The sequence below is a fragment of the Erythrolamprus reginae genome, chromosome 1 (genome assembly GCF_031021105.1).
Source record: "Erythrolamprus reginae isolate rEryReg1 chromosome 1, rEryReg1.hap1, whole genome shotgun sequence".
NCBI lineage: Eukaryota > Metazoa > Chordata > Lepidosauria > Squamata > Dipsadidae > Erythrolamprus > Erythrolamprus reginae.
Window position 1 is genome coordinate 192,077,834 of NC_091950.1, and position 576,716 is coordinate 192,654,549.

At 40.6% G+C, this 576,716-nt stretch overlaps 9 protein-coding genes and 1 long non-coding RNA gene across 28 annotated transcripts; 2 read left to right on the forward strand and 8 right to left on the reverse strand.

The window, feature by feature from the left end:
• Positions 1-995: 995 nt before the first annotated feature.
• CIR1 (corepressor interacting with RBPJ, CIR1) lies at positions 996-28,820 on the reverse strand. The gene is made up of 10 exons (XM_070731802.1): positions 28,467-28,820; positions 25,103-25,197; positions 23,457-23,530; positions 21,954-21,964; positions 21,805-21,860; positions 16,671-16,719; positions 16,389-16,506; positions 8,555-8,661; positions 5,279-5,364; positions 996-2,731 (listed from the first exon to the last, which is right to left on the reverse strand). Exons 1-10 carry the CDS (start codon positions 28,536-28,538, stop codon positions 2,056-2,058), a joined length of 1,344 nt encoding a protein of 447 aa, XP_070587903.1. The 5' UTR covers positions 28,539-28,820; the 3' UTR covers positions 996-2,055.
• Positions 28,648-49,274, forward strand: SCRN3 (secernin 3). 4 transcript variants are annotated; one of them, XM_070731800.1, is made up of 8 exons: positions 28,648-28,847; positions 31,810-31,981; positions 33,737-33,918; positions 36,704-36,903; positions 41,150-41,362; positions 41,963-42,125; positions 43,416-43,596; positions 47,920-49,274. In XM_070731800.1, the coding sequence occupies exons 2-8, from the start codon at positions 31,811-31,813 to the stop codon at positions 48,073-48,075; spliced, it is 1,266 nt and encodes a 421-aa protein (XP_070587901.1). In that variant the 5' UTR covers positions 28,648-28,847; position 31,810; the 3' UTR covers positions 48,076-49,274. The 4 variants fall into 4 exon arrangements, with proteins under 4 accessions (XP_070587901.1, XP_070587899.1, XP_070587902.1 ...); XM_070731798.1 differs by lacking the exon at positions 28,648-28,847 and adding an exon at positions 29,613-29,718; XM_070731801.1 differs by lacking the exon at positions 28,648-28,847 and adding an exon at positions 29,696-29,778.
• A 3,444-nt stretch (positions 49,275-52,718) lies between these two features.
• Positions 52,719-95,617, reverse strand: GPR155 (G protein-coupled receptor 155). 9 transcript variants are annotated; one of them, XM_070731789.1, is made up of 16 exons: positions 93,031-95,617; positions 89,794-90,301; positions 81,328-81,727; positions 79,563-79,728; positions 74,637-74,792; positions 72,780-72,863; positions 70,640-70,760; positions 68,543-68,627; positions 68,364-68,451; positions 67,654-67,867; positions 66,741-66,857; positions 61,919-62,052; positions 60,736-60,831; positions 58,903-58,967; positions 57,688-57,822; positions 52,719-53,691 (listed from the first exon to the last, which is right to left on the reverse strand). In XM_070731789.1, the coding sequence occupies exons 2-16, from the start codon at positions 90,263-90,265 to the stop codon at positions 53,445-53,447; spliced, it is 2,580 nt and encodes an 859-aa protein (XP_070587890.1). In that variant the 5' UTR covers positions 90,266-90,301; positions 93,031-95,617; the 3' UTR covers positions 52,719-53,444. The 9 variants fall into 9 exon arrangements, with proteins under 9 accessions (XP_070587890.1, XP_070587896.1, XP_070587889.1 ...); XM_070731795.1 differs by lacking the exon at positions 93,031-95,617 and adding an exon at positions 92,719-92,869 and having other exon boundaries at positions 52,719-53,744; XM_070731788.1 differs by lacking the exon at positions 93,031-95,617 and adding an exon at positions 92,719-92,868.
• Positions 95,618-103,033: 7,416 nt separating this feature from the next.
• WIPF1 (WAS/WASL interacting protein family member 1) lies at positions 103,034-188,775 on the reverse strand. Of its 4 annotated transcripts, none has more exons than XM_070731777.1 (8): positions 188,329-188,775; positions 131,846-131,934; positions 120,161-120,290; positions 116,534-116,689; positions 113,220-114,008; positions 110,228-110,452; positions 108,332-108,445; positions 103,034-107,012 (listed from the first exon to the last, which is right to left on the reverse strand). In XM_070731777.1, exons 2-8 carry the CDS (start codon positions 131,894-131,896, stop codon positions 106,957-106,959), a joined length of 1,521 nt encoding a protein of 506 aa, XP_070587878.1. In that variant the 5' UTR covers positions 131,897-131,934; positions 188,329-188,775; the 3' UTR covers positions 103,034-106,956. The 4 variants fall into 4 exon arrangements, with proteins under 4 accessions (XP_070587878.1, XP_070587879.1, XP_070587880.1 ...); XM_070731778.1 differs by lacking the exon at positions 188,329-188,775 and adding an exon at positions 188,264-188,284; XM_070731779.1 differs by lacking the exon at positions 188,329-188,775 and adding an exon at positions 163,498-163,533.
• LOC139156317 (uncharacterized) lies at positions 188,023-192,288 on the forward strand. The gene is made up of 2 exons (XR_011557284.1): positions 188,023-189,177; positions 190,031-192,288. It is a non-coding gene; the product is annotated as an uncharacterized lncRNA (long non-coding RNA).
• An 18,790-nt stretch (positions 192,289-211,078) lies between these two features.
• On the reverse strand, positions 211,079-236,885 carry LOC139169153 (acetylcholine receptor subunit alpha-like; the record flags this gene model as incomplete). Its single annotated transcript, XM_070755016.1, has 8 exons — positions 211,079-211,210; positions 225,629-225,868; positions 226,839-227,062; positions 229,383-229,620; positions 230,528-230,723; positions 232,930-233,039; positions 234,279-234,323; positions 236,736-236,885. Coding segments are annotated over 8 exons (1,335 nt in total), but the record flags the coding sequence as incomplete, so codon positions are not given.
• A 9,865-nt stretch (positions 236,886-246,750) lies between these two features.
• Positions 246,751-276,528, reverse strand: LOC139169226 (acetylcholine receptor subunit alpha-like). Its single transcript, XM_070755151.1, has 9 exons — positions 276,453-276,528; positions 268,271-268,416; positions 266,297-266,341; positions 264,920-265,029; positions 263,407-263,602; positions 262,248-262,485; positions 259,801-260,024; positions 258,588-258,827; positions 246,751-246,882 (listed from the first exon to the last, which is right to left on the reverse strand). Exons 1-9 carry the CDS (start codon positions 276,526-276,528, stop codon positions 246,751-246,753), a joined length of 1,407 nt encoding a protein of 468 aa, XP_070611252.1.
• Positions 276,529-303,160: 26,632 nt separating this feature from the next.
• On the reverse strand, positions 303,161-424,344 carry CHN1 (chimerin 1). Of its 3 annotated transcripts, XM_070731781.1 has the most exons (14): positions 423,911-424,344; positions 390,516-390,554; positions 385,470-385,525; positions 377,808-377,839; positions 375,153-375,266; positions 373,499-373,579; positions 355,861-356,149; positions 347,397-347,474; positions 330,634-330,718; positions 313,549-313,722; positions 311,951-312,028; positions 310,109-310,246; positions 309,280-309,385; positions 303,161-304,045 (listed from the first exon to the last, which is right to left on the reverse strand). In XM_070731781.1, the coding sequence occupies exons 1-14, from the start codon at positions 423,927-423,929 to the stop codon at positions 303,874-303,876; spliced, it is 1,461 nt and encodes a 486-aa protein (XP_070587882.1). In that variant the 5' UTR covers positions 423,930-424,344; the 3' UTR covers positions 303,161-303,873. The 3 variants fall into 3 exon arrangements, with proteins under 3 accessions (XP_070587882.1, XP_070587883.1, XP_070587884.1); XM_070731782.1 differs by lacking the exon at positions 373,499-373,579 and having other exon boundaries at positions 423,911-424,342; XM_070731783.1 differs by lacking the exons at positions 385,470-385,525; positions 390,516-390,554; positions 423,911-424,344 and adding an exon at positions 380,407-380,482.
• Positions 424,345-447,289: 22,945 nt separating this feature from the next.
• Positions 447,290-500,072, reverse strand: ATF2 (activating transcription factor 2). 3 transcript variants are annotated; one of them, XM_070731784.1, is made up of 12 exons: positions 499,765-500,072; positions 489,200-489,269; positions 482,987-483,083; positions 481,775-481,893; positions 481,253-481,381; positions 479,975-480,153; positions 479,085-479,199; positions 475,371-475,457; positions 466,045-466,194; positions 463,668-463,874; positions 455,740-455,845; positions 447,290-450,137 (listed from the first exon to the last, which is right to left on the reverse strand). In XM_070731784.1, exons 2-12 carry the CDS (start codon positions 489,245-489,247, stop codon positions 449,911-449,913), a joined length of 1,464 nt encoding a protein of 487 aa, XP_070587885.1. In that variant the 5' UTR covers positions 489,248-489,269; positions 499,765-500,072; the 3' UTR covers positions 447,290-449,910. The 3 variants fall into 3 exon arrangements, with proteins under 3 accessions (XP_070587885.1, XP_070587886.1, XP_070587887.1); XM_070731785.1 differs by lacking the exons at positions 489,200-489,269; positions 499,765-500,072 and adding an exon at positions 488,153-488,321; XM_070731786.1 differs by lacking the exons at positions 447,290-450,137; positions 455,740-455,845 and adding an exon at positions 461,173-461,269 and having other exon boundaries at positions 499,765-499,979.
• Positions 500,073-503,210: 3,138 nt separating this feature from the next.
• ATP5MC3 (ATP synthase membrane subunit c locus 3) lies at positions 503,211-510,456 on the reverse strand. The gene is made up of 5 exons (XM_070731787.1): positions 510,036-510,456; positions 509,743-509,864; positions 506,950-507,027; positions 506,008-506,204; positions 503,211-503,460 (listed from the first exon to the last, which is right to left on the reverse strand). Exons 2-5 carry the CDS (start codon positions 509,782-509,784, stop codon positions 503,346-503,348), a joined length of 432 nt encoding a protein of 143 aa, XP_070587888.1. The 5' UTR covers positions 509,785-509,864; positions 510,036-510,456; the 3' UTR covers positions 503,211-503,345.
• Positions 510,457-576,716: the final 66,260 nt, after the last annotated feature.

Consider the following 576,716-nt stretch of genomic DNA (forward strand, 5'->3'; position numbering starts at 1 on the left):
AAGACCGTGCTTTGCCATGTCTCTTCTATTTTTCATTTGGTGTTTCTTATAGACCAGGTTGATCTCTTCTAGTCAGTAAGCTTTCGCGGTATACTAACTTCAGTGCATTTTACTGTCCTTCAGATACTTTTCCAATACCCTTTATTCGTCTTCAACTATCTGGTGTATTTGTGCAACATTTCACCTCCATCTACTTTCCTTCTTAAGTAGTGTCTGTCAACATTGCTGTGTGGATGAAAGGCATGTTTCACTGTCATTATTTTTCTGCTTTCTCTATCCAGGGCTTTTTAGTTGTTTGAATGCAATCCACTATTCCAGCTGTGTATCTAATGACTGGAATTACCTTGATGTTAATTACCTTGATGGCATTTCCTCCACTGAATTTGGACGAAGATCAAGCTTCTTCTTGACTTCAGTGTGCTTTATGTTGTCAGCTTGAACAATGCCCAGGTATTTGTAGTGATCTTTATTCAGGCTCTTGATGTTATTTCCATAGGGCATCTTGATTTCTACAGTTTTCACTATTTGCTCCGGTAGATGGTGATGGTGGCATGTTTTCCAATCCAAACTCCTTTGGAATATATTGGCTGTATAGATAACAGGTGTTGAGAAGCGATTCTTTTTCAGATGGTGTTTGTCCAAAGAGGTTCAGATCGTTTATGTAAAGAAAGTGCAACAGTCTGGAATATATTTTTGATGTTTGGTAGCCATGGGCTGACTTCTTCAATATTGTTGACAAAGGAGCCAATGCAGTAACAAAAAGTAGTGATGATAGAGTAGTGAGTTTCATTGAAATATCCTCTCTTGATATTAGCTTCTACTATTATTATTTTAAACTAAAGTTACAGATCTTTACTGGGGTATACTAGATATGTATTTGATCTTTCAGAAACAGTATATACAAGAAATAAGAACTGTCCATTTCACCAATAGCCCCAATGTTTACAGGAAGTCAAGGATTTTTAATTTTCAAGTAAGAGGGGAAAACAGCACTATCTAGTTTATATATTATTTTTATTGACAAAAAGGCCAAAGACTGTACAGTATTTTCATTCTGTGAAAATAACCACCACTTTATTACTTTGCATTCAAAGGCCATAGAGTTTAATTGTATAAGTTTTATTATAAAACTTATGATAAAAGGCAAAGATGTAACATACATCAAAGCTCAGCTTTGCAAAGTGAGTCACATTTCATTTTTATGCAAAAATCTCAGCATGGTGATGCAAAACAGTACAGAAAAACAAGCATTAATGAAGAAGATTTAAACTATAGCAAGACTGCAAAATTGCTCCATGTCCAACTAATGAGGTCTACCACATCCTTCAAATCTTAACAATAATGACCTGCAGTTTAATAAGATAGGGCTGGAATGGACATATTTCCGTAGCACACTTAGAAATTCTTAACACACACACAAAAACACTTTTCTCAAGTGCTGCAAAATAACTGACACTGTGATAGCAATGGGAGTTCATACATTTAGATAGTTGTGAAGAAGATATACTTTCACAAGGACAAAACATCTTGGCCTATGATGGACAATGCTGCTCTGTTGCTTTAATTCAGGAAACCATCCTCAAAAAAAGAAACTAAAAGTTCAGATTAAAACAATCCAGTTTTCATGCCTCTTAACAGGAATTTTATTCCAAATCACATTAAATGCAAACAAAAATAATTCCATGTTTCTAGAACAGCTTCTTTTGTTTCTTGAAAGGCTTGTCTAGATATATTATCTAAAGGAACACGCTATTGTTGAAACTCCAGTACTTCACACTATTATCAATGGCAAAAGAAAGCTAGAGGTACCAAATAACTTTTCTTCCCACTCCCCTCCACCTCCAAATTAAATAACTCCAACGGAAAAACTTGGTTTGTGTTTATTTACCCGTTACACGATAGATACAAAATAAAGTATTCAAGAACATTTGAAGTGTGAGACTGAGATTTTTTCTGAGACATAGAAGAGCACAACCGGAGCCATTCCCAAGACGTACTGGGGAGGAAAAAAGGAAAAAAAAAAAAGGGGGGGGATGCACAGACCACCCACTTTCTCTATTTTCTCCTCTCTTTGCTTCTCTCTCGGTGCTCCCTCTTGCTGTATTCATCAGGGTGGCTCTCTTTACGCTTCCTTTGCTCTCTGCTTGCCTCTGAACTGTGGCTTCTTCCTTCCTTACTCTTGTCTCGTTCCTCACTTCGACTGTAGTAAGGCAGCTGCCTTGATTCAGAGCTTTGCCTCCTCCTCTCCCCCTTGCTGTGGCTCCTGCTTGCATATCCGGGTCGTTCCGATTCTTTTCTCCCCTCTGAGTTTTCCTTTCTGCCCGAGGGATTTCTTTGGCTCTCACCGGAGCCCCATTTGTTGTTCTCCCAAGAACCCCCTTCCTTTAAAAGCTGAGACTTCTCTCTGTCTTTGCCCTTGTTATCATGGCTGCCAGAGGGATCTTTGTAAAGTTTTTGCTTCCCCTTCTCATCATCGGAATCACTGCTGTCGGTCTCTGAAAATCGGGTTCTTCTCCTTTTTTGAGAATCTGTTTTTCTGCCAGGGGCTTTGTCTTTGCTGCTGGTCTCACTGTCGCTGCTGCTTGCTGAAGACTCGCTGGAGGATGAGGAAGAGGGTCTGCTCTTACGTTTTCTGTGCTTACTACTTCTACTTTTTCGCTTCGGCTGCTTTTTCTTCTTTTTGTCTTTCTTCTTTTTCTTCTTCTTCTTCTTCTCTAGGTGATCTAGTTTTCTTTGATTTTGAACACACACACACAAAAATCAAATAATGAAACAGAGTGGCATAATGGTGCAATCCTTTTTATTAAATGTCAGCAAGTAGACCCTATACTGTAATTTTAATTATGATAAGCTTATTCTTATTATTATTATTTTCAAAAAGAACCAATCCCCAAACTTGCCTCTTTAAAAAAGCCATCCTGGATATTGTATATCTGATCTAATAAATGTGTTCAAATATGTTCATCATCTTTTTAAAAAAAGGTTTAGAGCAAACCTGGCACCAAAATGCCCAGATACCAACAATTATGTCTCCACTCCTGTCATAGAATTCAAAAGCAAATTTCATTGCATGATTGCTATAAAAGCAGGGCACTACAGGTAGTCCTCGAAGGAGTGGTGCAGTGGCCTAGAGGTGGAGCTCTTGCCTCACAATCAAGAGGCTGTGAGTTCGATCCTATGTATAGGTAGACATTTCTCTCTCTGGGCACAATGCGAACATATCTGTTGAACAAAACTCCACATTGGCGACAGGAAGGGCATCTGGCCATTAAACACTCCGCTAGCTCTATTCAGTTGCCCAGACATTATCCCTGCAAGGCATAATGGGGATGATTAAAAGATGATGATGACTACAGGTGTCCTCAACTTACAACAGTTTGTTTAGTGACCGTTTAAAGTTCTAACAGCACTGAACCATTACTTTTTTTCATGGTAACCTTTGCAGCATCCCCATGATCATGTGATCAAATTCAGATGCTTGGCAGCTGGTTCATATTTATGACGGCTGCATGTCCCAGGGTCATGTGATCACATTTTGTGACCATCTGACAAGCAAAATCAATGGGGGAAGCCATGTTCAGTTAACAACAACCCTGTTAGTAATTTATCAACCAAAGTGATTCACTTAACAACTGTTGCAAGAAAAGTTGTAAAATGGGGCAAGACTCACTTCACAAATGTCTCCCTTAACAACAGAAATTGGGGGCTCAATTATGGTCTTAAGTAGATAATACCTGCATTATCCCAGTTTGATTAGGCAATGTGTGAATTGGAACATGTTCATCAATGTGAGACAATCTACCTGCAGAGTTCCCAGCCAGATCCAGCAGCTACTGCTGTACATGTAGGACGCTACTGAGATAAACTACCATGGTGGAGCAGTGGTTAGAGTGCAGTACTGCAGGTTACTTCTGCTGACTGACTGCTGGCTGCCTGCAATTTGGCAGTTCAAATCTGCCCAGGCTCAAAGTTGACTCAGCCTCCCATCCTTCCAAGGAGGGTAAAATGAGAACCCTGATTATTGGGGGCAACACGCTGACTTTATAAAGCACTTAGAGTGGGCTGTAAAGCACTATAAAGCGGTATATAAGTCTAAGTGCTATTCCTAAGTACACTGGTGGAGGAAGCACTGCTTAGGGTGTCTCACTTCCCTCTCCCTGCAAAAGAGATGGAGATAACCCCAGGGATACAGTACATGCATTCTGTTCTAGACATCATTACTGTACATTGGAGTGCATATCTTTATTTATCATTTAAATCCTCAATTTACCTGTCCATATTCACTAGGTACCTAGGTATTTAATCAGTAGCATAAACATAAAATATAAAATGGATCAATTACGTCCAAGCTCTACTTTCCTAAAAGCCAATTTTATCAACTATGGTAAAATAAGAGTGGGTTAATGTTGGAGCCAGTTAAGAGCAAATGACATATTTCCCATTTTTTTTTGTTAAAAAACATAATCCATTATCTTTCAGCTGTGGTATAGAATTACTCAATGTAATTTATGTGTTTTCTCATAACAAATTAGCATATAAAATAGTATTATAATGGGAACAGTTTAAGGATCACGCAATCGCATTCTGCAAATGCTAAGTATATAAAGATCCAAGAGCATGATGCTCACACAGCAAAGCAAGAGGATGGGATTTCAGAACCCCAATAACCCCCAGCTCTCAGCCAATCCCACTCAAATAGGAAATGAGTCATAATCATGGGAAAAGATAAGCTATGATTAAATATTCTGCACAATTATTCTAGGATAAATAAAAGCACAGCTTTTAACTTTGAAATAACTCTTGTTAATAGCCTCTACACCTCAGGGCTGTCGAAATCTTAGCCCACGGGATGGATGGGTCATGTGCTGGCCACGCCCATACCCAGTTTAGCAAAAGGGGTGGGGAGTCCTGATACGTCACATGATGCCACCATAACGATGTGAGTTTGACACCCCTGTTTTACATCTGTTTTACATGTCCCCACCCTCCTTGCCTTTCGCAAGCTCCTTAAAACCCACCTCTGTCGTCGGGCATGGGGGAATTGAAATTTCCCTTCCCCCTAGGCTTATAGAATTTATACATGGTATGCTAGTATGTATGAGTGGTTCTTTAAATTGGGGTTTTTTAGGTTGTCATTTAATATTAGATTTGTTTACATTGTCTTTTTATATTGTTGTTAGCCGCCCCGAGTCTTCGGAGAGGGGCGGCATACAAATCAAATAAATAAACAAATAAACAAACAAACAAATAAATAAATAAATCTGCATGATATAATTACCTCAAAAGCTTTTGTTTTTGCTTCGTTGTCAAGGATTTCAGAAATTCTACTTCTGGGTCATCTTCTGCCTCGCTTGCAACATATTCCTATAATAAAGAGATTGAGAGATACAGCTACAGAACATGGACTGAATGGACAGTATGGAGATTACAGAATATAAATGCTCTATTTTTAAAGATAGTTGAATAAACATTGTTTTGAGAGGCAGAACATAAAATGCTGCGACAAAAAAAAAAGCACCAAGGTAATGCCTAGGAATAGGGTCAACTTTTTGGCTTAGTTAAGGGGGTTAGTTCCTTTCAACCATATCTCCCCCATCCCCTTTTAAACTCCCTACCCCACCCTTGACCCAACTGGAGCAGTTCAAGGCTTAATTGCATTAATCTGCAACCATCCTAACATTACAGATAGTCCTCAACTTACAACCACAATTGAGCCCAATATTGCTGTTACAAAGCGAGAAGTGACTTTTGCCCCATTTTATGACTTTTCTTGCTGAAGCTGTTAAGCAAATCACTGCAGTGGTTAAGTTAGTAACACGATGGTTAAGAGAATTTAGCTTCCCAGTTGACTTTGCTTGTCAGAAGGTCGCAAAAGGTGATCGGGTGACCCTGGGACCATTGAAACTGTCATAAATATGAGTCATTTGCCAAGCGTTTGAATTTTGATCACGTGACCGTGAGGATGCTACAATGGTCCTAAGTGTGAAAAATGTTCACAAATCACCTCTTTCAGTGCCGTTATGACTTGAACGTTCGCTATACAAACTGTTGTAAGTCAAGGACACCTGTACTTAAGTCCCCATGAATAGAATAGAATAGGTCATTTTTGGCCTCCTCAGGTCGCATTTTTGGCCTTACAACACACTGTTTTAGACCTGTTTCTGGCTGCTAGGATTGCAACAGCACATTGCTGCCTATGCGTGGTTTCCTGCCTCCGCACATTACATTTTTGGCCTCCACAAGCTCCATTTTTATCACCTTGAAGTTCGACTACTGCAATGCTCTCTACATGGGGCTACCTTACATTTGGAAACTACAGATCGTGCAAAATGCAGCCATGCGAATGGTCATGGGCTTTCCTAGGTATGACCACCTTTCTCCAGCACTCTATGAGCTGCATTGGCTGCTGATTGGTTTCTGAATGCTATTCAAAGTGTTGGTTATGATCTATAAAGCCCTACATGGCATCGGACCAGATTACATATGGGACTGCCTTCTGCCACATGAGATCCAGTGACCAGTCAGGTCTCACAGAGTTGGCCCTCTCCAGGTCCCGTCAACTAGACAATGTCACCTGGCGGGGCCTAGGGGAAGAGCCTTCTCGGTGAGGGCTCCGGCCCTCTGGAACCAGCTCCCCCCAGAGATTCGTACCGCCCCCACCCTCCTTGCCTTCTGTAAGAGTTTAAAGACCCACTTGTGCCGACAGACCTGGGGACATTTGACATCAGCTCCTGCTGATGAATGGAACATATGTTTGTTTGTTAGAATGAGAATGACTGGTTTTGTAATATATTGGGAGTTTTAGATTAGTTAGTTTAGTTTTAAAATTCGGATTTAGGATATTTTGTATTGTTCTTTATGTGCTGTAAGATGCTCCAAGTCCCTGGAGAGGAGATATAAATCCAATTTTTGGCCTCTGTGTGTCATGTTTTTGGCCGGTTCTGGCGATGGGCTGTGGTGATCCCCGCAGCCTGGAACAGCTGATAGGAGATATTCCAGGAAGCCTATTCACCCACATCAGCTGCTCATGCTGAATCAGGCTGCAATAATGTGCTGAAGCTGACCAAGCTGTTTGTAGCAAGACGCTAGCCTAATAAATACCAATAGATGCTGGTAGGCAGAGGCAGAATTTTTTTGTGTGTTTTCCTCTCCAAAAACTAATGTGTGTTTTATACTCCGGAGTGTCTTATACTCCAAATAATATGGTATATGCCTATTGATGGATAATTTGTCAGATTGCCAGGCTTCTAGAAATTCCCTGGCTATTTCTTTGGACTCGGCTGCCCTCCTTACTAGCACTGATAGTGTTAACCTAGTTTGGGTAATGAAATGTCTGCAAGAAAACAAGCAAGCTCAGAGAGCACCAATGGACTGCAAATATTCTCCTTTATTAGAAACTTCTATGCACTATGCAGAAATGGACAGATTAACACTGAAGATCAAAGAAAAAAGAAGACATAAAATATTTTTGAACTTGGGACTTGTTTTATCAATAGTTGGATAACAGGGGTAGAAATTAGGAACTTAAGAAATATTACTAGGTAAACAAATTAACCCAGACATCACAGTGTTCATTAAGCACTTATTGTACGTAAACAGAAAACAATATACAGAAAAGTGTGTGTGTTGTGTGTATGTGTGTGTTTATACATTGCTCAAAAAAATCAAGGGAACACTTAACACAACATAACTCCAAGTAAATCAAACTTCTGTGAAATCAAACTGTCCACTTAGGAAGCAACACTGATTGACAATCAATTTCACACGCTGTTGTGTACATTCACCTTTGTACAGAACAAAGTATTCAATGATAATATTTCATTCATTCAGATCTAGGATGTATTCTTTGAGTGTTCCCTTTATTTCTTTGAGCAGTATATACACACACACACATATAAATAAACATGTATCTTGCAATTAAGATGCTCCGTTTGATGAGAGTGCAGCATCATGTTCTTCTGTCCAATGTCTGAAGGTGGTTTAACTATGCTGTAAGTGAGGTATAATCCAAGAAGCAGGACAGCAACAAAAGAAATAGCAGCATAACACTGGCTCTGATGATATATCCCCATCTCTGATGAGCAAGGGTTTACCCTACATTTGTCAAGCTTCCCTTCTGGTAGCCATGCAGAGAGAAATGATACAATCACCAGCAACACACAGGGCACTATTCAGAATTGCACCTTCAAAGTATACCATCCCCTGGACAGCACTGTCATTATTTTTCACCCAGGGATAGAGTTAGATGAAGCGTCTGCCATCATATAAGCAAGTAAAGAAAAGTCAAAGCCATTTCCTCTGGTAGATAATAAATCTCTACTAACCCGCAGGAGGCTTTTCATTTATTAAACTATGGATTGGACAAATTCTAGACTATCACTCCAGCTAACAAAAAAAGTGGGAAAACAGACAGTACTTTAAATGGTACCGAGCTTTTTCTACCTATCAGGCGTTCCTATGGTTATGCATATTACAAAAACATTAAGCAACAATTCACAACCAATCACATTTAGATTTACACATATTTTCAGCTTACTGATAAAAAGATCATTACCTGGGATGGATCATTTGCGGTCAAGTTTCTCCCCAGTACATTTTGTTTCAGCGCAAACCCACTGTTTCTCATCTCCGCTATTAGCTCTGAGGGGTGCATCGATGGCCCTGTTCACAAAAATCACAGTCTGAATGTATCATTTATATCTCTCTACCTTTTTGGGACTACACAGTGGGAAATTCAGTGGAAGCTTTGTTAAGTAAAATCATAGCTAAATCAACGCAATAATCTTCTGCTGAGCAAATAATCACATACGATTTTCTAAAACAGCAGTCTGGAGATTCAGAATAGAAAATAATTGCATTTTTCTTTAAGTGCAAGGGGATTCTCTTCTTATGTAACTTTGTCACATTGAAAACAATATATTTTAGCTACGATCTGGCTATAAGTGTTTGATAAATTGAAATAAAACAAGCCAGCTTCCAAATTAAAACATTTTCTGACATCAAGAGTATGCATTAGACAGGGGTGGGCTTCAAAAGTTTCAGCAACAGGTTCTCTGCCCAGTTGCTGGGTGGGCGTGGCCATGGTGGGCGTGGCCTAGTTGGGCTCCTGCACCATGGCGGAGTGGGTGGGTTCCCCTTCTTCAGGCTCCGGAGGCTTTCCCTGAACCTCTGGGAGGGCATCCCCCTGCCTCTGAAGACCAGAAACGAGCCCACTTTTGCATTTCTGGAATTTCCAGAAGGCCTGTTTTTCTCCTTCCCAGAGCCTCCACAAGGGCCCTGCATTTACCTCAATCCAAAACAGGCCCCATGTAGACTCCTGGGAGGTGAGGGGGGCGGCCATCCAGGGGTGGAATTTGGCATTTCGCCAAACTGGACATGTTAGCTATGGAACTGCCCGAATCTGAGCAAACCCATAGCAGCCCACTCTTGGCATTAGAGCTGCAAGTGTGCTTATCTATGGTCCTGAGCAAACCAAAGAGAGTCACATTTTTTTAAAAAAAGAACAACACTCCCCTATTACAATTCTCCCTGGGCTCTGCTGTTCCTTTTCCAGTTCAGGCAGGAACTCAAGTAGACAATTTTTCTACAGTATAGCAGGCAGCTATAGGACTCTAAAGTCAAAGAACTATTGGCGCTATATAGATTCATTATAAGAAGTATGCAGCGTGTTTAATTTTTGCCCTAACTTAATCCAATGAAATAGTTTTATTCATGGCATCAGACAAATTCACTTATCTTGTTGCAGTGGTTCTCAATCTGGGGGTCAGGACCCTTTTGAGGTCGAACAACCATTTCACAGGGGTCACCTAAGACCATGGGAAAAGACAATTTTCCTATGGTGTTAGAAACTAAAGCTTCTATGTTGGTGCCTTGGAACGTATTTTTACAATCTGACCAATCAGGCATTTACAGTGGGGGTGTCCCTCTGACCTTCCTGTCAATCAACTTAAAGCTCTGTTGGGAAAACTGGCACTAGACTTATGGTTGGGGGTCACCACAACATGAGGAACTGTATTAAGGGGTCACGGCCTTAGAAAGGTTAAGATATCAATATACTTCCAAAGAACACTGCTTTAGAGAGATTGCTTCTAATCTCTAGGTAGAAAATGTTAAACAGATCAAGACTGAGAGGTAACATGGGGAGGTCTCCATCCTGGCACTCTCATATAATTTTAACTCACGTAGGATAAACTGAAGTCAGCTTTTTGAGATTTCATGGACATTACCATGTTGAGTAGTTTTTGACATGTTTTCTCAGGTTTCCATTCTAATTCACATCCTAGTGTTTTCTAATGGTGTTAATGTAGTTCAGTTTTGCTTAGTTTTTCCTAAAATGATTCAAGGTCAATTAGGTGTTGTTTACAACATGATGTCTGAAAATCCAAATGGTTTTAGAGCATTTTAAAAAACACAAATGCTAAATATGTTTAAATTTTTTAAAAGCCTTAGTCTATCATAAATCCTTGTGAAAACAATTTTAAAAATGAAATACATTTATACATGTACACTGTAGGCATTTCAAGATTGAATTCTTTTGCTTTTAAAGTTTAGCTAGGGCTTCTAAGTTTATTTAAGGTGTAATCTCCTTTTGAGTTTATTTAAGGATTTAAGGTCTACTTATTTATGAAAGTGTTCAGAATTCATTTTGTTTGTTCTTATTACTGCCTCTATTCCAAAACAACATACATTTTTCATTTCCTAAAGAGATTTCTAAACACTGGCTTTATTTTCCTACAAACTGTGCAGAGAATTTTTTTTTAATGAGCTTAATATTTCCTTAACCAACTTGCCTTATTTATCCTATGATTAGCACCCCAGACTGGATCTAAAGTGGTACCATTGCATGTAGTAAAGCGATTCCTATGTAAGAAATTCTGAATTTGTTTGTTTTAAGCAATAATATATTAAACATGTTACATTAATATTATAGCATGAAAGTTTGCTAAGAGCTAAGCATCTTATGGCTTGGTTATTTCACAGCAAGAATCAGGCTGATCCCATTTTCTGACTGTGAGGTTCTTAATTCACTGCACTATCACTGTACACAACTATAAGCTATGTAAAAAATGACTGGGTTGCAGTTAATCACCAGCTGAATCAACAGTGTGATACCACTAAAAACAAGATTAATAAAATGTTCATCTGTATTAACAAAATCGCATTTTTCAAATGATAAGTAATTTCAGTTTATTATTCTTTCATTATTTGTTATGTTTATAATATACCTTTCCACCAGAAGATCAAGATGATAGGCAAACTATTTTCCTGTTTAATTTAACTTGCAAATAAAGAACATTCCAAGAAGAATGTGGCTGGTTCAAGTTTTGATGGGTGATTAATTTGAATTAGGCTCTTTCCAACCTAGCCCTACAGTATCTTCTGACTCCACATTGATTCTGCTAGACAAACTGAAGCAAGCTTAGAAGATAGCAATGTTGGGTGAATAAAAATACAGTAGAACTTCTGTTCACAAATGCTTCTGAGCACGACCAAATCTGGTTCCAACTAAAAAAAGTCACAATATTTTTTTCCCAGGGTCAATTTCCCCTTTCGTGACATTTTTTAAAAAAGTGCCAAATTTCCAAAATTAGGTTTGGGTCACAACCAAATCAGCCTGTGACCAAAGTTATGGAACGAATTATGGTTGTGACTAGAGGTTCTACTGTATGAAAAAAACTATTTCTTGGGAGGGAAAGGAAAAATGGAGGAGGTATGTTTGTGTGGAGGCAAACAAAGACAAACATTGGCCAACGTATTCAAGACCTATTAGCAGATTGTAAAGTAGGTTTTAGGTCTGAGAAAGGAGAGAACATGAGAAAGACTGAAAATAAACCTGCCTTGAGAGCATAAAAGGAGTCAGAGGAAAGCCTGACAGGTTTTCATGTTTCTGTTATTAACCCTCACGGCAAGTAGCTAGGGTGTCACTAGTCCTTGTGGTGACCTCCTCTCAGGGCTGACCTCAATTTTGAGAGCCTCATTACTCTCTATTCTGAAAGGCACTGAACTTTACTTTTGGTCGTAGAGATGGCATCAGACCCTCAGGAAAGTCCACTGTCTACAGCACAACTTGCTGATGTACTGTTACAATAAATTGTGTGGCTGTAAAATTAACAATCCTGCACAGTGTCATGATTATGTCTTAACAGAGCAGCTGAGACAAGTTTCGACAACCAATAACCCAGCCAGAACTTCTTCACTCCCATGGACCTTTGAAAGAAACATTTCTGATTCTTTTTTTTTACAACTCAGCAATGGTCAGTGGATGCTATAATCCTGAGTATCTGCAGAAATTATGATTCAAAGGTTTCCTTAAAACCTGTATTTTGAACAGTAATTGTGAATATTGCATATAATGCACTGGATTAGGAACTGGTTGGCTGCAGTCATCACTGTGGCCTTCTGAATGATGTTAAAATCATTCATGTTAAAATCATGTTAAATTTTTTAAATAAAATCTTCATCCAGACAATTCAAATATATGTGCCAAAAGCAGAATGTTTTGACTTACTGTATAATAACTTTGACCAATTTCTCTCATGTTGTATTATTTATTCTGGTTTTGCTAGCAAAACTTCAGAACCGTACTTCAGCTCTACTTATTTTTTTGTTACATACTTGTATGTTTTTCAGCATTATTTTAAATGTTGTAAAATAACTTTTCTAGAATCATAGGTAACAGAATGAATATGTAGCAGAGGGGAAAATATGAAGTCTGCTATCATACAGGACAGTAGAGAAAAGGTATTCTAGAGATGCACAATACAGTGGTACCTCGTCATACAAATCCCTCGTCATATGAACTTTTCGAGATATGAACCCGGGGTTTGGAATTTTTTTGCCTCTTCTTACGAACTTTTTTCACCTTACGAATCTGCCGCCGCTGCTGGGATGCACCGCCTCCAGACTTCCGTTGCAAGCGAAGCGCCCGTTTTTGTGATCCTGGGATTCCCCTGAGGCTCCCCTCCATGGGAAACCCCACCTCCGGACTTCCGCATTTTTGTGATGCTGTAGGGAAATCCCAGGAGGGGAATCCCAGGATTGCAAAAACGGGTGCTCTGCTGGCAACGGAAGTCCGTAGGTGGGGTTTCCCAGCGAGGGAAGCCTCAGCGAAATCGCACCATCGCAAAAACATGGAAGTCCGTAGGTGGGGTTTCCCAGCGAGGGAAGCCTCAGCGAAATCGCACCATCGCAAAAACATGGAAGTCTGTAGGTGGGGTTTCCCAGCGAGGGAAGCCTCAGCGAAATCGCACCATCGCAAAAACATGGAAGTCCGGAGGTGGGGTTTCGAGGACTTCCGTGTTTTTGCGATGGTGCGATTTCGCTGAAGCTTCCCTCACTGGGAAACCCCACCTCCGGACTTCCGTTGCCAGCGGAGCACCCGTTTTTGCAATCCTGGGATTTCCCTACAGCACTACAAAAATGCGGAAGTCCAGAGGTGGGGTTTCCCATGGAGGGGAGCTTCAGGGGAATCCCACCAGCACAAAAACGGGGCTTTGGCTTGAAAAAGGGGTAAATTTTGGGCTTGCACGCATTAATCGGTTTTCCATTGATTCCTATGGGAAACATTGTTTCGTCTTACGAACCTTTCACCTTACGAACCTCCTCCCGGAACCAATTAAGTTCGTAAGACAAGGTATTACTGTATATCAGTATCGTTTTGCGGTGAGAAAGCATTGCACACCCCATTTAAAGGTCACGTCCTTAAAATGATTGATACTACTACTTTCTATTCCAATTCTCTAATAATCCTTTTATAAATGTTGGTGTGAGCCTCCAACAGTTTCTGATCTCCAACTCCTATTAGTCCTAACTAGCAAAATGAAAAATATTATAATCCAATGTATTCTTACTTTAATTATTCCTGCTACTGAACGTATTATAGCAAGAGGAACTGGAGTAAAGGCTTCCCTGGGGATAGGTGTGTACATCTAGTTAAAAACGCTGGTAGAAATAGTAAATTCTACTTCATTGTGCCCATCTAGAATAGAATTCTTTATTGGCCAAGTGTGGTTGGACACACAAGAAATTTGTCTTTGGTGTATATGCTCTTAGTGTACATAAGAAAAATAAAATAAAATACATTAATCAAAAAGAAAAAGTGTATATTTACACTAAGTGTATCAAGGTTACTAATAAGTTATCAAATCATACTAGGAAATAAATAAAAACAATATAAATTGAAAGATACAAGCAACATGGTTAGAGTAATAAGTGGGAAGAGATAGAACTAATAAAGGAGAGAATAATAATAGTAATATAGTCTTAGTAAATTATTTGACAGCGTTGTGGGAATTAGTTGTTAAGCAAAGTGATGTAATGTAAAACTAAGACTAAGCTAAGTCTTATGGAAAATTTTAAGACAAGTGCAACACTAATGCCCCCTCGTCCATGAGAAATGACTAGCATTGCTTAAGTTCTACTATTTTCAGATATAGAGAAAAAAGATGACTGGCAGCTGCTTTGTATGATCAGCATCTGATCTGCAATGTCAGTTTGGCTTCTGAAAGAATCAGAACTGTGTTTTTCCGGCATTTCTGTCATGGTTTGATAACAGTAATAACTCACAGATACCAATAGTTTATTAGAAAGCAAATGCTTGCTTTAGAAACATAAAAACATAGAAGATTGGCGGCAGAAAAAGACCTCATGGTCCATCTAGTCTGCCCGTATACTATTTCCTGTATTTTGTCTTAGGATGGATATATGTTTATCCTAGACATGTTTAAATTCAGTTACTGTGGATTTACCAACCACTTCTGCTGGAAGTTTGTTCCAAGCCTCTACTACTCTTTCAGTAAAATAATATTTTCTCATGTTGCTTCTGATCTTTCCCCAAGTAACCTCAGATTGTGCTTTTAATAAGGAAACTTTTGCCTAATTAATCACACCTCATATCAATGCCATCCAACTCACATAGAAAAGTAGAGCAAAAAGTTTTGCCCTTTTTATTACGGATGGTAAAATTTAATATCAGTATTATTGTTATTTTTTTTAAAAAAACAGCTTAGGGTAAAACAGTATTTTGATTGCCTAATTTAACTTTATAAAGGATGTAGTAAATCTTATAGTGGGTCTCGATAAACCGCACAGCTGGAACATTCTCTCACTGCTATGTGGTTTCCAATGATCAAAGTAAGTTACTTTATGTGTCAGACTAAGATTTCATAATGGAAATAAATGCATCATCGGGGGGAGTACAGTTGTCATGAAATAATTACAGTCCTGGGAGATTACAGCCAAGGCTGTACCCCAGGGGTGTGATTATCCCATGATAACCACATCCAGTGAAATTGCCTTATTGCAAAAATAATCTCCATTCACCAGCAAGATATATTATTCAATAGGAGACTTTTGAAAGTGGAAAGATTATATTTTTAAAAGTCTGAATCGACAAATGGATTAGCATTACAGTTGAGGAATAAGGAAGAAGCAAAATCCTATTGGAAATAAGAGTATTCTTTCTTTTGGTTACTTGATATGAAGCCAGTGGTGGGTTGCAAATAATTTTGCCATTGGTTCACGCAATGCTTCTGCACATACAGAGAAGTGTCCCAGACAGCTGGGCGGAGCCTCCTGTCATTGGTTCTATCAGTTCTAAGAACCAGTCCAAACCGGAAGCAACCTACTGCTGTATGGAGGGATTTTGCTTTTAAAGTACTTATAAGGGGTTCTCATTAGTCCCTTAGACATTTTTTTTCAATAGTTTGGGTGCAATCATCTTGAAATCACTCTATCCAAAATATTACCATGGGATCAGTTACCTGTTTGTAGGTGGGATACAAACATGAACTACAATTTGGGGGTTCTAATGTTCACAGAGAACTCCATGCAAAGTCTGAACACTGGAATACAGTAGTCCCTCACCTATCGCTGGTGTTACGTTCCAGACCTGGCCGCGATAGGTGAAATCCGCGATGGGGAATTTATCGACTGATAGTACTTTTTTAAGTATTTATATTGCAATTGTTTGGTAAGTTTTCATTGTTTTAAGTGTTTATAAACCCTTCCCACACAGTATTTATTTTAGATACAGTATTTAAATACAGTATTTACAATTTTAGATATTTTTTTTTGTTGAAAAAGTTCGGTGGGCTGTTTAAATCTGCCGACCGACTTCCTCAGAAACCCGCGATGAAGTGAAGCCGCAGTAGATGAAGCGCGGTATAGCGAGGGACTACTGTACTGACTAAATCACAGTGACTGGGAAAATTCATTAGCACACAAAAAGATTTTCTCTTCACTTAAGATATCTGAAAGCATTTACAGAAGACCTCTGATTCGAATCCTGCAAAGTTAAGCACCCAATCGTTGCTGAACTCAATAAAATACAGATAAATAGAACTCGACATTATTTGACAAACTGACTGACATACATTTTAGACACCTACCTGAGCCATCGTTGGAAACGGAGCTTGCGTTAATTCCAGACAGGCCAAACAAAGGACATTCCCGGTCTGTGTTTACGTGGCCCCATTTGTGACATTTAATGCATCTCACATTCCTCACCTGAAAATGATTCATAGACTTAACTTCACATTTCAGTGCCGTATGTTTTAGGCCATTATATCCCAAGTAAAGTTTTCGTAATACAAGCCTAATGTCATTTATTATACACTACTAAATACATGAAATCCACCTAAAATAGAAGGAAGGCAATAAATAAAACTTGCCTGGATGCCAAATGGCTGGTCTCTAATGTTCATGTCATCTTTAGCATATCTGTTAAAATACAAGAAAAACGCACACATATATTACTTATGCATGACAAAGAATTATAATTACTGATTCAAACAATATAAAGCATATGGATTCAATTGTTGAAAGTACAGAAATCACAGTATCAAAATGTTTCTGGATTCTAATTTATTCACATTTATCCAAAGAGCATATAGATATAGATTCTTGGTTCTTCCTGAAATCAAGAAAGGCTAAATAAGCAGGGAAATCACCACATATGGTTTGTTTAACATGATTTCTAAATAAGACCCCAATATTACTGCTCCTTGGGGAAGCCTTCCTAAGATGGCAAGAACCACCTACCTTTGGAAGATCTGTTCTCACACTTTTCATTTGGGCTGTCATATTCACCATGTCAAGCTCATGGATTTTTAGTCAATCTAAAATTGTGCTGCTTTCATTGTGTTTATTTGCTTTTCTGCTCTACTCATTATTCTTATGGTTTTAATAGAACACCATTACTTCTTAGTACAGTGGTACTTCTACTTAAGAACGCCTCTACTTAAGAACTTTTCTAGATTTTTTTGCCTCTTCTTAAGAACCATTTTCTACTTAACAACCCGAGCCTGGAAAAATTTCCCAGGAAATTTGAGAGTGGCACGAAGGCCCGGCCACTTTCCTGCCATTCCCCCTGGGTTTCTCTCTCTGGCGCAGTGTATGAGAGGCAGCCTCGCGCCAGGTGTATGGGAGGCATCTGCGCCTCCTCGCCACCTCAGAGTCCCTCTTTTTTTTTTTAAGCCTTAAAGTTTTGGATTTTTTTGATTCCCCTCACCTCACCTTTTTCCTTCGGCAGTGATTGTCCTCCTCCTCTTCTTCCTCCTCCTCCTCCCACCCAACTTCAGAGCTTTTATTTCTTTCCTAATGGGTTTGCACACATTATTTGCTTTTACATTGACTCCTATGGGGAAAAATGCTTCTACTTACAAACTTTTCTACTTAAGAACCTGGTCACGGAATGAATTAAGTAGAGGTACCACTGTATTTATTGTTCTATTTCATGCGCCTCTTGCCTCTACTCTTTGTGGTTAAGCTGCTTCAGGTTTAATGCAAATTTAGGTTGTATAAGGGTTTGAGTACTCTTCGGTTTGGGATGCTGCAGTATTTATCTTTTAAACAGAAAAATAATCAGCTGACATTTTGAATAAATATGTATACAAGAAAGATATTAACAAGATGGTTTCCTTGGATTTCATTGTTCTCTCCATCCCGGGCCATTTCAGAAGAGAGAAAGTTTTATAACTATGGAATTTTGTTCATATTTTCTGAATGTACTTATTATGTATCTGCTGATGGAATGAACTACAGTAGAATCTCTGGTTACACAGAGGGGGTGTGGCCAAGTGCTATGGTGACATGGAGCTCCCTGCACTCCTGCAGGATAGGGAAGAAGAGAGACACCATTGGGGAACTGGCAGGATATGGCAACACCCCCCCTCCCCCCAGAGACTCGACAAAGAGCTCTCGACCTATGACACTGGGAAAGGCTTGTAAAAGCCGACCAAACCTTGGTGGCCACGAACAAACGGATTGATTTGTTTCTTAGAAGGTTGGAAGTCACCTGGAAAGAGGAAATTAAAGAGAAGTGCAGGAGTGACGAGAAAGAATAAAAGTTGAGCCAGCGAGTTACTTTGCCAAGGTGAAGTTTGGGACCTTTTTAAAAAAAAAAAAATTAAACCAGGAGCAAAAGGACTGAAAGAACAAAGACGAAGCAGCTATTTAGCACTGAAGGCTATAATGGAAAAACTTTAAAGAAGGCTGTAACTAAAGCCCAATGTCTGAGAACTTTAAAAATTGATCCTGGAATTAACTTGGATTTAAATATTTGGTATAATAGACTTGATTTAAATATATATAAGCATATTAAGAAGAAACAGACTTGTGGAATTAGTGAGGGGTGCCACCTGCTGGCTGGAGGAACAATTACTATGGAAGATTTTTGTGGGTGTTTATGCAGCTGTTGACCTTGAATTGGAATTTACACTGGACAGTTTTATCTGTTGAGACTGTGAACTCTGAACTCCTATGTATTGATGCTTAAAGACTAAATCTTAAAGCTCAAATATACACATAGAAAGAAGAGGATTACATCAGGCTGTGAGATATTTCTTGACAGCTGAACTAACAATACAGATTTGTGAATGGTAATTTTGATAACATGGATGCCTCAGAAGATGATTATTGTACTGGGATTAACAATAAAAAATAAGAATAGGATGAAAATACAAGAATTGCACATGGCAAACTAGAAGGGGGAGGGATTAAGGAGAGCTGAAGGAAAACTGACCCAATCATTAAATACAAAAAAGAAAAAATAGAGAGGGGAAGAAGTTGAGGGTATACTGTTACAAGAAATAAAAAGAAGGGCAAGTTGAGACCTAAAGGATGGAACTTTAAAGAAAATGGTTGATTGTTATTTAATTATTGGATTGCTATTTGATTATTTTATAATGATTTCTTTCTTTTTCTTTTTTATACATAATGAACCTTTGGAAATTTGGGATTTTGAATGATTAATATCTACTTGAAAATATAGTTGATGATGATAATTAATATTGATATTAATAATAATAATAATAATAATAATAATAATAATAATAATAATAATAATTTATTGGATTTGTATGCCGCCCCTCTCCGTAGACTCAGGGTGGCTAACAACAATAATAAACACAACATGTACAATCCAATAATAAAAAACAACTAAAAACCCCTATTATAAAACCAAACATACACACAAACATACCATGCATAATGAATAAGTTTTTATTAAAAAATTTAAATCTAATACAATTATTTAAAAATAATTATACAATTAAGTGATAATTTTGGGACAATTTGAGATTGGCACAAATTGGATTTATTGAAATAAATTTAAAATGATATACTTGTAACATTAAAGAAGACCAGTATAATGAATGATAAATGAAACAAGTTAATGTGTTTCAGTTTTGGAATTTGAATGATACTTACTTTCCTCTGTATTGTAAAGGATATTAGTGAGATATAAGATATAAATATTTAATATGAATTTATATTTCATTTTTGAAAATAAAAAATTGTGGAATTTTTAAGGGGCATTTAATTACGAAAAGTAGGGGTTAAGAAAAACGAATGATGAGTAAACAAGTAAAGAAGTGAACAAAGCAGTGGCTTAGATTTATTAAGCAAGAGATAACAGTCAGCAGAGAAAATAATTTGAAAATTAAATAATTGGTGTAATCTGGGTGACAAAATTAGATAAAGGAGGCAGCACGAGATTAATGACATACTGAGAGTAATGGATATGAAATTAAGAAGTATAAATGATTGGATTTGGTAAATGATACATGTTTATTAAGATGTATTGAAGTTTATGATAGTCTATGTATGTTTTTAATGGGGAGAAAAAGAATTTTAAAAATAGTAATTAGAATTATCCACTCAGGGTAGGACTTAGAGGGTGTAAGGAGTAGGAAACAAAGAGAGAAAGGAGAGAGAGAGTAGAAGGGGAGGTAGAGAAGATAGAAGGAAGGAGGAGGAGATGGTAGTAGGAAAGGAAAGGAAAGGTGTACTATACTTGAGATGGAAAGAGGGGAATTGTGAGAGGGAAGATTGAGACAGATCGAATAATAAAAATTAAAATTGGAATGTAATTTAGGTTATTGGATTATTGTTTTTAAGTGATAATATATGCATATTGGAGGTATATGTGATGTCTGGTTACGAACGCTTCTCACCACAACCAAATAAGATTCTGACCAAAAAATTCACAATTTTTTTCCAATGCGGCTGATTTCCCCTTCCGTAACATTTTTTTGTAAGCGCCAAATTTCCAAAATTAGGTTTGGGTCATGACCAAATCGGTTTGCAACCAAAGTTATAGAACGAACTATGGTCATGACCAGAGTTTCTACTGTACAGTGAACCCTCGAGTTTCGCGTCCTCGAGCATCGCGAAAGGGCTATATCGCTAGTTTTCAACCCGGAAGTAAACTCCACCATCTGCGCATGCGTGCCCTTCCACGCATGCGTAGATGGTGGAGTTTCCCCGCCGGGCAGAGGCTTCCCTGGGTCTTCCCCCTCTTGCCCCGGTAAGACCCCAGCGGCAGCGCGAGCAACGGCGTGGGCAGGCGGGCGGCACGCGCGGGGACACCCCAGCTCCGCTCCCCAGCTGGGAAGCGGCCCCAGCAACGCGCGCTGCGCGCTTGGAGAAACCCCAGCTCCGCTCTCCAGCTGGGAAGCGGCCCCAGCAACAGCGTGGGCGGGCGGGCGGTGCGCGCGCGTTTGGGGACACCCCAGCTCTGCTCCCCAGCTGGGAAGCGGCCCCAGCAACAGCGTGGGCGGGCGGGCGGCACGCGCGCGGGGAAACCCCAGGCGCGAGCAACGGGGTGGGCGGGCGAAGGGCGGGCGGCGGTGGAAGTAAAAACACCATCTGCGCATGCGCAGATGGTGTTTTTACTTCCGCACCGCTACTTCGCGAAAAATCGATCATCGCTTGGGGTCCTGGAACGGAACCCTAGCGATGATCGAGGGACCACTGTACTTGCAAATAGCTCTGGCTTTCTCTTGCTATAGACTTCATCTCTGCTGAATGTGCTTCATAAGGTTGAGACGTATACTGAGACAGATTTGGGAACTCCAGACAGGCAGTGAAGAACAATAGAAACTATGTAACATGAAATCCTTGAGTAAAATGCTAGATATTACATGGAAGTAATATCTAAACCCAGAACATGTACAGCATCAATAATATTCTTGGCTAATTTTTGCCTTCCTTCCATTTATATCCTTCCAATATTTTATTCTAAGATCTGGTATGGTAACTCATGTATTCAGCTGAGCTATTTCTGGGGGGGGGGGGGGGAATACAAAGGGTATTGTCTGCGGAGAGGGGCGGCATACAAATCTAATAAATTATCATTATTATTGTTGTTTTTGTTGTTGTTGTTGTTGTCTTTTGAAAAGACAGTGCCTCTGTTCATTTTGTAAAATATACAGCTTGAGACAACAATGCTCTTGCTTAAAGAACACATCCATGAAAACAGCTCTCAGAATACATTAATCAAATTATAAAGTAGTTAAGTCTTACTTTTCACGTGGAGCTACCTTCTGCCATTCAAATTTGTAATCAGTTTCTCCCTCCTGCTAAACAACAATAAATAAACTCAAGCTGTTATTTATATACACATTGAGATTGTGAAATATGAGAAAACATGACAAATTAAACATTGAAATTACCTCTTTTGTTTCTTGTTTGATGATCATGATGAGATGGCAGGGAATAGGATAAGGCAGACCATTAGATGAGACAACCAGGTTATCAAAAACATTCAGATCATGCAATTCACAGACGGCTGAAAAACACCTTATTTCATACAGTTAATCTACTGAAATTTAAGTTTTGTTTTTTTTAATTATACATAACCAAATGTGTGAGTTATATACAGATTTATAATAACTGCAATTTTATGTAATCACACTTTAAAAATTCACGTGTAGATTTACTCTTCATTAATGTGATACTTATTTCTGGATTTTTTTCACAAAACCAAAAATACTGTGTAAGAACAAGAATATTTAATCCACTATGTCCAACCTGCAAGGGTTCAAGTTTGAACCAGAAAACACATTTCAGCTCTTTCTCTGACTAGAGACTTTAACAACATCTGCATGACATTTAACAATAAGATGGATAATGTCGTATTTGGGTCTCATATATGTCTGCTACCACTTCCCCATCAGGATTTGTCTGTGGACTGTTAACCATTCCTAGCAAATGAACGCCTCAATTGATTACAAGATGTACACTATTTCCAATTATGGAAAATTGCAGAATGCATGGACTATAACTGTATTTTGTGGCGAACTGTTCTTAATTTTAAATCCTGTGGCCAGAAGTCACTTTACCGTAGCTGCTTGTGAGAGAACATAGTTACACTTAGAGCATTAGAAGGGTGAAAGAGTGAATATGAGCTACATTGTTGATTAGAGGAGCAATTGCCAGTTCATAAATTTGCTTTCAGTTCTAGAAGTGATAAGATGCTCTGCACATCACAATATTTTGATTCAGTTTACAAGAAGCAAACAAAATAGGATATGAAATCATGTCCACTACAACACAGGAACCCACTTCTGAAATCAACAATTGTGGGCATCACTGCAAGGCAAGCTTCTCCTTTTGCTAATACTGTTGGCTGTAGTTTCTAATGGTGTCTCTTAAAACCTGCAACATCATCTACTTTAAAGAAGTGTGTACCAAGTCATTGATCTACTTTACGGAATGTTGCTATTCCCCATTCTTCAAACTGACACCATCCGGATGTGTTAAATTTCAATTCCAAAAAGCCCTGGCCAGAATGGAAATTGGCGCTCAACATATCTGTATTACATAAGATGGTGTCAGACCTTCACAGGTGAAAGACATTTAGTCTTACACAACTGCAACAGCTCTCCTGTGTTTAAGAGTGGTCTTTCTCACCCTTTTCTGGGTACACCCAGAACTGAAATTGTCTGCTAGGAAAATATTTATTCCTTCAGGTGTTAACTGTAATTCTCTAGGACTTTTCAGTTATAATTAAAAGGGGGAGGGGGGGAAGATAATGATGAGCACAGGTGTAAAAAAAATCTGCAGGAAAAATTTGTCACAATTAAAACAAGGGATCAAGAACACTTTGATGAGTATTATAGTTACTATACAATTGTTGGTAAATATTGTGTTAGTAACTAAACAACAAAAATTACCTTTCTTTGCTCCAGGTGGCGCTTCATACATAAAATTTAGACCATTCTTAACACGTTCATCTCCCATAAGCAATCTTTATAAACATACAATAAAATTATGATATACCACAAGATATGTACATTGATTCAAAATATATTTTAAAATAAAGGTAGCATGTTTTTTCAATAAGACAACACTCATTTTTTTTACTAGTAGAAAGTTTATATATCTGCAATACATAATAATTCTAGATCAAGCAATCATTATTTTTAAACACTGATGCTCAGCTCCAAATTTGTTCCTAGACTTGACTTAACTTTTATTCCAAACGTTTTAGTTTTTCATGCACAATTCTACTACACCAGGGATAGGCAAAGTTGGCTCTTCTATGACATGTGGACTTCAACTCCCAGAATTCCTGAGCTAGCATGATTGGCTCAGGAATTCTGGGAATTGAAGTCCACAAGTCATAGAAGAGCCAACTTTGCCTTCCCCTGTATTACACCAATGTGGCTGAGAACATTTTTTTAAAGAAGGATCCACATGTTGAATGCAATTTTTAAAACACTGATATTCTCTGATCTTTCACTCTGACCGGCACCTGTAATCTGAGACTAAAACCCTAGGAAGTGAGGCAAAGAAGGATTTGCAGACGGTATAAAGTAGAAATTGCTTCATAGAACTGCTTCAGTGACCTAAAACAGTGTTTCCCAACCTTGGCAACTTGAAGATATCTGGACTTCAACTCCCAGAATTCCCCAGCCAGCATTTGCTGGCTGAAGAATTCTGGGAGTTGAAGTCCAAATACCTTCAAGTTGCCAAGGTTGGGAAACACTGACCTAAAAGACACACTTATTCTGTTGTGGTACCTATCCTATGGAAAAGGATCTTCCATGGGATTTGGATAGCACTCACCTTACAGGCCTCCGTAAAGCTTTAAAGACCTGGCTTTCCCTTCAGCTCTGGAGCTGGGATGTCATGTCAACTGAGCTGGTTTTTCTGCTTGCTATTGATTGCATGATGAAAGGGAGTGTTTTGGACCTTGAGTACATTATACCTGATTGTTGGTTATAATGATTTTAAACCATGTTAGTTGTTATTTTGGAGTTTTTGTTTGTCACTCAAGAGTCCCATTTTTGAGCTGGACAGCCATACAGTACAGTATACCTATTTTTCAATCTACAAGACACTCCAGACTATAAGACACACCTAACTTTCGGGGAGGAAAACAAGGGGAATTTTTTTTGCCTCTGCCTCCCAGCAATTTGCCTCCTTGCAGCAAACAGCCTGATCAGCTTCAGCACAGCCTGATTTAGCACAAGCAGCGGATTGGTGGTTGGATCAGCCTCCTGGAATACCGACGATTACCTGTTCCAGGCTGCCGCAATCCCTGCTGCTTGAAGTGGGGCAAAAATGAGATGTGTGTAGGCCAAAAATGGGGTGCACGGAGGTGATGGCTATCCCCGCAGCCTGGAACAGCTGATCATCTGTATTCCAGGAGGCCAATCCAACCGCCAATCAACTGCTCATGGAAAATCACATTGTGCTGAAGCTGACCAGGCTTTTTGTTGCAAACATGTATAACTAACAGAATCACAAATTTAAAGGGCTATACTTTGACTATAGATTTTTATCACCCAGTGTAAAATTATGAGCCACATCTCACCTGTTATCATAAGATTCTTGCTCTTTAAGATATTGCTGCATTAATTCTTCTTGTTTCTTTCTGTCATAAGATATTTTCTGTTCTGCCATCCATACCTAGTTAGAACAAATTGATTTTGAAAAAAATTGCATGCTTGCAAAAATTCCGTTCTCTTTTTTTGAATTTCATATTGAATCCACACTATTCTAAAATGTGGTAATTTTAACCATTACTAAAAATAATAATTCAGGTGTTTTAGAAAGCCTTCAGTAAGAAATGATGGGCTTTTTAATAGAAATATTTAATATAGAACAGTGATGGCGAACCTATGGCATGGGTGCCACAGGTGGCACGCAGAGCCATATCTGCAGGCATGCGAGCCGTTGCCCTAGCTCAGCTCCAATATGCATGTGTGTGGCAGCCATCTGATTTTTGGCTCACACAGAAGCTCTGGGAGGGCATTTTTATCTTCCAGAGAGTCTCTGGGGGGATGCGGAGGGGTTTTTTACCCTTCCCCGGCTCCGGGAATCCTTTGGAGCTTGAGGAGGGCAAAGCATGAGTCTGCTGGGCCCACCAGAAGTTGGGAAACATGCCATTTCCGGCCACCAGAGGGCTTCTGGGAGATGGGAGAGGCTGTTTTTGTCCTCCCCAGGCATTGAATTATGGGTGAGGGCACTCACGCATGTGTGATAGTGTGCATGCATGCTCTTTTGGCATCCGAGAGGGAAAAAAAGGTTCGCCATCACTGATATAGAAGTTAGCTTTCTGACTAGAAATTGAAGATGAACTCCAACTCACTATGCTCCATGGGATTACTATCATTATGATCCATGGAACATTTCAGAATAGTTTGCCACTTATGAATGCTAACATCTCTGTAAAGGTCAAGAGACAATTTGATAGAAGCAAAACATATGTTCAGTGACAATCTATACAGTTGAGTCTCCATGGCACTCCTTTGCTTGAGAGCTGGTAAGAAAACACCCCTAAAGGTAGCTGAACCAACGGTTTTGCTCATCAACCTCTTGGAAGAAAAAGACATTTGAATTGAACCAAATTAATAACTGATTAAATAGGCAATTAACATGCATTAAAAAACCAGGAAGATACAATTCTACAGATTTTGATGAATAAATGCAAACAACTTTGAAACCTCGATACATTCTAGACTAATGCCTTAACTTCTACACTAAACTGGCACTATACTATGCACAAAGTGTCATATATATCCAGGAACATAGGCTGTATTCTCCCTATATACATCATATATAGGGAGAATACAGCCTAAGCACCAGTCCACATTATATTTTGTAGATATCTTTGTGGATAGCACACCTACACCTTCAAACCCGACCTCAGGGCAGTTATTCACAATCTTTGAACATCAGTATAAATGTATATTCTCCATAATTTATTTACTTTATTTTACTTTATTTATAAATAACACAAAGCGATAACTTATCTAATGCTATCTAATGCTAAATCTAAATGCTATCCTCCTATTGTTCCCAAAGCAGTAATACTATGAAGTGGGTTCGGTTAAGAAATAATATTTGGCCCAAAGTCACCCGACAAGCTTTCATGCCTAAGGGGGAACTAGAACTCCCAGGCTCCCAGTTTCTACTTTAATGTCTTAACCACTAGATACAACTGACTCTATGCCAGGGATCTACAACCTAATATACTTCAAGCGATTTTTAACTTTTAATTCTCCTTAGTTCATGCCAGCATGGTTGGCAAGGATCCGTAGGAGTGGTATTTCAAAGTATCCAGAGGATTTCCTGGACCTTCTTTAATGGATGATATCTGGGAATCCATTTGATAGTTGCTCCTCCTAAATCAGTGGTTCCCAATCTAAGCATCTCTAAAATCCCGAGGCCTCTCCCCCATGACGTATAATTCTTATTATTCAAAAAGTCAACTACTCATGCAGAGGAAGCCCAAAAGGCCGTTAACTAGGTTTAAACAAGGTTCCAATTACCCCCATTAAAAATTAAATCCCCGTTGGGCATGGGGCCCACGTTGGGAACAAGGTTCCTAATTGCTAATTCCATTTCTAATTCCTCCGTCCCACTTTATTTCTTCCCCATCTTTATTCTAAAGCATATAAAACGAGTTGCGCTAGGGTCTACCAGTGGGCACCTGCTTTAAATTCGATAGGACACTTTGTGAAAAACAAATAAAGACATTAAAGGGGCACAAATAAAGACATTAAAGGGGCACCCTGTCCCACTCTTGGATGAGTAAGGAGTACTCATAATGGAAACAATGATTTCTGGTCCCTAGCAGGGCAATTATCTCCAAGCAAAACAAAGCAGAGGTAGAAAAAGAGAGGGGGTAAATTGGCAATATGCTGGATTTCTTTACTTTGGAGGACAGGATAGGATTTTTTTTTTTTTTTTGCATCCAGGTTGATATGCAGATTAAAAAAAACTTTTTTTTTTCCAGGGAGGAAAGAAAACCCAACAGGGAGAATTTACGAAAGCTCCTTTAAACTGACTAATAAATACAGGCATTGGTGGGCTGCTGCCCGGATGGGAGGGAACGCAGTGGGGTAGCAAAAATGGAGCTCCACCCCAGAGCACCCAATTTGCACTGAAAGATGAAAGAAAATGCAGGGCATCCTGCATAGGCCACGCCCACAGTGTGGTAGTAAAATTTTTGGTAGCCCTTCCCTGAATACAGGTAGTCCTGTACTTACAACCACAATGGAGCCAGTGAGTTTTGCCCCACTTTAGGACTTTTCTTGTCACAGCTGTCAAGTGAATCCCCGCAGTGGTTGACAACCTGGTTGTTAAGTGAATCCAGCTTCCCCAACTGACTTTGCTCATCACACTATTGTGAAAACCCAACACTCAACACTCAAGAGATTTGGACTGCCATCTGTCTGGGGTGATGTGGGGTCTCCTGCTCAAGCAGCGGGTTGGACTAGATCAATGTTTCCCAACCTTGGCAACTTGAAGCTATCTGGACTTCAACTCCCAGAATTCCCCAGCCAGCATTCGCTGGCTGGGGAATTCTGGGAGTTGAAGTCCAGATAGCTTCAAGTTGCCAAGGTTGGGAAACACTGGGCTAGATGACCTACAAGGTCCCTTCCAACGCCAATAAAAATAAAATAAAAATCAGAAGGTGTTCACATGGCAGGCACCACTGCAACCTTCAGGAATATGAAACCAGTGGCCAAGCATCCAAATTTCGGTGACATGACTGTGGAGTTGCTACAAGTGTGAAAAGCCTTTTCCCCCCTCCAGGGACGTTGTAACTTCCAACGGCCACCAAAGGAACTGCTGTAAATCGAGGACTACCTGCGTACATAAACATCTCCCATTCCGGGAGGCGCTTCTCTCTCTCTGCGGGAAATGGACCCGACCGACGGGCCGCTCACCTTTTTAATATTGGACTTGGAGGCGGGATGGAAGTCCTTCTTGCACATGAAGTTAGCGAAGGACTTCCCCATGTTGGCGAGGAGGCGGCGGCGACTGCCGCAGAGTCGGAGAAAAAGAAAGCGGCGGTGCTGTTTGGCTTCCTCCGCCCCGCTTGTGTTTACTTCACCCGGGCCAGCTTCGGCTTTGACCCGGCGTTTCCGGGGCAAGATGGGCACCAAACAGCGACGTTTTTCTTACAGGCCGGAGAAGGCCGGGAAGCCGCTTTGAGGCCCAGCTAAGCAGGATTGGACGCCGGGTGGGAGGGCGGAAAAAGCATCAGCCAGGCGCCTGCTCAGCGCAAGGCAATAGGCGGTGACGCCGGACCGACTTGTGGATCTGACGTAAGGCTTTGCGCGGCGCTGCCAGTTTTCCTCACTAAGAGAACCGGGGGGGGGACGGACGGGGGGGGGGACGCCTAAATAATAAACGGGCTTCGGTGAAACAGAAAGAACAGGGAACAGATTTAATACGGAAAGCCAATTGAGCCATCTGAAGCCATGTAGATTCAGCAGGAGACCCCAAAAAACAACAACCACCCAGCTTGCCAGCTTGGCGTGATCTGTTGTTTTGTTGTTGCTGGGACATTTTTGCACATCTTTGCAAAGTTTTAAAGCAGGGGGTCTCCAACCTTGGCAACTTTTAAGACTTGTGGACTTTAACTCCCAGCATTCCTCAGTCATCTTTGCGGGCTTGAGGAATTCTGGGAGTTGAAGTCCACAAGTCCACAAGGGGCGTGCATAAGTGTACCTTTGTGCCTACGGTTCCTGTCTAAATGTCTTTTTTTATCTTTTCTACCTCTACTTTATACTTATATTATGTTAAACATGCTACAATACAATACTATATTTGTATGACAAACAAACAAACAAGTCAGTCAGTCAGTCATAATGTTGCCAAGGTTAGAGACCCCTGTTTTGAAAGTACATTACAACTTGTGTGCCTTTGGGTTTGTTCGGGTTTGTTCTCTGGGTGGCTTTAGCCCTGGCTGCAAAAACTAGGGTCTGCTTTACACATGTAAAACCAGAACAGTATCTTCCAGACCACCTTCGACCACATAGCTCCCAGCCACTGATTAGGGCCCACAGAGATGGTCTTCTCCGGGTCCTGTCAGCTAAACAGTGTCAGCTGGCAGGCCCACAGGGGAGGGCCTTTTCTGTGGCTGCTCCAACTCTTTGGAACCAGCTGCCTCCTGAGATCTGGACTACCCTCATGGTACTTCCAAAGCTGTAAAGGCCTGGTTTTTCCAGCAGGCTTGGGGCCATTGATCTGATGGTACATCATTGGGATCCAGCTGTTAATGATATGCATGGTTTTTAACTGTTAACTGTTTTTAATTGTTGGTTTTAAATTGCTTTAGATTGTTTTTAAGGGGTTTTATATTACATTGTATGTTTTATTTTATTTTTTGGTTGTGAGCTCCCCAATCTCCCTCTGGAGTTGGGCAGCAAACAAATTTGAATGAACGAACAAACAAAAAAACAAACACATACCAGGCTGAGCAAACCAGCATGGATAACTTAAGGGGGAACCGATGCCTGGGTAGCGTGAACCTTAGCTTTTGTTTCCGTGTTAAGGTTCACGCTACCCGAGCATTAGTTCCCCCTTAACAGATCTAGTGCCTGAACCTTAACATCTGTGTCGTGTCACCTTAATCCTGTTTATCTATTTTTATTCAAGCAAGGCTGCTTAGAAACTTGTGAGTGAGTGCTGGAGTTGCTGTTTGGAAAATAAATCTCCCCTCATTGGTCTTCCACCAGCCCAGTTCTGAAAAGCATCCAAGTTGGGAAAAGCTACCTCCTTGCTATGTTTGGGACTAACGCGTGCTAGTAGAGAATCTGCCTATTATCACTTGATTTAGCCTGACAGTGTTTCCTTCCTCCTTCTGTGCAGTATGGTTCTCAGTTGATATGCTCCTCTTGATATACTCTTGCCTATTCCATCTTTTGAAATCCTTTTATATATACATGGTAGCAAACCTCCTATTTTCCCCACAACAACAAATCTGCAAGATGAGTTGGGCTGAGAGAGAGTGACTAGCCCAAAGTCACCTAGTTAGTTTTTCATGCCCAAGGAACACTAGAACTCACAGTCTCCTGGTTTCTAGATCAGCATCTTAACCACTTAACCAAGTTGGCTTTCACATACAGTATTTACTTATTCATTTACCTGATTGGCATCTGATCTCAAAGAACAAAAACAGCTGAATTCATGCAGCCTATTTTGTAATTCAAGTGGATTTAAATGATGGGTTTTTAAATGATGGGTTTTTAGATGTTTTTAATATTAGATTTGTTTCCATTGTAACATTGTTATTATTGTTGTGAGCCGCTCCGAGTCTTCGGAGAGGGGCGGCATACAAATCTAATTAATAATAATAATAATAATAATAATAATAATAACAACAACAACAACAACAACTATTATTATTATTATTATTATTATTAGATCCACTTTAAGATGAAATTGAGTCATGAATTATCTTTCCTCTAGAACTTGTAGACATTTTTATAACCTTGTCAGTAATAAAAGAGTGGGAAAATGGTTGTATGTTGGTTGTCTCCAAAAGATTTAAATTTTTCCTGATCTCTAGGTTGTTGAAGTCTACATATCTTAAGCTGCTAAAGTTAAGAAACACTGGTCTAGTCACACAGTTCTGCTCTGATTTACTTTAGTCCATTGACCCGTATTTTTCAGATTATAAAACACACCTTTTTCCTCCCTAAAAGAGGCTGAAAATTTGGGTGTGTCTTATATTCTGAATGTAGCTTTTTCTCAAAGCTTTTTTTTCAGCCCTAACTAGGTGCTAACGATCTTCCCAGCTCTTCCCAGCTTGCAAGCTCTTTCATTGTTACTCTCTCCGAAGAATGTATTTCCAGCCCTAAGTCTTTGCAGGCTTTCCATTGCTCTAGTTGCTCCGAATAAGTTTCTTTCCAGCCCAACGAGGTGCCAACAATGTTCCCAGTTCTTACCAGTTTGCAGGCTCTGTCATTGTTACTCTCTCCAAATAAGGCCTTTTTTAAGCCCTAACCAGGGGATAAAATAATGTGCTGAAGCTGACCAGACTAAGGATGAATACCTGGTAGGCAGATTTTTTTCTCCTATGTTTCTCCCCAAAAACTAAGGTGCATTTTATACTCTGAAAAATATGGTATATGAGAGTTTGTTACAGGAACATGTGTGACCTTGGGTAATCTACTCCTCTATATTTTTTGTAAAATATTTATCTCAAGGGAAATTATGATAGTGATTCATCTATTATGAAGCATTCAGAGAGATATGATTATTTATTACTTTATTTTTCAGGATGGCTAACAGTATTGTTGAACCCTTTTCCTGTGATACTTTTGTGGCTCTGCCTCCAGCCACACTAGGTGGCCGAATCATCTTTGGAAAAAATTCTGATAGGCCTTCTGATGAAGTCCAGGAGATTGTGTTTTTTCCTGCTGCTGTTCACGATCCAGGACAAAAAGTTGAAGTAAGAGCAATAATTCTAGAAATACTGTATCATAAAACCTATTGGGAAGCTTTATCTGGGAAACTTTAAAGATAAAATAAACATATTTATATCCAAAAATCACATGCTTGGGTAATTGTATAGCTTGCTTGCATAGATATCTACATGGCATTCCACTGGTGAAATGTGCATTGCGTTTTTTTGCTGCAAATCATGTGACCTATAAATTTGTAGTCAAATCTGGACACGGGTTCAAAAGAGAGAGGGAAAGACAGGGAGATAATTATTTTGTGATGTCACGGTGTATCTTTTATCATTTTTTTTGTATCATTATGGTTTATAGTAGACACCTATACTGGATTGAAATTGTAAACCAAGAATGGAAGTTGCCCAGCCATCAAAATCTGGCTTATTCCAAGCCTGATCATTGGAGAATACAAATTACTTGTCAGGTTTTGGCTCAAAGTTAGCAATTAACCATCATGTGGTTTGTCTGATTTGGGGTTTGTGTATTATGCAAACTCAGCCATTACAATGTATAAACTGTGGTTTATGATTTAATTCGTTATTTAACCCAAGCCAATTGTAATCTAAACCATGATTAAGAAAATGATGATTTAGCACCATGTGTATGAATTTAGTTACTATTATTTTCTCCAAATGGAAAAAGTTCTCCATAATTCCAGGCATCAATCTTTCCTAGTTCTGTGGTATTTTAAGAACTTTTGCAAGCAAATACATTATTTAATCCTTTTCATCAATATTTGATTTGGTATAGAGTCAGAACATCTACATTTGAATTATTTTTCTCTTTACCTTGCACAGTGAGAGTTAGACAACTCAAGGTCATTCCAACAAAATATATTCTCTATCTTAGAATATAGTGATACCATATCTCATACGAACTTAATTGGTTCCAGGATGAGGTTCATAAGGTGAAAGGTCCGTAAGACGAAACAATGTTTCCCATAGGAATCAATGGAAAAGCGATTAATGCGTGCAAGCCCAAAATTCTCCCCATTTCCCAGCCAAAGCGCCCATTTTTGCACTGCTGGGATTCCCCTGTGGCTCCCCTCCATGGGAAACCCTGCCTCCGGACTTCCGCGATTTTGTGATGCTGCAGGAGAATCCCAGCATCACAAAAATGGGTGCTTTGCTGGCAATGGAAGTCCGGAGGTGGGGTTTCCCAGCGAGGGAAGTCTCAGCAAAATCGCAGCATAGTTCGGAAGAAGAGGCAAAAAAATCTTAAATCTCGGGTTCGTATCTCGAAAAGTTCGTATGACAAGGGGTTCATAAGACGACGTATCACTGTATTTTGAATACATTTTAGCGTATAGGCCAGTTAAACGAGGAGCCAGATTGCTGGGGACAATATGCTAACATTGAAAACTGGTTAGGGGTGTAAAACACTATGAAACGGTATATAAGTCTAAGTGCTATTGCTGTAGCTCCTTGTCCTAGAACTACAAGTAAAATCTTGTAGTTCTGAATTTAGATACAGTTTTCATAAGAAAAATGGTCTTGAAGGCAGGATTTAAGACCATAGTTTGCTACATTTAGACAATATGCACAAATTTATGATGGCACTCAGATTTTTGCTCTTGTTGCCTTCCACTAAATTCCAGGGCCTCTTTTTGTTCAAAAGAATCTCATAATTCCAGTGAGAGGTTTGAGGGCAACACAGCACTATGATAAAAGCTCAGGGAAGTACTGAATCTGTTGTATGTAATTCAACAAATAATCCGTAAAATATCTTTGAAATTATCATCATTTCAGTGTACTTACATAGAAATTGAACAAGTACCCAAAACCTATGCAGTTGTCCTGAGCCGTCCGTCGTGGCTATGGGGTGCTGAAATGGGAGCTAATGAATGTGGAGTCTGCATTGGGAATGAAGCCGTATGGGGAAAAGAAGAAGTCTGTGATGACGAAGCTCTCCTTGGCATGGACCTTGTCAGGTTGTTATTAAGTCTGCTGGATAAGATGTGAAACCAAGTGGAAACTAGTCGGTTATTTTATTCTTGCAGTACTTTGGTCAAACAGCCATCGCTTGAAAATAGTGTATGACAGTGATGGTGAACCTATGGCACGCATGCCACAGGTGGCACAAAGAGTCATGTGCTGGTACACAAACTATTGCCCTAGCTCAGCTCCAGCACACATGCGCGCTCCAGCCAGCTGATTTTTGGCTTGTATGAAGGCTCTGGGAGGGCGTTTTCGGCTTCCAGACAGTGGGGAAAAGAATTTTCACCTTCCCCAGACTCTAGGGCAGTGTTTCCCAACCTTGGCAACGTGAAGATATTTGGACTTCAACTCCCAGAATTCCCCAGCCAGCGAATGCTGGCTGGGGAATTCTGGGAGTTGAAGTTCAGATATATTCACGTTGCCAAGGTTGGGAAACACTGCTCTAGGGAAACCTCTGGAGCCTGGGAAAGGTAAAAAAATGGGCCTACCGGAAATCTGGAAACAGGCTGTTTCCATCCACCAGAAGGCCTCGGGGGGGGGGGGGGGCTGTTTTCACCCTCCCCACTTATTGAATTATGGGTGTGGCCACTCACACGTACACTTTCACCACTTGAGGAAAAAAAGGTTCACCATATAAGAAGGAAAACAAAGAACTCTGACATTTGATCTCGATCATCATTGATCAGGGATGTCAAACTCGATTTCATTGAGGGCTGCAGCAAGGTTGTGTTTGACATGGGGGTGCAGGAAGGGCGTGGCCAGCTTGATTATTATTCAATTCAATTCAATTCAATTTATTAGATTTGTATGCCGCCCCTCTCCGAAGACTTGGGGCGGCTCACAACAGTAATAAAACAATATTATAGCGAAACAAATCTAATATTAAAAGAAGCATATAAAACCCTATCATATTAAAAAGCAAACAGCACATACATACCAAACATAAATATAAAAATATAAAAAGCCTGGAGGAAAAGGTGTCTCAACTCCCCCATGCCTGGCGGTATAGATGGGTCTTGAGTAATTTACGGAAGACAAGAAGGGTGGGGGCAGTTCTAATCTCCGGGGGGAGTTGATTCCAGAGGGTCGGGGCCACCACAGAGAAGACTCTTCCCCTGGGTCCCGCCAGACGACATTGTTTCGTCGACGGGCCAACTCTATGAGATGTCATTTGATGTCATTTGTGTTGAAGGTGCCTATGCTCAGTGAAGGGCTATTATTATTATTATTATTATTATTATTATTATTATTATTATTATTTAGATTTGTATGCCGCCCCTCTCCAAAGACTCGAAGCGGCCCACAACAGCAAAGCACAGTATAAATCCAATTATTAAAAACAATTAAAAACTCTTAATTAAAAGCACTCATACACCCCAAACAAATCAGACATAAAATGGGATGGCCAGGGGGAATCAATTTCCCCATGGCTGGTGGCAGAGGTGGGTTTTTAAGAGTTTGCGAAAAGCAAGGAGGGTGGGGGCAGTCCTGATCTCCGGGTGGAGTTGATTCAAGAGGGTCGGGGCCACCATAGAGAAGGCTCTTCCCCTGGGTCCCGCTAGACGACATTGTTTCGTCGACGGGACCCGGAGAAGGCCAATTCTATGGGATGTCATTTGATGTCATTTGTGTTGAAGGCGCCTATGCTCAGTGAAGGGCTACCAAAATTTTTACTACCACACTGGAGGCGTGGCTTATGCAGGACACCCTGCATTTTCTTTCAACCTCTTTCAGTGCAAATTGGGTGCTCTGGGGTGGAGCTCCATTTTCACTACCCCACTGCGCCCCCCCCCCCCCCCAGGCAGCATCCCACCCCTGCCTATACTCTGTTTTTACCGGCAGAGGATTGCAGGAGACCGTTGCAGGTGAAAAAATATTCATTTTTGCTGGCACGGGCAGCATGGGACAGTCCTTTGCTGTTTCCAAGAGTGGCCCCGTGGGCCAGATTTAAGCACACCATGAGCTAGATCCAGCCTCAGGCCTTGAGTTTGACGCCTCTGATCTGGAGGGTTTATGGGTAAATGGGGGCTTAATGCAGAATGGTGGTGCTAAAATGAAAAACTGAAATATAAGCTTTTGAAGAAATTACTTTGGCCTGGTCCAGAAACGATGATAGGTACAAAATACTACTGGTAATTACTGATCCACGATCCTTTGTTTAATGACCCCTTGAAGTTATGACGGTGTTGAAAAAAAGTGACTTGCACCTTTTGCAGCCTTCACAGTCACATTATCAAAATTCAAAAGCTTAGAAATCAAAATGTATTTTTGCAGTTGCAGCATCCTGGGGTCACATGATCACCACTTGTGACTTTCCCAGGTATTTCTGACAAGCAAAGTCAATGGCAGAAGTTGGATTCACTTAATGGCCACAGTGATTTGCTTAACAACTACAACAAAACCAAGGTGGAAAGATCAGCCATGATTCACTTAATGGCTACATCACTTAGCAACAGAAGCTCCACTCTTAATTGTGGCCATAAATTAAGGATTACTTATAGTTCATAAAATCTGGTTTCCCTACGGACAGCCTGCTGATTTGAGGGTGTCTGTAGGAAAGTTTGGGTGTACAAACAGACACATTTCACCTATGTCATGACAGTTTTGTAGTTACTAGGATGTTGTGTAGATGCGTGTGATAGTTTTCATCCCCAAAACTTTAAGGTTCTGAACATGAGCCCATATTGAGAAATAAATGAGCATGTTCAAATTCTGTCTTTTAAAGTTGAAGATGAAGAGTGTTACAGAAAGCTAAGCAACACTTTGATTTGATTTTAGGCTTGGACTTGAAAGGGCAGATACTGCAGAAAAAGCTGTCACTATTATCGTTGAATTGTTGGACAAATATAATCAAGGTGGAAACTGCATGGAGAGTGAAACGACATTTACCTACCATAACAGCTTTTTGATAGCAGACAGAAAAGAAGCTTGGATTCTGGAAACATCTGGAAAGCACTGGGCTGCAGAGAAAGTAAAAGGTATGAATAATAACCTTTATCAAATTTTAAGACGACTCAGTGGGCAGTGTCTGTCTATCATATCTATCAATCATCTATCTGCCGGCCAATAATCTAATCTATCATATCTCTCTCCTCCCTCCCTCCCTCCCTCCATCCATCCATCGGCCAACTCTGTGGGACCTAACTGGTCGCTGGGATTCGTGCGGCAGAAGGCGGTCCCAGAGATATTCTGGTCCGATGCCATGAAGGGCTTTATAGGTCATAACCAACACTTTGAATTGTGACCAGAAACTGATCGGCAACCAATGCAGACTGCGGAGTGTTGGTGTAACATGGGCATACCTAGGGAAGCCCATGATTGCTCTCGCAGCAGCATTCTGCAAGATCTGAAGTTTCCAAACACTTTTCAAAGGTAGCCCCATGTAGAGAGCGTTACAGTAGTCGAGCCTCGAGGTGATGAGGGCATGAGTGACTGTGAGCATTGACTCCTGGTCCAGATAAAGCTGCAACTGGTGCACCAGGCGAATCTGGGCAAACACCCCCCCTCACCACAGCTGAAAGATGTTTCTCTAATGTAAGCTGTGGATCGAGGAGGACGTCCAAGTTGCGGACCCTCTCTGAGGGGGTCAGTAATTCCCCCCCCAGGGTAATGGACGGACAGATGGAATTGTCCTTGGGAAGCAGAACCCACAACCACTACGTCTTATCAGGGTTGAGTTTGAGTCTGTTGACACCCATCCAGACCCCAACAGCCTCCAGGCACCGGCACATCACTTCCACTGCTTCGTTGACTGGACATGGGGCGGAGATGTACAACTGGGTATAATCAGCGTACTGATGATACCTCACCCCATGCCCTTGGATGCTCTCACCCACATTTTTTCTTCAACAATTATTTATTGAACACAATGAAACTTACACACAAGACAAAATGATGTTTCTTCTACACTCCCTATTTTTCTACATAATCTCCATCCTGTTTTATGGCCTTCTTCCAGCGAGACACAAGAGCGTGTGTGCCCTGTTGATACCACTCCTTGTTTTGGTCACAAAGCCATTTCTGCACTGTGCGAATCACCTCTAATGGCCTCACCCTCTGTGCCCAGCGACTAACCTTACTTCTCTTGACTGCAGATTCTCCATAAACTGTACACAAACATTTGTGAATGTTCCCAACAGTTTCTTTTTCCGCAGTGAGAAATTCAATGATGACACGCTGCTTGTAACGTACATTACTTACAGACACCATTTCGAAACACTGCTGCAGCTACGCTATCTGTCTGAAAAAACACAAACTTTATACACACACTGCTGACAATTCAAATAATGTATATCTAAAATTTCACATTTGTACCATTACTGTAGGCTGAGAAAAAAAATGTGGTGCATTACTTTCTGGGCGACCCTTGTATCATAGTCTACGGAGAGGGGTGGCATACAAATCTAATAAATAAATAAAAAATTAAATTAATTAAATTAAATTAAATTAAATTTTAAATAATAAATAGTTTCTACAGAAAGCAAGCCTGTTAGAATCTGTGGGTTCTCTGCCAGCCGAACCTTTAAAAATAAAAAGCAGCTATAATCCTCATTTAAGCCTGAAAGACTTCTGGAACAACTTCTATCCCTTTCTTCAGATTTCCTCAGCCCTGAAGAAAAAGGGAATGGGTGGGGAAAGGAAAGCGTTTTTGAAATATTCTTCCTGCAGATGCACTCCAACATGCTTCATTCTAGTCTGTTAAAAAAAAAATTTAAATTGTTGAACAGTTATAATAATGAAAAGGCATTATATAAAAAACTGGCATACATTTCAATTGCCAAGCCCTGGTTGCTTTGTTCTGATCATGTGCTTAATTTCTCTTTTCCAGTCATGGTATTGAGTTAATGCTAATGCTTAAATTGATACTTCTTGGTTATTTACAGTTTTAGCTGGGAGAAAAAAGTCTAGTTTATAATTGACTCCATATGTTTAATATGGCCAAGTATAATTAGGCCCTCAACAGTCTGGATTCAGGCCAGGCTACAGCACAGAAACTGCTTTGGTCGCGTTGATGGATGATCTCTGGTGGGCCCGGGACAGGGGTTTATCCTCTGTCCTGGTGCTTCTCAACCTCTCAGCGGCTTTCGATACCATCGACCATGGTATCCTTCTGCGCCGGCTGGAGGGGTTGGGAGTGGGAGGTACTGTTCTTCAGTGGTTCTCCTCCTACCTCTCCAGTCGGTCGCAGTCGCTGTTAGTGGGGGGTCAGAGGTCGACCTCTAGGTTTCTCTCCCCCCTGCTATTTAACATCTACATGAAACCGCTGGGTGAGATCATCCGAGGGCATGGGGTGAGGTATCATCAGTACGCTGATGATACCCAGCTGTACATCTCCACCCCATATCCAGTCAACGAAGCAGTGGAAGTGATGTGCCAGTGTCTGGAGGCTGTTGGGGTCTGGATGGGTGTCAACAGACTCAAGCTCAACCCTGATAAGACAGAGTGGCTGTGGGTTTTGCCTCCCAAGGACAATTCTACCTGTCTGTCCATCACCCTGGTGGGGGGGAATTATTGACTCCCTCAGAGAGGGTCCGCAACTTGGGTGTCCTCCTCGATCCACAGCTAACATTAGAGAAACATCTTTCAGCTGTGGCGAAGGGCGCGTTTCCCCAGGTTCGTCTGATGCACCAGTTGCGGCCCTATTTAAACCGTGACTCACTGCTCACAGTCACTCATGCCCTCATCACCTCGAGGTTCGACTACTGTAACGCTCTCTACATGGGGCTACCTTTGAAAAGTGTTTGGAAACTTCAGATCTTGCAGAATGCAGCTGCGAGAGCAATCATGGGCTTCCCCAGGTATGCCCATGTTACACCAACACTCCGTAGTCTGCATTGGTTGCCAAACAGTTTCTGGTCACAATTCAAAGTGTTGGTTATGACCTATAAAGCCCTTCATGGCACTGGACCAGAATATCTTCAAGACCGCCTTCTGCCGCACGAATCCCAGAGGCTGGTTAGGTCCCACAGAGTTGGCCTTCTCCGGGTCCTGTCCACTAAACAATGTCGGTTGGTGGGACCCAGGGGAAGAGCCTTCTCTGTGTCAGCCCCGACCCTCTGGAATCAGCTCCCCCTGGAGATTAGGGTTGCCCCCACCCTCCTTGCCTTTTGTAAACTCCTTAAAACCCACCTCTGCCATCAGGCATGGGGGAACTGAGATATCTCCTCTTGCCTATGTAGTTTTATGTATGGTATGTTTGTGTATATGCTTTTTAAATAATGGGTTCTTAGACTTAATATTAGATTTGTTATTTTAGACTTTTAATGTTAGATTTGTTATTTTAATCTTTTAATGTTAGATTTGTTATTGTATACAGTGTTCCCTCGATTTTCGCGGGGGATGCATTTCGAGACCGCCTGCGAAAATTGAATTTTTGTGAAGTAGAGATGCGGAAGTAATCTAACACTATTTTTGGCTATGAACAGTGTCACAAGCCTTCCCTTAACACTTTAAACCCCTAAATTGCAATTTCCCATTCCCTTAGCAACCATTTAGATTATTACTCACCATGTTTATATATTAAAGTTTATTAAAAAAAATATTTATTAAAGGTGGACGAAAGTTTGGTGATGACATATGACGTCATCGGGCGGGAAAAACTGTGGTATAGGGGGAAAAAACCGCAAAGTATTTTTTTATTAATATTTTTGGAAAACCGTGGTATAGACTTTTCGCGAAGTTCGAACCCGCAAAACTCGAGGGAACACTGTATTATTGTTTTATTACTGCTGTGAGCCACCCTGAGTCTGCGGAGAGGGACGGCATACAAATCTAATTAATAATAATAATAATAATAATAATAATAATAATTACTGCAAATGAGGAAGGAGTGAATGAATAGCAATAGCACTTAGACTTATATACTGCTTCACAGTGCTCTGTAAATGGTTTACAGAGTCAGCACATTATCCCAAATAATCTGGATCCTCATTTTACCCACCTCGGAATGATAGAAGATTGAGTCAACCTTGAGCCTGGTAAGATTTGAACTGCCAAATTGCAAGCAGCCAGCAGGCAGCAAAAGTAGCCTGCAGTAATGTACTTTAACTACTGCGTCATCATGGCTCATAAGAAACAGTCAACATTCATATTGTTGGATTTAGGTTCTTTCCAAATTTCTAACAGTAAATTTAGATATCTCAGTTTAATAATTTTTGAGTAGGTCAGTTTGAGGCAGAAATATTTAGAAGTGTAATAGCTTCTTTCCTTCTCCTTTTTAAACAGAGGGGACACGGAATATCTCCAACCAGCTATCAATCACAACAAAAATTGACTGTGAACATCCAGAGCTAAGGAATTTTGCTCTAAGCAAAGGCTGGTGGGATGGTAAAGAAGTGTTTGATTTTGCTGCCATGTACTCATATGTAAATACTGCCAGAATGACAACTGCAAGTGGCAGATATTGCGAAGGCTATAAATTGCTGAAGAAATATGAAGGTACCTTTGTTAAGTTATAGAAGACCTTATGGATGTATTTCGTAACTGGATTTGAATGTGGTGTTTTATGAGATTCAATATACTGTATATATTGTTTCCTGATTGCTTGTTTGATCCTTATGAAAATCATGATTCTTGACAAATATATATTTTCTTTTATGTACACTTAGAGCATCGGCATCTAAGACAAATTCCTTGTGTCCAATCACACTTGGCCAATAAAGAATTCTATTCTGTTCTATTCTATTACCTGAAAGAACAGGATTAATATTTAAGTGATAGTAATGGCATATCCCAGGTCCTTGGGAAGAACTTGTTAGGCATACAAAGATATCATATCCAGTCTGAACATCTGCCTGACTGTACCATAACAAATATAGCAGAGCCACCAAAATTTCAGGGATCACCAGAATAAACAGATAAGTCTTTGGAAGTTCTTTTAAAATCTAAAGTTGAAAAGAAAAATTGAAGTTACAGTGTTACAATTTCTTTTAAACATACAAGTTGCTTTATGTCTTCTTTTTAGCAAATTTGCACAGCTATTAAAAGATATACAGTGTATATAGTATTAACCAAATAACCTGTCTTAACTACCCGTAGGTAATATAACAGCTGAGATCATGATGACAATTCTTCGAGATAAAGAGAGTGGTCTTAACATGGAAGGTGCCTTCATGACCACAGGAAGCATGGCTTCTATACTTCCCCAAGATCCTAGTCTCCCTTGCATTCATTTCTTCACTGGAACACCAGATCCTGAAAGGTAACGCAAATAAAATGTATCATAAGAACAAAATCTTAACCTTATTTTGGTCATTTTAAATAAAATGAAAGCTTGAAACCTTTCCAGGAGTATTAAATATGACTCAGTGTAAGTAAAGTAAAGCTCAATAGAAGCTTTAGAAAGTACAAGACTAAAGAATCTGATAAAATTTCTGATTCATCTTAATTAATCCAATTCTGCAACATGAAAGTTATTTAATGCTTTAAATACAAATCTAATAAATTATTATTATTATTATTATTATTATTATTATTATTATTATTATTATTATTATTATGTCAATACAACACAGCAAACGAGATCACTATGCTGGATTTCATATTTCATCACCAGTCGGGCGCTTCCCAAGCGGCGAATTATGTTTGCCGATCCCAAGTAAAGCGGCCTTTTGCAATTGACAGATGGAGATTTCGTCAATTCCGATGGTTTTCAAATGTCCACTGAGATCCTTTGGCACTGCGCCCAGCGTGCCAAGTACCACTGGGACCACTTTCACTGGCTTATGCCAGAGTCGTTGTCATCATCATCATCATCATCATCATCATTATTATTATTATATGCTTTAATGTCTATGGAGATTCTCAGTCATCCAGGTCATAGTTTTCCCAAATGTGCTTTTTTCAAGAGGCAACTGGACTTTCTGGTTTTTCTTTGTAGACGTTTTGCTTCCCTTGATCTGAAGAAGCTTCCTGGATAACAAGCGAAATGTCTTCAAAGAAAAAAAAAAGAAAGTCCAGTTGAAAAAGCATCTTTTGCATAATGTTTCAGTGGTTTTTGGGTGGAAGCATTAATTGTTCTTCTTTTAAAGTACACTGGCGTGTTTCCCCGAAAATAAGACCCTGTCTTATATTTTTTTGAACTCCAAAATAAACGCTTGGCCTTATTTTCTTGAAGGTCTTATTATTTTGGGGGCGTGTGGAGCAGGATGGGGCTCCTCTTGTTGCCTTACCTGATTTCCAGCTCTGTCTTCCTAACCAGAGGAAATGACGGGGACCGGCTGCACATGAGTTTAAATATTTTGGGGGACTTATTTTTGGGGCATGCGCTTAAAAGCCCGATTGGGCTTATTGTCAGGAGATATTTCTGGGAAACAGTAGGAATCTGATCTGTGGAGAAGTCGTCTTCTTGGTTCCAGAAAGTTTTCTATCTAGATTGTGACTGATATGAAAAGTTAGGCTCTCCTGGAATTTATGCTGAGTGAACATAACATGGACTGTGAAAGCAGCAAAACAATTTTGCATATTTGCTTATTTGCATTTTATTTTCTAGGTCTGTTTTTAAACCTTTCATTTTTGTGGAAAATATTACCCAGCTTCTAAAAACCAGTTCTCCGGTATTTGGCACTGAGGATCCAGTTAAAATGCAGCCGCGGTTTCGTACAAAGCCTGACAGAAGACATGAGCTCTACCGAACGCATGAACGGGCCGTGGCCCTGATGGAGTCATCAAAGGTGGGTTGATCTTGGAATTAGAAAATGTGATTTAATTTTGAAATTCAGAGTAAGAACGTCTAGAATCTGTTGTTTTTGTATAAGCTGATATTCTTTGAAAAAAATTGTTCTGGCATATCAATTTTCAGTCATAGGGCTAACGTCCTCAGAGAGGGGCGGCATACAAATCCAATAGATAGGTAGGTAGAAAGGTAGGTAGAAAGGTAGGTAGGTAGGTAGAAAGGTAGGTAGGTAGGTAGATAGATAGATGGATAGATTAGATAGATAGATAGATAGATAGATAGATGGATGGATGGATGGATGGATGGATGGATGGATGGATGGATGGATGGATGGATAGATAGATTTTATGGAATTCACTAGCAGGTTTTATGCATTCTCAGTAAACTAACCCCCAATTCTTCATAACTATACTTTTTTTAGTTTTTTTAGTTTTCACATTTTTACATCACAAATATGATTTCTCAATAATAATATACTTCTATACATATTTTTTCTTTCATTAAGACAATTGTTATTTTTTATATGATTGAGACTGCTTTTTTCCATCCCTGTTTTATTTCCCACAACTCCCTTTTCTCCTCCCTCTACTCCTCTTATTTCCCTTTCCCTCCCTTCCATCCTTCTCTACACCTCTTCCCTCTCTCCTACTGCTCTCCTTTCCCCTTCTCTCTTATCCTTCCCCCCCCCAACCTTAGCCTCCTCTGCTCTCCTTTTCTTCTTTACTCCACACTCTCCTCTCTTTTCTATTGTCATGTTCTTTTATTCTAATAAATCTCAGGATGGTCTTCTAGCACAGTGTTTTTCAACCAGTGTGCCGTGGTCAGGTGTGCCGCAAAGCTCAGAGAGAGAGAAAAAAACAAGAAAGAGAGAAAGAAAGAAAGAGAGAGAGAAAGAAAGAGAGAGAAAGAGAAAGAAAGCAAGAGAGAGAGAAAGAAAGCAAGAGAGAGAAAGAAAGAGAGAGAAAGAAAGCAAGAGAGAGAAAGCAAGCAAGAGAGAGAGAGAAAGAAAACAAGAGAGAGAGAAAGAAAACAAGAGAGAGAGAGAAAGAAAGAAAGAGAGAGAGAGAAAGAAAGAAAGGGAGAGAAAAAGAAAGAGAATGAGAGAGAGAGAAAGAAAGAGAGAGAGAGAGAGAGAGAGAAAGAGAACAAGAGAAAGCAAGCAAGAGAGAGAGAGAGAGAAAGAGAGGGAGGGAGGGAAGGTGGGAGAGAGAAAGACAGAGGGAGGTAGGGAGGGAGAGAGAGAGCAAAAAAGAGGAAGGAAGAAAGAGAAAGAAAGGGATGGAGAGAGAGGAAAAAGAGGAAGGGAGAGAAAGAGGGAAGGAGAGAGAAATAGAGCGAAAGGGAGGAAAAGAGAGAGATAATTTTTTTTGTCCAAACTTTTTTTAGCCGCCCCCCCTCCCCACTCAATGTGCCCCATAGTTTTGTAAATGTAAAAAATGTGCCGCGGCTCAAAAAAGGTTGAAAATCACTGTTCTAGCAGTCTCAATTCATTACTTATTTAACGAGGTTACATTACTTAAGGTTAACCTCTTATTTAATGAGGTTCGACTCCTGCAATGCTCTTTACATGGGGCTACCCTTGAAGAGTGTTCGGAAACTACAAATGGTGCAGAATGCAGCCGCACGAGCAGTCATGGGTCTGCCCAGACATGCCTATGTCTCTCCAACACTGCACAGTCTGCATTGGCTGCCAATTGGTTTCTGGACTCAATTGGTTGTTTATGACCTATAAAGCCCTACATGGCACGGGACCAGATTACTTGCGGGACCACCTCCTGCCGCATGAATCCCAGTGACCGGTTAGGTCCCACAGAGTCAGCCTTCTACAGGTCCCATCAACTAGACAATGTCGCTTGGCAGGGCCTAGAAGAGCCTTCTCTGTGATGGCCCCAGCCCTCTGGAATCAGCTCCCCCGGAGATTTGTACTGCCCCCCCTCCTCACCTTTCCTTAGTCTGAAGACTCATTTATGCCACCAGGCCTGGGGTCATTAGACACTACCCCCTGGCCGACCAATGTATCGTGAGCTTGCTGATTGAATGGGTATGAGAGCATTTAAATTGATTTTTCACATTTTTTTAGATTAACTTTAATTAATTGGATTTGGACGTACACTGTTCCTTATATGTTGTATGCCGCCCCGAGTCCTCGGAGAGGGGCGGCATATAAACCCGATTAATAAATAAAAAATAAACATCTCTTTTCTATTTCTTCACATTTTTCACTCATTAATATATTCCATTTTTAATGTAAATTCATCTAGTACCATAATTTTTCTATATTTCCCTTTCCCTCCCCTCTTCCATTTCAAGTGTGTCATCTGGGTTTCTCTTTCATTCTTATTTTCCCTCTATTCCTTTCATTCTTATTTTCCCTCTATTCATTTATATTTTTTCCCAACCATTGTGTCTTATAATACAATAATTCCTCTTGATCTTTTAATCAAAGTTCATTTCTGCACAATCTAATTTTTAAAAAATTATCTGTCCTTTAGGTATATTCTGTTTTCTAATTTTGCTCAAATACTATTCTTACTGCCATTACTATAGTATATGTGCTATCAAATAAGTATCTTCTTTATTATATTATTCTGGTAAGATACCCAATAGGAATGTTTCTGATCTTAATTCTGTCTTACATTTTAACATTTTTTCTAACCACATTTGTATTTTAGTCCAAAAAGTTCTTGCTTCTATACTAGTAAGATCCTGGAATTTGATGACACTTCACACATTTTTCTGACTTTTCTTTAAACATTTTTGCTATTTTCTCCAGTGACATCTATAACATTTTATAAATTTTCTTTATATGCTGTTGCCATTTTTAATTTGTAATTTCTTTCTGTTAAGTACCGTATTTTCCGGCATATAAGATGACTTTTTAACCCCTGAAAATCTTTTCCAAAGTGGGGGGTCGCCTTATACGCCGGATACTGATTCCACAGTATAGGAAATTCGCCGGATACTGATCACACAGGCTATAGAATGTGTGATCAGTATCCCATTACTACCGGCGTGGATAAGAAGGACTCCTCGGCCGGCGGAGGAAGCGCAGCGGCGGCAGGCTCCGGAGGGAGCTCGGGCGGTGGCGAGAAGACGGGATTCCGGGTGCCGAGCGCCACCTGCCTGCCGTTCCAGCGCCTTGGCCTCCTCGGCCGGCCTCTTGCCCGGCGGGGAGAGCAAAGGCGGCAGCGGGAGTAGCGGAGGCGAGGCGGAGAAGAAGCGGCGGATAGCTGACGAGACACCGGCTAGAGGGCTGGACCCCGCAGCTTTGCTGCCGCTCCCGCCGCCGGCTTTGCTGGGGTTGAGCACCACGCCGGGCGGCAGGAACTGCAGGGGGTAGCCGGCGTAACGAGCCCTTGCCGCTAGCTATCTGCCGCTTCTTTCTTCGCCTCGCCTCCGCTACTCCCGCCGCCGTCTTTGCCTCTTGCCCGGCGGGGAGAGCAAAGGTGGCGGCGGGGAGTAGCGGAGGCGAGGCGGAGAAGAAAGAAGCGGCGGATAGCTGCGGCAAGGGCTTGTTAGCCGGAGCGTACGCCGGCTCCCCCCCGCAGTTCCTGCCGGCCCGGTGTGGCGCTCAACCCCAGCAAAGCCGGCGGCGGGAGCGGCGGCAAAGCGGCGGGGTCCAGCCCTCTAGCCGGTGCCTCGCCAGCTATCCGCCGCTTCTTTCTTCTCCGCCTCGCCTCCGCTACTCCCGCCGCCGCCTTTGCTCTCCCCGCCGGGCAAGAGGCCGGGCGAGCAGGCCGAGGCGCTGGAACGGCGGGCAGGTGGCGCTCGGCACCCGGAATCCCATCTTCTCGCCACCGCCCGAGCTCCCTCCGGAGCCTGCCGCCGCCGCCGCGGAAAGAGAAAGCTGGCACCAAGCTGCGTAAGGGACACTCTCCTGGGCGCGAAGCTCCCTCGCCAGTGCCGCGAACTGCTATTTGGTGTGCGTCAGAAGAGGAGTAGTCTTATACAGCGAGTATATCTCAAATTCTATATTTTAACTGGAAAAGTTAGGGGGTCGTCTTATACACCCAGTCGTCTTATACGCCGGAAAATACGGTACTCAGTCACTTAAATGAGATGGGCAGTGTAGAAATGTGGTGATTACATCAATATATCAATATTCAGAGAAGTTTTTCAGAGACGTTTTTCTGGGTGCAAATGGCTGAACAAAAGTCAGCATGTGACTTTCTGTGGCTGAAGGTGAACTATAATTTGGGTCTCTACATAGTCTAACATTCTAACCACTAGATCACACCGGCTATCATTTAAGATTAATTGTAGCAATCATTTGCTGTGCACAATTTTAATATTTGGTTCTATTTTCACATTTGTTTTCTAGGAAAAAGCTGCACAGATCATGGAACAGATCCAAAAACTAGAGAAGAGAAAGATTGATGAGATGGATTATATTCTTCAGAATGGGTTCCTGAATGTTGATCAAGCAGTTCATTTTTTTTCAGATTGCGTTGAAGAAGAAATACGTATATATACATGACAAAATATCTGTTTCCTTTTATTAATCCAAGTGTTATTTTCCAAAACAGCTTTATTCACTGCACAATGCTATTGGCCAAATAGCATTTATTATGTAAACTAGCTGGAAGATAAAATATTGGCATTAGCATTAATAGAATTGCTAATTTTAAATGTGACATGTAGCCATCCAAACTTTAAAGCAACTACAAAATTACTAGGTTTTTGTTTACTTAGCATATATTTTCAGCCTGCATTTGTTTATTATTTCATATACTTAATGGCCAAGTACCGTATACATTTAATAAGCAGACTTAATAACAATGATTTATAAGTTGCCCAACTCCCAGCAACTTCAACATTTAAAAATCTATTTGGAAAAGAAGCAAAATAAAGCAAATAAGTGAAATAACTAATTCTGGAATTAATATGTAACTAACCAAATTGACCCCAAGACATTGTAAAGAACAAAGTGGCTGTGGAGAAAATCAAGGAGTGTAAATTACAGCACATTTCCCATTTTCTTGTAAATGGCTTCTCATAGGCAAATTTAAATATTTCAGAAAACAACTTTAAGAATTCAAGAAAGTATTGCTTTCTCTAGAGTTCTATTGCAGAAATACGAAAACATTGTGGATATAGTTAACACTAATGCCTTTAATCTTAAAATAACAATAGATATACAGTGAGGTCTGTATATGAATTGAACTGGTACCCAGACTTAGTATTTGACAAAGGATTAAAAGAATAAAAATTCTGTCCTGAAAAGTGGTATTAAAAACTTAATACACCAGGATAGTTTGAATAGGATGTTGTTATTTCCAATGTCTTTATGCACTGGATTTCATAATCTAACAGAAATTAAATGTATTGGCTCCTATTAGAAGAATAGCGTTGTTCCACTCCGTCTATACATTTTTTTATTGGAACATCATCTAAAGTTGGCGGTAATCAAATATAATTCAAAGCACTTTTGAAAAATGTGCTAATAATCAGCAGAAAACAAAGAAGTCATTAGATAATGGGGAAAAGCTGAGATTTCCATATAAACATGATAATGGATGATTTAAGATGCCTTCATTGGTAATAGGATCTTGTTGGGTTCGGATTCCATTCCTCCTTTGGTTTCTCATCAGTAAATGGAAGGAAGAAAAAGCTCAAGTATTTAATCCAATGTTCATAAGTAGGATGTTTTGCCGCTGAATGCCAAAATTGATTTAACCCTGCTGTTCTGTTCGGGTCGTATGCAACCCGAAGCCAAGTTTGAGTCCCTGTAAAAAATTTTCCCTGCATATCTGAAACTTGAAATTTCATGACTTTTCATCATTTCAGGGGTTCTCTCTATGAGAATTTTTTTTGGGGGGGTGGGGGGCTTAGTTTTTGCTGGGCAAAAAAAGTTACAAATCTTCTGTTCCCGGGTCACCCTGACCCGGACCGAAAACTCTTCATTTGCAGTGCTTATGTTTGGTCTTTTTGAAAGCTTTTTTCACTTGGAATGTAGTCGGAACATTTCTGCACACAATGATATGAAAATTGAAATGAAAAAAGTAAATCTTATTGGTTTATTTTGCGGATATAATGCACGCCCCCCCCCCCGTTTTTATGAAATTTTTTTCAATTTATGGATAGTTTTGGTTGCAAAATGCATTCTATTTTACTAAAGTTGGTGTGGGATTGGTAGCTTGAACATTTCTGAATATAAGAAAAATATAAAGGAACTGAAAAAAATGATTCTTATTGGTTTTTTAATATCAGAAATAAGCCCCCCCCCCCTCGGCTGCTTGTAACCATTTTCACTTTTTATTTTTTTATGCTCCAAATCCGAAATATTCTTTAAAATCTTAGGCATTCATTTACTCAATTTAACAATGCTGATCATCAAAAAATATTTTTGGAGTGGTGGCTAATTGTTTTCTGGGCAAAAAAATTTCATAACTTCGAGTCTGTTTCTGTTCGTATATGACCGGACCAAAAATAATTTTTTTAGGTACTTGAATTTGATCTTTTTGAAAACTTTTTCAACTGGAAAACTAGTTTGAACATTTATGAACATAATGATATGAAAATTGAACTGGAAAAATTGAGACTTATATTTTTATTTTGATCAAAAAGCCCCTCCCCCCATCCTTTTTTAATTTCGTGTCAATTTCTATTTTTTAAGGCTACAAATCCCTAAGGAATTTTCCCCCAAAAGGTTTGATATACTAAATTGAACATTTCTGATATAAGAAAAATATAAATGAACTGAAAAAAAATGGTTCTTATTGGTTTATTTTTGCCACAAAAGGGCCACCCCCCACCCCCCGGCCTTGCTATGTGCCATTATTGTCACTGTTTATACATATTTGTCTAGAAATATTTGGAATATCCTTTTGAAAATCAACCACATTGTAGCCAGAGAACTAATTTTATGAAACAAATCCATTTTACTAAAAAAAAGTAAGTTTGAAATTAACAGCATAATTTTTATATAAATTGAAATAATTGAACACGGGGGAGGCATACATTTATGTGCAAAATAAACCAATATGCATCAATTTTTCCAGTTCAATTTTCATATCATTATGTTCAGAAATGTTCAAGCTACCAATCCCACACCAACTTTAGTAAAATAGAATGTATTTTGCTAGCAAAACTATCCATAAAGTGAAGACTATTTTTAAAAAATGGGGGGGGGGGGGGGTGTGTGCATTTCATCAACAAAATAAACCAATATGCATCAATTTTTCCAGTTCAATTTCCATATCATTATGTTCAGAAATGTTCAAGCTACCAATCCCATACCAACGTTAGTAAAATAGAATGTATTTTGCAGGCATAATTATCAATAAACCTAAAGAAAATTCACAAAAACGGGGGGGGGGGGAGGCATATTTATGTGCAAAATAAACCAATAAGGATTAATTTCTTCAGTTCAATTTTCATATCATTGTGTGCAGAAATGTTCAGACTACTTTCCAAGTGAAAAAAGTATTCAAATTGACCAAACATAAGCACTGCAAATGAAGAGTTTTCGGTCCGGGTCAGGGTGACCCGGGAACAGAAGATTTGTTACTTTTCTTAAACAGAACAGGAGGGTTAAAAAAACAATCAAAATTAATATTTTTCAGGCAACAAAAGAGGACTGTTGAGAGCCAGTTATAGAAAGATATGAAGTAAGATGCAGTCAAGTCATAGGAACATTTAAATCCTACTGGTTTGTCTAATGAATTAAATAGAGCTCTTAATTTAAAAAAAAAGTATTTCCTGAGTTGAAAGCCTAAATCTGGGCAGAAAGTAATTTGGGTGGCAATCTTATGCCTATGGTTGTTAGGTACTATAGCACTTTAACATGTAAATAAAATTGCACAATGTCCATTTAAATGTAATTCTTGGCAACAGAACTGAAAACCAGGTATAAATTAGTTGCATGTCTCAATCTGTCATACATAAAAATGTGATGAATTCAAGAAAGGAATTAACAAAATTCTTATGTAATATGAGATACGTTTATGAATAATGATATAATTTATATCACAACAGCAACAATGTTAAGAATGAAATGCCATCTTCCTATGTTGGGAGATACAACCTACAGCTGAATGTCACAAAAGTTAAAATTGAATATTATACCATGGCATTTTGGACTTTAAACTTGAATCCATCTATTATATTAAACCATAATTTAAACTATAGTTAATTCAGAGCTTAATATTTATATCAACCACTTGTGATTTATTTAATAAATGATGTATAGATTGACTTTAGAATGCAGTCTGTCTAGCCTAACTTTAAGTATAGTTATGTTTTGAACCACAAGAAATAAAAAGTATATAGTATAACTTTTTGCTTCAACTTTTAACAAGGAATATTATACAAGTCAGGGCAGCTATACTTATTGAGTAAATGGAACAGCAAGAAAATCAATGTGCTACTTTCAGGAACATGTTTCTCCATAACTCTTCCCAATTTAAAAAAAGAATAATTGGGTTTTGTAATACAGCATGCTTTTCATTTCAGCTGTAGATCAACTTACAAAATAGAGTTTATATAATCACCCACCCACCCCATTTTAGAAGATAGCCCTTTTTATATAATGCAAAATAAATCTTGGCAGTATTTCATGTGCATTGATAATAAAAATAAATTTAACCCCCCCCCCAACTTTTTTATGTCTGAATACATAACACTGCAAACATGAAAAGGTTCATTATTTTTCAGGTATTACAGAGTTAACTCTTTAAAAGCTAATAGCCATAATTTTCATTAGTCCAGCTTCCAAATATAATTTATATTTCTATAAATATAAAATGTATCCATACATAAATGTGCCATGCATCTGGTAAAAAAAATAGTGGTTAGATAAAGATAACTAACAGGTCTTAACAGTTGAAGAAACATGACAAATTGCTTCTTCTAATAATATTGTTGATGAACCACTTTCAGAAAAAAAGATTTACCGTAAGTATTCCATCTTAACTTTAAAAAGATGAATAAGATGTTCATGCCTTCCTATTATTCTAAAACATGGCTTAAAAATTAAAAAATTACCAGAGTTTTTAATAAATATATGCATTTAAAAATATATTACTTTTATAGTGAAACCTCACTAATATTACACACACACACAAATATTCCTATGAATACTTAAACATTTGTATTGCACAATTAAAATTTAACAAGAAGTTAATTCAAGTTCTTTAATTTGCATATCAAGATTAGTACTCAAGTACAATTTTACATTTTAAAAAATAGTAATTTGATATTAAGTACAAAATAAATATGGCACCCACAGACTCCAACTGATTGTTGTCTGTGAAATAAATTGGTCCATTTTTGGCAGTCATGTGCCAATTAGTTATCAATTAAGCCAAAGGGAAAAATTATGCAACAAATTATGCTTGATTCAGATTTAAACAGACTGATAAACAGAGATCTGTATGCTTTAAAAATTAAAAGTAACTTATTCATATAAGAATCACGATGAACAGCAAAATTCATTTGCTGATTTCTCCTTTAACACATCAATCTCCAGTTATTTTGTCAGTACAAATAAGAGAACTTCACTGTTAAAACAATAAGAACAGCATATACCAAAATGATCTACTGTTCCTTTTTTTAAAAAAAAGATAAATGAGTTGTTTTTTCCATAGTATTGGAAGGAAAGAAAATTATTATTATAATTATTATTATTTTTTAAAAAACACTATTGTTTCAAAAAAATAAAACTGAGTACAAAGCCTGTTACGCGCTTTTCGCAATTTGAAACAATTCCCTGAAGCAACTCATTTTAGTCAACATTCAGATTGCAAGACAGAATTCTCTTTGGGTTAGAGATCAACACAGCCACATTGTAAGCAAAAGGATCTCAAAGAGCGTGCATTAGATGCGAGTAGGAGGGTCTGGTCTTGGCTAGCTTCCACGGGCGTCTTCATTCCCTCGGCTGTCCTGTATTGCAGTTGTCGTAGCTGTAAAATGGTAATGCAATCGCTCATCCCGAAATTCAAAGTCATTGGTAATATGTTGGATGATGCCACCTTTCACCAGCCTCTCTCCATACACTACAGCTTCCCCGCGGTCCAAGGCAAGGCCAACTTCCAAAAGCCAGTTCACCAGATCACAGCCGAAGAAGACTCCAGTCACAGTCTTTGTGCCACACCTGTATGTCAAAGGAAGGATTCACCCACATGTTCTGTAAATCTCGTACCACCACTGCTTGTTGGATGAAGCCAAGGGGAGAACAAGGAAAGACAGCATGATAGTTAGAAGGATGTTAAAAGAAGGCCTAATAGCCAAGTATACAGTTAAAGCTGTTTTTCCTTTTTGGCCAAAATGCATGCAAGCATCTAATGGTAGCACAACATACTGTATTGATTAGTGTAAAATTATTAACTGTTAGTTCACTATTGATCATCTTAGAATCTGAAATTAATCTTTAGTCACAGGAATTACCATTGGAATGATATTCAGGTAGTTCTTGACTTACAACCATTTGTTTAGTGACTGCTCGAAGTTAACAATGGCAAAAAAAAGGGACATACATCCTTGCATTCACAACCATCCAAGCATCCTGTCCTGTGATCAAAATTTAGGTGCTGGGCAGGTTATTTACAATGGTTACAGAATCCTGGAGTCACATTATCTCCATTTGTGGCTCTCCCAGTCAGCTTCTGATAAGCAATTCCAACAAAGGAAGCCAGACTTGCTTAATGGCTGAGTGATTTGTTTAATTATAGTGATACACTTCACAATGATGCCAAAAAAGGTTCTAAATTGGGCATGACTCCCTTAACAACTGCTTTGCCTAACAATGGAAATTCTGTTCTCAAATGTGGTCATAAATCAAGGACTACCTGCAAAGTAGTAGAAGAGTTAATGGTAAAATTTTAGACGATAATTATATCAAATTCTATTTCAGAAGGAAGAATCCTAAGAGAGCCTTTGAAAGGCTCATATACTCTATACAAGGTCTGTACATGTTTCAAAAATTATTTTGAAAATATATTTTGGGAAGGCATGAGAGCACAGGAGCCTTTTTCAAATTTCAAGCACTTCAGAGCAGTTTTTGGCTGAATTACTTCTGAAGCACATACAGCTTTGGTAAATGATGCTTAGCATAGCATTTGATTAAATGCTTTTGGGGTTTTATAAGCTCAAGATTTTTCTTTTATGGATAGTGTAGACTTCCAATTGCAATCTGAAAAGGAACAAATTCAAGGAGTATTAAATTTGTCTGTGGGTTAAATTTGGATCTTTTAACCCTAAAATGCTTATTGAGCAGATTAATGCACAGAGGTCTTGGAGAAACAATACAACTGGTTAAGATTCATTTCAAACTCCATAAAGTGTTTTTTTCTCAAATCAGAACTGAAAACTGCATGCAACCTGGTGCAACCCCCTCTAAGCCAATGCTGAGTATGCATGATTGGGATTAGGGCCAAAGTCAACAATGAAAGTAAAGCATGCCTTATTTAAAGTTTTCTAAAGTTCTACAGAGGAATCACTGAGTCTGTCATCTGCACCTCTATAACTGTCTGGTTTGGTTCTGCAACCCAAGACAGACACAGACTTCAGAGGATAATCAGAACTGCAGAAAAAACAATTGCTGCCAACCTGCATTCCATTGAGGACCTGTATACTGCACGAGTCAAAAAGAGGGCTGTGAAAATATTTACAGACCCCTCACAACCTGGACATAAACTGTTTCAACTCCTACCCTCAAAATGACGCTATAGAGCACTGCACACCAAGACAACTAGACACAAGAACAGCCATCATTCTACTAAACAAATAATTCCCTCAACACTGTCAAACTTTTTACTAAGTCTGCACTTCTATTTCTACTAGTTTTTCTCATCATTCATATCATCCTTTTCCTCCCACTTAGGACTGCATGACTATAACTTGTATCCTAAGATTTTTATTAATATTGATTGTTTCTTCATTGCTTATTTGACCGCTATGACAATCATTAAGTGTTGTACCACATGTTTCTCGACAAATCTATATTTTCTTTTATATACAATGAGGGCATATACACCAAGACAAATTCCTTGTGTGTCCAATCACACTTGGCCAATAAAGTATTCTATTCTATTCTGTTCTATGACTTAAAATGTCTGTATTAATTATGCACCAACAGTCACAGGCCCAACTTTAGTATGTAAAACTATTTCTTAAGTATACATACACTCTTCCTTCTAAGAGAAGTGTCATCTCTGAACCCACATACATACTAAATGTCAGGAAGCCCTTGGAGTGGTCACAAGCCTTGAAATGGATGCAGTACTTCAATGTTTCAGTCAATAGAAGAAAAATGCATGAAATACTCTTCCAAGTGGTTTTCTAGAACTTCCTGGTTTAGGTCTAATTAAATGTATTGTACAGAAAGCAACTATTTTGTGATCTAAGGTTAAGCCAAGCCAACTTTAACTGTGTAAAATAGCCTTTTAATTAATAAGCTAATGTTAATTTTAATTAATAGAACATGGGAACATATAACAAAATCAGTGCTGGGCCCAAAACATACATTAGGGGTCTAATGCCAGGCATTCATCTGAGAAGAAAAGAGAGATATATAGATGAAAAGGAGAACAAGAAGGGGTATATTACTTATTGCAATCTATGCAGATCAAACAGTGATAGTGATTAAAATAAAGCAACACCATTGGTCCATTTTTCTTTATGTGATATTCATTAATATTTTAATATTAAAAAAGATAGTTAATATTTATATATTTCTTGGTTTTTCAAGACATATAAAGAAAGAAAATGTAAAAATTGTTGTGAAATGCAGAACAAATGGCTAAGATTTATTTCCCACCTCCACAGAATTTTATATCCAAAAATGGAAGTTTGGGGACATATGTAATCCTAAATTTGAGACATGGCATGTGAGTATGTTGAAACTGCAGCTGAATCACAGTAGGGAAGTTCTAAGATTAACATGGCCACCAAATTTCCCAAAAGAGCAATAAAACCGGGAAAGCACATTGTTAATATGTTATACTTAAGTTTTGTCAATGGCTTAACACAATTTATGAAAGAAGCCATGTCATAATAGAAAAGCTACCTTCTTTTGTTCACTATAGGCAGTCCTCAACATACGACTATAATGGAACCTATTATAGTTGTAAATCGGGTTGATAGACTGCCAAAAACGGCCTTTTCTGTGGCCGTTTCTTAAGGAAACATGTAAGTTGTTAAGTGAATATGGTAGCATTAAGCAAACCTATTGTTTGCTATGGCGCCATTTTTCTGAAAAGTGAAAGTAATTTCTGGTGGGTTTTTTTGCAAAAACTTTATAAAACACAGTTATGTGACTGGGAGACTGGAAACCACACTGCTGTACTGCTGACTGCCTGAAGTGGGATCACATGACTGGGGCAACCACAGTAATTGGGTCATAACTTCCTTTTTCCAGGTAGGTCATAACCTTGAATGGTTGTTAAGTGACTGGCCATTAAGTTGAGGATTACCTGCAACAATATTAATTGTTGCCATTTAAACTAAACTTCATGGTTCAAAATGTTTACGCTGCTTTTGATTTCTATTATTTGAAACTATGTGCTAGATAACATATTGTTTGATATATAAATTTTTAAAAAATGTTTAAACACCAAAGCATGGATGTCAAACTCAATCATGTCAAATGATGTATTGTGACGTATCACAACAGTTTTTGCTTTGGCGCAACTTGCCTGCACGTAACTCATTTAAGTTTAAGTTTAAGTTTAGTTTAAGTTTAAGTTTAAGTTTAATCAGATTTGTATGCCGCCCCTCTCCGCAGATTCGGGGCGGCTCACCCCTGCATCAAAAGTTAATAGCAATAGCATTTAGACTTATATGCTGCTTCACAGTACTTTACAGCAGTTTACAGAGTCAACCTATTTCTCCCAACAATCTCATTTTACCAACCTCGGGAGGATGGAAGGCTGAGTCAATCCTGAGCCTGGTGAGATTTGAACTGAATATCAATTCAAAAATAATTATTTACAAATCAACAATTAACCAAGTGTCTGCTTAGTGGTATTTGGAAACCGAGTCGTGTACTCCAAATAAAAAGAAGAGTATCAACAGACACAGAGCACATTCCCATCTAGAATACTGTATTAGAATAATTTAAATCAATTTTAACACTTAGGAACAACTCTACCTTCTATCTTGGACAATGCTTCTCACACACGTGTCTCTGTGGTAACTAACGAATTGTTGGCATGTCATCCGAATCTCCTCTGGGACAGATGATTCCCTCTGTTCCACAGTTCTAGCACCCCAAAGGAATTGAAGCCTACATGGGAAAAAAAGCCCATTTGAAATACCACCTGGAAAAGCATAATACAAGGACTTGATGATAAATATTTTTGCCTGTGAGATTTTAGTGTACATTCAACGTGTGATGACCAGATTTTTGAAGCAACAAGTCAGAAGAACTGAAATAGTTGAAACATTTTTTAAAAGCTGGCTATTAAACTGAAAAAATATATGAATGGGAACGAACTCTTTTTCCTAAATTGATATGCACTTTGACCTAATTCACTCACCTTTGTTAAGTAATTAAGACCTAAGTTACTTCTCTATTTGAGAAAAGAAACTCTGTCAACTCAAACTTCCATTTCTTATTTCTGTCCAATATTCAACATGTTGCCAAGGTTCCCTAACTTTCAGAATCATGGGGTGCAAAGGAGGCGAGGAGAAAAAAAACTACGAGAGAATAAAATCACATTATATGAATGAAAGAACTATTTCATTCATGGGAAAAATAATTATCCACATTTTTTGCACTATAAGACGCTCTAGACCAGTGATGGCGAACCTTTTTATCTTTGGGTGCTGAAAGGGCGGGCACACGTGCTATCGTGCACGCGTGAGTGCCCACACCCATAATTCAATGCCTGGGGATGGCAAAAATAGCTTCTCCCACCGCCTGGAGGGTCTCTGGAGGCTGCAACCGGCCTGTTTCCTAACTTCTGGTGGGCCCAGTAGGCTTGTGTTTTGCCCTCCCCAGACTCCAAAGGCTTCCCTGGAGCCAGGAGAGGGTAAAAACGCTCTCTCCTATCCCCCTGGAGGCTCTGTGGAAGTCAAAAACGCCCTCCCAGAGTAAGTATTTTATGAATAATAACTCATGTATATGCCTATATATCACATTGATACCAATTGAATTAAAGCAACATTGTTTAATGGTTCCCCAATTTAGAATATGTTAATATAAATTGATGCTCAATAGAGAAAAGTATTGCTTCATCCATGTATTAAAAGGAGCAGAACTTTAAAACAAACCAGATTACCATTTTTTAAAAAGGAATAGCATCAGAGTTAAAAGTACTCAAGGCAGCTGAAATTAAATAGATGTATAAACTGTTAAAATTACCTCCTTTTGAATGGAAGAATAATTAGATGTTTATCTAAACCAAACATTCCAAAAGAAATGAATCCCTGAAAAAGAAAAAAATACTATAGTAAAAAAGATTCTGGACGAACAATTGTATACAAATTCCTGAAATTAAGTTTTTAATTCTAATGAAAAGACAGAATAAAAAACTATTTTACAATGTTTTAATTTAGTTAAATAAAATTTAGAGTACAGCATGGACCAAGCTCAAGAAATGGAAAAATATTTAGGCATCAATACTAATATTGTGGTTTTTAAAGTCAGTCAGTCATATTCTTCCCTTTCAATATGAACATTAGAGTTTCCTAAACTGTGTTTATCTTGGAGGGGATTACTACAGTTTCTTAATTTTTCATGCTTCTTCTTGTAATGTGACATATATGACTTACAAAAAAATATATTTGCTTAAAACAACTGCAGTCAGGACTGGCAATCCATTGTTAAATAATACAGTCATTAAGAGAGACATCATGCAACCGTGATGGATTTACAACCTCACTTCAGTAAGCTAATCACCCGTAGTCCTTAAGTGAGACAGTATATGATCATGACTTGTGATTTGACTGCTGGCTTTTTCAACTGACTCTAGTTTTTGGAATCTTGCTTGAAAGTGCAATAATGTTGATCATGTGATCGTGGGACACTGTAACAGTTTTAATGTCATAAAGGGCTTTTTTCAGCAACTCTGGATGGGTGCTAATACCTGTATTGCTGGAAAGAAAACTGAAAAATGTAAGAAAACTAAAGTCTATGTAATGAACAGTGTATTTTGAAAAGCAAAATGATGAGCAATTTTTGCAAGCACGTTAGCATTAAGAAATAAAAATAATGTCTCGAGATCAGAAGGTAATGCAATTAAAATAAATTTGAAGTTATCAGAAAGCATTTTGCTTCCATAGGAAAGACTACGGAGAGGGGCGGCATACAAATCCAATCAAGAAAGAAAGAAAGAAAGAAAGAAAGAAAGAAAGAAAGAAAGAAAGAAAGAAAGAAAGAAAGAAAGAAAGAAAGAAAGAAAGAAAGAAAGAAAGAAAGAAAGAAAGAAAGAAAATATTATTTAAGGAATAAGCTTGTGGGCTCTTCTTCCCATGCTGCCCTATTATCAGAAAGCAGATTTGCCTTTGTGGTTGGAGTTTTTCTTACTGAATTATCTTTGCAGTGCAATTTTTAAGAGTATGTGAGAATGACGTTGCATGATAAGAAAAAGAGAGAGCCCAGGAAAACAATAAGACAAAAGGGAAAAGCCTCCTAACCAGGAGGAACTTCTGATGGCAAGAGATCTGTCCTTTTAGATTTGAAAGATTCTGTTCATATAGCCTTATAATACTGTAGAACTAATTCCTCTAGTTATGTTTCCTATCTGGTTTACATGGGAACGCTGAAAGCTATTTAATTAGCACAAGACTATTATTTCACCTGGCTAAATTTCATTCAGGCATTTTAATGGGATGTCACTACACGTGTTAGGGAGAACACCAGCTGAAATCATTTATTTTTACCATCTGGGGCAGTTAAATCTTCATTCTCTTGGAAAACATTTCCCCTGGATGACCTCTATTAATGAAACTTCTCTAACCACTGTAATGGATTATTTTCCCCTTTAAACAAGTAGAACAGCAAAATTTGTCAGTGGACAATGAGCAATTTAAATTTTATTAAATTAAGATAAGAAAACAGGCCAAAAATAGGTCAGGCACTTTCTCTCTCTTCGTTACAAACATATGCCAGTCTTCATGTATACATTTACATATGAGTTCAATGAGACATGCTATTAAACATGTTCACACGATTAATTAGAGGATAAATATTTACCTGACCAAAATTAAATACAGCACAGAAGAACTGCAGTTCCACATAAAGTCTCCCAGGCTCTTGGTTAAATAACCACCACAAGCAGCTTGATAGGTTCTGTGAAGGAAAAAATAACATGAACAAGCCCTAACTTGAGTATCTCATTGCTACAACTTTCACTCTCCTTGGGTTATAGAGACAGTTTTCCCGTTGTGCTGTTTTTCACACTCCGGAGCCTTTAGGGAAGCTTCCTGAAGCCCACAAGTGTGAAAAACAGCACAACAGGCAAAATGGAAGTCCATTTTCCCAAACTTCTGGTTTGCCTGTTGGGCCATTTTTCGCACTCTGGAGCTTCAAGAAGCTTCCCTGAAGCCTCTGGAACACGAAAAACAGCACAATGGGAAAAGTGTTTTTCTGAACTTCTGGTTTGCCCATTGGGTCATTTTTCACTCTGGCCTTCAGGGAAGCTTCCGTGAAGCCTCCAGAGAGCAAAATGGCATTCCCCAAGGCTAAAAATCAGCTGGTCAGCATGCACATCCCGTGTGCCCTCTGATATGGCTCCATGTGCACTAGTGGCACACATGCCATAGGTTCACCATCACTGCTCTAGGCCAGTGTTTCCCAACCTTGGCCACTTGAAGATATTTGGACTTCAACTCCCAGAATTCCCCAGCCAGCGAATGCTGGCTAGGGAATTCTGGGAGTTGAAGTCCAAATATCTTCAAGTGGCCAAGGTTGGGAAACACTGCTCTAGGCTAGGCCATCTGTAATGTGGAATCTCCTCTCCTCCCCCTCCTGCCCGAGATAAGGCCAGCCTCACCACTTCTGATCTTTGGGAGATCCCTCAAGCAGGCTCGGTGACTTCAGTGGGTGGGTAAACTCGTGAGGGGTCTCCGTTATTATTAATATCCCTCCATCTATTATTTTCTTCTCCCGTTTTAGTCCTGTTTTTACAGTTGTAATACTTTGTAACTATTATTATATAACACTTTTAGGTTATGATTTCTTTATACATTTACAATTTCATTGTATTGTTGTACCAGAGTTACTTTCTGTGAGATGAGCGACCATATAATGAGCCTGGATTTAACTTCTTTGAAAATAAAATAGTAGCTGATATGAGAAACACACTTTGTAATGGAGAGTAGGGTAAAATGACTAAAAAGAATCATACATTTCTGCCTCCCACCAAAGAAATTCTTACAGCAAAAAGGCCCACAATGAGAAGCAGGCATAACAGCACATGTCTGGCCAACTGTTGGTCTCCAGTTTGCAAAAGCTGTTCTTCCTGAGCCAGGAGACACCCCTGAGAACTGCATGGACTCAAACACTGGTTTGCTGAAAAACATTTAAGGATTAACACATGAGGCATAAACACAACACTGAATCCTGTGGTTCTCTTAACAGAAGTCATAAGAAAAACAAGAAAATGAAAACACGATTAATTGCTCTAAATAAACAGATACGGATCTTGTTCATATACATATGAAAGCAAATATACATGTCCAGCGGTGAAATTAAGAAATATTCCCTACCAGTTCTGTGGGGTGGCTCGGTGGGCCTGGGAGGCGAAGGATATTGCAAAATTTCCACTTCCACCCCACTCTGGGGCCAGCCAGTGGTATTTGCTGATTCTACAAACTATTATATTTTTCAGAGTATAAGACGCACCTTAGTTTTGGGGGAGGAAAATAGGAGGAAAAAAATCTGCCTACCAGGTATTCATTTAGCTAGCATCCTTAGTCTGGTCAGCTTCAGCACATTATTTTATCCTCTGGTTAGGGCTTAAAAAAAACCTTGTTCGGAGAGAGTAACAATGAAAGAGCCTGGAACCGGTAAGAATTTGGAACATTGTTAGCACCTCGTTAGGGCTGGAAAGAAACTTATTCGGAACAAGTAGAGCAATGAAAAAAAGCCTGCAAAGTCTTAGGGCTGGAAAATCATTCTTTGGAGAGAGTAACAATGAAGGAGCTTGCAAGCTGGAAAGAGCTGGGAACATTGTTAGCATCTTGTTATGGCTGGAAACAAACTTATTCGGAGCAAGTAGAGCACTGAAAAGAAGTCTGCAAAGACTTAGGGTTGGAAAAACATTCTTCAGAGAGAGTAACAATGAAAGAGCCTGCAAGATAAGAGCTGAGAAGATTGTTAGCACCTACTTAGGGCTGAAAGAAAAGCTTCAAAAAAAAGCTGCCTTCAGAGTATAAGATGAACCCAAATTTTTAGCCTCTTTTAGGGAGGAAAAATGTGTGTCTTACACTCTAAAAAAGATGGTACTCAAAGTTTCCACTCTTGGTTCTCCAGAACCTGTTGAATTTCACCCTTATAGGTGTCCCAGGATAATGGTGCAGGATCCAACCTTTCGTAAGCTCCTTAAAATCCACCTCTGTCTTCAGGCATGGGGGAATTGAGATATTCCCTTCCCCCCAGGTCTATACAATTTATGCATGGTATGTTTGTGTGTATGTTTTGCTTTTAGGGGTTTTTAGTTACTTAAATATTAGATATGTCATTCATTGTTTTGTTATTGCTGTGAGTCGCCCTGAGTCTATGGAAAATCTAATAAATAATAATAATAATAATAATAATAATTTATTTATTTATTTATTATTTATTTGATTTGTATGCTGCCCCTCTCCGAAGACTCAATAATAATAATAATAATAATAATAATAATAATAATAATAATAATGGACTTTTGGTTAAAATAAGATTGAATTGATGGTTTTGGGATTCGGGGATTAAAAACAGATGAAGGAGATCGAGAAAAGATTAAGATATTTACTTGATAAAAAAGAGTGAAAGGCAGAATTGTTTGTTTTCCATTTTTCATTTCCCTTTTCCCCTCTTTACCTTGTTTTCTAAGTTTTTTGTTTTTTTAGTATATCAGACAGACTGACAGAAATCGTTCTGTTTATTTGCTACCCAATCCAAATCTCAGAACTGGAAAAATATCAAACTGCAAAAAGATTATAGTGGTGGCTATCCAGATTTTAATCTACATTTAAACATGCTATAACAGGGAGGAGACATTTCTGCACACAGACAGCCTGCTTATTAACCAGCACTATTTTCAATTTAGCTCCACCGTGTGCTACCAAAACACTATTTTCAATTTAGCTCGATCAACGTTAACAGACTAGCTTTTTTTTTTAACTTTAATTGCAGTAGAATAAAATTTAGTAGGAATCAGAATTCATGATGTTGTAGACTATTTTAAATTAGTGACATTTATCACTAGATGGCAGCAAAAAACTAATAAATACTCCACCGTGTGCTACCAAAGCAACTCTTGTTCTCCAGTTTTGGAAGCCCCGAGGCTTGCTACTACAACGGAGAATGGCTTCCTAATCTTATCTTCTTTTCCAAATTTATCAACCCCATCTATCTGTAGCCAATTATTACACTGCAGAACTTGCTAACAGTATTGCCCATCAATAGAACAAATAAAGCTTTTAGAGAGCTGCAACTTGGATGCATTTCACTCTCTAGAGAAGTTCGAGGGCCCAGTTAAAGCTTCTTAAGCTTGAATACCTCTGGGAAAAAAAGAAGAAACAAGGCACAGTTCAGGGAGGACAAAGATTATCCTGGATGATTCCCTGTGGTTCTAACTACTCTCAAATTTAAATCCAAGCTTGTATAAATAAAAGTTACATTAAACTCTTGCTCTATGGTTACAGCATAACATCTATTTTTTTTTAAAAAATAATCTAATCAGCAAATCTATACATCATTATTGATATTTTTCTGTTTCATGCCAAAAGTTCAATAGGGACTTCCAATTGGCATTCCAAGTGACTCAATGTCTTTTCTTTAGTCATTTTCACTATCTCAACCAATTCCATCAACTTTATCAATCATTCTTCCATTATAAGTACTGTACGAATGATTTTTTTCCACTATTGAGCATATAGGAATCTCATTGTTGTTATCATATATACCGTAAAAAGAGATCCCCATGTGGATCACCCCAATAGAGATACCTCTGCTCTGAACTGCAAATTGATCTTCAAGATTTTCTGAATATATATATGTCACATGTTTTTGCTGAATTTGAAAATTATGGGAGACTAGGATAGATCTCTTTCGGCCTTGTTCTGGCCTCATCAGCTAGCCATACCCTCACTGGGATTTGGACTTGCAATTTTATATTTAATTTTGCAATATATACTTGCAATAGATATATATTTAATTTTGTTGCATTTCTTCCTTCTCTCTTTACATCTTTTTCTCTTCTGCTCTTCTTCTTGATTAATAGTTTTTGTTAGTTTTTAACTTTCGACTTTTGAATTTGGTAAAGTATCAAAAAAAGAAAAGAAAAATAAATAAAAGCCTCCAAAGCTAGAATGAAGTACAAGATCTTCTCTCTGCCTCTACTATTCAAAAGGGCGGGATACACAGCTCTTTCCCCATACCTTCTGTCACATTTGCTATCTAAATTAGTTCTTTGTTGCAACAATGTGAAACCTTTCTCCCCATATATCTATTAAATATTTACTTTATTGGCCCCAATGTATTCTCGCAGGTATTCTTCAAACAAGGTAAGTATGTTACATTTTTTTCCTGTTTATATTTTTTGTTGTTGGATGCTTTATCTGATTGCTACTTCTGATATTCTTTTAACTGTCAAGACATTTGAAAAAAGCAGTATGAAAATACTACGAGGCAACACATATGCTGAAAAACTAGATAAGGTTATCAAACTGAAACAAAGCCCTTTTGAATATGAATATAAAGACAGCTATATACAGATAGCAGGTGTGTCCCTTGATTTCTCTCTAAATGTCAACTTACTATGCAATAACATTAGAAATGGTGTTTACATGGGATCTAGAATCTTACTCATGTAATATTCCTTTTCCTTGGTGATGTAAGAAATTAAGGAGGAGTGGATTGTGAAAGTGGTGGAATTTACCAAAATGTCAAAATTGACCTGTTTGATCAGGGATAAAAGAAAAAAAGGTGCTCTCATAAAAAACTAGAAACCACTTATGGACCTTTTCATTAAAAATGGAAACAAATATATTGACAATTTATGCAACTGGTGATCAAAAATGGTTCAATATAGGAAGAAGGGAATGATGTACTGTAAATCTTAAAGAGGGGGGGAGAGATAATAAGTTTATATGTACCATATTTTCGGAGTATAAGATGTACCTTTTTGCCTATTAAAAGAGGCTGAAAATTTGGGTGTCTTTTACCGTGAATGTAGCTTTCTGAAGCTTTTTTCCCAGCCTTAACGAGGCGCTAACGATCTTCCCAGCTCTTTACTGCTTACTGCTTGCAGATTTTTTCATTGCTACTCTTTCCAAAGATTTTTTCTAGCCCTAAAGTCTTTGTAGGCTTTTTAAATTGCTACTCACTCTGAATAAGGTTTTTAAGCCCTAACCAGGGGATAAAATAATGTGCTGAAACTGACCAGACTAAAGATGCTAGCCAGATGAATAACTGGTAGGCAGATTTCCCCCCCTATTTTCCTCCCTAAAAACTAAGGTGCATCTTATACTCCTGTGCATCTGAAAATGTAGTAAGTGCTGTGAAAAAAGATTGGAACTCATTTATTTATATAGATGTTCTTTTCCCCCCTTTTTTCAAACTGTATTGTTCCTTGAACTTTTACATTTTTCTTTGTGTATTTTAATGTTTACATTTTACTTATATAAATACTGTATGTATGTATGTATGTATGTATGTATGTATGTATGTATGTATGTATGTATAAAAAATATAACATGGAACATCACATTATAACATCATATGGAATGTAGGAAAGAAATTATGTAAAGGGCTCATGAACCCATCTACCTATGAGCAAGTGAACCCTCCAAAACCAAAACCCTCCAAAATATTAATCATACTGATTACATTTATAAAGCAAGCTTAGTTATAAAAAAGATGAAAAAAGTGCAACTTGCAGCAAAGTATGCAAACTGCATAAAGAACTCTCTTGGTTAAGTTAAGATACAGGGCCACATAATTAGTACACTTTAGAATTTTATTCCAAACAAGATGCTGTCTCAACAAAATACCTGTCTCAACTGAGAAAGAACAGTTCTTGCCGAGTCCAGTATTAGATGCAGATTCTTCTTCAGAGCAGCATAATTCTCCGTTTGGTTTTTGACATGTGTAGAAATCTACAAGATTCTCTACAAGGGAAAAAAATATTTCGTAGGCTTTAAAAAAAGAAAATAACTACACTTGAATGTGCAATCGACTTGGACAATGGCTACAAAATATGTATGTACCGGTATATTATTTTTTAATGTGTAAAACATATCCATAGGTAAACATGCATCATTCTTTTTGTCATCCCTGGCTGGCCTTTCTCAATACTGAGTTTTGCTAGAAATGGTATTGAACTCCCAACTCCCACACAGCAAAACTGTGAAACCCATTACGCAGCAGATGTAGTTAAAATACAATGATTAATATCTCTTCACTGCTGGCTGGAGATGTTGATCACCATGGATTCAATGGGAAAAAGGTGTTTCAGAGCACGTAGGAGTGCTCCAGGCTGTTGCAATTTCTTTGAGCACCTGTGTATTTTTTTGTGATTGCACAGATGGCTACCACAGCTTGCTAGGTTTGGTTTAAACAGTTGCCAACAGATGCTACAAGTGCTTTGAAACCCTTTCCTCTTTTGGGTCCTTCCATAGCCCTAATCTGGAGAGCCATCTTAAACCTAATTCTGCCCTATGCTTCTTTGATCACATAATTTAGTCCATCTCAATTTTGAGATGTCCATTCGTAATTGCACTCTATTCCTCACTTTAATCTGAGGGATTGTACCCCATCTCACAGGTAGCAAGGCAAGGTGCCTGCATCCCCATTACGAAACCAGGAACAGCAAATTAGAGACCTAAGTCTTTCTTCTATTTTACAATGACAAGAACCATCACCAGGTCAGGTTTCCGAAAACTAAGTTGCAGTTGTTCATTATACCTCTTTCCACGGGAGAATCAGTTTCAGAATGAGAGACACTGGGGGAAGATTTATAATGTTGATTTTCTTCCCTTTTGGGTTCTTCTACTTGATGTTGAAATTGCTGGTTTAGAACCTCATAATTAGTCCCTGCTGTCCCAGATCGGTTCATACACATGAGTGATACACCCGAAAACAATATGCTAATTGTTACGATTACTGCAGTAGTAATCACCTGGTCAAAAGAGGAATCGAAAGGAGGAAGTTAGGCAGAAGTTAAATTATTATTATTCTGATTCATTGCATAGTTCACCAGATATTTAGACTGGATTTGGCATTTTTAGCCACCTATCAAGTCCTTTCCAATGACCTGGAATAGGCTGGTGTTGATGTTTAATTGCATTAGAGGTACCGTTGCAGGATGTAAGCTGAAGTTGCCTTTTGCAATTGACTGATGGAGATATTGTCAATGCCGCTGGTGTTTCAAGTGGTGCTCCTGTTGTTTTGGGAGATTGAACCCAATGCATCTATGACTTTGAACTTTGCTTTCTTTTGATATAGTCTAGAGAAACCAGATTCTTAAAGTTCTTCAAATTTTGGGAAGAAGCTATACTGTATAGTCAAATAATTTAATGCCTCTCCCTTTCAAAATCTGTTTCTTTATCAAATAACGAGCTTTTGAAAGCTCATTAAGCACTGATCAACAAATGGTAATAGAAAACTCTCCCTACCTGAAGTTTACCATAAAAAAACGCTGAGTCAATTTCACCAGTTTGTTTTCCAGCTATTAGAAGAATTCCAACAATGATTACTGGAATGCTGCAAAATGTAAAATACAATATAAATCATACATACAGTTAGTTTGTGATATCCTATAAATTTTCTTAGTGATGAGTTTTTGCAAACTTACCCCCAGCCAGCTATAGTAATAATTCCAACAGGAATCTTTACGTTTTCTCTTCTTTTCAAAAGGAGAAGAGAAAGAGCTAAAAGGCCTATTGAAAACAAGGAGAACATCTCAGTCTTGTTCTTTTCAGGAAATAATTTTTCTCCCCACAAAAAGAGGGTATCTCTCACTCCCCTTCTCTTTCCTGTACTCAAAGGCAGCCATATAACAAGCCTGCTGTTCTTATAACAATAAAATTAGCTTGTGGGACATAAAAACCTGTCTATCCTGCAAATCCAAAACAATATTTCATTGCAGAGATGTCACAATAGCTTGTTGATATGTTAGTATATCATGACAAGAGTCAGTCAGTATGTATGGCTGCAGATGCTATAGGAGTGCTAATGATTCTTGTTCCATATATTGCGGTGGTTGGCTAGGAAAAAGAAAAAATCTATTTTAAATGGAAAATAATGTCTAGGGTTAATGTAATGTATAATGGGGGAATTGAGATACCCTTTCCCCCTAGGCCTTTACAATTTTATGCATGGTATGTCTGTATGTATGTTTGGTTTTTTATTATAATGGGTTTTAATTGTTTTTAGTATTGGATTATTGTTATCCGCTGTCTTATTATTGCTGTTAGCTGCCCCTAGTCTCCGGAGAGGGGCGGCATACAAATCAAATCAAATCAAATCAAATCAAATCAAATCAAATCAATAAATGTAACCTAATTTCTGCAAGTTTTCTAAGTGTGTGTGTGTCTTGGCATATTTGGGTCTTTTCCTGTGTAAGGTTGATAGAATCCTGGCGACATTTCAACAAGTTCCCACTCATCATCTTCAGGCTGGTGCTTTCAGCTTTGTGCTCAAAGCCGAAAGCACCAGCCTGAAGATGATGAGTGGGACCTCATCAGAATGTTGCCAGGATTCTATCAATCTTACATGGGAAAAGATCCAAATATGCCAAGACCTACATATCTATACCTGTGAAAATCTACAAACACACACACACACACACAAATACAGTGTTGCAAAATCTATGGCGAATAAGTGACAACTGGTTTCAGACATTGGGAAAATACTGGCTGCAAATTTGCTTATGAGAGCTGACATTAGGTTTGAGATTGCAGTAGTACTGAGTTCTAAGCAATATATGAGATAAAACTGCTTTTTAAATGCATATCCCATCACATGCCAGCTGGTTGTGACCATTACAAAAGACAGGCTATACTGAAGGAAATGGGCCCATGGGAAATCTTTTAACTCCAGTCATATTCATTTCCTGTCCTTTTATCAACTGGAAGTCATTCCCAAGGTGAATCCTTCTATTATGATAGCTAAATGCTTCATTTCTTCTCCATGATGCCTGCCTTCCCCTGATCCTCACTTCCTTCAATGCAAAGTGGGACATCTCTGATCAAGTAGGATTGTGGGTTATATAGTTATCGAAACATAATACTTCAAGCAAATATTTATACTACATCCAATGGATTTCTAATCATACAGTGGCAACCTCCTTGGGTTTTTCCCCTCCTACACCTTGGTAAAGGAATGAACAGAAAGAGTTACCAAGACTAGTCTCAGATAAACCTCAATGCAGGGCAGAACCACAATTGGAGAACGCCTAGACTGTCACTAGCTTTTACAAAAATAAAGAGAGGAACATTCAGACTTCCAAGATTCTATTACTATAATTTTATCATTAAAGTAATATTAGCCTGCATGATTGGTTTCCTAATGTGATCTACCTTGAAGGGTTAAAAAAAGTCTCATGCAATCCAATGATTCTCGACATGTTTAGGATGAATGGACTTCAACACCAGACATGATGCCTGGGGAATGCAGGGAGCTGAAGTCTACTCCTCTTTAAAGTTGACAAGGTTGAGAAATACCGCAATAATTGTATTTACAACTTTTATAGGAGTTTTTAGGAATGGATAGGGAGGTTGAAGTTGATTCCATGGCAATTGTTCAATAGGTAAAGAGAATTAAATGGATGTAAACTGGTGTTAAATGTTTATGCTTCAGGAACATAGGGAAATCTTCAAGCATTGTCCCTTTAGCATTAGGCCATAAAAGAAAACATATACTGCTTTACAGGCCAGAAATTTCTCCTTACCTGTCCACAGAAAAGCACTATAAAGGGAACAATACAGGACAATAAACACAAGAATCTGCACAAAGAAGCTTTTCTTCTCAATGGTGAAATTCCACATTACCATTCCAACACAGGCCACACACTGAAAGAAATCAAAGCAGTTGTATTTTATAGTATATTTTATGACTGAGATGTAACTGAAGAAATTTTAATTAAAATCTCTCATACAGTAAAATGACCAAACTCTATAAGATTTTAGAAGAGGCATGTCCTCCTGCACGAAGGTAAGGGACAATGCCTCCAAGGCAGATGCCTCCATAACAATTTTTTTCAAACAGCAGGTCATCATCTTGTGCAAGCGGACCATTGTCAAAACTTATCATTGTCAATCATTTGAAAGCCTTCTGCTTTTCAGGAAAAAAATATTGACATTGTTCAAAATTGAAGTAGGATTGCCAAATAAAGCCAACATTTTGACATATCAAAAAATTCATTCCTTTTTCTTTCTTTTCTTTTTTAAAAAATATGTATAGGGATTCCACAGATGCCTTATCACAATGCTGCCTGTGTTTTGGAGTCCATAGTTTCCATATCAGAATTGTATTGTATAGTTTGCTTATATTTTTTCATAGTCCATACTATTAAAAACAAAACTTCTTTCTCAATTAGACCTAACATTCCAAAAAGAAAACATCTAAATTTTAAGACATGAAAATGTTGCATTTTCAGTCAAGGATAATAGGCAGTACAGAGTTCCCTCGATTTTTGCGGGGGATGCATTCCGAGACCGCCTGCGAAAGTCGAATTTCCGCGAAGTAGAGATGCGGAAGTAAATACACTATTTTTGGCTATGAACAATGTCACAAGCTTTCCCTTAACACTTTAAACCCCTAAATTACAATTTCCCATTCCCTTAGCAACCATTTAGATTATTACTCACCATGTTTATTTATTAAAGTTTATTTTAAAAAATATTTATTAAAGGCAGACGAAAGTTTGGCAATGACATATGACATCATCGGGCAGGAAAAAACCGTGGTATAGGGGGGGAAACCGTGAAATATTTTTTAACTAATATTTTTGAAAAACCGTGGTATAGACTTCGCGAAGTTTGAACCCGCGAAAATCGAGGGAACACTGTAGTTTGGAAAAAAAAGCAAAGTACAGTGAACACAATCCAACTAGAATAGAAATTCCCCACTGGCTCTTTTACACAGCATCTGCTTAACTTTTTCCTGCTTTGATTCTCCAACTGCAGTCTGCAACCTATCCTTTTTAAGGAACACTCTTTGTGTACTTGGCGGGGAAGGGGGGAAGATTTCGGTTGATCTAGACTCTGAATTTACATTACAGGAGAATCAATATCAGGTATAATACTAAGTAATGGGCAGCCAAAATTTTTACTGCCACACTGTGGGTGAGGCTTATTTTGTGGGTGTGGCTTGATGGTAATGTGACTGGGTAGGAGTGGCTTGCCGGCCATGTGATCAGGTGGGAGTGGCTTGAACAATCATCATTGTTGAAGTGAACTGTTAAGTCCTCGACTTACAACCTCACCAGTGTTGCTCTCTGGCGTGACAATTTGCTTCGCGTTTCCTGCGCTCTCCTTCCTGTCACCCCCTGCCTCAGGCTGGGTAACTAGGCAAATGGGTGTCGATCAGCTCTTGAGAAAAGAGGGGGGAGGAAATGGCCCCCCTGCAACTCCTGCTGGTGCTGGTCTCCCTGCCGCTTTCTGAGGAGGAGGAGGATGGGAGGGTGGGATGGTCAGCTGGAGCTGGGCACACAGCTTCATATATGTTATGAGCCGCCCCAAGTCCTCGGAGAGGGTCAGTATACAAATCCATTAAATAAATAAATAAATTTCCACTGGGGGAACTGTGTTCCATCCCATCCTGCCTGCTGCCCACCTGATTATACTTATGTGTAGCTTAATTCTTAGTTTTATTCACAAAACACGAAAGTGGCATCACACATTTTCCCATCATGAGCCTAATATAAAACACATATAATTCAAGGGCAATAACAAAGCCAAAAAAAACAAAACAAAACCCAATCAGGTCTGCAAACTACAATACAACCATTCCTGGGGGGGGGGGGGGGGGGAGGGGGGGGGGGAGAAAGAAGAGAAATATTTAGGGATATAATTATCCATTTCACTGACCTGAGCAACGAGTAAGTTAGTTGTAAGCATATGAGGAAGCTGCTTGTATTTTTTACTCAAGAGAATAACCCCGAGGGACCAGATCTGAAACACAGAGTGAATACAATGTAAGGCTTTCATTTGTTGTAAATAATTACAAAATTTTCCACCCAGGTTTTTATTTCAATGACATTCAAATATTTTGTGCAATTTCTGCTAAGGGACTTTCCTTGTCAATAGTGATATTTCCATAATGGGCTCAGGTATCCTTAGAACGGAACTGAAAATCAGTCTCCTCTTTGTGTTGCCGTTCTCATTTTTTCTAAGCCAGCTAATTATCAAAACCTTAAAACGAAGACACTGTACTATACTTCCAGAATTTCATAGCCCTTCACCTCTATGAGAACACGTCTACTAGCTAGCCTGATAAAAAATTCAAGGTTTTAAATTTTAGCCCCAGGCAACAATCTTCACCCCCAAAACTGAAAACCATAAGGAGGGGGAAAAGCATTAGGGGAGTAGAATACAATAAACATTGGTTTCTCTTTTTTTTCTCCTTGGCCAAAAAAGTTTCTAATTTAATAATCTGGACATGTTTGTTTTTCACCCATTAGTGAAATAGTGTACAACTTGTTACTTAGTAAGACAAGTGTCTTCTTAACTGGCAAAGGGTCTGAGTTGAATTGACCTTATTCTATTGTAAAACACAAGATTTTTTTTAAAAAACAGACAAGAATCTTGAAGATTCTTTGTCTTTCCTTCTCCTTCTTTCCCTTTTTACTTGCATGCTTGTATTGTTTTTTAACGTTTTTGGTTGAGCTGTCAGTCACATTAGACAGAAGATCATTTGTGGGTGCACGAGAAGAGCTTTTTCAAAAAGCTGTTCAAGAAAAAAACGAGGGGGCACCCTCTTCAGTTTCTCTTATTTTTAAGCTTCTGCCTTTTGTTGCCTCCTAACCAGGATGCCTTGTCACCTTGTCATTACATGCCTTGTAATGAGGGTTTCCCCCCCTTCTCATAAAGACCAGGGTGATGTATAACATAACAGAAATGCACCATGAACGGTGTGACAATTATTTTTAAAAACCAAATCAACCTGCATGATAATTTATCATGATTATCTTTTTAAAATATTCTTCAAAGTCTTATATTTGACTTATTCATTGACTTATATTCCATTTCACGAGGAGTTCAGGACAATGTATATTGCATTCCCTGCTGTTCCTTCCCCCGCACAACAATAATCCTGTGTAGTTCAGCCTGAGTGGAATAAAATGATTGGTTCAAAGTCAACCAATGAGCTTCTGAGGCCAAAGGTTAACAGAATCCGAACTTCCCCTCTCCTTTTCTAACACATTAATCCCCATATCTGTAAAATTATTTGTGACCTTTGGAAAAAAGAGGGAGGGGAAATGTTTGCAAAGTAGGAAGAGATTCAGGAACAGCTGCAGCCTCGTTTTATTGCTCTGAGAAAAAGGACAATGACGGTTTTGGACAGGCGAATGTATCTTATAAGCAATAAGATAATGATTCTTGCCATGACTCTTTTTTGACCGTGGCTAACTTAAAGGGTTGACAACATAATTGGGATAGCTAGTTCCTATTACTCCGCTTCTCTTCAGGCAACAGACTAAAATAGAAACCAGTGGCACAATTCTGTACAGTAAGTATTTACAAGTAATTTAATCCAAACTGCATCTCTGACGCACAATAAAGCAATTTGCTCCATGATGCCCAGGATATGCCCAAATTATCCCATTTAAGAATCACTGCTACAAAACCTAATTTAAATGGCATTGTTAGCATCGATTCTTTCTTTATTTTCCTCCCCATCTTTTAAACACCGGATAGCACAGTTCTGATTGACATGATACTCACCAAAGAGATCAGACTAACAATGCTAATATCAAAACTAACGTTCTGAATTGCTGCTGACAGTCTGTCTGGATCCATAGATGGAATGGTCAATAGCCACGCAGAAACGTACATGATGGGGGCAGACACAAAAGTACTGATCACCATTCCAGAAGTTATCTGCAATCACAAATCAAAGTAACTTGTATGTGGGACATGTAATAAAGCAATGAAACATTGGAGTAGGATTCATCTTCTAAATCAGAAGATTCTTTAAAGTGAATATAAAGGAAAAAACAGAAATTTTTCTTTTGGGTTTATTGGAAGAAGACTTTGGGAAAAAATTTGGAACTTCAATTTTATATACAGTGAACCCTCGATCATCGCGAGGGTTCCGTTCCAGGACCCCACGCGATGATCGATTTTTAGCGAAGTAGCGGTGCGGAAGTAAAAACACCATCTGCGCGTGCGCAGATGGTGTTTTTGCTTCCACTGCCGCCCGCCCTTCACCCGCCCACCCCGTTGCTCGCGCCCCGCCCACCCCGTTGCTCACACTGTTGCTGGGGCCGCTTCCCAGCTGGGGAGCCGAGCTAGGGAGTCCCCACCGCGCGCGCGTTGCTGGGGAAAGCGCGCGCGCTTGGGGACATCGCAGCTCTGCTCCCCAGCTGGGAAGCGGAGCTAGGGATTCCCCAAGCGCGCGCGCTTTCCCCAGCAACGCGCGCGCGGTGGGGACTCCCTAGCTCGGCTCCCCAGCTGGGAAGCGGAGCTAGGGATTCCCCAAGCACGCACGCTTTCCCCAGCAACGCGCGCGCGGTGGGGACTCCCTAGCTCGGCTCCCCAGCTGGGAAGCGGAGCTAGGGATTCCCCAAGCGCGCGCGCTTTCCCCAGCAACGTGCGCGCAGTGGGGACTCCCTAGCTTGGCTCCCCAGCTGGGAAGCGGAGCTAGGGATTCCCCAAGCGCGCGCGCGCTTTCCCCCAGCAACGCGCGCGTGGTGGGGACTCCCTAGCTCGGCTCCCCAGCTGGGGAGCGGAGCTGCGATGTCCCCAAGCGCGCGGGCACCGCCCGCTCCCGCCCACGCTGTTGCTGGGGGCCGCTTCCCAGCTGGGGAGCCGAGCTGGGGTGTCCCCGCGCGTGCCGCCCCGCCCGCCCACGCCGTTGCTCGCGCCGCCGCTGGGGTCTTACGGGGGCAAGAGGGGGAAGACCCAGGGAAGCCTCTGCCCGGCGGGGAAACTCCACTATCTACGCATGCGTGGAAGGGCACGCATGCGCAGATGGTGGAGTTTACTTCCGGGTTGAAAACTCGCGAAATAGCCCTTTCGCGATCCTTGAGGACGCGAAACTCGAGGGTTCACTGTATATATATTGACAGCAGCAAGATTACTTTATTAACAAAAATGGAAGAACACTTCGATTCTCACAATGGACGAATGGCTGCAAACATTAATGCCTTTTCTTTCTTTTCCCTTTCTTTTCTACACTTTTCCCTTTCCCCCTCATTTTTCTTATTATTTGCTTTTGTATTTTATATTATAAACTAATAAAAAGGATAACTAAGATAAATCAAGTAACTACATATTTTCGTACTTTATTACATACCAAAAAATGTGTATATATTCTAATACATTGTTTGTTCTCTGTACCAGCTTCCCCTTTTTGAGTTACTACAGAGGTAAGCATATTAGCCTGCAGAGCAAAACCGTTATTGCACAGGCAATATTTTTTACTGAGACGGTAATTTTTTACAAGTATTCCTTGACTTATGATCACCATTGGGATCAGAATTTCTGTTGCTGAGTTAGGTAATTGAGACCTGCCAAATTTTATGATATCTTATCATGGCTCTTAAGTGAACCAAGCAGTAATTAAAAGAATCCATCCTCCCTCACTGACTTTGCTTGCAATCATCGTAAGTGCAAGGATCAGTAAGTCAATCACTTTTTTCAGTGCTGGTCATTAAACAAATGAGGATTGCCTATTTGTGCACTTTTGCATGCATCCCTTAATCTAGTATCAAAGAGAGAAAGTACAGATGTTGCTGTAATCTTGAGGAATGGTTACCATTATCTATTTGTGCACTTTTGCATGCATTCTACTTCCCCTTAATCTAGTACCAAAGGGAGAAAATACAGATGTTGCTGCAATGTTGAGAAATGGTTACTGTTACTTGTTTCTTTTCCTGGCCTAAAAAGCTGCCGAGATATTTAAGTGAAGATTGTGCCATCTAACTCCTTTAAAAATTATCCTGACATATTTTTTCATTGGATATCAAGATTAAGAAAATGTTCTACTCTGGGAGATTTATCAGAGAATTGATTTAAAAAAAAAAAACTTGCTTTGAAATCTTTGAGATCAAAATCTGAAGGTTGTCTATAATAAAATGTATAGCTAGAGGTATAACAAGCAGGAAGAGGGAGATTGTGATCCCGCTATATAGAGCGCTGGTGAGACCACATTTGGAATACTGTGTTCAGTTCTGGAGACCTCACCTACAAAAAGATATTGACAAAATTGAACGGGTCCAAAGACGGGCTACAAGAATGGTGGAAGGTCTTAAGCATAAAACGTATCAGGAAAGACTTAATGAACTCAATCTGTATAGTCTGGAGGACAGAAGGGAAAGGGGGGACATGATCGAAACATTTAAATATGTCAAAGGGTTAAATAAGGTTCAGGAGAGAAGTGTTTTTAATAGGAAAGTGAAAACAAGAACAAGGGGACGCAATATGAAGTTAGTTGGGGGAAAGATCAAAAGCAACATGAGAAAATATTATTTTACTGAAAGAGTAGTAGATGCTTGGAACAAACTTCCAGCAGACGTGGTTGGTAAATCCACAGTAACTGAATTTAAACATGCCTGGGATAAACATAGATCCATCCTAAGATAAAATACAAAAATAGTATAAGGGCAGACTAGATGGACCATGAGGTCTTTTTCTGCCGTCAGTCTTCTATGTTTCTACGTTTCTAATGTCTTACTCTACCTCTGCTCAAACAGGTATTGTCATAGTGTGATTAACAGCCAGAGAACACTGGGATGGGAATGCATAAAGTAATAGCAGCATATACCAATAGAAAGTTTCTTCTTCACAAATAAACTTTAACCAATGAGGAATGTTATATCATCATTTCTCTTTTTTTCTCCCTCCAAAGCAAAATCCAATAAGGCATAGACAAAGCCTCTGGATTTAAAAAAAAAATACTCCTATTTATTTATTTATTTGTTTGTTTATTTATTGGATTTCTATGCCGCCCCTCTCAAAAGAACTTTTTGTCTACAGAGTTAACATTTTAACATGAATCAACTAATGAATCTGATTTGCTAAAGCAAAATTAACTGCAATTAAAGCTAAACGGAAAAGTGCAAATTTTAATTGACAGGTATCAACTTTAATGCTATTTATTGTATTTTGGGGAGAATGGGAATCAACGATTTTAAAAGTTATTAGAGTTTTTAAAGTTATTTAGCAATATTAATTGGATTTTTTAGATATGTACATTGTATATTGTTTGTTATGTTGTGAGCCGCCCCGAGTCCTCAGAGAGGTGCGGCATACAAATTCAATAAATAAATAAATGAATAAGATGCACCTTTTTACCCCCAAGAGGGCATAACTTGGGTGTGTCTTATACACTGAATGTAGCCCCACATAACCACCCACACTCGTTGGTCTGTGTCTGCCAGCAATTTACTTGTTTGCAACACACAGCAGCAGAGCCTGATTAGCACAAGCCACTGATTATCTGCCTCCCACTCAGCTGATTGAAGTTACGGCACTTTAAAGCTGCACGAAGGCAAATTGCTGCAGGGAGAGGCAAAGGCTGAAACTGGCTGTTTGTTTTTATATTAAGTACAGTAATACCTTGTCTTACAAACTTAATTGGTTCCAGGACGAGGTTCTTAAAGTGAAAAGTTTGTAAGACGAAACGTTTCCTATAGGAATCAATGGAAAAGTGATTAATGCGTGCAAGCCCAAAATTCACCCCTTTTGCCAGCTGAAGCGCCCGTTTTTGCGCTGCTGGGATTCCCCTGAGGCTCCCCTCCATGGGAAACCCCACCTCCGAACTGCCGTGTTTTTGTGATGCTGCAGAGGAATCCCAGCAGCGCAAAAATGGGTGTTTTGCTGGCAACGGAAGTCTGGAGGTGGGGTTTCCCAGCGAGGGGAGCCTCAGAAAAATTGCAGCATCGCAAAAACACGGAAGTCCTTGAAACCCCACCTCCAGACCTCCATGTTTTTGTGATGCTGCGATTTCGCTGAGGCTTCCCTCGCTGGGAAACCCCACCTCCGGACTTCCGTTGCCAGCGAAGCGCCCGTTTTTGTGCTGCTGGGATTCCCCTACAGCATCACAAAAACACGGAATTCCAGAGGTGGGGTTTCCCATGGAGGGGAGCCTCAGGGGAATCCCGGCAGCATAAAAACGGGTGCTTCACTGGCAACAGATGTCCGGAGGCGGGGCATCCCAGCGGTGGCGGTGGGTTTGTAAGGTAAAAATAGTTTGTAAGTAGAGGCAAAAGAATCTTAAACCCGGGTTTGTATCTCGAAAAGTTTGTATGACGAGGCACCCGCATGAACAGAGCCAATTTTATGACATTTTTGTGTGGTTGCTGCAGTCATTCAAAAAATGGTATGGTCATTGAGCCAAATAGGTGTGTGTGGGGGGGGGGGGGGGTTTGCTAGAAACTGGCAAAAAAGTCATGAATTTCAGTCACACAGCCATTGGATACTGCATCCAGTCATAAAGGTGAGCCAATTGCTAAGCACCCCAAATGCAGATATGTCACCTCAGGATATGATAGTGGTGTGGCATGGCCTTTCACAACAGCCAGAAGTTCTTTACAAGTTGTAAAGTACCTCTTCCAGGGTTATTGCAATTTTGAATGATTGTTAAAGCAACCAATCATAAGTCACCACCTGTAAGTATGTGGTAAAAGAAATATTTAAGAGACATACGACTTCTACTTCCATGTTAAACTGTGTTGCAAATATAGCCACACCCGGCGCTGTTGGAAAGACTCCATAGAGAAATGCATAGTTGGATAAACTGGTATGGTTGACCAAACTCTGGCTCTTGTCTAACAATTCCACCATTTCCCTGCATAGAAGAGGCATCAGCAGCCTAGAATAAAGACAGAAAGATAAATCACTCAGCTGTAAATTTAGGGCCCTAAATTAAAAATTATATTTTTCAATGACTCTTCTCTATGCTGGGAAACATGTAGATTTAATTTTATATGTAATACAAGTAGTCCTTGACTTACAACTATTCAATTAGTGACCTTTCAAAGTTATACAACAGCATTTCCCCCCACACTTACAACTGTTATAGAATCCCCATGGTCACATGATCAAAATTAGGATGGTTGTCAACTGAATGTATTTACGACAATTGCAATCCCATGCTCATGTGATAATCTTTTGCAACATTCTGACAGGCAAAGTCAGTGGGGAAGCCAGATTTACGTAACGACCGTGTTACTAACTTAACAACTACAGTGATTCATTTAACAACTGTGGCAAGACATACAGTAAACTGGGGCAGAACTTCACTTAACAACTGTCTTGCTTGGTAACAGAAATGCTGGGCTCAATTGTGGTCATAAGTCAAGGCGTAACTGTATTTTCAAGACCGCTATTTTGCAGCATTCACATTTGCAATTGAAGCACAAAGTATTTAAAGACTCTAAACCATCTAATAATTTTAAATTCCAATATTGACAACAATTTTTCATAATGTGAAAAAAATGGTATGGTTCACTCATTAGAAATATACACAAACATGCAGTATATATATACACAGTGATCCCTCGTTTTTCGCGGGGGATGCGTTCTAAGACAAACCGTGAAAAACGAATTTTTGTGAAGTAGAGGAAAAATATTTTTTAATGTACAGTGATACCTCGTCTTACGAACCCCTCTTCATACGAACTTCTCATGATACGAACTTCTCATGATACGAACTTCTCATGATACGAACCAAGTGCTTAAGATTTTTTTGCCTCTTCTTCCGAACTACTTTCACCTTATGAACCCGAACCGCCGCTGCTGGGATGCCGAAGCGCGGGGATTCCCCTGAGACTCCCCTCGCTGGGATTCAAAGCAGCGCCGGCAAAAATGAAGGGAGGGGAGCCTCAGGGGAATCCCCACACTTCGGCTGACAACAGAAGTCCAGAAGTCGGGTTTCCCAGTGAGGGGAGCCTCAGGGGAATCCCCAGGCTTCGGCTGACAACGGAAGTCCGGAGGCGGGGATTCCCAGCGGCGCAAGGCAAAAGGGGTGACTTTTGGGATGGGGTTGCATACATTATTTGCTTTTACATTGATTCCTATGGGGAAAATTGCTTTGTCTTACGAACTATTCACCTTATGAACCTGGTCATGGAACGAATTAAGTTCATAAGATGAGGTATCACTGTATTTAACGAGTATTTGGATTTTTAAAACCCACCCTTTGCATTAAACAGTCATTCTATAAAGTTTCTCAGCTGGAACTACATGTGATATCCTATCAGCTTCTTTAATAGAGTACTGTACTGTAGAAGAATTTTAATGGATTTAATTTTTTTAATGGACTTAATGGATTTAAGCCCCCTTTGAAAAAACCCGTGAAGTAGCGAATCCATGAAAGATGAACTGTGAAATAGTGGGGGATTACTGTATACACATGACAAAGCATTTAAGATTCAAGATTTAAAGAAACACAAAGGGGGGGAAAACTTACAGTTTTGCTGTGATGAGAAGAATCAGTGCAACAAATGTACCCCTTGTCAGTTTCTTGATTTGGCCAACCATGGTGAGACCCAGATAAAACAGAGCTGAGCCAGAAAATGAATTGGCCAGACTGTCAAGGAAGTTTTCCAAGTATAGAGGAATCTTTTGTTCAAGGATGAAATTGGAGGCAATTCCTATGAAGACCATAAACACAATGGGATTCTGCAACACGTGGAAAAGCCCAAGTCCTATGATCTTCATTTTGCTATGAGAGAGATTCTGATTATCTTTTGATTTTTGAATTTCACAGAAGATAAATCCCAATGGGTTTAGCATCATAAGTGATATTGGTGCAACCAGGTAAATGTACTGGAGATACTCAGGATATGTATTTTGATACAAAGCTTCAACTAGAGGGGGGGAAAAAGAAATTATGATTAGAGAGCAAACAATATCTGCATTTAGGGCTGACTGGAAACCCCTAGTAGAATTTTTGGATGACATGGGAAAAATGCAGTTCTGATTTATGAATTTGATGATTAAGAAAAAAAAATTGGATAAAAGAGGAAAAATAGTTTTTTTTTCTAATTGAACAGTAAAAGAAATTTTTTAATTGTACTTATATTTGCTGAAAAGGAAATCGGAATTCTTTTTCTATTTATTTTTCTTTTTGGACTTTTGCTTTTTGTATTTTTGTTTTTATTGCTTTTCCTCTTTATTAGTTTGTGTTGATTTTTATATTCTTTGTGAACCCCTTGATAAAATTTATCTTTAAAGAAACCAAATTCTCTGTGCTGACTAAGGCTGATAAAAATTTCAAGTAGCCCATAAGTTACAGCCAGTAACTCAATGATAGTTTGAAGTTATGACACATATACCTCAGGGCTACTTATGAACAGATTTGAAAATCTGACAGTTGGTTCCCTCCCCCTCCCTCAGTCAGATGACTGAACTTCAGGAGTTTGGCAACCAGACTGCATTTATGGATGTTTGTACTGTCCATCATTTACTTCCCGTTTTTGGTAAAACTACATCCATGGTAAACCAATGGTTTCCTTAGTGACAGGAGATTAGTTTACTGACTATAGCAGTCGCTTAATAACAACATCACTTAATGACTTACAAAAAAGGTCATTACATGATCAATGAGTTTTATAATTGTCACTACTGTAAATTGAAGACTACTTGTATAAGCCCAGTGTGCTTGGCAGGCAAAACTTGTGCATTACAATACAAGAAAAATGAAATTGGTTATTACCTAACTAAAGTAATCACAGTTTCCAAAACAACAAATATATTGAGATTTGAATGTGCTTGAACAAATAAACAGTCTGGCCTGGACAGGATTTACACAAGGGAAACTGCTAAAGTATTCCATACATTTTGAATGCAAAATATTTCATACTTGACAATCATTAAGTGTTGTACCACATGATTCTTGACAAATGTATATTTTATTTTATGTACGCTGAGAGCATATGCACCAAGACAAATTCCTTGTGTGTCCAATCACACTTGGCCAATTAAAATTCTATTCTATTCTATTCTATTCTATTCTATTCTATTCTATTGAAGTTGAGAGTTTGTGGAGTTTGAAATGGACTACTCTATATTTAATTGAGGTGCTCCAATGATACACTGTTCTGGAATAATTTCAAATTCAGAAAAAGCACTTTTTGAATTTGAAGCAAGCAGGTTGGATATGAAATGGGGTTTTTGAACTCTTCTGGAATATCAGAAAAATTCCAGATAATATTTCTAGTATGGTCAGAGTACTGCCCAAAACACAAAATGGAATATATTGCACTCGGCTACAATATTTTGTGCATTTTATCTCTTTTTCAGAAGTAGGAGGACATTTTGAACAATGGAGAGAAGCAACAGCATATACTTACAACATCATTATCCTGCCTTTGTTTATATATAACTGAAGGTGGCAAATATACCTAATACTCCTTCCTCCTCCTATTTTTTCTACAACAATGCTGTGATATAGATTGGGCTGAGAGAAAGGGGCTGGCTCAGTCACCCAGCTACTTTTCTGCCTAAGTGAAATCACAGACTATCTATTGTATCAAATTGGCCCTCAACTGCATGTTTTATTGGTAAGATAATTCACTTGACTATTGCCCAGCCAATAATTGAAAAATTCTATTTACTGAGGAAGGACATGATCTTACGTAAATGTTTTAAAAGCCTTTGACAATATTGAATGGTCTTTGAATTTTAAAATCAAATTTGTTCTGAGAACAATTGTATAACTCCATCTACTTAGAACTTTTGTAGGCAAGCTTGAAGCATGATACTGTATAACATTTCATTAATGATCTTGTTTTATAACTCTGTTTTTTCTCTCAATGAAATGGCCTTTGTATAATCTCACACCCAGTGATAAACAGAAATCTATTAAATCTTGCATAATCATTGATAGAGCAGCTAACACAAAATCTCTGCCATCACAACACACTTTCCAGCCAGAAAAACAATGAATAGATAAGTTCCTGGCTTTTTAATTTAGTAACATTGTTTTTCATCTTTAAGTCTAAAAAGCTAATATTTAATGAAATATCAATTTGGCCCATCTTTCCTAATGACCTGACTATCAAATGCTTTCAACTCAAATGTTTATTAGCCCTCTTGGCCATGCTGATAGAAAAGATAGGATCAGTATCCCAAATCTGTCAACAATGTCTCGCTGACCTAAGATGCTGGATTGGATGACATGGTGACCCACATTACCACAATCACAACTTGTAACAATAGTCAGTGGTTCTATTATATTCATACACCAAAGTCTACCCACCTATGTACCTATACAAGAGGTACCTGGAATGTCTCAGCATTTTCAGCTTCAATTATATATTTTCACGTATGATGTTACTAACTGAATGCAATATTTCCTGTTGCCATATTAACCATCTTTTTCTTATCCTAAGCAATTATGTGGCAATTTCCAGCTTGCCACCCTGAAGTCACTTTTATAGGAGGGGCATATAGTTTATTAAAATATTACAGACGCTATTCAAAAGTGGGGGTGAGATTAAATGCAAGGCTACAGGATAAGGGGCAGTATGAATCGCTCCTTGAGACTCTAAGATGAAAGACATGCTATCAAAGGTCCAGAGGTCGGTTTCAGCAGGTTCTGACCAGTTCTGGAGAACCGGTAGCGCAAATTTTGAGTAGTTCGGAGAATTGGTAAATACACCTCTGACTGGCCCTGCCCCCATTTATTGTCTGCTTCCTAAGTCCCATCTTCCCCTGTAATCTTCCCCTGGAGTGGGATGGAATTGAGATTTCACAGTATTCTGTCCCTGCCACATCCACCAAGCCATGCCCACAGAACCAGCAGGAAAAATTGAATCCCATAACTATAAAGATCTGAGCCTCCTATATTTATTTATTTATTTATTTATTTATTAGATTTGTATGCCGCCCCTCTCCGTAGACTCGGGGCGGCTCACAACAACAATAAAACAAAATGCAACAAATCTAATAATTTAAAAATCACTAAAAAACCCTTTTTAAAAAACAAAAACATACACAAAAACATACCATGCATAAATTTTATAGGCCCTGGGGAGATGTCTCAATTCCCCCATGCCTGACGGCAGAGGTGGGTTTTAAGAAGTTTACGAAAGGCAAGGAGGGTGGGGGCAATTCTAATCTCTGGGGGGAGTTGGTTCCAGAGTCGGGGCCGCCACAGAAAAGGCTCTTCCCCTGGGTCCCACCAGATGACATTGTTTAGTCAACGGGACCCAGAGACGGCCAACTCTGTGGGACCTAACCGGTCGCTGGGATTTGTGCGGCAGAAGGCGGTCTCGGAAATATTCTGGCCTGATGCCATAAAGGGCTTTATAGGTCATAACCAACACTTTGAATTGTGACCGGAAATTGATCGGCAGCCAATGCAGACTGCGGAGTGTTGGTGTGACATGGGCATACCTTGGGAAGCCCATGATTGCTCTCGCAGCTGCATTTTGCACGATCTGTAGTTTCTGAACACTCTTCAAAGGTAGCCCCATGTAGAGAGCGTTACAGTAGTCGAGCCTCGAGGTGATGAGGGCATGAGTGACTGTGAGCAGTGAGTCCCAGTCCAGATAGTGCCGCAACTGGTGCACCAGGCGAACTTGTGCAAACGTCCCCCTCACCAGAGCTGAAAGATGTTTTTCTAATGTGAGCTGTGGATCGAGGAGGATGCCCAAGTTGCAAACCCTCTCTGAGGTGGTCAATAATTCCCCCCCCCAGGGTGATGGAAGGACAGATAGAATTGTCCTTGGGAGGCAAAACCCACAGCCACTCCGTCTTGTCTGGGTTGAGTTTGAGTCTGTTGACACCCATCCAGACCCCAACAGCCTCCAGGCACCAGCACATCACCTCCACTGCTTCGCTGACTGGACATGGGGTGGAGATGTATTGATAAATCCAGTACCTAGGGGGGAAGCTAAAATGTTCAAAATTGTAATAGACAAAAGGTGACAACATTTAAGTTCCACCTTGAACACCTGTTCATAAGGATGATGGTGCAGCCCATGAGATCATAGAATCAAAAGAGTTGGCAGAGCCATTTAAGCCCCTGAATCTAAACCCTGCTCAGTATATGAAACCAAATTAAAGGATCCTAAACAGCTGACTGTATAGCCACAATCTGAACATGTTCTGTAAAGGAAAGCTTACTTCTAAACAACTTGTTCTACTGCTAAGCTGCTTTTGTTATTAAGAAGTTTTTGATAATAATCCTACAATTACTCTCTCACTATAATTCAATTAAAGTAGATCTTCCTAGATTTTAAATGAACATGTCCCACGCTGACTGACTGAGACCAGGTTTCCATCAATTACAGTCCCTTAAGAGATGCTGCTGAATTCTTGCCCCACTGCAAGCATTAGAGCACAAATAGAAGGGCACACATAAAAATTAACGGATCAGCGGATAATATTAAGATCTGAAAGTTAGATGTGTGACAGTTCCCCTTCTTGTTTTTTCAGGACTATAGCATTACAGTGTTGTAAAGTTTTCTTGCTACCATATCAATGTATTATACCACTGATTTGATGGCAATTTACAACCGCAAAGAAAAGGTATCACATAATCTGCATACAATGAAAATTATGGGAACTTTACATATAATTTTTTATGTAGTATCTGACCTGCAAAACTAACACATCCAATTGACTTCAACAAGTCTACTTTAAGTAGGGTTACTACATTCAGTCTAATGAAATCCAGAGTAGGAGTTAGCAGCAAGCAGTGATAGGCTACCAAAATTTTTACTACCACACTGTGGGCATGGCTTATGCATTTTGTTTCAACACTTTTCAGTGCAAATTGGGTGTTCTAGGGTGGAGCTCCAAATTTTGCTACCGGAACTGCGTTTCTGACCGTTCCCGTAGGAGACCATCACTGGTAGCAAGGTAATAGTTTTCCATATTTATTACCCTTTAGTGACTACCAGGAATTTTTGTGTACAATAAAATTTTGTGTAAGGAGCGTGCATAAGCACACTACTGCGTCTACCACAAGGTTCGACAAACCCAGGCGCCTGGTCGCCAGTGGCGCCTAGAAAATGTTGTCTGGCGCCTAGAAAATGTTGCCTGCTGTACTGTATGTGTATACAGCAGTGTTTTTCAACCGGTGTGCCGCGAGGTGGCTCCTGCAAGTGGGAGCTCCAGGGCTGAGGCTTCAGCCCTGGAGCTCCCACTTGCAGAAGCCGCCCCCCGGCTATTGCCCGCCGCCGCTACCCGCACACCCCAAAATACCCCCCTGCGTGCCCTTTTCCATGGGCGCGCAGTTCCCATTCCCCTGCCTGCCTGGGGGGGGGCGGGGAGGCGCCGGCAGTAGAAGGCGCTGCCCCCACCCACCCGATCCGCTCCCTCTCCTCCTCTTCCGCTGAAAGAAACGCGCGGAAGCTGCCTGCTTGAGCCTGGCGTTGCTCCACCCCGCTTCTTCCTGCTTGTCATCCTCCGTTGCCAGGAAAGCCGGGTTTGTTTTCCGTGAAAGCAGCGCGCCTTTTAACACGCTGCTTTCCTGCACCAGCGACGTTTGGCTGCCGGGGGGGCGCGGAGGAGAAAATCCTCCCCCCCCAGGAGCAGCAAAAGCCTAAGCGGCGGGGTGCACCGTTTGCCTTCCGGCTCAGTCGCAGAGGCTTTTGCTGCTTGTGGAGGGGGGGGGGGGTTGGCGGTGCCGATGCCAAATGCTTTCCCTCCGTGGTGGGGGGTGCAGGGCAGGCGCAGTCAGCCCCAGGAGACAAAGATGGAATGAGAGAAAGGAAAGAGAGAGAAAGGGAGGGAGAGAAAGAAAAAGTGAGAGATAGAAAGGATAGAGAGAAAGGGAATGAGAGAAAGGAAAGAGAGAGAAAGAGAGGGGGAGAAGGAAAGAGTGAGAGATAGAAAGGATAGAGAGAAAGAGGGAATGGAAAGAGAGAGAAAGGGAGGGAGAGAAGGAAAGAGTGAGAGATAGAAAGGATAGAGAGAAAGAGGGAATGAGAGAAAAGAAAGAGAGAGAGAGAGAGAAAATAAGAGAGAGAGCAACAGAGAGAGAAAGAACAAGAGAGAGAAAGCATGAGAGAGAGAAAGAACAAGAGAGAGAGAGAGAAAATAAGAGAACAAGAGAGAGAAAAAGATAGCAAGAGAGAGAGAAAGCAAGACAGATAGGGAGAGGAAAGGAGAGTGAGAGAAATGAGAACAAAAATGGGAGAAAAAAGGAGAAATGATAAAATGATTGAGGCAGAGAATGAGAGGAGAGAGAAACAAAAGAGAGAGAGAGAGAGGTGATTCTTGAAGCATATGGTAAAAAGCATCCAAATAATAAGAACCCCCCCCCCCAGCCCACACCTGTTTTTGAAAAGGATAAAAGAGAAAAAAAACCCAGCCCTCAACTGGTTTTGGAAATGGTTGGACTGTGTATACATACACACACATAAGGGGGGGAGAGAGACAGGGATGGAAAAAGAGGAGAAGTGAGAGGGAGAAGGAATGAGGGAAAAAGGGAGGAAGAGAGAGAAATGAGAAACATGAGAGAGAAAAGGGGGAAAGACAGGAGAAGTACCCATAAATGAGACAGTGGTATAAATTTCAGGAGGGATGATTGATGATTGACTGTATTTATAAGGGGATGTTACGTGGGATTGTATATATGAGGGGGTTACAAAACCAAGTTTGCTTAAAAAAAATTCTGGCTCCTAAATTTTTTGGCTGGCTCCTAGATTCTGAACAACTTTGTCGACCCCTGGTCTACCATCCTGTCCTTCTGTCTTATTATCCTTTTTATCACTTCTTTATACTTTGTTAATACAAACTATAATTCTATACTTGTTTGACAAATATAATAAATAAATAAATAAGTTCTATTTTAAGCTGAAGTAAATCACAATAGATGTCATAACTTAGAGTGAATGGTCTACCTGCATTTTCAAAAATATGTTTACCAACTTCTGCAGTCTAGAAAACCTATTATATCAAATTTCCTGTTTCATCACACTATAATTGCCCTTTACATGATAACCCCAAACTTCATTCTGCTAAGTTTCTTTAGTTAGCATTTTTAGAATGACGTATATACTAGTATATTATTTAGGACTTAATGGTGCTTAAAGGACACAGCTATATTCCATTCTGTAAAGTACCATTTAATCATAGCCACCTGAATTTGGTTTGCCAATATTTACTTGTGTACTAAAACGGAGAATCCAATTTTTCTTTCCCTAGCTAAGCATTCAAACTAGTATTTTCTTATAAATGGTATCAGCATAAAGTAACATTAAATAACTATATACAAATACAAGCTCTGTGAATCAGAGTAACTTTCAAGAACAGGCAATATAAAAAAGGTGAATACATTTTTGTTATCTGGAGATCCATAAGTAATGCCTAATGTGCCACTCCCTACAAATGATGAAACTATTGCATTCATGCACAGAGAGTAAGTTTATATATCATCTTAATCTGTTGTTTATCCAGTAATGGTTCATTAAGTAAAGCATAATTGTTAACTTCATCAGACTCTCTGAGTCACAGAGCATGGCTTACAATTCATGACTGACTAAACACCAAATGCTAGCTACAGTACAATATCTATCGCTTTTTACAATGTTATTTTGGGGCTTGGGTGCAGTTTAATATATGGAATGTTTGTTTGTTTGTTTGTTTGTTTGTTTGTTTCACAGGCCAAAAAACACTTACCGTACCTTTAACAAAAACACCTCATCTTTGCAATATCACGCCAATATATTTTTTCTTTCAGGAAGCAAAATATATTTTCTTCTCAAAAATTAAAATACTGCACTACCAGTACAAAAACTGACCGGCTTCAAAAAAAGCACTATATTGCTGATAAAGTGGATAATTTATGTATTGTATTAGAGACACACATAAACCCCTCCTCCCCACAGCCCGAAATATGTGTTTCAGGAATGGGTATTATGCATGCTGATTCTAAAGCACCTTGAAAAATTACAATTATATATAAAATGATGCTTACCTATAGGATATCCCAGTGCAAAGTCATTGCTCTGAGTAGCAAAAATAGGAAAGAGTCCAGCTTTGCTAAATCGTTTTTCAGGAGTCACTATCAAAAATGTTAATGCACAGACTAAGAAGAATACTGAGGCTTTGGCAATTAGGATGCTGTACAGAAAGGACCACTTCACGTTGGAAAAATTCAATAAGACCATATTTTTGAAGAGTAAAGCTGGGAGTGCAAAGCGGGAGACAAAATTTCCTAATCCTTTGGCCTGAGTGGATGTAATTATATTAACTCTTCCAGCTATATATCCACAAAGGATAATGCCAAAGCATTGTAACAAAGCTGGAAAAAGCTTACTTATTGACATCGAAGGAGAATTACTGCTTAAGTTCAGTTGATCCTCAAACTTGTCAGATAGAAGACCAGACATATTAGTTGCAGAAAAGATATTCTTTGTGTTGATGTGAGTAAAAAGATCCATGTTCATTTGTCCCTTCTCAAATTGCTAAAAGTAGAGTCTGATCTGTAAAAGAAGAAAGGCAATGCTGTTGTTTTATAATTTTGAGCTGGTATTGCATTCGGTATTTGTGTCTAGGTCACTGCCAACATGTCAAACCAAAAGCCATTTTCATATTAGGTTGAATATTTATCAGTGGACACAGAACATTGACTCTTCTTGAAAAGAGAAACAAAAAACAAAGCAGGTGACATCGAGATGGTGGTAAAAAGGAACTGAACTGCTTGTAGATAAACTACAATGATTAACTTACTTTCAGAAATATACTTGCAGACATGAAATCCAAGTATACTTGCCAATCACAAATAGAAATAAGAAGGATAGCTTTGTGGAAGAAAGTATACTGACTGGAATTGCAAAGAAAAATTTCTGCAACAGGAAGCAACCTTGTTAAAACATTCTTACAATAATCTGGGGAGGTGAAAAGTTTTTTAAAATAAAACATAAGAGCCAGCTTATTTTTGAATTTCCTGTTTTTGAAAACCAACTAAACCATCTGTCATCTGATTTTCTACACTGACGCCTGAACAAAATTGTACCTCGGTGGGCAAAAAAAGGGGAGAAATGCAAATATAATTTTGAAGATATAACAGTTTTATATACTAGCTGTAGTTTAGTAGTTCAAAACTCACCAACAGCTCAAGGTTGAGTCAGTCTTCCATCTTACCGAGGTCGGTAAAATGAGGACCCAGATTGTTGGGCGCAATATGCTGATTCTGTAAACCGCTTAGAGAGGGCTGTAAAAGCACTATGAAGTGGTATATAAGTCTAAATACTATTGCTACATGCTGTTTAAAAGTGTACAGAAGTCACCACCAGGCAATGAAGTTTTACAATTACTTAATCCACTAAACGATATTGCAATTACCGGTATGTCATTGAGTAAGTACAGGGAAAAGGAATAAGTAATTGCAATAGGATGGTGTCATTTTGGCCAGTTGACCTTTATTGAGTTTAAGAAAGAGATTACCGGTAATTAAAATACTGAATTTCTTCTGATATTTACACCTGGTACAAAAACACAAATTACCCAATGCCTTTGTATCATGAGAGTAGCTCTATGCAGTGATTAAAAGCAGTGGACTAGGAACTGGAAGACTGTGGGTACAAAGCCTACTGGGTTGACTTTGGGCTATTCAACCCTAGGATAAAGATCCTGGCAAGTTGTCTTTGGAGATTCCCAGGTCATGGTTGTCCCAAAGATACTTTTTCAAAAGGCAACTGGACTTTCTAGACTTTCAGAAAGTCCACCTGCCTCTTGAAAAAACAACAACTTTGAAACAAACCTCAGCAAGCTACTTCAAAAAATCATTGCCAAATAACCCTGCAGGGTCAATGCTGGTTTAAGTAGTACCCGCATTTTGACTTTCTGAAAGCATGCTTGGATGCATTGATCATAATAGCAACAGCACTTATATACCACTTCACAGTGCTAAGCTGTTTACAAAGTCAGGATATAGATAGAAAAATAGAATTCTTTTATTGGCCAAGTGTGGTTGGACACACAAGGAATTTGTCTTTGGTGCATATGCTCTCAGTGTACATAAAGGAAAATATACATTTGTCAAGAATCATGAGGTACAACACTTAATGATTGTCATTAAGTATTGCCCCCAACTATCATGGTCATCGTTTTACCGACCTTCGGAAGGATGGAAGACTAACTAATCAACTAAATCGCTACAAACTTTAACTGCTTTTAAAAGAAACGCATCCAGCCCAGGTTTAGGTCTCAAACAGAAGGGGACCCACCATCACCCCACCACCCACACCGCTCCCTCCCACGCGAAGCTGCAAGAGAAGCGCCAGTATCACCTGAGGCGGCCCCAGCCCTCAGCCAATAGGATCGCGTTTACGACAAAAGAGAACGCGCTTGGTGGCGAGTTTGAGTCGATTTGCGGCCAGAACGGCGCTGCCGGCTGATGCTAACCGGTGCAAAGCTGAGGCGAGTGCGAGTGCAAGTCTCTCACAGAGCGCCAAGCAAAATCACCATTCCCCCACCACCACCACCTCGCTTTCCGTGCTCTTAGTTGTCACTGGGCAAAACAGAAGCTCCCACAGAGGAGACGTCTTGGAGGGAAGGCAACAACCTCCGAAATACATACAAACACACACACACACCTCTCCTGCAGCGCGTTAGCCCCTGGAGTGCCACAAGCCCTCAATTCAGCTAAAGTCCATTCCGTGAAGAACAGCCCAAGCGTGGCCCAGCGGGAGAAGCCCCTCCTCAGCCCACTGCCTTGTCTTGGAAGCCGGCTAATGCCTTACCTCTCCCGCGCCCTCTCAATGCCCGGCTCCCCACAGCAAGCAGCTGGCTGTCGCTTCCACCCTGCGAAGGGGAGCTGCAGCCTGCTACGAGCCTCCCCCCCCCCCTCCTTCCCCGCCCACAAGCCCTTCTCCGGGGCGCTCCTGCCTCGATTTACCTGCCCTCGCCCTACGGGGGCTGCAACAGTGAGAGCAAAAGCAAAGCGGGCATCTCCGGCCTTGCGAGGGGGTGGGGGCTGTCGTCCTGACGGGAGGCACCTCGCGTGGGGCTGAGCCCGGCTGCGTATGAGCTCACCGCAGAGGCGGGTCCGGGCTGTCCGAGCCCGCCCCGCGTCTGGGTTTAGCTAAGATGGCGGTGGGGTCGCGGGTTGCCGCACCAGAAAGCAGGGTGGGCGGTGGAGGGGAGAAAGCGGGTTAATCTCACCAGCCGGTTGCCTTTGCTCCGTTTTACCTGACGCGTCAAAGCTTACCTTTCCGTCGGCTCTGGTGGCTGGTTCCTCTTTTGTAACCGTAGACTTGGGCTTTTGCTCGGAAGTAATTCCTACATGCCCGAATGAGGCTCCCTATCAGATGACGCGGTGCAACATGTAACCTTGCGAGATAATCCTGCTGCATTTGAGCTGCTCCATGTCTTTGCGTTGATCTGCTTGACGGTGGAGACTCTTGGCCTCTATTAGCCTCGATTCCGATTATTATTTTTATTTTCCAATATCCAGCCGTTCCCTTTCCTTCCTTCCTTCCTTTTCTTTTTCTGTTATATAACTGTTTGTCCTAGTAACCAAACGGGCCTTTTCCCTACTGCTGAATTGAAGCGCCAGCCTTGAGTATGTACAAAGCTGTAGAGGCGGCCAATTCCTGTCCTATTTTTATTGCCTCTCTGAAAGCCAATTAACCACCTGACTTCCTTGCAAGGCAGAGGTGACAACACATCTCCATTTTGACACACCTGGAAGTTGCTCTTGGGCGATGCAGAAATAAGGGGGAAATGTTAACACGCCCAAGCCTCTCTTGGCAAGCAATCAGAAGGATTGGCAAGGTAGGTTTATGTTAGTGGTGAAAGCAATATGAAAATTTTTAGAACCCATACACTATATGCTATACACAAGTGACCTTTGCAATCAGATTATAAGCAACTGTGTTCTCTTTGTTGATGGTGTAAAACTATTCAACACCACCAACAATGTTGCTGCCCTACAAAAATACTATCTGTCTTGACTCTGTCAGAATGATCAAGCAAACTGTCTTGACTATCTGCCAGAATGGTCAAACAATTGGCAACTCCAAATCTCAACCAACAAATGTCTAACACGTTGGCAAAAAATAAAAATACAAAATATAATCTGGGCAAATACGACCTTGTAGACTAGAGGACTCTCACTCTGACAAGGACCTTGGAGTACTCAGCTCTAATGATCTAAGTGCCAGACCTCACAGTAACAGCATTGCCAAAAAAGCATTAAAATGTTTAAAACCAGCTTTTTGAATTTAACTTATACATTTATTTACACTTACATCCATGCTACACATTATTTTTCATTTTTCTCCTTCAATTCAGCAACATTTTAGTTTATTGACATTGCCGCTTTGCAAACAGTCCAGGGAAAGGAAAATATCTGTGCTATTTTCTGTATTTGTCAGTTGGAGTTTCTAGTAACTTTATTTAGTATTTTCAGTTAGTATCACCTTGAAAAACAACAAGGACTTGTGATGAGGAAGAGGCACTCAAATGAGGAAACATAACTTAACCCTGTTTTAATAATGCAAAGCTTGCATGAACAAAAGAAAAGCATGGGTCAATGGTTAAAAATGGGACATTTTTAAAACTCCACTTTCCTATATGTAAGAACACTTTTTTTACTCCTTTCTGTTATGGTTGTTCTGTTATTTTCATATCAAAGAAAGTTTTGAAAGATAGAATATAAGCGATGAGAACAAGGGCGATGAAATAAGGGCTTTAGCTTTTAAAGAACGAAGTAGGATGTTCTCGAGAATATTGTGAATTTTACTAAATTTTGTCCCCAGCATAGAGTATCAATTAAAACAAACATTCTCCCCAATGTATGATGAGTTTGAGATCCCAATGCCAGTTGTTTTTATCACTTAAAAATCTATAAAATTAACATTCAGTTCAGAATCAGTATATATACCAGAGGTATACAAACACACACAAACACACTATAGAACCGGTATCAAATCTCTGGTGACATCACAGAGCCAGTTCTATCGGTGCCGGTCGGTGGATGCTGCCATTTTGGTGAGGGAGGTTTAAACTTTTTGGGAGGGGATTTTTTGCAGATTTTTTTCATCTGTGCATTTGCAGAAGCCGAGGTTCCGGCACTGCGCATGCACTGCCATCTTGGTTTTGGCTTTTAAAAAATATTGGTTTTTTTTCTCTCAAACCCAAAACTTTACCCTTAGACCAGTGGTTGGTTTCTACCAGTGTGTAAGGTGACTCCGTCCTAGTAGCGGATGCCAGATTGCATAATTTGTGCGCGACCGCTCCAGTGCCGGTCTTTCGACAGCACCATTTTTTTCTTGAATTTTCCAGCTATCTTGCTTCCTGTGCATGCGCAGAAACAAAATCTCATGAGAGGATCCTATCATGTGCTAGATTTCAGCAATATTTTCCTTCCTTGCATTCATGGAAGCAGAAAATCACCAGAATCTCACATTTTTGCTTCCTGTGCAAGGAAATAAAGAGGATGCGTGCGTAGGTCACCAATTTGCAGGTAAATGCAACCCACCGCTGCCTTAGACCTCACCCTGTTCCTAAGAGGTCTTTAAGGTTCCTAAGACCTATGCTCGGGTCTATATGACCAGAAATGAAATTTGAGACCCTGTAGATTATTTGTCATGCAGATCTGAAATTTGTGATTAATTGACTTTTCCTCATTTGAGGGGTTCTTACTAAGAGTGTGGGGGTTATTTCATTTTGTTTACTTTTTGCTATACTCGTTACACCCAAAACAGTACAAGTGTATACTAAATGTGAATACAACAACAGGGTTAAGGGGTGTGCATAAGTGTACCAGCGTATCTACTGTCCTTCTCCTAATGTTCCCTTTTATTCATATCCATTTCATGTATTTATAGTTATGTTTCTACTTATACCTGTTATCTAATACATACTAGATGAAATAAATAAATAAAAATAAAATAAAAAAATAATACTGTTGCCTATTCAGGTGCCTTCTTTTTTAAACCCTTTAAAGGAGAAAAAAGGGAATACGGAAAGAATACAAGAAAGGCAAGCTTTTTAAGAGTGAAATTGCTTTCTCACTGAAAAAGTCTTTTCCCCTTCCATACAGCATGCTCAATAAATCCATTACTTTTAGTGTTTTGATAAAACACAAATGTTGAGCATATAATTACATTCACATATTTAAAACCTCCCTAAAACAAATTAGTAAATGTAAAATCAAGATGAAATAATTGTGGGATTGTAAAATTTCATCCAACATTTCATACTTAACAGCATAATGAAGTTGAAAGCCAATTCTTTAAAAACATTCTCTAGCACAGCGTTTCCCAACCAGTATGCCGCGGCACATTAGTGTGCCGCGAGACACAGGCAGGTGTGCCGCCAAGCTCCCTGCCCGATCTGCCCCCTCTCCTCCTCCGCCGCCCCCTGCCTTGGGGCGCGACTTCTCTCGCGGCGGCGGCTGCAGCTTCAGCTCCTCGGGACGAAAGCGCTCCCAGCCCTATCTTGCAGCCCCCTGGCTGGGAGCGCTTTCGCTGCGAGAGGGCTTTCTCCATCCGTTTCGGGAATGCACGCCCCGCCCCTCTCTCACGCGCGACGCTCCCCTTTTCTCTCAGCCCTCCCTGGCTTCGCTTCTCAATCCCTCCCTCCTTCCATCTTTCCTTCCCCTCAGCCGTTCTGTCTGGGGGTCTCCCGCTCTTCCCTTCCCCGCCTCCCAGGCTTTGCCTTTGCCACCCCCACCCTTTTTTGGTTGACAAGGAGTCCTTTGCCGCATCCCGCAGTTCGCACTCGGCTCGAGGCCGCTTTCCCTGGCTGCGCTCGGAACCGACAGGGCGCTGCTCTTTCTCTCTCTCACTATCTCCCGTGAGGCGGGGGAAGGAAAAAAAAAGCAAAAAAAAACTTCTTGCAGCGTGCCCGCGCTCGTCCCTTCAGCAGCGTGGGAGGGAAGTCAGAGGGCGAGGGAGCGAGCGAGCGCTCATGTTCTCGGTGCCCTCTGCAGCCTGCCTTCCTTCTTCTTTGCCCCCGCTGAGGGACGGAGAGAAAGATAGAAAGGAAAGAGGGAGGGAGAGATAGAAAGGAAAGAGGGAGGGAGAGATAGAAAGAAAAGAGATAGAAAGGAAAGAGGGAGGGAGGAAAGAGGGAGGGAGAGATAGAAAGGAAAGAGGGAGGGAGAGAGATAGAAAGGAAAGAGGGAGGGAGAGAGAGAGAGAGAGAGAAAGAGAGACATAGCAAGAGAGAGAGAAAAAGAAAGAAAGAGATAGCAAGAGAGAGAGAAAGAGATAGCAAGAGAGAGAGAGAGACAAAGAGATAGCAAGAGAGAGAGAGAGAAAGAGACATAGCAAGAGAGACAGAAAGAGAGCGAAAGAGAGAATGAAAGAGATAGCAAGAGAGGCAGAGAGAGAGCAAGGGAGAGCGAAAGACATAGAGGGAAGGATGGAGGGAGAGAGAAAGAGCAAAAAAGAGGAAGAAAGAAAGAAAGAGAGAGATGGAGAGAGAGAAAGAAGGGAAGGAAGGAAGAGAGAGAAAGAGGGAGGGAGAAATTGAGTGAAATTGAGGAAGAGATTTTTTTTTGTCCAAACTTTTCTTTAGCCCCCCCCCCCGTGCCCCTCCCCCGTGCCCCCGTTCAGTGTTCCCCAGGATTTTGAAAATATGAATAATGTGCCGCGGCTCAAAAAAGGTTGGGAAACACTGCTCTAGCATATCCAATAAACATGAAATGTCGTTTATGGAATTAATTGCATGTTAGGATTATAATAGTGAATGTACTCAAGGTCCATTGATGAATTGCTGATTTGTGGTACCTGAACTCTTCACTCCAAAGTTGTTGCCAACAACTAGTATCCACTTTAATGCTTAGCTTTAGTTGCTAATATTTAGTTGTCTAAAGTAGATGCCAAGTCTCATATCTACTTTAGCAGCATAATGTGTGCTTATCTTTCTCAGTCAGCCAACACTGCCCTCCAGCAGTTTTCTAAAAGGTCATTTTCACTAAAGTAAGAAATCAACACATCTCACATTTCAGTCTGAAACAAACGAACCAGCATAAAATCTAACAATTCTTACCTCCTGGTTTAATCAGAGCCCTGGCCCCACTGTTCCAACTTTTAAATTATTCTATGTATTTCTATCAGCTTATCAATACAGCAATGCCTTGTATCACCCAAAAATTGTGAAGTTCCTTGTTAATATTTAAAGCTTAATTTTTCATTCTTCCCATTTTATCTAGACTAGGAAACTCTATATGTACTGGTAACTCAGTATTGCTATAGGAGTAAACAAAAGCTTAATTCATAGCAAATATACAAGTAGTCCTTGACTTATAACCACAATTGGAGTAACAATCCCAGCAATCTTGGTTGCTGTTGTAAACACATGAGTCATTAAGCAGGAAGTGAAGGAGTACGGTACTTGGGTTGCAACACTAGGATTGGGGAGGCTGATTGAGGGGTGCTACAGTGTGATGGTGAGTGTGAAGAGGCCAGGTGGAAAAATAAGCTGATAGGGAATTTAGTGCCCCAGTGCTACACAGACCCTCCAGAGCTATGAAAGGGAACTTTCTGTGTATTTTAATACTTACTTTGCTACAGTGTTTCTCAAATAGTGGGGCTGGTCCCCCTGGGGGGAGTGAGGGGCAATGCTGGTGGGGGGGGGGCGCATGACCCTAGGGAACGTGCTTTTTTGCCGCAGGGAGTAGGGGTTTTTTGCACCTAACAATAGCACACAGCACAGAGTAAGTGATATGAAGTGCATTTAACAAATCGATAAGAGACACCATGAAAAAATATTTAACAGGGATGAAAAGAAAGGAGGAGAGAGACTGAGATAATGAGACAAATGTAAGTCTCCCAAAAGCTAAGATGAGGAAATATAACAAAGTATATGTAGTGTTTGGCTTCACTGTGACTATGGTGGAAGACGAGGAAAGATCGGTATGTTTACTGTGTCTAAAAATATTGGCAGCGGACAGCATGAAGCCAAATAAATTAAGGTGTCACTTAAACACATTACACCCCAATCACGCTGATAAGCTACTTGAATTTTTTTCAGCGAAAACATGCTGAATATTGCAAACAATCATCCCAGCGAAGAGATGGCCCCCCCAAAATGTTTACTTCTTCCTGGGGGGGGAGGGGGCGTAACAGAAAATAATTGAGAAACACTGCTTTGTTACAACAGACTATCTGCACAGCAGTTTACGTCTGTAAACCTTTTAGAAGAACACATTGCGCACTTTAGTCTCCGTATCTGCAAAAAGCTATTATCTTGATTCAGTTACTTCTCAATGAAGCATTTACAATTATTGGCAGACAATTCCACCTCCTTTAAAAGAGGCAGTGATGAGGCCCTTCCTTTAAAAAAATTGCATTGTAAAACACAACTACTGTACATTGTATTATTTTACAGTAGTGCTTACACAATATTCACTGGAGGTTATTAAGACTCTAATGTTTAGATTACTTCTTAAACCTCTGAAGACTAAAAAAAATGTATTATCTCTCTTTGTAAAATATTTACATCTAAAGCTAAATGTGGCATTAAGAAGCCATTCCTGAAAAGGCCAGTGGCTAATGTTCGCCTCCTGGACAAGGTGTTTGAATTAGTTCCAAGTTCTCTTGTGTGCAATTGACTTTTTATATCCATTTCAATCCTGTTTCAAGACTGGGTATGAAATAGAAACCATTTTTGGATGCCTTGTGGGAATGAGTTTGTTGGAGAAAAATGGTGAGTGCAGTTGTGTTGGTCTTTCTGGATCTTTTGGAGACTCTCAATACCATTTCCATGTGATCCTGATTCTTAGAAGTTGGATTTTGAAGACACTGTACTAAACTGGTTCCTTTCCTACTTAGGATGACTATTTCTAAAAGGCTTGATACTGGTGCCTGAATTTGATTGGAGTGTGGGATTCTTTGTATCCTTGGGAATTCTGGCATGAATAGGAGTCTGAGGAAAAGGGGGCATAGAAATCGAATAAATAAACAAATAAACAAACAATAAATAAAATAAATTCAGTTTGACAGAGTTTGGAACTGGAGGGGGATGGAGCCTTCAGTCAAAACATCATTCCTACTGACGAGTCAACCATATTCCAATGTCTGGCTGATCGGAAGAGGAGTAGAGTTGTTGCTGAACAACCAGCTCTCATCCTGGTTGGACAATGGGCCAGTTGTTTTGGGAACTTGAGAAACTGAAACTTATATTGGAGTGAAAAGCCCAAGAACTTTAGTACTGGCTTTCCACCAGTAGCACCAAGATGGTGTATCTAAATAAAATTGTTCTTTGAGGAAAAGCAATGCCTCGGAATTCTATTTGTGGTGGGTGCATTACTTGGAGCCTGACACTTAAGCCAGTGCTTGTTTAATGTCACTTAGTCTCATAATCCGCAGGTCTTGAGTGACAACTGGGGGATTACCCTTTGCCTCATGGCGGTTGGGTTATGGAATCCTTCAAGGCTTCGTATCTTTTTAATACCTACATAAAATAGTTGGGAGAAGCCACTCAGGAAAGTGAGCCACCACAGTTGCCACTGCTGGGAAAGTATGGAGATAAAGCCCAGATACAGCTCTGCCTCTAACTCAGGTGAGACAAATTAGTGTCTGAATCAGTGCTTGGTCTGTGTAATGGATTGGATAGGGGTCAATAAATGGAGACTCAGTCCAGAGAAGATAATGTATGTATGTGGTGTCCTGCTAGTCTTGGAGTATCTGTCCTAAAGAAGCATGCTTGCATTTGGCTGTGGTCCTAGATCCATCACTTACTTTAAGTAACCTTGGTAGCTTTTGTATCAGCTTCAACTGATTCTTAACATCAGAGGTGAGCTGCTAAGGTGGAACGGTGATGTGTGCTTGCCCCTGTGGCTCTGAGTGCTAGCAGAGTCCTGCGCAATTATGCTACTGCACCTGGGCAGGTAAAAAAATCGGGCATGGACACGCAGGTGTGCCCATGGCCCACCTCTGCTTAACATCTATTACTTTACCTGGGCAGCATCAGTTAACAGGGATTATTCAAAATCCAGTTACTTCTCAGTCAGATTACTGCAAGGTTTGTACAACTGCCTTTAAGTGAGTCTGGGGACCTTGGTTGATTCAAAACAGAGATTCTAGACTACTCAAGGGCCTGAGGCAGGTTACAAATCTATTATGCCAATGTTTTCCATTTATGTTGAATGCTAATTGTTTCCAGCCCTAATTCACAGTGCTGCTTTTCACTTTTAAAGCCCTAAAGAGTTTAGGACAATGACCCTACAGGATATGCCTTTTCCCACAACCTTCTTGAATCTTGAAAATCTTATAATGAGGATTCTCCTGCAGATCCGTTCATCAAAGGTCTCCGTAAGGGGGAGACCTATTTCTATAGTGGGGCCCCATTTATAGAATTTCCTCCCTAAGAATGTTTAAGTGGTGCCCACATTGCCATGAGGTGACAACCTGTTTTCCCAGGCTTTTAAATTGTATTTTAATTAAAATTGTCTTAAATGTTATACTGCTGCCTAATTAATATAGTTTTTAGTTCGCATTTGATTTCATTATATTTTAATTTGAATTGTATTTTTGGGTGGGTGTATTTGCACATGTGTGCTTTAATTCAGATACCTAACTGTATTCCATAACATTAAGCAGGGTGTGTTAATGTATAGTGCATTTTAAATAAAATTCCATTTATTTAATTGAGAAGGCCCAAGTGTCACGGGTCTGCCTTATAGATTTCAAAATAAGCAAATTGGATGCTGTCAATTTTTTTTATAGTAGTCCTCACTTAATGATCACTTGTTCAGTGACCGTTCAAAGCCACACTGGCGGTGAAAAAAGTGATAACCAGCCCTCACGGTCATTGGTGGTTGCCATTTTCAATCTTCGCAGCTGACTTCCAACAAGCAGAAGAAGCCATCATGATTATGTGACAACCAGACAACCAGGCCTGTCATTGCTAATGGCAGGGTGTCCAGGGGAAAAGCATTTTGAAATTCCCTTATATTTCCCTGACATTTCCCTGTAACTTGCGATCTAGTTAAGGCACGGTTGTAGATGATGTCATACCAAATGGCTAAGCCATGGAGAAATATTGGTAGCTGAGGAAGCAAGTTGTTGCCACAGTTATGCTCATTTTTGCTTGATTATGCCAGGCAGCGCAATCCGTTTGGTTTTTTTTACCTGATTTTCCCCTGACTTTTAAACATTTTAACACAGTTTGGGTTTCCCCCCGATTTATTCCGTTTTCCTCACAAATTCCCTAATAATTCCCTGATTTCCAGGTTTGCTGGATACTCTGAAATGGGATGGTCACATGATCTCTTGCTTAATGACCGCTTAGTAACAGAGTTCCTGGTCCCAGTTAAGATTATTAAACAAAGGCTACTCTTCCAGTGTAGAGATCTAACTAAAAACAAACAAAAGAGCACCACCTAGTGGTTAGTTTTAAATGCGAAGCAGAAAACTTGATAAAAGTTTTATTAAAACCCAAACCGGTAGATGTTTTAAAATGAAAAGCAGAATCTTAAGCTCATATAGATTTCATATGTCAATCAAATCTCTTAAACAATGAAATAAAAATTTTAGATGATCATACAATTCTGGGAGATGGGATGGATATCCAAGTATTATTATTATTTATTAAGTGAACTGGCACTATCAAAGAGGACGTCACTGAATTACCCATTGTGTATAGAGTCCCGCTGAAGTATATGTGCTTTGGTGGCCACTGAATAATCCGATGGCAGGACAAGATGCCAGACACACACTCTGCTGATGAAAGCCCAGACAGGCTGGGCAGGCCAGGTTGCAAGGATGCCAGACTATCACATCCCCAAACAGCTCCTCTATGGTGAGCTGTCTCAAGGAAAGTGATTGCATGGGGGACAAAGGAAGTGATATAAAGACACATTGAAAGCCTCCTTCAAGTCCCTGGATATCGACACCACCTCCTGGGAAACCCTAGCACAAGATCGATCGACATGGTGCACGCTGATCCACCAAGACTGCCAGACATCTGCAGACAAAAGAACCACCACAGCACAAGAAAAAGCCAGCACTCCACAAAGGTAAGAGTTGCAAATACTGCAACAATGGTGCCCACACGTCTGTCCAACATGTGGCAGAACATTTTGTCCCATTAGAGGCCTTACCAGCCATCTGCAGACACATCGTAAACACAACCTGTTAGATGTCAAGGTCCTCTTTGAACACGATGGACAAACATCAATGAGATTCTAAACCAGAAAGATTTTCGACCCACATTTTGCATATAACAAACACAAATACATCTCCATCTGACAAACCTTTGCATCATTTTAATGTTTATTCCTTTGTAAATGTAAGAAATTCACTGATCATTTCGTTTCTTATGTACATGTACTTTAAGATAAGCATGTTAATAACCTAAAGTCAAATAGAAAGAACCTTATTTACAACATGGGCATGTTTTATTCTGTGATATATATGCAATTTTATAAAAAGGAGGGTATGGATCATATATTTAAAATGCATATCCTGTTATTTCACAAATGATTTGATTCATTCACATGAACAGGATTTAAACTTAGCTTTTTTTCAAATTTTAAACACATCCATCTCAAATTTCCATGAATTTATCCATCCAAGATACTGCTAGAATAAAGATCTTAAAATTTCAGTCTGGTAAGTTTTTGTAATTCATTATATTGTATTTCTGTATAGTAGGATAAAATACTATCTAGTGAATATTGTAGGTCGTATGTTGCTTGAATATCACACATAAAGTATAAATGTTATAATTGAAATTCACAGTGAAGACAATATGTTTTAGATCTTGTTTCTTTTCAAAGCTGCCATTTAGACTCAAGGCACCAGGGAGGAAAATCTGATTTTATTTTTCTCCACGTTTACTTATTGAGCATAAATAAATATGTACTCTAAAACATCTATACTAAAATGTGTTAAACATGTTGTTTTTAAAATATATCTGGTGAAAGAAAAAGATATGTGGTTTACACAACCAAAACAAATCTCTTCTTCTTTGAAATATTTTCTTACAATATTTAGCATAAATTCTTTGAGGAAGATTCCTATAGAGGAGAAAGTGCTAACAAATTATCCTCTGAGAAAGAGAGAAGACCAGGTTTCTCTCTGAAGGCCACATCACATCGTGCACGTTAAGGCTTTGGTTGGAATTTCAGATTTTATTGCACTAGAAGTAAATTTGCCAAGTTAATTCATTGATTAACAGTAAAAAAAAAGAACCTAATTTTCTAAATACTACAAAAATGGCAGCTATTTAGTAGTAATAATTGTAGTTATAGTAAGCAATATTATCTGGTATGTGCTTATAACTAAGCACAGTAAGGAAAAATAATTGAGCGAAGTACAGATACTTTTATTATTTGCCTGCTCTTTCTATTCCTGGCTGAATATATATCTTCACATATCTTGAGTAGTTTCTTCCTAAACTGGTTCTTGCTCGATGTGTTGAAACTATAAGTCCCATTACTCCTAATCAGCAGTGATCAAGGTGGTTAAATGATATGAGATTTGGAATTGACATCCCACCGAAGCCAGAAAGCACCAAGTTAAAGAAAGCTAATCCTGATTTACTGACAGAAGAACAGTGCTCTATTACTTTATTTATAATGACTAATCTACTCGCATAAAAGTATGAGAGGCCCTTTCATTGATAAATCAGTTTGTCCAACTTTTCTAGCTCATAGGGTTCTATGACATTAACTACTGCAATTGCAGTGAATTTGGAATTTCTTGCTGCCACATTCTCTTTATATGCTTAAAAAAAAACTATCAAACTACACATACAAGATGCAGAGACCTTGCAGCATATAAAAAAATCTGGGTAATACAAAAAATATAAATATTCCAGTTTCTGCAACAAAATGTAAATAATAATGCAATTATTTTTTGTTCATCGTGTTGAAGTTACGTATAATCCACAAATATGTACAGTACAATGGCAATCAGACTGAAACTGGACTGATTCATCTATATAAATGTCAGAATTAAGATTATACAAATAGGGCAACAATCTATTGGAAAATATAATTCAAGACCATATATGAACTATTTCTAATGATCTCTGTTTTGATAGCAAAATTTACGTGGGTAAAGGTTTTGGATCCTGAAAGGTATTCATTACATACCAATTCCATTACAGAAGTGGGTTAAAAATGAATCTCAACACTAAAACAAACTCTATTTTAATCCAAAAAAAGTAAACTTGGAAAAAAAAACATACTCATAGAAAATGCTAAGTTATATTCTCTGCTCTCTTTAATTCTATTCTTGCCATAAACAGGAACTACACAAAGGTGTATCTTTGCTGATAATACAAATACCATTGTGAACACTTTCAAGTGTATCATCAGACCTTGTCCTCAAACATGTGGCTTTACTTTTCATGTACATGACTGAAGAGTTCTTACTTTACCTTTCCATAATTCTGTTGTGCATTACACATATTTTTAAACACATGCATTCATCAATATTTCTGCTTCTTCCATCTTATGACATCGTCTCTCAGCATCTGCCATCTTGATTTTTTTAACCTCCTTTACATATGTTGCTAACATCGTTTGAAAGCTCACTCTCCTGCCTCTACCTTGCAAAATAGGCAGATAAAATCAAGAAGGTCCTTGAAATTAAATCTTCATAACCTATCTCCCCTAAGTAGAAACTGTATTTGTTTTATTTTATTATTTATTAAATTTATATGCTGTCCATATCACCGTCAAGCCACTCTGGGTAGCTTATCCCATGAATTTCAGTTCAGTCATAATTCTCCAAGAATTCTTGCACTAAGTTGACATCAGTTAGATAAAATGAACATTGTAAATTGCCAAATCCATTTATTGACAGGTAGGATTCCAAAAGCATATGGTCCCAGCCCTCAATAACCAAGTCTTCTCTTCCACCTTTTTCAGGTAAGGAAAATCCTGTGAAAGGAATGATCATTGCAGCAAAATCAGAAGGTAAATACTAAACTCTTCTGAACCCAGGTTGAAAACTTAAATGAGAGCTTGTAAAAAGCTCAATTGAATTTGTTCTATAGTTAGACATTTCCTACATGCTGCTGGATATTTGATTAGTAGCTGCCACGCAAAAGAAAAGCTGTTTGAAGCACATATGAGCTAAATAAAAAAATTCCCATACTCAAAAGTTTCAACTTGTACCATAATAAAAATGGAGGTCCAGCACATAGATATTAACAAAAAAAATCACAAAGGTCTTAGTGGCATTCTTTGATACTTGGATACACTAAATAATTGTTAAGTATCTGTCTTTCACAGATCAAAATATAGGCTTTTATAGTAAACATTACATATTATTGGAAAGCTTTGGGTATGATACATCTTAGAAGGGAGGTGTAATAGTATAACCATTAGTGAAGTGATGGTGTAATCCTCAAGATGACAATGACACTCAATCATCCCAATCTAAGGATTGAATGCCCAGTATTTTTCCTTTGTTTAATTCTCCACTTCAATCCAATTGAGCCCAACAGCTAGCCTGAGATGCGTTTGTGAAAGCTGTAACGGAAGTTATAAGCAATCTTGATGGCAACATTCTTTTGGTCTCTAAAAGGCTCCAATTCATTATAGATCACACCGATTGCCTGAGAAAATGTCATGTAATTATCCCAATCTCCTCCAAAAGGTGGAATGTAGCAATTACTGTGCCACACTTTTTTTTAAAAAACAGCCAAATGGGCCAGATCAAATTGATCAGTAATCTCACAGAGATTACAGTTTAAAAAGTGACCCAAACTTCCACCCATAGAAATAGAGAAGATTTTCATCTCCAGGAATTATATCTAAGAATATTATGCTATAAGCCAAGGGAGCTTTTTTCTCTCCTTGTTGATGACAAGGCTGAGCAGAACTGCAACGAATGATAGTTTGCAAGGAGTTCTGAAGATAGTTTTCAAGGCATTTTATAGGAAGCAGGTTCCACCAGTTCTATCAATGGAACTAAATGCCAAGAAATGGGAAATAAGATCTCAGACACCCTGTAGCTAAACCAACCTAGGCAGGCCATTCAAAGCAAGTCCTTCAGCTTCACCAAATTACATGGAAAAGTTAAAAAAAAAAAAAAGTAAAATAACCGAAAAGTGGGGAGTTGTGCTCAAAAGTGCTGTTGGAGAAGGAGCATTGTGACATGTGGAGAGTTCAAAGAACATATAAGGATAAAAGTCATCCTGAAAGGGATTAGAAACCCCCACTTCACCGTGGGATGGGAGGAAGCGGTGGAGCACCTCTTTCTCTGCGACCGGATCCACCTAAAGAAAGAGAAAGCAAACCTCTCAGCCATCTTTTACTGACAGGTTTATCAAAACCTGGAAACAGGTTGGAAAAATTAAACATATAGGAATTTCTTTTAAAAAAAAAATCTTAGTAAGTGGTAGCTTGTGGGTCAGCAATGGCAGCAACTAATGGGTCACCCTCAGTGAGTTGTTCGGCAGCATTACTTGGTCTGTTGTGTGGATGTTTGTGTGGTTTCAGGATGGGGAATTTGTGGCAGGAGGAGGCATGTTTTTGGGATTGTGATGTGTGTTGGGCCTGGTCTTTGGGCGTTATGTGAATTTCGTTGTATGGGTATACTGTGTATATTTTTTAAATTTGTTTGTTTTGTCACGTAGGTATTGCTGGTATACAAAGATATAATAATATTTATATACATGATACTAGTAAGAGAGAAACATTAGGACAGGGGATGGAAGGCACTCTGATGCACTTATGCACGCCCCTTACTGACCTCTTAGGAATCGGGAGAGGTCAACAGTGGATAGTTTATAAGGGTAAAGTTTTGGGGGTTAGATGATGATACTACAGAGTCTGGTAGTGAGTTCCAAGCATCAACTACTCGGTTACTAAAGTCGTATTTCCTGCAGAGTGGTTTACTTTAAGTTTGTATCTGTTGTGTGCCCGTGTGTTGTAGTGGTTGAAGCTGAAGTAGTTGTTGACAGGAAGAACGTTGTAGCAGATGATTTTATGGGCTATGCTTAGGCTGTATTTAAGACGACGTAGTTCTAAGCTTTCTAAACCTAGGATTGTAAGTCTAGTTGCGTAGGGTATTCTGTTGCAAGTAGAGGAGTAGAGGGCTCTTCTAGTAAAGTATCTCTGGACATTTTCTATACTGTTTATGTCCCAGATGAGCTGTATTCAAGGACTGGTCTGGCGAAAGTTTTGTAAGCTCTGCTTAGTAGTGTGAGATTACCGGAGCAGAAACTACATAGGATTAGGTTAACAACTCTTGAAGCCTTTTTGACGATGTTGCAGTGGGCTTTTGATATTTGATATGAGTATTCTAAGGTCTTTAATGGAGTGAGGTCTTGTTTATTCAGCTTGTATTTGGTGTTCTGATTCTTTTTGCCAATGTGTAAGAGTATTTTTTGATTGGGGAAGAGAGCACATCTGAGCCATTCCTGTTGAAATAACTACTACTCCTTCCATGATCTTACAAAAAATAATTACATTTAATATTTATGGAGTTTTCTGATAAGCATTCAAAATGTTTCACATTTTGAAAAACTCAGAAATAATTCACCAAGTACACTGTTATCACTTCTACTTTCTAAAGAAAAAAATATATACTTACTTCTATTGTCATTTTTTACCAATTTACTAGGATAACTCTTGTTCATGGGCACATACGGTTCTGGAGGTGGCAAGTCAGACAAAGGATGGAAGGAGAATCTGCTTTCCCACTCATCTGGAGAAATGTAAAAGAACTGAAAATATATAATTGTATAACATACATAAGACAAATAATGTTAATACAAATCTTAACTAATAGGCTCATTCAAGAGTATTCCATAAAAACCTGAACACTACATTTTACAAAATATTGGATTGATGCATGTTATTTAACAGGGTGTATATTTTGTAAACCAGTCTTAAACTGGGAGTACATCCAAATGTGAATAGATTCAATTCAATTCAATTCATTAGATTTGTATGCCGCCCCTCTCCGAAGACTTTTGGTACCGATTCAGGAACAGGAGTGTTCAGGAAGAAAAATACGACATGTAGTAATATATATAAGGATAAAGTGAACTTAGAGGAGAGGATATATGAAAGAAAGAAAATATATATGATAAGTGAGAGAAAGGAAAGACAATTGGACAGGGGACGAAAGGCTCACCAGTGCACTTATGTACGGCCAAATACCATCAGAGAGGCTTCTAGGAAACCATCTTGCTTTGAGATTATGGGAGAAGAAGTATAATTAGATTTGTGATTAGCCACCATCCAGCTCATTCTTCTGCTTCTGGTCCTCTGGAGATGGCAGAATAAGCAAGAAAAGTCCAAGCAAAGGGAAGGCGGCCAGAAGAACAGATGCTGTGCAAATCTGAAGTCTTGTCCAATCTGCTACTACACTCTTGTTTATTCTCTACTTTCTGTTCTGTCTGGGTTTCCCCAGACCTCAACACCAACTGGAAAAAACAGCCAGACACGCTGGTAAAAGCAAAAGTACTTTATAGCTTGAAAAATAAACACAGAGAAAAACCTGTTCTTCCCAACAGGCAGGCTAGGAGACTTTACAGCAGAGTCCTGATGTCCAGACAATACAGCAAACTTCTTGCTGGCACACCCACCACTGTAGAGCATAAGACCCCCACCTTTCCCCCCCAAGGTTTCAGTAGTCAAAGTCACAAACCAGAATTCCAAGACGCCAAAGATCACAGCCAGGTCCCAGGACTCCCAAAGATAATACTCCACAAGCCAGGAAGGGTGGGTCTGCCTTTTAGCCTTTCCAGAGAGCATCACACCCAAACCCAGCTGTTGCCTCTTTAGTGCTGAAAGTACCTAGCCAATTGGTCCCTTCTTTGTGTTGCTCTTCTCTGTCGCAGATCGATTATTGCTTGTGCATTTTCCTCTAAGGAATCCAGGCTGCTTGCTGGGGAGAGCTCCCTCACGGGGGCCTCTGGCTGTTCCCCCTCTTCCTCAGCCTGGGATTCCTCCTCCTCGTCTGCCTGCACCTCCTGTTCCTCATCCTCCCCCTCTGAGCAGGAAACCGACAGAAGATCAGCCGTTCCGAGGGGCCTCGGACGGAATCACAACACTTTCACTTACTTTTTTTCTGTTGGACTGATTGCTTTATGTAAAAATAATGAGCGAGTTATATAAATTGGAGATTAAGAACCATAATGAGCAGGATGCTGGCTAATCACTATTTTTGTTCTTCTTCTCCCATAAGTTCAAGGCAAGTTGATTCCCCCGAAGCCTCAATGGTGGTATTGGGACCCTTCATTTTCCTTCTGGTTTTCTATGTCTGCAAGAGTCCAGCGTATATGAAAAAATCTTTCCTTGTTGTAAGGAATGCAGAGTTCCTTCCAGAAGGCAAGAAAGTTCTTCCAACTGTACAGCAAGAGCTCTCCATACCTGCTGTTGTACGTGTGAGGCTCACAAATTGTGTTTTTCCACCACTCCACTGATTGATTGGAAGCTACACATTCAGACAATGACAAAAACAGGAATACCATCAACTCACCATCACAGGATGAATCCTGGAAGCCATTTCGGACGGCAGATGAGGGGAGCAGCGGAGGAGGGGGTGGGGGTGCTCCAGAACCTGGCCTGTCAGGAGGAGGTGGGGGCACAGCCCCACCTCTAGGTTTTTCAAATCCTCCTCTTGAAGGAAGCTGGGGAGTAGCTGGCAGTGCCCTGGGAGTACTTCCGTTTCTGATTAGTGGAGGTGGAGGCGGAGGGAGGGATCCTGAATGTAATGGGAACAAAAAGTAGTTACTGTACATTTTTGGCAGAGTCAATCATTCAAACCTCCAAACAAGTCCACCCCCACCCCCACACACAACAAGTGCTTGTTTGTTTATTTGTTTGTTTATTCATTTGATTTATATGCCGCCACTCTCCGAGGACTCAGGGCAGCTTACAACATATAAAAACAATACAACATCATAATCCAATTAATATTAAAAACAGTTAATGTAAAAAACCCAACAATATTTAAAAACAGACATTACAGTTCACACAACAAACATGCTACATTCGTTTGACCAGGGGGATAGAATCTAATGGCCCGAAGCCTAGCGGCATAAATAAGTCTTGAGACTCCTGCGGAAGGCAAGGAGGGTGGGGCCGGTGGGGGTCTCTGAGGAGGAGCTGATTCCAGAGGGCCGCCCCCCCCCCACAGAGAAGGCTCTTCCCCTAGGCCTTGCTAAGCGACATTGTCTAGTTGACGGGACCTGGAGAAGGCCGATTCTGTGGGACCTCACTGGTTGCTGGGACTCATGCGGCAGGAGGCGGTCCTGCAAGTAATCTGGTCAATGCTATTATCCTTTCCGGGTAAACCAGAAAAGGAAACACAACTAGATGAAATCATTCTACTTCATTGTAAGGCTACATCAACAGAATCTTGCAAGCCGTAAGGTACAAGGTTGCCAGGGTCCTTAGGAAGTTGTGCAGCATACAAATGGAACTAACTAACTAACTAACTAAATTTTAAATTGCTTAATCCATTAAGACAGGTGCTTCCTAAATTTCTTTCTCCAATCATTAAGCCACTGAGGGCTCCTGCCACTTTTGTCTGATCATTTCCTAGGCAGTTTCCCTCATGCACACACATACAGTGATCCCCCGAGTTTCGCGAGGGTTCCGTTCCAAGACCCCTCGCGAAACTCGATTTGTCGCGATATAGCGGTGCGGAAGTAAAACACCATCTGCGCATGCGCGCCCTTTTTTTTCATGGCCGCACATGCGCAGATGGTGAAGTTTGCGTGTGGGCAGCGGGGAAGACCCAGGGAAGGTTCCTTCGGCCGCCCAACAGCTGATCTGCTCCGCAGCGCGGCAGCAGCGAGGAGCCGAAGATGCGGAGCAGATCAGCTGTTGGGCGGCCGAAGGAACCTTCCCTGGGTCTTCCCACCGCCCAGGCAAAGGGGAAACCCCAAGATTGCTTGCCGCTTGCCCGTTCACCCGCCCGCCCGGCTGCTTGCTTGCCCGTTCACCCGTCCGCCCGGCCGCTCCGCTTGCCCGTTCGCCCGCCCGCCCGGCTGCTCGCTTGCCCGTTCGCCCGCCTGCCCGGCCGCTCCGCTTGCCCGTTCGCCTGGCCGGCCGCTCCGCTTGCCCGTTCGCCCGGCCGGCCGCTCCGTTTGCCCGTTCACCCCGCCCGCCCGGCTGCTCGCTTGCCCGTTCGCCCCGCCCGCCCGGCTGCTCGCTTGCCGCTCGAGAGCAAGAGGGGGAGAGATAGAGAAAGAGAGAGAAGGAAAGAAAGAGATGAGAGAGGGAGGAAGAGAGTGTGAGAGAGGAAGAAGCAAGATAGAGAAAGAGAGAAAGAAAGATGAGAAAGGAAGGGAGTGACGTCATCGGGTGGAAAAATCGCGATATAGCGTTTCGCAAAGATCGAGATCGCGAAACTCGGGGGATCACTGTATATCTAATTTTGCTTGGGGTAAAGAGGCAGAAACTGAATTCTCAGTTTGAGAAAGCTTCCATGAATATCCATACGACCTAACAATCATGTATCTTAAGTTTACAACATACTGAAAAGTTCAGCCAGAGTTTCAGTTAGAAAACAGTATGTATCCTGCACTAAGCCAAATCCAAAAATGCAAGGAAATTCCTAAAGGAGGGATTTTTCCTATAGGAGGCTGAATTTTCCTACAAAGCAGCCATAAACAAAAACATTGAGATAAGCTCTGTCTACAATCCATTTCAGAAAGAAAGCAATCAAAAGATGAAGAAAAGAGGCAAACACACTTAAACCCTCTTATACCTCTTCTCACATCTTTTAGCCAACAGTCAGATAAGGAAGTACTGGAACCAGATTACAAAAGGAACAATCAAGGCTGTTAAGACAAGCTACTACAAATAAACAGTTAGTGAACTCCACCCTCTATGTTGTTACCTTGCCCAATAACAAAACAGCAAAGAAGCAAGCTCAAAGAACATTAAGAACACCATCCATTCACCCACTCACTATTCAGGTAGATCAGATTAGGAATCCAATGTCTTATAAGTTAGTATTATTTTTATTGCAAAGCCATAAGAACAAATCTTGCAAGTATAAATTTGCTTCTCTCTTCCTCCCTTTGTGATAACTAGGGAGGTTTTTGTTAGGCTTCTGCGAACTCAGCTTTTAAAAAAAATCTGAATATTATTATTATTATTATTATTATTATTATTATTATTATTATTATTATTATTATTATTTATTAGATTTGTATGCCGCCCCTCTCCGCAGACCATGTTTTTGGTAGCAGCTTTTTCTGTCCCTCACCTTTTGCCTTCGCCCTATGTGTGTGTGTGTGTGTGTGTGTGTGTGTAACATATATTTGCTGATAATGAAAATGAAGGGAGACTAGTATAGATTTATTTCAAGCTATTTAGCTCACATCAGATAGCCATACTCTTGCTGGGATTTGAACAAATCTTGCAAGTATAAATTTGCATATACTGTATATTTGCAAAACCCTGCATTCAAAGCATGGCTTTACATTTTAAAGCAATTTTTGTGCAGATAATCTTACCTGATCTGCTAGGCGGGTCCCTTACAGGAGGTGGTGGTCTTTCAACGGGGGGAGGAAGCGGAGGTCCGGGACGACTGGAGCCAGGAATACATGGAGGCTGAGAAGAGGCTAGTGATAGGTTCCTTTGAGGAAGCCGTGGCATTTCATCATTTCCGCCAGATGCCGGGGGAACCGGAGGTGGGCCGGGCCGACTCGGGGGGAGGGGAGGAGGTGCCTGAGATATTGCAGGTGGCCGTGGTGAGGAAGGAATTGGCGGCTTGTGGTTCTGGGGCGGGGGAGGTGGCAGGGAAGCCTCCCTGCCGAAAGATGGCCTGTTTCCACTTGGAGGTAATGGCGGAGGTGTCTTATCTTCTGTTGGCCTGCCTGGTACTGGAGGGAGAGGAGGCCTATTTGAGAAGGCAGAAGGAGCACTAACTGATGATGATTGTCGAAGGGATCCTCCAGGCCCTGAATTTCTATTACCCGGGAAAGGTGGAGGGGTAAGCCCTAAGCTCGCTTGTCTGCTGGCCCCGGGCACAGAGGGTGGACCCCTGTTGTAGAGACTGGATGGAATAGGTCTTGGAGTATTTGGCACCGGAGGAGCACCCGTGTCAGGCCTAGAGCCAAAGTCAGGCCTAGAGCCAAAGTCAGGCCTAGAGGGAGGCATTCGGTTTCTCTGTGGCTCTGGAGCTGGTATTCTTAGTCCAGAAGGGCCCGGAAATCGGCCTACTCCACTTGGAGGTGAAAAAGGCTTTGCAGATGTGGCTCGTCCTCCTGGTGGAAACACTGGACCTCTGTTTCCTGCAGAGTCTAAAAAATAGAAAACAATTAGTAAATGCATGTGCAGAGGTGTGCAGAAGGGGAAATAAACTGTATCTAGAGGATTCTGTATAACCAATTTTGACCTGCTTGTTGAAAAGATGGAAACATAAACCAACAGCCTTTAATCTATATATCCCAATAGGCAATCTTACTCATTCAGGCACTTCCAATCAGACAGAATTGCAATTCCAGTAATCCGGAGCCCAAAAGCCCTTGTGGCTTGTAACCGTCCAAAAGCCTGGAAGGTATCAGGTTGGAAAAGCTCATTTGCCTCCAAGAATGTCTAATTCAAGCCAGATTACAGAGAAAAGAAAAATCTGCAGCCGTTTTTAGGAAGCTTGTAATGTATAGGAGTTTTCACTCCGTATTTATTCCATGTTAATACCCTCTCTACATTAATTTCAGCTAAGTATAATCTTGAAGAAAAGTTCTACACATTCAATATACTGTACTATAAAATGAAAAATAAGGGCAAAGGCATTTCTTGACTATTCCTGAATTTCCTGAAGGGAAAAAAGCAACCTCTCAAAGAAACTCTGGCATGTTAAATGCTGTGAGATTAAAAGGAAGATCTATAAAAAGCTGCTTTGACATAAGCAATAATCCCAGCTTTGAACAACTGTTACATCACCACTTGTTCAAAGTGCACTTTAGGTATTTTAACCATGCTACTTCATTCATATACTTGCAAACAAAGAAGGTACGATTCTGTCTTCCTGTAAACTCCCTAGTTTATATTGTCTGGCCAAGAAATGTATTGAGGTGCCAGGAAAGCAATAAATCATGTGGCACAATGCATATTGCTGTTCAGAAATCTATGCACTGTTTATACACATACATTTTTGCCATCTTGTAATTTTATACTGTTATTATAAAATGCTGTTGGACTTTTTAAAATGAAAGTTGGTAAATAAGCATCTTAAAAAACTAAAATAAGCACAGCACTGTTCTTCAGGTATAAGGTTTCAAAATTTGATACCAGCATAATGGAAACAATTAAATAAAAGACAGCCTAATGGGAAGTTATTACTGTGCTAACTTTTCAAATTTTCCTGACTGTGTTTGCATGTCATATACTAAACCATAATTTAATCAATGGATTCATTGCACATACTTCATTAAGTTATAACCAAGTATGTATAAATTAAGATTTACGCTAAATCCAAATCAAACCAGCACTATGGTTTAGTCTGATGTGGAAATCCAACTAATACATTACATAACTCCAATCTATTAAATAAATCAGTGCAGCCTGGAAAATACCCTATTACAGAGACGAATTGATGGACTTTGAGTTGATTGATTGATAAATTGGACAAACCGCTTAACCAAGCCCACAGAATTATTGTATAGATAAAACAGAAAAATTTCATGGCTAGCATCTTGAACTTTGCAAAGCAGGATATAAATTATTGATGAATAAAATAAATAGGCAAGAACTTGAATGTAATGGAGCAACAAAATACAATTTTCTAGATAGGGGAGGGGCAAGGGGGAAAAAGCAATGGTAAACCTAAAGATCCCGGCTTAATAACCTTTCCACACAACTGAGTTAAAAGTATTTTCTATCTAACCTTGAGTCAGCAGAAAACTATAATGGCATAAAACAGACTGTTCCCCCTACCAATCCCTGTTCGAACTCTGACACCTCTATTTCCAGTTTCCTCCATGGTAAAGGGCAGATTTCACACAATCTAAAGTTGACTTTGAATAACGTCGACGCAAATGGCCAGCCTTAAACTACCCTACTTTGGACACATTATGTGAGGACTTAGCTCTATGGGTGTGTCATTTGAAAACCAGAAGGAGTAGATTGGGGACAGAGGAAGTTTATCTTGTTAAGAGTAAATAATGACTTACCAGTAATGCCACAAAATTAATCAAGTTTGAGTGTGGGATGGGATAATAATACATAACAGCCATAGATGGTTTAACCTTGCCATTAATGGTTTGGAGATAAAGTGAAGGCAGCACCATGGGAACCCCGCAGAAGAGAATAGGCTGGGCCTATTTGGACTGTGGTTAGGTGCAAGTAGGGACATGCCTAATTAGTGAATACTGAGTCCATATTTTTTTTAAAAAAAAGATTTATGTGTTGTTTTCATACTACTATGCTTGATAACAAAAAGGAAATAAAAACCAGCAATTGTGCCAAGAACATCTAGGGTAGGGTAAAGGAACAATGTTCAGTTTCAGGTGCATATGATGTATTAACAACTCCGTAACTCAATACAGACATTGCAACAGACCAAAAGTGAAGACTCTTGTGGCACTCTGAGACAAACTTGGGGTTTTTTTTGCCTCGGAAAAGGTGTGAGGCTCCTTCCTTCTTGTGCCTGCAGCGCACAGGAAGTTAACTAAATATCTTGCTTGAGAGAAACTACTATCTGTGACAGGAGAAGAACATTTTATTGAGTTTTTGTCTCCACTGATTTAATAATAGTAAGTACAGTCAGTCCAAGGTACTGTGTTTCTAGGATTGCAGCTGCCTCGATAGCACACCTCCTCCTTACCATTATCTCTGTTTGTAGATCTAAGTTTCGGCATCCCTGCTTGGAACAATCCTCCTAAACCAGGAGGCCCACCGCCACCATAACTATTACTGCTGTTACTGCTGCCACCGGAGAAACCAGAGCTACCACCTCCGCCGCCACCTGACCCTTTTGGTTCTGCAAAGAGAGGGAAATTGAAGGGTTCTTATTAAATCATGATTCTGAATCCACAAATACTTTGCTGGCTGTTTATATCTAGCTTAAATTAAATCATAACCACTCTGTCCCCAAACAGAAAATTGCTCTACCACTGGAGCCTTTGTATCATAACCATATTAATTAAGAATTTTTAATTAATAGACGTTTAGTCAGGGCTGAAATGCTCCCAGTTTACTTGTGCCTGTCGGTCATTGGAAAGCTGGTCACAAAGGCAGCACTAGAGTCCGCCCACCTGCCGCCATTTGGGTTCTTTTACCTTCTGCGCATGCACAGAACGCTTTGTCCATGCGCAGAGGGTAAAAGAACCCAAATGGTGGCATCCAGGAGGGTGGGCGGAGACTCATGCTGCCTTCACAACCAGCTCTCTCGCGACTGACAGGCACAAGCGAACAGGGAGCATTTCACCCCTGAGTTTAATTTGGTGTACAACAATTATTACGGTATTTATTTTAAGTCTGTAATGCTAACTCACCACATTAAGCTCTCCCCATCCAGTCCCTTGAAAGTGTGTTGGACTTCAATTCTCATAAGGTTCAGCCAGTAGTCCAATCTTTCATCATGAGGGTGGGAAATAATTTAAACTGAAGTCCTTGGAATGGCTACCTACAGATTGTTATGAATAAAATTTCCCCATAATCTCAGCTTAATGTCTGCTATTTATTTCTACGTAAGAGGAAATCTAAGAACAGAAACAGAATTTCTTCGATTCTACCTTAGAATAAATTACCTCAATAAAAATTAGGGAATTCTGTTTTATGGCAGCTTTAGAATTATATTTCAGACATAATTTAAACAAATTAATATGTTTTAAGGATAACGGTAATAATAATAATAATGGTAATAAAGTGTTCCCTTGATTTTTGCGGGGGATGCGTTCCGAGACTGCCCGCGAAAGTTGAATTTCCGCGAAGTAGAGATGTGGAAGTAAATACACTATTTTTGGCTATGAACAGTATCACAAGCCTTCCCTTAACACTTTAAACCCCTAAATTACAATTTCCCATTCCCTTAGCAATTATTTAGACCAGGTTTATTTATTAAAGTTTATTTTAAAAATATTTATTAAAGGCGGACGAAAGTTTGGCGATGACATATGATGTTATCGGGCAGGAAAAACCGTGATATAGGGGGGGAAACCGCAAAGTATTTTTTAATTAATATTTTTGAAAAACCGTGGTATAGACTTTTCATGAAGTTCGAACCCACGAAAATCGAGGGAACACTGTAATAATAATTTAATAATAATGATAATGATGATAACAACAACAACAACAACAACAACAATAAATTCACATCTTTTTACTGGGACTTTGGGACTGAGAAATCCTATTTATTGCAGACCAGCAACATCTTGTGGTCTGCTGGGAGCATTTTTTTTCTTTTTATTTGCGTGGCTGCTTTTCTATCATATGAACAACTGGGTAACTTACCTGTTTCACTATTATGGTTGCATTACAGATATTTAAAATTTAAAGGCTATATTTTTCCTCGGAGAGGGGCGGCATACAAATCTAATAAATTATTATTATTATTATTATTATTATTATTATTATTATTATTATTATTATTATTCTTTTCATGACATTTTTATTTTGTTTATTTTAGGTGACACTGGTTTGCCCTCTAAGGACAGAGGAATGATTGGAACCTTCAGTTACACAAGTGGAAACTGAGGGATTTACTATATAAATTATTTTAAATTTTACATATTTGATATTTTAATTGCTAGAAAGGCAAAATAGACTGGTTCTGAGAAAACTGAAAAACCATATTTCTCCCATATATTGGAGTGTTTGTTGTGAATGCACAGACTGCAGGCTCGGGTTCCCATGGACCACAGAGGTCAAAACCCGATCGCGTTATGTGATGTATCGCAACAGTTTTTGTCTTTGCAGAGCTGGACTGGGTGTGGCCTACATATGACGCATCTGGCCTGTGGGCCACCAGTTTGGCACCACTGCCATAGTCAGCTATTATGCCAATTTAGATATCTCCATCCACATCTTGTTGAAGATTCTACCTTGTTCTTCAGAGCTCAGACTAAAGTTTGTAATTTCCAAGAAAAAAGGAAGTACAAGATACTGAATCAGATAAAATATCTTTTTTGAAGAGGATTATATTTCTGAAGGAACAAATCACGAGGCTAAGGTGGAATTTGCATTTGAACTTTGTTTATTTCCCTCTTGATATTTAAATTTCCTGTCTTGTTTTCTTTTTTTGTGTGTAAACCAGGGGTGAGTTCCACTTGCCTTACCTACCGGTTTGAATTGCGACAGAAGTGCATGTTTTGTACCTGTCACGTCACACAAATGACCCTCTGCACATGCACAGAAGTCTCTGCACATGTGCAGAGGGTTCTTTGCCAAGTGCAGTGACTGGAGAACTGGTTCGGGGGTATGGATAGCCAGCCATCACTGCCGCTTCGGTGCAAATTTCCGCCTCCTGTATGGGAGAACCGGTCCAAACAGACAGCAACCCACCACTGGTGTAAACTCTGTTATTATGTGTATTTAAATTTTTTATATATATCTTCATTGGTGCAGAACTAATATTCATTTTTTAGAGTCTTTATGACGTGGAGTAAGAATTTCACCATCATGGCTCTAGCTGATGGGACTGAGACAGTGGCGGATTCCTATTGGTGTGGTTCAGAGCGCCACACCAATAGCAACCCACTATCAATTATTAGTGGAAAGTACACTGCATCCCTGGGAGACAGATGGTAGTAGAGACAACTATCAAGGGACTCTTCCAAAGCAGGAGGTAGGGCCAGGATAAAAAGACCCAGGGGTCTTCTGAAAAGGAAGGTTCAAGGCCTCCAAAGTTCAGGCTCAACCATTCCACTGTTGTAATCATAGGTTTATAAGCACTGAAATTTGGGAATAAGATATTACTGGAGAGTGATGTTTTAAGCCTAATTGTGTGCTGAATAAAACCTTAATTCTTCCTCTATGGAAAGGCAGCTAAGTCCAGGCTGAGTAAGCAAGCTGCAGACCATGTATGGACTTGGTATGCAATATGAAGAAAAACCTATAGCTAACTTCCATATAAGGAAATATACGGTATGCATTACTGACATTCCTTTGCAAACAGAAAATCCAGAGAAAAAGCAAGGAATGTAGCTTCTGTTAATTACTAAAGGGAAGCCACAAGAGAAGCTTGCCTTATAAGGTGCAAAAGTGAATAGTAGCTGGAGGATGGCTTAATGTATGTGGCGTTCGCGAATTGGTTATTCTGTACCACATGTCAGAACTGTGAAAACACAATTAAAAAGGAGAGACCTTGATTCATTCGAGGTCGTCTCACAGAGAAAACGTTCTCTCTGTCGCTTCATTCTGATGTGGCAATCATGGCATGCAGTGCCTCCCTAGAGGTCGACCCACCGGGGGAGGGCTGCATGCCTTCATTCCACTAGAAGAATATACTTACTATCAAGAATGGGGCCACTCCTATCATTGGTAACGGCCTTCTTCAGCCTTTTCCCTTTGGTAATATCAGTCAATAAAGCATTTCGTCCTGCTTGCTCTGATCTATTCAAACTAGGCTTCTCTACGTTTGCCTGCAAAGCAAAAATACAAGCAATTAGAATGAGGACAGAAGCACTTAAATCAGAACATTTCTTCCTGAAATCAGCACATTTTTTTGCATCATGATTTTCTACAGAGCTTTGTTGTTTGCATATGCATGAAACATTTAGCTGGCTCAGATTTTATACCTTTCAAAGTACAACTGCATGATTGTAAATGGGTTAAATGGAGTAACTTCCAAATTCTGACTGATATCAACAGTGCTACCTAGTGTGCTACTCTCCATCAGCACAGCCTGGGGATGGAGAACATATATCACATCTTGTTCAACAACAATTGCAAGCATTTTGGGCCTTTTATGTATTTTAGGAAGACATTTTTAAAACGACCATTTCTTTCTACAAACCCACGTGGCCTTATTAATTTAAAGTAGTACCAATTTAAAATTTAAAGATTATTTGAGTAAAGCTAACTTTAGAAAGACTTCAAGCCATTTTTCTCACAGGCAAAACTCGTACAGGTGAAACTCGAAAAATTAGAATATTGTGCAAAAGTTCATTTATTTCAGTAATGCAACTTAAAAGGTGAAACTAATGTGTGTGTGAGAGACTTATTACATGCAAAGCAACATAGTTCAAGCCATGATTTATCATAATTTATCATAATTGTGATGATTATGGCTTGCAGCGCATGAAAATCCCAATTCCACAATCTCAGAAAATTAGAATAATAATAATTAATAATAATTTATTAGACTTGTATGCCACCCCTCTCTGAAGACTCGGAGCGGATATCACATGCAATCAGTAAAACAAGGATTGTACATAGAACAATATAGGACCTCTGAGAAGTATAAGCTTGCATACTTGGTTTGGGGCCCTTTTGCAGCAATTACTACTTCAATGCGGTGTGGCATGGAATCTCTCAGCCTGTGGCACTGCTGAGGTTTTATGGAAGACCAGGATGCTTCAATAGCGGCCTTCAACTCTTTTACATTATTCGGTCTCTTGTCTCTCAACTTTCTCTTGGCAATGCCCCATAGACTATCTATGGCAGTGATGGCGAACCCCTGGCAAAGCTGCAATGTGCATGTGTATGCAGGCCAGCTGATTTTTGGCTTGCAGAGGCTCTGGGAGGGCGTTTTTGGCTTCCAGAAAGCCTCAGGTGGGGGGAGAGGCATTTTTACCCTCCCCCAGTTCCAGGAAAGCCTTTGGAGTCTGGGGAGGGTGAGACACGAGCCTACTGGGCCCACCAGAAGTTGGGAAACAGGCCATTTCCAGCCTCCAGAGGGCCTCTGGGGGGGGGACAAGCTGTTTTCACCCTCCCTGTGCATTGAATTATGGGGGACGCACGGTCTTTCGGCACCTGAGGGAAAAAAAGGTTTGCCATCGCTGGTCTATGGGGTTCAGGTCAGATGGGTTGTTGGTCAATCAAGCACAGTAATCCCACGGTCAATGAACCAGTTTTTGGTGCTTTGACGGTGTGGGCAAGTGCCAAATCCTGCTGGAAAATGAAGTCAGTATCCCCCTAAAGCTCATCTGCGGAAGGAAGAATGAAGTGCTCAAAAATCTCCTGGTAGACAGCTGCATTGACCCTGGACTTAATGAAGCACAGTGGACCAACACCAGCAGATGACATGGCTCCCCAAATCAACACAGACTGTGGAAACTTCACACTCTCAAGCATCTTGCAGCGTGTGCCTTTCCATTCTTCCTTCATACTCTGGGTCTTTGGTTTCAAAACAAGATGCAAAAAATTCCACAGTCTGTGGAATCTATGAGGCATTGCCAAGAAAATGAGGAATGATATTAGACTGAACAATGCAAAAGAGCTGAAGGCCGTTATTCTGGTCTTCCATAACACCTCAGCAGTACCACAGGCTGATAGCTTCCATGCCACGCCACATTGAGGCAGTAACTGCTGCAAAAGGGGCCCAAACCAAATTACGAGTACAAATGCATGCGTATACTTTTCAGAGGTCCGTTATTGTTCCATGTACAATCCTTGTTTTATTGTTTTCATGTAATATTCTAATTTTCTGAGATTTTGGATTTGGAGTTTTCATGAGCTGTACTCCATAACGATTATAATTATGACAAATCATGGCTTCAAATATCTTGCCTTGCATGTAATGAGTCTCTCATATTAGTTTCACCTTTTAAGTTGCATTATTGAAATAAATGAACTTTAATAAATGAAAAAAATATTCCAATGTTTTGAGTTTTACCTGTGATACAGAAGAAATTTAGCAAGCTTCACTCCCCCCAAAAAGTATTGAAATATTTTTATTTTCCTCTGCTTAGGTATCTTACCGTCACACAGCAAAATGTGTCATTTCAGAATGCACGTTCGGAGTGAGGTTTGTCACATAGTGTTTGCATGCAGGTGTGTATGGAAAATGATAACATTGCTTCTAGAGAATGAGAATACCTCTAGAGCAGTGTTTCCCAACCTTGGCAACTTGAAGATATTTGGACCTCAACTCCCAGAATTCCCCAGCCAGCAAATGCTGGCTGGGGAATTCTGGGAGTTGAAGTCCAAATATCTTCAAGTTGCCAAGGTTGGGAAACACTGCTCTAGACTGATCAATATTTATGAATGAGAAGCTCAGCTAATTAACTAACTCTGGAATTTTTCTCCTGAAATAAAATGCATGTAGCATAAATGGCAAATATGTGGCCTCTAATGATGCAATTGTATATAAGAAGGGCAGTTATATAAATGTTATAAACTTACTAACTAAGAAACGAGAATGTAGTAAAAATAAGCCCACATTCATCTCTGAATGTCTAGGGACTTAAATGAAAGCAGACATTCAAATTCAAATACAAATAAGCCTGTGAAGAAAATACATTTTTTTAAAAATTGCTAATTTGGAAAGACATGTTTGCACAGACTTATTTTCTATAAACTAGCACTTTTAGAATAGTGGATAATCTCGTAGAATTTCCTGGTTTTATTTGTAGAGGAGCAAATTTTTTGATTACAATACTTTTTATTAAAACCATTTGAAGATTTTTCATTTGCCAGTTCAAGCAGCTGTGTAGATATTTCCAATTTTAAAAACTTGCAACCTATGTTTAAAATCTGCTGTGTACTGCTAGAAAATCTAAACAATATTTTCTTAACAGAAATACCAGCCTATAATTTAACATAAACATATGAAAATATTTGCAAGGGTAAGATGAAACAGCTTAAATTTTCTCAAATGTCTTAAATGCTGACTCAAGTTTGTTCAAAATTTTACTAAAGAAGTATATTTTACTCCTTACTCAGTAGTGGGTTGTAAATCCTGTTACTACCAGTTCGGGTACGTGCACATGTGACACTTTTGTGCATACACAAAGCTTCCCAGGTGGGTGGGTGGAGCTTCCTGCCGCCACTGGTTCCCCAAACTCGGAGCAATCTGCCGCTGTCTCTACCACAATCTCCCATCTTCATTCTAAATCTTGCACAATATTCTTGCAGTTGTGTTGTGTTAAATTTCTATTATATTTACATGATAGCAGTGTTCCAATATTTGAGGGGCTGTCACAAAGAAGACAGAGTCAACCTATTCTCCAAAGCTCCTGAAAGCAGGACAAGGAGCAATGGATGGAAACTAATCAAGGAGAGGAGTAACCTAGAACTAGGGAGAAATTTCCTCACACTTAGAACAAGTAATCAGAAGAACAACTTGCCTCCATAAGTTTTGGATCCTCCAACACTGGAAATTTTTAAGAAGATATTGGACAGCCACTTGTCTGAAATACTATAGGGCAGTGATGGCAAAACTTTTTTTCCTCGGGTGCTGAAAGAGCGTGCATGCACTGTATCGCGCATACATGAGTGCCCACACCCATATTTCAATGCCTGGGGAGGGCAAGAACAGCTTTCCCTGCCCCCTGGAGGCCCTCTCAGGGCTGAAAATGGCTTGCTTTCCGACCGCTCGCGTGCCAGCAGATATGGTTTCGCATGCCACCCGTGCCATAGGTTCGCCATCACTGCTATAGGGTTTCCTCTCTGAGCAAGGGGTTGGACTCCTGTGCAATTGTTTATATTCCCTGTTGTTGATTATTTTGTAAATCAGTAACTGTTCACCCTACCAACCCTTTACATGCTGTGAATATTTTAAACAGATGAAAGAGGTTATGGATGCCTGACTGAGTACATTTTTCAAACCTAGCCAATTGTTTAACAAGTTCAGCAAAGCATACTTAAGCAAATAATAGTATCCCGTTTCATGGGTAAACAGATAAATGAGAATGGAGAAGTGGTGAGTGAATTTGTTGAATATGTTCACTCCTCCAAAACATATTCCAGATATTTAGCAACTACTGTCCCTTAAATGCTGCTCCAGAGAGACATGGAACTTATTACAGAGTTGCTGAATCTATCACTATGGGAAACACAGAGTGGGTCCCAATTCCATACCTCCTTTTGCAAAGTTGCCTCTTTGTTAACTTTCATAAATGTAGCATGATTTTAGCTAAATCGGGAGTAGTAGAGGATATTTTTGATCCTTTCCCAAAACAAATACCATCTGAGTGCCATTGTAATTCATCCTGTATATATTCACTCATGCCCTCATCACCTCGAGGCTCGACTACTGTAACGCTCTCTACATGGGGCTACCTTTGAAAAATGTTCGGAAACTTCAGATCGTGCAGAATGCAGCTGCGAGAGCAATCATGGGCTTTCCCAAATATGCCCATGTTACACCAACACTCCGCAGTCTGCATTGGTTGCCGATCAGTTTCCGGTCACAATTCAAAGTGTTGGTTATGACTTATAAAGCCCTTCATGGCACCGGACCAGATTACCTCAGGGACCGCCTTCTGCTGCACAAATTCCAGCGACCAGTTAGGTCTCACAGAGTGGATCTTCTCCGGGTCCCGTCAACTAAGCAATGTCGCCTGGCGGGACCCAGGGGAAGAGCCTTCTCTGTGGCGGCCCCGGCCCTCTGGAACCAACTCCCCCCAGAGATTAGAACTGCCCCCACCCTCCTTGCCTTTCGTAAAAACCCACCTCTGCCGCCAGGCATGGGGGAATTGAGATCCTCTTTCCCCCTAGGCCTTTACAATTCTATGCATGGTATGTATGTATGTATGTTTGGTTTTTATATTAATGGATTTTTAATCATTTCTAATACCAAATTACTATTGTACACTGTTTTATTGTCGCTGTTAGCCGCCCCGAGTTTTCGGAGAGGGGCAGCATACAAATCTAATAAATAAATAAATAAAATAAATACAGTGATCCCTCGAGTTTCGCGATCTCGATGTTCGCTAAACGCTATATCGCGAGTTTTCAACCCGGAAGTAAACTCCACCATCTGCGCATGCGTGCCCTTCCACGCATGCGTAGATGGTGGAGTTTCCCCGCCGGGCAGAGGCTTCCCTGGGTCTTCCCCCTCTTGCCCCGGTAAGGCGCGAGCAACGGCGTGGGCGGGTGGGCGGCACACGCGCGGGGAAACCCCAGGGCCGCTTCTCAGCTGAGAAGCGGCCCCAGCAACAGCGCGGGGGGGTGGGCAGCACGCGCGCGCGCGGAGGAAACCCCAGGGCCGCTTCTCAGCTGAGAAGCGGCCCCAGCAACAGCGCGGGGGGCGGGCAGCACGCGCGCGCGCGGGGGAAACCCCAGGGCCGCTTCTCAGCTGAGAAGCAGCCCCAGCAACAGCGCGGGGGGCGGGCAGCACGCGCGCGCGCGGGGGAAACCCCAGGGCCGCTTCTCAGCTGAGAAGCGGCCCCAGCAACAGCGCGGGGGGCGGGCAGCACGCGCGCGCGCGGAGGAAACCCCAGGGCCGCTTCTCAGCTGAGAAGCGGCCCCAGCAACAGCGCGGGGGGCGGGCAGCACGCGCGCGCGCGGAGGAAACCCCAGGGCCGCTTCTCAGCTGAGAAGCGGCCCCAGCAACAGCGCGGGGGGCGGGCAGCACGCGCGCGCGGGGGGGAAACCCCAGGGCCGCTTCTCAGCTGAGAAGCGGCCCCAGCAACAGCGCGGGGGGCGGGCAGCACGCGCGCGCGCGGAGGAAACCCCAGGGCCGCTTCTCAGCTGAGAAGCAGCCCCAGCAACAGCGCGGGGGGCGGGCAGCACGCGCGCGCGCGGAGGAAACCCCAGGGCCGCTTCTCAGCTGAGAAGCAGCCCCAGCAACAGCGCGGGGGGCGGGCAGCACGCGCGCGCGCGGGGGGAAACCCCAGGGCCGCTTCTCAGCTGAGAAGCGGCCCCAGCAACAGCGCAGGGGGCGGGCGGCACGCGCGCGGACAAGCAGCAGCAGCGAGGCGGCGGGGAAACCCAATCTTCGGCTCCTCGCTGCTGCTGTGGAAATAAAAACACCATCTGCGCATGCGCAGATGGTGTTTTTACTTCCGCACCGCTACTTCGCGACAAATCGATCATCGCGAGGGGTCCTGGAACGGAACCCTCGCGATGATCGAGGGATCACTGTAAAGCTGATTTTCAGACCTCCTGGGCACACTGGGAGTCGGGAAACAGGCTGTTTCCAGCCTCTGAAGGGGATGGGAAAGGCCTATTTTCTTTGCTCTCCCCAAGCTCCAGAACCTTTCTAGGAGCCTGGAGAGGATGAAAGCAGCCTTCCCCACCTCCCAGAGGCCCTCCGGAGGCAAAAATGGCCCATTTCCCTTAGGGCCTCTGGAGGGGGGAAGGCCATTTTTGCCCTCCCCAGGCTCTTAGAAAGGCTCCGAAGCCTGGGGAGAATGAAAAAAAAAAGATGTGCCATCATGTGCCAGGGGTCACACTTACATGTGTGGGGAGATGCATGGAATTATGGGTATGGGCACACACACCCATTCCCCAATGCACACACACACTTTTTGATACACAAACCAAAAAAGGTTCACCATTTCAGGCATAGGGTTTGGGCATTGGATTGGAAGACTTCCAATGTCCCTTCCAATTTTGTTAGTCTGATATGCTGGTAATTTAAAACTTAATAGTGTTATTTATCTTAGCAAGTTTTTCAGAAAGCATACAAAAAAAGAACACAAACCTAAAATACAAACTACAGTAATACCTCATGATACGAACTTAATTGGTGCAAGGAGGAGGTTCGTAAGACGAAAGGTTCGTAAGACGAAACATTGTTTCCCATAGGAAACAATGTAAAGTCAATTAATCCGTGCAACCAAAAACCCCCCCGCAAAAAAACAGCTTTCGGCGACTGCTGGGAAGCCGCGCAGCTGTTTTAAAAGGTGACAGACGGCCTGGGGGGCTTCCCAGCACCCCCCCAAACCCAGGTTCGGGGTTCCGGGGGGTGCTGGCAAGCCCACCAGGCCGGCTGCGACCTTTTAAAACACCCGCGCTGCTTCGCAGCTGTCTCCTGAAGCCGAACGCTAAAGCCGAACTTCCGCGTTCGGCTTCGGGAGACAGCTGTGAAGCGGCGCGGGTGTTTTAAAAGGTCGCAGCCGGCCTGGGGGGCTTGCCAGCACCACCCCGAACCCGGGTTCGGGGTTCGGGAGGGTGCTGGCAAGCCCCCCAGGCCGGCTGCGACCTTTTAAAACACCCGCGCCACTTCGCAGCTGTCTCCTGAAGCCGAACGCTAAAGCCGAACTTCCGCGTTCGGCTTCGGGAGACAGCTGCGAAGCGGCGCGGGTGTTTTAAAAGGTCGCAGCCGGCCTGGGGAGCTTCCCAGCAACCTCCCGAACCGAACCCGGGGTTCAGCAAAATTTTGCCTCTTCTTACGAACTTTGTTCGAGTTACGAACCGGCGTTCGGGAGGCTTCTGGGAAGCCCCGCCGCCCGGCTGTCACCTTTTAAAACAGCCGCGCGGCTTCCCAGCAGTCTCCGAACGCCGGTTCATAACTCAAAAAAAGTTCGTAAGAAGAGGCAAAATTTTTCTGAACCCCAGGTTCGTATCACGAGTTGTTCGTAAGACGAGGGGTTCGTATCTTGAGGTACCACTGTATATGACAAACTATATGACAAACTTCAACTTCAACCACAACAACACAAAAGCATACAACAGATTTAAACTTAATATTAACCGCTCCAAACTTGACTGTAAAAAATATGACTTCATTAACCGAGTTGTCGAAGCATTGAACTCATTACCGGACTCCATAGTGTCATCCCCAAACCCCCAACACTTTACCTTTAGATTATCTACGGTTGACCTATCCAGATTCCTAAGAGGTCAGTAAGGGGCGAGTACAAGTGCACTAGAGTGCCTTCCGTCCCCTGTCCTATTGCTCTCCTATATCTCCTATACCTTTCCTCTATTCCTATATCTCTTCTTCTATTCTTTCATTGATATGTTCTATTCCTATATCTTCTCTTCTCTTCTTTCTTAGATATATTTTACTATGAGTATACAGTGATCCCCCGATCATTGCGAGGGTTCCGTTCCAGGACCCCTCGCAATGATCGGGTTTTCGCGAAGTAGCGCTGCGGAAGTAAAAACACCATCTGCGCATGCGCAGATGGTGTTTTTACTTCCGCCGCAGCAGCGAGGAGCCGAAGATTGGGGTTTTAAAACACCCGCGCGGCTTACAAACTGAGCCCTAAAGCCAAGCGCCAAAGGCGAACTTCTGCGCTTGGCTTCAGGACTCAGTTTGGAAGCCGCCCGAGTGTTTTAACGGGTCTCCGCCAACATGGGGAGCTTCCTAGCACCCTCCCGAGCCCCCAACCCGGGTTTGGGGGGTGCTAGGAAGCTCCCCATGTTGGCAGCGACGTTTTAAAACACCCGCGCGGCTTCCAAACTGAGCCCTAAAGCCAAGCGCCAAAGGCGAACTTCTGCGCTTGGCTTCAGGACTCAGTTTGGAAGCCGCGCGAGTGTTTTAACAGGTCTCCGCCAACATGGGGAGCTTCCTAGCACCCCCCAAACCCGGGTTGGGGGCTCGGGGGGGGGTGCTAGGAAGCTCCCCATGATGGCGGAGACCTGTTAAAACACTCGCGCGGCTTCCAAACTGAGTCCTGAAGCCAAGCGCAGAAGTTCGCCTTTGGCGCTTGGCTTCAGGACTCAGTTTGGAAGCCGCGCGAGTGTTTTAAAAGGTCTCCGCCAACAATGGGAGCTTCCTAGCACCCCCCAAACCCGGGTTGGGGGCTCGGGGGGGGTGCTAGGAAGCTCCCCATGTTGGCGGAGACCTGTTAAAACACTCGCACGGCTTCCAAACTGAGTCCTGAAGCCAAGCGCAGAAGTTCGCCTTTGGCGCTTGGCTTCAGGACTCAGTTTGGAAGCCGCGCGAGTGTTTTAAAAGGTCTCCGCCAACAATGGGATCTTCCTAGCACCCCCCAAACCCGGGTTGGGGGCGCGGGGGGGGGTGCTAGGAAGCTCCCCATGATGGCGGAGACCTGTTAAAACACTCGCGCGGCTTCCAAACTGAGTCCTGAAGCCAAGCGCAGAAGTTCGCCTTTGGCGCTTGGCTTCAGGACTCAGTTTGGAAGCCGCGCGAGTGTTTTAAAAGGTTTCCCCCAACAATGGGATCTTCCTAGCACCCCCCAAACCCGGGTTGGGGGCTCGGGGGGGGTGCTAGGAAGCTCCCATTGTTGGCGGAGACCTTTTAAAACACTCGCGCGGCTTCCAAACTGAGTCCTGAAGCCATCGCCAAAGGCGAACTTCTGCGCTTGGCTTCAGGACTCAGTTTGGAAGCCGCGCGAGTGTTTTAACAGGTCTCCGCCAACATGGGGAGCTTCCTAGCACCCCCCCCCGAGCCCCCAACCCGGGTTTGGGGGGTGCTAGGAAGCTCCCATTGTTGGCGGAGACCTTTTAAAACACTCGCGCGGCTTCCAAACTGAGTCCTGAAGCCAAGCGCCAAAGGCGAACTTCTGCGCTTGGCTTCAGGACTCAGTTTGGAAGCCGCGCGAGTGTTTTAACAGGTCTCCGCCATCATGGGGAGCTTCCTAGCACCCCCCCGAGCCCCCAACCCGGGTTTGGGGGGTGCTAGGAAGCTCCCATTGTTGGCGGAGACCTTTTAAAACACTCGCGCGGCTTCCAAACTGAGTCCTGAAGCCAAGCGCCAAAGGCGAACTTCTGCGCTTGGCTTCAGGACTCAGTTTGGAAGCCGCGCGAGTGTTTTAACAGGTCTCCGCCATCATGGGGAGCTTCCTAGCACCCCCCCGAGCCCCCAACCCGGGTTTGGGGGGTGCTAGGAAGCTCCCATTGTTGGCGGAGACCTTTTAAAACACTCGCGCGGCTTCCAAACTGAGTCCTGAAGCCAAGCGCTAAAGGCGAACTTCTGCGCTTGGCTTCAGGACTCAGTTTGGAAGCCGCGCGAGTGTTTTAACAGGTCTCCGCCATCATGGGGAGCTTCCTAGCACCCCCCCCAGCCCCCAACCCGGGTTTGGGGGGTGCTAGGAAGCCCCCCATGCCGGCGGGAAGACCCAGGGAACGTTCCTTCGGCTGCCCAGCAGCTGATCTGCCGGAACGCAAACTCCACCATCTACGCATGCGTGCAGATGGTGTTACTTCCGGGTTGAAAACTCGCGATATAGCCGTTTCGCAATGATCGGGGTCGCGATACCCGGGGGATCACTGTATCCTCTATAACCTTCATCATGTATTTTACTATGTGTGTGTATATATATATATATATATATATATATATATATATATATATATATATATATATATATATATATATATACCCACTAAAACCCTCATTATGTATTGGACAAAATAAATAAATAAATAAAAACAGCCAACTGAACAAACAACAAAGCCAACAAAAAGTAAAAATCTGTCTGTCTGCTTATCATCTAGACCAGTGTTTCCCAACCAGTGTGCCGTGGCACACTAGTGTGCCGCGAGACATGGTCAGGTGTGCCGCGAAGAAGGAAGCTCAGCTTCTGTTCTCGCAACTTTTTGCTGATAGTGCGAAAAGCAAAAAGTTGTGAGACCGGAAGCTGAGCTTCCTTCTTTGCACCTTCCAAGTTTTCCGGCAGCTAAAGCGCCTCGCCCGGCTGGAGCTTCCCTGGCGGCAGACTGCCCAACGCCGCTGCTGCGGCGTGGTGTATGAGAAAGAGAGAGAGATAGCAAGAGAGAGAAAGAGATAGCAAGAGAGGTAGAGAGAGAAAGAGAGGGAGAGGGGGGGGGAGAAAGAGAAAGCAAAAAGAGGGAGAGAGGGGGGGAGAGAAAGAGAAAGACAGGAAGAAAGAGAGAGAGAGAAAGCAAGAGAGAAAGAGGGGGAAGGAGGGAGAGAGAAAGAGCAAAAAAGAGAGGAAGGGAGAAACAAAGTGGGATGGAGAGAGAGGGAAAGAAAGAGGAAGGAAGGGAGAGAGAGAGAGAAAGAGGGAGAGAGAAATAGAGCGAAAGGAAGAGAGAGATTTTTTTTGTCCAAACCTTTTTTAGCCCACCCCCCCACTGTTCCCCAGGATTTTGTAAATGTGAATAATGTGCCGCGGCTCAAAAAAGTTTGGGAAACACTGATCTAGACCGAGGGATAGGCAAAGTTGGCTCTTCTATGACATGTGGACTTCAACTCCCAGAATTCCTGAGCTAGCATGATTGGCTCAAGAATTCTGGGAGTTGAAGTCCACAAGTCATAGAAGAGCCAACTTTGCCTACTCCTGATCTAGCCTAAAAACGTGCTAAAACGACAAATCAGGATGATAAATTTTGTCTCCCTTACACTACTTTTATTTTTAAAATTGTAACTTACCTGTGAAAATGTTGGAGGAGGGGGAGGAGCTGGAGGAGGCGGAACAGGCATCTTCCTAGACGTCAATCACACCTTGGTTGCAATGAAACCTATTGTTGGAATGCAAATAAGGTATAAGGTTACAAACCGAGCCATATTTGGTCTAGTAGTGAAGGTATCAGGCTAGAAAGCAGGAGACTCTGAGTTCTAGTCCTATGTTAAGCATGAGAACCAGTTGGGTGACTCTCGCTCTCAGCCAAGCCCAGTTCACAGAGTTGTGGTGGAAAAAAATAGGAGGAGGAAGGAGTATCAAGTATGTTTGCTGCCTTGTAAAAATGGTGAGATAAAAAGTACTAAAATTAATGGGCAACTATTGTCGTCTTCCTTTCCCCATTATAATTTATAATAAATTTGTAGTTTTAGAGAGAGCAAAAGATCTGACTTGACTGAAAATCCAATCAATCTAATTTTGTTTTTAAAAAACAGGATGATATGGAACAGAAAGCTAAGATAAGATAAAGGCAAAGAAATGTTTGCATATCATTGTTTCAAAGAGCAAGTTTCTAGGTCATCTGTCCTATTTAGACCAAGATGTTTACTATGGTGTTGCCAGGGGAGATATCTAGAGTCAAAAATCACCATTTAGCTATGGTGTTTGTGAAGATCAGTCTCAAATTCTCAGTGTAATCTACTTCACAAGTTTGTCATAAATGATAAAATTCAGAGAAAAGCGAAACAATAATGTGGACCATCTGGAATTCCTCGAGGTAAAAAAGAGAGATAAGAACAATCCAAAACTCCTATGTCCTATAGAATCAAAGTACAGTGATCTCTCGGTTAGCGCGGGGGTTACGTTCCAAGACCTCCCGCGCTAACCGATTTCCGCGTTATATTGGATGCGGAAGTAAAACCACCATCTGCGCATGTGCGCCATTTTTTTCATGGCCGCACATGCGCAGATGGTGGAGTTTGCGTGTGGGCGGCGGGGAAGACCAAGGGAAGATTCCTTCAGCCGCCCAACAGCTGATCTGCTCCGCAGCGCGGAAGCAGCGAGGAGCCGAAGATGGGGTAAAGGCAAAGGGGAAACCCCATCTTCGGCTCCTCGCTGCTGCCGCGCTGCGGAGCGGATCAGGTGTTGGGCGGCTGAAGGAACCTTCCCTTGGTCTTCCCGCTTGCCGCTTGCCAGTCCACACACGCCCCCCTGGATGAGCCGGCCACAGGGGCGAGGGGTGGGGATGAAGGGGCAGGACTTCCCGGGCGGAAGGCATGCTCGGCTCTGCCGCTCCAGCCCCTTTCGGCCGAGCCTCCCCGGCCAAGCAGCCAGGGAAGTCGAGCCAGGCGTGGCGGCGGCAGCGCTGCTTCTCCGGTCGCCCGGTCCTCTCCTGCCTCCTGCGCCGATGTTCCCCGCTGCGACGGAAGGCAGTCGCTTGGCTAGGGAGGCTCGGCCGAAAGGGGCTGGAGCGGCAGAGCCGAGCACGCCTTCCGCCCGGGAAGTCCTGCCCCTTCATCCCCACCCCTCGCCCCTGTGGTCGGCGGGGATGAAAGGGCAGGACTCCCTGGGTGGAAGGCGTGCTCGGCTCTGCCGCTCCAGCCGCTTTCGGCCGAGCCTCCCTAGCCAAGCGACTGCCTTCCGTCGCAGCGGGGAACATCGGCGCAGGAGGCAGGAGAGGACCGGGCGACCGGAGAAGCAGCGCTGCCGCCGCCACGCCTGGCTCGACTTCCCTGGCTGCTTGGCCGGGGAGGCTCGGCCGAAAGCGGCTGGAGCGGCAGAGCCGAGCACGCCTTCCACCCAGGGAGTCCTGCCCTTTCATCCCCGCCGACCACAGGGGCGAGGGGTGGGGATGAAGGGGCAGGACTTCCCGGGCGGAAGGCGTGCTCGGCTGTGCCGCTCCAGCCCCTTTCGGCCGAGCCTCCCCGGCCAAGCGGCAGCCTTCCACCGGGAGGCTCAGCATTCCGTCAGTCGTAGCGCTGGCTGTCAACTTTTCTTTTTAGCACTGGGGAGGCAAGTCAGCTCCTGCCCAGTTTTAAAAAGAAAAGTTGACAGCCAGCGATTGTTCCGCTGCCGCCAGCATGGCCTGGCTGGCAGCGGAAGATGTAACGGAGCCCACGGGGGATTCGCCTTCCTCCCACCCGCAGCTGAGACTGATTGTGGGCTCCTTCGCAACCTCGGAGAGCTTCCGGGGCATGAAAGCTCACGAAAACCAGGAAGCTCTCCGAGGTTGCGAAGGAGCCCACGATCAGTCGGCTGCCGGCGGGAGGAAAGCGAATGCCACGGGGCTGGGCTCGGCTCCCCCCTCGGCTCCCCCCCTTACCAGCCCCGCCGCGGAAGGCTCCATTCTGTTCCCTGCCGGCCCGATTGAGCGGCCGGCGGTCTCCATTCAGGGAACAGAATAAAAAAAAAATTATTTTTTAATATTTTATTTTTTTAAATAATATTTTTTGAAAAACCGCGTTGCAGCGTTTCGCGCTAATCGAGAACGCGCAAGTCGAGGGACCACTGTAAACCAAAAACAACAAGTTTAAAGCAATTTCATTCTTTTTATTATTCCTCCACCAGCATGCTTAAGAACTGGATGACCTGTCAGCCCTAACAGCTAGTTACTTACAAACAAACAAACAAAAACTCAGGGCATCTCAAACATGTAAAAGTTTTTGAAAGAGAAGAAATTTTGGGGTGAAGACACATGAGAGTTCATATTCAGTCTTTTATAATGATGATGTCTTAATGGTAGCATGAAAATACTGTTTTCAGGGTTGTACTGCACAGGCTTTTGGAAATAAGCAGCGTACAATATGATAAATAATATTCCCAAAGACTCAGATCATGTCTCCTTTTGGGGAATGGATGGAAGATATAATGCATTAAATATTTCCAACACTGAATATTGAGGAACAGGCTGTAGTTTATTTCCGCCACTTCCAAAAAAATATTGTACATGGCAGAGAGAAAGTAAACTTCATCTACAACTTGAAAAGTAGAAAGTCTGACATGAAGGTGTCAAATAAAACATGGTCCAGATCAGTGTTTCTGAACCTCAACAAGATTTGTGGACTTCAATTCCTAGAATTCTCCATGCTAGCTGGGGAATTCTAGGGGTTGAAGTCCTCACGTATTACAGATGCTGAGGTTCAAAAACACTGAGTAAGGTAATATTAAGCAGATCATCCTCTTCTTTGGAGTCTAGCCAAAAGGAACAAGTAAACGAGACTTTCAGTGCAACACTAGGGAATTTTGAACTGTTATTGGGAAGGGTGGTAAGGAAAGAAATGAATCCATTTCTCTTGGCTGCATTCTTGTAGCTGCTCCATACATTATTCTTATGTCTAATAGCAGCATGGAGGAGTTTTCAGATTCCAAAAAGTATTTCTCTGAAAGGAAATGAATGGTCGTGGGGATGAGGAATGCCATATATCAATCCTGTCATCCTACTACTAAGATTCGACCAACACAAAATGTAATACTGTATTATCTAATTCAGATATGTTCTATATTCTCTCTTTCGTAAAGACAATCAATCTAAAAGCTTGATTTACAGTGGTTTGCTTTGCAATCACATTTGCCTCCTTCTTATACTAAAATACTTCCATCAATTAGTATCAGCTGAAGTTTGTCAGTATTTTAGCATTATGTTTTTGCTATCAATCTTCTCTGTAGAAAAAGAAGTTGTTTTTTTCTGCAACCATTTTATGCCTAAATGTGAAAACTGCAGTCTAAAGTTAAATCTGTTTCACTTCCTGTTAATAGAAAAAAATAGTTCTTGCAGCAAACCACAATTTTCTTATTCAACTACAAGTTTCAGGGTGTTTTTCTTTCCATAGCTGCAATGGTTTGTTGAATTCATATCCTACAGCCAACAAATCCTGAGAAAATATTTATAGCCATTGAAATATAAGTATTTTTGTTATTCTGAGGTGGTAGCGGATTATATACGATAATGCAGTAAGCAGAAATATATCAGACTGATTATGCTTAGAATTCCTATGAGAATTAGACAAACCATATTTCATTTTCTTAAGACACATTTTAAATACATAAAGCATTTTAATGAATCTTAAAAAATCATAGCTTAGAGTACAAACTTCTGTAGACCACCCAAATGTTCATTTAGAATTTTGTTTAATGTAGAAGGTATTTTGGAAACAGAAAAGTTATTAAGTATAATGTAATTTATATTGACCAAGCATCCAGATCTCCCTGGCTTTGACAAGTTCTATTTCTCAAATCAGACTTTATATATATATTGTGTCACTAAGTTTAAGTGACACACGTATATATTATATATAAGTGACATATATATATATATATAAATATGTCACTAGGTTTAATTTATTATATGTCACTTACGTGATTACATAATGATGCAAATGATGTCAATTGATTCAAATAATATACATACATGTCTAACAAACACCCCCTTCCCTCAAATAGCCTGTTACTGTATATGAAATTTTATTGTAGTGTTTTTAGACAGCAATTGCGCTGAAAACATGAAGGAAAAATTAGTCTTTGTCCCCAAAGCTTCCTTTCCTTTCTTGGATCTTTGGTTGTTGCAACAACACTGAGAGCAATCTTTAGATATGTGGCATAACTAAAAACATACAATTATAAAATAATATAAAACAATATACAGTAATCTGCAGCACATGCGTTATTAAAAAAAAAAGCTCTCATACTTCTAAAACCCTTTCAACCAGCGAGGCCCAAGACTCATGACAACAAGATTACAACCTCAGACTTCTATGAAAAACTAGTAAAACAAAAATGAAAGGTAGTCCTTGTTTAGTGACAACAATTGGAATTGGCAATTTGGTCCTTGTGAAACAATTATTAAGTGAAACCATAACTGTGGACTTATGTTGTTATTTCAGTTTTCCTTTGCTTTACAGAAAAAAAATCATAATTTCATGGATTAGTGGTAAAGTTATTTTTTACGTGATTGCTGAATTGCAAGTGATCACTAAATGAGGCAGTTGTTAAACAGCTTTATAGGCAGTCTCGCAGGTGCCTGTAAGATCAGCAATGATATTGTATTGAAAATCTTGAATGGTAACTTGATTATTTAAGAACCAAGCTTTTCAAATACCCTAAGCTAGGCTAGTTGGATGACCAAACATCCAGATGTCCATTAGATGACAGCAAAGATTACCCAAACAATTCTTAACTCTTTGTCACCATCAATAATTGTATGCATTTTGAAGTAGGGTAAGGTAGCCCACAAACACCCTTTGCAATCAGGACTAGGATCCCTGACCCAGAATTACATACACATGTAGATGATATACACCCAATAGGCCAGTGATGGCAAACCTTTTTTTCCTCGGGTGCCGAAAAATGCACACACGCTATCACACATGTGTGAGTGCCCACACCCATAATTCAATCTCTGGAGGCCAGAACCAGCTTATTTTCCAACTTCTGGTGGGTCCAATAGGCTCGTGTTTTGCCCTTCCCAGGCTCCAAAGGCTTCCCTGGAGCTGGGGGAGGGTAAAAACACCCTTCCCCATCCCCCCGGAGGCTCTCTGGAAGCCAGAAATGCCCTCCCAGAGCCTCTGTGTGAGCAAAAAAAACAGCTGGCCAGCACACACATGCACATTGAAGCTGAGCTAGGGCAACAACTCATGTACCAGCAGATATTGCTCTGCGTGCCACCTGTGGCCAGTGTTCCCTCTAATTTTTTGGGGGGGTGGGCGGAAAAGTATAGTGTCTGAGCGGCAATCCCTTTGGGACTGGGCGGCACAGAAATATTAAATAAATAAATAAACAAACAAACAAACAAACAAATAAAAAACCCACCCTGTTTTGCCTCAGAGAATTTCAAAATAAAATACTGTACTGTGTGTCTATAACAGTGAGCTCATAATAGGGCAACTCTATCAATATCAAAATGCCACTTAAATAGTTGAGCTAGTTTCAAACTAGATTTTGATTTTCTTTCTCTCTTCCTTCCTCCCATTCTTTTTCTTTCTCTTTTCCTTCCTCTCTTTTTTCTATCTGTTTCTCTCTCTTCCTCTCTTCCTCTCTCTCTCTCCTTCCCTCTCACTCTTTCCCTCTCGGCTTCTGGGCAGGTTTGGAAAACTCTGAGTTGATAATGATTTTTAAGTGAGCAATTGCTCACTGCTCAGCTTAGAGGGAACTATGCCTGTGGCACCCGTGCCATTGGTTCTCCATCACTCCAATAGGCTGTTTTAAATTGGTCATTTAAAAAAATTTAGAGAAAAGACAGAAATGGAGAACATATTGCAGTTATTCATTTGATGAATGATTAGTTTTTAAATAGAAAAAAGAGAAATATTGACAAGGATAATTGTAGATTTGGAAGGGAGGAGAGGAGAAATGGGGATTAAATCAGTAGTTTAAGACGGTACAGGTAGTCTTCAGCTTATGACCACAATTGAGGCCAAAATTTATGTTGTTAAGTGAGAAATTTGTTAAGCGAGTTTGCTCCATTTGATGATTTTTCTCACCTCCTTTGTTAAGTGAATCAATGCAGTTCTTAAACTAGTCTCATATTTGTTAAGTGAACCTGGCTTCTCCATTGACATTGCTTGTCAGAAGGTCGCAAAAGGAGATCACATGACTCTGGGATACTGCAACCATAATAAATTTGAGTCAGTTGAAAACCTCTGCATGTAAATCACATGACCGTGAGGATTCCACAAAGATCGTAAGTGTGAAAAATGGTCAAAGTTACTTTTTTCAGTGCTGTTGCAACTTTAAATAGTCACTAACTGTTATAAGTCGAGGAGTATCTGTAATTCTCCTAAAGTCTCACATTTTGGGTCCTAGGCATAATAAATTGAAAAGCAAGCTTGTAGGATCAAGTGAAATTGAACAGTATGCAAATACTCATACTTGGAAAGAAAAAAAGAAAATAACATTGAAGTGCCAGATTTTTTAAAAGGGTATAAATAAGTCTGTTGTCTCTTTAAAAATGGAAAATTAGTAAAATAAAATAAGCAATTTAAAAGAAAAAACAGAAGATATGATGGTTTGGGCAGGAAGGCAATATGTGGTAACGCACTCAGAAAAACCATCACACATTCAATCACATGTCCTGCCAGGTAGAGAAAATTAACCATGCAGTTGGACATGGCCAGTCTTGACTTTGTATAATCCGCTTAGTGTCATTATTTCAGTCTGTAAGGCATGGTTTATGGCATAGCATTATTTGGCTTGTTCAATAAACCATGGTCAAGACAAACAATGGCTTTGTGTAATGTGTGAAGCCACCCACTCAGGAGTGGGCTACTGCCCAGACCGGGGGGGGGGGGGATGCAGTGGGGTAGCAAAAATGGAGCTCCACCCCAGAGCACCCAATTTGCACTGAAAGATGTTGAAAGAAAATGCGTAAGCCACGCCCAGTTTGGTAGTAAAAATTTTGGTAGCCCTTCACTGCACCCACCTACATACAATCTGCCCCTTTCTCTCCCTAACCCTAACTCAGCACGTGTTTCGGAGAGGTTTTTTGCATGGAAGCATGAGCAGAAGTGAAAAACCTTGCCGAAACATGTGTCGCCGTGCGAATTTTGCTACCTGCACAGGTACAGGAAGCAAAATTGTGCTCCAACCTGCACTCGCGTGCCAGAGCCACAGAGCTGCATGCAATTAGCTGTATCAGCAGGGACCCACTACTATCCAGCTATATCTTTACAGATCTCTCCCCTAGTTCCAAATAATTTCTACTGCAGTTCATCAGCCTTACTGCCTCGTCCAACGTTTTTAAAATCAACTTTTGGGTGGCAGGGCAAACATCTCAATAAGATGAGTATTTGTACTGAGTATTTGTGGCCATGGGTTTGTTTTCTTGTAAACAGCTGTTTATAAATGCCCATGCCTATTGTGGTAGTTGTGTGAGTAAAATGTGATGTTCTAAACATTTGAAATGTGGCGAAATTTGCTCCCCTCTCTCGCACATACAAATATTAGAAAGTAGAAAAAGGACAAAAATCCAACCCCTCCCTCATTCACACATTCACAATATTGTTCTGCCAACTACGGGAAAGTGAAATTTGTTGCAAATAAAATAAAATACATTTGTGTTTATCTTTCCAAAATAGAATGAAATCCAGTAGAATTTTATTGGCCAAGTGTGATTGGACACACGTGAAATTTGTCTTGGTGCAAATTTGCAAAAAGCAAAGTATCTTACCTCTACTTTGAATATGCAAGTCTTAACTACAAAAATATGTCAACAGTCTAATAGTCATTTATTTACAGAGCTCCTTTGAAGTCCTTTAACATTCTCAGAAACTCCCTTATCCATTCAGTTGCTAAACTCAACCACTGGATTTTGCTTTTCTTTAAGTTTCTTCATCCTGGTCTTTTATAAGTTAAAAAGAAAGAAGAGAGAGAGGCAGTACATTGACTGCTCATCTCTGCCCATTTCTCCTGAGATAACCTTCCATTTCTCCATTTTTCACAGCTAACCTGCTTTACAGATCTGTTTTTTCTCTCCTGATGATTATCTGTTGCACGTTCTTCCTTCCTCTGGTGATCTCCTTTCCAACTCCACTGCCTTCTTCAGACTTTTCTGTGCCCTTCTCCTTTGATGCATGTACAACACTTCCAATCCACACCAGCATACATACAATTCCATCTGTCCATCCATAACCCTGGGGGGGGGGAATTATTGACCCCCTCAGAGAGGGTGCGCAACTTGGGCGTCCTTCTCGATCCACAGCTCACATTAGAGAACCATCTTTCAGCTGTGGCGAGGGGGGCGTTTGCCCAGGTTTGCCTGGTGCACCAGTTGCGGCCCTATCTGGACCGGGATTCACTGCTCACAGTCACTCATGCCCTCATCGCCTCGAGATTCGACTACTGTAATGCTCTCTACATGGGGCTACCTTTGAAAAGTGTTCGGAAACTTCAGATTGTACAGAATGCAGCTGCGAGCATAGTTCCCTCTAAGCTGAGCAGTGAGCAATCGCTCACTTAAAAATCATCATCAACTCAGAGTTTTCCAAACCTGCCCAGAAGCCGAGAGGGAAAGAGTGAGAGGGAAGGAGAGAGAGAGGAAGAGAGAGAAACAGATAGAAAAAAGAGAGGAAAGAAAAGAGAAAGAAAAAGAATGGGAGTAAGGAAGAGAGAAAGAAAATCAAAATCTAATTTGAAACTAGCTCAACTATTTAAGTGGCATTTTGATATTGATAGAGTTGCCCTATTATGAGCTCACTGTTATAGACACACAGTACAGTATTTTATTTTGAAATTATCTGAGGCAAAACAGTGTGGGTTTTTTATTTGTTTGTTTGTTTGTTTGTTTATTTATTTAATATTTCTGTGCCGCCCAGTCCCAAAGGGACTGCCGCTCAGACACTATACTTTTCCGCCCATCCTCCCAAAAAATTAGAGGGAACACTGGCTGCGAGAGCAATCATGGGCTTCCCAAAGTATGCCCATGTTACACCAACACTCCGCAGTCTGCATTGGTTGCCGATCAATTTCCGGTCACAATTCAAAGTGTTGGTCTTGACCTATAAAGCCCTTCATGGCATCGGACCAGAATATCTCCGGGACCACCTTCTACCGCACGAATTTCAGTGACCGATTAGGTCCCACAGAGTTGGCCTTCTCCGGGTCCCGTCGACTAAACAATGTTGTTTGGCGGGTCCCAGGGGAAGAGCCTTCTCTGTGGCGGCCCCGACCCTCTGGAACCAGCTACCCCCTGAGATTAGAATTGCCCCCACCCTCCTTGCCTTCAGCAAACTCCTCAAAACCCACCTCTGCCGTCAGGCATGGGGGAACTGAAATATCTTCCCTAGGCCTATACTGTTTATGTATGGTATGTTGTGTGCATGTTTTTTAAATTATGGGTTTTTAGGTTTCTAATTATTGAATTTGTATTATATATTGTTTTCTGTTACTGTTATGAGCCGCCCCGAGTCTGTGGAGAGGGGCGGCATACTAACTAACTAACTAACTAACTAACTAACTAACTAACTAACTAACTAACTAACTAACTAACTAACTAAATAAATAAATAAATAAATAAATAAATAAATACACAAAATGAAACTATTTTGCCTGACAAATCTCCTTATCAATCTTAGAGAAGCTGGACGTGCTTGCTGACAGATATCTTTAACTAAACCAACAACTTTCTAGCTGCCTACGTGACACTTTTACATCTGGCAAGATCAAAATCTAACCTTGGGGGGCGGGGAATGCAAAACTTAATCATGGTTAGGGGGTGATGTGATAGCCATCTTCAAATATTGAAGGGTGGTCATAGGGAAGAAGGAATCTATTTATTTTCTGGGGACAAGACAAGAAGCAATGGGTGGAAGCTAGTCAGTGTGAGATCTAACCTAACATTGGGGAGAAACTTCCTGAAAATGAGAACAATCAATGAAGCAGCTTGCTTCCTGGGCTAGTGGGTTCCTCCATTGCTGGTGGTTTTCAAGAAAAGATTGGATAATCATTTGTCTGAATAAAAACTCATGTCTTGGGGAGGGGATTGGACTAGAACAGAGGTCCCCAACCTTTTTAGCACCAGGGACCGGCTTTAAGTTAGACGAGTTTTCCACGGCCCGGTGGGGGGGGGGGCTTTGGTCATATGGGGGTGGGGTTATGGAGGGGTGGAGCTTAGTGACGCAGCCCTCCACACTTCTCCACAGGGCGGGGAGAATCAGGAGGCTCCTTTGGCGGCTGGGGGCTGCCTGGCTTTGTGATTTTGGCTGGGGGGGGTTGTTAGGAAGGTCCTACTTCTCCCCCCCCAGCCAAAAATTCAAAGCCTATCTGCTGGATACTGGCGATGAGTGGGACAGAGCGGCGCGGAAGCCTCTTGCAGCAGCTGCCACAGCCACCGGCTTCGGTCCCGTTCGTCCCGCCCATCGCCCGTATCCAGCAGAAGCTGCTGCCCGAGTGCTCTTGGCCGGCGGGATTTAAAGTGCTGGGGTGGGGGGTGTCCCAGCGGGAGGCGAAGCACTGGGGTGGGGGGGCTGTCAGGACACCCCCACCCCAGCACTTTGAATCCCGCCGGCCAAGAGCACTCGGGCAGCAGCTTCTGCTGGATACGGGCGATGGGCGGGACAAACGGCGCCGAAGCCGGTGGCTGTGGCAGCTGCTGCAAGAGGCTTCCGCGCCGCTCTGTCCCACTCATCGCCCGTATCCAGCAGATAGGCTTTGAATTTTTGGCTGGGGGGGGAGAAGTAGGACCTTCCTAACTCCCCCCCCCCAGCCAAAATCACAAAGCCAGGCAGCCCCCAACCGCCAAAGGAGCCTCCTGATTCTCCCCGCCCTGTGGAGAAGTGTGGAGGGCTGCGTCACCGCCCGACGCCCCACCCCGTCCTGCATAATGTTCTCTGCCGGGAGGGCAGCGCCGCCGCGGACCGGCTGAAAACCCCCAACGGCCCGGTCCTGGTCCGCGGACCGGCGGTTGGGGACCTCTGGACTAGAAGACCTCCAAAGTCCCTTCCAGCCCTATGATTCTGTTCTGTCCCGGCGATGAGCCACCCCAAGAAATAGATACACACACACAGTTTTGACAAGATGTAGGTCAAGAAATAGGTACACACACACAGTTTTGACAAGATGTAGGCATGTGATTCTAATAATTTAGTATCAAAAAGGTTTAACTGTGTAAACTGAATCAGCGAAGCAAGAAATAACTCAGTTCATATCAGCTGCTAATTAAAGTCCCAACATAAAGCCAAAACTCCCAAATAGTTCTGTTTGATCAAATCTCTTAATTAACATGACTCACTCCGAGTTGGCAGGAAACCCGGACGTCAAGATTTTATCTTCTCAGTTTGTAATGATGAGCTGAGGCGGTGCAGTGGGTAGTGTCTGTGCAGTACTGCAGGCTACTAAAGCTGACTGCTAGATCTGCAGGTCAGCGGTTCAAATCTCATCATCGGCCCAAGGTTGACTCAGCCTTCCATCCTTCCGAGGTGGGTAAAATGAGGACCCGGATTGTGGGGGCACTATGATGGCTCTGTAAAAAAGGGCTATTGCTAACATGTTGTAAGCCGTCCCGAGTGTAAGAAGGGTGGCATAAAAAAATTGAATAAATAAAATAATAATTCATGTAAATAATCCAAGAGCCAAATCCAAACAGTCATTGCTCACATTAGAAAGTTAACTTTTGCACTCGCTCTTCACAAGGCTAAACCTTAAATACCCCAAAGGCATGGCCAAGTGTTCCAGAGATCTATTCACGCAGAGACCTTCTCCTACTCAGCCTCTCATGCCTTCTGATGCACCTGACTACACGTGCGTCAAGAAGAGGCCCTTCCTCTTTTCCTGAGTCACCCATGGGCACCTCTGGAGGTGCAACAGGCCCTGGTTGGATTTCAGCCCGACCCCACATCCTCTCCAACCTCCTTGCTATCAGACTCAAGTGCCAAGTGCACTGGCCTAGGAGACCAACCCACCCCCCTCTCTCAATCCTCAGAATCTGTAATCAGCTGTGCAGGATGCAGGTGGACCACAACAGATTCTATGGCAGGTCATCCTGTCACAGAACTGAATAAACATTGAAGCAGAAGCCTTAAAAGATACTTATTGGTGGTTAATAATAATAATAATAATAATAATAATAATAATAATAATAATAATTATTATTATTATTATTTAACTTGTGCCGGAACTACCATTTACCAGTGGCAAAGAACTGGTGGGATCATAAGCCTGAAAAAGTGGTCGAAAACGAGCAAGCAAAACTACTGTGGGACTTCCGACTTCAGACTGACCGAATTCTGAAGCATAACACACCAGACATTGTGATCGTGGAGAAAAAGAAAGTATGGATCATCGACATCGCAATCCCAGGGGACAGCAGAATTGAGGAGAAGCAGCTACAGAAATTAGTGAAATACGAAGATCTAAAAATCGAGCTGCAACGACTGGTCCCAGTGGTACTTGGCACGCTGGGCGCAGTACCAAAGGATCTCAGTGGACATTTGAAAACCGTTGGAATTGACAAAATCTCCATCTGTCAATTGCAAAAGGCCGCTGTACTGGGATCGGCAAACATAATTCGCCGCTACATCACACAGTCCTAGGTGCTTGGGAAGCGCACGACTGGTGATGAAATACGAAATCCAGCATAGTGATCTCGTTTGCTGTGTTGTACTGACATAATAATAATTTATTAGATTTGTATGCCGCCCTCTCCGAAGACTCGGGGCGGCTCACAACAATAATAAAACAATGTTACAGTGGAACAAATTTAATATTAAAAGAGAAAAAGAAACATATAAAACCCTATCATTTAAAACCAAACAACACATACATACTAAACATAAAGTATAAAATCCTGGGAAAGGTGTCTCAGTTCCCCCATGCCTGGCAGTATAGGTGGGTCTTGAGTAGTTTGCGAAAGACAAGGAGGGTGGGGGCAGTTCTAATCTCTGGGGGGAGTTGGTTCCAGAGGGCCAGGGCCGCCACAGAGAAGGCTCTTCCCCTGGGGCCTGCCAAACGACATTGTTTAGTCGACGGGACCCAGAGAAGGCAAACTCTGTGGGGCCTTATCGGTCACTGGGATTCGTCCGGTAGCAGGCGGTTCCGGAGGTACTCTGGTCCAGTGCCATGTAGGGCTTTAAAGGTCATAACCAACACTTTGAATTGTGACCAGAAACTGATTGGCAACCAGTGTAGGCCACGGAGTGTTGTACAAACGTGGGCGAATCTGGGAAGCCCCACGAAGCCCCAAAGGTTAAACACAAAACCACTTTTCAATTCCCCATCCAGACCCTTGGGGAAAATGTGAACAAAATCTTGGACTCGTTCATGTGCCATATGGCCCACCTTACTTTCATTGGTCTTCTATGTGCCCCAACCTTACATCCTTTTCTAATTCCCTGGGTTTTGAGGAGAAAGAGAAAGGTACAGTACAACTAGACTTGCAAGAATCTGTTCTTATAAGCAACCTCAATAAAAAGCTGCTTAGCCTTTCTGTTGAGTTGGTTCCCTGCTCTGGTCTATCTAGTAGGGTTCTGTATCAATAATACACTCAGTTTCATCTCAGAGTATTGCATCTGGTGATCTCTCTTTTTTTGGCTGTTTGGAAACTGCATTAATAAAACAAAATAATTGGATTTTTTGGGAATTGATGAACTACATTTCTGTTATCCTAACTGTACAATCCAATTAATTTCTAATCCAATGTAATTTCTAATATTGGCGTTCCAGTTTCTAACCACAAGCAGTGTACCTGTTTCAAGTTCTGTTAATTTCAGACTGAACTTGACAGTAAAACTCACCAAATGTCTACATCAGTGATTGGATCATAAATCATAAACTTGGACAACTGGTACATTAAAGGGTTGTCTTTGTAGTTTAATTAATATTAGTCATTGATTGCATTGAACCCAAACCCTGTCCTTGCTATTTTGTGTATTATTTGTAAGAGACCAAAAAAGTCTTTGTTTTTCATATCCTGAGTACAGTAATAAACAGAATAAACCTCTGTCGGGAAATGACCAAATTTCAGAACACTTTCATTCTATGATTCCTAAGATATGTCAATGGGTGGACAATTGATTTCCTCTTTCATTGTGTTGAAATTTCTCATGTTCATGCTTCTTAACATTCCTATAGACATAATGTTCATTACAATTATGGTCCATTTCAGCTTGGAGGGAAACACTGAGTCGGGTGTTATAAGATTCTGCCCTGGGTCGAGGCTTGTTCAACATTCTTGTCAACTAGATAAGAGAGTTCAGGTATTTATTTATATTCAGTACAAATCTATACACATGGAGAATATTAATGCTAGGAAAGATCACCAGCCACAGAAATTTTATTTTTTTTCTGTGCAACTAGGTTTTCTTGAATCTGAAATAGTTCATAGCTAGCCTGTAAATAGAAGAGCATACTATATTTGTTCATATATTTATTTATTAAATTGATGTGCCATCCATCTTACTATTGAAATGATTCTGTGTAGCTTCCAGTGTAATAAAATGATTAAATATTTCATTATATAAATATTAAAATGATTAAAATTCACAAAAGCTAAATAAAGCTACTAGATGTACATATATATAAAGATGCAGACATATAAATGAGCTGAAATGCATATTTTGAATCCTTTCCCTGGTGGTGCTCTGTGGACAAGGCTTTATGATCTCTGCACAACCAAAGAGCAGATATGCAATTGTGGCAGATGCCTATGGAGCTTTGGTTATCCCAAAGGTGCTTTTAAAAATCAAAGATGTGTTGATTTTTTAAGAAAGTTGTTTTTTTAAAGGCAGTTGCAGCAAGAAACCGTGTAGTGCCATGGACTTTCTTTGAATCTTTTAAAATCCCAGAGTAAGGAGGGCTGCCAATTAAAGCCAATTACCACAATCTTTGGGGCTCGGAGCCTACCCAGTCATAGGCAACAGCTCAATGCTGCCAACTGATCTCAAGCTCCACTGATATAAGGTAACTCATTTCCTAGGTGTGATGTCTTGGGATGAACACTACACACTGATGTTGTAGTTACCGAAATCTGAATTTATATTAACTGCATTAATATAAATGGGGGGGACATGGTCGAAACATTTAAATATGTTAAAGGGTTAAATAAGGTCCAGGAGGGAAGTGTTTTTAATAGGGAAGTGAACACAAGAACAAGGGGACACAATCTGAAGTTAGTTGGGGGAAAGATCAAAAGCAACGTGAGAAAATATTATTTTACTGAAAGAGTAGTAGATCCTTGGAACAAACTTCCAGCAGACGTGGTTGGTAAATCCACAGTAACTGAATTTAAACATGCCTGGGATAAACATAGATCCATCCTAAGATAAAATACAGAAAATAGTATAAGGGCAGACTAGATGGACCATGAGGTCTTTTTCTGCCGTCAGTGTTCTATGTTTCTATGCATAAACCTACTCATCTGCCCACAACTCAGGAAGTAAGTACGGTAGGTAGAATTTCATTTACATGAAAAAAAAATGCACATTTCTCTCATCAGAGGAAAAGTAGAGGCAATCAGCTTACATAATTTCATGCTTCTTGGCATGGTCTTGCAAAGGGGAAGTGGTACTTGAATCACCCCTGGAAAACAATTCTGTTTTCAGCTGCAAGAGCACTGAATGGTAGATAGAAGAGAATGGTGGATAGAAGAGAATTCAAAATAAATAAATAAGCAACAGAGTGGAAGTCTCTATATAATCTGGTCAAAACTGTGTCTCACTTATTTTGGCCATGTCATGAGGGGGGAATTCACCAGAGAAAGCAATTATGCTTGAAAAAGTTACAGGTAAAAGAAACCAGGCCATCAAAGAACAAGGGGACTGGACAACACAAAAGCTGACACTTAGACAAAGCATATAACAACTCAAAGAAGTGGTGCCAGATCAGAAGATGTGAAGACAAGTGGTCCACAAAATCGGCACAAGCCAGACACACCTGTATGAATAATATCATTGTCATGATCAAAATCAACATATCTGGTTCCTATCCTACATTCAGTGCTAGGAGATTTAGTTATAGTTAACTACTTTCTAAATTAATTGGCATATTGTTTAACTACAGATAATCCTCAACTTACAGCCACAACTGAACCCAGAAAAGGAGACATTGGTTAAGTGAGTTTTGCCCCATTTTATGACATTTCTTGTTAAGTGAATCACTATAGTTGATTAAGTTAGCAAACAATGCCCCTTGGCAGGACCCAGGGGAAGAGCCTTCTCTGTGGCGGCCCCGGCCCTCTGGAATCAACTCCCCCCAGAAATTAGAATTGCCCCCACCCTCCTTGCCTTTCGTAAGCTACTTAAAACCCACCTCTGCCGTCAGACATGGGGGAATTGAGATACTCTTTCCCCCTAGGCCTTTACAATTTTATGCATGGTATGTCTGTATGTATGTTTGGTTTTTATATTAATGGGTTTTTAATTGTTTTTAGTATTGGATTATTATTATACACTGTTTTATTATTGCTGTTAACCGCCCTGAGTCTCCTTAGAGGGGCGGCATACAAATCCAATAAATTACATTAAATTAAATTAAATTAAATTAAATTAAATTAGTAAGTAAGTAAGTAAGAAAATAAATAAATAAATAAATAAATACTGTTGAATCTAGTTTCCCCAAGGACTTTGTTTGTCAGAAGGTTGCAAAGAACACAGGGACCGTCGTTAGTATGAACCAGTTGCCGGGCGCCTGACTTTTGATCACATGATTATGGAGCTGCTACAAAAAGGTCATAATTGTGAAAAATGGTCATGTCATGTTTTTCAGTGCCGTTGTAACTTCAAAGAGTCCCTAAATGAACTGCTGTAAATTGAGGACTGTCTGTACTTTAATTTTTATTATGAAATTCCTCCCCGCCCCTTCCTGCTTATTCCAATGTTCAAGGCAGTTTACAGCAATAGACAATTCCAACTACAAGATGGAATGAACTTAATATTGCAATTAAAAGCAATATGAAAAATTTCAAGTAATTGAGAATGAACAATACTTGGGAAAGCAAGCACCAATAGTATCTCTTTAGGGATGGGAAGACTTTCCATAATCTGGGACAAGGTCATTTCTTCGCACACCTGATACCTGGTTTTCTACCTAACGGAAGGGACATCTTCAGAAAGATAAAATCATTTTTAAGCTAAATTTATAGAAACGTTCTTAGCAAAGAAGGAACAATTTAATGCTGAATATGAATCCAGTTTTAGGAGTTAAGGAAGATTTTAATACGGCATTATGTCCTCAGCTGACCCTCCAGTGGTTACAGGCTATTGGTTGAAGAAATGTCATGCAAGCTTCGGAAACTTTTTCAGTACTCTTTTGGTAACCCCACCCCCACTGCATAATTGTTTCAAAAATGCTGCTAGTTCTTTGGAATAACTATAAGTGAAAAAGGATTTCGTTTGGTATTTTCAAAGGCATACATTTTTTAAAATAATCAAAAGTATTTGATTCTTGTTGCAATTATATTCTGATCAGTAGTGGGTTCTAAAACCTTTGCTACTTGTATGTATGCACGCATGTGTGCGTGCGCATGATGCTTCTGCACATGCGCTGAAGCATCCTGGGCGGGTGGGTGGAGCCTCCCATCGCCAGCGTTACCAGTTCGCAGAACCGGGTTGAACCGGGAGCAACCCACCATTGATTCTGATCCCTTTGGCAGCCCCATAAAATAGAGGGAATCAGAAATACCTAATTAGCACAATCCCATTCTACTTTCAGTTTATTTTATTTTGTTTTGTTTATTTAACTCTATGCCGCCCAATCCCCAAAGACTCAGTGCGGCTTACAACAACATAAAAAAATATAAATTACAATAAAAAAGAAGTCAAATATAAATATTAAAATGATAAACCCCAGTTTAAAAACCTACAATGCAAACAATCCAATCAACACAGATATGTACCATTTAATACAATCTGGACATGACAGATGTAAAGTTCTGCCGGCAAAGCCAGGTCTTCACAGCCTTTCAGAAGGCCAGTAGGGTGGGAGCAGTAAGGACATGGGGGGGGGGGGTGTTTGATTCCATAGTGCTGGGGCAGCCACAGAGAAAGCCCTTCCCCATGGCCCCGCCAACCTGCCTTGCTTAGTCAACGGGACCTGGAGAAGGCCAACTCTGCAATCTTATTAGTCTTTAGGAGGTATGCAGCAGGAGATGGTCCCGTAGTTTACCATCTTTGCTTAAGGTTTTTGGCACACCACTGGATGGAGACTGTTAGTGATCAGTGGGATGGAAGGCTACTAGATAACTGATGGAAGGAACCCTCTATGGAGGAAATTTAATGGAGTATCTTGAAAGGTTTCTAAGCTAAAATACTTCTCCATTCTGCAACATACCGTATATTTATTTGCTTTGTTTTTTATTTGCAACTGTTCAACAATTCCTCAGTACATAAAAAAGGAAATATTTCCTTTAAACATAGATTTGAAAAATCATCTGGTTGGAACAAACTGAAGTGCAAATTACTGATCTTTTAAAAATGTGGCTCTTTTCACTTTTTTCTTCCTGAAGTGGAGCTGTTAATGATGATGGCTACCATAATTGGGATGAACATTTTTGGGCAACCACAAAATGGCAGCAATACATTGTTAATATGTTTGTTGCCATCTAATAGTCATCTGGATTTTTGTAGCACAAATATATACAGGTTGTCCTTGACTTACAATAGTTCGCTTAGTGACCGTTCGGTAATTATTTATGATCATTTTTTGTACTGATGATCATTGTAATATCCCCATGGTTAAGATGCTGGACTAGGAATAGGTAGATCCAGGTTCTAGTTTCCCCTTAGGCATGAAAGCCAACTGGGTAACCTTGGGCCAGTTACTCTGTTCCAGGTAAGACTGGGAAGTACAGTAAAAGAAACAACAAAAACAAACCACCAAATCATGTCAATAGTAAACTTTCTGCAAAGGTGGCCAAAGAAACTGAATGGATCTGACCAGGAAGTGATCAGGAATCAAAACTGATTCAGAAGTAGTTTTATTTCTTGTCTAATCATGAGTGTTAGTCAAATGTTAAGGTTATTTAACTAGACCAGAGATGGGTTCCTTCCGGTTTGGACTGGTTCACCCAGGGGGAGGGACACACAGTGGGGTAGCGAAAATGGAGCTCCACCCCAGAGCACCCATTTTGCACTGAAAGATGTTGAAAGAAAATGCAGGGTGTCCTGCATAAGCCACACCCACAGTGTGGTAATAAAATTTTTGATAGCCCTTCACTGGGTTCGCCCGAATTGGTAGCAACCTTCTGGTGACATCATGATGAAGTCACAGAACTGGTTTGTGTGCCATAGTCCGGGGTGCCATCTCCCCCCCCCCATTTTTTTAGGGTGGGATTTTTTTCCGGGTTTTCTTCTGCACATGTGCAGAAGCGGAATTTCTGGCACTGCACATGTGTCACCATCTTGGTTTTGGCTTTTCAAATTATATTTTTTGTCACTGCGTATGCACATTTGTACAAATTGCATGCGCCCCCACAAGAAGCAACCACGTGGCGTGGAAGGAAGCAAACCAGCAGCAAACTTTATCAGAACCCACCCTTGAACCAGGCAGTAAGTATTATTTTAAGAGACGGAAATTCATCTACTAAAAATAAGAAGCCCTCTCAAGGAGGATTGTGTGATACTTTGGATTCTATTCCAAAAACATTTTTCGGAGTGCTAAATAGGGTGAATTTAGCAGCTGCCTGCAACTCTTTAAAGCACACAAGTGTCAAACTTGATAGCATCAAGGGCCAGATTGTGACATTTTTTGCCTTTGTGGAGCCCGGGTAGGCGTGGACTCTGAATGATGTATCTGCCCCAGGGGCCGCCAGTTTGACAGGCCTGCTTTAAAGCTACTGTGACTTCTCTTGGGACAACATATTTAGCTACCATGGAATTACAGAAATAGGTGCAGGTGCCTTAAAGAATTCAGCTCCTTTTGTAATTCTGCCCCTATACATGTCTATTATGTCTAGGATAGTGTTTGTTGATATCCTATATATCAGTATTTATTTACTGGAAGTTAACATCAATAAATTCAATGAGATTTCCTTCATCACAGGCATAGATTGATATGATTGTCCTGTTAATCTCAAACATGAGAGTGAAAGCAGTTTTTGCAATTTGCGTTTCCTCATCCATTCAACCATCCCCTCCTCCTCTTTCCTGGTAGAGGAAATTTTTCAAGATGTATGTTTCCTGGGTTTGCATGACACACTAAACCACAATGCAGCCAAGCACATTTAAGCCCTAACGTTCTGTTTAAACTTAACTCACATGAGTTGGGATTTGGTATGTTGTGTATATCCAGAAAATAGAGTAATGAAATAAATCCCAGTTAACTGTAGGTAAAGAAGTATGAGAATTTATGCATATCTATTCATTTGATTAAATATATATACTGTATATGTAAATTATGATTATGTGACTTATTTGTTTAATAGCCCTTTTGTAAAACTAAATAGATTCTATGAATATCAGGCTAGGGAAATATTTTCTATGTCCTCATACAATATTTAATCTCTCAAGTCTGAGAGAGATAATAGTATCTGTAATGAGTTGTGAGAAAAACCTTGGGAGAAAGGAGGAAGAGCTGTAGCCTAAACAATGGATAGATTAGGGCAGGGGTATCAAACTTAGAAACATAGAAGACTGACGGCAGAAAAAGACCTCATGGTCCATCTAGTCTGCCCTTATACTATTTCCTGTATTTTATCTTAGGATGGATATATGTTCATCCCAGGCATGTTTAAATTCAGTTACTGTGGATTTACCAACCACATCTGATGGAAGTTTGTTCCAAGGATCTACTACTCTTTCAGTAAAATAATATTTTCTCATGTTGCTTTTGATCTTTCCCCCAACTAACTTCAGATTGTGTCCCCTTGTTCTTGTGTTCCTATTAAAAACACTTCCCTCCTGAACCTTATTTAACCCTTTAACATATTTAAATGTTTCGATCATGTCCCCCCTTTTCCTTCTGTCCTCCAGACCAGTGTTTTTCAACCAGTGTGCCATGGCACACTAGTGTGCCGCGAGACATGGCCAGGTGTGCCGCGAAGCTCAGAGAGAGAAAGAAAGCAAGAGAGAGAGCAAGAAAGAGAGAAAGAGTGAGCGAGAGAGAAAGAGAACAAGAGAGAGAGAAAGAACAAGAAAAAGAAAGCAAGAGAGAGAGAGAAAGAGAGGGAGGGAAGGAGAGAGAAAGTCATAGAGGGAGGGAGGGAGAGAGAGAGGAAGAGAGCAAAAAAGAGGAAGGAAGAGAAAGAAAGAGGGATGGAGAGAGAGAGAAAGAAAGAGGAAGGGAGAGAAAGAGGGAGGGACAGAGAAATAGGGCGAAAGGGAAGAAGAGAGAGAGAGAATTTTTTTTTGTCCAAACTTTTTTAGCCCCCCCCCTCCCCCCCCGGCTCAATGTGCCCCAGGGTTTCGTAAATGTAAAAAATGTGCCGCGGCTCAAAAAAGGTTGAAAATCACTGCTCCAGACTATACAGATTGAGTTCATTAAGTCTTTCCTGATACGTTTTATACTTAAGACCTTCCACCATTCTTGTAGCCCGTCTTTGGACCCGTTCAATTTTGTCAATATCTTTTCGTAGGTGAGGTCTCCAGAACTGAACACAGTATTCCAAATGTGGTCTCACCAGCGCTCTATATAAGGGGATCACAATCTCCCTCTTCCTGCTTGTTATACCTCTAGCTATGCAGCCAAGCATCCTACTTGCTTTTCCTACCATCCGACCACACTGCTCACCCATTTTGAGACTGCCAGAAATCACTAACCCTAAATCCTTCTCTTCTGAAGTTTTTGCTAACACTTGATTTCATTGAGGGCCGCATCAGCGTTGTGTTTGACTTCGGGGGGGGGGGGCATGGCCAGGTGGGGTGTGGCCAGCTCAATGTCATTCATGTCTGAGGCACGAGCGGGTGGGACAGCCTCCTGTAGCACTTTGCCAGCGAAAACGGACATCCCCGCCCCTGAGCTCCATTTTCATTGGCAGAGGGCTGCAGGAGGGCATCGCAATAGAAAACAGAGGCTGGGGGTGGCACATGGCCGCCTGAGCTCAGTTTTCCCTGGTAGAGGCACTGTGGGCCTGTTTCCAGGGCACCCCTGTGATCTAATACACCAAGGCCAGATTCAGCCTGCAGGCCTTGCATTTGACACCATTGGACTGGAGTATCTTAGCCCACAGGAAAATATGGAAGTTGAGAAAGCATCTCACAAGGAATTGTTATGCATAGACATGTGTGCACTTGTGCGCGCACATACACATACACACATTCCACTTGGATTGAAAAGTTTCAGATAGTTTTAATATTCAGAAAAGAAATAGTAAAAATTGGAAAAATTAAAATTTTTGAGCCATATTGACAGTACCTTCCAAATGAGGTAGAAATATTTTAGCAAGCATACTTGTTTCCTGTATAGATTAAGCAGATATTACTATTAATTAGATATTACATTTTATTTATGTTCTCTGCTACATAGCAAATGCTGCTGATGGAAGTAAACAATATTTAAAAAGGAAGAATGTTCATTTACTGGTTTCATTTCAACTTTAATAAATGGAAAGTCTAGTTTCCAAATATTTTGGAAAACCTTTTTCCTTGCCAGAATAAAACTGAAATCCTAATAGCTCTAAAATACTAGGCCCATGGAATTGTGCAAGGCTTATACATTTCATATCATCTCCTACTTCATCAAAGAAATAATTCTAAACCAGGCCATAATGTCCATTCACGATATCCAACCTGTACATGTTAATGTAAACAGTCAAAATTGCTTGTTATTTCTGAATCACTTTGTAAATGTGAAAACTTCACACAACTTTTAACCAGAGAACAAGCCAAAAGAACTACAATTCATTCCCCTAATTACCCTAGTCCAGTGATTTTCAACCTTTTTTGAGCCGCGGCACATTTTTTACATTTACGAAACCCTGGGGCACATTGAGCAGGGGGGGGGACCCTAAAAAAAAGTTTGGACAAAAAAATTCTCTCTCTCTCTCTTCCTCCCCTTTGCTCTATTTCTTTCTCCCTCCCTCTTTCTTTCTCTTCCTTCCTCTTTCTTGTTCTCTTTCTCTCTCCCTCCCTCACTCCCTCTATGTCTTTCTCTCTCTCTCCTTCCCTCCCTCTCTTGCTTTCTTTGTCTCTCTTTCTCTCTCTCTCTTTCTCTCTCTCTTTCTTTCTCTTGTTCTCTTTCTCTCTCTCCCACTCTTTCTCTCTTTCTTTCTTTCTCTCTCTTTCTTTCTCTCTCTCTCTCTTGCTTTCTTTCTCTCTGAGCTTCGCGGCACACCTGACCATGTCTCGCGGCACACTGGTTGAAAAACACTGCCCTAGTCTACCCGAGTCTACGGAGAGGGGCGGCATACAAATCTAATAAATAATAATAAATATGGAAGAAGGGAAGCATAAGCCACACCGTGAACTATTGCCAAGAAAACTTCACAGACAGGTCCACGTAGTCATCAAGAGTCAAGCTGTAGCTGAGAAATTTTTTAGATAGCTTAGCACTCAAAAAGAAAGCAAAATAATATGCAGGCAAGAAAACAACTGAGCCAAAGATATATATATTTTACCATCAATGCAGAATATGCTTTTGAAAAGACCAAAATGAAGACAACTGTAAATGTGTAGAATATCCCAGTGAAGGCAAATCTTGTACAGATCTTTAGGTAGGAAAAATCTCTATAGAAACTTAAGCTCAGGTAGAAAACCAGAAGGAATTAATGCAACAGCAATTCCTAAAGTGGACTGGTAGGTACCAAGCTCATCTTTAAGCTCTGACCTGCAGTAACTTTTGCAGAGAAATCAAATGTGTGCTAAAGTTGGGTGGTTTTTGTTTATGATCACTTACAGATGACTGGGTATTGTTTGAGTTTCAAAGCACAAGCTTCCCTTCCCTCCCAAACCAATAAGGCATTTCTCACCTCTAACTATGCTAGGTTGAATTGCTGGCAGTTGGAAGTTCTGCAGCAACTGAAGAATAGAATAGAATAGAATAGAATAGAATTTTATTGGCCAAGTGTGATTGGACACACAAGGAATATGTCTTGGTGCATATGCTCTCAGCATACATAAAAGAAAAAGATACATTTGTCAAGAATCATGTGGTACAAAACTTAATGATTGCCATAGGGGTCAAATAAGCAATGAAGAAACAATCAATATTAATAAAAATCTTAGGATACAAGCAACAAGTTAGTCATATAGTCCTAAGTGGGAGGAAAGGGGTCTGCAGAGAGGGGTGGCATACAAATCTAAATAATAAATAAATAAATAAATAAATAAATAAAAGGATGATAGGAATGATGAGAAAAACTAGTAGAAATAAAAGTGCAGATTTAGTAAAAAGTCTGACAGACTTGAGGGAATTATTTATAAAGCCCTTCATGGCATCAGAACCAGAATATCTCTGGGACCGCCTTCTGCTGCACGAATCCCAGCGACCGATTAGGTCCCACAGAGTTGGCCTTCTCCAAGTCCTGTCGAAGAAATAATGTCTGGTGGGACCCAGGGGAAGAGCCTTCTCTGTGGTGGCCCTCTGGAATCAACTCCCCCCGGAGATCAGGACTGCCCCCACCCTCCTTGCCTTTCGCAAACTCCTTAAAACCCACCTCTGCTGTCAGCCATGGGGAAATTGATTCTCCCGGACTGTTCCGTTTTTGCATGATTTATATTAAGGGTTTTAAACTGCTTTTTAATCATTGGATTTGTATTGTGTTTTGTTCTTGTGAGCTGTTCCAAGTCTCCAGAGAGGGGCAGCATACAAATCTAACAAATAATAATAATAATGTGATGGCATTTGGGAAAAAACTGTTCTTGTGTCTAGTTGTCTTGGTGTGCAGTGCTCTGTAGCGATGTTTTGAGGGTAGGAGTTGAAACAGTTTATGTCCAGGATGCGAGTAAATATTTTCCCCGCCCACTTTTTGACTCATGCAGTATAGAAGTCCTCAATGGAAGGCAGGTTGGCAGCAATTGTTTTTTCTGCAGTTCTGATTATCCTCTGAAGACTGTGTCGGTCCTGTTGGGTTGCAGCACCAAACCAGACAGTTATAAAGGTGCAGATGACAGACTCAATGATTCCTCTGTAGAACTGTATCAGCAGCTCCTTGGGCAGTTTGAGCTTCCTGAGCTGGCGCAGAAAGAACATTCTTTGTTGTGCTTTTTTGATGGTGTTTTTGATGTTAGGTGACCATTTTAGGTCTTGAGATATGATAGAACCTAGAAATTTGAAGGTCTCTACTGTTGATACTGTGTTGTCTAGTACTGTGAGAGGTGAAAGGGTTTCTCCTAAAGTCTACCACTATTTCTACGGTTTTGAGTGTGTTCAGTTCTAGAGCATTATAAGCATTATAAATTCTCCATTTCCGTGCCTTATGGGGAGAGATGGAAAGAACCAACTATTGGGCACTTCCATGCGGGACCCGTAAGCTGTTACAATTCTGCGCTAATGATGGCTGGACTTAAATCAGCTTAGAAAATTCTTCCAGATTGGGCTTCTTGACCAGCAGGCTTGCACTATAACCCTCCACTAAAAATCCCCCTGCTGTTCAGCCTTCCACAAAGTTTTGTGACAAGAAAGCAACCCTAATCCAATCTGTGTGTCTGTGAGTGTCATTCTGCACATATGCACTTTTGAGAAACAGTTTGCATTTAGAAGTTTCAGCATTTTTAAAATGGTGCTGCAGAATGGAAAACATCCCATTCCCTTCCCCCTTTGAGTGGAGGGAAATTCCTGCCACTATGCACAATGCACAGTTTTCCCAGAAGAAATCAAAACACAGGAGAAGAAATTAAAATACAGTTTGAGCTACCAGAAGCTGGAAAATACCATTTGAAATATAGTGCAAGAAAGTACAGGTTGAGGTGCATTTGGGACAAATAAAAAATGGTATCAGCTGTTCTCGACGGTATCATTTAAAGCTAAATAAATTAAAGTTCTTCTCTTCCAGAAAACGTTCAGGGCAGCCTAACAATGTAGATATGTACAGAATTTATTTGGAAAAGATCATTTGTATGGGTGGAATAAAGCTGTGGATACTACAATGGTCACATGAAGAAGCCGAGCAAACTTTTCTCAACTGCCTCTGATGGCCTGATTAGGTTTCATAAACTTCTTTGCTATAAATTCAGAAAGAATACCAGTTTTCAGTTAATCAGGGGGAACTTCTTAAGAATAAAGGAAGCTGGATAATACAGTCCTCAACTTACAACAGTTCATTTAATGACTGTTTGAAGTTATAACAGCACCAAAAAAAGTGACTTATGACAGTTTTTCACACCATTGCAGCATCCTCATGGTTATGTGATCAAAATTCAGATGTTCGGCAACTGATTCATATTTGTGATGCAATCCTCTTTTGAGATCTTTTGACAAGGAAAGTTAACGGGGAAGCCAGATTCACATTAACAGCCCTGTTACTGATTTAACAACTGTGGGGATTCACTTAACAACTGTGACAAGAAAAGTCGTAAAATGAGGCAAAAATCACTTCACAAATGTTTCATATAGCAACAGAAATGTTGGGCTCAATTGTGGTCGTAAGTCAAGAACTTCCTGTAAATCAGAAACTAGGGAGTTTGTGTTGTAGACTCTTCTTTGCTATAAATATCAGGTCATTGGTGAAAATGCTTCTGTTCTTGTTTGCCTAAGTTAAACAGAAAAGTGCTATTTTGGCATTCATGCAATTTTCTTAGAAACAGATATCTGGGGGTGGATTCTTAACTTTTAAAAACTTCCTGTTCTGGTTTGTAACTCCTATATATCAACCCATGTCACCAGGCATGGGGAAATTAGCACACTCCTTAGCTATTGACATTTATGCATGGTTTGTTTGGCTTGTGTGATTGCTTTTTTATAAGGGTTTTGAAACTCTTTTTAAATATTGGATTTGTATTCATTGTGTTGGTTTTTTTTCTTGTTGTGAGCCACTTCGAGTCCTCAGAGAGGGACGGCATACAAATCTAATAAATAATAATAATAAATAATAATAATAAAAGCAGAGACAACTCGGTCATGATCAACTGACAAACTAGGTATGGACAGAGCTATATGTCTCTTCTCTGTATCACTTAAATATATTTGCTTCTGAGGGTAGGACAAGAAGTAACAGGTGGAAAATAATCAAGGAGAGAAGGAACTTAGAATTAAGGAGAAAATTCCTGACAATTAGAACAATTGATCAGTGGAATGGCTTGCCTCCAAAAGTTGTAAATACTCCAACACTGGAAGTTTTAAAGAAAATATTGGATAACCATTTGTCTGAAGTAGTGTAGGGTTTCCTGCCCAAGCAGGGGGTTGGACTAGAAGACCTCCAAGGTCCCTTCCAACTCTGTTGTTGCTGTTGTTGTTGCCATTATTATTGTTATTGTTATTATATTTTCTATGAGGCCATTCCATCCCATTTTCTCATTTTTCCAAAATGTTTTTCATTTGATTTAAGTATATACAGTGGTACCTCTACTTAAGAATGCCTCTACTTAAGAACTTTTCTAGATAAGAACTGGGTGTTCAATATTTTTTTGCCTCTTCTTAAGAACCATTTTCTACTTAAGAACTCGAGCCTGGCAAAATTTCCTAGGAAATTTGAAAGCAGCACAAAGGCCCAGCCAGTTTCCTGCCATTCCCCCTTTAATCCCGGCCATCTTGGGGTTTTCTGAGCTGCCAGAAAAGCCTTTCGGTGGTGCTTAAGGAGGCTTTGGCAGTCCAGAGCAAACGAAGCATTTTCCTTTCTCTGGGCACTTGGAACAGGAATAAACCTCTGCCAGCGCCCAGAGAAAAGAAACGTTCTCTTTGCTCTGGGCAGCCGAGGAGTCACCACAGCGAAGGAAAGCGAGAGGAGAGGGGAGCCCTTCACATGGGAAGGAAGAGGCAGCAGGTAGCAGCAGCAGCAGCAGGCAGTGTGTGGGAGGCAGCCTCACGTCATGTGTATTGGAGGCCCATGCTCCTCCTCACCGCCTCAGAGTCTCTCTCTTTTTTTTTAAGCCTTAAAGTTTTGGATTTTTTTGATTCCCCTCACCTCACCTTCTTCCTTTGGCTGCGACTATCCTCCTCCTCTTCTCACCCAAATTCCGAGCTTTTATTTGTTTCCTAATGGGTTTGCACACATTATTTGCTTTTACATTGATTCCTATGGGAAAAATTGCTTCTTCTTAAGAACCTTTCTACTTAAGAACCTGGTCACGGAACGAATTAAGTTCTTACGTAGAGGTACCACTGTATTTAAATAGAGCTTCAAATCATATTCTGATGCTTTCCGTCAAGAACTGTTCTGGGATATTCAAAAAGTATACAAATCAATTGTTAATTAAATTCTGATAGACATGTAAATGCACGAAGTCAGAACACCCAGAGGTCAAATATTCACTCATTATTGAGGCATGTTTTGGTAGCTATGAATTTTTTTTACTCATCAGATTTCCCAGCAACACAAGGAGACAAATTATCAGTTCCTTCTAAATGAATTTCAACTTTCATTCACACTCAACCTGAAACAAAATAACAATCATTTTCATAATTAAGCTCTATTAATGTTTCTGTATTGAACAGAAAAGAGGCAAAAGACATGATTTTTTTTAAAAAAAACTTTTTCAAATGCAGAAACACCTACAAGTTTTTAGATGGGAAATATCCTTACATGCTGAATTCCGGTGAACAGGGGAAAAAATGATAGGGGGTCAAAGTAAATCCTGTACAACAGGATTCCTTAACAAGAAAAATGAGCTAACGACGTACTAACTTGTAATTAGTTTAGAAAACTTGTGGTGCTTTCCAGCAAACATGCTTTTTTTTTTTGTAAATGGTTGCCAATGACAGAGACAGAAATTGCACTAAGGAACTGTAACCACTTTCATTTCAACAGAGTTTGCATTGGGTTCTCTACAAAAAATCAAAACAGAGACGATGTTTACTTACTGTACTAAATTATGATATGGCTCATTCAGTTTTAGTGTGTTATATGAATCCAGCCACTGCACCCAATATACATACTAGCTAGGTTGCATGAAACCAAATGTAGTTTATTTCATAAAGCACTATAATGCAAATCGTCGATTATCGTAGGAAACTAATCTTAAAAGTACATTACCTGAAATAATAATATCAGTGGTTCTACAATTAATTCGATACCCCAGGAATCTTAAGATAAGATACCACCGTTTTCGGAGTATAAGATACACCCGAATATAAGACGCACCTTAGTTTTGGGGGAGGAAAATAGGGAAAAGTATCTGCATATCAGATATTCATCTGGCTAGCATCCTTAGTCTGGCCAGTTTCAGCACATTATTTAGGTAGGGCTTTAAAAAAAAACCTTATTTGGGGAGAGTAACAATGAAAGAGCTTGTAAGCTAGTAAGAGCTGGGAACATTGTTAGAACTGGTTAGGGCTGGAAAGAAAAATTCTGAGCAAGTAGAGCAATGAAAAAAACCTGCTAAGATTTAGGTCTTAGAAAACATTCTTCGCAGACAGTAACAATGAAAGAACCTGCAAGATAAGAGCTGGGAAGATCGTTAGCACCTAGTTAGGGCTAAGGAAAGAAAGCTTCGAAAAAAGCTACATTCAGAGTATAAGACGCACCTGAATTTTCAGCCTCTTTTAGGGAGGAAAAAGGTGTGTCTTACACTCCAAAAATACGGTACTACCTGCTTAAGTGAACTTTTGCCTGAAGACTGCTTTCATCCTGATCTTAACATAATGAACTTGACTGATTAGGTCAAACATCAGTTAAGTCCATGTTATTTCCTACTGACACGGAACAGATGCTGTCGAAAGCCCCTAGGCATAGGGCAAAAGTCCAATGTATCTGTATCTATTACAGAAGCTGTGACTGGATTGATTGTAAAGTAGCAAAGCAAAAAACATGGATAGTGCAGAAGTCAGAATGTTATAAGATTAGGATAGAGGCTGGTTGCTAGCCTTAATTATCTTGCATAAATTCCATAAACAGCATTGCTAAATCAATCCAACCCCAGCATTGCTAAATCAATTCAACCCTGGCATTGCTAAATCAATCCAACCCTATGCCAGTAGAATAGCTGCTAAGTAAATCTATTCCTACCACATGGCTTGCCATCTAAATAACGTTATCTTGATTTCCGGTTTAGCTGGGCTTTTTCATCATCGCTGTTTCTTGCATATTTGCAGAAAGCTGTATTATATTTTAAACATAAAAACCTAATACATTTATTACTTTATTACCCCCCCACACACACACTTCAGAACACTGTTTTATGGAGGATCATTTTTGCACACTCCTCTTTGCCACTGGTTTGTATCTTCGACACAATTCTCTACCTAACCACTTCCTCACGTCCTTCCATTTCTTTACAGCTCAAGTGGAAAAAAAACCCGATGAATCCACAAACTACAAGCTCTCTTTTGCTATTTTCCAGTTTGAATGTTTTAAAAAAAGCCTTCACAAAAACCTTTCCATGCATGCTGTAGTTTATGCAAAGCCCAGGAAAATGACCATCTGTAACAACAACAAAAAAGCTATTTCAAACGAGAAAACAATTCCTCCTATGTCCTATCCATCCATTTACTGTCAGCCACATTTGGTAAGATATTTCTTCTCTGGTCAATTCAGAATTATAGTAACTTGCTGCTTCCTTTCTTCTCTGAACCATAGTCTCCATAAACCATTTTCTCTAAACTCTTTTTATCTAACCATTTCCATATAATCCAACATTGTACAACCTTATCTGTCTCTGGAACCTCAGAATGGCTTTGCTACAAGTCAGCTCTGTCCAACTGCTTGTTCTTCTACAATCCATTCAATCCACAGCTTTAAATATACAAATTACTTTGTCTCACTTCCTTGTGATCCTGTCCCTTGGTCGGTCCCCTTAGTTTCCTTCTTTCCACATATTCCCCCCACACTGGAAAGTATCTCTAGAACGTTTTTTATCTCACAAGTTCCTTTCTTGTCTCTTCCTTCATTTCCCCTTTCTCCAGGTTCCCTTTTCTTGCAAGTCAGCCAAATTTTCTCCTTAAGGTTCTCCATATTTCGTATGATTTCCTTGAGAAAGTTAACTTGGGGCCTCAGGCTTTGCTCCAGTGTTGCTCTCAGCCAGATTCAACATTTTCCCTTCACTCATAAATGGAGGATTAAATTGTTCTAAGTAAGAGCCTTGCTCTCTTGACTTCTGACGGATTTGTGAATGACTCTCTGGCACTGCAACCACTGAGTCAACCGATGTCACATGCAACTTGCACTAACCTCAAAATTTGATCCCTCTTATTTAGCGAACAGACCCCAAAACGGTAGCTGCAAAATAAGGAAACAGACCTGGTATGGCTTCAACAGAAGATGTCAGTTCTCTCTGAAGCGCACTTCAGCTTTTCTACTCATTTCCTGTCAGCGCAATGTATGACACCCGAGTTCCGTATTGCACCTCGTTCAACCAAATAACAACATTGACCCATCCTCCATCTAGTTTGATACATTAGAAGATTTTTACTTCACTTTTTTGTTTCTACCACAGTATGTTTGTGTGTGGGGGGAGGTTGTTTTTGTTTTGTTTTTGTCTAGTCATCAACTTGGGATTCACTAAAATTAAACAACACACACACAGAAAGAATTAGGACTGTATAGGCATGTCTTTGGGTCAGTCTCATGCTAAAGACCTCAATATGCATGTCTGGGATGAAACCCTTTTCAGTGCTGACTCATACACAAGTACTGTATACAAAACTGTGCTCCCCGGCCACCAAGACAGGACCACACAAATGGGAATGTGCACATGGATACACACAAACCATACATTACTTCCAGCAAATCCCATTCTTATTTCCATAATTTTCTTCAGCTTGATCTGCTTTGTTGCTCAATAGCGTTATGCACATTTTCCAAAACTGTCTCGGTATCAAAATAGCTAATGGGACTTTGGAAAAAGAACAGTGCAACAGGAGGGATAAGCAACATTTTCAAAGAAAGTTATCTGTCATCTAACAAGATTTTTTTAGTAAAAATGTTAATTCAAGTTTGAGTCACTTAAAAAGAAATTGGGCAAGGGTAAAAACCCATTTTAACAATTTAAAAAAACACACCCCGGGATATATAGTGATACCTCGTCTTACGAACTTAATTGGTTCCGGGATGAGGTTTGTAAGGTGAAAAGTTTGTAAGACGAAACAATGTTTCCCATAGGAATCAACGGAAAAGCGATTAATGCATGCAAGCCCAAAACTCACCCCTTTTGCCAGCTGAAGCGCCCATTTTTGTGCTGCTGGGATTCCCCTGAGGCTCCCCTCCATGGGAAACCCCACCTCCGGACCTCCGTGTTTTTGTGATGCTGCAGGGGAATCCCAGCAGGAGAATCCCAGCAGTGCAAAAACGGGTGCTTCGCTGGCAACAGAAGTCCGGAGGTGGGGTTTCCAGCGAGGGGAGCCTCAGCGAAATTGCAGCATCGCAAGGACACGGAAGTCCTCGAAACCCCACCTCCGGACTTCTGTGTTTTTGTGATGCTGCGATTTCGCTGAGGCTCCCCTCGCTGGGAAACCCCACCTCTGGACTTCCATTGCCAGCGAAGTGCCCGTTTTTGCACTGCTGGGATTCCCCTGCAGCATCGCAAAAACACAGAAGTCCAGAGGTGGTGTTTCCCTCAGGGAAATCCCAGCAGCGCAAAAACGGGCACTTCGCTGGCAACAGAAGTCCGGAGGCAGGGCATCCCAGTGGCGGCGGCTTGGGTTTGTAAGGTGAAAATAGTTTGGAAGAAGAGGCAAAAAAATCTTAAACGCTGAGTTTGTATCTTGAAAAGTTTGTATGACGAGGGGTTTGTAAGAGGAGGTATCACTGTATTTTATCTTCTGTTTCTATTCCCAAGTCATGCAAATATGACACAATGTCATTGAAGCTACCCAATATTTCTTTGAAGTACACCTCCACAGAATCATGTTATAAAATGTCTGGGACAAAATGGAGGAAAAACACAGAATAACAGGATTGGAAGGGACCTTACAAATCCCCTATGCAAGCAAGAGATCCTCTACCTCTCTTCTCTTCTTAAAAGCCTCTGGTGATGGAGCATCCACAACTTCTGAAGGCAAGCTAGTCCACTATCGCTCATGCTGTTGGAGAGCTGGTTGTGAAGGGAGTGTGAGACTCCAGCCACCTGCCTGGACACCGCTATTTGGGTTCTTTTACCTTTTGTGCATCCACAGAATGCTTTGCACATGTGCAGGGGATAAAAGAACCCAGATGACTTCCAGGCAGGTGGGCGGAGCCTCGTGCTCCCTTTGCGACTGGCTCTCTGATGACCGACAGGCACGAGCGAATCGGGAACATTTCACCCCTGTTCAAAACTCAGAAGAAATAAATTGTGAGCTGGACCAGGCTGCATGTGGACAGAAGTCTCACTTGGAAATTAAGTCTGAAAGAGAAGAACCCCAAAAGTCAGTCATTTTTACTGAAACAATTATTATATTTTCTGTAGAAATTCAAAATGATTTCTTTTGATCACCAGGGGAAAGCTGCTTACAGCAGAACTCTGCAGCATAAAAGAAGCTGAAGGGAAGTTGAAGAGTTCAGGAAGTTTCTTGATGTTTGTTCAGAGACACTGCCTCGTTGTCTTATGTTAGACTTAAAATTGATCTAATTTTTATAAAGTTGAATTAAAAATATGAGTGCCCATTGTTGACAATAACAGGGAATTCATTCAGTGACTGGTAAGAGTCTTAACTATTTGTGGCTTTTTTAAAAAAAATTTGAGCCTTTCACCTCCTTCATGAAATACTAATGACTGAAACTTGCTAGGTACAAAGGTGGAAAAGTTGCAGATTATTTATATCCCCTCTGTGTAAACCATTATTTTCATATTCTGTGATATTAGCAGAGAATACAACCATCATGGCATGGGACCAGATTACCTCCGGAACTGCCTGCTACCGCACGAATCCCAGCGACCGATAAGGTCCCACAGAATTGGCCTTCTCTGGGTCCTGTTGACTAAACAATGTCGTTTGGCGGGCCCCAGGGGAGGAGCCTTCTCTGTGGCGGCCCCGGCCCTCTGGAACCAACTCCCCCCGGAGATTAGAACTGCCCCCACCCTCCCTGTCTTTCGTAAACTACTCAAGACTCATTTATGCCGCCAGGCATGGGGGAGTTAAGATATTCCTTCCCCCTAGGCCATTACAAGTTATGCATGGTATGTTTGTGTGTATGTTTGGCTTTATTATAAGGGTTTTTAGTTGTTTTATTAATTGGATTTCTACATGCTGTTTTTATCATTGTTGTTAGCCACCCCTAGTCTGCGGAGAGGGGCGGCAAAGAAATCCAATAAATAAGAAATAATAAAAATAATCTACCATTTAGCAAAAGCGTCCCCAGACATTTAAAAATTAGCTTCCACTACATAATGGGGGAAACATCTATTGTGTACAATAATGAATTGGGAGATATTCCCTTATCAAATGGGATTGTTATTTTGACATAGCCCCTTAGGGACCAAAAAGTGGCAGAAGTGTTTCATTTTCCATTCTAGCTGTTTCATGATGACTATGATGGAACAAAAATAAATCTGCTTCAATTTCTAATAAAGTCTCCAGCTCTTGTTATGAGCTCTTCATGGAATTATTAGAGCTTCCTCTTCAGCAGGTCATCCAAATGATATATTCAGGATATGGAGTGGTGTATGGTTCTTTAAAGAGGCTAACAATAAACAGAACAAGAGACACATAGCCAAATAGTGCACATGCATTCACACACTTTCTTGGCTGCAGTCTATGCATTTAGAGCTAAATGTAAGCTTCCTATGACACATTGCCCAACTTTTCCTGACTGTCACACTAAGGATAGTGAGCCTATTCAAATCTGAACAAGCCATAATTGTTAAAGCTTATGAACACAATAAGGGTGAAAAGGGAAGAGTGGGTGGACCTACTTGGGCAGAAGGATTGATATGTGCTGCTATTCTTTGAGAAAAAGATGAGTTAGTGAAGATCATTGGACTCTGCCAAGTACTGCATAGCCTGTGTGTCTCCAGTCAAAGGATTCTGGAGACTCTAGGTCAGTGGTTCTCAGCCTGGGGGCCGGGACCCCTTTGGGGGTCAAATGGCTGTTTCACAGGGGTTGCCTAAGACCATGGGAAAAAACAAATTTCTATTCTGGCACCTTGGAAAATATTTTTACAATCCGACCAATCAGGCATTTACAGTGGGGGTGTCCCTTTGACCTTCCTGCTCTGTTGGGAAAATTGGTGCTAGACTTATGGTTGGGGGTCACCACAACAGGAGGAACTGTATTAAGGGGTCGCGGCATTAGAAAGGTTAAGAACCACTGCTCTAAGAGATAACAAGGAACAACTAGAAGACTTGTTTTTCCAACCAGATTGGTTATCCAAGTTACTATTAATTGATGAAATTATTTTATACATGAGGTTAATAGATTACATTAAGTCATGAATCAGTTTAACCACAGTTTGTTGAACAAGCCAAAATGGCTGGGTTCACATATTATAAGCCATCCATTTCCTGCCTAAGCAATTTCCAGACTGCCTGAACTTCAATTCCCAAAGTGATCAGTAATGGCCAATTGGAATTGAGGTTCATAGCTGTAGAGGGAATCCAACTTAAAGAAAGCTGTCCTAGACCTGCTTAATGACCAAGACATAAGTCGAGGAATACCTGTAACTAACAATCATAAAAGTGAAGACTTTTTGATCATAGAAAGTATGAAGTGCAATGAGATGATAATTATGTCACATCGGACTTATAGCCACTTCTGTAACTCCTGCTGATGTTTCCATTTGTTACTTATCACCAATCTAAACCATTTCAAATTAAGGAAGAATGGATGTTAGTACTGGGGACACAGTAAAGCATATTAAATACAGAATGATTCCCAGTTAATAAGATTATTTAATAATCTGCATCTATAGGCAATGCCTTGCAAAGCTTTAAATAGACTATTATAGCTTAAAAGGGCAGATTTCAAAGCAAAAGGACTTCTTCCAGACCTTAATCAGCTTTCATCTTACTTCTCTTTAAAGTGATGGATGACAAAGGCTAACAATTTTTCAATACCTAAGGGATACCTTTGGATGTCATTGAAAGAAAGAGGAAAATACTACTTTCAGCTCACTATAGCTAAGGAGTCACTTAAGGCTATTGGTCTCATGGGCTTCCCACTCATCACGTGGAATTGGACAATTCACCATGGCCAATTCATCCCAAGACTATTTGCTGTGGGGCAATTTAACAATTCAATTTAATTATTTAAAATATAAAAAAAATATTTTCATTTTTGTGGTTTACATTTCATTCTGCACCTCCTTTTGCATCCTTTCTTTAACAATTCTATTCCACTATTTCTTTAATATTAGTGTAAAGTTGTCCCATTATGAGTTGCCCATGGCAAATTGCCCGTAGTGAGTTGTCTGTGGTGAGATGGCGGCCCCAAATTGTCAGAGACCCAGGGTATTCAGGGGGGAAAGCATTTTGAAATTCTCTGATGTTCCCTGTAACTTGCGATCTAGTTAAGGCACGGTTGTAGATGACATCATGCCAAACGGCTAAGCCATGGAGAAATATCGGTAGCTGAGGAAGCAAGTTGTTGCCACAGTTATGCTCATTTTTGCTTGACTCTGCCAAGCAGCAAGATCCTTTTTTTAAACATTATTTTTCCCTGAGTTTTAAACATTTTAATACAGTTTGTTTTTTCTCCTTGATTTATTCCATTTTTTTTAATGAATTCCCTAATAATTCCCTGATATTTCCCAAACCTCCAATTTCCCAGATAATTCTGATTTCCCTGTTTTCCAGGCTTGCTGGACACCCTGTAGACCTCTCCCTCATGTGCCACCTGAAGCAGGCTGCTTCTCTATGGCGCAATGCAAAACCAATACCAAGAAAAATTAACACAGTGTCATATTTTTAAGCCCAGACCCTTCGGGTTTCTAAATGTTTTCATGTCCAGAGATGGCTGAGATTTGAATCAGCATGGCCAAAGAAGTCTTTTAAAATTATTAAATAAAACAATGTGGGCTCATCCTATTTTAATGAATTAAAGCAAAGGAAATTTGGACACACAGAGTGAAGTATTTGTAGCCATACTAGCCATCAGAAAGAGCTAAATATTTGGAGAAGAGAAGCAAGATTGCTCACTGGGGGAAAAAAGTTAAGATGGTGTTTACTTGGGACATCTGGTTCTGGTTGGACAGCGGAAATGTTATTCAGGAATTATTTTTGGAACATAAACTCAAGACCTGTCGTGTAGCACCTTAATGCTACACCTTTTTATCTAGCTCTTTTACAGCTAAGTAGAATGTCCCTACATAGAAAAGTCACACTTTCTGTGCAAAGAATTATCCAGGTATTCAAATTAATCAAAATATGAGAGCCATGGAGTTTTATATGTTTATATATTTGGGATCGGGGCAAAATGGAAGCGCCCTACTTGGGAATAGACATCATTGAAATAACTGAAATCTCCTTCAGCAAAACTCTTGAGCTGAAAAGAGAACCAGAACAAAGCTATTTACAGATACTGTGTTTCCATGAAAATAATGACTTATATTTTTTTGAACTCAAAAGCTTGACTGGGCATATTATGTCTTATTTTGGGGAAATTCTCAGCTTATGAGAATTGAGCCCAAAATTTCTGTTGCTAAGTGAGACAGTAAATGAGTTATATCCCATTTTATAGGCTTTCTTGCCACAGCTGTTAAGGGAATCAATGATTCTGTTAAGTTAGTAACACGGCTGTTAAGTGAAGCTGGCTCTCCCATTGATTTTGCTGCTCAGAAGCTGCAAAAGGGGATCACATGACCTGGGATGCTGCAACCGTCATAAATACTAGTCAGTTGCCAAGCATCTGAATTTTGATCATGTGACCACAGGGATGCTGCAACAGTCAACTGTGAAAAGCAGTCCCAAGTCAATTTTTTTCCAGTGCAGTTATAACTTTAAATGGTCAGTAAATGAATTATTGTAAGTCGAAAATCACCTGTATTTTATAGTGAAACTTTCTCCTAATTTGGGGAACTCTAGGTGTGTTCAAACTAGAATTCTGGAACCTGTAGGCCCTATACTTTAGAGGGATACCAATCTGGAATAAAACTTTAAAATATTTAAAAATAAAATAGAATAACACTGTCAATCTATTACTGCTCAGATATAAGACTCCTTACATACTCTGTTCAGGCAGGAGGAGGGTAGCGTGACACCTCCTGGGGAAAATACATTTTATTTGGAACATTTTCAACTTCGCTGGAGCCTTTTTGACAATCCCTGCCTTTTACTGCTGGAATTCTACACTATTGAAAGCCTTCTAATGTGAGGGGCTGAGAGATGTCTCAGGGCAAATGCAAAATTACTGAAAATAGAAAAAATATTTTCTCACTTTAATAAGAATACAAGAGTATTTCAGTTAGTTTAAAATCTCATCAATATGGTCTAATTGTGGGTTTAGTCATGAGCCTTCAAGAATGAGGAAAAACAACACATGCTTCTAGGAAAAAAATAATCTTTTCCCCCCTGGCTTATTTTTCAATTGTAGAGATTCCTTTGAGAATGACAGAAAAGTTATGGAAATCTGTTCTGATTCTATTTAAAGGACTACTGTTGCACAAGTGTTCACATGACAGAGTAAAAGACAACAAATGGGCTGAAAGGCTGCTGCAATTATTCACACAAAAAAGTCAAATGAACAGCATTTGGCTAAAAATTGAGATTGATTGAACCATTCCCCACCTCTTGAAGGGAATTGAGGGAATTGAAATTTTGGCACACTTGGAGGCCCCTACGAAGGGGAAGTCTGCACAACAGGAAGACAACACTCAGAATCAGGGCACAAAGGAAGGGATCTGTCCAAGCATCACAACTTCCAGCTGTGCATTATAATATTAAAAAAAAAATTAACCTGCTGAAATTCCAATGAAAAAGTAGCATGGCATTTGATTATGATGACAACAATGAATATTTAAATATGTAAGTATGAATGTTCCTAGTACTGTAGCATAAGTATGGGGCAAGTAGAGGCAGTAGGCCAAAATGCTTGCTCTATGCTTTTATTATCTGCAACAATCAATAGATTCTTATCTTTGTTTCCTTGGTTTCTGAGCTGCTGTCAATCGAAGTGTCTCCAATAATAACTAATATACATTTGTCAAAAATAAAGCATCCTCCTGGTAGGGTCTGAGCCCCACCACAGTAGGGGTAAAGGTAGTGGAAGGGGACCACCGGTGGATGCTGACACAACCTGCCATGCTTCGCCCTTAGTAATCTTTTGGGATCCAGTTACTGGGGATGCCCCCTTTGCAGCTGTGGCGCTGTCCACGAGTTGGCTAGCTGGAATGCAAGGAAGCACTGTAGGGGCTACGGTTGCCTCTCAGCTACCTCCAACTGTACAGAAGACTGCTCAGGCAGCAGTTCTGGTACCCGACAATACTCAGCAGAAGAATGCTGCTCTGAAGTCTCCTCAGCCCTGGCAAAATGTTTTTCCAATGCCTTTTGGCGCTTCCTAGCTGCCTTCAACTCTGCCTTAAGATTGGAGGTCGATGAGGTCGATGAGTGGAGCCTCTCCTTGGCTACCAAGCTGGCAGATCTCACCTGAGCTGGAGGTCTGGATGCTGGGGGAGTCCAAGACCCACTGTGATGGGAAGAGAGGCAGTCTCCTTTTCCATCTGAGTAGTAATTGGGAACAAAAAACAATTAGTAGCGCCTCCCCTCCCAAGGATCAGCCTGCTGCTGACTGGCCAGGTAACAAATACCCCCCCCCCCAGCAGGAGGGCAAAGCCTGAATCACAGAAGTTCAGGATTGAAAACACCATAAGCCACAGGGGAACCGGAAAGGCAGGCCTCAGGAGGTCACTGCTCCTGAGCTGATCAGACCACCAATCCGGTTACAGGATTATATCACATGGCTGAATGATTGATAGGTGACGCAAGACCTAGAGTTAGTGGATTCGCCTTCCTTCTGCCTCATGTGGAAAAATTGGTTGCATCTGACTCTCGCTGGGTTGGTAGGCTGGAAATGAGCCACTACTTTTGCTTGGAGAGTAGACCATGCAATTGTTTCAACAGACTCTGGAACTGCTAATGTCTGAGCTAAATCGTAGATATCTGAGCCACAGTAGTTCAAAAACAGGGGTCTCTTTCTGTCATCAAAGGCATCTTGCAGGTTGTTTGCCTGAAGGAAAATTCTGAATTTGGACATGTAGGTGTTCCAGGTCTCCTTTTCAGCATTAAGGAACTCGGGGTTTGAGCCATGGAGGACTGGATGTTGTCACTGGTGGCCAATGAGATGGTTCGCGTACCCTTGTCGTCAATGTTAGATTGGGTACACCAGGCTGGACACGTAATTAAATTAACTGAAACGGCAGCAAGTGATCTCTAACAGGCTAACATAAAAGCACTCTATATAACAGTTCAACAGCCGTTTTAAAACTGGCAGAAGTCGCTGTTATCCAATCAGTAGCTGGTATTCAAATGGTCGCTGTTGTCCAATCAGCGGCCAGCATTCAAATGGACACTGTTATCCAATCAGCAGCCAGTATGCAAATTTCCTCGGACAGAATATGAGCCAATGGAGATAGGAGTACAACTGTAAAAGGGGTCTCCATCTTCTGCAGAGATGGGATAAAGATTGCTCCTCAAGAAGCGGACACTGACTGGCCAACTCAACTGAGATCTCCAAACAGGAAGCACTGTGAGTGACTGTGGGTGAGCCTTGAACCAGATCCCAGACCTAGCTCCAAAGGCAGAGGCTGGCTGCTGTAACGAGGGGAAAAGAAACCTGCCAAATTCAAACAAAATGTGGGTGCAAGCACTCTGAATGCTGTTGCTGGGCAGATTTTAAAAAATCAAAATGGCAGCCACACTGACCTGAGTGAAAAACAAAATGGTGGCCGCAGCACCCACTGGAAAGGCAATTCGACCATTGGCAACAAAATGGCATTCACGCAAAAAAAAAAAACCAAAAAAACCAGGGGAGCAGGCAATTAAAAATGGCAAAACTCAACTTTGCCAGACAAGCAACTGTGAGCCAGAAACTGTGTTGGACTTCGGAGATAGCATGCGAAGGCTCTAAAGAGACGAAGCAGCCAGCGCTGCAGCCAAAGGTAAACATAGCACTTCCAAGGGCTCGAGAAGATGAAGTGGCCAGCCTGTACCAAGCAAAGCACTTTAAAGAGTATCCAACAGAGTAAGCGGGGCTCCAACCAGCAGCCTAATTCATCAGGAATTGGCCATCAACTTTCATCAGGACTAAGTTTAAAAAGGCCCTGCTCCTCATCATGATCTCTGCAGCTACCCTCAAGCAAATCTATAAAGCAACCTGCTGAGGCACCTAAAGGGCAGCACAAGACAGGCACTTACAGTGAAAGTCACAGAGGTCCTTAGGGAAACAAAAAAAATGTCGCTCCAGGAAAAAGCGAAATTAAAATTTAGGGAAAGTCCAGGATGGATTAGAGTCATTCTTTGTCAAGTGGACCAATTTTCAGAATCTTCCCCACTCGACCACCTTCAATTTATGGTCCACTTTACAAAGAATGACCCATTAAGAAAGAGCACAATTGAACAACCCAAAGCTCATAGGAGCTGAAGGAAAAGCATCCCTGAACAGAGGACTGAGTTGAATGACTGAGGACATCATCAAGGAGATGGATCCTCAGAAAATTCAATCCAGCCCATAGAGCTATGGGGCTAGAGTAACCTATCCTGGACTCTTCCTTTGATGTTAGGGGAAAAGGTTAGACCAAGGGTCCCCAAACTTGAGAAATTTAAGACTTGTGGACTTCAACTCCACAAGTCTTAAAGCTGCCAAGTTTGAAGACCTCTGAGTTAGAGAGACAACTCTCTATCAATCCAATATGTACTGTATCATGCTTAATAGAATTAAATGTTTGGATTTGTATGTCAACAAGACAAAAAGGTAAATCTGCAAGTTGTGCCCACTTCCCCTGGCAAGGAACTCATCTGTGACAGCTTCCTATTTTAGAAGCCAAAAAATTACAGTTTGTAGTCTCTTTTTTTTCTTATGGGAAAAGGCCGGCTGAATGTAGAGATGACCAAGCGAAGGAGGTATAATCACGCAGTCAGCAAACTTCTTTACAATTACAAGAAGAAAGAAGAAAGTCGGTCATATTATTTCACAAAGCTCATGGCAAGCACAAATCTATTTTTGAAAGCTTAGTCAGGCACATTTACAAAATGGCTCTCAAGAGTTGGTATGCCACAAAAATAATCTCCCCCCCCCCCCCCCAAAAAAAGAAAAAGAATGAGACTGCTTTGGGTCACATTTTCTAGATTTCCAGGAAGTTCTTCATCTTCCTGACTCACCCTTCTTTTCCTTTCTGAGCAACTGTGCACATTTTTTTGGGAAAGAGCTCTGATTGCAGCCATCCATTATTTTTATTTTCACAGAATACCTCTGGGACCGACTTGGGACCCAGGATCATTTATAAATAAAGATGAAGGCAGACGTTGATGCTTTGCAGGACACCAACTTTACATTTAGTTTTGACAATTGATTGTTTATGTTTGAAGTATTTTAAAGTCAAGTGGGAAGGAAGGTCTGGGAGGCATTAGAAGTGTCTGCAAAAGATTGATGCTTATGGGCACCATCTTGCCTACCCCAGCTCTTGGGAATCATTTCAAGTATCGGGCACAATTACATCCCCCCCCTCCCGGTGACTAAGAATTTGGTACCCGAGGGGTTTTCCAGACGAGTCACTTCTGCATAAAACTTCATCTGTGGTTCTTGTTTTTCCACCAACTATTTTTATTCCTCTTTGTGTTTAACTGACATTATTGTTTTCTTATTGATGAAGAAAGGCCATTCATTAAATATTCAGCAGACATATATCGCAATCTATCAGACTTTTTTTCCTTTCAGGATAAGCAACATTATTCAGAGCATATTAGAAATAAAAGTCAATGCTCTTCTGCTGGCAAAATTAGCTTTAAGAATACAATTGCATTTTCAGAAGGGGGGTATTGCTGAAGTGGCTGTGAATTGGATTCCTTGCGAAAGAGATCAAACGTTTTTAAAATAAGTGAATGTTCCTCTAGAAATGCAAGTTCATGTCTATCTATTTGTATAAATATAAATATAAATATAAATAATATAAATAAATATAAATATAAATATAAATATATCCATGTCATCCTAAAGAGAAACAGTTTTGAGGAAGTGACAAACTATAACTTAATGTTCCAAAACTCTGAGGCTTACCTCCTCTTAAACAAGCCATAACACCACAGACCAGACCATATCATACAATAGGTATTGTAGAAATCTTATATTGAATAAACCATAGTTTATTAAGTTCATACATTAACAAACTATTCTGGTTTAGCACAGCACCCAACTAATATAATTGTTCTCTCATTTTTAGAGCAAATAAAAACCAGTTCTAGGAGTTGAAGTCCACAAGTCTTAAAGTTGCCAAATTTGAACACCTCTGGGTTAGAGAGACAATTATCTATCAATCCAATATAAAGGCTGAACCCAAATTCTGAACAAATCAAATTAAATCAGAGGTGGAGAAGATCAGAATTTTTCCACGCTACACAAAACATATTATTTAGCAAGGATTTTGAGCCAGGATTTCAAAATACCAAAACGCTATAAGGAACTTAAATATTTGAATTCTTGCTAAATTTTATAATAAATGGTTATCTGGATTTTTACAATCTAGATTTGGTAACAATACATTTGAGCATCTAGTGGTTTAGATACCAAGCTAAAAATCAGAAGCCTCTGAGGTCTAGTTCCATCTTAAGCGTGAAAGATGGCTGTGTGATTTTGATCCTGTCCCTCGATCTCAGTCCAGCCTACAACACAGGGCTGTGTATTGGTATATTCAAAGCCTTGAGTTATTTATAAAAATAATAAAGACATGATAAAAAATTATCTGAAGAGTAATAATAGTAATTGGAATCACTTATCAACCTGGATCAAGAGTAGATAAAATACATGGACTTTGACAAATATAACTGACAGTCTTCAGAGAGGATTTATTTAGAGAGGATTTATTAATGTTATTTCCAAGACGTAGCCTGGATGAGTACCAGATGGTTGCCTGCCACTGGTTTCTGACCCATCTTCCATGCCAAGTGAATGAGACAAGTGGGCTTTGTGCAATGCACACATCTGTTAGAGTTATTCAGATGTACAAAACTCCCTACAGTCAGTCACTAGAGTACGTCTTTTTAATGTTTGCACCAGTGGCACTATATCTTCGTTAGATCTGATTTTCAAATTCATAGGAATAAATTGCTTCCTGTTCTCAGTAACTTGTTTATACTGCCTTTCAAGAGTTATTATAATGTTAGTTGACTTTTTAAATTACCCAACAACCTTGAACTGGGGAATAAGCCCTAATTTCTTCAGTGCAGGCAGACAGATTTAGGATTATAGGTCAGTGATGGCAAACCTTTTCGGCACCAAATGCCCAAGCCGAAATGCACATGCATGTGCATGCATGTGCGCATGCTGGAGCACCAGAAAACAGCTGGCTGGCGCATGTGTGCTGGTTTTTGGCTGTTTTCAAGCAGTTTTCCGATGCCTGCACGCTTGCAAAGACCAGCTGGCTGACGCGCATGTGCCTGCTGGAAACCAGAAGTGCAGCTGGCAACAGCACGCATGCCCACAGAGAAGGCTCTGCATGCCACCCCTGGCACACATGCCAGAGATTCACCGTCATGGTTATAGGTTGTTCCCAACTACAGGCTTCTTTGAACAATTGGTTAAAAATCAAGACCAAAAATGTACAAAAATGAACAAGTCCACAGTTGCTCAAAAGCAAACTAAATCCAAAGAACAATGACAAATAAACTGCCATGGAGCTTGATTTCCTAACACGCTTCAAAAATAATCATATTATTTAGCACGTATGCTTAGGACTTCTTACGTGGTTCCATCAGCAACGCTAGAGCCATTCCTTCCAAAGACAGACAGTGAAGGAGAGAGCATCTCTTCCCATGGAGACTATCTACTGATTTAAGGCCCTGATTTTCCTGAGTCTTTGATTGCAAAGTGGGCACACTTTTATAGGCTGAAGAGGCTCTTTCCTGCAGACTGTACAGGCAGAAGTAGGACCAGTGTGCTTATTCCTGTATCCCTGAATACTAGTAGCTCTCACGTTCCTGTTCATTCAGTTTCAAGATGGTTTCCCTTATTATTGTATTCTCAATGAATGTAAAGAACATCCCCACGGGTACATTATTATTATGAGCACGCGGCATTGTTACAATGCTAACACAAAGTCATAGTTTGGCTTCCCAATGTACTAGCTCTACTGTGGGACAAGCTCACATGCTTTCCAAGGTGCACCTGAGGAGGACGAGGCAGGGTCACACTAGAAAGACGAACAGCAGCATCCAAATCCCCCCTTCCCCTTCCTTCCACCAGAGCCACTTTGCAAATCAGCGTCACAGCCAGGAAGGAATGGAGTTGCCTGCACAAAGCAGCAGTTTGCCTCCCCAATGAAATAGTATCTATTTATCTACTCGCATTAAAACATGCTTTCAAACTGCTCGGTGAGCAGAAGCAGAGGCAAGTGATGGGGGCTCCCCCCCACTATAGTGTTGGGGCTCGAACCTGCTGGAGCAGAGACCATCTCCAGCGTCACTAAGCCACTGAGTCATTGCATCTCTTTAGATACGCTATTGACTGGTAATTTATTGGGGGTAGAAACAGCTTCCTCTTGAATAAACCCAAGAATTGACCACTCACTTCCCATTTACTGTGGGAACACAGAGGTGCTAATTGTCAGGCCCAAGCCATCGTTTTGCATTAGAGACTTTGGCCTGCCACAAGTAGAATAGTACTGTGGAAATTGGGGAGGGATGGTTGCATGAGAGGGAAAAATACTAGCCGCAATGAATTCTTTCCAGAAGATTCAAGGTCATTCTTTGTTCAGCACCAGGCGGAAATACAGTGGTACCTCATCTTACGAACGCCTCTTCTAACGAACTTTTCAAGATACGAACCCGGTGTTTAAGATTTTTTTGCCTCTTCTTCTGAACTATTTTCACCTTACGAACCCAAGCAGCTGCTGCTGGGATGAAGGGGTTTCTTTTTTTCCCCTTTTTTTGAAGAAAGAAAAGGGAGGGGCTGCTTGGAGTAGGAAACATTTTGCAGAGAACAACGTGCTTGCAAAGGCACTGAAACGGTGTCTTTTGAAGAAAGAAAAGGGAGGGGCGCCCCCCTTGCCTTTCTTCCTTCCCACTCACCCTTTAGCCTGGCCTTGCTTCTCCCATCCGCCCCCTTTAGCTGCTCCTCCCTGCCCTCTGTTCGCCTCCCTTCTAAAGTTTGGGATTTTCCTGAAGGATTTGCATGCATTATTTGCTTTTACATTGATTTCTATGGGAAACATTGTTTCATCTTATGAACTTTTCACCTTACGAACCTCCTCCTGGAACCAATTAAGTTCGTATCATGAGGTACCACTGTACATGGGAGGATCGTGGATGTTGAGGCAACCGGAGTGGTCCATGTGATGAACTTGTGGGTGTGGCAATGAGGGATGAATCTTAACCTGGGTGGAGAACTATAAGGCAAGTTAGTATCGGGATGACTACAGTTTGTAACCAACATGGCTCTGTTCATAAATTGGAACTTGGAAGAAGGTTTGGGCTTCGGATTTATTTCTTGGATGTTATTTGGAATGCTGACAGTAATATTTTTACCTGTATCAAACTCAAGCACCTTTATTGGCAACAGTAGGAAAGTGTTCACTATTGCTGGGATTTTATCTTATTTCCAGGTTTAGCCATGTGGTCTCCCATTTAAATAACAACAAGTCCAGGGTCTACACCAGTGGTTCCCAATGTGGGCCCCACAGGGGGGATTTGATTTTTAATGGGGGCAACTGGAGACTTGTTTAAACCAAGTTAATGGCCTTTTAGTCTTCCTCTGCATGTGTACAGTTCACTTTTTGAATAGTAAGAATTATATGTCATGGGGGGGGGGGCATTAGTAATTTAGAGATGCTTGGGTGGGAATGGCCAAAAAATGTTTGGGAACCATTGGTCTACACCAGTGATCGTGAACCTTTTTTTCCTCGGGTGCTGAAACAGCGTGGGGCGCTCTATTGCACATGCCCCAGTGCCCACACTCATAATTCAATACTTGGGGAGGGCAAAAACAGTTTCTCCTGCCCCCCCCGGAGGCTGGAAATGGCCTGTTTCCCAAATTCTGGTGGGTCCAGTAAGCTCATGTTTTGCCCTCTCCAGCCTCCAAAGGCTTCCCTGGAGCTAGAGGAGGGTAAAAATGCCCCATCCTCCTGGAAGCCAAAAATGCCCTCCATCTATGTGAGCTAAAAACCAGCTGGCCGGCACACACATGCACACTGGAGCTGAACTAGGGCAACAGCTTGCATGCCAGCAGATATGGCTCTGCGTGCCACCAGTGGTACCCGTGCCATAGGTTCGCCATCACTGGTCTACACAGTTCTGAAGCACTACTGGTAGTTCAGGTAAGATTTAAAACGAAAGACATAACACTCCTCCTAATACCTATTGTTGATTTAGTTGTTTTGCCCTTTCACATTAGTCTTGACTCTGCCATTTTCTGGACCCTATCATTTTCTTCGCAGGGTTTTTTGGAAGTGTTTTGCCACTGCCTGCTTCCTAGCGTTGAGAGAAAATGACTAGCCCAAGGTCACCCAGCTGGCCTTGTGCTGATGGCAAGTTTAGAATTTCTAGTTTCTAGCCTGATGCCTTAACCACTATATCAAACTGGCTCTTTCATGACACAGCTGATGAATAAATGAACATCCCATCCCATCCAACAAGTTTAATTACATGAAAGTCTCTTCTCCCCTGAAAACAAATCCAGAAGCCAATTCATTTTATTTAACTGAGGCACATCTAAGAGAAAGAATTCAAGTGAAGTTGTTTGTTCACTCTTGTCTGAAACGGAACGTTTCTGTTTAATCTATGAAAGAGGCAGTCATTGATGAAGTAATTTAAAGCCAAAGCGGATCACAAACACCATCGTTCCTCCTGTCAGACTTTATTTCTTCCCTTTTAAACATTCAGTCTTCCTAACCAGGGCAACTTCTAGTTTCCATTCACACTAACTTTTCAGCACTGTTCAAGTTTATATCCTCACAAATGTACAGAGGTTCCTATTAACTCATCACTGAACAAGCAACAAGATCCAGACACTCTTTTCAAAATTAAGCATTTTTTTGGGGGGGAGAGGCATCCTTCCCCCATCTCCACTCAGGGATCACAGAACAACTTCTTGGAGAGTTTTCTTGTCCCATGACCAACACAAAACAGGCCAGGAAAGTAGTATATCCAAGGATAATTAAGAGGCTGATTTCATGAACACAAGCAACATATTAAGCTTTCTCCAAAATCCTCAACAGATGTGCCGAGACTAAAACTTCCAAAAAGGATCCCAGGGAGCAGATTATAAGAATATTTGGACATGGCCAATGATGTCATTGTATTACCAGACATCAAAAGAGTTGGCTTTTGGAGAGTTTGGGGGAAATGAAAGGAATCATGGTTTTCCCACTTGCAATGTATAGCTGTGAAAGTTGGACCATAAGGAAGGCTGAACACCAAATAATTGAGGCCTTTGAACTATATGTACTGGAGAAGATTCTTGCGAGTTCCTTGGACTGCAAGGCAATCGAACTGGTCAGTCCTAGAGGAGATCAACCCTGACTGCTCTTTAGAAGACCAGATCCTGAAGATGAAACTCAAATACTTTGGCTGCCTAATGAGAAGGAAGGACTCACTGGAGAAGAGCCCAATGGTGGGAACGATTGAGGGCAAAAGAAGAAGGGGACGACAGAGAATGAGGTGGTTGGATGGAGTCACTGAGGCAATTGGCATTATATTAAATGGACTCTAGGGAATAGTAGAGGACAGGAAGGCCTAGAGGAACTTTGTCCATGGGGTCGCAATGGGTTGGACCCAACTTTGTGACTAACAACAACAAGAACAAAAGGAATCATATCTGTATCAGTCAAATGTAAAATATCCTTCTGTTATTTGAACTCCTCCAAATAGATAAATGCTCCAATTTGTGCAGCAACTAAACGTTTTAAAGGATGCAATGGTTAGCTTAAACCTCAGCAAGAGTTATACACTTTCCCCTTTCAATCCCTCCCAAACAAAACCCAAAGTTTTGGTGCCAGGGTGTTCCATGTCTAAGCAGCAAAACATGTTTCTGACAGCCAATTGAGCTTGTATCTTTGTGCTGTAGTCCAATACACTTTAGGGAAACCTGGTAGGGAAGATCATTGCTCTCCACCTATACTCCATCTTGCAAATATTAAACCACAGGGAAAGAAAAAAAAATTCAGGGAAAATATCAAGGCTTGTTCAATTCCAATGAAATAAGTTATCTGCATTTGAATCACAGGTTATATTCTCTTTAATAGGGCAGTGGGCCATTACACCATTAGCAACAACAGAACTTAAGAACATAGGCAGTGCCCTGATGGATTGGATCCCTGACCCATTTATTCCAAGCAGACTGTTTTCACAGTATAAACAAATGCACAAGGAAGCCAGTTCATTAGTCTCCCAGCAGCTGGCCTTCAGAGACAGCCATACTGCTATCAAGGCCAATAGTGACTTGGAGTAATTTGCATGTTATCATCAGCAAATAAACATGATCATAGATTCTTTCACAGCTGTTTCACTACTAGTTTATTCAACGGTAATACTGAGGGTATCATCCACAGTTCCATAACAATACCTTATAACATTCCGAAACTAAGAAACCTGAAGCAAAACTATTTCTGATTTTTTTTAAAAAAAAAAATCTATTTTTTTTTTAAAAAACCTGCACATTTCACAACTCTTGCAACCAAAAATAAATAAATTAAAGATCATCTCACAGGGAAAAAACAACACACGGCTTCCTAGCATAAGTGAATACATCTGCACAGCACATCTGTCCCAAATAACTTGGTTTTGCCTCCACTGTACTTAACTTTCATTCATCCAATATCAAGGGTTTTGTCAGCTTAGCTTTCAGACACATTCCATCTCTGTTTACAGTGTACTTACCAAACTGGCAAATTCAATCTGCCGCTTAGATATTTTTGCTTTGAACTCAAGTTAAAAGCTTAAAGCTGAAGTTTTAAATCTGCTAAAGTTACCCACCGCTGAGTCTAAATCTCATGACTTTTCCTTTGACAGGATGGAATATTTTAGCCCAACAAGTACAGTACTTAACATGCTTGGGAGTCTCCTTTGGCCTTAAACTCCTCCTCTAAAGTCTGTTGCTCCAAGGGCAGAAGCGGTGCTAGTATTTTTTCACTATAGGAACTGACTGGATTTTCAGGCTACGGTAAGCTATGTTCATTATGTTAGATTATGTCAGATTCTTTTGGCTCTTGGTCAAAATAAAAAAGCTAATTTGGTCTAGGAGCCAAGGTAGAAACCAAGAGACAGTGAATTCTAACTCTCTTTCTTTCTTTCTTTCTTTCTTTCTTTCTTTCTTTCCTTCCTTCCTTCCTTCCTCCCTCCCTTCTTTCCTTTCTTGATTGGATTTGTATGCCGCTCCTCTCCGTAGACTCGGGACGGCTAACAACAGTAATAAAAAACAGCATGTAACAATCCAATACTAAAACAACTAAAAACGCTTATTATAAAACCAAACATACAGACAGACAGACATACCATGCATAAAATTGTAAAGGCCTAGGGGGAAAGAGTATCTTAGTTCCCCCATGCCTTGTGGCAGAGGTCGGTTTTAAGAAGCTTACGAAAGGCAAGGAGTCTGCGGAGAGGGGCGCCATACAAATCTAAATAATAAATAAATAAATAAATAAAGGAGGGTGGGGGCAATTCTAATCTCTGGGGGGAGTTGGTTCCAGAAGGCTGGGGCCGCCACAGAGAAGGTCTTCCCCTGGGTCCCGCCAAACGACATTGTTTAGTTGACGGGACTCGGAGAAGGCCCACTCTGTGGGAACTAACTGGTCGCTGGGATTCGTGCAGCAGAATGTGGTCCCTGAGATAATCTGGACCGGTGCCATGAAGGCCAGCAGTGGTGACATTGAACCAGCCCCTCTCTCAGCCCACCTCACCTCACAGGGTGGTTGTTGCAGTGAAAATAGGAGGCAATACTATGGTGCAGATTTGCCTAATTCATAAATGCATTTACATTATGTAACGTATATACTTATACATGTATTTATAAATTGCTTATTTATAAAAATAATAAGAGTGAGATTAAAAAGAAATCTAAAGAAAACACCCCAATTATGTTGTGTTGACAAAATCAGAAAAGATAGATTCAGCGAAGAGGCAAAAAATAATAATCAGAAAAATGACATAGGGACTTGGTGTACTGTGTGAGCAGCCCTGGGAAAACTCATTTTAATGGGTTGCACACAAATTTGAAAAAATAAATCTTTAAAACTGTGACTATGGTTGGGTTTATGCACTAAATCATAACAGAGTTTACTAGATGTAAAACAGCCCCATGATTTGAAAAAAATGGATTATGCTCAGAGTACCAAGCAACTATGTCTTATTCAACAAACCATAGTTAAGCATCGTAACCGGATAACATATATAAACTCAACCATTTTAATGGGAGAAAATGCACCAGGATTCACAGTTTTTAATCATCTACAATATTGCTGAATATCTGAATATTGTTCTTGTTTAAAAATTACTTTTGGAGATTAAAGTTAAAATAACTTTAGTACAATTTTCCCCAGCCTGCAAAGTCAATCATCTCCAACAATCGCAACCTGAAAAATAGTGATTGGGCCCTATAGAATTTGGAATTTGAAGAAAAGTTCACCTAGGAAGAACAACTTGGTGAGAATTGTTTTGGTCAATGGGAATTCTCAAAGGGCAGCATATCCACTGGGCTCAGTAGAGTTATTCCCAAGAATGGGATTTAAAATTATAACCTCAAGTGCAAAGCAAAGAGTTGTACACTTTGAGATGCAAGGCATAGTAACTTCATCAACACCCAGATATGATCATTTCAGTTCATACATACTAAGATGACAATGTAGTCACCACTGAGATGACAAATTCTTAGGCTGGCATTACTCATCACATTGATCCATCATTTTTCAAGGCACGGTTGCTAAATCTAGCACTACTGAATAAATCACAAGATGGAAACAAAAACCAAACCAAACATTATGGCTGATATATTGTGTGAATTTTGTTCTCCAACAGAGGAGTTAGGGATTTTTTTCCAGTTCAGAATTGTGGATTATAGAATGCAGCCACAGCAAAAAAAATGGCTTTGATAAAGCAGTGACAACACAGGGCTGAGTTTGGTCTCTTCAAAATAATTTGCATTCTCTTCCCCCAGCTCGAGAAGTTCCCCAGGGAAAAAATAATGCAAGAAACCAAGATCAAACCAAGGAGATTTGATAACAATCAGGAGATTTAAACCAAGAAGCTTGAAAATTGGTGCATGGTCACCAGCCAGTTGCTTCCCTTACTCAATGAAAAGAATTGCAGAAAATCTGGGGTATCATCAAGTAATGGCTGAAAAATCCATTATTTGGGTATAGAAAAAAAATAGCTATAGATTCTAATAGATAAGAAGAATGTCTGAATCACACAAAATTTCCAGTATGAATGCAATTCACACTATTCATACTTTCTTTGGACTACAATCCACTGGAGTCACAATAATAGCTCAATAGAAGAAAAAAAATCAGTATAAGAAACAAGAAAATCGTGCATTGCCAGTACATAGTTACAAGAACCAGAAGGAACAGCACTGAAGGAAGAGCGAAAAAGGAAAAAGATAACCAAGAACAGCTAAAGAGGAAATAGGAATATGACTTGTTGAAACCAAGCAGTTTCTTGATGCTAAATACATTATCCTGATTCCATTTTTACCACAACTCCTCTGGTTTTTCTTTACGTCATACTAGACAATCTTATGACCCATTGAATCTTCTTTTGAGTGTAAATTTGATGTGATCAAAATGAATAATAAATTTTAGGCTGACCATATTTATTTTACCTCAGCGCTGATAGTCCCATGGTCATCTAAAGAAAATGAATGTATTACAAATAGGGAAAAAAATGTAGTGGTAAATGAACTTTAATAGGCAACTCAATATTTACTTAAAAAGATAGACAGAATGACTATAGGAAGGCAAAAAAGCAGTGGGGAGCATATTTCCAACTTCCTGCTGGCTTCCCGATGGACTTGGCTTCTGGGAAATCAGCAGGAAGTGTTGGAAATCATAATGTGATTGCAGAAATGCTGCCACATGCACAACTTTGCAAATAAAACTGGATTGAACATTGTAGAAATTCTGATTCTACAGGAGTAACAGGCCCTGGGGGTTTTCTTATGCATTCTTTTAAGTTACTGAATTTTAGGTTCCTTGATTCAAAGATTGCTGTTGTATAATAGACTAATTGGGCTAAAGTGAGGGTACAAATAGACAAACACAATGGAAGTTTTAGTAGTACACAGGTAGTCTTCGACCGATGGCCACAATTGAGGTTAAAGTTTTCACTGCTAAGAAAGGCACTTGGCCCCATTTTATGACCTTTATACCACAGTTGTTAAACATATCACTACAGTTGTTAAGTGAATTGTATGGCCCTGCTCACTTTGCATATTGGAAGCCAGTAGATTACAAATGGTTGATCACACGATCCTGAGGTAATACAATGGTCACAAATACACGCCAGTTGTGAAGGGCTCAAATTTTGATCATGAAGATGCTGCAACCGATGTTAAGTGTGAAAAACAGTTATAATTCACCTTTTTAGTGGTATGGTAACTTTAAACTTTGAATGCTTTGCTGTACCAGTGTTTAACTCTCTGAGGCTCACTGTTTCCCCCTCCCTCCTGCCAACATCCCTATAGTTTCAACACAGACTCTCTCTACCTCAAGAACAAGCAGTACAGCATTGCAGACCACTAGAAACACAGTTGTACTGATTGGTTAAAACAGCAGAAAGGAACAAACATTGCAACAGTTGCAATAGCTTTCCTGGTGCCTGCATTTCAGAGCACATCCCAAGCACTGTCAAGTTAGAAAAACTGCAGAAGTGGGTTGTGAACGTAATGGCCACATGAAACGGCCTCAACAGGAAACTGTCTTGTACCATGGTTCATCTGCATCCTTTGGGCAAGTGTCTACATTACTCTAAACCCAAATAAGAGTTAGAACCTTAACTTAGAAGAAGTTGTGGGCCCAGCAGGGAAAAGTCAATGTCAGCTATTTAGGCAGGACAAAATTCCCTTGTGGTTTCTAGAGTTGGCAGAGGTGCCTTTGTTTCCAAAACGAATTTATGGCACAATTTAAGATGAGCACTTAGCTTCTCAATTTTTTTCTTCCTTCACAGTTGTAGCAACAAAAGCCAGAGGAAGGAAGCTTAGGACTTGTGTGAAGCTTCTTGTGGCTTATTTAGAAAATGTGTTTAAAACAGATCTAACTTAACATACCATGTAATTGATACCCAACAACCCTCTGACGTTTCACAGCTTCTTTTGGTCCTACAGGATCTAGGGATGCCAAGGATTAAACCTGAAATAGGTAAACATCTAAACCACAATCCTTTAGTTAGTTAGTATCATAGCTTGATTGTTGCATCCTGTTAAACACCAGGCTAGGAATCAGGAGACTGTGAGTTCTAGTCCCAGTTTAGGCATGAAAGTAGACTGGGTGACCTTGGGTCAGTCATTCTCTCTCAGTCCAACCCACCTCACAGGGTTGTTATGGGGAAAATAGGAGGAGGAAGGAATATCAGGTATGTTTGCTGCCTGAAATTATTTAATAATAAAGGTGGGGTAAAATAGCATCTGCTTAGCCATAAGAAATTTGGTTTTTAGAATTGGTCTGGAAAAAAACCCCCAGGATGACATCAGATTGAAACAAAGAGATTTAAAATAACAATAAAAATCTTTGCTTCTATTAGTGATTGCTTGATTAATGAAAATCAGTTATTACTATAGTATTATACAAAAGATGGTAAGTGTGGAGCAGCCACAGGTATTTCTCATTAAAGTCTGCTGCAGACTTAAAGATCAAGAGGACCTTTTAAAAGCAGCAACAGATCCCAGATACTTCCAAAAGGCTAGCAGATATAAGCCAAACCTCAAGAAACTCACAAATAAATGCAGGACAACTTGATCTTGACAACTGGAAACCTTACAGAACTCTGCTTTTCATTTCAAGGCATTTCCTGTGCTTGCATTTGAGGTTTGTGGAGTTCAAAGTTGCAATGGCTCATTCACCCAGGAGCCCCCACAAAATATCTATTTATGAAACAAAAGGTCCAGCAAAAGTCCACTAAAAGTGGTATCCAAGGTGCATTGTGAGCTACACCAGTTGGCATTTCCCATCTAGCATTCCTCCTCCTTATTCTTTTCCAGCCAACCTAACAAAACTTCGCTGATTTCTTTAAGAGTGGAGATGACATCAGAAAAGAAATCTTACAAACTCTGGATGACAATTGTCTAAATCAGTGTTTACCAACCTTGGCAACTTGGAGATATGTGGACTTCAACTCCCAGAATTCCCCAGCCAGCATTCGCTGGCTGGGGAATTCTGGGAGTTGAAGTCCAAATATCTTTAAGTTGCCAAGTTTGGGAAACACTGGTCTAAATAATAAAACGAGCAAAAATGAAGCTGTCAACCTGGCTGCACGTCTCCGATCCTCTATTGCTTTGCTAGTTCAATCAATCCCAAACAAACTGTGGATTGAGAGCAGCAACAAAATCCAACACACACACACACACACACACCGCGTTTAAAGCCAAGCAGCGAACTTCTAGAGCGAAAGTCCGGGCGCCTCTGACAAATAACGAAAGAGCGAGGCTCACTTTGCAAAATAAACGAAATCATATAAATATATCCAGCTAGACTTTCTCCACCAGCAGGGGCTGCTTACAAGCGCTTCCGGGAAGACTCCAGAGGGGAAATCGAGGCTCGCTGGGAGTCCAAGGGGAGCGCATAGGTGGAGATCGGCCAGAGTCTTGAGACTGAAACCGAGCAGAGGGGAGGGGAGAGAGAGAACTGGGCGCACAAGAGTGGATCTCCAAAGATCTCTCTGCTGCAAGCGAAAAGGAGGAGAGAAGCAACAGCAGCCATCCAGATACAACAGATCGCTAAGTTTTGAAAAGACAAACTCACCACCGCTGAGTTACTGCTTATTTGCTACTGCTGCTTGCACAACAGAGAGAGAGAGAAATACCAACCTAAACTTCTCCGCGCTCTTGCCTTCCGTCTGGAGCCATTCAGAGCCTGCCCACACGGCCGAGGGCTCTCCCCCAGATGTTTATGGCCAAGCCTGCAGGGCCGAGGTTGTCAGCTGCCTGTGGTTAACCCTTTTCGGCCCAGGGCGAAGGGAAGGCGAGAGACCGCCGGCCCCACCTTTCGGGAGCCCCTTCCGAGCCTGCCTTCCTACTCGCCGGCCCTGCGCTTGGGGTCAACCCAGGGGAAAAAAGGGAAGGGGCGGGGAGAGGCCGGGCAAGGGAGCCGTCCACTTCACTCTTCCCCTGGCGGCGGTTTTGCGCGGGGCTGCCTCCCAGGCTCCCGACTTCCCAAAAGGGGGGGAAACGGGAGGAAGCGACGCCCGCGTTGCAGCCGGGACCTTTCGGCCGGAGGGGCGGGGAGTTGTGCGCGGACTTTGCCAAAGCATCTCTTCTCTACCAGGAAAAAGGAAGGATGGGCTCCTTCTGAGTTTGCCTCGGGACTCTCGCTTGCTCTCGCTCTCCCCCTTCGCTTTCCCATTTACGCGGGTTTGATTTCCAGCCACGTCGCCTTCCCCTTCCTTCCCGTCTCAAGGAGCAGCAGGCCCACTATGGGCGAGGGACGCTCTCCTCACCCCAAGCGCTTGCCCTCACTCTTGCCCTTCTGCCCCGTGGCTGCTGCAGCTGGAAATGCGGCCTGTCGTTTTTTGCCAGAGCCGGCTGCCTCTCTGGAGAGCCAAGCCGGGTGGAAAATAGAATTCTTTATTGGCCAAGTGTGGTTGGACACACAAGGAATTTGTCTTTGGTGCTCTCAGTGTACATGAAAGAAAAGATACATTTGTCAAGAATCATGAGGTACAAAACTTATTGATTGTCATAGGGGGTCAAATAAGCATTCAGGAAACAGTCAATATTAATAAACTTATTTTTATTATAAAATATATATATATATATTTATATATAATATATATAATATATATATAAATATATATATTAATAAATTTATATATATATTCAAATTCAGCAAAAAAGCATGTGACACATACAGACAGAATTGTCGGCTATCAATAAAATTAACTGCCTTGGAAATGGCCCTGGGTTGGGCGGAGAGGCAAATAAGGAGCTGTGATGTTCCTTCAATACACCAGGGTGATTCGACACAAAAATATGTAACCCTTCCCTGGTGCAAAGCTGAAGGGATTAGATACTGTAGCCTAGAGGATAATTCTCTGCCTTACAAGGCAAAGGTTGGAGGTTCAAGTCCCAGTGGGTATGGCTAGCTGATGAGGCCAAAATAAGGCCGAAATAGATCTATCCTAGTCTCCCTTAATTTTCAAATTCAGCAAAAAAACATGTGACATATATATATATATACAGTATATACAATACATAAATCAATACAACTACATATAAAAGAAAAATAAAAATAAAAAAACAACAAAGAAAAAACACATTGTTTGGACGTACGTATTTGCAGCATATCCTATAGAAAAAACAGTTCCAACTATGGTAACATTCTATTATAACTCTATTAAAATATTTGCATACGCCAGTTTTGAAAAAGAATACACATCTTAAATTATACAAAACATTCTATATCTTAATATTAATGATAGATTCTAATACCAGGCAATAGTTTTGTCAAATAAATGTTTTTCTGATCTTATTTTAACCACGGTTTTTTCCTTTTTTCTCTAACCACAAATAGATATTACAAATATCTTAAGGATACAAGCAACAAGTCACAGCCCTCGCTTTGGGAAGCACATCAGTAGCAAGAAGAAACCATGGCTTTGGATATAAGGAGTTAAGTGATGTTTCCAAACAGGCCTCAGAAAAAAAAGGTTTACTAATACAGGTCCTCCTGGATTTACAACAGTTCATTTAATGACCGAAGTTGCAACAGCATTGAAAAAAGTGACTTATGACTGTTTATTCACAGTTGTGATCTTTCCAGCGTTCCCCATGATCGTGGGATCAAAATTCAGATGCTTGGCAACTGGTTAGGGTTTTATAACGGTTGTGATATTATCCCAGTGTTCGTGTGTTCATTTTTTGCCATGTTCTGACAAGCAAAGTTGGTGGGGCAAAGTCCCTTTTACAACCCGGTTACTCGCTTAGTAATTGCAGTGATTCACTTAACAAATGAGGCATGGAAAAGTTGTAAAATGAGGCAAAGCTCACTTAACAGGTTTCTCACTTTGCAACATGAATTCTGGGCCCAATTGTGGTCATAAGTCGAGGAATACTTGTACAACATAAAAAAGGGGATGTGTGTTTTTCCTTGGGTGATGGATTTGTGGATTTTGTTTGATCTTTGCTGCAGTTTGTGATACATAGAAACATAGAAGATTGTCAGCAGAAAAAGACCTCATGGTCCATCTAGTCTGCCCTTATACTATTTCCTTTATTTTATCTTAGGATGGATATATGTTTATCCCAGGCATGTTTAAATTCAGTTACTGTGGATTTACCAACCACGTCTGCTGGAAGTTTGTTCCAAGCATCTACTACTCTTTCATGGGATACATGGGATTTGTGATAACCCAAACCAGACTTGGTGCCATCTTTAAAATGCAAACAAATAATACAAAGTTGTCCAGTTGGTTTTTTCAAGCAGCTTCCCTCAACAAAACCCATTGCAAACCAAAAAAATAAATGACTTGACCTGGAGTAGGCAGTATTGGTGAGGTCCATCCATGCTTGTTTTTAATCCTTTACTGAATGTTTAATCATGGTTTCAGAGCCAGTTTGATGTAGTGATTAAAGGCTAAAAGGTGGAAAACCATGAACTCTGTGGTCTTTGAAGCCAGCAAGGACAAACCATTTCTGAATTCTTTCCAATAAAATACTTCAGGAATTTGTCAATTACTATGAGTAAACACTAATCAGAAACAGAAAAAACATGCATAACTGGTTTGATTCACACACAAGGCACAATCTTAAAAAAAAGTAAGAGCTGCACTTGAAATGGCACACAAAAGACCACATCTCAGTGTGTGTGAAGCTAGCTTCCAAACACAGTATACTGGTAATGTGCAATCACATTTAGGTTTAAACTTCAATTGATATACAATTTATAGGATTGCTCAATAGGCATTTGGTGGGCTTTTGTAATTTGCAGGGATCCTTAAAGGAGGACACATCCAGAATTGCTAAGAGAGATGGTACCCTTGCCATAAATTGTGGTTCACAAACTAGAATGTTTCTATACTGGACTACTCCCTTCTAATGCTCAAAATAGTAGCACAAAAGATTGCTGATTAGAGAATTTGCTATAAAAAAAGCATCACACTAAATAGGAAGGGAGTTTGGAAATGCAGCTGTTTCAAAAACCATGCTTGTGTGGCACACTGAATCACATCCTAGTCAACCACATATTTTATTGGTTAGAATTGCTTTAACCCAGCTGGTGGTGTTTAAGTCAGGTTTTTACAAATCAAGAACACTGGGCTATTTGAAGAAACCATGGCAGTAGTGGGTTCTAAATTAGTTTGCTACCGGTTCATGTGTGCGCCCACAACACTTCTGCACATGCGCAGAAGCATCCCGGGTGGGTGGGTGGAGTCTCCCACCACTATCAGTTTGTAGAACTGGGCCGAACCGAGAACACCCTACCACTGAACCATCGGTATTTGGTATGAAAAGAGCTTTTTGCTTTCTAAAAGGAATTTAAAAATAAAAAAATATGAATCAACAGTTCACTGATGTATTGCAGAAAAAATTAAACTGTCCTGAGGAAGAAACTCAATCATATCACCTTGATTTTATTTAGTATGAGATGAGAGACAGGAGACTTGGAAAAGTTTTCAAAATTCAGTTACTGTATCCTACAACACTAATATAGAATTTCAGAAATCCTATTGGTGCCTTTCTTGACCCGGTCTATATCTAAAGGCTAGTATCAATCTTGAAAACCTGTTGAAGTTTTTCTGTTCCTTATTACAATAAACATTGTCAAGGCAAGGTTATTTTGAGTTTCTTCAGCCTATCATTCCCCCCCCCCCCCCACAAAATATACTTCCATTTTGTGCTGGAAACACTTCTAACAACTGAATTTGGCTAATGCAGAGGTGAAAACTTCATTTAGTTGGTTTGTTTTTTAAAATAAAAGTTACACTTTGTACCTTATGCCCCTGTAATAAACACTTCAAGCATAGATCTTGTCTTTGAGAACCATTCACTTAATATTCATAAAATGACTAAATAAATGCCTTTATGCAAAAACATATACAGCTGCTATAAATATAGAACTCAGCCTCTTAAAGTTGATGGTCATAGCCCAAACTTCCTTGCTGACTCTGTGTTTCTTATTACTTCCTGGTTATAGAATATTAACAACATTTACACATTTCCCTATAAAAATGACAGAAAGCACATGCAAATTTTTGTTCCTTATTTTCTTTTGTTTTATGGACCTGTTTCTGTGTTTAGTATGGTACTGGGGAGGAAAATCAGGGCTAACATTTCAAGACTAGCCCCTTGAACTATCTGTTAACTATTCAAAGATGCCCACGTTCTTAAATTGACCACATATCACTCTGCCTCCATCCTGTTCTCATTTTGGGGGCGAGGGTTACATTTTTTTTAAAATTCTTTGTCCAATATACAATACATATGGAAGAGAATAGACATATATAAAGATAGAAAGCAAAAAAGAAGTAGATGGGAGGGAGAGAATATATATGATATAAGAGATAAGGAGAGAATATACAGTATATGATATATATATATATATATATAATATATATATATATATATATATATATATATAGAGAGAGAGAGAGAGATAAGAAGAGAATATATATGATATATGAGATAAGGAAAGACAATTGGACAGGGGACGATAGGCACATCAGTGCACTTATATACGCCCTTTACTGGCCTCTTAGGAACCTGGAGAGGTCAATTGTGGATAGTCTAAGGGAGAAATGTTGGGGGTTGGGAGTTGACACCATTGAGTCAGGTAATGAGTTCCACGCTTGGACAACTCGATTGTTAAAGTCATATTTTTTACAGTCAAGTTTGGAGCGGTTAATATTAAGTTTGAATCTGTTGTGTGCTCTTGTGTTGTTGCGGTTGAAGCTGAAGTAGTCGTTGACCGGAAGGACATTGCAGCATATGATCTTGTGGGCAATACTTAAATCGTGTTTTAGGCGCCGCAGTTCTAAGCTTTCAAGACCCAGGATAGATAGTCTATTTTCGTAGGGTATTCTGTTTCGAGTGGAGGAGTGAAGGGCTCTTCTGGTGAAATATCTTTGGACGTTTTCGAGAGTGTTGATGTCTGAGATGTGGTGTGGGTTCCAGGCAGATGAGCTGTATTCGAGAATGGGTCTGGCATAGGTTTTGTAGGCTCTAGTCAGTAGTGTGAGATTGCCAGAGCAGAAGCTACGTAGGATCAGGTTAACAACTCTGGAAGCCTTTTTGGCGATATTGTTGCAGTGGGCTTTAGCACTTAGGTCGTTTGATATTAGTATTCCAAGGTCTTTTACTGAGTGTGGGTTGGCTGCGAGAATTTGTTTAAATGGGACACAATAGTAGCAAACTCTTAATCCAGGGCTCTTTTTTAACAAACAAAAGAATCTTGGTGTAAAAAAAAATGATGGCTTTAAAACTAGAGAGTGAACCTTCATTATTCTTTTTTTTTTTTTTTTTTGCTATGCAAGGGGAAAGATAAAGAGATAAAACCTTTTCTTGTTCCTTTAACAGCTGCAAGGGAGGTAGATATTTAGCAGCTGTAACTTTCCTGGTATGGAAATGATGCAGCCCGGGGAAGTTTCAGTTTTGGAGTTTGGATACACCTGCTACCCCGCCCTTCTCAGCTGCTAAAGGCCCAAGATCTTTGCCAGGAGGGGAAAAAAATATAATAAATGGTGGCAATGTGCTTTGTCCAGCTGCTCCCTGAAATTGCTAAGAGCTAGCCGTTTACGGAGGAAGTTGATCCTCATTATTTCCTGCCAAGTCCAACAGTTGCAGATTTATATAACACATCTCTCCTTTGTACTTCACATCACTTAATCAGGGGAAAGGGGGGGGGGGAGAATGACCATCTTTGTTTTATTTTATTTTGCTTGCATTTGATATTCTTAAATTATTTATATCCTGCTTTGCTAAGCAAAAAGCGCCTTCAAACACTCAACAACCAGTGTTTGTGTCATCAAACAAACATAGCTTTATATAAAGAGCGTAGCTGGGGCAAACCCCAGTTGTGTCCAGTTGCTGAGAAAATGGGATGTGCCTCTGAGAAAATCTCAACCCCAAGTCTAATTTGAACCCTGGTGTGTGTGTGTGTGTGTGTGTTAGAGCAGGTCTTTAAAGGAGGAACATTGGACATACCTTAAGCAGTTTTATGTATGACCTGCCCCACGCAGCTACAAGCAGAGGGATCAGGCTTAGTTCAGAGTTCTTTATGGCAACTAGATAATATAACCAGAGTTCACATTGCCAGTTCTGCCAACTGAGTTTTCAATTGTTTAGTTTTAGCTCTCCACTGAAGGCAGTTAAGGGAGGGACTCATTTTATGGGAGTTGTCCTGTATCGGCAATTACAAATGCAGGAAGTCACACGTAGAATTCTTTATAGCAGCTATAAATTTTACTATTGTGCAAAGATTCAGGCAAAACAAGTTTAAGTCAGAAGCCCAAATTCCAGTGACACACGTCTAGGAAATCCAGAGCAAGGTTGAAGCTATTTGCCAACAAAAGTCACACTTGAATCCTCCTCCTGTAGAATATGCTCCATCACATTTTATCATTCCCACAAAATTAAATGTTGTATGGTACGTCATTTAAGTCACTTGCACGGTGTTGCCGTGACAGTATTAATTCATTCAATTTCTACACCGCCCCTCTCACCTAGGTGGCCGGGCAGTTTACAACATCAACGAAGGGGGTGTTCACTTACCTTCCCTACCGGTTCACAAATGTGAGCATGCGTGCATGCGAATGGCTTCAAAAAGTGCCTAAATAGGATGGCATAGCGCCAGGGTGGGTGGGGGTGTCCAGAGGGCCTGCCCATAGGTCGCTACTACCAGTTTGTCTGAACTGGCCGAACCGGTGGAATACCACCTCTGAACATCAACTCTTCATTCTTTACAACCTCTTGGTGGTGTCACTTGCTCCCTTTGTGGATACCCGTACCGTAAGACCATCCACACTGGTGGAGTAAACAAAAGACAGATTGTCAGATGATGGGGAACAAACAGTGGTTGGACTGTAGATTTGTATTCTCTTATGCTAATTGGGAAAATCCTTGTGATTGTCTTAAGTATAGGCCTTTCTTGTTCACGCTCCGTGGTTTCATTTTGGCTAATATTTGAATAGGGGGCCTCTTCTATAGAAAAACATTATTTCTTCTGTTATCATTTAAAATTATTTTACAGAGGTTATGATTACCTAGCCATACATACATATATATATGTAGATTGTTCTGAGTTTGGGTTTTACCCCGTGTAATATTTATATGTAATAACTATATTCAAAGCAGCACAAAGCTAACAACTTCAACCTGGTGATGGTGAATGTGATTTCACAGAAACGTCGCATGGACACTCAAAATATTACATGGGGTAAAACCCGAACTCAGAACAATCTACATACATATACCCATTAAAATCTACAAAAACAAATAAACACACACACACACACACACACACAAGGCAGAAGCCCCAGGATCTAATCCCAGTAAGGGTATGGCTAGCTGATGAGGCCAGAACAAGGCCAAAATAGTGCTATCCTAGTCTCCCTTAATTTTAAATATTCAGCAAAAACATGTGTGTGTGTGTGTGTGTGTGTGTGTGTGTGTGTGTATATATATATGTAGATTGTTCTGAGTTCAGGTTTTGCCCTGTGTAATATTTTGCATATTTTGCATATTTTGAACTCAGAACAATCTACATACATATACCCGTGAAAATTTACGAAAACACACACACACACACACATATATATATATAATTTTTTTTAATATATATCTATATATATTTATTATATATAGGATATCACGCCTAATCTACAACCATTAACTAATCAGCATACCTCAGCTACATCAACGACCCCAGGCATTACCCCACTGACTCACCAGGAAGTTTCTACACAGCAGGCAATTGCTGAGCCATCAAGCCACACCCAGCCACCAGTATTTATAGAAGGAAGGCAGCTCAGGACTCGCAGTGTTCGCCCTAGGACAGAAACACCAGCCTGAAGATGACGAGTGAGACCTCGTCGAAACGTCGCCAGAAATTTCCAAATCCTACATGGGAAGAAACCCGAATATACCAAGACCATCATACCTGTACCCGTGAAAATCTACGAAAACAAATAAACACACACAGACACAGACACACACACACACACACACACACAAGGCAGAAGCCCCAGGATCAAATCCCAGTAAGGGTATGGCTAGCTGATGACGCCAGAACAAGGCTGAAATAGTGCTATCCTCGTTTCCCTTAATTTTAAATATTCAGCAAAAACGTGTGATACACGCACACACACATATTCATATATATACACGCACACACACATATAAATACATACATAGATACATACAAATTAAAAATAGGCAGTTGTGATAGGTGCACAGTTCACTCAAGAACAATTTGAGACTGGCTTTAAGTTAAAATTATTTGCTCATAATAACCCTTCTCTGTTTTTTCCTTCCTCGCCAGCAGTATTCAGTGGCAGAACAGGATTTACTGTGTTAGGTTAGACTTTTCATTGACATTTTTTCCCTGCAGCGTAAAACAGCAGAACAAAAAAATCAAAGAAACCAATTGGCTTTGAGGATGGTAGATGAAAAGGCAGAAACTGGCCAGAAAAGAAAAAATAACAAAACATTTATTTACACTGATATTGTTCCACCATATTTGTAGCATCAAGTATACTTGGAGTAGTGTTTTTTTTTTTAAATCAATACTTATTAAACAATATTTGAAGATTATTTTGAGTAGTCCACCCCGGATTTATTTACTTAATGAATTTATTAGCTTTCTCTCAGTCACGTAAGCTCCTGGAGATGGTTTATAGAAAAATAATGAATCAAGAAAAGCCATAATGCACTTCAAGGAGCAATAATACCATAACAAAACACAATGTTCTAAACATGGGTTTACAAATAACTTTGCCTGAGGACATGTTAGAAAATCATGTTATAGCAACTTTAAGGCTAGCAGGTCAAAGCTGTTCCAGTCTCTGCAGTTAGTCATTCCACAGTGAAGGAATGGCCACAGGGAGAGTTAGCATAGCGGAGAAAATTTAACAAGCAAAATGGAGACTGCATCCCCTCCCCCCACCTTCTGAATTTGACCGTGTGGAAATATTCGAATATCTATGATGATCAACTGGAGAGAGAAATTACAAGCTTTGTGTAAATGGGATTTTTGGAAAATCAAAATAATAAGCATTGTAATTGTAGCCTAAAGCATAGGATTATGTGATTCTATGGTTATCATTCCATCAATTATAGTTAGTTATCATCTAGTTAATTTTTTCCTTTGGGTCTCTCTGTTCTTGCCTATAGCATGTTCCTAGGAGAACTCAGCTGATTTTATTTATTTATTTATTTATTTATTTATTTAGTTAGTTAGTTAGTTAGTTAGTTAGTTATTTAGTTAGTTATTTTGTCCAATACATAATACACATTGAAGAGAAAGATATGTAATAATATAAGTAAAGAAAAGAATAGAAGAAAAGATATAAAAGTATAGGTGAACATATTTGAAAGGAAGAAAAGATAAATGAGATAAGGAGAGACAATTGGACAGGGGACAGAAGGCACACTGGTGCACTTATGCACGCCCCTTACTGACCTCTAAGGAACCTGGAGAGGTCAATCCTGGATAGTCTAAGGGAAAAAATGTTTGGGGTTAGGGGTTGGCACTACTGATTCAGGTAATGAGTTCCCGCTTTGACAACTCGGTTGCTGAAGTCATATTTTTTACAGTCAAGTTTGGAGCGGTTAATATTAAGTTTGAATCTGTTGCGTGCTCTTGTGTTGTTGCGATTGAAGCTGAAATAGTCATTGACAGGTAGAACGTTGCAGCATATGATCTTGTGGGCAATACTTAGATCGTGTTTTAGGCGACGTAGTTCTAAGCTTTCTAGACCTAGGATTGATAGTCTGCTTTCGTAGGGTATTCTGTTTCGAGTGGAGGAGTGAAGGGCTCCTCTGGTGAAGTATCTTTGGACATTTTCAAGGGTGTTGATGTCCGAGATGTGGTATGGGTTCCAGACAGATGAACTGTATTCAAGGATGGGTCTGGCAAAAGTTTTGTAGGCTCTGGTGAGTAGCGTGAGATTGCCAGAGCAGAAGCTGCCTAGGATCAGGTTAACAACTCTAGAAGCCTTTTTGGCGATATTGTTGCAGTGGGCTTTGGCACTTAGATCATTTGATATTAGTATTCCAAGGTCTTTTACTGAGTGGGGGTTGGCTGTGAGATTTTGTTTATTCAGTTTATATATGAGGTTCGGATTCTTCTGGCCCAATTCCTAACTGTTTGTTGCAGGTTCAATTCTGCTTCCCTACCCATTAAACCCATAAATAGTTAAACCTGGGGTGGCTATATTTTCCCCCTCCAGCCCAGGGGTCCCCAAACCCCAGACCGTGGTCTATTTGAAACTGGGCAGCAGGAGAAATGGGCTTATGTGTAAATGAATGGAGAACATTTGTACTTGCAGATGATTCTTCGTGTGAGAGAGCCCTCCACTTGCACGAGTAGGCCACTTGCGTGAATGGAGCTTCACGTGTGAGTGTAAAAAGCCTTTGGGTGCATGCAAAGCTCCATTTGCATGAGAAAAGGATGCGAATGCAGGTCACACAAATAGAGCTGAGCACACACACACACACATGCCAGGATGCACCATCAAGCTGGAAAGGTTGAGGACTGTTGCTCTAGCCCATCTTCCTACCCCTTCCTTAAGAGACTAAGACTTAGGTTCTTAGAAATATATATTTTGCTATTATTATTATTATTATTATTATTATTATTATTATTATTATTATTTATTAGATTTGTATGCCGCCCCTCTCCGAAGACTCAGGGCGGCTCACAACAGCAATAAAAAACAGTATAACAATGGGACAAATCTAACAATAAAATATATAAAAACCCCAACAATTAAAAACCATACAGCACATACACACCAAACGTGAAATATAATAAGCCTGGGGGAGATGTCTTAGTTCACCCATGCCTGGTGATATAGTTGGGTCTTAAGTAACTTGTGAAAGACAAGGAGGGTGGGGGCTGTTCTAATCTCCGGGGGGAGTTGATTCCAGAGGGCCAGGGCCGCCACAGAGAAGACTCTTACCCTGGGGCCCGCCAAATGACATTGTTTGGTTGACGGGACCCAGAGAAGGCCAACTCTGTGGGACCTTATCGGCTGCTGGGATTCGTGCTTCACTTTGAATCTATGTGATCAGGTTTGATAAATTGACAGTTTAAGCTTAATGAGTTCTTACAATCGGCCTCTCCTCTCCTCTTCTCTCCATCAGACTTGCCCCACAGAAACCTCTCCTTTCTTATCTCCCTTTCTCTCTCAGACTGGCCCCATTGATCCTCGCCTATCGCCTTCTCTCCCTCAGGCCTGCCCCACAGAAGCCTCTCCTTTCTTATCCCCTTCTCTCCTTTTATCAGAGTGTGCTCATGTAAGGCAACTGGCAGTTGGAACAGAGTTCTTTTCAGGTGAGGATTGGAAATAGAACTTTTAACACATTAGCATCGGACCATGTTAATAACGATATAAGAAATACTAATCCTTTCTTAGCAAGCACTTAGAAGCCAAGAGGAACATACTGTATATACCAAGTTTCAAGTTTGTAGGCTTTACAGTTCTGGAGATTTCGTGATGATGTGTGAGTGGCATTTGGCTTTCAGAATGATAGATAGATAGATAGATAGATAGATAGATAGATAGATAGATAGATAGATAGATAGGCAGGCAGGCAGGCAGGCAGGCAGGCAGGCAGGCAGGCAGGCAGGCAGGCAGGCAGGTAGGTAGATAAGATAGGTAGGTAGGTAGATAAGATAGATGGATGGATGGATGGATGGATAGATTGATAGACTGATAGATTGATAGATTGATAGATTGATAGATTGATAGATTGATAGACTGATAGACTGATAGATTGATAGATTGATAGAATTGATAGATTGATAGATTGATAGATTGATAGATTGATAGATTGATAGTTTGATTGATAGATTGATTGATTTCAGTAAGGGTGGAATCCCTAAATCTGCTATAATCACATACCCCAAAAAGGATTTGTGGGGATACTACTTGGAAGAGTTCCCACCAGCATCCAGCAGTGTCCCAAGAGTTTATGATAATTTTCCACTTCCAGTGACCTCAGTTATGGTAGTTACCATGGAGGGAGCATCGATGCTCTGGGGCTACTGGTGGCAGAACCAAGGAGACAGTAGCAGGAACTAGAATAATTAAACAGCAGGATAATCATTAAACAGCAGGACTTGTTTCACCCTTATATATCTGTCCCCTGCCAAGGCTCTCCCTGAAAGACAAGCTGGTTTATGATTGACCAAGCCCCTCCCTTCCCTGCTGAGTCTTTCAGATTCTGTTTCAGTGAATTTTATTACTGATGTTTCTTCTTTCAGTAAAGTGTTACAGGACTATTTTTGTGACAGTGCTTACCAAGGTGGTTCATTATATACTGCTCAAAAAAAATAAAGGGAACACTTAAACAAGTCAATATAACTCCAAGTAAATCAAACTTCTGTGAAATCAAACTGTCCACTTAGGAAGCAACACTGATTGACAATCAATTTCACATGCTGTTGTGCACATTCAACTTTGTACAGAACAAAGTATTCAACGAGAATATTTCATCCATTCAGATCTAGGATGTGTTATTTGAGTGTTCCCTTTATTTTTTGAGGAGTGTATTTCTGGTAAGGCTTTCCATCAGCTCAGGTGACAGTGGAACCTTTTCTTTTTAAGATCACTTTTTAGGCACATGGGGTTAATCAATCAGGTCATTGCAGGTCATGGGTCTCGTTTTATATCCAGATTTTGAAATGGTCTCTTCCACCTATTAAATTGTTCAGTTTCATTTGTCATCTTTGTATCATTGAGCTCTAGAGAAACAAATGGAGAAGGTGAATCAATGACTAGAACCACATTTCAGATACTCTGTTATTAGCAGGACACTTGGACTGAATGTTGCCACATGCAGAATTCACCTGTACATCATAACTCAATACATTTCTCTAAGGGCTTGATCCCTTTTCAAATAGTCTTTGACTAGTAGCAACCATGTTTTGCTCTTCAGACCACCAGCATTCATTGCATCTTGGGGAAACGTAGGTTTCTCAGCTCCTCTTAAATAAACACGTTTTGCAAAACCTATGCATACCAGACTCGCAAGGTATGAAGGCATCAAGATTCGGGTAGGGATTGTGTGTGACTTTCCACTAAGTTTCTGTTTTCTTCCCATCCATGTAAAAGACCTGAAGTTAAATTTTGTTCACCCCCTTCCCCAATACCAAATAGCCCTGTGATCTTTCATTGGGATTCCCTGCTTCTTTGAAGATTAATCTGATCCACTTTAATAATAATAATATTTTATTAGATTTGTATGCCGCCCCTCTCCAAAGACTCGGGGCGGCTCACAACAGTAATAAAAACAGTATAACAATGGGACAAATCTAATAATAAAAATATATAAAAACCCCAATAATTAAAAACCATACAGCACATACACACCAAACATGAAACATAAAAAGCCTGGGGGAGATGTCTTAGTTCCCCCATGCCTGGCGATATAGGTGGGTCTTGAGTAACTTGTGAAAGACAAGGAGGGTGGGGGCCGTTCTAATCTCCGGGGGGAGTTGATTCCAGAGGGCCGGGGCCACCACAGAGAAGGCTCTTCCCCTGGGGCCCACCAAACGACATTGTTTGGTCGACGGGACCCGGAGAAGGCCAACTCTGTGGGACCTTATTGGCTGCTGGGATTCGTGCGGTAGAAGGCGGTTCCGGAGGTATTCTGGTCCAATGCCATATAGGGCTTTAAAGGTCATTACGAACACTTTGAATTTATTTATTTATTTATTTATTACTTAGATTTGTATGCCGCCCCTCTCCGAAGACTCGTGACCGGAGGGAATTGTGACTGGAAACTGATCGGCAGCCAGTGCAGGCCATGGAGTGTTGTAGAAACGTGGGCGAATCTAGGAAGCCCCAAAATAGCTCTTGTGGCCGCATTCTGCACGATCTGTTAGAGTGTTTAAAATGCAGTCACTGACTCTGTGGGTGTGTGGGTGTCCATCAGAATTTCAGAACTGGGTTGTAAATACTTCTGCGGAAGACCATTGTTTCTTGAAATGGTTACTAAGGATCAAGTCATAAGTTGAAGATTACCTCCATTGGCATTTTAATTTGTCTCTTTTTTTAAAGAGAGAGCTTTTTTTGAGTAATTTTTATGTTCATTGTCAGTTCAGACCTTATGAGTTAAAATTGATAAAACATTGGGAAGATAAGTTTGCTGTTTTTATTTTTTTATTTCTACTATTATTATGCTAAAGCTATTTTTTCCTTCTTTGATTAATGAAGCACAGTACACATAGAGATATGTACACAAACATGGATCCCAGAACTTAGTGTTGTGTTAGAAAAGATTAGTAAAAGCTGACAAATTCATATTTGCAATTATCCAACAAGCTAAGTAGACCATATTAATGATCCTTACACAGCAAGACTGAATGGAAACATTGCATTATTAAAATGGTTCTTATACAACGATACTTGTTCAGAATGAATAAGTTCTTCCAGTAGCCAGGAAAAGATTTTGGTTATGCTAGATCAGTGTTTTTCACACTTTTAACATGAGATGTGTAGATTCCCAAAATTCTGGCCAAATTCGACAAACACTGTACCAGAGTGCTCTTTCCAATGGTTGGGTAGCTGAACTTTGCTGGAGGAAACTTGGAGTGACCTTATATTAAACATGGTCTATTACTGTCAGCATCTTCATCTTTTTCTTACAAAAAGTAAAAACAGGAACTGCTTAGTCAGCTTCCACATGAAGCCAATGTTGCCTCCTGCGAGAGAGGAAACCACAGCAAAGAAGACAAATATAAACTTCAAGAGAGCATAAGAGTTTAGAAATGTGAAAATTCTATGCTAACAACAGGAGGAGCACAACCAGAGAACATTTTAAAACGTATACCCTGTCATTTGCAACAAAATCTGGTCAGTCAAGCACAATTCATTTGCAAATTTAGAAAATCAAACCAAGATTCGTTGTAGATTAAAATTAAAACATAACCCTTGTTGAGATGATATCTATTTAATGTATATTAGGATATCACCATAGCATTTAGGCTTATATACTGCTCCCCCCCGCTGTTGGTGGGTGTGGAGTGGGTGGGTGGGTTGCAGTGAAGAAGCATTATTTGCGTTTTGCCCCCAACAATCTGAATCCTCATTTTACTGACCTTGAAAGGATGGAAGGCTGAACCTTGAGCCCCATCAGGACCTAACTCCAGGCTGCGGACAGTTTGCCTGCAATATTGCACTTTAACCACTGTGCCACCAGCTTTACATAACTTAAAATATAAATTATTTGCTATCAAAATATCCACACACACTCCTAAAATTAATGTGAAAATCCTAGAACAGGGATGAACAGAGCTTGAATAGATACTGGTAGTAGATAAAATAGGTCATCATCAGAAGCTATGGAGTCTCCCCAGGTGCATGCTCACTATCAATTAAAAAAATCTATCTTTATTTATTTATTTATTTATTTATTTATTTATTTATTTATTTAATTGGATTTGCATGTAGGCGGCTCACAGCATATACAAGAAACAATAATAAACAATCCAATTAATAATACATTAAAAAACAATCCTAAAAATTCTACTTTAAAAAACTTCCATTAACCATTCATTCGACAATCATACTAAAAAACATTCATTGGTCAGGGGAAAGATCTAGAAACCCCAGGCCTGCCTGGTGGCAAAGATGAGTTTTTAAGCTCTTTCGGAAGGCAAGGAGGGTGGGGGAAGTACGACTCTCTGGGGGGAGCTGATTCCAGAGCCCCCCCCCAGAAGACTCTTCCCCTAGGTCCCGCCAAGTGACATTGTTTGGTCGACAGGACCATAAGGAGACCAACTCTGTGGGACCTCACCGGTTGCTGGGATTTGTGCGGCAGAAGGCGGTCTCGGAGATAGTCTGGTCCTATGCCTCCTTGTGATCATCCTTGGGCTACAGCTATAGAGATTATGAAACCTTCAGATCCTATAATCACTTGCCATGTCTCTGGCAAGAACAAGGAATCAAGAACTGTACAGATTTGAATAAGGGTTCTTTTTTACTCTGATCTTGGGTAAATAACATGGTTTATATTTTTGTCCCGTCTGTAGGCTGCCCGTTCAGCAAAACTCAGGGTGATGTACTAATAAAAAAATAAAAAACGAAATCTAATGTAAGAATGGGGGAAACCAACAGGAATTCCCCAACCTCCTTTATACTGAGTTCATTAAGGTGGAGTGACTTTCAAATGCCGTTTCCCAGACATCTCATCATCAACTTGAGTTGCCATTGATGAGATAATCTGTTCACTGACTCACTAGCAGCTTTCCCACAAACCCTCAGAGCAGTGGATACTGGCTGAAGAAGGAACAACACCATCAAGTCTTAAGAATAAAAAAAATCAAGGAGTCAAAAAAAGAGAAGTGCCTATCAATGGTTTAGCCCAGCAACTCTAACCATTTGGGCACCAGAAACCGGTTCAGTGGAGAAGGGCTTTTCCATGGACCGGAGGGAATGTGGTTTCACATGCTGCCTCCATCCTATGGTTGGGGGGTTTGCTTGTCCAGCTTTTGTACTTCTGCTGTTGGGAAATAGAGAAAAGAGGCAGAGAATCCTCTCTTTGTCTGTTCTCCACTTCATTCTCATGTCCCTGAGCCATGCATGAATCCTTCCCAGCTGTCTTTGCCAAACTTGATGGCTTTGATTTAGTTTCTTGAGATAAAAGTGAATGATAGTTTGCTAGTCAAATCAAGGGGGATTTCAAAGGGAGAGGAGGGCAGGTAACAATCTGAAAAATGGGGCGGGGAAGGTAAAGGGGGGCTGAGGCTGGCATAATAAGTATTATGTAGTTGCTGGTTTGGAGTAGTAACCTTAATGAAAGACATACCTGGGAAGATCAAATCATCAGATTGTGTACCAAGATGAAATAATAATAATAATAATAATAATAATAATAATAGACTTGTAAGCTGCCACTCTCCGGAGAATTCCTTGTGTGTCCAATCACACTTGACAAGTAAAATTCTACTCTACTCTATTCTATTCTACTCTACTCTTTTCTTTTCTTTTTTTCTATTCTATTCTATTCTATTCTATTCTATTCTATGTTTTCTTACTAAGTCACGGAGTCCGAGGCTCTCTTAGCTAGAGAGAACTAAACAAAATTGCTGCAGAAAGAAAGTTGAAAATATGAGAGATGTGTCAACACCATTGCAAAGCTCTACAGCTCCACAAAACTATCCAAAAGTCCCAATTTACTGTACTGAGATGGGAAAGTTTCACCTACTAGAGCAGAGGTAGGCAAAGTTGGCTCTTCTGTGACTTACAAACTTCAAACTAGCTTGGGAATTCTGGGAGTTGAAATCCACATGTCATAAAAGAGCCAACTTTGCTTACCCCTGCACTAGAGTATACTAATGTGAATACAAACCTCGTAAATAGTCTTCCAGGAGGTCCATATTTCCCTTGAAGGTGGGAAAAAAGTGTCGTGATATTTGGTTCCCTTTGGAGACAACATAGGAATAGTTATGGACATATGGAGCTCTGCAATGGAAAGCGCAATCCTGCAGTGGGTTAGTTGGATCCCAGCAGATCATTGACCTTCAAAGATGATTCCTCCATGTAACATAACAGAGTGTTTGTCTAGGTAGATGTCCTCTGTTTTCCAGCTGAAAACACTACTTAATTACTAGATCCAACTTTGCCTGTGTCAGCAGCAGGCTGGCCCTGAAATGGAGGCTCTAGTGTAAGCCTCAGCAAATGATAATCTTGCAACTGGAGCAAGGTCACTGTGTGGATGGAGCTTTAAGGACTCTACTGGGGTTATTCTAATTCCACTTTCATAAAAATATCCAGATTCCTAATAGGTCAGTAAGGGGTGAGTACAAGTGCACTAGAGTGCCTTCCGTCCCCTGTCCTATTGCTCTCCTATATCTCCTATACCTTTCTTCTATTCCTATGTCTTTTCTTCTATTCTTTCATTGATATGTTCTATTACTATATATTCTTTTCTATTCTTTCTTAGATATATTTTACTATGAGTATCTCCTCTATAACCTTCATCATGTATTTTACTATGTGTATATAGATATATACCCACTAAAACCCTCATTGTGTATTGGACAAAATAAATAAATAAATAAAATAAATAAATACTTTATTCCTAATTTCATACTCCAGTTGAGCCTTTGTCCTCCTTCATACTTCTGCAATGTTCAGGTTGGATAGCAGGAAGAACTTCCCAACTCTGCAAGCTGGAAAATATAGAACCAGCTGCCATATGATGTGGCAAATTCACCTTTGCTAGAAGTCTGAATATATTGTACTGAGCAGTGGGCTTGGATTAGATACTCTCTTGCGGTACCTTCCAATTCTGTGTTGCTATGATTCGGTGCTGCAACTACAAGTGTAACCTCCACAGTAAAATTATTATTATTATTATTATTATTATTATTATTATTATTATTATTATTATTTATTATTATTATTATTATTATTATTATTATTATTATTATTATTATTATTAATAATTATTATTATTATTAATTAGATTTGTATGCTGCCCCTCTCCATAGACTCGGGGCGGCTAACAACAGTAGTAAACAGCATACAACAAATCTAATGTTTAAAAGAATGAAGACTTGCTGAGAGAATGAAGAATGAAGACTTTTCCTGTTGCTACAGGCCATGGATACCTAGAAGAAGTGTAGGAAGTGGGGTGGGCAGACCCCAAAACTGATCTTGATCCACTTAATGTGGCGAGAGGCGCTATGAGAGTCAAAAATGAGGAATTACGATTCCATTACTGGCTAACTAGTTCTGTGAACCAGCCCTCCAAAGATCAATGCCATGGAAGATAATCTGTGCCTTACTTTTTGATTTACTTTGAGAAAGATAATGTCTCTTTTGCCACTGGTGACTTACAGCATCTTCTCAGCTTTCTTAAAGTGATAGAAAGCCTGGCCTTGCTGTTGCTACTGTGGCACAGTGATGGATGGATGTGCTTAAAAGATGCTAGTGGGGACATGGCCAATCTCTCTGTGGCGCACGCTTTAAGTGTTAGTTCTCAATCATATATCACGCGATGTAATTGATTCATCATTCCTATTAGTGTCAATCTTGCCCTCCTAGATTGAAAGAATCAAAGAAAGAGTGTCAAGGCAGAGCCAGGATTAAGGTGGTGAATATGATGTTGATAATAAACAGCTTATGTCCTGTGATGGTACCTTTAATATTATTAAACAACATCTCCCTGTCCTAGGTCCTTGGGAACAGGTCTTTGTATTTTATTATTTTCTCAAGTTCTTTGTCATCTCTTCTGCTATCTCCGGGTACTGTAACATCCACTATCCAGACTTTTTCCTTTCTTATCAATATTATTATAATTAACTTAAGGATTTATTGGGATGCCATAATTTTCTATCATAAAAGGGTTTTTTCCTCTCGCCATATGATTCTCAGTCATGTCCATTAATGCCCTGCTGCTGCTCTGGCCATGCCTTTCTGGTTCTTTGTAAGCAAATATGGTTTACACTTACGCCACCCTGGTGTAGTGCTTAGAAAGCAGTATTGCAAGTTAACTCACTGCTCACTGCCAGGAGTTCGATTCTGACCAGCTCAAAGTTGACACAGCCTTCCCTCCTTGCAAGATTGGTAAAATGAGGACCTAGATTGTTGGGGGCAATATGCTGACTCTGTAAACCTCTTAGAAAGGGCTGGGAACACTGTATATATGTCTAAGTGTTATTTGCTATTGCTATTCTTTCTTATCACATCCTGCCCAGGAGATTCACAAGTTAGTGGAGAAAATGGCATTAAGATTGTTAGTTATGGAAACAGCCTCTTTCGCAGGGAGATAATCTTCTGAATCATAAGAATGATCCCTTTGGTTAATGATTTGTTCCCTGCTGAGGTTTATTTCTCCCCCCCCAGAACATCAGACTTCCTCTACCCAAGTTGGCGGTACCCATAGCTTTGAATTTTTCCCCGGTGTAAGCAGCTTTATGAGCAAACTCAAACATTCCACCATGATCACAGCTTTAATGTTTACCACCTTTGAAATCTGATGCCCATGTCAGTGTTTTAATTAGCACCGCTTGGGCTATGCCAGCCCGCAGTTCATCTCTGCTCGTATGACTGACTAAGGGCATTTTATTATTATACAGGATGCCACTTGCAGCTTCTTCCCCCATTGGGTCAGGAAGAGGTGAGAAAAGAAAAGATAACTGCTAAGAAAGTACTGTAGCTTCATAGAGTCCTGTGCAGGTCCATGGAGAAACACAAAGTGCAATATCAGGGCTACAAAGGACCCCAAACAGAAATCTCAACTAATATTGATGAGGAATCCAAAGTTACCATGGATAGATCATCCAAAACATTCCAGATAAAGCTACAGAGGGAGAGAATTGAAGTCTGATGATGATCTGTGTAAACATGGGTTGGTTGTTTATTTAAGGAATTTTGGCGCAGTGGTTAAAGGCTAAGGGCATGGGGCTGGAAATGTGGAGAGTGTGAGTCCGAGACCCATACTAGGCATGAAGCTAGCTGGATGACCTTGGGCCAGTCCCTCTCCCTTTGCTCTGAGAAGAAGTCATAGCAAACCACTTCCTAAAAGAAACCAGTCGAAGGTATGTAGGTATGCAAATATGAATACTGTATGTACATGTAAATATAGAGAGATAGAAATAGATGGTTAAATTGACAGCAACAAAGAAGAGTTATTAGCCCCAGCATAGTTCCTTCTAAGCTGAGCAGTGAGCAATCGCTCACTTAAAAATCATCATCAACTCAGAGTTTTTCAAACCTGCCCAGAAGCCGAGAGGGAAAGAGTGAGAGGGAAGGAGAGAGAGAGGAAGAGAGAGAAACAGATAGAAAAAAGAGAGGAAGGAAAAGAAAAAGAAAAAGAATGGGAGTAAGGAAGAGAGAAAGAAAATCAAAATCTAGTTTGAAACTAGCTCAACTATTTAAGTGGCATTTTGATATTGATAGAGTTGCCCTATTATGAGCTCACTGTTATAGACACACAGTACAGTACTGTATTTTATTTTGAAATTCTCTGAGGCAAAACAGGGTGGGTTTTTTATTTGTTTGTTTATTTATTTATTTAATATTTCTGTGCTGCCCAGTCCCAAAGGGACTGCCGCTCAGACACTATACTTTTCTGCCCACCCCCCCCCAAAAAATTAGAGGGAACACTGAGCCCCAGTCTGTCTTTTTTCATCAATGTAAAGAATAGCAACAAGGACTCTTGTGTCACAATTTGCACAAAGGGACAAAGAAAATGTGAAGGGAAAAACCATGATTGGTGGTTGTGGTAAACCGCATCTAAGCAGAGAACTGCAATTAAGATAGATAGTTACATGGTGTTTAAATGAAAGAATATTCTTGGCTAGACACTCGTATCTAAAGAAGACACATATGGGAGATTGCAGAATTATTTAAAGTGAAACATTTTCCTCTTTTAGATCATGACTTCGACATTTATTACTGAAGTTTCGTTGGAACAATAGAAGACCAGTGTAACATACAAATCACAATGTCAATTTATGCAGAAACTTTAAACACGAAGATAGAGAAAATAAGTAAATAAATAATCTGAAGACCCAATTACTTGATTGGAGAAGATAATAGTTCTCCCCCGCCAAATGAGTTTAATATTTTATTTTTATTTTGTAGAATATTTGTTATGTAGAATTAGAAAATGCCAACTAGATATTTAAATCCATATTCACAAGTATTTTTGTAACAACAGCTTGGGTTGTGTTGTATATTGGCATGAGTGAAATCAGTTCTGCAAGGTTACTGTCCTATATTTATATGAGGAAGTAAATCCTATTGAATTCAGTTGAACTGGTGTGACTGGACGCACAGTCTTTGCCAAAAAGGTTTGCCAACACTGTTATAAAGACTTGTTAAATACTTTCTTAAATATGAAGAACAGAACAAGGGTTTAACTCTTAGCCCAGTGATTTTATTAACAAAATCTCTTACTTTTTGTGTTTATATAAAATGCAGAACAGAAATTTTAGATCCCAAGAGTGAATGTCAAGTTTTACATTAGGTTTCAGATTCATGGTATTGTGGGAATTCTAAAAGACGGCATATTGGACCCCCTTTAATACAAATTGCTGTAAACAACTTACATCTTAAAATATGTCTATATTATCCTTACATATGTATTCATACTGATTGATATTTTGAAATATCAGAAGGAGGGCATACGGATATTCCTTAAAATGCATGAATTAAGACATGGTTTTGGATCTTACCATTTGTTGATATTGGGATTTTCACGGAAGGAAGTTTGCACCCTATTTTGCTGCTATAGCCCCCGAACTATATATGAAAACATTTGGAACAATTGAGAAAGCCTTCTGAACAGGGATATTGGGAGGTACTGGACAGAGGTGGGCTAAGAAAGTTTCCTTCTATAAATTTCTTGAAGGACAAACCATGCTCTCTCACCAAATGTCCTTATTTCAACCTTGCTGGCTTAACTCAAGGAGTCGACCAGCAAAAACGGCAAGGGTTCCAATGATGCAAACTAACATGAAGATGCCAAGGAGAAGATGGTCCATCACCATTGCAACAAACTTCCATTCTTCTACAGCCTGATAGTTAGAAAAGAAATGTAAGGAAAAGAAATCAGGGTTTTCATAAAAAGCCAGGAGTTGTCTCTATTTGACCAAATTTTAAACAGATTTTTCTCTTCAAAATCTATCTTCTTTTGATTGACGGAAGATATGATGGCCAATGGAAGTCAATATCTATAATAACCATGACATATGAAAGGCTGTGACTTAGAATGTAAGAAAAACAACAGAGGTTGACTTAATAAGTGAAATCATAATAAACAATAATTATGAGGAATTGAAAGTGATGATATCATAAAATGAAAATGAGTTAAATACAAAAGGTAAGTGATCAGTATAAGAGAACTACGTTCCTTCCCCATATTTTTAAATAAATGTAACATATTTTGGGGTTGGGGGTTAATTTCTCAACAAAGATATAATGAGTGCCAACTATACAGATTCCTCAATTCTTTTAACCAATCACTGTATTGTGATTTTTTCCTTTTTTTTTTTGCTTGTTCACGCTTAAAATGTTTAATAAAAGAAAAATATGTTGAGGTGATTTGGTCAAATAGAGACAATGAGCACTGACCATATTGCAAAACAAAAATAAAATAAAGCAAGATTTAGTTGTTATTGGAAAGTAAATTGCAAACACACAATTCATCTTACAGATAGAAACATAAATGATTTGGAAAGGGCCAATCACCAGATAGGAGCTCTATTTGTTCCAGAACATATTTACTTTCCATTTATTACAACAAGCTGTATAGTTTGCTTCCAATTGGCCTATTTACTGTATTGAACAATTATTACATTATTTTGGCCAGATGAGGGAGCCAAATACTACGCAGTAACATTTGACTAGGTGGCTAACGGAAACGCTGAGCTGGAAAGAGAAGACAAAAGTTTATTGTAGCAAAAACTTTTAAATCTTTTGGTTATTTGGGGAATAATAAACCTTGTCACCTGTCTGGCACCTTGCCCCGTTGAACTATGATGTTTTATTTAGAGTGTTTTAAATCTAAATGGAAAGATAGGTTGGTGCATAGAAAACCATCAAAATCAAGTGTCATTTTTTATTTGTAAGATATCTCTAGATTCTAGATTAGATCTCGTACAGTGGTTCTCAACCTGTGAGTCAGGACCCCTTTGGGGGTCTAATGACCATTTCACAGGGGTTACCTAAGACCATGGTAAAAGACAAATTAGGAACTAAAGCTTCTATTCTGGCGCCTTGGAACATATTTTTACAATCCGACCAATCGGGCATTTACAGTGGGGGCATCCCTCTGACCTTCCTGCCAATCAACTTAAAGCTCTGTTGGAAGAATTGGCACTAGACTTATGGTTGGGGGTCACCACAACATGAGGAACTGTATTAAGAGGTCGTGGTGTTAGAAAGGTTGAGAACCACAACGTAAGACTTTCCTGGAAGAATAAAACAGTGGACGGGCAGGTGGAATTCAACACTTTGTTTGGAAATATGCCCATCTGTCCATGGGCTGAGGAAATCAAATTCTTGGAGGGAAGAATTGCCCTTCTAGTAAATGGGGGTTTTCTATCTGGCCATCCCCTTTGCTGCAGCCATTTTAAGAGAAGGCCTATAACATATTCTCAGCATTCCAAATACAGTAGTACCTCATGATACGAACCCCTCGTCTTACGAATTTTTCAAGATACAAACCCGGGGTTCGGGATTTTTGTGCCTCTTCTTACAAACTTTTTTCACCTTACAAACTCACCGCTGCAAACGCCGAACCCAGATGTTCGGCAAAAGTTTGGGTTCGACGTTTGGGTTCAGCCAATAAGCGCCGCTGCCCAGCTGTCACCTTTTGAAACAGCTGGGGGGGGGGCTTTTCGGCGTTCTCCCGAATGCTGAACCTGGAAGTTCGGCAAAAGATCGGGTTCAGGAGAATGCTGACGACAGCTGTCCACCTTTGCAGAAGAGCCACGGAGCTGTCAGCCGGTCGGGAGGCTCAAACGGAGGTGGGGAATCCCAATAGGGAATTCCATGGGCGGAGGTTTGACATCATGGGGACGTCCTTCCTGGCTGGCCAAAACATGGACTCCAGGAAGGACATCTTCTGCCGAACTTCCAGGCTTGATGTTCCAGAGAATGCCGAGAAACCCCCGGGCTGTTTCAAAAGGTGACAGCCGGGTGGCGGCGCTTCTCAGCGGCCTCCCAAACTCGAACCTGAACCCGAACTTTTGCCAAACTTTTCGGGTTCGGTATTCAGGAGAATGCCAAGAAGAGCCCGGCTGTTTCAAAAGGTGACAGCCGGGTGGCGGCACCCAGCAGAGCGCAGTTTTTGCAATTTTTTCCCCTTGCACGCATTAATCCATTTTACATTGTTTCCCATAGAAAACATTGTTTCACTTTACGAACCTTCTACTGGAACCAATTAAGTTCGTGAGATGAGGTATCACTGTAATTGCTTGCTGAAGCCTCAGCCCCAGCCATGCCCATGAGTGATGCCCATAATAGATAAGGCCAAAAAACCTTCTAAAACCCATCCAGCCAAGTCATCCAGGAAAGGGTTGAATTCTGTACCCAAACCCTGTGGATATGCATACACATTGCTTATCTACACCACCACCACCCCATTCCCCTTCAGAATCGGCCATTTTATTCAAAGTGTTGGAAGAAAGAAACAAATAAAATGCACAGGAAATTAAAGAGAAAAGTTAAGAAAGAAGGAAAGAAATATAATTAACTCTGGTGTGCATCAACACTATTCATTATATTGTAACTTCCTTTCTATTCTTGCCAATGATTCTTTCACCAAGATTCAAGAAATTGTGCAAAACTCACCAGGAATCCCACAAGTTTGTGATCCCAGAATTTTCTGTTTCTCTTCTGAATTGTGCTGAACCTACTTCAGACCATGCAATTTGGCACTATCCAAAAATACATTTCCCTAACTAAAATCATATTGTTCTGGACCAGTGAGTTTTACATGTTCCTAACTGAATTTAAATATGACATTCACGTTTAATTTAATTTAATTTAATACAATGTATACATTGCTCTGTATTCCTATTCTCTATACCCATTGCTTTGATTTTTGAGGATTACAACTTTCTTGATTTTCCGTCCTTCATATATTCATTTTTTCTTTTTTTTAAAGCAGTAACATTTATAGAGGTCAATTTATTTTATTATTATTATTACTTAGATTTGTATGCCGCCCCTCTCCGAAGACTCAATGCCACTGTTCAACATATGCTCCTTCCAGCATCCTCTCAATTCTTTTTCATCCTGAATGATTTTATCTCTTTCATTTTTAAGTTCATTTACTCTGCTGGAGGCTCCAAATTTACCCCCTTCCCTCTGCACTTCAATTTTTTTTTAGAATGAAACTGAAGTGGTGGAATGCTGAAAGGAATATTTTAATTATGTGTATAAGATGGATAATAATATGTTGAATATGTTAAAAGCTTTCTCACTACCCTGGTATTTCCAAAACCAATTTTAATTCCCATCAAAATTGTTCTATATTTCTTAATCTTAACCCTTTCTTCTTGCTCTCTTGGACTGTATGCTTTGCAACTATTTTTTCTCTACAAATTATACATAGTCTTCCTCTTGATGTAGATCTAGTATAACTCGACACATTTCTGTGAAGCTTCGTAGCATAAGTCCTTACTGTCTGACCAAGCAACTTCCACAACTTTTATGAATATATGAATACATTTATTCTTAAATTAAAACAGATATTTTAAAAGCAGATATGCACCAAAATTCTAGGATCTGTACGTAATCCAATCATTTTTCTTTATTCAGTCATCTTGTTCCTATTTATTTATCTGTGTTACTTAATGTCATATTTTTCTTATTATTTTAATTCACTGAGAAAGTGGCACAATGGTTTCCCCCCAAATATTGAAAAATACTCTGCTTTTTCTATTGTATAACAGGCAACTTTCACCAGCTTGTGGATTTCTTCTTTGATACATCCCCATAACTATCCAGATGACCTCCATTCATAACTTCTGATGTGTGTTTTAATCCATTTGTTTATATCATGTGTATTTATCAACATCCTTGCACAAGGTTTGATCTCCACCATTCAGCTGTTTCTCCTTCTCTTAATTTCATAAATATAAAAGACCTTTTTATTATTTTCTTCATTTTCTTCATGTTCTTTACCATGTACTCCTTATCAAGTTGCAATTTTCCATATGGCATAGTTATCAACTGATGAAGCTGAGTCGTCAATATAGGTAGCCTTTCGACTTACGGCTGTTCCTTTAGTGACCATTCAAAGATACAACGGCACTGAAAAAATGTCGCTTATAATTATTTTTAACACTTACAGCCATTGCAGCATCCCCATGGTCACCTGATCCAAACTCAAGTGCTTGGCAAATGACTCATATTTATGGCAATTGCAGTGTCCCAGGGTCATGGCGTCGCCTTTTGTACTATTTTGACCAGCAAAGTCAATGGCGAAACCTGATTCACTTAACAACTTGATAACTGCACTGATCCCTTAATTGTGGTAAGAAAAGTCATAAAATGAGTCAAAACTCATTTAACAACAAATTTTGCACTCAATTGTGGTCATAAGATGAGGACTACCTGTATGAAATTTTCCTGAGAACTTTCAAAATCAGTATTGTCTACTTTGCGGTTCAGAATATTTTGGGGTTTTACATATTACCAGAGCTGTCTGTCTCCTGTGTCTCTTTCTCTCTGACACACACACACACACACACACACAGAGGTTTTAAATGATTCCCATTGGATCATTAATTCTTACATTATTGGATTCTTGATCTGATTTCAATGACTCGGCAATGTATTTGACGCCTTCAATTGCACTTTTAACATCTGGATTTTTAGAAAGCGATGTTTGGAAATTCATATCTGCGGGCAATGTTCCCTCTAATTTTTTTTCAGTGTGGGCGGAAAAGTATAGTGTATGAGCGGCAGTCCCCTTGGGACTGGGCGGCATAGAAGTATAAATAAATAAATAAATAAATAAATAAATAAATAAATAAATAAATAAATAGACAGACAGACAGACAGACAGATAGATAGATAGATAGATAGATAAATCCCTTCTTTTTTATTAAAAGAAATTAATAATAAAACAAAACCAAAATCTATTACTATTAAAACTAAAACAACCAGCAAAATAAAAAACATAACTATTAATAAAAACAGTTGAGGGCTGGGGGTTTTTTTCTCTGTTATTATTTAAGTGCTTTTACCATATGCTTTAAATCAAGAGTCACCTCTCTCTCTGTTTCTCTCTCTTTTCTGTCATTCACTGCCTCAATCATTTTCTCATTTCTCTTTTTTTCTCCCCTTTTTTCTATTATTTCTCTCTCTCTTCCTTCCACTCTTCTCTCTCTTGCTTTCTTCCTCTCTCACACTTTCTCTCACTCCCTTCCTTCCTCTCTCCTATCTCTCGTTCTTGCTCTCTCTCTCTCTTCCTTCCTCTCTTCTCTCTCTCTTGCTTCCTTTCTCTCTCCCCCTCTTTCTCCTCTCTCTTTTTCTCACTTTCTGTCTCCCTCTCTCCTTTCTATCTCTCTCTGTCTGTTGCTCTATCTCTCTTGTTCTCTTTCTCTCTCTGGTTTTCTTTCTTTCTTTCTCTCTCACACACACACTCTCTCTCTTGTTCTCTCTCTCTTGCTATCTCTCTTTCTCCCCCCCTCTCTCTTTCTCATTTTCTCTGTATCTTGCTCTGTCTGTTGCTCTCTCTCTCGTTCTCTCTTTCTCTCTTTTCCTTTCTTCTCTGCGGAGGCCAGCAAAGGTTTTTCTTAGTTTGAATGAGCCCTGTCAATCTAGCCATCTACTAAAACTCAAATTCTCCCAGACTCCTCCCACATTAAAAAGAATGACTGATTGATCTGTTGATGCCTGTTGGAAGGGGCAGGAACATAGCTGAGGAATTGACCAATCTCTTTCTTTAACTTGCCATGTATACTGGAAATAAAGGTCAAGATTTCCCTTATCCTGTAGTGTCTAGTGACACTCTGGGGGCGGTGTTCATCTCTGTTTCTTAGCCAAGGGAGACAGCACTGGCTGAAGGCATTTCCAGGGTCATGTAGCCAGCATGACATTACACTGCAGCGAAGAGCATGTGGTGAAACACGGAACACTGTACTTCCCCTCCTAAGAAGTACCTATTTATCTACTCACATTTGCATGCTTTCAAACTGCTAAGGTGGGAGAAGCTGGTGCCAGAACAGGATTCTCCTGTTATGTGGTGCTCAGATTTCGTTGTCAAACCTTCCAGCTGACAAACTCAGCTTCTTAACTGCTGAGCCATCATGCCAGGAAATAAAGACACTATTTAGTGACAAAACACAACAATGCCTCGATAGAGGTCAGCATCAGGCACTGCAAATCTCATGCCAATACAGTTTTCTTCCAGGTCAAGAACTGATAAATTTTGGGTAAAGAGCTCAAATGAACATTTGGAATATATATGTTGAAAGATGGAATGACGTGGTGATTCTCACAATGGAAGAATGGGCAGTAAAAGCAATGGCATTGGCAAGAGATGGCAAAACTCACTGTCCTAATTAAAGAGAAATTATAAAGTTTTGTTTCCATTTGGAAACCATTTCTGAGTTGCCCGTGAAATCTGGTGTAATACTAGTTAACGGAGACTGTAACTGGATCTCCCCAAATGTGTTCGTGGCCATTTTGAAGAGTTGCTCATGACAGTTGATCTGCATTGCAAGAATTCCTCCAGGATAAGATATTTCCTGTTTCACGGCATCAGACAGAGTGCTGGCAGCAGCGAAGGTAAAACTTCAGCATTGGAAGAATGTGTTTGGATGATGAACTCACAGAAGGAATTTCAATCTCAGTTTCTCTATTTATAGAATTGACAGTGTGTCTATGAGTTCATTGGACTCATGGGCACCACGTTAGAAACCCCAACTTCAATGGATTGTGTGAAACTGGCCTATAGAGAATAAAATAGAATTGTTGTGGCCCGTCCGTATTCCACACAGCTGGTCACGGATTGAGGGAATTGAGATATGGTTGTGGCACGTTACCATAGGTACCATAGCACCCAAGTCCAATAACGAGAAGGTCGGAGTGGATTTGGTGTCAGAAGCTGCAAGCCAACCAAGACCTTCTGCATCTCCCAAAGTGCACATGAGTGACTTAGGAGAAGAGGAGGAGTCTCTTCTTGATGCTAGGGCACCCAGGGCTGCTAGAAGGCAGGAGTGGCTAAGCAAGAGGCGATCTCTTCGTGAATAGATCTGTAAAACAATTGGCCACACCCTTAGACTATTTAAGGCTTAGTCACATGATGCTTCAGTGTGAAGACAACTTTGTTTCCTTCCAGTTTGTGTGTGTGTCTCTCTCTCCCTCCCTCCCTCTCTCTCTCTCTGTCTGACATTTATGTTTAGATTATGAATTACAAACCGGCAATATCATTTTCCTCCTTTAAATCATTACTTTGACATTTATTACTGAAATTTCGTTGGAACAATAGAAGATCAGTGTAACCTACAAATCACAATGTCAATTTATGCAAAAACTTTAAGGATGAAGAGAGAGTAAATAAGTAAATAAATAGATAATCTGAAGACTTGAATGGAGAAGATCATTTCTCCCCGCCAAATGAGTTTAACATTTTATTTTTATTTCATAGAATATTTTTTATGTAGAATTAGAAAATGTTAGCCAGATATTTAGAAACATAGATGATATTTAAATTCATATTCACAAATATTTTTGTAACAACAGTTTGTGTCATGTTGTATATTGGCATGAGTGAAATCAGTTCTGCAAGGTTACTGTCCTATATTTATATGAGGAAGTAAATCCTATTGAATTCAGTAGAACTGGTGTGACTAGACACACAGTCTTTGCCAAAAAGGTTTGCCAACACTGCTCTAAAGCCTTGTTAGACACTTTCTTAAATATCTAGAACAGAACAAGGGTTTAACTCTCAGCCCACTGATTTTACTAACAAAATCTCTTACTTTTTGTGATTATGATATGCAGAAGCAGAAATTTTGGATCCCAAGAGTGAATGTCAAGTTTTACACAAGGCTTCAGATTGATAGTATTGTGGGAATTCTAAAAGACGGCATATTGAACCCCTTTTAATACAAACTGCTGTAAACAATTTACAGCTTAAAACATGTCTATAATATCATTATATATGTATTCATACTGATTGATATTTTGAAATATCAGAAGGAGGGCATATGGATATTCCTTAAAATGCATGAATTAAGACATGGTTTTGGATCTTACCATTTGTTGATATTGGGATTTTCACAGAAGGAAGTTTGCACTTTATTTTGCTGCTAAACTATATATGAAAACATTTGGAACAATTGAGAGATCCTCCTGAAGAGGGATATTGGGAGATACTGGACAGAGGGGGGCTAAGAAAGTTTCCTTCTATAAATTTCTTGAAGTTCACTTACTCAAGGACAAACCATGCTCTCTCACCAAATGTCCTTATTTCAATCTTGCTGGCTTAATTCAAGGAGTCGGCCAGCAAAAACAACAAGGGTTCCAGTGATGCAAACGAACATGAAGATGCCAAGGAGAAGATGGTCCACCACCATTGCAACAAACTTCCATTCTTCTACAGCCTGACGGTTAGAAAAGAAATGTAAAGAAAAGAAATTATAATTTTCATACAAAGCCAGGAGTTATTTAAAACAGATTTTTCTCTTCAAAATCTATCTTCGTTTGATTGACGAATATGATAGGCAATGAAAGTCAATATCTATAATAACCATGACATATGGAAGGCTGTGACTTAGAATGTAAGAAAAACAACTGATATTGACTTAATAAGTGAAATCATAATAAACAATAAATATGAGGAATTGAAAGTAATGATATCATAAAATCAAAATGAGTTAAATACAAAAGGTAAGTGACCAGTACAAAAGAAATATGTTCCATCCCCATACCGTTAAATAAATGTAACATATTTTGGGTTTTATGGTTAATTTCTCAACAAAGATATAATGAGCGCCAACTATACGGATTCCTCAATTCATTTGTATGGTATGGAAAACGGACTATATATAGGTACTTTCAAAGACATAGCATTAGAAATTCTTTAATTGAAACCTGGGAAAAAAATAAAAACAAACTTTATTCTAGAGTACCTTATTGGACTGCACCTTTGGAAACTCAGATACACCCCAGCAAACTACAGTGGAATAAAATTTCAAGATATAAAGATTTAATAGGACAGCCAAAAAGGTTGAAAACAATGACAGAATTAGAAAAACACGGTATAAACCTTGATTGGTATACGTATATACAATTGCAGGCAAGATATAATGAAGATAATAAAGAAGAAGGTATAAATCTTGAAAAAACTAAACTAGATGAAATTTTATTTGGCTCAGATGGGCACATGATAAAAAAGTTTTATGGCTATTTTTTGTCTATTGTTTTAGAATTTGAACAAGTTAAACATACAATGATAAAGTGGATGAAGAATATAGGATATTCAATAGATATAGATAAATGGCGACAAATTTGGGAAAGAAATTATGAAATGTCAACAGCAGATAAAGAGAATATATATAAGATGTTTTACAGATGGTATATGACACCAGAAAGATTAGCAAAAATGTTTAAGAATAGATCAATGAAATGTTGGAAATGTAATCAGCTACCAGGCTTATTTTATCATATGTGGTGGACATGCACAGAAGCTAAGAAATTTTGGAAAGAGATTCAGCAATGGATACAGAAGAGTTTGAAAAGGACTATTGAATTTAAACCAGAAATATCCTTATTAGGTATTTTACTAGAAAATTTTAATAAAGAACAAATATATTTGATTATACATATTTTAACAGCAGCTAGAATAGTATATGCACAAAATTGGAAGCTGAATAAAATTCCAGATGAAAGAGAAATATTACGTAAGATTTTAGATTGTGCTGAAATGAATAGGCTTACTTTAAAACTTAAAGATAAAGAGGGGTGTGATTACTATAAGATCTGGGGAAAGTTTTATGAATGGTTGGAAACTAAAAATAATTGAAAAGTATTTTCTTTTAATTACTTTTGAAGAAATACATGATGATTTAATTTTAATCTATTAAAGACCCAGATGACGAAATAAGGATTGGTGGCAGCATTGGATAAGGAGTTAACACAGAGATGAAAGGATTAAATTAGATATTGAATTAAGATGTTAAGATGTTTATGTTTTATTATCAATAGAAAAAGGGAATATAAGGGACTAGATTTCATAATATTGTTATCTGTAGATGAAATATATCTCATGTGTAGTTAATTTTAATTAACTTAGCAAAGAAGAGGATATAAAGAACATATTGAAAGTATTATTAGCATTTTTTTCTCTGAATGTTTAACGTATCAAAGAAATATAATTAATTATTATTTTAAGCATTGATTCTGTGTTTTTTATTGCTCATGTTGTTTTATTGTATGTTGGAAGAAAAATAAAGAAAAATTTTATACCCAAAAAATTCACTGTATTGTGATTTTTTTCCTTTTTTAATTTTGCTTGTTCACTCTTAAAAATGTTTAATAAAAGAAAAATATGTTGAGGTGATTTGGTCAAATAGAGACAATGAGCACTGACCATATTGCAAAACAAAAATAAAATAAAGCAAGATTTAGTTATTATTGGACAGTGAATTGCAAACACACAATTCATCTTACAGATAGAAACATAAATGATTTGGAAAGGGACAGTCACCAGATAGGAGCTCTATTTGTTCCAGAACATATTTACTTTCCATTTATTACAACAAGCTGTATAGTTTGCTTCCAAGTCTATTTACTGTATTGAACAATTACAGTGTTCCCTCGATTTTTGCGGGTTCGAACTTCGCGAATAGCCTATACCACGGTTTTTAAAAAAATATGAATTAAAAAAATACTTCGCTGTTTTTTTTCCTATACCATGGTTTTTCCCACCCGATGATGTCATATGTCATCGCCAAACTAATAATTTTTGCAAATAAATAACAAAAAAAATTTATTGTTAATAAATAATTATGTTTATAAATATCAGGATCACTAAGTATCTTATTCAATGGTGAGTACCAGTAATAATGGTGAGTAAATGGTTGTTAAGGGAATGGGAAATGATAATTTAGGGGTTTAAAGTGTTAAGGGATGGCTTGTGATACTGTCCATAGCCAAAAATGGTGTATTTACTTCCGCATCTCTACTTCGCGGAAATTCGACTTTTGCAGGAGGTCTCGGAACACATCCCCTGCGGAAATCGAGGGAACTCTGTATTACATTTTTTTTGCCAGATGAGGGAGCCAAATACTACGCAGTAACATTTGACTAGGTGGCTAACGGAAACACTGAGCTGGAAAGAGAAGACAAAAGTTTATTGTAGCAACAACTTTTTAATCTTTTGGTTATTTGGGGAATAATAAACCTTGTCACCTGTCTGGCACCCTGCCCCGTTGAATTATGATGTTTTATTTAGAGTGTTTTAAATCTAAATGGAAAGATAGGTTGGTGCAATGGCACTAGACCTATGGTTGGGGGTCACCACAACATGAGGAACTGTATTAAGGGGTCGTGGTGTTAGAAAGGTTGAGAACCACAACGTAAGACTTTCCTGGAAGAATAAAACAGTGGACGGCCAGGTGGAATCCAGCACTTTGTTTAGAAATATGCCCATCTGTCCATGGGCTGAGGAAATCAAATTCTTGGAGGGAAGAATTGCCCTTCTAATAAATGGCCATCCCCTTTGCTGCAGCCATTTTAAGAAAGGGCCTGTAACATATTCTCAACATTCCAAGTAATCCCATGCTGAAGCCTCAGTCCCAGCCATGCCCATGAGTGATGCCCATAATAGATAAGGCCAAAAAACCTTCTAAAACCCATCCAGCCAAGTCATCCAGGAAAGGGTTGAATTCTGTACCCAAACTCTGTGGATATGCATACACATTGCTTATCTACACCCCCACCACCCTATTCCCCTTCAGAATCAGCCATTTTATTCAAAGTGTTGGAAGAAAGAAACAAATAAAATGCACAGGAAATTAAAGAGAACAGTTAAGAAAGAAGGAAAGAAATATAATTAACTCTGGTGTGCATCAACACTATTCATTATACTGTGATTTTCAATCTTTTTTGAGCCGCGGCATATTTTTTACATTTACAAAATCCTGGGGCACACCACCAAACAAAATGACACAAAATGACACTCCAAGACACTCTCCTCTCTTTTTCCATCTCTGTCTCCTCCCCCCTTGTGTGTGTGTGTGTGTATACACACTCTTGAACCATTTCCATGTTTTTCTCTATTATTTTTTGGGTGCTTTAAATCAAGAGTCACTTCTCTCTCTTTTTTGTTTCTCTCTCTCATTCTCTCATTCTCTGCCTCATTCATTTTCTCATTTCTCTTTTTTCTCCCCTTTTTTCTCTCATTTCTCTCTCTCCCTTCCTCTCCTCCTCTCTTTCTCTCTCTTTCTTGCTTTCTTTCTCTCTTGGACGTGTTGCTGGACGCCATACATGCTGGTGCTGCGCTGGGCATGGGCACAGGGCTTGCACCTCCATTCCAGCCCAGCCAGCGAGCCAGTGCCAGCCCCGCTCCCATGCCCAGCACAGTGCCAGCATGTACAGCATCCAGAAACACATCCAGCTTCCACTGTCGGTGCCTCCGCCCTGGAGCTCCCATTCACAGCCGCTGCCCCGAGGCTACTGTCCAGTGCTGCTGCTGCCGGCGCCCTCCCACCAGGCCCCAAAGCTCATCTGCTGCCGCTGCCAGGGAAGCTCCAGCTGGGCAGGGCACTGTACCTGCTGGTGCCTCTGCCCTGGAGCTCCCGCTCGCAGCCACAGGCCCACAGCTACTGCCCAGTGCAACTGCTGCCGGCGCCCTCCCACACCCGCTGCCAGTGCCTTCCCGCCGGTCCCCAAAGCTCACCTGCCGTGAAGAAGGAAGGCGCAAAGAAGGAAGGCGTGAAGAAGGAAGCTCAGCTCAGCTTCCAGTCTTGCAACTTTTTGCTCTTCGCGCCCTCAGCTCAGCTCCCTTCTTCGCCGCATAACCAACCAGTTGTTGAAAAACACTGCTCAATACACAATGCTTTGCTTTTTGAGGATTACAACTTTCTTGATTTTTCCTGTCCTCTTGATATATTCATTTTTTCTTTTTAGGCAGTAACATTTATAAAAGTCAATGCCACTGTTCAACATATGCTCCTTCCAGCATCCACTCAATTCTTTTTCATCCTGAATGATTTTATCTCTTTCATTTTTAAGTTCATTTACTCTGCTGGAGGCTCCTAATTTACCCTTTTCCCCCTGCACTTCAAAAAAAAAAATTAGAATGAAGCTGAAGTGTTGGAATGCTGAAAGGAATATTTTAATTATGTGTATAAGATGGATAATAATATGTTGAATATGAATACATTTATTCTTAAATAAAAACATGTTTTAAAAGCAGATATGCACCAAAATTCTTGGATCTGTAAGTAATCCGATTATTTTTCTTTATTCGGTCATCTTGTTCCTATTCATTTATCTGTGTTACTTAATGTCATATTTTTCTTATTATTTTAATTCATTGAGAAAGTGTCACAATGTTTTTTTTTTTCAAATATTGAAAAATACCTCTGCTTTTTCCATTGTATAACAGGCAACTTTCACCAGTTTATGGATTTCTTTTTTGATATACACCCATAACTATCCATTCATAACGTCTGATGTGTGTTTTAATCCATTTGTTTATATCATATGTATTTATCAACATCCTTACACAAGATTTGATCTCCATCATATAGCTGTTTCTCTTTCTTTCGCTTAATTTCATAAATATAAAAGACCTTTTTATTATTTTCTTCATGTTCTTTACCATGTACTCCTTATCAAGTTGCAATTTTCCACGTGGCATAGTTATCAACTGATGAAACTGAGTCATCAATATAGGTAGCCTTTCGACTTACAGATGTTCATTTAGTGACCATTCAACGATACAACGGCACTGAAAAAATGTCACTTATAATTATTTTTAACACTTACAGCCATTGCAGCATCCCCATGGCCACCTGATCAAAATTGAAGTGCTTGGCAATTGACTCATATTTATGGCAATTGCAGTGTCCCAGGGTCATGTCATCGCCTTTTGCAACATTTTAACCAGCGAAGTCAATGGCAAAACCTGATTCACTTAACAACCGTGTTACTAACTTAATAACTGCATTGATCCCTTAACAACTGCAGCAAGAAAAGTCCTAAAATGAGTCAAAACTCGCTTAATAACAGAAAGTTTGGGCTCAATTGTGGTCGTAAGATGAGGACTACCTATATTTACCTCAGGAATGAAATTCATCTGAGAAAATTCAAAATCAGCATTGTCTACTTTGTGGTTCAGAATATTTTGGGGTTTTACACATTCCTGCAGCTGTCTGTCTCCTGTCTGTCTCTTTCTCTCTGACACACGCAAACACACACACACAGAGGTTTTAAACGATTCCCATTGGATCATTAATTCTTACATTATTGGATTCTTGATCTGATTTCATTGACTCAGCAATGTATTTGATGCCTTCAATTGCACTTTTAACATCTGGATTTTTAGTAAGCGATGTCTGGAAATTCGTAGCCGCGGGTCCTTGTTTCCCTGAGATTTCAGAGATATCTACATCCTCACTGAAAATCCTGTTCTCCTGCTTATTTTTGGAGGGACGTTTCATTGTTGAGAAAAACATAATGTTTGGAATTGTTTCAATAAATATCTGAAAGAAATAGACACCGATTAGAGAATTTAAGCCAATTACTAAATGGCACATCTCTTAATCTCTAAAGAAAATAGATTACAATACTTTTTGAGACTGGGACTCAAGGAATCAAGTAGTATAATAATAATTCAAGTTACCCACTATTGTTTACTTGTTTAATGACTATTAAATGTTCAACTATTGCTTAGTATAGGAAGTTAGAATTACATGGACTTTTATCAATTACAGAGCAAATATTGGTTTTATTATAGTTAATGGCATATGGAACGGGGCTGGCCATGAAGTCTCAGATGCTAAAAATGAAAAATGTCACATGTTTTTAGTGAATTTGAAAATTAAGAGAGACTAGGATAGATCTATTTCACCCTTGTTCTGGCCTCATCAGCTAGCCATACCCTCTCATTGGGATTTGACAGAAAAACACACGCACACACACAAATTGTTTAAAATTAATTGAAATGGAAAAAGTTAAATGCAAGCGGTATTAACAACACTAAAGCTAGCCAATCAAAAGAGGATGAGCTACACAAGAAGAAAAAGAAGGGGTTATTGGACTTATACACAAAATAATTTAAAGTTAAAATATAAAATAAATTTAAATTTAACTTACTTGCTTGAAAATCTTCTTCCTTGGCCTTTCTGTTAAAACACTAACTTAACAACAAGCCATTGCTACAAGACCTTTATAGAGTTAGATGCTGCTAAGAAGTAGCATCCTTCTGCTTATGCTTCTCTGGCACAATTGGAGCTAGGATATAAATATTGCCTCTGACAGAAAGAAATAATATAGAGCTATCTTGTCTAGGATCCATTGAGAGCTTATTTTATTGATTTTTTCTTAAAGGAGTCCATCACCTCATTTGTCTCACTAGGGACTATTGTTTGGGCTATACAATGAATGGAGACATACTTCCTTTTCTTTATCCCAATATCCTGTCCTAGGCTTGAAAAATGTAGGTCACCTTACCTTCCTCACCCACTGTGGCATAGTGTGAGTACTGGGTGAGCGATGGTGGGTATTGATCACTATGACAGTGATGATGATAGAAGATATGACTAACACCATGGTGAACAACATGTATTTGCCAATCAAGGGAACAGCACTGGAAGTTGAAGGAATCAGCTCCACAATGACCAGAAGAAACACAGTCAAAGAAAGCAGGACAGAGATGCTCAGGGTCATCTTCTCCCCTGGGATAAATGAGGGGAAAATAGTAAATTGAAGCATTTAACAAACAAAATAGAAGAAGAAAGTGCAATTGGTGATTCAGGAGAAACCAGGGAAGAATTGTCGTATTGAATTTGGGTAGCTACTACGATTCAACCCCACTATAATGTATCCTAGAATCATCCAACTATTTGTGCAAATATAAAAGTAATGCCTTATATTGCCTCCACAATGGTTGGATAATGCTTTAAAAAGTCATAAGTCATTAGTGGAGAAGCTGTCCAGGATCTCGGAAACCTAGCTTGGATTTGGACATATAGGTCAGTTCCATGCTGCCTGATTTAATCAACATGAGCTATACAGTTTGGGGACCCATAATCCAGGGTACCAATTGATTCCCGAGATCTATACAGAGGATTGTGTGAGAAACCCATATCCTTAAAAGGAGCAAGCCACTCTGACATCCAACATCCAGCCACCAGACTCACACAGATAAGGCACGAAAATTATGTTTGGACATTTCCCCTTTTTCCTCTGTTCCCCTTCCTGATTTTGTAGCATGTTTCCTGGGATGCCAAATCCTGTGTGCTTTTTAGCTGAAAAGGCGAAGCGATTAATTTTAGAAAATTCTCAAAATGCTTCCCAACATTTTTTCAAGTGGATTTTTGTTTTCAAAAGGCAACAAAGATGGAGAGGGGCGGAGTCAATGGCGCTGGCGGTACAGAGTTTTCCCTTGTCCACGGGGAAACTCTGAATCCCCGCTGCCTGGGGGGCTTTGGTTCCTATGCAACCAAGCCGGATCCTCCCTGAAGGGGAGGTGATGCTAGGGATGCTACCGGCGGGCTGGTTTGGGGTCAACATACCCCACCAGTCGAACTGGTTTGTCTTGCACCAGCAGTGGTGAAATCGGCTGGGCTGCCGTGCCTAAGCCGACCAAGCCGAGCTGACACCGCAACGAAAGGATTTTAAAGTAAGCTTGAATTCACCTGGAGAGAGGAACTAAGTTAAGAATGGTGCTGGTGATTGATTTGGGTGATTGGAGCTTGGACTGATTTTTTTGATTTTCAAACAGGAACAAAAGCTTGGAAAAAATGGAGAGGAAGCAGCTAATTGGCATTTGGAAACAATAGCAGAAAACTTCTGGAAGGACGATAAAAGCCCAAGATTGAGGATTTTAAAATTTGTTTATCGGATTATTGAACTATTTCAAAATATGAATTTTAGCAAATTGGTTTTAATCAGCTGAGAAAATAAAGTTTTTATTATATAAAGTTATATAAGTTTAAAATATTTTTTGTGGAATTAATAAGACTGCCACCTGTTGGTTGGAGGAATAATGACAGGAGAAGATTTGTCGGACATACTATCTGTTTTTCCCCCTTGGCTTTTGGAACACTTTATAATAATAATAATATAAAATAAAAGCAAGGAAATAAAAGAAGAACTGACATAAGAAGGAGCAGATAAGAGAAGATTTGGACAATGATAAAATACAAATTTACAAAACTGATAAATAATTATTAATTGAACTACTAATTGAAATGTGAGATAGCCTATATTTGCAGAAAAGGAACAGATGGAAAAAGACTTAGATAATGATAAATTTATATTTGTATGTGGTTCTTAAATGGATTTGTAGAGACGATTTTGAACGTATTGATTATTTGAACTATAAGATTATTATAATGTGAATTATAATAGTAAAGAAAAATGGAAAGGAAAAAGAGATATAATAAAGCTATGATTATTAGAGGATTAATAGGGGAAAATAAATAGTACTGATTATGATTAATATATTTTTTGGGGGGAAGTATCTGGGATTTCAACTGAATGGATTAGGGAAGATTATTAATTTCAGAAATATGGTGAAAACAAATAGATGAAATATTATTACACTGAGGTCATTAGTGAAAATCAGATTATGAATTATTATTATATTGGGCATGATAGTGAAAGATATATAGAATAGGAAAGAATATTACATTGGGAATGACAGTGAAATTAAATAGATTAGGGAAGATTATCACACTGAGTTTGACAGTGGAAGATATATAGAATAGGGAAGATACATAGATTAGGGAAGATATATTCAGTAGGGAAGATAATCATACTGTGAATGGCAGTGAAACCAAATAGATTAGGGATGATTATTACACTGGGAATGACAGTGAAACCAAATAGATTAGGGATGATTATTACACTGGGAATGACAGTGACATATAGACTAGGGAAGATTATTACACTGGGTTTGACAAAGTTTGCTTTTAAAGCAGAATAACTCAGGGTATGGAAAGGGTTTTGCTTCTGCTTGAGAGGTGCAATCTGATATACACATGCACATACCTGAATCTGTAGGGAGATAAAATACTAATCCAGTCAAGAATGAGAAGAGAAGGCAAGGAATGATGACGTTGACAATGAAGTAGAGAGGCAAACGCAACAATACAAAGTGATAGGTGATATCAAGATATGGCGTTTCAAGGCAACAAGCATAGGCCACCGAGTGCTTCCAACCTCGGTAATCTTTCATTGTCCATTCTCCACTCGGCATGTAGTTACTCAAGTCTGGACGGTCACTTTCCTGAGAAAGCAAATGCTACCAGATTACAGAACAACAGGAGAATGAAGTTTAGAGCATCTGGATACATTCAGTATTTCTCAAGGCACTTCTGTTGCACATATAGATTTATCTAGGAGAGGTGAAGACTTCATTTTGTTTTAAGCATTTTCTGACCATGAATAAAACATTAGAAAAACGATCTGATAATTAGGTCCCATGATATTGTTCCAAATTTCAAACCAATAAGCTACATTTCAATTAACTATACTGCTCAAAAAATAAAGGGAACACTTAAACAACACGATATAACTCCAAGTAAATCAAACATCTGTGAAATTAAACTGTCCACTTAGGAAGCAATAGTGATTGACAACCAATTTCACATGTTGTCAGCACATTCAACTTTGTACAGAACAAAGTATTCAATGAGAATATTTCATTCATTCATATCTAGGATGTGTTCTCTGAGTGTTCCCTTTATTTTTTAAAGCAGTTTACATTTCTCCATAGTGCTAAAGAGAGGAGAGGGCAGGGCAGGGAAGAGGAGGGGAGGGGAGGAAAGGGGAAGGGAGGGCAGGACAGGGGAGGGGAGGGTAAAGAGGAAAGGAGAGGAAAGGAAATGAGGAAAGAAATTTTTACTTGTATATAATAATATGAAAATGAATAAAGGTGCTAGCTACTCAAGTGAACCAGTTTGGTATTAGTGTTAAACATCAGATTAAAACTGGGAGACTGTGAGTTCTAGTCCCACTTTCGACATAAAGCCAACTGGGTGACCTTGGGCCAAACACTCTCAGTCCTAGGAAACTAATTCTGAGGAAAGTAATTCTGAAAAACTTTGCCAAGAAAGCTGCAGAGCCTAGTCCAGATGGTTGCCGGGAGTCAAGACTGACTTGAAAACAGAACAAACCAATTAACTGAAGCCTACCGGGTAGATGGCAACCACAGAGCCATCGTAAGTCCAGGTTCCCAGCTTCATACTGCAGTTTTGCTCATCGAAGGGGAAGTGAGTGACTATAATTTCACAGTAACTGTTGAAGATGGCTGGTGGAGTCCATGTGATATGTCCCGTATAGTTCAGAAGAACTTTGGTGAACTGGTCGATAGCAAAAATTCCATCTGCACTAAAAAGAAAAAAACCAGTCATACGAATAGCATACAATTTTAATACACTGGCTATCCATTTTGTTGCACACAGTGTTATCAATGTGTTGGGATCTTCCTTTTGTTGGTGTCTTTCTTTTAAAATAATGTACTCTACAAACTCCATTTGGTAGAAAAATGGTTGCATTTTTTAAAAAAATTAAAAACTATGAGAAAGACTGTATACCCAGAAAAGAAATATTTTATTCACATTAAAGAATTACATTCAAAGGTTTATTTTTTAAAAAAAATAATATTTCAATTGAAAAATTTTAATACCACATTTTGCAGGTTAAACTGAATATTTATGAAAGCTGACCATGGATGATGAGTTGGAATAAAATAGCACTTCTCACCTTTCCCACAAATAGTCTTGCTTTAAGAATGTGATAAGGAATATAGAAAGTCCAGTGTCATCTAATCTGGCACTGGTTATTAACTTTCTTATAATTCTATTTGCACATATTTTAAAAACCCACCAAAAAACCCAAAGAAGAGTAGAAATGTACAGTTTTTTTCTTTTGCTCACGGCCAAAAATATGTAAAATTGGCATGTTGGGGTTGAGGGTACAACCAAGACTTTTTGTTCCTGGAGACCCATTTGGGCGCCATTTCAAGCTACATTATTTCAAACCACAGACATTTGGACTTGTGCGTTCTTCATCGCTGGAGATTTTCAAGAAAAGTTTGGATAATCATTTCTCTAGGAAGAAATAAGGACTTGGGCAAGGGATTGAACTATGGTCCCTTCCAGCCAGCGGTGGCTTGCTCCTGGTTTGGACCGCTTCTCAGAACTGATAGCGGAGGTGGTGGGAAGCTCCACCCACGCGGGACATTTCTGTATAGGCGCACAAACCAGCAGCAAAATCATTTAGAACCCAGACTGCTTCAAGCCCTAGGATTCTATGATTTTATGATTATCACATTCTTCCTATTAACACTTTAGGCTAGGTTGAGCCAAGATAGTTTTTTTGGAATGTGCCCCCTAGTGGTGAGGAAGCATAAGTCCCTAGACCCCACTAAGCCTGGCATGACAAAAAATGGCACAGAGAAAACACACACACACAACCTCCCCCCCCCAAACTCTGTGTGTGTGTGACATGACTATTTTTCCTCTTCTGCAGTAGCAACACACAGGTCTAGCCCATCTCTTTAATAGTTGCCCAGCTCTTATACAAGGGAAATTAGTCTCAATTTCTCATTTACAACTCAGCTCAATGTAGAGTAAGGGTGTCAAATTCGCATCCCATGGGCTGGATGCATCGCACACTGGTCACACCCATGCCCAGTTAAGCGAAGGGGGAAAAGCTACGATGCATCACGTGACGATGCCATGACAACACAAGTTTGACTTGAGTATTCATGACCTCTCCCCCCAGAAGACACTCGCCCTCCCCTTCAACTTCCTGAATTTATGCTCTCTGCTATTTGCGAAGCAGAAATCCAGATCACCAGATGGCAGCAAAAAGTGATTTATCTGCCTTTTTACTGCCATCTAATGGTCACTTGGACACCTGCTGCCCAGAATATAGCTCTCCTCTCTTTCCTTCATAAGCAGGAAGGAAGAGGAGAGGGAGAAGAGGGAGGGAACAGACAGCAGTAATCCCAAGGAAGTCACCAGGGCCTCTGAGGGCTCCCAGCATTTACTACTGGAGCTGAAGCAACAGCTTGCCTTGGAAGGAGCTGTTGAGAAGGATGTGGCAACAGCAGTAGCACTGGGGTCCCATTGGCTCCATGTGTGAGTTATTACATCAGAAGTGCCAAGATGGGACAATAGTTAGACTTGTCAACCAGGAGATATTGATCTCCAACACTTTGTTCCCACCTAGTGGTCATTCAGGTTTTTGCAGTCTGGTCCTAGAAGCTCCACCATATGCTGTCAAATTTGTTGAAAATATTGGACCAGGAGTAAGTCCTGAGGGCTCCCGGTGCCTGAAGACACCAAAGTGGCTGTTTCTCCACCAAATTCCTGCCATTGGGAGCATCCATTTCTTTTTTTGGTTTAAGCTAATTGTAGCATCTGCAGGGTGTTTCCAGATGCATCAAAGCAGGGAGAATGGTTCCCCCAAGGAAGCCTTTATATCAGAGGTCACACTCATGCAGAAGCTGAGTTTACAGCTTTTTGTGTAGTCTGAATGTTTCTCTCTCTTATTATGGGACTCTGCCTCAGAATTAAGCTCTACTTACTTGTTATACAAAACTAAATCTGGACGCCAGATATCCTCCGAGGAGATGCGAATTTGCTTCACACCGCCATACTCTGCTGGATTCCATCTCAAATTTACATCTGTCCATTGCTAGTGGTGATGGGGAGAGAATTTCAAAGAATTTATAAGGTCTTATAAGTTTAACAAGGAACAATTGTTTTATTCATTAAATGTAAGTTACAGAATGAACAAAAAAAAAGAATGTATATTTCCTTATGTCATAAAATTATCGGTGTATGTTAGCGATGGGTTGATCCGGTTTGGCCACTTTTGTTTTCACAAATATGATACTTAAGTTGGAAAATAGGAAACTATACTTTAAAACCATTGGCTGTGTTCCAACTCTCCAGGGGCATTATGGGAGTTTTTCTTGGAGGTTCCCCATCCCCCACCCCAGCTCATTTGCATCCTTTGGAAAGAGTTTGTCAAATGTATAATGGAAATGGAAGGAGGGAAATGCGCTAATCTGGAAATGTAACTCAATTCTATCTTAGACTAAGCTGTCTGAGGGGTTTATCTCAATCAGATGCTATAATATGTCCCACAACTAGTGTTGGGTGAACCGAACTTGCAAAGTTTTAAAAAGTTTGGGTAAAGTTCGGGTTCAGCATTCAGTTGAACACCATGAAATACCACCGCTCGGGAGGAGAGTGCGGAATCCCATCGTGGGATTCCCCACCTCCTTTTGCTTGCGGCGCTGCAAGCAAAAGGAGGTGGGAAATCCCACGATGGTATTCTGGGGGCCGGACTTTGACATCACGGAGACTACTTCCTGGCCTGCGGAAATGGGGAGGAAGGAGGTTCCGTGACATCAAAGCCCCACCCCCGGAATCCCATTGTGGGATTTCCCACTTCCTTTTGCTTGCAGCGCCGCTGTGGCATCCTTTTCTATAAAAATAAAAGGAAGCAAAAGGAGGTGGGGAATTCCCCACTTCCTTGTTTATTTTTACAGAAAAGGACGCCACAGCGGCTTGCTGCTGTTCGGGTTTGAGTTTGGGTTTGTCGAACTCACCCGAACTTCACGGCTAACCCAAACTTCATGGGTACACAACAAATAGGCATTTAGGGAAAAAATGCTGAAATCAGGTTTGGTTTTCTAAAATCCAATTAGCAAAATGCACAATGCTGCTGCTGTGACAAACTTTATAAAATCATTTAATTGTGCCTCTCTTGAGTTATAACGCGCAAGAATATCGCAAATAAATTCAACCTCTTGGAAAAGGGAGCTCTAATCCAAAAATATTTCTTGAACAGGGGAACAAGGCCAATCAAAACGCACCTTTGGGCATCAAACAGAGCATGGTGGTTTATAAATCACAGAGTTATTACCTGTTTCAGACGCACATTGGTGCTTACTATTTGATTTACTTCATCCTTAAGAGACAGAGACAGAAAAAGACAAGGTTAACAGAATATAATTTGTTTGCAATAATCGCTGTTGAGATTATCGGTTAAAAACTTTTGCTGTTTTGGCTTCGTTTTCTTTCTCTCCAAGCACTGAATTCCCACTGCCAAAATCAGACTGTAAACTATTTTAGTCAGGAACCTGCTTCTCTTTGCTCTGCACATTTTCTCCCCCTAAAAGAGGCTGAAAATTCAGGTGCATCTTATACTCTGAATGTGGGTTTTTTTATAAGTTTTTCCCCCTAGCCCTATCTAGATGCTAATGATGTTCCCAGGTTTTATCCACTTGCAAGCTCTTTCATTGTTACTCTCTGTCAAGAATGTTTTCCAAACCCTGTCTTTGTAGCTTTTTAAAATTTCTCTCCTTGCTCCAAGTATTCCTTTCTAGCCCTAACCAGGTGGTAACAATGTTCCCAGTTCTTACCGTGCGAAGAATGTTTTCCAAGCCCTAGGTTTTGCAGGGGGTTTTTCATTGCTCTACTTGTTTCAAATGTTTCTTTCCAGCCCTAAGCATGTGCTAATGGTTTTCCGAGCTCTTACTGGCTTGCAAGCTCTTTCATTGTTACTCTCTCTAAATTAGGTTTTTTTAAAGCCCTAACCAGGGGATAAAATAATGTGCTGAAGCTGACCAGACTAAGGATGCTAGCCAGATGAATACCTGGTGAGAACATTCTTTTCCTTATTTTCCTCCACCAAAACTAAGGTGCATCTTATATTCCAGTGTGTCTTATACTCCGAAAAATATGGTAATTGACGAATGATGCTTTAGAAATTACTGTAGTTAGATTGATTGATTGATTGATTGATTGGTTTGTTTGTTTGTTTGTTTGTTTGTTTGTTTATTTATTTGTTTGTTTGTTTGTTTGTTTATTAGATTTGTATGCCGCCCCTCTCCGTAGACTCGGGGCAGCTCACAACAACAATAAAACAATGTACAACAAATCTAATAATTTAAAAACACTAAAAATCCCATTGTTAAAAGCAAACATACACACAACCATACCATGCATAAACTGTATAGGCCCGGGGGAGATGTCTCAATTCCCCCATGTCTGACGGCAGAGATGGGTTTTAAGGAGTTTGCGAAAAGCAAGGAGGGTGGGGGCAGTTCTAATCTCCAGGGGGAGCTGGTTCCAGAGGGTTGGGGCCACCACAGAGAAGGCTCTTCCCCTGGGTCCCGTCAAACGACATTGTTTATTTCCTCCCTCCAATTAAAGAAAGCTAAATTGGTTACTGTTATGAGACCGTTCCTTCTTAGCCAAAGAACTATAGATAGTCCTTACATACAACTATAATAAAATCTGCTATTACAGTTGTATGTCACAGTAGGTCACTCATTTCAGTGACCCGATTTTGCAATCTTTACCTTTGAACAGCTGTAACTTGAGGATCACCTGTCCTGATGAAATTTGCACATTTTTCTGACGAAACAAGAGGTATCTGAATTGGGAGGGTTTATGTAGACTGTTGTGGCACATAGCATTGGAGAGGGGGAAGCAGAGGTGGGTTCCTCCTTTTTTTTCAGCAAGAAAGAAGCCCCCACCCCCTCTTGAATTGAATTTTTTTCAGTTCAATTTTCATATCATTATGTTCAGAAATGTTCAAGCTACCAATCCCACACCAACTTTAGTAAAACAGAACGCATTTTACAGGCAAAACTATCTATACATTGAAAAAGAAAATTCACAAAAACGGGGGGGGGCACATTTTATGAGCCAAATAAACCAATAAGCATTAATTTTTTCAGTTCAATTGTCATTTCATTGTGTGCAGAAATGTTCAAACTTGTTTCCAAGTGAAAAAAGCTTTCAAAAAGACCAAATATAAGTACATAAAATGAACAATTTGCAGTTCGGGTCAAATAGACCTGGGAACAGAACTTTAGGGTGTTTTTTTGAGCAGAACAGCAGGGTTTTTAAGATACATATGGAAAGATAAAATGTTATAGTTTTTTATGTATTCATTATATTTGTTTGCCATCCATCTTGCCACAAGGTAACTAATTATTTGATTAATTCATTAAGCAAACCCTGCCCAAAAGAATGGGAATCTGCCAGTAATGCAGTATTGCAAGCTAAATCTCCCCACAGAATGGAGACATATCCTGATGGGATCAAGATTGACTCAGTCTTCCATTCTTCTGAGGTTGATAAAAGGAGGGCCCAGTGCTCTAAAGCAGTGTTTCCCAACTTTGGCAACTTGAAGATATCTGGACTTCAAGTCCCAGAATTCCCCAGCCAGCAAATTCTGGCTGGGGAAATCTGGGAGTTGAAGTCCAGACATCTTCAAGTTGCCAAGGTTGGGAAACACTGCTCTAAAACACTATGGAACGATATATAAGTCTAAGTCTAAGTGCTATCGCTAGTAAAACCTTTACCGTACCACATTGATCAGCTGGATAAGTTGAAGTCCCACAATGACTTGCACAGCATGAGTATGATTGCTTACTGGACGCACAATTTTGTTGTAGTTCGCGAATAAATCATTAACCAGGCGACTTTCATGATCGGAGCCATGGACTAGAATAGCTGCAAGACAATATGATTAAAAAAGGGCAACGTTTGAAAAACAGAGACAAAACTTTGTGAAAGTCTGAACAGATGCTAAGAGTTTGGAACTGAGCTGGGTGTTTGGACTCTGAGGGAGAAGCCAGAATAACTGCTCATTTCCTTGGCTTTCCAGATTCTTTTCTGGGGTTGCAGACATCACATTGGGACCTGGTCATTCTATTGTTTAAACTTCCCAAGAACGCTTTTTGGATTATATGCAGAACTCAAACATATTTGGGAAAATCAAATCGACGTTGGCTTTTTTCATTGCAATATGCTTGCTTTCAATTTAGGTTTTTAAATTATACTAATGATTTTTTTTAAAAAAGCCCAAACCAACAACAGATATCCAACAAAGTTGGAAGATGCTAAATGAAGTCTGCTTGTCAAAGCACTTTGTGCCTATACTGGAATTTTAATCAGTCCTGATTTTTCCATTGTAGTCACATGAAGGGGTATTTATTCAGTCATGCGCTTACAAGGTTTTTAAATTACACTAATCGGTTTTTTTAAAAGGCCAAAACCAACAACATATCAAACAAAGTTGGAAGATGCTAAATAAAGTCTGATTGACAAAACACTTTGAGCCTATACTGGAGTTTGAATCAGTGTTGATTTTTCTACTGTTGTCACATGAAGGAATATTTATTCAGTCATTCGTTTACAAGATTTAGAGGTCACCCAGCTCTGAAATTATTTCAGGGAGGCTTATTCTGAAAATAGAAAACAATAAAAGAATAACAATGGAAAATAATTTCAGGCATTCAGACAAACACCCTCAAACATATAGCTACACATTGTAAAGATAACTAACTGGGCTTTACCAACATTTTACTAATCAAAGGGCTGGAGAAACAATCAGGTTTTTAGTCTTCCAAAATATAATAAGATATCATTGGTAACCACTGGTCTGGTAATAAGTAGTCATTAGTCAGCCAACTGACTTCTTTTCTATTTTTGAGTTGTCCCTTCCTTGTGAGAGATTTTGGCCATAGAAATAGATCAGGTTCTTGTTGTGAGAGGTCCACGTCCTGCTCAGCTGTTCACAGATTTCGTATCTTAAGCCAGTGTTTCTGTCACCTGACTGAAGCTGGGTGAGAAGATTCCTTTTTTTATTTAGACCCTAACCTTAAAAAAAAAGAGGTGAAAATCCAGGAAAAAAGGCTCTTAGAACTATTTCTTAATGTGGCGAACAATCATAGAGAAAAAAATCCTAGACACAAAAGAAAGGAACTAAGGGGAGAAAAGTTAAATACCTTTTAAAACCTCGGGAAATACAGAAGCCCTGGTTGGCTTTCAGCCTCTGGCACCACATCCTCTCTGACCTCCTCACTATTGGACTCAGGTGCCAGGTGCATGGGACTATGGTACCGCACCACAACCATCTTTCTATCCTCGGGATCCATGACCAGCTGCATGAGAAGTGGACGGGTCACAACAATTCTATTCTCTATAGCAGTGATTTTCAACCTTTTTTGAGCACATTTTTTACATTTACAAAATCCTGGGGCACACCACCAACCAAAATGACACAAAATGGCACTCTAACACAGTACATATTATACATATAGTTAATAATATAGTTCAAATATCTATATACACCATCAGGATAGACATAACCAGCTGAGGCTGAGGCTTCATCTAGCGGTGGCAACATTTACCTCCAGTCCTGACCAGGATTAGAAATTGGGACCATGGGGAGGAGTAGCAGTTTCAACTCCTCACCACGGCCACACAATGACAAGTGCACCGCAGCCCGAGCGGGGGACCTTCCTGGGTGTGGATGAGAGGCAGCCTGCTATTGGTTCATTGCTAGTGGTTGGGATTAATCCTAGAAGTTGATTGGTCAGTGAGCGTTCCCTGTGCCTCCACTCTTCTTGTCGCTGATAGCTGGAGGGATTATGAGGGGAATGTCTATGTACGGATGGAGGTGGCTGGCGGCGGGCCGGATAAATGACCTCCGTGGGCCGTATCCGGCATGTGGGCCGTAGTTTGGGAACCCATGTTTAATTTCCCCACGGCACATCTGACCATGTCTCATGGGTTGAAAAACACTGCTCTATAGGTCAGCACCTGGATTATAGGTCTCTATAGGTCAGCTTCTCTAAAGGAGTTTCTGGCTTGCCTGGGTGAAAAGATCTAAACGTTTGTGCACTAAGCGGTGTGGAAGTAAAGTGCTGAAGTTGGGGGACTGTGCACAATTTAAAAGTAAAATAAGATTTTAAATGAGACAGTAAAAGATAGCCCAGAGCTGAAATGAGCGGCTATCTAGCAATTGAGAATACCATAGAGAGAGATGAAATCCCAATAACATTGTTGAAGTCTTTGCAACTGGACTTGGTGAAAATTAAAGACATTTGAAAGAGAATAATGAATTTGAAGAAAATATCCCATATATGGAATTAAAGCATTTGGGAATTGCCCCCCCCCTCTTTTTCTAATATAATGATGTCTTGATTAAAAACTAGAATAGAGGTAGAAATAAGAATATACACGTTTATATAAAGCAATAGTTAGATGGAAACATTGGAGGTTGAAATATAGTATTATAAGATATGTTTAAATAATAGAATGATTGGTACTAGAATGGTATATTATATCTTTGAATAACCAAATAATGAAGGAATATGTCTTAATATAAACAAAGTGTTCATACTAGGATTAGTAATGGTGGCCTGACTAGAAGCTAGAATAGACATAGAAATAAGAAAAAGGGGGAATATTAGCAGATATAATTTTTATATAATAGAATAAAAATAATAATTAGATGGAAAGATTAGAGATTGAAAGATGGTATTGATAAATCCACAGTAACTGAATTTAAACATGCCTGGGATAAACATATATCCATCCTAAGATAAAATACAGAAAATAGTATAAGGGCAGACTAGATGGATCATGAGGTCTTTTTCTGCCGTCAGTCTTCTATGTTTCTCTATGTTTCTGTGGTATTACTATATACGCTTAATATAATTAGCATTAAAATGGAATGTTGAAATATTGAATTGCTCTAAAACAAACATTTATATCAACACTAGGATTTATATAAGTTTGATTAATGTAACAACTGTTCTCGTTGTTGTTGTTATTATTATTGCTGTTTGTATCAAAATGAATTATAGCCAGAGGCCACATTGTTCATGTATTGATATTGATATATATTTGAAATAGCCCAACAATTTAACATTACAATTAAATAATTAAATTAACATCAGATTTAAAAAAAACCAGTACACTTCCTGTCAGAAAATGATATTTCATAAGGTAAAGGATTTCTGCTGATCCCAGATTTACTGAACCTTGCCTGAATATTTGAATCTGGCATTTTCTCAATGCATTTTTTATTAAAGTTTTTATAAACCCAACAAATTCTATATTCTAATTATTTAAAAGATTTCAAGCATACTAAACAAATCAATTTTTCAATGAAGCAGAAAATGGCACCCTTATCAAGGAATTACCGAGGAGAAAACTACATCTTCACCAAGGCTGGTCTATGACTATAATAAAAGTTGAATGATTGACACCCAAACCAACATAGGCAGGGCAAGCTATTGTATATAAACAGAGACCAAACCCCATTCCCTTCTAGTACTGATGATGTCACCTAATTTGATAATGAAACAACTTCAAGCAAACAACCAAGTTCAGGGAACACTAAGGTCTTCTCCATCCATATTTTTTTAAAACAAAAACAACTATTTCACTTTGTACTTAAGGAATAGTGGATGAGAGCAACATCATAACTATGTGCCCCAAATCTATACGATTTTTATATAGACAGGTCAATTTTTCAGTGGGGATTATTATCTGTTAATTATGTATAAAGTTGCAGTGAAATTTATATCTTCCTTAATGAATGTTTAATGTTTCTTTGTGTGCATTCTTTTGCATAAACTAAATTCATGAAGAGATCCATCATTTATAGGTGCTTATGTGATTTTAAATGAAGGTACCGGTACTTTTCTGGGCTCACACATTATGTACAGTAATGGTTTGTTTAACCCTTGACAGCCGAATACATCATAATCATTTTGGCTGATAAAAAACAGCTTATCCAAATCAGTGAATCAAATCTAAAAAGGAAATCATACTAATGGGTGTGTCTGCTACTTTAAAGAACATAGAGGAAGCAATGACTTTTATCAAAATGCCAGTAAGGTTTTTAAATAAATTCACTGTGTCCAGGGGATAGAATGACTCAATTAGAAAAATATTAATATTCCCTACAGGAAATGACCATAGTGTTTATTCAGAATATATATCTTCTTTTTTGAAATATCATGCTTGTACTTGTGCATTTTACTTCAGCTACCTTTTATCTGATCAACATGATGAGCTCAATTTGAGACTTGCAAACTTATGAGTTCAAATTGCGTTCAAAAGAGGTTCGTCAAAAGAAAAAATATAAGCATCAGAAGACTCATAACATGTTACATGATTATTGATTATTATTGGGCACATCTTTTTACTTTTTAGTTTTTAGGGTTGGTGACTGAAACAAAATTTGCATTGGAATAATAGGAGAATAAGCTGCCATCCTACACTCTGGGAAGCACAAAAAGGAGAAATCTGGTTTTCCAAATCTCCTGCTATTCTTTTTCATCTTCACTTTTATCAAGGGAAAGAAAGTAGATAGAACAAATACTGTGCAAAAGAGAGATGGGAATACCACTCTTCCTTTTTCCTTTTCCTTTTTTAAGATTTCTCTGCTTCAGATTCCTCTGACTATAGGATTGGAATGCTTTACCTAGAAAAAGAAATACTTGCCCTGTTTAAGTATCAATAAAAACGTCTGTAAAACATTTAAGAAATATAAAAGCAACCAAGTAGAAATAAAACTATTAGATTGATCCAGTGTAAATTGCTTGGAAATATCAAGCTATAGAGAAATTATAGCTACCACTGAAAAAAATACAGCTTTAAGTAAGGCTGGTCATCTCTCTAAGATACACTGGATTCAAATTCCAGGCTCCGGCTCTTTGAAAAATCTCTTTAATAGATCGGTGATCTCTTGAACAGCATGCTGCAAGTCTCCAGAGAGGGGCAGCATACAAATCTAATAAATAATAAATAATAATAATAAATAATGCAATCTGGTGACAAAGGAAGGATTCCCTGCAAATTAGGTGGGGAGGGTACAAAGAAAACTTTGACTGTCAATTAAAAAAAGAACAAATCTAAAATTCCCATAGAAGAAATACTTTTATTGAAGTAAATGGAATGGAAGGTATCAAACAATGTCCATGATGTCTTCAAAAGTGAAGCAAGTTTACAATTTATTTACTTATTGCACTTTTATGCCGCCCAATCCCGTAAGACTCAGGGTGGCTAAAATCCCAAATTCTATTGTTGGAATTATAATATCAGGTTGTTTCCAGGCAGAATGAATGGAATCCCTGTGGGTCACAGGTAAAAGGAGAGGGGCAGGTACAGTCAAAAGGAAAACAAAGAGAGAAAAAATGGGTTTCTTCCCTCATACAATCTATATGTGTCCCTGAAAATTTGGGGCATAATTAAGGTCTATATAAGGCAGACAAAAATAAGATTCTCCTCGTTCCTTTTATCTATTATTTATCTATTCGGTATGAATCACTAAGATTATAACACAGTAAAGGGAAAATAAATGTTGACCTGTGCTCATTCAAATACACACAAGCATGCACAATTCTCTAGGAATGTTTTTTCCCCTCCCTGTCTGCTCTTTCCATAGGAACTGCTGTGCCAATGAAGTTAGACTAAAATTATGCAACTAATTGAAATGATTTACCTGCTCCAAAGAGTAGAAAGATGAATAAGCAGTGGGTCTCCATCACTTTTCCTCTTTGAAATAAACACTTGGGCATCCAATATGTTCAAGATACTAGTTGAAGTAAAACTTTTTTAAAAAACAAGGGTGCTTGGAAATAGGACCACAGAGCTATTGTTTCACAACACCTGCTTATGCGGATAGGCAGCTGAAAGCCAGGATGCCAACTGGAAGGGGGTACAGTCTATTTTTGACAAGCCAACAGGAACAATCTATTTTTGACAAGCTTAGACTCAGAACAGTTTTTGTCTAAGTTGCATATCCTGTGTGTGTGTGTGTGTGTGCACACAGTGTATATATATGTGTGTGTGTGCATGTATTTATGTATATACATATACATATAATATACATATACACGTACACACATACATACATACATATATATATACACTGATCAAAAAAATAAAGGGAACACTCAAAGAACACATCCTAGATCTGAATGAATGAAATATTCTCATTGAATACTTTGTTCTGTACAAAGTTGAATGTGCACAACAGCATGTGAAATTGATTGTCAATCAATGTTGCTTCCTAAGTGGACAGTTTGATTTCAAAGACGTTTGATAGTTTTTTTCGGTGTGGGCGGAAAAGTATAGTGTCTGAGCGGCAGTCCCCTTGGGACTGGGCGGCATAGAAGTATAAATAAATAAATAAATAAATAAATAGATAAATAAATAATAGATAGATAGATAGATAAATCACTTCTTTTTTATTAAAAGAAATTAATAATAAAACAAAACCAAAATCTATTACTATTAAAACTAAAACAACCAGCAAAATAAAAAACATAACTATTAATAAAAACAGGTGAGGGCTGGGGTTTTTTTTTCTCTGTTATTATTTAAGTGCTTTTACCATATGCTTTAAATCAATAGTCACCTCTCTCTCTGTTTCTCTCTCTTTTCTGTCATTCACTGCCTCAATCATTTTCTCATTTCTCTTTTTTTCTCCCCTTTTTTCTATTATTTCTCTCTCTCTTCCTTCCACTCTTCTCTCTCTCTTGCTTTCTTCCTCTCTCTCACTTTCTCTCACTCTCTTCCTTCCTCTCTCCTCTCTCTCTCTCGGTCTTGCTCTCTCTCTTCCTTCTCTCTTCTCTCTCTCTTTTGCTTTCTTTCTCTCTCCCCCTCTTGCTCTCTCTCTCTCTTTTTCTCACTTTCTGTCTCCCACTCTCCTTTCTATCTCACTCTGTCTGTTGCTCTCTCTCTCTCTCTCTTATTCTCTTTCTCTGGTTTTCTTTCTTTCTCTCTCTCTCTTGCTTTCTCTCTTGTTTTCTTTCTCTCTCTCTTTCTTTCTCTCTCTCACACTTTCTCTCTCTTGTTCTCTCTCTCTCTTTCTCATTTTCTCTCTCTCTTGCTCTGTCTGTTGCTCTCTCTCACACTCTTATTCTCTCTTTCTCTCTCTTCCTTTCTTCTCTGTGGTGGCCAGTGAAGGTTTTTCTTAGTTTGAATGACCCTTTCAATCTAGCCATCTACTAAAACTCAACTTCTCCCAGACTCCTCCCACATTAAAAAGAATGACTGATTGATCTGTTGATGCCTGTTGGAAGGGGCAGGAACATAGCTGAGGAATTGACCAATCTCTTTCTTTAACTTGCCATGTATACTGGAAATAAAGGTCAAGATTTCCCTTATCCTGTAGTGTCTAGTGACACTCTGGGGGCGGTGTTCATCTCTGTTTCTTAGCCAAGGGAGACAGCACTGGCTGAAGGCATTTCCGGAGTCATGTAGCCAGCATGACATTACACTGCAGCGAAGAGCATGTGGCGAAACACGGAACACTGTACTTCCCCTCCTAAGAAGTGCCTATTTATCTACTCACATTTGCATGCTTTCAAACTGCTAAGGTGGGAGAAGCTGGTGCAAGAACAGGATTCCCCTGTTATGTGGTGCTCAGATTTCGTTGTCAAACCTTCCAGCTGACAAACTCAGCTTCTTAACTGCTGAGCCATCATGCCAGGAAATAAAGACACTATTTAGTGACAAAACACAACAATGCCTCGATAGAGGTCAGCATCAGGCACTGCAAATCTCATGCCAATACAGTTTTCTTCTAGGTCAAGAACTGGTAAATTTTGGGTAAAGAGCTCAAATGAACATTTGGAATATATATGTTGAAAGATGGAATGACGTGGTGATTCCCACAATGGAAGAATGGGCAGTAAATGCAATGGCATTGGCAAGAGATGGCAACACTCACTGTCCTAATTAAAGAGAAATTATAAAGTTTTGTTTCCATTTGGAAACCATTTCTGAGTTGCCCGTGAAATCTGGTGGGTTACTAGTTAACGGAGACTGTAACTGGATCTCCCCAAATGTGTTCGTGGCCATTTTGAAGAGTTGCTCATGACAGTTGATCTGCATTGCAAGAATTCCTCTAGGATAAGATATTTCCTGTTTCACGGCATCAGACAGAGTGCTGGCAGCAGTGAAGGTAAAACTTCAGCATTGGAAGAATGTGTTTGGATGATGAACTCACAGAAGGAATTTCAACCTCAGTTTCTCTATTTATAGAACTGAGAGTGTGTCTATGTGTTCATTGGACTCATGGGCACCACGTTAGAAACCCCAACTTCAATGGACTGTGTGAAACTGGCCTATAGAGAATAGAATAGAATTGTTGTGGCCCATCTGTGTCCCACACAGCTGGTCATGTATTGCAGGTATCGAGAGATGGTTGTGGCACGGTACCATAGGTACCATAGCACCCAAGTCCAATAACAAGGAGGTCGGAGTGGATTTGGTGTCAGAAGCTGCAAGCCAACCAAGACCTTCTGCATCTCCCAAAGTGCACATGAGAGATTTAGGAGAAGAGGAGAAGTCTCTTCTTGATGCTAGGGCACCCAGGGCTGCTAGAAGGCAGGAGTGGCTAAGCAAGAGGAGATCTCTTCATGAATAGATCTGTAGACTATTTAAGGCTTAGTCACATGATGCTTCAGTGCGAAGACAACTTTGTTTTGTTCCAGTTTGTCTCTCTCTCTCTCTCTCTCTCTCTCTCTCTCTCTCTCTCCCCTCTGTCTGACATTCATGTTTAGATTATGAATTACAAACCGGGCAATATCATTTTCCTCCTTTAAATCATTACTTCGACATTTATTACTGAAATTTCATTGGAACAATAGAAGACCAGTGTAACCAGATAATCTGAAGACTTGAATAGAGACGATGATCATTTATCCCCGCCAAATGAGTTTAACATTTTATTTTTATTTCATAGAATATTTTTTATGTAGAATTAGAAAATGTTAGCTAGATATTTAGAAACATAGATGATACTTAAATCCATATTCACAAATATTTTTGTAACAACAGTTTGTGTCATTTTGTATATTGGCATGAGTGAAATCAGTTCTGCAAGGTTACTGTCCTATATTTATATGAGGAAGTAAATCCTATTGAATTCAGTAGAACTGGTGTGACTAGACACACAGTCTTTGCCAAAAAAGTTTGCCAACACTGCTCTAAAGCCTTGTTAGATACTTTCTTAAATATCTAGAACAGAACAAGGGTTTAACTCTCAGCCCAGTGATTTTATTAACAAAATCTCTTACTTTTTGTGATTATAATATGCAGAAGCAGAAATCTTAGATCCCAAGAGTGAATGTCAAGTTTTACACAAGGCTTCAGATTATTAGTATTGTGGGAATTCTAAAAGACAGCATATTGAACCCCTCTTAATACAAACTGCTGTAAACAATTTGCAGCTTAAAACATGTCTATATTATCCTTACATATGTATTCATACTGATTGATATTTTGAAATATCAGAAGGAGGGCATATGGATTTTCCTTAAAATGCATGAATTAAGACATGGTTTTGGATCTTACCATTTGTTGATATTGGGATTTTCACAGAAGGAAGTTTGCACTTTATTTTGCTGCTGAACTATATATGAAAACATTTGGAACAATTGAGAGATCCTCCTGAAGAGGGATATTGGGAGATACTGGACAGAGGGGGGCTAAGAAAGTTTCCTTCTCTAAATTTCTTGAAGTTCACTTACTCAAGGACAAACCATGCTCTCTCACCAAATGTCCTGATTTCAATCTTGCTGGCTTAATTCAAGGAGTCGACCAGCAAAAACAACAAGGGTTCCAGTGATGCAAACTAACATGAAGATGCCAAGGAGAAGATGGTCCATCACCATTGCAACAAACTTCCATTCTTCTACAGCCTGACGGTTAGAAAAGAAATGTAAAGCAAAGAAATTATAATTTTCATTAAAAGCCAGGAGTTATTTAAAACAGATTTTTCTCTTCAAAATCTATCTTCTTTTGATTGACGAATATGATAGGCAATGAAAGTCAATATCTATAATAACCATGACATATGGAAGGCTGTGACTTAGAATGTAAGAAAAACAACTGAGATTGACTTAATAAGTGAAATCACAATAAACAATAAATATGAGGAATTGAAAGTAATATTATCATAAAATCAAAATGAGCTAAATACAAAAGGTAAGTGACCAGTACAAAAGAAATACGTTCCATCCTCATACCGTTAAATAAATGTAACATGTTTTGGGTTTTATGGTTAATTTCTCAATAAAGATATAATGAGCACCAACTATACGGATTCCTCAATTCATTTGTATGGTGTTCTCTTGGGCTCTCTGGTAGAATCCTCCCAAAAATTCACAGGTACAAATTTCAGACACACACACGTTTGAAAATTCAAAACAATGTTCTTTATAATGAAAATTCACTTAAACTAAGCCCTCTTTTGTTATAGCAAAGAGCACTGGTCTCCAAACAAACTGGTAATTTATACAAGTCCCTTATCAGTCCTGTGATACTTAGCTTGTAGCTGTGAGGCAATTCGAAGTCCTTCTTTCACAAAGTGAAACACACTTTGCTCTGGTTTAGGTTCAAAGCGGGGGGAAATCAGCACACAAAAAGTCAAAGTCAGGAAAGCAGTCATGAAACATAACGATCAGATAATCCTCCACAATGGCCAAACCTACAGCCTGCTCTTTATAGCAGCCTCACTAATGACCAGAGCCCCACCCAACCACAGGTGGCCTCATTTTCTTTGATAATAATCTCTCAGTTGTTGCTGCCTATGCATCGCTCTCCGCATGCGTGGCTGTATCATTAACTCTTGTTCTGAATCCAAGGAGGAGCTAGATAATTGATCTCCTTCTGAGCTGTCTGCCACACTCTCCTCCTCCCTGTCACTCATGTCTTCTTGGTCAGAGGAGCCTTCATCATCAGATTCCACCAGGGGCAAAACAGGCCTGCAGCATGTGGATGTCTCCCCCACATCCACAGTCCTTGGGGCAGGAGCTGGGCCAGAGCTAACCACAACATATGGTATGGAAAACAGACTATATATAGGTACTTTCAAAGACATACCATTAGAAATTCTTTAATTGAAACCTGGGAAAAAATTAAAAACAAACTTTATTCTAGAGTACCTTACTGGACTGCACCTTTGGAAGCTCAGATACACCCCAGTAAACTACAGTGGAATAAAATTTCAAGATATAAAGATTTAATAGGACAGTCAAAACAGTTGAAAACAATGACAGAATTAGAAAAACAAGGTATAAACCTTGATTGGTATATGTAATTGCAGGCAAGATATACAATTGCAGGCAAGATATAATGAAGATAATAAAGAAGAAGGTATAAATATTGAAAAAACTAAACTAGATGAAATTTTATTTGGCTCAGATGGGCAAATTGTTTTAGAATTTGAACAAGTTAAAGATACAATGATAAAGTGGATGAAGAATACAGTGATCCCCCGATTATCGCGAGGGTTCCATTCCAAGACCCCTCGCGATAATCGATTTTTCGGGATGCAGTGGTGCGGAAGTAAAAACACCATCTGCGCATGCGTGCCCCTTTTTCCATGGCCGCGCATGCGCAGATGGTGTTTTTACTTCCGCACCTGGGAAGACCCAGCAGCTGAGGAGCCGCCTGCCTGCCCGCTTGTCCGCCGCTTTTCCGCTTGTCCGCCGCTTTTCCGCTTGTCCGCCCGCCGCTTTTCCGCCCGCCGCTTGTCCGCCGCTTTTCCGCTTGTCCGCCGCTTGTCCGCTTGTCCGCCCGCCGCTTTTCCACCCGCCGCTTGTCCGCTGCTTTTCCGCTTGTCCGGCCGCTTGTCTGCTTGTCCGGCCGCCGCTTGTCTGCCGCTTTTCCGCTTGTCCGGCCGCCGCTTGTCCGCCGCTCTGGGAGTTGAAGACCCAGGGAAGGTTCCTTCGGCCGCCCACCAGCTGATCTGCTCGGCAGCGCAGTAGCAGCGAGGAGCCGAAGATGGGGTTTCCCCGTTGCCCACGCAAAGGGGAAACCCCATCTTCGGCTCCTCGCTGCTACTGCACTGCCGAGCAGATCAGCTGGTGGGCGGCCGAAGGAACCTTCCCTGGGTGCCGCCCGCCGCTCGAGAGCAAGAGGGGGAGAGATAGAGAAAGAGAAAGAAGGAAAGAAAGAGATGAGAGAGGGAGGAAGAGAGTGTGAGAGAGGAAGAAGCAAGATAGAGAAAGAGAGAGAGAAAGAAAGATGAGAAAGGAAGGGAGTGACGTCATCGGGTGGAAAAATCGCAATATAGCGTTTCGCAAAGATCGAGATCGCGAAACTCGGGGGATCACTGTATAGGATATTCAATAGATATAGATAAATGGCAATAAATTTGGGAAAGAAATTATAAAATGTCAATGTCACCCAGAAATATCCTTATTAGGTATTTTACCAGAAAATTTTAATAAAGAAGAAATATATTTGATTATACATATTTTAACAGCAGCTAGAATAGCATATGCACAAAATTGGAAGCTGAATAAAATTCCAGACGAAAGAGAAATATTACGTAAGATTTTAGATTGTGCTGAAATGAATAGGCTTACTTTAAAACTTAAAGGTAAAGAGGGGTGTGATTACTATAAGATCTGGGGAAAGTTTTATGAATGGTTGGAAACTAAAAATAATTGAGAAGTATTTTCTTTTAATTACTTTTGAAGAAATACATGATGATTTAATTTTAATCTATTAAAGACCCAGATGACGAAATAAGGATTGGTGGCAGCATTGGATAAGGAGTCAACACAGAGATGAAAGGATTAAATTAGATATTGAATTAAGATGTTAAGATGTTTATGTTTTATTATCAATAGAAAAAGGGAATATAAGGGACTAGATTTCATAATATTGTTATCTGTAGATGAAATATATTTCATGTGTAGTTAATTTTAACGTATCAAAGAAATATAATTAATTATTATTTTAAGCATTGATTCTGTGTTTTTTATTGCTCATGTTGTTTTATTGTATGTTGGAAGAAAAATAAAGAAAAAATTTATACCCAAAAAATTCTTGTGACCAATCACTGTATTGTGATTTTTTTCCTTTTTTAATTTTGCTTGCTCACTCTTAAAAATGTTTAATAAAAGAAAAATATGTTGAGGTGATTTGGTCAAATAGAGACAATGAGCACTGACCATATTGCAAAACAAAAATAAAACAAAGCAAGATTTAGTTGTTATTGGAAAGTGAATTGCAAACACACAATTCATCTTACAGACAGAAACATAAATGATTTGGAAAGGGCCAGTCACCAGATAGGAGCTCTATTTGTTCCAGAACATATTTACTTTCCATTTATTACAACAAGCTGTATAGTTTGCTTCCAAGTCTATTACTGTATTACATTTTTTTGGCCAGATGAGGGAGCCAAATACTACGCAGTAACATTTGTCTAGGTGGCTAACGGAAACACTGAGCTGGAAAGAGAAGACAAAAGTTTATTGTAGCAACAACTTTTTAATCTTTTGGTTATTTGGGGAATAATAAACCTTGTTGTCACCCTGCCCCGTTGAATTATGATGTTTTATTTAGAGTGTTTTAAATCTAAATGGAAAGATAGGTTGGTGCAATGGCACTAGACCTATGGTTGGGGGTCACCACAACATGAGGAACTGTATTAAGGGGTCGTGGTCAGCGTTCCCTGTAAGCTGTGCGTGTGGGCACGCGTGCACCCCAAAATACCCTCCACGCACCCTTTTCCACGGGCACGCGCTCCCCATCCCCCTGCCAGCCCATGGGGGAGGGCAGGGGGAGGCGCCGGCAGTAGAAAGAAAGGGAGCCGTGGCCTCCCCTGCCTCCCCACAGTGCCTCCGGCCCCCTCGCGCCCCTGGCCTCTTGGCCCAGCCCCTGCCCGCCCAATCCGCCCCCTCTCTTCCTCCACCGCCACCTGCCTTAGGGCGCGACTCTGCAGCTTCTTCTCCTCATCCGCGCTCCCAGCCAGGGGGCTGCAAGAGAGGGTTTTCTCCACGGGCTTCGGGAATGCCCACCCTGCCCCTCTCGCAGCACCTTCGCTGGGAGCGCTTTCGTCCCGGACCTTTCAGTAAGGGGGCTGCAGTAGAGGCAGGGCAGGCATTCCCAAAGCGCTCGGAGAAAGTGCTCTCGCAGCCCCCTCGCTGACAGAGAGAGAGAGTGGGGGAGAGAAAGTAAGTGAGAAAGAGAGAGAGAGCGAAAGGGGTGGAGAGAGAGATAGCAAGAGAGAGAAAGAAAGAAAGAAAGAAAGATAGAAAGAAAGAAAGAGTGGGACAGAAAGAAAGCAAGAGAGAGAGAGCGAGAGCAAGAGGGGACAGAGAAAGAGAGAGAAATGACTCTTGATTTAAAGCATATGGTAAAAATCACCCAAATAATAACAGAGGGGAAAAAACCCAGCCGTTTGTGTGTGTGTGTGAACTCTTGAACCATTTCCAATAGCTCACCTGTTATTGGAAATGGTTCAAGAGTTCACACACACACACATACACACACACACAAGGGGGGAGGAGACAGGGATGGAAAAAGAGAAGATAGTAATAATAGTAATAGATTTTGGTTTTGTTTTATTATTAATTTCTTTTAATAAAAAAGAAGGGATTTATTTATTTATTTATTTATTCATTCATTCATTCATTCATTCATTCATTCATTCATTTATTTATTTATTTATTTATTTATTTATTTATTTATTTATACTTCTATGTCGCCCAGTCCCAAAGGGACTGCCGCTCAGACACTATACTTTTCCGCCCACACCGGAAAAAAATTAGAGGGAACATTGGTCGTGGTGTTAGAAAGGTTGAGAACCACAACATAAGACTTTCCTGGAAGAACAAAACAGTGGATGGCCAGGTGGAATCCAGCACTTTGTTTGGAAATATGCCCATCTGTCCACAGGATGAGGAAATCAAATCCTTGGAGGGAAGAATTGCCCTTCTAGTAAATGGGGGTTTTCTATCTGGTCATCCCCTTTGTTGCAGCCTTTTTAAGAGAGGGCCTGTGACATATTCTCAGCATTCCAAATAATCCCTTGCTGAAGCCTCAGCCCCAGCCATGCCCATGAGTGATGCCCATAATAGATAAGGCCAAAAAACCTTCTAAAACCCATCCAGCCAAGTCACCCAGGAAAGGGTTGAATTCTGTACAGAATCAGCCATTTTATTCAAAGTGTTGGAAGAAAGAAACAAATAAAATGCACAGGAAATTAAAGAGAACAGTTAAGAAAGGAGGAAAGAAATATAATTAACTCTGGTGTGCATCAACACTATTCATAATACTGTAACTTCCTTTCTATTCTTGCCAATTATTCTTTCATCAAGATTCAAGAAATTGTGCAAAACTCACCAGGAATCCCACAAGTTTGTGATCCCAGAATTTTCTGTTTCTCTTCTGAATTGTGCTGAACCTACTTCAGACCATGCAATTTGGCACTATCCAAAAATACATTTCCCTAACTAAAATCAGATTGTTCTGGACCAGTGAGTTTTACATGTTCCTAACTGAATTTAAATATGACATTCACATTTAATTTAATACAATATACAACATTGCTCTGTATTCCTATTCTCTATACCAATGATTTTCGATCTTTTTTGAGCCACAGCAAATTTTTTACATTTATAAAATCCTGGGGCACACCACCAAACAAAATGACACAAAATGACACTCTAAGACACTCTCCTCTCTTTTTCCATCCCTGTCTCTCCCCCCTTGTGTGTGTGTGTGTATGTGTGTGTGTGTGTGTGTGTGTGTGTATACACACTCTTGAACCATTTCCATTTTTCTCTCTCTTATTTTTTGGGTGCTTTTTATCATATGCTTTAAATCAAGAGTCACTTCTCTCTCTCCTTTGTTTCTCTCTCTCATTCTCTCATTCCTCTCATTCTCTGCCTCATTCATTTTCTCATTTCTCTTTTTTCTCCCCTTTTTTCTCTCATTTCTCTCTCTCCCTTCCTCTCCTCCTCTCTTTCTCTCTTGCTTTCTTTCTCTCTTTCTCTTTCTTTCTCTCTCTCTTTCTATTTCTTTCTTTCTCTCTCTCTTTCTCTCTCTCTCTTTCTTTCTCTCTCTTTCTTTCTTTCTCTCTCTCCCTCTCTCTCTCTCTCTTGCTTTCTCTCTCTCTCTCTTGCTTTCTTTCTCTCTCTTTCTCTCTCTCTTTCTCTCTCCCCCTCTCTTTCTCTCTCACTCGCTCTTTCTCTGGCTCTCTCTCTTTCTCTCTCTCTCTTGCTATCTCTCTTTCTCTCTCATACTCCATGCTGGCAACAGCGGCATCAGGCAGTAGCCGCAGGACGGCGGCAGGGTGGTCGGCTGCAAGCGGAAACTCCAGGGCGGAGGCACCGACAATGGCAGCTGGACGTGTTGCTGGATGCCATACATGCTGGTGCTGTGCTGGGCATGGGCACCTCCGTTCCAGCCCAGCCAGCAGGCCAGTGTCAGCTGCGCTCCCATGCACAGCACAGTGCCAGCATGTATGGCATCCAGCAACACATCCAGCTGCCGCTGTCGGTGCCTCCGCCCTGGAGCTCCCGCTCACAGTCGCCGTCCCGAGGTTACTGTCCAGTGCTGCTGCTGCCGGCACCCTCCGACCAGGCCTCAAAGCTCATCTGCTGCCGCTGCCAGGGAAGCTCCAGCCGGGTGGGGCACTGCGGCTGCTGGTGCCTCTGCCCTGGAGCTCCCGCTCGCAACCACAGGCCCATGGCTACTGCCCAGTGCCACTGCTGCCGGCGCCCTCCCACTCCCGCTGCCAGTGCCTTCCTGCCGGTCCCCAAACCTCACCTGCCGTGAAGAAGGAAGGCGCAAAGAAGGAAGGCGTGAAGAAGGAAGCTCAGCTCAGCTTCCAGTCTTGCAACTTTTTGCTCTTCGTGCCCTCAGCTGAGTTCCCTTCTTCGCGGCATAACCAACCAGTGGTTGAAAAACAGTGCACAATACACAATGCTTTGCTTTTTGAGGATTACAACTTTCTTGATTTTTCCTGTCCTCTTGTTTTCATTTTAGGCAGTAACATTTATAAAAGTCAATGCCACTGTTCAACATATGCTCCTTCCAGCATCCTCTCAATTCTTTTTCATCCTGAATGATTTTATCTCTTTCATTTTTAAGTTCATTTACTCTGCTGGAGGCTCCTAATTTACCCTCTTCCCCCTGCACTTCAAAAAAAAAATTAGAATGAAGCTGAAGTGTTGGAATGCTGAAAGGAATATTTTAATTATGTGTATAAGATGGATAATAATATGTTGAATATGAATACATTTATTTTTAAATAAAAACATATTTTAAAAGCAGATATTCGCCAAAATTCTTGGATCTGTAAGTAATCCGATTACTTTTATTTATTCTGTCATCTTGTTCCTATTCATTTGTCTGTGTTACTTAATGTCATATTTTTCTTATTATTTTAATTCATTGAGAAAGTGTCACAATGGTTTTTTTTTTCAAATATTGAAAAATACCTCTGCTTTTTCCATTGTATAACAGGCAACTTTCACCAGTTTATGGATTTCTTATTTGATACACACCCATAACTATCCAGATGACCTCCATTCATAACGTCTGATGTGTGTTTTAATCCATTTGTTTATATCATATGTATTTATCAACATCCTTACACAAGATTTGATCTCCATCATATAGCTGTTTCTCTTTCTTTCTCTTAATTTCATAAATATAAAAGACCTTTTTATTATTTTCTTCATTTTCTTCATGTTCTTTACCATGTTCTCCTTATCAAGTTGCAATTTTCCATATGGCATAGTTATCAACTGATGAAGCTGGGTAGGTAGTCTTTCGATTTATGGCTGTTCATTTAGTGACCATTCAAAGATACAACGGCACTGAAAAAATGTCACTTATAATTATTTTTAACACTTACAGCCATTGCAGCATCCCCATGGTCACCTGATCGAAACTCTGGTGACTCATATTTATGGCAATTGCAGTGTCCCAGGGTCATGTCGTCACCTTTTGTACTATTGTCCCAGAGAAATGTTAATGTAGTAAAAAGAGATTTTCAATGTCTAAGTGTGGAGCTGGGTAAAATAACTGATTCAGTGACTTTCTCAGAGGTGTTACCAGTTTGGGGCCAAGAGGATAAAACAACGTGTATCAGAGAGTTTAATGTGTGGTTAAGGCAGTGGTGTAAAGCTGAAGGTTTTGGCTATGTAAGTCATCATATCAGTAGGTGGTCTAATAGGGAGTTGTTTAAGAGGGATGATTTGCATCCATCATACAGAGGTACCCGGGTGCTTGGTGAGGAATTCAGAACTTTTTTGGACAGGCATTTAAACTAGGTAAAGGGGACAGAGATGTAACTGATGTGGGTGATTTCTGTCCCCGACCAATGAGGATAAACCAGTTTTTGGAAGCATATGAAAAAGGAGCTGCAAATAAAATAGATGTAGTTGTTGATGATAAGGGGCAAACTAATAATGAAAACAATGTTCTTCGGGTAATGTGCACGAATGCTCGAAGCTTGAGCAACAAGCTCTGTGAGTTAATGGCCATAATATCTAGAGATAATTTGGATCTGGTTGTCATAACTGAGACATGGTTTAAGGATTCTAATGAATGGGAAATATCCATACCAGGATATACACTGTATAGGAAGGATAGAATAGAGAGAAGGGGAGGTGGATTAGCCATTTATGTTAAAGAAAGTCTAAAAACAACACTAATTCAAAATACATGTCAAAATCTGGAGACTCTCTGGATTTGCATGCAAAATAAAGAAGGTTCTGTCATTAGAATTGGGGTGATCTATAGGCCTCCAGGGCAATCTGAGGAATATGACAACAAGATGGTGGATGAAATTACCCTAATGGCAGTTAAGGGAGATATTGTGGTTATGGGTGATTTCAACATGCCTGATGTTGACTGGAATATCCCCAGTGCCCTTACATGCAAAAGTAAGAATATAGTAGAGGCCTTTACAGGAGCAGCTCTTGCACAGCTAATTAAGACACCAACTAGAGGGGAGAATATTCTAGATTTAGTTTTTACGAATGGGAATTGGGTTTCAGAGGTCAAGGTGGGAGAAAATTTAGGTTGCAGTGACCATCTATGTTTGTGGTTTGATGTAAAAACTGATTGTGAGCAATCCTATACTGCAACCAAAGTATTGGATTTCAGAAAAACAAATTTTAATGCAATGGGGGAATATTTAAATAATGAATTAAAGGGGAGGGATAAAATGGCAGAAGCGAGCACCCAGCGGACTGTATTTAAAAAGGCCATCTTAAAAGCCACAGGACTGTATGTAAGGCAAATAACTAAAAGTAAAAGGAAGAAGAAACCGCTATGGTTTAGCAATGATGTAAGGGCTATAGTCAATGAAAAACGGCTGCCTATAGGACGTATAAAGAGTCTGGAAGTATAGCTGATAGAGAGGTGTATAAAATGAGACAGAAGGAGGCGAAACAGATAATACATGCTGCTAAAGCCTCAAAAGAGGAAGAAATTGCCAAATCTGTAAAGAAGGGGGATAAAACCTTCTTCAGATATATTAGTGATAGGAAGAAGAAAAACTGCAGCATCACGAAGCCTAGTACCGGGAATAATACATGCATTGATGGGAATAAGGAGATCGCTGACCATTTCAATAGTTACTTCTGTTCAGTTTTCTCAAAAGACACCTTACAAAATAATACTATAGAGGGATATAGCATTGCTTCCAGCTGTACGGATTCAGCTCCAGTGATCTTAGAAGCTGATGTCTTAGAAGAACTTGAACGATTAAAGATAAATAAGGCAATGGGTCCAGATGGCATCCACCCCAGAGTTCTTAAAGAACTCAGATCAGTCATTGCTACCCCCCTGACTGATTTGTTTAACCAATCCCTGTTAACAGGAGATGTTCCTGAGGATTGGGGAATGGCCAGTGTTGTGCCTATCCACAAGAAGGGCAGTAGAGAAGAAGCTGGTAACTACAGGCCAGTTAGCTTGACATCAGTTATAGTTAAAATGATGGAGACTCCACTCAAAAAGAGGATAAATCAGCACCCAAAAAACAATAACTTATTGGACCCAAATCAGCATGGCTTTACTGAAGGCAAATCATGTCAGACTAATCTCATTGATTTCTTTGACTATGTCACAAAGGTGTTGGATCAAGGTGGTGCGGTGGATATTGCCTATCTGGACTTCAGCAAAGCCTTTGATACGGTTCCACATAAAGGGCTGATAGATAAATTAGTGAAGATTGGACTTAATCCCTGGATAGTTCAGTGGATTTCAAGCTGGCTGAAGCATAGACATCAGAGAGTTATTGTTAATGGCGAATATTCTGAGCAGAGACAGGTTACAAGCGGTGTGCCACAAGGCTCTGTTCTGGGTCCTATTCTTTTTAATATGTTTGTGAGTGACATAGGGGAAGGTTTGGTAGGGAAGGTTTGCCTATTTACCGATGACTCTAAAGTGTGCAATAGGGTTGATATTCCTGGTTGATATTATGGTAAATGATTTAGCTTTACTAGATAAATGGTCAAAGCAATGGAAACTGCAGTTTAATGTTTCCAAATATAAAATAATGCACTCGGGGAAAAGGCATCCTCAATCTGAGTATTGCATTGGCAGTTCTGTGTTAGCAAAAACTTCAGAAGAGAAGGATTTAGGGGTAGTGATTTCTGACAGTCTCAAAATGGGTGAGCAGTGTGGTCGGGCAGTAGGAAAAGCAAGTAGGATGCTTGGCTGCATAGCCAGAGGTATAACAAGCAGGAAGAGGGAGATTGTGATCCCCTTATATAGAGCGCTGGTGAGACCACATTTGGAGTACTGTGTTCATTTCTGGAGATCTCACCTACAAAAAGATATTGACAAAATTGAACGGGTCCAAAGACGGGCTACAAGAATGGTGGAAGGTCTTAAGCATAAAACGTATCAGGAAAGACTTAATGAACTCAATCTGTATAGTCTGGAGGACAGAAGGAAAAGGGGGGACATGATCGAAACATTTAAATATGTTAAAGGGTTAAATAAGGTTCAGGAGGGAAGTGTTTTTAATAGGAAAGTGAACACAAGAACAAGGGGACACAATCTGAAGTTAGTTGGGGGAAAGATCAAAAGCAACGTGAGGAAATATTATTTCACTGAAAGAATAGTAGATCCTTGGAACAAACTTGCAGCAGACGTGGTAGATAAATCCACAGTAACTGAATTTAAACATGCCTGGGATAAACATATATCCATCCTAAGATAAAACACAGGAAATAGTATAAGGGCAGACTAGATGGACCATGAGGTCTTTTTCTGCCGTCAGTCTTCTATGTTTCTATGTTTCTATTTTGACCAGCGAAGTCAATGGCGAAACCTGATTCACTTAACAACCATGTTACTAACTTAATAACTGCATTGATCCCTTAAAATGAGTCAAAATTCGCTTAATAATAGAAAGTTTGGGCTCAATTGTGGTCATAAGATGAGGACTACCTATATTTACCTCAGGAATGAAATTCATCTGAGAAAATTCAAAATCAGCATTGTCTACTTTGTGGTTCAGAATATTTTGGGGTTTTACACATTCCTGCAGCTGTCTGTCTCCTGTCTGTCTCTTTCTCTCTGACACACACACACACCCTCAGAGGTTTTAAACGATTCCCATTGGATCATTAATTCTTACATTATTGGATTCTTGATCTGATTTCATTGACTCAGCAATGTATTTGATGCCTTCAATTGCACTTTTAACATCTGGATTTTTAGTAAGCGATGTCTGGAAATTCATAGCTGCGGGTCCTTGTTTCCCTGAGATTTCAGAGATATCTACGTCCTCAGTGAAAATCCTGTTCTCCTGCTTATTTTTGGAGGGACGTTTCATTGTTGAGAAAAACATAACGTTTGGAATTGTTTCAATAAATATCTGAAAGAAATAGACACCGATTAGAGAATTTAAGCAAATTACTAAATGCCACATCTCTTAATCTCTAAAGAAAATAGATTACAATACTTTTTGAGACTGGGACTCAAGGAAGCAAGTAGAAGTATAAGAATAATTCAAGTTACCCACTATTGTTTACTTGTTTAATGACTATTAAATGTTCAACTATTGCTTAGTATAGGAAGTTAGAATTACACGGACTTTTATCAATTACAGAGCAAATATTGGTTTTATTATAGTTAATGGCATATGGAACGGGGCTGGCCATGAAGTCTCAGTTGCTAAAAATGAAAAATGTCACATGTTTTTGCTGAATTTGAAAATTAAGAGAGACTAGGATAGATCTATTTCACCTTTGTACTGGCCTCATCAGCTAGCCATACCCTCTTATTGGGATTTGACAGAAAAACACACGCACACACACAAATTGTTTAAAATTAATTAAAATGGAAAAAGTTAAATGCAAGCGGTATTAAAAACATTAAAGCTAGCCAATCAAAAGAGGATGAGATACACAAGAAGAAAAAGAAGGGGTTATTTGACTTATACACAAAATAATTTAAAGTTAAAATATAAAATAAATATAAATTTAACTTACTTGCTTGAAAATCTTCTTCCTTGGCCTTTCAGTTAAAACACTGACTTAACAACAAGTCATTGCTACAAGATCTTTATAGAGTTAGCTGCTGCTAAGAAGTAGCATCCTTCTGCTTATGCTTCTCTGGCACAATTGGAGCTAGGATATAAATATTGCCTCTGCTAGAAAGACATAATATAGAGCTATCCTGTCTAGGATCCATTGAGAGCTTATTTTATTGATTTCTTCTTAAAGGAGTCCATCACCTCATTTGTCTCACTAGGGTCTATTGTTTGGGCTATACAATGAATGGAGACATACTTCCTTTTCTTTATCCCAATATCCTATCCTAGGCTTGAAAAATGTAGGTCACCTTACCTTCCTCACCCACTGTGGCATAGTGTGAGTACTGGGTGAGCGATGGTGGGTATTGATCACTATGACAGTGATGATGATAGAAGATATGACTAACACCATGGTGAACAACATGTATTTGCCAATCAAGGGAACAGCACTGGAAGTTGAAGGAATCAGCTCCACAATGACCAGAAGAAACACAGTCAAAGAAAGCAGGACAGAGATGCTCAGGGTCATCTTCTCCCCTGGGATAAATGAGGGGAAAATAGTAAATTGAAACATTTAACAAACAAAATAGAACAAGAAAGTGCAATTGGTGATTCAGGAGAAACCAGGGAAGAATTGTCGTATTGAATTTCGGTAGCTACTACGATTCAACCCCACTATAATGTATTTTAGAATCATCCAACTATTTGTGCAAATATAAAAGTAATGCCTTATATTGCCTCCACAATGGTTGGATAATGCTTTAAAAAGTCATAAGTCATTAGTGGAGAAGCTGTCCAGGATCTGGGAAACCTAGGTTGGATTTGGACATATAGGTCAGTTCTGTGCTGCCTGATTTAATCAACATGAGCTATACAGTTTGGGGACCCATAATCCAGGGCACCAATTGATTCCCGAGATCTACACAGAGGATTGTGTGAGAAACCCATATCCTTAAGAGGAGCAAGCCACTCTGACATCCAGCCACCAGACTCACACAGATAAGGCACGAAAATTATGTTCGGACATTTCCCCTTGTTCCTCTGTCCCCCTTCCTGATTTTCTAGCATGTTTCCTGGGATGCCAAATCCTGTGTGTTTTTTAGCTGAAAAGGCGAAGCGATTAATTTTAGAAAATTCTCAAAATGCTTCCCAACATTATTTCAAGTGGATTTTTGTTTTCAAAAGGCAACAAAGATGGAGAGGGGCGGAGTCAATGGCGCTGGCGGTACAGAGTTTTTCCTTGTCCATGGGGAAACTCTGAATCCCCGCTGCCTGGGGGGCTTTGGTTCCTATGCAACCAAGCTGGATCCTCCCTGAAGGGGAGGTGATGCAGGGGATGCTGCCGGCGGGCTGGTTTGGGGTCAGCATACCCCACCAGTCGAACCGGTTTGTCTTGCACCAGCAGTGGTGAAATCGGCTGGGCTGCCGTGCCTAAGCCGACCAAGCCAAGCTGACACCACAATGAAAGGATTTTAAAGTAAGCTTGAAGTCACCTGAAGAGAGGAACTAAGTTAAGAATGGTGCTGGTGAGTGATTCAGCTTATTGGAGCTTGGACTGATTTTCTTGATTTTCAAATGGAAACAAAAGCTTGGGAAAAAAATGGAGAGGAAGCAGCTAATTGGCATTTGGAAACAATAGCAGAAAACTTCTGGAAGGACGATAAAAGCCCAAGATTGAGGATTTTAAAATTTGTTTATCGGATTATTGAACTATTTCAAAATATGAATTTTAGCAAATTGGTTTTAATCAGCTGATAAAATAAAATTTTTATTATATAAAGTTATATAAGTTTAAAATATTTTTTGTGGAATTAATAAGACTGCCACCTGTTGGTTGGAGGAATAATGACAGGAGAAGATTTGTCGGACATACTATCTGTTTTTCCCCCTTGGCTTTTGGAACACTTTAAAATAATAATACTAATAAAAAATAAAAGCAAGAAAATAAAAGAAGAACTGACATAAGAAGGAGCAGATAAGAGAAGATTTGGACAATGATAAAATACAAATTTACAAAACTGATAAATAATTATTAATTGAACTACTAATTGAAATGTGAGATAAATTTATATTTGTATATGGTTCTTAAATGGATTTGTAGAGACGATTTTGAACGTATTGATTATTTGAACTATAAGATTATTATAATGTGAATTATAATAGTAAAGAAAAACGGAAAGGAAAAAGAGATATAATAAAGCTATGATTATTAGAGGATTAATAGGGGAAAATAAATAGTACTGATTATGATTAATATATTTTTTGGGGAGAAGTATCTGGGATTTCAACTGAATGGATTAGGGAAGATTATTAATTTCAGAAATATGGTGAAAACAAATAGATGAAATATTATTACATTGAGATCATTAGTGAAAATCAGATTATGAATTATTATTATATTGGGCATGATAGTGAAAGATATATAGAATAGGAAAGAATATTACATTGGGAATGACAGTGAAATTAAATAGATTAGGGAAGATTATCACACTGAGTTTGACAGTGGAAGATATATAGAATAGGGAAGATACATAAATTAGTGAAGATATATTTATTAGGGAAGATCATCACACTGTGAATGGCAGTGAAACCAAATAGATTAGGGACGATTATTACACTGGGGATGACAGTGACATATAGACTAGGGAAGATTATTACACTGGGTTTGACAAAGTTTGCTTTTAAAGCAGAATAACACAGGGTATGGAAAGGGTTTTGCTTCTGCTGGAGAGGTGCAATCTGATATACACAGGCATATACCTGAATCTGTAGGGAGATAAAATACTAATCCAGTCAAGAATGAGAAGAGAAGGCAAGGAATGATGACGTTGACAATGAAGTAGAGAGGCAAACGCAACAATACAAAGTGATAGGTGATATCAAGATATGGCGTTTTAAGGCAACATTCATAGGTCACCGAGTGCTTCCAACCTCGGTAATCTTTCATTGTCCATTCTCCACTCGGCACGTAGTTACTCAAGTCTGGACGGTCACTTTCCTGAAAAAGCAAATGCTACCAGATCACAAAACAACAGGAGAATGAAGTTTAGAGCATCTGGATACATTCAGTATTTCTCAACAGTTTTCTACAATTGCACTTCTGTTACACATATAGATTTATCTGGGAGAGGTGGAGACTTCATTTTGTTTTAAGCATTTTCTGACCATGAATAAAACATTAGAAAAACGATCTGATAATTAGGTCCCATGATATTGTTCCAAATTTCAAACCAATAAACTACATTTCAATTAACTATACTGCTCAAAAAATAAAGGGAACACTTAAACAACACGATATAACTCCAAGTAAATCAAACATCTGTGAAATTAAACTGTCCACTTAGGAAGCAATAGTGATTGACAATCAATTTCACATGTTGTCAGCACATTCAATTTTATACAGAACAAAGTATTCAATGAGAATATTTCATTCATTCAGATCTAGGATGTGTTCTCTGAGTGTTCCCTTTATTTTTTAAAGCAGTTTACATTTCTCCATAGTGCTAAAGAGAGGAGAGGGCAGGGCAGGGAAGAGGAGGGGAGGGGAGGAAAGGGGAAGGGAGGGCAGGACAGGGGAGGGGAGGGTAAAGAGGAAAGGAGAGGAAAGGAAATGAGGAAATAAATTTTTACTTGTATATAATAATATGAAAATGAATAAAGGTGCTAGCTACTCAAGTGAGCCAGTTTGGTATTAGTGTAAAAACATCAGATTAAAACTGGGAGACTGGGAGTTCTAGTCCCACTTTCAACATAAAGCCAACTGGGTGACCTTGGGCCAAACACTCTCAGTCCTAGGAAACTAATTCTGAGGAAACTAATTCTGAAAAATTTGCCAAGAAAGCTGCAGAGCCTAGTCCAGATGGTTGCCGGGAGTCAAGACTGACTTGAAAACAGAACAAACCAACTAACTGAAGCCTACCGGGTAGATGGCAACCACAGTGCCATCGTAAGTCCAGGTTCCCAGCTTCATACTGCAGTTTTGCTCATCGAAGGGGAAGTGAGTGACTATAATTTCACAGTAACTGTTGAAGATGGCTGGCGGAGTCCACGTGATATGTCCCGTATAGTTCAGAAGAACTTTGGTGAACTGGTCGATAGCAAAAATTCCATCTGCACTAAAAAGAAAAAAACCAGTCATACGAATAGCATACAATTTTAATACACTGGCTATGCATTTTGTTGCACACAGTGTTATCAATGTGTTGGGATCTTCCTTTTGTTGGTGTCTTTCTTTTAAAATAATGTACTCTGCAAACTCCATTTGGTAGAAAAATGGTTGCATTTTTTTAAAAAATTAAAAACTATGAGAAAGACTGTATACCCAGAAAAGAAATCTTTTATTCACATTAAAGAATTACATTCAAAGGTTTATTTTTTTAAAAAATATTTCAATTGAAAAATTTTAATACCACATTTTGCAGGTTAAACTGAATATTTATGAAAGCTGACCATGGATGATGAGTTGGAATAAAATAGCACTTCTCACCTTTCCCACAAATAGTCTTGCTTTAAGAATGTGATAAGGAATATAGAAAGTCCAGTGTCATCTAATCTGGCACTGGTTATTAACTTTCTTATAATTCTATTTGCACATATTTTAAAAACCCACCAAAAAACCCACAGAAGAGTAGAAATGTACAGTTTTTTTCTTTTGCTCACAGCCAAAAATATGTAAAATTGGCATGCTGGGGTTGAGGGAACAACCAAGACTTTTTGTTCCTGGAGACCCATTTGGGCGCCATTTCAAGCTACATTATTTCAAACCACAGACATTTGGACTCGTGCGTTCTTCATCGCTGGAGATTTTCAAGAAAAGTTTGGATAATCATTTCTCTAGGAAGAAATAAGGACTTCTGACTTGGGCAAGGGATTGAACTATGGTCCCTTCCAGCCAGCGGTGGGTTGCTCCTTGTTTGGACCGCTTCTCAGAACTGAAGGATGTGGCAACAGCAGTAGCACTGGGGTCCCATTGGCACCATGTGTGAGTTATTACATTAGAGGTGCCAAGATGGGACAATAGCTAGACTTGTCAACCAGGAGATATTGATCTTCAACACTTTGTTCCCACCTAGTGGTCATTCAGGTTTTTGCAGCCTGGTCCTAGAAGCTCCACCATATGCTGTCAAATTTGTTGAAAACATTGCACCAGGAGTAAGTCTTGAGGGCTCCCTGTGCCTGAAGACACCAAGGTAGCTGTTTCTCCACCAAATTCTTGCTACTGGGAGCATCCATTTCTTTTTTTTTGGTTTAAGCTAATTGTAGCATCTGCAGGGTGTTTCCAGATGCATCAAAGCAGGGAGAATGGTTCCCCCAAGGAAGCCTTTATTTCAGAGGTCACACTCATGCAGAAGCTGAGTTTACAGCTTTTTGTGTAGTCTGAATGTTTCTCTCTCTTACTATGGGACTCTGCCTCAGAATTAAGCTCTACTTACTTGTTATACAAAACTAAATCTGGATGCCAGATATCCTCCGAGGAGATGCGAATTTGCTTCACACCGCCATAATCTGATGGATTCCATCTCAAATTTACATCTGTCCATTGCTAGTGGTGATGGGGAGAGAATTTCAAAGAATTTATAAGGTCTTATGAAAAGTTTAACAAAGAACAATTGTTTTATTCATTAAATGTAAGTTATAGAATGAACAACAACAAAAAAGAATGTATATTTCCTTATGTCATAAAATGATTATCAGTGTATGTCAGCGATGGGTTGATCCAGTTTGGCCACTTTTGTTTTGTTTTGTTTAAGTTGGAAAATAGGAAACTACTTTAAAACCATTGGCTGTGTTCCAACTCTCCAGGGGCATTATGGGAGTTTTTCTTGGAGGTTCCCCATCCCCCACCCCACCCCAGCTAGATCCAGCTCATTTGCATCCTTTGGAAAGAGTTTGTCAAATGTATAACGGAAATGGAAGGAGGGAGATGTGCTACTTCTGGAAATACAACTCAATTCTGTCTTAGACTAAGCTGTCTGATGGGTTTATCTCAATCAGATGCTATAATATGTCCCACAACTAGTGTTGGGCGAACCGAACTTGCAAAGTTCGGGTTCGTGTCGAACTTTGCAGTGTTCGGCATGCCGAACCCGAACTTTAAAAAAAGTTCGGGTAAAGTTCGGGTTCGGCGTTCACTCGAACACCACAAAACGCCGCCACCTGGGAGGAGAGTGGGGAATCCCATCGTGGGATTCCCCACCTCCTTTCGCTTGCGGCACTGCAAGCAAAAGGAGGTGGGAAATCCCACGATGGGATTCCTGGGGCGGGGCTTTGATGTCACGGAGACTACTTCCTGGCCAGCCGAAATGGGGAGGAAGGAGTTTCGTGACATCAAAGCCCCACCCCCGGAATCCCATCGTGGGATTTCCCACTTCCTTTTGCTTGCAGCGCAGCTACGGCATCCTTTTCTATAAAAATAAAAGGAAGCAAAAGGAGGTGGGGAATTCCCCACTTCCTTGTTTATTTTTACAGAAAAGGACGCTGTAGCGGTGCTCACCCGAACTTCACGGCAAACCCAAACTTCGTTGGGTTCGCCCAACACTACCCACAACAAATAGGCATTTAGGGAAATGTTTGGTTTTCTAAAATCCAATTAGCAAAATGCACAGTGCTGCTGCTGTGACAAACTTTATAAAATCATTTAATTGTGCCTCTCTTTAGTTATAACGCGCAAGAATATCGCAAATAAATTCAACCTCTTGGAAAAGGGAGCTCTAATCCAAAAATATTTCTTGAACAGGGGAATAAGGCCAATCAAAACGCACCTTTGGGCATCAAACAGAGCATGGTGGTTTATAAACCACAGTTATTACCTGTTTCAGACGCACATTGGTGCTTACTATTTGATTTACTTCATCCTTAAGAGACAGAGACAGAAAAAGACAAGGTTAACAGAATATAATTTGTTTGCAATAATCGCTGTTGAGATTATCGGTTAAAAACTTTTGCTGTTTTGGCTTCATTTTCTTTCTCTCCAAGCACTGAATTCCCACTGCCAAAATCAGACTGTAAACTATTTTAGTCAGGAACCTGCTTCTCTTTGCTCTGAAAAGCAATATACCATATTTTTCGGAGTATAAGATGCACATTTTCTCCCCCTAAAAGAGGCTGAAAAATCAGGTGCATCTTATACTCTGAATGTGGGGTTTTTTAAAAAGTTTTTCCCCCTAGCCCTAACTAGATGCTAATGATGTTCCCAGGTCTTATCCACTTGCAAGCTCTTTCATTGTTACTCTCTGTCAAGAATGTTTTTCAAACCCTGTCTTTGTAGCTTTTTAAAATTTCTCTCCTTGCTCCAAGTATTCCTTTCTAGCCCTAACCAGGTGGTAACAATGTTCCCAGTTCTTACCGTGGGAAGAATGTTTTCCAAGCCCTAGGTTTTGCAGGGTTTTTTTCATTGCTCTACTTGTTTCAAATGTTTCTTTCCAGCCCTAAGCAGGTGGTAACAATGTTCCCAGTTCTTACAGGCTTGCAGACTCTTTCATTGTTGCAAAGAATGTTTCCCCTGGGTCCCATCAAACAACATTGTTTATTTCCTCCCTCCAATTAAAGAAAGTTAATTGGTTACTGTTATGAGACCGTTCCTTCTTAGCCAAAGAACTATAGATAGTCCTTACATACAACTATAATAAAATCTGCTATTACAGTTGTATGTCATAGTAGGTCAGTCATTTCATTGACCCGATTTTACAATCTTTACCTTTGAACAGCCCTTAAGCAATCAGCTGTAACTTGAGGATCACATGTCCTGATGAAATTTGCACATTTTTCTGACGAAACAAGAGGTATCTGAATTGGGAGGGTTTATGTAGATTGTTGTGGCACATAGCATTGGAGAGATGGGAGCAGAGGTGGGTTCCTCCTTTTTTTTTCAGCAAGAAAGAAGCCCCCCCACCCCTCTTCAATTTTTTCAGTTCAATTTTCATATCATTATGTTCAGAAATGTTCAAGCTACCAATCCCACACCAACTTTAGTAAAACAGAACGCATTTTGCAGGCAAAACTATCTATACATTGAAAAAGAAAATTCACAAAAACGGGGGCGCACGCATTTTATGAGTAAAATAAACCAATAAGCATTAATTTTTTCAGTTCAATTTTCATTTCATTGTGTGCAGAAATGTTCAAACTTGTTTCCAAGTGAAAAAAGCTTTCAAAAAGACCAAATATAAGTACGTAAAATGAACAATTTGCAGTTCGGGTCAAATAGACCCGGGAACAGAACTTTAGGGTGTGTTTTTGAGCAGAACAGCAGGGTTTTTAAGATACATATGGAAAGATAAAATTTTATAGTATCAAGATTATTGTGGAGGTGAGAATGGAAAAATAAATTAATTCGTTCAGTTAACTGAGTTTTTTATGTATTCATTATATTTGTTTGCCATCCATCTTGCCACAAGGTAACTAATTATTTGATTAATTCATTAAGCAAACCCTGCCCAAAAGAATGGGAAGCTGCCAGTAATGAAGTATTGCAAGCTAAATCTCCCCACAGAATGGAGACTTATCCTGACGGGATCAAGATTGACTCAGTCTTCCATTCTTCTGAGGTTGATAAAAGGAGGGCCCAGTGCTCTAAAGCAGTGTTTCCCAACCTTGGCAACTTGAAGATATCTGGACTTCAAGTCCCAGAATTCCCCAGCCAGCAAATTCTGGCTGGGGAATTCTGGGAGTTGAAGTCCAGACATCTTCAAGTTGCCAAGGTTGGGAAACACTGCTCTAAAGCACCATGGAACGATATATAAGTCTAAGTCTAAGTGCTATCGCTAGTAAAACTTTTACCGTACCACATTGATCAGCTGGATAAGTTGAAGTCCCACAATGACTTGCACCACATGACTATGATTGCTTACTGGACGCACAATTTTGTTGTAGTTCGCGAATAAATCATTAACCAGGCGACTTTCATGTTCGGAGCCATGGACTAGAATAGCTGCAAGACAATATGATTAAAAAAGGGCAACGTTTGAAAAACAGAGACAAAACTTTGTGAAAGTCTGAGCAGATGCTAAGAGTTTGGAACTGAGCTGGGTGTTTGGACTCTGAGGGAGAAGCCAGAATAACTGCTCATTTCCTTGGCTTTCCAGATTCTTTTCTGGGGTTGCAGACATCACATTGGGACCTGGTCATTCTATTGTTTAAACTTCCCAAGAACGCTTTTTGGATTATATGCAGAACTCAAACATATTTGGGAAAATCAAATCGACGTTGGCTTTTTTCATTGCAATATGCTTGCTTTCAATTTAGGTTTTTAAATTATACTAATGTTTTTTTTTTAAAAAGCCCGAACCAACAACAGATATCCAACAAATTTGGAAGATGCTAAATGAAGTCTGCTTGTCAAAGCACTTTGAGCCAATACTGGAATTTTAATCAGTCCTGATTTTTCCATTGTAGTCACATGAAGGGGTAATTATTCAGTCATGCGCTTACAAGGTTTTTAAATTACACTAATCTTTTTTTTAAAAAGGCCAAAACCAACAACATATCAAACAAAGTTGGAAGATGCTAAATAAAGTTTGATTGACAAAACACTTTGAGCCTATACTGGAGTTTGAATCAGTGTTGATTTTTTTTATTGTAGTCACATGAAGGAATATTTATTCAGTCATTCGTTTACAAGGTTTTTAAATTACACTAATCTTTTTTTTAAAAAGGCCAAAACCAACAACATATCAAACAAAGTTGGAAGATGCTAAATAAAGTCTGATTGACAAAACACTTTGAGCATATACTGGAGTTTGAATCAGTGTTGATTTTTCTACTGTCGTCACATGAAGGAGTATTTATTCAGTCATTCGTTTACAAGATTTAGAGGTCCCCCAGCTCTGAAATTACTTCAGGGAGGCTTATTCTAAAAATATAAAACAATAAAAGAATAACAATGGAAAGTAATTTCAGGCATTCAGACAAACATATAGCTCAAACATATAGCTACACATTGTAAAGATAACCAACTGGGCTTTACCAACATTTTACTAATCAAAGGGCTGGAGAAACAATCAGGTTTTTAGTCTTCCAAAATATAATAAGATATCATTGGTAACCATTGGTCTGGTAATAAGTAGTCATTAGTCAGCCAACTGACTTCTTTTCTATTTTTGAGTTGTTCCTTCCATGGGAGAGATTTTGGCCATAGAAATAGATCAGGTTCTTGTTGTGAGAGGTCCACGTCCAGCTCAGCTGGGCACGGATTTGGTATCTTAGGCCAGTGTTCCTGTCATCTGACTGAAGCTGGGTGAGAAGATTCCTTTTTTTATTTAGACTCTAACCTTAAAAGAAAAAAAAAGAGGAAAATCCAGGAAAAAAGACTCTTAGAATTATTTTTTAATGTGGCGAACTATCATAGAGAAAAAAATCCTAGACACAAAAGAACTAAGGGGAGAAAAGCTAAATGTCTTTTAAAATCTCGGGAGATGCAGAAGCCCTGGTTGGCTTTCGGTCTCTGGCACCACATCCTCTCTGACCTCCTTGCTATTGGACTTAGGTGCCAGGTGCATGGGCCTATGGTACCACACCACAACCATCTCTCTATCCTCAGGATCCATGACCAGCTGCACGGGAAGTGGACGGGTCACAACAATTCTATTCTCTGTAGGTCAGCATCTGGATTATAGGTCTCTATAGGTCAGCTTCTCTAAAGGAGTTTCTGACACCACCTGCCCCACGTGCTGATTATCTGCAACCTGCCACTGGCCGTCTTCTTTGCCAAGGGTCCCTGCAGGGTGGTGAACTGTCGGGAGAGGCAAGCGGGTGGGGGAAAAGCCCGGGTGTGCATGTGTGTATGTGAATGTCGAGAAGCCCCCTGATTCGTCAGTTCCTCTAGCTCAGCTTGACCACGGTGGCTCCCTGAGTGGAGGCACAGGTGGCGGCAATAATTTCTGCACTTTCTACCGCTGCCTGGCTGGGGTGCCCAGAGGGAAGTGGCAGCCCCCGCCCAAGAAACCCGGTGGAAGAAGGAAAGGGAGCAGTGGCGCCTCCACCCTCCGTGGATGTGCCGGTGCCAAGCCTCCCCACCCCACCCAGGTGGGCTGGCAGGGGGATGACATTCAAAATAAGAAAAAACTTCGCCGGCCTCTGCAGAGAAGCAAGAGAGAGAAAGAGAGAACAAGAGAGAGAGAGAGAAAGAGAGAGAAAGAGAGATAGCAAGAGAGAGAGAACAAGAGAGAGAAAGAAAGATAGGGAGAGAGAAAGAAAGAAAGAGAGAGGGACAGAGAGAGAGAAAGAGAGATAGCAAGAGAGAGAGAACAAGAGAGAGAAAGAAAGCAAGAGAGAGAGAGAAAATAAGAGAGAAAAAGTGAGAGAGAAAGAAAGCAAGAGAGAGAGGGACAGAGAGAAAGAAAGAAAGAGAGAGAGAGAGAAAGATAGAAAGAGTGAATGAGAGAGAGGGAAAGAAAGCAAGAGAGAGAGAAAGAGAGGGACAGAGAGTAAGTAAGAGAGAGAGAGTTAAAGAAAGAGGGAGAGATAGAGAGGGAGAGATAAAGGAAGAGGGAGAGATAGAAAGGGAGTGAGTGAGAGATAGATAAAGAAAGCAAGAGAAAGAGAGAGAGAGAAAGCAAGAGAGAGAGAAAGAAAGCAAGAGAGAGAGAGAAAGAAAGAGAGAGAGAAAGGAAGAGGGAGAGATAGAAAGGGAGTGAGTGAGAGATAAAGAAAGCAAGAGAGAGAGAGAGAGAGAAAGCAAGAGAGAGAGAAAGAAAGCGAGAGAGAGAGAAAGAAAGAGAGAGAGAGAAAGAGGGAGAGATAGAGAGGGAGAGAGAAAGGAAGAGGGAGAGACAGAAAGAGAGTGAGAGAGAGAGAAAGAAAGCAAGAGAGAGAGAGAGAAAGGAAAGCAAGAGAAAGAGAGGGACAGAGAGAAAGAAAGAAAGAAAGAGGGAGAGATAGAGAGGAAGAGATAAAGGAAGAGGGAGAGAAAGAAAGGGAGTGAGTGAGTGAGTGAGTGAGAGAAAGAAAGCAAGAGAGAGAGGGACAGAGAGAAATAAAGAGAGAGAGAAAGATAGAAAGAGTGAATGAGAGAGAGGGAAAGAAAGCAAGAGAGAGAGAAAGAGAGGGACAGAGAGTAAGTAAGAGAGAGAGAGTTAAAGAAAGAGGGAGAGATAGAGAGGGAGAGATAAAGGAAGAGGGAGAGATAGAAAGGGAGTGAGTGAGAGATAGATAAAGAAAGCAAGAGAAAGAGAGAGAGAGAAAGCAAGAGAGAGAGAGAAAGGAAAGCAAGAGAAAGAGAGGGACAGAGAGAAAGAAAGAAAGAAAGAGGGAGAGATAGAGAGGAAGAGATAAAGGAAGAGGGAGAGAAAGAAAGGGAGTGAGTGAGTGAGAGAAAGAAAGAAAGCAAGAGAGAGAGGGACAGAGAGAAAGAAAGAAAGAGAGAGAGAAATATAGAAAGAGTGAATGAGAGAGAGGGAAAGAAAGCAAGAGAGAGAGAAAGAGAGGGACAGAGAGTAAGTAAGAGAGAGAGTTAAAGAAAGAGGGAGCGATAGAGAGGGAGAGATAAAGGAAGAGGGAGAGATAGAAAGGGAGTAAGTGAGAGATAGAGAAAGAAAGCAAGAGAAAGAGAGAGAGAGAAAGCAAGAAAGAGAGAAAGAAAGCAAGAGAGAGAGAGAAAGAAAGAGGGAGAGATAGAGAGGGAGAGAGAAAGGAAGAGGGAGAGACAGAAAGAGAGTGAGAGAGAGAGAAAGAAAGAAAGAGAGAGAGAGAAAGGAAAGCAAGAGAAAGAGAGGGACAGAGAGAAAGAAAGAAAGAAAGAAAGAGGAGAGATAGAGAGGAAGAGATAAAGGAAGAGGGAGAGAAAGAAAGGGAGTGAGTGAGTGAGAGAAAGAAAGTGAGAGAGAGAGAAAGCAAGAGAGAGAGACAGAGCGAAAGAAAGAAAGAGAGAGAGAAAGAGAGAAAGAAAGAAAGAGAGAGAAAGAAAGAGGGAGAGATAGAGAGGGAGAGAGAAAGCAAGAGAGTGAGAGAAAGAAAGAGGGAGAGAAAGAGAAAGAAAGAAAGAGGGAGAGATAGAGAGGGAGAGAGAAAGGAAGAGGGAGAGAAAGAAAGAGAGAGAAAGAGAGGAAAAAAAGGAGAGGAAAGAAGAGAGAGAGAGAGAGAAAGAAAGAGAAAACTCGGCAAGGAGTTGGGGACTTGCTCCACTTCGCCTCCTCCTCCTCCCCCAGGGCGGCGTTAAGAAAACTGCAGGGTTTTTTTATAGTCCGGCCCTCCAACAGTCTGAAGGACAGTGAACTGCCCCCCTGTTTAAAAGGTTTGGGGAGCCCTGTTGTATAGGTTCTTATGTGATTTTAAATGAAGGTACCGGTACTTTTCCGGGCTCACACATTATGTTCAGTAATGGTTTATTTAACTCTTGTCTATTGAATACATCACAATCATTTTGGCTGATAAAAACAGAAAAAATCACAGCTTATCCAAATCAGTGAATCAAATCTAAAAAGGAAATCATACTAATGGGTGTGTCTGCTGCTTTAAAGAATATAGAGATAGCAATGACTTTTGGCAAAAGGCCAGCAAGGTTCTTAAATAAACTCACTGTGTCCAAGGGATAGAATGACTCAATTAGAAAAATATTAATATTCTCTATAGGAAATGACCATAGTATTTATTCAGAATATGTATCTTCTTTTTTGAAATATCACACTTATTTTGAAACTTGCAAACTTACGAGTACAAATTGCGTTCAAAAGACGTTCATCAAAAGAAAAAATATAAGCATCAGAAGACTCATAACATGTTACGTGGTTATTGATGTATATTGGGCACATCTTTTTACTTTTTAGTTTTTAGGGTCGGTGACTGAAACAAAATTTGCATTGGAATAATAGGAGAATAAGCTGCCATGCTTCACTCTGGGAAGCACAAAAAGGAGAAATCTGGTTTTCCAAATCTCCTGCTATTCTTTTTTTATCTTCACTTTTATCAAGGGAAGGAAAGTAGATAAAACAAATAGTGTGCAAAAGAGAGATGGGAACACCGCTCTTCCTTTTTCCTTTTCCTTTAAAAAAATGTCTCTGCTTCAGATTCCTCTGACTATAGGATTGGAATGCTTTACCTACAAAAGGCTCTGGAATCAAAGGTTTTGAGGGGGGAAAAATATTTGCCCTATGCAAGGATCAATAAAGGCTTCTGCAAAACATTTAAGAAATATAAAAACAACCAACTAAAAATAAAACTATTAAATTGATCCAGAGTAAATTGCTTGGGAATATCAAGCTATAGAAAAATTAAAGCTACAACTGAAAGAAGTACAGAACCAATGTTTTGGGAAAAATCTGAGCTTTAAGTAAGGCTGGTCATCTAAAACAGCGTTTCCCAACCGGTGTGCCGCGGCACACTGGTGTGCCGCGAGACACCGCCAGGTGTGCCGCCTGGGCGGGGCGCTGCGGTGCCTCTGACCTCTCCGCTCCTGCCCGATGCCGCGGTTTCTGGCGCTCTCCTGCTGGGCCCCAAAGAAGGAAGGCAGGAAGGAGAGCTCCATTCTTCGCGCCTTTTTCCCGCCTTCCTTCTTTGGGGCCCAGCAGGAGAGCGCCAGAAACCACGGCATCGAGCAGGAACCGGGAGGTCGGAGGCACCGGCACGGCAGCGCCCGCCCAGCTGAAGCTTCCCTGTCGTCATCGGCAAGTGTCCTTTGGGGCCCGGCGGGAGGGCACTGGCGGTGGGAGCGGGGGGGGGGGCGCGGCTGCAGCGGCGCAGGCAGTCGCGGGGAGATGGCGGGGGGAGCGGGGGGCGGCTAAAGCGGCCCCGGGCACCATTCCCTGTAGGCTTTTCCAGGGGCGCGCAGGGAGCCGCGGCCACCCGCCCGCCTACCGGATTTCCCTCCGCGCGGCTGGGGAGGTGGATTCACCACCCACGCCAGCCTGATCTCCCTCCAGTGGCTGGTGACGTCGTAGATCTACCGCCCTCGCCAGCCTGATCTCCCTCTGTGGGGGGGTGGGGGGCGACGAACCGACGACCGGGGGCTGTCCGTCCGTGTTGGGTGGTGCAGGGCAGGCACAGGCAGCCCCAGGGGAGAACAAGGGAGGGAGAGAAAGGAAAGAGAGAGTAAGGGAGGGAGAGAAAATTGAATGAAGGAGGGAGAGAAAGAAAGAGTAAGAATTAGAAAGGATAGAGAAAAAGGAAGAGAAAGGGAGGGAGAGAAAGGAAAGAGGGAGGAGGGGGGGGAGAGAAAATTGAATGAAGGAGGGAGAGAAAGAAAGAGTAAGAAGCAGAAAGGATAGAGAAAAAGGAAGAGAAAGGGAGGGGGAGAAAGGAAAGAGGGAGGAAGGGGGGAGAAAATTGAATGAAGGAGGGAGAGAAAGAAAGAGTAAGAAGTAGAAAGGATAGAGAAAAAGGAAGAGAGGGAGGGAGAGAAAGGAAAGAGAGAGAAAGGGAGGGAGAGAAAATTGAATGAAGGAGGGAGAGAAAGAAAGAGTAAGAAGTAGAAAGGATAGAGAAAAAGGAAGAGAAAGGGAGGGAGAGAAAGGAAAGAGAGAGAAAGGGAGGGAGAGAAAATTGAATGAAGGAGGGAGAGAAAGAAAGAGTAAGAAGTAGAAAGGATAGAGAAAAAGGAAGAGAGGGAGGGAGAGAAAGGAAAGAGAGAGAAAGGGAGGGAGAGAAAATTGAATGAAGGAGGGAGAGAAAGAAAGAGTAAGAAGTAGAAAGGATAGAGAAAAAGGAAGAGAGGGAGGGGGAGAAAGGAAAGAGAGAGAAAGGGAGGGAGAGAAAATTGAATGAAGGAGGGAGAGAAAGAAAGAGTAAGAAGTAGAAAGGATAGAGAAAAAGGAAGAGAAAGGGAGGGAGAGAAAGGAAAGAGAGAGAAAGGGAGGGAGAGAAAATTGAATGAAGGAGGGAGAGAAAGAAAGAGTAAGAAGTAGAAAGGATAGAGAAAAAGGAAGAGAAAGGGAGGGGGAGAGGGAAAGAGGGAGGAAGGGGGAGAGAAAGAAGATATGAAGGAGGGAGAAAAAGAAAGAGAGATAGGAAGGAAAGAGGGAGAGAAAGGAATGAGAGAGAAAGGGAGGGAGAGAAAGGGAATGAAAGAGGGAGAAGGGGTGAGAGATAGAAAGGATAGACAGAAAGGGAGAAAAAGGAAAGAGAGAAAGGGAGGGAGAGGAAGGAAAGAGATGAGAGAGGAAGGAGGAGACAGAAAGAGAGGAAGGAAGGAAGAGAGAAAGAAAGAGGGATGGAGAGAGAAAGGAAGGAAGAGAGAGAAAGAGGGAGGGAGAGAGAAATAGAGCGAAAGGGAGGAAGAGAGATTTCTTTGTCCAAACTTTTTTTAGCGCCCCCCCCTCCATGTTCCCCAGGATTTTGAAAATATGAAAAATGTGCCGCGGCTCCAAAAAGGTTGGGAAACACTGATCTAAAATACACTGGATTCAAATTCCAGCCTCCAGCTCTTTGAAAAATCTCTTTAATAGATCGGGGATCTCTTGCAAATTAGGTGGGGAGGATAACTTTGGTGTGAGGAACTTTCACCGAAGTACAAAGAAAACTTTAACTGTCAATTAAAAAAAGAACAAATCTAAAATTCCCATTGAAGAAATACTTTTATTGAAGCAAACGGTATAAAACAATGTCCATGATATCTTCAAAAGACATGCAAGTTTAAAATCCTAAATTCTATTGTTGGAATTATAGTATCTGGTTGTTTCGAGGCAGAATGAATGGAATCCCTGTGGGTCACAGGTTAAAGGAGAGGGGCAGAAACAGTCAAAGGGAAAACAAAGATTTAAAAAAATGGGTTTATTCCCTCCTTATAAGGTCTATATAAGGCAGACAAAGATAAGATTCTCCTTGTTCCTTTTATCTACTATTTATTTATTGGTTATGAATCACTAAGATTATAACACAGTAAAGGGAAAATAAATGTTGACCTGTGCTCATTCAAATAGATACAAACATGCACATTTCTCTAGGAATGTTTTTTTCCCTCCCTGTCTGCTCTTTCCATAGGAACTGCTGTGCCAATGAAGTTGGACTAAAATTATGCAATTAATTGAAATGATTTACCTGCTCCAAAGAGTAGAAAGATGAATAAGCAGTGGGTCTCCATCAGTTTTCCTCTTTGAAATAAACACTTGGGCATCCAATGTGTTCAAGGTCCCAGTTGAAATAAAACCTTTTTAAAAAACAAGGGTGCTTGGAAATAGAACCACGTAGCTATTGTTTCACAACACCTGCTTATGCGGATAGGCAGCTGAAAGCCAGGATGCCAAATGGAAGGGGGTACAGTCTATTTTTGACAAGCCAACAGGAAGGAACAGTCAATTTCTGACAACCTTAGAATCAGAACAGTTTTTATCTAAGTTGCACATCGCGTGGGGTGGTGATGGTGTTGGTATACAATGTGTGTGTGTTTGTGTGTAGAAAAGCTGTTGATTGTTCCAAACACTCCTAGTGCATTGATCTTGTAGTAAATGACATTAATTACACCAAACTTCCCTTTTATAATGGTTTATAATGGTTTAAAAGTATTAGCTGTGAGCCCTGCAAAAACTCAACTTCTCCCAGACTCCTCCCACATTACAAAAATGACTGATTGATCTGTGGATGCCTGTTGGAAGGGGCAGGAACATAGCTGAGGAATTGACCAATCTCTTTCTTTAACTTGCCATGTATACTGGAAATAAAGGTGAAGATTTCCCTTATCCTGTAGTGTCTAGTGACACTCTAGGGGGCAGTGTTCATCTCCGTTTTTTAGCCAAGAAGGCATTTCTGGGGTCATGTAGCCAGCATGACATTACACTGCAGCGCAGAGTGTGTGGCGAAACACAGAACACTGTACTTCCCCTCCAAAGTGGTACCTAATTATCTACTCACATTTGCATGCTTTGAAACTGCTAAGGTGGGCAGAAGCTTGTGTAAGAACAGGATTCCCCTGTTATGTGGTGCTCAGATTTCGAACCTGGGTTGTCAAACCTTCCAGCTGACAAACTCAGCTTCTTAACTGCTGAGCCATCACGCCAGGAAATAAAGACACTATTTAGTGACAAAGCACAACAATGCCTAGATCAGGGGTCTCATACTCAATTTACCCGGGGGCCGCTGGAGGTAGAGTCTGAGTGAGGCTGGGCCGCATCAGGTTTTCCACAAGAAAAGCTCTTACAAAAACATTCCAATGTTATCAAATGTCTTTATTTTTTTTCATCTTATTTTGTGTTAAAAAATAAAAATAAATTAACAAATTCATAAGATAAAAATAAATAAATCTGTAATAAATAAAAAAAATGAAAATGATAACAATAGTAGGTCCCACAGAGTTGGCCTTCTCCGGGTCCTGTCAACTAAACAATGTCGTTTGGCAGGACCTGTTCTGTCTGGGTCCCCCCAGACGCCAACACCAACTAAAAAGAGTATCCAGACACACTGGTAAAAAGCAAAGGCAGTTTATATATTTGAAAGCAAACACAGGTAACAAAAACTGTTCTTACAGACAGGAACGTTATGAGGTTTCACGATGGCCAAGCAATAAAACAGGATTCTTGCTGGCAAAAACAACACTGGAGGTAATAAAACCCACGCCTCCCCCAAGTCTTCAGCCTTCGAAGCCACAAGCCAGGATCAGAGACACCAAGAATCGAAGCAAGGCCACAGGACTCCCAATTGATAACTCTCCACAATACAGTAAGGGCGGGGCTGCCTTTTCAACCCTGCTGAGGAGAACCACACCCAAACCCAGCTGTTACCAATTCAGGGATGGAAATACCTTGCTAATTGGCCCCTTCTTTGGGCTGCCCGTCTCTGCCTCATATCTATGATAGCCTGGGCGTTTTCATCTAATGAATCCAGGCTACTCGCTGGGGCGAGCCCCCCCCCCGGGGGTCTCAGGCTGCTCTCCCTCCTCCTCTTCCTCTTCTGCCTGGTCCTCCCCCTCCTGTTCATTGTCCTCCCCCTCTGAGCATGGATCCGGCAGAGTTCCAGCCGTTCCCTGAGGAGCCTCAGGCTGAATCACAACAGGACCCAGGGGAAGAGCCTTCTCTGTGGCAGCCCCGACCCTTTGGAACCAACTCCCCCCAGATATCAGAGTTGCCCCCACCCTCCTAGCCTTTCGTAAGCTCCTTAAAACCCACCTCTGTCATCAGGCATGGGGGAATTGAGACTTTCCCTCCCCCTAGGCTTATAAAATTTATGTATGGTATGCTAGTATGTATGATTGGTTTCTAAATTGGGTTTTTTAAAATTAACTTAAATATTAGATTTGTTTACATTGTATTATTATTGCTGTGAGCCGCCCCGAGTCTGCTGATTTATTTATCTGATTAATAAATAAAATAAAAATAAATAGTAATACAGCAGATATAGAAGACTGAAGAAACCAAATATAGTTGCTGACTAGAGAAATGTAATTATTATTATTCAGATTCAAATGTCTGTATTAACAGTTCTTTAACATTTAACTTTCTGAACAAGAATGGAACATTGAACATAAACTGTTTTGAACATGGCTTCTTCTGCCTACTTCTTGCTGCTAGAGATCTGGCAGCGCTTACTCTCGCATAGCCGAGCCGCAGATGACCCCGGGGCCGTGAGTTTGAGACCCTGCCCTAGATAGAGGTCAGCATCAGGCACTGCAAATGCCAATACAGTTTTCTTCTAGATCAAGAACTGGTAAATTGTGGGTAAAGAGCTCAATTGAACATTCGGAATATATATGTTGAAACATGGAATGACGTGGTGATTCTCACAATGGAAGAATGGGCAGTAAAAGCAATGGCATTGGCAAGAGATGGCAAAACTCACTGTCCTAATTAAAGAGAAATTATAAAGTTTTGTTTCCATTTGGAAACCATTTCTGAGTTGCCCGTGAAATCTGGTGGGTTACTAGTTAACGGAGACTGTAACTGGATCTCCCCAAATGTGTTCGTGACCATTTTGAAGAGTTGCTCATGACAGTTGATCTGCATTGCAAGAATTCCTCTAGGATAAGATATTTCCTGCTTCACGGCATCAGACAGAGTGCTGGCAGCAGTGAAGGTAAAACTTCAGCATTGGAAGAATGTGTTTGGATGATGAACTCACAAAAGGAATTTCAACCTCAGTTTCTCTATTTATAGAATTGACAGTGTGTCTATGAGTTCATTGGACTCATGGGCACCACGTTAGAAACCCCAACTTCAATGCATTGTGACTAGTTTGGACAAGAGAGCGTCCCAGGAAACTGAGTTCGCCGGTTCAGGGTCAGTGAGGGTTTCTGCCAGCTCAAAAATCTGTGTGCCACAGTAATTGAGGAAAAGGGCATGCTTGCGGCCGCTGTTGGCGTCTTTCATGCCGGCCGCTTCCAAAAATATTTCAAACTTCGCCATGTAGGCTGTCCAGGTCATTCTTTCTGGGTTGAAGAATTCAGGTGGCTGGACTACCGACGGAGTAGCCATGATAGCACACGGAGGGTCAGTCTCCCCGTCGCCAATGTAATAACTCTCAAAGCAAGGTTGAATCAAGCAAGGTTTATTTTGCTAACAGGACAAGGAAGTCAATTCAGTCAAGAAGCAATGGAGTATAGAGAGCTCTATACCAGTGTTTCCCAACCGGTGTGCCGCGAGACATGGTCAGGTGTGCCGCGAAGAAAGAAGCTCAGCTTCTGGCCTCGCAACATTTTGTGAAGAGCAAAAAGTTGTGAAACCGGAAGTTGAGCTTCCTTCTTTGTGCCTTCCAAGTTTTCCGGCAGCTGCAGCGCCCCGCCTGGCTGGAGCTTCCCTGGCGGTGGTGGCAGCAGGTGAGCTTTGGGGCCTGGTGGGAGGGCGGTCAGCTGTCAGGCGGAGCTCCGAAACAGAGGCACCGACAGCGGCGGCTGGACATGCTGGAATTGCATGGCTGGCACTTGCCTGCTGTCTGGGCCAGGACGTAGGCTCCAGCCCCACGTCCATGCCCAGTGAAACGCCAGCATGTACGGCGTCTAGCAACATGTCTAGCCACCGCCGTCGGTGCCTCCATTCCGGAGCTCTGCCTCACAGCTGACCACCCTGCCGCTGCCCCATGGCTACTGCCCGCGGCCGCTGCCGCCACCCTCCCACCATGCCCCGAAGCTGACCTGCTGCCGCCGCCAGGGAAACTCCAGCCAGGCGGGGCGCTGCAGCCGCTGGAGCCCACTGTCCTGAGAACCTACTCCCTTCAAGCCCTGTTCGCAGGGTGGTTGGTTATACTTTGAAATGGGTGAGATGAGTGAAGTGCCGAAGCGCTCGAGTGCGCGGGTGGCCGCCCCCTTTCCATCTCACCCAAGGAAAAGAGCGGGGGGGCAGGCAGGTCCCACTGCCTCCGAAAAGCAGCTCAGCGATGGGGTCGGGATGCGAGACCCCATTTCTCCCCACCCACAGCTTCAAATAGAGATGTGGAGGGGAAGCAAAACTCTGTGGCCCTTTTCGCGAGCTGGTATTTGGGCCCCTTTGGAGCGAGCACCTCCTTCCCACATTTGCCCTGGGTGCAAATAGTTCGGGAGTTAACACTTTTGGGTGTCTTCCCACCCCAATTTCTTCCGCTTTAAGCCTCGGCGCGGGAAGAGCCTTTTGTTCTGCCGTGGTTCGATGGAGCCGTCCTTTGAGAAAGCTGCATCTTTTCGCCAGCGCTTTAAAAAAAGACTGAACTCAGCTATTCGGAACCGTTTTCGATAGCTTTTACGTTTTGTAGCTGCTGCCTGATCCTCAGTCTGCTCCCCATTTGCAGAAGAAAGACTTCCGGGTTTTGCAAAAAAAAAGGGGGGGGAAGGAGAGTGAGGGAAAGACATAGAGGGAGGGAAGGAGGGAGAGAAGGAGGGCAAAAAAGAGAGGAAGGAAGGGAGAAACAAAGAGAGATGGAGAGAAAGGGGGAAAGAAAGAGGAAGGAAGGGAGAGAGAGAAAGAGGGAGAGAGAGAAATAGAGCGAAAGGGAGGAAGAGAGATTTTTTTTGTCCAAACTTTTTTTTTAGCGGCCCCCCCCCTGCTCAATGTTCCCCAGGATTTTGTAAATGTGAATAATGTGCCGCGACTCAAAAAAGGTTGGGAAACACTGCTCTATACAATGACAGTTCTCCTATTAATACAATCTAGCCCAGCAACAGGGCAGTTTTACAAAGATACATTTTAAGCACCAAAAGAAGGCAACCAATCAACATGCAATAAACAAAGCTGAACTTTTGACTTTTACCCTGTCTGGGTAGATCACCCAGGCAGATATCTAACAGAATAGAATTGTTGTGGGCCATCCGTGGCTTGCGCAGCTGGTCAAGGATTGTGGGGATCGAGAGACGGTTGAGGCACAGTACCAATGAAGGGCTACCAAAATATTTACTACCACACTGTGGGCGTGACTTATGCAGGACGCCCTGCATTTTCTTTCAACATCTTTCAGTGCAAATTGGGTGCTCTGGGGTGGAGCTCCATTTTCGCTATCCTACTGCATCCCCCCTGTCTGTGCAGCAGCCCACCCCTGCATGGTACCATAGCCATGTGCACCTGGCACCTGAGTCTGATAGTGAGGAGGTTGGAGAGGATTTGGTGTCAGAGGCTGAAAGCCAACCAAGGCCTTCTGCACCTCCCAAGGTGCACATAAGTGACTTAGGAGAAGAGGAGGAGTCTCTTCTTGATGCTAGGGCACGCAGGGCTGCTAGAAGGCAGGAGTGGCTAAGCAAGAGGAGGTCTCTTTGTGAATAGATCTGTAGAACAATTGGCCATGCCCATAGACTATTTTAGGCTTAGCCACGTGATGCTTCAGTGTGAAGACAACTTTGTTTTGTTCCAGTTTGGCGCTTTCTCTCTCTCCCTCTCCCCCTCTCCCCTCCTCTCTCTGACATTCTTGTTTAGATTATGTTTTACAAACCGACAACATTGGTTAATGATATCTGGGCTGCATGCAAGCTATAGTAAATTTCAGAGAAGGAGATTACTTTGATTAAAATAATGATATGTTTGTTTTGGTTTGGGCTGGAACACTGGCCAGTTGTTAAGACTCTAATGAGCAACTGGCTCACCGGCAAACTTATTTCTGATTTCCTGAACTGTTGAAAAACCAGACCCCACTGCTAAGGAAATATAAAGCATAACAGTTAGATTCTCACCTCATTATAAAATGAGGTTATGTTTCTTACTACCATCATTAACTGACCGTTACATAAAGTTAATTCCAAGCAAACCAGACATGAGTGCTGAAAGATTACATTTTAGCCACAAGAGGGAGCATTTGATCTGCAGATCCAACCCCCTCTTTTCATTATTGGTTTGGGCTCACTATTTAAAAAATGAACATCCCAATAGATTTTTGTATAAAAATGTAACACTGCTTATCTATGCTCAAAACATCCAAAAACAACTGCCAAGGCTGAAATTCTACCTCTCCTTCCTTCCCTCCCTCCCTTCCTCTTTACTTCCTTCCTTCCTTCCTTCCTTCCTTCCTTCCTTCCTCCCTTCCTCCATGCCTCCCTCCGTTCCTCCCTCTTTATCTATCTTTCCTTCCTTCCTTCCCCCACCCGCCCTCCCTCCCCTCCCTCCATCCTTCCTCTTTATCTTTCTCCTTTCCTTTTTTCTCCTTCCTTCCTTCCTTCCTTTGTTCCTTTTGTCCTTCCCTTCCTCCCTCCTTTCCTCCCTTCCTTTCTTACTCTTTCTGAAAAAAGTAATCCTCTGTCCAGTTCTTAGGGGTGGACATGCACAGGAATGTTTTGCAAAAATCAGTTTTTTATAGGTGGTGATAGAGAATGCCAGTGGAGACAGCTGACTTGCTTATACGGTGCACGCATGAGATACCCATAGCCTCCTTTGCCAGCTTCTTTTATTCTTGGCCAGGAATAACACTAGAATGGTCAACTGCTCTGCCAGAGTTCTTGGCACTGAAAGAACTCCCTTTAAATAGAACTCAAAATAGAACTTAGAAAAATACATTGTTAAAACTACGGTAGTGAACAGAAATGGAAAGCTATTAAGCTCAAGGAAGATTTTTTTCGGACAGGAGATGTCATTGAAGCAAGAAGCAAAAGCCTTGAGTTGAGAAGCAATGTGGGGAACAGTTTCATTGGATTCGGATCAGCAGCCATTCTTGTGGGGGGGTTTTACACAGGCCACTTCCAATTAAACATTTGAGAATCAGGCTTCGGAAATGGAGAACCAAGTTCTTCCACTTATTTGGGGCTTATACGATCCATTCGTTTGAGATGTTGAAGCAAGAGATTGCTTGCTTGCTGAAAAGAACGATGGGGATGAGATGCAGAGCTCCATCTCAGAAGGTGAGAGACAGAGAATGAAAGCTGCCTTTGGTCCATTGGACTGTGCTTGGTCCCTCACATCTCTGGAACAGAGCAGTGCCCCAAGGCCTGGTTGCTGCAAAGCAGCCCCAAAATACCTATTGCCTTCAGAATTCAATCCCCTCCATTAAAAATGGAGCACACCAAACCTGCATGGTCCTTTTCTGGGAATGAATTGTTTGCAGCATGGCTGAGTCTCAAGGTCAAGAACATTAATAGATAGAAGCCAGGATGAATCCTTCACAGAAAAGGAAGACTTCTTTGTTCTAAAATCTAAATAGTTCAGGCTTCATTATGGAGCAGCAATTTTTATTTATTTATTTATTTATTTATTCATTCATTCATTTATTTATGTATTTATTTATTTATTGTTAGAGTTGAAAGGGACCATGACGGCCATCGAGTTCAACCCCCTGCCCAAGCAGGAACCCTATAATACACCAGTCAAGTGGCAGTTCAATCTTCTCTTAAAAATGTCCAGAGTGTTGGAGTTCACAACGTCCGCTGGTAGGTTGTTCCATTGGTTGATCGCTCTGACCTTCAGGAAGTTCCTCCTTATCTCCATGTTGAATCTCTCCTTGGTCAGCTTCCAGCCGTTGTTCCTCGTCCGGCCCTCTGGTGCCCTGGAGAATAAAGTGATCCCCTCCTCTCTGTGACATCCCCTTGTATACTTGTAGACTGCTATCATGTCCGCTCTGGCCCTCCTTTTCTCTAGGCTATCCATGCCCAGTTCCCTCAGTCTCTCTTCGTAAGTCTTGGTTTCCAATCCCTTAATCATCTTGGTTGCTCTTTTTTGCACCTTCTCCAGAGTTTCAATATCTCTTTTTCCACTGACACTCAGAATTCACTTAATAATCGTGTTACTTATTTAACAAGTACAGTGATTCATGATCGCCAACGTCTCATAACCAAAATGGCACAAAAAGAAGAAGTGATTCACTTAACAAATGTGGCAAGAAAAGTCATAAAATGGGGTAAAACTCACTTACCACATTTCTTTACAACATAAATGTTGGGCTCAATATTGGTTGTAAGTTGAGGACTACTTGTATAAAAGCATTTAATTTAATAAATTAAATTAAATCACTCACGAGGAAGCGTGCATCATTGTTTTAATTTGTAAATATTTATCTTTTCTGTCTGTTCAATAACTTGGATTTTAAATCCTGTGCTTTCAATGAAATAGAGCTCTATCAACAGAAGAAAAAGGTTTCCAATTCTTCCTAATTCTGATTGACTGAAACAGGATGAGTCAGTCTGAAATTTTATTTATTTATATTTATATCTATGTATATTTTATTTATTTTCTCTCCCACACACACAATGCTCCTAACCACGTTAATATTCCCAGTTAAGCGCCTGCAGAACTAAGAACTAGCTTTTCTCAGCCTATAAACATAATCCTGTATTTTTCCAAGTTCAATCCAGAGCATGATTGCTTCTGTGGAAGATCAAAAATCCATTTATTTCACTCATCTGGGGGGAAAAAAGCATATCCTATGTGTCTTGCCTACATTTCCTACTCAAAGATCCAAGTCTAGTCATTCTGCTCAGAATGTGGATAAATCTGAAAGCTTGCTAAAAGACAAAATTGCCCAAAAGCACACTTAGTTACTGCTTCACAGCTAGAATCAAAAGACAATACAGTGGTACCTCTACTTAAGAACGCCTGTACTCAAGAACTTTTCTAGATAAGAACCGGCTGTTCAAGATTTTTTTTGCATCTTCTCAAGAATCATTTTCTACTTAAGAACCTGAGCCATTCCCCCTTTAATCCTGGCCATCTTGACCTTTTCTGGGCTGCCAGAGGAGCCTTTCGGTGGAACATAAGGAGGCTTTGGCAGCCCAGAGCGAACACAGCGTTTTCCTTCCCCTGGGCACTTGGAGAGGGAATAAACCACTTCGCTGTGGTGACTCCCTCGCACCCTCTCCCATACACTCGGTGCAAGGTTGCCTCCCGGAGCGTCTGGGTAAGGAAAGGCAAAAGGTTCCCTGGCCAGATCAACTCGGCTTCAGCCAAACCGGGGAAGGGCGCCGGCTACAAAGCGAGTGAGTGAGAGGAGGGGGAAGCCTTTCAGCATGGGAAGGAAGAGGTAGCAGCCGCATCAGCAGCCGCCGCCGCCTTTCGGTCAAAGGAGGGGGAGGTTCCCCCCTGTTGCCCACCTGGGTTTCTCTCTCTGGTGCAATGTATGGGAGGCAGCCTTGTGCCAGGTGTATGGGAGGCACGTGCTCCTCCTCACTGCCTCAGAGTCCCTCTTTTTTTTAATAATAATAATAATAATAATAATAATAATAATAATAATAATAATAATAATTTATTAGATTTGTATGCCGCCCCTCTCCGAAGCCTTAAAGTTTTGGATTTTTTTTATTCACCTCACCTTCCTCCTTCAGCAGTGACTGTCCTCCTCTTCTTCCTCCTCCTCCTCCCATCCAAATTCCGAGCTTTTATTTCTTTCCTAATGGGTTTAGGATGCATTATTTGCTTTTACATTGTTTCCTATGGGAAAAATTGCTTCTACTTACAAACCTTTGTACTTAAGAACCTGGTCACGGAACAAATTAAGTTCTTAAGTAGAGGTACCGCTGTGCAAGCAATTCTCATTTTGCAACTGTCTTGTATAGCAACCATTCACTGTTACAATAATGAGGAAAAAGTAACCTTACAACCAACCCTTGCAGGTCTGTAAATCAAAGGAAAGCTGAAGAGTTTAAGCACTTAAGTGATCGTTTCACTTAATGAACAAGTTGCTGGTCTCAATTATGGTCACCAAACTTACTACTTTGGTCTAGGGAAGTATATAAAACAATTGAGTTTTTTAAGGAATAGGTATAGCCAATAGGTAAACTGTTCTTTCGTTACAAAAAAGAGAGGGTTCCCTCCCTCTTTATTAAGGAAGTATCTGTCATCAGAAAGATTTAATTGAATTTCCTGTAGAGCCCCTGATCCTCTCTGGAGAATTGGAAACAGAGTTGTCATTGTTCAAGGGACCTCAGTGATTTTTGCTTTATGGTTTCAAAGGTTCTTTATGAAGAATAACATTTTAAACATTGGCCAATTTTTCTGCAGGTCAAATGACTGTTAGAAGAGACTATGGAATGCATATGTTCCATCCAGTGTGTGTGTGGGGGTGTTTCAAAAAATTGTACATGGTTCTGTGGGCGTGGTGTGGTTTGGTGGGCGTGGCAGGGGAAGGATATTGCAAAATCTCAATTCCCTCTCCACTTCAAGGGAAGGTTATTGCAAAATTCCCATTTCCTCCCGATCAGCTGGGACTTAGGAGGTGGAGAATAGATGGGAGCGGAGTCAGTCAGAGGTGGTATTTACTGGTTCTCCGAATTATTCAAAATTTCCACTACCAGTTCTCAGGTCAGAACCTGCTGAAACCCACCTCTCTTTCCACCTAACGTTTTTGGTCCTGGGACCAGAGAAGAAAGCTCTTGGTTCAAATTGCCATTATATAGCTTGCGCACTCAAAGCATTTCAAGTTCTTTTCCATAGGAGCACTTGAATTGTTTTAAGTGTTGTCTCTTACAAAAGACAGAGCAAATCCAGACTTTCTGTTCCAAACTCAAATCATTTCTAAAATTTAAGGCGTAAAGTTTATAGGGGAGCATTACAATAATATATATAATATAAACATCAGGTTTAGTCTCCTTATTTAGCCTTGAGTTTCACCAGTTTCATGGAGATTACTCAGAGGTAAACAAGTGGAGAATTATAGGCATAGTTTATGATTGGATTTCCTTTTTAAATGAAGACTTAATTCATAATGTTTGTGTTATTTACTATGGTCTTCGAGTAGAGGGTCTCATTCATAAGTAATGTTGCTTCTTTTAAAAGATCCTGATACTTTACTCACAGGAAACATCTCTTGTTTCTTTGGCCAACCGGTTAGGTTTCATATTTCAGAAAGCACGTAATGACAAGTTTTACAGGAGTCCTCTTCAACATTTGCAATTGTCAATCAGTACTATTCCTTTATAAGAGTTCTACCCAAACAAAAGAAAATACTTTTCAATTCTGATTTGTCTAAATATTCTTGTTGGATAAGAAAGACAAGAAACAGCATTCTCCAAGCGGTGATGCTGTACTTTTTATTCTTGATAATGTAATACAGTGGTACCCTCGTCTTACGAACGCCTCTACTAACGAACCTTTTGAGATACGAACCCGGGGTTTAAGATTTTTTTGCCTCTTCTTCTGAACTATTTTCACCTTATGAACCTGAGTCGCCACCGCTGGGATGCCCCGCCTCTGGACTTCCATTGCCAGCCGAAGCACTGGGGTTCCCCTGAGTCTCCCCTTGCTGGGAATCCCTGCCTCCGGACTTGCCAGCTGAAGTGCCCGTTCTTGCGTTGCTGGGATTTCCCTGAGCCTCCCCTCGCTGGGATTCCCTTCATTTTTGCCGGCGCTGCTTTGAATCCCAGCGACGGGAGGCTCAGGGAAATCCCAGCAATGCAAGAATGGGCGCTTTGGCTGGCAACGGAAGTCTGGAGGCGAGGATTCCCATTGAGGGGAGGCCCAGGGAAATCCCAGCAATGCAAGAACAGGCGCTTCGTCTGGCAACGGAAGTCCAGAAGCAGGGATTCCGAGCAAGGGAAGGCTCAGGGAAATCCCAGCAATGCAAGAATGGGTGCTTCAGCTGGCAACGGAAGTCTGGAGGTGAGGATTCCCAGCGAGGGGAGGCCCAGGGAAATCCCAGCAGTGCAAGAACAGGCGCTTCGGCTGGCAATGGAAGTCTGGAGGCAGGGATTCCCAGGGGCGCAAGGCAAAAGGGGTGACTTTTGGGATGGGGTTGCATGCATTATTTGCTTTTACATTGATTCCTACGGGAAAAATTGCTTCTTTTTACGAACTTTTCTACTTACGAACCTGGTCATGGAACGAATTAAGTTCGTAAGACGAGGTACCACTGTACTTCATAATTCTTTTCTGGTTACAACTTTTTATGAAGTATTAAGTCCTAGATAGTTTTAGGTTAATCTTAAACCAGAAGAATTTATTGAGTACCTGCTTTGTCTAAAAGCTATTACATGACCACTGGTTGAAAATACACATCTTTTCAAAAGGCCCAAACGATCAGTCATGAACTTCAATACCTTTTTCTTTCATTCACCTATATGTGGCCTTGCAGAAAAGTTCAAGATCCAACTCTTGAGTAAAAGAAGCTTAGCAGCACATGTTTAATGTGAGAGATGGCAGCTGAAATTGAATACATCAGACCTGAAACAGGAACCGTCCATTTTTATCAAGCCATAGTTTCTCTGACTTCCTCTCAGTATTAGGTTGATCTAAGTTACATGCTCCGAATTTACTGCTCTGGCAGCATTCATGTTATGAAGTTACATAGAGTAACGACTACTTCTGCTTGAAATGGATAATGCTTGAAACTGATTCCAATCATCTGCATAAAAATGCTGAACATATTTCAGTCTGGAATCCATCATCTGTTTCTAGGTTTATGTGAAGTGCAAGTTCATCTCCGAACAGAATGGGGACGATCAAGTGACCTATAAAAATAGTTCTGGTTTTGTGTGTGTTGAGTTTTTTAAATTCTGTGAGAAGGAAGTTAACTAGTCACATGACAACCCCCCCCATCACACTTACCCAGCCAGTCATTAGGGCAGAAAACTGGTTGTTAAAAAACATCCAGAACCACAAACTCTTTTGACATCTCTCTCTCATCTCTCTCTCTCTGTGTCTCTCTCCCCTCCTCTTTCTCCACCTCTTTCTGTATCTCTCTATTTATCTTTGTCTCCCTCTCCCCTCTTTCTCTGTATCTGTCTCTCTCTTCCCCCTCTCTCTATATCTCTCCCTCTCCCTCTCCTTATCTTTCTTTCCCTCTCCCCTCTCTCTGTATATTTCTCTCCCCTTTCTCTCCCCTCTCTATCTCTCTCTGTGTCTGTCTCTCTCTCTCCCACCTCTCCCCCTCTCTGTCTCTTTCTCTCTCTCTTCTCTCTCTCCCCCTTGTATTCCCCCCTCTGTATCTCTCTGTGTCTCTCTCCCTTTCTCTCTCCTCCTTTCTTTGTGTGTCTCTCTGTCTCTCTCCCTTTCGATCTCTTCCTCCCACCCACCTCTCTCTCTCACACACACTCACTCTGCCTGTCTCTCATTGGCCAGCTATGGTTGTGAAAGGAGAATGATGGGGAGGGGGAGGCCCACCCAAAGGGAACTCATTAGAGCAGAAAATCAGTTAAAAATTTGGAGTTACCAGTCATTATGTGAGGACAACCTATGAAAGACAACCTTTGCGTTCCAAACATGTGCAGTAGAAAAATATAATTCGAAATAAATAATTCAGTCAATATTCTAGACTTTACAGAGATTTTTCAAAGAGGTTGTAATTAGACATAATTATCAAGCTAATTTTCTCTCCAGTTTAATGAAGATTCAATCTCATTTGGTGCATTTTATTTACTTGATAGTAATAAGTATTTAGTCTTTTTAAAATACATTCTTTCTTCTCCTTCAAAATCTTTTTTCAGGTTCAGCTCCCTGATAACATCCTAGAAATTAACCTGAAAATGGTGCAATCTAAAAAAAAGGAAGTACTTTTTAAAGTGAGGAATTAACCCCCTACCAGTCTGAGATTCAAAAAGCAAGTTCTCATTTTAAAAATGCACCTGATAATGAGAGGTAATGTCTACAGACCATCTTTTTGGGGGGAGACAGCACTACTGTGGCTCCCTCCCACCCCACATCCATTTGTTTGCTTTTCAATGCCCAGCTTTATATGTGGCTTATAAAGAATGGTGCATGTTGTGGGGGAGATTGCAGGTTGAATGGTCTCCTTGTGTTGTATATCACTGTGGGCAGGAGTCTAAGCGGTATATTATTTTCTTTGTACAGCTTTGTTTTTCTCCATAACATTCATTTCATTTTATTTTCATTTCATTTTATTGGATTTGTATGCTGCCCCTCTCCGTAGACTCAGGGCGGCTAACAACAGTGGTAAAAACAACATGCGACAATCCAATACTAAAGAAGCTAAAAACCCTTATTTTAAAACCAATCAAACGTACCACACATAAATTGTGGAAGCCTAGGGGGAAAGAATATCTTAATTCCCCCATGCCTGATGACAGAGGTGGGTTTTAAGAAGCTTACGAAAGGCAAGAAGGGTGGGGGCTATTCTAATCTCTGAGGGGAGTTGGTTCCAGAGGGCCGGGGCCGCCACAGAGAAGGCTCTTCCCCTGGGTCCCGCCAAATGACATTGTTTAGTTGACGGGACCCGGAGAAGGCCCACTCTGAGGAACCTAATTGGTCGCTGGGATTCGTGCAGCAGAAGGCGGTCCCGGAGATAACCTGGCCCGGTGCCATGAAGGGCTTTATAGGTCATAACCAACACCTTGAATTGTGACCGGAAACTGATCGGCAACCAATGCAGACTGCGGAGTGTTGGTGTGACATGGGCATATTTAGGGAAGCCCATGATTGCTCTCAAAGCTGCAATCTGCACGATCTGAAGTTTCCGAACACTAAAGGCATGTGCAACGGTAGAATTTTAAAAAGTATCTTGGATCTCACAAATCAAGCTGGATTCTGTAGTCTTTGGAGCGGTGTAGTAGGGTGAACAGGGACTTAAATACCAAATGCAATCCACAACCAATTTTAAGTATTTCATTACAGTGGTTTGAAAAGACAACTAAGATATAAAGGCACAAAATATTGCCAGAACTGTAAGTTACGTTAACTGTGAACATTTCTTTTGTATACATTAGCTGCTATTACAATAGTTATTTAGTAATTACAGTAAAATCAACGATCAGAAGTGCAGTTAGCTTTGGTGGCCGCATTTATCATTTCTTCAATTGCTCTACACTGATTTGCCAACCCCCCTGAAAGGATTCACTTGTAGCTTTATAATTATTCTATGATCCACTGTGTTTCCTTCATCCCCTTCTATTACACAAGTTTTCCAGCTATGTTTAATTTTTGAAAGTTGCAATTTTTTTGCTATTGCACTAAAACATAAGAAACTTAAAACCACAAATTGCTAGCTTCATTGGTAGACTTTTTTTTCTGACGTAAAAGCTATACCCAGCTTAAAAGAAAAAAGAAAAAAAAAGAAATTCAGAATCTTTTTAAAATCCTACAAAAGCCAGCGTAGCAATTTAAAGGAAATAAAACCTTTACAATTTAATCAATTGCAAAACTTAGTACCTCTTATTCAAACTGCTACTCCACAGTTGTTTCTACCTGTCCCACTGACTAGTCTAAAAAAGAGGCACACTCTGAGTCCCCTCAATTGAAGAATGTTATCTAAGGAAACTTTGGAAATGCCTTTTCTTTTGCAGTACAATAACTGGAAAATCTTTCCTGAGATTAGAACTGGCTTTCCCCAAAGCATTAAAGACTTGGGTATACTAAGTTTGGAGCCTGGGAACTAGAAGGTTTCAAACCCTTAGGAGGGGTTTCTGTTGTTTGATTTGCCTGGGTTAATCCTCAGTAACCATGTAACTTTTTGAAATGATGATAGATAGATAGATAGATAGATAGATAGATAGATAGATAGATAGATAGATAGATAGATAGATAGATAGGTAGGTAGCGAGGTAGCAAGGTAGGTAGATAGGTAGATAGGTAGATAGGTAGATAGGTAGATAGGTAGATAGGTAGATAGGTAGATAGGTAGATAGGTAGATAGGTAGAGTTAGCACCCACCACTCTCCTAAAAGAATGAAATATTTTAGGAAATATTAAAAAGGCAGAATATTATATTTCCCTTGATGAGAAATGGAGAAACATGAGCTTTTTTGAGGCAGGAAGCAGACAACGATTAAGTCCCCATCTTCCTCAATAGTCCACAGCAGATGTCGGCATTTAAGAGATTAAGAGATGGTTAGCTCTATTCATCCAAGATCCAACCATAATAGGAATTGCCCAGCACTCTTTTTGAACACAAGCTCTTTCATTGCATCATCTCAGTTGCACCACACCCTCCACGCTTCAACCAAACTTAACTCAGGCAGCCTACAAAGTTAGTTATGATCCCTACAACAGCCAATAGAATACATGTTCTTGTACAGGAACAGAAAGCTTAAAGACAAGACCCTTTTGAGTTAGAGACTTTGGCCTGCCACAGGTAGAAAAATACTGTGCGAATTGGGGAGGGGTGGTTGCATGAGAGGGAAAGATTATTATTATTATTATTATTATTATTATTATTATTATTATTATTATTATTTAGATTTGTATGCCGCCCCTCTCCATAGACTCGGGGCAGCTTACAGCAATGATAAAAACAATATATAATGACAAATCTAATAGTTAGAATCTAAAATAACAATGATACATTTAAAAAGTCTAAAAAACAAGAAACCCCAATATATGAAAACATACATACAGTCATATAATACACAAAAACTACATAGGCAGGGGGAGATGCTTGAGTTCCCCCACGCTTGACGACAGAGGTGGGTTTTAAGGAGTTTACGAAAGGCAAGGAGGGTGGGGGCAGTTCTAATCTCTGGAGGGAGCTGATTCCAGAGGGTCGGAGCCGCCACAGAGAAGGCTCTTCCCCTGGGTCCCATCAAACGATACTAGCCACAACAAATTCTTTCCAGAGATTCAAGGTCATTCTTCGTTCAGCACCAGCCAGAAGTACAAAGGAGGATCGTGGACACTGAGAGAACCGGAGTGGTCCATGTGATGAACTTGTGGGTGTGGGGACGAGGGATGAACCTGGGTGAAGTGTAGGAAAATTTAGTAAAGGGGTGACTACAGTTCGTAACTAACATGGCTCTGTTAATAAATTGGAACTTGGAAGAAGGCTAAGGTTTCGACTCTGGTTTATTTCTCTGATGTTATTTAGAACGCTGACACACTGCTTCTTTATTTTCATTTTTTTTATTTTTCGCCTCTACAAATTAATATGCATATTCCTTAAAACCACAAATTGTTAGTTTCATTGGCACCACACTGCTTCACTGAACTGACAAGGGGTGAAGATATACAATTAGGTATCACCCGCATATTGCTGGTATCTCACCCTGTGTCAATGGATGATCTCACCCAGTGGTTTCATGTAATGTTAAATAGGAGGGGAGAGAGAACCGAGCCCTAAGGGACCCCCACAAATGAGGGGTCTAGAGGTCGATCTCTGTCCTCCTACCAATCCTGATTGTGACCGTCCAGAGAGATAAGAGGAGAACCATCGTAGCATGGTGCCTCCCACTCCCAACTTCCTCAGTCATCCCAGAAGGATACCATGGTCACATACCTCATGTCGCCTCTCTGCTGGCAGAAATCAGACAGAAGAAGCATGGGTCCAACAAACAAGTGGAGGAACTCATTGCTCCTACTGCCTTGTCAACTTCCCCAGGAGTCACAGGCTCAAGCTCATCCCACAGAATCGGACTAAGACCTGCCCCTGTTAACTCGGTTGAAGTTGCCCAATTGGAGTTGAGGTCTGTATGAATCTGAGTGACTTTATCCAACAAAAATTGCATAAACTCCTCAGCTCTACCCTGTAAGGACTCCTGCCCTCTCCCCCACATCAAGGAGAGAACAAGTCACCCTAAATAGGGCGGCTGGGCATGAGTCAGAGAATGTGATATGTGTGGAAAAATGCAAGCATTTTGCAGCACGTTTTGCCACTAAATAAGACTGAATAAAGGCTCTTAAAAGTGTTCGGTCGGATGCGGAGTTACTGGATCTTCAGCATTGCTCTAAATCTTTCTTCTGGTGCTTCATCTCAGTAAACCAGGAAGCTTTCCTAGATCAACTGCCATGGAGAGATTGCAAAGGCAAAGCTCCCACCCTCCTTGCCTTCCATAAACTCCTTAAAACTTACCTCTGCCGTTAGGGATGGGGGAATTGAGGCATCCCCCCCTCTCCTCTGGGCCTATACAATTTATGTATGGTATGTCTGTTTGTATGTGTGGTTTAATAATGGGTTTTTTTAATGTTTTTTAAAAAATCTATTGGATTTGTCATGTTTTATTGTATGCTGTGAGCCGCCCCGAGTCTACGGAGAGGGGCAGCATACAAATCCAATAAATAAACAAACAAACAAATAAACAAACAAATAAACAAACAAACAAACAAACAAACAAATAAATAAATAAACGAACAAACAAACAAACAAATAAACAAATACATACATACATACATACATACATACATACATACATACATACATAAATGCGCAATCCGATCGAATGCCCCCGATGCTGCTTTATTCCAGGCAATCACCAGGGATATGACTGGATTGTGGGCAAGGGAGTCAGGTATCTCCCGAAGCTCCTTCTGGAATCCTTTAGGGACCATTAGGCACCTGAGGCAGAACCACTTAATCGGCTCCAACTCCCTTGGCGGTGCCCTAAAATCTAACCAAAGCAGGAAATGATCTGACCATGACAAGGGAAAACCATTTTTTTCCTTAATTCCAGATCATGTCTCCACTGCCCTGAGAGAAGCACCAGGTTGAGTGTGTCCCCTCCTGTGGGTCGGACCCTGAACTACTTGGATCAAGAAGAGGAATTGTTTAGAGTTGTTGTTTGCAACCACTGTGCCCGAATTAAGTTACAAATGAGAATGCTTTGTAATGGCTCTTCGGCTTCTCCTTTTTCTCTACCTAAAGATGTAGTTCCTCTGCCTTCTTTAGAAGATGCATTCCTTTGCTTTGGTCAATTTGTTATCCAGTGTATATTGTATTATATACTGGACAACACATATAAAACCTACAGTACTTTCTTCCTTATCTCCAGTCAAAAGTCCGTGGATCTAAGGAGCATGTGCAGCTACTGTTGGGCTAGATCTCATTGCTTTTATTTCATTTCAGCATGACATCTGAAAACATCTTGAAAATTAATTTGTACATCTACCATAACTTGCACGATCTGCTGAAATGTCTTAAGACAATTTAGAGAGTGGGGCTGGAGGGAACAAGTATGGCCTTCTCTTCTAGCTATGAGCAGGCAGGTTAGAATAATAGTAGGCCTTCTAGCACAAATACTTATTTGTCAATACCATTTTGTGTAAAAAAAATTCCAGGATTTAATTCACATAAAACTGCTGGCCATGCCCTACATAAATTAAATATTTATTTTATCCTAGTGCAGAGAACCAGATGGGGAGTTCTTATGATAAGACATTTGTAGTATTTTAATCTTCCATTACCCTGTGCTAAACATAAATTGGAAGAATTTATCATGCCTGACGTGTTTTGTTTGTAATCATGATTAGCTGCTGGAGAAGGCTGGGGGAGGTGGGGAGGGGAAAGAAGGAACAACAAGAATGTATAGCAAATTCTTTCCTTCTAATTAATTCGTTGTAGGAAAGGATGTAAATGGGCAGCAGGCAAAACAGATAAACTTTCCAGGGAATAATTCAGTCTGCGTCCCTCTAGTACAGTGATGGTGAACCTTTTTTTCCTCGGGTGCCGAAAGAGTGTGCACGTGGGCTATTGCGCATGCACGAGTGCCCACACCCATAATTCAATGCCTGGGGAGGGTGAAAACAGCTTCCCTTGCTTCCCAGAGGCCCTCTGAAGGCTGGAAATGGTCTGTTTCCCAACTTCTGGTGGGCCCAGTAGGCTCGTGTTTCACCCTCCCAGGCTCCAAAGGATTCCCAGGAGAGGGTAAAAATGCCATCCCCCATCCTCCTGGAGGGTCTCTGGAAGCCCAAAACGCCCTGCCAGAACCTTTGTGCAAGCCAAAAACCAGCTGGTCGGCACACACATGCACGATGGAGCTGAGCTAGGGCAATGGCTCACGTGCCAGCAGATATGGCTCTGCATGCCACCTGTGGCACCTGTTCCATAGGTTCACCATCACTCCCCTAGTACACACTCGTGCGTCACCCGCTGGCCATCCCCCACTCCTATTTTAGCAAAGGGGGAGAAAAAAGTTGCAATACCTCATGAGTTTGATACTTCTGCCCTTGTGTATTTTCTTTCTGCGTTACCTTAACTGCCTTGGAAATGGCCCTGGATTGGGCCGAAATGCAAAAACGGAGCTGTGATGTTCCTTCAATACACCAGGGTGATTCTACACAAAAATATGTAACCCCTCCCTGATGCAGAGCTGAAGGGATTGGATACTGTAGCCTAGAGGTTAATTCTCTGCCTTACAAGGCAAATGTTCCAGGTTCAAGTCCCAGTGAGGGTATGGCTAGCTGATGAGGCCAAAATAAGGCCGAAATAGATCTATCCTAGTCTCTCTTAATTTTCAAATTCAGCAAAAAAAAAACCCATGTGACACATACAGATAGAATTGTCGGCTATCAATAAAATTAACTGCCTTGGAAATGGCCCTGGGTTGGGCCGAGAGGCAAAAAAAGGAGCTGTGATGTTCCTTCAATACACCAGGGTGATTTGACACAAAAATATGTAATCCTTCCCTGGTGCAGAGCTGAAGGGATTGGATACTGTAGCCTAGAGGTTAATTCTCTGCCTTACAAGGCAAAGGTTGCAGGTTCAAGTACCAGTGAGGGTATGGCTAGGTGATGTGGCCAAAATAAGGCCAAAATAGATCTATCCTAGTCTCCCTTAATTTTCAAATTCAGCAAAAAAAACATGTGACACACACACACACACACACATATTTATATACATATATACACACACACACACAACATATATATATATATATATACAGACACAGTATATATAAAAGTTAATATATGTGTATTACAGCATTACGTTATCTCTATTGTAAATCTATTATGTTCTTAGCTTTAATTTTCTTGCTATCCTTATCCTTCATCAACTATCGTGTCTTATATAATATTATTTATTGTATTAACTTTTTTGTGTGTTCCAACCATTTATACCAATTCTCCCAAATTTTATAGAATTCTGTGTTCTCTTTATCCTGTAATTGGATTGTCATTTTGCACATCTCTGCACTGTAATATTTCAGTTATTTTCATAGTGTTTGTAGGGATTATATTTGGTTTCCAAAATTGTGCATAGAGAATTCTAGCGGCTGTTGTAATGTGTAATACGAGATATTGGAGGTGTTTGTCTACTTTTGTTCTGAAAAGTTTCTGGTTTAAGTTTTACTGTCTGTCTGTTTCCTCAATTCATTTTTGTATTGTTTTCCAATATTTCCTTATTTTTGAGCAAGTCCACCATATGTGATAATAAGTACCGATTTCCTGTTCACATTTCCGTCATATAGGCAATGTATTGGGAAACATTTTTGCCAGTCTTGCCGGAGGTAAATGCCACCTGTAAAACATTTTATAGATATTCTCTCTGAGGCCATTGTCATTTTGTAAGTTTGATTCCATGATTTGCCCCAGCAATCCAATTCAATAGTTTGGCAACAAAATTTAGGTCTTCCATTCTTTTTATCTTCTCTCCCCACAACCAATGGTTCTGTCCATTAACAAGACAGCTCCTTCTATCCCCTTGAGTGGAAAACAAGTAGGGATCCAAAGTCCAGCAGATGAAATAAAAACCCAAAGCACCTTTGTTTGATCGCTGGCTGAAGTTGTAGGTAACAAGAGCAGCTAGCCCACCCTTTGGAGAAGCAGTTCTGAGCAGCTGCTGGAGAAGTATCATTAGCACAAACAGTTTCACATTGCTCAAAGTGAACGTTGCATTGGCTTTGCAGCCTTGCGGTTGCATTGTGTACCAACTGCAATTCCCAAGCAGAACCCAAAAATAGTCCTATGTAAAGCATACTAGGATACACAATATGAGATGTCAACAAGATGTGGCTATCTGTGGCTGGGTGTCACTAGCTCAAGAAAAGTCGCAGTTGGTATATTGTGGCCATATGCCTCTCATTGTGGCTTTCGCTAAACAACTGCAGATCTGTTCTGAGGTAGTACAGCCCCATCCAAAAGGTTTGATATTTCAGTCTTTGAGTCCCCCATTGTCCACATCCAACAGTAACTCCATTTTATTTTAATTTCAGCTTATTCTCCTTTCTCCAGCCTATTTAAGCAAAGCGAAACAACATTTAGGGGTGTTGATGGCTTCCATGGAATTAGAAAGTAGAGAGCAATAATGCTGGGGATTCATCAGTGTAGGATAGGATCCCACTCCAAATCTCTGAACTTGGTCCCTGGCGATTTCCTACAGATGTTAAACAGCAGAAGGACAAGACAGAACCTAGAGGGACACCATAGGATTGCCTTTCTGGGCTCATCCTGATAAGAGGGACAACTGCAAATAATTCTGACCGACAATCCTGTCACATTGACCAGTAGGCTACTATGGACATGATTAAAGTCCAGGAAAACAACCTGGGCTATACTCCCTGCATCTACCTTCCAGGAATAAGTATTCTCTCAAGGCAAAAAAAGAGAGAGTACCATTAGTATATCCTGAAAAAAAATCTAAAAATTAATCCAGAACATCCATTTTCTCCTATCTCAAGCTGCGAGGCTGTCACTTTTTCAATCACATTGCCCAAGAATGGAAAAAGATTTTTTCACGCCTTTGAAACCAAAGCAGAGCAACGTGTGTGTGTGTTGGAAGAAGAAGGGGTGTGAAGTTTCTTCACAGCTGCTAGCTGAGTACTTAATGACTGCTTAAGGGAAATTGTACAGACTGCCCGGTTGTTTTGGGACGAGTGCTCTTTGCAATACAAAAAGAGTGCTTAGTTTATTTTGAATTTTGTGATAAAGAACATTGTTTTAAATTTTCAAACGTGTGTGTGTCTGCAATTTGTATCCTTGAATTTTCGGGAGGCTCCTACCAAAGAGCCCAGCAGAACAATAAGGTTTAGTAAAATCTTTCTCCTAAATATTTTAAAACAGCCTGTTAAGCAAGTCAGAATGTCTCTATCATTCAAGGACTTGCATGCATAGGCCCAAAATAAGGGTTTTAAGAAATGTCTTAAGGCTGTGTATTTACACTTTTGCTTTGAGGGACATATAGGTGGCCTGATTTAAGAATACCGTAGTAAGTCTATTGTGGAAGTCTAAGGCAGTAACAATGCTGTATGCCCATAATGGATACATGGCCCGCTATTAACTTGTATTCAATAATGGCTGAAATATATTTGGCTCAACGAAAATCTACATTAGCCCAATGGAATTTTCCATGCACTAGATTCCCCTTTGTGAATGTACCAAGCTATTTTAGATACTCAGATGAATAATTTCCTTTCCATGTTCAGGGAGAGCTGAGGTCAAACTGGATGAAAGGAAGTTTAATGTTCCTTCAATTTATCACATGGTCACTGCAAAATGCCACCCAATTACATTTTACCTGGGTTTTTCCTTCTTGACAAGGCCTGTGGGGGGGGAAATAGTATGGCCCAGCCCTTACTTAAAATCTGCCTCTCTGCAAATTAAAAGAAAATTTAGTAATATGCTATTAGAACTCGCATGCAGAGAATATATCATTCCAGCCAGTGAAGGGCTACCAAAATGTTTACTACCACATTGTGGGCGTGACTTATGCAGGTCGCCCTGCATTTTTTAAAAACATCTTTCAGTACAAATTGGGTGCTCTGGGGTGGAGCTCCATTTTTGCTACCCCACTGTATTCACCACCACCCATCCAGGCAGCAGCCCACCCGATTCCAGCACACTTTTGCATTTTCGTTCAATGTGTTCATATTCAATTTTGGGATAGTCGCTTTTCATGTCCTTTAAAAAACTTCTGCTCTGGGAATGTGTCTGCACTCAGATAGAAGGTGCTATTTCTGTATTTCTACACCTGGAGTACTTGGAGCCAAGCAAACTAAAATAAAATAAAATAAAAACATAGAAAAAGGAGGAAAAAATAGGAATCACACGAACAGTTCACATTCCTTTTATGCAGGACTTATCAGAAGAGTAAACAATCTTTTCTATACCCATTTATCAAGACAAGAAATGGGTAGCATAAGTGAATAGTGAAGTTCATTTTAATTTATTTATATTTTTGCTACTGGTGGGCCACAAAATTCTGGACTGCACATAACAGTCAGGACAGAGAAGGGTAGCTTACGGTGAATATCTTAGCAGGGGAGGAAAGTGAGTGTCCTTGTTAAGGAGTTGATCTTCTACTGGGACCTGGACTACTTTACTTGATTAGTTAACCTAATGCAACTTCTCCCCTCTGGGATTTTGACCAGCATTAAATCTTCCTCTAGACATGTAACTTGCAGTGGGTCATTCCAGCCCTTGAACAGCTGAGTCACAAAAGGGAGCAGAGTTGCACAAAAGGATTTGAAATGTGGGTGAAGGACAAACTTTAATTAAGTAGTTCTGTTATTATAGCTAGTTAATTATTTCATAGATCTATGCAGTACTTCAATTGTGCATGGCTCAAGTGTTATATAACAACAACAACAGTGTTGGAAGAGACCTTGGAGATAGATTTTCTAGTCCAACCTCCTGCTTAGGCAGGAAACCCAAAACTAATTCAGACAAATGGTTATCCAACATCTGCTTAAAAACTTTCAGTGTTGGAGCATTCACAAGTTCTGGAGGCAAGCTGTTCCACTGATTAATTGTTCTGTCAGGAAATTTCTCCTTAGTTCTAACTTACTTCTCTCCTTGTTTAGTTTCCATTGCTTCTTGTGCTCTGGAGAATAGTTTGACTCCCTCTTCTTTGTGGCAATCCCTGAGATATTGGAAGACTGCTATCATGTCTCCCCTGATCCTTCTTTTCATTAAACTAGACATACCCAGTTCCTGCAACTGTTTTCCATATGTTTTAGCCTCCAGTCCCCTAATCATCTCTTTTACTCAGCTGAGGAGCCAGTTTGGTGAAGTTACACAGGTATTGGTCTAGAAACCGGGAGATGATACATTCTACAGTCGTTCTCCCTTGGAAATGAAAGCTGGCTGGGTGACTCTGGACCAATTACTCTTTCTTAGCCCACCTCATAGGGTTGTTGCTGTAGAAAAAATAGGGGGTGGGAGCATTGGGCATGCATGCTGCTTTAACAAAATATAAAGACAGGGCAAACCATTAAATAAATCCTGCCTCTTTAAGCCCACACACACCCTTTCAAATTTTCAATAGTTCTACATACCATAGATACAAAACCCCTTTTGCCACATTCAAATATCAAGGTGTCCAGGGGGAAAGCATTTTGAAATTCCCTGATATTTCCCTGACATTTACGATCTAGTTAAGGTGTGGTCATAGATGACATCATATCAAACAGCTAAGCTGTGGAGAAGCAAGTTGTTGCCACAGTTATGCTCATTTTTGCTTGACTCTGCCAGGCAACGCGATCCATTTTTTTACATGATTTTCCCCTGACTTTTAAACATTTTAATACAGTTTGGTTTTCCCCCTTGATTTATTCTGTTTTTTTCACGAATTCCCTGATATTTCCCGAACTGCCGATTTCCCCGATAATTCCCTGATTTCCTTGTTTTCCAGGTTTGCTGTAATATGTAGCTTTGGCTCATTTGGCTTGGTTTAGTTTGGTTATAAATGAACAAGTACAATGTTTTGGACTTACTCATTTTTTTAAAAAAAATTAAACATTTAAGTCATAAGTCACTTTTTTCAGCACTGCTATAACTTCAAGTAGTCTTTAAACAAGGGTCATAGGTTGGGATTTACTTATAGACAAAATCTGTATCCAATGGCCACCTGGACCAAGTCACTATATCTGAAATATCTGAATGAGTCACTTAAATTTACATTATTTGCAATATTTCCAGAAGCTGGAAACTCTAGGCCAGTGAGTTTAACATCTGTAGTAATGAAGTTAATGGACTCACTCCTGGGAAAAAAAAGGATTAATGAACATTTAAAAGGGCACAACCTGATGGACCCAAAGTAGCATGGCTTTACCAAGTGCAGATCATGTCATACTAATCTGATTGAATTTTTAAACTGTGTCACAAATGTTTCGGATGAAGAGGGAACTGTAGACATAGCCCATCTGGATTTTAGCAAATCATTTGATACAGTTCTACAAAATGTACCCATGAAAAGGTTGTACATGCTAAGGTTTAACCATTTGATGTTTCAGTGGATAAAAGTTGGTTCAGGGATTAATCCTAATGTGTGATTGTTAATAGGGCTCTGTCTGAATAGAGACCAATCGCACACGGTGTATCACAAGGATCAGTCCTAGATCCTGTTCTGTTCAATGTGTTTGTTAAGTGATAAATCACTTAGACTTATATATCACTTCTCTGTACTTTATAGCTCTTTCTAAGCTTTTTTTAAATGGAGTCAGCCTATTTCCCCAAACAACCTTCTTTTACTGACTCAGAAAGATGGAAGGCTGAGTCAGTCTCAAGCCGGTGAGGATCGAATGCCTGGCAGTCAGCAGAAGGAGCCTGCAATACCGCATTCTAACCACTGCACCACCCCAGTTCATGAAGGATAAACAGAAGGATTGCTAGATAAGGTTTGTCTTCTTGCTGATGACACAAAAGTGTGTGTAATAGATTTGATGTTCCTGGGGGTATTCATAACATAGAAAATGATTAGGCACTGCTGGAAAATTAGTCAAAAATGTGGAGACCCTAACCCTCAGTGTTGTTGTTGTGAAGAAAAACAAGAAGAAGGATAAGCATTATGTATGTTCGCCGCTATGAGTTATTTGTACACAAAAACCCCTAATAAATATATAAATAAATAAAGCTTGGTAAGGTTCTAAAGCAAAACTTTAATAAATTAATATGCATGCCCAGCAGAAGTACAAAAAGACAACTGAAAACCACAAAGCCATTTTCATTCATTCAGTGTTGTTAGGTGTAACTGGAAATGCACTAAATGGCTTTACTTAAAATGGCAATCGAAATATGTTTCTGGTACATGAAAACGTATTTTCAGCAGTTAAAAGAAATGTTATGAAATCCAACAAAAGCTATCCTTCACATAGGAAAAGAATGACAGGAGATGTCAATAAACATTTAGAGGTTCTGGTTCGCTGGCGTTTGTTCCCCCCTCCCCCTCTGAAAGACCAATTACAAAACAGAGCAGAAAATCACCACAGATTGACACTGAAAACATGCTAAATCACAGCCACAGACAATTTCAGAATTCAGATGCTGACTCCTTCTCCTGTGCCCTTAGTAGGAGAAGCCTCACAAAAGAGGTGAGCAAGAAGCAGACCAGGTTAACAGAAATTCTGGACTAGGAAGGATGAAACAGCCCACACAGCTATATATCCTGGGAAGCAGAGCATAGGATCACATCTCCCCAACATTTTCTGTCTGGGCAAAATCAACATAAGAAACACCTTTCACACAGCACAACCTCACAATAAAAATTCAGCTGCAGGAGCCGGCTCAGTTATTCACAGTCCTCCAATTCTTCTCGCCATCCACTAAGAAACACTTGCATACGTACTCCAAGTTCAAAATAAAATATCTTCATTTTTTATAAGCATCTCTACCACCAGTCTCTGATAACGGATATCATTCAGGGCAGCCATTGCATCCAGCCCTGGTGCTCGCATGAGGGTTGGTCCGAAAACAATGCCAAGGTTTTCTGCATTCATGAGGTTCTGTTTTTCGTGGAGAGTTACCCTGGAACAAGACAGAATGTGATTAAAATGCGAGCCAGTAAAAGCTGTAATCGTGATCTCATCGACCCAGAAACGAAAAGGGTCACGTGAAGTACAAATTAAAGGTAGCCTGAACAGTCACAACCACTGCCTTTGTGCAAAACTAGCATTCCCAGTGTTCCTTAGTTAACAGTTATGCTCCAATAAGGCTGATAAGGAATGATGGATAAGGTGACAAGGATAAGGTAGAATGAAGGGAGGAAGAACAAAATAAAATATTAGATATCTTGTGAGTAAAACACTGGAGCTAACAAAGGGCGGTTCATTTATTCTCTCTCTTTCTCTCCCTCTCTCTCACACGCACCTATCTTCAGGTTGAGAACATTTGATTCTTTGCACATCACAGAGCACTGCCAACATAGCAGAATATGTCTTCAGCTGCCTGTTATTTGTAGCTAATAGGAACCAGTTTGCTTTGGACAAATCCTTCTTATATTAATCAGTGTCTCTTAGATCAACTCTAAGTAGAGTTATATTAGTAGAGGAGATTTTTGCTCCTTCTTACATACAATAATACCAGAATTGAGGATCATTGAAGAAAGAGGAACGATGAGACATTTAACGATACAAGAAAATATTTCACACAGCATCTACTGATACTAAGGATTGGGCAAATGCATGCCTGGTGAGGCTTTTAATGTACTTGCAATGCTAACACTATCTATGATTGGAAGTAAAATAACTCTGAAGATCAGATGTTGGTAAAAAAAAAGCAGGCAATTGCTATTGGCAGAAAGAGGAGACTGAGCTAGGTGGCCTTTTATCCAACAGTGCTTTTTCTTTATTTGTTTAATCCATCCGTGTTGTACAAGGTTCTTTCACTTTTTGGTGCAGTTCTACCACGGTACAGGCATTCCCACAAAATGGTAGATGTGTTGTACCTATATACCAGCAGACAAACAAACCACTGGCCTTCAGCACTCACTATGTTAGTTCCTAGCAATGTTTTTGGGTCTAACATCCAAGGTATTGCCAGAAATATTTTATTCTTGCTTTGCAGCATGGTAGCTTCCTATTCCCAAAGATTAAAAGAATTTTAAAGAATAAAATTAGGCTGACAGGTTGACAATCACCAAATAAGTAGTTGCATTGGCTCCTATAGGTCTCCGGACACAATTCAAGGTGTTGGTCATCACCTTTACAGTTCTAAATGGCTTAGTAACAGATTATGTATGGGACTGCATTCTGCCACATACTTCCCAGCAGCCGGTTAGGGCCTACAGAGTTGGTCTTCTCACGGTTCCTTTGGCTAGACAATGTTGGTTGGCAGGACCCTGTGGGAGGGACTTCTCTGTGGCGGCTCTGGCTCTATGTAATCAACTCCCCTGAAATCCGCATCACCTGGCCTTCCAAAAGGCCGTAAAAACATGGCTTTTCTAGGAAGGCCTGGAGCTGGTGAATGGTTCCATCTTGCCCTGGCTGAATGGATGAATGTTTTGATAGTAAGGGTTTCTTAAAGTTGCTTTATTGTTTTTATATTGCTGTTTATCACCCAGAGTCTGTAAGGAGTTGGGAGGCCTATAAACACCATAATAGATAGATAGATAGATAGATAGATAGATAGATAGATAGATAGATAGATAGTCCGTCAATTGGATTGCATCCCGATACCACAGCAGGGACTAGACAGACACCCTATTTTCTATATACCTGTAGTCAACTAGACTCTTTAAAGCCATGAACAAGGCAAGGAGAAGTGAAAGGGGGTCAAGGAGAGAAATCTCCAATTTTTGCTCTTGTTCTGCTTGGAGAACTATTCCATCCACAGAGCCATCTACTTCCCGCCACACTTTGGAAAGGATCTTGATGATTCTTTATGGGATGGTATCGTTTAGATTATTGTGTTTTAAAACACGTATTTGGATGTCACTTGTAAACAAGTTTGAAAAGATTTATGTTCGGAAAGTCAACATATAAACAAGTAAAAGCTATTTTGAGGCTTCACGTGCCATTATGAATTCCGCAGAGGAAGGATAAAAGTCTAGAAGTGAGTAAGACCATGTGCCTTTATAAAAGGTTACCCTGGCCTCTTCTACACTCATGACATAAAGCAGCTTAATGTAATCCAACCACTTCCAAAGCCACTCCTGAAAGACGGGCTGCCACAGATCATGCACCTTGTGCATCTAGTTAATGGGTACAGTAGGAACAGCTGCCCCCTCCCTGTTTCTGCTTTAATGGCATAACATACACACAAACTGCTGTCTTGAGAGGCTATGATTTGCTTTATGGTGGCTAATTGCCTATTTCAGAAAAAAAAACCCTCTCCCATTTGTAAATTAATTTTTGAGCAGACTAAACAAAAGCTCTAACGAATATTACTGATTTACAACTCGAGAGAAATGCCATTAAGGATTTAGTCATTAAATAACTAAATTTCCATTATTGGAAAGTTCATGAATTATATAAAAAACATTAAAGTAAAAACCCATCCCAGAGGCTGTTTAATGTGGAATTCAATCATGCCAGACACTTATAACGACAGACAGGAGCTGCAAGTTTGGGAACAAAGGGTTCCGAAGTTAGGCAACTCTGCCCTGTATTGATTCTTCAAGCTCGTATTTTAAAGGGCGGGAGTCAGAGTTGAGCGGTGTTCTGTCCCTCAAAAGTGCAAATTCGGATGCCTCCAATTAAGTAAGTACAGTGAGCACATCCCAAGCCAAGGTTACTTCCAGCCATGAACCAGAGGCTCCACAGACAGGTTTAGAGAGCTCAGCCAACATGCCTAGCTTAAGAATAGAGCAGACAGAGATGGTGAAGTAAGGCCAGACAGAAAAATTGTAAGAACAGGTAGTCCTCCACTTATAAAAGCTCATTTAGTGACCGTTCAAAGTTATAACGGCACTGAAAAATATGACTTAGTGATGGGGTACCAAAATTTTTACTACCACACTGTGGGCGTGGCTTATGCATTTTGTTTCAACATCTTTCAGTGCAAATTGGGTGCTCTGGGGTGGAGCTCCAAATTTTGCTCCCGGAACTGCATTCCTGGCCGTTCCCGTAGGAGCCCATCACTGCTTGTGACTATTTTTTCAGCTATGACCAAAATTCAGATGCTCAACAGCTGATTCATACTTATGACCGTGGCTGTGTCCTACGGTCACGTGATCACCTTTTGCAACCTTCTGACAAGCAAAGTCAATGGGGAAGCCAGGTTCACTTAACAACCAAATTACTAACTTATCAACTGCAGTGATTCACTTAACAACTGAGGCAAGAAAAGTCATAAACTCACTTAATACCTTTTTCACTTAACATAAAACTTGGACTCAGTTGTCGTCATAAGTAGAGGATTACTTGTGCAGAGACAGATTATTCTATGAAACAAGTTAGGCGGATTGTTGGAGATGTCAGATGTTGCATGAATCATCAGAAAGTGTTAATTGGGGGGGGGGGCAGCTGCCAAGCTGAATGGTATATGTGAAGTGGCACTCAGTGTAACACAACTGCTTTCAGTCATTTGATAATCTCCACTGGAGCCGTAGATCCCTTAGGGGGGGTCAGAAGAAAGGGACGTTCTGGAATTCGATTTTTGGGTTGGCGGTCCAGGTCGATGAAATAGGGTGAGATTGGATGGCACAGAAGACAGACAGTAATGGCGGTTGCAATGAGCTGACAGCTGGACAATACTGGCACCAACCTAGCAGGACATTAGTCCTTCTCCAGGACTAATCCTGGAGAAATTGGATTCTGAAAAAAACAGAGTGAGTTTTGTTTTGCGAGATTAATGTCTTGGAATTGAGCCCAGGTGGTGGATTAGAAAAGAGAAGGGGCCATTGAGAAAAGGAAGGAGGAAGGTTTTCCCCATCTTTGCGTTTGAAGTGGTGAGTGAAAATGAAGATGAAACAGAGGAGATTGAACAAGTGAACAAGTGAATTTTGGTCTTCTAGTACAATTTCATGAAGACCATGTTGCAATGAACCACACTAAGTGACCAAGCCATGAGTAACTAACTATAGGAAGGGTGTCTGGATTAGGACGGGCAATAATTGGCACACTGGGTGAATTTGTGTGAAGACCTTCCTGGTAGGCTGCTACATGTTTGTCAAGGAGTCTAGGAAAGGGGTATCAAAGTCAAGGTCCAGGGGCCAAATTTGTTCTGCAGCGTGCTTAGATCTGGCCTGCAGGGCAGCCCTGGAAACCGCAAAGGACCAGCATGTGGTGCCTCTGCCAGTGAAAATGGAGCTTGAGAGGGACCCCCCAAGCTCCGTTTTTGTTGGCAGAGGGTTGCAGGCACTTTTGCAAAAATTGAGCTAGAGAGGGCTGTGAATTCCGTTTTCACTGTCAGAGGGTTGCAGGACGATATGGCAGCTGAAAACAGAGCTCGGGAGGGCTGCGGGACACCCTCCTTAGCTCTGTTTTTGCTGGCAGAGGATTGCAGGAAGCTGTCGCAGCTAAAAATGGTACTTGGGAGCCCGTTTTCACTGGAAGACGCTCAGCTTACCACAGGAGTCCTTGACACGAGTGGTGTCGAGCTGGCCATGCCCACCATGACCACACACACCCTGACCTTCCAGGGTCAAACACAACCCTGATACCGTCATCAACGAAATCGAGTGTAACACCTCTGACCTAGAAGGATCCCTAAGTTACACACGACGTTGAATGGGGGAGTGCAATCCCAAACCAAGAGATCTAAATATCCAGATTATTATTATTATTATTATTATTATTATTATTATTATTATTATTATTATTATTATTGTTATTGTTATTATTATTATTAAGACTTGTATGCCGTCCCTTTCTGAGGACCCAAGGTTATTTGGTCTTATCAGGTTCGATTTTGAGTTTATTCTTCCTCATCAAATTCATCCCTGGAGAGGCTCCAAAAACTGGAATATGACTTCAATAGCATGGTCAACCAGAGCCCAAAATATACAGTGGAGGATCATGGCTGTTCTGATGGTGAAAATATGTCTTTGTCCAACAGTTTCATCAATATGTAGATAGTAGAAGTGAGAGCATCAAAATTTCAGGCACCCTGAAAACCAGGGGTTGTGTCAGGCTTGTCTCTGATAGATGCTATGATTAATAGGATGATTTCATTATGCCTATCCTGGTTCAGCCAGAGGTTATCCTCCAGAGGTCATATATGTATAAACCAAAGGATTTAAAAAGGGAAGCTGTTAGCACAAGAACCTGGAACAATTGCTTAGTGAGTTTGGATTGAGGACAAATCCTTTCACTTAATACCTCTTTAAATGAGCCATAAGATAGCGTAAGGTTTCACAGTGCGCAGGCGGCAGTAACTTCAGTGCTTCATGAAGTATTTCCAGCTGTTCATCAGGATCTGTGGTTTCTGAAATTGAAACATCCAATAAACTTTAAGCCTAAAGATGCACAAAATAAAATTAGAGGAGCCTCTTCCATGATCCATGTTTCCTGATACAACGCATTTTCAATATTATCTAAATGAATTATGCATCAGGAAAGGAAAAGTAGAAAGTTTCATGTTCAACGTCAAAAGAAGGTGGTTTTCTTGACAGCTTGAGAGGTCTCTTAGGAGCATTTAGTTGGCTTCCATTTTAAGCTAAAAATGCCCATGCCCAGAAAAATGATCAATCTGAACACATTCTGGTATTTTGGAGGTATTATTTACCTAAATAAGCTAACATAGGTGAGCAACCTTGTTTAATCATCTTGCTAACTAAATCTGAATGGCTGGCCTAGATATTAAAAATACCAAAGCTGCTAGCATATAGCTATGGTAGGAGGACTAGCTGTTCTTCATAAATTGAACATCCTGGCTTCAAAAATGCTGCCACAAAATCTCTGATAATCAATTGTCCAATAATACTTTGCGTACTGGTAACCGACTTGCTATTTCACAATATTTTTTTAATACTAAAAAAATGCTGATTTCTTCAAACGTTGCAAATGGCTCAGCTCTTTAAAGATGAGAAAAACTGGCTCTGCAATATCCATATACCCCTTGTTTCAAACAAACAGAACATGAACAATTTAGACAAATTTTGTGGTAATAAAAGTATCCATTTGAAAAATGGTACAATTTAAGGCTTACTTGCAGACTCTATGAATTTAGGGTAGGCATCATATGTGATTAATGGAATTGGCAAGTCCCTGAAGTAGAGTTTAAGTGCACCAGTGATAATGTTGATATCTTCATACATATTCACGGAAATGTCTGCTTTTTCCCCATCTGTACATAAATAAAGAGGGAGGGAGGACCAAAATATAAAATATACATAATATTAACAAATGGAATTGTAATTTGCAATGATATTTAAGACAATGCATATACTATGGTATATACAACATAAAAGAAGAAACAAGATAAAATGCATTTTGAAATGAAGACACTGTTCTATAAACAGCACTTTTCCAGTATTCTGTGCAATTCCTATTTGCAAAGAATAAAATATAACATAGAAAAAATTGCTTGTGGTCACAATAGCTGGACTCTGTGATTCAGTTTCAGACTACATGGCCACTTTAATTTCTATTCTCACAAAATTGTAATTGATTTCAATCAGCTTTTGGCAGTATTATGCCTTTTGAATGCAAGATTATTTTTTAAATAAAAAGTGCCATGACACAGAAAGTCAGACATGAAGCAACAGATTTCTTCTTGTTTTGTTACACTTACAATGGAATTGGTAGAATGAGAGACTATGGCATCCATAATCTCCAACCATTAGAGATAGTGAGAAGCATAGTCCAACATACATTGAGAATGTCAGCTTAAGAAAGGTTGCACAAAATAACACTCAAAGACAACCTTCAACCTTTTAAAATTAAGAAAAATCAAAATTTAGCCTCCTTAGCAAATTAGCATAGATGAAAAAAAATTAATTACAGTCACCTCCTATTCATAAGAATAATTGCTACAGCAAGTCAGATGTATTAGAGTTTGTTGCAAAACCAAAACCAGAAGCACACACAGATAACTGATTCAGCTGGATTCATTAACTTCTTTATAAACATAATAATATAGATGAAGTAATTTTTATAATACCAATATAGATTCTTCTTCAAGCAGTTACAGGTAGCAGAGAACAGTGAATTTCATTTCAGCAGAGCAGAGAGTGCAAAGTGGGCAGAGTGCACATTCAGCCTTAAGCTTAAGTTTCCAGTTTCGATTCTCTGTACAGACTCAGATGTGTTTAGCTTCCATTGACTGATTTAGTTGCTATTCATTGGCTAACCTTTGTTAACTTGGCTCTCCCAGTTCACGAATATCTTAACAAGATGACTATATAAGTAATCAGAGCACAGTGACTCAAGAAGTTAGGAAGTTGGGCTGATGAAGGCTGGGGAGGGTCATGTTCACCCTCCAGTTCTTGCTGACTCTGCAGCTCAAAAGCGGGTGAGTGAGTAGATAAATGGGTACCACTTTGGTGGGCAATCTTATGGGGACATGAAAGGAGCTCACAATGGATGTCCCACAAGAAAGGTGGCATCACTTTCATCATGGAAGCACTTTAGGGTTTCCAAAATGAAAGTTGTAGTAGTACTAAGTAATCACCAACTGTGTGCTTTGAAAGCTTTTTAAAACCACTCTTAAAATTCAAACCTAATTCTCCATATATATATTGAGAATGAGCTGTGAAATGGCTGAGATCTAAGCAGCTACTTAAAGCGTGCCCAATATTTCAAATACATCTACTGGTAGTTTGTTTTTAATTATTTCTTCTCTCCACCACCGATCTAACCTGCCCAGCACATCCCATCACAACATTCCAAGCTCATGCAGGTTAAAAAATGTTTCAGATTTGGCACTGCTGAGAGGACTGCTTTCAGAGAACCAAATCAACTTCCTACTAGTCATGCAATATTCATTCCCTGGATTCTAGCAAACACGATAGAGGCAATTATTATGGTAAGCACTGAGTAAAGAACATACCTCGATCAAAAGCCATTTTGACATCTTCAATTAGGTCACTGAATCCTGACACTCGGTACAGTCCTTCAGAATTGAGTCCTTTTAAATTAAAATCATTGCTAGATTAAGCAATCTTTTTTTTCCTGATAGACATGCACTTTACGGTTAAACCAGAGCTAATTTTTTAAAGCTGTAACTTTCTTACTCAGCATAATTTTATAATCAGCTTTCAATTATTCTGTGCAAATGTATTTATGATAATGTTTCTGGAATAAAGAAGATGCCGTACATGCATAGGTACATACTCAGCATGCTTTTCCTTTTAAGGTAAACAGCTTTACACATAGTACAGATAAGAAGTAATAAACCTTAAGCCCAAGAAATGATGTGCAATTAAAGCCAATATGGGTTCAGGCCCATTTGGTGACATCCATGACATATAAAAGATTATGATGCAATACAGGATAGGGAATGTTTAAAAAAACATTAATTAACAAACTAACAGAATAGATATTTGATGTGTCTTTGAAACTAAGAAAAAGGAAAGGGATGTGATGAAGGCTGTATCTGCTTGTGAAACAGGGCTCATACATACATACATACATACATACATACATACATACATACATACATACATACATACATACATACTGAAATTGTAGGTTTAATCATGAATGAAAGGGCTAAAATGTACAGAAAATATTATCTGATGTCAGTTGGAATTATAGGATTGTAAAAAGGGAGGGTTTTTTAGGCTGCTGAATGCACATCCACACACACACAGATTTTATAAAAGAGTACAGAAAAACTGATTGGACTGGGAAACCTCAAAATGAATGAGAATATTGACTGTGAGCTGATTGTTCAGTAATAAATGTCACTGTTTTGAATTGTGCACGTGCAATTGATATGCACACACAGGAAAATAATCAATCAAAGAGGACAATTGATCTAATTATTTATGATAAAAGTGAAAGAATGAGTGAAGGATGTAAGACTCTGAATGCTGGAGAGACCACTCCTGTGTCAAAAGTGGGGTGTGGGGGAACGGGGTTATGGAAGGAAAAAGAAAAAGTGGGGGGAAATGCAGGAAAAGCAATGGGTCCTGCATAAAAAAGAACGTAAGAACAGTGGTTCTCAGCCATTTCTTCACCATGGACCCCCTTTCTATTTGATTGTCAAATAGAATGAATAGAAAGTAGATGAAAGCATCTGACAACAACCCTCTCATATTGGATACTTATGCTGATTTACATATATTTAAAGTTATGTAAGTAACAAACAAATAAGCATAGTGAAGAAAGACCTGGAGGAGGAAATGAATCACAAAAATGATTTCAAAAAAGGAATGTTAGTTCTCAGTAGCATAAATATCATTCAAAACTAATGGAACAATATTTTTCTATCTTGTTACTATCAAAGAAAAGACAGTAATATGGGGATTTGCAATATAACGCTATTTTCTAAATGAATGGAATTTAGATTTGTTTTTCTCCAAGGCCACTGATAATTTTAGGACCACCCTGGGTAAAACTAGTTAGTGCTAGCCCCCAACTGAGTGAGATCAATTTAACAGGATGATTAGCAAGGCAACCAAATCACTTAAATATGCTTTTTACCTCTCGACTCAATTTCCCTAATGCACATGTCTACAACCATTGGTCTCTTTGTTAAGTGTACTTTTACTAGCGTAGTGAGATCACAGCTGTACACTTTCTTGACATGCTTCAAGTCCGGCTTGCAGTCATTTGGGACCATCTTGGAACATTGTTTATGAACATTTAAGCCACAATCTGATGAAAGAAGAATAAGAAAAAAGAAACATTAACATGAGATTCAGCACAATGAAACTATACCTGTGTGAACTATGCAAAAGACGCGGCTACAGTTCTATGGTTTTATGCAGGATGTGAATCACAACAGCACAGAATCCATTCTCACTTAATCGCAATGTCACGTCTTTGCAGATAAATTTCTTAAATTCTACTTTGCAGTTTAATTTCTTAAATTCTACTGCGCTAAATTAGGGAATGAATTAGTCATTCATCACTAGAGCTGGGTGATTTTGCCGGTGGCAAAATACGTTTTTAGCTTTGAAGCTTTCAAAGCTTGGCAGCAGAACAAATAGGTTACATTTCCAGCTACCTACCATAAATTTTCTGGACACATCCAGAAGACAGTGTGAAGCTATGCTCAGTGAGCTGCCTGAACATCCTCTAGCTCAGGGGTGTCAAACTCGATTTCATTGAGGGCTGCATAAAGATTGCGTTTGACCTGGTGGGGCCAGGGTGGGCGTGGCCAAAGTGGGTGTGCCCACATCAATGTCACTCATTGTGGTGATGGCCTGAGCACTCTGCTAGCAAAAATGGGCTCCCGGGCTCCGTTCCTAAGAGGTCAGTAAGGGGCGACTACAAGTGCACTAGTATGCCTTCCGTCCCCTGTCCTATTGCTCTCCTATATCTCCTATACCTTTCTTGTATTCTTATATCTCTTCTTCTATTCTTTCATTGATATGTTCTATTCCTATATCTTCTTTTCTATTAGAAACATAGAAACATAGAAGACTGACGGCAGAAAAAGACCTCATGGTCCATCTAGTCTGCCCTTATACTATTTCCTGTATTTTATCTTACAATGGATATATGTTTATCCCAGGCATGTTTAAATTCAGTTACTGTGGATTTACCAACCACGTCTGCTGGAAATTTGTTCCAAGGATCTACTACTCTTTCAGTAAAATAATATTTTCTCACGTTGCTTTTGATCTTTCCCCCAACTAACTTCAGATTGTGTCCCCTTGTTCTTGTGTTCACTATCCTATTAAAAACACTTCCCTCCTGAAACACTTCCCTTCTTTCTTAGATATATTTTACTATGACTATCTCCTCTATAACCTTCATTCATACACAATACTATGTGTGTATATATATATATATACCCACTAAAGCTCTCATTGTGTATTGGACAAAATAAATAAATAATAAATAAAATAAATAAAACACAATTTTTGCTGCCAGAGCCATTGTGGGCCGGTCCTTCACTGTTTCCAGGGAATCCCACAGCCCAGATCTAAGGACCCTGAGGGCCGGCTCTGGCTCCTGGGTCTTGACTTTGTCATCCCTGCTCTAGCTCAAGGCAGAGCTTACCTACGGTTACCATAAAGCACCAGTGAGTGGGTTTTGCAAGGGAACCTTCCGTTGAAGTCATCCAATATTGATTCTGGAATGCCCCTCCCAAACAGAGGTCACTCCAAACCTTGCTACTGGATTCTGCAAACGGCCCCCAGTCCTTTCTTGATGCAAAGGGTACGTTTTATCACTAACCTTTGTCCCTTTCACCCCACCTCCCCTTATGGGTGTGCGTGCACGTGAGTCAAAGCAGAAACACTATTATGAAAAAGAATCACCCGAATTCATTGCTGCTCTTCTTCAAAGCCTCCAAAACCAGCAATCCTCTTTATCTCATTATCAGGTTACCCAAATGTTTTGTAGACCACCGAGGCAGAGGAGATTAGAACATATTTAATTTTATTAGCTGGCAAAAAGCTTCAAAAACATTGCGAAGTGGATTTTCAGATACATTAAGCTAAAACCTCTCAGACGAGCTGCTCTTTTTCTTTTCATTTCTAGAGCAGCACAGAAAAGCTTTTATTATTTAGGAGCAGCGGGGAAAAAAAATCGACGTTAACATTTTCCAATGAAACTGAAATAATGTGCTTTTATTAATGCACGAGCAAACACAAGAACTATAAGCACTGTATTAAGGCTGCCCCAAGAGGATCTATTTCAAATATTTGCTGAGAGTACAATAAGCAGAGCTGTCACTTTCCCTTCTACTGCTGATTTGATTTTTTATCATCCCTAACCTTCAACCTGCTTATAATTCATGAAAATATACAGTTGCCAAGTATGCATTATAGAAATATCAGAGTGTGTTAAATACAGAACCATCGTATTTGTAAGTTACACTGGGAAAGAATAAGTACTGTGTCAGGTTGAAGAACGAACATAAAGTGGGGGAGGAAAAAAAAGCTTATATGCTATTCAAAAAGACAGCTAGAGAGTTCTAATAGTTTTAGGATTGCTGTGAACTCAGAATTGGATTGGAGGCTAAATGCATGAAATAAGCTATTTCAGATATGCTGCATTCGGGGCCAATTCAAGGGCAATTTAGGATCTGAGAATACATATACTTGCTCAGAATACAGGAAAATGTGTATTTGCTGTTCTTTATATGAGCTTATCTCGATTCAAGAAAAAATAATCAAGATGGTACATTTTGTTCCTTCAGTAGATATGACTGAAAACACAGATTTTTCAAATAGACCAGAGTTAAGATTGCCATCTTATAGAACAGTGATGGCGAATCTTTTTTCCCTTGGGTGCCAAAAAAATGTGTGTGCACGCTATCACCCATGTGCAAATGCCCACACCCATAATTCAAAGTCTGGGGAGGGCGAAAACAGCTTCCCCCGTCTCCCGGAGGCCCTCTGGAGGCCGGAAACGGCCTGCTTCCCAACTTCTGGTGGGCCCAGTAGGCTCATGTTTAGCCCTCCCCAGACTCCAAAGGCCAACGGAGGGTAAAAATGCCTTTCTCCTTTCCCTTGGAGGCTCTCTGGAAGCCAAAAACGTCCTCCCAGAGCCTCTGTGTGAGCCAAAAATCAGCTGGCCGGCACAGCGCTTGTAGAAGGTATTCAGAATTTGTCTTGTTCATTTACCTCAACCTTGATGTTTCCTCCTAGAAACAGACCTACAATCTTGGAGACACCAAAAGAATCTTGTGCCCATTCAATGTAGCATTCATCTCTCCTGAGTAAAAGAGAGAGCATCTGTGCCTTTTTTGTGGTAAACTACTTGGACTGTAAGTAATACTTTCATCTAGCTAAACTTCCTTCCAGATGAGTTACAAAGGCTGTCTATGAATCTACCTTTTCAATTAGGGTTGTCTTTGTCTTTTTTTTTTCATAGACTTCTAACTCTTTAGAAGTCTCTTTGTGTATATGAACTGTTCTGGCAATCTTGTTTACTTTCTCTATCCCTCAGAGATTTAGCCTAAATGCAAGCCATACTGTTTTGCAGGCATTTATGCCATTTGTATCCTTTCTTCAAGAAATCAAGGACACTGTTTTGATGCCGCAACTATTCTGTAAAAAAAAAGAAACTGTGATTTGCCCAAGCCATTGAACAAATCTCATGAATGAGTGTGGGCATGAATCCCCATCTAGACTTAGACATTATCCCAATCTGATGCTCAAGTCCAAGTCAGGAAATGGCTGCTAATCTCTGCTCTTAAATATTCCTGATTAGAGACGCCTGCGGTGGTTTGTGGGAGGATAACATAAGAACGTGGAAAAAACCTTGATATCTCAGATATATAAGATGAAAATTAGCAGAATTAAATTCACCTGGCCTAAGCATGGAATATTTAAGATTGTGATTAGTATTGGGCAAAGCGAACTTGCATAGTTCGGGTCCATGCCGAACTTTGCAGGGTTCGGCATACCGAACCCAAACCTGGACTTTTCCAGAAGTCCGTGTTCAGGTTCGGCGTTCGCTCGACCACCGTGGTGGGCAGGAGGGGGAGGCAGGGAGGGCTCTGAGGCTCAAGCCGCCGACTCATCTGGGGGGGCAGGAGGGGCGACTCCAGACCTGTAGCCTGACCTCCCCCCCAGCACTTCACCTCACGACGGGCCAGAGGGGTGGGGAGGCAGGTTCTGCCAGCCAGCTATTCAGGATCCTGGCCGGCAGCTTCAAGCGGGCGGTGGGCAGGAGGGGGAAGCGGGGAGGGCTCTGACTCAGAGCCCTCCTGCCCACTGCCTGCTTGAAGCTGCCGGCCAGGATCCTGAAGCAGTGGGGGGGGGTGTCAGGTTCCATCAAGCAGGCAATGCCTGGGAGCGCCGAAACGAGAGAGAACTAGGGGCAGGGATTTTTGACGGCTCCTGGCCATCGCCCGCTTGATTGAGCCTGACATCCCCCCCTCCAGCGCTTTGCCTTCTGCCAGACCAGCTTTTGAGGATCCTGGCAGGCAGCTTCAAGCAGGCGATGGCCGGGAGCAGCCAAAAATCCCTGCCCCTAGTTCTCTCTCATTTCGGCGTCTCCCAGCCATCGCCCGCTTGAAGCTGCCCGCCAGGATCCTCAAAACCCGGCCTGGCAGAACCTGCCTCCAGAGCCCTCTTGCCCGGCAGGAAGCGAAGCGCTGGGGGGGAGGTGTCAGGCTCCATCAAGCAGTCGATGGCCGGGAGCCGCCAAAAATCCCTGCCCCTAGTTCCCTCTCATTTCGGCGGCTCCCAGCCATTGCCCACTTGAAGCTGTCCACCAGGATCCTCAAAAGCTGGCCCAGCAGAACCTGCCTCCCGAGCCCTCTTGCCCAGCAGGAGGTGAAGCGCTGGGGGGGGGGGGGAGGTGTCAGGCTCCATCAAGCGGGTGATGGCCGGGAGCCACCGAAATCAGAGAGAACTAGGGGCAGGGATTTTTGGCGGCTCCCGGCCATCACCTGTTTGATGGAGCCTGACACCACCCCTCCAGCGCTTCACCTCTCGCCAGACCAGAGGTGTTGGGGTTGGGGTTCGGCGAATCTACCCGAACTCCGACGCCAAGTTCATCCGAACCCGCCGAACCCAAACTTCAACGGGTTTGCCCAACACTAATTGTGATGTAGGAGGACAAGCACATACTTCAGAGTACCTCATATCCATCAGTTTCTTCCTTCTCCTCAGCTTGCTGGTATTAGTGACAAAGAAAATTAGTGACAAAGAAAAAAGACTTCATTGGTATGCTCCATTAGAGGAGATGTATGTACTTGCTGAGATACTGTTTCTCACAAAGGCAAACCACTAAAATGTTAAACACATTTTTTTTAAAAAGGTAAAAAAAGAGCTTTAAAGTTTATTCTCTCTTTTGCTCAAAATGTATCGGGGCCTTCAATTTTCTTCCTCCCACTCAAAGCTTTAGAAAAACCTGCCCGTAAAGAATTATTTTCAGGTAGGTGGCTATATGCAGAGAATGTGAAAGTACATTATATAAATCATATCTAAGTAAGAGACAAGCCAACCACATACCATGATGGAGAGGAATTGCAGGCTAGTTACCATGGTAGAAAAGATACCTATTATATTAGGTATAAACAAACTTTTAAAAAGGACCAACGTCCTTTTGTGCTATACTATACTTTAGAAGAAAATCTTCCTACAAATAGTCCTTGGAACTAGCAGTTGGGATTGGAATTTCTGTCACTAAGCCATGTGGTCATGCAACAAAACATTACATGACCGCATTGCTTAGCAACAGCAATCCCACAGTCCTTGTAACTCCAGAACCACATTGGCCATTACATAAGAGGGAAGAAGCCAGAGTCCCAGAAAAGCAGAGTGGTGCATGTGGGAGGAGGCACTCCTGAGCATGGGTGGATGTGCATGTGCCACTGGAGTTGTCACAAATAAGCACTCAGGAGCACAGATATAGTAGAGGCATGGGGGAATGCCGCAGGTAGATGCTACTGAGCATGGCCAGGTTCAAGGCTGGGCAAAAAAGCAGTGGCAGCAGGAGTGGCTTTCAATTTCCTGCTGTCTTTCCCAATGACTTTGCTTGTGGGAAGCTGACAGGGAAAGTGGAAAGCATAATCACATGATGGCAAGGATGCTCCACTGGCTGCAGCTTTGGGGATAAGTTCCCCTTCGACAATAAAAATTGTTGTAATTTTGAATGATGAATGAATGGTCACAACTTGAAGACTACCTGTATTATTTCTTCCCGCCTGTTCTTCTGGGCTCTCTGGTAGGAACCTCCCAAAAATTCAAGGGTACAAATTTCAGACACACACACGTTTGAAAATTCAAAACAATGTTCTTTATCACAAAATTCAAAATAAACTAAGCACTCTTTTTGTATTGCAAAGAGCACTGGTCCCAAAACAACCGGGTAGTCTGTACAATTTCCCTTAAGCAGTCATTAAGTACTTAGCTAGCAGCTGTGAAGAAACTTCACACCCCTTCTTCTTCCAACGAAGTGAGACACACACACACACACACGTTGCTCTGCTTTGGTTTCAAAGGTGTGAAAAATAAACAAACAAAGTCCAGAAAACAGCAACACACACGATTCCTGAAGAACTGCGATCAGATACTCTTTCACAATGGCCAAACCCACACACTGCTATTTATAGCAGCAGCCCTAATTACTGGAGCCCCACCCAACCACAGGTGGCCTCATTTTCTCTTGTAATAATCCTTCAGTTGTTGTCTCCTATGCATCACTCTACGCATGCATGGATGTGTCATTAATTCTTGTTCAGAATCCAAGGATGATACAGATGATTGATCTCCTCCTGGGCTGTCTGCCAAACTCCCCTCTTCCCTGTCACTCATGCTTCCTTGGTCAGAGGAGGCTTCATCGGCAGATTCCATCAGGAGCAAAACAGGCCTGCGGCCTGTGGATGTCTCCCCCACATCCACCTGCACATTCCTTGGGGCAGGAGCTGGGCCAGAGCTAACCACAGCACCGCCCCCACTCTATTCCTTAAGAGATGCAGCATTCTAAACTCAAATAAAGTGCTCCTTCAAATACACTTCTCAAACCATCAATAAGTGGATGAAAATGATGCAGATTTTATCTTACTTTTTGTTTCAAGCATTGCTTTTAAATTGCTAGCAGTTAATATTCACTTATTTATTTGTTTGTTTGTTTTGTCAAGCACATATTGGTGGTATGCAAAGATATAATAATATTCATATACATGATACTAGTAAAAAAGAAACTTTAGGGCAGGGGATGGAAGGCACACTGGTGCACTTATGCCATCAAACAGAACAACGGTCTCTTTTTAAGATGGGATGTTCAAGCTAAACTGGAAAGGATCACAGAAGGCCTTGAAGTTCTCTAATCTTTGATTGTGTCCTCCACATTTTTCAGGCTTTCAGACAAGGATCACAAAGTGGTGGGGACCGGATTCTAGCATGGCTTTTCAGAAGAAATGGCTGAAGCAACACTTTCCCTGCTTTCTGAAACAGCCTGTTCAACTACACACGTTGGGCTCTGGTTGCGAAATGCACCTCTAGCTGACTCTGACCTTTTGGGCTGACTCGTACATATCTCAAGATAAGTTTTTGGGGCAGTTGTAAAACTGGGTTCAACAACCCCTAGGTAGACCTACTAGCCTACTACTTGTCTGTGTACAGTCCTTGAAAATGCTTTATGCTGCTTTATTCTGTAGTCCAACAGTCTTCTTTATTTTATTCCTGCACAGGAGATGCAGGGCACACCAACAACACAAAGAAACAGTTATCAGGTTTAAAACAGCATCTGACTAAAATTCTCTCATTAAGGCATCATGAATAGGCAGGTCTATGTTTCAGCCAGAAACCCTAATTTTCAAGTGTCTATTATACTGTATGCTTCCTAAGGCCGGGAAATTTTAGGATAATTAAACATATTTACTTTGCATCCAATATCTGCCAACCTGCTCTAAATATTTTATTCTCTTAGTACTTTTAATCATTACTACTGGTCTACAAGCCCAAATAAGAAAAGCCAGTTAAATGTAAGAACTTTAAGTGCATTCCATCCATTTTAATAAAAGTGATCAACATGTTTTAATTTCTCCTCTGACGTAAGAGATTTCAACACCTGCATTTCCTCCTGTCATAACTTAAAAATATTATTGTGCACCTGAGTGAGTGTGATAAATGTAAAAGACAAGAGTACCCCATTTGTATACTGCTTTCTACAGAAAGATGTTTTTGCTGAAGGAACTAGTGGACTAAGTTGTTGTTGTTAGTTGCTAAGTAATGTTTGATGCATTGCAATCCCATGGACAACATTCCTCCAGGCCTCCCTGTTCTCTACCATCCTCTGGAGTCCATTTAAGCTGAAAACTAAGTTATCTGAAATAATTACCAGTAAATGAGCTAAATTATGGTGGAGTGTTACAAGGGCAAATATGGTGAACACCCCTTCTTCCTGTCTTGTGTGCCAGGAAAAGAAAATCAGATGCCTGATTTTATTCTAGACACAATCACAGTTAATATCCAATTGGTTTAAATTGTTCACCATGTGAACAAGCCAGCCTCATAACCCACAGTTTCACCTTAGCTTTTCTGATTTAGCTGGAGCTTCATTTAACGTGAGTTCCCCAATGACAGATATATGGGGAAACTGGACTACTACTACTACTACTACTACTAATAGTAGTACTAGTCGTCATCATCACCATCATCAGGGAAAAATCACAAATATCACGACCTGGTCATTGAAACTACACAACTATGGATGAAACATGTAACAGTGATACCCATTGGCATCGGAGCACTTGATACTATGTCCAAGAATTTTACAACTCACATCAAGAAATTGCAGCTTACTGCAATAACATTAGCAGAACTGCAAAAACTGTGCTATTCGGAACATCGTACATTTTAAGAAGATACTTGGTTGGTAACTAGGATGCTGGCAGCAACCCATATCATCAATGATATATGTAATATCGCCGGCCGACTCACCGGCTTCCCGGCGCTTTTGCTGGAGGGCCGGCAGACTCGGGCCCTCCCGATGGCGGCCGCCATCTTGGTTTCGGCCGAAATCTCGCGAGGCGAGATTTCGGCCGAGAAGGCCCTGCCCACGTGGCTGGGCATGACGTCGGGTCCGGGCGTGGCCTGCTGGCCCTATTTAAGGGACAGCAGGCCGGGAAGAGAGCCTTTTCGCCCGGACCTGGTGCCTGAGCAGACACTTCTTGGGTGCTGCTCGGCCGCCATTTTGGGTCTCCCTCGTGTCGCGGCCGCCATTTTGTGGCCTGCCGAGGGGGCGAAAAGTGCTTTGCTCGTTGCGCAACGAGGTTTTCTGGCTCTTCTCCTAGCAGGACGACGTGTGGCCTTATCCTCTCTTCGCGTGGCTGCAGTCTTCAGGATCCCCCTCGGGCCCGAGGGGGACTGGTAACCTCCTCCCGGCTGGGAGGAGGGCGTGCTGGGGGGTGTTTTGTCTGGGCCCCCGGTCTTGGGAGGTTGGATTACAGGCCTTTGAGGCCTGCCTGCGCAGGGAGGCTTGCCATTGGGGGGATATCAATCAATTAATACTGTGTCATATCTCTCATTAGTATTATTCCCGATAAAGGGGGTGAAGGGTTGCTGGGGCTTAGGCTTTAGGTTGGGCCCTGCGTTGGGGGAGTTGGGCCTGCCACCTGGGCGGTGGGTTGTGGCCTAGTTTTATTGGCTCATTGCATACAAGGAGCAGGGTGATGGCTCCTAAGAAGAGGCCTGCCTCTACTCCGATGGCTCCGCCAGCGGTGCGACCCAGAAGGGCCCTTAGGCCTTCTGCCCGGGCCCGGGCCAGCAGGGAGGGGACTGCGGGGGTGGTCCCTGACCAGGGGGGGGTGGTCTCGTTGCCTCCTGCCCCTCAAGCTGATATTTCTCCTGCTTTGTCTTGGGCCAGGGTGTTGGAGAGGCTCGATGAGCTCGAGCAGTGGAGGAGCGGTGCAGTCCCCGGAGCGGCCAGCAACCAAGTGCCTGCAGCGTTGGGGAGGGAGCCGGCGGCGGCCCAGGCTGGGCAGCCGGCTCCGTTCGGGCGGCAGGCCCCGGCAGGGCCGATGGCGGCTTTCCCGGGCCCCGCACCATTGGGCCCCCCGTGGATGTCTTCAACCCCGTACGGGGCAGGTGAGGCTGCACCACACAACACATCCCTGTCTTTTCTTCCTCCCCCCGCCCCGGGTTTTCCCCCGGCGGGGGTCAGGAGTGGGTCCAGCTTTTTGGGGTCCCCCGCGGGCACCTGTGGGCAGGTGTGGGCTCCGCCGGTACCTCCTCCGGGGCCGCCGGCGGCCAGCGCTGCTACGGTGTCTGGGACGGGTCCTGTGGGGACACCAGCGGTGTCCGGGGCAGGGGGGTGGGTTCCTCCGGCCCCTCCTGTCATGCCCCCGCTCCCGGTTTTCCCCTATCCCCATGGGGCGGGTGTTTTTGGTGTGGCGGCCAACTCGGTGTGGGACCCCTTCGCTTGTATTAAAGCGGGGGCCATACCGTGCGGGCTTCCATCCACCCCTCTAGGTTGCCACCTTCACCCGTCGGTCAAGGAGGCTATTTGGCGGGGCGAGTATGTGGATCTCTTCTCGCTGTTGAACCGTGAGGTTCCCAAACAGGAGAAGGAGATCGTCCCGGGGGAGAAAACGAAGAAGACCAAGGTAACGAAATGCTTCAGCTCGTGGCTGTATGCCTTTCTTACCTATGGGTCGGTAGTGATCCAACGGCAGCCGGCTATGGCCTCTGCCATGTTTAAGTATATAGACTTAATCGCCAGGGCCCATTTTGAATATAAGGGCACCATCTGGCGCCATTATGATAAGGGTTTCCGCATGAGGATGTCTGTGGAGCCCAACTTGCCGTGGGATATGGTGGTCCCGGACCTGTGGTTCCGGGCCACGCATATGTCCGGGAAGGAAGGGTGTGAGCGCACGGATAGTGGGCACTTTATGGAGGAGGAGCCCGGCGCGGCTTCGCCGGCCAAGGCGACTCCTGGTGTGGCTGGCAAGGGGGCCTCGCCCGCTTGTCATGAGTTTGCTGCAAAAGGGGCGTGTTTTCGTCCCTTTTGTAAATACAAGCATGCCTGCGGGAATTGTGGGGGGTCCCATGCAGCTTCAGTCTGTCCCCGCCCCAAGAAGGGGGCGGAAAAGAAGGGCGGGGGTCCAGGAAAACCTCCCCCACCAGCTGGGGGAAAAGGGGCCCAGCCCAATTAATGTTTCTGTGCTAGAGGGTTGGTTGATCGACTACCACCCTCGCCCGAGAGCCGAGTTGCTCTTGAGGGGCTTCTCTGAGGGATTTAGGATCCCTTATGTGGGTATTAGGAGGGCCTTCATGTCCGACAACCTCAGGTCGGTTGTCGGGCATGAAGACATTGTACGGGCTAAGATTCGAAAGGAGGTGGCTGAGGGCAGGGTCCTTGGGCCCTTCCCGGAGCCGCCCTTTCCGAATCTTCGTGTGTCCCCCTTAGGTGTAGTCCCCAAAAAGGCGAGTGGTGAATTTAGATTGATTCACCATTTGTCTTTTCCAAAAGGGGAGTCAGTGAATGACTTCATTCCTGACGAGCTTTGTTCCGTCCGGTACGCATCCTTTGATGCGGCCGTGGCTATGGTTAGGGAGTGTGGGGTGGGAGCCCTTATGGGTAAATGCGACATTAAGTCGGCATTTCGGCTCCTCCCCATTCACCCAGGCGACTTCGAGCTGCTGGGCTTCCATTTCGAAGGTGGGTTTTATGTGGATAGGGCATTGCCGATGGGCTGCTCTATTTCCTGCTCCCTCTTTGAGAGCTTTAGTACCTTCCTCGAGTGGGTGCTCAGGAGGCGGAGTGGCCTGGGGTCTGTCGTTCATTACCTTGATGATTTCTTGGTGGCCGGGCCTGCGCAATCTGAGCAATGCTTTGCTTTGATGCGGGACTTCGAAGCCCTTTGTGCTCAATTGGGGGTGCCTTTAGCCTCCGAGAAGACCGAAGGCCCTGCCACCAGGATTACCTTCCTGGGTATTGAATTGGATTCAGTGGAGCAATCTTCCAGATTGCCCCTGGATAAGTTGATTAAGATCAGGTCCAAACTTGAGGCGGTCCTGGGCTGCAGGAAGGTTACTCTTCGGCAGCTCCAGGAGTTGGCTGGGATTCTTAATTTTGCCTGTCGGGTAGTGGTGCCCGGTAGGGCTTTTTCTCGCCGGTTGTATGATGCGATGAAGGGGCTGAGTTTGCCCCACCATCGTACCCGCTTATGTGCAGGGGTCAGGGCTGACCTCTGCGTGTGGCGGGAGTTTTTGGAACGTTTTAACGGGTTGTCGTTTTGGCGGCAGGAGCTTCTTTTGGAAGCGGAGCTGCAGCTGTGTTCCGACGCCGCAGGGACTTGCGGTTTTGGGGTAGTGTTAGGTGACCAGTGGTGCTGGTCGGCATGGCCTCCGGAATGGAGTGCCTGTTCATTGGTTAAGGACTTAACCTTTTTGGAGCTTTTCCCCTTAATAGTGGCCTTAGAGCTCTGGGGGGAGCAGTTCAGGGATAAGACTGTGCATTTTTGGTGTGACAATCTAGCGGTTGTCCATGTTGTGAACGCCCTGTCCTCCAAGAGTGACAGGGTGATGCGGCTTGTCCGCCATTTTGTGCACAGGTCCTTGTCTTTGAACGCCTTGTTTTTGGCTAGGCACGTCCCTGGTTTAGATAACGGGGTGGCTGACGCCTTGTCCCGTGGTCAGTTGTCCAGGTTTCGGACCCTGGCCCCGTGGGCCCGAGAGTCGCCGGAGGTGTTTCCAGCCCACCTGTGGAGCCTGGGCGGGCTCTCGAGAGCTGGAGAGATGAGGCCTCCAGGGCGATCGCCTTATCGGTAGCTCCTAGTACCCTGCGAGCTTATCAGCGTGCAGGTAAGGAGTTTGGGGATTTCAGGCTGGGTAAGGGTTACCCTCATTGCTGGCCTGCCCCGGTTGAGCACCTAGCTGAATTCTGTGTCCTGCTGAAGGGGCGTGGCCTTTCAGTGAGGACTATCAGGGCTAGGTTAGCCGGCCTCGCCTTTCTGTCCAAGGCGGGGGGGTTTGGTGATTTTACGGGTGATTTTCGCATCCGGAGGATGCTGGAAGGTTGGGTGAGGGAGCGACAGGGGTTTCCCGCTGACGCTCGTCGGGCCCTGACGGTTCAGCAGCTGTCTCTGATTAATCAGACGTTTGGCAGTCTGTGCGCCTCTCCTTATGAGGCTCGGCTGTTCAGGGCAGCGACTTGCGTTATGTTTTTCGGGGCCCTCAGGGTCAGCGAGGCCATGGCCTCCTCGCAGTCTGACTTGTCGCTCCGCGCCTTCCAGCTCGCTGATCTGTCCTTTAGACAGGGGGGTGTCTCCCTTTTGGTGAGACACTCCAAGACAGATCAGTTACACAGAGGGGTTAGACTTGAACTTAGTGCAGCCGCCGATAAGTCTGTTTGCCCGGTGGCTGCTTTGCAGCAATTTTGTGTTTTGCGTGGGTCAGGGCATGGGTACCTTTTTATACACCAGGATGGTTCCCCCCTGACCCGGTATCAATTCTGGGCGATAGTGTCTAAGGCTATGTCTCAGGTAGGCATGGATCCCGCCGGTTATGGAACGCATTCGTTCCGTATTGGCGCCGCCACTAGCGCGGCACTTTCTGGTCTCCCGGCCCAACGGATTCAGGAGATCGGCCGCTGGCGGTCAGCGGCATATTTGGGTTATGTTAGGCCCGCTGAGGATCCGGGGCAGGGTTTAGGCTAGGTAACCTCTCTGTGTGTGTCCTCTTCCAGGTTCCCAGTCCAGGCAGAAACCGACGGCGCTGCTGTGTGGCCACAGCATGGTCTTCTGGGCCGGCCGCTCAGCTGCCAGAAGTGCCATCGGGACCCAGCTGTCGTTGGGACGGTGGGTCAATGTTGTTTGGATGGGCCGGAGGGGTATGCGGTGGGAGGGCCTCCTACCGACGCTGCTGGGTACGCAGCATCTCAGGGCGGTACCCGGCGCTGCTGGGCGGGCGGCTACCCAGGGTCGCGCCCAGATGGGACTGGGTGGTCGGCAGCCCATAGCCGCACCCAGATGGCTGGTCTTGCACCTTGGTGGCAATGACCTATGCCTGCTTGGCGGTCTACCGTTGATCGTCCAGGCGCGCGAAGACCTGCGGCGGCTTCGCACGTTGTGGCCCACCACGCAAGTGGTGTGGTCAGAGATCCTTCCAAGGATCGTTTGGAGGGACGCCATTTCCCTTAGGGCCATCCACCGGGTTAGACGTAGGGTGAATAAGGCCGTGGGAAAGACTGTCAAAGAATTAGGGGGGATTGTAGTTGCCCATCCCCTCATCACTGTAGATCGGCCGTGGCTTTACCGGGCCGATGGCGTTCACCTGTCAGAACAGGGGAACGCCATTTTCTTACAGGACCTGCAGAGGTCTCTGCGTGAGCTGGCGCAGATAGAGGGGGGAGTCGGGGGGCCAAGATAGAGATCTGACCCCCGCTCCGTGGCAGGTTAGGGGCGGAAATCTGGGTGGTTTCAGCAACTGCGCGTTCTCCCTTGGGCATCTTTGGGGATGATTGACAGGTTCTCTCCAAGACCATGGTGGGTGCTACCTGCGCACTTGGGGGGAACCTGTCTTTGGGTCCCGCTATTGAAGTCCCAGGGTAGGGGTGAGCCGGCGGGACCCCCCTCATGCGAGTGTATGGCAGGGTCTCAGGTGAGGGAGAGGTCCCTCACCTGGACCAGCATCGATTACGCCCATAGTTGCCCAGGAATGTTGACCTTTTACGTCATTTCCGCCCCGGAAGTGTTTGTTTGACCCTGCAGGTCCATTTGGTTCCGGGTCATAGTTAAGTATGTTGATTATGCAAATTATGCTAATTTATGCTAATTTAATTAATAAATTATGCAAATTTATTATAATAAAAATGACCCAAGTTTAAATCCAGCTCTGGTGTCCGAGTCGTTATTCCGTCTCTTCAGCAATATCGCCGGCCGACTCACCGGCTTCCCGGCGCTTTTGCTGGAGGGCCGGCAGACTCGGGCCCTCCCGATGGCGGCCGCCATCTTGGTTTCGGCCGAAATCTCGCGAGGCGAGATTTCGGCCGAGAAGGCCCTGCCCACGTGGCTGGGCATGACGTCGGGTCCGGGCGTGGCCTGCTGGCCCTATTTAAGGGACAGCAGGCCGGGAAGAGAGCCTTTTCGCCCGGACCTGGTGCCTGAGCAGACACCCACCCGCCCTTCCCTATTTTGCAGTGTGCTTCGGGGTCGCCTGCGGGGGCCGAATGGGAATTTTTTGCAGCCTCGCCCATTTAGGCCAGGCTGTTTTTTCGCCCATTCCACACTGGGGAGATGGATGGGCGGTTAGGGGGTGTTGGCATTTAATTAGGTTAATTGGCTTACCTCTGGTCATTGGGTAGGCAGGTTAGGGGCGGAAATCTGGGTGGTTTCAGCAACTGCGCGTTCTCCCTTGGGCATCTTTGGGGATGATTGACAGGTTCTCTCCAAGACCATGGTGGGTGCTACCTGCGCACTTGGGGGGAACCTGTCTTTGGGTCCCGCTATTGAAGTCCCAGGGTAGGGGTGAGCCGGCGGGACCCCCCTCATGCGAGTGTATGGCAGGGTCTCAGGTGAGGGAGAGGTCCCTCACCTGGACCAGCATCGATTACGCCCATAGTTGCCCAGGAATGTTGACCTTTTACGTCATTTCCGCCCCGGAAGTGTTTGTTTGACCCTGCAGGTCCATTTGGTTCCGGGTCATAGTTAAGTATGTTGATTATGCAAATTATGCTAATTTATGCTAATTTAATTAATAAATTATGCAAATTTATTATAATAAAAATGACCCAAGTTTAAATCCAGCTCTGGTGTCCGAGTCGTTATTCCGTCTCTTCAGCAATACATTTTTACATGTTCAGTTGATTGAGTTTTATGTTTAATGAATAAAACAACAACAACAACAATAATAATAATTCATACTTTCCTTTCTTATTTTTCACTTAGTTCAGAGTTGGTAAGAACAATTGTTCCATGCTCTTGAAAACATTTGACATTTCAGAAGAAGAACTGTTTTAAGTTCTTTTTGATATATTATGCATAGATGTATCTGCCTTCAAGTCAGCATTGACTCCTGGCGACTGCCGAGACAGGTCCTGCTGTTTTCTCTTGGCAAGTTATCAGAAGTGATTTGCCCTGGCCTTCCTTCCTAGGACTGACAGGAAGAGTATAACTGGCCCAAGGTCATCCAGCTGACTTTGTGCCCAAGGCAGGCCTAGAACTCACAGACTTCCCAATTTCCAGCTTGATGTCCTAACCACTACAGTTCAACAAACTGGATCTCTTTTTAATATATTATGCTCTATTAAATACTAAACTGCACATTATTCGTGCTCCAATTACATTGGTTTAAGAAATCAAAAAATATTGAAAGGGACAAAATGAACAGAAATTCATTTCAACAATAATGGCTATGCTACACGGCAATGTTTGCAAGCAAATGATTCTATATGTCAAGTTAAGTGTCTTAATTATTGAGACAATTGAAGTGTCTTTAGTTTTAGAATGAGATCTACTTCCCTCTCCCCCCAAGTTTACTTTACCTGTGCAAACAGATAAATAGAGCACCTACAGAAGGGCTGTTGGTCCATTCCATGGAACAACATGTGGAGAGAGAAACAGGAACAGACTTTAACATCTCTCCTTTCAAAGCATCTCTTTTCAATGTTTTGGTCATCCGCATACAACTATTCTTATTCTAGATCAGAGGTCCCCAATCCCTGGGCCCTGGACCAGTACTGGTCCATGGCCTGTTAGGAACTGATCTGTGCAAGTGGCAGGAGAGCAAGTGAAGCTTCCTCTACGAATGTGCAGGATCTAGGTTGTGCATGAAACCATCCCTTCTGATCTGTGGAAAAATTGTTTTCCATGAAACAATTCCCTAGTGCCAGAAAGGTTGGAGGCCACTGTTCTTGACATTCATTAGTGCACATGGAATATGATGAGGATAAATAGGCTTGATTTGACTGCACCCTGTTTTCTATCTTTATTTCGCTTTTGCAAATTCAGAAACTTCTGTCACTTACAACTCTCTTTCCTGCGTTTTAGCAACTGACAATTATACATTATCTGGGAAAGCTCTAGATTTCAGGATCTGTAATCCACTTTTAATATCTGCCACTTCAGATTAAGTTTAAAGATTAAGGCAACAAATTCTGTTACTAAATGGAAAAAAATCCTACATCATCTCCCATCTGAGTCATTGTTACCTGCACATTTCACTCCCTGAGCAATGAGGCCCCACATGAAGTTGGCACAATATTCACACCAATGTGGACCTCTGAAGGTATGAACCTGAAAAACAAAAGCAAAAAACAGTAAGATATATATATATAATTGGTTGGGCTGAGAGGCAAAAAAGGAGCCGTGATGTTCCTTCAATATACCAGGGTGATTCGACACAAAAAATATGTAACCCTTCCCTGGTACAGAGCTGAAGGGATTGGATACTGTAGCCTAGAGGTTAATTCTCTGCCTTACAAGGCAAAGGTTGCACGTTCAAGTCCCAGTGAGTGTATGGCTAGCTGATGAGGTCAAAATAAGGCCAAAATAGATCTATCCTAGTCTCCCTTAGTTTTCAAATTCATCAAAAACATGTGACGCACAAACACACACAGAGTATATCAAAAGCACACAGCTTTCTTCTCCTTTTCTAAGCTATAACAATAATATAATAAATTAAACTTGCTGGCATGTGTTGTCTGTTACAGGAAAATATGGCAAAATATAACTTTAAAGAGAAGTGTTAGGTTAGATTGTTTCAAGCTCCAATAGCAGAAATGGTTAAGGATCACCCTGTTAGGTGCATAGCGATTCTTCCCCACATCCAATTCCCTGTATGAAAAGGACATCTGGCAGCAGGCACATGACACCCATCAGGAGAAACCCAAAGCCATAATGTGCCCCATTTCTGTTTGTTGGAGAAAAATGTGTGGAAAATAAGCCAAGCTCGTTATTGCGGGAAAGATCAAAAGCAACGTGAGAAAATATTATTTCACTGAAAGAGTAGTAGATCCTTCGAACAAACTTCCAGCAGACATGGTTGGTAAATCCACAGTAACTGAATTTAAACATGCCTGGGATAAACATATATCCATTGTAAGATAAAATACAGGAAATAGTATAATGGCAGACTAGATGGACCATGAGGTCTTTTTCTGCCGTCAGTCTTCTATGTTTCTACATTGGGGCTGAAAAGGTCACCTAATTCAAAGTCATTACAATTTGAGCTGAAGAGAACTGATGTCTGATGTGTCGATGTAAGTTTGTTGTTGTTTTCCTGTGAGTGGGGTTATTGTTATCTTTGACACCTGAAGTTGTGTATTTTTAATTTTTGTAAACTGGCTAGAGTCATATTTAAATCTAGAATAGAATAGAATAGAATTCTTTATTGGCCAAGTGTGATTGGACACACAAGGAATTTGTCTTTGGTGCATATGCTCTCAGTGTACTTAAAAGAAAAGATACATTTGTCAAGATTCATGAGGTACAACACTTCATATAAATAAAAATACATTTATTATTCACTACATGAAAAGAATTCAAGACTCTGATTAGAAGGCAACACTACCAGCTCTGTTGGCCATGAGGGGGGGAAAAGAAGAAAAATATTTGAAAGAAGTATCTTTTTTTTTAACTAGACCAACCAAATTTTATAAATTTGCTTGCTTTTGTTTGTTTTCAATTTGTCATCAGGTATGTGATTAGCAAAAGAAAGAGAGGGGTAAGGCAGATCACGAAGTTATGTCTGTTCTTAAAAGGAGTGATGGAGATCCTTCATATAGGATAAGCAGGCTTTATGGAGCGGTCCCTGGTGTGGACCCTTTTTTCTCTGCCCAGAGGTTTTCAATTGCAGGCTTAACCATAGCTTCAGATACACGGTACAAATCTTTTCAAGCATACCTAGCTTTCTTATAAAACTTGTTATTCCATGCAGTCTGCAATAATAAAAAGTACCTAGTGTAATAAAAGATTATGGCACTAAATATATTATGGGTCTTGCAGAGAAAATATAAGGTTTAAATTCAGACTGTGGCTGTTGTTAAAGGATGAGGGGGGCCATATTTTTAAAAAGAAGCTTTAAATGTGACATTCACACTATTTTATGCTCCACAATGATTGCTGAAGAAAAGACAGACCAAGGTAGGCCCCTTGTCCTTCCTTAGATCCTGATCAAAATTGCATTTCAGCGAGTACAATTCTGTCTGGCAAAGCATTCATGGCTATTATAAAAGGAATAAAATCTCTTGCTGGAAGCAACATTTTAAGATGGGATTCTTAAAATTTGTGTTCTAACCAAAATTAACTAATGTGGATTTCATTAGGCCAAGTTTCTTGGGGTACCACAATATTCTTAACATAGAAAGTCATTACTTCGGCTATTTAGTATGTAACCTTTCAGTCTGTACAATTGAAGCTGAGCTTGAATTTCTTTTACCTCTGCTAAATTCCTAAATAAAATCAACAACTGATTCATTCTGACATTCAAGTCAGGTTAACATGTTGCAGCAGAAAATAAAAAGAACTTGAGTAATCCTGTTCAAGGTTAACAATAGTCATAGTTTGGCCAAAACTTAAGAGATCCTACATTTTCAATCCATGCATTAGGGTGGGGAAAGTTCATATGTTATATATCTGTTTATATAACTATTCTAAAAGAAAGCTGTTTGAATCAATATTTATCTTTCTTAGGCTACACTTTATTTTACCAAAGATTAAGGTGTAGTCGGGAATACTCTCCCCTATCTTGCTCAAATACAAATCTTTTAGAAATTCAGTTGATTCCTTGATTAAAATTAACGAAATTATTTGAATAAATAAACAATCCAATTTTTTGTTATTACCTGCATAGTAATTGCCTTACAAAACAAAATTACTTACTAAACAAAGGAGATTTATTGGAACCTAAGGGAGGGAGGGTGGATAGAAGAGAAGAGATTGAAATAATTATTTAAAAGGTTTGACAAGCACAAGTATTGAATTTGAGTAAAATGACTCTATGCTTTAAAGAACACAGCTCTTGGAGCAACTTGTTAGTCTAGCTAGCCACTCTACATTATTTCCCTCTGACAATTGTGACATCCTAGTGTCCCTACATAGGAAGATAAGACTTATTGTTGCTGGATATTTTGACATGGAAGATAGTAAGCACTGTAGATCTATGCCAACAGAGTGTATGCCCTATAAGAAATCCACAGTCCCTCCATTTGCTATAGTGAGTCAAGTAACGATTGGGAAGAATAAGAGTATAAAGGAGGACTTAAAGCACAAATAGGATAACGGTTCTATATTTTTTTGTTATTAGACTCCAAGTGGGTTGATTATTTATAAACATGGAATTGAATTTGTGATCCCACAGAGATAGGTTTCAGCAATGTACTTGGGATGCTGTGAGTTTTGCTTTTTAGAAAACGGACTTTTTTTCTCCCCAAAGAAAGTTTGGCATTATATTCAGCATGTGGCTGAATTGCACTGCATTCTTGTGGTACTGCTTTGCCAGTTGAAATTCTTAATATGAAAGAACAGTATTGTTTTACTGTAGTACAGTGATCCCTCGAGTTTCGCGATCTCGATCTTCGCGAAAACGCTATATCGCGATTTTTCAGCAATTGTTACCATCTCGATCTTCGCGAACACTATATCGCGATTTTCCCCACCCGATCAGGTCACTCTCTTCCTTCCTTTCTCATCTTTCTTTCTCTTTCTCTATGTTGCTTCTTCCTATCTCACACTCTCTTCCTCCCTCTCTCATCTCTTTCTTTCCTTCTCTCTCTTTCTCTCCCCCTCTTGCTCTCGAGCGGCCGCCTAGCAGCTGATCTGCTCGGCAGCGCAGCAGCAGCGAGGAGCCGAAGATCTTCGGCTCCTCGCTGGTGCTGCGCTGCCGAGCAGATCAGCTGCTAGGCGGCCGAAGGAACGTTCCCTGGGTCTTCCCCGCCGCCTCGGATCCTCGCTGATGCCCGCCCGCCGTTTGCCGCTCGCCCCGTTCGGCGGCCGCACGTCCCGTTCGCCCGCCGCTCGCCTCATTCGCCCGCCGCTCCCCTCGTTCGCCCCCCACTCCCCTCGTTCGCCCGCCGCTCGCCTCGTTCGCCCCCCACTCCCCTCGTTCGCCCGCCGCTCGCCTCGTTCGCCCCCCACTCCCCTCGTTCGCCCGCCGCTCGCCTCGTTCGCCCCCCACTCCCCTCGTTCGCCCGCCGCTCGCCTCGTTCGCCCCCCACTCCCCTCGTTCGCCCGCCGCTCGCCTCGTTCGCCCCCCACTCCCCTCGTTCGCCCGCCGCTCCCCTCGTTCGCCCCCCACTCCCCTCGTTCGCCCGCCGCTCCCCTCGTTCGCCCCCCACTCCCCTCATTCGCCCGCCGCTCGCCTCGTTCGCCCCCCACTCCCCTCGTTCGCCCGCCGCTCGCCTCGTTCGCCCCCCACTCCCCTCGTTCGCCCGCCGCTCGCCTCGTTCGCCCCCCACTCCCCTCGTTCGCCCGCCGCTCCCCTCGTTCGCCCCCCACTCCCCTCGTTCGCCCGCCGCTCCCCTCGTTCGCCCCCCACTCCCCTCGTTCGCCCGCCGCTCGCCTCGTTCGCCCCCCACTCCCCTCGTTCGCCCGCCGCTCCCCTCGTTCGCCCCCCACTCCCCTCGTTCGCCCGCCGCTCCCCTCGTTCGCCCCCCACTCCCCTCGTTCGCCCGCCGCTCCCCTCGTTCGCCCCCCACTCCCCTCGTTCGCCCGCCGCTCGCCTCGTTCGCCCGCCGCTATCGAACTTGCTATCGAGCCTGCTAATGAAATCCAACCCGCAGCAGCCCTTTCCCTCTCCAGGCTGCGGGAGGGGTCCGGAGAACAATGCCTGGCGCCGCGCTCCCGGCTGGGCTTTTTTCCCCCATTTCCCCTCGGGTGGAATTTCAGACCCTCCGCCGGTTGGATTTCATTAGCAGGCTCGATAGCAAGTTCTTCCTCCCTTTAGAAAGCCCCGCAGCCTCCTCCGACCGGCGAGGCCGCCAGCGAGGACCCGCAAAGCCGCCGCCGCCGCAGCGAGGCCAAGCCGCCTGCTCCCACGGCACGGGCTCCCAACACAGCGCCGCACAGCCCGTCCTCGGCGATGCCTCCGCGGATCTGCAAGCCCAGCCGAGCGACGCCTCTGGTCTGGGCGAAGGCAGTGGGCAGGCCCCGCCGCAGCAGTCCCCGCGGGCACCGCGCGCCAAGGGCCGGCCAGGCCGCCGGCCAACAAAGGGGCTCCCTCGCCTCCCTCGGGCAGGTTTACAAAGGCAGCGCGGCAACTTGGAGCACGGCACGCCCCGCAGCCCTCGCCTCGCCCGCCCCCGCCTGGCCGGCGCTCCGGCTACCCCCGGCTGAGGAAGAACCGAGTAGCCCCCGCCCTCCCCCGCCCGGCTCCCTTCAGCCCCCCGGGGCCAAGCGGGCGGGGGGCGGGCGGGACTTCGCCTGTCTCCGCCGCCCGCATCGCCCCTCCGGCGGGCCGGCCTCCCCTGCCCGCCTCTGCTGCAGCCGCCGCTGCCTCCCCGACTGGCACAAAAGGGCCCCGCCCGCCCCGCCCCGAAGCTTACCTTGCGAGTTTTTGGCTGCGGGGGGAGAAGTAGGACTTTCCTAACTCCCTCCCCCCGGTCGCCGTTTGCTGCTCGCCCGTTCACCTGCCCGCCATCAGGACCGCCGCGCACTAACTTGATGACGGCATCTCCTCAAACTCAAAGCCTGTATCCTGCCGCCCGGTTTACCCAGGACACGAGCGGCGAAGTGACTTGGAGGAATGGAAAGTCCAAACCGCCCGGTTTCAGTGGGGTTTCCCCGTTGCCCAGGGATTCCTTCGCCCGAACGGAGGTGGCTGTGGCTCACTTCGCCGCTTGTGTCCTGGGTAAACCGGGCGGCAGGATACAGGCTTTGAGTTTGAGGAGATTCCTTCATCCGGAGGCGGAAGTGGCCTCACTCCGGCTCCAAGCGTGGGGCATTGGGAGGGCCTCGCCGTCCCCTGGCTGGAGAAGAGCTCCCCTCCCCACGATCTGGGACGGCTTGGCCGTCATCAAGTTAGTGCGCGGCGGTCCTGATGGCGGGCAGGTGAACGGGCGAGCAGCAAACGGCGACCGGGGGGAGGGAGTTAGGAAAGTCCTACTTCTCCCCCCGCAGCCAAAAACTCGCAAGGTAAGCTTCGGGGCGGGGCGGGCGGGGCCCTTTTGTGCCAGTCGGGGAGGCGGCGGCGGCTGCAGCAGAGGCGGGCAGGGGAGGCCGGCCCGCCGGAGGGGCGATGCGGGCGGCGGAGACAGGCGAAGTCCCGCCCGCCCCCCGCCCGCTTGGCCCCGGGGGGCTGAAGGGAGCCGGGCGGGGGAGGGCGGGGGTTACTCGGTTCTTCCTCAGCCGGGGGTAGCCGGAGCGCCGGCCAGGCGGAGGCGGGCGAGGCGAGGGCTGCGGGGCGTGCCGGGCTCCAAGTTGCCGCGCTGCCTTTGTAAACCTGCCCGAGGGAGGCGAGGGAGCCCCTTTGTTGGCCGGCGGCCTGGCCGGCCCTTGGCGCGCGGTGCCCGCGGGGACTGCTGCGGCGGGGCCTGCCCACTGCCTTCGCCCAGACCAGAGGCGTCGCTCGGCTGGGCTTGCAGATCCGCGGAGGCATCGCCGAGGACGGGCTGTGCGGCGCTGTGTTGGGAGCCCGTGCCGTGGGAGCGGGCGGCTTGGCCTCGCTGCGGCGGCGGCGGCTTTGCGGGTCCTCGCTGGCGGCCTCGCCGGGCGGAGGAGGCTGCGGGGCTTTCTAAAGGGAGGAAGAACTTGCTATCGAGCCTGCTAATGAAATCCAACCGGCGGAGGGTCTGAAATTCCACCCGAGGGGAAATGGGGGAAAAAAGCCCAGCCGGGAGCGCGGCGCCAGGCATTGTTCTCCGGACCCCTCCCGCAGCCTGGAGAGGGAAAGGGCTGCTGCGGGTTGGATTTCATTAGCAGGCTCGATAGCAAGTTCGATAGCGGCGGGCGAACGAGGCGAGCGGCGGGCGAACGAGGGGAGTGGGGGGCGAACGAGGGGAGCGGCGGGCGAACGAGGGGAGTGGGGGGCGAACGAGGGGAGCGGCGGGCGAACGAGGGGAGTGGGGGGCGAACGAGGCGAGCGGCGGGCGAACGAGGGGAGTGGGGGGCGAACGAGGGGAGCGGCGGGCGAACGAGGGGAGTGGGGGGCGAACGAGGGGAGCGGCGGGCGAACGAGGGGAGTGGGGGGCGAACGAGGCGAGCGGCGGGCGAACGAGGGGAGTGGGGGGCGAACGAGGCGAGCGGCGGGCGAACGAGGGGAGTGGGGGGCGAACGAGGGGAGCGGCGGGCGAATGAGGGGAGTGGGGGGCGAACGAGGGGAGCGGCGGGCGAACGAGGGGAGTGGGGGGCGAACGAGGGGAGCGGCGGGCGAACGAGGGGAGTGGGGGGCGAACGAGGCGAGCGGCGGGCGAACGAGGGGAGTGGGGGGCGAACGAGGGGAGCGGCAAACGGCGGGCGGGCATCAGCGAGGATCCGAGGCGGCGGGGAAGACCCAGGGAACGTTCCTTCAGCCGCCCAACAGCTGATCTGCTCGGTAGCGCGGCAGCAGCGAGGAGCCGAAGATGAGGTTTCCCCGTTGCCCAGGCAAAGGGGAAACCCCATCTTCGGCTCCTCGCTGCTGCCGCGCTACCGAGCAGATCAGCTGTTGGGCGGCTGAAGGAACCTTCCCTTGGTCTTCCCCACCGCCCACACGCAAACTTCACCATCTGCGCATGTGCGGCCATGAAAAAATGGCCGCACATGCGCAGATGGTGTTTTTACTTCCGCACTGCTATATCGCGACAAATCGAGTTTCGCGAGGGGTCTTGGAACGGAACCCTCGCGAAACTCGAGGGATCACTGTACTTTCCCAGACAAAAGTCCTACCCATAACATTCTGGCAAAGAATTCCATATTCAGAAGTCTTCTGAATACACCGAGGCAAATCTTTATGCTAACCTATTATTAATAATAAATTATTTGCAATGAATATAGGACAATGCATACATATAGAATGAGTATAATATTTTTACTGCAATTTCACAAATCACCTGTGCCAGTGAAAATAATTTTCTTAGCCCCCAGCCATAAAGCCCAAGATTATGTGGGTCTTATCAAGCATCACTGTTGTTGCTGATAAGACTTTTTACTATTTAATACAAGTCACCATTATAAACCAGAAGAGATATCTGTATTTGTTTTAGCAACCTGCCTGGCTTTCTATATGTTTTAGAAATAGGATTGCAAGAATGGCTCTTTGTTCAACCATAGCAAGATGGGGGATAAAGTTTCCACTCTGCTTTTTTGACCTAGATTATGAGTCATGAGTGCTCCATAGTTAACTACTTGAGATTATCTTGTTCTTCTGTTACTTAAGGGAATGGAGTGTTTTTTCTGTCCTGTATTTGAGGAACTAATTATAGCACAAAAGAACAGAAGCCAAATTAGGCTTGAACAAAAGGGGGGTGGGGGCCGGGGAGAGATTACTGTTAATATTTCATATTTCATTTTAAAAACAAAAATGATAGACATCAAGCATTCTTTTTCTGAAACTACACTCAGATATTTACATTGAAAATAGACTGAGGCACAATTTCTTTCCGGGTTTTAGCCCCAGTGAAAGTGAGAGGGGAAACTGAGAAAGGGGGGGGGGATTCTGATTTCCTTTCCCACATCCCAATCTCTTTAGGGTGGGAGATCAGCATCCCATATAGTACTAGAGCAACTTAAAAACTGCTAACAGATCGCTTTGGCCTACATCTTTCATTACCCATGACTGGCAACCATTCTGTTTAGAAGTAAGATAGAAGTAAGAGTCCTACACTGTATGGAGGGCCAAAACTTTTTTCTAGAGTTCATCCTCCTCCACGTTCCTTAAGTAGCCCATGTTTTCATATTCACCAAATAAATATCTTCAACCTGACCCTTCCTGTCAGATATAGGGATTTAACACAGCCAACTTTGACATATACTTGCAACTCCTGAAAAAGACTTAAAGAGACCGCCATTGCTTAAACTACACTATGCACAGAATAGATAAACCTGGTCAGCACATCACATCCAGTGGATGCAAACAACATGTTCCTCCTGATAATACTCCAAGATTTCAATCTCCCCAAGGCAGCTATTTTATTAAATGCTTCCAGGTAAGAGTTTTTCTTTCAGCTGTTTAGATAAGATTATTTATTTATTTATTTATTTATTACTTAGATTTGTATGCCGCCCCTCTCCGAAGACTCGGGGCGGCTCACAACACGTGGAAACAAATAATAAATAATCTAACAAATTTAAAATTAAAAGATTTAAAAGACCCCATATACTAACAGACATACACACAAGCATACCATATATAAATTAAACATGCCCAGGGGAAGATGTTTCAGTTCCCCCATGCCTGACGGCAAAGGTGGGTTTTAAGGAGTTTACGGAAGGCAGGAAGAGTAGGGGCAGTTCTAATCTCCGGGGGGAGTTGGTTCCAGAGGGCCGGTGCCGCCACAGAGAAGGCTCTTCCCCTGGGGCCCGCCAACCGACATTGTTTAGTTGATGGGACCCGGAGAAGGCCCACTCTGTGGGACCTGATCGGTCGCTGGGATTCGTGCGGCAGGAGGCGGTCTCGGAGATATTCTGGTCCAATGCCATGAAGGGCTATAAAGGTCATATTATGCATTGCCTTTGCAGCTTTAATCTTCTTCATACAACCTGTGGGTTGTAAAGGAAGGACAAATAATGAGGACAAGAGATGAAAAATTACTCTCACATGATCTGCAGTTATATATAAAACAACACTGGTGGCTCTGGATGTCTTTTGGTGGCAGCCTTGTTAAATTCATTGGCTATGTAGCATTAGAAGAAGGCCAAATGAGCATTATAAAAGAAGGTTGAAGGAGAAAGCTAAGAAGACCCAATGGGTAAATAAAAGCTAAAATCTCCTGAGGTACTCAGGAGCCAATGCTGTCATAAAGTGGGGTTATATTCATGGCATAAGTTGTAGTGTAATACAGAGCATAAGTTGAGTGGGTGAGATTCCCCCCACTCAGCCAGCTCAAAACATGCCAAAATGGTGGAAAACAATCCATTTTCTTTCATGTTCTTCTGTGTTTAATAAAAAGCCAAGCTCCTACCAAACTCCTGGCTTTATTTCCTTCCATGAACCAGCACAGAAGCCTCTGTCTAAATCCCAATACATCATTCATGCTTTTGAAAACGGAGTGCTATCATTTCTCACATAAATATTTTTTAGAAATGTTTAAAGCAGAAATAGAACACGTGTAAGGGAATGTTTTGTGAAGAAGACATTGCTCCCATCTCATAAATGAGAAAAGAAAGATGAAAAATACTTCCCAAATGATTGGCAGAAACATTGATTTTTATTAAACAGAGGCTTGATTAGTAGTGTCAAAGAAGGTGCACGGGAAAAAATGAACAGACTATCAAAAATGAATTTTTCAGGGGATCTCAATCTAAAACCTGACGTTGAACTTGAAACAAGAGAGTTCTGTGTGCTTTAAAAGTTTTGGATATGACATCCAGAAACTTTTAAATTTCACAAGGCTGTTAAATTTAATAGAATGAGTAAAGCATTATATGTTTTGTTGACAGCAATAATGTAAACTGTATTTTTAAAAATAATATAGAAATGATATAAAGTCAACTTTTGGTATTTCTTCTTGCTTCCACTTTTTTGGGGGCGGGGGCGGGGGAGAGTGCAGTCCCTGGTATGCAGCTCAATGCACAAATACAGTTCTTGATTCAGAGAAAGGTTAAAACTGATTGTTTTAAAACTGCTTTAAAACAATCAATATTTGGCAGTACAGTGTTCCCTCGATTTTCGTGGGGGATGCGTTCTGAGACCACCTGCCAAAGTCGAATTTCCGCGAAGTAGAGATGCCGACGTAAATACACCATTTTTTACTATGGACAGTATCACCAGCCATCCCTTAACACTTTAAACCCCTAAATTACCATCTCCCATTCCCTTAACAACCATTTACTCACCATTATTACTGGTACTCACCATTGAATAGGACACTTAGTGATCCTGATATTTATAAACATAATTATTTATTAACAATAATTATTTTTTTTGTTATATACTGTATTTGCAAAAATTATTAGTTTTTGACGTATGACGCCATCAGGTGGGAAAAACCGTGGGATAGAAAAAAACCGTGAAGTATTTTTAATTAATATTTTTTTAAAAACCGTGGTATAGGCTATTCGCGAAGTTTGAACCCGCGAAAATCGAGGGAAGACTGTATAGTAAATAGGGCTGGGGAAAGCTCAGCAAGACTCTTCTGTGCTGCTTTTGCTTCTTTCAGGCAAGACTGAGCTAGCCTGCCTCTGAAGTTGCCCAGAATCGTGGCTAAACAACAATTGCTTGGTTCAGGAGACACTGAGGACATTATGCACCTGGCACCCTTTGCTGCTGCATGATTATCAGAAAAGAGAGTTGCAGACCTGAATGTCAAATAGTCAAAGTTTGTTTGCAACTCTAACTCATTCCTGGCCAGAAGCTGTTAATGACTTTCTTGTAGGTATTGAATGTGTCAGCAGGACTGGGAACAAGCGGCAATTGTATTTCACTGAAGTGACCAAGAAACTACTACAGGAAATAGAAGACAATAAGGAGTCCTTTTCCTGTCTTTTTAAGTGTTTTACAATGCAGTGTTGAAACTGTAATGTACAGCATAGCTGAGACACTTGAATTTGCTGGGTTTTTATTATGCTAATATTTTCAGGTGTATTTTTTAGCTACTCTTGAAAACAGTTTTTTTTTCTTAAAACAGGCAACAATATAGGTAGTCGTCATCTTACAACCACAATTGACCCAACATTTTTTGCTGCTGAATGAGACATTTGTTAAGTGAATTTTGCTCCATTTTACGACCTTTCTTGCCGCAGTTGTTCAGTAAATTGCTGCGGTTGTCAAATTAGTAACAGGGTTGTTAAGTGAATCAGTTTTCCCATTGACTTTGGTTGTCAGAAGGTTACAAAAGGTGATCACGTGACCCGGGGGACTGTACACAAAGGTCATAAAAGTGAGTCCCTCCCCAAGCATCTGAATTTTGATCACTTGGGACGCAGCAAAGGTCATAAGTATGAACCGAATTTTGATCATATGATCATGGGGATGCTGCAACGGACGTAGGTATGAAAAAAGGTCGCAAGCCACTGTTTTCACTGCTGTTTTAACTTCAAACGGTCACTAAATGAACTGTTGTTAAGTCGAACTGTTGTTCTTAATATGCAGCCTATACTACCTGTGTAGGCTGCAAATTATTTTAATCAAGAAAAAAAAATGGCAGTAAGTAGCAAAATATGTACCTACAGGATGCTGCAAAGTTCAATTTGAATAGAAACATAGAAACATAGAAACATAGAAGTCTGACGGCAGAAAAAGACCTCATGGTCCATCTAGTCTGTCCATCTAGAATGAGCTCGTCTATGATCCTCTAGCTAATCTGCGTAGGGGAAAAAAACTGTTGAAGATAAGACGCTGTGACATACCATATCATGTCCTTGAAGCAAGAGCTTTGCCTGCTTCAATGCAATCTTTCTATATTTTGTCACATGGGAAGCCATGTGCACGCAAAGGCAAGTGACTAGAAAGCATCAATTTACAAAGCTAGATTTACCAAGGAAAAATATGGATAAACACAGAGGTTTTAGCTAATTGGGGAGGGGGGAGTCTATTTCCACAGTTCTGACTATCTTGGAATAGAGGGAAAGCAGTGGAGAATATTTCTTTTGTGTTATACCTGAAAATAAAGCAATGAAGCGATAAATAGTGACATCTTGCCTTATAGTTACTTCCCCAGAAATAGGATTGTTTATACAGGCATAAGTATATGCATTAAAAAGTCTTTTAGGAATCCTTTTACAAAATTCATTTCATAAAGGGCTATAGAGAATTGTATCTGAGGATTCTACCTAGGAGTGCTTTAATTAACTAATTAATTGAAGAATTGAAACTGTAAGCGACCAAAATAAACCCTTGCAGATTAAAAGGTATAGATGCAAACAATTGCAGCTAATAAGCACCTTAAAAGTAATTCCAACTATCTGGCATTCAATTTACCCTTGTGAAAAATGATTAAAAAGAATCTGGACTAAATCAAGGACACCTTTAATGGTTTAGTCACTGAAAGATTGTCCCAATTGACAGAATCAGCTGAAGAGCTGGGGCCCAAAACAGACAGAAATAGCTAGCTAAAATCAGATGATGAACATTACTGAGTGAAAGAAAATGGAAATTAAATCACCACAGAGCAGGCTCCAGTGGGAGGGCCTGTCCCCCCCACCCCTTTTCACAGGGCCATTACACGTGGAACCTATTACAATGGTCTTGTGCTCTCATTCCAGAGAGTGATAATTACCATTTGCTCTATATTAACAATTGAGGCCAAAAAGATTGTTGAGTCCATTCCTATAAGTTAAGACAACAGGAGGGTATTCTGGGTGAGAAATGGCTCAAAAATGGTTTAAAAAATCAAAACCACCCTTCCTTTTAAGAACACATCTTGTGGGTTCATTTTGGGTAATCAAAAGAATGTGTGTGTATGTACCTGGACCTCCATTCCAGGGTTATCAATCCACTTCTCTGTGTTGCTCCAATGGTGTTGGTCCTGCAGAAACTCCTCTGTTTAGTTTCCTGATAAGCAAGGACCCTGATAATGCTGATGACAGGCCTGACTTATGGAAGAAACAATGGAGGAGGAATTGATACCATTTGAACAATGTTTGGGGGGACGTTAGCACTTTTGCACGTGTCTTTGCAAAGAACAGACTTTTAACTGACTGTGTCTTGCACATCCACTACTAGGCTTGTGAAAATCACACAATGAGGACCTCTCTGCTTTGCTGCTACCCTAGAAACGCATGCATGCACAGACATGCCCTGAAAGCCCTGGGAAGCCCACCAAGCGGTTAAGCCTCCAAGCACTTACAGCTGCTCCAGTCTTCACGGAAAGGATACAGAAACAGACTTTACTCATGAACAAAAGCCTGGCTGGATTGTTTGTCCAGGAAATACACACACAGTTATATAACAAATACCACATGCCAAGATCTTTATGGAGTCCTTTGCAGGGCTGTGATTTGATGCTTTCCAAGTATTTAAACATTACTCTACAATAACTCTCCGTGCCAGGGAGCCTAATTTAATATAAACAGTTTATACTAAAAGGCCAGATTTTAGAAAAGTGCATTGCTGCATTTAAATGAGTTTTGACCTGGTTTTATTCATTTAGGTTCCAATTCATCCTGCTACTTGCTTTTAATTTCTTGCCTTCTTTACCCCAGAGAAAAGTGCATTGCATTATTCCCAAGAGCACTGTAATAGAGTCCCCAAGCTTCACATCTTAGAGACTCACTCTTCACCATGAATGATCATAATTTGTACAGTTAACCTAGGGCAGTTTTTTTTAAATAATGCCTCCTATGTATCAGTGGAGTGATATTCTCTACTCCCTTGAAGATCTGCCAAAGGAAGCATTATTCAAACTGCCATTAAAAATAAATGGAGCAGATTATTTGGTTGCCAGGGAGATTTTTTTTTTTTAAAAAGCAGCAGTGTTTCTCTCTAATTTTAGCATTCATTTAAAACAAAACTTTTTGAAATACTATCAAGCAGCCTAGGAGACAAAAATAGCTTTCACAAACCTAATGCCTTTAATATACGATGGACTTCAGAAGTCTGGCTGGATATAGGAGGTATAAATCTAATACGTGTGAAGATTACCAGATTGGGCAAAATTGGGTTGTAAGAGGGAAAAACGTGACAAGTATTGAAGGTGATGATGCCACGTTTTTAGACTCTGTTTTCCATTCTTATAGTTTTCATAAATGTAACTGCATTAGGAGACTGCTTTGACAACTGTAGCATTAAACTAACAGGATTTTTGTTCAAAAATTGTATCAATTTGATCTTCATTGTACCCACTTTAATTTGGAAGCTAATGCTGATTGGATTTAACTGATTATAGGATGGTGGTGGTTTGAGGTGTGGGGAGAGTTTCATAGCAGAAAAGGCCACATTGGCATTAAATCTCTTGAACAGCACTGAAGAAATTCAAAGGGCATTAGTCCCAAATTGGATTTTGCAGTCAACCTTTTAGCTGAAACGGTAATACACTAACAACATCTGTAATTCTGTCAAGTTTTAAAGCACTTTATATTCAACATGAGATTACAAATTGTTAAAATAATCCTATAAACTAAAGCAATATTATTGTCTACATGTTACCAATTATGATTGGGGGATATCTAAGATAGCATGACTTTCCTAAGGCTACTGAGCCACTTCCTGATACAGCGAAAATCGAAACCAGGAAGCCCTCTAGACCAGGCTTGTCCAACCTTGGCAACTTTAAGGCTTGTGGACTTCAACTTCCAGAGTTCTCTAGCCAACAAGGCTGGCTAGAGAATTCTGGGAATTGAAATGTATAGGTTTTGGCAACGATTTATTCTCCAAGCTTACTGTTTAATTCCCAGACATTTCATTACTAGACTAGGTAACATCTTCAGTGGGTGAAGTGTCTTGTCGATTTCTTTCTCTGTTTATATAGGTGGTGTGGTCAGTAGGTCACACGACTGGTTGTTTGTGAGATGTGAAATTCAACTGCTGAGAGGTGGTTGGTTCTGTTGTTGACTGGTAGTTCGGATGGTCTGTTTTTTAACTGGTTCCTATCCTGGTTCTAATTTGATATGCTTGTGCCAAAATCTACAACAAACTACAAATATTCTCCACAGTTGCGAAGTCTACAGGTCTTAACGTTGTCAAGGTTGGACACTCCTGCTCTAGACATTAATACAAATGAGGCACTCTTCTCCATTTAAGTTCATTATGACACCAAACCTATATTGGCTAGGAATCTGTGACTTGTAGTCCCAGTACATCTGGAAGATGCCTGGTTGAGAAATACTGTCCACATGAATGTTGGGTCTGAAGCACATCACTAATTTGTAGATCTCTGTATCCTCAGGTACGTTTGTGTGTTTACTTATATATCTTGTTCTCTTTTGATAAATTAATGTTACATTATAGAAGGGGGAGTTCTTGTAAACATATTGAAAGGCCCATGGCTGGAACAGGAGTTGGACTTGCAAAATGGAGTGCTGAGCATTTTCAGAAAGAAGGAAGATAGAGATTTGATTTAAGTTAAGACGTTGGCTAAACTGTTACCTGCACCATTATGGTCAGCATTTTTTAGAACATTAGATTGCTGTAGTATTCCCTCTCCAGTGATAACTGATTGTTCTATTTATAATAACTTATGCAGGCTAAGCAGACACACATTCAATTAAGAATTAATTAGATGGGTACAACAAATGCTTACAACACACTAGCTTAATACAAACAGAAACACTAAAAAGCATAGTTTACTCAGAGATCTCTCCCTGATAATGGGGAAAACGTCAACTTTTCAAAAACAGAAGTAGAATAACAATAGACTACAGAAAAACTATGGTAAGTAAAAACCAAACAAGCAAAGCCTGTATTCAGAGGACAAAATGACTTTACCAGATTTAAGAGAATGGTTAACAATGTGCCATTTTAAATATTGATGATTCATTAATAGAGAGGAAAAAATAATTAGTAAGGAAGAAATGTACAGATTATATTTTTCAGTACTCAAAACTATTTTACAGAAATAAAGATAGTGAAATGGGCTAAATGTTTGATTAAGTATGGGGGGAAAATATAAAATCACTTACTGGGAATTCTGCCATAATATTTCCAAATTACTTGCATTTATAAGCACATGTATATGTTTATAGACTCTCTCACACATATATATAAAACAGAGCAATATATAATAGCTATAGCAAATCAAGGCTTGATACCTTTTACTTAACATTTTGTGTGCGGCATTAAATTTCGGATTTGAATATTTTTGTTCATAACACATAAGACAACACAGATACATGCAAATCCATTACATTTCTTAATAAGCTTTCAACGTACGTCTGTCTTAAATGATGCAGTTGAGCATCTTACCTTGAAACTGTGAACCTTCTCATATTTTGGAATGTGTTCGTTTTCTTTCAGAGTTGCTCTTCTGACAAGGGATGTCAGCTGCGAATAAGCAAAGAGTTTAAGAGGTTGCCAGATTGTCACAGATGACTTTTGCAAGCCTAGCCGCATTCCCAAGGCTGCTATCAATAAATCTCTTTGACGGCTCTCCTGTTTCAAGTTGTGAACAGCAACTCTATTAGCTTTTTGCCCTGACCAGGACTCTTTGGAGGGCATTTTAAAAGAGGCAGGAGAGAAGAATATCCCACACAGGGAGGGGGGGAAATACCACCACACAAAATCCTAACTCCCTTGGTACTTATTTCAAATAGAACTAAAGCAAAAGTAAAGCAGTATCACCCTCAAGTCAAATAGTAGAAAGTATTGCAATGCTGATGCTACAGCTTCTTTTCATTTGCAGTAGACTAAAAAAAAAAAAGGTTTCTAATTTAACTTGTAGGTCTGAATAGCAAGAGTCACTGTTAACAAAAGACAGCCCACAGTGTCTTCATCCATTTACAGATTCATGTAGTAATTGTCAAATAAGAAGGACTAGGCTCCCCTCTCTCCTATTCAACCATCCTGATAGTGAATTTGTATCAAAAGATGTTCTCATACTGCATATAATCAGTTTCCAGTTAATAGGTCCTTGCTAACCTCCGTCTAGCAAGGGGGTGGGGAGGGGGGAGGTGGGCTTTAGCAGGCAGCAATGTATCAGGATTGGTTAGATTAGGAGAATATGTAGCCAATGGAAAAGCAGCAGAAGAATTTAAGCAGCGTGCCACTCAACTCTCTCATTTCCCCCTCCCACATAAGGCTATCTTGCTCGCTCAAAAGAGAACGAACAAAAAAAATCATTAGGAAGATTATGAGAAATAAATGAGTCATACATCATTAGAAAATGGCATCTCTGCCATTTAAAGACTAAGGAGATTGCAGTACAGTTTTTTTCCTCAGGCATTAACACTAAAGACCTAGCTGAAAAGCTTTGCATGATATGGATGATTTAAATGAAATTTAATAGAAATATTCTTAGCTTATTCATAGCTTCACACATGAAGTCATCTCCTCTGCTTTGTTTACAGTATACCCATTCTGTGATATTCACAGCCCTTTCTTGCACTTCACTTAGTCCTTTTGTTACATATATATAAAATAACTTCACTGTGGTTTTCCTAGCCATTATATAATGATTCTTAATACATTTAAAGGAATGGGAAAGAAGGAATCCGACATTACTTGCTATATATTTAGCCAAAATAAATATATATAAACAACTCTGGACTCAAATTCCCCAGATCTGTCAATAGGTTCCCAGGTGCTCAAAGGGAGCGCTATATATATTTCCAAAAAGCTGAAAAAGAAATGGTAATAGCATGATACTTTATTTTGCAAGCAGGCAAAATAAATTAAAATAGCCTACAAATGGGATGATAATATATTCATAAAGTGTTATAGAAGCTTTAACACACAGAGACCCAAAAGATCAGCTGGGCAAACAGAAATGAGATCTTTTTCTTACAACATGGTCACTGAATGAAAAAAAAAACCCCGTTGTGTTTTTCAAAGCTTTGTCTTGCCAATAAGATTCTCATGTGAAGAATTTGATCATGGTCAGAAACTTCTAATCGTGCAGAGTTAATCTGCTTTTGTCAGATGATACTTTTTTCTCATTGTTAAGACAGTCGCTCCGAGACTACAAAATAGAAAACTTACACAAATCTTTGTACTTGTGCACACATGCAAACACAAAACGCACCCAATCTACATCACGTTTAGAGTACCTATCTCTAAATTCATCCTTGTCCCCAAGAATAATTGCAGATGGAAATCTAAGGCTTTAATTCTTCATCTATATCCAAGAATATATGGCTAGGCATTCCTAGACCATTTACAACTAATTTGCTATAGTATGTAAAGCACAGCAGAGTGAACCAATTTTTAAAAATGAGCAATACAGATACTCCTAGCCGTAATTAAGCATGGAATTATAGATGGAAGTTGTGTCGGTCATTAAACCTTCACCATGTGACCATGCTTGATTTGATGACATTTTTATGGCATCCATTAAGTGAACTTTGCATTAAGCAAGTCTGTTTCCCCCAAATAGGTTGGGGTTTTTTTGCTGGAAACTGGAATTAAATACTAGCTTCCAACAAAAATAGGTCCAAATCAGAGTCATATGACTATGGGATACTGCAAACATCTGTAAATGCAGGACAGATCAAAATGTGATCACATGAACACAAGGGGTATGTGGTCACTGAATCATAGAAATCAAGTCATAATGGCTCTCTCCATGGTAACCTCAAAATGTTTGAAAGGTCTGTATGATTTAATAACTGTGAAATCTCCAATTCGTTCTGCAGCAAAGTTTCTCCTTTATTTTTACATGATAGTGAGAATAATTCACACCTCCTCCATAATGGAAGGGACACTATCTCTTTTCAGATGGTATTTGTTATCTAACTTTTTAAAAGCATTAAAAGCCACAGAATTTTATTTTTTAAAAAATTGAAGCCTTGATTAATCAAGTGCAAATATTATAAACCTGAATGTATTTGTATAAATAAACTATTTGGGAATTATATTTCAGCTCAGTGCAGCTGGCAAATTAGGTAGAAGCATGTGCACAGAGCATATTTGTGGACCACATGTAATACAGATAGAATATCATGGTTAGAATAGAATAGCAGAATTGGAAGAGATCTTGGAGGTCTTCTGGTCCAACCCCTTGCTTAGGCAGGAAACCCAATACCATTTCAGACAAATGGTTATCCAATTTTGTGTTGAGTCTGCAGACACTGTCCCTTAACCTCCACTCATTGTTCAAAATGTCTATATGCACACATTCTAAGGTCTGAGCAATCTGAATGTCTAGTATAGATATGCTTTTTCTGTAAGACGTAAAACTCATCTGTCATATGTGGTAAAAATAGAGATTGGCTGTAATAATAATTTCTCCATCACATTCATACTTCTATTTAGCTCTATACATGGTTTTATAAATTTGTCCTGATTTTTCAGGATAATAAACTATTTTCTCATTTGATAAGTAGGAACTAGCAAATAATTAGTGAGATATTTATGAAATTGGGCTGTGTGTTTTAAATTATTAAAATGTCTTAAGCAACTTTGTGAAATATTTTGTTAGATTTCTTTATTCCCATGGCAAAAACTATGTTTATATTTTGCTTGTGTCCCCCCTCTGTTTGTTTAAATATTATCATTGCCTGTCCCCCGTCCCCCCCCTGCTTGTTTAAATATGATCATCTTCAATTATATTTCATCTTATTGGTAGAAAATGTTTCTTGAATTTTGAAAATTAAATCTAGAGAATGCTAAAAAAAAAGAAAAGAACTCAACAATGCTTAGTAAGGAAATGCTGGTTTTTGATCAATCTAGGAAAAATTAGTCCAAAGCTGACAACAATTTGCTCAACTTTCTCACGAGAAACATACAGGTTTTGAATGGAATTTTTCTAAGATCAAGCAACTTGCTGTTATCAAGACTAGTGTATTACATAATAGCAAAATCAGCTGCTATGAAATGGCATCTGAGCCTATTGAATCTACAGGACAAATGGTAATTGATGAAAGTCATACTCTTCCCTTCTTTTAATTAGTAGGGGCTCTCTTTTCAAATTTGGTTCCACCCTGAAGTTGAATATGCCATGATAGGCTCAATCTCATCAGGGATGGGTTCCACTTATTCCACTATCTTCCCGGCCAGTTCGCATTGTGTACATTTCATGCACGCATGCTTCGCTTGGGCGCGCCCCCCCAATACATTCCGCAAAAGAGCCTCTGTGCATGCAGTCTTTCAGCTTGCACAGAGGATTCTTTGCCAGCTACGATGACCAGAAAACTGGTTTAGGGATGCGGACAGCTAGCCATTGCTGCCGGTTCAGTGAGTGGATGGAAATTTCCGCCACCGCTATGTGAGAACCGGTCTGAACTGGCAGATTCGCCACTGAATCTCATGCTGCTAAGTAGATCATGAGAAAATCAAGTTAGAAGCCAGAATGATGTCTTGGTGAAAAAGTGTGAAATCTTTGCCCAACATTTAAAATGACTGTGTCTGCTTCATGGGGATACTTTTCCTTTCCAGATACATTTTTCAAACTATTTGCCCTTCAGCCAATATTAGGTTCTTAGTAGTTACTCCCAAGATGATCATCTCTATTTATAAAGTCTCTTGAAATCTGCTTCAAAAGAAATGAGATTATAGAAGATATCTGAGGGTAAGCCACAAGGTGTGAACAAGGCTTGGAAATAATTCAGAAATAATTTGACTTTATAGCAAAAAAGCCATAAGCAAAAAACGTGGTTATAGGATGGATGGATGGATGCATACATACAAGAGATACAGAGAGAATCTCTCTGTCCCTCCCTGCCTTCCTCGCTCTATTTCCCCTTCTCTCTTTGTGTGTGTGTGTGTGTGTGTGTGTATGTATGTATGATGTATGTATATATGTGTGTACTATAATTTCAGAAATTGAAGATGATATGAGATGGGAGAGGTTTTTGGACTTCAGAAATAGAAATGCAGCAATTAGTATTTTATGCATGTATGCCTAGAGCAGTAATTCAATCTAGACTCAGTGCAATTCTGAAAAATTAATATTTCATTCAGATTGAAAATGTTCCTTATTACACCTGTATAACATGGCAATTTTAACGCAACCATCTTGAATGCTCAGAAATCAACAAAGCCACCATAATGTCCACCTAAGTGAACTGCTACAAATTAAACATTGGAATTGGGTTTATTATTAAAAATGCCATGAAATTTAATAAATCTAACATCATCCTTTCCTGTGAAGATGCTTCACTCATATCAAATTTTTGTAGTGTTTTTCAAAAGCATATAAATGACCTCAACTAGGATTATATTTGTATTGTAATTAAAATGGTTTAGGTAAATTATCTGTTTTGTTCTTGAATATTTATATTTACTCAGTCAATTTATCATTTCCTAGTGAGTAGCTGGTCTTCCCCAAATAAATGCATTTATGCTAGAATTTCAAGGGAACCAGGTGAGAGCCCATGTAACATGTCCATAGGCTCTTAAATACCCTTACCTAATAGAGGACTGAAAACATTTGGCTCTTACGGATGTCTGATAGGTAATTGATGGATCAAACCAGCAACAAAGATGATTAGGGGACTGGAGGCTAAAACATATGAAGAACAGTTGAAGCAACTTGATATCTCTAATTTCATTAAAAGAAGGACTAGGGGAGACATGACCGCAGTGTTCCAATATCTCAGGGGTTGCCACAAAGAAGAGGGAGTCAACCTATTCTTCAAAGCACTTGAGGGTAGAACAAGAAGCAATGGGTGGAAAATAATCAAAGAGAGAAGCAACTTAGAACTAAGGAGAAATTTCCTGACAGTTATAACAATTAACCAGTGGAACAGCCTGCCACCAGAAGTTGTCAATGCTCCAACACTGGAAGTTTTAAAGAAAATGTTGGATAACCATTTGCGAGCGCAATTTAGCGTTCTGGCTTGTAGCCCACCACTGGCGGTGCTACAAAAAGAGTATTAACAAGAATTGAATTCAGCTTTTCCTACTCCAGCACCCTGGTTCTATTTGAAAGCTCTATGATTTTGTAACAGATCAGATTTGGACAACTGCTTCTCATCCCATCCAACTCTATTCTGGCTTTAGTCCTGAAAACAAGTGATATCAGGACGGTATTGGCAGCTGAGTATTTTTTTTCCTTCTTAAGTGGCAGTATCCTTTTTGTCCTTATTTCTCTGAATAAGAACCAGCCAGATTAAACTCTACATGAATCCAGATCCAAGGCTGACTTTTCCTAGGACTCAGCACTATGCTAAACACACTCACACACCTGATCAGACCATCTCGCCCCCTCCCCATACAAAAGCCCCTTGTCTGATGAAACAGATTTTCTCTTGAAGCAGCTGACAAACAGCGCAAGGCTGATTAGACTGCAAGGTGCTGCAGAGCTGGGATGTAAGTAGCTTCAAAGATAAGGGTGCCTTGTAATTAGCTAACAGGGCTGGGCAGAGCTTTGACGGGAGTCTTCACTTCAGCAAAGCTTTGACTGAGACATCCCTTTGAAGCACCTGGCAAAGCAACATGCCTCCTGCTTCTAAAGACTGAAGGAAAGATATTATGTGGCTTTGTTTTTGTGATATTTGGATGCTAGAACTGCTAGTCAGAAGAAGGCCCCCTTGCCGGAACCGCTAGTCAAAAGAAGGCCCCTCCCAAGTTATGCCTTGTTATCAAGGAGCAATAATTTTAGGGCCAAAGTAGACAAGTGTTGAGAGAATGTAGAAAACTTGCGGAAAGAAGCAAACCTGCTTTAAAACATATTTTAAAAGTCAATATGCTAGCCAAGTATCTCCCTCACCAGTTAGATGTCTAAACCATCAAAGATATATAGCGGTAGTAGTAGAACAAAAGAAAAAGGGCAAGATCTCTACAACAAGGAGGACCTGCAACAGCTTCCTTCAAACAGCATACTTGAATGTTTCCAAAGCATTGGCTTTGTTCCTGGAAGTACGGGAGAAATAAGTAAGACTCTCTCTGTCTGTCCCTATCTCCCTCCTCCTTCCCACCCAATTCACTCTCTGTGCTCTCTCTCTGTGTTTGTGTGTGTGTGTGTGTGTCAGACAAATCATCTCAATTATGCACACTGTATCAGCACCACCTCTGAAGCGCAAAATTCCTTGTGAAAGCAAATTTTGGCCACCTCCAGAGATCTGCTAGCTAAGCCTTTTATGTTAAAACAAAAAGCTGATTAATTACACCTGCATGATTCTGAAGAATCATCTTCCCAATTATGAAGGTATCTAGATATCCATCCCATAAGAGCTTTTTCCTGGTCCATGTTGTAAGACAGGGGTGTCAAACTCGTGGCATCACATTGTCATGTGACGTACTGAGACCTTTGCTAACCTGAGGATAGGTGTGGCCAGCATGTGACACATGGGCTGCGAGTTTGATACCCCTGATGTAAGCCGCTTCTTTTGGGTGCTACTCTGATCCTCTTCCCTTTTTAGTAAAGTGGCCAAAATGCTTCATTTTCTCTCATTTTTTCATTGTTTAACCTTAGTTCTGGTTAACACTTTTTATTCTGTATGCTGTACAGTGTTATCTCTACTTACAAACTTAATTCATTCTGTAACCACGTTCTTAAGTAGAAAAGTTTGTAAGAAGAAGCAATTTTTCCCATAGGAATCAATGTAAAAGCAAATAAGGCGTGTGATTGGGGAAACCACAGGGAGGGTGGAGGCCTTGTTTACTCCCAGGAGATTCCTAGAGAGGCCCCAAAGAGGTTTCTCCCCGCCTTTTCTGATCCTGTTTCCTCCCAGGAGATTCCTAGAGAGGCCCCACAGTGGCTTCTCCCTGCCTTTTCCGGTTACAGTTTCGGAGGCTCGGGTTTGTAAGTGGAAAATGGTTCTTGAGAAGAGGCAAAAAAATCTTGAACACCCAGTTCTTATCTAGAAAGGTTTGTAAGTAGAGATCTTTGTAGGTAGAGGTACCACTCTAGTTTAAATACAGAGGGCAACCTCTTGGTGTTTCATTGAATCACAAGCAGAATGAAAAGAAAGAAGTGCTGAACTGACTTAATCTTGTGTTTGGCCTGGAAAGTGGTCACTACTTGTCAAGCAGGTTGCTTAACTTATTTATTTGAGTTTTATCCCACCTTTATTACTTTATATGTAACTCGAGGTAGTTCTGAAGTTCTGTCCCACCCCATACACACCCTTGCAGTTGTGTGACAGCATTTCATGTGCTCAACAACCAGCGTTTATTTACAGACGTTTGCGGAATCCCACAGTCCCATGATTACTTTTTTTTGGGAGCCAGAAATGCCCAATAGCAGAACACAATGGATTTGTTTTATTAACTGGGAATTCATTTAATAGTGGTGGTGATTAACCATGGCAAAAAAGGTCATAAAACAAAAAAGTCAGTCGTGTGATGACCTGCTCTATGACCATTATGACTCATTACTGTAATGAGCAGACACCATTATGGTTAAAAAACTACCTGCATTTACATTTTGCTTCTAAAAATTCTTGTTTTGAAACACCATCCTGTTGGATCTACTGTTCTTTGATGGCAAATGAATAGCAGCATTAGTTTTCCTTCATGATACTGGACACCCTTACTTCTACTGTTTTTAATAAGTAGTGTTATTAAAGCCAGTCCCCGTCAATATCCTATGCTTTTAATAAAACAGTATTAAAAAGGGAAAGAAGAATAAGGAAAATGTAGCTTTTGTGATTAAAAAAAGCAGCCGTGAGAATGAACGATTTTTTTTCATTCTGTTTATCATCTGATTACATATGTATATCTTTCATCCTCAGTAGCCTGCAGGAGAATTTACTGTCTTTCAAGGCAGATGAATTAAATGATGAAATATTTTTAAGACTTGGAAAAGTATAACTTTAAATGAATTACTTACTCTTTTTTCTACTATGTCATTGTTTCCCGCAGAATCTTTGCCATCAACCATATCTCTCACAACCACAGGATGCTTCTTGTTTGCTGGCTCTCTGTTTAAAGTTGTATATCCTATGTGTTCATAAATTGGATTTATGGTCATCTTGGCAATGTATTCCGCTGCCTTGGTTTCAATATAAAGGGTGATCAATCCATCTGTCACCAGGTCGTGGATAGACTCAAAACGTTTCTCTCCAACAAAGTGTTTTCCATCATAGTAGAGTCTGAAGTTTCTAGTTTGATTTCCAAATCTGCCTCAATGGAACAGAACAATACATATATACATTAAAAATAGACAACTCTGGGCACATTGTTTTCTAAGAAAATTAAGACTAGTGTGTTCCCTTCATCAGTTTCTGCTACTTTGTTCAAATCAAAGTCTCATTATGACCACAGACCTAAAATCAAAGAGATATTTGGTTTTGAAAAGACGTGATTTGTTATTTAATGATCTCAAAGAGAAATTGACATGCAGGTTTTTTTAAAAAGTGTTTTGTTTTTTTTAATAAAAGGAATTGCTCCATTTGAATAAAATTGCTCCATTTGAACATAATATACTTTTGCAGCTCTGTCAAGAAATCTTATTCAGATTTTCATTTGTAGTTTAGAAAAATCTAAATTCTAAATTCTGTCTGTAATACGAATGCAAATATGATTTATTATTTATATGAACCATTTGTCTGAAGTGGTGTAGGGTTTCCTGCCTAAGCAGGGGGTTGGACTAGAAGACCTCCAAGATCCCTTCCAACTTTGTTATTATATTATAGTAAATGTTGCAAGTGAAGTCATGAACATCAGATTTCAAGTTACATATAAATAGTATGGACAATGCTATTATTAAATAATCCCAATAATATTGCTATTTCATAAATCAAATACCCATTTCCAGAAAGGTTTAATTAGATTAGATTAGATTTATTGGATTTATATGCTGCCCCTCTCCGCAGACTCGGGGCGGTTCACAACAATGGAAAAAAACAGTACATAGTAACAAATCTAATATTTAGCAATCTAAATTACAGTTTTAGGTTAAAAAGTCCAAAAAAAAGAAACCCCAATATATAAAAAACAAGCACACAATCAAATCATACACAAAAACTACATGGGCAGGGGGAGATGTTTCAATTCCCCCATGCCTGACGGCAGAGGTGGGTTTTAAGGAGTTTACGAAAGGCAAGGAGGGTGGGGGCAATCCTAATCTCTGGGGGGAGCTGGTTCCAGAAGGTCGGAGCCACCACAGAGAAGGCTTTTCCCCTGGGTCCCGCTAGATGACATTGTTTAGTCGACGGGACCCGGAGAAGGCCAACTCTGTGGGACCTAACCGGTCACTGGGATTCATGCGGCAGAAGGCGCAGAAGGCAGAAGCTAATGTTCATTAGCTCAGCCTGTATGTCCTCCTGTGTTTTCATTAGTTCATCAGCTCAGATCAAAAAGTTGTATATTTTCACTGAAAATATATTGGGGCTTATAGTTCTTTTGAAAAATAATATTTTTTTAAAAGTAGAGAAACAGACACTCAAATTAGCTGTGATTTTCAGATTAATGATTCAGTTTTTAAAGAAGATAAAAATGTATTTGGTAAAATACAAACCATTTCAAACCATGAATCTATTGGAAAAGACATATCTTAGTAGACATGGCATTGAAGCATAAGTATTGGACTGTGGAATTTGGCATATTTGTTTTGCTGTCCATATTGGTTATATCAATACAATTTTGTATATTTGTCTTTATGCTGAGAGTCACCCAGAGTTATGCAGTGTCTTGGTTGAATAAAATAATAAAATAAAATAATGAAATAATAAAATAGTTTGCATTAGCTCCCCAATTTTTCTCAGTTGATGCTTCCACCATTGATCCATTATTGGTTTACATTAGATTTATTCAATGGATTAGAATCTATGATAAATACACACATACACGAATCCCAGCGACCAGTTAGGTCCCACAGAGTGGGTCTTCTCCGGGTTCCGTCAACTAAACAATGCCGCTTGGTGGGACCCAGGGGAAGAGCCTTCTCTGTGGCGGCCCCGGCCCTCTGGAACCAACTCCCCCCAGAGATTAGAATTGCCCCCACCCTCCTTGCCTTTCGTAAGCTCCTTAAAACCCACCTCTGCCACCAGGCATGGGGGAATTGAGATGCTCTTTCCCCCTGGGCCTTTACGATTTCATGTGTGGTATGTCTGTATGTTTGGTTTTTTATATTAATGGGTTTTTTAATCATTTTTAGTATTTATTGGATTATCATTGTACATTGTTTTATTACTGTTGTTAGCCGCCCCGAGTCTCCGGAGAGGGATGGCATACAAATCCAATAAATAAATAAAATAAATAAATACATAAATAAAATATACATTATTACCAACTATGATTGGCAAATTTTCACCACAATTAACACCGGATAATAAGAGGTTTCATCATATTTTATCTGAATTAATTTAAGCAAGGGTTTTGTGGGGGTTTTGTCATCAAGAAATATAACATCCACATTTGGAAATCTTATTATGTCATTTAAGAAATATAGAAGCATTGTGATAGTTCTGTTTATTAAACAAGAACATAAGTCTATATAATTGTGTATACTTTATATAATAAGGTTTGTTAAAAATATCAGAACAGAAACATATGAAAGATCTTGACACTGTCTTCAAGACATTTTCAATGAACACCTTGTGTGTTTATTTGCAAGTTAAAATGTCTTTGCTGTATTAAAAACTGCTTTCAATTGCTGTCCGGCTTTTATAGCTGATCAGAAGAAAGGACAACTGTCCATAAGTTGGAAAAACACATTCTGGCTTTTAAAAAAATTGAGTCCTTGCATCCTGAGTTTCTGATCAAGCAGTGGGAGTCAAAAGGATTTAGAGACAAACAATGTGATTGCCAAATTCCTTTTTATTTCAATGGAAAAGAGCAGAGTGTAGTGTGAAACCACAGCAGAAAAAAGCCTACCGGAAGAATAGAAATGAAATGTTATGGTCTCCTCCCACCAGTGATTCCAACTGGGGAGAAAATTGGCCATAGGATGCGAATAAAAGAGAGGAAGTGCTTCATATTTCTTTCACAAGATTTTTGTTTCTGTAAGATACTGTATGGCTGTAATTTGTATTACTAAATGCCATGAGGACTGGAAAAGTAGGAACCTTGAGGTATTTCCTTCCTCTTCTCAATATTTCCCCGTAACACAATAATTACATCAGGAGGGGGAGGGCAGGGAGGGAGGGAGAAGATGACGTTTGATGGTCTGGTCTGTCACTTTGATAATGACAAACAGCTGGAAACTTCAAGCAACCTATCAACAGAATGGTTTAGTCAGGTTCAGAAACAATTTATCCACTCTGGCTGCTCTAGGTACAGATACTGAATAATTACTTGTTGTGCCTTCAACAAGAGGAAGAATTATTGTTGCTCAATGCTCATTTTAATACTGATGTATCAAGAGGGCTTGGAATGTATTCCATGATTACTAATTGGGGCGCACATGGATTGTATTGCAAACAAAAATTGACAGAATGTGTATAATTATAATTCAAATTTTCACAAATGGCTAAAATAGCATTCTTTTTACATTGTAGCATTTCCAACAACATAAGAATGAAATGCTTATGCATAGCTTCTACATTCTCCAAATTCATACAACCTGTCCAGATTCATTCATTCTCGGTTCAATTAATGATATCATTACTCCAGGAAAATTAGGATGGAGTAATTTACATTTTTATAGCTTTTGAAATATCTAATAAAATCTGATAGTTAATCAAGGAACACAACATCTGTCCTCATCTATTTTTATACAGATTTTAAAGCACAATAATTTTAATACTCAACTACTGGCAAAACAGGAATGATCACATCTGAAGGTCTTCAACTTTGCAATCAAATATTAATCTACCAAAGGGAATAATGCAAAAATCAGGCCAGGAACCAATTGCAAGAGCAGGTGCATATTAATTTAAAATGTTCCCTTCTTCCCTTTCCTACCCCACTTCATTGAAAAAAAAATATGTTGAACAAGTGATTAAAGTTATTGTCCCATCACATGTCGAGGACAATATCTGTTTGAATGCTATGTATTTTTGCAGGCTCCAAAATGAATTAAGATAGAAAGAAAAACTATGTTTTAGTTTAGATGTTGCTTTTCCCCCTTATTTTTGTGAGACTTGCATAATGTACAACCCAACCATTTATTCCCCAATTGTAAAGATCTAAATGAACTATAGAAGGTCTTTATCAATTATTCTAATTACTAATATATTACACTAGATTTAAAATGAAATGTTTTGCTTTCAATAATTTGTTTTTAGTTGTTTATTATCTGCCCCCAAAGCATTATATTGGTGGTTAAAAGTTTGGGAACTCTTTTGAATTTTCAATACTTTGGCATATGACCTAAAACATAATGTATTCCACTCAAGTCCTACAATTAGACAAAGAGAACCCAGTACATATTTATTTATTTGGAAATATATATTGCAACCTATTCGCACATGCCAATTCAAGGCGCCTTACAAGAATATGAATACACAAACACAGACAGACAGAGTTTTCCCCAAAATAAGACTTCCCCTGATAATAAAACCAATCGGGCTTTTGAGTGCATGACTATAAGGACATTATTTCAAGTTTCAGAAAAAATATAAGGCAGGGTCTGAGAGATACAGACATATATTGTATGCCGCCCCGAGTCTTCGGAGAGGGGCAGCATACAAATCTAGTAAATTATTATTATTATTATTATTATTATAATAAATATTTTTGGAGATTTTAAAGCCATGGATGAGGAGTAGGGGGAGAACCTTTTCTGATTTTTTTTTTAAAAAGAAAAAGAAAGTTGTAGGGAAAATAGAAACATATGAAGTACTTACAAGTGTACATCTTTTCCAGATTTAAGTTCACTTTGCCATTTTAAATATACTGTATAAGCTGCATTTTGTATACTTGTGTTTATTTTATTTGTCAAAGATGTATAAGATAGTACAGTAGTTTGTATAAACAACATAAGTAAAAAGTAATGATAAAAGAGGACAATATAATTGTCTTGATCTACATGTCTAATGTGTGTGTGTGTGTGTAATTTAGATAGTATTCAATGTATTAATTTACTTTCAGTTGACCATAAATAGAAATGTAAACTTTATGAAACTTATTTGTTGATTTGTCAGTTTGACAATCTGATGAAAACTAAAATTAAAGGCAGAGTAAATCAAGATGATAATGAGACAATTTTCCACATTTTCCCACATTTTACATGATATTGAAGCAAAATAGTTAAGAAGAGGGAAAAACAAGAAGATTCATTCCACAAAAATTGTGGTATTTTTATGATGTCTCTTCAGTGTTATTTTCTGAGCACTCCCTACAATCAGCAATTTATTTGGTTCTTTTGGCCAAAAACAATGAACATTAGCAGTTGCTGCTTCATCTGCAACAAGAGACTTTACTTTTATCCCCTTGATAGACATGTAAAACTGATAATCGAAGTGCATATTAGAAGTTTCCCTACTCTATCATACTTTAGCGGCTCAGCACAGTGTTAATTTTTTTTAATTAAATGCTTCCTTTATAAGAAAGCATTTGGGAGGAGTAAAGTCACAGGAATAAAGCGTAAATTTGTTCTATTGTGTTCATTACTTTAAAATAAAACATTTCACTTTAATGGCATTTATTAGATATCTGATAATTATCTATTAATTTGTGTCTATGTCTGTGTGTGTGTGTGTGTGTGTGTGTGTGTGAAAAATGTGGGCTGCTTTTTTTTGGCTAGCTATAAATTAATTCTATATTTAAAATTTCTGCTATATATACCCAGAGTTCTTACTTGGTACAGAGGAAAAGAACAGTGGAATACTCTAAAGCTGCGTCCACTAAAAACAATCATTTTGCAATATCAATTACCGGTAGTACCACAACAAGGCCTCATACATAGTCAGTTGGATGAGCAAGAAGCAAGTGCCTAGGCCAAGTTATGTCAAAGTCAGAGAAACCAGAGGCAGACTCATAGATGAATAAAATAGATACTGTAGGTTCCAAAAGTTGGCAACCTAGGGGAGAAGAACAGAATGAAGGATGTCACAAAATTCTGTATAGCTACCCTGGCAAATAACTTAACCAGGTTGAAAAACAAAACCTGAACCCACAAGTATATGATGGTAGTCAGTTTCCTTCGGTAGCCCTAATCACATGCCCTGGCTCAGCTTTGATGTGTTTTACCCAATCTTCCGTTGTGGTATGTCACAACTGCAAAACAAGTATCAAGCCAATAGGTCCTTCTGCTTGAAAGCTTTCTTAGCAGGCATAAAGTAAAATTGGGACTGTGTTGCCGGGTTATTCTTTGCTTTGAGTCCCTTGGTGCCTTACAGTCAAATTCTTTTCATTTGTGGGTACTAACTACAGTATTTCCTGGCAAAAATACTTACTAGAGGAAGGTGATGTTGCCAAAACCTCATAGCAACCCCACCATTTGAGCTTTCTCTAAGTTATACAATTCTCTTGACTCCAGTTGAAGTGGGCAGATAGATACTTGTTTTGCTGGAATGGATAACTGGATAAAATATGTCCTAAACATTATGGACATTTGTAAGGAAGCCAGGTGGCTTGCCCTATATACCCCTCTCAAATACCCATTCAGAAAATGTTCCCAGAAGAGCTAGAGAAGAGCAGGGAAGGGAAAGACTGTCAAAATGCTTACTAAATGCTTATTGAGACATAGATTGAGGTCCCTTTCTTCTTTGAAATGTTCCCTTTACTGCAAATAAGGAAAAAAAAAACTCAGCAGGGATGAGCCTTGCTGAAATATATTATTCAGCCTCTGAATCTTGCTGGTAATTGCTAAAGATGTGGGGGCAGGTGGAAGTATGTTGCTAACACAACAGCAAGGGATGATGTAGGAGTTCTGGCCAAAACAAGGCAGGAATTATAATAAATGACAGACTGAAGTGGGTGTCAGCAGCAATGGAAAAAAAGAACAAGAGGGTAGCAAGAATCACATGTGAAGAAAAAGAGAAAAAGTAGTCAAAGGGAGATAACTGGACAGGTAATTCATTTTTCATTAACTTTAGAAAATATTTTTAAAAGCAGGATAACACACTAGCTACAATATTAAAGCTCTATTGTTCTGTCGGGCTCTCTGGTAGACTCCTCCCAAAAATTCACAGGTACAAATTTCAGACACACACACGTTTGAAAATTCAAAACAATGTTCTTTATAATGAAAATTCACTTAAACTAAGCCCTCTTTTGTTATAGCAAAGAGCACTCCTCTCCAAACAAACTTATAAGGGACTTGTATAAGGGACTTATACAAGTCCCTTATAAGTCCTGTGATACTTAGCTTGCAGCTGTGAGGCAATTCAAAGTCCTTCTTTCACAAAGTGAAACACACTTTGCTCTGGTTTAGGGTCAAAGCAGGGAAACATCAGCACACAAAAAGTCAAAGTCAGGAAAGTAGTCATGAAACATAACGATCAGATAATCTTCCACAATGGCCCCTAAGGGGCTTTATGAAGCCCCTAAGAAATAAGTGAGGAAATATATTTTGGGAGTTCCTAAGGAAGAATGGGTTGGGTATTGTGAGAAAGAAATTGTTGAAGTGTTTCCCACAGGCTGCTATTTATAGCAGCCTCACTAATTACCACAGCCCCACCCAACCACAGGTGGCCTCATTTTCTTTGATAATAATCTCTCAGTTGTTGCTGCCTATGCATCGCTCTCCGCATGCATGGCTGTATCATTAACTCTTGTTCTGAATCCAAGGAGGAGCTAGATAATTGATCTCCTTCTGAGCTGTCTGCCCCACTCTCCTCCTCCCTGTCACTCATGTTTTCTTGGTCAGAGGAGCCTTCATCATCAGATTCCACTGGGAGCAAAACAGGCCTGCAGCATGTGGATGTCTCCCCCACATCCACAGTCCTTGGAGCAGAAGCTGGGCCAGAGCTAACCACAACACTCTATATTGCAGACTGGAAAACACACAGAACTTTTAAAGGTCTTTTCATAGATTTGTTGTTAATTGCGAAGTTGTGTCCAACCCATCGCGACCCCATGGACAACATTCCTCCAGGCCTTCCTGCCCTCTACCATCCCCCGGAGTCCATTTAAGCTCAGGCCGACTACTTCAGTGACTCCATCCAGCCACCACATTCTCTGTCTTCCCCTTCTTCTTTTGCCCTCAATCATTCCCAGCATTGGGCTCTTCTCCAGTGAGTCCTTCCTTTTCATTAGGTGGCCAAAATATTTGAGTTTCATCTTCAATCTCCTGGGTTGACTTCAGAAAAAAAAATACAAATTGACTTACATAGTAGATCACTTATGGCTTTATGAAGCCCCTAAGAAATAAGTGAGGAAATATATTTTGGGAGTTCCTAAGGAAGAATGGGTTGGGTATTGTGAGAAAGAAATTGTTGAAGTGTTTCCCTGAAAATAAGATTCTGTCTTATATTTTTTTGAAATAAGCACTTGGCCTTATTTTTTAGGAGGTTTTATTCTTTTGGTGTATGTGCAGCATGACGGGGCTCCTCTTGTCATCTTACTTGATTTCCAGCTCTAACCCTAACCCTAACCGGAGAAAATGGCAGGGACTGCGCATGTGTTAAAATATTTTCAGGGAGGGCTTATTTTGGGGGGAGGGCTTATTTTCAGAAGAGGACTAATTTTCAGGGAAACATGATACATCCAGAGAGCCATTCTCTTATTTCTGAATGTTGTATCATCCAACCACCAAATGCATCTGGGAGAAAGAATTTAGGCCTGGACATATAATTCTGATTTTTGTGTTTTTTACCTGAAACATCAGCTAGAAATATCAATAGATTTCTTTGGTCTACTATGGCCAAACACTGTAGTTGCCTGTAATCTTCCCAGCAGATGCTTTAGGAAAATATATTTGATCTTTCATATCAAATATTTATTGACATGGATTAGAATTTGAGCAGAATAACATCATGGCTTCAAAATCTAAGGGACTAGGTTTGGACAAAACTCAGAAGCACTTTTTTGTGTGGATGTTGTTAAAAATAGGATCGCTAACATGATCGTCAATATTCAAGGAAGGATATGACCCAAGAAGAAGAAGAAGGATTAAGATTTATGATTCTTAAATCCTAATCCATGAGCTTTAGGATTCTAACTTTATTATCCAGGCCCAAAGATCAATATTCTTTTATTAGCCCACCCCACCCCAAGCAAACAGCTACTTCTGTTCATGGCTGTTGTATCTTCATGTTATGCCTTCACCCTCCCTTCCTCACCCCAGATAATTGAGTTCAAAAAGTTACTTCTATGATGGCCTTCAAACCAAGCTTCCTTTTATAAGTAATCTCTATTCCTTCTCCTTCAGTTATTTTCCTGGACTCATTTCTCCAGGCCTCTAGCAAATCCGTATTGGCACTTCTGCCTTTCTTTCATGGCCTTGTAAGGACTCAGTTAAAACTCTTCATGTGAAAGGATTCCTCCCCATCTCAAGCCCTGTTACTTAACTCAGCGGTAGCCTATCTCTGCATCATTATCCTCAGCAGTTACTGTTTGCTAATATTCCGTGTCACTTGGGGAACAGCTGAGAGGAATCATTTGCAGCAAAAATTAATCAGCATAAAAGCACCTTGCCTTTAATCTCTTTACAAATAAGTCTTGAGTGTCAGGGTACTCCTTATATTAAAAAAATTCAAATGAAGTTTCCAATCAAGTGAGTTTTCCCATGTCACACTGCAGTGTTCTCTCCCCCTCCTGTAATGCAACCATAGGCCTTGAAGGGGAAGTAACCATGGTAACCAGCTAAACACTGTTGAGTTGAAGTGGCAGCGGCAGCCGCCGCCATCATCTCCAAAGAACAGAGAGTGCTGTTGCCCTTCACCGCCTCCCACTTCTATTTCTCTTGGCTTTCCTTTTCATCTTCTCCCTAATTAAACAAGTTTCCAACCACAAAATTGACACTGGAGATGATGCACTATTGTTGTTATCATCTGTTATAGGCCTTGGCATTAAGCAGGCCCTACTGTTTAGTTGACTTTAAAGGCAGATTTAATACCCTCTGGAATTAATTAGAAATTTCCTTTTCCTTTTAGCTGTAAGGAACTCCTGATTTACATAAAAATGTTTTCTCTTATAACTTTATTCTCACTTCTAGCATGGATATCTGTGCAATAATGTGCTTGGGCTACATTTTCTTTTGTCTTAAAAAACACTTTTATTAAACCTTGTTTCTGGGATGCAGTCACTAACTTGCAATATTCTTATTTAATATTAATATTTAATAATACATATGCTCTTTTAAAAAGCTAAAAAGATACTTTACTCTCCCCTGCTTCAAGCATCTTTGAAGTGGGGTGGAAATCTGATTTCATAAAAATTATACTCACTTTGAATCCAGCATGTTATAGCAATGCTGAGATCTACCGGTATGCACTTTGCAGCAAATATTCATGTCTGCTGACCCTATTCTCTACAAAAGAGCCTTACTAGATTTGCTCACCTAGACTAATAAATCCTGTTATTTGAAATACAATTTTTATTTTTCTTCCAACTACAAGTGCATTTGGCTTCTCTCCTTTGATTGTTTTCAAATGGTCACTATATCTATCTGATCTGCTTAAATTCAGTGCTTGGATATATAGTACATATTTTAACACAGCATCACATAAAGCTGGAGTGACAAACCATTTTATTATTACCAAAAGCTACTGTCTATGAAAGCTGGTCACTAAAATCCATCTCTCAAATTAAATAACTTAAAACACTATGCTCGCACTAGGAAACTACTGATTATGGGAGTGGAATAAGAACTTAATCTATGGACTGAGCATGTAATATTAAAAAACAGGCTAGGGATAAAGTGGATACAGTGCTGCCTCATATACATGGAACTAAAATCAGCATTTGGCTTTATAGGCAGAAACCTGAATTTATTTAATCTTTTTTACTCCAAATCTTGACAAAGCTTGACAGTTCTGAACTAAAATGCAAAAAAACATATTCTTCATAAAACAGTATTTCAAAATCCAGTCTTAAACAGCACTAAAAATATTACTAGCAAATCTGAAAGACTCAAAAGCCATGGGAGCTGAAGTTATGATGAAGTTGGCCTACATTTTACTTGTTTATGAAATAAGGGAAAAAGCAGGTTTGGAATTCAGTAGGATAAAGAAAGAAAAGTATTATAGAATGTCTGCCTGCTTATATCAAAATATAATAGACATATTTATATTAGTATGCGAACAGAATATTTATTCCTAATATACATATTCATATAGTCACATCATATTACATATTTTCACATAACATTACAGTCTAAATGCCTAGTACCTTAACATGTTCCTGTTGCTATGAATTATTTAAACTATAAGAAATTAAAAGATTGCATTACCAGGTTTCAAGTACATTCTATTAATACTATTCCCAATATTATTAGTGAAATATTTTAATGGCACGGTCTTAGGAAGGAAGGAAAGGAAACATAAGACTCCCAAATGAAGAGAATGAAATAGGAAAGTGGTGGAAGGGAAGTGATCCATACTGAAAGAAAGCAGATGCTCTCTGTTTCCTTTCTCTATTGGGAGAGGAAAACGGATTTGAAAAGATGGACATTCCAGCTGCGGAAGAGTGTAGCTCAAAGATCAAACCTATTTATAATTCACTAATGCATATAAGAAAGATTTTCAAGAAAAGGAAAGAATAGTAGCCACTTAGTCAGCGTAGATAAGCCCGTCAGCTGCAAGAATACAAGAGTTTAGTTCTTCAATAACATGAAATAGACTGATGGCAAGTAAAATGGCCCACATTTGATCAAGCAAATTGTTATTTATTTGGGTCAAATTATATGGCTGTCTATTGCAAATTAAGAATTCTGGGCAGCTAGAGAAAGCTCCATTACAATAACCCCTTCCCCTTCACACTAATACCACACTAATAGCAGCTGAGGTACTAGTAACAATGAATCAATGTATGGTTCAACCCATCTTCTGACCCCCAGTTCCAGGATTTTAAGGCCTTATGAAAGGCCAACAGGATGGGGCCAATCTGATCTCTGTTGCCTGCATAATCTAATTGTGTTGCAGGTAATCCTTGACTTACAAATATTCATTTAGTGACTGTCTATGGAGATTCTCAGTCATCCAGGTCATAGTTGTCCCAAAGGTGCTTTTTCAAGAGGCAACTGGGCTTTCTGTTTTTTTCTTTGAAGACGTTTCGCTTCTGATCCAAGAAGTTTCTTCAGCTCTGACTGGATGGTGGGGAATGGAAGGATTCATCTGTGTCATCATCAGGATCATCTGAATGGTGCAGATGGGTGTTGGAAATGTTGAAAGGACTGTGTTGTAGATTAGAGATAGATGACAGTGACCCTGATGACACAAATAAACCTCCAGGTGACCTTAAGGACCCGTTAAAAGATACAAATGACCAGCTGTCTGCAAGGAGTATAAATCCTTCCATTATCCACCATCCAGTCAGAGCTGAAGAAGCTTCTTGGATGAGAAGTGAAATGCCTTCAAACAAAATCCCAGAAAGTCCAGATGTCTCTTAAAAAAGCATCTTTGGGATGGCCATATAGGGACTGCTTGAAGTCACAAGGCACTGAAAATGTGACTCATGTCTGGTCCTCAAATTTATTACCATTGAGGCATCCCCACAGTCAATTCAATTCAATTCAATTTATTAGATTTGTATGCCACCCCTCTCCGAAGACTCGGGGCGGCTCACAACAATGATAAAAACAATATTATAATGGCACAAATCTAATATTAAAAATAACTAAAAACCCTATCATAATTAAAAACCAAACAGCACATACATACCAAACATAAATTATAATGAGCCTGGGGGAAGATGTCTCAAATCCCCCATGCCTGGCGGTATAGGTGGGTCTTAAGTAGTTTACGGAAGACAAGGAGGGTGGGGGCAGTTCTAATCTCCAGGGGGAGTTGATTCCAGAGGGTCGGGGCCGCCACAGAGAAGGCTCTTCCCCTGGGGCCCGCCAGATGACATTGTTTAGTCGACGGGACCCGGAGAAGGCCAACTCTGTGGGACCTTATCGGCCGCTGGGATTTGTGCGGTAGCAGGCGGTTCCGGAGGTACTCTGGTCCAATGCCATGTAGGACTTTAAAGGTCATGACCAACACTTTGAATTGTGACCAGAAACTGATCGGCAGCCAATGCAGGCCACGGAGTGTTGAAGATATGTGGGCGAATCTGGGAAGCCCCACGATGGCTCTCGCGGCTGCGTTCTCTTCTCAGAATCACATGATTAACATTGATATGATGTATTTATGAAGATTCCAGCATTCTGGGGTCTTGTGATCACCATTTTCAACTTTCTCAGCTGGCTTCTGACAAGCAAAGTCAACACAGGTATGCCTTGACTTACAACAGTTCACTTACTGACCATTCAAAGTTGCAACCGCCCTGAAAAAAGGGAGTTATGGCCGTTTTTTCAAACTTCTGACGGTTTCAGCATCACCATGGTCATACAATTTACATTCAGATGCTTAACAACTGATTCTCCTTTATGATGGCCACAGTGTTCCTAGCTCATGTGATCACCCTTTGCAACCTTCTGACAAGCAGTCAATGAGGAAACCAGATTCACATAACAACCAGGTTAATAGCTTTACAACTGCAACGATCAACCACGGTAGGAAAAGTCATAAAACGGGGCAAAACTCAATTTTTTTCACATCAGTTTTGGACTCAGTTGCAGTTGTGAATCAAGAACTACCTGTATTTGCTTAACAACCACGATAAAGGCCACAAAATGGGGCACGGTTCATTAACAGATGCCTTGTTTACCAATGGAAATTCTGGTTCCAATTATGGTCGTCAGTCATGGACTACTGGGATAGCCAATTGATTATATGTACACAATAAATAATATACATGTGCTTGTATTGTTTCGCAGCTAGCTAGCAAAGAGATATGCAGATGATCCTTCCTTCTTGAGAAAATCCAGAAGAGCTGTCCTCATTAAATCCGTATTGAGCCCACTGACTGCCCTAGGCAGTTATGTATCATAAAATATTAACACAAGTGTGAATCCTTCTTTGTTTGGTCGAGCCAAAGGAATAGAGAAATGTGTGCTTGCCAATCCTACTTATGTAACTAATGTCCTGAATTTTAAAGCAGGCAGCTCTTAGGGGAAAATAACTGCCTAATTGCCTTAGAGCAGCCTTTCCATTTCTAAGGAATCAGTTCAGGAATGACTGATCTTTAACAGGAATGGGAAGACTTGGCTAGCAAGTCTTATCCAGCATTAAGCTCTCCTACATGTAGCTCTTTCCAAAATGAATCACATTTTTTAAAATCCTAACAGAGATCCAGAAAAACTAAAGGCGAAAAATAGGCATAATTTTCAGTTTTGCCCTTAATACCCACAACTGGGGATTGGCAAGATAGTAGATGATTGCAATAGATTTACAACCTTATTTCTGCCATAGTCATTAAATGAATGACCCATCATCATAAAGAAAGGCACCGTGTGACCACAAACTCATAATTGCATTGCCAGTTTTTCCATTGATTCTGCTTGGGGGGAATCAGCTATGAAGTGCAGAGTAGGAAGTTAGCACCTACCCCCATCCTAGAGGAATAAAATAGGGAGAATCTTTTATTTCCTTGGATTAGAAAATGGAGAAACATGTTTTTAGGCAGAAAAAGACTCACTCTTAATGGCCCCCACCTTTTTCAATGGACCATCAAAGCCTGAGCCCAGTTCACTCTTTTCCCCTACCTTTGTCAATGGGAAGTCTATTCTATATAACAAAGATCTACCCCCTTCAGGCAGACCCATCTAGCAAGCAGAAACACACCACATGACATCTGGGAAGATTGTGTCAGCCAAGCCTGGTGGGACACAGACAAAAGCCTACAAAGGTAGCCAAGACCCCTACCCCCTGAGAGTCTGACAGCCAATGGGATACATTTCTTACACAGCTCAGGAAGAATCAGGGTGGACCTTCCTAGAACCAGCATATGTCTACTAGGGAAGGGGAAGAAGATTAAATTTTTAGGATCAAAGCACTGGGAAGCTATCAAGCCACTGTATAACCTGCTCCACAAATAATCAGATATTTGATTGTATCAAAAGACAAGTGAAAGGTTATTATGCTCACAACACACATGTACACTTTCAACACAGGACTAATTGTTTTATTTTTCCTCTTTTAAAAAATGCAGTCAAATGGCAGTGCTATTTTCATTTTAATTTTGATTGCGCTATTAACACATATTATTTTTCACTCGAAAACACAGAGAAGAAAAAAGAAGGGTGCTTGCATCAAAATGATTTTAAGAGATGAAAGATAGGAGCACAAAAAGCAGCAGCATAGAAGAGGAAATTGAATGGGATACATTTCTTATGCAGGAACAGGAAACTCTTAAGATGGGAATAAAACTCAGGCACTCTCAGCATCTCGGCCCTTCTCTTCTTCAACATCTTTGAGGCATGTGATCCCCTTTTCCCCCAGAACCTCAAACCATGTGTTCCTGCTGTCCATCATTAAACCATTTTTCCAAACAGTCACTATGTTTCCAGTGTCTTTTTCCCCACGTGGAACCGAACCCAGAAGGATATTTCTTACAACAAGCAGAAAGGATGATCATGTAATGATGGGACAATGCAACAGTTGCAATATCTCAATCATGTGATTGTGTGGACGCTACAACGGTCAAAAGTACAAGGACTGGCTTTAAAATTACTTTTTCAACACTACGGGAACTTTGAGTAATCACAATACAACTATGGCCCCTTTATGAACTATGGAGTTCAACTCCCAGAATTCCATGGTAGCTCATTGCCCATAGTCATTAATGGAAGACTGCCTATGTATTTCAAGTTGGTCCTTCCTGTTTTATCATGTAGAGAGATTATTCTGAATAAGTTATATGCTGAATTATTTATCATGTGACAAGATAACAGGTCAAACAACTGAAATTCAGAAGGATTTTTTGGGAAGATCCTTTCCCCACAACCTTAGAAAGACAGGAAAACAAACAAGGTAATCATCAAACAAATTTATCCTCAGAGACCAGTTTGAAAGTAGGACTGGCCAGGATGGACAAATAAGTACAAGGGGCAGGGGAATACAAGTCTGTCTGTTCTTTCACTGTTCTTGTCCTTGCCCAGTTTAAAATGAATTTCCTATTTATGATCACTCAAGTGAAAGTAAATATTTTATAACAGGAATATTGCTTTATTAGGGTTGGTAATCACGTGTAGAATTTAACTGAGTTCAGGTAAGTGCAAATATTTTTTTTTCAGATCTTCCTTTCAGCCTTGGTGTCAGAAATAATATATTGCCAATGAAATAAAAATACTATATTGCCTGGCAGATAAAGCACAAAGGTAGTTACAGTAAATTATTAGGTTTATGCAATGGGATGAGACTCATTTAAAGTGGTAGTTCTATCAGAAACAAGAGTCTTCTGAATTTCAGTGACAAGCAAGTTTAAAAGAAAACAAAACAAAACAAGGATGACTGAAAAGAATTCTGAAGCCAAAATCATGTAGCTTGAACACAGATGAATGCCTTATTCAAGACTCTTTAGCATACATAACAAAAAATTAAGTTTCACATGTGGATGTTCTAAAAGAAGTAGGCATAATTTAGGTTTCGGGCTTTCACCCATGGAAAATTGGACCAGTTACAATTGGACCAGAACTGCAGAAAAAACAATTGCTGCCAACCTGCCTTCCATTGACTGCACGAGTCAAAAAGAGGGCTGGGAAAATATTTACTGACCCCTCGCATCCTGGACATAAATTGTTTCAACTCCTACCCTCAAAACGTTGCTACAGAGCACTGCACACCAAGACAACTAGACACAAAAACAGTTTTTTCCCGAACGCCATCACTCTACTAAACAAATAATTCCCTCAACACTGTCAGGCTTTTTACTAAATCTGCACTTCTATTTCTACTAGTTTTTCTCATCATTCCTATCATCCTTTTCTTCACACTTAGGACTGTATGACTGTAACTTGTTGCTTGTATCCTAAGATTTTTATTAATATTGATAGTTTCTTCATTGCTTATTTGTCCCCTATGGCAATCATTAAGTTTTGTACCACGATTCTTGACAAATGTATCTTTTTCTTTTAAGTACGCTGAGAGCATATGCACCAAGACCAATTCCTTGTATGTCCAATCACACTTGGCCAATAAAATTCTATTCTATTCTATTCTGTTCTATTCTATTCTATTCTATAAAAAACGAAAAATATATACAGTATAAAGTCTTGTAGCAACAATACAAAAATCATATGCCACACCCATCTACAGGGATTTATTTTAAAAAAAACCACCATATTTTTCACTGATGGTCTTCCATTCAAATATTCAAGTACAGATAGTCCTGGACCAATAATAGTTCATTTAATGAATGTTCAAAGTTAAAATGGCACTGAAAAAAATTACTTAAGACCATTTTCACAGTTACAATCTTTGCGGCATCCCCATGATCACATGATCAAAATTCAGATGCTTGGCAATGGATTCCTACTTATGACCGTTGCAGTGTCCAAAGGTCGTGTGATTCCCTTTTGCAATCTTCTGGCAAGCAACACCTATGAGGAAGCCAGATTCACTTAACAATCAGGTCAGGGGTGGGTTCTAACTTACCTCACCGCCGGTTTGCCTCCTCCCGCACCGCATGGCTGAATGGGCATTGTGCGCCCCGTGGGCGCGCACGCATATGCAGTGCTGAAAAACAAGCAAAAAATAGCAAAAAAAGAGGCCACAAAAGCAGAAAACAAGATGGAGTGCCAGAAATTCGGCTTCTGCACATGCGGAGAAGTAAAAACCAGCAAAAATCTTTTAAAAACCATCCCAAAAAAAGGCGGCGTCCATGAACTGACACCAATAGAACCGACTCTGGGATGTCACCACTGGTTTACTACCGGTTCTATAGAACCAGTACGAACCAGGCGGAACCCACCCCTGAACCACTAACTTATCAACTGATTCACTTAACAATTGTGGCAAGGAAGATCATAAAATGGGGTAAAACCCACTTTAAAAATTTCTCACTTAACAACAGAAATTTGGGGCTCGGTAGTCGTAATTCGAGGACTACCTGTACTAACTGGTAGGATTATGAAGCAGTTCAGATTCAGCTAAAAAGAAAAAGTACTTTAGAAGAGAGGATGTAGGAGAACAAAGGTGACATCTGTTGATTACTTTTTTGTGGGGTTGCATAGCTGCTCTGCACAATTGTAGATCAGTATTAAATAGGTCCAGTCTAGTTTATTGTGCTTGTTTGTTAATTCATTTATCTGAGTTTTAATAAGGTACATGCAAATATGGGCTTTAATTTTTAAAAAAATCCTAATGTAATTAATTTAATATTCAAAATTTCAATCCTGACATTTCTTTTTGTATCCGCATTGTAACTGAATAAAAAACCCAGCACAATGGATCTGCAAGCTCAGGAAGAATCAGGATGGACTTTCCCAGAACCAGCATATGTCTACTAGGGAAGGGGAAGGAGATTAAATTTTTAGGATCAAAGCACTGGGAAGCTACCAAGCCACTCCACAAATAATCAGATATTTGATTGTATCAAAAGACAAGTGAAAGGTTATTATGCTCACAACACACACATACACTGCCAACACAGGAGGAGTATTTGTTTTATTTTTCCTCTTTTTAAAAATGCGGTCAAATGGAAGTGCTATTTTCATTTTCATTTTGACTGCACTATTAACGCATATTATTTTTCACTGGAAAACACAAGAAGAAAAAAAGAAGGGTGCCTGCATCAAAATGAGCTTAAGAGATGAAAGATAGGAGCAGAAAAAACAGCAGCATAGAGGAGGAAATTGAATAAGAATTTTTTCAAAGGAGTAGTCATGTTAGTCTTTTCCAGCAAAAAAACAAGAAAGAATTTTGCAGCACCTTGAAGACGAACACATTAATTTTTCAACCGATAAGTTCTCTTTGTTATTTTAAAATGACAGGAAGATTTAAAGCAGCTTTCCAAACAGATGCTTTCCAGAAGTCTGGGGGACTCTTCTCAGATTTCTCAAACACATCTGGAGAGCACCAAGTTGGGAAAGTCTGGTTATGTCTTGACTATTTTTTAATACACTGCCTATTAAATTTAAAACACTTCAAACATACATTAGAATTAAGTATTAATAACTGAATTTGGTTAAATCGTGACTATTTCAAACAGTTCCATAAATAAAATTATAAAGTAATAACTTTCATTATATCCCCTGCAGATGTATTCATAAATATACTTATACTGCCGAAATGAATATTAATTACCAACCTTAAAGCCAAAGTATATGTTCCAGGTTGTCGTTGGCTTTCACGAATAAGATAGCTACCCTCTGCTACGCTCAGTAATTGATCTGCTTCTTCTCTTGATATCATCCCATGAAACCTGAAAAACAAAGTCTATCTATATCAATACAATACAAGAGAATATTTCTGTATGAAAACCATATCAGGGGAAAAAACATCTTATAAGTAGCTCTCAACTTAAAACAATTTGTTTAATCACTGTTCAAAGTTACAACAGTACTGAAAAACATGACTAATGACTGCATTTCATATTTATGATCATGTGATCAAAATTCAGATGACTGGCAACTATTTTCATACTTATTGTGCAGTATCCCGGGGGTCATGCAATCCCCTTTTGCGGACCTTCTCACAAGCAAAGTCAATGGGGAAGCCAGGTTTACTTTACCACCACATTACTAACTTAACAGCAGCAGTGATTCATTTAACAACTGTGGCAAGAAAAGTCGTAAAATGGGGTAAAAGCCACTTAACAAATTCATTCACTCATTTTCTATAGCTGCCCAACTCAACCAAGTGACTCTGGGCAGCTAAGAATTCCAAAAACATAAAACAATTTAAAAACATTGAAACAATAAAAGCAGCCACAAAATAAATGTAAATGGAACATATTCACTGGCTTAAAGATTGGTCATTATTTCATTGCATTCATAAAAATATGTTTGTTTTAAAAAAGAGCTATATATAAATATATCAGATAAATAAATGATCTGACTTGAAAATATACCAGTTGTTAAAAATAAAAATTAGGAACAAAAAGTACACTAAATATTTTTTTCGAGGAACTGGGAGCTAATTCATTTTCTCATTCAAGAAGTTTTAATTTTTTAAATTGCTGATTTGTATTGCTGAAAATTAGGAGTGTTCTTGGTTTCTTGTGGTTATTCAAGAATTTAAAGAAAAACTAGAAAAGAGAGAAAAATGGGGGGGGGGGGGGAAATCCCCCCCCATCCGTCTTTGGCTATTATTTCTCTAGCAATGTAGAATTTTTCTTTTTCTTTTTTAAAATTTTCTGCATAGCTTTCTTACAATAACAGACTAAATGGAAAACTGCAGTGCATTGTATATAACATCAATATATATTTAATTTGCTGTTCAATTTACATTTTAGTTTAATATATTTTAAAAATATATTAGTTTGTTTTTATTTATTTTTTTTTAAAAAATAATCTTTATTAAATATTAACATTAAAAAAGAGGAACAAACATAACAGAAAAGTTATATTACATAATATAACGTAGAATAATAATGATAATATCGAGTATATATGGACATGAGGTATAATGACATTATCAAATATGGATATTGAAAGAAAAAAGGATAGAAATAAGGAAGAAAGGGGAGGAAGATAAAGAGAAACATTGAAAGGTAGGAAGTGAAAGAAAAGGGGAGAAGGGGTATGTGCAATATATCTGACACATTGAAGTTATACAACCTCAGGATGCAAATGAGCAATAAATGTGCACATCCCCATGTCTTAATTGTTGGTGTGAATAGGTGTAGTTGATGAAAGTTCGTGATCAAAAAGTGCTCAAAACTATGATTGTTTTTTCTGAATGAGTTAGTGTAAGCGGTGGTTCAAGTTTTAAAATGTAATAATTGTCATCAAGTAGTCCTGGCCGATACCTTTTGGAACAAATCTATAAAACTATATTTGTGTTGGACGGAGAGAGTGTTGTTAACCTTTCCTTCTTTTTTTGAGGATGGTTAAGTATTTTTTGGGGGGATATCCAGTGGTACCATTTCTCCCAAGCCTTGTAGAAGTCTGATTCATTCTTATTTTGAATTTCCATCATTATTTTAGACATTTCCGCACATTCCATGATTTTAAACAAAATGTTTAATGTGGTTGGAATACTCTCTTGCTTCCAAAACTGTGCAAGTATAATTCTTGCTGCTGAGAGGATATATATAATAATGTACCAGTCTTCTTTTGTAAATTTTTGTCTAAAGATTCCTAGAAGGAAGAGTTCTGTTTTGAGCTTAATGGTTTGTGATGTGACCTGATTGAGAAGATTTTTAATTTTTTGCCAATACAGTATTTGTTTGCAGAGTTGCAGGTCCACCATAGTAATAGGCTGCTTTTAGTTTGTTTTTATTTTAATAATAAAAAATTAAAAAGTGAACTCTAAGGTGATAGGAAAATTGAAGCTGTTTTTCCAAACTTGCTGTATGAAGTAAATGTGACAACAAGCTTGCTATATACTTTTCTGATATAGAGCAACCAAAACGACAGTTTGTTGCCTCCTTTATTCTTAAAAATAGCGCATTCATTTTTATGGAGGCAGTTAAATGGATTCAGTAAAAAAAATGTTCCAAGTCCAAACCAGGGAACATTTTAGCCAGACTTGAAAGAAATCTGATTTGATTACTCTGAGATTGTACACGTCAACATTATATCCTGTGAGCTGCTGATGGCTGAACAAGACTGCCTATGCTGAAACCATAAATAAATTATTAAAATAATCCCATCTCTCACTTTCTCAATAGCCTAAGATAAATTGAGACATCATGAGCAAGCGGAAGAAAAAAAGAACAGAAAAAGTAGCCATTGGGCATATTTTTTTAATATTTGCTTTGCAGTTCAAGACAAAGAATTGAGAGAATCATGCTACTTACTCCCGCCCATAGTATTTAGGTCGGTTCTCCACCTATTGAAAAAGAAAGGAGAGAAATATTTTACCTGAATATATAGGTCCTTTTAAAAATCAGCTCTATTATGTGATTTGATGCAGACTTTGTATTTTCTCCATTTGTTACTATATTAGGAAATTTGCTGAATTTCTCCAACCATTAATGTTAAGAATTCTTGTTTCATTTAATGCTATTAATTTCAACTGTAAAGACAAATGCAAGGTAATTTCTATTTCATTAAAGCTTTGAATAAAGCTGGATGCTGCAACTTTATTCACAAATGTATACCAATATTAATTTAAAGAGTAATTTCATATCTGATTTGTGCCTAGAAAGTTCTGTAGAAGCCACATTCTACCACTGGATAATACTATCTTCATTTGTATGCATGATACTGTGAATATGAAATATCGCAATGCTATCCTGGTGGGATATGAGAGGACAATAGATGAAACAAGATAGGGGGGGATCAAACTACTAACACAGTTGGACCCCAACTCTCCGATCATTTTATTTATACATGGTATGTATCGTTTAATTTATACATGGTATGCTTGTGTGCGTGTCTGTTAGTATATGGTTTTTTTTTAAAAAAATCTTCAAATATTTTAAATTTAGTCGGATTATTTATGATTTGTTCCACTTGTTGTGAGCCGCCCCGAGTCTTCGGAGAGGGGCGGCATACAAATCCAAATAATAAAATAAATAAAATAAATAAATAAGGACCTCAAGACCTGACTCTATCAGTTGGCTGGGGCGCCAAAGGAGCAAGAGCATAGTGGAGATGGTTGACTAAGTAACAACAGAAACTACCACCCTCCATCCCCACTCTCCCCACGTATCATTATATTTTAATATTTGATTTCAATTTATGTTTTAATACACTGTATAAATACATTTTATGACTGTAGGCCACCCAGAGTTACCCTGCGGTAGGATGGGTAGCCAATAATTTTTATAAATAAATAGAAGTGTACTCTTTTCTCCTTTGATTCACATGAAAAATTACAAGTCATGATTTATTTGCTCTGAGTTTCTCCCAACGTGTAGATCCACATTAAGGTTTAACTCAGATATGAGCCCAGACTGTATGGCTTGTTCAGCAAATCATGATTTTAAAGAATCGTAACAGTGGTCCGGTTGAAAGGAATGAAGTTAGTACATTTAATTCCAAACAACAAAGAAGGTAAAAGGTGCTTTTTAAAATAAATCAAATGACAACTAAGCCCAACCTCCTTTTTTTGTCCTACAAAAGACAAGAAAATAATAATAATAATAATAATAATAATAATAATAATAATAATAATAATTTATTAGATTTGTATGCCGCCCCTCTCCGAAGACTCGGACTTCTGAAAGTAAGCAAAGACATAAAGGCAAGAAGCCTTTCCCACCTTGTCCCACCTCCCACTCCCTGCAGTATACAGCATTCAGAAGCACACTGAACATAACGTGGAGCCCAGCCATGGGCCCAGCCGGAACGCTGGAATCGTCATTCCGCTGTGGAAAGTGGAGCGCATAGGCCCCTTCCTGTTCCAGCACGAGCAGCCGGAGCTATAGTAAAAACTTACTGGTTTTTTTGCTTCCGTGTATGCAGGGAAGCAAAGAAACCAGCAATTTTTGCTGTCAAACAGACATCCGCGCGCAAGATTTCGGCTGCTGCACATGTGCAGCAGCCGGAATCTCACTACGGGCCTACAGTGGCAACTGCCAAAACTGCCCATTCTGGCTGCTGCTCATCTCTGGCCACATGATGTTCTCTCACGCCGCAGGAGAGAGATGCCTGCGGCGCAGGAGAGCACCATGCCTGCGGCACTCCTGCAGGCAAGGTAAGGACTGGGCGAGCCGCTCACAGCATGGCACGGAGGATTGGAGTGGGTGGGAGGGGAAAGCCGGCATGAGAGGCGCGTGGTGTGGGCAGGTGTGGGCGAATGACGGCAAGTGGGTGGTGAGAAGCCGACGCGTAGTGCGAACGGCGGCGAGCAGGCAGTTGGGGGACAAACGGCAGCGGGCAGTGGCGAGTGGGCACTTACCCTTGCCCATTTCTGGGTTCTTTTTGCTTCTGCACATGCGCAGAAGCTGAATCTTGTGCAAGCGCATGGGCCTGGATGCGGGGCATGCTCCTGGCCTGTTTCACTAGGGCCGGGATTGATGGCCCACGCCTGGTGGAACCTATCAAATTTAAGTCTGAACCAAAATGGTGTTGATAAAGAATAAAACACGGGTGCAAGTGAAGAGGGAGAGAACTGTGTCTAGTGATAAAATCTATTTTAAAAGAAAAACAAATCCATTTTTCACAGACGTTCACAGTATCTTCCCTGATGACAATGATGTTCCAAACATTTCTGCTAAAACTGATTAAGCCATGAGAACCGTTGACGATGGACACCATGTAGTTTGCCTCTTCACAAAGCATCAGGAAGAGGTAAACAAGCAGGGATTGTCCTCTGACTTTGACAGACCTGAGTGGTTTCCCCTGAGGAGTAATTCATGAGATTGAGCAGATAAACAGAAAACTCTATGCTTGTGTACATACTGTATATATGTACTGTATGAAAAGACAAAAGGCAAAATTGATACTGACTATATCAGTCGCAATTAGTTATTCTGATTGAAGATGATAAAATATGTTGTTTAGCAACATCTGGAGGGCCCCAGGTTTCCAGTCACAACTGCAGTAAGAAGCAGAATATATACAGAAAACAAATATGTTGGGAAGTCAACAGCAATGAAGTACTGTATCTAGCTAAACAACAACCACAATAACAAAACCTTAAAAAGCAATGAAAATAGTAGTCAATTGTTTAGGAAATGTCAGCTGTTGTCCATTTTTATCACTTTTACACTATGTATTTTCTATTCCCTTTCTCCTGAGATAGCACTATTTCATCTGGGCTGGAAAAATCCAGATGATTAATACAGCCTAGTTTTCGTTGCTCTGTTTCATAACGAAACAGCATAATTGGATTAAAATTTGCCAATGTTCTGTAGTTATCCAGTGATCTGGTTTAATGCCTTGGGCATCGTGCAAAAGGATGTTCACAGCCTAATTATGTTGATCAGAAAATATCCTCATTCTCCCAAATGACAAGATGGAAATAGCCTACAAATTTATTTATTTGTATTTATTTGCCCACTTGCCCTGGGATGACTCGCCGCCCCGAGTCTATGGAGAGGGGTGGCATACAAATCTAATAAATAAATAGATAGATAGATAGATAGATAGATAGATAGATAGATAGATAAATAAACGGACGGATGAATAAATAAATACATTAATTAATTAATTAATTATTTTTTTCACATTTCTGAACTGCCCATCTCTCTCAAAGACAAAAATATCTTAGCTACTTTGAAAATCTACCTGTTATAAAATTCGACCCCCCAATTTGCTGTTATCTCTCTTTAAACAATAGTTTTACCACTTATAGATTTTCTCTGCTGTAATAATTATTTATGCCACAGATTAAATTCTACTCACACCTCTGTAGTCAGCCACGACATACATTCAATATCAAAAAATGTAATCCTATTTTTTTCCTTGTCTCTCCAGGCCCAACAAATGTTCCTTCTGAATTCTCAGCGCTAGAAACAGCACACAGGTATCTCTGCAGTTAGCATTCAGTGGAAGGACCACAGCAGTTCTAAGGGCTTTAACAGGTCATTTGCATGTTTGTGTGTGTATGTATACACAGTGAACCCTTCCCTGTCAAAGAAGCAGCTGTCCCTGCAGATGAATGCCGAGGTAAACTGGTATGCAGCACCTTCCTGGAAGAAGAGTACAGCATCAAATGTTTTGCATAGCCTCAACTAACACCACACTAACATATTTCATTTTGGATGAAAAGCTGCCATAGTTGGGTTTTTCTCCAGTAAGGTTCGATTATTAGTCCAATATATTTACGCAGTAGAACTATTCAAGACAGTGCTAACTCGGCCCTCTCTAAGAAGAATGCTAATTACCAAGCAAAGGGTCAAATAAAGCTAAGCAAAAAGGTCAAATGTGTTTGCAACAGAAGCTGAAGAAAAATTATTATTATTTTATCTTTGCCCAGAAAGACTCAGAGTTGAAAAGTTTTTTAAAAAAAGCAAACGACAGTCAAATTCAACTGTACATATACAAATTCTATTTCCTTCCTGGAGTATAGTTTGATGCAAATTATTTAATGCAAAATATTCTATCTATTGATTTGTATTACAAGGTTCCTTTGTAAAAAAAATGACTGGGATATGGTTTTAGCTTTATATACCGTACATAAAAGCGCGCTTCAGAGAACTATTAGATTAAATTGGAATATTTAGTCCCACAGCTCTAAAGCTCTTGAAATATTCCAACAAGTATGATATAAATGAAAAAAAATTATACTAATAGCTATGGGATTGCTGTTTTAAAAGGGTTTTCCTTCATTTGTGACAATCTGATGTTTTAAAAGAGGAAAACAGAAAGCATTCTGGTTATTTATGAGACCACCCCAAAATTTAACATTTAGAGGTTACATGTCAAAAATAAGTGGTATCTTTCCAAATTTGCTTTGCTGAGCTTTTGAGAACATTTAGGGGCTGCTCCAGATTAATGCTTACAGAAATCCAATTTCTGCATGAGCATGCATTTAATTGCTTTCCTGACTTCAATCCTATGGGACTGACATGAACCAGAAATAAAATGAAGCTCTGGTTTTTGAAGCTACTGTAATCGGTATCTTAACACATTTTGGACATACTTTTTCTATCCTTTTCTACAACTATACGTAGTAGACATTGTTACAATCAAGGTCCACAGTTTAGTGGTACCTCAGTTATTCAGGATATTTGAAAAGTTCATTGGCTGTATTACTTTACACTATAATAGGAATTATTTATGTATTTATTTATTTATTTATTTATTCATTCATTCATTCATTCATTCATTCATTCGATTTGTATGCCGCCCCTCTCCGTAGACTCGGGGCAGCTAACAACAGTGGTAAAAACAACATGTGACAATCCAATACTAAAACAGCTAAAAACCCTTATTTTAAAAACCAATCATACATACAAACATACCATACATAAATTGTAGAAGCCTAGGGGGAAAGAATATCTCATATCATGCCTGACGGCAGAGGTGGGTTTTAAGGAGCTTACGAAAGGCAAGAAGGGTGGGGGCTATTCTAATCTCTGGGGGGAGTTGGTTCCAGAGGGCCGGGGCCGCCACAGAGAAGGCTCTTCCCCTGGGTCTCGCCAAACGACATTGTTTAGTTGACAAATCCATTGGTAAATACCCAAATAAGAACTGATTTTGTTTCATTTTACTCCAAGGTATCAGCAAATGTCACCCACACTGTAAAACATCATAAAACAACTTTATAATTTCAGTGCAATTGATACTGAGATATATTATAAATGGTGATCAGCTTCCATCATTACAAACGTCAAGTGTTTTGAAAATTATTCCTATCATTTTAAAACAAAAATCAAATATTTACTGGTCTTTGTGTTTCCATGTTAGATGTCTGTTATCACTACTGATTTTAAAAAAAGAAAAGAGGCAGAAGGATATGTACAGGAACCAGAAGAAAATTACCTCAGAAAGTCTCTACAAAACATAAATAAAACTGATGTTGAAAGAGGGGATAAGAGCAAAAGATGTTTGGAGTACTCCAAAGGAAAACGGCATAATTAAGTTCTTAAGTAGAGGTACCACTGTGCTATCTCATTAGAAACTCTGAAATAAGGAAACTAGAACACTACATCTAGGATTATATAACATTCTAATTATAGCTAAGTACATATACACAAAAGCCTATACCTTGGCTAACCTGAACTGACAGTAATGAATACAAACCACCTACTCTGATGAATTTCTATTAAATTGTTACTAATGTGTTAAAGTCAAGAATTAGAGTGAACAAGATAGTATGTTACATGTGAAACTTAGTATCTTGCAGAACTAATTATTATTGCTAATTTGTTCTAATCACCTTTAACCTTTATGGATGGAAATAAATGTCTTTTGGAGAAATATTAAAAATGCTTGCAGTGCTGGCAGCAACCTGGGCTTTCTTTAAAAGCATGGGACTATTTCATATTTACTTGTGTTTTATTTTTCATTCTAAAAGCTTAAGGTATATTTGGAGGAACTACACAAAGCAGCTCCTATTTAATTCAATAAATTAATCCTGTTTGGTATCTAAGTGATATAGGCTATTAAAACCATAACAGTGCTCTACACCCAGGATTTAAGTCACATTTGAAATATTAATTTCCTCTTCTCTTGGGTGTATGATGGAGGCATGGCAATAAAATTAAAACTTTAATCATTTTCAATACCTATTAATATGAACAGGATCTGCATTACAACAACTTCAGCCGTGCCATGTAACATGCTGAAAATTAAAATTGATGTTACTTTCTGATTAAGCTGCTTACGCATGCAACAAATTTGCGGGTCGAAACTGGTGTATCATATCTGACAAAAGGTAAAGTGATACTATTAAACAGTAAAGGAGGCTGTTGGCATAAACATACAAGTAGATTTATAATTAACTTTTTCTGCAGTAAATTCAGATCTAAGGAGATGAGAGGAAAAATATTAGATTCATTCGTTCATTGTATAAAGCTGCCATCTCAAGGGACTCTGGGCAGCTAACAACAATTAAGCAAACATAATAAAAAATCTCAAAATTAATAGATACTTATGAGTATCTTTAAAAAATCAACACAACAAGCATCATTTTTATTCATTTTTCCATACATATTAAAGATATCAGAAAAGGGACTGGTTTCTGAAAACAAGCAGTCAGGATTAAAAGAAGGATCATTTGCTGCTTCTATTATCGCAAACTTGCTATTAAGGATGATCTTGAGAGTGTTCTTTGATATTAGTAAGGGTAGTTCTTGACTTACAACAGTTTTTTTTAGTGACTGTTCAAAGTTACAATGGCACTGTAAAAAGTGACTTACAGTATGACCATTTTTCACACTTACGACTTAATGGTCATGTGATCAAAATTCAGACCCTTGACAACTGACTTATCTTTATGATGATTGCAGTGTCCTGTGGGTCATGTGATCACCTTTTGCGACTTTTTAATACGCAAAGTCAATGGGGAAACCAGATTCCCTTAACAACTGTGTTATTAACTCAACAACTGCAGTGATTCACTTAACAACTGTGGCAAGAAAGGTCATAAAAATGGGGCAAATTCACTTAATGTTTCGCTTATCAACAAAAAGGTTGGGCTCAATTTGGTCAAGATTGACTGTACTCCAGGATGGCAAGTTTATATAGCTGTGCTACCACTGGTACTTTTCCGAATCACTGGGCAATCACTATTTCTATTTCTCACAATTTGACCAACATAATGTTGCTGTGAAGAATTGTAAAAATTAAAATAGGTGCAGGGAAAACTTGGGGAGTAAAAGGATTCATTCTTTGTAAGATCTGGTAGATCGACTGTGTTTCCCCCAAAATAAGATCTTGTCTTATATTTTTTTGAACCCTGAAATAAGCGCTTGCCATTATTGCCATGCACTCAAAAGCCCGACTGGGCTTATTATCAGGGAAGGTCTTACTTTGGGGAAAACAGGATATGACTGCAAACAAACAAACAAACAAACAATAATAACTATCACAGCAATGCAATATCTTATTTTCTTCGTACCCACCTCAGATGTGCAGGTAATTCTTCTAGGATGTGGAGCTTCTTGCTGCAGCTGGTACACTAAGAAAAGGCAAACAGAGATTTCACTTTACATCTTAACACAGATATGAACTTAAATCAAACTTAAATCAAGGACTTGTTTCGGGCAAGGTTTCTTCTTTTTTCTTTATTTAATGAAGAAGAATCTTCCTATATAAGAGACACAATAACCAAAGAAGTTGCTCCTTGTCATGACATTTTTCAAGTGATCTGGTGTAATGAACAGATGGAATCCTGCATCTGTGCAGTACCTTTGCTGCAACTTTTTAAAGCTGAATGTTTTGTTGGGAACCTTTCCCAGAATTGAATCCTTATTCCCTGATGTATATAGCACACATTCCTCTTAGTTTTCCTGAGACTAACACTTTGGACATTGCAACATAAGTGGTCTGTTCACATTGAGAAAGGAAGCATAACACGAGGGCAGTAAAAAATTTCAGAGAATCTTAATAACCAGCTTTTCTTCACACTAATGGGAGAGTAAAACATTTCCCAGCATAATACAACTTCTTTATGGTGCCCACTGGGCCCCTTCTCTAATTTTGCACCATTAGACTTTTTCAATCTAAATGTCTAAAATCCCGAAATGCATCTTTCATTTCACCCAGGAACTAGATATCGGCCTCATTCAAACTGACGTTAGAGCGTGGGTGATCATACTCAACTATTGGTTCAACTATCCTTTTCACCCCCTTGGCTTTGTCCCACAAACTATGAGGGATGGTTTTCAGGCCGCATAGAAAAAGACAGTAGCAACATCTCATCCTTGGGCTTCTCTCCAGGTCTTCTACCCAGCATGAGAGATGACTAGGCCAAAACACTCATTTAACAGTGGGCGATGGAGATGCAGTGCCAACAGGCTCTAATGTCAGCGCTCCAATTAACATATGAGAAATAAATCAGAGTCCAAACCTTGGCCTTCTCCCAAGTTCCAATTTATTAACAGAGCCACATATTGTCTACAAACTGCAGGCAACCTGATATTAACTTTCCCTACAGTTTTCCACTCAGGTTAAAGTTCATCCCTTGTCCCACAAGTTCATCAAATGGACCACTCCGGTTCTCTCAATGTCCATGATCCTCCTAGGTACTTTGGCTGTTGCTGAACAAAAGATGACCTTGAATCTCTAGAAAGAATTTGTTATGGCTAGTATTTTTCCCCCGCATGCAACCACCCCTCCCCAATTCCCACAGTACTATTCTACTTGTGGCAGGCCAAAGTCTCCAACTCAAAATGATGGCTTCAGCCTGACATCCAGCAGATAGTCCCCTATCTATTGTCAGTGAATCCAACAGGTATTCTGCCTCCCCTATGACAAACTCAAGGTACCTAACCACAGGAGGACCTTTATTTTGGCATAATGTCCAGGCTCTCCCTTCAGGTATCCTTGAAGGTTGATATAGGAAGATTCCATACCCAGTGAAACAATGCCATTGTGACTCTAGATAAGAACAGCAGAATATGTATTTCTCTAGCACCTATATTAAGAGACATTCATATTAGGCTCATCTCACCATTATTACGTAAATATCCAGGGCACACAGGACAATTATACACTTCCCTGCTGCTTTCGCCAGGTTTTGCACAACAGGCTTAAAATCCATCAGAGGAAGGCCTGGGCTGTAAACTAACTTTAATGAGCATCTAGTTCATTATTCCTCTGTGTGTGTGTGTGTGTGTGTATTCTGATGCTTTATAATTGATTGTATCTACCTTCCTTAGGCTCGTCTTTGATTATAATAAAGATTTGATTTGATCTCATTTGATTTAGTATGACTGTGTTCTTTGCAAAGGAGAAAAGAAAATTCATTCCTTGGTTCTCATTCGCCACTTAGACCCTGCTCTGAACAGATTAATTGCGTAACCACAAATCATTACAAATGTAAGAGAACTGGAAATAGTCACACACAAAGGAATAGCATCTTTTAGCTGCCAGCAAGATGTCATGATAATAAAAACCAAACATCCTTAGAGTATAGGTGGTATATAGCCTAATATGAACATACATGCACTTCCTTTGCAAAAGGTTATTTTTTAGCCATTTATTATTCTTATTTGCAACTGGAGACAGCAGGCATACATTTGTAGGTGACAACTGCAGGATGTGTGACTGTTGTGATTAATGAGCTTTAATATAAGCAACACAATGAGTGCCAATTTTTATCCTTTAATCATCATTTTGAAGACAAAAGCTTGCTTCGAGTCACTTTGTATGTTAATGGTTTTATATTAAATAACTGGCTTGGCATATGACAAGTGACTGATCGAGTAAGTTATGACTTTAAACCTGCACACTGGGGCCCTAAAGCTCTGAAGCAGACAAAGGTTCTGACAATAGCAATTATGAAAGAGCAGCTGTGGGCAAAAGATTCTTAAAAGTATGGCCATTCCTTTGAGACTCCAGCAAAAGGAAACTGGGTGCAAATGAAATAAAATGAAGGTTGGCACTGCATAAATGTTGATGCACAACTGATCTAACTCGAGTTTAATTCAACTCTGATGATGATAGATCAATCTTAGGATTTTGGTACTGGTTTGAAACAAATACCCTAGAATGAAAAAAATGAAAATGCACCACCACAGCTACTTCTTAAAACATTTGAATAGATGCATTCTGCATTATTATTATTATCCGCCTTCTGCCGCACGAATCCCAGCCGCCGATTAGGACTCACAGAGTTGGCCTTTTCTGAGTCCCGTCGACTAAACAATGTTGTCTGGCGGGACCCAGGGGAAGAGCCTTCTCTGTGGTGGCCCCAGCCCTCTGGAACCAACTCCCCCCAGAGATTACGACTGCCCCCACCCTACTCGCTTTTTGTAAGTCATTAAAAACTTATCTTTGCCACCAGGCATGGGGAAATTGACCCCCCCCCCCAATTATCAAATGTATGGTTTGATTGGATTGTGTGATTATTTTATTATAAGGGTTTTATAAGAGTCTTCAGAGAGGGGCGGCATACAAATCTAATAAATTATTATTATTATTACTACTATTATTATTTATTTATTTTTTTAATTATTATTATTATTATTATTGTTATTATGTAACTACCATTTCTTAGTTAATAAGAATGACTGTGCTTTCATTGTTAATTGTTCTGAGTTTTGCCTTCATGTAACTATAAAAAAACCTGGGTTGTAGAGCCCAGTTTCTGAGGCGTTTCCCTTTTTCACACAGTTGTCTTGATGTTATCGGATCATAATCTTCCTCTTCAAGGCGCCCCCCCCCCCAAATTTTCTTTTTATTTCTATTTCAGGAAAAGTAATAGGGCCAGGAACTAATCCAAAATTAGTTTGGGCTAATATTCACATACAACAAATAATATCACTGTATAAAAAAGATGCATACTTAATATCATCCTTCCCCACAAGTTCCACCAAGAAGCAACATTTATAGAGCAAGGAGAGATAGGTTTAATATAGGCCCTTCATGGGACAGGGCAGTGAGTAAACACAACTCAGGTTTTTTTTTTTTAGCAATCTCAGTCCCTATATCTAAACATGTGATATGTGGTAAGCTGAGCTTCTCACAAGTTCATTATTTTGCATCAACATTGTTCTAAGAGAGCTAAAACCTGTGCAGAATGGAGGAAAAATGAATTTACCGAGAGGCTTTATCAAGAGTACTTTTTGTTATTTTGATTCTTTGGTCCAGATGGAACTGCTGCTTCTGAGGTTCGATAAAGAATTTCTCAAAGAATTATCAATGGCTCCTTAGCCAGTAACTTAGCTGTATGAAAGAATCTCAAAATTTACTTATATGACCATGATAATTAGTTTAAAGATCCTGTTCTGATAAATTAAGGAGACTTAAACGGATCCTCTTAAAGTAAGGCTAATACAATCACAAAATATTTTTTGTACACATCTCAGAGATAGTTCAGCTGTTTATAACAACTCTGCAGTTTGATATATGATTCAGGAATTGATCAAGATCTAATTTGCATTTAATGTTCTATAATTGCATTTGGAGATGAGAGGGTCAATTATTTGTTGATATGACTGTGGTGACATACCCACCCACTACGCAGAACTTATCAAAGGTCAGTTGTCTCACCACAGGGTTGACTAATAATTATTATACAATAAAGAAAACTATAGCTACCCTTGTTTTGCAGGAATGAATGGTTAATACTGTTGATTATCCACATTTTTAAAATAAATGGTGAAGATTTTTTTTCCAAACAATGTAGGTCACTTTTTGGAATTGCTTAATTTATAACACTTTTCCCAGGCCTTTTTATTTCCCTCTTCAAAAAAAAATGCATTCACATTAGTTCATTTCATGTTATATGACTTATGAAATAAATGAAACATGTATTGAAATTTGATATATATCTCTAGGACCTACAGGAAGCTGCAGTAATATCTGGTGGCAACAGAAATGCAAAAATAGGAAAACCAAAAAGTCTAAATATTTTTTTAATACGATCATATGTGCAAATACATATTACAGGTACTCCTTGACTTAACAACAGTTCACATAGTGACCATCTGAAGTTGAAATGGCTTATAACCATTTTTCACATTTATGACCATTGCAGCATCCCCATGGTCACATGATGTTTGACAATTGACACACATTTATGATGGCTCCAGTGTCCCCCGGGTCATGTGACCACCTTTTTCAACCTTCTGACAACCAATGGGGAAACTGGATTCATTTAACAACTGTGCTTCCAGTACTAATTTAACAAATGTGGCAAGAAAAGCCATAAAATGGGGCAAAACTCACTTAACAAATTTCTTACCTACCAACATAAATTTTGGGCTGAATTGTGGTTGTAAGTTGAGAATTATATATATAGTCAAAGAAATGCACATAAACAATTGAGCAAGGCTTGAAAAAAACGTTACAGGTTCAGGTGGAAACTGGATGAAACAAACTTAGGTTTGATATGTGAGAAATGAAGTTTTAAAAAAGCTAGCCCACCCAACTCCTCATTCCCCATATCACAGGTGGTCGATTTATGAATAGGGTAGACTGATAATATCTAATCAAATACTCACAATAAGATTTCCAAACTGGCGGCCTGTATTCATCCGTATCTGGGGAGAAAAAAACCCACAGCAGGTAAGCAGAGTTTGTATAAAATACAAAACAGAATGAAAATTAACATTCAGCAGATTTATACACAGAATAAATATTTAGATCCATTTAACAGCTTCATTTTCAAAACTGATTAGGTAAATTCATCCATTTTGCCCATTAAAAGAAATCCCTAAATCTAAGACTTCAAATGGGAAAAGAAAAAAAAGGGGAAACTATTATTATGACAGCATTATGGCAGGAAGTTTTCCAGGGAGTCGCAAGGAGCCAACATTGACTCAAAGCCACAAAAATAAATTTAAAAATAAAATAAAAATTTAAAAATGCAGCATTTCCCTTATTCAGACATACATCAGCTGAAATAAACGTTAGGCAAGTTGAATGTTTCTTTCACACCTGAATCGGAAATACTTGTAATAGTTTTATCTTACCTGCTATTGCAAAATGATGTACTTTTTATATGTTTGGATGATTCTCAACAATTTATGTATGTATGTATGTATGTATGCATGTAAGTATGTATGTATTTATCTATTTATTCAATTTTTATGCCGCCCTTCTCCTTAGACTCAGGGCGGCTTACAGCAAGTTAGCAATAGCACTTTTTAACAGAGCCAGCATATTGCCCCCACAATCCGGGTCCTCATTTTACCCACCTCGGAAGGATGGAAGGCTGAGTCAACCTTGAGCCGGTGATGAGATTTGAACAGCTGTCCTACAGATCTACAATCAGCTTCAGTGGCCTGCAGTACAGCACTCTACCTGCTGCACCACCCCGGCTCTATTTTATTGAATTATAGAATAAAATGCAAAAATACAAAATGGAATTGTAATAGATTTTGTGCAGTGTGGCCGCTTTGCCAGAATTACCCTTGCAAGTGACATTACTTACTGATCCAATCAGTCCTTTACAATGGGAGTCCCCAACCCCTGGTCTGTGGCATGCTGGAAACCATTCCGTGCAAATAAGCAAAGCCCTGTCCACGGGATGCAGGCAGCACACAAAACCGCACCCCACTATGAACCACAGAAAAACCTCTCTCCACAGAACCGGTCCCTGGTCCCAAACGGTTGGAGGCCGCTGTTTCACAACCATCTGTTCAGCAACCATTTAAACTTATGGCAGCACTCAACAAGTAGTAATTATGACCAGTGTTTGAAGTTGTGGCCACTTTGGCATCCTCATAGTCACGAGACTGCAAACTGGATGCTTGGTAGCCAAGTTTCCAATTATGACATTGGAGCATCCCACGATCGGTCTGATCACTATTTGTGGTCTTCATTGGCAGTTTGTAACAAGCAAAGTCAATGGATAAGCCATCCTATCAATGGCAACCATTTCATGGTGCACTTATCAATAGCCCAAGACTTGCTAAACAATGATAATAAATGCGAAACTGATGTTAAGCAAAGCGGTTGATATTGGATGCAATATATTTTTCAATGGGATACTCTTCATTCTATTGCTGGAATTACATAATACACAATACCTGGTAGCTTGACTAGCACTGATGGTATTACCTAGTTTGGGTAATGAAACATCTGCAAGAAAGCAACCAAACTCAGAGAGCACCAAGGACACCTCATTTTGTCCCCGAGTTACAAATATTCTCCTTTTTTGGTACAGTTTATCCAGTTTCAGTTTAGTGTATTGTATGAATCCAGTTTATAAATGATGAATTAGTGTAATTTTTTGCTATCTGGGGCATTCTAATCATGGTTAAATTAACCATTATTTTGTACAATGTGCAAACCTAACCCATAGTTCATCAAGAAAAATGTATGTAGATATCAACCAAGCTTTATATCTAATTAAAGTTGAATGGTTACTAATTAAGCTTCCATAGATAACTGTTTTCCTCTTTACCAGCGACATATGTGTACTGAAATTCATTTTCAAGTAAATTATTGTAGGAGGAGAGCCATGCGTTCATCTAAATAAATATACAGTAAAATTACAAATAGTTTTTGACTGGACTGGTAACACTACAGATGCACATTCATTAAAAGAAATGAAGATGACTTGACTGAAAAACAAGACTATTTTTCACTAAAGTCAAAAACGTCTTGATTAAATCTCAACAAAGAAATGAGGAAACTTTGCGTATAATGCAATATTTAAAATTCAACTGCTGGAAGCCATGATTTATGCTATGCAGGTGTTCAGGAATGTTTTGTTTTATAATATTGCCGGTATACTTTATTGCCTTACTGTTGTACTGTATATGTAACCCTGGGCCAGGCCATCCACATTAGGGAGCAGAATTCCAAATATTATCTAGTAAATATTAAATGATAGCCAAGTGAAAAAGCTGCACTGTATTGCTTTTACACTGTCTTCTAAAGGATTATTGTTGACAATAGCAATAGAATTTTTGACTTTTATTTTAAGATTTATGTTATATTCTGATGCAAAGTAAAAGCTGAAAGGTAAGATTGGGTGACAGGCTCTTGTTTCCCCTTTAGCTAAAAACAATGAAGCCCCAGCAAAACTATAGAGGAAAAAAAAACCCTATTGTACCAGATCGGAAGAAATAGAGTTACAGTGATCCCTTGAGTTTCGCGATCTCGATCTTCGCGAAACGCTATATCGTGATTTTTTAAAAAATATTAATTTTAAAAAAAAACACTTTCGCGTTTGGCTTCGGGAGTCAGCTGGGAAGTGGCACGGCTGTTTTAAAAGGTCGCAGCCGGCCTGGGGGGCTTCCCAGCACCCCCCGAACCCGGGTTGGGGGTTTGGGGGGGTGCTGGGAAGCCCCCCAGGCCGGCTGCGACCTTTTAAAACAGCCGCGCCGCTTCCCAGCTGAATCCTGAAGCCAAACGCGGAAGTTCGCCTTTGGCGTTTGGCTTCAGGACTCAGCTGGAAAGCGGCACGGCTGTTTTAAAAGGTCGCAGCCGGCCTGGGGGGCTTCCCAGCACCCCCCCGAACCCCCAACCTGGGTCTTCCCGGCCGCCCAAGCAAAGGGGAAACCCCAGCTCCTCGCTGATGCCCGCCGCTCGCCCGCCCGCCAGCAAGAGGGGGAAGACCCAGGGAAGGTTCCTTCGGCCGCCCAGCAGCTGATCTGCTCGGTAGCGCAGCAGCAGCGAGGAGCCGAATCGGGGTTTCCCCTTTGCGTGGGCGGCGGGGAACGCAAACTCCACCATCTACGCATGCGCGGCCATAGAAAAAAGGGCGCGCATGCGCAGATGGTGTTTTTACTTCCGCAACCCTACATCGCGAAAAATCGATTATCGCGAGGGGTCTTGGAACGGAACCCTCGCGATAATAGAGGGATCACTGTACTTCTTGTGTGGTAATGATGAAAACACTACCACACAAGAAACCATTTGCTCATCATGAAATTTATACTGTAAATCATAAGATACTGTCGTCACCAAAGTAGTAAACACCTAACCAGAGATTTGGTTAGATAAAAACCAACACTAGATGTGTCAGACTGCCTTTCTCCTTCTGATTTTTTTTCTCTTTCTCTGTTTTGTAAAATCCACTAATTCTAGGGAAACCAGGAGGAGGGAATGCTCCCCCCATTCTGCTGATAGACCTTGAGGTAGATCATCTCAAGTGTTTCCCTGTGATCCTGAAAAGAAATGGATAAATGATAAAGGGATTTCTGAAGCCTAAAATCAATGCACAGATATGGCTTAAAAGGCTTTCTGACAACAATTTTTATTTTTATCTCTTTATTTCTATATTAAAAGAAACAATGACTAACAAAATGTCAAGAATTTTTTTTCAGGCAGTTAAAAAAAAAAGCAACCACCCATAGGCATTACCAAGTTTATTCAATTGCACTTAAGACCTGTTGTTGTTGTTATTATTATTATTATTATTATTATTATTATTATTATTAATTAGATTTGTATGCCATGCAATATAATTATCCTATAATTAAAACAATTCAAAACCCTTAATATAAAAAACAATCATACATCTCATACAAACCATGCATATATTTATATACTGCCCCATAATGCTTTACAGCACTCTCTGAGCGATTTGCAATGTCCCAACAATCTGGGCCTTTATTTTACCGACCTTAGAAGGCTGAATCAACCTTCAAGTTCAAACTGAATTTAGGAGTGCAAGTCGCTTTGAGAAGGGCGACATAGAAATCTAATTAATAATAATAAATAATTATTTTAAAAGATACAACAAAGGTTCCAGATTAGAATTCACATACAGTGGAACCCCGACATAAGAGCTGCTCTACTTAAGAGCAACTCGAGATAAGAGCTGGGAGGGGAGAGATATTTTTATTCTACTTACAAGCCCAAATTCGAGATACAAGCGCCAAGGAGCTGTCTCCTGAAGCCAAACGCTAACTTCCGCGTTCGGCTTCAGGAGATAGCTGCGAAGCGGCGCGCGTGTTTTAAAAGGTTGCAGCCGGCCTGGGGGGCTCGAGGGGGTGCTTGCAGCTTTCTTTCTTGCTCTTTTTCTTTCTCTCTTTTACCTTCCCTTCTATTTCTTCTTTTCTTTCTCCTTCCCACCTTCTTCCCTCCCTCCCTCCCTTCACTCATTCCTCTCTTACTCTCCCCTTTCATAAGTTTCCTTGCTTCCTTCCTCTGTTCCTGTCCCTTCCCCCTTTCTTTCTTTCTTGCTCTTTTTCTTTCTCTCTTTTACCTTCCCTTCCTCTATTTCTTCTTTTCTTTCTCCTTCCCACCTTCTTCCCTCCCTCCCTCCCTTCACTCATTCCTCTCTTACTCTCCCCTTTCATAAGTTTCCTTGCTTCCTTCCTCTGTTCCTGTCCCTTCCCTCTTTCCTTCCTTCTTTCCCACCCTCCGTCCATTCATTCACCCATTCCTCTCTTGATCGCTTAAAGCCGGTCCCTGGTGCAAAAAGGGTTGGGGACCTCTGTCCTACAGGATTGGGTGGCAGAGAAGTTGAACATATGTAAATTTAAAAGTTTAAGAAAGTTTACAAGTTAAGTGAAAGAAACTTCAATATTCATTTATATGTACATGTACATTTCTTCATTAAAAACATGTCTTTCTGCATAATTTAGACTAACTTTGTGAGTTTTTTGAGGGCTGGAACCAATTAAAATTATTTACATTAATTCCTATGGGGAAAAGTCGTTCGAGATAAGAGCTGCTCGACTTAAGAGCCCAGGTCCGGAACGAATTAAACTCGTATCTCGAGGTACCACTGTATTACAAAATTTATTGTAAATGAAAGAACGAGTTTATTTCTTATCAAATATATGAAATAAGTTTGTAACAAAGCCATATAATGTTCTATTGTCCTCACAAAAGAGCCTGTTTGGTATACAGTGATCCCTCGAGTTTCGCGATCTCGTTCTTCGCGAAACGCTATATCGCGATTTTTCCACCCGATGACGTCATACGTCATCACCAAGAGTCACTTCTCTGTCTCTTTCTCTTTCTTTCCTGTCATTCTCTGCTTCAATCATTTTCTCATTTCTCTTCCTTCCTTTCTCATCTTTCTTTCTCTCTCTCTTTCTCTCTCTTGCTTCTTCCTCTCTCACACTCTCTTCCTCCCTCTCTCATCTCTTTCTTTCCTTCTCTCTCTTTCTCTATCTCTCCCCCTCTTGCTCTCGAGCGGCCGCCTAGCAGCTGATCTGCTCGGCAGCGCAGCACCAGCGAGGAGCCGAAGATCCAGATCTTCGGCTCCTCGCTGGTCCCCAATTCCGCCAACATCAGGCTCTCCACACGCCCTTTCGCCGTAACACGAGAGCCTTCCGAAAACTCTTTCTGAGCGCCTCAGAGCAGCACCCCCACCCCTCTTTGATTCCCTCAACCCGCCCGGCCGCTCGCTCCCCTTTTCCACACTCCAACCGAGAGAGGAGTCCGTGCTGCTCCGGCTGCCGTGTCTCCTTCTCTCCCCTCCTCCTCTTCTTCCCCGCTCTTCCATCCTCCGCCGCCGAGGTCGCCAGGAAGGGAGAAGAAGAGTCAATGAACGGCGCCAGCTGCCGCCTCGCCCAACGCAAAGCGCGAGAGCCCAGACCCGGAGGCAACCCGCTCGCTGTCCGCGGCGCTTCGAGTTTCTCCTCCCGGAGGCGTGCTCGGCGCTCGCTGCAGCCGAAGATCCGGGTTTCCCCTTTCCGTGGGCAGCGGACGAAGGAACCTTCCCTGGGTCTTCCCCTGCTGCAGCGAGCGCCGAGCTTTTGAATTGTTGCCATGAAAAGTTCAAGGACTTGTCTAGGCGGTCACCTGGGAGTCAACACTGATTCCTCATCACTCTCCCTCCTGGCTCCCACCTCGATCCTGGCAACTTACAATCAAGCAGAGACAGACAGCGAGGATCCAGAGAGCAACCAACAGTTCAGCTTAGTAAATGTGTTACCAGTAAGAGGAGCTGAATGAACTTTTGGTTTCCTTTGCAGCACCCGCATGCGCACTGGCCAGCTAGTCTTCTGGTTACTGTGCACATGCGCATGGGACAAAAACCTGGAAGATGAATGGGCAACGCTGGGTATGCCAGGCAAAATGGCTCCGTGTGACATTTCTGGCACGCATGCCATAGGTTTGCCATCACTCCCCTAGGATTTCTCAGTAGCTTACCCCCTGTTTACTGTTACAGTCCAATTATTATAAATTCCAATTACAGCAGTTAGAATTGGAAAGTAATCAAACCAGATCACTCATTCACTTGTGGCCAGGTCACAGGCCACAAAAAGTGATGTAGTCAGACCTACATGGAGATTATCCAAATGATTTATTACACTAAGAGGAAAAAAAATGTATGGCTTGAATAACAAAAGATTTCATAACTCGTGCATGCAGGCACACACATATAAATATGCACACACATTCTAAGCAGCTAACCAGTAAAATTTAATGGTTTCCATTCATAGTCCATGTATCAGCAAGTTACTCATAAGTTGCAAATAAAACAATATGACTGAGGCCATAAATACATATTTTCAATGTTAAAGAACAGCAAGAAGAGTGCAGACAATATACTTCCTTTGTCCAGCAAAGAATTGTCAGATATCTGAATATATTAAATTAATACATATGACTTATTCTCAGAGTATCTTATGAAGATCATGCATTTGAATGATGCATTATTCTCATAGCATTTCCAATAATGTAATGTAATAATTTCTTCTTTGTACAAATGTAATGGAATTCAGTAAGTCCAAAACAGTATTTTTAATAGAAAAAGACAAAGACCAAGAACAATTGAAATTTGTGATTCACAATTTTAAAAAGTCTGCCATTGTCTAGACAATGGACATGCCCCACCTAGGCATCTCTAAAATCCTCATGCCCCTCTCTTCCATGACATATAAGTCTCTCTTCCCTGACATATAAGTCTTACTATTCAAAAAGTGAACACCTACTCAGGAAGCCTAAAAAAGGCCATTAACATGATTTAAACAAGATCCGAATTGCCCCTATTAAGAATCAAATTGCCCCCCTGTGGGGCATGGGCCCCACGCTGGGAAACAGGGGTCTAGACATAGTAGAGATCTTCAATTGCTTATTCCATCCAGTCTTTGAAATTGCAAATGAAATTGATTTATTTATATCAAGCATATAAATATTGTGAGATCTTTAGTCTCATAAGATGATACTTCTAATAATTTTAAGTACCACTGAATCTGAAAAATCCCACTGACTAAGTGATGATGTCAATAGATGTTGTAAATTACGTGTAGGCAGCAAAAGGACAAATACATTTGACATTTAATAAATAGTCATAATTGCCCTTCAGTAATTAGTATAAAGTAAAAAATGTCAGCATCCTTCAAAATCTTACATGCAACTTTTTTTTACAGTTCTAAGGTCTATTATTACCCCATAAGTTCCATATAGCAAGGGGAAAAAAGATTGACATGGTTTTCCAAAAATAATATAATAGAAAATTCAAATTAGTGTAATTATGAAATGAGTTCTGTCTAATCTATTATCTAAATCCCAATAGACCAGTTAACTAAATATGCAATGGAATGACTTTTCCAACAGGGTCTAGGACAGAAAAATTTTAACGAATGAAGCAATCCAAAATTTGGTATTAGTAGAGGTACCAAAATTAGAACTGTATAATTCAAAATTTGAAAAAAAAACATTCTTGACTTAATTGACATTTAAATCTTGATCAGCAATATGAAGTAGCCCATAGAAATTTGCATATTTTTTTGAAAATATCTATCATTTAAACATGGATGGGAATTCCATTTAAAAATTAAAATATTTTGGAAATAACATTCATTTTACGAATATTTACTTTACCTCAAAAGCTGAAGTTTAAAATTTTCCATCTATAAATATATGTAGCTGTTGTGGTTAGCTCTGGCCCAGCTCCTGCCCCAGGGACTGTGGATGTGGGGGAGACATCCACATGCTGCAGGCCTGTTTTGCTCCTGGTGGAATCTGCTGATGAAGGCTCCTCTAACCAAGAAGACATGAATGACAGGGAGGAGGAGTGTGTGGCAGACAGCTCAGAAGGAGATCAATTATCTATCTCCTCCTTGGATTCAGAACAAGAGTTAATGATACAGCCACGCATGCAGAGAGCGATGCATAGGCAGCAAAACTGAGAGATTATTATCAAAGAAAATGAGGCCACCTGTGGTTGGGTGGGGCTGTGGTAATTAGTGAGGCTGCTATAAATAGCAGCGTGTGGGTTTGGCCATTGTGGAAGATTATCTGATCATTGTGTTTCGTGCCTGCCTTGCTGACTTCAACCTTTGTGTGTTGCTTTTTCCCCGCTTTGAAACTAAAACAGAGCAAAGTGTGTTTCACTTTGTAAAAGAAGGACTGTGAATTGCCTCACAGCTGCAAGCTAAGTATCTAAGAACTGATAAGGGACTTGTACAAATTACCAATTTGTTTGGAGACGAGTGCTCTTTGCTATACAAAAAGAGTGCTTAGTTTATTTGAATTTTCGTTATAAAGAACATTGTTTTGAGTTTTCAAACGTGTGTGTGTGTCTGAATTTTGTACCTGTGAATTTTTGGGAGGATTCTACCAGAGAGCCCAACAGAACAGTAACAATAAATATTTAATTCATATTTAATTATTTGGGAAATATTTAATATATTGGAAATACTTAAATGTGTAATGCTTTTAGCATATATAGAAACATGATCCTTAATATAAAAATAATAAATCAATTATTATTGACTGCCACCAATTCTAACACAGACCAGTTAACAGAGTCCTGCAATTTACCCAAACACATTTTAAAAATGCATTAAGGTCAATATTAAAGTAAATATTCCAGAAATAAACAATACAGTATCATTAGCATATAGTACTCTTCAATTCTCATGATTTGTTAGAAAAAAATAAAAAATATTAAACAGAATCATTTCTATTTTATTTAGCTCCGTTTGTGTGACTATATGCAATGTATGTGTGTATGTAACATATGTAAGTGTGTATGTTTGTATTGTCTATATATGATTAGCCAATCTTATTTACATGTGTTAATCTGCTTTAAATGGAATATTTCTGGTGAAAATTCATAAGCTTGGAAGATGAAAAGCGCCACCTTGTGGAACTTTAAATCTACAGCGATCTCTGAATGATAACCAGCTTTTTGTATGAAGTTGGGCATTACTTAAGGAAATTATCTGGAGTTGTATCAGGAGACAAAAGAAAACTCACTGAGCATAAGCAAAAATGAGTACTGAGATCTCCTCCAATCTGTCACCCAAGGAGGGAAAATAAAATTATTCAAAATATGAGTAATTTTATGTCTTTCATTTTAGTTCTCCAATAAGGTATAAATAGGAAAATGTTGGCTAGGGAAAAACTGGGTTCAGTTGCCAGAAAGATAACTTTGGGATTTGGGTTAAATCATTCTTGAACTAAGCTACTTGTTGCCCCAGGATTGTTAAAAAGATGAAAGATTTTAAGCACTTTGAAACAAATTGGGTAAATAAAATGCTCTTTGCATGTTTTGCATGAAGCCTGTATCCAGACTTATCTTGCTGCAGAAAAGACTAATGTTGGGGGGGGGGGAACGGAGTAGGGCAGCAAAAATGGAGCTCCACCCCAGAGCATAAGCCACGCCCACAGTGTGGTAGTAAAACTTTTGGTAGCCCTTCATTGTTTAATACACAAGCAACACATACTCTAAGTGTTTGTGTACATACATATATATGCCTGTGATGTGTTCGTGTGTGTGTGTGTAGGTACTCCTCCAAAGGTACTTGTTTGATTTATCGGTTTGCCTCAGAGAGGAAGTCAACATAAGAGTGTGTGTATGTGTGTTTGTGTATGTATATGAGCGCACCCTAAAATTCAATGTTGACTCTCTGCAACTGCTTAGACAAGTCTCTACAGTTCTCCCTCAAGATGGATAAAGCATCCAGGAACGAGTTAAATTCGTCTGTTTTGTGACTGGACTGAGTGAGTTTGTCAAAGCTGTTCAGGTCCCACCACTGTTACTAGGCTAGGCAGCTTTTTTATTCAGTCGCTCAGCGAGGACGGTGTTGCCAAACTATCCTCCTGTCAGCTAGTAACCTATTCCTGGGTTCTATAACACCTTGGTAGCCCTGAGTAATACCAGTTGCCCATAGAGTGTTTTTCTACATATTCTCAGAAGATTGATCTTTTCCATCAGATCAACAAACCATGACTGCTCCCTGACTGGGGCTGATTCACTCCTCTGATGAGCTGGATCATTATTGCTGGACTAAATTTGATCCTTAGTTATTTAGCTTGTTCCAAATTCATCCAAGACTGGAGACAACTGAAGAGGAGGAAGCAATACATGCTCTATGTGTTTGTGTACATACATATGTATGCTTGTGTTTGTGTGTGCGCGTGCACATGTGTGTGTAGGTACTCCTCCAAAGGTATTTGTTTTTATTTATTTGTTTGTGTGTTTGTTTATTTATTTATTTGACTTCTATGCCGGTTTGACTCAGAGAGGAAGTCAACATAAGTGTGTGTGTGTGTGTGTGTGTATGCGCACACCCTAAAGTTCAATGTTGACTCCTTGAGACTGTTTAGAAAAGTCTCTGCAGTTCTCTTGACAAGATTTTCAGAAGAGGTTTGCCATTACAGTGGTCCCTCCATTTTCGCGGGTTCAAACTTCGCGAAACGGCTATACCACGGTTTTTCAAAAATATTAATTAAAAAATACTTTGCATTTTTTTCCCCTATACCACGGTTTTTCCTGCCCGATGACATCATACGTCATCGCCAAACTTTCGTCCGCCTTTAATAAACATTTTTTTAATAAACTTTAATAAATAAACATGGTGAATAATAATCTAAATGGTTGCTAGGGGAATGGGAAATTGCAGTTTAGGAGTTTAAAGTGTTAAGGGAAGGCTTGTGATACTGTTCATAGCCAAAAATAGTGTATTTACTTCCGCACCTCTACTTCGCGGAAATTCGACTTTTGCGGGCGGTCTCGGAACACATCCCCGCAAAAATCGAGGGAACATTGTGCTTCCGTCCTAGGGCTCACAGAGAATGACTGACACAAGGTCACCCAGCTTACATTATGCCCGGGGGGGGGGGGGCTAGGATTTAGGGTCTCCCACTTTCTACCCTGATGCTTTAACCACTATACCTAACTGGCTGTTATTAATACAGTAATATATAATTTTAGGATTTTAATATCTGACAAAATGACTCCTCCCTTATATACCAAACTGTCAGCTAAGACTTAACGGATGCTGCATCTGTCAGGAATATACTACGTTGGAATTCAAAAAGAGGCATGGGCTCAGTTATACTCTTCTGTGTTACTCAATGACTCTTCTAAGCTTTTGTGACACCTTAGTTTTCCTCTATTCATCCAGGATTTGGGCTAAGTTGGTGCTTCCATACCTTTCTAGTACAATTTGATACAGTTGCTGTGATGGTTTTAGCTATATTTGGGAGCCAGCTTGGGGCCCCAGTGGGGGAGCAATGCAATGGAGGTGGCTGATTGAGTAATAGCAGATCACACCTCCCCACCTCTCCATTCTCACCCTCCCCATGTGTCCTTGGCTTGGTCTCCAGGCTTCCCCCTCTGACGATTGGGCGCTGCCTTTTCTCCTTCGCTGAAAGGACCCTAGCACTTCGGCCCAACCCTCCTGTTACAGCCCCTTAGTCACAAGCCTTTCTCTTAACAGGCCCAAAACCAGATTCACCCGGGCTATTGGGCTCACGGGGCACTTTGCCGCCCGCCAATCAGAGGAGCAAGAATTCCACCCCCTTCTTAATGCCTTCCCTTCCCTTCCCCTGAGTCTGTGTTTGCATCAGGTTTGCATGGAGAGTTTTAGCCCCTTCCCGTTTGCTCTGCTCTGTGTGTGTGTGTGTGTTCTCTATCTCTCCATCTCTCTGGTGGAGAGGTTTCCACATGTTGTTGCTGCTCTATTTGCATCAAGTTTGCACGGAGGGTTTTAGCCCCCCCTCATTTGCTCTGCTCTGTGTGTGTGTGTTCTCTTTCTCCCTCTCTCTGGTGGAGACAGTGAACTCAGAGAGAGAGAGAGTGAGAGAGTGAGAGTGAGAGAGAGAGAGAGAAAACGCAGAGAAAATGGGGTGGGGGGCTAAAACCGTCTGTGCAAACTGATGCAAATAGAGCGGCAACAACGCATGAAAATTCCTAAAGTTAAACATTAATTAATTAATTTTTAACCTTAGGAATTTTTGAAGATCTTAACACCATCTCCTTCTTCACAATCATCCAATAGTTAACTAACATTTTTAGAATGGGAAATTTAACTGGTCAGCATGCTAATAGTGTATAACTTTTTTTTACTTAAACTTCCTTTAGGATTCCATAGTTTCTAAAATATTTGGAGCAGATATCATTTTGCTGCATTAGCAGAATCACTTCCTGAGCACATTTTGGCTCGAGCCAGCAATTAGAATACAGCTGTATGAAAGCTGATTCTTTCTCCCATTTGCTATTCCAACATCCCTCTTGGGCTGTTAAAGGAGTCATCCAGTTAGATTGATTTGATTCAGAAGTGGGTTCCAATTACTTTTACTACCACTCTGTGGGTGTGGCTTATTTTGTGGGCATGGCTTGATGGTCATGTGACTGGTTGGGAGTGGCTTCGTGGTCATGTAACTGGGTTAAAGTGGCTTTGTGGTCATGTGATTGGTAGGATGCTGGGTAGTCATATGACTGGGAATAATTAATTCAATTTCCCCTTTTTCCACATTTTTCCAACAGTGTGGTCGGATTGGAAGACATTTCCATTTGTAGGATATGAATTCAAGATCCACTTCTTTAAATCAATCTGCACAGAAAAGCCCTTTTACACTTACGACTAGTCCATAGGTTAATAAAATAATGAATATTTATCATTTCCCCTGATGGTGAAAAGGGTGACATAGAAATTTAATTAATAAACAAATGAATTCTAGCTAAATACTCTATTTAGGCACCATTTCTAACATTCTTGGTAAAAAAAAAAAGATTCCATCACAATTCCATTTTAGTACTTGAATGTTTTTTCATAATTTCTGGATCTTGCCTCTTGAAAATTATACAACTCTGACAGAGTTGCAAATTGGGAAATTGAAGCAACCCTTTCATCCTTTCACTAATCCCTAAGGCAAGCACAACATCCTGTTATTTTGTGAACCATTTATTTATATTTTTTTCATATGGTAAATTATCCATCTGTGTTATTTTAAAAGCAATACTAATGAACAGCTGAATTAATGCTAACTTATCACAACTGTTAATTTTGCATCTAGGAATCCCTTGTTTATTTACTATGCATGGATAGAATACTTATTTATTGGTTTGTTTTATTTAAAGGAATTGTATGGCTGCCCATTTTGAAATACTTGAGCTGCGAGGCTCAGAACAATAAAAACGTCAAACTATAAAAACCATAAAGGATGGATTTGGTTCTGGTAAAATAGAACCAAATCCTTAGCGCTTTAGGCATCTGCCCGGAATGTCCGAACTATCAACCCCAAACACTCATACTCCATCCCAGCACCTGGATAGAGAGCCAAGTCTTGATAGGAGAAGGATGTTCAATAAAATAGGAAGTGTCATGAAAAAACCCCCACACTTCTGAAGTCTCAATATAGATGGCAACATTTCAGGATAGTGACCCGGAGCATATTTACCCTATCTGATAAGGTTCCGTGCTGTGCATGTGCACCAAGACAAATTCCTTGTGTGTCCAATCACACTTGGCCAAAAAATTATGTTCTGTTCTGTTCTATTCTACTCTATGTAGGGCTTTAAATGTGATCATTGGCACCATGAATTGCATTAATTAGGATTAGTGCAATTTGCACAATAGGTGGCTGAATCTAGAAGTCTCCAGCTCTTGTGCGTACTTCTGCATTCTGGATCAATTGCACTTTCAGAATAGTCCTCAAGGGGCCATGCAAAGCACATTGCAGTAATCTGAATGGGAAGAGGCTAAGGCATGAGCAAATGTGAGAAAGGCCTTATAGCAGGGGTCCCCAAACCTTTTACACAGGGGGCCAGTTCACTGTCCCTCGAACTGTTGGAGGGATGGACTATAAAAAAAAACTATGAACAAATTCCTATGCACACTGCACATACCTTGTTTTAAAGTAAAAAACAAAATGGGAATGTACTATTTAGAGGGGGGAGAAGGTCTGAAATTCATATATGTTTATGTTTTGTTTTTAATTTTCTTTTGTTGACATCTGATTGGCTATACAAGGTTTTCTTGGCTTATGAAAAATGTATAAAGAAAGAAGGAAGCACTTTGGCATAATGGTTAATAAGTTAGAAATATAATTGGTGTTGCACTTTTTGAAGGAACATTAAGGAGGAAATTTAATTAAAAGAAAATGAATGTAACTGGATGACAAAATTAGAAAAAAAAACTTTTGCAACTTTTTTGATGATTGATATTACTTACTAACAAAATACTGCATTTTATTCATGGAAAATTAGATGGTACACTGTGTTGTTTGAATGTATGTTGAGAGAAAAATAAAAAAAAAATAACCCCCAAAACAGTCCTTCCTTCCTCTGTCCCTCCATTCATTTCATTCGTCCTTCCTTCCTTCCTTGTTCCCCCATTTCTCCTTCCTTCCTTCCCTCCTTCATTCCTTCCTTCCTCTCCACTTCTCCTTCCCTCCCTCTCTTTCCCTTTTCTTTCTTTCTCTCTCTCTTTTCCCTGTGCTCTTGTCACTCACTGGCGGGCCGGATAAATGGCCTCAGTGGGCCGCATGTGGCCCGCGGGCCGTAGTTTGGGGACCGCTGCCTTATAGTAAAGGAAACAGTAAAATTTGTGCATATAAATCTATGGAAAGAATCCCTTTAAGCCATGGCAAATGCCGACTTACTGAACAGGAGCTGTGAGCCCAGGACAAACTGTGCACCAATTCAATCTGGGAAAGTGCAACCCTATCCAGAGTATGTCATATTACCAGATTTGGAAATGTGTGCGTTGGTGGGGAGGGGGAAGAAATATGTGCGTTGGTGGGGAGGGGGAGGGGGAAGCCGCCCCGAGTCTTCGGAGAGGGGCGGCATACAAATCCAAATAATAAATAAATAAATAAATAAAACCCAAAGCCACTCCATTTTCCAAGGCTGAGTCAAAGTTGGTTTCTCTCCATCCATATCCTCACAGCTTCCAGGCACTCAGCCAGGATTGTAACAGCATCACCTTTCCATGGAGGTGAAGGTATATAGCTGTGTATCATTAGTGTACTGATGATACTGCATTCTATGCTGTTGAATGACCTTGTCCTGTATAATACTAGTTAGAAGTACTACTCTAAAAATGCTTAGTTAATTATATTTCCCTGCTTCACTGTCTTGCTGCATCAGCTCAAGTGGAGGGATTACATCTGAGCAATGACCAGGACTAGAATTTTGACAAGAATGGAGAAGAGGCTACAGTAAAGATCATCAAGCATCCTCAAAAGACCCTTCAACAGTACCTTTACTTGCGGGGCAGCACAAGCTATAAAAAACATGAGAAAGTTCTAAGCAAAGCTTCTACCATATAATCTAATTGCCCACAATTATGAGAGGCAAATAATGGGAGAAAGTTTAGATCTTCTTCCATTCGTAACCCACTCTTATTTTTCTAACATATCGTATATCTTTTCTCTTCCCAAAAAACACAAACCACTAAATGCCTTTTGAACAATAGTGCAGATAGTGTTTCACAGGGGAACAATTCATATTAAAGACAGGAGCTAAACTTTAAACATAAATAACTGCCCTCTCCAGCACTATTTATGCAGTATACAAAAATGTAACTCTGGCCTTTGTTTATAAAGTTTCCTCACTGTTTCTTGCTTAAAATTCCTCTTTGCTTATTATTCTGCTGCAGTTTGCTTGCTTTGCTATATAACAAGCCAGGTTATTAATACAAAGGGGTGAGCAGTATCTCGGGGTCTAGCTGAACAATGCCACACTGGGAACTAAGCCTTAAGTGGCTACCCCAGTATGTGTGTTCATTAGTCTAGATAAGGATGAGTGCACTCTGGCAGTTCTTTTCTTAGATTCAGTTTTTAAAAAAAATATAAAACAATAGTTTTTAAAGATCTCTGCATCCCTTTGCTAGCTACGCTAAAACAAATGCAAGCCAATACGGTATAAATGTAATTATGCAGTATAGCCTGTCTATATGAAAAAATTCGAAAAGCCAAATGGATCAAAAACATGCTTAAGGCAGTAAGCAAACTGAAACCTTCTGCTGTGATAGCATTTTAATAGTATTTTCAGAAATTCCCTCTAAAATCTTTACAAACTATCACAAATACCTGTCTGGATTTATGGTTCAACATTTGTGGGCAAGTTTGTGTATAGCATCCACAAATTTAAACGAAACACAGCACAGACCCTTGATTATTCCCTCATTTTTCAAACTTGTACAACTCCCCATTTCCTAATGTTAGATACTTCATAATTCCTCAAAAGAAGCCCAGCTTGTCATGCGCTCAGGGTCGTATAGGTAACAGTGCAACATGTTAGGAATTAAGAGCCAAAGTTTAGAATACCGGAGGTCTACATGGAAGAAGGAATTAAATCTTTGAAAAGCAATATTGATCCTAAGGAAACACAAAAACCTCATTTAGTCCCCAATCCACGGATATAAACAGAAGAAAAAGAAACCACCTGGTTTGGGTGCCCCTAACTCAATATTTTTCCCAGTGTAAGGCAGCAGCTTTGCGGCAGTTAGAGATCCTTCTGAACATTGGAACCTGAAGCCTTGGAATCAGAACCTGGAAATACCAGGAAGTGGATGTGATGCTTTCTGCATGCAAACCGCTGCCTCTCTTCTTTTATTTAATTGCTTCTATTCCTTAAGAGGCGTACAATTGCACACCACTTCAAGTTAAATTATGCTGGGATATTCCAGAATTATTTTGTGCATCTTCTTGTTACCAAAATTGGTACATCTATTAGGTGACAGTCAGCTGTCTTAGAAGAGATTTTAAAAGCTACACATAGGCTATTCAGAAAGCACACATCTATCTGGGGCACATTTTTTTGAACATACTGCACCGTGATCTGCTGAAGATACAAAAGCTGTTAATAATTCAAAACTGCTAGGTTTTCTCGATTTAAAAGAATCACTATAAGATTTGTGGCCACAAGATGGGGTAGCTGCCTAATGTTTCAAAATGTACTGGATTTACTGAGAACCAAAAACCCTTCTACTTTGAGATTACAAAACATACAGGCTAGTAACATTCTGTTTTGAGATTTTTCATTTTTTTAAAATATAGCCATTCTTTACTGAAGAGCGTGATTACATTAGCTATTTTCTGTTGGCTTGCATGTTAGTTGCACTGTTGGTGTTATTATCAGCTCACCTATATGGAAAATCAGTTGGCTTTCCAATACTCAATTTTTTTTAATATCTTCAACTTGCTAACGAAAAAATGAAAAATGCAGACATGTTTATTTTTCTGATGACCTAATAGTGGAAGGTAAAGGGGAAAGATGTCTCTCTCACACACAAACTTTTAAAAGTTGTATGCCCCCAAATCAAAACATCACAGAGAAGTTGTAGAACTGGCCATAGAGCAGAGCTTTCCTGCTAACTTGTGTAAGTTATAGGAACTTATGATAGTAATGAAGTCTGCCTATCATGGTTCAATCATGAAGTTGTTCAGCGAGGTGCTGATGTAATTGCCTCACTTAATAATTACAAACCCTACTCTCTCGGTTGCAGTTGTTAAGTAACCACACAGATAGTTCAGAGGAGCAAGGGGTGCCTCAGAAGTGGGGGAGATTGGGGTCCCTGTACTAGAGGATGCTTACCCCAGCAACAAATGCGAGCAGGCATAATGTACAATTAAATAAGGTAGTAAGAAAGTTCTCACAATAAAAGAACAGTGGGCGTCATGGCCTTTGGGTAAAAAAACTATCCACAGAAGCCCAAATCAAGCAACACCTAAGGTTTCTTCCTCCCAGAAGTGGATGATAAATTCTGCTCTCCTCCAGTTTCTTCTGTAATAAACAAATAAGTAGCTGCTTAATTCCAGTGGTGGAGAATTAAGAAAAATGACTCTCTACAATAATATTTAGTGTCATTTCATTTCACTGTAGAGATTCTTGCCTGGAAGAATGGAAGATTCTTTGCCGGATGGTAGTGGCAGGGGTGTCAAACTCAGGGTCAATGGGCCAGATCCAGCCCATGGGTTGCTTAGATCAGGCTTGTGGGGCTGCCCTGGAAACAACAAAGGACTGACTCACAGTGCCTCCCAAGCTCCATTTTCGCTGGCAGATGATTGCAGGAGGCTGTCCCAGCTGAAAACTGAGATTGGGGGCCTGTTTTCACTGGCAGAATGTTCGGGCCACCACAACACCCGCAACATGAGTGATGTCAAGCTGGCCATGCCCACCATGGCCACACCCGCCACACCCCTGAGGTCAAATACAACTCTGATGCAGCCCTCAATGAAATTGAGTTTGACACGCTGGCTTTAGGGGTGGAAAATCCTGAATGTTTGGAATTTCCCTACCTAAGCATCAAAAGTTTGAGGAAAAAGACCCCCCTCCCCCCAAAAAGGAATTATTTATTGGCCAAGTGTGATTGGATACACAAGGAATTTGTCTTTGGTGCATATGCTCTCAGTACATTAAAAAAAACCCAACACATTAATCAAGAATCATAAGATACAACACTTAGTGATAGTCATAGGATACTAAATAAGCAAGCAAATCATACTAGGAAACTGAATAAAACAATATAGAGTGCTACTACTACTTACGAACTTAATTCGTTCTGTGACCAGGTTCTTAAGTAGAAAAGTTTGTAAGAAGAAGCAGTTTTCCCCATAGGAATCAAATAATGTGTGCAATTGGGGAAACCACAGGGAGGGTGGAGGACATTCCTAGAGAGGACTTATGGAGACTTCTCCCTGCCTTTTCTGGCCCTGTTTCCTCCCAGGAGATTCCTAGAGAGGACCCACGGAGACTTCTCCCTGCCTTTTCTAGCCCTGTTTCCTCCCATGAGATTCCTAGAGAGGCCCCATGGAGGCTTCTCCCTGCCTTTTACAGTTACAGTTTTGGAGGCTCGGGTTTGTAAGTGGAAAATGGTTCTTGAAAAGAGGCAAAAAAATCTTGAACACCTGGTTCTTATCTAGAAAAGTTCATAAGTAGAGGCGTTCTTAGGTAGAGGTACCATTGTAAATTGTAAAGATACAAGCAACAATATTGTACTCACAAGTGGGAGGAGATAAGTAATAGGAAGGATGAGAAGAATAGTAATATATAAAATAAATAAAGCATGGAAGATTAAAAAAAATAGTCATGTCTTTATTGCACTTCTCAGGAAAATCCCACAAGATGTGACACACCACAAGCTGTTCAGCCCAAATGTTTTCAATTTTAAGATTTTGTTTGATTAGAATTGTGATTTCAAACTCCAGTTAGGGTCTCGGCAAGATAGAGAAACAAATAAAGAATGTTCTTTTGTCAATCGCAAAAAACTGTTGGTTTCTGACCAACAGTGATCGGACATAACATGGAATATTTGGATGCCTATAGGGAACATATCCTCCATTCTCAGAGGTAGGTAGCTCAATGGTCTCCAGATATAATGGAGCACAGTGACTGATAGCTGCAAGCAGCGTTGCCAAGAAGCAGAGATCACTGGACATATTATCCAAAACAACTGTGGGGTTTAATACTGCAGGTCCTTATTTTAAACAAGCAGATTTAAACAAGCAGAGCCCAGGGCTCACGGATTAATCTAAAATGCTGAGCATCAAGGCTGCAGTTGAGCTTCCAAGACAGATCACATAATGAAGATAAACTACAATAATCTAGGAGAGGCATACTGAAATCTCTTGGCTACATTAGTTCCATGCAGAGGCAGGTAAGAATATTTCCAAGTTTATTTAACCTTCTCATTCAGTTATTTTACTGAATGTACATGTATTTGTGCTGTTTTACAGATAGAATTCTACAGAGGGGGGGGGGCATAGAAGGATGAAAAACAACCAAATTAAGGCATAGGATTTCTTTTCCCACATCCATTACCCTTTAGGTTTGCTATGCACTCCAAAAGTTGTGATATCCGTGTATTGGGTTTCTCTTTCATACCTGTTCCTTATCATCTCCTTCCACTGTAAGAGGACATGGGCAAAGATGATAATGAAACATCTAGAGTGCCTTGACACACAGCTCATATTTGGGGACGTTATCCCATCTCTAAACCCTTCTCTACTGGAAAGATAATTTTCCCATTTGATCTTCCCAGAAAGAATGATCAGTGATGATTTTCTCAATACGATTGCTAGACATCTCCTCCGTTTATATGCATTGATTGGAGGAAACCAATATTTCCCATATTCTAGGGAAGGATGCCGGGTCACGGTGAATTATTTCTAGTTAAATGTTATTGCCTTCAACTGGCTGGTCCTGAACTTTAATGTTTTAATTCTTGGGAAAAACAACAGTGAACTAAATATGATCTATAAGAAGCAGAGCTGATGAATATGGGGAGAAAGAGGAGCTGGTGTATAAATTGCCTTCTTGACTTCCTCTCTGGATGAAGGAGTGGTTTGAGGTGTTCAAAGGGACACTGGGTTCATCCACTTCCTTTCTTAATCATTAATTGGAAATGACCTGTGGACTGCATTTTGCATATTAAGAATCTTCAGAAGGGCACGTTTTATTACACGGGATGATCTTTTTTTTCAATCTGCAGCAAAACAAGCTTTATGTATTTTTAAACCTTAAAAGAAAAACTTTGAAAATAAGTAGCAAAAGGGTGATTGGAATGTTGATTTTTGAAAAGCTTTTAAACAGAACAAGAGGTCAAATAAACTGGAAATAAGGTTTTCAAATAATTATAAAAATATTTCCTCAGATTTGCTTAAAATCTTATGAAAATATATAAAGATTTTGAGTTTATATGTTATAATATTTTTCTTGGAAAATTGTCCTGGATGGGAGAAAAACATGAGAGCAATAGCACTTAAGACTTACATAATGCTTCATAGTCCTTTACAGCCCCAATCAGTTTACAGAGAGGCAGCATGTTGCCCCCAACAATCTGGGTCCTCATTTTACCGACCTTGGAAGGATGGAAGGCTGAGTCAACCTTGAGCCGGTGAGGATTGAACCCCTGGCAGTCAGCAGAGTTAGCCTGCAATACTGCATTCTAACCACTGTGCCACCACACCTTTTGATAAGAGGAGACCTTGAAGACTGGCTACTACAGGCAACCAGAAAGAATAAAAGGTTAAAGTGAAGGAAGTAAGCCCCATACAGATAGACCTTGATTTATAAACGTAATGGAGCTTGACCGTTAGTGTTGCGAGCCATGACGTTTGTTAAGCAACTTACCCACACGATCAACTCATTTAACAACCTGCTCTCCCTGATGTGTCATTAACAACCACATGGGTCGTTAAGCAGAGCATGGGATGCCTCAAGGGTGAGGGAGATCTTGAAAGGTCTATCTGAGGTGGAGAAGAGGGGTGGGGAAGCAGAATTTATATCTGGATAGATGTTCTACAAACAGCAGCCTGGTCATTTGTGATCTTGGAGTTAAAACCCATTCTTTTCCTTGAAGTGGGCCTAATTCAGTCCTGTAGCTGATGTAGCTAAATTTCTGCAACTGCTTCAAAGGGAAGGAGAGACATCTGTAAGACCAGGGATCAAGGGGATTAGGAAAATAGGACTGATGTCTTCACAAGTCGTACCACTTTGTAAAGTGTATGCTATCAAAGTAAATACGAGAGCTATATGGAACAGTCTTGTCTTTTCACATTTAGATTACTGTACAAGGTCAAGAGATACTTTTATAAACTGCAAAAGAGATCTAAGGGTGATGAACTCTTCTCATACCTTCTGTTTCCCTCTCCACCTCCTTCAAAACCTCCCCTTTCCTCTCAAGCAGATTTATTGGAAGCATCAAAATGTATATGAAGAAAAAGTAATATCATGGAAAGATAATTTTGAGAGGGAAATTGCTGACAAGGTTAGCACACCCTCCAATGTTCTCACTGCCGCATTACCCTGACCTCAGCAGCTGTATTTACTACTTTTGCAAAATGCTAAATTGATCAATCCTTACTGAATTTTTTATCATCAAACGCGGGCTTCAATCTTCAGGTTCCTAATCATTTATCTGTTGTAACCAAATTACCAAACATCAGCAAAGATTGCCAAACAGCGAAAACAACTACTACTTGTCAAAATGAAATGAGTAAAAGCAGTACCAACAGGCAAAAATTTATTTTGGCTGTATTTCTTTATGTCAAAAGGCAGAGAATTTTCTGTAGCCACCGGAAATTATGGAATTAGTAGGGACACTTCTAAAGGGTTTTTGCCTATTTCAGCTTTAATTATTATTATTATTGTGTTTATTTGCAACAAGAGAATAACGATGGGAAGCAGGACATTATTAAGCATTATAATGTTGTTTCTTATGGACTTTTTGCTGAAGAAAGAAAAAAAATGAACTTGTGAGTTATAGATTTGATTATTAGAAAGGGTAGACTATGAAACGAAAGAAATTGTATTGTAAACTTGGATTCAGAGGGCAAAGTATAAATGCATTTATAATCATTGTTATGATCAGAAGCCACTTCATAAACCTTTTTTTTTCTTTTTTTATTCACTAGTTTTCTTCACTTTCTGAAATTTGAACTATTTTTATGTCATTATTTTTTAAAATAAAAATTGTAACCAAAAAAAGGAAAACGGGACATCAGCTGATCTCCCCACTATTCTGCACTACTGAAGAAACAATTTCATGGATGAAGGGATGCAACAATGCTCCAAACATCAAACTATGTATGCACTATAATACATTGTGCCACAGTGCATTCATTCGTGCTCTGGGTGCCAATGGTCGTCTTAGTTTGTAGTCCATTATCCCAAGGCAGTCCATCTGATGAAGTGGACAAGGCCATTGGAGCTGTGAGTTCCGCCACCTGTTTACTGGATCCGTGTCTCTCTTGGTTGGTTTCGGCCAGCAAAGAGGTGACGTGGAGCTGGGTCCAGGAGATTGTCAAAGCTTCTTTGGGGAGGAGGACCTTCCCGGCTCCTTACAAGGAGGAACTTGTGCACACCCTCCTCAAGAAGCCTTCCCTGGACCCAGCCATACTTAATAAGCTATCGTCCAGTCTCCAACCTTCCCTTTATGGGGAAGGTTGTGAAGAAGGTGGTATCGCTCCAGCTCCAGCAGTCCTTGGAAGAAGCTGATTATCTAGGCCCTCAACTGTCAGGATTCAGGCCCAGCTACAGCACTGAAACTGCTTTGGTCGCACTGATGGACGATCTCTGGCAGGTCCGGGACAGAGGCTTGTCCTCTGTCCTGGTGCTTCTTGACCTTTCAGCAGCTTTCGATACCATCGACCATGGTATCCTTCTGCGTCAGCTAGAGGGGTTGTTCTTCAGTGGTTCTCCTCCTACCTCTCCGGTTGGTCGCAGTCAGTGTTAGTGGTGGGTCAGAGGTCGACCTCTAGGTCTCTCCCTTGTGGAGTGCGTCAGGGGTCGGTCCTCTCCCCCTATTTAATATCTACATGAAACCGCTGGGTGAGATCATTCAAAGGCATAGGGTTAGGTATTATCAATATGCTGATGATACCCAGTTGTACATCTTCACCCCATGTCCAGTCAGTGAAGCAGTGGAAGTGATGTGTCAGTGCCTGGAGGCTGTTAGGGTCTGGATGGGTGTCAACAAATACTATTTAAAGGGAGTCCATGATGAAGAAATGTTTGAGAACCACTGCTCTAGTATATATTTAGTTTTCTGATAAGTATACTATTTTTTGTTAAATCATCAGAAAAGTTCACAATGTTTGTTTTACCATCTTCTGAATGGAAGAGATACTCCAACATATGTTCCATTAAACTTCCATTCTCTGATAATTTAAAGTTTATGAGTTTTAGAACATTTATATGTTATCATTCATTCTTCAACATGAATTTGTGGGTTGTCATGAAGAAAATAAACTTAATAACCAAAATGGAGGCTTGCACTCTTTATCTTCCCCTGTCTTCTAGACATGACCAGGGTCAAACCCAATCCCATCAGACCCAAATTCCTGCCCCAGACAAAGCCCCTCTGTAAACCCTACTAAAGCAAAGGATAGATGTTCACAGCATAGCCCAGGGGCAACCCTTACTGCAATGTAGAGAAGCTCCAACCTTCCAACCTCCATCAGTTGATGGCCTTGATATTCTTTGTCCTTCACAATGGACTTTCCCAACTCTGTTGCCTCCCCACTGAAAGAGTATTTTTACTTAACATCCCCAGCTATAGGGACAAAAACCTGCATAACTTTCCCTAACTGGCCAGTCACCACATCCCTAGGATTTTCTGCCTTGTAGCCCAAATATTTGCTTTGCCATGGTTCCGTCAGGCATCCAACATTGCAATGAACATGCAAGAAAAAGGAAAGAGACCTGAATAACAGGCCTCTTATCTCTTATAACGGATATAAAAAGATGCACCAGTAGTCTATATTATGCATATATCTCAAAAAGTGCCACACTTTCCAGAGCCACTGGAACTAATACTGTGAGTAATTAGCGTGAAGCAGTACAAAAGAGAGAGGTCTTCTGATATTTCAGCTTTAATCCTTTTATGTACATAGCAACAGAATAGAAATGGAAAGCAGGACAATGATGACCCCATTTCTACTCTACACCACGATATAAAGAGTTTTCTGGGTGGGGATGATCTTGGTATCCAATACCAGAAAGACTTCCCTTTCAATTTTGGTCAAGAAAATGCACCACTAGCAAAACAAAGCCGTTCAGGGTTACTCTCTTTATTTGCTTCATTAGGTTTTCCAAATTAGATAAACATTTCACTGTGAAGAGCAAATTCAGTTCTCAAGGTTACACAGACAGCTCAAGTGCTAAGATACACTGTTTACAGTAGAAGATAGAGCTCTTGATTGACTTCAATATGTTCACAGTACATAATAATTATGACATTAAATTTTAAATTATACCAGAGGTCGGCAACCCATAGCTCTGGAGCCGCATGTGGCTCTTTGGGCCCTCTGCAACGACTCCGTGGCCCTTAATTGGTTGGCCCCACCTCTCACCCCTCTTATTTCGATTTTGGACTCCAGCCCAAAGCAGTAGGAAGTAAAGGCTGCCTTACATGCAAATGTGGCACAAAGGCAGGTACAGGGCCGCTTCGCTCCTAAAAGGCGCATACGAGGCGGGCAGTGGCTCACTTAAGGAGGGCCTCCCAGCGCATGCACATGCTCCAGGCTCAGCTACAGCCAGTCAGAGTGTCACAAGATGGGAAGGAGGGTCACTGGATAGTGCAGGAGGGAAGCAGCGCTTTCTTTGCAGCCTTCAGTTCCTGCCACTTCGGGCTGGAATTTGCGCCCTCTGCACTTGGCCAAAGAGCTGCCGGGGGTTAGGGAATGACACAGCATGGCGATGGCCAGAGCATTATTGCAGGAGAGAAGCCGTATCATTGCATCCTCCTTAAGCGAGAGGCTGCCCACCCCACTGCACTTTGGTGCTCACTTGAAGAGGGTCTCCCTGCACGTGCCCATGCTCTCAGCTCAGCCACAGCCGGCCAAGGGGTCGCAAGAAGAGGGGAGAGGAGGAAGCTACCCGAAGGGTGGAGGCACATGGGAGGGGAGAGAGAAAGACATCGACACACACACACACATAGAGTGATACACAGAGAGGGAATGAGAGAGATAGAGAGAAATATACAGAGTGATACATAGAGAGAGTAAGAGAAGGGAAGATAGGGAGAGGGATACAAAGACACAGAATGAGGGGGCAGATAGAGGGGGAGATAGGGAGAGACATAGAGAATGGTTTTGTGGCTGGATAGGTGTGGCTGGGGGAATCACGTGACAGGGTGGGAGTGAGTAACATTGAGTTGGCCATGTCCACCCAGGTTTTGTGGCTCCCGGTGTGTGTTTTTTCCTGCGGGAAATGGGTCCAACTGTCTCTTTGGGTGTTTAAGGTGGCCGACCCCTGAAATTATACCCTCTGGATAGCCTATGACTGTTGGACCAACTACTTCCTAGCTCTTAACACAATTTTAACTGAAGATTTCTGAACATCTTTCCAAAATTGCTTTTAAAGATGCTAACAGTTCATCCCAAAAGGACAAGGGAAATTTCCTCCAACTTGTAAACAAAATTCCATATGTGTTAACATTACATATTTTATACAAAATCCAAAAACAAATTGCCCATAATTGCTACCTGAACATAACTGTAAATAATGTTTAAACTTTTCTTCTAAGGAGATGTATATATTTTCAGCATCATTTCTAATTTTTAAAATATGAACATTTAAACTTGTTAATCCTAATAACATTTCTAGTTCTGTGATCCTGATTGAAAGAAGCACAAATACAATTATTTTTATTCTTTAAAAAACCCTACTCTCATGAAAAAAGTTTCATACTTGAAAAATAATAGGATTAAGTACAGAATAAGTAACATGGGTGTAACACTAAGCAATTAATTTAGATAGTTACTACTTTTTGGTACTCATTCCTAACATCTATTTGAAAAATAAATACTTTGGCAAACTTCATGCAAAATATAACATTTCCTGTTCTGTTAAAAGATGATTCTATGCTTATAATTCATGGATGAAGAGATATGAGTCTTTAGAGATGAACCTTTAGAACATAATTTCAGTATGCCCATTAATAATGCTGGGAATTATCATTTAGTTATTAAGTTGTCTATTTGCATAATATGAGAACTTTAGTCCAAAACAACAAAGCTTTTTTGAAAGATACAGAATTTGGCATACCCCTTCTAATCTACAAGTAATGCTTGAATTACAACAGTTCACTAAGTCAGTGTTTTTCAACCAGTGTGCCATGGCACACTAGTGTGCCGTGAGACATGGTCAGGTGTGCCGCGAAGCTCAGAGAGAGAAAGAAAGCAAGAGAGAGAGAAAGAAAGAGAAAGAGAGAGAGAAAGAAAGAAAGAGAGAGAAAGAGTGAGCGAGAGAGAGAAAGAGAACAAGAGAGAGAGAAAAAGCAAGAGAGAGAGAAAGAGAACAAGAGAAAGAAAGAGAGAGAAAGAGAAAGAAAGCAAGAGAGAGAAAGAGAGGGAGGTGGGGAGGGAGAGAGAAAGAGAGCAAAAAAGAGAGGAAGGAAGGAAGAGAAAGAGGGAGAGAGAAATAGAGCAAAAGGGAGGAAGAGAGAGAATTTTTTTGTCCAAACTTTTTTTAGCCCCCCCCCCCCTCAATGTGCCCCAGGGTTTCGTAAATGTAAAAAATGTGCCGCGGCTCAAAAAAGGTTGAAAATCACTGCACTAAGTGACCATTCAAAGTTATGTGATAAGCGCCCAAGCATTTATGACACAGTCCCAAAATTATGAATGTTGCAGCACCACAGCACTGGTTCAACCTTACGAATGACCACAGAGACAACGCAATATTCACCCTGCCTACGTCCATTCCACTCCCCACAACTGCTTCCCTGCTCCTATCCTGCTGTGCTGGACTCACTTACCATGCAAAGATCTGCTTCCTCTCTGTTGCATTCCATCAGCTTGCAAACATTTTGAGAAGAAACTGGAAGTTTCTAGGGACTCTGATCCTACAGGCCTTCAGGCCGTGAGATCAGAGCCCCCAGAAGCTTCCAAGTCTTCATTCACAATGTTTGCAAGCCGAGGGGATACTATGAGGAAATGTGATTTCGTTCCATCAAAGCGTCCTCTCGGCTTTTGTGTGGGGGCCATAATCTTGTGTGGCAAAGAGATTGGAGACAGCTCTCTAGATCTTTGCAAGGTAAGTGACCTTGAATGCAGTATAACAATGGGTTGGGGCAGGGGTAGGCAATGTTGGCTCTTCTATGACTTGTGGACTTCAATTCCCAGAATTCCTGAGCCAATTATGCTAACTCAGGAATTCTGGGAGTTGAAGTCCACATGTCATAGAAGAGCCAACTTTGCTTACCCCTGGATTGGGGGAAGCCTTGGGTGGTCTTAAGCAAGTGGCCTGTTCCATCACTAGCTCCCTCCCTGTGGCCTTCCCAACCCTGAGATACCTCATGTGCACTTAATAACCTGCACATTCAATTAGTGAATGCATAGGCGAAAGCAAGGAGATTTCACATTCATTTTATGGAATTTGCTCCAACGAAGCCTTGGGTTACCAATGTTATTGACAGGCTCCATTACATTCATAAGTTGAGAACTACCTGTATTGAACAACCAATTGCAATGCAAGACTATGTTGCCAAGAAAAGTGGCACCAGTATTAGATTCCGACCTTTCTGTTAGCACTTGGTGAGGATATTTAAAGGACCTGTCAATTACAGCACTGGGCAACTGAAAAGAAGCATTGAAACATTGGCTTTTCTTCTAAACTATAACCTTCTCTTGATGTACAGTTAAAGTTCATATCAGTTGTCTGTTCTACACAGTGTCCATTACCACTGCCCCATTGCACAATCATCCCAAAGCAAACCTGCTAAGAAAGCCTCCTGCAATCTAACCTCTCTGAACGTACTGGAACTACACTTTCCACAATTCTAGAATAGGAATCAATCTTCCCATCCCATTATCTTCACCACGAGTCTTTGCTAATGGCAGTGCAATAGCCCTGCCATTATTGCTTTTCATTAATGATCAGGTTCTAGGAAAGAATACATTCACAGCTCTTCAAGCACTAAGATAATCATCATCATCCTGGGATCTCGTATGCTCCTCAGGAGAAAAAGCAGCAGGAGCGACTTGTTGGGAGTGACTTGCAACCTACCCTGCCGGCTTCCCCATTGGCTTTACTTTGTAGGAAGGCGGCAGGGAAGATCACAAATGGCCGTCACATAATCATGGCTCAGTGCAATGTTGTAATCATGAACTTGGCGCCCGAGCCCGTCACAATCACTTGATTGTGGAGGTGTTGGACAGGCAGAATTTCAAAGACTGATCATATTTTTTTTACAGCACCATCGATCATTGAATGACATAAGCTAAGGATTGCTTCTATGTTTGGATGAAATCTAGTTATTAAAATCTATATCTTAATTTTCTCTCCAAACTGGATTTAAGAGACCATTCTATGACCTGTTTTTAACTGACCAAGACCACCATTCTTATCTAATGTTTGTTTTCCATCATCCAGTTTATAACTGATAGCACTTTATTAAGCCTAACAATTCCTAGAATGATAGCCACAGATATAAAGGTAGTATCTAGAGGTGTTACGTTAGCTGATGGAAAAAAAGTATGTGATTTAACAATATAAAAGTGAAATGAACTCTATCATGCAACCAGCTAGTGTATATCCATTTCTCCTCATCCCCACTGCAAAAGAAATTCAGACTCTGAACTTTCAGAATGTTCAACAATATTTTCAAAATTGTCTGGGATTCCAATTTGAGAACACCGAACCCTCAAAATGAAGGTTAAAAAAATGAAAAATCCGTTGTTATTGTGGTTTGCATGCACAATGCATGCTGTGTCATATCTGTTCATGTTTTCTTTTATGTCTACGAACAACATATTCCACAGTAGAAGCACTACTATATGACAGAAATGCAATGTAATAGTTTTAAGAATTTATTGAGCCGTGGTGAGGCAGGGGTTAAAATGCAGTATTGCAGGCAAACTCTTTCCACAGCTTGGAGTTTGATTATGACTGAGGCTCAAGATTGACTCCGTCTTCCATTTCCATGGTCAGTGAACTGATTACCCAGATTGTTGGGGGCAATATGCTGACAGTGCAAATTGCTCAGAGAGGGCTGTAAAGCATTACAGGGCAGTATATAAATATATAACTCTAAGTGCAATTGAATAGATTTGATAATGCCTACAATCCTTTTTTGCCACCTGAATTTTTTCCCCTGACAATTTGTTAATGATTGTTTCTTTTAATATATTTACTGTTCCCCAGAGTTTTATATAACACACCCAGCAGAGAACAGCAGTAAACTTTACAGATATTTTAGTAACACAATTGTAAATTCAAGAATGAAGGCCAGAAATAATAAAACCCTGGAAGATTATTAAGATTTCATGTCTGACTCTAAGTGATGGAGTATATGACTTTTGTTTTCTTAGTTATTAAACAGATTATTATTTAAAAGAATAACAGGTATCCCGTAAAAATACTTTATATATAATTTTCAGGCCAGAAGAAAGAAAAGCCTCGGTATGTGTTGAAATATTCTGTTGGTTCATTTCTGCCTGGCTCTTTCCATCTGTGCAACAGGTAGGAACTAACTGAGATTTAAAAATTGAGAATAGTGAATGGTGGTCTATGATCATAATACAAAAATCTGAATTGAGCATAGTGCTTGAATCTCAATCCTTGTCTTCTTGCACCACTTACAATAATAAGAATTGTCAGTCAGGACTTATGAGGTAGCAGGAAGCCACTGAACTGGTATGGAGAATAAAAAAAGCCACTGGTGACCAATGAGATTTCCAGTAATCATATGAAGTCTCTTCCAGCAAAGATAACAATACGCAACATTGTGACACCATAATATATCACCTATAATACTATAAGCTTTTATAGTCAAAAGTCACACTGGGAATTAACCAGGGACAATATTAGTGTGATGTAAACACTTCAAAATGTCCTTCCATGTATTTTGAAGCACATCTTTTGAAGAATATTCAAAGCTTTAGTGACCATTACTAAAAGAATGCTATTTTGTTGCCTCAACAGGTGACAGCACCTGGCTGGAAGCTAAGCAGGGTGGACCCCTAGTTATACTTGAGTGTAAGAACTATCAAGGAATACTGGAGCTGAGTGTTAGACTAAAAAATAAATAATAATAATAATAATGGGTGAAAACAATGACAGTAACTTTTGTACCATTGCCAAGAAAATTGCATGAATATGTCAAACTTGATTGAAGAAGTCACCTGCATTTTTAATTATTAATCACTATCTATAAACATTTTTTTCTGTAACTCATTTTTATTCCTCTCCTTTTCAATGGCATCTTTATCCAGAAAACATAGTCCTTGGCAATTGTTAGATAAAATAGACACTACTCCAAAATATAAAGGTGTCATAAATATCTTTACTATGGTACCAATATAAACCTATTACGAAACTTCTACTACAATCACAGAAACTCTCACCCAGGGTCATAGTTCCCTCTAAGCTGAGCAGTGAGCAATCGCTCACTTAAAAATCATCATCAACTCAGAGTTTTCCAAACCTGCCCAGAAGCCGAGAGGGAAAGAGTGAGAGGGAAGGAGAGAGAGAGGAAGAGAGGAAGAGAGAGAAAAAGAAAAAAGAGAGGAAGGAAAAGAGAAAGAAAAAGAATGGGAGTAAGGAAGAGAGAAAGAAAATCAAAATCTAGTTTGAAACTAGCTCAACTATTTAAGTGGCATTTTGATATTGATAGAGTTGCCCTATTATGAGCTCACTGTTATAGACACACAGTACAGTATTTTATTTTGAAATTCTCTGAGGCAAAACAAGGGTGGGTTTTTTATTTGTTTGTTTGTTTGTTTATTTATTTTTTCTGTGCCGCCCAGTCCCAAAGGGACTGCCACTCAGACACTATACTTTTCCTCCCACCCACCCCCCAAAAAATTAGAGGGAACACTGCCCAGGGTCTTTAATTTATACTCTGAAGAATCAATTCACAATACAAGTCTGATGAAATACATTTAATAGCCCACTTGCTAAAAAATCAATAAAAATACTATTTTTTTAAAAAGAAAAACATTTAATAGCCCTAGGCTAAATTATTTCCAACTATCTTAACAATTTTAAAATATATTTTCCTGGTTATATTTGGAGTCTCCCATATGCCTGCAGGAAACATTCTGTAAACAGTGAAATTAAAAAGCTAGACACTTGTAAAGAGCAAAGGTATAAAAAACTATTGTAGCAGTTAAGAGTTTGAAGATAACAAATTAAGAAAATACTTCATTACTAAATTCTTCATTACTATGATATCAAACTGATCACATCCATTTTTAAAATATAACAAACACTATTTTTACCACTTTATATAAAGCCACGTTCAATATAAATTATAATAACACAAAATAAATCAGTGGAAAGCAATCCCAAATTAAGAATACTGTGAGTTATTTATGTAATGAAATTTGCTTCCCCAAATGATATGTTAGTGTCAAGATTATTTTGCTTCACTTTACTGTTACAAAGTGCTTTTTTTAATTACTGTACTAAGTTAGAAATGTGTGCCATTAAGCTTAATAATTAGCTTAAATAAATTAATGGGCCAATGTATAAAACTTGCCCAAATTAATATTTCATTTATAGGAACATTTCCGCGCTGCTCAAAACACACATAATCAAAACCCAAACACACATCCCTCAGTGTGTGCACACACAAAGATAAACAGTGTGTTTTTGCCATTAGTTTTTGAGAGATGCTTTTTAAATATAGTTTTTAAAATAAATGATATACAAATATTTGCATCATCGCTTGCCATTTATCACATTGATTATCACTCGTTCCGGAAGAAACACATTTTAAAAAGGCAGCTTTTTTGCAGCAGGGGCAACTTCTTTCTGACTTCCCAGAAAGGACAGAGAATGAACTAAACTAGCTGGTGTGTTTTACTCTTGCTGTGTGAGAGAGAATGGATGCCTTGGAAGCTCCATGGGGGGGGGGGCGATGTGTATGTGTGGGGAGGGGAGAGAGAGAGAAAAAAGAGAGAGCCTGTATGAAAGGGATGAAAGAAATTGCCTGAAAACTCTAGTACTTCATCCTGCAAATGCCAATCAACCATCAAACCCTGACAGTGACTGAAGAAGCAAGTACACACCCACAGGCTCTGCCTGGAGTAGAAACAATGGGTGAGGAAAAGAAGGAAGGAAGGAAGGAAGGAAAGACGGAAGGAAGGAAGGATCTTACTAATGTATCTTACTAATATCTTACTAAAGAGTGAGTGAGTGAGAGAGAGAGAGCGCTCCTTCCAGCAGCCGCCTCCATCCTCCCTTCGGAGCCGCCTCCCTTTCTATTTATCTACCTGTGGAGGGAGGGAGGGAGGGAGGGAAGAAGGGTGTGTATATGTGTGTGTGTGAGAAAGAGAGGCAGAGCTTACTCACCGAACAAGGTGAGAGCCATCGTCTCGGCTCCGCTACGAGCGGGATCGCTTCGGAGGTTTTACTGAGCTGAAGCGGTGGACGGAGCGGAGCTCTGCGACGCTCCCATCAGCGGCGCGCAGCAAAGCAACAAAAGAGCCGGAGCAAGCCGCTTTCCAATAAAAGTTATCGCCGCGATCGCCTTTGCCTGCTGACCGGAGGGGGCGTGAGGTGGGGGGAGAGAAGCGTTCGGGGCGAAGAGAGAGGCTGCGCCAGGTCCCGGGAGGCCCGGAGGGAGAAAACTTCAAGAGAGCAGCGGACAGCTGTTGCCTCGCCGAAAGGCGCGTTGGCTTCCTTTCGGACGGCGCTGCTCCCACCCACTCGGGCTGCAGCCTTCAAGCTCTGGTAGCCATCTTGCTTCGCCACATGACCGGCTTCTCCTCCCCTCCTGTGTCTTCGCGGCTTGCAGTTCCCTGAATGGGTTCCCATGGCAACGGGGGATTCGTGGTGCCACCACCTTCCTCCATCCCCTGAGCCTCCATCACCCCTCCGAGAGGCAAGGCGCCGTCAGTTAAGAAAGGCGGGAGCCTACGGACAAGGGGTCAAGGCCCTTCGGTTGGGATTGCAGCCCTAAGCGGTTTTGTTTTGATCGCTGAAAAAAAGGCAAAGAGGGGAACGGAGGTCTTTGCCCCTCGTTGCTCTCTGAACTACACTTCCTCCTGATAGTTTCCATATATACCGTAGCTCTGGCTATAGGAAACTGCTAACCCCGCTACTTTTGTTTTGATTTAGCGTCTTTTACTTCTCCTTATATGTAAAAGCATGGTCCCCATGCAAGGCTCACTTCTTACATTAGCACATTTGGTGGTGTAAATTGAGATACTTGTAATACGAAAAATACATTGGAAAGATGGGGGGGGGATTACCCTAAATGACAATGCAAGTACATGCCAAATGAGAATTAGCAACTTGGGAAGGTAATAGAAATAGCAATAGTATTTATACAGAAATTCTTTACAGTCCTTTCTAAGCAGTTTACAGAGAGTAAATATGTTCCCCCCAACAATCTGGGTCCTCATTTTACCGACCTGGGAAGGATGGAAGGCTGAGTCAATCTTGAGCCTACTGAGATTCAAACTGCCAAACTGCTGGCAGCCCGTGATCAGCAGAAATAGCTTGCAATACTGTGTTTTAACCACTGCACCACCTAGGCTCTTCTTGAATACATATTAGAACCTAATAAGATCAAGTCATTCTTAAATGTTGGCCCAATTACCCATCTCCTGGTCTTGAATGATATCATTTACCCCCACAAAAAACCCCATACACTTGTGGTTTAAAGTACATAATCAGTGCTCAGTTTATCCACAGTTTAAAGGCTGTGATAAAAACTTCAATGCCCACATCTTATTTCTACATGTAGGGGGGGGGACCAGTGGTCTACTGTCACCAATTTATTTGTCTTGTGTCGTCCATCATAACCCTAAAATAAAATATTGACTGGCTTTTCCTTGTTTTTATTTTTATGGTTGCTTGCACAGTCAGACATGTTTAGGCTGGATTTAGCATTTTTATTCCAAGTTCTTCCCAAGGATGTAGGGCAGGAAGATGTTTAATAATATTAAAGGTATTGTTACAGGATGTAAGTTGTTCCAAGTAAATGTGATTGATTGGGGTAATACCGAAGGCTCACAGGAAGGAGGAAGCATATTTCAAGAAAAGGAACAAGACAAGAGATAGCACGGTCCAGAACTGGATTGTGGAAGTGATTGAGGATAACCATGCATAGAATCTTCCAAGATTCTGTTTATATGGTGCACATAAAGAACTGTACTTTGCATACATGGTTCATGGGTTACATTTGACAATAAGTCTATCTTTTGCAATTGAGTAGAAGTGATTTTGCCATTGCTAATGTTCAAGAGATGTTCTAGATTTTTGGAATTATAAAGAGGTGCTTATTGCTATAGGTAGTATTTTTACTTTTTTGCTATAATCATTCTACATCTATTTGCAGACCTTTATATTTTCTGATTCCCCCCCCCCCCCCAATTCTTTTTCTTCTATTCTGGTTTCTCCATGCTTTTCAGGGACATTACTATTGCTGTGGTTGGTCACACAATCAGCCAGATGTTTAGTTTTGATTCCTTCCATTTTCATTACATTTCCCCTGTTAATGGTAAAAGTGACACATTTATTCAGTCCAAATTCCATTACAGTATTTTGGTTAAATATATGGACATTGTTGAGGAGCAATTCTATTTTAGATGCCATTTTTTTCATACAGCTTCAGATTCATTCATATCCTGGAAAAACTGGATTCTCTGGTCCCTTTTCAGGCACAGTTTAGATCTGGATATAGGATAGAGATGATATTGGTCATTCTTGTGGATGAATTTTGTTGGCACATGGATTAGAATAGTGTTATACATCCTCACCTCTTCATGGATTACTGCCTTATCATGGCAAATGAATGAGCTATGCCATGCAGGGCCACCTGAGACAGACAAGTCATAGCAGAGAGCTCCAAGAAAACATGATCCATTGGAAAAGGAAATGGTTACCCACTGCAGGATTTTTGCTATGAAAACCCCATGGACAGTACCAAAAGGCAAAAGGTTATGACACTGGAAGATGAGCCCCTCAGGTCTTAAGCCGTCCAATATGCTATTGGGGAAGAGCAGACGGCTAGTACTAGTAGCACCAGAAAGAATGAAGTGACTAGGCCAATACCAAAAGGATGCTCAGCTGTAGATGTATCTGGTGATGAAAGGATAGTCCAATGCTGTAAAGATCTATACTCCATAGGAACCTGGAATGTAAGATACATGAATCAAGGAAAGCTGGATGTGGTCAAATGAGATGACAAGACTGAACATTGACATCTTAGGAATCAGTGAACTAAAATGGACAGGAATGGGAGAATTTAACTCAAATGATCATTAGGTATACTACTGCAAGCAAGAATCCCTCAGAAGAAATGGAGGAGCCTTCATAGTCAATAAAAGAATAGGAAAAGCAATCCTGGGATACAATCTCCAAAATAACAGAATGGTCTCAGTTTGAATCCAAAGCAAACCATTCAACATCACAGTAGTCCAAATCTATGCCCAACCACTGATGCTAAAGAGGATGACATTGACCGGTTCTATGATGCCCTACAGCATCTTCTAGAATTAACACCAAAAATCAATGTCCTTATTATCATGGGGGATTGGAATGCTAAAGTGGGAAGTCAAAAGATAACCAGAATAACAGGCAAGCTTGGCCTTGGAGTACAAAATTAAGCAGAGCTAAGGCTGGTAGAATTTTGTCAGAAGAATGTGATGGTCATAACAAACACACTTTTCCAACAATCCAAGAGACGACTCTATACATGGGCATCACCAGATGGTCAACACAGAAATCAGATTGACTATAGGCACTTCCGGTTTCTCCTTCAGTGACATCAGAAGCCGGACTGCAAGCTCCATGGACAGTTCTGAATACTTCCAAGCAGGAGAGTCCCGGATTGGGACCTAAGTTACCCTGAAGAGGAGGCAAATGAAGAGGGATGACAGAAAGGTAGAGGGGAGCCACATCGCCCCTCCCTGAACTGGAAGGTTTCTAGCCAATGACGTGGAGTAGAGGCAGCAAACAAAGCCGAAGGAAGACCAGAAACAGCAAGATTGAACAGGAGGGAAAAGTGAGTAGTTTGCAATCTGGGGTTGTTGCCTTAAAAAAAAATGACCCCCAAAAATATGAGGGGTGGAAATATGGAAGCTAATTGTTAACAGCGGGACAAGCATACTAAAAACCTGAAGAAAACGTTTGGGAACTAGGAGAATAATAATAATAAAAGTTTTGTTGGCAATTTTTAAAGAAGATGCAGTTTTCCAAAGCTTCTTTGTTTTAAAGAAAAAATATTGACATTTGAACTGGAAGATGCCTCTACCTTATTAAAACTAAATTAATTATTAAGTACTTATCTAATATTGGACAATGAAATTGAAAGTGCAAAACAACAAAGAGGAATAATATTGACATGAAGCCTCTTAAAGACATCTTAAAGTAAGAAAGAAAGGGTGCAGCACCTGGAACTTTTGTTCTTGCTAATTAAAAAATGTGGAATAAACCAAAAGAAGAAAGAGATGGTTAAGTCCCCGTTATTTTTCCTTTGAATTTTGGTTGGATTGTAAAATATCCTCATCACCATTTATCTGGGCTACTGCAATATATCTTACGTGGCACTGCCACTGAAGAATACCAGAAAGGTTGTTAGGGAATTGCACAGTAGCTATTCATATGTAGTCAGAGATGCTGACATGAACTTGTAGTTTTATATAAATATATTTTTCAACTATATAGATACAGCAAGCTAGATAGTCAGACAAACAGGAGCATCATGATACGGTAATTTTGCCATCTCTTTTTATGGTACCGTAGTTCTGACATTTTCACTAACCATTTCTCTTCTATGGGTATTTCAGAGACTTTCAATTTTTGCATATATAATAGTCTTGCAGAAGTAATGTAATCATATATAAAATATATATATTCCATGCCTCTTTTCTAGATTGTGCTCGTTAATCCCAGCAAGCAAAATTCTAGAGTCAATTGAAGGTTGATCTTTAATTCCCCCCCCCTATTATTTTATGTATTTGAATTCAGACATTTGTGGGTTTTTTATGTCTGCTAGGCATGATGAAATGACCCTTCATGATATCTACATTTCAAACATAAATTTAAAGGTACATCATTTTATAAAAATGTTCTTTTAGGATATAATATAACATAAATTTCAGTCCTTTTAACCACTGTTATTTTCCTAATGTGCCATCACCATATTGTATCAAAAGTTCTTAGACCATTTTATTATAGTTTTTAATTTGGTTTTTTACTGTTTCAAATTTTAATAAAAGTTTGCACATACATTAGAAATTATATGTTCATCATTTGTACATACAATTTCAGATTCTGTCTTCTGTTCAATTTCAACAAGTTGCTGGCTTTTCTTTTTTTAAAAACTAAGCTATTTTAAACAGGTTGTGTAAGGTGAAGTGATATCCCCTTTTTAGTTTTAAACAGGAGTTTTTCTTACTGTTTTATCGTATCTGTAATTTATTGTACTATGGATGTTTTACCTTGGGATGTTTGCATTGCAAAGTACCAAGACAGGTTCTGTGGGCCCACTGGAATATGGGGCACTCCTGGAATAGGATGACAGATTATGCTACCCCCCCCCTTTTTTTTTACATGGAAGAGTGTTAGCTGGCATACAAGATGCCTCTAACTAAGTTAAGACAAATTATTAAAAGTTCTGGGATGCAATAATTTTTTAAAATAAAATAACAGATATCCTTTTTTTAGAGCATGCACACAGAAGGAGGGGAGAAAATATTAATGTCAATGAGATATGAATGCACTAAGCTTTGTCAAGTTAGAGAAGGGGGATGTCACTGTGAAAAGCAGGGGAAAAGCAGGGGAAGTGAGTGGTCACAGGGAAAATCAATGACTCTTAGTATCAGGTCAAGGAATTGTACTCTGCAGAAATGGGGAGACAGAAAGAGGGGGAAGGGGGAAGGGGAGAGAAAAGGAGAGAGAGGGAGAGGGAGGGAGGGAGGGAGATAGAGGGAGAGAGAGAGATGTTTTCAATCCCTGATACGTCTGAACAAACAGGCTGATCTTGTTGGTTCACATTCCAATTTTGGAAAGGCATAAGGTTATATTGCAAATATCTTGAAGATGATCTGCTAAGAGCATAGAAAAGAAAAAGAATGACAAATCAATTGTGGAGTGGGATGGGTGGACAGGAGGGAGGGCTAGCCAATAAATGTCCTAGAAAAAGGGTTTTGCTCTTATTTACTTTTCCTTTTAAACTGGGCTCCAACTGTCCAATAAATCATAATAAGCATGCTCGGCTTTCAGTGAATGTTATGTTAATACATTCATACGAGAAGGGATTTCATAATATTTTAAACTAAAGAAAACCAGATCTATGTGCATAGAAGTAACCTGCATTTTCCAAGGCTTTCTGCAATGTCCTTATGTAGTATTGTGTTAGTCACTTAGTCCCACCAGATACATATTACAAAGACACTGTTGGGGCTTTCAGCTACCAGTGTGATATGTGATATATATATATGAAGGTCTTGGCATATTCGGGTTTCTTCCCATGTAGGATTCAGAGATTTCTGGTGAAATCCGAATAGGCCAAGACCTTCATACCTGTACCTGTGAAAATCTACGAACACACGCACACACACACACATACACACATTCTGTTGGATCACCCTGGTATATTGAAGGAACATCACAGCTCCTTTTTGCCTCTAGGCCCAACCCAGGGCCATTTCAAGGCAGTTAATTTATTCAAAGGCAACAAACTATGTTCTGTATGTATATATATGGATGGATGGATGGATGGATAGATAGATAGATAGATAGATAGATAGATAGATAGATAGATAGATAGATAGATATGATTACAGACAAAGTATAAGCATGATTGTGAATACATAAGATTTGGTAGACAATCTAAATTTTGGGGGATTGGGGATGCTTGAGGTAGCCTTCGAAGCTACTTTTGAAAGATGCATTAAACCGGGAGAAACACCAGTATGACTTGATTCCTCTTCATTATTCCTGAAGACCATGTTGCAATTAAAAAAAGCCCCCGGTAAATATTCCTGTAAAAACCTGCACAGTCTTAACACATTGGTAGATATTCTAATGAACTCTCTTGCCAAAGGTTACTGCCTAATGAGACACTCTCCACTCTCTTCTGTTGATATCCATATTCCACCTTTTTGTACTCTGTATTTCTTTCTTTCAGCAGTAACTTGTCCATTGGTAATTTAAAAAGCAATAGGATGGTGAGTTATCTAGCCTGTTCATTGAGCAGCATAGTATCATACAGTAGTCCACCAATGCTTGTATTCAATGATTGGCACAACACTGTAATACTGCTTTTTGGCAGGAGAGATATTGCATCCGTTTCTCATTGAACATCTGGATGACTAAATAGGAAAAATGAATCTACCAACAGGGTCTGAACTAAGCCGGTATTTAGTCCTGAATATTATCAGTAATATATTAGTACTCCTGCCAACCTAGCAGTTCGAAAAAAATGCAAATGCGAGTAGATAAATAGATATTGTCGCATGTTGTTTTTACCACTGTTGTTAGCCCCCCCCCCCCGAGTCTACGGAGAGGGGCGGCATACAAATTCAATAAAATGAAATTAAATGAAATGATATCACTTTGGTGGGAAGGTAACATCATCTTGGCCACATGACCACAGAAATGTCTTCAGACAGCATTGGCTCAGTGGTTGTGCAATGGAGAGGAACACCACCCTCTATAGTTGGCAATGATTAGCAGAGTAAAATCTACAGAGACTCCCTTTTTTACATTGTTATTTCAATTAGTTTGAAAGATATCTTTCTGAAATCTGTTGACCAGTAGAGAGGAAATCAATGACAAAATTAAGCAACTGTAAGAAATATAAGGCAGCCAGTTCTAAACTCCCTAAAATTGTTTGGACACTGCTGGACATAGCCAATTCCAACATGTTATTACAAATGGTGTGGATATTGGTGCAGAACCACAAAAGCTTCATCTAAGTCCATTCTCCAGTGTGAGAGGACAGGCTGCCTACAAAACGGCCAGCACCTATGCTGTTTTTGTCCTGTTCCTTTAGGACCTCTCCTTAGCCACTACTGGCTATACAAGCTGAGCAGAGAGACAGCTGAGAGTGTTAGTGAAGAAGATGTATGTTTGTCGGTGTAAGTAAAGCAACCTAATACTGTTCTCCAGCAATAGGGCCCACAAGAATTAGTAGTTGGGGGAGCAGGAGGAGAAGGAGGAAGAGGAAGCAGTGAGTACTACCCTCTGAATGCTTGGGTAGGACCTACTGTATGTGGTAGTGTTAGCTCTCATAGGATTTGGAGCCCATTGACTTGGATATACTAAAAAGAACTGGTGACATCCAGAATGAAACTCACTTGGTGATTTTGTGCCTAAATTATTAACCATTGAATCTCATAGAGTTATTACTGTAGAGCAGTGTTTCCCAAATTTGGCAACTTTGTTTGTTTGTTTGTTTATTTATTTAATTAATTTGTATGCCGCCCCTCTCCGTAGACTCGGGGCGGCTCACAACAGTAATAGAAAAAACAATATAGAATACAAATCTAATAATTAAAACTAAAAACTCATAATTTTAAAAAACATGCACACAACATACCACACATAAACAATATAGGCCTGGGGAAGTTATCTCAGTTCCCCCATGCCTGACGACAGAGGTGGGTTTTAAGGAGTTTACGAAAGGCAAGGGGTGTGTGTGGGCAGTTCTAATCTCAGGGGGGAGCTGGTTCCAGATGGAATTCTGGGAGTTGAAGTCCACAAGTCTTAAAGTTGCCAAGTTTGGGAACCACTGCTGGAGAAAAGTGTAGGGTGTGCTATGCAAGCCACCCTGAAATCCTAATTACAATTTGATACAATTGGTTCGTAAGAGGGATTGTACAAACAAAGAATGTCTTGTTCTCACTTTGGACTATGGTGGGTTAGAAATGTAGTTAATAAATAAATTGCATATTGTGCCATCTCTATTCCCAAGTCTAAGTCAAGAGGAAAACTTGAAATGGCTTCTCAGAAGTGACAACATGTATTGCTTTGAAGAAGAAAAAATTCTATTCAGCGAAATATTACAAATACAATATTTCACCTGCACACTAACGAGGAAGCAAAATCCACTTTTCTTCCAATGGCAACTTGGCCATAATGGCAACAACCGTTAATAGCCAATATACAATGATACATTGGTTTGGTGTTATCAATATCTTTTATACAGAGGCATTTGGAGACTTCACAAAACTATGCAGAGGCAGATTAAATTACCACCTTAAATCTTATGAGTTTATACAACAGCAAGATGAAATTTACTCAGACCTGGTCCATGATGATGTTGCTAGTTCTGGGGAATACATTTAAGATTGTTCAGGGCCCTTGGAATGGAATCACCTTGTTAACCAGATTGTTCACAAGCAAAGCTAAAATGTCTTACTGTCTTTCTGAGGAATTTACGAAATTCCTAATAATGAAAAAACGCCTAAAAATTTCAAAGATTTATTTCTGTGGAATATTTTTACTTGCCACTAGATGGTGCTTCATTCCAGAACATGGTGAAGTGGGGAATGTCCAGTTTTCAAAGGAAGAAAACTCTTTAAGAAAAATAGTACTTTGGATTTATCACGGCATAACATAATGGGATCCCTTCCTTCCACTCATTCCAGAGATAAGGCCTTCTTCAAAATTCCTATGTGGGCTGGATGGCCTTCTTCTATTGCTAAAACAAAACAAATCAAAATACAAAAACAAAAAAAACTTCTGTGTCACCATTTTCCTATAATGGAACTAGGGCATTTCACAGTGGGACATGGGTGACCCTGGTGGGTGGGTGGGGGAGAGGGGGATGGACAACGACTTAAACTGCAGCATGTTATCCTTTCTAAGATTTTTTTTTCTGCTACACCTCCAGCTGAAGGAAGCTGTTGTCAAACTACAGTATAACAATTAATTTTGTAGGGTTTAATAAATAGGGTACAGAGCAGGCTTACATATATATGTCTCCAAAATAGTTATTAATGTAGAAGATGACAGATGTGACTGTGTTTTTAGCTGGATGGGCCACAATTCCCTATGGTCCTGATTTGCAGACATTTTAAATGACCCAAGTCCATATTGCAAACATTTAAAATGACCCAGGTGAAAAGATTGAAAGGCTTTTTGAAGTCTATAGATGGTTTTTTTTCCTTTTCAGATAGAGCTGAATAGAATATCTGGCTTGTAGTTATACCATTTTAAATAATTGATCATTGATTTAAGGCCGCAATGGCACAAATTGACCTTTAAACAATTTGATTTTAGACCCAAATTTAGATCCAAATGATAGTTTCATTTTGGGTGGTGCGGAACGGACTGATAGCTTACTTATTTCTAAACTTGCTTGGCAGAGATTTTGGCTGTTACTATAAGAATATTACATGTTCAGTGTTGCATATAGCCATTCCCTAGTTTAGTGGTTACTATGTTTGGTGACTGGGAATATCATGATAATTTTAAAAAACCCAACAATTTCCCATGCAATAGATACAATAATGGTAAAATTTTGTGCACCTGATAACATGCCAGAGTGAGAATAAAGCTGAGAGGGCTTTACTAAATGAGTAGGCAAGCAAATAGTGATTTTCACAGTGTCTGTCTGTCTCTCTTGCTTAGTGACCATTTCTCTTCCAATTTAAGGAATGGGTTGACGTCACAAAACAAGTAGAGGGTTTAGTTGCTTCCTGCAACTGGGAATGATGAACAGTATGGACCTAAAACCCAACAATCTTTTCTCTTGTGGGGCTATCTGGTTGCCTGTATGTATGCTCAGATGATAAGGTTTAAGGATGAGGTAAATACTTGGTCACCATGTTTAATCTCAAGGATGGATGAAGTAAACTCAGGAGACCTTGGTGAATTCTATAATGTGAGATTGCTTGGAAATCCCTCCCCCAAATCTATTATAATATGAACCAAAGCATGGAGATTGAAAACAATTAAATTTTCTAAAAGTGTATTCACTGGGTTCTCAGTCAAACTGATTGAGACCCCAAGAGTAGATAGGCAAAGGATTATATAGAAGATTTTTAAAAGTTGCATCAATAATCATGAATAATTCGTTTGCATAGACAGAACCCATCCTCTTCTATATCAATAATAAGAAACTGTCTGAATTCAGACTTTGAGGCTGACATCCATAGTCTTACTTTCACCTGATCTACGTTCCTTTACTATTGTATTATAAAACAATCCCTTAGCACCCTGACATTTCTGTGGTTTTCTTATCTGGCTTGCTCTCCCTTTCTCAGGGTCACATTAAACCACGTTACGGTCTCAAAGGACATCCTAAATCCCTGCAGCTGGTTTAATTCAGTGCAGTTTTTTACTGCCTCATGAAACATAAAAATCCTAAACTAAGAAAACCTACTTTAAGAGAATTTTAACTTTTAAATTCCTCCTGGTCTTTTGAAACATTCATCTGAAGTTCTATAGATCCATGGGTAGATAAATTTTGCCAGGCTCCTGATGTCAGGAATTAGAGCATACAGCTGTTTTGTTTCCTATGTTTGAAGTTGAACCTGGATGAAAACACTTTACCCTTAGATTATCTACGGTTGACCTATCCAGATTCCTAAGAGGTCAGTAAGGGGCGAGTACAAGTGCACTAGAGTGCCTTCCGTCCCCTGTCCTATTGCTCTCCTATATCTCCTATACCTTTCTTCTATTCCTCTATCTCTTCTTCTATTCTTTCATTGATATGTTCTATTACTATATCTTCTTTTCTATTATTTCTTAGATATATTTCACTACGAGTATCTCCTCTATAACCTTCATCATTTATTTTACTACTTGTATATAGATATATACCCACTAAAACCCTCATTGTGCATTGGACAAAATAAATAAATAAAATAAATAAAGAATGTCCTGTTTTATTAAAAATACTGGGAATAATAGCTGCTTTCATTGCTTACCAGCTTTAAAGGGGACTGTGATGAGGGTTGGTTTCTCCAAGACCATCTTTTTCTTACTGGAAGTCCTCCATATCTGAGCCCACAGCAAAGCAAGTTTTTTTGCAGGATAATGTGTGTGGCATAATAAGAAATCCAACCTGTGATTATTCATTTGCCAAGTTTCCCAACTGCACGCTTTCCTTCTTTTCTAAATCCATACTAACTAATTTAGGATGACAGTTGATGAAATGGTCTAATCATAAAGGCTTAGGCTATAATCTTTAAAGAAATTACTTAGATAAATAAAAAAGCCCAGACAGCCTGTATTTTGTGGGATAAAATTAGGCTTCAATTTGCGGTAAAATTCTTGCAGACAAGCCGAAAGAACTTTTAGGAACTCTGCTGACACAAAATATTTAAAAATTGAAAATAAATTTAGTCCCGTTTTGCTCCTATTAAACTGGCTTCTGTTCAAATACCTTGGCTGTGAGTCTGGCTGGCAGTATTGATCTCTCGCTCTAACGAGAGCTATTTAGGGAAGGTTTTAACTAGCAAATTCACAAGCTCTCACACACAATCTCACTGGATTTTCTTCAAAAGGTACGCTCTCAGAGGATAGATTATACAGCATCAAATACAATGTCAAATATCTTGGAAGACCACTTTATGGTTTGTAACCTTTCTGGGAGGGGAAAAATGTATGATCTTTAATAGACACCGGGACTATTTCTTACCATTTTATATGACACCCTATCAGTAGCTAAGAAAGTGACAGGTAGAAGGGAAAACTCCTGCCTGACACCATTCAAAAGTTTACCAGTGTGTAGAACAGCGATGGTGAACCTTTTGGACTCCCTATGCGTCAAAAATTCAGAAAATGCCTAATCCGACCTCCTGGCCTATTTATTTATTGGACTCCCTATGGACTCCCTATGGACTCCCTCCCTCCGACCTCCTAGCCTATTTATTTATTGGACTCCCTATTGGACTCCCTATGCGTCAAAAATTCAGAAAATGCCTAATCCGACCTCCTGGCCTATTTATTTATTAGAATTGCCCCCCTGTGGGGTGTGGGCACCACATTGGGAACCTGGCTGGGGTAAGCTACTGCCAGGACCAGGGGGAACGCAGTGGGGTAGTGAAAACGGAGCTCCACCTCAGAGCACTCAATTTGCACTGAAAGATGTTGAATGAAAATGCAGGGTGTCCTGCATAAGCCACGCCCACAGTGTGGTAGTAAAATTTTTGGTAGCCCTTCACTGGAACCAGGGCTTTAGAATATCAAGAGATGCAGATATCATATCTGTCCTGTGAATCCTATGTTTGCTACCCAGAGTCACAGGGACAGATGGGTATCTTGTAAATCATAAAATAAATTAAAACTGTACAGACAGCACCTTTTACCAGTCTAATTCCTGAGCCCCAGATAGGGTTCAGTAGATGGGGCAGACGAAAGAGAAGCAATTTATGATAAAGAGTCATTATAGATCCGTGATGAGGAACCTATGCCACATGTGCTGGAAGTGGCATGCAAAGCCATCTCTCCTGGCAAGCGAGCTATTGCCTGTTGCTCCATGATTTGGAGGCTCCATAAAGCACACAAGAGTGGACCCTCTTGTTTGCCTTGCAGAGGGGACAGAGGCTACGTGAGAGCACACCACTTTTTTTGGTGGCCTCTGGAGGTTCTGTTGCTTTTTTGGAGGCTGCATAGGAAAGTGGTGTGGAATTTCCAGTCTCTGGAAATTCTGAAAGCATGCAAGGACATTCTTGCTTGATTTCCAAAAGCTCCAGGAAACACTCATGCAATTTCCAGAGGACCTCCAGGGACTGTGTGGCTTCTAGGTGTGTCACCAAACTTCCAAAAAAGTTTTAGAAGAAGACACTAGCATTTCTATATTGTTGTGAAGAAACCTACATGAATGCGACCCTGAAGTCATCAGGACATGAACTTGACTTTAAGATTTAAATTCTTAGTTTTTAACTTATTGGGGCAGAAATCTTACTTTTTACAGGGTCATCCCAGCAATCTAATACATACTATGCCAATTTAAAGGGCAGAATATGTTGCAAATATTATGTGGCTTCTAGGTGTGTCACCAAAAATGACACGTGTGTCATAGGTTTACCATCATTCGTGTAGAGCACCAAGACAATAATCATAAAAACGTATAGTGTCTTATATGCTTAATATTATCCATTAACACAATGAGTTTAAGCCTCTCCTATTACTCCCTTCCCAGGTAATTCCCCTTCTTATTTAAGCAGTGATATTATATTTATGCTGCTGTAATTTGTAGCAATATTAGTATCAGTTTAAAACTAGACTCGCAGTGAAATGGTTCTCCTATATATCATCAGTGTTAACACAATATTGTTGATATTGTGAAAGATCTCAAGAGGTTTACCTTTACGGTATGTCACACCAAGGAGCTTGGGGAGATTTATGGAATGTGTCATGTAGTTTAGTCATTAGCTCAAATTTAGAACTTATCAACACACATTCCTTTCATTTTGGACCTGGCAGAAAAGCACACTGCCCCATCTACTGAACCCTATCTGGGCTCCGGAATTAGTCTGGTAAAAGGTGCTGTCTGTACAGTTTTAATTTATTTTATGATTTACAAGATACCCATCTCTCCCTGTGACTCTGGGTAGCAAACATAGGATTCATAGGACAGATACAGAAAGCAGTTGGTAGCATCTCCTGATATTCTAAAGCCCTGGTTCCAGTGAAGGGCTACCAAAACTTTTACTACCACACTGTGGGCGTGGCTTATGCAGGATGCCCTGCATTTTCATTCAACATCTTTCAGTGCAAATTGGATGCTCTGGGGTGGAGCTCCATTTTCGCTACCCCACTACGTTCCCCCTGGTCCAGGCAGTAGCCTACACTTGCCAGGTTCCCAACGTGGGACCCACACCCCACAGGGGGGCAATTTCATTTTTAATGGAGGCAATTGGAACCTTGTTTAAACCTAGTTAATAGCCTTTTAGGTTTCCTCTGCGTCAGTAGTTAACTTTTTGAATAATAAGAATTATATGTCATGGTGGGGGGGGGGAGGCATCTGGATTTTAGAGATGCTTAGGTGGGGCATGGCCAAAAAAAGGTTGGGAACTAGTGCTGGGCAAACCGAACTTCCATAGTTCGGGTCCGTGTCGAATTTGGCCGGGTTCGGTATACCAAACCCGATCCTGGACTTTTTCAGAAGTCCGTGTTCAGGTTCGGCATTCGATCGAACACTGTGATACTATTGCAGCAGCAGTGTGTGTGTGAGGCGCTCTGCACATGCCGGCTATTCAGGATCCCGGCCGGCAGCTTCAAGAGGGCAGTGGGCGGGAGGGAGAGACAGGGAGGGCTCCGCCCCTGAAGGGCTTTAAAATGGAGGAGGGAATCCGGACCTTTGGAGCACAAAAAGGGAGGTGAGGTGTGGATTTCCCACAGACCGGGGGGGTGGGGTGCAAGGAAAAGGAAGTGGGGCATTGGGGGGGGGGGGTAAGAGCCGCGCCTGACATGGAGCGTGCTTAGGAGCCTCTCGCTTGTTCCACCACGGCTCTCCTGCCGGCTGCAAAGACAGGACTTTCTCTCCACTGAGCTTCTGGGGATTGGAGCCTGACTCCTCCCCCCCAGTGCTTTGCCTCACGCCGGGCCAGAGGGGTGGGGAGGTAGATTCTGCCGGCCGGCTATTAAGGATCCTGGCGGGCAGCTTCAAGCGGGTGGTGGGCAGGAGGTGGCGGTGGGGAGGGCTCTGAGGCTCAAGCCGCCGACTCGGCTTGGGGGGCAGGAGGGGTGACTCCAGACCTGCAGCCTGACCTCCCCTTCCGCAAATACATATAGTGCTTATCTATTTATAATGACAAAAGAAAAAAGAAGAAGACTGAACCTCAGGATAGTTGAGCCACTCTGAATGATAAAGTACTTTGACTAGAAATAATTATTGCTAAAATCCAGCTATATATCATAAAATAATCCTTTTTTCTCAAGTGGTACAAATATCAATTTTTAAAATTTTAATTCATTTTATTGACTGAAGTTAATACTTTCATATAAATGAGAAACTAGAGTTAAAAAGAATGTTATATAAAATTTATTTTTATTTATCAAATTTATGCTGTCATTTTACTAAAAAAGGTCTCTGGCCGACTTTAATACTTAATCATTAAATGTTTCTTCTGAGGCCGCTTAAGCGTTTATTATTATTAGAAACATTATTTTTAAAGCTGGTTATTAGTGCTTACAAAATTTGCAAGACTTTATATTCTTTGGCTTCTTTCAGATCTTGTATTTCATCATCTTTGATTTTTTTCCCCCCAACCAATTTTGTGTAAAACCACAAATTCACATTAGCAATGTAGAAAAGCAACATTACATTTCACTGATTTAACTAGAATTAAATAATACAATTTGTTCTTATTTTAAACATACTGCAATCACAATTCGTATTATTGAGTAGAAACCAAAGCAATCATCTGACTTTCTCAGGGGAAAATTGAAGACTAACAAACCATACAAAATATTTAAGTTTTCAGAGTCATTTAACTAACATTTTCTCAAGAGACTACCATCACATCTATTGTTAAATGAGAAATGTAACAATTTTCTCATATTAACACACAAGATTGCTTATCTATAATGGGAATCTCTGTTGTTCCTCTCATTTAGCTAAATTTTCCAATATTACAAAGGCATACTTGAAGACCATATTTTTTAAAAAAACCGAAAGCACCTTTTATGTGTAGTTTATGTAATGTTTCTTAAATAGGAAGTCTGATACAATGAATACTTTGTTCATTCGTTTTTCAGGCATTTTGGTTGTCACTCTAAAATTAAGATGTTTAAAAATGTTGCATGCCAGATGATTAACAATAAAGGGAAAGAAATGGAAAGATATCTGTTTCTTTAGTTGAAGAAGAGTTATTTGGCAACAATTCAATGCCTGACGACAGAGGTGGGTTTTAAGGAGCTTACGAAAGGCGAGGAGGGTGGGGGCAATTCTGATCTCTGGGGGGAGTTGGTTCCAGAGGGTCAGGGCCGCCACAGAGAAGGCTCTTCCCCTGGGTCCCACCAGACGACATTGTTTAGTCGATGGGACCCGGAGAAGGCCAACTCTGTGGGACCTAACTGGTTGCTGGGATTCGTGTGGCAGCAGGCGGTCTCGGAGATATTCTGGTCCGATGCCATGAAGGGCTTTATAGGTCATAACCAACACTTTGAATTGTGACAGGAAACTGATCGGCAACCAATGCAGACTGCGGAGTGTTGGTGTAACATGGGCATACTTAGGGAAGCCCATGATTGCTTTTGCTGCTGCATTCTGCACGATCTGAAGTTTCCGAATACTTTTCAAAGGTAGCCCCATGTAGAGCATTACAGTAGTTGAGCCTCGAGGTGATGAGGGCATGAGTGACTGTGAGCAGTGACTCCCAGTCCAAATAGGGCCGCAACTGGTGCACCAGGCGAACCTGGACAAAAGCCCCCCTCGCCACAGCTGAAAGATGTTTCTCTAATGTGAGCTGTGGATCGAGGAGGACGCCCAAGTTGAGGGACCCTCTCTGAGGGGGTCAATGAACCCCCCAGGGTGATGGACGGGTGGATGGAATTGTCCCTGGGAGGCAAAACCCACAGCCACTCCATCTTATCAGGGTTGAGTTTGAGTCTGTTGACACCCATCCAGACCCCAACAGCCTCCAGGCACCGGCACATCACATCCACTGCTTCGTTGACTGGACATGGGGTAGAGATGTACAACTGAGTATCATCCGCGTATTGATGATACCTCACCCCATGCCCTTGGATGATCTTGCCCAGCGGTTTCATGTAGATATTAAATAGCAGGGGGGAGAGGACGGACCCCTGAGGCACCCCACAAGGAAGAAGCCTAGAGATCGACCTCTGACCCCCCACTAACACCGACTGCGACCGACTGGAAAGGTAATAGGAGAACCACTGGAGAACAGTGCCTCCCATTCCCAACCCCTCCAGCCGGCGCAGAAGGATACCATGGTCAATGGTATCGAAAGCCGCTGAGAGGTCGAGAAGCACCAGGCCAGAGGATAAACCCCTGTCCCAGGCCCACCAGAGATCATCCATCAATGCGGCCAAAGCAGTTTCCGTGCTGTAGCCGGGCCTGAATCCTGACTGTTGAGGGCCTAGATAATCAGCTTCTTCCAAGGACCGTTGGAGCTGGAGCGCCACCACCTTCTCAACAACTTTCCCCATAAAGGGAAGGTTGGAGACTGGCCGATAGTTGTTAAGAATGGCTGGGTCCAGGGAAGGCTTCTTTAGGAGGGGGCGCACAAGTGCCTCCTTGTAGGGATCCGGAAAGGACCTCCTCCCCAAAGAAGCATTGTCAATCTCCTGGACCCAGGTCTGTGTCACCTCCCTGCTGGCCGAGACCAGCCAGGAGGGACACGGATCCAGTAAACAGGTGGCGGAACTCACAGCTCCAATGGCCTTGTCCACTTCATCAGGTGTCACCAGATCAAACTCTTCCCAGACAGATGGACAAGTATGGGCCTCAGTCACCTCAACTGACTCATTGTCAGTCGACTCTGTTATCCAATTGGAGTCAAGGTCTGCCCAGATCCGAGCGATTTTATCTGCGAAAAACGTGTTAAAATCCTTGGCACTACTCTGTAAGGCAGGGGTCCCCAAACTTTTTACACAGGGGGCCAGTTCACTGTCCCTCAGACTGTTGGAGGGCCGGACTACAAAAAAAACCTATGAACAAATCCCTATGCACACTGCACAAATCTTATTTAAAGTAAAAAACAAAATGGGAACAAATACAATATTTAAAATAAAGAAGTAATTAAATAATTATGTAATAAAGTAATTTAAACTTAAATCAACAAACTCCCTCCATTTCTCCTTCCTTCCTTTCCTCCCTCCTTCCTCTCCATTTCTCTCTTCCCTCTCTTTTCTTCCTTCTCTCTCATGTTTCATTTTCTTCTCCCTCATTTTCTTTTTTCTCTTTTCTCTCTCTCTTTCCATCTATCCCCCTTTCTCTCTTCCTCTCTATCTCTCCCTCTTTCTCTCTCTTTCTTTCTCTCACTCATTCTCTTTCTCTCTCCCTCTTTGTATCTCTCACTCTTTCTCTCTCTCCCTCCCTCCTATCATCCCCGCCCCTTGCCTCTGTACCACCTCCTCGCTCAGCAGCAGACCGCGGTGAGTTGACAGGAGATTCGGGAGCTTATTATATCTATTGATAAAAATCTCGTGGGCTGCCGCGGGCCGGATAAATTGCCTCAACGGGCCGCATCCGGCCCCCGGCCCGTAGTTTGGGGACCACTGCTGTAAGGGCTCCCCAACTCCCCCCTGGTTAAGGAGGAAGCGGATCAACCTAAACAGAGCAGCCGGGCGGGATTCTGCTGATGCAATCAAGGCGGCATGATACACGCATCTTGCTGCCTTGAGCGCCACTTTGTAAGTCTTAATATGAGCTCTTACAAGTGTTCAATCAGATTCGGACTTTCTTTTCCTCCATCGCTTCTCTAGATGTCTCTTCTGGCGTTTCAATTCCCAGAGCTCCTCGTTGAGCCACGGAGCTCTACGGGGTCTAGTGCCACGGAGAGGTCGCAACGGCACAATCCGATCAAGCCTTGTTCCAGGCCTCAGCAAGAGATTCTGCCGAAGTGTGGATGAGTGCATCTGGAATAACCCCAAGCGCCCTCTGAAAGCCATCTGGGTCCATCAGGCGTCTAGGGCAGAACCACCTAGTCAGTTCCGCCTCCCTGTGGGGAAGGATTGGAGCCAGGAAGTCAAGCCGCAATAGAAAATGGTCTGACCATGACAAAGGCAACACTTCTAAGCCCCTTAGTCTCAGACCATTGCTCAGTTGCTCGGAGAGGAATACCATGTCGGGTGCGTGCCTCCCCTCGTGAGTCGGACCCTGTATTACTTGGGTCAGGTCCATGGCTGTCATGGTGGCCATGAACTCTTGCATTAGCCCAGAGGTTTTGCCGAGCGACGGTAGGTTAAAGTCCCCCAAGACAATAAGTCTGGGGAACCCCACCGCTAGCCCGGATACCTCCTTGAACAGCACAGGCAGGGCTGTTGACACGCAGCTGGGAGGCAGGTATGTGAGTAACAAGCCCACCTGAACCCCTAAGTCCAACTTCACCAGGAGGGACTCACAACCCACAATCTCTGGAGCAATGAGTCTACGCAGGCAAAGGCTCTCCCTGGCTATTAAAGCCACTCCTCCCCCCCCATTCCCTGGGGTCGAGGCTGATGCCATACCTGAAACCTGGCTGGGCAAATTTCAGAGAGAGGGACTCCTCCCTCTGGGCCCAGCCAGGTTTCAGTCACACATGCCAGGTCGGCCTCCTCATCCATGATCAATTCCCAGATGAGGAGAGATTTATTTACCACTGACCTGGCATTGAGTAGCAACAGCCTGATCCCAGGTCCAGAATTACATTCGTCACCAGTACCCTGGGTTGAGCTCACGGAGCCAGAAGCAGGGACTGCTATTAAACAGCGATCCCTCCTTCCCATGGAACGGCTAGCTCTATGGCTCCCGCCATATCTGCCTCTCCCCAGCAAGACTGGAATATTCTGACCCTCAGCCACCCCAGATAGGTGCCCCCTCCCCTCCTGCCTCTCCAATGTCAGGTGGGCCAAATATAACATTCAGACCATTCCCATCCACCTCATCCATACCATAATCCAACCTACCCCACCCATCCCTCCCATACCAACCATTCATTCCAAGCATATCATAACATATTATTACACCAGCCCCAAATATTCATCAATTAACCCCCCCCAATAATTTAATTAAAAATAGAATTAAAATATGGCATTAAAATACAAATTAATACTAATTAATTATCAATTACTCTAAAACTAGTACTAGATGCCAAATTATTAAATATATATAAGAAAACAAAATACAGGGACAAAATCAGTTAAAAATCAATTAGTTAGCAGTTCTTAGGTTATCAACCGCTAGGTGGTGCCAGACTCTGAATCAATTGAGTTCTGGAAAAGTCCAGCATAAATGTCCAAGTCTTTAAATAATAAGTCCCTGGGAAAAAAGATCTCTTTAGTGCCGGCTGCTGCCACCGCCTGGCACTCCCAGTTCATTAATTGTGTCTCGAATTATTATTAACTCGGACTCCTCCTTGTAGCAGTTATATACAGACCTAATTCAGGGGATACATAGTTTCATAAAGTTTAATAAAAAAATATAGATTGAAATCAAATGCAGCTTTTAAGACTTTTTCATACTAGAATGAATTATTTTCCAGAATTCTATTATAGTTTTACCATCAAATATGAAAGAATGATGCATGCTGGTCATTGAAAATCAATTGTCGAGTTTAAAAATCACATACCAATGATAAAACATTATATAGCATTTTTTTTCTAAGAATGTTTGAAGAAATTTAATATTTTCTTCCACTGAAATGATTTCTGCTATACGATACCTATTAATGAATCTATTTTATTGTACAATATTTTATATCGTATATAACTGCTACAAGGATGTTATACGCTTTTTACTGGAACAGTTACCTGATCCTTTCAGTGGACAAATGGACAATCAAGTTAAAGCTATGTGCTTTGCTATGAAATTGATATGCATTGAAACTTTGATATTGATGGAAATTCAACTCAAACTGGAAAACATTTTTATATCTAAAATGGGTCATCTCTAGTAATCTTATAAATTATATCTCTAATTCTCTTTCTCGTAAATCTTATATGCACTTCTCATAGTAGTCTATGATGTATAGCATAAATTGTATTAATTCGATACACTTCATCAGTCTCCAATAATATTTCTTGCCTATCATTTGTAATGCTCCCACTATCAGCTCTGGCATAAGGGTATCCCAATCTTCTTCCTTTTCTTCCATTACGTTCTGAAATTTTAAATAGAACACCATTCATTCCATTTCTAGATAAATGATTCTCCAAGTCCTTGTTCATTGCCATCAATTTTCTATCTACTACTTCCACTCCCCCCCCCCCCATTTGTTCTGGTTTCACTTCCACTGTAAAAAAGTACGATATTTCTTATAGGTACCTAACAGACTCAAGCTCAACCCTGACAAAACGGAGTGGCTGTGGGTTCTGCCTCCCAAGGACACTTCCATCCGTCTGTCCATTACCCTGGAGGGGACTTTTGACCCCCTCAGAGAGGGTCTGCATCTTGGGCGACCACCTCAACCCACAGCTGATCCTGAACATTATTTGTTGGCTATGGCGAGGGGGGCGCTTGCCCAGGCTCGCCTGATGCACCAGATGCTGCCCTATTTGGACAGGGAGTTTCTACTCACAGTCACTCATGCCAGAATGCAGCCACGCGAGCAGTCACGAGATTACCCAGACATTTCCATATCTCTCCAACACTCTGTGGTCTGCACTGGCTGCCAATTGGTTTCGGCACTCAATTCAAAGTGTTGGTTATGACCTATAAAGTCCAAGTCTTCGGAGAGGGGCAGCATATAAATTTAATAAATAATAACAATATATTAGTGACACTTTCTTTCTTTCTCTCTCTCGCTTTCTCTCTTATTCTCTCTTGCTATCTTTCTCTCCCCTCCTTTCTCTCTTTTTCTCATTCTCTCCCTCTCTCTTGCTTTCTATCTCAGTGTTGCGCGCTCTCTGTGTGTGTGTCAGCGAAGTGGCTTCAAGAGCGTTTTCTCTGATCGCTTTGGGAACGCCTGCTCCACCTCTCCTGCAGCCCCCTCGCTGACAGCCCGGGATGAAAGCGCTCCCAGCAAAAGGGCTGTGGGGGGGCATTCCCGAAGCGCTAGGAGAAAACCCTCTCGCAGCCCCCTCGCTGGGAGCGTGAATGAGAAGCCGCAGCCGCCACCGCCGCTGCAGCCATCACTTCGGGAGGAGCCGTACCCCAAGGTGGGAGGCGGAGGAGTAAGCCGGAGAGGGGCGGATCGAGCAGGCAAGGGCAGCGGTGAGGCCAAGGGGCGTGAAGAGGCCGGAGGCACCGGGGGGGCAGTCGCGGCTCCCTTTCCTTCTCCCGCCTTTGTCTACTGCTGGCGATGGCTGCTGGCGGATGGGCCATTGCTGAGCCTCAGTGGGCTGGCAGGGGGATGGGGAGTGCACAAACACACGTGCCCAACATTCAAAATAAGAAAAAACCTTCATCACTCCCTGCCCACAACTCCAATGTCCGTCTCTGTTGCGTGGCCTTGGAAAAGGGTGCGCAGGGAGTAGTTTTTGGGCATGCGGCCGCGCGCCTTAGAGGGAACATTGATTAGTGTTCAAAAATGAGTCATCCAGAAGAAGGATTTAAGATTTTTATGCTAATACAGGTAGAACCAGAATTTTGGTTGCGCATTGATCTAGAGATTAAGCAAGTCACATGACTGGACTCAAAAATATTTAAATTCTTTCTGTGCTTAAAGAGAATGCATTATTTGCAAGAGCTTAAATGAGTACCAACGGTAGATATTATGGTACTCTTTTGAATTTCAAGATTTTAAATTTCTAATCACAAATATAAAATTAATCTCTTTGTATCTGTGTATATCTCTTCCTACTTAGCACAACATTATTTGGAAGAGGGCATCTAATATGCAAAAGTTTATATCCCTATAATTATTTTAGTCTGAATGGAATTGCAATGGTTTAAAAATTAGTATGGTCACTTCCATAAACCTTTCTCCAGGTTCTGAATCATGGGAGCAGTTGCAATTTCAGTGCTGCTGTTTTCAGTGCCAATATCCTAACAGCACAATCTCATAGACACGCCCACTCAGAATTTGAATATCTCAGTATGTTAACGGCAGGAGCTTCAGTCAAAATTATACAGGAAATTATGTCACTATGCTTTGTTGTAGAGAAACATCAGGATTTCATAAGGAAATCTCATAAATGCAAGACAGAAGATACAATTTAAAGATAAATTTTATTCTCTTGATGATTTACTCATGCAAACTGCACAGTGAAGAAAACAGTACAGTTTGTGAAATGTCAAATTCAAGGAACGCAAATGCGAAGTACAGAAGTAGTGACGTACAGTTTAAAACGGAACCTATGGTTGTACAACTGCTTTGTTGAACATAGATAGGATTTTCACTAACCCCTCCGTTAAAATCATTTTACATTATCTCCTCACATGTACTTAGATTACAACAGCAACACTTTTGTTACTAAAAACACCGTGTTATATTAAATAAGGTTTTAAAATAAGATTGGCTTATATTGCTCCAGGCACTGTTACTGAGGCATCACCATTTAGTTCAGTGAGCTGCTTCAGAACAGAAACGAAGATAGTAGAGCGCAGCACAGCCCATCATATTTAGCAGAGCAAACACAACCAAATTATTCTTACCTAGTTCATGGAATTCACAATGAGAGAGGAATCATTCCAATTCAGATAGGGATATGAGCCCAGATCCCTTGCTTTTTACATTGTGCCTACATTGGAGGGAGCACAAAGCAGGTGTGTACATCAGGTGTTCACAATGACATAAATGCCATCTATCAACAATGCATTGCTTTCAACTGGGGGCACATCCCCACCTCGGCATGGCTAGAATTAGATCAAGGCAATCTTCTGTGGAGGTTTCTTTCAGGACTTGTACTTGCTGATGGAGACTCTCATTTTTCTTCTGGGTTTTAAATTCTGTAAGCTTTCAGTAATACAATTCTTTTTAAACAACCTGATAAAGCAAAGGCAATTAAGAGTACTTCTTTGCAAACTATGCAAAAACCTGTTCCTTGTAGTTTTAATACACAAAATATTTAAATTCTTATTTTCAGACTTAAAAGCATTGAAATGATATATACATAATTTAATGACTGCATCCAGTTTCTGTTTAAGTTTGGTTGTACACCATAAAGTTGTTTTCTGTCATTGCCACCACTTAAAATTGTAAATTCATAGCTTGATGGCACCCCAGGTTAAAACAAAGCATAGAAGAAACAAGTCACACAACCCACAATAAATGCAATAAATGCTTGTTATATACATAATGGGTTTCTCCTGGGTTTTTTTTTACTGCCAGATATTGCATTGTGTAATTTACTTCATTGTTCTACAAAGTTTTACTGATGTGAATGCACAGACCTATATTTTGAAATTTCACAATTTAATAAAATGGTATACTGCTGTTGTTTTTAATGTAAATTCAAGATTAAAATAGATAATGGCACATAAAAAAAAACTCCATATCCTACAGATGATTGGATAATGAGATGAACTTGTACCTACATCATCTCATCAGAAACTACATCATGGAATGTTAATTATCCAACTTCACACAGTAAATTACAGTTCAAAATCGCAAACACCTATTCAAGCCAGCATCACATTGAAGGCATCTTTAAACATTCAAGCACAGATTGCCGGCATAAAGTACTGAATCATTCTCTTTTTCACTCATGTATCTATATGCGCGCACACACACAGACACACACACACACACACACACATACTGTAATTGTTTCCAAGGTATGGTAAATCATTAATTTCCCCGCATCCAGGTATCAAAATTTCTCTACTAAAACATGACAGTGCTTACACAAGAATAAAGTCAAGTTACCTTGCAACTACAAGACAATAACCAAAAAAGAAAGAAATCTTGAATTGTTTGATGAGGGAATTTAAGCTTTTCTGGCACCCATACAATATTAAAACACGCAAAAGCTTCTTACTCGAAGAGTCAAGAAACCACAAAATATCAAGTTACGTTGATTTTGAAAAACAGTTCCATTTTTCAACCCTGTTAACATCTGCCCATTGTCTTTTTTTGATTTTTGTAAATGGACAGCTGCAGAATTTATTTCCATGTCAGAAATGAAAGTCCTGATTTTAAAATGGAAGTGTTAGCTATACTGGTATCAATTAAAAAGAAAATCTAGCTAAAATGACCCTGATCAAGATTATGTATGTGCATAAAAGTACTGTATATCATATACTGTACTGGCCCTGTCAAACAAAATTCTTTAAAAAAACATCCAAAGTTAAAAAGCCCCCCAAAATAATGCTACACAATATAATCAAACATATTCTCCCAATGTTTTCTTCTCATAATGTGCAAAATAATACAAAGGCAAAAAGACTAAAAGCAAATTTACCATTCCGGTCTTTTTCCCCCTTGCCTAGTGCTTTATGATCATGTCAACTTTACAAAGGAATCTATGCAGAACTTTGGTATAAAATATTATGAGATTATGATCACAGTTTTGGGATGAATATTTAGTGAATGGTCTTATTATTTTTGGAAAACCTTCAAATGAAAGAGGAGTACATTTCAACTGTACCAACACTTTTACATGACAAGCACTGAAAATAACAAGCCATCCTAGTTAGGAACCAAAGTGACTACAAAAAGACTAAAACCAGCTGTGCAATTCCTGTTTGCCAACTTCCAAAGCCAAATTCAAGTTTGTATTTTACAGACAAGTAATTATTAAGCTACAGATGTTTCCTAGATGAAGGCTACTTCCTTGGTTTCCCTTTGAAGCTGCTAAGGAATATCTAAAAAGAAAGTTTAAGTTTTTGATCAACTTCCTGAAGGCTGTGATTGGGACGGAGGAGCCATGACAATCTGTGACAGCACTGGCTCTGTACTCTGGTCAGGCATCTGGCTGAGGACTGACGTAGCCACTGCTTCTGCCTTGGAGGTGGAGCTTACTCCATTAGAAGTGCTGACGGAACTGTGCTGAATAGCTTCGGTGTGAGGACTACTTGGCACGGAAATGTCTTCGGAACTGTCATCTTTATCTGTAGCTGAAAAGAGAAGAACAACATTTCTATTCCTTGTTCATGAAATGTGCACCAACCATCATGTTATATCCAAAGAACTACGGGTTGAAAATTCTGACACAAAGATTTTAAAAGTTTTAAGAGGCAGTGCAGATCGTCAAGCACTTAAAACACTCCCCCTCCTAAAAGTGGGTGAAAATTTTGATGTGTCTTATAGACCGAATACAGGCCTGTTTTGTTTCTCCCAAACTCTCTGCGCATCACATTTTCATCCTCCCCAGCCTGCAGAAGCACTCTGCAGTGCTCCGCATGTCCCGTTTTGAACCCTCCGCACATTCTGTTTTCACCCTCCCAGCCCCCAGAAGCATTCTGCAGTGCTCCAACACATCCCCTTTTCACAAAAATGGGCCTGTTTTTGCCTGCAAAGTGCATTTGCGGGCTGGGGAGGGTGAAAACTGGATGTGCAGAGGGCTCAGCAGGCAAAAAAAATATTTTTTCTTCTTCCCTTTTCTAAATCTAGTCTTAGTCTTAAAAATATGGTATTTCATGAAAAAATGGGATCCCTTCATTTTTGAGAAAAGCAGCATAATGAATGGCTTCATTATGATTTGCTTTACTCCTTGGACTCCTGCTCTTAAAATCAAAGAGAAAATAGGTGTTTACATGAAAGGCCTTAATGGGCCAATCGCACCTATGCATTAGTCTATGAAACAGACTAATCAAAACTCCCACCCCCAAGTTTACTATTGTGTAGTCATACAAAAGAGCAAGCGCCTGTTGTATTAAGCTGCATTAACTGCTAGTTATATACATTGCAAATAAATGTTTTATTTTAATAACCAAAAAATAACTAACATGGTTCACTAAAAGAAAAGATAAAAAGTTTACACAACAAAAAATAGAAAACATAAAACTGAGAACCAAAATATAATATTGAACTGGAGTGCATGCTAAAAAAAGTACAATACAAAGAGACACACACAATGTTTTACAGACAATAACAAAAATTCGAAAACAAAGCCGAAAACTCAAACTGGAATGTGAAATCTAATGCAAGCAAATACAATGATAAAAGCTCAGACAATTATTAACAAAAAAAATGTATGTACATAAAAAGCAAAAACCCCCAAAACAACCCCCATCCCACCAATCAATGGTTGCCTTGTGCTTGCCATTGATGATTGCTGATGCCAATTACTTGATGTCTGGAACCATTTTTGTTAATTGCTTTCTTAAATCACGACGCTTAGAGATCTTCACCATTCCTTGGTTTAGAAAGGATTTGTTGGACGGCACTGAATCCATCTCCACTAAGTGTTCTGCCTGCGTGTCTCAACCGCCAGTAATTACAGGGTAATTAGTCCAGGAAGACACACACCACACGATAAAAGGAAAACCCAAAAGTTTTTATAAACAGAACAACAGAGACAGCTCCCTTTTTAAATGTCAAAGGGATTTTCTGGTACACACAAGGCACAGGTTAAATGCAATCCCATTGCTCATCCAATAACTGGGAAATTGAGTCCAATTCTAAAGTCCAGAGAGTCCACACACAATCTTGAACAGCACAAAACCCACGATTTTGATGAAACAATGAATCAGATAAACTGCCATGAGGCTAAAACACCAGGTTGCACTTTTATCTGTAGCACTAATTACAGCAGCCGCACCCAACCACAGGTGGTCTCATTTTCTCTTGTAATAATCCTTCAGTTGTTGTCTCCTATGCATCACTCTACGCATGCGTGGATGTGTCATTAATTCTTGTTCAGAATCCAAGGATGATACAGATGATTGTTCTCCCCCTGGGCTGTCTGCCAAACTCCCCTCTTCCCTGTCACTCACGCTTCCTTGGTCAGAGAAGGCTTTGTCAGCAGATTCCATCAGGAACAAAACAGGCCTGCAGCATGTGGATGTTTCCCCCACATCCACCTGCACATTCCTTGGGGCAGGAGTTGGGCCAGAGCTAACCACACACTAAGTAAGTGAAAGGAAAGGCTAAAAGAAGCAACTTCCTCCCCAAATAATGGGCAAGTGTTCATCATTTTCACCCAAAAAGCTTTGTAGCTGTGACTCTGAAAATATGACTGGGCTTCACAGTCTTATTTCAGATCTGTCAGTGGTTCTTGCAGTTTCAGATGAAGTTAGTTAGTTAATTAGTTAAGTTTTTATTTATATTTGTATGCCACCCACACCAATGGGACTCAGGGCGGCTAACAGTAATTACTAAAAGCAATAAAATTATAACAATGATGAAACAGTAATATCATAAAAATACGTAAAACCCTATAAACCTTACATACATACAGGCATTCTTAATTCCAGGCCTTCCAGAAAAACCAGGTCTTAATGGCTTTCTGGAAGACTGGTAAGTGGTGCAAGTCTGCTGTGAAAGGACACTGTGAAAGTGGGCACTTCCAGATTTATGCGATCATAGAATCTGGTCTCCATATCTTCTTTTAGTTGCTTCAAGTGGCAGCAAAAACGTCTAAATCTTCTGCTTGGAATTCACGTTCATTACCAAGGCTTGAGAACTGATATAGCGCCTGGCGACTCATGTTGCTTGCAGGGAGATCCAATATGGGAATAAATGAGCAGATTATTCCCTTGGCCTTAAGAAAATTGATTTCTTTTCCTTGCAGCTTTATGTTTGCTTCATTCAGCTTGTCAAAAACATCGGTGAGATAAGCTACATCCAGACGTTGAAGTTTAAGAGAACTGCTTAGACTTGGGTTAATGGATTCAAGAAATTTGACAACTGTGTCAACAAAATTTTGGAATCGCCACAAGCACTTTTCTTTTGAAAGGCACCTTACTTCGGTGTGCAAGTCATTTTCTTTACAAAGCTTGTGAAAGTCAGTTGTTCAAGGCATTCAACTTAATTTTATTCACAGCATTAATGATGTAACATAGAGACCTGTGCAAATGGCTACTCAAATATTTTGAGATAAGGTGCTTTCTCTGAATGATACAATGGGCAGTCATAACTCCAAGTACAACCGATTTTAGATGAGCTTGAAATCCACAATATTGTCTAACCATGGATGCAGGTGCGTCAGTTGGGCATGCCACAACATTTCCAAAAGGGATGTTTTTCTCATTAAAAACCTCTTCAACCTTTTTAAATATCGAAGAACCTTTTGTGCGGTGGCTAAATTTTGAACAAATAACTGTTCTTTTCCGAATCTCTTCATTTCTGTTGATAAAACGGACATAAGACAAGGTTTCATTTGTTGACTCATCAATCTGCGTCATGACTTCTGCATTTTTCAAGATGTCAACAAGCCTTTCTTCCACATCAGCAGCCATTTCATCAATTCTTTTTGATACAGTGTCATTGTTCAAAGGAATCGATTGCATGATAGTACTTATGCTGGGCACCAACTTGGTGGCAACAATCTGTTTCACTGCTGGTAAAATCAGCATTTCTTCTATTGTGTGAGGTTTGCCACATTTTGCTATCAACAAAGATACTTCATAGGAACAAATGAGCCCCTTATAGGCGGTGAGTGATGATTTTCCAAAAACCTTCCCAACAGTGCCGTGACCCTCAAACTTGGCCTTTAAGGATTGGAAAAACGATGCCGGTTTGTCAGCTTTATCCAAATGAATTCTTACCAAGTGGTCTTTCGGTCAGGAAGGCTTCATCACTTCATTTGAAAATGTTTTCTCATGAAGAAGACAAAATGAAAGTGGTACATTGGAAGGAGATGGAACGAATCCCAATTTTAGGTATTCCGTCGAATATTAGCAACACTTTCTCTTTGCTGGCACTACCTGCAAATTAAATTTTCAACTGCACTGGAACACTAGAAAAATGCATATGGACATCAATAAACCTAGTTTCAACAGTTACACTGACATGACAGCCAACATCACAGGGGACGTCATTTGAAAACAGAATTCAATCCACTAATAGCAAGCAAGCTGATGTTTTTGTACGAAAGATATACAGCAAAGTCTTCCCCAAAGTGTCCTCACCTTCTTGTTCCATCGCCCCCATACTACCCCCTTTTCATTCCTTTGCCCCCGTGTCGCCTCTTTTCAATCCCTCATCACCACCCCGAAAAATGAAATCGCTCCCTGGGGGGTGATATTGCCCAGGTTAAGAACCACTGGCATATAGAATATAGGGAGAATAAGTAGCAACATTTTGAGATGCCATCACATCTTTTGGGTTCTTCAAGGCTTCAGTGAATTGTATAGCTTGTGTTCAATTTTTAAATTATAATTTAGCCACTTAGATATAGATGTAGGTTATGTGCACTATACATCTTAATGGCATATGCCAAATTTTCATTTGTATATTCTATAGTCTGATAAACCTTTCTTTTGAGTGATAATGCTATTTTAATGCTATTTTGACTGCTGACTTCCATATAGAATAAAAATAGCATATAATAATAATAATAATAATAATAATTATTATTATTATTATTATTATTATTATTTATTAGATTTGTATGCCGCCCTTCTCCGAGGACTCCGAGGATATATATAATGTCTCTGAGATAGTTAAATATGCCAGAGGGGAAAGAAGTTATTTTTACATTAATATTCAAGACACTTAAGCTCATTCAGCAAACTAGACATACAGGAAGCTATCATACAGCAGCCTAAATAAGTGAAATAATATTGTTTTGTCAGATGGGAACTATAATAGCCTCATCCCTGCAACAATCATTGTTAATATAAATTCAAAATATATTTTGTATGGTTTCAATTTGCTCCAAGATGCCACTTTCTATCTTGTCAAAATGACTGGAGATCAAAAGGACTGAGATTTATAACCTTAAAACTGACAAAATCAATGTGCTAAATATATACAGTCACAGAGAGTTGCTAAATCTCCAGAATCTTTTAAATTAAAAAATATTGCCCATTCTGATGAAATTGCTTACAATGACTACAAGTAAAGATGGTGGCCATTAAGTTTTATCTCAAGCACCTGAGGAACTGTTCACATGCAATACAAAATGTTCTTTTATTCTCCTAAATTACTGACACTGGCAAATTAAAATGAAGTGGCTACATATGGCAGAAACAATCTTCACATTTACAAATACCCTGAAATATCACTAAATCATAAAAACGAAAGCTGTGGGTTATATATTATGAATGTTGCCTAATGCATTCCCAGCTCAGTTATTTGTTATAAATTTGTGAAAAATGGACAAAATGGGCGATTTATTCTACTGCAGGAACTGCTTTCTGGACTTTTTATTATATCCCCAAATAAGACATACACAATTAACCTTTGAAGTGCTGAAAAAAAATCAGAAAGCCAACAATTTAGTTTCCTTCATTTTACCTTTATATTGTTTTATCCATAAATGTTGTTTATTTTTTCCCCTCCAACAATACAATATATTACTCTTTTGGATGAAAATTAATATTCAATTCATCTAACAGCTATTCCATATAAATATACAACATAATCAAGAGGATTTATGAAAATATTTTGTTTTAAATAATTCTATGAATTACTGTGTCCCTGAACATATTTTGCCCAAATCATGTGAAACATTTAAGCATCATTTTTCAATACTAATGTTTTCTTGTTTGGGTACTTCTTGGTATTTCACTGGTATAACCTTAGAGCTATGGGAAATGGAATATTACTCACTATGATAGCCAGATTTCTTCTGCATGGCTGTAACAGGACAATCTTTATGAGCCAGAAGTAGCTGTTTCAGCTGTGCCACTTCATTTCTCAGGAGGGTGACTTCACTCTAAATGGGGAAAAAAGCAAGCTGTATGTTAGCTGTATTAAATTATATGCATTTCAATCTGAGGTTTGCAAAATCCCCAAAAGACAAGTAAAAAACACTGTCAAGGTTTTGAGTAATGCATCCATTGAAAACAAAACTCTGAGGCAGGTGGATTCCTGAAATAACATGTTTATTGGAGACATCCTATTGGCACAGCATGTTCTGGACTGCCAGATTCAGACAGTGACGAGGTTGGAGAGGAACATGGGCCAGTCTTGGGAGTCTAGGGAAGGCTCAGTCAAAGGCTCTGTGTTGGAGGAAGAGAGGGGGCCAAGGCCAGGGGTAAAATGCTACTGGTTCCCGAGAAGCGGCGACAATGGATTGTTTGGAGACCAGTAGTGGTGGCAGCGCAAGGCTCTGGCCACCTGCCCAGTCTCTGCTTTCCACCATCCCAGCCCGCCTCCCCTACTCCCTTCCCTGTGGGCTGCAATGCAGCCCTGCCCTGCTTCCCAGCCTTCTATGCGGCTTTCCCGGTCCCTGTGGCCACCTTGTGAAGTCAGGCAAGCATGTCGGGGCCGGCCGGCCATGGGGAAGGGAACTAGCAGACTTCCATCCTGGCTGTTTCCCATGCCTGCTTGCCATCTCAGGTTGGTGTCCAGCCTGGCCCAACCAGCTGGTGTGTGAGTGGACCTTGGTGAAGACACAGCTGCTGCTATGGGGCTGAGAGGGTGGTGGATGCCCCCACAGTCCCAGAGCAGTTTCTTCCTTCTCCAGCCACCAAGAGAAAGAGAAAAGAGAAATAGAGGAAGGAAAGAGAGAGAGAGAAAAGAGACACAGACAAGAAAAAAGGGGAAAAAAGAGAAAGAGAAGGAAAGAGAAAGAGAAAAAAGAGGGAGGGAGGGAGGGAGAGGGAGAGAGAGAGAGAGAGAGAGAGAGAGAGAGAGAGAGAGAGAGAGAGAGAGAGAGAATGAGAACTTATAATCACAATTGAGCCTAAAGTTTTGGCTACTAAGAAAGAGCATTGTTAAGTGGGTTTCACCAAATTTTACAAGTTGGCCATGCCTACCCAGTCACATCCACAGAACAGGTAGGTGAAAATTTTAAATTTCACTACTGGCCAAGGCCATCTGGAAGTTATCAGCTACCTCTGGAGTCAGAAATCAGCGAGGCAGAGGAACAGATGGAGCCTGTTTCCAGTGTGTGCATGTGCAGAGCTGCCAGAAGACAAGAACAACTAAGAAAACAGGGTCGACTTGGGAGTATAGCCACCCCTTAGAGATGATTGGCCCATCCCATTGGAAATAAAAGAGGAGTGAATGGGATGTGGGCTTTTGCAGGAAACAATTATTTATGTATTTATTAGATCAGTGTTTCCCAACCTTGGCAACTTGAAGATATTTGGACTTCAACTCCCAGAATTCCCCTGGCTGGGGAATTCTGGGAGTTGAAGTCCAAATATCTTCAAGTTGCCAAGGTTGGGAAACACTGTATTAGATTTATAGACCGTTCTTCTCCTTGCAGACTCAGGGTGGCTCAGTTCCTTTGGTCATTGGAAAGTTCTGTTTGTGACTCTAATAGACACTGTGCCAAGTTTTGCTTTGTCCTGCATTTGGAAACAAGTTTTCTGGCAGCGTTCCAAGATAAGGTTTGTATTGATAAATATTCCTCTGAAAGACTGTTTGCCAAGCCTTGTGGACTGTGAATGAAAGCAATAATTGCTCAAATGTTTTGTCATTTATATATAAATTGTAACAGATTACTCCATTTATTTTGGCATGATGGCATCTCTCCATGCTCCTTTTGGCAAAATAAAATCTAGTATTCAGTGCAAATCATTTAACTTCTCAAACAAAATGCCTTAGAAATTTACTCAGAGCAAGTTAGAGTAATGAAACAAACTCTGCAGAAACTTAGGGCTTGGAAAACATTCTTCATAGAGAGAAACAATGAAAGAGCCTACAAGGTAATGTTGTGGTTCCGTCTGAGGCCCCTCAGGGAACGGCTGATCTTCTGTCGGTTTCCAGCTCAGAGGGAGAGGCTGAGGAACAGGAGGTGCAGACAGACGAGGAGGAGGAATCCCAGGCTGAAGAAGAGGGAGGACAGCCAGAGTCCCACCAGGGGGAGCTCTCCCCAGCAAGCAGCCTGGATTCCTTAGAGGAAAATGCACAAGCCATAATTGATCTGAGACAAAGAAGAGCTACTCAGAGAAGGAATCAATTGGCTAAGTACTTTCAGCAGTAAAGAGGCAACAGCTGGGTTTGGGTGTGGTGCTCTTGGGAAAGGCTAAAAGGCAGACCCACCCTTCCTGGCTTGTGGAGTTTTATCTTTGAGAGTCGTGGGACCTGGCTGTGAACTTTGGCGTCTTGGAATCCTGGTTTGTGCCTTTGACTATTGAAACCTTGGGGGGGCGTGCCAGCAAGAAGCTTGCTGTATTGTCTGGACATCAGGACTCTGCTGTAACGTATTATAGCCTGTCTGTTGGGAAGAACAGGTTTTCCTCTGTGTTTATTTTTTCCAGCTATAAAATACTTTTGGCTTTTACCAGAGTGTCTGGCTGTTTTTTCCAGTTGGTGTTGAGGTCTGGGGGAACCCAGACAGAACAGATTCCTTAGAGGAAAATGCACAAGCCATAATTGATCTGTGACAAAGAAGAGCTACTCAGAGACGGAATCAATTGGCTAAGTACTTTCAGCATTAAAGAGGCAACAGCTGGGTTTGGGTGTGGTGCTCTTGGGAAAGGCTAAAAGGCAGACCCACCCTTCCTGGCTTGTGGAGTTTTATCTTTGAGAGTCTTGGGACCTGGCTGTGAACTTTGGCGTCTTGGAATCCTGGTTTGTGCCTTTGACTATTGAAACCTTGGGGGTGTGTGCCAGCAAGAAGCTTGCTGTATTGTCTGGACATCAGGACTCTGCTGTAACGTATTATAGCCTGTCTGTTGGGAAGAACAGGTTTTCCTCTGTGTTTATTTTTTCCAGCTATAAAATACTTTTGGCTTTTACCAGAGTGTCTGGCTGTTTTTTCCAGTTGGTGTTGAGGTCTGGGGGAACCCAGACAGAACAGGTAAGAGCTGGGAAGATCATTAGCAGATAGTTAGGGCTGGGGAGGGGAGTTACATTAAGAGTATAAGACACACCCTAATTATCAGCCTCTTTTAGGGATAAAAAAGGTGCGTCTTATACACAGAAAAATATGGTAATAAGTATATTCAGTGAAGTGACACAATTGTAATGTAACTATTGGGACAACCCCTCCCCCCACAACAATATCTAAATGGTAAACCAGAAGGATATATTCAGAATGCATTTTCCCGTTTAATTTAAAATAATCTGAAAATCTATTAAAGAATAATATTCCTACTCCATATTACTCAAATTTTTAATGGTGTCCAAATAAAGCTACAGATCCAGGCTGCAAAATCCAAATGACCCTTAGATGGCAGTAAAGTAGGGTTGTGCAAAACATTCTCTACAGATGATATACAGGGGGGGGGGGTGGACAAACAAATGGAAACACCTTGAAAAATCATCGAAATATCTTTTAATATGTTGTTGGTCCACCTTTTGTGGCAAATACAGCCTCAATTCTCCGAGGTATTGATTCATACAAATTGTGAATTGTTTCCAAAGGGATTTTAGCCCATTCTTCAGTTAAAGCACCCTTCAGTTCTTTTAGAGATGATGGTGATGGAAATCGACTTCTTGCTTGAATCTCTGAAATCAACCGTAAATGCTCAATAATGTTGAGGTCTGGTGATTGTGGTGGCCAGATGAGATGCTGAACTTCATTAGAATGTTCCTCCTGCCATTCTTTAACAATTCTTGCTGTATGGATTGGTGCATTATCATCATGAAAGACGGCATCCCCCTCTGGAAGCAGTTCTTGAACCATAGGATGAATTTGGTCGGCCAAAAGTCCTAAATAGTGATGTCTGTTAATTCTTCCATGAAGGGAAATCATTGGCCCGGCGGATTTCCAAGAAATAACACCCCAGATCATCACTGAACCCCCGTCATGTTTGATGGTTGGGAGAAGGCAGTCTGGATGAAATTATTCTTTTGACTGTCTCCAAATGTAAACAGGGCCGGAGGTCGGAAAAAGGGTAAACGATGATTCATCAGAGAAAATCACATTTTGCCTGCTCAAGGGACCATTTCTGGTGGTTTCTACACTACTCTTTGAGAGCAGAGGTTTTCTAATTGCAGCTCTTCCGTGGAATCCAGATTTGTGAAGCTCCTTTCGAACAGTTTTTGTGGAAACTGGGTTCTGTACGTGTCTATTGAGCTCTGCAGTGATTTTAGGAGCTGTGGTCTTGCGATCTGCTCTAACAATTTGCTTTAGAGTCCAATGGTCTCTCTAGGACAACTTTGACTTTCGACCAGACCTGTGCTTGGCTGAGGACGTTTTCCCTTCTCTTTCAAAAGCAGTCATTACTTTTGAGACATTACCTCTTGAATCGCCAAACATTTGGGCACTTTCTGTTACACTAGCGCCTGCCATTCGAGCACCAAAAATCTGGCCTCTTTGAAAGTCTGAGAGGTCTGCCATTTCTAGGTTATAACCAATTTCCTTAAATTTCCGTTAAAAAAGAAAGGTAATTTAAAAAACCATATCAAATAACAGAATTAAAAAAACCAACAACATTAAAATATATTAAGTTTTGATTGATTTGAACATGTTCAAACATTATGATGCCAAAAGTCAAGTGTTTCCATCTTTTTGTCCACCCCCTGTAGTTTAAGCAACTGGCAATATTTTGTCTGAGTATGAATCTGAAACACATTTCAGGCAGGACCTATTCTATAATAGGAACAGCAAGGTAAAATAATAAAGCCTTCAGTGGCAATATATGTGGTGTCAGCTAAGGGAGACAATGGAAACAAATATGCTGGGAAGATTGGAGAGGAATGGGCCTGATGGCTGAATTCAAAAGCGACAATCTATGGGGAAGAAAGGAGAAAGACACAGAAAATATTACAGGAGGAGCAGGTGGGTGGGTACTTGAATGTAAACGTGTCATAGAGTAAAAGGAAAAAGGTGCTGAAGTTGGTAGGAGGGCAAGCACAATGGCCATGGAGGAACAGAGAAAGGAGAACAATACCACAATTGACCCATTGATCCTTTATATGCACCTCTGGATTTTGTCTCAGCTGAAACTCCAAACAACTAAAAGGTTACAGGTTTTGATTTGCTTGTGCTTCCGAGTTGCAATATCTTTGTTTTATTTTCATTTCTTTAAAATTAAAATTAATAACTAAATTAATTAAGAATAACTAAAATCATTTTTCTATATGCATTTAATAATTATCTTCTTCTAGAATTAGAAAGTATAATTTGATAAGAACCTTTAGGAATCTCTAGGGAGCTTTAGGGCGTCAGGATATGTCCCCTTGCGATATGTCGAGTTGAACAAATTAATTTAAGTCTAGGTATCATTGTCGACTGTTCCTGAAATAAATAACTAATATTTGTATTTTTACATTTAAATTATAGTTTTAAATTATATTTTAATTATATATTTTATATATTCCCACTTTGGGAATAATTTGTCCCAAGAAAGCAAATTAAATAATTTAAAACAAATATAATATCTCAACAAATCTTTCAGAATGAAATGCTTTGCCAAGCAAGAGAGACTGATCCTAATTAAAGTTAGTTGTATTCTAAATTTTTAAAAAGCCACACTGAAACAAGTTTCTCTGTTGGAAGCAAATCTGATCAGCTGCTCTGGTGTGTCAGTTCTGTGAATTTTGCTTGTGTAAAACAAATCCTGAAACTTTGACCTTTGGACTGGTTGACAAACTTTGACCTTTGGACTGGCTTTCTGAATTTTTGACTACATTTTTACTTTTCTTCTGCTTGCTGGAAGCAAAACTATTCAGGACAATTATATTTCTCTGAGATTCTGTGCTGATTTACCTTCCTTTCCTTGCAAGCTGTTTATCTACTCAGCCTTGAATAAATTGCTGTTTTCACCTAGCAACTGTTTGTTTGAATTTGCAACTCAAAACAAAACAGTGGCAGATATTAATAATAAACTTTAAACAAAACGGGAGAGTGGAGTTATCCAATATTTTCTTACTTTTGCTTCTATGCATTTGGATAGACTATATCAGTGATGGTGAACCGGTGGCATGGGTGCCACAGGTGACATACGGAGCCCTATCTGCTGGCACACAAGCCATTGCCCTAGCTCAGCTCCAGTATGCATGTGTGCTTCTGCCAGTTGATTTTTGGCTCACATGGAGGCTCTGAGAGGGCATTTTCAGCTTCTGGAGGGCTCCGGGGGATAGAGGAGTGTGTTTCTGCCCAGGGAAGCCTCTGGAACCTGGAGAGGGTGAAAAATGGGCCTACCAGGCCAACCAGAAGTTGGAAAATAGGCTGTTTCTGGCCTCCAGAGGGCCTCCGGGGGGCAGGGGAGGCAATTTTTGACCTACCCAGGCACTTGTGCAGGTGCAATAGTGTGTGCGCATGCACTTTCGGCACCCGAGGGAAAAATGGTTCGCCATCACTGGACTATATGGTTGGTATTTTCAAGGGGTAAGAGAGGTGGCCATCAATATAATATATTCCGTACTCGTTAATTGGTTCTGGGGGCCTGTTTGGCTATTTTCACCTTCTCCAGGCTTCAAGAGGCTTTCCTGAAACCTGGGTAGGGCTAAAAATGGGCCTACCGGAAATTGATTTCTGAACATCTGGTAGGCCATTGGATCCATTTTTTTTGCCATACACAGGCTTCAGAGGCTTTCCTGAAGCCTGGGGAGGGCAAAACTTGCACACCCACCCACCCACCCACCAGAAGGCTGAAAATCACACTGCAGTGACATAGGGCAACGCCTGTTGTGCCCTCAGATATGGCTCCACATGTCATAGATTCGCCATCACGGTCCTAGTTTATCAATTAACGCGGACTAGAACAATAATCTTTTTCACAACTGTAACTGCTATCTTGTCCTTTTCTACCTGCCTTTGTTACGGAAAAAAAGGAAGTTGACAATGGTTGTCCAAACTGATCAGGACACCAGTTGCTCATAGTTGTCTTTTGTTTCTGTAAAATTATGCTCAGGTACTTTACATCCACTCTTTTCTTATCAACTGAATTCCATTCCAACAACCAGGTCATTAACCAAAATGGTTACTAAGTGAACATATCACACACACACACACACACGTGAAGATTCAAATAAAGTTATTGTACACCTACACCAGCATTATGAATTTGGCATGCGTTTTTATCAGGCATACGAAATTTGGTTGTAAATGTGCACATTGGTCATAAAATTGATGTCCAAGTGCTGCTTCTATGTTGGTTGAGGCAGGCAGGATTCCCTTGAGTACCACTTGTTGGGGGTCAAGGGAAAGGGAGGGTCTTGCCTTCTTTTTCTGCTCAAGATCACCATGGACAATTGGTGGGCCACTGTGTGACACAGAATGCTGGACTCAATGGGCTTTGGCCTGATTCAGCATGGCTCTTCTTATGTTCTTACTATTGTATTTGCAAATAGTCACTAATTGAGATAATTTCCTATATGGGGGGGGGGAGGGTTTATTAGATTCAGGACATAATTTTTATTAGTCAGAGGTTTTCATTTAGTATTAATTGCTACCGTTTCAAGTTGTACTGAAATAAAATATGTAAAGATTAGGCTGTTTGCAGATTTCACTACACTTAATATACCAGAACGGATCCATTGAGATCATTGTTAATTCAGAACACTAATAGATAAGCAACAGAGTGGCTCATTTCTAAAATGTTATGTTTATTGTTCGAAAATAATTACCGTTTTTGATTGACTAAACTTCTTAATAAGAAAATGTAAAACTGCAAGTCAAAAAATCAAAATACCTGTAATTGACCATTTAGTGAGCTCAGGTCTTCTGCTTTTTTCTCCAAAGACTGGACCCAAACTTTTCTTTTTTGTCTGCATCTCGAAGCAGCTGCTCTGTTCCGCTCCAAGAATTTCCGTCTTTTTTCGTCAGGATCTTCATTTGCTGCTCTTCTTCGCCGGCCTCCTGTATTTGGCGTTTGTGGTGCAGGCTGAGCAGGAGAAGCCTAGAGGTACAAAAGTATCACAGTTTGTTAGGGCAAATTCTGCATGTTTTTGCATCCAGCCTAATCTTTATATATACATTTTAACATTTATTTTCTAAAGATTCCAGGATTGTTATTAGCGTCTCTGTTATTTGAATGCCATGTAAAATAACTGAAACTTAAGAATGAGCATGCCTAAAACACTTAAAATATTGGACAATGCAATGTGTGAAAGTAATGAAGTCACAGAAAATGTAAAAGTTGTCTACCCAAAGTGAGAAGACAATTATTGTCTAATATATAAAACTGTTTTCCAAACTTATATAGTTACACAAAGTCACAGTGGAATTAATTTTCATTCATTATCACCTTCACTCCAAGACAATAATAAATTTAAAAGCTAGTCCCTTTTAACAATTTAAACAATACAGTCAAAAGACAAACAGAGGTACAATAATAAATGTTTAACAATAATAAATGTAACAATATTGCACTTACAACTGTGATAAATGCAGTGAAAAATCAGGTAAATTTAAGTTAAATCACCAAGTCCATCTTAATTTCTGCACCACGAATACAATAAACATATTCAACTATCGTACATACTCGAGTATAAGTCGACTCGATTATAAGCCGAGGCACCTACTTTGCCACAAAACCTGGGAAAGCTTATTGACTCGAATATAAGCCCAAGGTGGAAAATACAGTGGCTACAGGTAACTTATAAAAATGGAATGTTCTTCTATTGTAACTTCTTAAAATTGTTTTTGTAGGAGAATTAAAAAAACATATGAAGAACGGTTGCAGGAATTGGGTATATCTAGTTTAATGAAAAGAAGGACCAGGGGAGACATGAGAGCAGTCTTCCAACATCTCAGGGTTTGCCACAAAGAAGAGAGAGTCAACCTATTCTCCAAAGCACCTGAGGGCAGGACAAGAAACAATGGGTGGAAACTAAACAAGGAGAGAAGCAACTAAGGAGAAGATTCCTGACAGAACAATGAATCTGTGGAACAGCCTGCCATTCCATTTAAAACATATTTCATAAGTTAAAATCATTACTATCTCAATAGATCAGTAAATAACAATTCAGTGTTTCTCAATCATTAATTGTAAAATCTTTCTTCTACATGATATTTATCTTGCATAAGGAGAAACCACACTCTTAAAAAAAAGGTAAATCTATTCATATTAATTATGTAGAACAATCCTCTTGGTTCTGATAAATATAATTGGAAGAAAAAGTTTAATTACAGTTATCCCCACTTGAAGCAATATTTTCTTACAAAATCACCTCTTCTGTTACCAGAAATGAATCAAATTTAAATGGGTAACTTACATTTTACTTGTAAAACATGTTGCTGGATTGCTGGAAGGGGCTTCTATTTCTGAGCAGGAGAGGAAACCATGTTTTCATCCACTTTTCCTTCCTTCTGAAAGTCCCTTCAACCCTCCCACCCCTTCCCCCAGTGCTTCCTTTCTACATAGAGAAGGAACTGTGATTGGTTCAGCCTGCTGCCAATCAGGCAGCTCTCTCAGTGCCTCCTTTCTGTGTAGAGGAGGAACTGTGATTGGTTCAGCCTGCTGCCAATCAGGCAGCTGAAGGGTGTTGCTGGCTGGGCTGTAGCAAGAGCAGAAGCAGCCGCACAAAGAAAAAAAGCTTCGTGTTGCCAGAGCCATGAGGTTTCCTTCCTCCCTGCCTTTCACATCAGAACTGCGCAGCTTTGGAAAATGCTGCACAGAAGTTTTCCGGTCAGTGACTCGAATATAAGTCAAGGTTAGATTTTTCAGCACATTTTTTGTGCTGAAAATCTTGGCTTATACTCAAGTATATATGGCATCTTACATTATTATTATTATTATTATTATTATTATTATTATTATTATTATTATTATTATTAATTGGATTTGTATGCCGCCCCTCTCCACAGACTCGGGGCGGCTAACAACAATGACAAAATACAACATGTAACAATCCAATTTAATAAAACAACTAAAAACCCTTATTATAAAAACCAAACATACACACAAACTTGCTTTTAATTTAGTTGCCATGTACTGTCCTCTCCTTTTATCTAATCATACCAAGATGAATTGGTCTCCTCTCCATATGTTTAAGAATATAAAGCATAAAAGATTTGTTAAGAAATTTTTTAAGTTAGTAAACTCCATCAGATGCTAGGTTTCATACCGGTGTTTCAGTAGTAGATGTGGCGGGCTGTTGTAGTGATTGTGGCCGTGCTTCTTCTGACTGAGTTCGAACTAGTCCACTTGTTTGTCCCTTAGTAGTATCTCCATTTGTTATCTGACAGTGCTGTTGGGTCAAAGCAGCTTTTAATCTCTAAAGAGAGAGAGAGACAAAAACCCATAGACACTCCATTTACTCAATGATGAATTTATGCCCTGCAACAAAAGGTATAATCAGCAATAAAAATGTAATGTTATGTGTACCCACGTTTTCAGACAATTTTAGACAATTTTATTATAACTTGCTGCCATATTCCAGAGAATTTCATGGGATCACCGATTTCCCAAAACAGGCTTTTCTAACATCAGAAATTTTGATTGAGAAGCCCTCACATATAAACAGAATTCTTTTCACTCAGCATTGCATACAATCCATAAAATGTTTCCTACCAACCATTCTGCCATTGTATCTTAACTTTAAGACAATATACCCATATGTACCCATAATCAGATTACAAATTATGTTATAGCCTAATAGGTGTACTCGAGACCGCTTACTAAATTTAGTAAACTTAACAGAGGTCTTTGTCACTATATCGCACTAGAGACATTATCAATTGACAGAGCAAAATCAAACACAGAATTAGTAGGGCTAAAGTGCATAGATATTTATTCAAAATGGACTTATAGCTCCTGCTAGAAGAGCAGATAGCAGCTGTGGCTAGGAGGGTTGTGCGCCCACTGAACATATTCTTCCACTGGGAAGTGTTGTGAAGTCACTCATAGAATAGAATAGAATTCTTTATTGGCCAAGTGTGATTGGACACACAAGGAATTTGTCTTGGTACATATGCTCTCAATGTACATAAAATAAAATATAGATTTATTAAGAATCATGTGGTATAACACTTAATGCTTGTCATAGGTATCAAATAAGCAATGAAGAAACAATCAATATTAATAAAAATCTTAGTATACAAGCAACAAGTTACAGTCATACAGTCCTAAGTGTGAGGAAATGGGTGATAGGAATGATGAGAAAAACTAGTAGAAATAGAAGTGCAGACTTAGTAAAAGGTTTGACAGTGTTGAAGGAATTATTTGTTCATTAGAGTGATGGTGTTTGAGAAAAAACTGTTCTTGTGTCTAGTTGTCTTGGTGTGTAGTGCTCTATAGCGACGTTTTGAAGGTAGGAGTTTAAACAGTTTATGTCCAGGATGCGAGGGGTCAGTAAATATTTTAACAGCCCTCTTTTTGACTCGTGCAATATACAGATTCTCAATGGAAGGCAGATTGGCAGTAATTGTTTTTTCTGCAATTCTGATTATCCTCTGAAGTCTGTGTCGGTCTTGTTGGGTTGCAGAACCAAACCAGACAGTTATAGAGGTGCAGATGACAGACTCAATGATTTCTCTGTAGAACTGTATCAGCAGCTCCTTGAGCAGTTTGAGCTTCCTGAGTTGGCGCAGAAAGAACATTCTTTGTTGTGCTTTTTTGATGAAGTTTTTGATGTTAGGTGACCATTTTAGGTCTTGAGATATAATAGAACCTAGAAATTTGAAGGTCTCTACTGTTGATACTTTGTTGTCTAGTATTGTGAGAAGTAGAAGGATGGAAGGGTTTCTCCTAAAGTCTACCACCATTTTTACATTTTTGAGTGTGTCCAGTTCTAGATACTTCCGGTCACACTACAAGGTTAGTTGTTCAACCTCCCGTCTGTATGCGGATTCATCATTGTCTCGAATGAGTCCAATCACTGTAGTATCGTCTGCAAACTTCAGTCGTTTAACAGATGGATTGTTTGAGATGTAGTAATTGGTGAATAGAGAGAAGTGGCGAGAGTACACAGCCTTGGGGGGGGTTCCTGTGCTAATTGTACATGTATCTGATGTGATTTTTCCTAGCTTCACCTGCTGCATCCTGTCTGTTAGGAAGCTTGTGATCCACTTACAAGTGTGTTCAGGTACCGCTAGCTGATTTAGTTTGGTTAAGAGAATGTCCGGTATGATGGTGTTGAATGCTGAACTGAAGTCTACAAAGAGGACCCTAGCGTAGGTCATTGGAGATTCAAGATGTTGTAGGATGTAGTGTAGAGCCATATTAACAGCATCATCTGTCGATCTATTTGCTCGGTATGCAAATTGCATGTGGTCTAACAGTGGATCAGTGATGGTTTTCAAGTGGAACATCACTAGCCTTTCAAAGGTTTTCATAACTACAGATGTTATAGCAACTGGTCTGTGGTCATTCAGTTCCTTGATGGAGGGCTTTTTTGGCACTGGGATGATAGTAGAGCATTTGAAGGAGGAAGGATGGGTGCCAATTGGTCAGCACAGACTTTTAGGCAAGCAGGAGTTATCTTGTCTGGGCCTGGTGCTTTTCCTGGCTTCTGTCTGTGAAATAGATCTTTCACTTCCTTTTCTGTGATCTCTAGGGGTTGTAAATCTGATGGGAAGGTGGTTTGTTGAAACCGGTGATGTTTTTGAGAGTTTTCCACATATTTGCTGAGAATTGATTATTTAGCTTTTCAGAGTAGTTTCTTTTTGCTTTTCTGATCTCCTTTGTTAATATATTTCTGGCCTGATTGTACAGCATCCTATCACCTTTTCTGTAGGCTTCCTCTTTGGAATGACGTAACTGCTTAAGTTTGGCTGTGAACTAAGGTTTATTGTTACTGTACATGACCTCTTGCATGGATTACTGCAATGTGCTCTATATAGGGGTGCCCTTGGAAAATATTTGAAAGCATTAACCAGTGAAAAATATGGCTGCATCAGATGTTTGATACTTAACATCAATACTATGTGAGCTGTACTGCTGGCCAGAGTATTTCAGGATACAATTCAAGCTGCTGGTTGTCACCTTTGAAGCCCTTCACAACCAGATTATCACAGGGCAGGGGTATCAAACTTGTGTCACTGGTTGGGATGGGCAGCTATAGAAAATGAACTGTACAAACAAATAAAATACATTTGCAATACAGTAGTACCTCTACTTATGAACTTAATTCGTTCTGTGACCAGGTTCTTAAGTAGAAAGGTTTGTAAGAAGAAGCAATGTTTCCCATAGGAATCAATGTAAAAGCAAATAATGCGTGCGATTGGGGAAATCACAGCGAGGGTGGAGGCCCTGTTTCCTCCCAGGAGATTCCTAGAGAGGTCCCACGGAGGCTTCTCCCCGCCTTTTCCAGCCCTATTTCCTCCCAGGAAATTCCTAGAGAGGCCCCACAGAGGCTTCTTCCTGCCTTTTCCAGTTACAGTTTCGGAGGCTCGGGTTTGTAAGTGGGAAATGGTTCTTGAGAAGAGGCAAAAAAACTTGAACACCCGGTTCTTATCTAGAAAAGTTTGTAAGTGGAGGCATTCCTAGGTAGAGGTACCACTGTACATCTGAAATATTAACTGTTTTTTAATAGTAAACAATAAGGGTGTTTGCAAAAAAATGTATCTATCCTTGAAAATAAATCCCTATTACATCTGCCTGAATTGGCTGCACTAGATCACTCCATCATGAGTTCACAGAAACAGTATTATTGTAAAAACAATTTATGAAAAAGTCAGAGCCATATTTCATATCTGCCACAAAGCCTCATCAGAGTAATAACCTTCCTTCTCCTGGGTGTTATCTTACCATCTGCTACTCTATTACTTATCTTTATTTTGCAACTAATTAACAGCATAATCTTCTAAATTCAGCAAGTTAATTATCATTATTGTGGTCTTTGCAGCATCATCAGTCTTTTCCCCCCCTCCCCCTCTGAGAATGTATAAAAATGAACTTAAGAAGGGGTCTGTTTCTTTACAGCAGGCTCATTAGGTGTTTGCTGATTAGCTTGGCATGCAGAGAGGCAGGTCAGAAGGATTCCACTGAATATAAGGTCCCATGTGGAGCTTAACCAAGTTAATGTGAGTTTCTGAACATTTGCCAAGCTACCCTCTGTCAATTCTCTGTAGTAACCCCTGCAGAAAACCTACATGCTACCCACCATACGCCAGGTATTTCTCAGTTTGCCACAAGACATTGCAGAGTTCTGGGGGATGCCACTTAAGAAGAAAAATGTTTTTCTATCACAATAATTCTAATTAAGATACTTTATTTGTTACCTCTTTCTTTTCCACAATAAACGTTAACTCTTTATTTGCTACAATTCTGGTATTTTAGAAACCATGATTATCCTTCATAATTCATTTGAGGATATTTGTATATTATTACTTCTAAAGCAACTTCATTTTAGGTGGCAATTTTAAAAACGTAAATGCATAGTGTCTCAATGAGTTTAATGACTAAAGTTTTAAAGCTTTTGTATTTGTCCAGGCTTAGTTACAATATTTAGCATGGTTGCGAATACTTTCTAATTTTACACATTTCTACTTAATTAAAAATATCCCTAACACTATTTATCCCTAACACTAATTCCAGTGTTCAGAATCTTCCAGTGCACAATTGTATAAATGTAAACAGATTTCTACAAGATTTACTTATAACAAATTTTATTCAGTAAAATATTTTGAAATATTAATCTTTTTTAAATTCAAGTGACAACTCTGAAGTGTCACAAATGTTTTAGTGGTAGTTTTTTGCATCAGGTTTTCACCGAGTCTACGGAGAGGGGCGACATACAAATCAAATCAAATCAAATCAAATCAAATAAATAAATAAATAGCAATATTAATATTAAATTTTCAAGTAGCAAGGGCTGCTAAACTAAAAAAATCAAAAGCTACTACAGATTTATTATTAAAACTAATATTCTACAGTTTCCTAAAGTTCTTGCCAATGTTGAAACATAATTTAACATTACATATCTGACTTATATTTATATTTTCTCTTGCATCCTAACAGGGTTAAGGTAATATGATCAAGCTAGTTAATAACAAAGTAACAAAGCTAATAATAAACAGGAAAGGATAGAATAAAAATAACACTTAAAATATTTAAACATACAATATACTCAAGCAAAATAAACCTTGAATGGTTCAAAAGGACAAAATGGACTTAGACTGTATTTTATTAGTTTTAAAAAATTCAAAGCAGTGCACTGATGAAAAGTGTTTTAATTCCTTAAATTGGAGAAAATGGGAAGCAAAGTGGGATCTCAATTTTTCTAATAATGCAGATTTTCTCCCATATACATTTATAGAGAGCCATCCTTAAAGGGATCTCAGTTATATATTTTATAATCCAGATAACCTTGTGTAATAACAAGCCTTATTTTTAACAATCAGATTATAAACTGTTAAGAAACAGTTTGAAAAAGAAGTGGGAACCATTATTAGTTTTTCAGCATTACGTAAAGCTTTCATGTAAAGCATCTGTGAAAAGTTCAGTGTAATTACAATTGAAATCCAGCCATTTCCAGCTTTGGAAATGTTGACAGCAAAACTGTCTTATGAGTACTATAAGGAAAATAAAGCTTAAAGTAGGCATACAATGAGAGTCATACTTTTAAATGGTTTGTACTGTATATCCTTATTAATTAAGACCGGTCTGTTAATGCTGAACTCTAACCACAGCAGAACCAGATGGATCATAGCTGGGAAACAACACTCTTAGCCAAAATTGATGGCTGAACATTTAACAATTATTTACAGATTCTGCACATGTCTTTATGTATAATAATAAAGTTTTAGTATCAACATTTTAATTTCCCCTCTATTTAACTAAACCAAAAAGGGGGGAAATTAAATTGAGATATCTAGGCTTCAATGAATGATCTCTAGAATATCATCCTAGCAGTCAGATCAATTCATGCCTTTCATAAAAGTTCCTTAAATTTTGGCAGAAATGTAGACCACCTTGTGAGAAGAATTTGGGGGGGGGGACCAGTAAGTTGGGCTTTGGAAAACTGTTCCAACTGGTAGGCAGGATTGTTCTGGCAACCTTTTTGAATGTTGTTTGAATGTTCTGGCAACCTTTTTGAATGTTGACATCATAATTTTATACACTTCAAGCTTCCTAAAATATAACATTTCTTTTTTTAAAACAGCATTCTGATGGATTTTTATACATGTGAGAACTGTTGCATAGAATACAAAAATATTTTGAAGATTTAATAACAAATTATTCTGAATTAGGACAATTATACAATCTACATTTCGAAAAGTATTCCCCACACACTTCTTTTACACCAAAATGCTCAATTCAAATATAGGAAACACATTTAAAAAATAAAATCAAGCATTCTTTATCACATATGGTAATTAATTGCCATTAATTAATTAATTAGTCAGGTTTGAATAATATATAGTATAATATATAGTTCATGACATTCTGGTTAAAAAACAGGAATAATCACAAATTCAGTCACTACGGAGTATTTACTCTTCCCAAGAGCAGCTTTGTGAGAAAGAACAGTGAATGATACTATTTTAATAAGGAAGCAGACTAGCAGCAGTAGGTTATTTTTTGACTACCAGGATTAAAAACCATTTATTTTATAGCATACTTTCAGAAAATATCACTGTTTGTATATCCTTGGATGTGTGAGCGATGATTATAATACATATATAGGCACGTGTATTGACAAGCATCATTTCAAGTTTAAAAAATAATATAGATAGTATTTGATGTATGACCACAACTAAACCCAACATTTCTATTGTTACGGAAGACAGTTGTTAAGTGAGTTCTGCCTCACTGTATTTTATTACCTTTCTTGCTACAGTTGTTACATGAATCATCCACCAACGATTCCAGAGGCCAGAATCGGCAGGGCGCAGTGGCAACAAGCCAATTGCCGCCAAGCATCCAAAGGGCTTGCCAGCTTGAATTGTCCCTTAAAGTTTCCCCCCCCTTTTTTTAAGGATAGGGAATAATTAGGCGTGGCCAATGAAGGGCTACCAAACTTTTTATTACCACACTGTGGGCGTGGCTTATGCAGGACGCCCGGCATTTTCTTTCAACATCTTTCAGTGCAAATTGGGTGCTCTGGGGTGGAGCCTTCCCCCCGTCCGGGCAGTAGCCCACCCCTGGGTGTGGCTGATATGAAAAAAAATAAACCTGAATCCAAAAGGTCTGATGTCCAGGAATGGTTTTGCTAGAAAGAAACCTGCCAAGATGACTGTTTCAGATCTGATTGTGTCAGAAACTGGGGCATGTGCAGAGAGGCATGGATGAGTGGCCAAAAAAACATAGACTCAGTAACTGGGCAGATCAGACTGTAGCAACCCATTCCTGGACTATTTTGCAATCTTACTGGAGAATACTGCAGTTATTAAGTTAGTAAAACCGTTCTTAGATACTCTGGCTTCCCCAATGATTTTTCTTATCAGAAGGTCACAAAAGGCCCCGGCCCTCTGGAACCAACTCCCCCCAGAGATTAGAACTGCCCCCACCCTCCTTGCCTTTCGTAAACAACTTAAAACCCACCTCTGCCACCAGGCATGGGGGAATTGAGATCCTCTTTCCCCCTAGGCCTTTACAATTCTATGCATGGTATGTATGTATGTATGTTTGGTTTTTATATTAATTGATTTTTAATCATCAATACCAAATTACTATTGTACACTGTTTTATTGTCGCTGTTAGCCGCCCCGAGTCTCTGGAGAGGGGCGGCATACAAATCCAATAAATAAATAAATAAATAAATAAATAAATAAATAAATAAATAAATAAATATGCCCTTACGACACTGTAGTTGTCATAAATATGAGTCAATTGCCAAGATAATTGGTTATCGTTATACACGCAATATAGACAATTAAAGATTACAATAAAATAATTTATGCATTATGTGAAGTTAAATAACAAAGTTTTGGATGTATAACTTCAAAGGAACGTAACTTTCTATTTTCCAATGAATATTTTCATTTTTGTAAGTACAGTAGGTTACTAACTGTAGTCACATTGGCTACCCTGAAATTATACGGCTATCATTACATTTTGCAGGAATCCCATCCACCTTGATAATTTCAAATGTAATACCTGCGATATTATAATCAAGTGATCAGTACATTCAATCTCTAAAAGTAATAAAGAACATCTAAATTTAGGAAAAGAATCAGTTATTTTGCAATCTATGTTTACAAAATATAGAAACTATGGAATTCAATGCTATCAAGGGTGATGATGGCCACTACTTTCAAAAATTTTAAAAGGAGAATCATGTTATCAATGACCAGTCTTAAACATTCAGAATGCCTTAAATACCAGCTACAGCAAAGCAATAACAGCAAAGAAAATGTATTGCCCTCCACTCCATATTTGTCAGTTTCCTGACTGCATCTATGCACACACAACTCTAACCTAGCAGGCACTTAACGTTTCAACTATATATATTCATGCAGCTGAGAAAAAAACAGAAACTACAATATATTTTACCTCAAGTTATACAAATGTTGAGCTGGTCATGGAATTATTTGAGTTGAATTTGAATTTATTGCAGTCACTCACCAATGCACACTAACAAAAATAGATAAGAATTAACACTTTCTACACTAAAAACAAATAACAATAAAATGAACTCACAATAATGAATTGCTAAATCAGAAACATGTAATTTTAATTTTTAAACTAGCACTTTTTCAGCCACAGCGGTTGATAAAATTGTTATTTTTAACAGGGATTTTCAGGGAACTACATTAATTTTATCCAAATGATATAAATTACAATACAACATTACATTTAAATTGTGATCCAGTTTTCATGCTTCCATCAATATACTGTGGAAAATAATTTGAGCGGGATTCAGTGTTTGGGGTGGGGGTGTTAATTCATCCTGGACTGTCAACAGGTCAGTTTGTTACACTGGTATGTGTTACTAATGTGTTTTAATGCCCTAGAATTTTTCTTTAAATTTTCCATCTATGTCGCAAAGGTGCTTTTTCAAGAGGTAAATGGAGTTTCTGGGGGTTTTTTGAAGACATTTTGCTTATTATCCAAGAAGCTTCATCAGCTCTGATTAAGAAGCAAATTGTCATCAAAGAAAAACCAGAAAGTCCAGTTGCCTCTTGAAAAAGCACCTTTGGAACAACCATGACCTGCAGGACTGTGAGTTCCCATAGACATCTTATACCTATAGGGAGTTAGAGAATGCATTAGCTAATAAAGCAGCCAATAGAGGTTCTCTCCCTTCTACTATGGGCTGAAATTAATAAAGGAAAAGAAGATGTGAAGGAGAATCAAGTTGGTAACTGTTTTAAATGTCTCATTTTCTGAACCTTAAAAAAACTTGCATAACATAAAGGCTCCCTCAGCATTTCATGAAAACAGACCTGTCAATGATCTAAGAATCAGAAAGTACCACAAGACTTCAAATCAAAACATGATCAGCTTTGTACTGATTATTAGTATTCACACACAGTTTTACGTCTGGGAAAATAATGCAGCACCTACCAATTTTGCCTCCGACTGCACCGGCTGTGGAGATGAGGGTCCTGGAATTCCTGGGATACTAGGCACCATGGTGACAGGTCTGACAAGCTGCCCAAAGAGAGTCCGAGTTAAGACCAAATACAAATTCTTCCTCATAAGCAATTAGGATTTTCTACCTGTGTGAATGGATGCACAGCCCCTTACTTTAACTACACCACAACACTGCTCTACCTCAATGAAATTATTAAGATTTGATTTAGAGGATCTTTAATCCTATCTGCTGGAATAAGGTAGGTGGTAGCAGCAGTCAGTTTGGGAAATAATCTTTCCAGACATGTTTATTTATTAATCAAATGTGTGTGCTGATGCCTTGCGGTGACTAATGAGATTGCAAAAACACTTTAAAATATAAAAAAAGGTCACAGTAAAATAAATACTATTCAAACATTCCCCTGAAAGGCCAACCACAATGTGGGAAATTTGACAAATATCCAATGGAAGTTCCTTCCAGGGCCAGCTCCAAAAAACAGACCTTTGTTTTGTTAATTCACAATAAGGTTTTTATCTGTTGAAATATTATTTATTAATTTATTATTACTATGATCACTTTTATTACTATTTGATTTACAACTCACTTTTTATTTTCTACAACTCAAGGCAGTTTACACAATGCCCCGCTTTCTATATTCTAATCCACAATAACAACCCTATGAGGTGAGTGTGACTAAAAATGATTAGCCCAGTGGTTCTCAACCTTTCTAATGCCATGACCCCTTAATACAATTCCTCATGTTGTGGTGACCCCCAATCATAAGTCTAGCGCTAATTCTCCCAACAGAGCTTTAGGCTGATTGGCAGGAAGGTCAGAGGGACACTACCACTGTACATGCCTGATTGGTCAGATTATAAAAATATGTTCCAAAGCACCAGAATAGAAGCTTTAGTTCCTAACACCATGGGAAATTTGTCTTTTCCCATGGTCTTAGGCGACCCCTGTGAAATGATCATTCGATCCCCAAAGGGGTCCCGAGTCGATCCCCAGGCTGAACAACATCGGATTAGCCTGAAGTCCCCTGGTTGGCTTTCATGACTAAAGGAGGAATAGAAATTGGTCCATCTAGTCCAGTCCACTCTTCAGCATAAAAAATCCAGAATTTTCTCAACAGATGGCTATCTAGATTTTGGTTTCACATTGTCAATACAGAGAAATCCTGCCTCTTGAACAGGGGTGGGCAATTAATTTTGCCATGGGGCCGCATGAGAAATTGGGATGGTTTTAGAGGGCCGGACTAATATAATTAACTCAGTTCTACCCCATACTGTAAAGACCCAGACCCTGGCCTGACCTAAATACCCAGACCCACTCTACAGACCCCTAATTATTTGCTTTACAGCAACACGGTGCACCACAGTCACTGCGCTGGAATGTTTGCATGGTTTCTGTGCTTGGCCACTCTCGGTAGGAGGTCGGGGTCCACTCCAGTGTGAGGATGAAAGAGCTCACCGTGTCTGCCAAGACTCCTCTGGTTCCTGCTTTCCTCATGATTCATCAGGAAAGCAGGAACCGGAGGAGACCCGGCAGATGCGGTGAGCTTTTTCATCCTCACACTGGAGCGGACTCCGACCTCCGTGGACCGGCCACAGACATCGGGCAGGCCAAATGCGGGTTGCCCCTTGCCTATGTCTGCTCTTTAAACCATGTGCACTCTCTTACTGGTTAATTGAAAACTAACCTCCTACAGTTTTAAAGGCACAGCCTATAAACTAAGGAGCAAAGATGAATCTTTCTCCTCTGCTCTGCAGCTGGCCTCCACCTATCATGAGTTATGTTATCAAACGTATCTCAATATGTTACTGCTACTTTTCACTTTTATTCATGGCTTCTGAAGGAGGAATTTCTTTTAGCTTTATCCTCTACAGCAGTGTTTTTCAACCGGTGTGCCGCGGCACACTAGTGTGCCGTGAGACATGGTCAGGTGTGCCGCGAGGCGGTTCACCCCCCCCGCTATTGCCCCCCCGTCGCCGCCGCCGCTATTGGCACCCTCCCACGGGAGGCCGGCAAAGGTTGCTTTGAAAGTCGGCCCCCTCGCGCCTGTGGCTTCTCGTCGCTTCCCCAAAGCACCGTCGCTTCCCCGAAAGCGCGCTCTTCATCTCCCTGCCAGCCCGCGGGGGGGGCGGGGGGGCGGGGAGGCGCCGGCAGCAGAAGGGAAGGGAGCCGCGGCCGCCCCTGCCTCCCCACGGTGCCTCCGGCCCCCTCGGCCTTTCGGCGCTGCCCCCCGCCCGCCCCCTCTCCTCCTCCGCTGTCCCCTGCCTTTCGGCGTGGCTCCTCCCGCACCCGGAACGCAGGAGACAAAAAATGGCCCAACTCTCGTTCTCTCTCCGTTCTCAGCGGAGGCCAGCGAAGGTAATATTCAATGTCGGGAGCGCGCGGGCGGTTGCGCGCGCTCCCTACCCCCCTGCTAGCCGCTCGGAATATTCAAAATAAGAAAAACCTTCGCCGGTGAAGGCTTTTCTTATTTTGAATATTCCGAGCGGCTAGCAGGGGGGTAGGGAGCACGCGCAACCGCCCGCGTGCTCCCGACATTGAATATCACCTTCGCTGGCCTCCGCTGAGAAGAACGGAGAGAGAACGAGAGTGAGTGACAGCAACAGACAGCAAGATAGAGAGAAAGTGAGAAAGAGAGAGAGAGAAAGGGGGGAGAGAAAGAAATAGCAAGAGAGAGAACAAGAGAGAGAAAGAGTGTGAGAAAGAAAACAAGAGAGAGAAAGCAAGAGAGAGAGAGAAAACAAGAGAGAAAGTGAGAAAAAGAGAAAGAGGGAGGGAGAGAGAAAGAGAGAGAGAGAAAGAACAAGAGAGAGAGAAAGAAAATAAGAGAGAACAAGAGAGAGAGAGAGAAAATAAGAGAAAAAGAGATAGCAAGAGAGAGAGAAAGCAAGAGAGACAGATAGGGAGAGGAAAGGAGAGAGAGAAACGAGAACAAAAAGGGGAGAAAAAAGGAGAAATGATTGAGGCAGAGAATGAGAGGAGAGAGAAACAAAAGAGAGAGAGGGGGGTGATTCTTGAAGCATATGGTAAAAAGCACCCAAATAATAAGAAATGCCCCCCAGCCCACACCTCTTTTTGAAAAGAATAAAAGAGAAAAAACCCCAGCCCTCAACTGGTTTTGGAAATGGTTCCAGTGTGTATACACACACACACACATAAGGGGGGGAGAGAGAGAGGGATGGAAAAAGAGGAGAAGTGAGAGGGAAAAGGAATGAGGGAGAAATGACAAACATGAGAGAGAAAAGGGGGAAAGACAGGAGAAGTACCCAGAAATGAGATATAAATTTGAGTAGGGATGATTGATGATTGACTGTATTTATAAGGGGATGTTACATGGGATTGTATATACGAGGGGGTTATGTATGTATGTATGTATGTATGTATGTATGTATGTATGTATGTATGTATTTATTTATTTAATTTGTGTCATTTTGGTTGGTGGTGTGCCCCAGGATTTTGTAAATGTAAAAAATGTGCCGCGGCTCAAAAAAGGTTGAAAATCACTGCTCTACAGGATCCTGATTTAGATCTAATTAGAGTTTCCCAGTATTACTACAGTCTAATTATATGCTCCTCTCCATCATCCTTATTGGTTTTGCCAGAGACACAGATCTTCCCAATATAAGGATTCAGTGAGAGGGACTTGTCCAAACTTTGAAGGAAGGGATCACATCATACAATAGACTTACTGGAACTGCAGTTGGTACGTGCACATTAGAATTTGTGATTGAAGCAGGAATAGCAACAGGCATGGTTTGTCCATTAGGAAGATGCAACAAAAGGGGGAAAGGGCCTGGCACCGGTCTAAGAAAAGAAGAAAAACTATTTCATAAATATTTGAAACAATCCTATCCAATGATAAAAATTATTAAAATAGTTACGGGTTTTTTTTTTAAAAAAATCAAATATACTCATCTAATGAGTTTCACCATTTCAACACTATGAGATTTTTTTGGGGATCATTGCTACTGATCATAAATAAGAAATAGTTTATGGAACACTGTAACATTATTTGATGGTTTTCTAGGTGGTGAGGTTAGTGGGGCCTTTCAGACCTGTAATGTCAATGTAAAGAAACAGAATTAGAAGAAGAGGAAGAAACAATCTGATCCAGATACGAAGTTCTGCAACCTGAATTAGTCCTTCGGTTTGCAAAAAAGACTAAGAACCACTAATGGAAAGAGAAATGTTTTTAGCAATTCCTCTATTCCATCAAAATACAACTAATGCATCAAATTTCCAGATGGCACCCACAAAAAATGGAGGAATCAATGAATACACTACCTTCCTTTCAGCAAAAATATTTTATGAGAGGAACTCTGGAGATAAGCCAGAGGTATTATGACTTACAAAACAAACATCAACATTCGTTTCCGTCATTTCCCCCCTTTAGTCATATATAAAGCACAAAACTAAATAAAACTGAGTTTTCATTAGAAAAATCTGGATTATTTTCTTCAACTTGTTAAAACCCCAACCAGCCCTTGCCATTTTATTGAATTATTGGAAGCTTATACCAACAGTTGAGAGGATTTATTTACAAGAGATAAGAACATTTTAGTATCTATTTAACACTTACACTATTGGCCTATTGGAAGATGGAGCTTGTGTTATGACAGTGCTAGATGTCGGTGAAGGTATGGCTTGCTGAATAATGACACTTGAGTCAGAACTTGCAAGCAACACATTAGGAACCTGTAGAGAAGCTGGGCGTACAATTGTGGAAGTAGGCTGGGCAGTTTGCTGCAGACACACTTCCTGCAAGAAACATGAAAGCTTCTCAATTTCCCAAGCCCCATTAGAATCAAAGATAATCAGAATTATTCAATTATATTTAGATTTCTTTTAACTTTTTCTCAAAAATGTTAAAATCCCTCAAATCCTTTTAGTTGCAACTTACTACCATTTCTTACATTAAGAACTACCACATGGATCTGGAATAGGCAATCTCCAGTCCTAAGGCCACATGCAACCCTTGGCCCGATTTCATGCAACCCTCAGCCTAATTTGAAAAGTTCTTCACAACTGATCAGTTCAGACCCCCGGCAATAATGATCTGTCCCTCCCCCAGCAGACTGCTGTGAGAAAAGAAAAGAAAAGAAAGGGAAAGAGATTATGAAAGAAAAAGTATGAGGGGAAAAAAGAGGAATTCTAGAGAGAGATTAAATGGGTCAATCAGTTCACTTTTGCTCTAGTTCTCTCTAAGACCTGCTTCTGCTTCACCTATCGCTGCCAATGCCAATGAAATTCCCAACAAATGTTACTTTCATCTCCCAAAATAGATCATCCACCCCAGCAAAAATTGTCTGGTCAGGACTACATGCAAAGGTAATATTCTGCAAACATGCTGTCATCAAGGTTTGAGAGGGATTTTTTCTCACACTTCATAACTGTCTCTACATCACTTAAATTTAAATTGTTTTTTATCAGATTTTAGTAATAATTTGTGTCTGGAACTCTGCACTTTGATATGGCCCAAAGGCTGTCAATAAAGCAAAGAAAGTAAATTTGTCATTTAAATGTGTAATACTGGTATGGATTCTTGATATGGATAGGTTTGCGTGCCTAATCCGTTTGAGATATATAGCAGCAAGGATTGTGTTTGCATCACAAACATTGCTATACTGGCTTTTAATAACTATACAGGGTAATAAAACTGCATTTTAGTGCTTCAAAAATGTTAACATTTAAAATTTTAATTTTAATGTAATGTTTACATTAATGTGGGTTTAATTTACTCTATATAAGGAATACAGATTTGCAGATGAGGTTTAGCAGAATATTTTTACAATTACCTTAGATTTACTGGTAATATCTATAGAAATATTGCATATTTGAAGTATAAAAAATCTCTGACCTTCTCGTCACTGGTCGTAGACTCTGGATGAGGTAAGGGACTATCTTGGTGAGTTGTTTCAACCACTGAAGGCTCTTCAATTTTATTTCTTATAATTGGTGTTGCAAGAGGTGATAAATCTAGAGGCATCTGTAAGAATTAATGGCAAGATAAATGTTAAAACATGCAAAATATAAACGTTCCTTTAAAGAACAGAGAACTCACAATCATGCCAATGTAGTACCCAAAAATACGATTTTTTCAGTTAGTTAGAAGGCATCTACTGCTAATATTAACTTAATATAAAGTGATATCCTTGAAGTTAAATCCTATGAAAAACAACAGTGTCCATTTAGAAATAGAATGTAGAATTACCAAAAAGCCTATTAAGAGCTTTGTCTTTCAAGCAAAGTAATATTGAATTAAAATAATATTGTTATGTTCATCCTCATTTTGTTAATGCAAAATTTCTAGCTGCAAACAGAATTCAAGTAATCAATACTTTTTAAACTGACATAGTTTTAATCTGCTACATTTACATACTTTTTTAATATCATCTTCAGAAGCTTTTTTGAATTCATTTTCAAAAGGACTTGCTAGTTCATTGAATAAACCCACTTCTTCACAATTCTTCAAAAATCGAGTTGGCGTTGGAGTTTGATCTGAGATTAAAAGGGAAATATATAATTTCATCCCCTAATATAAAGGCATATATGTTTGGCAATCACAATCAATATTATTAACATCATGTGCACTTTATAAAATTAATATGTTCAAGCAAGAGCACAGTCAGAGCAAAGTTGAACATCTTGTTCTTAATGTCACCATATTTTTGTTTTAAGAACATTATTGAAAATTCAAACATCATAGCTAAAAGGACATGAATGCATATGAACCTTTCATTTGTAAAAATTCAAGATAAACTATATAAGGAAGAATACAGATATATTTTTTGTATTTGAAGATGTGCTTTATCCATTACTTTGCTCAGGGGCTTTAGACAAAGCAAATACCACACTGAAATCTCAAAATTAAATGTAACACAGAATTAAATGTTTGCTTCTCCAAAATATCATAGAATTCAATTAATTTGACAATAGCCTTTCATCTTAAAAATTATAACTAAGCAATTAAAGGGAAAAAGTCAGGTATTCAGAAAAAGAACTCTTATATATGAGGAGGAGTGGCAGAACATGGGAGCGGAGTCAAAAGAGAAGTCATCAAAAATATATTGTGTGGATATGCATTCTCTGTATCTACAATAAATTGCTAGATGTTACTCCTCACAATTTTGTGAAATTCTGTATATTAGACCAGTAGTGGGTTCTAAAACCCTTTACTACTGGTTCACCTAATAACAACCTATTGGCTATGTATGCAGTAGTGGGTTCTAAAAACCCTTTACTACTGGTTCACGTACACACTTGCACGTCGTTTCTGTGCATGTGCAGAAGCATTCCAGGAGAGTGGACGGAGTCTCCCGCCATCAGCACTACTGGTTCTAAGAACCAAGCCGAACCGGGAACAACTCACCACTGTATTACATGGCTCTTAATTACTAAGTCTGAAGCATACATAGCCAGTAGGTTGTTATTAATTTATCAACCAGTCAATGTTAAGGAAAAGGACAATACATGATATAACTGAATTTTATTTGTAAAAAAACCAACCCTCTGACAGGATCTCAAGCATGTACAGAAAATACACAAAATCTGGGCATGTGCCAACAGTTGCATTAATAAAAGATATACTAACCAGCTACAATGACACTGTCATTACGAGCTGGACCGAATTTCAATGTCATCTCATGCTTATGTTTATGGACAGCCAAATGATCTTCGTTGGTAAAACGCTGTGACAAGAAGTTTGAAAATACAGTTATACATTTGAATTGTGACTAAACAATGGGAATCATTTTCTGAACGGGTTACAAACCATTTGCAATGAAAAGGCTGATTGATTTTTGTTTAATTAAAAGGTTGATACAATTATGTTTTATTGACCATTCTTTTGAATATTTAAGTAGCATCATCATAAGGAACAAATGACACATATCAATTTTACTATTTTTCCCTCTACAAATTTTGATGAACAATAATTCAGAGTCTTAATACTATGATAAATTGCAAATATGAAGGACTTGCAACAGGCAGAATATTCTGATTCTATAAGAATTCCCTCCTCCTCCTCTCCTTTATTCTGCCACCCACCTAAGAATCCTCTAATTCAGGGGTGTAACACTGGATTTCTCGGAGGACTGGATGAGTATTGTAGTTTTCTGTGGACCAGCAAGAGTCAAGGCAACGTGAGGGGGGCGGAAGAGATGCCTTCTGCAGCATCCTGCTGGCCAAAATAGGGCATGGGCTGTGTGTGTCTACAAGGGCTCCCCCTGTTCCTCATTTTTATTCTCCATGGCCTCCTGCAGCACTCTGCCAGCCATTTGGGGTGGGGGTGGGGTTGGGATCCGTTGTCAGCCAGCAGAGTGTTGCAGACAACCATGGAGAGTGAAAATGAGGTACGGGCCACTGTGAACACAGCCAATTTTAGCGCCAGAGGCACCATGGGCCGGATTTAAACCCCCTGGGGCAAGATCTGGCCCACGGGCCTTGATTTTGATGCCCAGCTCTAGTTCTACTCCAGAAAAATCAGGAATTTAGAAAATAGATTGAAGCACATATAAAAAATTGCCTTATTTCTTTGTGCTCTGTTTTTCATGACACAACTTAGCCATTAGATTCTATTCAATGCTCAGTAATTGTGGGGCACAATTAAATGGAAATGACAAGGAATAGATCATCTCTGTGCCAAATTCCCCAACTGCTGTTCACTTATAAGACTTAGCTTAACAGGCATTCTAGTCTTCTAGGATGGTGTATATGTGCTTCTAGCACATACTGGTATTTCTTGGAATAAGACTTTTAAATTATTCAAAATTAAAATATCACATGTTATAGATCACACATCAGGATATAGTCTTCTTCATTTAATACAGGGGTGGGCAATTAATTTTGCCATGGGGCCTCATGAGAAATTGGGATGGTTTTAGAGGGCCAGATTAATATAATTAACTCAGTTCTACCCAATACTGTATATTACTGGGTAGAACTGAGTTATATTATAATTATATATTATATTATATTATATTTATATAATTATATACTATAATTATATTATAATTATAAATTAATTGCCCACCCCTTCCTTCCTTCCTCCATTTCTCCTTCCTTCCTTCTCCAGATGGAGAGAAGCTTGTCTCTCTGATTTTCTCTGCGTTTTATTTCTGCTTTGGGGCAGTTCTTTACTTCTCTTTCAAAATATTCCTTTCAGGTGCCTCTCTTCAACTGACCTACATTGTCAGTTGAGAAAACAATGTGGAGGCTTTGCCTGAAAGTAGCTTTTGATTCCTTTTCATCCTCCTCCTCCCTTTCCCCCCCCTGAGAGGTGGGGTGGGGGGTTTGCTTTAAATTTCTTGGAAAGGCCAATGAACAATTAAAAAATGAGCATTTATTGTACTTTTGCAAAAGGGCATGGAAAGATAATTTCTCCTTCCTTCCTCCCCCCAATTCTTCCTTCCTTCCTTCCTTCCTTCCTTCCTTCCTTCCTTCCTTCCTTCCTACCTACCTCCGCGGGCCAGTCACAGACAACGGGCGGGCTGCATCCGGCCCCCAGGCCACACTTTGCCCAGCTCTGATTTAATACAACTGAATAAATCAGTTAAATGCTGTTGCACCATTAGATTATTATATTTACCTCAGGGATGAAATGCTCCCAGTTTGGGCGTGCCTGCTGGTGGTCAGAGAGCCGATAGCAACGGTAGCACGAGACTTCGCTCAGTTGCCCAGATGCTGCATGTGGGTGGGCAAAGCTTTGTGCTATTGTTGCTACTGGTTCTCTGACCACCAGCAGGCATTCCCGAACTGGGAGCATTCCACACCTGATTTATCTATTTGCATAGGTACGAGCCATGCAGAAGAGAGGGGCGTGGCCAAATATTGCAGTACCATGGGTGTTTCCTTGCTCTGAGGGAAATTCCAAATCCTAGCTGCTGTGGGACCTAAAACCGGATTGGGAACAGGTCTGAGCTCCCCTGGAGGGGTGGTGAAGAAGAGAGGCATCGCTCGGTGGTCCTGCGGGTCTTACAACCCCCGCAGGGAGCCAGCACTAGCCTCTTGACCAGCAGCTGTGGAAGACAACTCTGCCGCCATTAGCTGGGATGGCCACGATCGGAATGATAGGCACAGAGAGATTGCCTGGTGTATATAATTTATAAACCTGATTTAATGTTGAAAAGAATTTTGATAATTATTGAAATTATCGGAATGATATGAGATCTGTATAACTATTTTTAAAAGGTTATTAAAATAAGATTATATAATTTATAAATTTGACATTATGTTGAAGAGATTTTAGCTATTAGGGTTTTTTTGTATATTGGGAACTTGTAATATAACCAACCAATGGATGGATGTGTAGTGGTAAGATCTGAGTATGTTTAAATAATGAGGATGAGTTAAAATAAGAAATTGAGTAATAAAGGTGTAAGGGAGTTCTGAAAAAGGTAAAAGAGATTAGAAATCTAGGGCATTTAGAAATGATAGAAGTAAAATGAGCAAAGGTATAAATTGAGGAAAAGGAGGAGTAAGGTCAAAAATTAAAAATATAAACAGGGTAGATTTGAAGGATAAATAAGGAAGATGGTACAAGAGACAATAAATATGTATGGAAGATAAGCTATAGTGATTAATTAGGAGAAAAAAATTAAAGGTGGTAGGTGAAAATTAAAGGTGGTAGGTAGACTGAGGCGGCAAAAAGAGGTAGCAAGAAGGCAGCATTAGAATAATAGTAAATATATATAGTATAGTATCCATCCTTCCGAGGTGGGTAAAATGAGGACCCGGATTGTGGGGGCAATATGCTGCCTCTGTTAAAAAGTGCTATTGCTAACATGTTGTAAGCCGCCCTGAGTCTAAGGAGAAGGGCAGCATAAAAATTGAATGAATGAATAAATAAATAGCAAATATACATAGTATAGTATAGTATGGTATGGTATGGTATGGTACAGTATAGTATTAGTAAAGCATAGCATAGTATAGGTATATATGTACTGTATATATATATGCATATATATATAAAGATACAGGAAAAATACAAGTTTAAGAATAGCATCGATGATGGAATGAAGTTAGGCATCTTAGTTATCATCTGTTTACCATAAAATGGATTATGATTAGATGTACTCTGGGAAGGGACAAGAGGGAGAAAGAGGAAGTAGAATGGAAAGGGAGTGGAGTGTAGGGAAGTAAGAAAGAGGGAAAGAAGGAGAAAGAAGGTAGAGGAAAGAGAGGGAGATGGAGGGGAGAATTATGAAGTATTGAGGGAAAATAGATGGGCGACAAAAGTACAAAAGGTGTAAAATTAGGATGTTTGCTTATGGTATATTGGATAGTAATGTATAATTATATAAGTTTTGATATGATTTATGGTATATGTATGTATGTATGTTTATATGAAGTTGGTAAAAAAATTTTTTTTTAGAAAAGTCTGAGCCATGCTCCTGCCCCTAGCAGTTCAAAAGCAGGCAAATGTGATTGCAAAATAGGTATCGTTTTGGTGGGAAGGTACCAGCATTCTGTGGCATATAGTCATGCTGTCCAAATGGCCATGGAATTTGTCTTCGGACAACTCTGGTTCCTTGGCTAAGAAACAGAGATGAGCACAGAGATGATATATAACTGGATGGGGAAACCTTTACCTTTTTAATAAACCATGACCATTTCTGAATTTCCATCCGAAGATTCCTGAACATTTTCTCTTCCATATCTCTTTCTATGAGATTGGATAGAGATAAGATACCTATGATATTGGATCACTAAGCTATATCATTTTTAAAAGGGAGATGGCTTTCTGGTCATTTGTTTAAAAAGTGTGATAGTGACGATGTTTTGCAAACTCAGAAATGTAACAGTGTGCACTGGCTGTCAACTATTCAGCCATTGTAATATTATGTTGGGGTAGGAATTATTAGTTTTTGACTAACGTAAAATAAATTTGTAGTATGTGAATGTTACATGTGCTTTAGATAATTCAACAATCATTTAAACATTATGCAAAAAAGGGCATACATATGAAAATAGAATATTCCACATCAATATTTCTAAATATATTAATCCACTAAATAGCACAGCTATAATTTAGCTATCTGTTAACAGATTAGGCTACATTTATAAATGTAGAATACAAAAGAAGACAAATCACAGAATTTAAATTGAAAAGCTGCTTTAAGAATTGCATTTTCTTAAATTACTTCCGGTTAACAGAAAGAAGTTAGATCATGCTGAATTTTTCATCTCCCTACCCTTTTAGTGTCTACTGTACTGTTATATTACACTCACATTGAAAATGTTTGGGGTGTTATATGATCAATTAAAACATGTTATAGAAAAAATTTAAAAATATACAAATATTACAATTTTAAAACTAAGATATTACATACATTTTGAAGCACCATTAAAGCAAAGAATAAAAAAAACCTTCATCTGGCACCAAAATGTAAGCATCAGGCTAGCATCTCTACAGAAAGTAAAGTCCTGGTAAGTAATCACAGAGGGAGATACTACTTCTGGCAGAATGACATTAACTGATGTTACCTAGATGTTAATGAAACCTCTGCAAGCCAACAACCAAGTTCAGAGAGCATCAAGGATTCCACAGCCTGACCTTAAGTCCTTTAGGGAATTATAGGCTACTACCATAATTTTTCTGAACTGGTGCAAGAAAAACGGACTGATATGCACACATATTACAAAGCACTGATATAATGTAATCGTGTCAGCCATTTTCAGGTAATAGCCTAGCTGCTCCATTTTAAAATCAAACTTTCTGGACTATTTTCAAAGGGACATATATAATCCATAATCCTACCTGGAGTGATATCAGCATGAATGATGTTGCTAGGCTATTTTTCTCCTGGCAAGGTCATAGTTGTTGTTAGCAGCCAAGATGATAAAAGGTATTCTAAGTTCCTGAAGACACTCAGGCTTTCAAATGATAATGCTGGGTCCAAAAATATTACCAAAACCATACCCTTGAACTCTAGTGGAAATACAAGTCTTTCCTCAATTAGATGAACACAATTAATCAAACAGGTAGCCCATTTACAGGAAGTTTGCTTTCTCTGTACTGAATGACAGTTATTAACCCTATTCTAAGCCATCGTCTTGCTTAAGCCTATTTATTATTTATGATTATTTTCAAAATAATTCTTCAAGAAAACAACTCCTTTTCAAAACATACATGTATTGCAAAATGAGTTCCTCAAGCATATTGTAAAATATTTATATATACTCAAAAAGAATACAAGAACGGTGAAATAATGAGTTCATATAATTGAAAACATCACTCCATATGGCAAAACATTAAAATATTCTTTATATTAAAAGAAGCTCCTTTATATTAAAAGAAACTCCAAGACGATTTCTTTTCATCCCCTCCTTTGTATTATTCAGTATGGCTATAAGATAAACAATTTAATAACACTGTCTTCTTATTATGAAGCAATTAAAAAAAGCAATTTGAAAAATGAAACAATTCTAATAACAGAAATAATATGAATATGTTTTTTTAATCTACCTAACTTCCCATTCCTAAATTATCCAATGATCAGGAACAATTACAACAAACAAACAGACAAACAAACAAATAAATGCACTTGGATTGAGGCTACATGCAGATCCACTGCAGACCTTAAGATTCATAATGTACAGTATCTTAAAAGTGAAGGGAAATTAAATTTGCTGCTCATTCCAGTCCAAGAGCCAGAAACTGAACATGCAACAAGAAGTGCATTATTAAACTGGGACAATTGTTTCTTGTTTAAAAGAAGGAAACAGATGCTATTAGGATCAGACATAAACCACTAACAGATGTTTCTGTTGACTTAGATGAACAAATCTAAAATATATATATTACCTGTCCACATCCAGGGGCAGTACATAGAAAGGGTTTGTCATCACTCATATTCTACAGGTTCTTGTGTTACCTACATTGAAGTAGCAAACATAATTAGTTAAGATTGTGCCAAGAATTTATCTTGCATTGATTTACATGTCAAAGCCTCAAATAAAAAACAATATTTCAATACATGTAATTATTTCAAGCACATTTCTAAATTAACTAATAAAAAATTCCAAATAATCTGGGGCATTATTTGTCAAAGTGAAATTGAAACTTAAAACACACAAGTTTGTTTGCTGGCTTGTTTATTGTATTTATATGCCGCTTACTCCAACATGGACACAGTATCAGTCAAGCTTGAAAACATTTTTATGAAATACAGAAATTAGGCTTTAACAGGACCTAAATGTGTCAATATGTCTCCCTTTGGTAGATTCTACCAAAGGTAGTACTTGACTTATAAGTTTGCTCAGTGACTGTTTAAAGTTACAACACTTAAAAAAGTGACATGACTATTTTTCACACTTGCCACCATTGCAGCATCCCCACAGTCACGTTCAAATTCAGATGCTTGGCAATTGACTCATATTTACGACGGTTGTAGTATCCCGGGGTCAGGTTTTGCAACCTTCTGACAAGCAAAGTCAATAGGGAAGCCAGATTCACTTAACAACCGTCTTGCTAACTTATCAGCTGCAGCGATTCACTTGTGGCGAGATTGTAAAATGGTGCAAAATTCACTTAACAATTGTCTTGCTTAGCAACAGAAATTTTGGGCTTAATCGTGGTCGTAAATCGAGGACTACCTATATGCCAAAGGGATAAGGTGAACAATTTACTGAGTGCGAAAGACTTCTTATTCCAGAAATGCTATATTCTTTTTCTGGTTTTGGATGAGTTGCTTTTTCCCATTTAGAAGTAGTTTATATAATCTGGGAATCCCAGAACTACTGGTGCTACCTGTACATAGAAGATATTTTCACAGCTTCATTGTGTACACTGATTACAGCATGGCCTTTTCTAAATAAGAAATCACTCATATCTTGATAATCTATTTCTGGGATGTAGGCATGGGAATGACTTGGAAAGTTACTGAGATGGTTCACAATGCAGCAGTCTGAATGTATCAGCAGCTTGAGTTTATGGGTACTAGTCAGTGGTGGGCTACGAGCCAGAATGCTAAATTGCGTTTGCCGCCGCAGCTCATAAGTTCTTGCGGGACCAGTGTGATTTTGCTGCTGCACCTGTGAAGGTAGCAAAATTGCGCACGGAGCCTCAGGGAAACCTCACTGAAACACTGGCGCAATTTTGCTACCTCCACAGGTGCAGCAGCAAAATCGTGTTGGTCCCGCAAGAACTTATGAGCTGCGGTGGCAAGCGCAATTTAGCGTTTCGACCCGTAGCCCATCGCTGGTATTAGTCTATATGCAAATGTAACATTGCTTTTTTGCCAGTTTGTGGGATAGCAGTTTGCTTCCGAGGCAATTCAAGGTGCTGGTTGTCATTTTAAAATTCTATATAATCCAGAACTTGAGCATCTTTGTAATATCCTACTTAAAATGGTTCCTTCCAGTTCACCACAATATTGAACAGTTGGTTCCTTTAGGAACTCTACTGCTAGGAAGTATAATCTATCCTCCCTTCTCTAGAACCTGGAGGTCAGATTTTGGCTTGAATCTCTTGGCTTTTCAAAAAATGATCCAGAACTGGCCCTGATAACAACCTTCTGGGACCTGAGGAGTTTGTCCCTTGAGGAGTTTCCTGCAGAGTGTTTACATTTGTTCCTTGGTGCTTAAGAGTATGTGATTGTGGTAATTTTCTGTTATTCATATTTTTACTTCCATTACTACGCTGAGGTGTGTATTGTGCTCAGAATCACTTGTGATGAAAGCAAGGTAAATATATAAACAAAGACATTACTAAATGGTGTTTATAGTGGTGGAACCTAATTGCTATGGAAGGTTATAAAGCTTAATGGAAACATAAACTCAGAGTGGATTAGATACCATTAATTCAGACGTTCTTAAACTTAACAATGGAAATGAGGAATGTATAAAATATTATCGGAAAATGTGTCGGTGGAATCTTTAATTAGATCAGATGGTTCCTGAATAATTTTTATCTAAAATAGATTAAAATTAAGCCTGACAATCAGTAACTAAATTTATATCTTAATGAATACAAACGGGACACTTTTTAAATAAGTTTAAATTTTAAAATGTTTTAACCAATTATAGATTCTAATGGATTCCAATGAAAAGGGTTCTGATTGAGTGAAGCGAATCTCTCTTTAATTTTAGGTGGGTAAATTTATTTCCACTTATGAAATATTATTCTTTTTACTGTGTTTTGGTGGAGTCAATTCTTTTCATGAAATGTTAACTTAACTATATTTTAGTAATATAGTTCAGCATCACATTTATATCTTTAGCTGATGTTTTTCTTCCCAAAATTTAACCATGACATGACTTGAAACCAAACCAAAGCTCTAGATGAACAAGACTAAGTTCTTATAATTGATAATTGATATACTGTATTATGATTCCAATTAAGCTAAATATCCAAACTGAACTGCATTGGATGGCAATTCCATTTTAAACATGCAGAAGTCCAGATATTGGTAATTCAAAGTGGCCTTCCATATAGGTAGCACTTGTATGGAAGTTGCTGCACACACATACAACATAAACAATGTCAGAGAATAATACAGATAATCCTTGACTTACATCTGTAATTCAGCCCAGAATTACAGCTGTAAGTTATTCTGGTTGGTAAGTGGTTCAATATATGACTGCACCTCGTTTTATGACTTTTGTGCTCGTTATTAAAGAAATATCAATGACCATTTTGCCAGAAACCAGACGTTTCCAGCAAAAAATATAGTAAAACATGTTCACGATTGTGGGATACTGCAAATGGCTGTACATGCAGGCTGAGCACCCAAAATGCAATCATATAACCATAGTGTGGATGGGGTGGACCATTAGCTGTTGGAACTTTGAATGCAGGATATAAATAGCCCTAGGGACCAGTTATAAATGGAGGATTACCCAGAATTTCCATCAAAATTGCACTCCAGTCCAAAATCCAAACAGTATTGCCCAGATGAACATTATGCACAAGGAAGAAAAATCTGGATCCTTGTATACCAAGAGGGAATGAGGATAATCACTGTATGAATTTATGCTTCTCAACATGCTACCATTTATATGAGGCCCTTAAAAATAAAAGTACGGGGCAATCTAATTTCATTATTGGAACATTGACCACAACATAGCTAAATAACAATATCGAAAAGTGCCAGAGTTTATGAACCAACCATAATTGGTTTCATGCCTTCTGAGCTAGTGAGCACACCTCAACTCCCTCCAATTTATTAAGAAAAAGTCTAATCCCATCTAGAAATGGTTGAAGAGCTTTATGAGCTTTCATGCAGACAATTACTATTTTCATGCAATGAGTGCTATCATTAAGCTGCCAAAAAAATCAAGAATCCATTAAGTCACAATTTCCTTTTTCTCTGCAACCATCCATCAGGGTAGCTGAGAAAACCTCTGGCCTGAAGACAAGTCAGCATCAGAAATGAAGATCCACTACTTCCACATAAGTTTAGTTGTTTTCTGCTTCCACCATTGATAGAATAATTGAAGTACACAAGGGAAAAGAATCGCATGCTGCTACTTGTTCCATGAAATCAATACATATTTGGATTCAGACACAAAGTCCTAAAAAGTACTTTTTATGAATCAGTTTCCTCAGCAACATGTGGTTTTTTAAAGCTATGTTTGCCAATGAAAACATATATCTTTCTCTTTTTATTGAAACAAATTATATCTCAAGATAAGGCATACAATAATTTAAAAACCATCTCGAGAGTGTCTTCTTTTTGATTCAATAGTATAAAGTATTGTCACCCATTGATGTAATAAATGCAACAAACAACTGACTGATCACATTACCTTTCTAGGCTTCTAAACAATCATGACAGGTGGCACTATTCTTGCAATTGTTTGAAAGGCTCCTTCTCCAAATTGGACAATTTGGAAAAGGAGCCTTCCAAATGATCATGAGAATGGCTCCTTTGTAGGACATCCCAAGGCAGCCTCTATAAGGCCACACCTTGCAGTGGCTGAACATGTTTGTCAGCAGCTGCAAAACAAGTGAAGTTGAGAAATATATTTGTGTTGCTGGGCTCTGCTTCCTGAGCATGGAAGGGTGGAGAATAGGCCTGGGTCTCCACAGCCATGGCAGTATTGTGCACAACGGTGGGCCAAAGAGCGGCTGAGACTGTGATAGATATAGGTGCATGTGTGGACAATTACAACAGCCTGAAGTTGGTCATAAGAATGAACTAAATGCCAAGTGTCTGGATTTTCATCACTTGACTGCAGGGCCTTTGCATGTTTATAATTTTGACTATAGGTCATACATCCATTCATTCTGCACCATCATAATTTCAAATTGTTATCACATCCTAATTTGAACATGGGCATTTTACAGTGCCTAAGCCAAGGTTCGACAAACCCAGGCGCCTGGTCGCCAGTGGCGCCTAGAAAATGTTGTCTGGCGCCTAGAAAATGTTGCCTGCTGTACTGTATGTCAGCGTTTCCCAACCGGTGTGCCGCCTGGGCAGGGCGCTGCGGTGCCTCTGACCTCTCCGCTCCTGCCCGATGCCGCGGTTTCTGGCGCTCTCCTGCTGGGTCCCAAAGAAGGCAGGCAGGAAGGAGAGCTCCATTCTTCGCGCCTTTTTCCCGCCTTCCGTCTTTGGGGCCCAGCAGGAGAGCGCCAGAAACCGCGGCATCGAGCAGGAACCGGGAGGTCGGAGGCACCGGCACGGCAGCGCCCGCCCAGCTGAAGGTTCCCTGTCGTCATCGGCAAGTGTCCTTTGGGGCCCGGCGGGAGGGCACTGGCGGTGGGAGCGGGGGGGGGGCCGCGGCTGCAGCGGCACAGGCAGTCGCGGGGAGATGGCGGGGGGAGCGGGGGGCGGCTAAAGCGGCCCCGGGCACCGTTCCCTGTACGCTTTTCCAGGGGCGCGCAGGGAGCCGCGGCCACCCGCCCGCCTACCGGATTTCCCTCCGCGCGGCTGGGGAGGTGGATTCGCCGCCCCCGCCAGCCCGATCTCCCTCCAGTGGCTGGTGACGTAGTTCTACCGCCCTCGCCAGCCTGATCTCCCTCCGTGGGGGGGTGGGGGGCGACGAACCGACGACCGGGGGCTGTCCGTCCGTGTTGGGTGGTGCAGGGCAGGCACAGGCAGCCCCAGGGGAGAACAAGGGAGGGAGAGAAAGGAAAGAGAGAGTAAGGGAGGGAGAGAAAATTGAATGAAGGAGGGAGAGAAAGAAAGAGTAAGAAGCAGAAAGGATAGAGAAAAAGGAAGAGAAAGGGAGGGGGAGAAAGGAAAGAGGGAGGAAGGGGGGAGAGAAAATTGAATGAAGGAGGGAGAGAAAGAAAGAGTAAGAAGTAGAAAGGATAGAGAAAAAGGAAGAGAAAGGGAGGGAGAGAAAGGAAAGAGAGAGAAAGGGGGGGGGAGAAAATTGAATGAAGGAGGGAGAGAAAGAAAGAGTAAGAAGTAGAAAGGATAGAGAAAAAGGAAGAGAAAGGGAGGGAGAGAAAGGAAAGAGAGAGAAAGGGAGAGAAAGGGAGGGAGAGAAAATTGAATGAAGGAGGGAGAGAAAGAAAGAGTAAGAAGCAGAAAGGATAGAGAAAAAGGAAGAGAAAGGGAGGGAGAGGAAGGAAAGAGATGAGAGAGGAAGGAGGAGACAGAAAGAGAGGAAGGAAGGAAGAGAGGAAGAAAGAGGGATGGAGAGAGAAAGGAAGGAAGAGAGAGAAAGAGGGAGGGAGAGAGAAATAGAGCGAAAGGGAGGAAGAGAGATGTCAGGTGGAGACTCGGCAAAAAACCAAGTTTGCTTAAAAAAAATTCTGGCTCCTAAATTTTTTGGCTGGCTCCTAGATTCTGAACAACTTTGTCGACCCCTGGCCTAAGCCACATCCATCCCTGCGGTTGTCCTTATCTAGCCCATGTAAAGTCAATTGGAAATTAAAAATCAAATGTAAATAAGAGGTAACATGCATTCTTACCAGTAAAAACCAATCAAAACCATGTAATTTACTGCTTTTTATAAAGTGGCAAAATAAATGTTGAGTAGAATTAAGTTCAGCCTATTGGTTCAGCCCTCTGCAACAGTTCCAGTTTCTCATGTGGCCCCTTAGGAAAATTAATTGCATCCACTGCCCTAATTGGTCCATTTGAGAAATGAGTGTGAATAGAACCTTTTGTCATATGACACATGACTTGGAGAATATATTATTATATACATAGCCTGGAAACAAGTATTTCTGAGATGATGAGAAATAGATTTTATTTATTCTTTGAAGACAAAGATAAATGCTTTAATATGTGCTTATTTCAGGACTTTAGAATTCTTCCTTAGAACATATACATTTTCATTGTTTTTTGGGCAACAACTCCAACCTGCAAAACCAGATATTCTGCCAAATATATGGTATTTCATAAATAAGCAGATTTACAAACACAAAGATTTACAAACACAAAGACATTCAATAATTATGGAATGATCTAAACAAGGTGTTGGTAAACATATACAGGAGGGGAAATGTTAACTTTATGACATTTAATAGCCAATTTAATAGTATATTTCCAAAGTTTTAATCCAAATTCCTGACCATATATATCCATGGGATCGATAGGAATAAATTCAAAATTCTTTTAGTAGAAAAATGGAAAATTATGTGTACAGAGTAACATAATTCATTTTAAAATACCATACTTTTCAGAATATAAAATGCACTCCCCATCCCAAAAAGGGCAGAAATGTGGGTGCATCTTATATACTGCATATAGCCATTTTTTGGTCACCCAAAGCAGAGGGTTTGGGAAGTCTGCAGAGTGCTCCTGAGGGCTGGGGTAGGGCAAAACCTCCCCCCCCCCCTTACGTACGTCTTCGAAATCTTGGTGCATCTTATACACCAGTGCATCTTATAGTCTGAAAAATATGGTATTTTAAACTACAGGTAGTTCTCACTTAACCACAACGGAGACTTGCAACTCTACCATTAAGGAACATGGTCATTTGTGAGACATCACATAACCAAGACTTAGAAATTTTACTGCAGTTTAATTCATTCACTCTGTTTTTTGGAAGCTGGCTGTGAAGTATAAAAATGGAGATCAAGTGACTATGGAACACTGCAAAGGTTATAAGTGCAACAACCAACTGTAAAGCTATTTTCAGCACACTGCAACTTCAAATGGTTGCTTAATGCAGTGTTTCCCAACCTTGGCAACTTGAAGATATCTGGACTTCAACTCCCAGAAGTCCCCAGCCAGCATTTGCTGGTTGGGGAATTCTGGGAGTTGAAGTCCAAATATCTTCAAGTTGCCAAGGTTGGGAAACACTGGCTTAATAGATGAGGACTACCTGTACCTCATTTCAAAAGAACATATCAAAATCTTCTTGGCTTGGCAATCTTAGTTCACAAACATTCTATTCAAAGTGGACTTTAAAGTATTTGAAATAGATGAAAAAACAGCTAATTTTTAAAAGAATAAAAAAAAATTCAGAAGCTGCATTACATCTTGAGAAAAGTGTCAAAACAGTATCGGTAACTTGGTAAAATACACACATGTAGTCATTCTTACTGACCACTCATTCAGTGACCATTTGAAGTTGCAACAGTCCTCAAAGTTGCAGCTATCACGCTGCTCTCATGGTCATGTGATTGTGATTCAGGTGCTTGGCAATCATTCACATTTATGACAGTTGCAGCATCCTGCCGTTATGAGATTGGTATTTGCAACTTTCCTTACCAGCAAGCAAAATCAAGGGGGAAGATGGCAAAGGTCAAAAGTGGCTCTGGCAAATCTCCCCCTCTTTTTGCACATTACACCCCTTCCCCTGGCTCCCTGCTTGAGACCCATTCCCTCCTTCCCCCAGTTTCCCTGCACTTGCACTACACCACAGCATTTCTGCCCCCAACCTGTCTCTGGCCTATGCCTATCACATACCCCTGCTCTCCTTACTTGGGGCTTTCACTGCTTTCTGCTTAATGAGCCACACATCTTGGAGTTACGATGGCAATTGTGACTGTCTGGATTGCTGTCGCTGAACAATATGGACATTGCATTTTATGACATTACTTAGTGATGCCAATCCCAGACCCAACTACAATCACCCATGGACTAACTACCTGCAATCATCCTAAAATAGGGAATGAACAAAACCATGGTAACAAGATAATGGAATACAGGTAGTCTTCATACTTATGACTATTATAGCATCCTCCTCATGGTCAAGTGATCAGAATTCAGGATTTTAGCAACTGGCATGTATTTACAACAGTTGCTGCATCCCAGGGTCATGTGATTATCATTTTGCAACCTTCTCAACCAGCTTCTGATAAGGCAAAGGTAATGGGGGGAAATGGATTTGATTAAAGATGCAATTTCCCTAAAAACTGCAGTAATTTGCCTAATAACTATGGCAAAAGGGTTGTAAAATCAGGTGACTCACTTAACCACCTTGCTAGCAACAGAAATTCTGATCACAATGTGATCATAAATTGAAAACTATCTGTATACAGAACGAGTCTATGCACCTCTTGATTCAGTTCTGACTAACTTAGAAGCTTAAAACTTGACATAACTGATGAGATAAATTCCATAAGCATAGATAAACATTCTTTGTATGGAAGATTCTTCAGCTTCCACTATAGGAACTTTATGAAGAATAAATTTAAACAGGACATTGCATTCCAGCTCAAACATTACCAAAGTAAAATTTAGGCTTCTTTAAGATGGCCAAATTAAAAGTGCTATCCATCAGTATTTTAGCCAGGAGAAAAGCATGTCACATAAATTGTGCTGCTCTGATTGCTGATCCTTAATCTCATGCTGTAACAAGACCTTAGAATGGTGTTATGCAAATCTAGTTATTACAAGTCAAGTTTAAAAATGAGATTGGTAAACTCCTCCGAATTTGTTTCTTCTCCGACACAGCATCAACTCCAAGCAGGAAAAAAATTCTTCTTACTGTGGAGAAGAAGACATCTAGACAGATTTATTGGATTTGTAGGACTCCGCCCTGATTAAGATCCTTAGCATGATAGATTTAGCTACCTGTCAATTGTTCTAATAATAAATGATAAGCACTTCCCCACGGAAATCAGATTGGTGGCTACTCTGGTTTCCAAAGGCAATCAAGGTGTAGTAAGTACAGCCTTTGGAATCTTAAATTACTCCAGTTAGGCTGTCTGTTGAAATAATTGTGGCAGGACTCAATCATTACCTAGCAAACTTCTGTATTCTGCACCAGTTGTACCTTTCTAATAATGTGTTTGTTTGTGTGTGTGGCTGCTTAAACCCAGCAGAGCATGTAATACACCCAACAATAACTGAGCCAACAACCTATAGTTGGCAAAACACTGTTCACTTTCCCTGTTAAAACCAACCCTCAGTGCAGCATATGATTACTGGTCTCCTAAAGTTTAGTATCCTAAATTTAAGTTTAGAACACAGGATTAGCACTTGTGGTTTTTTAAGTGCTAAAACTGAATGCAAAAAAACCTGGATGCAAGATCTGAAAATGCATTTTACAAAGCAAAGATTTGGGCAGATAATGTTGTTGAAGGCCTGATATTTTCTACACTCCAAATCAAAATGGTCACTGCCCAATTGTAATTGTAGCCAAATGGTCAATGAAATGGGTCCTATGAACCACAGTTAATGTCAGCAGAAGAGATACAAGTGTTTTAAGAACTGAAACATCCAAGGACAACTAACACTTGCTGCAGGTATAAGGTGGAGGTCTTGTGAAAGCGGCAATGTCAGAAGGGAAAAACGAGAAAGTGTTGACTGGATAGACTATCTGTCCTACAATAAGAAATAATAGTGACACACTAAAACAGCAGCAGCCTCTGCTACAGTTAACTCATACACCTGACTCAAAACAAGGAAAAGCCTTTCTGGGCGGAGAGGTTTATTTTATCCTCGATTTCATTTTAACTCCAGTTGTCTAGATCCCTTTTCTTGAAGGAAATATGAACATAGGTGCCCATTGCTCCTTCAAAAGCGACACTTGATAATCAAAAGCCAACGCTTTTTGGCTTTCTCCATCCGAATCCTGCAACCTATATATAACTATCCCAATGCTATAAGAGGAGGAGGCTCCAGACCTCTTCTTTCCTCCTCCAGGAAAAACAGGAGGACACGGAGGTGTCCAGGGCAAGGCCAACCGGGAACGACAGGAGAAGGCAGGCTGGCGTCGGCCAAAATCGGCAGCCGGGAGCAAGAGACGGATCGAAGGAGCGGGCGGGGGGGACCACGGAACAGCAGCGGCGCCATGTTATACTTCCCCGGACAGGCTCCCTTCTCCTACCCTCAGCCATCAGGGGCCGGCTTTTCTCCCTCAGCTCTACTCCCGGCTAGGGCTGGAGCCACACCCCGAGCCGTTATCCTAACCTACAACGTCAAGTCGAGGCACGGCCTTCCTCTCCTCCTCCATTACAAAGCAAAACCAGACCGCCGCGCGCGCATATAAACACACACACACACACAGCCAACTCACCCCTTACGACCGCCGGCCGAGCCGCACATTAAAGCCCGGGGTTTTCTCCCCCCTCCCACCCGGTTCTCGTCACATCTCGCGGGAACTCCGTGACATATCGGTTTCTCTCTGCTGCTTTCGCGTCGTCTTCCTTTCCTTTCTTCTCCCCCACCCCTCCCCTCCCCGAGGAGGGTGGCTGGGTCAGGAGAAAACGGGGTCACGTGCCGCGCGGAGACGGAGGGGGGGCGGGCGCAGCGCAAAAAACGGAACGGAAGAGGAGGCACGCACAACCCGCAGTAAGAGGCCGCGTGGTTTGTGGGCTCGGCGAAGGCGGGGCCAGTGCCATTCCGCCGGTGCCTGGGTGGCCGGAAGCGGCGCCGTCCTTCCTTCCTCCTTTTTGCGCCTGCGCGCAGGAGAGGAAGCCGTCCCTTTGAAGGAAGCCTGGGTGTTGCCAAGTTGCCTGGTGGGGAGGGGCAGGACTGTTGGATTTGAAGTGCAGGGAGGCGTGTTACCTGGACGCAAAATTTACTGGGGATTAATAGTCTCGGCAGGCAAATGTCCTTTATTCCACAAGGCAGTCCTTTATTATAATATTGGTTTTGTAAAAACTTTTCTTTTCCTTCTAAACTACTTTTTTAGTTTAATTTAGTTTAGTTTTTTTAGTAAAGCAAAGTTATAAACAATTTAAAAATATTACCCTTATATATAGGGTAATAAAATATGGTCACTGGATTAGTGTGTATGTATGTTGCCCTTCAGAGAGGGATGGCATATAAACTCAATAAATAAATACTGTATACCATACCTATATTAATAGACTCTATATATGTATACACACACATGTATTTAGCATTAAATGCACTTCTGAACATGGTTCAACTGTATTATCAATTATTGCACAGGAAAATGATTATATTAAGCCTGTAATTTCTGCATATTTACCTACAGGACCGTCTGCTGCATAGTTCCCAGAGACCAATAAGATCACACAGATTCGGTCTCCTCCGGGTTCTGTCAACTAAGCAATGCAGGTTGGCGGGACTGCAAGGGAGGGCCTTCTCTGTGGCTGCCCCGGCTCTATGGAACCAACTCCCCCACCATGTCCTTACTGCTCCCACCTTACTGGCCTTCTGAAAGGCCATGAAGACCTGGCTGTGCCGACAGGCCTGGGGGCCATGAAACTGACATCTGTCATGGCCATTTATACTGTATGTATATATGTATGTGTGTTACCTGGCTTGAGTTATGAGATTTTTTTAAATTGGGGTTTACAGTTTTAGATTTTCCTTATTTGTCTTCTTTTTTATTGTATTTGTATTTATATATTATTGTAAGCCGCCCTGAGTCCTTCGGGATTGGGCGACTTAGAAGTCGAATGAATGAATAAATAAATAAATAGGAAAGCAACACAATGGTAACTTCTGAATAAATATGTAGAGGCAGTTCTTCACTTAGGATCACAATTGAGCACATTTCTGTTGCTAAGGGAAACTGAATTTTGCCCCTTATCTTTTTTGTCAGTTATTAAGTAAATCCTTGCAATTAAATTATCAGAGCTGCTAAGTGAATCTGCCTTCCCCATTGACTTTGCTTATCTGGTGGTAAAAGGTGATCACGTGACCTGGGGACACTGCAACCATCATAAATATACCAAACATACAACTTTTGATCATGTGACCATGGGAATGCTGCAATGGTCACAAGTGTGAAAAATGGTCAGAAGTTAGTTTTTTCAGTGATGGTGTAACTTTGAATGAACTGTTGTAAATTAAGGACTATCTTGTATACTGTACTTCCTTCTCTGACAAGAATTATGGATTTTGGAAATCCAGCAGTTCCAGTATAGGCAATCAACAATACTAACTGGAACTGTCGTTGTTAAATGACACAATTGTAAAGCATGTCATCACATGACTGCAGATGGCTATGGCAACAATTTTATTAAACAAGGACTTCACATGAGCATGACTTCCATCTTCTTGCCAGCTTCCCCATTGATTTTGTGAGAAGACAGCAAGGAACATTGGAATTTATAATTGTGTGACTGAGGATGCTACAACGGCTGGGACTCCAAGCCATCCTTGTGCCAACAATTTTTAGATTTGAGCAGTCACTAAGTGGACAATACCTAAGGACCACCTGTACTGCTTTGAGGAAAGTTAAATGAATGCTTGTGATATAATCTTGCCGCTCATTTTGTAGATTGTGCAAACTTTTAATACTTGATGCAAGTCTTCTACCAGCTTAATTTTATTAGCATCGTTATAATTCTTGCTTTTTGCTCCAATTAAAAAAATTAATTACAGCTAAAAAGAATGCAGATCAAATTAGCAATTGTATAAATCCTAGCCAAGTTCCAGTTGTGGACTTCAGCAATGTTCAAGCATTCTAACCCCAGCATGCTATGCAAATTAATTAATTAATTAGATTTCCATGTTGCCCTTCTCAAAGCGATTGAGGGTGGAGACAATTGAGAATTGTCTCCCATATATCACTATCTAAGAAAATAAGATTTTAAAAAGAGCAGTTGAAACCACAGGGCATGCAATTATATAACATGCCTGACAGTTATAAAACGTGCCTTTTAAATCATAAGCAATAGAGCTCAAAACTGCTCATTGCTCCTACCTACCTGATGGAAGGGGCAGTTGCTGAACCTGATCAATATTCTGCCAAGAAAAGGGCTTTGGATGACAAAATTGGAAAAAATTAAAATGCCTAAAATTTCCTAAAATAGTCATCCTTTGTGTTTACCTCTGTGTTGACTAATCCAACTTGAAGAAGCTTTTTGAGCAATCACAAATGTAATTTGCATGCATGATCCTCCCAATTTTTCCATTTAAAATTTCTTTCATCTGTCTTGCTTTATCACATATGCAATTGCATTTGCTTGGCAATTCTCCATTCTTGGCATTATATTGACAATTTTGTTGCAAGTATGCATTTGTCTGACTTGTAAGTAATGAATGAACTGGGTGGGTTTTTTTACATCAGTAACTCCATGATTTTCTATTTCATTATTCAAAAGCCATGATAAGATAAATCCACCAAATGTTGTATAAAAGACATATGTTATATTACACCCTTTATTTAATATTTCAGGTAGACTCATTTATAACATGAAAAGCAATTTCCATATGAATACTAATTCCCAGTGGTAGTTTTTTGTATTTCTTTAACGTGTCACATAGATTTAATTAATCTTCCCCCAAATGATGAGGACTCTACTGGTGCTACCCACAGCTGACAGCCATTTTGCCAAAAGGCATTATTTCCAATTGTGAATATAATTTATGCCCATGTAAGATAAAGCAAAGTCATATACTCAATCTGAACAGATCACATTCACAATATTATTCCACTGAGCTTTAGTATCAATTTTCTTGGCATGAACTCCCAAAAGATGTCAACCCTCTGGTCTCTCAAATGACTTTGAAAAAGTCAGGTAATTAAAGAACAAACCATGGTAAATTTAAACTTGTTACCATCTTTAATTAAGCTGCTTTGGAAGTAGCATACAGTTCCATGATAAACATTTTCCAAGCTCACGTTCACAGAATCACATTGTAGTTCATTAGTGCCAACACTGGAAACAAATCTCTTCACATGGCAAACAGAATTAAGAATGCAACCATGAGACAGAAGAGACCCATGGCTTCAGACAGGGCAAATCCCAGAATAGCATAGGAGAATAGCTGCTGTTTCAGGGAAGGATTCCTAAAGAGAAATACAAGATAAAAGTCACATTTGGAGAAATAGTAGAAATCAGTTTTAATTTTACAGAGTAGGCATCTTTTAGGACATACGTCCCTTCTGATCTTTAGAGACCCAGTACATAATCCAGTAATAGAAAGGTCTACAAAGTACTTCAACACCTGTCTCTCACATTGGTAGGGAAGGCTACAAAGGAGGATATGATTTCATTTAATTTTCATTTTGGATTCCTAGAAAAGTAATGGAAGAAACGGCAATCTGTTCCTGCCTATTAGCTGATAGCAGTCATAATGGGACTCTGGCAGACCAATGAGAGGATGATTGTGGGGTGATCACATAGCCCATGCTAATGACACCTTAAAACTAATAAAAAGTATACAGTTCATTTAAGGAGGTGACATATACCATGTGCTAACCCACACAAATCCGAATAGAACTATAGCCTAGGGATATAGTAATCATTACCTACATCAAAACTCTTTTTCCAGCCTTCAAGAGTCTTCTGAAATCATACACCTGGAAATTAGCACCATTGGCAGCCCTAAGTGTAGCTTTTGATTCCTGCCCACTGTTGAAGAATAGCTCACACTTTCTACTACAGCTGGTTACCATTAAACCCATTCACATCTTAAAAACAGGTGTTGGGATTAGACTTGGGTAGGATATGACTGCCCTTCCACATACAATTACAGCCATCCATATTTTAAGACCAGGGGTGAAATGCTCCCGGTTTGTGCGTGCCTGTTGGTCGTCAGTGAGCCAGTCACATGTGCAGAAGGTAAAAGAATCCAAATGGCTGCATCTGGGCAGGTGGGTGGAGTCTCGAACTGCCTTCGCAGGACTGACAGGCACAAGCAAACCAGGAGCATTTTGCTCCTATTCAAGACACATCAGTCAATTTGAGATCTTAGTTTAATTGGACGTGGTGAGCCACTGCATTACATAGTTCAGGAAACTGGAAAACTCGGGTATTAATTTAATACGTATAATTTCTGATTAAGAAATCAGTTTCTCAAAATCTATATATTAATTCAAGTTAATTGAATTCTAACTTTGCAACTTTCTATATGGAAGTATACTTGAAGTCTAAGAAAATGTACATTTGTTTAGTATCCGCTTTTATCTTCCATTATTGTTTACATTAGTATGTTACAAATGCTTACTTTTCCTACAGATAATTAAGGTATCCTATACTCTCTATAAAAGTATGGACATTTTCTGAAGTTTAAAGGTCACTCTTTTTATAGCATTTAGACTTAGTCAAATATATTACAATTTAAACACTTATTTGGGTCTTAGCTGAAATATGATGTTCTTCTTTATAAGCTTTCTTTGTCCTTGTGGTAGAATTTTCTTTCAGTTCTTTTACTTCAGAGGTATGTTTCATAAACATGACCTAAGTATTTTACCCTTTGGAACCCTCTGAAAAAGGAAATCAGGCTAATAGCCTTCACAAGGCTAGTAAAAATGTTAATTTAAAAAGGCCTTTGTGTCCAAGTATGGGAACTACTTTACTTTAGTATGGGACCTAATTAAGATTTCGCTTGTCATTTTCATGCTTTCCTTTTTAAAAATCAAAGTAAAACCACAGATATAGAAATACATGTAAATTGATATATGTGATAATGATCTATTATTTTATGCAAGACTTTAGACCAATGATAATTATTTGCTACCTCCCATATGCCTGGCACAAACAGATAAAAGGAAATTTTCACCTTCGTTACCTATCCTAAAACTAGATTTTTAAAAATAACCAGAAAATTCAAGGAGCCAGAGCTGCTAGACCCTTGCATAGGTTATTTATTTTCAGCTTGTTTTGTTATGATTCAAACAAGGCCAAGCTATTATGTCATATAGACTTTTTAAAAAGTGTGATATACTGTATATGAATGCCTGAAAGATATTACGTTATAGCAGTCTTCAACTTGCAACCATAATTGAGTCCAAAATTTGTTGTTAAGTGAAACATTTAAGTCAGTTTTGTCCTATTTTATGACCTTTCTTGCCAGAGTTGTTAAGTGAATCACTTCAATTGACAAGTTAATAATCTGTTTGTTCAGTAAATCTGGCTTCTTCATTGACTTTGCTTGTCAAGTTACAAAAAGTGATCATGTGACATTGGGACATAGCAACAGTCGTAAATAAGAACCAGCTGCCAAGCATTTGTATTTTGATATGATCATGGGAATGCTGCAAATGTCATAACTGTGAAAAACTGTTATAAATCACATTTTTCATTGCTATTGTTCAGTTCAGTCACTAAATGAACTGTTGTAAGTTGAGGACTACCTGTAGCTTCCATTTCTGCATGCAGGTTGATGTAGAATAGTAGCTTCCACAGCAAGCCATGATTTCATCAAATTGACAAAATGTGTATTAAGATGTTGGGGTGGAAGCTTAGCTCTTTCCTACATTTGTGAAGCTGCAGTACAGCCTCAAAGGGGAAAGAGTATGTATGGGACAATTTATCACACATTTCATCATTCACCCATTGCTCCCTGACATACAGCCCGGAGTTATTTGAATATCGGGTAAAACAAAGGTTACCTGGCATAACCAATGATTAGACTTCCAAAGACCGTTCCAATACCAGCACCAGAACCAGCCACTCCTACTGTGGCCGCACCTGCACCAATAAATTTGGCAGCAGTGTCAATGTCCCTGTTGAGAGCACTAGTTTGGAACTCCCTTATTGCTAGTTGATTGCCAGCATTCTGAGCACCTGTAAAGAAAGTAGTATTGCCCTACAAAAAAACAAAGACAAAACTCCAAGTATTAATTTCAGTGTAATAGCCCGATATTTGTAGCATAATTAAAAAAAACATTCTAGAAGGGAGCAACATTTATTTTTAAGATAATCCAATTTAGGAAGTGTTTTTACTCTTTCTGGATTTAGCCCGAAAGCCCTACCTAAAGTAAAATCAGTATTATTAAAAATAGCCACTATCACACCTCTGATGATCATTAATTATTTCTGCCCATATAACTATATTAATAGCAAGATAGCTAGAATGGACAACTAGTAAGAGAATGCTGTATTTCAGCATTTGTCTTCCATTTTCCCTTTTGCTTTTGTGAACCAATAAACCAGATTCTGCTTCTCAATGTGCAGTTTTAGAAGCAGGTACAATGCTGAGTAACTAGAAAGTATGCATAAAGTTTAAAGAATCTGGCTCTGAGTAGTAGTGACATGGAGATCAGTGAGGCCATTTTAAGAGAAATACAGTACCAATCTTAACATAAAACACAAATTGGTTAGTCTTGCTGCTTAGTTTATATTCTATTCCAAATTCATTAATGAAACTAACTTGTTCAAAGTGACTAAAATGTATTGTTTAAGGGAAAGAACTGGAAGGTGGGCAGAGAAGGTGGCCTTTAAAGGCAAGACAAAATGTATAGCTTGGTACTTTTCTGTGAATTATGATTGCTAACACAAGAACACATGGGCTCACTAGATAACTTAGGAAGTTACAGAATTGTTTAAGATACCTCTCCAGTCCTGACTTCTGGCCTAGACAACATCGATGCAGAAATTGGTCTGTATAGGATCCTTGATCCAGTACGCATCTAAAAATCAGAAAAGATTAACATAATCAAGCATCGTAACAAATATCAGCAATTTTAGACTCGAAAAACTTCAGAACCTTTGGAATTAATTCTATTTAGGACTTCAGAATAGCTACCTCATCTATAAGGAAAGACTCATTCTAGCACCAAATCTTGTTTCATATTTAACCTTTAACTGATTTTAATACTTTTTAATTACTGAAAAATGAGTTGATTGCCAAAAGATATATTACAATAAATATATTTAAAAAGTTTTTATTCAAGAAAATATTATCACTCTATCCAAAGTACAACTGTTGATTACATGGAAATGTCCTGTACAGATGTACAGATGGGAAAATATGTGGTGAAAAGGGTTGAATTTAAAAATTATGTGATGATCTCAAATATTTTTTTATAAAATAATGTATCATTGATACATGACACCAAAGAAAATTTATAGAAGGTATTAAGGAATTTCAAATATATGTTGAAAATGTGAACATTTCATGGACATTTTTCTTACTCTTTGGTGGACTTACAAAAAAGTTTTAAAAATGGATTTATACTTTTGAGGAGATTTTAATGATCAATATTAGGGTGAAGCTAGAATTTTTCATTTTAGGATTATTGTTTAAAGTTAGAAAAAAAGGAAGGATTTGAATATATAATTACTGTAGTGAGATTATTATATACATAGAGGTGGAAAGATTCAACATTATCCACTATGGAGGAATGGCTGCTGGTAGTGGATAAGATTTTGCTGAAATGGACAAATTGATTTCTTTGATAAAAGACATTATCTAAATTTGTTGGCAATTGGAAGCTATTTGGGGACTTTTTGTGTAAAAAAATGAGGAAAAAAAGAACTTGTGATTTACCACTTTGATGATTAGACAGATTGTCTTTTATACAATATGACGTAACTTTATAGAGAGATTAAAATATATTTGTATTTATGACTCCTAAAAAGAGTAACAGAAGCCATAGTTACAACTTTCTTTTCTACTTTTCTTGAATTCTTCTTGCATTTCATTTTCTCTTACCTTTTTCTTCTTTATATTAGTTTGTGAAAATTCTTATCTTAATGTTTAATACATAAAAAGATTATATGGGAATGTTCGTATAATTTTCTTATCAGCAATAGAAAAGTAATTTACACTTAAAGGAACATTTAACTTCTCTTTCTAGTTGACACCCGACCCCTATGATTTCCTGTTGGTCTCCCATCCATATACTTAACCTGTAGGACTTCACTCAACTTTTTTCAACCAAGTTCTGCCACCTGATCTACTGTTTCTGAAGATATATCAACAACTAACTTCTGTCTAGCTGTGCTACCTCTAATTGCCTATTGAAGTGTCTTTCAGTATAACTTATCTCTTTTAAACAAATACATCACTCTTGGGAAAATATATAAGTGTTTTAGTCAGAACAGAATGAGAAACAATTTGGACAGTTCCAAATGCTTTGTGCTTCAAAAGCTTTACCAGAATTTCAAGCAGACTAAATCCCAGAATATTTTGTTTATTCCAGGTTTTGGCTGAAACAATATTTGCTTATACAGCAAGTAGAACACAACTGCTCTCTCTCAGCCCTAAACCCCTTGGAATGACCTTTGTGCCTTCCTTTCCTTACTTGTTCAAGTGGCTTGTCTTTTCCCCATTCTCTCCTCTCAAGACCACTTTTGCCTAGATTAGCAGATAAATGAACCCCACAAAAAATGCTTGGTCCCTGTGCCAGAATGCTCTGTACCTTCCTTGAAGGATTTCCTTCATCTTGACTTCTAACTCCCTCTCTAAAATGCCAAAGCAGTTGTGTGACTTTAGGTTTTCAGTTGATCAGGTTTGCAAAACACAGGCAAGAATCCAGCATTTTTGTATGTCTAAAATTCAATCAGAACAAGCCTTCCCCGTAGGATGTAGGATGTCCTTGAGGTGTGTTGGATTACAAATAATCTATCCCCTGCATTATCACCCACTACTGGCTGAGAAGAAAAGAAACGGTTAACCAATCCATGGAGAAAAGGCCCCAAAATGGGAGAAACCTTCCCTAGGTAAAGACTACTACTAGATTACTACACGTGATGACCTTCAAACGTTCTTTGCATTACCCAATCCTAAAACCATTTGCATACAAGAACAGCCCCAGTTCTCCTCTCTCTCCTTCTTTCCTTGGATCCATGGCAAAGAAATCCCAATTATTTTAAACAGCCTCATCGTTGCAGGGCACCCTCCCCAGGCACGTCCCCCCTCCCCTCTCTACACACACACACACACACACACACACACACGTTTACCGCAACAGTCCCTTCTAAACCCCCAAATTCACTTCCGACAAGCGGCCTGTCAATTTCAAGGCAGGGCCTAGTGAGTGAGTGAGTGAATGAATGAATGGGAAGCAAGCGGGCCCGGCCGCCTCGGCCTGCTTGGTGTCCTTGGGCCTCTTAAGGTCACGCGGGATTTCCACGTCGGCCTCTTTTCCAAAAATCAGATTCCGCAAAGGCGGGATTTTTTTCCGTGACACCGCCGAAGCGGGCTCGGATGCGTTCCCCGCCAAGAGCCGCGGGTTGCGGCGGGGAGGTTAAAAGGGGCAAAAGCGACGGCCGGGCCTCTAAGCCCGCCTTGCCTCCCTCCCTCCGATTCCCGCCCGCAAAACCCCCTTTCCAGCCGTTCCCGGGAGGCCAGATCCGAAGGGCAGCCAGGCAGGCTGCAAAGGATGACTGCTGCAACTCACCAATGCGGGGGAGCCGGCGGCGAGCTTGATGCACGCGAACATGGTTGCTCTGCTAACGCTGTGCTGCTGGGAGAGGCGGGGGCCACGGGGGCTCTGCAGCTCCTAAGGATCCTGGTAGCTCGCTATTGGGCGGCGGGGGGGGGGGCAAGGAGAGAAAAAAGAGAACTTTAGGAGCCGGTAGAGAGCGCTTCTAAGGCGGGCTTTAGAGGATGGCGCCCCCGATGGAGACGGATACGCGGACACCCCCCTCCTTTTTTACCCCCCTCTCCTCCTCCGCAGGCTTAATCACTCACGGAATGGCAGCAGCAGCAGCGGCGCCGGCGGCTTTCCGCCTAAGCGAAGTACGGCAGTAGAGGTCGAAAGGATCTGCCAGCTCTTTTGCGCAGGCGCGGTAGACGGAGGACGGGGGCGGTGGGAGGAAGGAGGCGGAGGAGAAGCGCGTGCGTTTGCTGAGGGAAGGTCACTTTGCGGCGGCGCGCGCGTCGTCGTTTGATCTTGGGCGCGGGGCGGAAGGGCGGCTCGGGCGCCGCCGCCGGGTGGGAAGGGAACGGGGAAGTAAGAAGTCGTCCATTTTGATCGTGAGGGGGAACGCAGAAGGAGAAAGCGAGTCCGTGGGGCCTAGCGGGACTAGGTCAAGGCCTCGTGTGGCGTGGGGGGAGGGGAGCTGGACGCTGCAAGAACCGGTTTTCCCTGGTTGGATTTCAGTGAACTGCCTCTAAAAGCTTTCAGTGGCCGTGCTTGACCTTTGGTTCATTTCAGCCGCTAGGGAGAGAGGCTGCTTGCCATTGGAGGCGAAAGGTTCACCTATTTACCTCCCTTTTCTGGAATTAGGAAAGACAAAAATTAAGTCAGTCCCACAGTTTATGGACTGATGATTTGGCAGATGAAACTTTCTTCCATAAATGCTGGCCTCCAGGAGTGGAGGGCTACTAGAAGAGCCCCCCACTCCTGGCAGAAGAATACCCTACGCAACTAGACTTGCGATCCTAGGTTTAGAAAGCTTAGAACTATATTGCCTTAAACACGACCTAATCATAACCCATAAAATGATCTACAACGTCCTTCCTGTCAATGACTACTTCACCTTCAACCTCAACAACACACGAGCACACAATAGATTCAAACTTAATATAAACCGCTCCAAACTCGACTGCAAAAAGTACGACTTTAGTAATCGCATAGTTGAAGCTTGGAACTCACTACCTGACTCTAGTATCACCTAACCCCCAAAACTACCCTTAGACTATCCACTGTTAACCTCCCCCAATACCTAAGAGGTCAGTAAGGGTAGTACATAAGTGCACTAGTGTGCCTTCCATCCCCTGTCCTAGTCTCTCACTAATATCACATATAAGCATTGTTACATCTTGACAAATAAATAAATAAATAAATAAATGGTTGGCAGTGAAGTGGCTTTGTACAGATTCGGACACGTAATTGCGGCTTTGCTTGAACTGCTTTATTCCAACATAAACATAACGTTAATACAACAGTCAGTATTCAACTGTCAAACCTCCTCGGGGTTTCCCTGTTTAACTACCAGCTGGCTGAGGAACGAACCAATGATTGTCCCTTATTTTCCCCGGTCGCTAGGTTACCGCCCCTCTCCCGGTGCCCTTTCCTGTTCTCATAACACTTCCTGTATGGAGCCTTTCTAGGCATCTCCTGTCGTTGGTACTCCCGGACATAACACTCCTCCCCCCTTACTCTGGAACATACATAATCCTTTAAGTAGGTTGGCTTCCGAACTATTCTACCCGAATGACGTAGTCCGTCCTCCCCTGCTACCTGACCTCGCGGAGGTTCGTGGATTTCTGGCCCTGCACTTAAAGGAACGGTAAACTGGGACGGAAGGTGAGTATCTACGTTACTGTCCAAGACCCCTGGATCTGCCATTTCCAAACGTACTTCATTATCCTCTCACGGAATGGAACTATTATCTTCCATGAGTTTCTCTGCTTTGCGGAGACGGACCTGATCTAAATGTCTAAGCCATACCCTGACATCCTCTAATTCGACTTCATAAGAACGAGGACCCGACATTTTCACTATGGTGGCCGGAACCCAGGTTGGACCTTCCCCATAAGCTCGGGCAAAAACCTGAGATCCTACTTCCAAGTTTCTAGGAGGAGCCTCCGGCCACGGAGAATTGTTTTCATACCATGGGTGTAACCTGTCCAAAATTAATTTTCGACCCATAAGCAGCTCCGCTGGGGTTTTTTGAGTGGTCACACATGGAGTGGAATGCTGGGCCAATAACATCTCTGATAATTTCTTTGACCAAGACCCTTGTGGGAGTTTCTTAAGTGAATCTTTTACTGACCGTACCATTCGCTCCGCCTGTCCGTTACTAGCCGGGTGCCATGGTGACATAAGGGCATGACGGATTCCCGCAGCCGCTAAGTAATTTTCAAATAGGACCGATGCAAACTGTGGTCCGTTATCTGAAACCACAATATCTGGGTACCCGTGGGTTGCAAACAATGCATTCAACGCATTGATAACTGCAAATGATTGGGTAGAATGTAAATGCACCACTTCCAACCATTTTGAATGGGCATCCACAACTATTAAAAAAATTTGACCCAGGAAAGGCCCAGCTAGATCAATATGGAGGCGAGCCCATGGGCCTGCAGGGGGTTCCCATACTAGTGGTGGTGCTCTAGGAGGTGAGGGCCTGTTTTCTTGACACCTTAGACATGCCTCTACACACTCTTCTATCTCGTGATCTATTCCCGGCCACCACACGTAGTCTCGGGCTAGGCCTTTCATCCTTACAATTCCGGGGTGCCCCTTGTGGAGAAGACTTAGAACTTGGCGCCTAAGAGAGGGTGGAATAATTACTCTGGACCCCCTTAATAAAGAGCCCTTTTCCACTGATAATTCCGAACGGCACCTCCGATAACAGGAATATTCAGGTGCTTGCTCCTTTTTAGGCCACCCCCGGAGCACCCACTGTCTTACTGTAGCCAACGTTGGGTCACGGCTTGTCTGTTTCGCTACCTCCGATGCGACTAAAACTAATGGACTCTCCTCAATGGCTAACACACAGGACACTGGCGCCGGGTCATCCAAGATATCTGGAAGCGGACATCTACTTAGCGCATCGGCATGGGCAATGTGCTTTCCCGGCCGGTACACCAACCGGTAAGTATAGTTTGCTAAGAATATAATCCATCTCGCCATGTGGGGTGAAAGAACTATAGGACTTTGGCAATTTCCTGCTAAAATTCCTAGTAGGGGTTGATGATCAGTTACAAGTTCAAATTTTCTTCCGTACAAATAATCGTGAAATCTTCGCACCCCTGCCACTAAGGCCAATGCTTCTTTGTCTATTTGGCCAAAGTTTCACTCAGTCTTAGCAAGAGTTCTAGAAAAATACGCTAATGGGGCCTCCGACCCATTAGGAAGTCTATGACTTAACACAGCTCCTACTCCAAACTGGGAGGCATCACAAGTCAAAACCAATGGTAATGTTGGGGAATATTGAATCAATATAGTATTGGAAGTCAGAACATCTTTTACGGCCGCAAAAGCGGCCTCTTCTCTGGGTCCCCAGTGCCAATGTGTCTTACTATCTAATAACCGATGTAACGGTTCCGCTATTGATGCTTTGTGTGGAATGAACACAGCGTAGAAATTTAGCAATCCTAAAAAAGCTTGTAATTCCACTTTATGAGGAAGTTTCACTGACAACCGTAGACCTCTGCGATGGACGTGTGTATATTACGTTGCAATCTTGACGTCGGTAATTCGAGTCCTTGTAGTTCCCTCGTCCTCCACTAAAGCTATTGTGCTTCTGGCTTGAGGCTGTTGAAGGTTGCTGTCGGCGGAATTGACAGGCTCAGGCTATGTGGCCCCGTCCTCCGCATCTCCGACAAATAAAGTCTTTAAAGGGGCAATTTGATCTAAAGTGATCTCCTCCGCACCCTCTGCATGGAGATGGTGGTCGTCTAGCTCGCTCAACTGGCTGGACTTTGTTTCTTGCAACAGCTAATTTTCAGACCTCTTCTTCTAACCCCAAAAATCTTTCAAAGTCTTGTGGAATTTGTTTTGCATTAACATCAGGAAGTAATGTGGTGGCATTTACAGTGCTTTCCATCTCTGCTAATGACTGCATTGAGAGCTCGAAAGCCCTAGCCTCCGCTAAAGCTGTCTTGAACGTTAAGTCTCTGATTGACAATAAATGGCATTTTAAACGGCTGTCTCTTACACCAAAAACAAGTCAGTCTAGTAAATAATCTTCTAAGTTGTCAAACTCACAGTATAATGCTGCGCATCGGAGAGCCGCTACAAAATCATTTATTGATTCTCCTTCTATTTGATTATGATGGTAGAATTTATATCTCCTGGCACAACGGGAAGGTGCTGGGGCATAATGTTCCTGGAGGGTATTTAAGAACTGCTGCCATGGACTGTCATGTATTGGGGTGGGGGCAAATAGGGCTCTTGCTGTTTCGAACATTTCGGCTCCACAGAACCCTAGAAAATATGCACATTTCCTGTCGTCTGAGATTTCTGTGAACCCATTAGCAATAAGGAAACAGTCAAATCTGGCCACGTATGAATCCCATGTTTCACTCTTAGGGTTGAAAGGCGGAAAATTAAGTTGTGTAGACATCATTCCTTTTATTTAACTTAATTTCTTAGATTGTGTACTTGCGTGGAAATCCTCGTCGCCAATGAAGTGGCTTTGTACAGATTCGGACACATAATTGCGGCTTTGCTTGAACTGCTTTATTCCAACATAAACATAACGTTAATACAACAGTCAGTATTCAACTGTCAAACCTCCTCGGGGTTTCCCTGTTTAACTACCAGGTGGCTGAGGAACGAACCAATGATTGTCCCTTATTTTCCCCGGTCGCTAGGTTACTGCCCCTCTCTTGGTGCCCTTTCCTGTTCTCATAACACTTCCTGTATGGAGCCTTTCTAGGCATCTCCTGTCGTTGGTACTCCCTGACATAACAGGCAGTGCTTCATTTCCTGGATATTTGTTGAAACAGGCTGTTTAAAGGCACAGTTAACGTTAACGGAAAAGTGGCAATACTCTGTTAGGAAGCTAGTGATGTCTTGAGCTGAATCTAAGGCTAAGGCAGATTATGCATCAACCCAATAGTTTTAACGGGGGGAGGGGCACCAAAATTGAAGGCTTTAGAGGAAACGCAAGAAATCAGTGAAAAGCAGTAGTGGCGCAGTCTTGGCATGTCCATTCAAAGATTCAATTATTGCCATATGACAGCAATGGGTGTTGATGAATTAAAAATAATTACTATGTAAATAGAGTGAAAATTTATAAGAAATGAAAAAAAAAGTTTAATGGCCAAAATTGTAAGTATCCATCTCTCAGACAAAAGAAAAAAAGGCCACCTTTTTGAAAGTATCAGCCTCATTTAGGAATCAAAGTAATAACAGTGCTGAGAAAATATGAACAATGACCAAATTTTAAGATATTTACAGTGTCCCTAATCACATTACAGTCAGTATGGGACCAAATGGCCTGTGTCTGACCTGCTGTTCCCTTCCTTGCAGAGCAGAGAGATTGGAAAGGAAGGGATTACAGGAAAGCAAACAGGTACACAATCGGGAATAAATATTCAAAGTAATGTAATGCCACTAGAGTCACAAACATGCTATGCAAACAGCATGGTGTGTTACCATTGTGTGTCATTCCTTTCCATTCTGCTCTGTTGGAGAGGTGAGGATGCATTGGACACAGAAAAGATTGCCTACAGTGTATGGGAGGCAGCCTCACGCCAGGTGTATAGAAGGCATGTGCTCTTCCTCGCCGCCTCAGAGTTCCTCTTTTTTTTAAAGCCTTAAAATTTTGGATTTTTTTTATTCCCCTCCCCTCCTTCCTTTGGTACCGATTGTCCTCCTCTTCTTCTTCCTCCTCCCACCCAAATTCCTAGCTTTTATTTTTTTCCTAATGGGTTTGCACGCATTATTTGGTTCCTATGGGAAAAATTGCTTCTACTTGCAAACTTTTCTATTTAAGAACCTGGTCATGGAACGAATTAAGTTCATAAGTAGAGGTACCACTGTGTTTTGTTTTTGTGGTGTTAAACTTTGCCTTAAGCAATTAGGGTGTGTTCTCTTGTGTTGAATCACAGTTCCCATTACTCTGAACTAGCAGAGATATTGGCCAAGCTATTGACATAGTATAGATCAGTGATGGTGAATAGTTTTTGGTTCATGTGCCAAAAGAGTGTGTGTGCGTGTGCGAGCATGCACGCACATGCCCACACCCATTCCCTCCCCCATTTGCAATCCCTGTGCTGCCCCTGTGCATGCGCACCCAGTCCCCATGCATGTGCACAGGCCTCACTGAAACCTGGGACAGTGAAAAAAACAACCAAACAGGCAAACCAGAACTTTGGAAAAACGGACTTCCGGTTTGCTTGTTGGGCTGTTTTTCGCACTCTGGAGTACAAAAAACAGCACAACATGGAAATCAGAAGCCCATTTTCCGAACTCCCGGTTGAGCTGTTTGTCGCACTCCGTGGGCTTCAGGTAGCTTCCCTGAAGCCTCCAGGATGCAAAAAACAGACAGTGGGCAAAGTGGAAGTCCGTTTTTTCAAACTTCCAGTTTGCCTGTTGGACAGTTTTTGTATTCCGGGGTTTCAAATAAGCTCCCCTGAAGCCTCTGGAGGGCAAAACGGCTTTCTCTAAGGCCGAAAATAAACTGGCTAGTGCACGCATGCACGCTGGAGCTGACATATGGCAATTCCCCGTGTGCCCTCCAATATGGCTGTGCCACCTGTGCCATAGGTTCGCCATCACTGGTATAGATTATAATCTAAAATGTCTGTAGGACAGCAGCCTGAGGAAAGATGATTAAGTTATATTCCTCTATCTGTTCTTCAGTGACAATAAAATATTTATTTTTGCATATTGTTTATTGTATTTTTTGGTGACCAGTCTGGCAATTTCTGTTTAGTTGTTCCTTTTACTTTACATTAGAGGTGTTAATTAATTACTCTTTATTCTTCTTATACAGTGGTCCCTCGACTTGCGCGTTCTCGATTAGCGCGAAACGCTGCAACGCGGTTTTTCAAAAAATATTATTTAAAAAAATAAAATATTAAAAAATATTTTTTTTAAAAAAAAAATATTAAAAAATAATTTTTTTTTTATTCTGTTCCCTGAATGGAGACCGCCGGCCGCTCAATCGGGCCGGCAGGGAACAGAATGGAGCGTTCCGCGGCGGGGCTGGGGGAGCCGAGCCCAGCCCCGTGACATTCGCTTTCCTGCCACCCGATTGAGCGGCCGGCGGTCTCCATTCAGGGAACAGAATGGAGCCTTCCGCGGCGGGGCTGGTAGGAGGGGAGCCGAGGGGATAACCGAGCCCAGCCCCGTGGGATTCGCCTTCCTCCCGCTTGCAGCCGAGTGATCGTGGGCTCCTTCGCAACCTCAGAGAGCTTCCTGGTTTTCGTGAGCTTTCATGCCCAGGAAGCTCTCCGAGGTTGCGAAGGTTACATCTTCCGCTGCCAGCCAGGCCATGCTGGCGGCAGCGGAACAATCGCTGGCTGTCAACTTTTCTTTTTAAAACTGGGCAGGAGCTGACTTGCCTCCCCAGTGCTAAAAAGAAAAGTTGACAGCCAGCGCTGCGAAACCGCCGAAACTGGAAGGGGCGAGGTGGGGGAGAACGGGAGGCTCAGCATTCCGTCAGCCGCAGCGCTGGCTGTCAACTTTTCTTTTTAGCACTGGGGAGGCAAGTCAGCTCCTGCCCAGTTTTAAAAAGAAAAGTTGACAGCCAGCGCTGCGGCTGACGGAATGCTGAGCCTCCCGTTCTCCCCCACCTCGCCCCTTCCGGTTTCGGCGGTTTCGCAGCGCTGGCTGTCAACTTTTCTTTTTAGCACTGGGGAGGCAAGTCAGCTCCTGCCCAGTTTTAAAAAGAAAAGTTGACAGCCAGCGATTGTTCCGCTGCCGCTCCGGCAACGGAGTCCGGCGCTGGGGCCATGCGGGGCCGCTCATCCAGGGGGGCGTGGACTGGCAAGCGGCAAGCGGCAAGCGGCAAGTGGGGAAGACCAAGGGAAGGTTCCTTCAGCCGCCCAACACCTGATCCGCTCCGCAGCGCGGCAGCAGCGAGGAGCCGAAGATGGGGTTTCCCCTTTGCCTTTACCCCATCTTCGGCTCCTCGCTGCTTCCGCGCTGCGGAGCAGATCAGCTGTTGGGCGGCTGAAGGAATCTTCCCTTGGTCTTCCCCGCCGCCCACACGCAAACTCCACCATCTGCGCATGTGCGGCCATGAAAAAAATGGCGCACATGCGCAGATGGTGGTTTTACTTCCGCATCCAGTATAACGCGGAAATCGGTTAGCGCGGGAGGTCTTGGAACGTAACCCCCGCGCTAATCGAGAGATCACTTTACTGCACTCTTGAGTGATTCTTTTTTTATGGGAAAGGTAGCAAAAATTAATAATTCAAAACTTCTAACATTAGGGTGTCTGAAAATCAGATAGGCTGGAGATACTTTGGACAGGTATTTTTAATATCACTTTGAAAATCATGAAAGCACAATCTTTAGCAGTGGCTCCAGCCAGGTATTTCCAACATAAGATTCATAATGTGAATGATAGCATCCCCCCCCCCACACACAATACAAATAATTCACTTTTTCATTCAAAGATCTAACACAACCGTTTAACCCACAATTTATTTTAAACCTTCATGTCTGCCTGCAATTTTTACTTTCCTGGAAAGGAACTTATCCCTAATGTTCACATTTGATGAACATTCTTGTTCTCTGGCATGGCTAGATACATTTCCATCTGTTTGTTTGGCAAGGTTCCCACTGAAAATGTGTGGTGCCCCTTCAGCAGGGCATAGGTGTTAACTAAACATGATTTTAAAAGGGGGGCTTTATAACACAGCAAGCACCAGTTCTATTGCCAGCAGATCCTGCTGTGTGCAAATAGCTCCAGCTTAGGGCCACATGCTTCATGGCAGGAGATCCCATTTGTAGATGCCTGTAGGCATCATAAACGCCATACACACGTACTGGAGAACTCTCTCATTCTAGCCTGGACATTTGGAATGTTGTGTGGGAAAATGTCATAGTCCAGAGGCAGGAGGTTTTTATACATTCAAACATTCTGACATATTCCTCCTTCAACTTGGGGAACACTTGGAATCAACATGACTCAATGGATTTTAATTGGCCATGCAGCCTTATAAATTCTTGGACTGTGAGGAAATATATGACCATATTCCTAATACTGCATCTTGGCTTAAGAGGTAGACCTAACATAACCTTTGAATAGAATTAGCACCAAGTAATAACACATATATGAATCTTAGACATTATCCCAGTTGTCTATAAACTGACAAAATGTATAGTATCTGTAGTACACTGAATTTACAAAGAACAAAAGGGATCATCGTAATAATTTCAAAATTCAGTTTGGGCCTTCAATTCAAACAAAAAGGTCTGTGGATTTAAGAAGTTTGATAATTATTTGAGGCGATTATTAAACACAGTGGGAGCTAAAAGAAATATATTGTAAATAGCATTTGCTGCATCCAAAATTATGCTGACAATGGAAAAAAATAGGTACAGTATATATCTATCAGAATAAGAAACAGAACAATGAAATGGGCAAGTATAAAAAATGGTAAGAGGGGGAAATAACCAAGGCGGAATATCAGCAAATAGTTCAAGTTTTATTGGATTTATATGCTGCCCCTCTCCGAAAACTCGGGGCGGCTAACAACAATCATGAACAATATACAATAATAATCCAATACTAAAAGCAAGTTAAAACCCCTTAATATATAAAACCGAACATACATACAAACATACCATGCATACAATTGTAACCGCCTAGGGGGAAAAATAGCCTGAGCCTGTAAAGATGAAGTGAGGAAAGCTCACAATGAAGAAAGGCTTGTCACAAATGTAAAAAATAACAAAAAAAGAGCTTCTTTCAACATATTAAAAATAAAAAAATTCAAAGAAACAATTGGTCCATTCCTGGGAGAAAGTGGCAAGCAACAGGGGAAAAAAGCAGAGCTACTTAACTCATTTTTTATATCTGTCTTTACACAAAGGGAAAAAGCAATCTAAACTACCAAAAAGAACACCACAAAAAACATTAGGAACACAAGTTAAAATAGAGAAGAAAATGGTAAGTGAACAACTGTCTACCCTAGACGAGTTCAAATCACCGGGACCGGATGGATTACACCCCATGGTTCTGAAGGAACTGGCAGACGAGATCTCAGAAACATTGATCTATATCTCTCAAAGATCCTGGAGCTCTGTGGAACTGCCAGAAGACTGTAAAAGAGTAGTTCCTATCTTCAAAAAGAAAAAAAAAATAGATCCAGGAATCTACGGACCCATCAGCCTGACCAGCGGCATATAAATCCAATAAATAAGTAAGTAAGTAAGTAAGTAAGTAAGTAAGTAAGTAAGTAAGTAAGTAAGTAAGTAAGTAAGTAAGTAAATAAATACCAACGAATAAACCTAGAAGCAAACAAAGTAATAACCAAAAGCCAACATGGGTTTGTCAGATCATGTCAGACTAATCTCATTTCATTTTTTACAAAGTGACAAAATTAGTGGACCAGAGAAATGCTGTTGATATAATTTACTTGGACTTCAGTAGGCATTTGATAAAGTAAAACATAACCTACTACTAGAAAAAGTAGAAAAATGTGGCTAAGACAGCCACACCACCAGATGGATTGAAAACTGGCAGACCAATCGCACTTAAAATGTAGTCTTCAATGGAACTGCATCTATATGGAGGGAAGTTTGCAGTGGAGTACCTCAAGGCTCTGTTTTAGGCCGAACATTCTTCAACATCTTCATTGATGACTTGAACGAGGGGATAGATGGGGAACTGACAGATTTGAACATTGGGTGCTATCTAACAAAATAAAATTCAATGGTAAAAAAAGTAAGGTTCTACATTTAGGCAAGAAAAACAAAGTGCACAGGTACAGTACTTGTGGTACCTTGCTCAACAGTAGTAACTGTGAGAGGGATCTTGGAGTCCTAGTGGGCAACCATTTAAATATGAGCCAGCAGTGTGCAGCAACTGCCAAAAAAGCTGGCATAGTTCTAGGCTGAGGGATAGAATCAAAATCATGTGAAGTGTTAATACCACTTTATAATGTCTTGGTAAGGCCGTACTTGGACTGTTGCAAACTGCTCTACTTGGCACTACCCTTGAAAAGTATCTGGAAGCTACAGTTGGTGCTGAATGTAACAGTGTGGGCAATTAGAATAGAATACAATAGAATTTTATTGGCCAACTGTGATTGGACACACAAGGAATTTGTCTTGGTGCATATGCTCTCAGTGTACATAAAAGAAAAAGATACATTTGTCAAGAATTTGTCATCTCTAGGGCTGTCGATGTAGCACTTCTCCCGCATGACATGCGTTGGGTACCAGTTTACATCTGGGTCCAATTCCAATACCATTATATAGTTCTTATGCAAGTTTTACATAATGATATCAGAAAAAATATAATGCATCTGTCTTCAAATAGTAGTGTAACAGGAAAATATATTCTGGTCAAATTTCCGAGGGCAGTCCTACACATTATTGCTGGCTAAGATTCTTTATTACATTGTCACTCAGTATCTCATGTTAGTATATGTCTAAAAAACAGCTTTCAAACAAGAACAGGTAAAAGAACAAATGTTGTAGCGCGCATCTATTTTTAAATATCAGTGTGTACAGCATGCCTTGTGAAAGCTATAATTTCCTGGAATTTGAAAACAAAAGTTTTAAACTTTAAAACTGACTCCAGGCCACAATATAAAAGGCTTTCTGGCACCAGTACTAAACCAAGACTAACTGAGCCCATGTATATGCCACCTGTCTTCCTGGATCTAAGCTCCTGTTACAGCAATGTGCCTTGACTATATGAAAAGCTTAGAGTTGCCTTCATCCTAATGAAAACTGAATCGGAGGCATTATTTACAAAGACACTTGTTAGCAGTGATGAAAAATCTATATTTTGTCTTTGATTGCATGATATAACTTGCAATTTAATTTTCTTGGTACAGTTTATGTTTTCTGTAAAGGAACTCCTATACCAGTGATGGCGAACCTTTTCTCCCTCGGGTGCTGAAAGAGCTTGGGCATGCGCTATTGCACATGCGCAAGTGCCCACACCCATAATTCAATTCCTGGGGAGGGTAAAAACAACTTCCCCGGAGACCCTTTGAAGGCCGGAAATAGCCTGTTTCCCAACTTCTGGTGGGCCCTCTAGGCTCATGTTTTGTCCACCCCAGGCTCCAAAGGCTTCCATGGAGCCGGGGAAGGATAAAAATGTCCTCCCTCATCCCCTCCAGAGGCTCTCTGGAAGCCAAAAGTGCCCCCCCAGAGCCTCTATCTGAGCCAAAAATCAGCTGGCTGGCACACACATGCACGTTGGAGCTGAGCTAGGGCAAGAGCTCGCGTGCCAGCAGATACGGCTCCGTGTGCCACTTGTGGCATCTGTGCCCTAGGTTCTCCATCACTGTCCTATACCATATATTCCAAATCAGAAGGTACCCAAAGGGCAGTTCATAGCTAACCTGAAACTGCTTTAACATTCCTAGTGCCCATAAAATATGTCAGAGCTTGTATGTATGTAAAGGCTATAATCAGTCTGGTCATAAAACCTGATGGGAGAAATGGTCTATTCTTGGCTCTATGGACTTGGGTATTGTTTTGATTTTTCACCTTCACGGATTGTGCTTATAAATTGTGTTCATTCTCCATCTACTTCCTTCATCTACCAAATTAGCTTTGGCAATGCTTTGTTCCTGGAATTGGATTAATCCTAGCCAACTACACCCTCATAAGCAATGAACTCACATCACACACACATGCACCCGTTGTAACAGTGGAGTTTAGCTAATATCCTATGTGTGTATAGTTTCATTAGCTGCAGAAAGGACAACTGTTACAGCATTATGCCTTGAGCATATGGAAAGCTTAGAGTGGCCTCAATTCTAATAAAAACTGAATCGGAGGCATTATTTACAAAGGACAGCCATTAAGCAGTGATGAAAGATCTATGTTTTGTCTTCAATTGAATGAAATAACTTGCGATTTAATTTTCTCATACAGTTTGTTCTGTAAAAAAAATGTATTATTATGAGGGATCTTGCAGAGGCACATTATCTCTAATTGCATTTATTGTTGATTATCACTACGTATTATTATATGCTGCAATAATCCAGTAGGATAGAAGCTTGTCAAGACTGTGTTCTTTCACAGTTATAGTTTTTAATCCTATACACATTTTTTATATTTATGGGGTAGAAATTAGATTAAAAAAGGATGGCTAGAAAAATATACTGCAGATAAAAAGGATTAGATAAGAACTTAGTTTAAAGCCAACCATGTCTCGAATCTTATCCTTCAACTTCGATTAGTTTATTTTTCAAAGTTATAATTAAAGACAAGATCCATTTTATCAGAGCAGCAAATGTTGCAGGAGAAGGGGAAAATCAGAAGAATGGGACACAAAATGAGCTACAATATGACAGGAAATAATCCCTAAGAACTTCTGTTTGGAAAAGGAGGAGAAAAGGATGGATTATATAAAATCACATCTGTTTAGCTTAGAAAGAAAAAAAGATTTAGGTTGTCTTCACCTTGCTTTTCCTGGAGTCATGCTTGGTTGACATTACTTCAATTAATTCCAGCTTTGTGTTTCACAATTCCTGTTTAAAGACCTCCCAACCTCCAAGAATAGTAAGTTGACTTAACATTAGCTGTAGTCCACGTTTAACACACTATAACAATATAGAAGAAACAGATGCTCCTTAGAGTACTGTAACGTTCCTCATATTTATTATGCCAGGGCAAGTATCTGATGATTCCCAGATGTTTCTGTTCCCTCCTGCTCCTTCACCTATGAGTCTGACCATTAAGGTGGGCAGGAGCCATAATGCAGATGCTCCCTGGTTTCTCATGGACTTCTCTCTTAACAGAACACCAAGCTAATTATCTTGAATTCCTGGAGGAGTCCACTCAAGTATTTGTGTTGACTACCTTAATTTTCATCTCCTCTAATCATTCCTTGCCAGATGGCAGTTAAAGTTTATTGGTCCCTGTAAAAATAAACCCCTTCTTTCTTTTTTCTTTTAAACTATCATGTGCATTTGTTTAGTAAAGTGTTAATTGCTCACAAATCATGAAAGGACCACCCAAAATAATTATTTCAAAGTTCACCTCCATATTTTTGTTTTCAGTGGCATGTGATGAATGAGTGAGGTGACATTGGGAGAAAAGTCAGCTTAGGTTTCTGTTAGTGTGAAGTGTGCTAACCAGAGGTGGTATTCCACCAGTTCAGACCAGTTTGCATGTACTTTTGCAGGAAATTTGGCCAAGGTTGCCAAACTGGTGGCAATGGCTGGCCGGCCATGCCATTGAACTGGTTCTCCAGTTGCCATGGCTGGCAAAAGAACTGTCTGCGCATGTGCAGAGGATCTTTTGCATGACAAGAAGGGCAAAACGCACACTTCCGTCACAATGCAAACCGGTAGGCAAGATAAGTGGAACCCACCTCTGGTGCTAACTACATGTTGGACATGCTGCAAATGTGGGAAGTGGGCTATGGCTTGTCTGCTTTGGATTTAGGAAATATTATGAAGATGATATTACATTAGCAAGCAAAATGTCCTGGGTTCATACATTAAGCTGATCGTTTTATTTGGTTCTCATTGTAATGTTTTCTTTAAATTCAATGTGTATGATTTATAATTATTTATGGCTCATAATGAAAGCTAAACTGTTCTGTCGGGCTCTCTGGTAGACTCCTCCCAAAAATTCACAGTTACAAATTTCAGACACACACACGTTTTAAAATTCAAAACAATGTTCTTTATAAGGAAAATTCACTTAGCCCTCTTTTGGTATAGCAAAGAGCACTCGTCTCCAAACAAACTGGTAATTTGTACAAGTCCCTTATCAGTTCTGTGATACTTGGCTTGCAGCTGTGAGGCAATTCACAGTCCTTCTTTCACAAAGTGAAACACACTTTGCTCTGGTTTAGTTTCAAAGCGGGAGAAAATCAGCACACAAAAAGTCAAAGTCAGTAAAGCAGTCACGAACACAAGGCTCAGATAATCCTCCACAATGGCCAAACCCACAGGCTGCTATTTATAGCAGCCTCACTAATTACCACAGCCCCACCCAACCACAGGTGGCCTCATTTTCTTTGATAATAATCTCTCAGTTGTTGTTGCCTATGCATCGCTCTCAGCATGCGTGGCTGTATCATTAACTCTTGTTCTGAATCCAAGGAGGAGCTAGATAATTGATCTCCTTCTGAGCTGTCTGCCACACTCTCCTCCTCCCTGTCACTCAAGTCTTCTTGGTCAGAGGAGCCTTCATCAGCAGATTCCACCAGGGGGGGGACAAAACAGGCCTGCAGCATGTAGATGTCTCCCCCACATCCACAGTCCTTGGGGCAGGAGCTGGGCCAGAGCTAACCACAACATAAACCAAGTGATTTTAGTAAATTATTGGATTGAGTATGGCTTAAAGTATGACATTGAGAAAATTCATATGTGTGCTAGCTTGTTACGTAGTTAGGATTTTTCCTGTAGAAAATGATATTCTTGTGATGCTCCGAAGAGCTATCTCCAGTGACATTCATTTCATCTTAGAGATACTAGCCTGATTGCAATATGTGGGTAGTGGGGTTTGATTCATTTCTATATAGCCATGACATTTATTTCAAAATTACTGTTTTACAAATATTGATGTTAAGAATTTTTCACAGGTTCTGCATTTTCAGCCCAATGATGTCTTATTTCACTAATGTTGTTTTCCCATTTGTACTGCAGAGGAAAGCAAAATATAATAATAATAATTTTATATTAAAAACAAAATTAAATGGAAGAGTAATCCAGCAACAAAAAGTAAATATTTAAAACAGGATAAGTATTAGGAGTATAGTCATAAGCATACACATTTTATAATTAAGAAACTCTCAGTTTAAATTTATTCCTATTTCTGTTGGTATCTCAGAAAGCCAGCAGATTGGAAATTAAGCTTTAATAGTTGCACATATAAGCTATAAAGACTTTGTTAAGCCTCATAAGCTGTTACGGGTTTAGAAATAACACTTCCTCCATCACCAAATATTGTAGTGGTATTTCAAGCCAAGTTTTGGTTGGAGCCAGAGTCACATTCAATCATGAATAACTCACAGAAAACCTGCTTCTTGCATAATACTATCCCACATTGGATGGACTCAAACCTTATTTTAAATATAGGTTTCAGTTTTAGTACTATATGTACAGTGTCCATATATCATTTATTATAAAGGATAGTTCTTTATTTCAGAAAGCTGTCCTATACTAGAATACTGTGTGCATTTTTGCAAATAGATCTTTGGTTTGCTCTCAAATTTTCTTTTGTAAAACAAAGCTATAAAAAATTATTTTTTATCCTCATGAATAGTGTTGGCCGAACCCAACAAAGTTCGGGTTTGGCAAGTTCAGCCGAACTTTGCCATGAAGTTCGGGTGAGTTCGCCGAACCCGAACAGCAGCAGTGCTGCTGCGGTGTCCTTTTCCGTAAAAATAAACAAGGAGGTGGGGAATTCCCCACCTCCTTTTGCTTCCTTTTATTTTTATGGAAAAGGATGCCGCAGCAGCGCTGCAAGCAAAAGGATGTGGGGAATCCCATGATGGGATTCCGGGGGCGGAGCTTTTATGTCACGGACACTCCTCCTTCCCCATTTCAGCCCGCCAGGAAGGAGTCTCCGGGATGTCAAAGCCCCGCCTCCCGAATCCCATCGTGGGATTCCCCACCTCTTTTGTTTGCAGCGCTTGCAATACCAACAATGGTATTTCCCACTCTCCTCCTGGGTGGCCACGCTTCGCGGTGTTTGAGCGAACATTGAACACCGAACCTGAATTTTTAAAAAAGTTCGGGTTCGGCATGCCGAACACTGCAAAGTTCGGCACAAACCTGAACTTTGCAAGTTTGGGTCACCCAACACTACTCATGAATCTCTTTTAGATACCCCCCTTTTAGATTTGTCCTTTATGAGTGACCATGTTTTGTTGGAAAAAATAGAGACCTGGCTCACATCTGATTTACCTGATAGTACCAAGAAACGTACATTTTGAAATATCTTGCACCCTTGGTTTTGGCACCAGCTTTTGTAGGCATGTTATGGAAAATTCAGAAGAATTGACAAGGTTAAACAAAGAGAGGAAATAGCTTTGACCCTGGTCCATCAGAAGACAGGGAGGAAGGGTGGACAACCTCCATTTTGTTTGTTACCTCTATGTTTCTTCACCACAGTAGGGTTCATACGGAACAGTGTTGAGTGTTATCAGCTCTTTTGAATAGAGGGCCTAACATAATCACTGTTGTGAGCCGCCCTGAGTCTACGGAGAGGGGCGGCATACAAATCTAATAAATAATAATAATATAAAGTGTATGGGGCTGCTTCAGCAAAAGGACTGCGTAGGGTGGTGTTTCTGAATTTTCCTTCAAAGGAAGCATCTGATCCTTCAGTGTGTGGTTTATTAATAATGTTTTTTTAAAGTAGTTGTTGATACAATGAGCTAAGCATAATAAAAGTGACTGCAGATAGGAGATCAAATATGGCAACGAACAAAAGTGGGTTAGAAAACTTGCAGCTGGTTGACCAGTCATTTTGCTGAAATTGGTGGTTTTACTTTTGCTGCATGTAAAAACAAAATCGCAACATTTTGTCATGCCACAGTTTGCCTGCCAATTTTAAAAATGAACTTCCATCAAGTATATTCAAAATATATTTTGAATGTGTTCATTCCAGGGTAAAGACTACCCAAATAGATTCTTGTGATATGATATCAGGTACAGTATAAGGAATGAATGTAGTAAGCCTGCTAGATGGTTCAACACAATAACAGTGCAAGTAAGGTGCTAGGAAGGCACAGTTGTTACCAAAACTCATATTTATTGTTAGGCAGTCTTATCTGAACGCTTTTTCCATTGTAAAAAAAGAGAAGACATTGTATTCCTCTTTTACCTTCCCCTGATGATATTGTTGCCATGGTGGTTCAGTGGTTAGAATTCAGTGTTGCAGGCTAATTCTATTGACTGCCAATTACCAGCAATTTGGTAGTTCAAGTCTCACCGGCTCAAGGTTGACTCAGGTTTTCATCCTTCCAAGGGCAGTGAAATGAAGACCCAGATTGTTGGAGGAAATATGCTGTCTCTGTAAACCACTTAGAGGGGGTTGTAAAGCACTGTGAAGTGGGATATAAGCAGGGGTGGGCTACTGCCCGGACGGTAGGGGGACGCAGTGGGGCAGCATGTGGAGTGCAGACCTGGTTTAAAGTAACAATGAAGCAAAGCCTAGAAGCTTTCAGCTCAAAAGTGTCTTTTTTTTTTTGAAAAAAGTTTTATTAAGTATTTACATTAAAATTACATAACAAAAAACAGTACATACAATACAACAGTATATGCACAAAGAGTTAAGTAAAGAAAAAAGGGAAAGGTGAGTAGAGAAAGAAATAAGTGTGAAAAAAGATAAAAGAAAGAAAATAAAGCACTCTGCTTTATGTATTACATATTTGATATCGTTATTTACAATTAGAACTACTCGAGGAGTAGTGAATTTTGTGTGCAGCTTATGTCTGATCTACAAAGGAAAATCTTCCTTTTACTGCTTTGTTGTACATCGGTTACATAAATACATTTCCATGATCTTCGTATCGTTTTATCAATCGTATATCCTTCTTGTTTCAATGGTATAATGGTGCTATGGTATATTAATGTATATAAATAGTATTTGAGTTTGTTACTTCTAAATTTGATATTGGGGTTCCTAATTTTTTTTAATTTTTTTTTAGTTTTACTTTAATTAATTAAATTTTTATTCTAATTTATTTTTTGCAACCCAGTATACCACCTGTCCCAGCTTTTATGGAAGTCTTCCATGTCCCTATCTTGCAGTTCATAAGTCAGTTTTATCATTTCAACTACCTGATACACTTTAGTTATCACATTGTAGATTGTGGGTGTGAGTTCCTCCTTCCAACATTGAGCATACGTGATTCTGGCCGCTGTTGTAATATGCAATATTACATGTCTATCGTACTTTGAAGCATGTTATCCAAAAATCCTTTCATATAAGCAGTGTTAGGCACGTTGCTCATATTAAACTAGTGAAGGCCTACCAAAATTTTTACTACCACACTGTAGGCATGGCTTATGTAGGACACCCTGCATTTTCTCTCAACCTCTTTCAGTGCATCCTGCATTTTCTTTCAACCTCTTTCAGTGCAAATTGAGTGCTCTGGGGTGGAGCTCCATTTTTGCTACCCCACTGTGTTCTCCCCCGTCCAGGCAGTAGCCCACCCCTGTATTAAACTAATGAGTACCACAACTCTAGATTGATCTACTGCTCTTCCCTCTAGATATTCCCTTTTTCAACCTCTATCTTAATGTCCAGTGTCTTGAAAAAGTGATTGCTTAGCCTTAACTATTCACATGCTCAATTTGTAATACCAAAATAGTACTGATTTATCTTAGAGATCGTTGCCAGGATCACAAAGATCGTGCATGTAAGGGTGTCCCCAACCCCTGGGCCACAGCCCAATACCAGGCCTTTAGTCCTTTGGAATTGGGCCACAGAAGTGGTAGGTGACCTTTGCTGCATCCCTACTTGGGCGGACAGTGGGCAAGAGTGAGCGTGCATGCTCCATTTGCACGAGCAGTGGGTGTGCTTGCCCGTTGCTTGTGCAAATGGAGCTATGTGCATAATCAGCCTTGTCTGCTGCTCCCCAAGAGCCAACCCCTTTCCCCCTTGCCCGGGCTGGTCTGCAAAGCCAGAAAGATTGGGAAACTAATGTATGTGATGAGCCTGCAAAATGCTTCACACTATTATAAGGCAAAATTTTAAACTGACTTTGTGCAGTGCGGTTAAATCCCATGCCTCATGAGACTTTGAATAATTGCAGGCTGTCCTATTGCCAGATACCCCCACCATAAATTCACTGCCTGATACAAATTTGTGCATTGGAAAATTTATTGGACAAGATGTTACAGGAATAAATGTCGGAGTCTGTGAGTGAGGTTTGAGTGGGTAGCAACTAAGATGGCACATTATAATGTGAGATCCATTTTAAAGATGCTATCACAGTTGTGCAATAGGAAGAATTGTGGAAAAACATCAATAAAATTTACCCAAAGATATAATTAAAGGAAAAAAATGGTATAAAATGTTTTACAGATGGTGCATAACTCTATCAATGATTGCCAAGATAGATAAAACATACAGCAAATGTTGAAAATGCCACAACAAAGAAAAGACACCCTACCACATGTGGGGTTATGTTAAGAGCTCAAAAGTGCATCAAAATATTCAAAAAGCCTTAAAAATAAAATTCGAACTGAAACCACAGATGCTTTAATTGGGTATAATTCCAGAAAACAAAAATAAAAAACACCACAATTTACTAAGATGCATGTTGGCAGCTGCATGAATATATCTAGACAAGAGAAACCTTGTTGATGGTATCAGATTAAGAGACTAAAATTGGAGAATATGCTGCAGTGGCTAAATTGACAGTGTGCATATTCATAATTGAAATTTAACCAAATTCAAGCAGAAATATCTCCTGTATATATGACACATTACAAAGCAAGGCAAATTCAGACATCTGGAACTTGGTTTTTAGGATTTTATAAAAACCAGTAACAATGTCTAATGTTTAATAAAAAGTCAGATATCTAAATTGCGGTTTGCGGTTAGGGACACAAACCGAAGGGAAGGGGAGATGTGTTACTAGAAAATCTTTTCACTATGCTGTTAGTTGTAATGTAGTAGCTTTTCTTTCATTTTTATCTTATTCTTTTTCCCATTCTCTTTTGCATTTCATTATTTTAACAATAAAATATCAAATAGAACATATATGGTATGTACATGTGAGATCCATCCTGTATAAATTATCCCTATTCTAAGAATGATATGCATAATTCTTCTGTTATATTGAATTAGCAAATTAAAGGTAATTTTTTTTCAACTTCAGTTTGACTCCTGTTGGGCTTTCTTTCTGCATTTGGGGGGAATGATGCTTGCCATAGTGCTTGCATTTCATTTTTCCAGGAAGTTTTTCAACTTCCTAATCTAAAGTTTAGGATTGTTAGATGGAGTCCATCCAAGTACTAACCAGATCTTATTTTGCTTTGCAGGAGCTACAAGTACCAAATTGATGGGGGCGTGTACGAGAAGGGACTGTATATCGACAGTTCTCCTTTCTCTTTCTGATGGAAGTACATTGCATTGCATGGGATATAATCTTTGAAAATTCCTAGAATTTTCTTCCTGGAATGGCTTCTACCCACAGGTAGACTCATCTCAGCTATTTTTCTTTAAATTATGACTCAACTGCCACTTATTGATTAAGCAAGCAAAGTCACAGGCAGGAAGGGAAGCAATAATTTATCCATAATATTTATTAATTATTTGCAAGGTATGTTCATCAAGATGTTAAAAGGGTAACACCCCCAGCCCCCAAATATAAATAATTGAGAAAATCCTGGAGGTTTTGTCCTGGAAAGTCTTGGTCAGCTTCTCCAACGTGATATCCTCCAGATATTTTGAGAAACACTATGCTCAACATTTGGTACCCTCTGCTGTTGCTTTTTTGGATTCCATCCATACGATTTTCTACAGACTCAGAGAGAGATTAGCAAAACAACTTTAGAAATTAAGGTAAAATCCCAGAAAATGAAGGTAAAGCTAAGTATGTCATTTGCAATATTCCTGATCACTTCTGGTTTTAAAGTATAATGAAGCACTAAGAGCTTCTGGTTTTAGCTGTGAAATTTATATTCATAATACTGTACTATACAACCAAAGTTAAACTGTTTCTGAGAATAGTCTGTCATACATATTAAATTACCCCTGCAACTATGATATATATGATTGTTTTTCCAAGATACATTTTTCAGAATATTTTCCTCTTGTTTTTTTAAAAGGGAAGAGAAAAATCAGGAGGTATCATTTGTCACATTTCAGACTAAAATTGGCTGATGTTCAGGGAAAAACAGAGCTTTTTATATTCACAGGCATATAGCTGATAGGAAACATCAGGAATTCACATTATAAAACTCTAAATGAAGCTGCTGTCATCCTAAAGAGCAGCTTCTGAAGAAAATGGCAATTTGATTTTTTTTTTTACTGAAAAGCAAACATCTACAGAATAGCTGGCTATCCCACCTATCCATCAGGAAGAGAAAGAAAGAGAAAAGCTAAGTAAACATCCATAACCAAAAATTTTATATTCTGTCACCTTGATGCTGGGATTTGTACTTCTTTGCTTACAAGAATGTTTCCATTATCCAAGGAGAGTAATCAATTCCTTTGTGTCTTCGTTCAAAATATTGCAATTTCTTCCCCAATATGCAGCCCATTACACTTCAAAGTCTAGAGGGACCTAAAGAAAGACTTCACAAACAGGTTTCAATGCATTATTTTTATGGGAAAGATAGTCCCTTCCACTGTTCAAATTGAAGGCCATTTGGAAAAGAAGAGATGCCTTTAAATATATATACAGTGATCCCTCTATTATTGCGAGGGTTCCGTTCCAAGACCCCTCGCGATAATCGATTTTTCGCGATGTAGGGTTGCGGAAGTAAAAACACCATCTGCGCATGCGCGCCCTTTTTTTCTATGGCCGCGCATGCGTAGATGGTGGAGTTTGCGTTCCCCGCCGCCCACGCAAAGGGGAAACCCCGATTCGGCTCCTCGCTGCTGCTGCGCTACCGAGCAGATCAGCTGCTGGGCGGCCGAAGGAACCTTCCCTGGGTCTTCCCCCTCTTGCTGGCAGGCGGGCGAGCGGCGGGCATCAGCAAGGAGCCAGGGTTTCCCCTTTGCGTGGGCGGCCGGGAAGACCCAGGTTGGGGGTTCGGGGGGGGTGCTGGGAAGCCCCCCCAGGCCGGCTGCGACCTTTTAAAACAGCCGCGCCGCTTCCCAGCTGAGTCCTGAAGCCAAACGCGGAAGTTCGCCTTTGGCGTTTGGCTTCAGGACTCAGCTGGGAAGCGGCGTGGCTGTTTTAAAGGGTCGCAGCCGGCCTGGGGGGCTTCCCAGCACCCCCCCGAACCCGGGTTGGGGGTTAGGGGGGGTGCTGGGAAGCCCCCCAGGCCGGCTGCGACCTTTTAAAACAGCCGCGCTGCTTCCCAGCTGACTCCCGAAGCCAAATGCGGAAGTGGTTTTTTTTTTAATTAATATTTTTTTAAAAATCGCGATATAGCGTTTCGCGAAGATCGAGATCGTGAAACTCGAGGGATCACTGTATTGATAACTTTGTCTGCAATGGATGGATAGTTCATAGATAGATATAGCTTAACGTTTAACTTTTAGCATTATTAAATCTAGCTATATGGGCCATCTACTGTATTACTACACCTGCTCAGTTTTAATACAATATATTGTTTCAGTACAATGGCATTTATATAATAGATTTTTAATATTTCATAGTTCAGGTGCTTCAGAATAATGTATATAGATCTGTATCAACTTTAATTTCAATTTCAGATATTAATGCTACAAGCTTTATAATAATTTTGCTTCTTCAAAATTAACTAATATGGGAAATGAATGAGAAAAGAAAGGAAGAACATGCAAGTACTGTATTTGCTTTATAAAAAGGATTTTGGTCTTAAGTTAAATTGGTTGATATTTTAAAATCTCCACTGTGTGTATATGTTCTGATTGTGTATGTATGTACATACCAGATATATGGATATGGATACATTTTTATACAAGCTTACAAAGGAAGAAAAACTGAACAAAATAAAAATAACTGGAAATATTAAACCAATAATACTTGAAATACAAAGAAAATTAAATGACAGACAAAAATTAAAATGGGGAAAATAAAAAATAAGGTGTTCAGTTTCAGATTTCCCCACTTTTTTGCTTGTTTGCAATGTGTGCAAAGGTTCAGACCCACTTAAAAACCAAACAGTATGCGATTTTATCTGCAAGATTGCATGATGTATATTATACATCATATGCATATGTATGTGATCCATTCTTACTTACATTTAAATTTCTGTGGTGTAAATAAATTGTTAATTTTGCCACTGTTGCATATTCTCTAAGCTTGCCCAGTCAGATAGTGTTGGTTTTGTGTCTTTCTTCCAATGTTAAGCATAATTCATTCTCGCTGCTGTAAGGATTTATCTCATTAAATTACGATATTTCTTTTCCAATAAAAAAGTTGTGGTTTCATTTCAATTTTATAGTCCAAAGTTTTCTCTATTGTGGTATGTATATCTTTCTAGTAGTTTTGTGTTTTTTTACATGTCTACCACATGTGATAAAGCCTTCCTTCTGCTCAAGGCATTTCCAACATTTATTACTGTGTGATTTGTCTCTTATATATTATTGCTGGAGTTGTGTACCATCTGTAGAACATTTTGTACCAATTTTCCTTGAAGTTATAGCTTGGTGTAAATTTTATAGATTTAGACCATAATTCTTCTCATTGTTCTATAGTAACTGTTTAAAATTTTGCATCCATTTTATCATATAGTTTTTTGGTCGTTCTGTTTTTGTATTATGCCTAAGTAAAAGTTTATATATGTGTCCTAACAGATGGCGTTGGCTTTCTATGAACGTTTCAAATTCAATCTTTTTTCTTAATATTCCTCTTTCCTCCTAGCAATTTGTAAATATATCAACCATGGCATTTTCCAGCCTTTGTGGGTAGATTTTGCTGCATTTTTAAATGGATAGATCAGTGCTTTCCAAACTTTTTTTCCTTCATTACCCAAAACCATGTATCAGAAAGTCCTTTTTACCAATGTAAGTAATATACTTTAAGTAAATTTAAATGTCACTATTGTGATTGGATAATGGGTTTGTGTGCTGTTACCCTAAGAAAAACTTTAAAAGAAGGAAAGGCAGGATCTGAGGCAGAGTGAAAAGAGGACTCAGCCTAGAACGGTGATGGCGAACCTATGGCATGGGTGCCACAGGTGGCATGTGGAGCCATATCTGCTGACATGTGAGCCATTGCCCTAGCTCAGCTCCAACATGTGTGTGCCAGCCAGCTGATTTTTGGCTTGCACAGAGGCTCTGGGAGGGCGTTTTTGGCTTCCAGAGAGCCTCCCGGGGGGGGTGGGTGAGGGAGGAGAGTGTTTTTACCCTCCTCCAGCTCCAGGGAAGCTTTTGGAGCCTAAGGAGGGCGAAACACGAGCCTACTGGGCCCACCAGAAGTTGGGAAACAGGCCATTTCTGGCCTCCAGAGGCTTCTGGGGGATGGAAGAAGCTGTTTTCGCCCTCCTCAGGTATTGAATTATGGGTGTGGGCACTTGCGCATGCGTGATAGCAGGTGTGCATGCTCTTTCGGCACCTGAGGGAAAAAAGGTTCGCCATCACTGGCCTAGAATCTTATGTAGCCACAAGAGAACTAAGTCCAAACTCCCTTGTGTGTCATTGACCTTTATCTAACTATAAGTAAGTGCCGATGTGAGTTGAGAAGATTAATGTCATGAGTGAAAGACCAGGTCCACAAATGATGGTTCAATTAAATCGATTTATTACTAAAAGCCTATGCACTGGAATCTTCTCAACTAATAGTCAGCTAATAGTTTCAAGGACACTCAAGGAGGAATGGACTTACCAGTAGTTCTCTTGTAGTTATGTAGGGATTCTAGACTGAATCCCCTTTTCATTCTGCCCCCAGGTTCTGCCACCCTATCCCTAATTTTTTTTTTACTAAATTTTGGATAATTTATCTAGGTCTAGGAACCAGTGGGTTAGATTCACTTTTCATTGCTCAGTAAAATTTCTGGTAAGGAAAAGAGGAGTGGAACAAAGTGATTTAAGTCTAAGTTGCTTCAAAGACTCTACAAACATCCACAGGAAAAATATTTTGTTTGCATTTTAATTTTGCCCAGAGGAAAGAAGGATTCTTGAAGTAAAATATGGTATTCTATGTATATGATATTTCCATTGATTCATTTCCTTAGTTATTGGCCCAATGAAATTATTATTGGGAACTGCCCTGATTGAATCTGAAATTGCCTTAAAAGTGATAAAATTGTATTTGTCCGTAAACACTATTTCAAATAAATGAATAATTGAAAACTGTAAAAGAAAGAAAAGGATAAAAATGCAATTCTGCATGCTTTTAATTTATCAGCATTGCTTGATAAGTAAATCTACTTAAGTGAATGGAGAAAAATAGCTAATAGTTCCATATATACTATTCCTATTTTAAATATACAGGGCTTTTCATTTGTAGCCTAAAACCTGTAAACCATTTCCTTTACATAACACTCATGGGGTTTAAAAGCTAATGTATCGAATCAGAGCTGGATTCTAACTTATCTCGCTGCTGGTTCGCTTCCCCCAAAACAAGATGGCGACCACATGCACTGGGCTGGAAACTTGGCTTCTGCACATGTGCAGAAGAAAAACCCCAGAAAAATCTTTTAAAAATCCATTTAAAAAAAAGATGGCGGCACCCATGGTCTGGCACTGACCGAACCAGTTCCGTGACTTCATTGTGACATCACCAGTGGGTTGTTACCAGTTCAATGAACTGGTCTGAATCAGGAGGAACTCGCCTCTGGATCCAATATACCACCATTATTTTTTAGAAATGCCATTTTGTCAATCATCCATTTTTATCTGCCACAATTCTCCATGATCAGTACTTCTGCCTGTCTGGCAAAACTGGTCCATGCAAGAAATAAGAATATTAATGAAATGCCTCTCTTTCATCTCCTCCACCCATTTCATCTTTTGCACTCTTGTTGTAAAACAGAAACAAGCAAGTTTCCAAATGTTTCTTCCCCAAACATGTTTATGGAAGCTGTTAAGAATGAAGGTCAGCATGTGTTTTAAACAGGCTTGTCACTTTACTGAATCCCTTGTCAATGTAAGATATGTTGAGATTAATTTCTGCACTTTCAGAAGGAATCATAATTTGTTGGCACTTCTGCTATAAATAAAGATATATCCCAAACCTCAGAGTTACCTTTCCTTTAGGTTTTCTTCATTTAGAAGAAATCGTTCTTTTCATTTTTTTGACTGATGGTTACAGTGCAAATTGAAACCTCAAGATTTGCACCTTCTAATAAAAGGAAGAGTATCTACACCTTGGGTGCAGCTGAAAGCTCTGTAGGCCTAAAGCTAGTAAGGACAGTATTTTAGATGATTATCACTTCAAATCAGGGGCTTCTGTTTCTGATTTGATCTTTGTCAACAGTAGCCTAAGGATGGTATAGATACTTTCTGTCTTGTTGGGTAGATGGAGGATAAAACTAATTAAAATAACATTAGTTTTTTTTTTCTTGTCCCATCTACCAATGCTTATCTATTATCCTTCAAGCAATGAAGTAAGCCTTCATTCAAGTTCTCTTCTTCAGCAGTTTGCGATATTTTACAAGGGAAGTGACAGATCCAGAATGGAGATGCAAAGAAAAATGAAGCGCTGTCAATGAACTGAAGGATAGTGTACTGGTTAGAATGAAGGTACTGATAGCGTTTGTTGGTGGTCAAGACAAACGTCTATCATCTTAATTCTTGTTTTGGCAGAATGATGTCAAGAGCAAAGCACATGGGAAGAAAATATGTCCCATGACATCATATCTCTAGGCTGAAAGAAAGAGGAGCCCTCAATCTTCTGGGCAGAATTGAAAGACTTATACAGTGGTACCTCTACTTACGAACTTAATTCATTCTGTGACCAGGTTCTTAAGTAGAAAAGTTTGTAAGAAGAAGCAATTTTTCTCATAGGAATCAATGTAAAAGCAAATTACGCATACAATTGGGGAAACCACAGGGAGGGTGGAGGCCCTGTTTCCTCCCAGGAGATTCTTAGAGAGGCCCCACAGAGGCTTCTCCCTGCCTTTTCCGGTTACAGATTCGGAGGTTTGTAAGTGGAAAATGGTTCTTGAGAAGAGACAAAAAAATCTTGAACACCTGGTTCTTATCTAGAAAAGTTTGTAAGTAGAGGTGTTTGTAGGTTGAGGTACCACTGTATTTGGGTGACTTATAGCTCATTAATCCGCACCATGGATTTCAAGGTCCTCACTCCATTAAGAAAAGCTTAGTTACGTTTAATTTTGCTTAAAAATGTAAGATATTTCATACATTGCAGTCAGTGATGGGCTACCAAAATTTTTACTACCACACTGTGGGCGTGGCTTATGCATTTTGTTTCAACAATTTGCAGTGCAAATTGGGTGCTCTGGGGTGGAGTCCCAAATTTTGCTACGGGAACTGCATTCCTGACCGTTCCCATAGAAGCCCATCATTGATTGCAGTTAAGCATATCAGTTATTCTCAGTTTTTTCACTTTGCGTATCTATACAATTCAGTTCATTGGATCATTCTTTTTTTGTGTGTGTAAAATTCACACCAATTTTCCTAGTGCATTTTGTTGCTCCTCTTATGAACACCAGTTTTGTTTGCAGTTTTATGATATTATCGCCGGCCGACTCACCGGCTTCCCGGCGCTTTTGCTGGAGGGCCGGCAGACTCGGGCCCTCCCGATGGCGGCCGCCATCTTGGTTTCGGCCGAAATCTCGCGATGCGAGATTTCGGCCGAGAAGGCCCTGCCCACGTGGCTGGGCATGACGTCGGGTCCGGGCGGGGCCTGCTGGCCCTATTTAAGGGACAGCAGGCCGGGAAGAGAGCCTTTTCGCCCGGACCTGGTGCCTGAGCAGACACTTCTTGGGTGCTGCTCGGCCGCCATTTTGGGTCTCCCTCGTGTCGCGGCCGCCATTTTGTGGCCTGCCGAGGGGGCGAAAAGTGCTGTGCTCGTTGCGCAACGAGGTTATCTGGCTCTTCTTCTACAGGACGACGTGTGGCCTTATCCTCCCTTCGTGTGGCTGCAGTCTTCAGGATCCCCCTCGGGCCCGAGGGGGACTGGTAACCTCCTCCCGGCCGGGAGGAGGGCGTGCTGGGGGGTGCTTTGTCTGGGCCCCCGGTCTTGGGAGGTTGAATCACAGGCCTTGGAGGCCTGCCTGCGCAGGGAGGCTTGCCATTTGGGGGGATATCAATCAGCTAACACTGTGTCAATCTCTCATTAGTATTATTCCCAATAAAGGGGGTGAAGGGTTGCTGGGGCTTAGGCTCTAGGTTGGCCCCTGCGTTGGGGGAGTTGGGCCTGCCACCCGGGCGGTGGGTTGTGGCCTAGTTTTATTACTCATTGCATACAAGGAGCAGGGTGATGGCTCCTAAGAAGAGGCCTGCCTCTACTCCGATGGCTCCGCCAGCGGTGCGACCCAGAAGGGCCCTTAGGCCTTCTGCCCGGGCCCGGGCCAGCAGGGAGGGGACTGCGGGGGTGGTCCCTGACCAGGGGGGGGTGGTCGCGTTGCCTCCTGCCCCTCAAACTGATATTTCTCCTGCTTTGTCTTGGGCCAGGGTGTTGGAGAGGCTCGATGAGCTCGAGCAGTGGAGGAGTGGTGCAGTCCCCGGAGCGGCCAGCAACCAAGTTCCCGCAGCGTTGGGGAGGGAGCCGGCGGCGGCCCAGGCTGGGCAGCCGGCTCCGTTCGGACGGCAGGCCCCGGCAGGGCCGATGGCGGCTTTCCCGGGCCCCGCACCATTGGGCCCCCCGTGGATGTCTTCAACCCCGTACGGGGCAGGTGAGGCTGCACCACACAACACATCCCTGTCTTTTCTTCCTCCCCCCGCCCCGGGTTTTCCCCCGGCGGGGGTCGGGAGTGGGGCCAGCTTTTTGGGGTCCCCCGCGGGCACCTGTGGGCAGGTGTGGGCTCCGCCGGTACCTCCTCCGGGGCCGCCGGCGGCCAGCGCTGCTACGGTGTCTGGGACGGGTCCTGTGGGGACACCAGCGGTGTCCGGGGCAGGGGGGTGGGTGCCTCCGGCCCCTCCTGTCATGCCCCCGCTCCCGGTTTTCCCCTATCCCCATGGGGCGGGTGTGTTTGGTGTGGCGGCCAACTCGGTGTGGGACCCCTTCGCTTGTATTAAAGCGGGGGCCATACCGTGCGGGCTTCCATCCACCCCTCTAGGTTGCCACCTTCACCCGTCGGTCAAGGAGGCTATTTGGCGGGGCGAGTATGTGGATCTCTTTTCGCTGTTGAACCGCGAGGTTCCCAAACAGGAGAAGGAGATCGTCCCGGGGGAGAAAACGAAGAAGACCAAGGTAACGAAATGCTTCAGCTCATGGCTGTATGCCTTTCTTACCTATGGGTCGGTAGTGATACAACGGCAGCCGGCTATGGCCTCTGCCATGTTTAAGTATATAGACTTAATCGCCAGGGCCCATTTTGAATATAAGGGCACCATCTGGCGCCATTATGATAAGGGTTTCCGCATGAGGATGTCTGTGGAGCCCAACTTGCCGTGGGATATGGTGGTCCCGGACCTGTGGTTCCGGGCCACGCATATGTCCGGGAAGGAAGGGTGTGAGCGCACGGATAGTGGGCACTTTATGGAGGAGGAGCCCGGCGCGGCTTCGCCGGCCAAGGCGACTCCTGGTGTGGCTGGCAAGGGGGCCTCGCCCGCTTGTCATGAGTTTGCTGCAAAAGGGGCGTGTTTTCGTCCCTTTTGTAAATACAAGCATGCCTGCGGGAATTGTGGGGGGTCCCATGCAGCTTCAGTCTGTCCCCGCCCCAAGAAGGGGGCGGAGAAGAAGGGCGGGGGTCCAGGAAAACCTCCCCCTCCAGCTGGGGGAAAAGGGGCCCAGCCCAATTAATGTTTCTGTGCTAGAGGGTTGGTTGATCGACTACCACCCTCGCCCGAGAGCCGAGTTGCTCTTGAGGGGCTTCTCTGAGGGATTTAGGATCCCTTATGTGGGTATTAGGAGGGCCTTCATGTCCGACAACCTCAGGTCGGTTGTCGGGCATGAAGACATTGTACGGGCTAAGATTCGAAAGGAGGTGGCCGAGGGCAGGGTCCTTGGGCCCTTCCCGGAGCCGCCCTTTCCGAATCTTCGTGTGTCCCCCTTAGGTGTGGTCCCCAAAAAGGCGAGTGGTGAATTTAGATTGATTCACCATTTGTCTTTTCCAAAAGGGGAGTCAGTGAATGACTTCATTCCTGACGAGCTTTGTTCCGTCCGGTACGCATCCTTTGATGCGGCCGTGGCTATGGTTAGGGAGTGTGGGGTGGGAGCCCTTATGGGTAAATGCGACATTAAGTCGGCATTTCGGCTCCTCCCCATTCACCCAGGCGACTTCGAGCTGCTGGGCTTCCATTTCGAAGGTGGGTTTTATGTGGATAGGGCATTGCCGATGGGCTGCTCTATTTCCTGCTCCCTCTTTGAGAGCTTTAGTACCTTCCTCGAGTGGGTGCTCAGGAGGCGGAGTGGCCTGGGGTCTGTCGTTCATTACCTTGATGATTTCTTGGTGGCCGGGCCTGCGCAATCTGAGCAATGCTTTGCTTTGATGCGGGACTTCGAAGCCCTTTGTGCTCAATTGGGGGTGCCTTTAGCCTCCGAGAAGACCGAAGGCCCTGCCACCAGGATTACCTTCCTGGGTATTGAATTGGATTCAGTGGAGCAATCTTCCAGATTGCCCCTGGATAAGTTGATTAAGATCAGGTCCAAACTTGATGCGGTCCTGGGCTGCAGGAAGGTTACTCTTCGGCAGCTCCAGGAGTTGGCTGGGATTCTTAATTTTGCCTGTCGGGTAGTGGTGCCCGGTAGGGCTTTTTCTCGCCGGTTGTATGATGCGATGAAGGGGCTGAGTTTGCCCCACCATCGTACCCGCTTATGTGCAGGGGTCAGGGCTGACCTCTGCGTGTGGCGGGAGTTTTTGGAACGTTTTAACGGGTTGTCGTTTTGGCGGCAGGAGCTTCTTTTGGAAGCGGAGCTGCAGCTGTGTTCCGACGCCGCAGGGACTTGCGGTTTTGGGGTAGTGTTAGGTGACCAGTGGTGCTGGTCGGCATGGCCTCCGGAATGGAGTGCCTGTTCATTGGTTAAGGACTTAACCTTTTTGGAGCTTTTCCCCTTAATAGTGGCCTTAGAGCTCTGGGGGGAGCAGTTCAGGGATAAGACTGTGCATTTTTGGTGTGACAATCTAGCGGTTGTCCATGTTGTGAACGCCCTGTCCTCTAAGAGTGACAGGGTGATGCGGCTTGTCCGCCATTTTGTGCACAGGTCCTTGTCTTTGAACGCTTTGTTTTTGGCTAGGCACGTCCCTGGTTTAGATAACGGGGTGGCTGACGCCTTGTCCCGTGGTCAGTTGTCCAGGTTTCGGACCCTGGCCCCGTGGGCCCGAGAGTCGCCGGAGGTGTTTCCAGCCCACCTGTGGAGCCTGGGCGGGCTCTCGAGAGCTGGAGAGATGAGGCCTCCAGGGCGATCGCCTTATCGGTAGCTCCTAGTACCCTGCGAGCTTATCAGCGTGCAGGTAAGGAGTTTGGGGATTTCAGGCTGGGTAAGGGTTACCCTCATTGCTGGCCTGCCCCGGTTGAGCACCTAGCTGAATTCTGTGTCCTGCTGAAGGGGCGTGGCCTTTCAGTGAGGACTATCAGGGCTAGGTTAGCCGGCCTCGCCTTTCTGTCCAAGGCGGGGGGGTTTGGTGATTTTACGGGTGATTTTCGCATCCGGAGGATGCTGGAAGGTTGGGTGAGGGAGCGACAGGGGTTTCCCGCTGACGCTCGTCGGGCCCTGACGGTTCAGCAGCTGTCTCTGATTAATCAGATGTTTGGCAGTCTGTGCGCCTCTCCTTATGAGGCTCGGCTGTTCAGGGCAGCGACTTGCGTTATGTTTTTCGGGGCCCTCAGGGTCAGCGAGGCAATGGCCTCCTCGCAGTCTGACTTGTCGCTCCGCGCCTTCCAGCTCGCTGATCTGTCCTTTAGACAGGGGGGTGTCTCCCTTTTGGTGAGACACTCCAAGACAGATCAGTTACACAGAGGGGTTAGACTTGAACTTAGTGCAGCCACCGATAAGTCTGTTTGCCCGGTGGCTGCTTTGCAGCAATTTTGTGTTTTGCGTGGGTCAGGGCATGGGTACCTTTTTATACACCAGGATGGTTCCCCCCTGACCCGGTATCAATTCTGGGCGATAGTGTCTAAGGCTATGTCTCAGGTAGGCATGGATCCCGCCGGTTATGGAACGCATTCGTTCCGTATTGGCGCCGCCACTAGCGCGGCACTTTCTGGTCTCCCGGCCCAACGGATTCAGGAGATCGGCCGCTGGCGGTCAGCGGCATATTTGGGTTATGTTAGGCCCGCTGAGGATCCGGGGCAGGGTTTAGGCTAGGTAACCTCTCTGTGTGTGTCCTCTTCCAGGTTCCCAGTCCAGGCAGAAACCGACGGCGCTGCTGTGTGGCCACAGCATGGTCTTCTGGGCCGGCCGCTCAGCTGCCAGAAGTGCCATCGGGACCCAGCTGTCGTTGGGACGGTGGGTCAATGTTGTTTGGATGGGCCGGAGGGGTATGCGGTGGGAGGGCCTCCTACCGACGCTGCTGGGTACGCAGCATCTCAGGGCGGTACCCGGCGCTGCTGGGCGGGCGGCTACCCAGGGTCGCGCCCAGATGGGACTGGGTGGTCGGCAGCCCATAGCCGCACCCAGATGGCTGGTCTTGCACCTTGGTGGCAATGACCTATGCCTGCTTGGCGGTCTACCGTTGATCGTCCAGGCGCGCGAAGACCTGCGGCGGCTTCGCACGTTGTGGCCCACCACGCAAGTGGTGTGGTCAGAGATCCTTCCAAGGATCGTTTGGAGGGACGCCATTTCCCTTAGGGCCATCCACCGGGTTAGACGTAGGGTGAATAAGGCTGTGGGAAAGACTGTCAAAGAATTAGGGGGGATTGTAGTTGCCCATCCCCTCATCACTGTAGATCGGCCGTGGCTTTACCGGGCCGACGGCGTTCACCTGTCAGAACAGGGGAACGCCATTTTCTTACAGGACCTGCAGAGGTCTCTGCGTGAGCTGGCGCAGATAGAGGGGGGAGTCGGGGGGCCAAGATAGAGATCTGACCCCCGCTCCGTGGCAGGTTAGGGGCGGAAATCTGGGTGGTTTCAGCAACTGCGCGTTCTCCCTTGGGCATCTTTGGGGATGATTGACAGGTTCTCTCCAAGACCATGGTGGGTGCTACCTGCGCACTTGGGGGGAACCTGTCTTTGGGTCCCGCTATTGAAGTCCCAGGGTAGGGGTGAGCCGGCGGGACCCCCCTCATGCGAGTGTATGGCAGGGTCTCAGGTGAGGGAGAGGTCCCTCACCTGGACCAGCATCGATTACGCCCATAGTTGCCCAGGAATGTTGACCTTTTACGTCATTTCCGCCCCGGAAGTGTTTGTTTGACCCTGCAGGTCCATTTGGTTCCGGGTCATAGTTCAGTATGTTGATTATGCAAATTATGCTAATTTATGCTAATTTAATTAATAAATTATGCAAATTTATTATAATAAAAATGACCCAAGTTTAAATCCAGCTCTGGTGTCCGAGTCGTTATTCCGTCTCTTCAGCAATATCGCCGGCCGACTCACCGGCTTCCCGGCGCTTTTGCTGGAGGGCCGGCAGACTCGGGCCCTCCCGATGGCGGCCGCCATCTTGGTTTCGGCCGAAATCTCGCGATGCGAGATTTCGGCCGAGAAGGCCCTGCCCACGTGGCTGGGCATGACGTCGGGTCCGGGCGGGGCCTGCTGGCCCTATTTAAGGGACAGCAGGCCGGGAAGAGAGCCTTTTCGCCCGGACCTGGTGCCTGAGCAGACACCCACCCGCCCTTCCCTATTTTGCAGTGTGCTTCGGGGTCGCCTGCGGGGGCCGAATGGGAATTTTTTGCAGCCTCGCCCATTAGGCCAGGCTGTTTTTTCGCCCATTCCACACTGGGGAGATGGATGGGCGGTTAGGGGGTGTTGGCATTTAATTAGGTTAATTGGCTTACCTCTGGTCATTGGGTAGGCAGGTTAGGGGCGGAAATCTGGGTGGTTTCAGCAACTGCGCGTTCTCCCTTGGGCATCTTTGGGGATGATTGACAGGTTCTCTCCAAGACCATGGTGGGTGCTACCTGCGCACTTGGGGGGAACCTGTCTTTGGGTCCCGCTATTGAAGTCCCAGGGTAGGGGTGAGCCGGCGGGACCCCCCTCATGCGAGTGTATGGCAGGGTCTCAGGTGAGGGAGAGGTCCCTCACCTGGACCAGCATCGATTACGCCCATAGTTGCCCAGGAATGTTGACCTTTTACGTCATTTCCGCCCCGGAAGTGTTTGTTTGACCCTGCAGGTCCATTTGGTTCCGGGTCATAGTTCAGTATGTTGATTATGCAAATTATGCTAATTTATGCTAATTTAATTAATAAATTATGCAAATTTATTATAATAAAAATGACCCAAGTTTAAATCCAGCTCTGGTGTCCGAGTCGTTATTCCGTCTCTTCAGCAAAAAGAAATCTTTTTAATATTTTCACTAAATTTCGGAGTTGCATTGAATTTCCTGCATTTCAGAAGAGAGCTTCTTTTTCTATTGAACTTTTTTAAACAGGCAAACCACATGGCAACATTTTGAAAAGTATGAATTTAAAATGAGACCTAAATTTTGACTTGTGTGTTAGTTCAAAAAGGCAAAATAAAACATAACTGTATTGTAAAATAATTTATTTACCAACTTTATTTGTTGTAACACATAAATATTTACCTCTGGGCCACCAGATGTTAATCAGTATATGGCTAGGTGGCTCCAGTAATAATTTTCCAATGTTTGTATCACAATCTACTGCAAGGTGCATTTCCTTTCCTAACCTAAAGGATTACAGGTACTCTCCGTGACATAGTGTTGATAGTAGAGATAGATTTGTATTATTTCAATATTCTCCACAGTGTTGTGTCTGTCTAAATAAGGTCTGAAAGGAAGAATGGCAGAGTGTGGTATCAATTGACCTCTCTAGCTGCTACTTCTCCACATTCAGTGTTTAGCTTTCAAGAATAATATCACAATGATCACAAAGATTCGCTTGAAGTCATATTTTCCCCCCATCTAATCTAATGATCTTTGCTGTTTTTCTTTTGTAAAAAAATATATACATGCACTGTAGTTGACTTCCATTTTATGAATAGTAATGTCCCTTCAGAATTAATTGATGGATCCCATCTTCCTATCCACCAAGGATTTAACAGATTAACAGAGTTGGAAGGGACTGTGCAGGTCATCTAGTCCAGTGATGTCGAACCAGTTTTCCTTGGGTGCTGAAAGCACGTGTGCGTGTGCTATTGTGGTTGCACGAGGGCACACACCCATATTTCAATGCCTGAGGATGGTGAAAATGGCCTCCTCCACACACACCCCTGGAGATCCAGTCCATTTCCCAAATTCTGGTGGGTCTGGTAGGCCCATTTTTCACCCTCCCCAGGTTCTAGAGGCAAAAATGCCCTCCCCCCCAGAGACAGTCTGGAAGCTGAAAATGCCCTCCCAGAGCCCCTGGGTGAATCGAAAATCATCTGGCCTGCACACACATGCACATTGGCACTGAGCTAGGGTAAACCTCGCATGCCAGCAGGTATGGTTCCACTTGCTCCCTGATCTAGTCCAATCCCCTGCCCAAGCAGGAGATCCTACATCTGCCTCTACCTAGGATCGAACTGACAACCTCCTGATTGTGAGGCAAGAGCTCCACCTCTAGGCCACAGCAGCTGGACTTTTAATGTTCAAGGGTGGCTAATTAATATTCAATTCAATTCAATTTATTAGATTTGTATGCTGCCCCTTTCCGAAGACTCGGGGCGGCTCACAACAGTAATAAAAACAGTATAACAATGGAACAAATCTAATAATAAAATATATAAAAACCTCAACAATATGGAATAAGTAAAATCATAACACAATTAAAATTGAATTAACAAACTATTCCTGAATAATGACATCAGTAGTTGGACAAGCCAGGTGGCAGAGGTTTGCAGTGACAGTCTTACTAAATTGGAGGATATGAAGAGCTAAAGGCAATCTCTGAGAAAGTGTAATAATTTGACAGTAATATAGGAAAAGGCCCTGTTTTATGCCTGGCATATATGGAGCTTTCCAAATGTCCATAATCAAAACAGCCTCTCCTGTAGATTTTAAAGTCTCATGAGAGACACAGGTGCCTCAGAGAGACCTCACCTAAGCCTGTTGCAGCTTTAATGATGAAAACAAACACAAATCACACCTTTAAAAAATAGTACATTATTTCAGTTTCAGTGTCTTCTTTTTCACTACCAGGAGAGGGTGCTATGAGGATTAAACTACATGCTTCCTATCCTGATAAATCTTCTGAAAGGAAAAACAAAAGTCATAAGTAATTTATATGGATTTGTCTAAAGAAAATGAAATGAGGTTCTTAAGGGCATCTCTTCACGCTCATATAGTTAATGAGATATCTTCACATGTTGTTATGCAAATGGGGTAAATTTGTAGCAAATTCCAATATTGCGTGTTAAACTTTAATCTACAGCAGTGCTTCTCAATTGTTTTCCGTTACACCCTTCCTAGGAAGACATAAACATTTTGCGCCCCCTCCAACTCTGGATCTGGGCCCCAATATAATTTTGGTGTTAATATTTATTATTTTGCTTATTATAAGCTGCAAGCAAACAATTGGCTGGGGAAGGCTGCTCTACCCACTTACCTGGGAGTAAGTCACACTGAACTCAGTAGATCCTGTTTTCAATTAGGCAGGCATAGGCTACTGTGATTAGGGCTTTCTTTTGACATGGGTCCAGGCCAATTTAAGTTCATGGCTAGTGTTGGGCAAATCCAACGAAGTTCCGGTTCGGCGAATTTGGCCAAACTTTGCCGTGAAGTTCAGGTGAGTTTGCCAAACCCGAACCTGGAAAGCAGCAGTGCTGCTGCGGCGTCCTTTTCCGTAAAAATAAACAAGGAAGTGGGGAATGCCCCATCTCCTTTTGCTTCCTTTTATTTTTACGGAAAAGGATGCCACAGTGGCGCTGCAAGCAAGAAGAGGTGGAGAATCCCAGGATGGGATTCTGGGGGCGGGGCTTTGATGTCACGGAGACTCCTTCCTCCCCATTTCGGCCGGCCAGGAAGTAGTCTCTGTGATGTCAAAGCCCCGCCCCCGGAATCCCATCGTGGGATTCCCCACCTCTTTTTGCTTGCAGCGCCGCAAGCAAAAGGAGGTGGGGAATCCCACGATGAGATTCCCCACTTTCCTCCCGGGCGGGGGCGCTTCGCGGTGTTCAAGTGAACGCCAAACCCTGCAAAGTTCGTCACGAACCCAAACTTTGCAAGTTCGATTCGCCCAACACTATTCATGGCTACCACGGTGCCTGCCGAGAACAACAAGAACCCACACAGCCGCCTTGCATTACCTGGCTGCCTTCTCTTCGGGTCTCGGAGCAGCGTGCAACTGGGAAAATACTTCCCATCTGGGGGAATTGATAGAGAGGGACCAGGTATTTTCCCCGGGATCACACATGTCCCCCCTATCATCACTCTGCATCCCCCCCAGAGGGGCGCATTCCATATTTGAGAAGGACTGATTGACGACTTTGTGTTACAAAATAGTGCCATTTAAAAAAAATGTCCTAATTCTTATTACAATAAAAGCTGCAGTAACTATATGTCAACTAGTATATGTTTGGTATTAACAGTGATACCTTAGATAAGGGGTCCTCAAACTCACTTAATTGAACCTGTTAAATATGCATTGAAGCAATGTAAATAAGTTGAATGTGGACTAAGCGTTCTGATTGGTTGAAACAATGACAGTTGAGTTTAGGCGGGAAAGTAAAAGTATATAAGGAGCGTTCTGACACTGTTACAGTCAGTCGCGTTCTGAGTTGAAGTCACTTTCCAAAAAAGAGCTTTCTCCTGCTGAGCCAAATAAAGAATTTAAAAGAACCGACTGCCTCAGTCTTCTTCAGAACCCTTTATAATGTTTTGGATTGTTCATCAATCCACAAACATTTATTATATTAAAATAATGTGATAAATACAAGTTTAATTAGTGATACTGTGAACAATAATGATAATAATGGACCCCCATTAATAGATAACAATGAACCTCCCTTGAGGGTCGGTATTGACTACTTTGGGAAACTTGGCTCTAGACCTTTTTCCTCAGATATAAGTTATATATTTTTTCAATTGGATTTACCCCCAGGTTAAGGTGGCTAGAAGTGCAGCCTTAGCAATGTGCCTGAAGGAAGAGGAGGAAAAATACAACCCAGAATTTCCATTCATTTGTCAAACAACCAACATTAATTCACATGAATCTTGCCTTATATATTAGCCTAGCTCCTTTTTCTCTGCCATGATTTTCTGTGCCATGAATGACTTTTTAATTTTTTTGTATGGGTACTTCTTTTACCTTGCTTATTTAGCAATAGTTTGATGCTACAATGGTGTTCTAACAAACGTTTGCAACCAATCCTCACATTTACCATGTCTGTGGCATCCCACAGACATGTGATCACACCCTGGGTCTTTACAACCAGTGCACATTTATGTCTGTCACAATATGCTGCAATCCATGATTGTCATTTGTGTGCTTCCAAACTATTTATTTTATTTATTTATTTATTCATTTGTCCAATACACAAATACATAGGAAGAAAAATAGACATGTAGTAATATATATAAGGGTAAAGTGAACTTAGAGGAGAGGATATATGAAAGAAAGAAAATATATATGGTAAGTGAGAGAAAGGAAAGACAATTGGACAGGTGACGAAAGGCACACCAGTGCACTTATGTACGCCCCTTAACTAGTTTGAGACAAGCAAAGTTAATGTAGATCACAGTCATGTGATGTCTCACTTAGTGACTGCAGTGATTCGGTAAACATAGAGGAACGGATGGTGTAAGCCTGTTACACTGTGTGATTTTCTGTTTAGCCACCACATGCAATGGAGCCACAGATACCTATATTATTAGCCGAAACCCGAAAGTACAAAGTTTGAAATGTTACGTAAGTGCAATTCTCACTGAAATAGAAATTTCTTCTTTATATTCACTGCTCTAATCCCAGTTACACTGAAGGAGTTAAGGGTGCACTTGATTAGACTAGAGCAGGGGTAGGGAAGTTGGCTCTTCTATGACATGTGGACTTCAACTCCCAGAATTCCTGAGCTAGCATAATTGGCTCAGGAATTCTGGGAATTGAAGTCCACAAGTCATAGAAGAGCCAACTTTACCTATCCCTGGACTTGAGGGATTGTAGCACAAAATGTTTAAAGCTCCAATAGCTAAGTCATAATTGGATTGCCTAGAGACGTGGAATGATGTCATGGTCACTTCCTGTTTCTTAAATGCTATTGAGGAACACTTGCATTAATTATGTTGGTGGTGGTCTTTATTTCAAGATTCAGAATTCAGCAGTTGTTAACTTGTGAGTTCTTCACCTCATAATGGCAGTAAATGTGTTTGAAGCATTTCAGAATGTGATTTTGAGGTGTTAAAATACAGCCATTCCCCACTTCCCCTTAGGCTAAGAGCTGTCCATTTAGATCACATTTACTTAAGTAACCAGCCATTTGATTCATCCCTTGAGGTCATTTGGTATGGTTCCTTTTTATCTTCTCCACAGTTTGCAAATGAATCCTTGAAACTTTAGAGTTAGTATTTGTATTTAATCGGTAAAAGCCTATACAGTGCGTGGTGAGCTAAATCGAAGCAAGGTTTATAAACTTCCATTTTAAAAGTCTGTGTATAAAGAGACAATTATTACTCTTTATTTATTAAGAAAATTTATACGGTCACCCAACTCACACTTGCTAACTCTGGGAAGCTAACAGAAGCTAAACCACAAATACAAAACTCTTCATCCCCCCTACACACAGTTACATTGACAAAAATCAAACAAACCATTTAATGGGCTCCATATCACCCTGTGGCCTGCAGCACCTTTTCTCACTAATAAAATTTGTTAAAAGGCACAAACTTTAGTGAGTTAGATGTCACTTCATTAGATGCTCATGAACGTGACTTCTGGGGAAGAAATGGTAAACTGAAGATGGCGCCACAAAAATGGTGGATTGAAGAATTGACAAGTAGAATGGCTCTTCCTAATCCCTTTTTGGACAAGGAGAAGACTAACCCACAAGCACTCCACAAAGTTGTTCCTCAGGAAGAGACTAATTGATCACAGGTGGATTTAGAGCTCTGGGAGGTGAGGAAATATCCATCTTGCGCAAATTGTAGGCAGTTTCTTTGAAAGTATAATGGGTTCTCACATTTCCTTTTCTAATCAGGTTTGGAGATTGCTTGTTAACTACTTTTAGAAACTTTTGGATCAACAAGTTTTACAGCACTGGATGAGTTTCCTTCAATCCTTAGCAAAATAAATTTTAAATACAAGTTTAAGGACTTTTTATGAAATAAATAGCAAATAGGTGATTAAAACTTTCATTTAAGAAAGTTACAAATGGACTGGACTAAGGATCCAGATAAATTTGGAAGCTGATTTTGGAATTATTTATAAAAAATCTCTCCCACGGAAATGTTTTGAATTCTTTAAAAAGAAAAGAGAAGACTTTAAAAGATGGACATTAGAGGGAACTAGAAGAAACTAAATATTGCAATTAAAGAGTTGAACACTCATATTTGACTTACTAATTCCAAATGAAGCAAATATTTTAACTTCGGCCAAACTGAAGGTCTTTTTAAAGGTCAGTCCTACAAGTTATTTTCAAGAATGTGTTTAAAAGATGCTGTTAAAGAGGAACAAGTATTACCCCAAACAATCAACGTGTTACATTGGTCATACAACAACAACAACAATTGTCTGATGTTCTTAATAATGAAGAGGAATACACAAATGACAAATGAAGAGAGTGTCCTGATAATTTTCCTATGTTAGATTTACAAAACATGCTTTTTAATGTGACACAGGTCAATGAAAAAAAAAGGAAAAAAATCAAGTTCTAGGAGATTATTGAAAGGGATTAAAAAACAAAATTTTCAGAAGTAAAAGGAAGGAATATGAAGTTGGTATTAGATTAAGGTTAAAGTTGCAGCTCCCCCCCACAGATTTTACTCTACTAGTTGTTGCTAACTACAAGTATAATAGGCAGTGCTCATCACCCTTTCAAGGTCATTGAACCAGTGTTGTCCAAAGACATTTCTGTAGTCATGTGACCAGCAAGATGTCATAGACTGTTGTTACCTTCCCACCAAAGTGGTACCTATTTATCTACTCGCATGAACTGCTAGGTTTGCAAAAGTTAGGGTGACCGCCATTGCATGCAGCTCAGGTCTCTAAGTTGGGCTGCTAGCTTTGCAGCCAACAAGCTCAGTTGTTTAAGTGCTGCCATATTTAAAGTACATATGTTCTGAGGTGGGTTCCTCCCATTTTGGACCAGTTGTATAGAACCAGTAATAACTTGGGGGCCTGGGTCACTAGAATCGGCAGAGACACAGGCCTGCCATGCCCCTGAGCTGGTTTTCCCACCAGTTCATCTTGTTTTTAGCTTCTGAACATGTGCAGAAGTTTTTCTTAAGTACTGTGCATGCACATGCACCCCTATGGCGCATCCCTGGACGAACAGCAGCAAAGAAACCGGAACCCACCCCTGGATATGTTGTAATCTCTGGTAACAATGGACTTTTGCTGACAAGGATTGATTGATGAGGCTTTAAGGATTTGTTTATAGATAAGAAATGGGACTTGAGAAGAAGAGATTATTGTTGCATTTTAAGATAAGATGATAAATTACTAAAATTGTTTATATTTGTTGTGATGAAGGTGGACATCATTTCTTTATATAGTTTTTTCTTTTTTTATGCACTATATTCTTATTTTTTCTTTCTTTTCTATTTTTCTCTCTACCTTTTCTGTACCCTCTATATTTTATTATTTTCTTTTTTAGATTGTATTACAGTAAACCGTAGTCTTTAATATAATAATTATTAAAATGTTTGTGAAATAATTTGTCTTTTAATAAAAGTTGTAAATTGAAAAGGAACTACCAGATTCCTTCTGATTTTTGGTTATTATAGATTACAGTGATCTCTCGATTAGCGCGGGGGTTACGTTCCAAGACCTCCCGCGCTAATCGATTTCCGCGTTATAGTGGTGCGGAAGTAAAAAACACCATCTACGCATGCGCGCCATTTTTTCATGGCCGCACATGCGCAGATGGTGGAGTTTGCGTGTGGGCGGCGGGGAAGACCAAGGGAAGGTTCCTTCAGCCGCCCAACAGCTGATCTGCTCTGCAGCGCGGAAGCAGCGAGGAGCCGAAGATGGGGTAAAGGCAAAGGGGAAACCCCATCTTCGGCTCCTCGCTGCTGCCGCGCTGCGGAGCGGATCAGGTGTTGGGCGGCTGAAGGAACCTTCCCTTGGTCTTCCCGCCTCCCAGGCAAAGGGGAAACCCCAAGATCGCTTGCCGCTTGCCGCTTGCTGTATTGCAGCTTGGAGCCTTGCTTCGCCTCCTTCGCTGCAATACGGCAAGCGGCAAGCGGCAAGCGATCTTGGGGTTTCCCCTTTGCCTGGGCAGCGCTGGGGCCATGCGGAGCCGCTCATCTAGGGGGGCGTGGACCGGCAAGGTGCCCTCCGCTCTCTCTCTTTCTCTCCCTGTTACCGGTGTGGTATAAGAGAGAGAAAGAGAGAGAAAGGAGGGCGACTTGCCAGTCCACGCCCCCCTGGATGAACAGCCTCGCATGGCCCCAGCGCCGGGCTCCGCTGTTGCCTCCGCCCCCATTCGGCTCTGCAGCTGAGAGGCAGTAGCTACGTTCAGTCCTTTGTCCTCCCCAGCACCTAGTGTCCGGCCCCACGCCACCTCCAGCTCCCGGTAACACACCCGACCTCTACTTGCAGGAACGGGTGGTGGGGCGGCGCAAAGGGGCAAATGTTTCTGTGCAAGGTGGTCGCACAAGCAGCTTAGAAGGAACAATAACGGCGCGGCCACCTCGCCGCTGACACAGCCCTTCCCGGCAGAGCCCTCCCCAACAGCTCCCGCCGCCAGCGCAAAAAAGAAAAGAAAAAAAAATCCCCAAAAGAGGCAGGCACAAAGCGGGGGCACAAGGGGAGCTGCCCGGCAGAGGTTGCTTTTTTTCTTCTCGTGGGCAAGTGGAGGGGGGGGGGAGAGAGAAGGGAGGAAGAGAGTGTGAGAGAGGAAGAAAGAGAGAGAGAAATGATAGAAAAAAGGGGAGAAAAAAAGAGAAATGAGAAAATGATTGAAGCATAGTGACAGGAAAGAAAGAGAAAGAGACAGAGAAGTGACTCTTGGTGATGACGTATGACGTCATCGGGTGGGAAAAACCATGGTATAGCAAAAAAACCGTGGAGTATTTTTTAATTAATATTTTGTGAAAAACCGTGTTGTAGCGTTTCGCACTAATCGAGACCGTGCTAATCGAGGGATCACTGTAATATGGAGCTGGAGTGGCGCAGCAGGTAGAGTGCTGTACTGCAGGCCACTGAAGCTGACTGTAGATCTGTAGGTCAGCAGTTCAAATCTCATCACCGGCTCATGGTTGACTCAGCCTTCCATCCTTAGGAGGTGGATAAAATGAGGACCCGGATTATGGGGGCAATATGCTGGCTCTGTTAAAAAGTGCTATTGTCAACATGTTGTAAGTCGCCCTGAGCCTAAGGAGAAGGGCGGCATAAAAATTGAAGAAATAAATAAATAAATAAATAAATAAATAAATAAATAAATAAATAAATAAATAAATAAATAAATAAATAAATAAAAAATATGGTCTTTCTATGTGTTCTATAGGCTTCTGTTCTCCCTCCCTCTCCCTCCCTCCCTCCCTCTCCCTCTCTCTCTTCCCCTCCGTCCTGCTCCTCCCTCTCTCCTTCTCTCTCCCCCTCCCTCTTTCCCATTCTCTCCTTCTCATCCTCAGCTTCTGAGTTTCAGCTTTGGTAATCAATTAGAAATGTCTCCCACTGCCCTGCCAGGATTCTGAAATCCTATTAATCTAAAATACTAACATACCAACAGATGTAAAAGGGTTGTGTTATAGACTATGGTACAGTTTTATGTTTTATAACCAGATGGTTTGGCATGCATCTTTGTTCTTGTACTGACAACCCATTAATTCTTTATTTTCAATTATTATATATTTTAGTAGTGACATTGATTAATTCAACTATAACTGTTTCTGTTGAGCAAATGGACATAAATTTTCATCCGGAAAATAAATAAATAAAAGATTCATGACCCAAATAGCCAATTAAAAACAAACATAATAAATAGAAATGACAAAATCTCAGAAATATGAAAAATAGGATCCCAACCCAAACTATGCAACTTACTTTGATCTCTTTTAATCAGTAACCCAAATTTCTATCTTTTGATGCAAAACTATAGATATTCTATGTATCCATTCCAATAGGAACCAAGGAAATGCCTTACATATCAGTTATTTTCCTAATATCATAAAAAATAAAGACGATCAATGGTGGAACTAGCACCCTGATGATTGTTTTACAGGGAAGTATTTCTTTCATCCTCTTCAAGGAATTCCAGATTTATAATCTTAAGGACTAGCTTCCTTAACAGGATGTATTTGAATTTCATTAAAAAGGGAAAAACAAATAGCTGTGTAGCTTCGCTAATGAAACACGCTTGACCTTTTCACTTACTTGATTGTCTCATCTAGGATTTTGTTGATGTGACTAAATGCTTTAATAAAGTGCCTGTTCATGTGTTCAAAGAGGTGGGGTAATTTTGCATGCCTGCAAGTTGGAATCAGAGATGGTGGGGGGATGATCTTTTCCATCCCTTCTTAGAGCTGAATTAATTAACCTACCTCCTAGCTCAAACTGCCCATAAACAAAAGCCTTTGTTGTAGGCCCAACAGCTGTTCTATATCAGTAGCAAGTAAAACAGTCACAGAATTCCAGAATACTGCAAGACTTTTTATAAGCACTGCAGTAAAAGATAACTGAATTTATACCTCCTTCTCCTATCATACAACCTATCCATTCCTACGCATCTCCACAACACAGAACATTTGATATTGGTTTTAAATGTATAAAGTTAAGGGGAATCATTATCTAGATGTTGCCACATTTTATTTTATTTTATTTTATTTTATTTTATTTTATTTTATTTTATTTTATTTTATTTTATTTTATTTTATTTTATTTTATTTTATTTTATTTTATTTTATTTTATTTTATTTTATTTTATTTTATTTTATTTTATTTTATTTTATTTTATTTTATTTTATTTTATTTTATTTTATTTTATTTTATTTTATTTTATTTTATTTTATTTTATTTTATTTTATTTTATTTTATTTTATTTTATTTTATTTTATTTTATTTTATTTTATTTTATTTTATTTTATTTTATTTTATTTTATTTTATTTATTCCAATACATAATACACATTGAAGAGAAAGATATGTAATAATATAAGTAAAGAAAAGAATAGAAGATAAGATATAAAAGTATAGGTGAACATATTTGAAAGGAAGAAAAGATAAATGAGATAAGGAGAGACAATTGGACAGGGGACGGAAGGCACACTGGTGCACTTATGCACGCTCCTTACTGACCTCTAAGGAACCTGGAGAGGTCAATCGTGGATAGTCTAAGGGAAAAATGTTTGGGGTTAGGGGTTGACACTACTGAGTCGGGTAATGAGTTCCACGCTTCGACAATTCGGTTGCAGAAGTCATATTTTTTACAGTCAGGTTTGGAGCGGTTAATATTAAGTTTGAATCTGTTGCATGCTCTTGTGTTGTTGCGATTGAAGCTGAAATAGTCATTGACAGGTAGAACGTTGCAGCATATGATCTTGTGGGCAATACTTAGATCGTGTTTTAGGCGACGTAGTTCTAAGCTTTCTAGACCTAGGATTGATAGTCTGCTTTCGTAGGGTATTCTGTTTCGAGTGGAGGAGTTGAGGGCTCTTTTGGTGAAGTATCTTTGGACATTTTCAAGGGTGTTGATGTCCGAGATGTGGTATGGGTTCCAGACAGATGAACTGTATTCAAGGATGGGTCTAGCAAAAGTTTTGTATGCTTTTGTGAGTAGTGTTAAATAAGTATGTAAGTAAGTAAGTAAGTAAGTAAGTAAGTAAGTAAGTAAGTAAGTAAGTAAGTAAGTAAGTAAACCTAGGATTGATAGTATGCTTTCGTAGGGTATTCTGTTTTGAGTGGAGGAGTTGAGAGCTCTTTTGGTTATGGTTTTTTTTGACATTTTCAAGGGTGTTGATGTCCGAGATGTGGTATGGGTTCCAGACAGATGAACTGTATTCAAGGATGGGTCTGGCAAAAGTTTTGTATGCTTTTGTGAGTAGCGTTAAGTAAGTAAGTAAGTAAGTAAGTAAGTAAGTAAGTAAGTAAGTAAGTAAGTAAGTAAGTAAGTAAGTAAGTAAATAAATAAATAAACCTAGGATTGATAGTCTGCTTTCGTAGGGTATTCTGTTTCGAGTGGAGGAGTTGAGGGCTCTTTTGGTGAAGTATCTTTGGACATTTTCAAGGGTGTTGATGTCCGAGATGTGGTATGGGTTCCAGACAGATGAACTGGATGGGTCTGGCAAAAGTTTTGTATGCTTTGGTGAGTAGCGTTAAATAAGTAAGTAAGTAAGTAAGTAAGTAAGTAAGTAAGTAAGTAAGTAAACAAACAAACAAACAAACAAACAAACAAATAAATAAATAAATAAATGGTGAGTAGCGTGACATAGCTGGAGATATAACCGAGAAGTGGAGCTTTTCAAATTCAATCAATGCAAAAGAGAAAAATAAAACCGAAACACACACAAACATAAATTCTTTGCCCTTTTTCAGTGTAGGGCATAACGTGTACAATACGATTACATGTAGTCCTTGACTTACAAACAGTTCGTTTAGTGATCGTTCAAAGTTATAACGGCACTGAAAAATTTGACTTATCGTCATTTTTCACAGTTATGATGGTTGCAGTGCACCAGGGTAATTTTGCGACCTTCTAACAAGCAAGGTCAATGGGGAAGCCAGATTCACTTAACAACCATGTTACTAACTTACCAACTGCCGTGATTCACTTAACAATTGTGATGAGAAAAATTGTAAAATGGGGCAAAACTCACTTAATAAATGTCTTGCTTAACAACAGAAATTTTGGGCTCAGTTGTAGTGGTAAGTTGAGGGCTACCTGTATTATTATATTACAGTTAAATCTGTATTATAATTCATTGCTAAATTCCAGTTAAATTTCAGAATCACTGCCATGTTAGGAACTCAGAAATGTACATTTAGTTGAGTATCTGATTCAGCAGCTGCCCTGCCCTTCTGGGGACATTTTAAAAGAGTGTCCTCCTCCCGACTTTTCCTATACATCTCACCACCTGAAACTGGTTTAACTGTGTGTCCCCTGTCTATGTATAGTTCCGCTTTCATCTGAAACCTCTCCATTAGCACCAATGCTGGGTTGTAAATAATTTTGTCACCGCATGCATGCACCACTTCTGCCCATGTGCAGAAGTGTCCTGGGCGGGTGGGCGGAGCCTCCTGCCGCGGGTGCTACTGGTTCTAAGTTCCTGTTCTAAGAACCGGCAATGCTGAACTGGGAGCAACCCAGCATAGATTAGTACCAGATGAAGGGAGACCAACCACCAAGAGTCATTAAGATAGTCGCATCCTCTTCTCTCTCCACTGAGTGAATTCTTTCCATTTACCATTTGCTCTTATAGAGTCGTGGAGACTGAAGTCACGTCTAGGAATTTAATTGCCAGTTTATTGCTCTACTAACCCACTCCATTTGGGAAAAGTGTGCCTGGAAAAGCGTTTCCCAAAACAACCACTTTTCTCCTGGGGCAGGAATTCTAAATACTTCTGTTCTGTCAGGCTCTCTGGTAGACTCCTCCCAAAAATTCACAGGTACAAATTTCAGACACACACACGTTTGAAAATTCAAAACAATGTTCTTTATAATGAAAATTCACTTAACCTAAGTCCTCTTTTGGTATAGCAAAGAGCACTGGTCTCCAAACAAACTGGTAATTTGTACAAGTCCCTCATCAGTTCTGTGATATTTATCTTGCAGCTGTGAGGCAATTCACAGTCCTTCTTTCACAAAGTGAAACACACTTTGTCCTGGTTTAGTTTCAAAGCGGGGAAAAATCAGCACACAAAAGGTCAAAGTGAGGAAAGCAATCACTAAACACAACGATCAGATAATCCTCCACAATGGCCAAACCCACAGGCTGCTCATAATAGCAGCCTCACTAATTACCACAGCCCCACCCAACCACAGGTGGCCTCATTTTCTTTGATAATAATCTCTCAGTTTTTGTTGCCTATGCATCGCTCTCCGCATGCGTGGCTGTATCATTAACTCTTGTTCTGAATCCAAGGAGGAACTAGATAATTGATCTCCTTCTGAGCTGTCTGTCCCACTCTCCTCCTCCCTGTCACTCATGTCTTCTTGGTCAGAGGAGCCTTCATCATCAGATTCCACCGGGGGGGGGGGGCAAAAAGGCCTGCAGCATGTGGATGTCTCCCCCACATCCACAGTCCTTGGGGCAGGAGCTGGGACAGAGCTAACGACAACAACTTCCAGCTTAAGTGCACCTTACATATCAATTCTTTGATAATATCTTAAAGTGACACAATAGTCATACACTTTTTCAAATCATTCAAATTATTTTGTTAACCCTCATATGTAGTTTCCATATCTGCAAGCTTCTCTTTTTATGCAGCTTTGGGTATCTACAAGAGCCATTCTTTGCATTTCGGATAGAGGTGGCTTTCAGTTTTTAGGTCAGAATGAACACGGCTGTGACTAAACATTTTGCTTTCTCTCTGGACTATTCACATCAAATGGGAAAACATCGGAGTGCCTACAATTGCAGTTTTTTCACCTGTCATTTTGCAAATTACTCGAGTCACTTGAAAACAAAATTAAAATTGAAAAATTTAGAATAGGAACAGAAATCGTATTGTGGGCCTGGTTTATAGATGTCTCATTTCTGGCTGCTGAACATAATTACTTGCTATTCTACTCGGTTTTTAAGCAACTGGGAAACATTATATGGAACAATCTGAAAATTGCCTGTTAATGCCATCCATTTTCCTTTATTGGTTGTCAAGGAGGCTAGCTTATAGTAGCCTAATGTAATTTTTTCTTTTAAAAAAAATAGGATTCCTACTTATCTTTTAAAGTCTAAATTGTTAAAATGTCTAATTAGTAGTGATGTACTACTGTACTGTCCAATCCTAAGAACTTGTGTTCCCTAGTTAAGTGGAGGCAGCAGTTGTGTGTGTGCGAGCGTTCAATGTTTCCTTGCTATTGAATGAACAATACTTACCCACACATCTTTTTCCTGCCCAGAAAATCTGAAGTGTGATCTTTGACAATAGCTCATAATCCTAAGAAACCCAGAATTTTATCTATTTATTTATTAAGAAAATTTATATGGCTGCATAACTAACTTACAGTAACTCTAGGTGGCTAGAAACAAAAACCTAAATATATTATTATTATTATTATTATTATTATTATTATTATTATTATTATTATTATTATTATTTAGATTTGTATGCCGCCCCTCTCCGTAACCCCCACCCAACCCCATTCACCTCACCACAACAATCAAACAAACAAACGAACGAACGAACTATTTGCTAGCTCTGCCTGGAGTCCACAGGCTTCCTGGCAAAACCATATTTTCAGGGCCTTTTGAAAGAGGGTATCAAGATGAGGGTCAATCTTATCTCCATGGGGATAATGTTCCACAGAGAGGGAGCTACCACAGAGAAGGTCCTTCTTCTTCGTCCCACTAGAGAGGGGACCTATACACACTGCCTCCCTGCTATGGTGTGTCGAGTAGAAATAACTGGGAAAATAACCTTCAATGACCCTAAATCATGTAGGACTTTAAAGGTGACAAACAGTATTTTGGATTGGGCATACCAGCAAATAGACAACCAGTTTAATGGCCTGTTGCAAGCTGCTTGCTCTACAACATATTCTGCTACTTTTTGGAAGAAAAGTTTGCGATCCATTTATCTTCCATAATGTGCCAGGTTTGTAGATACCCATTGTTACAAATTTCATCAAGTGCTCGGGAATTGCATCTAATGAAATGGGTGTCAGCTCATTAAAATTGATGCTCTTTGATAAAATGCATTAGTTTGAAAATGTGCTACGAGACATCTACCGATTTTTGTCCCTTCCTTTGCTTCCCATCGCAGAACATGGGCAGGGCGGGGGCATTTCCTTTGACAGAGAAGAGATTTTTTATTTTTCTAGGATCATTATAAACCCAGATGTCTCTGAATGAAGGTCTTTTGCACTGTTTTACTGGTTAACTAAAGGGAGCATCAACTGGCTCATAGCGATATCAACCTGTTCCATGTATTTTGCGGCCAGCAGCAGTGAATTCAATTAAAGAGCAATTTCAATATGTTTTGGGTAATTGGATGTTAACATTTTGGTTTTGACAAAATATTCTATATTACTATCTCTGTCTCTATAACTCCCCTTCATCTACAATTCTTTTATAACTATCTCTGCTGCAATAAATCACAAGTCATAAGGAAATATTTCAGGTTGACGTTCATTCTAAATCTCTGGCTAGTAACTAAGTATGAATATTACAAGTATTCAGATAATTAAGTATTCATGAGGATTTGATAAACTTCTTGGTTTGAGTATCTACCTAGGTTTGAAGAAATGTGAATAGATTTACCAAGCCTTTGGGAAAAATTTGGATTTGCTGATAATAGCAAAGTCACTGTTATTTTTTTTTAAAAAAGAATTCCAACTGAGGGTTGCTAATCAAGAGTGAGACTGAAAAGATTTAATTTTTTTATCTTTGCAAGTTATCTACTAAAATTGACAGTTGCTATAAAAGTGTCTTCTGGCTCAGTGGAAAAAGAGGAAACTGTCGCATCTCCTTTGGTGCCACATCCCCAATTCAGAACAGGGTCTCCTGTAGATAAGCCTTAAGACACAAAAACCAGAAATAAAATTAATTAATTTATTTATTTTGTCCAATACAAATTGAAAGTTAAGGAGAATAAAAACGTGTAGTAATAAATATCAGGGAAGGGATAGAAGAAGAGATATGAGAATAGAATACATCAATGAAGAGTAGAGGAAGGATATATGGATGGGAGAAAAGATATATAAAATATAGGAGAGACAATTGGACAGGGGACGCAAGGCTTAACACCATATTGTGGCAAGGTCTACATGAGCATTTCTTTGTGTTCTTCTTCTCCATCCCATTCTCCCAGTAATACTGTTGTTTCTTGTTGGCACATGTAAATGACACCTGTGAAAAGTGGTTGAAATCAGAAATATAAACAGGCTTGAATATGGCTAGTACTTGGATAGGGATCACCAGCGAATCACAAGGCTTGGAGCTAGACAAATGTTTTTCTTTTTTTCAATGTCATAAAAATGTAATGGCAAATCATTTCCATGTTGTTGTCAAGAAAACACCATTGTGTATATGAACTACTATGAGCTGAATTTGACTCAAAAAAGAAAAAAAAACCTATTGCCACAAACTTTTAAGTTGATAAATGTGCCTAACTAGTGTAATGGAAAGTTCAGATGTATGGAGCACGAAACTGCGGACAAGAACCATGTCTGTTGGGACAATCATTGGATGTTGCTTTTGGATGCTGGGAAATTTCGGTGTTAAAGGAGATGAAACATTAACTATTCTTATAGAGAATGGATCACCAGGGTCCTATTTTTTCCAATTAAAGTCATTAGGTGAGAACTAGTATAAGTTGGTGTGGTCATGGGGCTTTCAATGTTATTCATTTATTTCTTTATTAGTTTGTCAAACATGTAACAAGCTAGCAGGTATAAATATGAACATGGACATGAACAAAGGAAATATATACAAATAAATGGGGACAGTAGGACATGCTGGTGCACTTATGCATGCCCCCTTTATGGACCTCTTAGGAATGGGGTGAGGTCCACAGAAGACAGTTTAAGATTCAAGCTGTGAAGGTGAATTTATGAACGCATCACTTAGTGATGGAGTAGCCAGTCCCTCTTGCAGTCAATAAATGAGGACTGTACTTCCAAATGTTCTTATGCCATTTCAATCATATGCTGCAACGTCCTGCCTGTCGGCGACTACTTCAGGTTCAACCACAACAACACAAGAGCACACAACAGATTTAAACTTAATATTAACCGCTCCAAACTTGACTGTAAAAAATATGACTTCAGTAACCGAGTTGTCAAAGCGTGGAACTCATTACCGGACTCCATAGTGTCATCCCCAAACCCCCAACATTTTACCCTTAGATTATCTACGGTTGACCTATCCAGATTCCTAAGAGGCTAGTAAGGGGCGAGTACAAGTGCACTAGTGCCTTCCGTCCCCTGTCCTATTGCTCTCCTATATCTCCTATACATTTCTTCTATTCCTATATCGTCTTTTCTATTCTTTCATTGATATGTTCTATTACTATACCTTCTTTTCTATTATTTCTTAGATATATTTTACTATGAGTATCTCCTCTATAACCTTCATCATGTATTTTACTATGTGTATATAGATATATATACCCACTAAAACCCTCATTGTGTATTGGACAAAATAAATAAATAAATAAATAAATAAAATAAACAAACAAACAAACAAATTTTAAAAATAAAATAAAATCATTCTGACAATCTAAACAACTCTTAAGCAAGATCCCCAATAAATATAATACTAAAAGCATCATAATTATTTTATAGTGGAGTAGTGCAGTTAGAATGCAGTATTGCAGGCTGACTTTGCCCACAGTCTGGTTTTGGAGTTGGAGCCTGACTGGTTCAAGGTTGATTCAGCCTTCTATCCTTCCAAGATAGATAAAATGAGGAGCCAGATTGTTGGGGGCGATATGCTGACATTTGTAAATTGCTCAGACAGTGCTGTAAAGAAGTATGGAGTGGTATTGCCAAATCATAAATCAAAACACAATAATCACAAACCATACAGTGTAGTCGTATAGCATAATCTGTACTAATTCTAGCATCTTCCACTGGGTCGATAATTCAGAGAGATATAGAATAGAAAATGAATACAAAATCAGAGACAGCAAACATAGCTGAGTAGTAGAACTAAATGACAGAAATTCATGAGTGCTTGCTCCATGGTGAACTATCCTAAGGAATGTAGTCCAATTTGGAGAGATATAGCTTTTCCATTCCAGTTTAAGGGAAATAGCAAAGGAGAAAGGATATACCAGAACTAACGGGAAATAAAGGGAATTCAGGCAGATCCTAAAGTACAGGAGAAACTATATGTGTTTCTAGGTAACATGGAATAGGCAAGTGACATGGCGGAGAGACACCCATGGATTATGCAAGTGATGGAAAGACTTGATAAGTGAAAAATGGGTTTTGTGTTCATATGTGGATGGGAAAGTACATTCATTAGTATGGAATAGAACATCAAAGCTGTGGCTTTAAATTTTTTAGTGCTGATATATTTCTCTTGTTTTTCATAATGGCTTCATTTATTTGGTTTGGGCTTTGTCATTTTCCTTGTTTTCTAATTGTGGCTCAATTCAATATTGTGGTAGAATATCTCTTTAATCATAGGACTTGGTTGCCACTGTCATTGTTTGTAAGGTAGCTTTTAGCTGACAAACAAATCTTTGATTTTATTTGCAGTGCATTGTTGTCCTCCTTCATATTTCACAGTTAAGATGCATCCAGACACTTCCCTGTTATGTGAAATAGGAATCTGTGTGGTGTTTGATATAACACATAATTTATTTGACAAGGAAATATGAGAGAGTGCCTTGAATCCACATTTAATTGATGGATTGAGAGTTTTAAACTTTTCAACAAGATAGATTCTCACCCTGAATATCATATTAGTGGCATTTTCTTAATCTGCTCTTCTGTGGATTAAATAGAGATAGATTAATAGATCTATATATATATATATACTATATATAGATATACATTTGGATTCCATTCCCAAAAACTCTACATGTGAGATGGCATTTTTTGGGATGGCATTTTTTGAGTCTTCGGAGAGGGGCGGCATACAAATCTAATTAATAATAATAATAATAATAATAAATAAATAAATAAATAAATAAATAAATAATAAATAATAAATAATAAATAATAAATAATAAATAATAAATAATAAATAATAAATAATAAATAATAAATAATAAATAATAAATAATAAATAATAAATAATAAATAATAAATAATAAATAATAAATAATAAATAATAAATAATAAATAATAAATAATAAATAATAAATAATAAATAATAAATAATAAATAATAAATAATAAATAATAAATAATAAATAATAAATAATAAATAATAAATAATAAATAATAAATAATAAATAATAAATAATAAATAATAAATAAATACATAAATAAATAAATAAATAAATAAATAATAAATAATAAATAATAAATAATAAATAATAAATAATAAATAATAAATAATAAATAATAAATAATAAATAATAAATAATAAATAATAAATAATAAATAATAAATAATAAATAATAAATAATAAATAATAAATAATAAATAATAAATAATAAATAATAAATAATAAATAATAAATAATAAATAATAAATAATAAATAATAAATAATAAATAATAAATAATAAATAACAAATAACAAATAACAAATAACAAATAACAAATAACAAATAACAAACAACAAAAAATAAACAATAAACAATAAATAATAATATTTTTTCCCTTAGAAAAAAAAATCAAGCTTATAGATTTAACTAACCCACACTAACTCATAAGGGTCTGATTCAGAACAGATGCTGAGAATCATTCTGCTTTTTCAGAGGCCTTTTCTTAGAATTTGGTGTCTAGTTGGCATCAGTTATCTCAGTTGTTGTGGCCCCCCAGCAGCCCCTGCAGCTGGTAGCTGATTCGAACAGTGAAGAGACTGTTGTGATGTGACAGTGGCCTGTGCAGTTGGCACCTGAGTTAGACAGTGAGGAGGCTGGAGAGGACTCGATGCCAAGCCGAAGATTCAGTCAGGGCTTTCAGAATCTCCCGAATCTCCCATCAGTGACAAGGAAGAAGAGGAGGAACCTATTCTCAATGCAAGGGCACGGAGAGCTGCCAAAAGGCAGAAATGGTTCCTCAGGAGAAGGTTTCCTTCAGAGTAAAGCTTGGGGCTAATTGGCCACTCCCCTATCTTATTTAAGGGATGATGATGAAGGAGCCAATTTGCAGGAAACAACTTCATTCATATTCCTTCATGAAGCATCTGATAGGCAATTGTTCTCTCTCTTGACATTTTTCCTACAAATTGCTTCTGGGCATTTTGTCAACCACCACAAGATTGCTGTTATCTACAAAACTGTTTACTTAATATTGAGTTATTATTTCGTGGACTCGTACTGGCTGATAATGAAGTTGAATTGACAGCCGGTGTTCAGAAAAGACTGCTTTAAACTGTATTTGTGTTTGACAACCACTAAGAAATCTTGTTAGTAGTCCTTAATTAGTAAAATAAGGCTTGTACAGACTTTGTGTGTGTTGTGTTCTTTGTGGTCCGTAACTGGGGGCAGAACACTAGCTGGGTAATTCAAGTTTTGTAGAATGAATAAGTGAATGAGTGAATGCTTAACACCATATTTTTAGAAAATTAAACAGTGTATGATTCTAACAGCCCAGGCCTTTTAATGGGATGCTTCCCATTAAGGAGGTGATAGGAATTCAGGAAAAAGTGTGATTTGATGCAGGCCAGGTTTTCATTGTTTTCAGATTACCTCCGGAACCACCTGCTACCGCACGAATCCCAGCGACCGATAAGGTCCCACAGAGTTGGCCTTCTCTGGGTCCTGTTGACTAAACAATGTCGTTTGGCGGGCCCCAGGGGAAGAGCCTTCTCTGTGGCGGCCCCGGCCCTCTGGAACCAACTCCCTCCGGAGATTAGAATTGCCCCCACCCTCCCTGTCTTTCGTAAACTACTCAAGACTAACTTATACCGCCATGCATGGGGGAGTTGAGATATTCCTCCCCCCTAGGCCATTACAAGTTATGCATGGTATGTTTGTGTGTATGTTTGATTTTATAATAAGGTTTTTTTAGTGTTTTATTATTGGATTGTTACATGCTGTTTTTATCATTGTTGTTAGCTGCCCCGAGTCTACGGAGAGGGGCGGCATACAAATCCAATAAATAGAAATAATAAAAATAATAATAAATAATAAATAATAAATAATAAATAATAAATAATAAATAATAAATAATAAATAATAAATAATAAATAATAAATAATAAATAATAAATAATAAATAATAAATAATAAATAATAAATAATAAATAATAAATAATAAATAATAAATAATAAATAATAAATAATAAATAATAAATAATAAATAATAAATAATAAATAATAAATAATAAATAATAAATAATAAATAATAAATAATAAATAATAAATAATAAATAATAAATAATAAATAATAAATAATAAATAATAAATAATAAATAATAAATAATAAATAATAAATAATAAATAATAAATAATAAATAATAAATAATAAATAATAAATAATAAATAATAAATAATAAATAATAAATAATAATAATTATTATTATTGTAAAGCAGTCTCTTGGACCAACCAAAGTGAATTAGACTTGTTTTCATTTAGGGTCCCACCCCCCTAAAATAGGCAGATACAGTTTGTTTTTGTACTTGAAACAGAACATATTGTAGGTATGTTCTGTTTCAAGTGCAAAAAAAATATCTGTACCTGCCTCCTTTAGCAAACTAGGAAGAAATACTAAATGAAAACGGGCCAATTGTCTAATTCACTTTTGTGGCTTGTCGAAGAGCCTGCTTGCAATGTTGCAGCTTGCTTGGAGTTACCGAATAGAAGATATCTGCTCTCAAGAAAACTCAGCTGACATTGATCCAATGGCTTACATGTGAAATGCACCATATATCCATTACTAATTCCCTGAGCCAGCCTATCTCCATGGAGACCCTTCCAGAGTCTTCCCCAAGCTCGTATTATTTCCAAGCAATCTTTCAGTGCTACTGATGACTGTGGATCAGTTTCAGCTTTCCTGGATTTCTGATATTTGACAAATATTAGGACTTAGAGCCTCAAAAATAAAAAAAAGAGTAGATATCCCAGTTCTTCTGCTGTGATGTGATTTTCCTTTGCTTGGAATTCTCAATATTATTCAGGAAATTGGAATGTGCGTAATATTTTTTTTTTGAAGAATCAAATGTGAACTTTCAAACTATTATTTTCTGAGTTCTTTATCATGCAAAGATATTGAATACACTTAACGCAGTGAGGTTTATACCTCTCAAGCAGTTCACCACCTGTAAATTCAGGTTATTAATTCTATTTAAGAAAGATATGCATTTTTAAAAAGCACATGTACTTTTCTGCCAGCTCAAAAATCTGTGTGCCACAGTAATTGAGGAAAAGGGCATGGTTGCGGCCGCTGTCAGCGTCTTTCATGCTGGCCGCTTCAAAAAATATTTCAAACTTCGCCATGTAGGCTGTCCAGGTCATTCTTTCTGGGTCAAAGAATTCAGGTGGCTGGACTACCGATGGAGTAGCCATGATAGCACACGGAGGGTTGATTTCCTCGTCGCCAATGTAATAACTCTCAAAGCAAGGTTGAATCAAGCAAGGTTTATTTCGCTAACAGGACAAGGAAGTCAATTCAGTCAAGAAGCAATGGAGTATTGAGAGCTCTACACAATGACAATTCTCCTATTTATACAATCTAGCCCAGCAACAGGCAGTTTTACAAAGATACATTTTAAGCGTCAAAAGAAGGCAACCAATCAACATGCAATAAACAAATCTGAACTTTTGACTTTTACCCTGTCTGGGTAGGTCATCCAGGCAAATAGCTGCAGAACAGGGGTCTCCAACCTTAGCAACTTTAAGACTTGTGGACTTCAACTCCCAGAATTCCTCAGCAGACAAAGTTGGCTGAGGAAGTTTGGGAGTTGAAGTCCGCAAGTCTTAAAATTGCCAAGGTTGGGGACCCGTGCTGTAGAATAATATATCCTAATAAACTTAGGATTGTTATGAGCCCCGAGGCAAGAATAATTAGAGGGCAGAGTGTCCCCCGCTTGAGCAAAGATGGGAAGACAAAGATAACTGATAGCTCATGCCATAATATGGTTGCTCCAAATGTAAGGAGGGTGAAGATTCTCCCCTTTGATTTATATTGCATTTTTCTTTACCCACTAATCCAGTTTAATCCTTCCTAACTACAGCTGCATGTCCGAAGTGCTCTTCTCTACTACCGTGGATCATCTGTGGCAAAGAAGGAAGAATAATTTGCTGGAGTATAATGTCTTTTAATGGAAGGAGGAGTCTCAATAGCATGTGGCCAGTGATCATGCCAACTTCTTATATTACTTCTTTTGCACAGAGAGAGCATTTCAGAGACGATGCATTTTACAGTTTCCTTTTTCTTAAGTCATCACGTGGGGAAGCTCTACAGATTAATGGATAATGTTCCTAGATCAGTGATGGTGAACCTGGGCTCAGCGTATCAAAAAACTTGGAAAAAGCCTAACTTGACTCTGTTGGGATGTCAACCCACCTCTCCTGAATGAAAGAGAAACAATTTTTCTGTTGAGACAGTTTTCAGAACAATGGTTTATTGGCAACTCTCTGTACAACCAGCAACTTGCAGTCTGACAGCTAGCTCTTTAATAGGAAGCTGTCATATGCTTTAACCCAGTGATTTTCAACCTTTTTTGAGCCGCGGCACATTTTTTTACATTTACAAAATCCTGGGGCACACCACCAATCAAAATGACACAAAATGATACCCTAAGACACTCTTCTCTCTTTTCCCATCCCTGTCTCCTCCCCCCACTGTGTGTGTGTGTGTGTGTGTGTGTGTGTATACATACTCTTGAACCATTTCGAAAAACAGGTGAGGGCTGGGGTTTTCTTCTCTCTAATTCTTTGGGTGCTTTTTATCATGTGCTTTAAATCAAGAGTCACTTCTCTCTCTCTTTTGTTTCTCTCTCTTTCCACTCATTCCCTGTCTCAATCATTTTCTCATTTCTCTTTTTTCCTCCCCTTTTTTCTCTCATTTCTCTCTCTCTCCCTTCCTCTCCTTTTCTCTCTCTCTCTCTTGCTTTCTCTCTTGCTTTCTTTTCTCTCTTTCGCTCTCTCTCTTGCTTTCTCTCTCACACACACTCTCTTTCTCTCTCTCTTGCTTTCTCTCTCTCTCTCTCTCTCTCAGCAAAAAGTTGTGAGACCGGAAACTGAACTTCCTTCTTCGCGGCACACCTGACCATGTCTCGCGGCACACTAGTGTGCCACGGCACACTGGTTGAAAAACACTGCTTTATGTTATGTCTGGGAGTACCAACGACAGGAGATGCCTAGAAAGGCTCCATACAGGAAGTGTTATGAGAACAGGAAAGGGCACCGGGAGAGGGGCGGTAACCTAGCGACCGGGGAAAATAAGGGACAATCATTGGTTCGTTCCTCAGCCAGCTGGTAGTTAAATAGGGAAACCCCGAGGAGGTTTGACAGTTGAATACTGACTGTTGTATTAACATTATGTTTATGTTGGAATAAAGCAGTTCAAGCAAAGCCGCAATTACGTGTCCGAATCTGTACAAAGCCACTTCATTGGCGACGAGGATTTCCACGCAAGTACACAATCTAAGAAATTAAGTTAAATAAAAGGAATGATGTCTACACAACTTAATTTTCCGCCTTTCAACCCTAAGAGTGAAACATGGGATTCATAAGTGGCCAGATTTGACTGTTTCCTTATTGCTAATGGGTTCACAGAAATCTCAGATGACAGGAAACGTGCATATTTTCTAGGGTTCTGTGGAGCCGAAATGTTCGAAACAGCATGAGCCCTATTTGCCCCCACCCCAATACATGACATTCCATGGCAGCAGTTCTTAAATACCCTCCAGGAACATTATGCCCCAGCACCTTCCCGTTGTGCCAGGAGATATAAATTCTACCATCGTAATCAAATAGAAGGAGAATCAATAAATGATTTTGTAGCGGCTCTCCGATGCGCAGCATTATACTGCGAGTTTGACAACCTAGAAGATTATTTACTAGACCGATTTGTTTTTGGTGTAAGAGACGGCCGTTTAAAATGCCATTTATTGTCAATCAGAGACTTAACGTTCAAGACAGCTTTAGCGGAGGCTAGGGCTTTCGAGCTCTCAATGCAGTCATTAGCAGAGATGGAAAGCACTGTAAATGCCACCACATTACTTCCTGATGTTAATGCAAAACAAATTCCACAAGAGTTTGAAAGATTTTTGGGGTTAGAAGAAGAAAAGGTCTGCAAATTAGCTGTTGCAAGAAACAAAGTCCAGCCAGTTGAGCGAGTTAGACGATCACCATCTCCATGCAGAGGGTGCGGAGGAGATCACTTTAGATCAAATTGCCCCTTTAAAGACTTTATTTGTCAGAGATGCGGAGGACGGGGCCACATAGCCAGAGCCTGTCAATTCCACCGACAGCAACCTTCAACAGCCTCAAGCCAGAAGCACAATAGCTTTAGCGGAGGATGAGGGAACTACAAGGACTCGAATTACCGACGTCAAGATTGCAACGTAATATACACGTGTCCATCGCAGAGGTCTACGGTTGTCAGTGAAACTTCCTCATCATCTGAAAAGATTACAGTGGTTGTTCGCCTGGGCCACATGCCGTGCAACATGCAGGTTGACACGGGTTCGGCTTGCTCACTGGTGTCGTGGTCTACAGCTAAGCGGTGTTTTCCGAAATTGTCAAAAAACAGGTTGTTACCATGCCGATTGAATCTGCGAGATTATCAAGGCCGCGCTATTCCAGTTATAGGAGAAGGACGCTTTGCCGTTCAGTTCAAAAAATTTAAGGGACAATTACCATTAATAGTGGTGGATGGGCCTTTTTCTAATCTATTGGGGTTGGATTGGTTCCAAGCATTGGGCCTAGAAGTAACGGGAATAAATATGGTAAGGGGGGCTTTGTCATTCATGACCTTGGCCCAAGAATTCTCAGATGTGTTTGATGGGAAACTAGGCTGTTATAACGGTTCACCTATTTCTTTCAGCTTGGATCCGAAAGTGCCTGCACTACGCTTAAAGCCCCGCCGAGTACCTTTGGCACTCAGACCAAAGGTAGATGAGGAATTAGATAAGTTAATAGCCCAGGGAGTTTTAGAGCCAACAGATCAAGCTGCATGAGAAACTCCTGTCGTAACTGTAGTAAAGGCGGACAGAGGAATTCGTATATGTGGGGATTATAAATGTACCATAAACAAGGCATTAGCCCACCATTCTTACCCCCTTCCAGTAGTACAGCATCTTCTGCACTCACTGGGGAAGGGTATTGTATGCAAAGTTAGACCTATCGCAGGCCTACCAACAGCTTACAGTGGACCGTGAAACTGCAGAAGCACAAGCTATAGTCACACATAGAGGGGTGTTTCGTTGCCGAAGGTTACAGTTTGGGGTTTCAATAGCCCGGGAATTTTCCAGGGCTTCATGGAGAGGCTTCTTTATGGATTGGAAGGGGTCGTGCCATACTTCGACGATGTCCTAGTATCCGCCTGCTCGGAGACGGAATTATTAGCAAGAGTTAAATCGGTCTTAACAAAATTTCAAGAGAAGGGTTTGAAGTTAAAATTGAGTAAGTGCGTGTTGGGAGTTACTAAAGTAGAATTCTTAGGGTTTATAGTGGATGGACAAGGTATCCATCCTACCCCTGAGAAAACCAGAGCCATCAGGGAAGCCCCTACTCCTCAGTCTAAAGTGGAATTACAAGCTTTTTTAGGATTGCTAAATTTCTACGCTGTGTTCATTCCACACAAAGCATCAATAGTGGAACCGTTACATCGGTTATTAGATAGTAAGACACATTGGCACTGGGGACCCAGAGAAGAGGCCACTTTTGCGGCCGTAAAAGATGTTCTGACTTCCAGTACTATATTGATTCAATATTCTCCAACATTACCATTGGTTTTGACTTGTGATGCCTCCCAGTTTGGAGTAGGAGCTGTGTTAAGTCATAGACTTCCTAATGGGTCGGAGGCCCCATTAGTGTATTTTTCTAGAACTCTTGCTAAGGCTGAGTGAAACTTTGGGCAAATAGACAAAGAAGCATTGGCCTTAGTGGCAGGGGTGCGAAGATTTCACGATTATTTGTACGGAAGAAAATTTGAACTTGTAACTGATCATCAACCCCTATTAGGAATTTTAGCAGGAAATCGCCAAAGTCCTATAGTTCTTTCACTCCGCATGGCGAGATGGATTATATTCTTAGCAAACCATACTTACCGGTTGGTGTACTGGCCGGGAAAGCACATTGCCCATGCCGATGCGCTAAGTAGATGTCCGCTTCCAGATATCTTGGATGACCCGGCGCCAGTGTCCTCTGTGTTAGCCATTGAGGAGAGTCCATTAGTTTTAGTCGCATCAGAGGTAGCGAAACAGACAAGCAGTGACCCAACGTTGGCTATAGTAAGACAGTGGGTGCTCCGGGGGTGGCCTAAAAAGGAGCAAGCACCTGAATATTCCTGTTATGGGAGGTGCCGTTCGGAATTATCAGTGGAAAAGGGCTCTTTATTAAGGGGGTCCAGAGTAATTATTCCACCCTCTCTTAGGTGCCAAGTTCTAAGTCTTCTCCACAAGGGTACCCCGGAATTGTAAGGATGAAAGGCCTAGCCTGAGACTACGTGTGGTGGCCGGGAATAGATCACGAGATAGAAGAGTGTGTAGAGGCATGTCTAAGGTGTCAAGAAAACAGTCCCTCACCTCCTAGAGCATCACCACTAGTATGGGAACCCCCTGCAGGCCGATGGGCTCACCTCCATATTGATCTAGCTGGGCCTTTCCTGGGTCAAAATTTTTTAATAGTTGTGGACGCCCATTCAAAATGGTTGGAAGTGGTGCATTTACATTCTACCCAATCATTTGCAGTTATCAATGCGTTGAATGCATTGTTTGCAACCCACGGGTACCCAGATATTGTGGTGTCGGATAACGGACCACAGTTTACATCGGTCCTATTTGAAAATTACTTAGCGGCTGCGGGAATCCGTCATGCCCTTATGTCACCATGGCACCCGGCTAGTAATGGACAGGCGGAGCGAATGGTACGGTCAGCGAAAGATTCACTTAAGAAACTCCCACAAGGGTCTTGGTCATTCCACTCCATCTGTGGCCACTTAAAAAAACCCAGCGGAGCTGCTTATGGGTCGAAAATTAAGAATAATTTTGGACAGGTTACACCCATGGTATGAAAACAATTCTCCGTGGCCGGAGGCTCCTCCTAGAAACTTGGAAGTAGAATCTCAGGTTTTTGCCCGAGCTTATGGGGAAGGTCCAACCTGGGTTCCGGCCACCATAGTGAAAATGTCGGGTCCTCGTTCTTATGAAGTCGAATTAGAGGATGGCAGGGTATGGTGTAGACATTTAGATCAGGTCCGTCTCCGCAAAGCAGAGAAACTCATGGAAGATAATAGTTCCATTCCGCAAGAGGATAATGAAGTACGTTTGGAAATGGCAGATCCAGGGGTCTTGGACAGTAACGTAGATACTCACCTTCTGTCCCAGTTTACTGTTCCTTTAAGTGCAGAGCCAGAAATCCACGAACCTCTGCGAGGTCAGGTAGCAGGGGAAGACGGACTACGTCATTTGGGTAGAATAATTCGGAAGCCAACCTACTTAAAGGATTATGTATGTTCCAGAGTAAGGGGGGGAGGAGTGTTATGTCCGGGAGTACCAACGACAGGAGATGCCTAGAAAGGCTCCATACAGGAAGTGTTATGAGAACAGGAAAGGGCACCGGGAGAGGGGCAGTAACCTAGCGACCGGGGAAAATAAGGGACAATCATTGGTTCATTCCTCAGCCAGCTGGTAGTTAAATAGGGAAACCCCGAGGAGGTTTGACAGTTGAATACTGACTGTTGTATTAACGTTATGTTTATGTTGGAATAAAGCAGTTCAAGCAAAGCTGCAATTACGTGTCCGAATCTGTACAAAGCCACTTCATTTTAACCAATAGTGTTTGAACATTCTCCCACTCAAACGCTGGACCTGGATGAAACCATGTTCAACTGTCAGTACATAACACTTTCTCTCCACTAACCACCATTTGGGATATCCTGAAGAGTGTCACTTGGTGGCAGCATGAGGCTAGGCATGAAGTTGAGGCCTGGGACTCATATTTGAGTGTCACAACTGCCACTCAAAAAGTCTTTACCTGTTTGTCTTCAGATAGTGTTCCCTTTCCATTGTGAGGTTTCTGTGGTTTACTCCAGGTTGCAGAAGGCCTTCATTCTTGAAGCAACTTTGGACAATGCTCTTCTATGGCCTCTGCAGTCTCTAAAACCCGTGCACAAGCACACCTTATCCATGGCAATTTTTGGAGGCTCTGAAGGCTGAGCAAGTACATGGCCTTGTGTCAATTCTGAAGGTTCCAGCAGCCAAATCTGAGCAAATCCAATTCTCATGTGGCTTCCATAGCCTCTGAAAATTTCTTGAAACTGGGGCATACTTTTCGGAATAGCTATGGTCAGATGTTGGTGAACAATGGCACACCATCCAAAACGTCATGGCAGGACACCTTTGATACATGTGTCATAAATTCACCATCACATGTCATCAGCAGTGGGCTACGAGCCGGAATGCTAAATTGCACTCACCGCTGTGGCTTGTAAGTTCTTGCAGGGCCAGCGCGATTTTGCTGCAGCACCTGTAGAGGCAGCAAAATCACGCATGGAGCCGCAGGTGTGGCTGTGTTTTGGTGAGGTTTTTTGCTTCCACGCATGCCAAAACACAGGCGCATTTTGCTGCGCTTACAGATGCAGCAGCAAAATCACGCTGGCCCTGCAAGAACTTATGAGCCATGGCAGCAAGCACAATTTAGCATTCTGGCTTGTAGCCCACTGCTGCGTGTCATAGATGATGGGCTTAGATTCTGCCAAAGGAAGAAGTCCCGTTGAGCTGGTAGGCCACATTCCACAAGGAGAATGTTGAAGCCAAATTGTGGATTGTCCTTGGAAGTGATAACGCCAAGCCGTTTTCCTCTACAGTATTTAGAAATTATGCTCCAGTTGTTTGGGAGCCATTCAGAAGCAGATCAAACCATCTTGAACAATAAAACATAGAAAGGAGTCCTGCTAGAAATTTAGCATTCTTTACTGGTTTTGGAGAAATAATGATGACAGGGCATCCTTTAGAGCTGGGTTGTACAAATAAAAAGCGGGCCAAACTATATTAGTCAGGGAAGCTGGCTTTTTATTCTAAGCAAGTTTGTTCCCAACTTAATCTTGAATCATCGGATGATCAGCAGCTGCCACCGTGCCACTTTTTCCTGGCTTTAGCAATGGAATCACTTCCTTGGTGACTTTATTCACTGCAATAAGAGAAATCATAATAAAAGAGTGAGAGCCATTGGCTGAATTCATAAAGCCAGGCCTTCTTTAAAGGTTTTATTATAGAGCCAGTGTTTAGGCCATGATGAATTGCTGAATGGCTGATTTCCTGAATCTGTTTCTCACTAACCTTACCTGACAGCTACTGGATTGCTCTGCCCGGTAATTTGCACAATCGTAATGACTAGAGTGAGATGTCTCCTAACTATTTCCTTCACTTTTAACAAGGATTCTGAACACCCTCTGTAGGTGACAAAATGCAATTACAGACTTGAAGTGTTCCCTTGGGGAGGCAGCTGTTCAGAAGCTACCAAATCTTTGGCAGCACAACTGTTTAAAAAAAGAAAGAAAGAACAGGGGCTGATATAAAAACCAAGTATCGAATTCTCTAAATATTCTGTCCAAATAATAAATAATAATGAAAAGTTATGAAGGCATTTCATTGATTAACAATCTTGGTAATTAAATACTGTCATTGGCTAATTTCCCCCCCTCTTGAATTTGTCCTTCCTTGGAGATCTCTAATTGTTGTATGGCTTTACATTTATTGATAACTCTGTTTGATGAATACAGATGCCACCTTTTATAGCCCTCGTTGACAGAGTAATCATATTGTGAGAAACACCAGGCTTATGTGGTAACAGCTGTTGCCGTTAGACATGCTGATATCCACTGGGAAAGCATGTTTGCTGCTATCCTGGGCACACAATAAATGGAAGGTGCAATAAAGCATGAGCTAACATTTTGAAAATCCTTACAGCTCGAGGAACTTTATTGCAGATTACCAGCACTTTGATCTCCGTCCAGTACTTAAGTCTTAATTATCAGACTAATTGC

Bases quoted from the DNA above. Each gene is read 5' to 3' on its own strand.
- CIR1 (XM_070731802.1), bottom strand. From the start codon at position 28,538: ATGGGGAAGTCCTTCGCTAACTTCATGTGCAAGAAGGACTTCCATCCC. The intron at 23,531-25,102 runs GTGAGATGTGGC...ATGTTTATAAAG, and splicing joins CAAGAATCTTATGATAACAG to ATTGCTTATGGGAGATGAAC. The intron at 5,365-8,554 runs GTAATGATCTTT...TCTTTATTATAG, and splicing joins CCGCAAATGATCCATCCCAG to GAATATGTTGCAAGCGAGGC.
- SCRN3 (XM_070731799.1), top strand. The intron at 31,982-33,736 runs GTAAGAGCAATA...TCATCATTTCAG, and splicing joins ATCCAGGACAAAAAGTTGAA to TGTACTTACATAGAAATTGA. The intron at 43,597-47,919 runs GTGGGTTGATCT...TTTGTTTTCTAG, and splicing joins CCCTGATGGAGTCATCAAAG to GAAAAAGCTGCACAGATCAT.
- GPR155 (XM_070731789.1), bottom strand. From the start codon at position 90,265: ATGAACATGGATCTTTTTACTCACATCAACACAAAGAATATCTTTTCT. The intron at 70,761-72,779 runs GTCAGTGAAATG...GATTTCTTTCAG, and splicing joins CTAACTTACTCGTTGCTCAG to TGTGTGGCCTGTGTTGGAAT. The intron at 68,628-70,639 runs GTAAGGAGAAAT...TGTTTTCAATAG, and splicing joins TAGTGCTTTTCTGTGGACAG to GCCTTTTAGCTCTTTCTCTT.
- WIPF1 (XM_070731777.1), bottom strand. From the start codon at position 131,896: ATGCCTGTTCCGCCTCCTCCAGCTCCTCCCCCTCCTCCAACATTTTCA. The intron at 120,291-131,845 runs GTAAGTTACAAT...TTTGCTTTGCAG, and splicing joins CTCCTCCAACATTTTCACAG to GCAAACGTAGAGAAGCCTAG. The intron at 110,453-113,219 runs GTAAGATTATCT...CATTACATTCAG, and splicing joins GGACCCGCCTAGCAGATCAG to GATCCCTCCCTCCGCCTCCA.
- LOC139169226 (XM_070755151.1), bottom strand. From the start codon at position 276,528: ATGCCCAAGTGTTTATTTCAAAGAGGAAAACTGATGGAGACCCACTGC. The intron at 263,603-264,919 runs GTAAGTAGAGCT...TTTTCTTTTTAG, and splicing joins GATTTAGTTTTGTATAACAA to TGCAGATGGAATTTTTGCTA. The intron at 258,828-259,800 runs GTAAGGTGACCT...TATTTCTTTCAG, and splicing joins TGCCACAGTGGGTGAGGAAG to ATATTTATTGAAACAATTCC.
- CHN1 (XM_070731781.1), bottom strand. The intron at 377,840-385,469 runs GTGGGTACGAAG...CTTTTTCAATAG, and splicing joins GAATTACCTGCACATCTGAG to GTGGAGAACCGACCTAAATA. The intron at 309,386-310,108 runs GTAAGCCTTAAA...TTTCAATTTCAG, and splicing joins TAAATTCATAGAGTCTGCAA to AAACCACAGATCCTGATGAA.
- ATF2 (XM_070731784.1), bottom strand. From the start codon at position 489,247: ATGAGTGATGACAAACCCTTTCTATGTACTGCCCCTGGATGTGGACAG. The intron at 479,200-479,974 runs GTAAGTGTTAAA...TTCTTTTCTTAG, and splicing joins TCTTCCAATAGGCCAATAGT to ACCGGTGCCAGGCCCTTTCC. The intron at 463,875-466,044 runs GTATGAAACCTA...TTGTACCTCTAG, and splicing joins CATCTACTACTGAAACACCG to GCTTCTCCTGCTCAGCCTGC.
- ATP5MC3 (XM_070731787.1), bottom strand. From the start codon at position 509,784: ATGTTCGCGTGCATCAAGCTCGCCGCCGGCTCCCCCGCATTG. The intron at 507,028-509,742 runs GTGAGTTGCAGC...TCTGATTTTTAG, and splicing joins CCGCCGGCTCCCCCGCATTG to ATGCGTACTGGATCAAGGAT. The intron at 506,205-506,949 runs GTATCTTAAACA...GTTTTTTTGTAG, and splicing joins CAGAAGTCAGGACTGGAGAG to GGCAATACTACTTTCTTTAC.